Source organism: Ambystoma mexicanum, chromosome 13 (genome assembly GCF_040938575.1).
Source record: "Ambystoma mexicanum isolate Mex_15411 chromosome 13, UKY_AmexF1_1, whole genome shotgun sequence".
NCBI classification, from domain to species: domain Eukaryota; kingdom Metazoa; phylum Chordata; class Amphibia; order Caudata; family Ambystomatidae; genus Ambystoma; species Ambystoma mexicanum.
This window is the reverse complement of record NC_090938.1, coordinates 787,184,525-787,622,793: the sequence shown is the minus strand read 5'-3', so window position 1 is coordinate 787,622,793 and position 438,269 is coordinate 787,184,525. Positions and strand designations below refer to the sequence as shown.

At 49.2% G+C, this 438,269-nt stretch overlaps 3 protein-coding genes across 6 annotated transcripts; 2 read left to right on the top strand and 1 right to left on the bottom strand.

The window, feature by feature from the left end:
• Window positions 1–93,013: 93,013 nt before the first annotated feature.
• On the top strand, window positions 93,014–207,243 carry DDAH2 (DDAH family member 2, ADMA-independent). The gene is made up of 7 exons (XM_069635160.1): window positions 93,014–93,264; window positions 94,604–95,647; window positions 135,967–136,066; window positions 141,084–141,157; window positions 153,990–154,109; window positions 155,752–155,895; window positions 205,888–207,243. Exons 2-7 carry the CDS (start codon window positions 95,312–95,314, stop codon window positions 206,002–206,004), a joined length of 891 nt encoding a protein of 296 aa, XP_069491261.1. The 5' UTR covers window positions 93,014–93,264; window positions 94,604–95,311; the 3' UTR covers window positions 206,005–207,243.
• Window positions 207,244–208,286: 1,043 nt separating this feature from the next.
• LOC138521966 (TNF receptor-associated factor 1-like) lies at window positions 208,287–235,129 on the bottom strand. The gene is made up of 9 exons (XM_069635159.1): window positions 235,009–235,129; window positions 226,524–226,761; window positions 225,628–225,700; window positions 224,385–224,483; window positions 223,894–223,965; window positions 222,674–223,048; window positions 216,896–217,073; window positions 210,632–210,780; window positions 208,287–210,312 (listed from the first exon to the last, which is right to left on the bottom strand). Exons 2-9 carry the CDS (start codon window positions 226,748–226,750, stop codon window positions 210,094–210,096), a joined length of 1,392 nt encoding a protein of 463 aa, XP_069491260.1. The 5' UTR covers window positions 226,751–226,761; window positions 235,009–235,129; the 3' UTR covers window positions 208,287–210,093.
• Window positions 235,130–235,201: 72 nt separating this feature from the next.
• Window positions 235,202–390,176, top strand: LOC138521965 (CCN family member 1-like). 4 transcript variants are annotated; one of them, XM_069635157.1, is made up of 8 exons: window positions 235,202–235,245; window positions 291,996–292,051; window positions 343,421–343,600; window positions 358,489–358,749; window positions 359,531–359,710; window positions 369,124–369,297; window positions 378,057–378,253; window positions 389,503–390,176. In XM_069635157.1, the coding sequence occupies exons 1-8, from the start codon at window positions 235,217–235,219 to the stop codon at window positions 389,797–389,799; spliced, it is 1,374 nt and encodes a 457-aa protein (XP_069491258.1). In that variant the 5' UTR covers window positions 235,202–235,216; the 3' UTR covers window positions 389,800–390,176. The 4 variants fall into 4 exon arrangements, with proteins under 4 accessions (XP_069491258.1, XP_069491257.1, XP_069491259.1 ...); XM_069635156.1 differs by having other exon boundaries at window positions 291,981–292,051; XM_069635154.1 differs by lacking the exons at window positions 235,202–235,245; window positions 291,996–292,051 and adding exons at window positions 334,478–334,799; window positions 338,453–338,672.
• The last annotated feature ends 48,093 nt before the right edge of the window (window positions 390,177–438,269 follow it).

Genomic DNA, 438,269 nt, shown 5'->3' with positions numbered 1-438,269 from the left:
CATGGTGGCTCGGGGGCAGGAATCGTTGGCTCATTGCTGATCGGCGGTTCTGAAGCACTGGTTGAGGCGTCTCTGATGTCTTTAAGCGACTGCTGCTTGACAACGGCCAGCGTTGCAGTCTGTTGCAGATTGAGGAACTTGACTGGCACGAAAATGTCCTTTAAGGCAGAGTGAGGTAAATGCTCATCGAGGCACTTGTCCCAGCTTCTTCAATGGGCTTATGTCGTCCTGTGAGACAGATGGTCCAAAGCTCGGGAGGGTGTTGCAGGCAGCTGCCTTGTCCTTGGTTGTAGGTCCAGAGACATCCTGGCACTTCCTGTCCAGGAAGCTTGCTGAAGAGCCTAGCAGGGCACGCTGTGTGCTGGCTGGGTACTGGTTCTGAAGCAGCTGGAGGGCCTTCTGAGTTCTTTTCCCCCTCTGTTCCCTTTGAGATGTTTAGGGGAGGGGTCCTGCTTCCCTCCTGGAGGCCCTGGCCTTCCTTCAATGGCGGAAGATGTAAGGCAGACTGTAGCTTTAGCCAGGGTCCAAGGTTGGGTTCTCCTTTCTAACTTCTTGTGAAGTCTTCAGATGATCTGCCTAAAGAGGGGCTCCAACCCTCTTTTAAAGCCAAGTGGGCCACAGTGATTGGTGTAGGCTAAGTTTACCTTAATGAAACAATCCTGGGTCCCCACCAACATTCTCATGTATGCGTGAGGTCATAACCAGAGTGCTTTGCAACAGGAAAGGTAAAGGGGTGAAAACGGGAACAAGGTGTGCCCCAGAACTAAAATGGCAGAACCCTTCTCTCAGCAGAAAGAGCTCAGGGCTCACTTCCTTGTGTTACTAAGTCCTACCCATCTTCCTGTCTGTTGTGTTCAAAGAGTCTCTCTGGTTAATGGTCCTCTCTATGTGGCCCCTGTTAAAGCGGCAGGTCTCCCTTGAAGCTGCAGCAGGGGCAGACTCTCTGGCTTCTGCAAAACACATTTGTGTACCTTATGAACGGAGTCCCCATAGCATGGTGGCCTACTGTAAACAACAGTCCCAGACTTGACAGTTCACAGTCAATGATACTGAGGGCGGGAGCTGGCTTCAGGTTGACACAGTTACATATGAAAGGTTATATTTTTCCTGTCTTCTTTGTTAACCTCTGCAGCCAGGCCCCATGTGGGCCTGTTTGATGTACCCTCTATTGGTACGTTAATCGCTGTTTCCAGCTGCAGAGCCTATCAAAATAGCAGGGAAGATGCATGGAGCCTTTGTTAGTTAGTCTGACACTGGCAGGGAGAAGGTTGGTAGTCCCCGTTCCTGGAGATCACATTGTGTGCTGCTGGGAGTCACATTCCAACTAAATATGACAGGGGGGGACAGCGTCTGTAGGCTGTGTCCAACCAGCGTACATGGATCTATGCATTTGTCATGGTGTCAGCATAGGAAAATGTGTGTGGATTAGCCCCACACATTTTCCTGAGGTTGGTCTACCATAATTCCTTTTAATAAAAAAAATCTCTAAATGCCCAGGTGAGGGAACACCCACGATACGGATGATCGAATTCCTCACAATAGGCTTAATAATATGTGTACCGAATAGCCACCATGTAATCCTGCAAAGGTATAAATGACACCTATTACTTGTTCAATCTTTTAAGTGAGGGATTTCCAATGTACATCCCATCTCAATTGTTCATCAATTATGACACCTAGGTATCTGCATGTCTTTACTTGTTCCACTGGTTGCTTAGCAATAACCTATTTTGCTTTCTCTATATGAACCCCCACTGGCTTAAACGCGGTGTCCGGACATTTCGTCGAATGATATTTTGTCGAAAGACATTTGGTCGACGTAATTTGGTCGAAAACCAAATGGTCGAATTTTTTTTTTTTAATTTTATATATGTTTTTTAGGTTGTAGTTTAGAGAAAAAAAGGGTTTTTTTAGAAAAAAAGGGGGTCGGGGGGGACCCCCCCCCAAAAAAACAAAAGTGAAAATAAAAAATAAAAAAATTCAACCATTTGGTTTTCGATCAAATGGTTTCGACCAAATGTCCTGTCGATGAATTTTTTTCGACTAAATGTCTGGCAACCCTTAAACGCCATTATCTTTGTTTTCGCTATGTTGATGTTAAGTCAATTTAGTTTTGTGTAATCACAAAGTGCATTGAGCTTCTTATGTAGAACTGTCGGGGTGTAGTCAATTAAAAGGAGGTTGTCGGAGTAGCCAAACCAGGACCAGGCAGCCTCACCGAACTTAACGGGATGGAGCTTGTCCAAATCTATTGCTTCATATAGATCAGCCAGATACATATTAAAAAGGCAAGTCGCCAACATACAGCCTTGTTTGATGCATTTCTGTGTAGATATCCAATTCAATAGCCTGTCTGTTTCATCCAGTCTCACTCTGACGCAGGTGTTACTATATAGTTGTTGTATCATCTGCAATAGACCGTTAGGTATATTCTAACCCAATAGCTTTTTCCATAACCTTTCTCTTTACACCGTGTCAAAAACTGCACTGAGATTTATAAAAGCAGCATAGACAGGCAGGTTTCGTCTATGCCAGGAGTAGTAAATTAACTCAACTAGCGTCAACAGATTGGATAACGAACTCAAACCTTTACGGAATCCTGTCTGATTCTCTATAATGATTCAATGGTTATTGCTCCATTCCACGAGATTAGCTAGCAACACTCTTGCAAACACCTTTGCTGGTGAACTTCGCATGGGCAGCATCCTATAGTTTCTGGGATAATTTCTGCATCCTTTGTTGTACACAGGGGGAAAATAGAGAAACCTTTCCCCAAACCCTTAAGGTCAAATTTCCATCCCTGGTCCAAAAAGTAAAAGCTCCAAAAATACCTTTTCCAGTTCTAATTCCCCTTCATATAGAATGAGCCTATCAAATGGAATCATTGAGAGTGATTTCCCAAGTAATCTGCATACGTTAACATCAATGGACACCAATTCCCACAACCACCCAAGTACTAGGATGCGGAGGAAGAAGGGAACGATGCAGAGCAGAAGGAGCCTCAAGCTCAATGAGCGTGCTAGTTGTTTTCAGAAGGCACCTGTGCATGGGACATTTAAAGATGCAAAACAAACTATTGGAAGCTGCTGTTTGGGAGAGGACATTGCATCTCTCTCTGAGGTGTGTGAGCTGGAAACACGAACCGATGTGGAGGAGGCAAGGGGCTCGCCAGCAAAGACTAAAAGGAACATTGCCCGAGCAGCACATGCTGCAGAGACGCAGGGATTCAAGGGACGATCACTCAGTGTTCGGCAGCTGGAGAAAGCAGCATTACCCTTAACGGGACATTAAGGAAGGCAAGCGTGCAGAAGCAGAGCTGCGAGAGAAACTGGAAAGATTTTGAAGCAGCGCAGATTGGAAAGCAGGTGGCAAAGCTATGCCGCTTAAGCGTGAATGGTACCGAAAACGCCACACAGAGCTGGTGAGTCAACCCAAGCAAAGTGGGACCCGGGGCGTTTTGGCATCCACGCCAAACACAGTTTGTAAACTTTGAAACCAAAGAGACAGAAACAGTAAGAAAATTGCGTTCAAATGAAGAAGGTATATTGCAAACACGACCCCCGTCATATAGGAGTGCATAGAATGCTGATATGGGGGAAATTTAAAGCGAATGTTAAAACAACCAGATACATAGAACCAAGGAAGTTATATGCAATTGTGGATGTGAAAGAGAAACAGATACCTATGGAAATAAGAAGTCCTGGCAGGCGAGTAAACAAGTCAGCTACAGGTGCATGAGAAGTCCTGATAAGGGAGCATACCAGGCAGTCCCAAGTGCATGAGAAGTCCTGGCAGGGGGAGTATACCAGGCAATCACAAGTGCATGAGAAGTCCTGGCAGGGGAGTATACCAGGCAGTCCCAAGTGCATGAGAAGTCCTGGCAGGGGGAGTATACCAGGCAATCACAAGTGCATGAGAAGTCCTGGCAGGGGAGTATACCAGGCAGTCCCAAGTGCATGAGAAGTCCTGGCAGGGGAGTGTACCAGGCAGTCACAAGTGCATGAGAAGTCATGGCAGGGGAGCATAGCAGGCAGTCACAAGTGAATGAGAAGTCCTGGCAGGGGAGCATGCCAGGCAGTCACAAGTGCATGAGAAGTCCTGGCAGGGGGAGTATACCAGGCAATCACAAGTGCATGAGAAGTCCTGGCAGGGGAGTATACCAGGCAGTCCCAAGTGCATGAGAAGTCCTGGCAGGGGGAGTATACCAGGCAATCACAAGTGCATGAGAAGTCCTGGCAGGGGAGTATACCAGGCAGTCCCAAGTGCATGAGAAGTCCTGGCAGGGGAGTGTACCAGGCAGTCACAAGTGCATGAGAAGTCCTGGCAGGGGAGCATAGCAGGCAGTCACAAGTGAATGAGAAGTCCTGGCAGGGGAGCATGCCAGGCAGTCACAAGTGCATGAGAAGTCCTGGCAGGGGGAGTAAACCAGGCAGTCACAAGTGCATGGGAATTCCTGGCAGGGGGAGTATACCAGGCAGTCACAAGTGCATGAGAAGTCCTGGCAGAGGAGTGTACCAGGCAGTCACAAGTGCATGAGAAGTCCTGGCAGAGGAGTGTACCAGGCAGTCACAAGTGCATGAGAAGTCCTGGCAGGGGGAGTATACCAGGCAGTCACAAGTGCATGAGAAGTCCTGGCAGGGGAGCATAGCAGGTAGTCACAAGTGCATGAGAAGTCCTGGCAGGGGGAGTATACCAGGCAGTCACAAGTGCATGAGAAGTCCTGGCAGGGGAGCATAGCAGGTAGTCACAAGTGCATGAGAAGTCCTGGCAGGGGGAGTATACCAGGCAGTCACAAGTGCATGAGAAGTCCTGGCAGGGGAGCATACCAGGCAGTCACAAGTGCATGAGAAGTCCTGGCAGGGGAGCATAGCAGGCAGTCACAAGTGCATGAGAAGTCCTGGCAGGGGAGCATAGCAGGCAGTCACAAGTGCATGAGAATTCCTGGCAGGGGAGCATGCCAGGCAGTCACAAGTGCATGAGAAGTCCTGGCAGGGGAGTATACCAGGCAGTCACAAGTGCATGAGAAGTCCTGGCAGGGGAGCATAGCAGGCAGTCACAAGTGCATGAGAAGTCCTGATAAGGGAGCATAGCAGGCAGTCACAAGTGCATGAGAATTCCTGGCAGGGGAGTGTACCAGGCAGTCACAAGTGCATGAGAAGTCCTGGCAGGGGAGCATAGCAGGTAGTCACAAGTGCATGAGAAGTCCTGGCAGGGGGAGTATACCAGGCAGTCACAAGTGCATGAGAAGTCATGGCAGGGGAGCATAGCAGGTAGTCACAAGTGCATGAGAAGTCCTGGCAGGGGGAGTATACCAGGCAGTCACAAGTGCATGAGAAGTCCTGGCAGGGGAGCATAGCAGGTAGTCACAAGTGCATGAGAAGTCCTGGCAGGGGGAGTATACCAGGCAGTCACAAGTGCATGAGAAGTCCTGGCAGGGGGAGCATACCAGGCAGTCACAAGTGCATGAGAAGTCCTGGCAGGGGAGTATACCAGGCATTCACAAGTGCATGAGAAGTCCTGGCAGGGGAGCATGCCAGGCAGTCACAAGTGCATGAGAAGTCCTGGCAGGGGAGCATAGCAGGTAGTCACAAGTGCATGAGAAGTCCTGGCAGGGGGAGTATACCAGGCAGTCACAAGTGCATGAGAAGTCCTGGCAGGGGGAGTATACCAGGCAGTCACAAGTGCATGAGAAGTCCTGGCAGGGGGAGTATACCAGGCAGTCACAAGTGCATGAGAAGTCCTGGCAGGGGAGCATAGCAGGCAGTCACAAGTGCATGAGAAGTCTTGGCAGGGGAGCATAGCAGGCAGTCACAAGTGCATGAGAAATCCTGGCAGGGGAGCATAGCAGGCAGTCACAAGTGCATGAGAAGTCCTGGCAGGGGAGCATACCAGGCTTTCACAAGTGCATGGGAACCCCTGGTAGGGGAGTATCCCAGGCAGTCACAAGTGCACGAGACGTCCTGACAGTGGAGCATAGCAGGCAGTCACAAGTGAATGAGAAGTCCTGGCAGGGGAGCATGCCAGGCAGTCACAAGTGCATGAGAAGTCCTGGCAGGGGGAGTATACCAGGCAGTCACAAGTGCATGAGAAGTCCTGGCAGAGGAGTGTACCAGGCAGTCACAAGTGCATGAGAAGTCCTGGCAGGGGAGCATAGCAGGCAGTCACAAGTGCATGGGAAGTCCTGGCAGGGGGAGTATACCAGGCAGTCACACGTGCATGAGAAGTCCTGGCAGGGGAGTATACCAGGCAGTCACATGTGCATAGCAGGCAGTCACAAGTGCATGAGAAGCCCTGGCAGGGGGAGTATAGCAGGCAGTCACAAGTGCATGAGAAGTCATGGCAGGGGGAGTATAGCAGGCAGTCACAAGTGCATGAGAAGTCCTGGCAGGGGGAGTATAGCAGGCAGTCACAAGTGCATGAGAAGTCCTGGCAGGGGGAGCATAGCAGGCAGTCACAAGTGCATGAGAAGTCCTGGCAGGGGAGCATAGCAGGCAGTCACAAGTGCATGAGAAGTCCTGGCAGGGGGGGCATACCAGGCAATCACAAAATGCATGAGAAGTCCTGGCAGGGGAGTATACCAGGCAGTCACAAGTGCATGAGAAGTCCTGGCAGGGGAGTATACCAGGCAGTGACAAGTGCATGAGAAGTCCTGGCAGGGGGAGTATACCAGGCAGTCACAAGTGCATGAGAAGTCCTGGCAGGGGGAGCATACCAGGCAGTCACAAGTGCATGAGAAGTCCTGGCAGGGGAGTATACCAGGCATTCACAAGTGCATGAGAAGTCCTGGCAGGGGAGTATGCCAGGCAGTCACAAGTGCATGAGAAGTCCTGGCAGGGGAGTATACCAGGCGGTCACAAGTGCATGAGAAGTCCTGACAGGGAGCATATCAGGCAATCACAAGTGCATGAGAACCCCTGGCAGGGGAGCATACCAGGCAGTCACAAGTGCATGAGAAGTCCTGGCAGGGGAGCATAGCAGGCAGTCACAAGTGCATGAGAAGTCCTGGCAGGGGGAGCATACCAGGCAGTCACAAGTGCATGAGAAGTCCTGGCAGGGGAGTATACCAGGCATTCACAAGTGCATGAGAAGTCCTGGCAGGGGAGTATACCAGGCAGTCACAAGTGCATGAGAAGTCCTGGCAGGGGGAGCATACCAGGCAGTCACAAGTGCATGAGAAGTCCTGGCAGGGGGAGTATACCAGGCAGTCACAAGTGCATGAGAATCCTGGCAGGGGAGTATACCAGGCATGAGAAGTCCTGGCAGGGGAGTATACCAGGCAGTCACAAGTGCATGAGAAGTCCTGGCAGCGGAGTATACCAGGCAGTCACAAGTGCATGAGAAGTCCTGGCAGGGGGAGTATACCAGGCAGTCACAAGTGCATGAGAAGTCCTGGCAGGGGGAGTATACCAGGCAGTCACAAGTGCATGAGACGTCCTGGCAGGGGAGTATACCAGGCATTCACAAGTGCATGAGAAGTCCTGGCAGGGGAATATGCCAGGCAGTCACAAGTGCATGAGAGGTCCTGGCAGGGGGAGTATACCAGGCAGTCAAAAGTGCATGAGAACCCCTGGCAGAGGAGTATGCCAGGCAGTCACAAGTGCATGAGAGGTCCTGGTAGGGGGGAGTATACCAGGCAGTCACAAGTGCATGAGAAGTCCTGGCAGGGGAGTATACCAGGCAGTCACAAGTGCATGAGAACCCCTGGCAGGGGAGTATGCCAGGCAGTCACAAGTGCATGAGAACCCCTGGCAGGGGAGTATGCCAGGCAGTCACAAGTGCATGAGAAGTCCTGGCAGGGGGAGTGTACCAGGCAGTCACAAGTGCATGAGAACCCCTGGCAGGGGAGCATGCCAGGCAGTCACAAGTGCATGAGAGGTCCTGGCAGGGGGAGTATACCAGGCAGTCACAAGTGCATGAGACGTCCTGGCAGGGGAGTATACCAGGCAGTCACAAGTGCATGAGAAGTCCTGGCAGGGGAGTATACCAGGCATTCACAAGTGCATGAGAAGTCCTGGCAGGGGGAGTATACCAGGCAGTCACAAGTGCATGTGAACCCCTGGCAGGGGAGTATGCCAGGCAGTCACAAGTGCATGAGAGGTCCTGGCAGGGGGAGTATACCAGGCAGTCACAAGTGCATGAGAGGTCCTGGCAGGGGGAGTGTACCAGGCAGTCACAAGTGCATGAGAAGTCCTGGCAGGGGGAGTATACCAGGCAGTCACAAGTGCATGAGACGTTCTGGCAGTGGAGCATACCAGGCAGTCACAAGTGCATGAGAAGTCCTGGCAGGGGAGTATACCAGGCAGTCACAAGTGCATGAGAACCCCTGGCAGGGGAGTATACCAGGTAGTCACAAGTGCATGAGAAGTCCTGGCAGGGGGAGCATACCAGGCAGTCACAAGTGCATGTAAATTCCTTGCAGGGGAGCATAGCAGGCAGTCACAAGTGCATGAGACATCCTGGCAGTGGAGCATACCAGGCAGTCACAAGTGCATGTAAATTCCTTGCAGGGGAGCATAGCAGGCAGTCACAAGTGCATGAGACGTCCTGGCAGTGGAGCATACCAGCAGTCACAAGTGCATGAGAAGTCCTGGCAGGGGGAGCATACCAGGCAGTCACAAGTGCATGAGAAGTCCTGGCAGGGGGAGTATACCAGGTAGTCACAAGTGCATGAGAAGTCCTGGCAGAGGAGTGTACCAGGCAGTCACAAGTGCATGAGACGTCCTGGCAGTGAAGCATACCAGGCAGTCACAAGTGCATGAGAAGTCCTGGCAGGGGGAGCATACCAGGCAGTCACAAGTGCATGAGAGGTCCTGGCAGTGGAGTATCCCAGGCAGTCACAAGTGCATGAGAACCCCTGGCAGGGGGAGTATACCAGGCAGTCACAAGTGCATGAGAACCCCTTGCAGGGGAGTAAACCAAGCAGTTGTAAATCCACAGGAAGTCCCAGGAAAGCACTGTGTTTGTTGAACCAAGGTTGTGGAAGTAAAAGAGGAGAAGTCCTGGCAGGGGAGTATACCAGGCAATCACAAGTGCATAACAATTCCTGGCAGGGGAGCATACCAGGCAGATGCAAATCTACAGGAAATCCTGAGAAAGGACTTTGGTTGTTGACCAAAGAACTGTGAGGTCAAGAAACATTGGCATAGCATTGAAGAATCCTAGCGAACTGAGTCCCCCTCTGGAACCAGGGTTCTTTTATCCTGGAGAACTTTTATGTTGGAGATGTTCTATTTTTCCTTCATGAACTCTTTTTGCAATCACCAGGTTAAAACATTTCACTTCTGACCTTATTATTTGGGTTGTAGTGTGCGGGTCAGAATAGAACGTTTGGGCACAAGAACAGCTTTGATTTCTGACATCCTGACACAGGCAGATCCATAGTGTTTGGTTTTAGGTAGGGAAATTTGTCTTAGAGCAGGGTCAGAGAGGCCTTTCCCCATCCCGTTTAATGTGAATAAAAGTCTTCAACCAAAAACATGTCAACTATGTGTCCGGCTTTCATTTCTGACTCCAATTAAGGCATTGCAGTTCCCGTCGGGCTGGCTCCAGCTCGGGGGGTGCCTAAAGGGGCAGACTATCAGTGCTCGTGCCATCCTTCCTTTTTAAAGAGGGCTCTGCTGGAACGCTGGATGGGCATGCCAACATTCCCCAGTTTAGTTAACACTCCATTGACTAACCCTTCTCTATCCTCCTCGGTACCCATGACCTACACGCATGATGTAAACTCCCTCCCCCTTGGAGCATACTTCTCTGTGGTAACCCTAATGAAGCACCACCCTTCATCTCCTGCCAGGTCAACTCAGCACTCCACCTAGTGTTCTCAGTCTGGTGGGGGTGTGGTCACTGTCCTGGGGATTCTAGAGACTGCGCTATTTTCATCATCCTTGGTCTTCCCACCCCATCACATCTATCAGTCTGGGTGTACTTGTCTTTTTGTCATGATTCCTGCCCCTCATGTCTCCAGCCCTCCAAGATGTCAGGCTGGAGCCAGGCCACAATCACCTACCTGGCCCTCAAGGGCCTCTCCATCACTCCAAAGACCAACTTGGAGTCAGACTTGCCACTTGTGGCACCAGACTCACTCCCATAGGATAACATTGGGGATTGAACTTGTAGTGCATTGATGGGGACAAGGTGGATGCACCCACATATTTCAGTTCCCAGAACTGCATGTGCGGCCTAGTCTTTTGGGTGTGGTTCAGCCCAGTGACACCTGGGATACCCAGAGACTATTTAAGCCATGCCCAGGCTGAGAAACATGCTTTGTGTTTTCTGCACCTGCAGCGTGACACTCACCGTGTTCAGATCGGTCTCCAGTAGGCCTGCATCTTTCTTCTGCGCTCAGCTCCTGCAAGAACAAGAACACCGTTAGGAACAGCCTTACCTTGCAGCACTTCTGCCCATCATTCATCACTCCTTCTGTTCTACGGGCATCTTTGGTGGTGTCTTTCCCATCCCGGCATGCTGCTTCCTAAGGAAAAGGGAAAAGAACAGAAAAAAGGCATTAGTAAGCTTTCTGCAAATCTTCGCTTATTTTTAAATACTGTTCGAGCTTCAAACGCTTACCTGAGTCCCAGCTGCTCTGGGGAAACTCTGTCTCCCGAACTTCTCATCCATCTGCAAGAGGGAAAAGACACTCCAGGTTAGCGTGGAAACATCTAGAGGCGCCGCATACCGCGCTTACTCACTGTATTTGTTCTTCATAACCGGCATCCACGCTGAAAACGTTGCAGCACCTAAAAGACACAGAAAAAGAACTCAGTTCAATGCAAATACAAAAGGGGTGCATCGCGCATCGCGCTCTCTCTCACCTTCAGCGCTACTCATCTCAGCAGCACGCTGCCATCCCCGGACGCCGGCCATCATCTAAGGAAGGAAAGGAACGAAGTTAGAGAACTGTTCAAAAGACTCATTATACTTACCTGTCGGACTCTTGCCAGTGAAGTAACTAGGAAGCAACGAGCCCGCATCAATCAACGCGCCCCTGCGCTGAAAGCAGGATGGAGAGCACACTATCCAAGAAAACAAGGTGAGCTGTGGATCAAAAGGATGGGTTGGACCCCGGGAAAGAAGGGGTTCAAGCACACAGAGACAATAGGGAGTTAAACTCTACCATTCCTGCGTTTCAGGCCCAGTCTTCAGTCGAATAGCCTCCAGGGAAGGGTTCAAGGTCATAAGAGGTCAGAACAGGCTGAGTGACGTCCCCGTGGATACCAGGTGAGCGTTACAGAACGCAAAGCCTCACATCAAAATCCACCTGGGCGTCATGGAAACGTCAGAAACCGACCAGTTAAACCACATGTTGGGGCAGCTACGTTCCGAAGTTCATGCAGCCAGACAGGAGACCAACACCCTGAGGAGAGAGCTGATAGTAGCCAAAGAACGCACTGATTATTTAAGCCGGCAACTTCTCCAGTCACAAGCAGGGCATGCACCATTGCCGGGAAGCGTGCCCTCAATGCCAGCGCCATCAGCCAATCCCGTTCAGATAACCCTTCCTGGGGCAGTTGCCTTGGCCCCGCCCGAACGATTTACGGGGGATCCCAAGAGGTTTGCAATGTTCATGAACCAGTGCCGCCTGCACTTCCTTTGTAGGCCAGGGGCCTTTCCGAATGACCAATCACGGGTCGCTTTTGTGCTATCCTACCTGAGTGGTAGCGCTGCGGACTGGTCTGTACCCTTTGTGGCCCAAGACGATACTTTGCTGCATGACTTCAGGGGCTTTCAGCAGGAGATGGAAAAGCTGTTCGCCCGTTGTACTCATGGGCAGGCATTAGACAACGAACTTCTGTCCCTACGCCAAGGGAATCAAGACCTTTTAACATACATAGCCACGTTCAATAGACTCGTAGTTGAAGCAGAATGGCTAGTGGAGAAGAGAACCACGTTATTTCATCAGGGGTTGCCGGGGGAGCTCAAGGATGTTCTCGCACAAGTAGTGAACCCCCCGAAAGACTTCTCAGAATTCATTGACCTTGTTGTTCAACTGGATCATAGGTTTCAGGACCGAAGAGCAGATCGAACCAGACCGGTCCCTCGCCCTATGTATGTGCGTTCAAAGGACAATACTGCCCGAACAACGGAAGGGTCAGGAGAACCAATGCAAATCGGGGGGGTCAGATCCCCCTTGACTAAAGCGGAAAGGGATAAAAGGAGACAGCAGCAGTTATGTCTGTACTGTGGAAGGTCAGGTCATTTCCTTAAAGAGTGCTCTGTGAAGCCACCGAGGAGGATGGTAGGGGCCACGGACAAGGAAGATACCATCAAGGAATCGGAAAACTCCCCAGCCCGACAAGTGTAGGGGTCCACTTGTCGAGCGCAGAAAGTGAACTAAAGACCTCCCATTTTGCATTATCTGTGGTCTTGATCAATCACCAACAACCATCTCGGATGCACGCAGTAAGAGCGTACATAGACAGTGGAGCCGTTGGGAATTACATCGACCAGGACCTTGCGGCAAAGATGGGGCTTCCGTTACGCCCTAAATCAACCACCGACACTGTTACCACTGTCGACGGCACAGTAATAGCTTCTGGTCCAGTATCCCAATTCACTGCAGCTTTAACCCTTCTGTGCCAGGATGGACACCAAGAATCTATCGTTTTCGACCTCATTAAGGCACCACAGTTCCGGTTGATTTTGGGAATGCCATGGTTGGTAGCTCACAATCCTCGAATCGATTGGCGAGCAAAAGAATTGGTCTTTCCCGAGACTTGCGTCCACACATGTTATTGCCAAGAGAAACAACCAATAGGCACCAGAACCTCCACGCTTGCGACTGTGGCAATCAGCACCCTACCAAGTGAATACCAGGACTTTCAAGATGTCTTTCAGAAAGAACAGGCTAATACCCTGCCACCGCATAGACCATACGATTGCCAAATCGACCTGATACCCAGCGCACAAATCCCTTGTGGGCGAATTTACGCACTCACAGAACCAGAAAACCAGCACATGAAGGCCTATCTTGACCAATACCTGGCCAACGGGTTCATCCGTCCCTCGAAGTCTCCAGCAGCCAGTCCTCTATTCTTCGTACCGAAAAAGGAGGGGGACTTGAGAACATGCATCGACTATCGCGCACTGAACCAGATTACCGTAAAAAAACGCTACCCCGTGCCACTCATCCCTGAATTGCTTGATCAAGTCAAAGATGCCCAAATCTACACAAAACTAGACCTGAGGGGGGCATATCACCTTGTTCACGTAAAATAGGGGGACAAATGGAAAACTGCTTTTCACACCAAATACGGCTTCTCCGAATATCAAGTAATGCCCTTTGGCCTTTGCAATGCGCCTGCTGTATTTCAATACTTCATGAGCGATGTCCTACGGGAATTGATTGCTGTCTGTGCTCTAGTGTACATCGACGATATCCTAATATATTCCGCATCAAAGCAGGACCACGTTAAACACGTCCGATCCATATTGGAGAAACTCTGTCAACACCAGCTCTACGCCAAGCTCGAAAAGTGCTCATTCCACGTCTCTGAGGTGGAATTCCTGGGCTTTATTCTCAGCACAAATGGAATCTGAATGGATGTACACAAGGTAGATGCTATCCTGAACTGGCCATCCCCAAATTCATTCAAGAGGGTTCAAAGTATGCTGGGTTTTGCAAACTTCTACCGCCGGTTCATCCCAGGATTTTCGCAAATCGTGCATCCCATCACGTCATTACTAAGGAAAAGCAACAAAAACTTCCAGTGGACAACAGAAGCCGAGGAGGCTTTCCAGGAACTCAAAGCAAGATTCACATCTGCCCCAATCTTACGCCACCCTCGCCCTGATCTCCCATACCTGGTGGAAACAGACGCCTCAAGCATGGCTATGGGAGCCGTCCTCTCACAAAAGGACCCCCGAAACGGGCCAGTTACAACCTGTTGCCTTCTGGTCACGTAAATTCACACCCCCTGAACTCAATTACGCTATCACAGACAAAGAACTCCTGGCCATTAAGTCAGCCTTTAGGGCATGGCGGCACTACTTCTTGGGTGCCAGACACACAATCACCGTAATAACTGACCACCGGAACCTCCAGTACCTAAAAACGGCAAAGGCCCAATCCTCACGACAACTACGTTGGGCTCTTTTTTTTGCTGAATATGACTACGTGATTACATTTCGACCAGGGGTGAAAAACGGGAAGGCCGATGCCCTTTCCCGTATGGGGGTAGGAGAGCAAGGGTATCAGACCCCTGACCCAATAGCAATCATCCCGAGTGACAAGCTCCTAGGAATCAAAGCAACCATAACTCAGAAAGAATGACATGAAGAAATCCAAAACCTGATGGGTCCGGAGCAATTACAAGCGTGGAGTGCACAAGGAGAACATTACATGATAAAAGATCAGATGCCGTACTTCAGGAATCATTTATTCAAACCAAGAACCAAGAACTATGAGAACAAGTCATGTCCGGTTATCATGATTCCTTGATCGAGGGCCACCCCGGAATCGCTAAAACTCTAGCCACGGTAAAACGAAATTATTGGTGGCCCACGTGGCGTAAAGACATTATCCAATTCATCCTATCTTGTGGAGTGTGTGCTCAAAAAAAGTCACCCAAGCAGAAACCGGCTGGGCTATTACAACCATTGGAAATCCCACCAGCACCCTGGCACACGTTGTCCCTCGATTTTATTACTGACTTACCACCCAGTCAAGGGTTTAACACTATTCTGGTGGTCGTGGACCTATTTCCAAAAATGTCACATTTCATTCCTCTTAAGGGGCTCCCAAACGCTTCCACTCTGGCAAAGGTATTTCTTGAAGGCATTGTACGGCTCCATGGGTTTCCTTCAGTTTTGGTCTCAGACCGAGGTACTCAGTTCGTATCTAACTTCTGGAGAAAATGCTGCTCTATGGCCCAGATCGACATCGGCTATCCACCAGTCCCCATCCCCAAACGGATGGTCAAACTGAGAGGACAAATCAGACGCTCGAGCAGTATCTGCGTTGCATGTTACACCAAGCTGAAGGAAGCTTGTTCTACCTATTATGGATAGCTGAATATGCTTATAATAATTCCCTACACACCAGCACTGGGCAGACACCCTTTTATACCATGTATGGCAGGCACCCACGTACTTCTGAGTTGGATGTTCCTACAACCCTGGAAATGCCAGCAGTCAAAACCTTGCACACAACCATTTCTCAAACCTCAACACCGAGCAAAGGCCCCCAACTACCAAATGGGAGACAAAGTCTGGCTGGCGTCTAAACACGTGTCCATTAAAGGAACCCGAACTTTCTGTCCAAGATACCTGGGTCCATTCACCATCACCTCCGTGATAAATCCTGTGGCGGTCAGACGAGCTTTGCCGTCAAACATGCAGATTCATCCTGTGTTCCACGTGTCTCTCCTTAAACCTGTTCAACCTGGGTGCCAGAATTCGAAGTCAAGGACATCCTAGATTCAAAGTACGTCAGATCCAAATTATACTACTTAGTAGACTGGAAGGGATATGGTCCACAAGACCGGACATGGGAGCCTTGTGAGTACATCCATGCACCTCGCTTGCTTAGACGATTTCATCAAAACCATCCAACCAAACCAGGACCAGACAGAAGAGCCACTTTTACGCTCACCTGGTATCCACGGGGACGCCACCCAGCTGTGGGAACTCTAGTATCCTTCTAAGCCGCTCCTACGTATGATCAGCGGAGAAGTTCTGCCTGGAATACAGGTGGGCAATGTTCAAGACTGGGCAACTGGGGTAAGAGCCTACCAACACCCCGTATGCCCGCAGCCCCTCCCGGACCTTTCCTCACCTTGTTATGGGTTTTGCCGTGCTCTCCGTCCTGCCTTCTTGGCAGGGGCGCGTTGTCCTTTGTGGGCGAGTGCGATCTAGTTACTTCACTGATACAGGCCCTTTTGAGTCTTTCAGGTAGGTCGTATTACTGTTATACTTGTATGCCTTTCTTTGGTTTAAGTAATGTCTTTTCTCTTTCCTTAGGTGCGTGGAAGTTCGCTGTGGAACGTTGGCTGAGTTGGGACTCGCCGGTAGGTGATGGTGCTTCGAGAGCGCCTTGATGCAGTAAGTAGGCGCTATGTGCAGCGCTATGATGCCTTGCCTTTGCTAACCTGTTGTCTTTTGTTCCCGTAGGTTGCAGTGCTTACCCGGAGCAAGAAGTCCCAAGACGATGCTGGTTGGTGGGCGACTCGTGAGGTAAGCTGCCGGCACGATTGTAAAATGTCTAATGTCCTGTTTCTCTCCTTTTTCAGATCCGTTGATCCGGGAGGCTCGCTGTTCCTTGGATGCTGTTTGCAGGAGCGGAGGGCAGCTAGCGATGGAATCACAGGTAAGCTGCTGCTATTAACGATGTCCTTTTGGTTTTCAGATGCTGTTCTTCCGAGGTTCGCAGGTGCAGCTGAACACGATGAGCGTCACGTTGCAGGATTGCAAAGTAACGCAAAGCGTGTCCTTCAAGTCGGGTGTGGTTTAAATAGCTTCAGAAAAGTAGTCCAGGTAAAGTAGTTCCTAGGCTACCACACCCAAAACACTATACCGCATAGCTTGGTTCCAAGGGAACCAAGCCATGTGGGTGCCTCCATGTTGGCTGGCATTGGAAATAAAGTAGTCCCAAAACACAAGTCCTAACGAAGCATGAGCTTGGCGCCAACGGCGCCAGGACTGGCCCCAAGAGGGCTTCAGCAAAGGATGCCTGAGTTTGTTTAAGACCCGATCCAAGGCCCCTCTTGGCCCATGGGGTGGCCAGGGTTTTTTTTATATATGGGTTGTGACAGCCACCTTGAGAGGGGCCTTAGGGGGGAGTGCTGTCATGATTCCTGCCCCTCATGTCCCCAGCCCTCCAAGATGTCAGGCTGGAGCAAGCCCACGATCACCTACATGGCCCTCAAGGGCCTCTCCATCCCTCCAAAGACCCACTTGGAGTCAGACTTGGCGCTTGTGGCACCAGACTCACTCACTCCCATAGGATAACATTGGGGATTGGACTTGCAGTGCATTGATGGGGACAAGATGGATGCCCCCACATATTTCGGTTCCCACAACTGCATGTGCGGCCTAGTCTTTTGGGTGTGGTTCAGCCCAGAGACACCTGGGATACCCAGAGACTATTTAAGCCACGCCCAGGCTGAGAAACATGCTTTGTGTTTTCTGCACCTGCAGCGTGACACTCACCGTGTTCGGATCGGTCTCCAGTAGGCCTGCATCTTTCTTCTGCGCTCAGCTCCTGCAAGAATAAGAACACCGTTAGGAGCAGCCTGTCCTTGCAGCACTTCTGCCCATCATTCATCGCTCCTTCTGTTCTGCGGGCATCTTCGGCGGTGTCTTTCCCATCCCGGCACGCTGCTTCCTAAGGAAAAGGAAAAAGAACAGAAAAAAGGCATTAATAAGCTTTCTGCAAATCTTTGCTTATTTTTAAATACTGTTCGAGCTTCAAACGCTTACCTGAATCCCAGCCGCTCTGGGGGAACTCTGTCTCCGGAACTTCTCATCCATCTGGGGAAAGACACTCCAGGTTAGCGTGGAAACATCTAGAGGCGCTGCATACCGCGCTTACTCACCGCATTTGTTCTTCATAACTGGTATCCGCACTGAAAACGTTGCAGCGCCTAGAAGACACAGAAAAAGAACTCAGTTCAATACAAATATGAAAGGGGTGCATCGTGCATCGCGCTCTCACTCACCTTCAGCGCTACTCATCTCAGCAGCACGCCGCCATCCCTGGACGCCGGCCATCATCTGAGGAAGGAAAGGAACTAAGTTAGAGAAATGTTTAAAAGACTCATTATACTTACCTGTTGGACTCTTGCCAGTGAAGTAATTAGGCAGCAACGAGCCCGCATCAATCAACGCGCCCCTGCGCTGAAAGCAGGATGGAGAGCGCACTTTCCAAGAAAACAAGGTGAGCTGTGAATCAAAGGGAAGGTTTGGACCCCGGGAAAGAAGGGGTTCAAGCACACAGAGACAAAAGGGAGTTAAACTCTACCAATCCTGTGTTTCAGGACCAGTCTCCAGTCGAAAAGCCTCCAGGGAAGGTTTTGAGGTCGTAAGAGGTCAGAACAGGCTGAGTGACGTCCCTGTGGATACCAGGTCAGCGTTACACTTTTGTGAGAGGAGGAGCTCTATCTGCCTGTATGGATACCATCATCAATGCGCTCTTCAGCAACATCTTCGTGCAACACCCCAGGATCATCTGACACAAAGAAAACATTACAAGAAAAATTACCACAATGGGAACCAGCATTTATATGACTATTTCTAACCATGACGCAGCCTATTGAAAAATTAAGTCGAACCACTCATCAGCGTTCAGCCCAACTTCTTTCTCCATCATGACCCTCAGGTTATGCAGGGTTCCTTTAGCATGGGACAGGGACCCAGGGTCTGCATCGTTTGGAGTATGTAGGTACTGCAAGACAGACCAATTCTCTTGCACACGCCCCCTCCCGTAGCCTTGAGCAGATTCAGAATATATTGGTTATTGCCCGTAATTTCGTTTTTAGAGAATTAAGGCCCTGCTCTGTCTGGTTTGCCATCTGCAAAATCTCCCATATGGTTATCTGCAGCCATTTGGCGTTTGCTGCAGCATGGATACCTGCCACCAGGAGGGAGGCAAAAAAGGTTTCAGTTTTGGTAAATATGTGGTATTGCTCTGGATATGCCTCTAATTTCTTGGAGGAGTCTTTTGATAGGCAATTTGATCATTTTTGTCAATGCCTTTTAGTGAGTGATGGGTATGCTTGTTGGACGGGGACTTAGTTGGTTCTGGGGCTGGCACATTTATAACTGACAAAAACCCCAGAGTGTAGGGTGGTCAGTGAGCAAATACTCCTCCATGATGGTGGGAGGTGCAAATATGCATATTGTCCACCCACCCAGAACACGTCCATCAATGTTGCTCTACCTTGAGTCAGATCTGGAATGAAGAGAGTCTTATTGCACTGACTGTTCATTCCCATCAATATAGTGCCATTTCCTCGAAAGCAAAAGGAATACTCTGCCAGCCTCTGTACCTTTGCTGGTGTTTCACTTAGCTCGATCTATGTCAATTTAGGCACATCATTTCCCCATGTCCTAGCACAGTTCTCATTCACACGTGCCCTACATCTTCTGATAACCCCAGTAATCCCCCACTGCACAGCTCACTGCTCCTGCCACCAATCTCTTCCTTCTTCCATGTTCAGCAATGGTCTTATTTTGCACCACACTTGTTCTTTCTTCTTGGCACATTCTTCATCGTCTTGATCCATGATTACTGCTTGTACGCTGTACCCTTGGAACAGACTTTGCACTCTGCAGAGGGCTAAATGCCCCAGGCACTGGGCTAAATGACACAACACGTATATATACCCATGGGTGTATACAAACTCTCATAGCATTTGACAATTGTTCTTTCTTTTGCAATCTCTTTACAATGCAACAAACTTTTAATTGTTATCACAATACTCTTTATTGTATATTGCACATAGAAAAAAGGTGGAAAAACTATGTATAAAAATGTCATTCATTTAAAATACATAGCTAAATCTGTAATTCAACAATTATTTCGAATTGAAAAAACACACAACCACATTCATTCTCATACATAATTCATTCATACAGTGCAAAAGACGCAAGATAAACAATTTATGGAAATAGTAGGTCTAAATGGGGCATAATTCTTGAGGTATAAACGACTTGGGTGCACGTATCAGAAAGCATACATAGAAGCTCTCGTTTGACCTCTCCCTCCCAACCTAGCGCATGTGATTATACCACATGTCCTATTTGGGGTGATGCACATTGACCACAGCGCCGAAGATTACTTCTGTATACTGTTTGTATTCTATATCTTCTTAATTTTCCCACCTGGTTTGTGTTATTACCTATAATATTCCAAAAGTAACATCTGTTTCATTTCCATACCAGCTTTATATGCCCCAACCATATCAAATAACAACACAAAAATGCCATGCTTACTCAAAAAAATAACACAACATAAACAACATAACATATACATGTAGTGATAAACAGTACCCGCACCCCCCTGGGATCCAGCCCTTTGTGCAAAGTAAATCACTCCTAATTACCTTCCCACACAAATAAGGTTTAAGACGCACGATGAACTCAGTCTGGAAAAAAGCCAATCACACAGAATATACGATGCTTGCATTTATTATCTACAGTGTCTAATGAGAACTAAGCAGCAATTTACAATAATGTGGAAATAGAAAGTGCAAGCTATATAATGCCAATTATCAATCACAGATGAATATGCAATTATTTGGTCTTACGCTCCTAATAATGTAGATGAAGGTACGATCTGATCACACCCAGGACCCTCGCCGCTACAGGTGCCCGGCACTCCTCGGAAGAGGAGGGGAGGACTGGCCAAGCCCCCACAGTCCTACACCAGAGTGGGGATGTGATGCTAGGAGTCTCGGCCCAGATAGTGCACAGCTGGTCGTCCAGGCACTGTTCTTCTTGGTACGCGCGTCTTTCCAAAAGTCCAGGATGAGTCCTCTCTTCCCTGGTCCAAGTATAGTTCTCTTATTAGGAGCTGCACGTCAATCATCATGACGTGTCAGCTCTTCGAGAAGCTTCTAGGCTCACCCTTCCAGGCAGTAAACATGTTTTCGCTTGGAAAGTTACAAGACTGGAAACAGCCAGTCTTGGCTCCCAGGCTTCGGGTACTGTGTTTTGAGAAGATCTGACATTCTTGCCTTATCAGTGCACCTGACTCGCAGAGCGAAGACGAGCAAAGCTGTGCCTGGCTCCCAAGGGCTGCGTAGAGCCTCTTGCAAATGCTAAATGTTTTATGTCTTCAGAAAAGGCCTTCGCAATTAACCCCTTGCAAGCATGCAGGCTCACCCAGTTCGAGAGGCCTGGTTGATGTCAGCATTTTCCTGCACGCTTCGAATAGGCTCTAATACACACAAGATAGCTCAGTGGGTTAGTGCAAATGCAGGTTACTGCAAGCGCCTAGCAGCTTATCACGACATTCCACCCCTTTCGAAGTGAGGCCTGAAAATGCTGACTCAGTTCCACGATTTGGAAGCATGTACGGTGTGCTGTAGGCCGATTAAGCGTTTCTCTAGCACAGTCATTCTAGTATAAAGGAAAGACATTCTGCGCAAGAGCCCAATGAAGACGATAAGGATGAATATTAGGGAAATCAGCAACCACAGCAATGGGTGCAGTATTATATTAAGCAGTTTAGTGGAGGAGGGAGACCATCCAGTGAATACATCCCACCAGTGGTGAGTATTAACTGATTGCAGATGGTCAGCAGTTTTGATTAATTGGTTTCTGTCTATTATCAGCTTGTACTCTGCAGAAATAACTGAGGTAGCTAGCGTCTGGGAATCTTTCCAAGCAGTTTGAGAAAACTGTCTAATAGCTTGAAGCCGGGTAGTAATCACCCCATAGGGTAAAGTCCAGTTAAGCAAATGCGTGAGCTCAGCATGCAGAGTAGTGTGAGACCACTGGGCTATAGAATATAAGGTGTGAGTAACAATGTCTAAGATAGTCACAACCTGATCTACGCAAAATACTTGAGGATTCCCTAATAACCTATAATTGTTAATAAGCAAGGAATGATTAGTAACTACGCAAGCTTTATGCTGATCTATCTGGAAGATGTCAGTCCCATTTATGTGGTATTGCATCCAGGTGCACTCCCCTGCTACGGGATGCATGCTTGGGTCCGGAAACCTCCCAATTAGGGGACACACCCACCCCTGATCCCAGGGTATGCAGGTGTGACTGTGGATGGTGTAGTTTTGGCTGTCTAACCATTCCCCTCGTATTTGCGGAACCCACCAGGAACCATTGATTTTCATAGGCAATACTATAAAAGGGCACCATATTTCTAGAGCATAAGCGGTCCTACTAACTTGCATTAACGCATGGCATGTGTTATTCATGCAATCAAAAGCAAGCGGCTTAATCCATATGTTTGCTGGTAACTGTAACTCTGTGTGCCAGTGGGTTGAAGATAGTCGCCCCCATTCGGAGCGGAAAGCCAACACCTGCTGATTTAGCAAAGTTTGCCATAGAATGCATCGTGTGTCTTTAGCAGTGTTGTTGACCTGCCCTATGGCAGAGAAAATGTCTTCATAGCTGAAATTCTGCGACTTCCAATGGTTGCCAATACTTGTAGCAGTGTTGCGCAGGGTAGGGCTTATCAATGGGCCCCACTGGGCCAGAAGCTTTACAGCGCCGCTGGCATCAGAACCCATAGTGGCTAACTTGTTGCGCACAGTTTCTATGTCAAAAGCATTTAAAGCCCCCGTTCCCACTCCCGCTGCACCCGCAATCAATGAATCTAAACCCCTAGTTACGCGCAATTTGGTGATGGGCCATAGAAATTGACTCCATTTATAGCAGCTTGGTAGTACTAAGGAAACATTGCCCCGTGACAAATCTATGTCTAAGTGTACCTCTGAAATGATGGACGCGTGCATCACATGTCTGCAATTTAAATGTTGTCTTACTACTGGAAAATCTAGCATGTTCACAGTTTCTACTTTGTGTGATTTGAAAAACACCATCCTCCAAGTGGGATGCCTACCATATACAATATTGGTTTTTGATATAAACACCATACTACCATCTGATAGAGGCTGTTTCAACGTACAATTGTATGAAAGGCATTTGGTCAAGTTATAGTCCAGAAAATCTTGGCGAGTACACTCGCTGCAGTTCTTGGGGCAAAAGAAACATGAAACATCAAATAAATTATTTGATCCATTCACTGCAACATTTGGGCCTAGGATTTCATAAGCACCAGTCATATGAGTTAGTGACAAAAGGTGTCCGACAATGTGCCAATCTAGAACTCTTGCAGTTCCATGTGGATACTCATTTGTAACGCTTTTCTCACAGGTTACAGTGCGGTTATAGTTATCACGCAGGACTGGAGCATCAGGTGTAGTGCATGCGATTCTCAGAGTACATGTGGCGTCTTGCATCAACCCACTCTTTACAGAGAAAGCGTTGGTTTGGCAGGCCAGGAGCACCCACAGCAAGGCAAGTCCAATCCCCTTCATACTGCTCTACGTTCGTGGTATGAGCCTAGTAGCGGGAATATAAACAGGCATGTCAGAATTATGCAAAAGTACAACATAAGTACTTCCAACACCTTGACTTAACACTTCCCCAGCCTCAGGTTTTTTGTTTGGATAGTGCACCCACACCTTTTTCCCCGTGCTACCGAAGCCTCCTTCCCCTGTCAATGTAGTGTCTGGGGATTGTTTGCTTTCTACCACTAGGGGAACAACTGCTTGCTCACAAATCAATTGTGCAATTCGGTCATATTTGGTTAATGGTACTGCAGATGCACCAGCATTATGTAAAAGTACCGAAACAGTCCCTCTATAATCAGGATCAATCACACCTCCCAATATGTCAATGCCTTTTTTCGCGAGGCTGGATCATGCAGCAATGCGTCCATAAGTGCCAGCCGGCAATTTGATGCCAATACCCAGCGAGATGGATTTGGTTTGCCCCGCCGGTATAACATCATCTTCACAGGTAGATAGATCAAGTCCAATGCTGCCTGCAGTGGCTTGCACAGGCAGCTTTGCTTCTTTGTCAGTTTTCCACACAACAAGAGTCTTTGTGGATTCCACTTTCTCACTTGTCAGTCTCACAAAGGGTGTCTGGTGGTTTCCCAGCGGACGATTGTTCAGTTCAAACAGCACTTGTGCCAGATGTTTGGACCACCCCTTGAGAGTGTGAGTCTTAGTCAGCTTCTTTATTTGTTGCTTGAGCAGCCCATTGCTACGTTCCACCAGAGCAGAGGATTCTGGGTATCGGCTGATGTGCAGTGTCCATTTTATGCCTTGCTCTAGTGCCCAGTCTTGCACATTGTGTCCAGCAAAATGGCTGCCTTGGTCTGATTGGATTTTGTCTGGAATGCCATAGTGCCTGATGAGGTATTCCATTCCTTGCAAGGTAGCCCGTTGATCTGCATGGGCGGCTGGATAAGCTAACAGCAGTCCAGAGTATGTGTCTACCATGGTCAACACATAATGCTTTCCATTCTCGGACGGTAAAGGGCCAATGTAGTCAACTTGCCATACGCTAGCAGCTCTTTCACCTCTTCTCAAAGGGCCTTGAGGCTTCCTCCCCAGAGGGTAGTGTTTCACTTCGCAGCACACGGGACATTGGGAGGCAGCTTGTCTGGCTTGATCCATGGTAATGGGCAATTGTCTCTGTTTTGCCCATTGATAAGTTCCTGTTTGCCCTAGATGCCCTGAGGTTTGGTGTGCCCAGTCCGCCATCCCTTGCAGCACCTCAGCTTCTTGCGGTGTTGTCACTGGGTGAATCTTTGCCATTTGGTCCACTTCATTGTTGAACAGGGCAGCCAGTGAGGTGTCGGGGGGCATGTGTGCATCGACATGCCCAATGCAGATTTTGCACCTCTCACCTTTGCACCACATCTCTTCCCAGATGTCTGGCCCTCCCCAGATCGGAGTGTTCTTGATCTGCCAGCCATCTCTTCTCCATGCCGGTGCCCAATGTGTCAGGCCTTGATATGTGGCCCAACTGTCTGTGTATATGTATGCAGTCTCTGTTTCCTTCACCTGTTCAATCACGGAGGCCACTGCCTGCAGTTCAGCATACTGACTTGATCCTCCCACATCTTCTCTCATTAGCAGTGTTTCTCGGTGGGGCTGGAATGCGACAGCTTGCCAGTGTCTTTGCCCTTTATCATACTTTGCGGTGCCGTCCGTGAACCATGCAGACTTTTGTTCTTCCTCTGTCAATGTATCATAGGCGGGTGCGACTTTGAAGGGAGATTCTGGCAACGCCACAGGTGTGTTTGGTTCAGGCATCGCTTCCAGATCTACTGCCTCCGGCATTTGTTCTTGCAGTCTGGAAACCCCTGTGCGGCCAGCTTTCGCACGTTGCTGTAAATACCATTTCCATTTGACATGAGTGGCGTCTTGTGCTCTGCCACTTTTCCCGCTTGCAGCAGTGTCACGCACCCAGCCCATGATTGGAATTTCTGTGCAAATTGTCACTGGTTGCTCGCCTGTGATTCTTTCAGTTTCAACTAGAGCCCAGTAGACTGCAGCAACTTGTTTCTCAAGCGGAGTGTATCTTGTCATAGGATCTGTGAGCTTCCTTGACCAGAACCCCCGTGGCACTCTTTTCTGTCCTTGCTTTTGCCACAAGCTCCACACAGCCACGTCATTGTAGACAAGAATTTCCAATTCAAAAGGATCAGTTTTTGTCATGGGCCCCAGGATGATGTAATTTTGCAATGCGTCTTTAGCCTGTTGGAAGGAAGTCTGTTGCTCTAGGCCCCATGTAAAGTCATGTTTCTTTCTGGTGACTTTGTAAATGGGTTTCAGTATCAGGCTTAAATGAGGTATGTGATTTCTCCAAAAACCCATTAACCCAGTGAATCTTTGTGCCTCTTTTTTATCTGCTGGTGGAGCCATCTGCTGAACCATATCAATTACCGGGTCGGGAATTTTCTTAACTGACCCAGACCAGATTGCACCTAGACATTTCACCTCTTGAGCAGGCCCCTGTACCTTTTTGGGATTTATGGCCCACCCCCGATTTTGCATGTGTGTGATAAACTTTTCAGCAGCGTTTTCTACATGTTCTTTCTCAGCACTGGTCAGCATGATGTCATCAATGTAATGGGCAATAAATACATCATCCAACTGCACCATCTTTAAGTCTCTGGCAATCAATCCATGACACAGAGTGGGACTATGCACATACCCCTGGGGCAATTTAGTAAAGGTAAATTGTCTGTCTCCCCAAGTGATAGCAAATTGGTCTTGTGATTCAGTGTCAATATCAATGGAGAAAAATGCATTGGCCAGGTCAAGGACCACATGCCATTCACCCACTTCTCTCGTAAGGTTTTCAATCAGGGTGATGATGTCTGGCACCGCCGCAGCTAAGGGCGGCACCTTCTTGTTCAAAATGCGGTAATCAATTGTCAGACGCCATGCCCCATCCGGGCGGCGGACAGGCCAGATCGGCGAGTAGAATGGACTGACTGCCGGCCTCATTATGCCAGCTTTCACCAATGACTCAATAGTTTCACCAATCTCTTTATGTCCTCCTGGCAACCGGTACTGTTTCACGCACACTGGGTCAGCAGGAGGAGGTAAATGCAAGGGGGACCATTTGGCATGCCCAACCACAACGGGGTTAATAACTCTCACATGGATTTTTCGATTGCCAAAAACAAATTCGCCTAAATCTATAGTCACACTTTTGCCCAACAACACATCCATGCCAAGGATGTACTCCGGTAGATCTGCAATCAAAACATTTGCTGTGAAAGGCAATCCCTCGCCAATTGACATTTTTACATTAAAGGCTTTTGCAACAGTTTCTGCTCCCCCATAACCATTGACCAAAACTCTGGGACCAGATAATTTACTGGGATTGCCATTCAGAATGGTTACCTCAGCTCCTGTGTCTAATAGAGCCAATTGACAAGGGGGGTCCTGGGAGTCTCTCTGCCAGACATTAGTCCTGGTTACGAGAGACTTACCCAGAGTCTTTAGCTCACTTTCTTTCACAGAGAAGAAATATCCCAAACATATCAGTCTTTGTCCTGCCCTGGGGCAGTCCAGCACCGAAATGCTAGGCAATTCTCCTCTGAACAAGAGTACCAACAGCATCCCCAGACACGTGTTTCGGTCTGGTTGGACCTCATCAGTAGGGAGGAGCTGTGCCTCTCTAAGAATAGTGAGCACGGGGTCCACGTCTGGATTCCCCTAGTAACTTAGGGTGACACCCAAAGTTACTTGAATATGCAAATTGACAAGGGGGGTCCTGGGAGTCTCTCTGCCAGACATTAGTCCTGGTTACGAGAGACTTACCCAGAGTCTTTAGCTCACTTTTTTTTACAGAGAAGAAATATCCCAAACATATCAGTCTTTGTCCTGCCCTGGGGCAGTCCAGCACCGAAATGCTAGGCAATTCTCCTCTGAACAAGAGTACCAACAGCATCCCCAGACACGTGTTTCGGTCTGGTTGGACCTCATCAGTAGGGAGGAGCTGTGCCTCTCTAAGAATAGTGAGCACGGGGTCCACGTCTGGATTCCCCTAGTAACTTAGGGTGACACCCAAAGTTACTTGAATATGCAAATTGACAAGGGGGGTCCTGGGAGTCTCTCTGCCAGACATTAGTCCTGGTTACGAGAGACTTACCCAGAGTCTTTGGCTCACTTTCTTTCACAGAGAAGAAATATCCAAAACATGTTTTACTTTCTCATCCAAATACAATGTAAGTGGCACAAAAAGGCGTCTGTCTCTGGGACTAGTTCTCTTTATTAACCGTACCTCAAAGACAGAGCCAGCCCTTCAATCAAAAATGGGGTCTGGGACCTCCCACTTGTCCTTTGCCCAATCAGGGTAACCTTTTGCTCGCACTTTGGGCTTCAACACCTCCTCTTCAGAGGGTGCAGAGGGCTTAGTTTTTCCCGATCCCTGTTTTTTCAATTTCTTCCATTTCTCAAGCAGCACAGATGTGGGTTTACCGTCTATCTCTTCCCTTGGAATTCCCGCTTTTAGCAGGTCCACCCACATTTGTCTGCTTGTGATCTCGACAGTATCAGCTTTCTCTTTAGACTTTACATTTTTACCACGCTTTTTCTCTGAATCATTGTTTGCAGCCACTAGGCGCGCTGCTTTACGCACATCCAGCCCTTCTAATTTCCCTTACAGAAGTGCCACTTCACCAATGGCTTTGCCTTGCGCTGGACCCAGCAATGAAAGCAATGCACCCTTCATGTGACTCGGTGCATTTCTTAACAAACGTGCGCGCATGCCAGCTGTAAACAACTCCATGTCAGGCCCTGCAAAATTTGCACTGTACAGTGCACACTGTAAACCCATCTCTCTAAGCTGATCTGTTGCTTCAGTTAGTGATTGCCAACCGCCCCAACTCTCTTCCATATCCATTGGACTCACATACAGAGTCATTAGGGCAGTCTGAAGCCAATTAAACAAGGAATGAGAGCCTTGCTGCCCGAGCGCACCGCGCACTATCTGTCCCAACATCACATTAGTAGTGAGTGAACCCATCTTTAACAGTTCTTCTGGGGTTAAGAAGATACTATCGGCCCCCGTGTCCCAGAGGCGAAGGAACCACCTCAGAAGTGCTTCACCTGGCTTCTGTCTAAATAACTTAGCAATCTCTAAAAGCTCTGTCTGTGTATAATCGCGGACAATCCTAGTATTCTGAATATTTGCACCGCCAGCTTGGCCTTTTGACTTGTTAGTGATTAACGGTCGCGCTGGATAAACACATTTCTTTGGAGCACATTCCAGCTCCCCTTCATCAGAACAATCTAATTCAGCAAGCCTAATTTCAACAGATTCATTCCAGTCATATGCTTGCTCAGTTTCGCTATCACTGACTTCACCGACCATAAATTTGGGTCCCAGTTATCTTTCCTAATTAGCGCGCGAATCCTTATCTTTGACGGATTGCCCCGCCGCTGTCTGCGCTTGTGCGTGGCTACACGCACAGCTAAAGAGGCACACCTGTCCTCCATCTGATCAGCCCGCTTAACGGACGATTCAAGGGTCTCTCTCATAATGATTTGTTGCTCCTGGAGCAGGGAAATCTCATCTGTTAGTTTGCGAATCTGAGCATCTTTAAGCAATTCATTCTCATGCACATTTCTGTGCGCCTGCAGGAATAACCAGCCTATGTTTCCTGCTGCCTTTAGCTCTCTTCTGCATTTCTCAAGTGGTAAACTCTCCAAGCACTTACTAATTACCCCCGGGGAAACATCATTTTCAAGCATGTCCCATGCCCTCGGTGCCGAGTACCGATGCAAAATATCTGCCACACCCGACCAAGCATTTGATGCCGGCCATCCTGGAATGTGACAGAGTGTACTATCTTCCCCATTGCATTCATCTTTTGCATGTTTTTTCCAGAATGGCATCGTGCTCGTAAACCCTGCTCACAGCGCCAAATGTAGTGATAAACAGTACCCGCACCCCCTGGGATCCAGCCCTTTGTGCAAAGTAAATCACTCCTAATTACCTTCCCACACAAATAAGGTTTGAGACGCACGATGAACTCAGTCTGGAAAAAAGCCAATCACACAGAATATACGATGCTTGCATTTATTATCTAGAGTGTCTAATGAGAACTAAGCAGCAATTTACAATAATGCAGAAATAGAAAGTGCAAGCTATATAATGCCAATTATCAATCACAGATGAATATGCAATTATTTGGTCTTACGCTCCTAATAAAATGTAGATGAAGGTACAATCTGATCACACCCAGGACCCTCGAGGAGGAGGGGAGGACTGCCCAAGCCCCCACAGTCCTACACCAGAGTGGGGATGTGATGCTAGGAGTCTCGGCCCAGATAGTGCACAGCTGGTCGTCCAGGCACTGTTCTTCTTGGTACGCACGTCTTTCCAACAGTCCAGGATGAGTCCTCTCTTCCCTGGTCCAAGTATAGTTCTCTTATTAGGAGCTGCACGTCAATCATCATGACGTGTCAGCTCTTCGAGAAGCTTCTAGGCTCACCCTTCCGGGCAGTAAACATGTTTTCGCTTGGAAAGTTACAAGACTGGAAACAGCCATTCTTGGCTCCCAGGCTTCGGGTACTGTGTTTTGAGAATATCTGACTTTCTTGCCTTATCAGTGCACCTGACTCGCAGAGCGAAGACGAGCAAAGCTGTGCCTGGCTCCCAAGGGCTGCGTAGAGCCTCTTGCAAATGCTAAATGTTTTATGTCTTCAGAAAAGGCCTTCGCAATTAACCCCTTGCAAGCATGCAGGCTCACCCAGTTCGAGAGGCCTGGTTGATGTCAGCATTTTCCTCCACGCTTCGAATAGGCTCTAATACACACAAGATAGCTCAGTGGGTTAGTGCAAATGCAGGTTACTGCAAGCGCCTAGCGGCTTATCACGACAATACATTACACGTCGTCTGTAGGGTTGACTATTTAGAGGAAAAAAGAAAGCAGACAACCAAATAACAAAATCTAACTTCTTCATTATAGAAAGGGGATTGATGAACTGAAAAACAGGAAGTACGTGTGCCGCCAGGCATATTTTAATATTAATCAGGAATCTAACCATGGTCATGAGAAGGAGGGGTGGTGGAGGGCACTTTCCCAACGTTGGACAAGTGGACCCAATACTGCAGCTCCTTCACTCGGACAGCAAAAGGGGTTGAATAGATTTCTTCAAAAGGCCCCTGAAACTTCTGGTCACTCTAGCGGCGCACACATTCTGGAAAAAGATCTTCCCTCCAGGGTACAGCTGCGGTGGTGATAAGTTCAGTTCATCTGTCGGTGACACTTCATTTGTGTCATATCTTTTAGGAGCGATCTGTCGAGATAAAACTTTAATACACTTTGTTAATTCACGCAACTACCCTTGAAACCTCTCCCCGAAACTCCTGCAGCCCTGTGAGCATCTGATGCCATGCATGTAGGAGTAAGAGGCGTGTGCATCCTTCTCCCCATCACTTTCTCGTGCAGGGACAAGTGGTGGTCTTTGCTGGGCTGCAATTTTTAGGCTTAATAAAGTCAGAGGGAGATATTGCATCAAGTTCCTCCCTAACATTACACAACATTTAGATAACTTATTATTCAAAAGCCTATTCATCTTTTCAACAATTCCGTTTGCCTCAAGATGGTAAATTTAGCAGTGTGTGCTTTATCCCCAGTAGGGACACAATCTCCTTGAAGAGTTCATTAAAGAAGTGAGTCACTGGGGGTGGTACTCAGCAGGTGGATCTCATGGGAAGGGAAATCCCCTATGGGATTAGTGACCACCTGGGGTGAATGCAGTATTCCCAGCGCTCATCTTACTATAACATACCTTCCTCACCAAACCCTTAAAACACCATCCCCAGTGTTTCTATCTATTGCCCTAAAAGCAGTAAGGTATAAAATACTGGGAAGAGTGGGAGCTCCTCAAGAGAACTATATCCCTTGTGTACTGGGATGAGAAATAAGTACAAAGTACTGAATAGCACTCTAGAGAACCAACAAAAGCATTCCAGTCCTCCCTGGAGGGGTGGCCAGGAGGTGCTCTATGAAAGCAACAACAAAGCTGCCTCATTTGAGAAGCAGCTCCTGAAAGAGCAATAAGCAGAGAGGAGCCCCCGCAGGGGAATCCAGAAAGGGGTGAAGCCAGCAGAATGTGAATGCCCACCCAGAAAGATCCGCAAGATGGGAGATGCTCAGACTGGAACCCAGGCAGCCACAGAAGCCGTAACAGGAAGAGACCGCCGAAGAGCTGATCCAGAGAAGACAGAAAATGCAGCTCAAGCCCAGAGAGTGACTCTCATTTTCTCTGCCGGTCAGGACAGCAGAAGTTACGGTCCCACACTGGAATGAAGGAGGCAAGTGCAGTGTAGCAGCTGGCCAGATAGAAGGAACAGGAGTGGGAAGCCCAGCTGGAGTTGGTAAACCATGAGGACTACCCAAGACCATGCGGACCAGGCACAAAGGTAAGCAGATGAAAGGGGAGGTCCTGGGGCACCCGCAACATCCTGGCAGGAACTGTTAAGAGGGTCTGGGACTCGAACGGCATGGCGGGAGAGTAGACCAAGCCAACAGCAGTTTGAAATGCGAGTCTGGGACACACAAACACACAGGAGCTCAAGGAATCTGAGGGTCTGAGACCCTAAAAGGGGAAAGAGACAGAGGGGGGGAGCTATAACCCACGTAGAGCATCCGGGCTCAGCCTCCTCAGCACACTACTTGGCAGTGTGAAGGCCAGGGTTGCCAACAAGTGTCTGGGACCCCACCAGCCTGCAAGGCATCCAGGTCATTCTTCTTCAGGACAGTACTTGGCGGTGAGATAGCCAAGACTGTCAACAAGGGTCTGGGACCCCAACATCCTGGAAGGTTATCCAGCCCATTCTTTTTAGAGACAGTACCTGGCAGTCTGGAGGCCAGGGCTATCAACAAGGGTCAGGGACACTCACCACAGCTTGAGAAAGAGAGAGAACTGTGAGAACAACCAAGTGAACGGGGTCTGGGACCTGTGATTGGGTCATACACCCCAAACAGTGATTACGAAGAATATGAAGCTTACATGTAAAAGTGACACTTGGCAGGAGAGTAAACCAAGGCTGTGGGTGGAAGTGAAATCGGAGAGAGAAAACTATGTGAACAAGAACGTTGAGTACCCTACTTGGCAGGAGAGCGGACCAAGGAGAGGGTACTGATAAAAGGGCCAGAGACCCTCAACACAGCTTGGCAGGAAGAACCAGGCTAATCTTTATCTTTGTAGTATCCGAGAGTCGGGTCTGCCCACCAAGGGGCTGAGACCCTCAAGACAGCTTGGAAAAGGTGTCCAGGCCATTCTTCCGTGTTGCAGGGCCTGAGGGCCAGGCCTGCTAAGTAAAGGTAAGGACTTATACTGACCACTGAAGACACAGAGATATTCCGAGATAAAGTGGAAAGACTCAGGGGAGAGGGAATCAAAACCCTTGAGTCTTGTGGAACTTTTGTTTGGTTTTCTACACTGTCTTGGAACTTTTGGGTTTGAACTACAAGTCGGGCTGCAGGTCGACAGTCAAAGACACATTTCCCTTTTCACCTTTTGCTGAGTTTAGCTTGTGAGGGATAGGTTAGAATTTGGACACTGTGAGGGGTTGAAAATGCAAGACGGACACAAAGGTATAGTTTTTTCAAATGTTGCCATTTTATTAAATAAAAAGTGCTGAGATAAATACCAATCGTTCCCTAACCTAACAGGATATACCTACCTAGAAAACTAAAGCTAAAGAAAATTGAACCAGTGTCCAAAAGGATTCTGACCCTCACACTAATACACACAACAAAATTATACAAATAATATGTGGCTGTCTTCAATTCAACAAAACAATATACCACTTCAAACATAAAGGTTTCTAAAAGTGTTCCTTGTGACCGGGATTGAACTCTCTTCCCGGGATCAATTCAGGAATACCCTGAGCAAAGTTATGATTCAACAAAGTTCAGTCCAATGTAGCATAAAACGTCTTTTACATCTACTATGTCCTTCCACTTTGTAAAGTAAAGGCCTCTTTGCCAAATGTGTGTTCACAAATCCAAAACAACTGTTGGGTTCTACAATATACTTGTTAGTGAGGCAAATGTTTATCCCTCAAAACACTGGTTAATAAATCAGAATAATTGTTCTCTTCAGAATGCCAAAAAATTATTAGCACATTCCACTTTTATTCAAATTAAACACTTTTGTCAGAATAGCACAGCAACTACTTTTGATGAGGTAACAGTCTGTCAATGATAATAAGAACTTTCCACCACACCTTTCTGCCACAAACACACTTCTTCAAATGATCTTCTTTCCTGGTGTAGCCGCCTACCAGGAAGAAAACTCCTAAATCTAAAATACTCTTAGTAGCAATATTTGTTCCAGGATTCCCCATACCAGAATTGCTTGTGAGGAGGACTGAACAATGGCTGCCACTTCTTTTAGTCTCTTGAGTTTTGGCATCAGTGGAAACTCAAGATAGGAGAATTATTCTCATACTGTGTTCTATCTACTTCTTGGTAGCTTTTTGGCTGTTGGCAATGTGGGTTACAAATTTCCCCCTGTTGACATTGTGGGGTCTAATGCAAACCCCAGCAAAATTAACAGAAAGGCCAGACTTGACTCTAATGCGAAATACACTGTATAACGGAAAAGGACACACTGGGAAAATGCCATGGCAAGGCCTAAAACCTTCACGCAGCCAAGTGCCTAGTGAATGCAATGTGTCTTTCTAAAGGTGGCCCAAGGAACAGTCAAAATGGAAAATGTGTTTCTTGCCGATAGGGACACAATGAACAGTGGAAAAATGAAAAATGCCCATTGTGAAGGAAACTAAAACAGCAAGGTTCCACTTTCAGCTGCCAATTTAAACAGACTTTGGATAAAGCAAGAGAAATAATTATTCAGATCTGCATTAAACTATGATAGCAGAATGGCATGGATTAAACTAAGTAAGAGGCTTCACATAAATGAAAAATGCATGCCACATTGTAAAATCTGTATTTTCTTTCAGATACAATATGAGAATCTCTTAAAGTCTCTGAGGAAAACATGCATTTATTTTGTTGCTGGGCAAAAGTCAAAGGCCTTCCCCCATTGCAAGTGCCTGTCTGGTCCTTTATCTGGAAGGAACATTTCTGTGGAGCTGGGGCTCACCAAGTCTTTACAATGCACCGGCTGAACAGACCCGGCTTGAGTGGGGGAAATTACTTTAAAAATCTAAACTTTTAGATCAAAACTGAGGTGAACTTCAGATAACAGATGAAGGCCTGACCTTTGAAGATCCCGGCCCTGCATCCAAGCTGGTTATGGCAGCCATAAACTGACCATTAGCTTCAAGTCCAGGGCTGCTAATGGACTTTAATTGGAGACTGTGTAAACTTCAGCGTCGACCATGAGCAGATGCTCTGTAGGGCGTGATTTCAAGGAAATGGGAATTCCATTTTACACTGTGAAATGAAACTAAACTTATCAATATTAAACTATCTCATCATTAACTTGCATTACAGATGTGCTGTTAGTTTAATAACTGTTGAACCATTATGACTATAATTGCTATCGAGGTGTCATGTGGAAGCTGATGACTAGCCCGTGGTGTTGGTGTTCCTTGAGTTTCTGTCAGATGTATAATAATCCTGGAACAATTTAACATGTGTTCCTAGCCTCTCCAGAAATGTTCTGCATTGGAAACTCTCAGGGCTGGTCGGTTATTAAATATATCAGCATATAAATATGCACATTTCTAATCATTACAATGTTTGCATAAAGGGTGTAGGCTTGCTATGCGTGCATGCTATGTCGTGCCAAAATGAAAGTAACCTCTAACGATGCTTCATGCTGAAAGGAATCGAAATAACTATATATTGTGATATTTATCAGTTACAATATTTTATCATGTAGGTACGTTGTGTGCCAAAATCTGACATGAAAAATGCAAATGAGAAGAAGATATGGACCTGTTTCACATCAACTTCATCATAGAACTCCTAACCCTATCCTTAGAGAGGGGCTGGATCTAGTGGGTGGAGGGAAATGTAAATGACCTATCAGGTGTGTGAGATAGTATGCTGGTGCCCCTTTATATCAGGGGTACATAAAGTGGATGCTTTATGGGAAAAAAGGAGAGCTGCCTAAAACCATTGGGGTACCACATCGCCAGAGGGGAGCTGCTAAACCCCATCTGCCTGATTCCTAACAACTGCCTAATACCACGCAGGTGGAAATTAATATAAGCTGCTGCAGGATTAAGCTTTGCATGGGAGAGAGAAGCTGGGGATGGCTGTTGGCAATGCAGGTTATAGGTTAACCCCAATTGGTATCCCATGTAAGGGGAATTATGCCCTTACTGCCTCTTTATGATTTCTACACAGCCTTTTGGCTGTTGCCAATGCAGGTTATAGGTTTCCCACAGTTGGTATCCCACATCAGGGGAATTACACCTTTGCCACCTCTTTAATGTTCCTTTACTCATTTGGTATCCAGTTTTCCTTCTCGGAGCAGCCAAGGGTCATCGTTAGCATTAAGCCAACTCACTGGTCTTCTGCGGCATCTCCTTCTCGTGGTTGGGTACTGGGGTGGAACTCCTGTGTCCTGCCTGCGCTGACTCCAGCTCCCGCATACCTTTGGTGGACTGTGGGGCTCTTCCCTGGAGTTCTGACAGCCCTGATTATCTTCTGTAGCTTATCACACACCAATACGCCATATGCCGAGCTGCACTGCTGCTCACCTTCACTCCTCAAATCGACATCAGCTGGCGTTCTTACTTCTCTTCCCAGCATCTCAGGTGGGCTGTGCTGCATCTACTCCTTAAACATCTCCTTATTGCAGGTGTAATTCATGCCTGAATTTAAAGGTCCCGCGCAGGTGCCTTGGCCTGTAACAACTAGACGGCACATTATGATCAATAGCACTTTTAATCCTCACTGACTGCAAGCCCTCTTCCTCGTCTCAGTGCCATAGGCATTATGGGTACTGAAGTCCATATTGGATTGCACAGCATCAACTTTAGTTTGTTCTATTTTACGGTTAGTTTGTTTTGACTGCTTTATGAATTGAGAGTTGTCACAGTAAGGGCAGGTTGTGCAAAAGGTTTGTAGTTTAACATTGGAGTGAGGATTTCTATGTAAGGCAGATTTATGACAATTAAGAGATGTCATTTTTAATTCCTGAACTCCCAAAGTACAAACCTTATTCTCTTTAGTTGATTCCTCATAACATGTTCTTTGGGTATTTTTATGGGAGGGATTTGTACATTGACAGTATGCCATTAGGTATTTGGGAATTATGGGACTCTCATCCTCAGAAGAAGATGAATACAGCGTCTCACGTGGAGGAGTCCCCACTTCCCCCTGATAGCCGTCTCCTCCCATGTGATCTTCCCTCCTGATACCACCCCCAGGGTTAGGATCTGGTAGCGGCTGCCTTCCCCTGGCCCCATGGGAAGAGACGTTAGGCTGGGGTTTAGTGATGGCTCTGCAGGATTCATCACAACACAGGATCGTGAACTGTACTTTGGACATTATGCCAAAGACAGTTTCATTACCTAGTTTTGTTGAGGCAGAGAAACCCCTCTTAGAGGTAGGGTTAGTTAGGATTTCCTCTACCCCCCCTTGTTTTTAACAAAAGACTTTGCCAATCAACATGCCACCCTTGTGTACGTCACTTACCCCTACACCGTCACACAGTATAAAGCACCCAAAGACCAGTGTAAGGGGTGCAGTATATCTGGCAGCAGGTGACAGTATAAGGCACTCAAAGCCAAGTGAGGCCACTGAAGGATACCTGGCAGCGTGTGACATTATAAAGCACCCAAAACCCAGAGTAAGGGGTGCAGAATACCTGGCAATGTGTGACTGTATAAGGCACTCAAATCCCAGTGAATGGGATGAAGGATACCTGGCAGTTTGTGGCAGTATAAGGCACTCAAAGCCCAGTGACACGTGTTCTGAATACCTGTCGACATGTGACGGTATAAGCGCCCTAAGCCGAGTGAGAGCGGTGCAGAATGCTGTCAGTGTGTGATAGTGTAAGGCACCATAGCCCAATGAAGGGTGCAGAATCCCTGACAGTGTGTGACAATGTAGGCCACCCAAATCCAAGTGACAGGGGTGCAGAATACCTGTCAGCATGTAACAGTATAAAGCACCCTAAGCCCAGAGACAGTGGCGCAGAATACCTGGCAGCAGGTGACAGTAAAAGGCACCCTAAGCCGAATGACAGGGGTGCAGAATACCTTGTCTTGTGTGTCTGTATAAGGGACCATAAGCCCAGTGACAGGGGTGCAGAATACCTGGCAGTGTGTGACATTATAAGGCACCAAAGCCCAGTGATAGGGATGCAGAATACCCAGCAGTGTGTGACAGTGTAAGGCGTCCATAGCCCAGTGACAGGTGTGCAGAATACCCAGCAGTGTGTGACAGTGTAAGGCATCCATAGCCCAGTGACAGGTGTGCAGAATACCCAGCAGTGTGTGACAGTGTAAGGCACCATAGCCCAGTGAGAGGTGTGCAGAATACCTGGCAGTGTGTGACAGTATAAGGCATCATAGCGCAGTGACAGGAGTACAGAATACCCTGAAGTGTTTGAGAGTAGAAGGCACCATATCCCAGTGACAGGAGTGCAGAATACCTGGCAGTGTGTGACAGTATTAGGCATTATAGCCCAGTGACAGGGATGCAGAATACCCGGCAGTGTGTGACAGTGTAAGGGATCCATAGCCCAGTGACAGGAGTGCAGAATACCCTGCAGTGTTTGAGAGTATAAGGCATCATAGCCCAGTGACAGGAAATGCAGAATACCCGGAAGTGTGTAACAGTGTAACGCATCCATAGTGACAGGTGTGCGGAATACCTGGCAGTATGTGACAGTATAAGGCACCATGGCCCAGTGACATGTGTGCAGAATACCCGGCAGTGTGTGCCCGTGTAAAGCATCCATAGCCCAGGGACAGGTGTGCAGAATACCCGGCACTGTGTGACAGTGTAAGGCATCCATAGCCCTGTGACAGGGATGCAGAATACCTGGCAGTGTGTGACAGTATAAGGCACCATAGCCCAGTGACAGGGATGCAGAATACCCGGCAGTGTGTGACAGTGTAAGGCATCCATAGCCCTGTGACAGGGGTGCAGAATACCTGGCAGTGTGTGACAGTATAAGGCACCATAGCCCAGTGACAGGTGTGCAGAATACCCGGCAGTGTGTGACAGTGTAAAGCATCCATAGCCCTGTGACAGGGGTGCAGAATACCTGGCAGTGTGTGACAGTATAAGGCATCATAGCCCAATGACAGGGGGGCAGAATACCCAGCAGTGTGTGACAGTATAAGGCACCATAGCCCAGTGACAGGAGTGCAGAATACCCGGCAGTGTGTGACAGTGTAAGGCATCCATAGCCCAGTGACAGGGGTGCAGAATACCCGGCAGTGTGTGACAGTATAAGGCACCATAGCCCAGTGACAGGGGTTCACAATACCCGGCAGTGTGTGACAGTGTAAGGCATCATAGCCCAATGACAGGGGGGCAGAATACCCAGCAGTGTGTGACAGTATAAGGCACCATAGCCCAGTGACAGGAGTGCAGAATACCTGGCAGTGTGTGGCAGTATAAGGCACCATGGCCCAGTGACATGTGTGCAGAATACCCGGCAGTGTGTGCCCGTGTAAAGCATCCATAGCTCAGGGACAGGTGTGCAGAATACCCGGCACTGTGTGACAGTGTAAGGCATGCATAGCCCTGTGACAGGGGTGCAGAATACCTGGCAGTGTGTGACAGTATAAGGCACCATAGCCCAGTGACAGGGATGCAGAATACCCGGCAGTGTGTGACAGTGTAAGGCATCCATAGCCCTGTGACAGGGGTGCAGAATACCTGGCGGTGTGTGACAGTATAAGGCACCATAGCCCAGTGACAGGTGTGCAGAATACCAGGCAGTGTGTGACAGTGTAAGGCATCCATAGCCCTGTGACAGGGGTGCAGAATACCTGGCAGTGTGTGACAGTATAAGGCATCATAGCCCAATGACAGGGGGGCAGAATACCCAGCAGTGTGTGACAGTATAAGGCACCATAGCCCAGTGACAGGAGTGCAGAATACCCGGCAGCGTGTGACAGTGTAAGGCATCCATAGCCCAGTGACAGGGGTGCAGAATACCCGGCAGTGTGTGACAGTATAAGGCACCATAGCCCAGTGACAGGGGTTCACAATACCCGGCAGTGTGTGACAGTGTAAGGCATCATAGCCCAATGACAGGGGGGCAGAATACTCAGCAGTGTGTGACAGTATAAGGCACCATAGCCCAGTGACTGGGGTGCAGAATACCGGCAGTGTGTGACAGTATAAGGCATCATAGCCCAATGACAGGGGGGCAGAATACCCAGCAGTGTGTGACAGTATAAGGCACCATAGCCCAGTGACAGGAGTGCAGAATACCTGGCAGTGTGTGGCAGTATAAGGCACCAAGAGCCCAGTGACAGGTGTGCAGAATACCCGGCAGTGTGTGACAGTGTAAGGCATCCATAGCCCAGTAACAGGTGTGCAGAATACCCAGCAGTGTGTGACAGTGTAAGGCATCCATAGCCCAGTGACTGGGGTGCAGAATACCTGGCAATGTTTGACAGTATAAGGCACCATAGCCCAGTGACAGGGGTGCAGAATACCCAGCAGTGTGCGACAGTGTAAGGCATCCATAGCCCAGTGAGAGGTGTGCAGAATACCTGGCAGTGTGTAACAGTATAAGGCACCCATGGCTCAGTGACAGGAGTGCAGAATACCTGGCAGTGTGTGACATTATAAGGCACCATAGCCCATTGACAGGTGTGCACAATACCCGGCAGTGTGTGACAGTGTAAGGCATCCATAGCCCAGTGACTGGTGTGCAGAATACCCGGCAGTGTGTGACAATATAAGGCACCATAGCCCAGTGACAGGGAGGCAGAATACCCTGCAGTGTTTGAGAGTATAAGGCACCATATCCCATTGACAGGGGTGCAGAATACCTGGCAGTGTGTAACAGTGTAAGGCATCCATAGCCCAGTGACAGGGGTGCAGAATACCTGGCAGTGTGTGACAGTATACGGCATCATAGCCCAATGACAGGGGGGCAGAATACCCAGCAGTGTGTGACAGTATAAGGCACCAGAGCCCAGTGACTGGGGTGCAGAATACCGGCAGTGTGTAACAGTGTACGGCATCCATAGCCCAGTGACAGGGGTGCAGAATACCTGGCAGTGTGTGGCAGTATAAGGCACCATAGCCCAGTGACAGGAGTGCAGAATACCTGGCAGTGTGTGGCAGTATAAGGCACCATAGCCCAGTGACAGGAGTGCAGAATATCCTGCAGTGTTTGAGAGTATAAGGCACCATAGCCCAGTGACAGGGGTACAGAATACCTGACAGTGTGTGACAGTATAAGGCACCATCGCCCAGTGACAGGGGTGCAGAATACCTGGCAGTGTGTAACAGTGTAAGGCATCCATAGCCCAGTGACAGGGGTGCAGAATACCTGGCAGTGTGTGACAGTATAAGGCACCATCGCCCAGTGACAGGGGTGCAGAATACCTGGCAGTGTGTGACAGTATAAGGCATCCATAGCCCAGTGACAGGTGTGCAGAATACCCAGCCGTGTGTGACAGTTTAAGGCATCCATAGCCCAGTGTAAGGTGAGCAGAATACCCAGCAGTGTGTGACAGTGTAAGGCATCCATAGCCCAGTGGTAGGTGTGTATAATACCTGGCAGTGTGTGACAGTGCAAGGCACCATAACCCAGTGACAAGAATGCAGAATACACGGCAGCGTGTGACAGTATAAGGCATCCATAGCCCAGTGACAGGTGTGCAGAATACCCAGCAGTGTGTGACAGTGTAAGGCATCCATAGCCCAGTGACTGGGGTGCAGAATACCTGGCAATGTTTGACAGTATAAGGCACCATAGCCCAGTGACAGGGGTGCAGAATACCCAGCAGTGTGTGACAGTGTAAGGCATCCATAGCCCAGTGAGAGGTGTGCAGAATACCTGGCAATGTTTGACAGTATAAGGCACCATAGCCCAGTGACAGGGGTGCAGAATACCCAGCAGTGTGTGACAGTGTAAGGCATCCATAGCCCAGTGAGAGGTGTGCAGAATACCTGGCAGTGTGTGACAGTATAAGGCACCATAGCCCAGTGACAGGGGTACAGAATACCTGGCAGTGTGTGACAGTATAAGGCACCATAGCCCAGTGACAGGTGTGCAGAATACCTGGCAGTGTGTGACAGTATAAGGCACCATAGCCCAGTGACAGGGGTACAGAATACCTGGCAGTGTGTGACAGTGTAAGGCACCATAGCCCAGTGGCAGGGTGCAGAATACCTGGCAGTGTGTGACAGTATTCGTCACAATAGCCCAGCGACAGGAGTGCAGAATACCCTGCGGTGTTTGAGAGCATAAGGCACCATTGCCCAGTGACAGGAGTGCAGAATACCTGGCAGTGTGTGACTGTATAAGGCACCATAGCCCAGTGACAGGGGTGCAGAATACCTGGCAGTGTGTGACTGTATAAGGCATCCGTAGCCCAGTGACAGGTGTGCAGAATACCCAACAATGTGTGACAGTGTAAGGCATTCATACCCAGTGATAGGTGTGCATAATACCTGGCAGTGTGTGACAGTGCAAGGCACCATAGCCCAGTGACAAGGATGCAGAATACACGGCAGCGTTTGACAGTATAAGGCACCATAGCCCAGTGACAGGGGTGCAGAATACCCTGTAGTGTTTGGGAGCATAAGGCACCATAGCCCAGTGACAGGAGTGCAGAATACCTGGCAGTGTGTGACTGTATAAGGCACCATAGCCCAGTGACAGGGGTGCAGAATACCTGGCAGTGTGTGACAGTATAAGGCACCATAGCCCAGTGACAGGGATTCAGAATACCCGGCAGTGTGTGACAGTGTAAGGCATGCATAGCCCAGTGACAGGGATGCAGAATACCTGGCAGTGTGTGACAGTATAAGGCACCCATGGCTCAGTGACAGGGATGCAGAATACCCGGCAGTGTGTGACAGTGTAAGGCATGCATAGCCCAGTGACAGTTGTGCAGAATACCTGGCAGTGTGTGACAGTATAAGGCACCATAGCCCAGTGACAGGAGTGCAGAATACCCGACAGTGTGTGACAGTATAAGACACCATAGCCCAGTGACAGGGATGCAGAATACCTGGCAGTGTGTGACAGTATAAGGCACCCATGGCTCAGTGACAGGGATGCAGAATACCCGGCAGTGTGTGACAGTGTAAGGCATGCATGGCCCAGTGACAGTTGTGCAGAATACCTGGCAGTGTGTGACAGTATAAGACACCATAGCCCAGTGACAGAGATGCAGAATACCTGGCAGTGTGTGACAGTATAAGGCACCCATGGCTCAGTGACAGGGATGCAGAATACCCGGCAATGTGTGACAGTGTAAGGCATCCATAGCAGAGTGACAGGGGTGCAGAATACCCAGCAGTGTGTGACAGTGTAAGGCATCCATAGCCCAGTGACAGGTGTGCAGAATACCTGGCAGTGTGTGACAGTATAAGGCACCCATGGCTCAGTGACAGGAGTGCAGAATACCCGGCAGTGTGTGACAGTATAAGGCACCATAGCCCAGTGACAGGTGTGCAGAATACCCGGCAGTGTGTGACAGTGTAAGGCATCTATAGCCCAGTGACTGGGGTGCAGAATACCCGGCAGTGTGTGACAGTGTAAGGCATCCATAGCCCAGTGACAGGGGTGCAGAATACCTGGCAGTGTGTGACAGTATAAGGCACCATAGCCCAGTGACAGGGAGGCAGAATACCCAGCAGTGTGTGACAGTGTAAGGCATCCATACCCAGTGATAGGTGTGCATAATACCTGGCAGTGTGTGACAGTGCAAGGCACCATAGCCCAGTGACAAGGATGCAGAATACCCTGTAGTGTTTGCGAGTATAAGGCACCATATCCCAGTGACAGGAGTGCAGAATACCTGGCAGTGTGTGACAGTATAAGGCACCAGAGCCCAGTGACTGGGGTGCAGAATACCGGCAGTGTCTAACAGTATAAGGCATCCATAGCCCAGTGACAGGGGTGCAGAATACCCAGCAGTGTGTGACAGTGTAAGGCATCCATAGCCCAGTGACAGGGGTGCAGAATACCTGGCAGTGTGTGACAGTGTAAGACACCATAGCCCAGTGCCAGTGATGCAGAATACTTGGAAGTGTGTAACAGTGTAAGGCATCCATAGCCCAGTAACAGGGGTGCAGAATACCTGGCAGTGTGTGACAGTATAAGGCACCTTAGCCCAGTGACAGGTGTGCAGAATACCGGCAGTGTCTAACAGTATAAGGCATCCATAGCCCAGTGACAGGGGTGGAGAATACCCAGCAGTGTGTGACAGTGTAAGGCATCCATAGCCCAGTGACAGGGGTGCAGAATACCTGGCAGTGTGTGACAGTGTAAGGCACCATAGCCCAGTGATCGGGATGCAGAATACCCGGCAGTGTGTGACAGTGTAAGGCATCCATAGCCCAGTGACAGGTGTGCAGAATACCTGGCAGTGTGTGACAGTATAAGGCACCACAGCCCAGTGATAGGGATGCAGAATACCAAGCAGTGTGTGACAGTGTAAGGCATCCATAGCCCAGTGACAGGGGTGCAGAATACCCGGCAGTGTGTGACTATGTAAGGCATCCATAGCCCAGTGACAGGTGTGCAGAATACCCAGCAGTGTGTGACAGTGTAAGGCATCCATAGCCCAGTGACTGGGGTGCAGAATACCTGGCAATGTGTGGCAGTATAAGGCACCATAGCCCAGTGACAGGGGTGCAGAATACCTGGCAGTGTGTGACAGTGTAAGGCATCCATAGCCCAGTGAGAGGTGTGCAGAATACCTGGCAGTGTGTGACAGTATAAGGCACCCATGTCTCAGTGACAGGTGTGCAGAATACCCGGCAGTGTGTGACAGTGTAAGGCATCCATAGCCCATTGACAGGTGTGCAGAATACCTGGCAGTGTGTGACATATAAGGCACCATAGCCCAGTGACAGGGAGGGAGAATTCCCAGCCATGTGTGACAGTGTAAGGCATCCATAGCCCAGTGAGAGGGATGCAGAATACCTGGCAGTGTGTGACAGTGTAAGGCATCCATAGCCCAGTGAGAGGGATGCAGAATACCCGGCAGTGTGTGACAGTATAAGGCACCATAGCCCAGTGACAGGGATGCAGAATACCCGGCAGTGTGTAACAGTGTAAGGCATCCATAGCCCAGTGACAGGGGTGCAGAATACCTGGCAGTGTGTGACAGTATAAGACACCATAGCCCAGTGCCAGTGATGCAGAATACTTGGAAGTGTGTAACAGTGTAACGCATCCATAGCCCAGTGACAGGTGTGCGGAATACCTGGCAGTATGTGACAGTATAAGGCACCATGGCCCAGTGACAGGTGTGCAGAATACCCAGCAGTGTGTGATGGTGTAAGGCATCCATAGCCCAGTGACTAGGGCGCAGAATACCTGGCAGTGTGTGACAGTATAAGGCACCTTAGCCCAGTGACAGGTGTGCAGAATACCCGGCAGTGTGTGCCCGTGTAAAGCATCCATTGCCCAGGGACAGGTGTGCAGAATACCTGGCAGTGTGTGACAGTATAAGGGACCATAGCCCAGTGACAGGGATGCAGAATACCTGGCAGTGTGTGACAGTATAACGCACCACAGCCCAGTGATAGGGATGCAGAATACCCGGCAGTGTGTGACAGTGTAAGGCATCCATAGCCCAGTGACAGGGGTGCAGAATACCTGGCAGTGTGTGACAGTATAAGACACCATAGCCCAGTGCCAGTGATGCAGAATACTTGGAAGTGTGTAACAGTGTAACGCATCCATAGCCCAGTGACAGGTGTGCGGAATACCTGGCAGTATGTGACAGTATAAGGCACCATGGCCCAGTGACAGGTGTGCAGAATACCCAGCAGTGTGTGATGGTGTAAGGCATCCATAGCCCAGTGACTAGGGCGCAGAATACCTGGCAGTGTGTGACAGTATAAGGCACCTTAGCCCAGTGACAGGTGTGCAGAATACCCGGCAGTGTGTGCCCGTGTAAAGCATCCATAGCCCAGGGACAGGTGTGCAGAATACCTGGCAGTGTGTGACAGTATAAGGGACCATAGCCCAGTGACAGGGATGCAGAATACCCAGCAGTGTGTGACAGTATAAGGCACCATAGCCCAGTGACAGGGGTGCAGAATACCCGGCAGTGTGTGACTATATAAGGCATCCATAGCCCAGTGACAGGTGTGCAGAATACCCAGCAGTGTGTGACAGTGTAAGGCATCCATAGCCCAGTGACTGGGGTTCAGAATACCTGGCAGTGTGTGACAGTTTAAGGCATCCATAGCCCAGTGACAGGTGTGCAGAATACCCAGCAGTGTGTGACTGTGTAAGGCATCCATAGCCCAGTGACTGGGGTGCAGAATACCCGGCAGTGTGTGACAGTGTAAGGCATCCATATCCCAGTGAGAGGTGTGCAGAATACCTGGCAGTGTGTGACAGTATAAGGCACCATAGCCCAGTGACAGGTGTGCAGAATACCCGGCAGTGTGTGACAGTGTAAGTCATCCATAGCCCAGTGACAGGTGTGCAGAATACCTGGCAGTGTGTGACAGTGTAAGGCATCCATAGCCCAGTGATAGGGATGCAGAATACCAAGCAGTGTGTGACAGTGTAAGGCATCCATAGCCCAGTGAGAGGTGTGCAGAATACCTGGCAGTGTGTGACAGTATAAGGCACCATAGCCCAGTGACAGGTGTGCAGAATACCCGGCAGTGTGTGACAGTGTAAGTCATCCATAGCCCAGTGACAGGTGTGCAGAATACCTGGCAGTGTGTGACAGTGTAAGGCATCCATAGCCCAGTGATAGGGATGCAGAATACCAAGCAGTGTGTGACAGTGTAAGGCACCATAACCCAGTGACAGGAGTGCAGAATACCCTGCAGTGTTTGAGAGTATAAGGCACCATAGCCCAGTGACAGGGGTACAGAATACCTGGCAGTGTGTGACAGTATAAGGCACCATAGCCCAGTGACAGGGGTACAGAATACCCGGCAGTGTGTGACAGTGTAAGGCATCCATAGCCCTGTGACAGGGGTGCAGAATACCTGGCAGTGTGTGACAGTATAAGGCACCATAACCCAGTGACAGGAGTGCAGAATACCATGCAGTGTGTGACAGTATAAGGCCCCACAGCCCAGTGACTGGGGTGCAGAATACCGGCAGTGTGTAACAGTGTAAGGCATCCATAGCCCAGTGACAGGGATGCAGAATACCCGGCAGTGTGTGACAGTGTAAGGCATCCATAGCCCTGTGACAGGGGTGCAGAATACCTGGCAGTGTGTGACAGTGTAAGGCATCCATAGCCCAGTGACAGGTGTGTATAATACCCGGCAGTGTGTAACAGTGTAAGACATCCATAGCCCAGTGACAGGGGTGCAGAATACCTAGCAGTGTGTGACAGTATAAGACACCATAGCCCAGTGCCAGTGATGCAGAATACTTGGAAGTGTGTAACAGTGTAACGCATCCATAGCCCAGTGACAGGTGTGCGGAATACCTGGCAGTATGTGACAGTATAAGGCACCATGGCCCAGTGACAGGTGTGCAGAATACCCAGCAGTGTGTGATGGTGTAAGGCATCCATAGCCCAGTGACTAGGGCGCAGAATACCTGGCAGTGTGTGACAGTATAAGGCACCTTAGCCCAGTGACAGGTGTGCAGAATACCCGGCAGTGTGTGCCCGTGTAAAGCATCCATAGCCCAGGGACAGGTGTGCAGAATACCTGGCAGTGTGTGACAGTATAAGGGACCATAGCCCAGTGACAGGGATGCAGAATACCTGGCAGTGTGTGACAGTATAACGCACCACAGCCCAGTGATAGGGATGCAGAATACCCGGCAGTGTGTGACAGTGTAAGGCATCCATAGCCCAGTGACAGGGGTGCAGAATACCTGGCAGTGTGTGACAGTATAAGACACCATAGCCCAGTGCCAGTGATGCAGAATACTTGGAAGTGTGTAACAGTGTAACGCATCCATAGCCCAGTGACAGGTGTGCGGAATACCTGGCAGTATGTGACAGTATAAGGCACCATGGCCCAGTGACAGGTGTGCAGAATACCCAGCAGTGTGTGATGGTGTAAGGCATCCATAGCCCAGTGACTAGGGCGCAGAATACCTGGCAGTGTGTGACAGTATAAGGCACCTTAGCCCAGTGACAGGTGTGCAGAATACCCGGCAGTGTGTGCCCGTGTAAAGCATCCATAGCCCAGGGACAGGTGTGCAGAATACCTGGCAGTGTGTGACAGTATAACGCACCACAGCCCAGTGATAGGGATGCAGAATACCCAGCAGTGTGTGGCAGTGTAAGGCATCCATAGCCCAGTGACAGGGGTGCAGAATACCCGGCAGTGTGTGACTATATAAGGCACCATAGCCCAGTGACAGGGGTGCAGAATACCCGGCAGTGTGTGACTATATAAGGCATCCATAGCCCAGTGACAGGTGTGCAGAATACCCAGCAGTGTGTGACAGTATAAGGCACCATAGCCCAGTGACAGGGGTGCAGAATACACGGCAGTGCGTGACAGTGTAAGGCATCCATATCCCAGTGAGAGGTGTGCAGAATACCTGGCAGTGTGTGACAGTATAACGCAGCACAGCCCAGTGATAGGGATGCAGAATACCCAGCTGTGTGTGACAGTGTAAGGCATCCATAGCCCAGTGACAGGGGTGCAGAATACCCGGCAGTGTGTGACTATATAAGGCACCATAGCCCAGTGACAGGGGTGCAGAATACCCGGCAGTGTGTGACTATATAAGGCATCCATAGCCCAGTGACAGGTGTGCAGAATACCCAGCAGTGTGTGACTGTGTAAGCCATCTATAGCCCAGTGACTGGGGTGCAGAATACCCGGCAGTGTGTGACAGTGTAAGGCATCCATATCCCAGTGACAGGTGTGCAGAATACCTGGCAGTGTGTGACAGTATAAGGCACCATAGCCCAGTGACAGGGGTACAGAATACCTGGCAGTGTGTGACAGTATAAGGCACCATAGCCCAGTGACAGGGGTGCAGAATACCTGGCAGTGTGTGACAGTGTAAGGCACCATAGCCCAGTGACAGGGTGCAAAATAGCTGGCAGTGTTTGAGAGCATAAGGCACCATTGCCCAGTGACAGGAGTGCAGAATACCTGACAGTGTGTGACTGTATAAGGCACCATAGCCCAGCAACAGGAGTGCAGAATACCTGGCAGTGTGTGACTGTATAAGGCATCCATAGCCCAGTGACAGGTGTGCAGAATACCCAGCCGTGTGTGACAGTGCAAGGCATCCATAGCCCAGTGACAGGGGTGCAGAATACCTGGCAGTGTGTGACAGTATAAGGCATCCATAGCCCAGTGACAGGGGTGCAGAATACCCAGCAGTGTGTGACAGTGTAAGGCATCCATAGCCCAGTGACAGGGGTGCAGAATACCTGGCAGTGTGTGACAGTATAAGGCATCCATAGCCCAGTGACAGGGGTGCAGAATACCCGGCAGTGTGTGACAGTATAAGGCACCATAGCCCAGTGACAGGTGTGCAGAATACCCAGCAGTGTGTGACAGTGTAAGGCATCCATAGCCCAGTGACAGGGGTGCAGAATACCCGGCAGTGTGTGATAGTGTAAGGCATCCATATCCCAGTGAGAGGTGTGCAGAATACCTGGCAGTGTGTGACAGTATAAGGCACCATAGCCCAGTGACAGGTGTGCAGAATACCCGGCAGTGTGTGACAGTGTAAGGCATCCATAGCCCAGTGACAGGTGTGCAGAATACCCAGCAGTGTGTGACTGTGTAAGGCATCTATAGCCCAGTGACTGGGGTGCAGAATACCCGGCAGTGTGTGACAGTGTAAAGCATCCATAGCCCAGTGACAGGTGTGCAGAATACCCGGCAGTGTGTGACAGTGTAAGGCATCCATAGCCCAGTGACAGGTGTGCAGAATACCCAGCAGTGTGTGACTGTGTAAGGCATCTATAGCCCAGTGACTGGGGTGTAGAATACCCGGCAGTGTGTGACAGTGTAAAGCATCTATAGCCCAGTGACAGGTGTGCAGAATACCCAGCAGTGTGTGACTGTGTAAGCCATCTATAGCCCAGTGACAGGTGTGCAGAATACCTGGCAGTGTGTGACAGTATAAGGCACCATAGCCCAGTGACAGGTGTGCAGAATACCCGGCAGTGTGTGACAGTGTAAAGCATCCATAGCCCAGTGACAGGTGTGCAGAATACCTGGCAGTGTGTGACAGTGTAAGGCATCCATAGCCCAGTGACAGGGGTGCAGAATACCTGGCAGTGTGTGACAGTATAGGTCACAAATAGCCCAGTGACAGGAGTGCAGAATACCCTGCAGTGTTTGAGAGCATAAGGCACCATAGCCCAGTGACAGGTGTGCCGAATACCTGGCAGTGTGTGACAGTGTAAGGCATCCATAGCCCAGTGACAGGGGTGCAGAATACCTGGCGGTGTGTGACAGTATAGGTCACAATAGCCCAGTGACAGGAGTGCAGAATACCTGACAGTGTATGACTGTATAAGGCACCATAGCCCAGCGACAGCGGTACAGAATACCTGGCAGTGTGTGACAGTATAAGGCACCATAGCCCAGTGTAAGGTGTGCAGAATACCCAGCAGTGTGTGACAGTGTAAGGCATCCATACACAGTGATAGGTGTGCATAATACCTGGCATTGTGTGACAGTGCAAGGCACCATAGCCCAGTGACAGGGTGCAGAATACCCAGCAGTGTGTGACAGTGTAACGCACCATGGCCCACTGACAGGTGTGCAGAATACCCAGCAGTGTTTGAGAGCATAAGGCACCATTGCCCAGTGACAGGAGTGCAGAATACCTGGCAGTGTGTGACTGTATAAGGCACCATAGCCCACCGACAGGGGTACAGAATACCTGGCAGTGTGTGACTGTATAAGGCATCCATAGCCCAGTGACAGGTGTGCAGAATACCCAGCCGTGTGTGACAGTTTAAGGCATCCATAGCCCAGTGTAAGGTGTGCAGAATACCCAGCAGTGTGTGACAGTGTAAGGCATCCATACCCAGTGATAGGTGTGCATAATACCTGGCAGTGTGTGACAGTGCAAGGCACCATAGCCCAGTGACAAGGATGCAGAATACACGGCAGCGTGTGACAGTGTAAGGGATCCATAGCCCAGTGACAGTGGTGCAAAATACCCTGCAGTGTTTGAGAGTATAAGGCACCATATCCCAGTGGCAGGGATGCAGAATACGGGGCAGTGTGTGACAGTATAAGGCACCATAGCCCAGTGACAGGGATGCAGAATACCCAGCAGTGTGTGATGGTGTAAGGCATCCATAGCCCAGTGACAGGGGTTCAGAATACCTGGCAGTGTATGACAGTGTAACGCATCCATAGCCCAGTGACAGGTGTGCGGAATACCCAGCAGTGTGTGACAGTATAAGGCATCCATAGCCCAGTGACAGGGAGGCACAATACCCGGCAGTGTGTGACAGTGTAAGGCATCCATAGCCCATTGACAGGTGTGCAGAATACCCGGCAGTGTGTGACAGTGTAAGGCATCCATAGCCCAGTGACAGGTGTGCAGAATACCTGGCAGTGTGTGACAATATAAGGCACCATAGCCCAGTGACAGGGAGGCAGAATACCCAGCCATGTGTGACAGTGTAAGGCACCAATAGCCCAGTGACAGATGTGCAGAATACCCGGCAATGTGTGACAGTGTAAGGCATCCATAGCCCAGTAACAGGTGTGCAGAATACCCAGCAGTGTGTGACAGTGCAAGGCATCCATAGCCCAGTGACTGGGGTGCAGAATACCTGGCAATGTTTGACAGTATAAGGCACCATAGCCCAGTGACAGGGGTGCAGAATACCCGGCAGTGTGTGACAGTATTCGTCACAATAGCCCAGCGACAGGAGTGCAGAATACCCTGCAGTGTTTGAGAGCATAAGGCACCATTGCCCAGTGACAGGAGTGCAGAATACCTGGCAGTGTGTGACAGTGTAGGCATCCATAGCCCTGTGACAGGGGTGCAGAATACCTGGCAGTGTGTGACAGTATAAGGCACCATAGCCCAGTGACAGGGGTGCAGAATACCTGGCAGTGTGTGACTGTATAAGGCACCATAGCCCAGTGACAGGGGTGCAGAATACCCTGTAGTGTTTGAGAGCATAAGGCACCATAGCCCAGTGACAGGAGTGCAGAATACCTGGCAGTGTGTGACTGTATAAGGCACCATAGCCCAGTGACAGGGGTGCAGAATACCCTGTAGTGTTTGAGAGCATAAGGCACCTTAGCCCAGTGACAGGTGTGCAGAATACCCGGCACTGTGTGACAGTGTAAGGCATTCATACCCAGTGATAGGTGTGCATAATACCTGGCAGTGTGTGACAGTGCAAGGCACCATAGCCCAGTGACAAGGATGCAGAATACACGGCAGCGTTTGAGAGTATAAGGCACCATAGCCCAGTGACAGGGGTGCAGAATACCCTGTAGTGTTTGAGAGCATAAGGCACCATAGCCCAGTGACAGGAGTGCAGAATACCTGGCAGTGTGTGACTGTATAAGGCACCATAGCCCAGTGACTGGAGTGCAGAATATCCTGCAGTGTTTGAGAGCATAAGGCACCATAGCCCAGTGACAGGAGTGCAGAATACCTGGCAGTGTGTGACTGTATAAGGCACCATAGCCCAGTGACTGGAGTGCAGAATATCCTGCAGTGTTTGAGAGCATAAGGCACCATAGCCCAGTGACAGGAGTGCAGAATACCTGGCAGTGTGTGACTGTATAAGGCACCATAGCCCAGTGACAGGGGTGCAGAATACCCTGCAGTGTTTGAGAGTATAAGGCACCATAGCCCAGTGACAGGAGTGCAGAATACCTGGCAGTGTGTGACAGTATAAGGCACCATAGACCAGTGACAGGGATGCAGAATACCCGGCAGTGTGTGACAGTATAAGGCACCATAGCCCAGTGACAGGGGTGCAGAATACATGTCAGTTTGTAACAGTATAAGGCACCTTAGCCCAGTGACAGGTGTGCAGAATACCCTGCAGTGTTTGAGAGCATAAGGCACCATTGCCCAGTGACAGGAGTGCAGAATACCTGGCAGTGTGTGGCTGTATAAGGCATCATAGCCCAGCGACAGGGGTACAGAATACCTGGCAGTGTGTGACTGTATAAGGCATCCATAGCCCAGTGACAGGTGTGCAGAATACCCAGCCGTGTGTGACAGTTTAAGGCTTTAAGGCATCCATAGCCCAGTGTAAGGTGTGCAGAATACCCAGCAGTGTGTGACAGTGTAAGGCATCCATACCCAGTGATAGGTGTGCATAATACCTGGCAGTGTGTGACAGTGCAAGGCACCATAGCCCAGTGACAAGGATGCAGAATACACGGCAGCGTGTGACAGTGTAAGGGATCCATAGCCCAGTGACAGTGGTGCAAAATACCTGGAAGTGTGTGACAGTATAAGGCACCATATCCCAGTGACAGGAGTGCAGAATACCCTGCAGTGTTTGAGAGTGTAAGGCACCATATCCCAGTGACAGGAGTGCAGAATACCTGGCACTGTGTGACAGTATAAGGCACCAGAGCCCAGTGACTGGGGTGCAGAATACTGGCAGTGTGTAACAGTGTAAGGCATCCATAGCCCAGTGACAGGGGTACAGAATACCCAGCAGTGTGTGACAGTGTAAGGCATCCATAGCCCAGTGACAGGGGTGCAGAATACCTGGCAGTGTGTGACAGTATAAAGCATCATAGCCCAATGACAGGGGGCAGAATACCCAGCAGTGTGTGACAGTATAAGGCACCATAGCCCAGTGACAGGTGTGCAGAATACCTGGCAGTGTGTGACAGTATAAGGCACCATAGCCCAGTGACAGGAGTGCATATACCCTGCAGTGTTTGAGAGTATAAGGCACCATATCCCAGTGACAGGAGTGCAGAATACCTGGCAGTGTGTGACAGTATAAGGCACCACAGCCCAGTGACAGGGATGCAGAATACGTGGCAGTGTGTGACAGTATAAGGCACCACAGCCCAGAGACAGGGATGCAGAATACCCGGCAGTGTGTGACAGTATAAGGCACCATAGGCCAGTGACAGGGATGCAGAATACCCAGCAGTGTGTGACAGTGTAAGGCATCCATAGCCCAGTGACAGGGGTTCAGAATACCTGGCAGTGTGTGACAGTATAAGGCACCATAGGCCAGTGACAGGGATGCAGAATACCCGGAAGTGTGTGACAGTGTAATGCATCCATAGCCCAGTGACAGGTGTGCGGAATACCTGGCAGTATGTGACAGTATAAGGCACCATGGCCCACTGACAGGTGTGCAGAATACCCAGCAGTGTGTGATGGTGTAAGGCATCCATAGCCCAGTGACTGGGGTGCAGAATACCTGTCAGTTTGTGACAGTATAAGGCACCTTAGCCCAGTGACAGGTGTGCAGAATACCCGGCAGTGTGTGACAGTGTAAGGCATCCATAGCCCAGTGACAGGTGTGCAGAATACCTGGCAGTGTGTGACAGTATAAGGGACCATAGCCCAGTGACAGGTGTGCAGAATACCCGGCAGTGCATGACAGTATAAGGCAGCATAGCCCAGTTACAGGTGTGCAGAATACCTGGCAGTGTGTGACAGTATAAGGCACCACAGCCCAGTGATAGGGATGCAGAATACCCAGCAGTGTGTGACAGTGTAAGGCATCCATAGCCCAGTGACAGGTGTGCAGAATACCCAGCAATGTGTGATAGTATAAGGCACCATAGCCCAGTGACAGGGGTGCAGAATACCCGGCAGTGTGTGACTATGTAAGGCATCCATAGCCCAGTGACAGGTGTGCAGAATACCCAGCAGTGTGTGACAGTGTAAGGCATCCATAGCCCAGTGACTGGGGTGCCGAATACCTGGCAATGTGTGACAGTATAAGGCACCATAGCCCAGTGACAGGGGTGCAGAATACCCGGAAGAGTGTGACAGTGTAAGGCATCCATAGCCCAGTGAGAGGTGTGCAGAATACCTGGAAGTGTGTGACAGTATAAGGCACCATAGCCCATTAACAGGTGTGCAGAATACCCGGCAGTGTGTAAGAGTGTAAGGCATCCATAGCCCAGTGGCAGGTGTGCAGAATACCTGGCAGTGTGTGACAATATAAGGCACCATAGCCCAGTGACAGGGAGGCAGAATACCCAGCCATGTGTGACAGTGTAAGGCATCCATAGCCCAGTGACAGGTGTGCAGAATACCCACCAGTGTGTGACAGTGTAAGGCATCCATAGCCCAGTGACTGGGGTGCAGAATACCTGGCAGTGTGTGACAGTATAAGGCACCATAACCCAGTGACAGGAGTGTAGAATACCCTGCAGTGTTTGACAGTATAAGCCACCATAGCCCGGCGAGAGGGTTGCAGAATACCTGGCACTGTGTGACAGTATAAGGCACCAGAGCCCAGTGACTGGGGTGCAGAATACCGGCAGTGTGTAACAGTGTAAGGCATCCATAGCCCAGTGACAGGGGTGCAGAATACCCAGCAGCGTGTGACAGTGTAAGTGATCCATAGCCCAGTGACAGGGGTGCAGAATACCTGGCAGTGTGTGACAGTATGAGTGCAGAATACCCTGCAGTGTTTGAGAGTATAAGGCACCATATCCCAGTGACAGGAGTGCAGAATACCTGGCAGTGTGTGACAGTATAAGGCACCACAGCCCAGTGACAGGGATGCAGAATACGTGGCAGTGTGTGACAGTATAAGGCACCATAGCCCAGTGACAGGGATGCAGAATACCCGGCAGTGTGTGACAGTATAAGGCACCATAGCCCAGTGACAGGGATGCAGAATACCCAGCAGTGTGTGACAGTGTAAGGCATCCATAGCCCAGTGACAGGGGTTCAGAATACCTGGCAGTGTGTGACAGTATAACGCACCATAGCCCAGTGACAGTGATGCAGAATACCCGGAAGTGTGTGACAGTGTAACGCATCCATAGCCCAGTGACAGCTGCGCGGAATACCTGGCAGTATGTGACAGTATAAGGCACCATGGCCCACTGACAGGTGTGCAGAATACCCAGCAGTGTGTGATGGTGTAAGGCATTCATAGCCCAGTGACTGGGGTGCAGAATACCTGTCAGTTTGTGACAGTATAAGGCACCTTAGCCCAGTGACAGGTGTGCAGAATACCCTGCAGTGTTTGAGAGCATAAGGCACCATTGCCCAGTGACAGGAGTGCAGAATACCTGGCAGTGTGTGACTGTATAAGGCACCATAGCCCAGCGACAGGGGTACAGAATACCTGGCAGTGTGTGACTGTATAAGGCATCCATAGCCCAGTGACAGGTGTGCAGAATACCCAGCCGTGTGTGACAGTTTAAGGCATCCATAGCCCAGTGTAAGGTGTGCAGAATACCCAGCAGTGTGTGACAGTGTAAGGCATCCATACCCAGGGATAGGTGTGCATAATACCTGGCAGTGTGTGACAGTGCAAGGCACCATAGCCCAGTGACAAGGATGCAGAATACACGGCAGCGTGTGACCGTATAAGGAATCCATAGCCCAGTGACAGTGGTGCAGAATACCTGGCAGTGTGTGACAGTATAAGGCACCATAGCCCAGTAACAGGAGTGCAGAATACCCTGCAGTGTTTGAGAGTATAAGGCACCATATCCCAGTGACAGGAGTGCAGAATACCTGGCACTGTGTGACAGTATAAGGCACCAGAGCTCAGTGACTGGGGTGCAGCATACCGGCAGTGTGTAACAGTGTAAGGCATCCATAGCCCAGTGACAGGGGTGCAGAATACCCTGCAGTGTGTGACAGTGTAAGGCATCCATAGCCCAGTGACAGGGGTGCAGAATACCTGGCAGTGTGTGACAGTATAAGGCATCATAGCCCAATGACAGGGGGGCAGAATACCCAGCAGTGTGTGACAGTATAAGGCACCATAGCCCAGTGACAGGAGTGCAGAATACCTGGCAGTGTGTGACAGTATAAGGCACCATAGCCCAGTGACAGGAGTGCAGAATACCCTGCAGTGTTTGAGAGTATAAGGCACCATATCCCAGTGACAGGAGTGCAGAATACCTGGCAGTGTGTGACAGTATAAGGCACCACAGCCCAGTGACAGGGATGCAGAATACGTGGCAGTGTGTGACAGTATAAGGCACCATAGCCCAGTGACAGGGATGCAGAATACCCGGCAGTGTGTGACAGTATAAGGCACCATAGCCCAGTGACAGGGATGCAGAATACCCAGCAGTGTGTGACAGTGTAAGGCATCCATAGCCCAGTGAAAGGGGTTCAGAATACCTGGCAGTGTGTGACAGTATAAAGCACCATAGCCCAGTGACAGTGATGCAGAATACCTGTAAGTATGTGACAGTGTAACGCATCCATAGCCCAGTGACAGGCGTGCGGAATACCTGGCAGTATGTGACGGTATAAGGCACCATGGCCCACTGACAGGTGTGCAGAATACATAGCAGTGTGTGATGGTGTAAGGCATCCATAGCCCAGTGACAGGGGTGCAGAATACCTGGCAGTGTGTGACAGTATAAGGCATCATAGCCCAATGACAGGGGGGCAGAATACCCAGCAGTGTGTGACAGTATAAGGCACCAGAGCCCAGTGACTGGGGTGCAGAATACCGGCAGTGTGTAACAGTGTAAGGCATCCATAGCCCAGTGACAGGGGTGCAGAATACCTGGCAGTGTGGAACAGTATAAGGCATCATAGCCCAATGACAGGGGGCAGAATACCCAGCAGTGTGTGACAGTATAAGGCACCATAGCCCAGGGACAGGAGTGCAGAATACCCTGCAGTGTTTGAGAGTATAAGGCACCATATCCCATTGACAGGGGTGCAGAATACCTGGCAGTGTGTGACAGTATAAGGCACCAGAGCCCAGTGACTGGGGTGCAGAATACTGGCAGTGTGTAACAGTGGCCCATAGCCCAGTGACAGGGGTGCAGAATTCCCAGCAGTGTGTGACAGTGTAAGGCATCCATAGCCCAGTGACAGGGGTGCAGAATACCTGGCAGTGTGTGACAGTATAAGGCATCATAGCCCAATGACAGGGGGCAGAATACCCAGCAGTGTGTGACAGTATAAGGCACCATAGCCCAGTGACAGGAGTGCAGAATACCTGGCAGTGTGTGACAGTATAAGGCACCATAGCCCAGTGACAGGAGTGCAGAACACCCTGCAGTGTTTGAGAGTATAAGGCACCATAGCCCAGTGACAGGGGTACAGAATACCTGGCAGTGTGTGACAGTATAAGGCACCATAGCCCAGTGACAGGGGTGCAGAATACCTGGCAGTGTGTGACAGTATAAGGCACCATAGCCCAGTGACAGGTGTGCAGAATACCCAGCCGTGTGTGACAGTTTAAGGCAGCCATAGCCCAGTGTAAGGTGTGCAGAATACCCAGCAGTGTGTGACAGTGTAAGGCATCCATAGCCCAGTGATAGGTGTGTATAATACCTGGCAGTGTGTGACAGTGCAAGGCACCATAACCCAGTGACAAGAATGCAGAATACACGGCAGCGTGTGACAGTATAAGGCACCATAGCCCAGAGAAAGGGTTGCAGAATACCTGGAAATGTGTGACAGTGTAAAGCATCCATAGCCCAGTGACAGGTGTGCAGAATACCTGGCAGTGTGTGACTGTATAAGGCACCATAGCCCAGTGACAGGGTGCAGAATAGCTGGCAGTGTGTGACAGTATAAGGCACCATAGCCCAGTGAAAGGGAGGCAGAATACCCAGCCATGTGTGACAGTGTAAAGCATCCATAGCCCAGTGACAGGTGTGCAGAATACCTGGCAGTGTGTGACTGTATAAGGCATCCATATCCCAGTGACAGGTGTGCAGAATACCCGGCCGTGTCAGACAGTATAAGGCACCATAGCACAGTGACAGGAGTGCAGAATACCCTGCAGTGTTTGAGAGTATAAGGCACCATAGCCCAGTGACAGGGGTACAGAATACCTGGCAGTGTGTGACAGTATAAGGCACCATAGCCCAATGACAGGGTTGCAGAATAGCTGGCAGTGTGTGACAGTATAAGGCACCATAGCCCAGTGACAGGGAGGCAGAATACCTAGCAGTGTGTGACAGTTTAAGGCATCCATAGCCCAGTGTAAGGTGTGCAGAATACCCAGCAGTGTGTGACAGTGTAAGGCATCCATACCCAGTGATAGGTGTGCATAATACCTGGCAGTGTGTGACAGTGCAAGGCACCATAGCCCAGTGACAAGGATGCAGAATACACGGCATGTGACAGTATAAGGGATCCATAGCCCAGTGACAGTGGTGCAGAATACCTGGCAGTGTGTGACAGTATAAGGCACCATAGCCCAGTGACAGGAGTGCAGAATACGCTGCAGTGTTTGAGTGTATAAGGCACCATATCCCAGTGACAGGAGTGCAGAATACCTGGCAGTGTGTGACAGTATAAGGCACCAGAGCCCAGTGACGGGGTGCAGAATACCCAGCAGTGTGTGACAGTGTAAGGCATCCATAGCCCAGTGACAGGGGTGCAGAATACCTGGCAGTGTGTGACAGTATAAGGCATCATAGCCCAATGACAGGGGGGCAGAATACCCAGCAGTGTGTGACAGTATAAGGTACCATAGCCCAGTGACAGGAGTGCAGAATACCTGGCGGTATGTGACAGTATAAGGCACCATAGCCCAGTGACAGGGATGCAGAATACCCAGCAGTGTGTGACAGTATAAGGCACCATAGCCCAGTGACCGGGATGCAGAATACCCGGCAGTGTGTAACAGTGTAAGGCATCCATAGCCCAGTAACAGGGGTGCAGAATACCTGGCAGTGTGTGACAGTATAAGGCACCATAGCCCAGTGACAGTGATGCAGAATACCCGGAAGTGTGTGACAGTGTAACGCATCCATAGCCCAGTGACAGGTGTGCGGAATACCTGGCAGTATGTGACAGTATAAGGCACCATGGCCCACTGACAGGTGTGCAGCATACCCAACAGTGTGTGATGGTGTAAGGCATCCATAGCCCAGTGACTGGGGCGCAGAATACCTGGCAGTGTGTGACAGTATAAGGCACCTTAGCCCAGTGACAGGTGTGCAGAATACCCGGCAGCGTGTGACAGTGTAAGGCATCCATAGCCCAGTGACAGGTGTGCAGAATACATGGCAGTGTGTGACAGTATAAGGCACCATAGCCCAGTGACAGGAGTGCAGAATACCTGGCAGTGTGTGACAGTATAAGGCACCATAGCCCAGTGACAGGAGTGCAGAACACCCTGCAGTGTTTGAGAGTATAAGGCACCATAGCCCAGTGACAGGGGTACAGAATACCTGGCAGTGTGTGACAGTATAAGGCACCATAGCCCAGTGACAGGGGTGCAGAATACCTGGCAGTGTGTGACAGTATAAGGCACCATAGCCCAGTGACAGGTGTGCAGAATACCCAGCCGTGTGTGACAGTTTAAGGCAGCCATAGCCCAGTGTAAGGTGTGCAGAATACCCAGCAGTGTGTGACAGTGTAAGGCATCCATAGCCCAGTGATAGGTGTGTATAATACCTGGCAGTGTGTGACAGTGCAAGGCACCATAACCCAGTGACAAGAATGCAGAATACACGGCAGCATGTGACAGTATAAGGCACCATAGCCCAGAGAAAGGGTTGCAGAATACCTGGAAATGTGTGACAGTGTAAAGCATCCATAGCCCAGTGACAGGTGTGCAGAATACCTGGCAGTGTGTGACTGTATAAGGCACCATAGCCCAGTGACAGGGTGCAGAATAGCTGGCAGTGTGTGACAGTATAAGGCACCATAGCCCAGTGAAAGGGAGGCAGAATACCCAGCCATGTGTGACAGTGTAAAGCATCCATAGCCCAGTGACAGGTGTGCAGAATACCTGGCAGTGTGTGACTGTATAAGGCATCCATATCCCAGTGACAGGTGTGCAGAATACCCGGCCGTGTCAGACAGTATAAGGCACCATAGCACAGTGACAGGAGTGCAGAATACCCTGCAGTGTTTGAGAGTATAAGGCACCATAGCCCAGTGACAGGGGTACAGAATACCTGGCAGTGTGTGACAGTATAAGGCACCATAGCCCAATGACAGGGTTGCAGAATAGCTGGCAGTGTGTGACAGTATAAGGCACCATAGCCCAGTGACAGGGAGGCAGAATACCTAGCAGTGTGTGACAGTTTAAGGCATCCATAGCCCAGTGTAAGGTGTGCAGAATACCCAGCAGTGTGTGACAGTGTAAGGCATCCATACCCAGTGATAGGTGTGCATAATACCTGGCAGTGTGTGACAGTGCAAGGCACCATAGCCCAGTGACAAGGATGCAGAATACACGGCATGTGACAGTATAAGGGATCCATAGCCCAGTGACAGTGGTGCAGAATACCTGGCAGTGTGTGACAGTATAAGGCACCATAGCCCAGTGACAGGAGTGCAGAATACGCTGCAGTGTTTGAGTGTATAAGGCACCATATCCCAGTGACAGGAGTGCAGAATACCTGGCAGTGTGTGACAGTATAAGGCACCAGAGCCCAGTGACGGGGTGCAGAATACCCAGCAGTGTGTGACAGTGTAAGGCATCCATAGCCCAGTGACAGGGGTGCAGAATACCTGGCAGTGTGTGACAGTATAAGGCATCATAGCCCAATGACAGGGGGGCAGAATACCCAGCAGTGTGTGACAGTATAAGGTACCATAGCCCAGTGACAGGAGTGCAGAATACCTGGCGGTATGTGACAGTATAAGGCACCATAGCCCAGTGACAGGGATGCAGAATACCCAGCAGTGTGTGACAGTATAAGGCACCATAGCCCAGTGACCGGGATGCAGAATACCCGGCAGTGTGTAACAGTGTAAGGCATCCATAGCCCAGTAACAGGGGTGCAGAATACCTGGCAGTGTGTGACAGTATAAGGCACCATAGCACAGTGACAGTGATGCAGAATACCCGGAAGTGTGTGACAGTGTAACGCATCCATAGCCCAGTGACAGGTGTGCGGAATACCTGGCAGTATGTGACAGTATAAGGCACCATGGCCCACTGACAGGTGTGCAGCATACCCAACAGTGTGTGATGGTGTAAGGCATCCATAGCCCAGTGACTGGGGCGCAGAATACCTGGCAGTGTGTGACAGTATAAGGCACCTTAGCCCAGTGACAGGTGTGCAGAATACCCGGCAGCGTGTGACAGTGTAAGGCATCCATAGCCCAGTGACAGGTGTGCAGAATACATGGCAGTGTGTGACAGTATAAGGGACCATAGCCCAGTGACAGGTGTGCAGAATACCTGGCAGTGTGTGACAGTATAAGGCACCACAGCCCAGTGATAGGGATGCAGAATACCAAGCAGTGTGTGACAGTGTAAGGCATCCATAGCCCATTGACAGGTGTGCAGAATACCCGGCAATGTGTGACAGTATAAGGCACCATAGCCCAGTGACAGGGGTGCAGAATACCCGGCAGTGTGTGACTATGTAAGGCATCCATAGCCCAGTGACAGGTGTGCAGAATACCCAGCAGTGTGTGACAGTGTAAGGCATCCATAGCCCAGTGACTGGGGTGCAAAATACCTGGCAATGTGTGGCAGTATAAGGCACCATAGCCCAGTGACAGGGGTGCAGAATACCTGGCAGTGTGTGACAGTGTAAGGCATCCATAGCCCAGTGAGAGGTGTGCAGAATACCTGGCAGTGTGTGACAGTATAAGGCACCATAGCCCATAGACAGGTGTGCAGAATACCCGGCAGTGTGTGACAGTGTAAGGCATCCATAGCCCAGTGACAGGTGTGCAGAATACCTGGCAGTGTGTGACAGTATAAGGCATCATAGCCCAGTGACAGGGAGGCAGAATTCCCAGCCATGTGTGACAGTGTAAGGCATCCATAGCCCAGTGAGAGGGATGCAGAATACCCGGCAGTGTGTGACAGTGTAAGGCATCCATAGCCCAGTGAGAGGGATGCAGAATACCCGGCAGTGTGTGACAGTATAAGGCACCATAGCCCAGTGACAGGGATGCAGAATACCCGGCAGTGTGTAACAGTGTAAGGCATCCATAGCCCAGTGACAGAGGTGCAGAATACCTGGCAGTGTGTGACAGTATAAGACACCATAGCCCAGTGACAGTGATGCAGAATACTTGGAAGTGTGTAACAGTGTAACGCATCCATAGCCCAGTGACAGGTGTGCGGAATACCTGGCAGTATGTGACAGTATAAGGCACCATGGCCCAGTGACAGGTGTGCAGAATACCCAGCAGTGTGTGATGGTGTAAGGCATCCATAGCCCAGTGACTAGGGCGCAGAATACCTGGCAGTGTGTGACAGTATAAAGCACCTTAGCCCAGTGACGGGTGTGCAGAATACCCGGCAGTGTGTGCCCGTGTAAGGCATCCATACCCCAGGGACAGGTGTGCAGAATACCCGGCAGTGTGTGACAGTATAAGGGACCATAGCTCTGTGACAGGTGTGCAGAATACCCGGCAGTGCATGACAGTATAAGGCAGCATAGCCCAGTTCCAGGTGTGCAGAATACCTGGCAGTGTGTGACAGTATAACGCACCACAGCCCAGTGATAGGGATGCAGAATACCCAGCAGTGTGTGACAGTGTAAGGCATCCATAGCCCAGTGACAGGTGTGCAGAATACCCGGCAATGTGTGACAGTATAAGGCACCATAGCCCAGTGACAGGGGTGCAGAATACCCGGCAGTGTGTGACTATGTAAGGCACCATAGCCCATTGACAGGGGTGCAGAATACCAGGCAGTGTGTGACTATATAAGGCATCCATAGCCCAGTGACAGGTGTGCAGAATACCCAGCAGTGTGTGACAGTGTAAGGCACCCATAGCCCAGTGACTGGGGTGCAGAATACCTGGCAATGTGTGACAGTATAAGGCACCATAGCCCAGTGACAGGGGTGCAGAATACCTGGCAGTGTGTGACAGTGTAAGGCATCCATATCCCAGTGAGAGGTGTGCAGAATACCCGGCAGTGTGTGACAGTGTAAGGCATCCATAGCCCAGTAACAGGTGTGCAGAATACCCAGCAGTGTGTGACAGTGTAAGGCATCCATAGCCCAGTGACTGGGGTGCAGAATACCTGGCAATGTGTGACAGTATAAGGCACCATAGCCCAGTGACAGGGGTGCAGAATACCCGGCAGTGTGTGACAGTGTAAGGCATCCATAGCCCAGTGAGAGGTGTGCAGAATACCTGGCAGTGTGTGACAGTATAAGGCACCATAGCCCAGTGACTGGAGTGCAGAATATCCTGCAGTGTTTGATAGGATAAGGCACCATAGCCCAGTGACAGGAGTGCAGAATACCTGGCAGTGTGTGACAGTATAAGGCACCATAGCCCAGTGACAGGGAGGCAGAATACCCAGCCATTTGTGACAGTGTAAAGCATCCATAGCCCAGTGACAGGTGTGCAGAATACCTGGCAGTGTGTGACAGTGTAAGGCATCCATATCCCAGTGACAGGGGTGCAGAATACCTGGCAGTGTGTGACAGTATAAGGCACCATAACCCAGTGACAGGAGTGTAGAATACCCTGCAGTGTTTGAGAGTATAAGGCACCATAGCCCAGTGACAGGGGTACAGAACACCTGGCAGTGTGTGACAGTATAAGGCAACATAGCCCAGTGACAGGGGTGCAGAATACCTGGCAGTGTGTGACAGTATAAGGCACCATAGCCCAGTGACAGGTGTGTATAATACCTGGCAGTGTGTGACAGTGCAAGGCACCATAGCCCAGTGACAAGGATGCAGAATACACGGCAGCATGTGACAGTATAAGGCACCATAGCCCAGCGAGAGGGTTGCAGAATACCTGGAAATGTGTGACTGTATAAGGCACCATAGCCCAGTGACAGGGTGCAGAATAGCTGGCAGTGTGTGACAGTATAGGTCACAATAGCCCAGTGACAGGAGTGCAGAATACCCTGCAGTGTTTAGGAGCATAAGGCACCATTGCCCAGTGACAGGAGTGCAGAATACCTGGCAGTGTGTGACTGTATAAGGCACCATAGGCCAGCGACAGGGGTACAGAATACCTTGCAGTGTGTGACTGTATAAGGCATCCATACCCAGTGATAGGTGTGCATAATACCTAGCAGTGTGTGACAGTGCAAGGCACAATAGCCCAGTGACAAGGATGCAGAATACACGGCAGCGTGTGACCGTATAAGGGATCCATAGCCCAGTGACAGTGGTGCAGAATACCTGGCAGTGTGTGACAGTATAAGGCACCATAGCCCAGTGACAGGAGTGCAGAATACCCTGCAGTGTTTGAGAGTATAAGGCACCATATCCCAGTGACAGGAGTGCAGAATACCTGGCACTGTGTGACAGTATAAGGCACCAGAGCCCAGTGACTGGGGTGCAGAATACCAGCAGTGTGTAACAGTGTAAGGCATCCATAGCCCAGTGACAGGGGTGCAGAATACCCAGCAGTGTGTGACAGTGTAAGGCAACCATAGCCCAGTGACAGGGGTGCAGAATACCTGGCAGTGTGTGACAGTATAAGGCATCATAGCCCAATGACAGGGGGGCAGAATACCCAGCAGTGTGTGACAGTATAAGGCACCATAGCCCAGTGACAAGAGTGCAGAATACCTGGCAGTGTGTGACAGTATAAGGCACCATAGCCCAGTGACAGGAGTGCAGAATACCCTGCAGTGTTTGAGAGTATAAGGCACCATATCCCAGTGACAGGAGTGCAGAATACCTGGCAGTGTGTGACAGTATAAGGCACCACAGCCCAGTGACAGGGATGCAGAATACGTGGCAGTGTGTGACAGTATAAGGCACCATAGCCCAGTGACAGGGATGCAGAATACCCGGCAGTGTGTGACAGTATAAGGCACCATAGCCCAGTGACAGGGATGCAGAATACCCAGCAGTGTGTGACAGTGTAAGGCATCCATAGCCCAGTGACAGGGGTTCAGAATACCTGGCAGTGTGTGACAGTATAAGGCACCATAGCCCAGTGAGAGTGATGCAGAATACCCGGAAGTGTGTGACAGTGTAACGCATCCATAGCCCAGTGACAGGTGTGCGGAATACCTGGCAGTATGTGACAGTATAAGGCACCATGGCCCACTGACAGGTGTGCAGAATACCCAGCAGTGTGTGATGGTGTAAGGCATTCATAGCCCAGTGACTGGGGTGCAGAATACCTGTCAGTTTGTAACAGTATAAGGCACCTTAGCCCAGTGACAGGTGTGCAGAATACCCTGCAGTGTTTGAGAGCATAAGGCACCATTGCCCAGTGACAGGAGTGCAGAATACCTGGCAGTGTGTGGCTGTATAAGGCATCATAGCCCAGCGACAGGGGTACAGAATACCTGGCAGTGTGTGACTGTATAAGGCATCCATACCCAGTGACAGGTGTGCAGAATACCCAGCCGTGTGTGACAGTTTAAGGCATCCATAGCCCAGTGTAAGGTGTGCAGAATACCCAGCAGTGTGTGACAGTGTAAGGCATCCATACCCAGTGATAGGTGTGCATAATACCTGGCAGTGTGTGACAGTGCAAGGCACCATAGCCCAGTGACAAGGATGCAGAATACACGGCAGCGTGTGACAGTGTAAGGGATCCATAGCCCAGTGACAGTGGTGCAAAATACCTGGAAGTGTGTGACAGTATAAGGCACCATATCCCAGTGACAGGAGTGCAGAATACCCTGCAGTGTTTGAGAGTGTAAGGCACCATATCCCAGTGACAGGAGTGCAGAATACCTGGCACTGTGTGACAGTATAAGGCACCAGAGCCCAGTGACTGGGGTGCAGAATACTGGCAGTGTGTAACAGTGTAAGGCATCCATAGCCCAGTGACAGGGGTACAGAATACCCAGCAGTGTGTGACAGTGTAAGGCATCCATAGCCCAGTGACAGGGGTGCAGAATACCTGCCAGTGTGTGACAGTATAAAGCATCATAGCCCAATGACAGGGATGCAGAATACGTGGCAGTGTGTGACAGTATAAGGCACCATAGCCCAGTGACAGGGATGCAGAATACCCGGCAGTGTGTGACAGTATAAGGCACCATAGCCCAGTGACAGGGATGCAGAATACCCAGCAGTGTGTGACAGTGTAAGGCATCCATAGCCCAGTGACAGGGGTTCAGAATACCTGGCAGTGTGTGACAGTATAAGGCACCATAGCCCAGTGAGAGTGATGCAGAATACCCGGAAGTGTGTGACAGTGTAACGCATCCATAGCCCAGTGACAGGTGTGCGGAATACCTGGCAGTATGTGACAGTATAAGGCACCATGGCCCACTGACAGGTGTGCAGAATACCCAGCAGTGTGTGATGGTGTAAGGCATTCATAGCCCAGTGACTGGGGTGCAGAATACCTGTCAGTTTGTAACAGTATAAGGCACCTTAGCCCAGTGACAGGTGTGCAGAATACCCTGCAGTGTTTGAGAGCATAAGGCACCATTGCCCAGTGACAGGAGTGCAGAATACCTGGCAGTGTGTGGCTGTATAAGGCATCATAGCCCAGCGACAGGGGTACAGAATACCTGGCAGTGTGTGACTGTATAAGGCATCCATACCCAGTGACAGGTGTGCAGAATACCCAGCCGTGTGTGACAGTTTAAGGCATCCATAGCCCAGTGTAAGGTGTGCAGAATACCCAGCAGTGTGTGACAGTGTAAGGCATCCATACCCAGTGATAGGTGTGCATAATACCTGGCAGTGTGTGACAGTGCAAGGCACCATAGCCCAGTGACAAGGATGCAGAATACACGGCAGCGTGTGACAGTGTAAGGGATCCATAGCCCAGTGACAGTGGTGCAAAATACCTGGAAGTGTGTGACAGTATAAGGCACCATATCCCAGTGACAGGAGTGCAGAATACCCTGCAGTGTTTGAGAGTGTAAGGCACCATATCCCAGTGACAGGAGTGCAGAATACCTGGCACTGTGTGACAGTATAAGGCACCAGAGCCCAGTGACTGGGGTGCAGAATACTGGCAGTGTGTAACAGTGTAAGGCATCCATAGCCCAGTGACAGGGGTACAGAATACCCAGCAGTGTGTGACAGTGTAAGGCATCCATAGCCCAGTGACAGGGGTGCAGAATACCTGCCAGTGTGTGACAGTATAAAGCATCATAGCCCAATGACAGGGGGCAGAATACCCAGCAGTGTGTGACAGTATAAGGCACCATAGCCCAGTGACAGGTGTGCAGAATACCTGGCAGTGTGTGACAGTATTAGGCACCATAGCCCAGTGACAGGAGTGCATATACCCTGCAGTGTTTGAGAGTATAAGGCACCATATCCCAGTGACAGGAGTGCAGAATACCTGGCAGTGTGTGACAGTATAAGGCACCACAGCCCAGTGACAGGGATGCAGAATACATGGCAGTGTGTGACAGTATAAGGCACCACAGCCCAGTGACAGGGATGCAGAATACCCGGCAGTGTGTGACAGTATAAGGCACCATAGGCCAGTGACAGGGATGCAGAATACCCAGCAGTGTGTGACAGTGTAAGGCATCCATAGCCCAGTGACAGGGGTTCAGAATACCTGGCAGTGTGTGACAGTATTAGGCACCATAGCCCAGTGACAGTGATGCAGAATACCCGGAAGTGTGTGACAGTGTAATGCATCCATAGCCCAGTGACAGGTGTGCGGAATACCTGGCAGTATGTGACAGTATAAGGCACCATGGCCCACTGACAGGTGTGCAGAATACCCAGCAGTGTGTGATGGTGTAAGGCATCCATAGCCCAGTGACTGGGGTGCAGAATACCTGTCAGTTTGTGACAGTATAAGGCACCTTAGCCCAGTGACAGGTGTGCAGAATACCCGGCAGTGTGTGACAGTGTAAGGCATCCATAGCCCAGTGACAGGTGTGCAGAATACCTGGCAGTGTGTGACAGTATAAGGGACCATAGCCCAGTGACAGGTGTGCAGAATACCCGGCAGTGCATGACAGTATAAGGCAGCATAGCCCAGTTACAGGTGTGCAGAATACCTGGCAGTGTGTGACAGTATAAGGCACCACAGCCCAGTGATAGGGATGCAGAATACCCAGCAGTGTGTGCCAGTGTAAGGCATCCATAGCCCAGTGACAGGTGTGCAGAATACCCAGCAATGTGTGATAGTATAAGGCACCATAGCCCAGTGACAGGGGTGCAGAATACCCGGCAGTGTGTGACTATGTAAGGCATCCATAGCCCAGTGACAGGTGTGCAGAATACCCAGCAGTGTGTGACAGTGTAAGGCATCCATAGCCCAGTGACTGGGGTGCCGAATACCTGGCAATGTGTGACAGTATAAGGCACCATAGCCCAGTGACAGGGGTGCAGAATACCCGGAAGTGTGTGACAGTGTAAGGCATCCATAGCCCAGTGAGAGGTGTGCAGAATACCTGGCAGTGTGCGACAGTATAAGGCACCATAGCCCATTGACAGGTGTGCAGAATACCCGCCAGTGTGTGAGAGTGTAAGGCATCCATAGCCCAGTGACAGGTGTGCAGAATACCTGGCACTGTGTGACAATATAAGGCACCATAGCCCAGTGACAGGGAGGCAGAATACCCAGCCATGTGTGACAGTGTAAGGCATCAATAGCCCAGTGACAGGTGTGCAGAATACCCAGCAGTGTGTGACAGTGTAAGGCATCCATAGCCCAGTGACTGGGGTGCAGAATACCTGGCAGTGTGTGACAGTATAAGGCACCATAACCCAGTGACAGGAGTGTAGAATACCCTGCAGTGTTTGAGAGTATAAGGCACCATAGCCCAGTGACAGGGGTACAGAACACCTGGCAGTGTGTGACAGTATAAGGCACCATAGCCCAGTGACAGGGATGCAGAATACCTGGCAGTGTGTGACAATATAAGGCACCATAGCCCAGTGACAGGTGTGCAGAATACCCAGCCGTGTGTGACAGTTTAAGGCATCCATAGCCCAGTGATAGGTGTGTATAATACCTGGCAGTGTGTGACAGTGCAAGGCACCATAGCCCAGTGACAATGATGCAGAATACACGGCAGCGTGTGACAGTATAAGGCACCATAGCCCAGCGAGAGGGTTGCAGAATACCTGGAAATGTGTGACTGTATAAGGCACCATAGCCCAGTGATAGGGTGCAGAATAGCTGGCAGTGTGTGACAGTATAGGTCACAATAGCCCAGTGACAGGAGTGCAGAATACCCTGCAGTGTTTGGGAGCATAAGGCACCATTGCCCAGTGACAGGAGTGCAGAATACCTGGAAGTGTGTGACTGTATAAGGCACCATAGCCCAGCGACAGGGGTACAAAATACCTGGCAGTGTGGCACTGTATAAGGCATCCATAGCCCAGTGACAGGTGTGCAGAATACCCAGCCATGTGTGACAGTTGAAGGCATCCATAGCCCAGTGTAAGGTGTGCAGAATACCCAGCAGTGTGTGACAGTGCAAGGCATCCATACCCAGTGATAGGTGTGCATAATACCTGGCAGTGTGTGACAGTGCAAGGCACCATAGCCCAGTGACAAGGATGCAGAATACACGGCAGCGTGTGACCGTATAAGGGATCCATAGCCCAGTGACAGTGGTGCAGAATACCTGGCAGTGTGTGACAGTATAAGGCACCATAGCCCAGTGACAGGAGTGCAGAATACCCTACAGTGTTTGAGAGTATAAGGCACCATATCCCAGTGACAGGAGTGCAGAATACCTGGCACTGTGTGACAGTATAAGGCACCAGAGCCCAGTGACTGGGGTGCAGAATACCGGCAGTGTGTAACAGTGTAAGGCATCCATAGCCCAGTGACAGGGGTGCAGAATACCCAGCAGTGTGTGACAGTGTAAGTGATCCATAGCCCAGTGACAGGGGTGCAGAATACCTGGCAGTGTGTGACAGTATGAGTGCAGAATACCCTGCAGTGTTTGAGAGTATAAGGCACCATATCCTAGTGACAGGAGTGCAGAATACCTGGCAGTGTGTGACAGTATAAGGCACCACAGCCCAGTGACAGGGATGCAGAATACGTGGCAGTGTGTGACAGTATAAGGCACCATAGCCCAGTGACAGGGATGCAGAATACCCGGCAGTGTGTGACAGTATAAGGCACCATAGCCCAGTGACAGGGATGCAGAATACCCAGCAGTGTGTGACAGTGTAAGGCATCCATAGCCCAGTGACAGGGGTTCAGAATATCTGGCAGTGTGTGACAGTATAACGCACCATAGCCCAGTGACAGTGATGCAGAATACCCGGAAGTGTGTGACAGTGTAACGCATCCATAGCCCAGTGACAGCTGCGCGGAATACCTGGCAGTATGTGACAGTATAAGGCACCAGGGCCCACTGACAGGTGTGCAGAATACCCAGCAGTGTGTGATGGTGTAAGGCATTCATAGCCCAGTGACTGGGGTGCAGAATACTTGTCAGTTTGTGACAGTATAAGGCACCTTAGCCCAGTGACAGGTGTGCAGAATACCCTGCAGTGTTTGAGAGCATAAGGCACCATTGCCCAGTGACAGGAGTGCAGAATACCTGGCAGTGTGTGACTGTATAAGGCATCATAGCCCAGCGACAGGGGTACAGAATACCTGGCAGTGTGTGACTGTATAAGGCATCCATAGCCCAGTGACAGGTGTGCAGAATACCCAGCCGTGTGTGACAGTTTAAGGCATCCATAGCCCAGTGTAAGGTGTGCAGAATACCCAGCAGTGTGTGACAGTGTAAGGCATCCATACCCAGTGATAGGTGTGCATAATACCTGGCAGTGTGTGACAGTGCAAGGCACCATAGCCCAGTGACAAGGATGCAGAATACACGGCAGCGTGTGACAGTGTAAGGGATCCATAGCCCAGTGACAGTGGTGCAAAATACCTGGCAGTGTGTGACAGTATAAGGCACCATATCCCAGTGACAGGAGTGCAGAATACCCTGCAGTGTTTGAGAGTATAAGGCACCATATCCCAGTGACAGGAGTGCAGAATACCTGGCACTGTGTGACAGTATAAGGCACCAGAGCCCAGTGACTGGGGTGCAGAATACTGGCAGTGTGTAACAGTGTAAGGCATCCATAGCCCAGTGACAGGGGTGCAGAATACCCAGCAGTGTGTGACAGTGTAAGGCATCCATAGCCCAGTGACAGGGGTGCAGAATACCTGGCAGTGTGTGACAGTATAAGGCACCATAGCCCAGTGACAGGAGTGCATAATACCCTGCAGTGTTTGAGAGTATAAGGCACCATATCCCAGTGACAGGAGTGCAGAATACCTGGCAGTGTGTGACAGTATAAGGCACCACAGCCCAGTGACAGGGATGCAGAATACGTGGCAGTGTGTGACAGTATAAGGCACCACAGCCCAGTGACAGGGATGCAGAATACCCGGCAGTGTGTGACAGTATAAGGCACCATAGGCCAGTGACAGGGAGGCAGAATACCCGGAAGTGTGTGACAGTGTAACGCATCCATAGCCCAGTGACAGCTGCGCGGAATACCTGGCAGTATGTGACAGTATAAGGCACCATGGCCAACTGACAGGTGTGCAGAATACCCAGCAGTGTGTGATGGTGTAAGGCATTCATAGCCCAGTGACTGGGGTGCAGAATACCTGTCAGTTTTTGACAGTATAAGGCACCTTAGCCCAGTGACAGGTGTGCAGAATACCCTGCAGTGTTTGAGAGCATAAGGCACCATTGCCCAGTGACAGGAGTGCAGAATACCTGGCAGTGTGTGACAGTATAAGGCACCACAGCCCAGTGACAGGGATGCAGAATACGTGGCAGTGTGTGACAGTATAAGGCACCACAGCCCAGTGACAGGGATGCAGAATACCCGGCAGTGTGTGACAGTATAAGGCACCATAGGCCAGTGACAGGGAGGCAGAATACCCAGCAGTGTGTGACAGTGTAAGGCATCCATAGCCCAGTGACAGGGGTTCAGAATACCTGGCAGTGTGTGACAGTATAAGGCACCATAGCCCAGTGACAGTGATGCAGAATACCCGGAAGTGTGTGACAGTGTAATGCATCCATAGCCCAGTGACAGGTGTGCGGAATACCTGGCAGTATGTGACAGTATAAGGCACCATGGCCCACTGACATGTGTGCAGAATACCCAGCAGTGTGTGATGGTGTAAGGCATCCATAGCCCAGTGACTGGGGTGCAGAATACCTGTCAGTTTGTGACAGTATAAGGCACCTTAGCCCAGTGACAGGTGTGCAGAATACCCGGCAGTGTGTGACAGTGTAAGGCATCCATAGCCCAGTGACAGGTGTGCAGAATACCTGGCAGTATGTGACAGTATAAGGCACCATGGCCCACTGACAGGTGTGCAGAATACCCAGCAGTGTGTGATGGTGTAAGGCATTCATAGCCCAGTGACTGGGGTGCAGAATACCTGTCAGTTTGTGACAGTATAAGGCACCTTAGCCCAGTGACAGGTGTGCAGAATACCCTGCAGTGTTTGAGAGCATAAGGCACCATTGCCCAGTGACAGGAGTGCAGAATACCTGGCAGTGTGTGACTGTATAAGGCATCATAGCCCAGCGACAGGGGTACAGAATACCTGGCAGTGTGTGACTGTATAAGGCATCCATAGCCCAGTGACAGGTGTGCAGAATACCCAGCCGTGTGTGACAGTTTAAGGCATCCATAGCCCAGTGTAAGGTGTGCAGAATACCCAGCAGTGTGTGACAGTGTAAGGCATCCATACCCAGTGATAGGTGTGCATAATACCTGGCAGTGTGTGACAGTGCAAGGCACCATAGCCCAGTGACAAGGATGCAGAATACACGGCAGCGTGTGACAGTGTAAGGGATCCATAGCCCAGTGACAGTGGTGCAAAATACCTGGCAGTGTGTGACAGTATAAGGCACCAGAGCCCAGTGACAGGAATGCGGAATACCTGGCACTGTGTGACAGTATAAGGCACCAGAGCCCAGTGACTGGGGTGCAGAATACTGGCAGTGTGTAACAGTGTAAGGCATCCATAGCCCAGTGACAGGGGTACAGAATACCCAGCAGTGTGTGACAGTGTAAGGCATCCATAGCCCAGTGACAGGGGTGCAGAATACCTGGCAGTGTGTGACAGTATAAGGCATCATAGCCCAATGACAGGGGGCAGAATACCCAGCAGTGTGTGACAGTATAAGGCACCATAGCCCAGTGACAGGAGTGCAGAATACCTGGCAGTGTGTGACAGTATAAGGCACCATAGCCCAGTGACAGGAGTGCATAATACCCTGCAGTGTTTGAGAGTATAAGGCACCATATCCCAGTGACAGGAGTGCAGAATACCTGGCAGTGTGTGACAGTATAAGGCACCACAGCCCAGTGACAGGGATGCAGAATACCCGGAAGTGTGTGACAGTGTAAGGCATCCATAGCCCAGTGACAGGGTGCAGAACACTCAGAGGTGTGTGACAGTATAAGGGACCATAGCCCAGTGACAGGGTGCAGAATACTCAGAGGTGTGTGACAGTATAAGGGACCATAAGCCCAGTGACAGGGTGCAGAATACCCAGCAGTGTGTGACAGTATAGGGCACCATAGCCCAGTGACAGGGTGCAGAAGACTCAGAGGTGTGTGACAGTGTAAGGGACCATAGCCCAGTGACAGAGTGCAGAACTCTCAGAGGTGTGTGACAGTATAAGGGACCATAGCCCAGTGACAGGAGTGCAGAAAACTCAGAGGTGTGTGACAGTATAAAGGAACCATAGCCCAGTGACAGGGTGCAGAACACTCAGAGGTGTGTGACAATATAAGGGACCATAGCCCAGTGACAGGGTGCAGAACTCTCAGAGGTGTGTGACAGTATAAGGGACCATAGCCCAGTGACAGGAGTGCAGAACACTCAGAGGTGTGTGACAGTATAAAGGAACCATAGCCCAGTGACAGGGTGCAGAACACTCAGAGGTGTGTGACAGTATAAGGGACCATAGCCCAGTGACAGGGTGCAGAAGACTCAGAGGTGTGTGACAGTATAAGGGACCATAGCCCAGTGACAGGATGCAGAACACTCAGAGGTGTGTGACAGTATAGGGCACCATAGCCCAGTGACAGGGTGCAGAAGACTCAGAGGTGTGTGACAGTGTAAGGGACCATAGCCCAGTGACAGAGTGCAGAACTCTCAGAGGTGTGTGACAGTATAAGGGACCATAGCCCAGTGACAGGAGTGCAGAAAACTCAGAGGTGTGTGAAAGTATAAAGGAACCATAGCCCAGTGACAGGGTGCAGAACACTCAGAGGTGTGTGACAATATAAGGGACCATAGCCCAGTGACAGGGTGCAGAACTCTCAGAGGTGTGTGACAGTATAAGGGACCATAGCCCAGTGACAGGAGTGCAGAACACTCAGAGGTGTGTGACAGTATAAAGGAACCATAGCCCAGTGACAGGGTGCAGAACACTCAGAGGTGTGTGACAGTATAAGGGACCATAGCCCAGTGACAGGAGTGCAGAAGACTCAGAGGTGTGTGACAGTATAAGGGACCATAGCCCAGTGACAGGATGCAGAACACTCAGAGGTGTGTGACAGTATAAGGGACCATAGCCCAGTGACAGGGTGCAGAACACTCAGAGGTGTGTGACAGTATAAGGGACCATAGCCCAGTGACAGGATGCAGAACACTCAGAGGTGTGTGACAGTTGTGGGATGTATTTACCCATGCATCCGAGCCGTACCTCAAAACTGTGCAGTACTGACATGAAAACATCATGATGGCCAGAGCTTCCCAGAAAATGCACAGGGAAATGCAGGAAGAATAGGCTGCCACCCATTTTTGCCGATGTTATGGGCACAGAAGGAAACTGCCTAAAACCACCATTGGACTACCCACACAGTAGTCTGAAACCATTGGGAATGGCAATGCTGATTGCCAAATGCAACCTAGAATTGTGGGGAATTCATTTTCTTAAATCCCAAAAATGGGTGCAGTACCAGTGCTCACCACTATCCAAAAGCCGGCAGTTTAAAACCACCCTGTGTTTCTCTGAAGGCAAGCCAAAGTGCCTATTTCAAACATTGCAATATGTGCAAAATATTTACTGAACACCAGCAGACATTTGGCAGAATGGAGTGTTGTGTGCCTACAAAATCTGGGAAATGAAGAGCCCAAAACAATGCTTATAACAAAACTGCTATGGAGTCAGCAGTTTAAGTTGCACTGGATTTAAAGACACTAAAATCGAAAATGTTAGATTAAATGAGTGACCTATGTTTGGTGTCACATGCCTTTGTAATTGTTTAAATGTCATAGTTTTAAACTTAGAATCAGCCTTCTAGCTGCATATGTAAAAAAATGTCTTGACTTAGACTGGGGAACAAAAAGTGACATTTTATCTGAAACCTGGCTTAAGGAACTTGAATTCTGCCTGGCAACTACCCCCATCAGAAGGGAAACTTGAGTCACAGCTGTGTTCCCAGGCCAACCTTCCTTTTGCTGCCCACACTAAGGATATGCCATCTATCTGATAATTGAATTATCTGTGCTCTGTAGGAGAGTGAACAAAGCCCTCTTCACTCAGGCAAAGGTTTTTATTACGCAGTCGTAAAATGTAGCTTCCTCTTGGCAGGAGCTGGGAGGGGCACTGCCTGTGAGAGCAAGCTGGCTTGGCAGAACTGGATTAACCAGAAATTCAACCTTGTGCTGAGGGTAAACCACACCCCTTTGGAGCCAGAACATAACTTTAAAAAGATGAATAACTCATAGAGCGGACATGTGAAAATTTTATAAAGGACACCATAATTCTTGTGATTTTTCTGCCCACATTTTAAGAGGTTTTTCGACCCGGTGGCGTGTTCAGGGGGGTGTCAGCGGAAAAGTGGATATAACTCTAAATGTATGCATGTTAAAAATCTGAAACTTCATCAGTTAATGTCCCTACTCCCTGCACACATGTATGTAAAGTTGGGTCCATGTCAGAAATTGCAAAATCAGTTAAAAAGTGAAATATGTGCCAGTTCTGAATGCAAGCTCCCAGGAAGAGCAGAGTTTGAACAGGGGATACCTCCTGTAATGCATGATGGGTGCATATGATTTTAAAACAATATGTACCTCTGCAAATATGTATTTGTTTCAAATCTAGATTTGTGTGTAAGTTGACAGGAGGAGTGGACTTTCTGCAGGCTGTAAAATGACATCACTCTGACTCACAGTTCATTCCCCAATCAAATAAGAAATGGAAGTTTGACCAATTAGAAGCTGAGAGAGAGGCAGGGTCAGTGATGCTAGAACACACCCACATTCTAAACACATAAAAGCAGACAGTCAGGACAGATAGGGACTTTCCAAATCCATCTGCAGCGGGACGCTCTGCCGGAAAAATCCATACTTACCTCCATCAACCTCCAGAAAGCCAAACTAGAGACTTCAATCTATCCAGAACTAAGAGACCAGACCAGAGAGAAAGCAGTGCTGTACCCAGAGAGACCCAGACCAGCAGAGAGAGTGACCAGAGCCCAGTCTAAAACCCTGACCAGATCCGTGATGAGGCCCATTTAATTCAAGAATATAGTGTGAGTACCCAGCAGAACTGTGTAGAACCAATCTCTTAGTTTAAATTCATCTAATTCAATCTATTTAACCTAAGTAGAACTGCCTCCTAGCTGTCACCTGTCATTTCTAGTTGCAAGCTGCACTTGTCATTTTGAGCTTTTGAAATTTGCAAACTGAAAAACGACCGTTATTTAATCGCTCATATCTCCGCAACCGTTTGTGCTAGAGACTTGCAGTAACTTTCATTTGGAAGATGAGATCCTAGGCTTTCCTAGGACCCCAAAACGATAGAGATAGTCCTTGTGGTTCTCCTGTAATAGCGCTCGGCGCTTCCGCGAATTTTACCGCGATTTGCAAATTTCTTCACATGTAAAAACTGCTGCTGCTTGCCTTCCATTTGCCAGAAATTCGTTTAACCTGCTAACTATCCCTGCATCATTGCTAGTGTGAGCCTGGACTAATATTAACTAGATACCACTCACCCTGAACCTCTGTAAGGGAATTAAAAGCGTTTAGCATATTTTTTTAATTCATTGCCAGCACATATCAAAGCAATTTGGGCTTGTGTTTTCAAAACTCCTATCTGTTTTCTGTTGTCTAAGCTTGCTGGATTGAACTGATTACATTGATTGCATTTCTGAGAACTGTGTGCTTCCTTCCATTTCCTTGCATTGCATCAAGGGGGGGAGGGGATTGCCAGAGAAAAGTGATTACCTTGTTTGTTGAAATCATATTGAGTATTTTCTGTATTGCATTTTCATTGAACATTACATCCAGTTGAACTCTATAAAGCATTCTCTACCACATTATACTTCTGTATCTATTTACCAGTGTGCTATCTTATCCATTTCATGTCAACTCATTAGTGATTATAAAGAAGTGTGCTAGTGCCAGATTCTCCGTTGTTGATCTTTATCATATCAGATTAAGTGTGCTATTCAATTATTAATTTATTATAAAGTGTGATCTATATATATATTTTAAATTATCCAATAAACCTGTTAAACTTGCAAAACAGAACTACTTCTTGGCTCAGTGGGGTCAGGGGGATTCCAAGAGAGGGGTGTTATATAGGGGTAGTCATCCGGAACGCATGAACTGGACCTAAATATATATCAATAAGGGTTTTCATTCAGTATTCTAGACTAGGCGTTAACTTAGCTGTAGTGCTGAATTGAATCCTCTTACAAAGTGGGGGCTCGAGCCGAGACGTTGGGTTAGATTTACCATTTGTGCAGCTTAATACAGTGTGCTAACTGACGGGATACATACATCCAGTCGGATCACCACGCTGCATTACGCTGTGAAGCATTCCTCAAAAGGGACACTCCAAGAAAAGTTCTGTTCTGCAAAACTAAAATACTAACTTCCGTAAGTCAGGACAGAGACCAATCTCTAGAATGACGACCTTGGTAGATATGAAAATAGCCAGAGAGCACTTCTTACACAAACTATTTGTGAGAGGTGAATGGACTCACCAGGACCAAACAGTCTGGTTGCAGGCCATCACGCAACAGGTCACTGAAACAGGGTCAGATATATATAGAGATCAGGGTCCATTACACGTGGCCCTGAGTGAACTATATATGGCTCCTAAGGCCAAAGATGAGCACGACAAGATTGTTAGGATAGCGGCATATTTATATTTATACATGGGAGCCATACAGAATAAATGTGCTGAAGGCCATGATCTGGCAAAAAGGCAACAGATGGCGTTAGAGAAGGCCCAATCTGATCTGGACTCTTCTGAGCAAAGGCTGCACAGAAGCCAGGAGTCAGAAAATGAGACCAGACAGTACATCACTAAAATAAAGGAGGATATGGATGTGCTGCAAAAGGAAAAGTCAGAACAGGATACCAGATTTCTGGCCTTGCAGAAGGAACACCAAGAAGGTTTGGACTCCCTACTGCAAAGCCAGAAAAAGCTGGAGCAACAGCTAGACTTCAATAGGGCATGTGCTGAGCAGGTAGTCACCCTGCAAGGCCACCTAGATAGAGTGAAGGAGGAGAGCAATAAACTGATTCTGAAAGACCTGGATACCCAGGCAGAGTTTGATCAGGAGCGCCAGAAAGCTGGTGCCTTCCAAAGGCAAAGGGACGACCTGGCGGCACAAATGCAGGCTCTTAGTCAGGAAAGAGACGCCTTAGGCCAGGAAGTCTGCCATTTAAAAAGAAAAATGGAAGAAAATCACCTGGCCCACCAGGGGCTGGGTGACCTCCAAAAAGAAAACCAGAACTTGGTAGAGCACACCAGAAGGGTGGAGGATGCTCTAGCAAGAAAGGAGCAGGCCAATAGGGACATTGCCCAGGAGGTAACCCTCCTGCAGCAAAGACTGGCCCAGTTCTCCAGGACCAATCAGGAAACACAGAGAGAGAATGAAGCTCTCTGCCAGCACAATGATAGGCTCCAACAGCAGGTAGCGATGCAGGAGAGACTGATAGAGTCGAGTAAGGCCTTAACTGAGGAACTGAAGGCACAAATGCAGGCTCTTGCATTGCAACAGGGAGCAGGGGCGGATAGAGATGAGGTCCGCTGGGAAAGAGAGATTCCTGACCATAACCGCAGGAGCCCTAACACCAGGGGCCTTCATTTTCCCCAGTCCCTGGACTCTACCACCCCCATGTCCCCTGGCGCACATGAGCACAGGGCCGCAGGGATGGCAGATCACTATCCAGCTAAGAGTAGGGGGCTAATAGGCCAGTACCACTCAGGAATGGAGGGGTGGGCATCCGGGTATGGGCACCCAAGTACAGTACCGTTCAATGGGGAACCCCAGGAGAGTAGGCCCATTAAGGGCATCCTGAAAACCTCTGCCCAGTTAGGTCAGTGGAGGGGGTACCCATCAAATCCTGGCAGCAAGGAGGAATCTGAAGACTCCTCTGAACTGCGCAGGACACAGGAGACCAGGTCCCCACATTCTGCCAGCCATTCCCAGGCTCGCAGAATCCGGGAAAACCTGGAAGAACAGACGGGAACCTCTGGGAGCAGTGCCTCTGAGTCCGAGGAAGAATGGACAAGGGTTACCCGAACCAAAAAGGCCAATAAGGCAAAAAGGGCCTTGCTTAAGGACCCCTTAAAGCAGATTAAGGCGATCAGGAGCGTCATCACGCCTTACCATAAGAACGCTAAGTATTCTGTTTGGGAGCACTTAGAGTTGTTTGAACAAATGATGGAGACTTTCCATTTGAAGGACAGCCAAAGCTGTATTCAATATGTAAAGTGGACATTCTCCCCGGAATACTCCAGTTTCTTTGCGGGGCTGGAGGACCAAAATCATTTAAGATGGTCCACATATAAGGCGGCCATCCTGAAACATTTTTCTGTTCACAGAAATCCTCAAGAGGCTCGCAAGGCGGCCTACAATTTGCAATGTGGGGAGGATCAGGCCCCACGAGAATTTGTGCAGGAGTTAAAGCGTGCTTTTGCGCAAACCACCAGAAGGGTGCGCACAGATAGTAGAGAGTTTGTCAATACGTTTTTCCATGCCTTGCCCAAATATATAATGACCCAGCTCGTGAGAGATTTTCATGAGAAAAGATCTTTAGACTGGGTCATTGAACAGGCTACCCGGATCTATGAGGTGCAGAAGCCCATAGAAAATAAAAGCAATGCCCAGAAAAACCCCAAAGCCAACAGCACCCCTGCTGCTGTCAAGGTGGCAGAGGTAAAGGTCACCCCCGTTTTGGATCTGGAGATGGGGGGGCCTAAAAACCTACCTGCACCTAATAATGCTAGGCCCAGAAGGTCCTCGGGCCAGTCACAGACAGGGAGCCAGGGAGGCAGCCCCACAAATGGGGTCCCTCGCTCTCCTGACTATGTAAGTCCTCGCTACAAAGGTAACAGACCCATCCTGGGTCATGTGTGGACTCCTCCAGCCCAAGGGGGGGGATCCAACCGAGCATCGAACCCAGGGAACTTCCCTCCAAACTTCCCACAGGAGGGCAGAAATTTACCAAACCCTGGGCAGAACTTTTTCCCCAGATATCCACCCGACTTTCAGCCCCAAAACCATCCATCCTTCTTTCCCCAATTCCCTGAGCCCAGACCACTGAATCCGGGAGAGGGGAGGCCAAGGGTGGAGGGGTACCCAAATCTTCCCAACCCGGGGTATTACCAGAGGAGGGACAGCTACCCTTCCCGGGATCAGCCCAGGGGGGAAAACAGGGCCCCGTATCAGCCTGAGCGGGTTTCCCAGTTAGAGCGCCAGGTTCAAAACATGGCGCGGGATCTGGGTCACATACTGAGGGCTCAGCAGAACCCTCAGATGGGCGTGCCGGCGCAGAACGCACCCAACTCTGGACCTGGTGCTCCAGAACAATGACGGGGGCAGCACCCCGATAATTCACCGGTTCCCAGGGAGGAGGCACAAAGGGAAGGGGGGTGTAAAGCCTTGGAGGAAGCTTCCTTCCTCACTTGTAAACAGCCCCTGGAAACCCAGGAACCAGAAACAAAATCTCTTGCCCCTGAAAGTCTGCCTCCTAAGGAGCAGAGGGGGGGTAGGAGAAAAAAAAAACCCAAACAGACTCAGTTTGAGGAGGAGGTACAGATCTTCCAATTTGAGGGAGAGGGATCCTCAGAGGATCCTGGGAAAAGGATCTTCTCCTTCAGAGAGGGGGGAACTCCTCCCAAAGAAAAATGGGTCCCTAGGGATGCAAATCCAGACTGGGGAGATGTGGAGACTGAGCTACCGCCGCCCACTATCTCATCCCAGAACAAACAGCAAGAAAACCCCCTGGTTCAAACCCATCCTGGTGACTGCCTCCAAAAAGGGGGGGGTGGCCTAGAACCGGAGCCAGGGGAACCCACAATGGCTCTGATCTCCAGTTGCCAAATTTTTCTTTCAGATTCCCAAGGCTCTCCACAGAATTCTGCCCAAATCTCTTCGCTAGCGATGTCCAAGACCAGAAAGTTAGCCCACCAGTTGTCCAAAAATGTACATTATCTGTGCCCCCTTGAGGAGAAGGAGGGAAGATATTATGCCCCGGTACAAGTACAGGGGCAGGGTACAATCTCAGCGCTGGTGGACACTGGATCTCAAGCTACCCTTCTGTCCAGAAGGGCCTTTGACGAACTGAATGCAGGAAGGGGAGAGAATTACCAAATTCCTCTCACCTCTCTTCCTGGACAACTGCAGAACTTTGACGGGAAGGAAATTCCCGTCGAGGGGACGGCAGACTTGGACATTAAGATCGGGCGACACAAGTTGAAACACCCGGTCATAGTTGTGACCCCAGAGGGCACCCCTTGTTTACTAGGGAATGACCTCCTGAGAAGGTTGTCACCCCTAATAGATTGTGTAAACAAGGTCCTCTGGACCCAGACTAGCCGACCAATAAAATTAAAACAGAGTGTCAACCATGTTAGTTTAAACGGCACATGCCACATGGTTGAACAAAAATCTGACCAAGTAAAATTTCACTTCCAGAATAGCCAAATTCCAGATGTGACAGTAATAGCAGTAGGACAACAGACTGGTGATGGGGGGTCCTCTCTATTTCTGAAAATCAACCTTCCTTCCAGTTTAAGGTGGTATTCCACGCTGGAAGGAAACACTCTGAAATTCTATACCAATCCACAATCTGAAACTCCCACTCCTATAGTCCAGAAAGATGTGAAATCAGCTCAAAGCCTGGCTGATATTCAGCAAATTGGAGAGCAGTTGTTCATCCCTGTTCAGTTAAATGAGGGGAAGGACTCTGTTCTCGCTCGAGTGTGTGTGAACAATGGTAAGAGCTTCATCAGCGAAGCCATGTTTCGCCAACTCCCAAAAGATCCAGCCATTCCCACCTTCAAACTGATAGACAAATGGGAAATGGACCTGGAAGCACCTAATTCCAAACATCTCCTGCCAAGCAGGTGTATGCTCAAAATCTCCATTGGCAACAAGAGCATAGTCCATAATTGTTGGGTCGTGCGAGACGTCACTGCTGCCTTTTACTTAGGCAGTGACATTCTCAATCGCTTTGCCATTAGTTTGGACCTAATAAACTTCAAAGCTTGGTCCCGATTAGCGGATAATCCCATGGGCTTTGATGATCCAGAAAAAGCATTTAGGTCAGCTCAATTGCTACCTTATGCAGTTGAAATTCAGATCAAAGAGGAAGTCACCATCCCAGAAAGGACCCGACAATTCTCCCTGGAAGTGAAAGTTAAAAGGGGACAAGAGTTGAAAAACCCTGATGCTTACATACATATAAATGCTTCTCTCCAACAGCAAGGGTTGGGGGTAAACCCAACTCCATTAGTCAACCTAGAACATGACACCATTCCAATAGAGGTGGATAACAGCGACTTAAAGAGTATTACTCTAGCCGCAGGCACCATTATTGGAATGGCGGTTGATGACCGACATTTCTCCATTGATCTTGTAAACGAACTGTTAGGACCAATCCCCAAGGACTGTTTTGACAGTGACAGTGATGACAATACAACACCAGACAGGATTTTCACCCGGCATGGGGGGAACTTCCTGGTGTACACTTCCTGCCCATATGGTAAGGAAGATGTGACGTGTGACTTCAGGAGGGATGAGGTGATTTTCCAAGTCCATGAGGGCTGCCTTTCCCACCTGAAGCCTCCGGTTCAAATCAGCACTCTGACCAGGGACTTCTCCACCCAGTTGGAGGAGGCCGCTGAGATAGCCAAACCAGAAGTCTTTCCAGGCTTCAGGCAGATGGTGGAAGAGAGAGTCAACCTAGCTGATGCCTGTGTGACTCTGGAACAAAAGCAAAAGTTGAAACAAGTTTTCTTGGATTTCCAAGATCTCTTTGCGGTAGACTCATATGACTGTGGTCGCACTGACATCCACACAACAACAATCCCCACGGACCCTGGCATGACTCCTGTGTTTGTGAAGCAATATCGCTTGCCTCTCGCATCAATGGAGTCCCTTACTGAAATAATTAAGAACCTTGAGTCCCGGGGAATAATCCGTCCAGTCCACAGCACCTTCAATAATCCGGTGCTGGGGATATTGAAGCCAAACGGCCAGTGGAGACTCTGTGCTGACCTCAGGGAGCTCAACAAACGGGTCCATACTTCCCGATGGCCTCTTCCCTACATTGACCAAGGGCTGGCCCAGATCCAGGGGTCACAGGTATTCACTGCAATAGACCTGACCAATGGATACTGGACTGTGCCTGTCAGTAGGGAGGACCAATACAAGCTGGCTTTTACCTTTGGGGGCCAGCAGTACACATGGACCCGGACTCCCTTCGGATACCTCAACTCCGGCAATGAATTCAACATTTTCCTACATAAGGCCATGCCCGACCTGGGTGCGAGGGGTAACCTGGCTTATGTAGATGATGTCCTCATCAAAAGTTCATCTGTGGAGGAACACATAGCGGAGATCCGTTATGTTCTGACACAGTTGAGGGCCGCCGGAGCAAAACTTTCCTTTCAGAAAGCACAGTGGTGTAGAACCCGTGTTAATTTCTTGGGGCATGAGATTACTCCTCAGGGTCTCTGTCCCCAGGAAAAGAAAGTGGAAGCACTTCAGAAACTGAAAGACCCCACAACTCTGCAGGAACTAAGGAGCCTCCTTGGACTGACTAATTACAGCAGAAAGTTCATTGAGGGCTACGCAGAGATCACCAGACCCCTGATTCATCTCCTGAAGGGGGGGTCAAGTGGGAATGGGGTCCAGAACAATCCGAGGCAGTAAAACAACTCAAAAGAAGCCTCTCACAAGCACCTTGCCTAGCTTACCCTGTCAGAAACAAGGAGTTCTTCCTGGAGACGGGGTTCTCTAATACGTGCTTGACGGCAGTATTATACCAAAAGCATGACAAGGTCAATAAAGTAATCTCCTATGCGAGCAAAACTTTATCCTCTGTGGAGGAAAAATTCAACGATTGTGAGAAGGCACTCCTGGCAACGGTGTGGGCATTGAAGAATTACCGCCCGTTTATCCAGGGGGAACACATCATAGTGGAGACTCCACACCAGCCTCTGCAATATCTCCAAAGTGACAGAATCCGGGCCGGAAATGTGAGTAATTCCCGAATTACTTCCTGGATTCTGTCAATGCAAGGCTTTCCTGTGGAGGTCAGATATGGCCAAAACAAGAAGAGTCCCCTCGCGCAAGGTCTGGCTGACTTGCATGATTGTGCCAGAGAAAACTGTCTCGAGGACGAAAGTCTAAAAATCAAGGACAACATGGAGGCATACCTTAATTCCCCACACAAGGTCTTTGAAGAAGACAAGTGTGAGGGAATGCCCACTGTCTATGTGGATGGATGCTCTTACCATGTTGACAACAACGGGGAGAAATAACTGGTGGCCGGCGTAGGGAATGCATGGGTGAATGAGTCCCCAGAACCCTCCGCTGGATACAGAATTGGTCCCCGAAGTAGTCAGGTGGCAGAATTGATGGCTGTGCATCAGGCCATCCTCACTGCTGTCCAGCATCAACTCCACGAACTGGTCATAATCACAGATTCGGATTATGTACGGAACGGGTTCGTGGAGCACCTGGTTAATTGGAAAACCAGAGGCATGTTATGTGCTAACAACAAACCCTTGAAACATGGGAAGTTGATCCAAAACATTGATGATCTGGTCACCTCGAATGAGATGACCATCTATTGGAAAAAGATCAAGGGTCATTCCAAAGTAGGGGGACCAGACAAAACTGGAAATGACTTAGCTGATCAGCTGGCCAAAACCGGGGCCATCCAAGGGGATCTAATTGAGATTGAGTCCCTGTTGGGGGAAATCCAGGTCACTGCCATCACTAGGTCCCAGACAAATGCTCACAACGACCTTTCAATTGCACAATGGAGTAAGGAGACCCCTGATGCTGATTTGATTACTGCTCAGAAGGGGGATCCAATTATTGGTAAATTTTACCAGCACCTTGAGGACCCTGAGAACTTTCCCCTGACGGATACCGATTACATTGGGAAAGAGGACCTAAGAGTGTTGATGAAATGTCCAAAAATGTTCCGGATCCAAGACGGTTTGCTGGTAAGGAAATCCAAAGCTGGCCACGATCAGTGGGTGGTTCCTACCTCATTCCGAAGCCTGATGTTAAGTCACGCCCATGATGCGGCCACCGCCGGTCATAGGGGGTTTCACACAACATTGGAAATCTTAAGAGAGGTTGCATACTGGCCACACATGGGCCAGGACCTCAACCAATATTTGAAGGGTTGTCTTGTGTGTGCACAATTTCAGCCGACATCCCTCACACACCGGGCGCCTTTACAAAAGAGGGGAATGACACTCCCATGGTCAGATTTACAAATCGACTTTGTAGGCCCTGTGATTCGCTCGGCTAGGGGGAATAAGTACATGTTGACTGTGACATGCTTGTTTACCAAGTGGGTGGAATGTCTCCCAGCCCCAAATTGCAAGGCAGAAACTGCAGCTGCCTTGATGATTAACCACATCTTTTCCCGTTTTGGTCTACCTCAAAGGATTGAGTCAGACAGAGGTAGCCACTTCACCAGTGAAGTAATGACAAAGATGTGGGAGATACTGGGGGTCAAGAGAAAGCTGCATATTGCTTATCGGCCAGCTTCTTCTGGGGCAGTAGAGAGATATAACCGGACAATTGTGAGCATATTAAAGAAGTTTGTGGCAGATTCTGGGTCAAGTTGGGATATCCGATTACCCCTGGTCCTAATGGCTATCAGATCTACCCCTTCATCTGCAACCAAAATGTCACCATTTGAGTTGATGACTGGGCGCAAGATGGTGCTTCCTCAGCATTTGCTCTACAGGACCCAAGAGCAGACACTGATAAATGCCTCCACTACTCATGAGTATGTAGAGAATTTAAGGAAACACCTCCAACATGCTTTTGCTTATGCTCAGCGGAATCTAGAAAGATCAGCTGATAGCATGAAGACCCATTATGACCTGAAAACTTCCAGGAAGGAATATCAGGTGGGAGACCGGGTCTATCTATACAACTTCCAAAGGAACCAGGCCAAGCAGCGCAAATTTTTGCCTACATGGAAGGGACCCTTTGAGATCGTCGATAAGATCTCCCCTGTGGCCTACAAGATCCGCATCCCCAAAGGCGGTTCGGCAGAGGGGGAAGACAAGTGGGTACACATAAACCAGTTGAAGTGTTGCCATCCCAGGCACACTCTGCAACAACTGGAGGAATCCTCTGGAATCCTAGCGGGTACTGTATCAGACTAATTCAGTTCCAATTATAAAACGTACCACATCTAGTCTCTAACATACTGTGATTTGCATGAAACTGTCTCTTAGTTATACTGTTTTTTTTATCAAAGTAAGAATGTAATGTTTCGTCATGATGAAATGCATATGCTGTCCCACCATCTCAACAGTGGTGGAAAAACGTCTATGAGTAGGTATTGCCGCTCTTCCTTTGTCGTCCTAGGAGAAAGAAGACCTTGAGACTGGCCAAGGAGGGTGATCCGGAGACCGGGAACGAAGATCCAATGGGCCCAGTGGACCGCCCAATACTCCCATCAGGACTGGCGAGGAGAACCGATCGATCAGTACCGGATGGAGAAGAAGAGGCTGAACTGTGCCATCTATTGGAAGAAGATGAGGAAACATCCCAGGTCTTGCGAGTCCCATTCGTGAAATAGAATGGCCATCGCAAGAGGGGGGCTTGTGGGATGTATTTACCCATGCATCCGAGCCGTACCTCAAAACTGTGCAGTACTGACATGAAAACATCATGATGGCCAGAGCTTCCCAGAAAATGCACAGGGAAATGCAGGAAGAATAGGCTGCCACCCATTTTTGCCGATGTTATGGGCACAGAAGGAAACTGCCTAAAACCACCATTGGACTACCCACACAGTAGTCTGAAACCATTGGGAATGGCAATGCTGATTGCCAAATGCAACCTAGAATTGTGGGGAATTCATTTTCTTAAATCCCAAAAATGGGTGCAGTACCAGTGCTCACCACTATCCAAAAGCCGGCAGTTTAAAACCACCCTGTGTTTCTCTGAAGGCAAGCCAAAGTGCCTATTTCAAACATTGCAATATGTGCAAAATATTTACTGAACACCAGCAGACATTTGGCAGAATGGAGTGTTGTGTGCCTACAAAATCTGGGAAATGAAGAGCCCAAAACAATGCTTATAACAAAACTGCTATGGAGTCAGCAGTTTAAGTTGCACTGGATTTAAAGACACTAAAATCGAAAATGTTAGATTAAATGAGTGACCTATGTTTGGTGTCACATGCCTTTGTAATTGTTTAAATGTCATAGTTTTAAACTTAGAATCAGCCTTCTAGCTGCATATGTAAAAAAATGTCTTGACTTAGACTGGGGAACAAAAAGTGACATTTTATCTGAAACCTGGCTTAAGGAACTTGAATTCTGCCTGGCAACTACCCCCATCAGAAGGGAAACTTGAGTCACAGCTGTGTTCCCAGGCCAACCTTCCTTTTGCTGCCCACACTAAGGATATGCCATCTATCTGATAATTGAATTATCTGTGCTCTGTAGGAGAGTGAACAAAGCCCTCTTCACTCAGGCAAAGGTTTTTATTACGCAGTCGTAAAATGTAGCTTCCTCTTGGCAGGAGCTGGGAGGGGCACTGCCTGTGAGAGCAAGCTGGCTTGGCAGAACTGGATTAACCAGAAATTCAACCTTGTGCTGAGGGTAAACCACACCCCTTTGGAGCCAGAACATAACTTTAAAAAGATGAATAACTCATAGAGCGGACATGTGAAAATTTTATAAAGGACACCATAATTCTTGTGATTTTTCTGCCCACATTTTAAGAGGTTTTTCGACCCGGTGGCGTGTTCAGGGGGGTGTCAGCGGAAAAGTGGATATAACTCTAAATGTATGCATGTTAAAAATCTGAAACTTCATCAGTTAATGTCCCTACTCCCTGCACACATGTATGTAAAGTTGGGTCCATGTCAGAAATTGCAAAATCAGTTAAAAAGTGAAATATGTGCCAGTTCTGAATGCAAGCTCCCAGGAAGAGCAGAGTTTGAACAGGGGATACCTCCTGTAATGCATGATGGGTGCATATGATTTTAAAACAATATGTACCTCTGCAAATATGTATTTGTTTCAAATCTAGATTTGTGTGTAAGTTGACAGGAGGAGTGGACTTTCTGCAGGCTGTAAAATGACATCACTCTGACTCACAGTTCATTCCCCAATCAAATAAGAAATGGAAGTTTGACCAATTAGAAGCTGAGAGAGAGGCAGGGTCAGTGATGCTAGAACACACCCACATTCTAAACACATAAAAGCAGACAGTCAGGACAGATAGGGACTTTCCAAATCCATCTGCAGCGGGACGCTCTGCCGGAAAAATCCATACTTACCTCCATCAACCTCCAGAAAGCCAAACTAGAGACTTCAATCTATCCAGAACTAAGAGACCAGACCAGAGAGAAAGCAGTGCTGTACCCAGAGAGACCCAGACCAGCAGAGAGAGTGACCAGAGCCCAGTCTAAAACCCTGACCAGATCCGTGATGAGGCCCATTTAATTCAAGAATATAGTGTGAGTACCCAGCAGAACTGTGTAGAACCAATCTCTTAGTTTAAATTCATCTAATTCAATCTATTTAACCTAAGTAGAACTGCCTCCTAGCTGTCACCTGTCATTTCTAGTTGCAAGCTGCACTTGTCATTTTGAGCTTTTGAAATTTGCAAACTGAAAAACGACCGTTATTTAATCGCTCATATCTCCGCAACCGTTTGTGCTAGAGACTTGCAGTAACTTTCATTTGGAAGATGAGATCCTAGGCTTTCCTAGGACCCCAAAACGATAGAGATAGTCCTTGTGGTTCTCCTGTAATAGCGCTCGGCGCATCCGCGAATTTTACCGCGATTTGCAAATTTCTTCACATGTAAAAACTGCTGCTGCTTGCCTTCCATTTGCCAGAAATTCGTTTAACCTGCTAACTATCCCTGCATCATTGCTAGTGTGAGCCTGGACTAATATTAACTAGATACCACTCACCCTGAACCTCTGTAAGTGAATTAAAAGCGTTTAGCATATTTTTTTAATTCATTGCCAGCACATATCAAAGCAATTTGGGCTTGTGTTTTCAAAACTCCTATCTGTTTTCTGTTGTCTAAGCTTGCTGGATTGAACGGATTACATTGATTGCATTTCTGAGAACTGTGTGCTTCCTTCCATTTCCTTGCATTGCATCAAGGGGGGGAGGGGATTGCCAGAGAAAAGTGATTACCTTGTTTGTTGAAATCATATTGAGTATTTTCTGTATTGCATTTTCATTGAACATTACATCCAGTTGAACTCTATAAAGCATTCTCTACCACATTATACTTCTGTATCTATTTACCAGTGTGCTATCTTATCCATTTCATGTCAACTCATTAGTGATTATAAAGAAGTGTGCTAGTGCCAGATTCTCCGTTGTTGATCTTTATCATATCAGATTAAGTGTGCTATTCAATTATTAATTTATTATAAAGTGTGATCTATATATATATTTTAAATTATCCAATAAACCTGTTAAACTTGCAAAACAGAACTACTTCTTGGCTCAGTGGGGTCAGGGGGATTCCAAGAGAGGGGTGTTATATAGGGGTAGTCATCCGGAACGCATGAACTGGACCTAAATATATATCAATAAGGGTTTTCATTCAGTATTCTAGACTAGGCGTTAACTTAGCTGTAGTGCTGAATTGAATCCTCTTACACAGTATAAGGGACCATAGCCCAGTGACAGGGTGCAGAACACTCAGTGGTGTGTGACAGTATAAAGGAACCATAGCCCAGTGACAGGGTGCAGAACACTCAGAGGTGTGTGACAGTATAAGGGACCATAGCCCAGTGACAGGAGTGCAGAAGACTCAGAGGTGTGTGACAGTATAAGGGACCATAGCCCAGTGACAGGATGCAGAACACTCAGAGGTGTGTGACAGTATAAGGGAACATAGCCCAGTGACAGGGTGCAGAACACTCAGAGGTGTGTGACAGTATAAGGGACCATAGCCCAGTGACAGGATGCAGAACACTCAGAGGTGTGTGACAGTATAAGGGACCATAGCCCAGTGACAGGGTGCAGAACACTCAGAGGTGTGTGACAGTATAAGGGAACATAGCCCAGTGACAGGGTGCAGAACACTCAGAGGTGTGTGACAGTATAAGGGACCATAGCCCAGTGACAGGATGCAGAACACTCAGTGGTGTGTGACAGTATAAGGGACCATAGCCCAGTGACAGGGTGCAGAACACTCAGAAGTGTGTGACAGTATAAGGGACCATAGCCTAGTGACAGGGTGCAGAACACTCAGAGGTGTGTGACAGTATAAGGGACCATAGCCCAGTGACAGGGTGCAGAACACTCAGAGGTGTGTGACAATATAAGGGACCATAGCCCAGTGACAGGGTGCAGAACTCTCAGAGGTGTGTGACAGTATAAGGGACCATAGCCCAGTGACAGGGTGCAGAACACTCAGAGGTGTGTGACAGTATAAGGGACCATAGCCCAGTGACAGGGTGCAGAACACTCAGAGGTGTGTGACAGTATAAGGGACCATAGCCCAGTGACAGGGTGCAGAACACTCAGAGGTGTGTGACAGTATACTGCACCACAGCCCAGTGACAGGGTGCAGAACACTCAGAGGTGTGTGACAGTATACTGCACCACAGCCCAGTGACAGGGTGCAGAACACTCAGAGGTGTGTGACAGTATACTGCACCACAGCCCAGTGACAGGGTGCAGAACACTCAGAGGTGTGTGACAGTATACTGCACCACAGCCCAGTGACAGGGTGCAGAACACTCAGAGGTGTGTGACAGTATAAGGGACCACAGCCCAGTGACAGGGTGCAGAACACTCAGAGGTGTGTGACAGTATAAGGGACCACAGCCCAGTGACAGGGTGCAGAACACTCAGAGGTGTGTGACAGTATACTGCACCACAGCCCAGTGACAGGGTGCAGAACACTCAGAGGTGTGTGACAGTATAAGGGACCACAGCCCAGTGACAGGGTGCAGAACACTCAGAGGTGTGTGACAGTATACTGCACCACAGCCCAGTGACAGGGTGCAGAACACTCAGAGGTGTGTGACAGTATACTGCACCACAGCCCAGTGACAGGGTGCAGAACACTCAGAGGTGTGTGACAGTATACTGCACCACAGCCCAGTGACAGGGTGCAGAACACTCAGAGGTGTGTGACAGTATACTGCACCACAGCCCAGTGACAGGGTGCAGAACACTCAGAGGTGTGTGACAGTATACTGCACCACGGCCCAGTGACAGGGTGCAGAACACTCAGAGGTGTGTGACAGTATACTGCACCACGGCCCAGTGACAGGGTGCAGAACACTCAGAGGTGTGTGACAGTATACTGCACCACGGCCCAGTGACAGGGTGCAGAACACTCAGAGGTGTGTGACAGTATAAGGGACCACAGCCCAGTGACAGGGTGCAGAACACTCAGAGGTGTGTGACAGTATAAGGGACCACAGCCCAGTGACAGGGTGCAGAACACTCAGAGGTGTGTGACAGTATACTGCACCACAGCCCAGTGACAGGGTGCAGAACACTCAGAGGTGTGTGACAGTATACTGCACCACAGCCCAGTGACAGGGTGCAGAACACTCAGAGGTGTGTGACAGTATACTGCACCACAGCCCAGTGACAGGGTGCAGAACACTCAGAGGTGTGTGACAGTATACTGCACCACAGCCCAGTGACAGGGTGCAGAACACTCAGAGGTGTGTGACAGTATAAGGGACCACAGCCCAGTGACAGGGTGCAGAACACTCAGAGGTGTGTGACAGTATACTGCACCACAGCCCAGTGACAGGGTGCAGAACACTCAGAGGTGTGTGACAGTATACTGCACCACAGCCCAGTGACAGGGTGCAGAACACTCAGAGGTGTGTGACAGTATACTGCACCACAGCCCAGTGACAGGGTGCAGAACACTCAGTTGACAGTGTACTGCACCACAGCCCAGTGACAGGGTGCAGAACACTCAGAGGTGTACACTCAGAGGTGTGTGACAGTGTACTGCACCACAGCCCAGCATACTATATCAGTCATGACAATAAAGCACCGTTTTCATAGTTGTATTTAGTGGGAAGGCAGAGGGCGGGGCCTGGGGAGGGGAGAAGCCGGTGGTTAGTAGAAAGCTGAAGAGGGGCGAGGCGACCCTGTCAGGGATGGGCGGTGACCAATCCTGGAGCAGCAGCAGCATTGGTGGGAAGGGAGGCCGGGCTGCGTCAGAGGAGGGATTGAGCCCAGACAGGGGAGGGGCTTAGGAGGGTCCGGGCGAGAGGTCTGCCTGGGTGAGATACTGGGGGAGGCGAGGGGGGCTCGGATGAGCTTGGCTTAGGAAGGACGGGTCCTAGGAAGAGACTGAGGACAGCCTGGGTGAGAGAAGGGGCGGGGTCTTTGTGGGCGGGGCTTAGGGAGGAAGGCCAGGCTGGGTGAGAGAAGGGGCGGGGCTTGGGGAAGGCCCTGGGGATGGAGGCCAAGAAGGGCGAGCGAAGGGGCGGGACTTCAGGAGTGTATTGGGGAGGGCGGTGCTTATGGAGGCCAGACTGGAGTTGGTGGGAGGGGCTGGGGTGAGCGGGGTTTAGGAAGGGAGGGCCCTGGGAGCGCAGGCAAGGAGCAGCAGGAGTGGGTGCCGAGCTGTGCACGGAATCCTTGGCTACCCATCCTCAGCCAGCCCTCCCTCCCTCCCAGGGGAAGAGATGCCGATGATGAAGATGAGGAGGAAGGCAGGGCCCTCCCCGTGACCTCCAGTGGCCGAGGCGCGTTATCCCCGTCTCCAGAAGCCTCCCCCACTTGCAGGTATGTGCCCTTTAATGTGTGCCTGTTTTTGAAGCTACTCTGGTACCCTCTCCGGGCCCTCTTCTCCTCCCGCTCCTTTTCTCCTAACACCCCCACCTCTTATTCTTTGCTCTCCGACTCCACGCGCCCATCTTTAGTTTCTGGTGGGCACACACACCCTCACAGGCCCCATTAAGAGGTTGGGCCTCTAATCACATCTGGTGGCTTGGCATCCCCCACACCTGGCATTAACAGAACTACAGTTCCCGGCATGCATTAAATGAACCTTTCCGTGTACGCGGCGGAGGGTGGTTGGGGGGTCTGTATAGCGCTCACGCTGCACGTTAACGCGCCTCGAAGCGCTGGCTTCAGTCTGGCACCTCCTGACTTGGAGTTTAGAGAAGGTTCTCTTATTGGTGTGAGAAGATGTAGTCGTTGCCTTCCCTCGTGCACCCCTAACTACACTTTAGCGACCCCTCCTCTCCGACACCCAATAATCACGCATCCGTTTCTGCCTGTCCACCTGCACCCGACATTTCTCCCCAATCTTCCATCATGGGGGCGGGGGTTAACTACATGTCCCAGAATGCAAAGGTGCCTGTTGTAAAAGCGCAGGTTCAAGATGTCTGGCGTGCCCTGGGGTTACTTCGCGTGTGGCCGCGTGCGTAAAAAGGCCGTCCCGTCATTTTTTCCCTTTGGATTGTGGGACTCGTAGTTATTTATTTACCGTTTAAATATACAAGTCGTCTTCTCGCGCGTGGCCACGGTAAACTTTAAAGCTCTGGCAACCCTGTGCCACCTCCGCTCTGTTTTCCTGTACCCCTCCCGCTCTTCGTCCTCTGCAAACTCGGGTTTGCATCCCTCTTCCCCCCGCCCCCTCTCCGTCTTCCTTACCCCTTTCCTATTCCAGTCCTCACTCGTCCAACCCATTTCCCCCTCCTCCTCCTCGTTATTTTCTTGCACTCCCCTCTGTTCCTATTCAACACCCCCACCCCCTTTTCCTCTTCTCTCGCCCTGTTTCCCTCCACCCCCTCCCCCTCTGTCTGTGATGAATTATCCAGCGCACAGCTGTTGCATTTTTCTGGTATTAGCCACCCCTGACAGCAACACTCGCCCTCTTCCGCCCTCTCTTTCTTCTCCCCTCCAATAGCCTGGCTTGGCTTTGCTTTTCTGGCAAGCAGCTCCCCGCCGCTTCCAGCAAGCACGAACATGACCTAAGCACGAAAAACCCCGAAGCTTGCCTAGCACGTGGAGATGTCAGACTGTGGGGCGTTAGGGGGCTTGGGGACAGGGATTCAGGGACTTCCCTTTGTCATAGACACATGGCGTGATCACCATACATGATATTTTTGCTTTGCAGGTCCAGCGTCGCGCTTGTCATGGAGTGTTAAGAAGGTGCTGGTGTTGCTTTGGAACTAGAAGACGAGAACCTGCTTGACTTGCGCCCGGACCAGTTTCTTCTATCCAGAATTGCACCCCCTTTTTTTCCACGCCACTGCTGCGGATGACGTCCCCCACCCGTGGGAGGAGAAAGGGGTACCGGTCCATCGGAGATGAGCGACTATTTTCTGGATGAGCTGTCTTGGTCCGTTCTGTTTTTCATTTCATCCACTGGGAGTTAGTGTGTTTGCCTGCATCATCCACACGGGAAATCACCGCAGCTACCCCTTTCATTGTACATTTCTGTTCTTGGGAGGTTTGCGACAGTTTTGTAAACTCATCTCCGGATTTGAAGTGCTGCTGTAAGTGCTGACCTCCTGTATTTTGGATGGGGAAGAAGAGCCAAGTGGCTTGAGATCTGGCAGAGCTTTCTATTGGCAGCCACATTCCTGAAGGTTTGGCAAGCTATTGATCCTTTACCTGGAGTTGACTTCTTTGACAGTGTTTGCAAAGTTCGAAACAGCAAAATAACTTGACTGGCTAGCCCTAAACCTGAATCAATTAGCATTTTGGATTTTTATTCTGGGTTTAGCATTGGGAAAGCAGGTTTCTTGGGTCTGTGTTAACCAGCCTTCGTTCAATCCCCTTGGCGTTAGTGTTGCTGACTATATCATCCACGTGTTTGACAATGGCCTGCCTCACGTCCTTTGGTAAATACACACATGCTGTGGTGCGTGCCATCCCGGAATCTCTGGGCCAGGAATCTGCACCAGTGGGTGAGCCGGGATCACCCCCCACATCACCGACACACAGGCGGGCTGCACAGGAGCCAGTGGATCTGGCCAAGGCCCACCGGCAGTATGGCGTGTACACGGGCATCCTGCGCCAGAAGTTGGGCCTGCAGGTGATCGAGATTGCCGCTAATGAGGAGTTGCCAGAAGCCGTGCTGGTGGAGGACCTGGCTGTGGTGCACGGAGACACCGCCCTGATCACCCGTCCCTGGGCCCCCTCCCGCCGGAAAGAGGTGAGCAAGGGTGGGTGGCCTGAGTGCTGTGCAGCTGGGTGGGGTGGCAGGCCTTGGGGCTCTTGGGGGAAAGCTGCAGGGTGCCCCTTGCTCCAAAGACATCAGGATTCAGTGGGTATCGTCTGCTGAAATCGTTCTCTCTTGTAGATAATGTAAAGCTGGAGACTTTGACTGAATGCCATGGAACGTTTCGTTGGCTTTTGGGGTCTTTCTTTTCACACTCGGGGAAACATTGAAGTAAGAGTAAAGCTTGACAATAAAGGGTATGTGTCGAGTGTGCAGGGAAGGAAGGAACAGATCAGTGGGTCACCGGCACAAGGTGAAGTGACTGCTGAGACTAGGGTTATTTGCAGAACTCCTTCCAAGAATGCGTGGTGCCTGTGACTTTTGCCTGGCTGCCTTGCTTTGGGTGAATCGGTGCAAAACCCAAGAGGCTTATAGGCACATACACTGCCCGCACAGGCAAGCGCATGGTACCGCAGGCAGGGATGAGGTGTCCGGGTGCTAGTTGTGAAATAACGGGGAGGTTGCAGGTCAACATTGGGGTGCATTGGTAGAGCTGTGTGCCCTCCAGTGCTGGAATTTTGGGGGGATCTGCATGTCAGGAATGGGGTGCATTGATGGAGCGGTGGGGGGGGGGGGTCCCAGCTATGGAACAGCACGGGATGATGCGGGTCCACATTGGGGTGCATTGGTGGAGCTGCGTGCCCTCCAGTGCTGGAATTTTGGGGGATCTGCGTGTCAGGACTGGGGTGCATTGATGGAGCGGTGGGGGGGGGGGTCCCAGCTATGGAACAGCACGGGATGATGCGGGTCCACATTGGGGTGCATTGGTGGAGCTGCGTGCCCTCCAGTGCTGGAATTTTGGGGGATCTGCGTGTCAGGACTGGGGGTGCATTGATGGAGCGGTGGGGGGTCCCAGCTATGGAACATCACGGGATGATGCGGGTCCACATTGGGGTGCATTGGTGGAGCTGCGTGCCCTCCAGTGCTGGAATTTTGGGGGATCTGCATGTCAGGACTGGGGTGCATTGATGGAGCGGTGGGGGGGGGGTGTCCCAGCTATGGAACATCACGGGATGATGCGGGTCCACATTGGGGTGCATTGGTGGAGCTGCGTGCCCTCCAGTGCTGGAATTTTGGGGGATCTGCATGTCAGGACTGGGGTGCATTGATGGAGCGGTGGGGGGGGGGGTCCCAGCTATGGAACATCACGGGATGATGCGGGTCCACATTGGGGTGCATTGGTGGAGCTGCGTGCCCTCCAGTGCTGGAATTTTGGGGGATCTGCATGTCAGGACTGGGGTGCATTGATGGAGCGGTGGGGGGGGGGGTCCCAGCTATGGAACATCACGGGATGATGCGGGTCCACATTGGGGTGCATTGGTGGAGCTGCGTGCCCTCCGGTGCTGGAATTTCAGGGGGATCTGTAGGTCAGGATTGGTGGGGGGTCCTACTTCTGTAAATGAAGGCGGTTGGGCAGAGAGGTCTGTGGGTCCTTGCACCCCGGTGTCCAGGGATCCTGCTAACCGATATTGAGGTGCACTGGCAGAGCCACCCCCTCTGGTCTTTTGCAAGTGCATGTGGGAGGAGGCGCTCATTTGGGCCCCCTAATCCCGTATCCATGGCAATTATCTAAATACGAATGCATCGCCACTGACTGTGGGTGCCGCGCCCACGCCGGGGGTGGGCCCCTGGGGGAGGGGGAAGTTGCCTTGGTGGCCAGCTGCACTTACTTAATGGGCCTGTATTTATATGGTGGGTGCCAGCGGGGCGCCCCCAGCTGCTTCCCGAGGCGCATAGCTGGGCAGAGATGCCCGCCTGGGTAAAGACGCGGGCCCGGGCTTGAAGAAGCATGGGGGGGGGCGCAGGGCTCCGGGCTTGGAGAAGCATGGGGGGGGGCGCAGGGCTCCGGGCTTGGAGAAGCCTGGGGGGGGGCGCAGGGCTCCGGGCTTGCAGTGAAGCTGGCACTTGCAGCGCGTGTGACCTTGGGCTGAATCTCCGTGCCAGTCCCGGGGGTGGTGGCGCTTGGGTTGGTGGCCAGGGGTCTCTCTTTGAGGGTACGGCGGTGGATGACGTGTGGTCCGGTAGGTGGTGCCGCTACTCCAGGGTGAAGGTTGTTCAAGGCCATGCAGAGCCACCCCCCTGGATGCCAGCCCTCCAGGCCGGGGGAGTGAGGGTGGGGGGGTTTGTGGGAAGGGGTAGGGCCACATGGCCAGGGGCCAAGACCCCCGCCCCTCAGCGGATGGGCACAGAGTGGTGCTGTGGGCCCAGCGTGGTAACCTAGGCTGACCCTGGGTATTCTTGGGCACGGAGTGGTGGCGTGGGCACAGCGTGGTAACCTCACCCGGGATATTCTTGGGTACAGGTGTGGGCCCAGCGTGGTCACCTCACCCGGGGTATTCTTGGGCAGAGTGGTGGTGTGGGCCCAGCGTGGTAACCTCGCCCAGGGTATTCTTGGGCACAGAGTACTGGTTGACTCCTGGTGTGTAGGGCAGTGTGGCAAGGGATTCTCGGAACGGCTTGGCATCTGTGGGAGAACAAGGTATGGTCTTATTTACTCCCCTACCAGGGTGGGCACATGAGCTACTGGGAACCAGCGGTCCAGCAACGTGTCTTTGGTTGTTTTGAACTATGACTCCCATGATCCTTCAACGTTGACTGTGCTGGCTAGAGCTGATGGGAGGTGTAGTCCAAAAAAATTCGGAGGTCCAAAGGTTTCAGACCCCTGATTTAAGGAACACTGCCCATGAATGTGATTAGCTCCTGGGTGTCCCCTCCAGGTGGCCAATATCTGGGCAGCAGGTTCACTGTTATAGGGGTGCGGGGGGGGGCAAAGGGGGGAGCTGGGCTACCACCCCCTATTTGTTCCTCCAATATTAACAGGCCGCAAACGGTCCCTTACTGTTTTAAACACGAGGCTTGAAAAGGGAGGCGACAGAACCAACTGCCTGGCGGCCTCCCCTGCCCCACACGCGCGGGGTGCCACCTTGTCTCTGACCTGGGGTCCTGCTCCGTATAGCCTTTCTCACTGGGCTGCATTCCAGTGGGTGGAGAGGCTACTCTGGCTTTGGGGACTTGGGAGTGTCGAGGGGAAGCTACCTCAGTTAATGCTCCAGCTGCCGTGCGATGTGATGTGATCCCATCCCGCCTTTTCCTCTTTTTCCAAGGTTTAGGCCGCGAGGACCATCTGATGAGGCGCCCCTGTGTTGAATGGAGCAACTCTTTGTGGTAGACTTGATATAAATAACAGGCACTTCGGTTCGCCTCCTGGTGAGGAGGGGGCTTTCTCTGGGTGTGGGGATACAGGAGACCCCCCCCCCTCTCTCTTGCAGAGGCATAGCCAGGATTGTCTAACAAGTGGGGTCTGAAGCGGATGTAGTTGGGCCCCCGGAAGTGACATTAACATCTGTAAACACCCACACTGCTCCTGGGTGGGCTTTCCAGATCGGGCCATGCCCGTCAACGCCTCTGCTTGCTATTTTCCGGGCCTAGCACAGTCCTCTTTCTCTACCAGGGTGGCAGGGAGCTGCCTCTGTGCAGTGATAGAAGTGTACCAATAAAGTAGTGGAACGACGACTCTGGCAGGGGATAGAGTAGGAAGGAAGGGAACGCGTGCAACACATGTTTTCATGGGTTACTTGCAGCCGGGCTGGTTGACGGCCGATTGAGTTGAAACCGATTTCGGTTGAGTGGAACACCGTTCCCGCTCACTTCGACCAATGCCCGTGAGACTCGTGCTTGCAGTGGGGTGGGCCTGCTATCGTTTGGACCCCGTCCCCTGCGCCTGCAGGTGCCCTGGGGAGATAATGGGTCGCCTGGCTTCCTGAGGGAGGGGGCGCAGGGCCATCTGCTTCCTGTTGTGATCTGATTACACTCCTGGCCTGCCCTCTGTTCCGCTGTAATTCACTTACGGCCTGATGGGAACGGGGAGCCCCACCTGTGCGTGGATTCTGGGGGCTGGGGGGGGCATCCAGTCTGCACGGGGTCACGCCCAGGAAGTATGGCGTGGGGGTCGCCCCTCTGCCCTGCCTTTGTCAAGTCCCCATGCCGCACAGCCCCCCCACCCCCTTTATAGCCATCATGTCGGAAGCGCAGGGATGAGGTAAGGCGCCGCCGCCAGAACAGAGCTCAGTAGGTTAATGCCCCTGCTGTAGAGCTTTGCAATTTGCAGCTCCCTATTCGAATCCAATGCTGACCGACCCCGCCCTTCATCCTCTCTGAGCTCCCGAAAATGACGGCAGAGGTGATCCGACCGTCTGATTGGGCGCCCTTCACCTGCTTCATGGTTCGGTGCCCTCATTTACCCCCCCCCCTTTCCTGGTTTCTCTCGCACTTTATGTAATCCTGGGAAATGCTCCACCGACCGAACCTCCCCCATTCCCACTCTTTTCTCCAAGGCCCTCTTTCGTGTCTCCCAACCCCCCTCTTTCAGCTTTTTCCTTGGAGCTGTCACTCAAGACTCCCTCGTCTCCTTGGTAACCGCATCCCTGTGGCGGACCGCTCTTTGTGGGGGACCAAGGAAGGCATTGCCCTCCACCCGCAGTCTGTCTCTCCTAGGAGACCCCCCCCCCCTCCACGACATGACCTTCCCCACCCCCACCGCCACGCCCGCGCTGCCGGAACGCTCTCGCCTCTAAGTCCGTGCCCTGGCTGGCGCTGCTGCAGGCCGCCGGATCGAATCCCGGGCAGACCTCCCGCCTGGTTCATGCACCTGCTCCAGAGGTGCGAGTGCAACTGGCACGTCCCGTAAGAATCTCAGTGGGTTCATGCGCAGGCAGCTCAAGTGACTGAAGTCTCCAGGGCACGTGCGTGTGTAGTCTGTATTGGACTGCAAGTCAGCCTTCTGTGCAGGCAAGGCAGGGGCCGGTCTCTCAGAAACCTGGGGGGGAAGGGGGAGACTGAGGCCAACCCACAGCTTGACTGGTCCAGTGCTCCCGCTCAGCCCTACAGGGGTGCGGTGTGCCAGTCCCTTTTTCTCCCTAAAACGGGCGTATGTTCCCACCACAGAGAAGTGGGGAGTAAAAGTACTCCCACAATGTCCCCCTTTCCCCTCACAGCAGTGGTACGCAAAGGAGCTAGACTACGTGAACAGCCTAATCTGAAGAGGAGCTTTAAGCCGAGAGTGCAGTTCCCTGCCCCCATCGCCACACCCCCTCCCATGCACAATCCAAACCCCTAAGCAAACGGCTTCCACCATGGTTTGTTTTTACTGATGTATTGGAGCAGTAAAACTTGATAAGTAGAGGCGCCCCTCTCCTAACTTCCTGATCATCTCGATGCCCTGGGCATATCCTACACAAATTATGCCGATGACACCCATATCCTCTGGTTCCCATCACCTTGACGCCACAACCATCCACTCAGTTTATGACATTGTCTGAAAATGGATGGCAACCCACCAGTTATGCCTCAACAACGATGAAACTTAGATCCTCATTGTAGGCTCGCACTCCACCCTCCGCAGCATTGACCCAACTTACCAAGCATTTGACATTGACGACAACGAGATCAAAACATCTTCTGCAGCCAAAACCCTGGGCTTCTACATAGACGCCCCCCTGGACCTCTCTCGCCAGGTCAATGCCATTGCTGCCTCCTCCGCAAAACTATTGAACGTCAGCAAGCCATTCCTCACCACAACAACCGACTCACCATCGCGAGAGCCACCGCAGGAGCCAAACTGGATTACTGTAACGCTCCTTCTAGGAACCTCTGAACGCAACTTGTGCAAGCTGCAAACCACCCAAAACCATGCCCTCCGAGTAGCCCTCGGTTCAAGCGCGACCACGCCAGGAAAGACACCCACTGGCTCCCGATCCGTAACCAGATTCAATTCGAGACCCTCTCCATCATACACAGGTGCACCACAAACACTGCCCCGGCCTACGCGTACCTATCGCAACGGGTGGAGAAATGCACCCCGCTCACCCTCTCAGATCCACGAACAGCCATCTCCTCGGAGTGCCCACCTTCTCCAGAAAGACCGCAGGAGGACCAAGCTTTCGCGTCATGGCCGCCAAGCTATGGAACAATCTCCCCCCTCGCCCTGAGAAAGCAACCCTCCTACTGGACCTTCAGAAAAAAAATTAACAGCGTGGCTTTTTGCCTAAAAGATCCCCAGAGCTAACTAACACCTTCAGATACCAGTCTCCCCCGTGCTCCTCAAACCAAGACTTTTAAGACACCCCTCCCTGTCGTGTTTTCTAGTTTGTTTCTTGAATTCGCCGCACTCTTTGTTTTTGTCTCCCAATGGAACTAGCGCCTAGACACCCAAGGGTTCAGTGCACTACAACAAATGCAAAAATAAACTGCTCCCGCCCACTTCGACCACTGGATTTAGGGGAATAAAGCATCTTTACACCTGGAGTGCAAATTATAAAAAACTTGTAACGTTCAAATGGATTATTGGCCTCGGAACACCACCATTGCGGATGAGAATTATTTTTTTTCCAGCTGCACTCCCCCTTCCCCCAAAATAAACATTTTATTCCCAAACTCAAAAAGTAGTAACAAGCTTCTAGTCTGCTCATGGATGTTGACTCTTTCGAGGCTGTATGTTCCGGGGGTCTATAAGTGGCCTTCACGGTAGGCTGTATGTTCCGGGGGTCTATAAGTGGCCTTCACGGTAGGCTGTATGTTCCGGGGGTCTATAAGTGGCCTTCACGGTAGGCTGTATGTTCCGGGGGTCTATAAGTGGCCTTCACGGTAGGCTGTATGTTCCGGGGTCTATAAGTGGCCTTCACGGTAGGCTGTATGTTCCGGGGGTCTATAAGTGGCCTTCACGGTAGGCTGTATGTTCCGGGGGTCTATAAGTGGCCTTCACGGTAGGCTGTATGTTCCGCGGGTCTATAAGTGGCCTACCTCCGGGGGTCTATAAGTGGCCTTCACGGTAGGCTGTATGTTCCGGGGGTCTATAAGTGGCCTTCACGGTAGGCTGTATGTTCCGGGGGTCTATAAGTGGCCTACCTCCGGGGGTCTATAAGTGGCCTTCACGGTAGGCTGTATGTTCCGGGGGTCTATAAGTGGCCTTCACGGTAGGCTGTATGTTCCGGGGGTCTATAAGTGGCCTTCACGGTAGGCTGTATGTTCCGCGGGTCTATAAGTGGCCTTCACGGTAGGCTGTATGTTCCGGGGGTCTATAAGTGGCCTTCACGGTAGGCTGTATGTTCCGGGGGTCTATAAGTGGCCTTCACGGTAGGCTGTATGTTCCGGGGGTCTATAAGTGGCCTTCACGGTAGGCTGTATGTTCCGGGGGTCTATAAGTGGCCTTCACGGTAGGCTGTATGTTCCGGGGGTCTATAAGTGGCCTTCACGGTAGGCTGTATGTTCCGGGGGTCTATAAGTGGCCTTCACGGTAGGCTGTATGTTCCGGGGGTCTATAAGTGGCCTTCACGGTAGGCTGTATGTTCCGGGGGTCTATAAGTGGCCTTCACGGTAGGCTGTATGTTCCGGGGGTCTATAAGTGGCCTTCACGGTAGGCTGTATGTTCCGGGGGTCTATAAGTGGCCTTCACGGTAGGCTGTATGTTCCGGGGGTCTATAAGTGGCCCTCACGGTAGGCTGTATGTTCCGGGGGTCTATAAGTGGCCTTCACGGTAGGCTGTATGTTCCGGGGGTCTATAAGTGGCCTTCACGGTAGGCTGTATGTTCCGGGGGTCTATAAGTGGCCTTCATAATACGCATAGGACTGGGTAGAGACTGCATCTGGACGCAGGTGTTAATCAAAAGCTGAGTAGTACAATGTGTAGCCTCTTCCTAAGCAGCGGAAGGGAGTCGCTTTCCAAGGTCGGGGGCCTGAGATGGAAAAACATCTGTCGCCCCGATTGAGCAGGGTTGACCATGCAGTTATTTGAGTCCCTTAAACAGGTTGGGGTGGGGGGGGCGGCGTTCGGGGGGTTCAAGGATCCACTGCCTGGAGTGGCTGATTGAGCTGTTCATTTTAGCCAATCCAGGAGCAGCTGTTTCCACGCAACTATGGGACTCGAGCCGTCTCCAGCTTGCTTACCTGCTGGGTCGCCCGCTTTTTTATTTGCATCGTCGCCTCTACTAAGACCCAGCGGGATCCAGCTTTATACCAATGCTATCTACACGGAAATGTTTGGGGCTCATTGGGCCATCTTGAGCAGGTGGCTGGCGGCTTCCGCAGGGAGTGTGCTCCTCGATGCATCATTCTAGGTTTAGGGTCTGTCCCTGCGAAGACAGGTCCTGCTTTGTGGGTGACCTGAGAAGCAATGGGCTAGCAAGCTCTGCCCCCTCCCGCCCAATCCCACCTCTCTGGATAAGTACCACATCCCGTTAAGGGGATCAGGAACCTGGGAATCGTGATGGGTGAGAAGTTTGACCTCGCGTGTAGCTGCTTTCTTCCAAAGGGAGGATATTGGGGTAACCTCTGCATGGTTTCACATCCCCCCCCCCTGGGTACCGGATTACCGCCCTTGCATCAGGAAATCTGGACTGGAACCAGGGCCTGGTTTTCTCCTTCCCCCAACCATGTTTATACTCTTTTTCAATGCTACTGCCTTAAAATCTGGACAACAGCACCCCGTGGGCAATGTCTAAGCTCTCCATTGGCCAACCGGATCCTATTTCACACTGCCTATCCAGTGCCCACCACACTGCAGGGAAAGACCCAAAGTTTCTCTCTGTAAGTCTCAACCCCTCCGTTCCTGCCAGACCATTGCAGCCTCCATCTTGTGCCTCCCGGTAGCTCCCACCGGGCAAACGAGCGGCCAAGCTTTCTCGGTGCAGGCGTCTGTGCGTAGGAACTCTCCTCTGTAACTGCTATCACTGTGCCGCAGTAGTTTAAAGCTCTGAAAGTACTGACCCCATCCCCCCCCCCCCCCCCAACCTCCCCCATGCTCCCTACTGCATAGTAGGAGCTGGTCCCATTGATACCTTCACTTCAATCTGTTACTTGGGGGTTTCAACCGCGCCAAGATGCATTTTCAGTGATAGAACAGGGGCGTGCAACCTTTGCCTCTCCAGATGATTTGGACTACCATTCCAAGCAGCCCTAGGCATTATATTTAATGGTGAAGGATCATGGGAGTCCTAGTTCAAAACTATAGAGCCTCAAGTTGCAGACCCCTGTGTTAGAAACTGTATTTATTTATTGATTAGATCTACTTTTAGCCAAAAGGCTTTGTATAACACAGGGAACATGCAAACATATGCAGGTAATCAATACAAGCTAAAATCACACTATTCTTAAAAATCTATAGCATCAAGGACACACTAAAATGCTTCATTCAATACATTTTAAAATCGCAACAATCTTTACATAGAATATAACAAAGTGGTATATTAGATTAATATCGTTACCTCTCATAAAAGACATCCATAATTCAGTAGTGTGTGTCATATCAATGGCATTGTTACAAGATTTGGTTCTAATCATGGTTAGACTTTCACAAATCATAATTAAGTGATAAAGTGACTGAGACCTTATTGCCACATAGGCGACATTTTCTCATTTCATGTGGAATATTCCTAATCTCGCCTTTGGTTGCTAGCGCTTCAGTCATACAATACAATCCAGGTATGAGCTCAAAGGGTTCCTATGGCAATAAAGCCCAGTGCGGAGAGCTGTGGACCATTACTGTTTGGCAGGCCCCACCGCCAAAGGCTTCATTTCCAATGCCAATCTGGGGTCATATCTGAGGTGCAAGGGGACAAAGATTTGAGAGGGTCACGGGGGGCCTGCAACCACTTCTTTCCCAAAACTACAACCAAGATGGCTGCCATGGCTTCATGAGGAGCCCCTCTTCCATTTCCATGGTGGCCCGGTTATGCGCTGATGCCATGAGCAGAAGGGACACCGAGGCAAGGTGCAGTGGTGCCAATTTAGGGTAGGGAAAGTGGCTAGAGAAGCCGCCCATCGTTGTCCGGGTAAAGGCTGCAATGCAAGCAGCCCGGTTTTATGGGCACCTGCCATCCCAGTTAAGTGTGTCATCTATGGAGTTAAGAAGTCCTGAAGGCGATATTATGGCAACCCAGTCTTTCACCCTTATGGGGTTGTTTAAAGGGCGTGTCATTTATTCCTGCTGTAATGTCTGGTTCCATGAAGGTCCAGTGAATGCTCTTTGTGTAGCTTGTGGGCCCTTAATAATTTTCTTGTTTTATTTATTTTTTTGTTTTTTATATTTTTATTTTTTCTCTCTCGAATCTGAGATGTAACCCTCATTTACCCCCGCTCCCTCCCCCCACCCCCTCCCGACACCCTGCTCCAAGGCACTGCAGCACCTCCTTATGTAGGGAGTAACCTGGTGTGCTTGCATCGCAAACCAGGGCAGCTGAAGGACTGCCTCTTGGCACTGCCCCATACCCATTCAGGCTTTGGCCCCTCGGGGGTTGGGGGGAGAGCAGGGCCGAATGGTGTGGCCCCAAGCCAGGTCACTCAACACAGTAGCTCTTCATGGAACCCAAGGCTGGCAATTAGAATTAAAGCAAATAGCTTTTTGGGAACATAAGAATGCCCACCATTTTAAACTTGAGACCGGTCTGTGATGGTGATTCAGCGAGAAACCCTTTTGAGTGAATAATGGAAGTTGAACTCTGCTCATTGGTCACAAAACTCACCCTAACCAATACGTTCCAGTTGGACAGCCTCGGAGCAGTATGTGATGCTTTGGCTGTTTCTACCTTCAGTCTCCCTTCCTGAGGCTTCTAGAGTGGGGGCTGCTTGCGCATGAGCCCCTGGCTTGGGAACAGGTCGGGGAGTTTCCTGGGCCTCCAGACAGCGCAGAGCTCCAGTAAAACCAACTTTGCCGGAGCTCTGCTCCATCTTGTTCCGCCACGTTTCCTAACCAGTGATTGCAGGAAGTAGTGTCTGTCTAGTGTGCTGTGTCAGTCTGGTGTCCTTCTCAATAAGGTCTGTTATCCTATAGGTAGAGGGTTTTGAGTATGGACTGGGCTGGCTGGCCTTTTGAGCATCCTCTGTTGACTGGTAATTAAGCTATCAAGGCCTCGGATGTGCTTTACTAGCCAATAATGGCATATCTGCCTGAGGACCGTTAATGAAGGCTAAGGACCTGTACGTTTTTGTTGCGGTTTATTACGCGGTCACACTCAACGCTGGGAGTTCCTTTCCCTCAATTAAGGTGGCGCATGTCAAAGCACTATTACTTTGTTAAGGTTCAGTTTGGTGAGGCCTCAACCCATCTTGCACCCAATCCCAACAGATACTCAGTGGCACAATGGACTAGGAACCAGGCCGGTGTGTAGTAAGAATATAGATTTATTTTATTTAAATCAAATTTGATAGACTAACATCAGCCACAAATGCTTTGACAACAAAAGAACAATGACTTCCGTAATGGCACCAACACAGCGATAATACTGAGATGTGCAGTCACAATTTCCCACAGTTTTCCTTTTCAAATCACCCACTAATAAAGAAAGAAAAATTCAAGGTGCACAGCAATTGATGATTTGGTTATTACCTTTTCTCCCAGCAACCCCCACCCTCCTTTCTGTACAGAGTCCGGGGTTTAAATCTTTGTATATACTGGCTCACAACACACTGGGAAAAGCTTGTTAATTTTGAATGCTAACAAAAACGCATCCTGTGATTTCTATAGGGGAATTAATTGATTTGATTTAATTTAATTATGCTGAGGATCTACAGAAACTGGGAATGTTGCGATGGGGAAATAACTAGAACAATACTTGAGAAAAATGCACCGTTTACGCAGTCTATGGATTTGTGATAGTTTTACTTACAGGTGAGACCTTTTAATGGGCATCGGGGAACAGCAGGGCACCACCGGGACAGCAAGGCTATCATTCAAGGATAGTCCTCTCTGGCTCCTCCAAGGAGTCCCAGTCAGCTTCTGTGTCTCCTGGTCCCTGTCTCCAATGCAAGATTTGGGGACTCTCTGCTTGGGGGTTACCTCCAGAATAAGTGAAAAAGCCCAGTTCTGATGCGAACTGGTCTACTTATAGGGCAAATGACATCACAAACTTGTCATTATTCCTGCGGAAGGTATTGGTTGGTTCTCTCCACCCACCTCCCCCTGTGTGCTAATAGGCTGAGGAGTTGAGGGGTGGGAGTTAGGAAAACTGGGGGAGGAGAAATCTGTCATCCCAAACTGACATGCCAGTGTTGCATGTTTACGTTCTTAAAATCCATCAATATTGCAAGTACCCTCAATTTTCATATCTTTACATGTATGGATATATTTTTAAGAACTACATTTTAAGGCAAATCAGATGATGCTAATCTGAAGTCGGCATGCCCTTGCTGGGCAGAGATCCAGTTTTTTCTTTGTTTACTCAGGAGCGGCATTAGTGAAAAATATGCAGCTTCATAGTTCCCATGTTTAATTTTGTCCTTCACCCTCCAACTTTCAAATCTCTTGGAATCATGGGAGGCCCGAATCAAAATTTCCTTAACTCTTGTTCTGTCTATCTCACAAAAATCGTTTTGGCATAGTACAAAGGGGGGGGGGGTTACTGTCACCTTTTTAATAGAAGTCTGGAATGAACGTTGTGGCATATGCACTACCTTTTTTTTTTTTTTATGCAATGCAATGTATTTTTCTATCGACACCCCAGCGTCACATGCCTCGCTCACTCTAGCCCTCAGTTTTGTTCCTCTAAATTTAATTTCCCCTTTAACATGTGACCAGCCAGATGCTGGCTCGTGTTTATCTTATCCTATCCCTTCTTGGCCTCCCATTGGTCCTGGCAATGGCTTCAATTCACATTTTATGGGAGTTATGACCTCAAGGTAGTCGGGGCTTTATCTGTTTCCACTGTGGTTTCCATCAATGGCAGTGTATTTCTTTGTGTTTTTAAGCAATGGACTTGATTGATTGACAATCGGACCTACCTCTCCGGGACAAGCAGAGGAAAGGTCTTTTGAGGGTTAAGTGTCATTTCAGTAGAAATGCCCAGCTGCATGTGCAATTCTGAAAGAAATGGCTTTTAAACTCGCACACAATGCATTTTACAAGAAGCATTTTATAAGGAATCCAGGCCTTCTATCCATGTGTAATGTCTTTCCTTTAATCTCGGTTGCTAAAGACATGGGTATCACTTCTGGATTGTCCATACACGGGGCTGTTCTATGAGAACACCATGTTCACCTTGAAACCAAGTGGGCACTTCTCTTTGCATGCTGTCATTGGATGAGGAAAAAGGAAGTTCTTTTATTTCTTATAATTGCAATAAGCTTGGTTTCACTTGAGATTTCTGGATCACAATCTGATCACATTGAAGATGATGAACGCTCTTGCTATTTGGCTCTTTAAGCAATGTGTAGCTTTCCATGGATTTAGGAAAACCGCATTTTCCACATGTCGTTCTCTTTCCTTGCTGAAATGCATTGCGCATATCTTCGCACTTTTGAACTTCCCATCATGTCCCTTCATTTGAGATTTAGGCCTGTCTTTAGTTTGATAGGCCTCATGTCTGACATCACCATTTCTGTGCTGGCTTTAAACTTCATTGGGACTCCACCTTAGCTAGTTTCCTTCAAAACACTCTGGCCTCTTTATTTCTGGCATTCAGGGGCTATATTTTACCTCACACGGTTGGCACAGCCAGCATAAGGGCTAGTCTTTATTGGCACCCAGGTGGAAGACTACGGGCTCCTAAAGGGTGTGTTGTTTTTTTTTCGTTTTAAAAATACCATGTGGGGGGAAACTACAAAAACATGGTTGCAAAGGGAGTGGTGGGTCACGCTCCAGGAGGTGTCCCTCCTTTTATTTTAATGGTGGGCTTCAGTGTACGGTGGAGAGAGTTGATATGAGAGCAGGGCAATGTGTGGGCGGCGCCTCTCCGAACTGTATTGGGAGAAGGCAAACCGGGGATGGTGAGCACAAATAGAATTGTGGGGAGGCTGTACAAACCAGGTCAAAAGGCCAAACTGTTGTAAGTAAACCTATTTTACAAGGGGTGTGTGTTGACATTATGGAAGTTTATAGGTTTAAGACAATACAACAGCTTAGCCTATTGCCCTAATTTGTTTGTTCCCCCCTCCCCACAGTTCTATTTGTGCCCCAAACGCACCTCAAACTCAATGGCTGGCAAAAAGGCCCTCAAATAAATGTACTCTAAAAAAGGCATTTGGTTGGACTAGTGTGTACCCTGTATTTCTCCCCCTCCCCTCCCATTCAACAATATTTATCACTTGTTGCTGTGGCTTTAAATCTATTACTTTCTTTTCTTATGCAGTTTTCATTGTCACCCCACACTCTTTTCCTTCACCCTCAAAGCTCAACTCACAGCATCCTGATTTGTAGCCCCCCCTTCCTCCCAGAATAGCACATTCCGACTCCCAACAGTTGAGCGGTTTTCAAGTGCCCAATGCGTGCTCTTAAAGAGATGATCCATAATTCTGTTCCATCTAAGTATTTTCTATTTAAAAGTTCAACAAGAATATCCTGTTAGTGCTTCATGGCAATTGGCTCCCTAGTAGTGCTATTAGCACGTGATGTGATGGTAATGTAGTGAGTCTGTGATATTTTGTGCTGGCCTTATTGAATATGGTTCTGCCAGAAAGTGATGGGGGGTACTAAGCGCAAGGCAGGTGGGGAAATAAGGCGTTTTAGTGTGGTCTGGAAGCGCCAGAGTGCTAGTGCGGCTCTATGTGGTTTGTGGTATTGACACTTGGCCTATCTAGACGGAAAAACTCTATCTTTTAGATGACCGCACTGGGGAAGCCCCTGGCAGAGCACAGTATGTGACGCAGTTAAAGATGCGGCAGGCGATGCAATTAGCCCTGAGCTGCTCTTTCCCGTAGTTGGGGTGGTTCCAGAACAGCGTGTGCTGCAGCCTGTGTAGTTTAGAGTAAGCAGTGTCCTCCTTCGCGGGGAGGTGTTGCTACGCTTCTGGCTTTAAATTTATTACTGGGGAGAAAGTTAGGGAGGATGAGCTTCTGGATTTCAGTTCTCTAATGTGTTCTTGAAATAAGTGTTGTGGGCACGTGTGTTACACATGTCAGTGACGCTGACCTGATCACTTTGGTTCTGGTTTGCGAGGTTGGCGCTCTGGCTGGTCTTTGTGATCATTTTGTATTTAAAATTGGTGGACCATCACTTAGGAGTTGAAGGACCATGGTGATTCATTTGAGGGATTCTGGTGGGGCTGAGGGTCCCAGTCTGTGGTGATCAGAGGTTGAGTTCTGCTTGTTCTGAACTTAGGAGCTTCCGATTATCACTTTTGTCAGACCTCTGACATCTCTGGGCAGCCTCGAACCTGTGGGGGCAGACCCCTAATTACCTCAGCCCAAACCGGGTCTAGCACCTGAGGAACGAGTGCACGTTTTGTACGTAAAGCAAGGCTTATTGTAAAAAAATTCAGAGAGCAATTAGGTGGTACTATCGGACCAAACTAACCAAAGTCCCAACAAAGTATTAACATTTTTAGCAATAGTTAAAACACTCCCAGATATTTATTACCACCCACCCCTCAAACATGATTGGACAAAACAAACATGAAGTTTGGTTTATTTTTTTTAGTGGCTTTTTTTCACCATTTCTCTCATTGGTCATCGACAATCTTTACAACCATCATCAGATCATATTCGAGGTCCGTCTTTGCTGGGGATTGGTGTGTGGTAGGTCGTGACATTGTGGTACAATGAAACCTTCACATGCAACATAATTGCTTAGTAACAAATAGCCTAGAGCCTTTAAGTGTAATTGCACATGGTCTGCCCTGATATTGTAGCAATAAGAGGAAGGGCTGAACAAACAGGTTATTCTTTGAACTACCAATTGCGATCTCATCCATGCCAGAGTCCTGGCTCCTCTTAAGACATTCTAATGTATACGACCACTACTTAAGCACGTACAGCCTCCAGTTTCACCCTGTGAAAACTGAAAGCCGGATACCAGGGCCTCTGGCCCCATCTTTATTGCCGGCCTAAAACAAATGGTAAACTCCCTCTACGATTTCAATGCAACGAGCAAGATTATATTGTTTCCTAGCGTAACTGTTAAACCGTAAACATTTGCCCTGTTTGCAGGTTGACCTTCTACTGGATGACTCCTTATTCCTGTCAACCACCCCACCCCGCCCCCATGACCAAAAAAACAATCTCACAGCTACCTAAAAATGCATTGTGTAACTGTTAACTGCAAAATCCAAATAAACTCGCAATGCCCCACTGCATACAGATTTATATAAACTCCTTTTATGTTTTTCTCAGTGTGATCAAAAACTAATATCTTTACCACAGTATTTCAGGACACACTCTGCTCTGCATGTGCATTGAAACCCCCTGTCTCCCAGTTTCCATGTGTTCCAGAGCCCCCTGTGTGCCGATTGTGTTCATGTTGGGTTTGTGGTTTTAACGTTTTATCTTTCTACGTGCATGTAACTCCAATCTATATCAATTCTAGATAAACCGTAACACTGAAAGTAACGTATCCCATCCATATTTACTGTGCTCGATACATATGCCATTGCCGCGTCGCACCCAGTTTGCCACCCCCAGTCATCTATACGGCGCATGGAACTTCAACCCCTCTTAATCATGGAGGCTCTTCCTGACAACCCAAACAAACTTCTCTTTTGTTCATGGCTATATGCATTTTCTATTTGTGCCACAGAGACGGGCTCAAAAGAGGATGGCCAAGCCTGTAACAATCTAAGCAAAACTTCTCGAAGCGCTCTTATGATGTATAATTTTGCAACCGTGCAGTTTATAGGAGAAGGGGTGGGAATATGTACTTTAATGCGTGATGAGGGGTTTGGGGGAATGAATGGGCTTGGGGCGCTAGTCCTAACTTTATTTTATTTATTGTGAATGGGTTTCCAGATTAACCTTGCACAGCTTCAGATAAGACCACAGTAAATAAAATTATTCAGAATTCATCATAAGTAACAGGATTGACAAACAAAAGCTATGACTATTGAGGAAAAACTAGAGTAAGAAGCGCAAAGCTGCAAGTGTCCAAGCCAGCTGAGCCCCTATTCAGTTCCATCGAAACCTCAGACACCAAGTGTGAGATCGGAGGATCGAAACTAAGGATTCTCTTAGGATTTTTGAGCGGCAACAAGAATAATTTCAATTCTTTTAGCTTTGTCTCCTGTGTTTATTTGTTTTCCTCCTTCCAAAATCTGGTTACTAAATACAGGGTTGTACTGGTAGATAAAGCTCGCAATCTGGCTGCTTTCAATAAAGTAGTCTGTCCAAGTAATCAAGTTGTCTGCCAACACCTGTAACTCGAGGAAACGCGAACCTGCGCGCTACATTTATATTCTAGGCCAGGGGGTCTCCAACCTTTACGTTATCTAGAGCTACTTGTAGTGGAGAGCTACTAGCGGGCGATATCGGGGTGGAGATATTTATAAAACTCTGAATTTTTACCAATATTATTTTGGCCCGATTATTTCCCCTCTATAAACAGATGGAATAACATGCCTTTGTGATTATAATAAGAACTCAAAAACCTCTTGGTTGCATTTTCATTTATTAGTAGCTGTCTCAAAAAGACAGCTATTTGTTAGACTAGCACACAAATATCCTGTCATTTTTGTGACTCTTCCTTTGGGTTTTATGCAGGCTTTCTACATGCTGGCACAGTATTGTTTCCCAAATGTGCATTACACACTTCCATAAAAGAACAAAAGTAATTTCCAAATTGAAAAATGCTGCTTGCGTTCACGAGTTTTCATTGAAATGTTTTTTTGTCAGACACCACACATACTCTGTTATTTGTGTGCCCCTCTGTGTTTCAGCACAAGTTATATTTATAAAGATGTTATATGCTTGTCAAACTGGTTAATCACAAATAAATGCTTCTGTTATGCTGACAGCAGTTTTTAGGAAATTAAACTGTGGGTTCATGGATGCCAACTTTTGATTTTCACTACAGGGGCAGAATATCCCCACCTCTGCCCTGAATATAAGCATGCGACCAGCCCAACCCATCCCCTGCACAACACATTTTATAGGACTTGTTTTATAAGGCATTGCAAAAAGTCATACGATTAGCAACCCGTGGTTTTGAATATATAACATCTCAGCATCGGTCTGTCAACCTGCTGATCTACCCTGGTAGGCTTCTACTGTACATCGTGTCTATGGATCTCTTAATGTAATAAAAGTGGGTGTACCTGTGTCATGGAAGTGATTTAAACTGGAAATGTACAGTGTGGAGTTTGGAAAGAAGACACATGAAAGAAATTGCACCATTTTTTAAAATATTATTTTGAACATTTCCAGGCGAGCAGCAGTGCTACTGTGATATTTTCATTGCGTGGTCACAATGATCCTGCCCCAGCCGCTCCAACATCTCTTGCAAACAAGAGCAGCTTGCTTAAGCAAGACAGTGTTGTGGGGCCGCACAAGGCCTACGGTGGTACTACAGGCGGCCTGCAGAAGCAGAACGTGATACTGCCATCTGTCAGTGGATTTACAAGCAGCTCCAAGTGGCAGAGCAGCCAAGCTCCCCGCCCACAGATCCTGAACGCGGAAAAAGCACCATTTAAATAATCTAACTTAGGAAATTGTTTATTTTTCGGTATTTCCAGCACGGGTGACTGAAAAGGCTCAGGCGAGCTACTAGTCGCCCGCGATCGCCCATTTGGCGAGCTCCGTTCTAGGCTGTTCTGGGGCCGGCCAGCACAGGTAGCAAGATTCATTGGTGTTTCATTAATAGAAATGCTCTTTTCGTTCATTTGCATGTAAATAAATAAGAGGTTGGTGGTGAGCGGGGTTCAACTGTCTCAGTGCACCTCTGTATTAAAAATGTTCTGAGGGTTGCCGGTGCCAAGACTTTAGCGAAGTGATATCGAAAGAGCATTGACCCTGTTAACTTGCACAGCACATGTATGTAAAAATAAATAAATAAAAACACTGGGTTCTGTAACGCCTATGAAGACCAAGAATAGCAGAAGTGAAGAACTGAGTCTTCCTAGAGAAAACCAGGAATAACGGAAGTGAGGAACTGTGTCTTGATGGAGAAAACCAGGAATGACGGAAGTGAGGAACTGAGTCTTCCTAGAGAAAACCAGGAATGACGGAAGTGAAGAACTGAGTCTTCCTAGAGAAAACCAGGAATAACGGAAGTGAAGAACTGAGTCTTCCTAGCGAAAACCAGGAATGACGGAAGTGAGGAACTGTGTCTTCATAGAGAAAACCAGGAATGACGGAAGTGAAGAACTGTGTCTTGATGGAGAAAACCAGGAATGACGGAAGTGAGGGACTGTGTCTTGATGGAGAAAACCAGGAATGACGGAAGTGAAGAACTGAGTCTTCCTAGAGAAAACCAGGAATAACGGAAGTGAAGAACTGAGTCTTCCTAGAGAAAACCAGGAATAACGGAAGTGAGGAACTGTGTCTTCATAGCGAAAACCAGGAATGACGGAAGTGAAGAATTAAGTCTTCCTAGAGAAAACCAGGAATGACGGAAGTGAGGGGCTGTGTCTTGATGGAGAAAACCAGGAATGACGGAAGTGAAGAACTGTCTTCCTAGAGAAAACCAGGAATGACGGAAGTGAAGAACTGTCTTCCTAGAGAAAACCAGGAATGACGGAAGTGAAGAACTGTCTTCCTAGAGAAAACCAGGAATGACGGAAGTGAAGAACTGTCTTCCTAGAGAAAACCAGGAATGACGGAAGTGAAGAACTGTGTCTTGCTAGCGAAAACCATGAATGACGGAAGTGAAGAACTGTCTTGATGGAGAAAACCAGGAATGACGGAAGTGAGGAACTGTGTCTTGCTAGCGAAAACCAGGAATGACGGAAGTGAGAAACTGTCTTCCTGGAGAAAACCAGGAATAACGGAAGTGAGGAACTGAGTCGTCTTCATAGAGCATCAATGAAAAAAGACTGTTCAAAACAACATAATATATTTATGAAGAGAGGGGCTGCAAAACCCTCTGAAATTATTTAATACTCACAGTAGGCTCAGGGTGTTTATTGACATCAAAACTTTTGCTATATATTTGTATCTGCACAACGAACAAACATGTAAAAAATCCTATTGAGCCTTGTGGAAGGAGTGCAGCGCAGTCGGGGAAAATTACGCCTACTCCCCCAGGCACCATACCTGAAAATACAACAGGCCAACTGGGGTGCAGGGGCAACATCACAATGCAATCTGGACCCAATACAGAATGTTTGGTGGACTCCAACAAAGGGGGGAGGAGGGGGGGAATAAAACCATTTACTGCCAAATGTCACTAATCCGCCCACTAGTTTCGATGAACAGACCGATTCATAGTCTTCCTCGGGGCCAACAATAGTCAACTTCAATTAAACAAAGACTACATTACCCACAAAGCCCTTCAAAAACGTGCCCACGTGAGACCACCATCTTAAGAACCGGGTCATACCTTGTCATTTGCTGGGTAAACCCACAATCTTTTAAATGATCAGCTCATGAATAAAACCACCATTCTGGGAGATGCAGAAACGAAACCTAGACAATGAATTCCATTAGTTCAGATAAAATACTCTACCACTGAAGAGCAAAAGCGAACTCCTTAAAGAGGGAGACTCGAAAGGTGTCCCTCACACATGTCTGCAGGTCCTACGGAACCCCCTCCACTGTTCTCGGCAGGTTCCGGGCCCTGAAGCACCCATGTGCCTGGTACCTCTGGCCCCAGCCACCCAACTTGTGTCCCCCACTCTTAACCTTGGGATCCATGTGTCTTGTGGGGCCATCTCTTGGGGTGAGCTGAGGCGGCGTGGGCGGAGGCGACGCACTTGGACTCTTGTGAACCTCATGAAATTTTGAACAACCTATTTATTTATTATTTTTTTTTAATTCATACATTTCTGAGAAATTTAGCAAATGTAGGTTTCATGTTCTTTGTAAACCATGGGAGAAAAGTGTAGTAAAATTGAGGCTGACCCCTCCAGTCATTTTGATTTTGCAAGTTGCGTAATTGTGAAATTAAACATTTTGTGAAGTGATTGTATACTGAATTTCTCCCATCTACTGTAACTGTTTGTTGAGAGGCCACCCTCGAATACAGGGAGTTCCTTCTCTTCCTGCTTGTGTCACGCAACAATGTTTAACAAATTCTTTTATTCGGCCCCATCTCCAATTCATTGACTACCCCCTTGGATCCCTCCCCCCTGAGCTACCAATGATCCAAGAATCGGGCAGATGTACAGGAAATTTAGGAACTGGAGAAACTCGCACTGGCATGTCCAACGTTACTTTATCCGTGGCACAACACAAACTTCTTTTAACATAAATCACACAAGTGAGTTAAAAAGAACACAAATCGCAATTCTTTACTTTCTACAAATTCCACTTCAAGAAATAATTAGCGCTGGTCAGTGAACACAATTTGCAAATGTAGTGCTGCGCTATTTAGATTTTCCTGCACGCTTAAACGGCTAGCAGTTTGGTTTTTCAGATTTGGACAAATGCATATGGCAGTGATTTCAGCCACACTTTTGGTTTAAAATAAACACAGGGTGATTTAGCAGTTAGACCTCCACCCCCTTTATTTGTTGTGGGTTGGGGAAGTCTGACAGAAACTAGGATGATTGAAGAATCGCATGGCTCCTTAACTTTACTTCAAAAACAAAAATGAATGTCAGGCCGTTTTTGTTTAAAGGCTTGCTATTCATGTGAAAGGGACTTCAGTTTGGGGCCTTTAAATGCACCCCACAAGTTTCTACTGGTCAACAGTTGATAGAACTGGAGCCAATTCTTAAATTCTGGTGGTGTGGGCATTTCCCCAGTGAGCTCGGGATTAATGCATTGCCAATTCCCCTTCCATAACTGCACGCATTATTAGGAATCCATTGAGTAGGAATGTTAAACCCTGTCAACAGCAGCAGTTGAGGTTTGATGCCAGTAGTCGTGAACTACTTTACCAGCTCCCTGAAAGCTGTGCCTTTTTGAGGTTCATCAAGCAATATGGTGTTGTCCGGTGGGATTCCATGATGCCTGTATACAGCAGTCTGTGAGCAGTGTTCTGCACAAAAGGTGGCAAAAATACTGGCTCGCATCTCGCACCAGCTACCACCTGCAGATGAATGGCCGGTCTGAGACTATTAATGGTACACTGTGTAGTGAGTTACACTCCTGCAGGGCTAGATGCAGGAGAAGTACCACCAGATGGGTGCACTCATTTGTACACAGGGCGCGTTGTATGCACCGAATAACCGCGTACTGGAGTGAGATGGTGAGCCTGGGATGAGCCCTCGAAGAAATTGCTGTTTTGGAGACGCTGGAAGACTGCCAAAGTTACACAGGGGAATGTGAAGTTTGTGTTGGAACTTTCCGATGCACTGGAAAGAGGGTTCAGATGGAGGTCGGACGCACCTCCCCACTCCATGGCTATCTGGAGGCATGGGGGTGGGGCATAATGGAGAATGCAGAGCACTACCCAGCCAATCCTCCCCAGGGCCCTCCAGCCCCGTTACTAGCTATTCTTTGCACGTTTCCTGAAGGGTTTAACATCCCAGGGATTGTACTACCCTCTGGCCCCACAGCCAAGCTGATCCGTTTTGTTCTGAAGGCCAGTGGATGCTCCAGTGGCTAGAGTGGATGGACTGATTGAGGGGCATCCTTTAACCTTATTCCAAGTAGTATCCTGTTTATACAAAGCGCTTCATGCTGGATTCCTACAGCTTCTAACTGCTGTAACAATAAATTGGGCATCATTAAAGCGGGCATTAATACAATTTCTGGACCTGGGAAGTATGAAGGACTGAGACAGTGCCATTGGAATTCTAGCCCATTTCCTGCAGGCTAAACGTAGATGTCTGGGGCTAGTGCTTGAATTGCTGAGCTAGATTTTTGGCTTGTAATGCTCTCCTCAAGGAGGGCGTGTGCATCTCGCATACCAATCACGGGTTAGGTGCGGATTAGCAAGCCGCCTAGCACCCTGCAAGTGTACAGGCATGCAGTGTTTTTTTTTTTTTTTTTTTTTTTTTTTTTTTGAATCAGGGACTCATGCCCACAATGACTCCGGTCATGCTTGGAATGGAACAGTGTTCAGCTTAATACTGTGTTTTCCTGAAAACCTGAGCGGTTCTTCTGAGCAGAGGAAGGCGCGGGACGAAAAATGCGCATTTTTCAGACTGGGCCGTGGGCTAGTGTCAAGCCATGTGACTGTAGTCGGGGACTAACCGCTTGTGCCCCTCATAGCCGGTCAAGTGGCACAGCGAGTAGAGCGCTCGTTTTGACATCCGTGCAGAGCTTGCTAACACAGGTTCGAATCCCGGCGGGGCCAAACTCAGCCTTTCATCCTTCCGAGGTCGATAACGAGCACCACACACCATGGGTAATAATGAGCCGCGCTCAGATACCTGCAGGTTCGTAGCGCTATATAAATGCCAAATTATTATTATAAGGAACCTGTAAGTGACATCAAGCATGTGACCATGGATGTTCAGCTGTTTGTGCCCTAAATGCACCGGTCTACAATGACCATTCATTGGGAAAATTGACAACCTTTCAGCATGAAGGGCTTTAATGGCAAACCTTTTTGCTGGGAGGTCATTGTCTAGGGGTACAATATAATGATGGTTCATTGATTTTGGGGTGCGGTAACCTAGATGGTCTGTTGTGTTGCCTGGTGAGCCCCGGGAGACCAGGCATAGTTTGCGGGGCCCTGATGGGCTCTCGGATCTGGGGGGCGCAACCGTGACGGTGTATGACCTGTGCAGTGCTCCCTGGCTCCAGAGTTAGGCTCGCACCATTCAATATATGATCCAGATCATCTACAGAGCAATTTATCTCTCCTGTCAAATCCGTCTCAATTCAATCGACCATCATTTGTCGATTGGCTGAGAAGAGACTGAGTGTTTGCAGTAAAGTTAGTGAGCATGGACCTCTGCTGTTACTTACTATCATGTGCCCAAGAATGTTGGGTGTGTGCATATGTATGAGAAACTAAGGACGCCATCTCTCATTCTTATACACGGGTCTCTTCCGCCCCCCTCACAGATTCAGCATTCGCAATGAGACTTTAGTCATTAGGTGCCCCTTGGGGTCCAAAGCCAGGACTCCCAGAATCTACAAGCCCATTCGCATGAGCTAGGAGATGTTATGAGCGGCATGAACCGTTTGCATGGTGCTCGACCTTGCAGCGAGTATGGGGATGTTTGAAACTTATTTGACATTTACTGCAAACAACTTGTTTGCAGTACATAAGTGTACATGGCTGGCCTTTGGGTGACTGCATTGCACCAAATAGTGTGCTTATGGTGACATGCACCATTTTACAGAACACTAGTAAATATTGTTATCCATCACCATGTGGGCGAGTGAATTTTTCTCGGGTCGAGTGTGTTAGGTAAGGACCACGGCCTTCCAGACAAGTGAGGCCAAATAGTTTGGTGCTGTTTAGCCTTTATGTGAAAATCTAAGAATCCTCTGGCAGAATCACAGGGCCTCGATAACATCATGTCTGGGTAAGACGCTATGCTATGCCGCCATCGCCATGGAAATCCGCGCCAACGGAACCTCCCTCTTATTCTATCTGCAAGATCCATCTTCCAGGGTGCAGCACTCTGGGGGGAGGGGGGCGTCAAAGATTGTGCAGCCCCAGTGCAGTGCTCCGAGTGAAACTCTCTGCGCTCCAAAGAGTACTTGTGCTTATATTTCTGCATTTGACCCAATTAGGCTTTGCTTGCAAAAGTAAAGCAGTTATGAAGACCCGATTTAACATTCCTTAATGCCACTTATGGTGGGAGTTGAGTTGAGAGTGCGGTACAGTGGTGGGAAGGGGTAGTGTACGGTTGTAGTGTCTCATTCTGGATTTCAGAGAGGGATGCTCTGCATTTCAGTGTGAAGGAGTGTGAGAAGGGGATAGGAGGAACGCTTCCACCATCTCATGGTCATTTTTTTATTAGCTGCTTTTTGGGGCAGGGTTTTGTGGTTTGACTTCAAGCCACACGTTGCTCCAGCCTGCAGGCTGGATGCATGGAACTGAATGGATGGGGTGTCCCCTATGGTGCTTTCTCCAGCAAACGGGGTATGAAAAACCAGGTCTCCCTGTTCAGTCATCCGATGGCGTCCCTTGAGGGGGATTGCCTTGCCGGTGTGGCCTCCCCGGTTTAGTCATCCGAGGCGTTACTTGAGAGGATTACCTTGCTGGTTTAGTCATCCGAGGCGTTACTTGAGGGGATTACCTTGCCGGTGTGGCCTCGCCGGTTTAGTCATCCGAGGCGTCACTTGGGAGGATTGCCTTGCCGGTGTGGGCTCCCCGGTTTAGTCATCCGAGGCGTTACTTGAGGGGATTGCCTTGCCGGTGTGGCCTCCCCGGTTTAGTCATCCGAGGCGTCACTTGGGAGGATTGCCTTGCCGGTGTGGCCTCCCCGGTTTAGTCATCCGAGGCGTTACTTGAGAGGATTACCTTGCTGGTTTAGTCATCCGAGGCGTTACTTGAGAGGATTACCTTGTCGGTGTGGCCTCGCCGGTTTAGTCATCCGAGGCGTCACTTGGGAGGATTGCCTTGCCGGTGTGGGCTCCCCGGTTTAGTCATCCGAGGCGTTACTTGAGGGGATTACCTTGCCGGTGTGGCCTCACCGGTTTAGTCATCCGAGGCGTTACTTGAGGGGATTACCTTGCCGGTGTGGCCTCGCCGGTTTAGTCATCCGAGGCGTCACTTGGGAGGATTGCCTTGCCGGTGTGGCCTCCCCGGTTTAGTCATCCGAGGCGTTACTTGAGGGGATTGCCTTGCCGGTGTGGCCTCCCCGGTTTAGTCATCCGAGGCGTCACTTGAGAGGATTACCTTGCCGGTGTGCATTTGGGGATTGTAAAAAGTGTTTTGGATTCCAGGCTGTCCATTGGTTTTCTGTTCTGCTGTAGACTGATGGCTTTTAACTGCTATGCAAACAGAAGAGTGGTGACTGAAAGGTTTTTATTAGTTTTTACTCTGGCGTTTACTGGGGTAACCCTCCAGACCATGGGACTTCGCCTGCCAAGGCATTCTAGAAGGTGAAATAACCATCTGCAAGATCGGGCCTGGTGCCACCCCACAAGGGGGCAGTCCAATCCAAACTGCTTGGCTACAGCCCTTTAGCACAGGACCACAAGCAAACGCAGACCTGTCCTGGCCTCGCTGGGCATCATTTGTTTGGTGTCGCTCGGCACCGCAAGCTTGGGACACATGTCTGGCTGTACCCTTCCCACCACGGTAGATTTATGCAACACTGAAGAGTGGTGGTCCAATGTCTAGTGCAATGTGTGAAGGAACCAAAGACCTGATCTATCGAGCCAGGGGTGGTCACGCAGCACGTCCGCGGCCTGTCCACATACTCACCAGACTACCTTAAGACCCCTTTTCAAGAACGCTTGCGCACGTCTTTTCCTTTGAGATACAACATTGGCGTTTGGCCCAAAGCCATCATGCCAGATGTAAACCTTGCCGATGGCCTCCATCTCCACTTTACTACTCTGCCAAATCTCAGTTTATGCACTAGACCACACCTCTGCCTACCACTCGGTGACCTGCCAATGGAGCACCAGTACCATCAAGGGCTTGTTGGAGTTTGCCACCATAGCCCCGATGCCAAATGTTTAATGGGGTTTATAATCATTTCATCGACAGCCAAAGCATCTAAAAAAAGAAAAAAAAAGCATCTAATGCATTTGAGATTTTATTTTTTATTTGGATTTTTTTAATGGAGAGTCCCCCCAGGCCCCCTTTTTTTTTTAAAATTGTATTTTGTTTTTTTTAAAACTTTTTTTAAAACCTATTTTTATTAAAACTAAACCCTTTACTATCTAAAAAAATGCATTAGATGCTTTTTTTTTTTTTAGATGGTATGGCATTAGATACAATGACCAGATACCGTTCAATGGTTGCAGTTGAAAACCACCCCCACCCCCCGAGCCATACTCGAGTTAAGGGCTTAAAGTCCCACCTTTCTCTCCTCCCCTCACTTGCTGAATTCCTGACCGAAATTGCACTGGCTACCTGGCCAACCTTTTGATCTCTGGCCCAGTGCCCGTCAATTACCCACCTGCACTGCCTCCCTGGCAACCCCTGCACTGGGGACCTTTTTCTGTATCCCTTCAGTCCCCCCCCCCTCCTTTCTAGCTCTTACGTCTGCACTTCCTTGCACTTGCCATTAGCTGGCTGTTTGTGTCATATGTACCGCACTTCCCCTCTCCCCTCCCCCGGCGCACTTTTCCTCCCCGCCCCCCTTCCCTTGCACTTGCGCGATCTGAATGACACCTGGCCTAGTAGGATCGTTGATTGTCCTCCCATTGTTTCCCCCCCCCTCCTTTCTAGCACTTACGTCTGCACTTCCTTGCACTTGCCACTAGCTGGCTGTTTGTGTCATATTTATTCCACTTCCCATCTGCACTTCCCCTCTCCCTTCGCACTTTTCCTCCCCCCCCTTCCCTTGCACTTGCGCGATCTGAATGACACCTAGCCTAGTAGGATCGTTGTTTGTCCTCCCATTGTTTTCCCCCCCCCCTGCCTCGTCGCGCCTTGAAACACTTGTGTATAGGCGCGTTATAAATATCATATCATACCTTGTGTACTCTCCTCAGGTATGGACCGGCTTCATCTGGTGAAGTGGACTGGTCTTGGGTTACTCGTGGTGGAGAAGAGGAAGGAGTCCAAGCACGCGCCTACACCGCACTCCTGCCCTTCGATCCTCCGAGGAAGGAGCCAGGTGCTGCCTTCGTCTGCGGCACGAGTATGTCCCTCTCGTAGAAAAGGTGATCTGGTTGGAATTGACCACTCGCCCCCCCCCCCCCCCCCCCGATTCCTCCCGCTAGAAAGCGCTATGATCCCCTCTGTAACGGACGCTCCATTTTCCATGGGGCTAGTATATTCATTTCATATGGATGAAGGGTTCAATTACCCAGTACCGGATCACACCTGTGTCCATCGGCGATCTTACCAGTTTAATAAATTCGTGTTGAAGATGTGTGTTCAAGGCCACTCCATTGCAGGGACTTCAGAGTGCTGTTGCCTGCATCACGAGAGCTCTTGTGAATAATTCATGGCGTTGCGACGTCCCTCATTCACACTTTCTAGCTCACAGTAGGGACACATGACTTTTTCCTAGGAAGGATTTGCACAGTGGGGTGTCCCCAATAATCCACACAGCCCGACTACGTCTGTGTGATCTGGTCGTGGAGAATTTGTCAAATCAACTTCATTTTTTTCTTCCATTTTTGCCGCCCCTCCCACGCCTTGATTGCCTTTACCCACCCCCCTTCATATATTTGCGATTATTCGCGGAGATTGAGTTCGACGATTGCCCCTGGGCAAGAATCTACCTACCCCCGCGTGTCCTGCATTCTGGAACCCGCTGGATACTGCAAGGGTCACCGGGTGTGTTTGGAATGTCTCTGTCTGCACATCCATTGGGTGCTGCCCTCCGTTTGAACTAGTGTGTAGCGCCTGTCGGATGCTACTTGCAATCCATTCATTGATCACCTGAGATTAGCGCACTGAAGGCCTGGCAAGCGTTGAATGTGTGGGGTGCAACACGGTGCCTAGCGAAATGCTTCCCGGCATGCCTGGACCTGCTGGCTGTGACTGTGGCATCTCTCCTGGTGCATTTTCCAGACTGTGCGGGTGCAGCGGTGCATTAGTAGATTAGTAACTTGGTCACCAACCCAAAACGCCCGGACGCAAGAATGCAGGCCGCCCTTGTAGTGGTGTGTGTGACCATGTAACCACCCGCAGGCTCCTCACCCGACTGGCACTTGACGCAAAGAGTTGTTCTGCCAGTTTCTGAAACTGACCATGGCCGTAGATGGAGGTCAATCGGGGGTCTCTATTGATCACAGGGGATTCTGGTTTTCTGGGCCTTCCTGTGTACGGCCAAGCGTGCGATTTTAAGGTCGCGTCTCGGGGTCTCCCAAGTTGCCCTTTCTGGTGGGTTAGAAGTCAGACACCGCTTTGTGAATTGGGCAATTGGGTCTGAACTGGATTTCTGCTGAAAGGGGGTGTATGGGTTTAATAAACTAGGAACGGGATCCCCTCTATGGTGATTGGGCAGCTGTAGGGTTGAAGGTTCCAAGTGGGGGGTTTGATATAAGCGTACTAGTGATTGTAGCTTTCAGTGTGTGCCTGTACAGTAGTGATGTATTTTTATTTTTTTTCTCTGACATTCTTATGGCGTGTAGGGTTGGGAGGGGGGGCGGTTTTGCGGGGTGTAAGTGCAGTTGCGTACAGTGAGGGGTGGGTGTGTAGGTTATTTTTATTTTATTTTCTAAGAGTGACTACTTTCAGCAGTTTACCCCCCCCCCCCCATTCAAAGTTAACTAAATCTCGACTCGGTTACACCGTCAGCACCTGGTAAGAAACGTCTTGGCCCTTCTTCGTACAGCAGAGGTCTACAACCTGTGGCTTTGCAGATGTTTCGACCTCCACCCTCCCCTATGGCCCGCACTATTCACTTATCTGGGTGGGTATGAAGGGAGTTGTAGTCTGGCGAGTCAAAGGTTGCAGTCATTGCCATTCCTGTTTCCCCCGGGGTATGCAAAGATGGAAGGCATTTGGTTAGTAAATAATGGTGGAGTCGGGCACTGATTGGCTCTATCGGCTGCTCTCAACAGTGTATCATGAGATCCCACTTGGCCGCCTTCATCGTATGGCAAGTCCGAGAGCCATCCTTACTCCTTGCACACTGCCCATGATCCGCAGTGAATCTCAGACTTTTGAAGTGCAATGTGGTGTCCCTCAGGGTTCTGCCCTAGCTCATCTGCCCCTTCCTTTTCACCTTCAGCCATAGTCTCATTCGGCGTGGGTTTTTCATCGATGCTATGGACACGCCTCTTTATTTGTCTTCGCATAAGCGCTTCCAAGATGGCAAATGTTCGACAAGCATTTGTCTGCCCTCAGCAAGTAATTAATTAAATTCGATGCATCGACTAGAAATGTTTAGACCTCTGGAACTCGAGGCCCACTTAATTATGCCCACCCCCAGTCTGGAGAAGATGTATTCGATGGTATGTAGAGGCCACTTTGATTTTAAAAATGTACTTAGTGGGATCTTCTGTCCCCGCCCTCTTTCTCCTAGTCTATCCCAGCGGTCTACAACCTATGACTCAAGATGTTTGGGACTACAACTCCCATGACCTCGTAGCATTGACTGGTTGTGGCTGATGGAGTAATCCAAAACAACATCTGGAGAGCCAAAGGTTGCTGCTCCCCCCCCTCCCCTCTAGATAATCAATGTCTATATCGCCCCCAGTTGGGACTTCTGCAATTCGTCATATGGATGTGCCGAAATATGCCAACGGACTGAAACTCGTTCAGGACACCGGTGCTTAACTACTGCTCCAGCGTCCCCCTAAAAAAACCACCCTTTATATCCAAGTTCAGACGAGCGCTCCCCAAACCACAAACTGTTGGGCTGTGAACCCCTAAGAGTAAAATGGGGCTCTCGGTACAGGCGGCAACACTCCTTACGAGAAGTGTAACCCTAGGGGACCACAGCTATAATCCGGCCCCTCATCCAGTCCGTAGATCAAATCCCAGCTTGGTCCCCAAGCCCCCCTCTTTTGTAAGATATTGGGTCCTGCCCCAACTTGCCGTGAGACCACTTCTCGGTGTCATCCGTTGCGCTCTTAGGCTGCTCAGCAGGCCTGCTCTCGTCCACTCACTCACTACTGCACCTTTACTCAGTGAGTAGGCCCGCTTCTTAACCTGGACTGCTTCCCACCTGAGCCACGAGTCATTGCGTTGCCAGCCTTTCCCCGGTGAAATGCCAACACGCCGCGCTTTAGTGGGCAGGTGCAGAGGCAGCCTGCCCTGTGTGGCCCTGTGTGGGGCCCCTGCAGGGCCCAGGCTGGGGAAATCCCCGTTGCTTTGCTAGGAGCATTGTGTGTTGACTGGCAACTAATGCCACAGAGGCGTTCAGCCGGGCCAGCGGTGGCGCCTCGCCAGCAAATGGGCAGGTCGAGGGCAGTGCCCGTGCTGGGATTCTGGGAGGGGGCCAGGCTGGACGCAGCTTCACAGAGGGAGGCTTTGTGCCTTGCTTGAAGGGGGGGAAAGGAGGCGGATTTTACGAATGTTCGGGCCATCAAGCGGCGAAGATTGCCAGTGCCCTGGCATCGAGCTGGCGCTTCGATGATTGGCCTGCCGTGTAGACGCGAGTGGGGCGCATCTTTTGGAAGCAGGGTTCAGTAGTAGAGCCGAGATGATCTTTCGGTTTCCCACAAAGCGCCTTGCACCTGTATTTTCAAGAGCCCACCCCCTGCATTGACCTTCAGGGGCCCACAATATTATGCAACTTGACCGTGAGCCCGAGTGCACCGCTGTTGTGACCCGTGCCATGCCCACCGTCAAGTCCCTCTGTAGACCCCAATGTGTACCCTTCGCCTGTGTGCATCCTCCCTCCACCACGTGCAGTTTGCACTCGGCAAAGCGGTGCCCAGCGTCAGTGCCGTGTCCAGACTCTCTTGGCTGGAGTGGCCCGAATGGGGCACTGACTTTTGCAGGGTGGGTGGGGGTCCAGCGCTGCACGAGGAAGGTGTGGGGGGCGGGGGTCCGGCGCTGCATGGCATCTTTCCCAGGGCTCGGGCTCGTGCCTCGTGTAGGTGACCACGTGACTTCAATCAATAAGAGCTCGCGGCCTCCCGCTCAAGAGTCTTGGAACTACTTGACTCCGGTGTGGTGGGCCTTTTTATTGCCAGCTGCGCTGTCCACGATGGCCGTCACAGCCTCTGTTGGGCAACTCTACTGGTGGGCCCCAGTAGAGCTGCTGCTGGGCAACGCGGGCGCGGTCAGTGTTGGCATAGGTGCCCTCAGGCCATGGAGGATAGCAGGGTGCCCCCTGTCAACCTCTGTTAGCTGGGTGCCCCCAGCCTTGGTTCCACTGGTCTGCGTGCCTGCACGGAGCAGGGGGTTGCAGCACAGTACGGGGAGGGTGGGCAGGAGGAAGGAGCACTCAACTATCTGGTGTGTAGTCGGTGCAGAGTTAGGTCTTCACCTCCTGAAGTGATTGGGTAAGGGATGGGGGGGCATCCAAAAGTCTTTCCATACTCTTCCCCTCCTCCCCAAAAGCTCTACACAGAGATGCACCAAGATCTCACTGGTGCTGTAGGGTCTGGTGGAGATGGGGGAGGGCTGGGGTAATCCTGCCTAGGGATCAAGCTAGGACCTTAATTGGAAGGTGAGGGGCCTAGGAGACGTGATGAGCGGTCTGGGGCGGCTGTGCAGTGGGGTGAGGAAGGTATTGTCTGCCTGCTTGGCTGCGTCTGCCCACCACGCGTGGTCAGATGGCTGGTAGTGGCAGCGCAACACTCAGAACCACTTAAGTAAACAATGGGGTGCTTCATAAATGGGACCTGAGCCCAGGCTCGTAGTGTTCCCCTCTGCCCACCCTAATAGATGTGGGCATGGAGCGTGCAGGCTACACGCGGAAGCACAGCAGGGTAAGTGAGTCTGTGGGCGCGTGACCAGGTGCCTCGCCTATCCATCCACAGAAGATGGCACTGGCCGAGGCAGCGCCATCTTGGCTCGTACATCATTGGAGGGTCGCTTCCATGGCCCCAAACTTGGATATGTGCCCTGTATCCGAATGCTCTTCTCAATGGCCACAGTAGACCGGAGTGGGGTAAACCCCACCCCTCACCAGTTCTGGGGAAGAGGCTGTGGACCTCCTCGCCTCTGTGCACAGGTCGCCCCCATTCACTCTGACTTTACACCTCATCTAAGGAAATCTATGCCAAGCTCCAGGTCCTTGCATTCTGGTGCCGGCTGCAGTACCCAGAATGCTTCATGGTGCCTCAAGAAGAAGGTGGAGGTCAAAGATGTCAGGGTGGGGGGCTAGAACACAAGGCCATTCATAGTTCTTGGAGCATTCAGAGGTGCGAGAAAAGGGTTTGTGGGGATTCTCCAGAGAGCACACGTACATAATTGCTCTGAGGTTTGGGCACTTGCGCTTCTCCCAGCCCTGCAAGCGAAAGGTGGACCCAGTGCCACCCACTTGAAGGATGGAAGTGAGGCGATAGTCTGCAGAGGCCAAGGCCATGTCTACACTCAACTGGGATAGTGATGCAGGAGGAAAGCCCCCTTGGGGAGCAGGGGGGAGCCAGTTTGAAGTGGCAACTCTTGAATTTAGGGAGACTTTCTTGGGGTTGGAATAGAGGGAAGTTGTTCTAGAGAGCGAACCTTGCAGTGATTGTGTGGCCCCGTTGGTGCTATTCACACACACTGTACAAGGACAGTCTAACTGCTAGTTAGTTAATCGTGTACTCCTATACAACCTAAATGGCCCTCCAACCATGCAAACGGTTCCCTCATGATGCGAAGTACCCCTACATGTTGGTAATGAGCCGCCCATCTGGGGTGAGGGGACAGAGAGAGGCTTGCCCTACTGACACGTCGCGCTCTGCCCTAGAGTGCTGAACTTCTAGCAGGAGACCGGATTACTTTAATTTCCCTGCCTTTTGAACTCTGATTCCATTAATGCGAATAAAAAAACATAATTGACAAACTTGTGTGCTTAGTCTTCTACACACACACTTTAAGGGATTCTTCGATTAATGGAAATCCCCCCCCCCCCCCGCCCAGAAAATACATTGGCCGACCAGTTTCAGTGGTGTGTTAGTGCAACCACTTTCTTCAGGGCCCGTGGTGCTGTAATTTGCACCTGGCGGAACTGCTTGATAGTAGGCAGGGACTGCACCTGTTGGACATAAGTTGTGCTAATTAGTGTCCTCATTACGCCTCCTATCATTGGGTGTGCCACAACCCCCAAATGAGATTTAAGGGTCCCTACCCCCAACATGGGGCCCCACGCGGTATCCCGACACTGCACTCCCTATTAATCCAGACGACCTGTATGCACCAATGTCACTGCATAAGGTCTGGTACATTACATTACTTTCTGTTATTCAATACTGGTCTGTCATGCAGGCAGGGTTCCACCGGGGGCCCAAACAGAAGGCTCCCCCATGTATCCTGCCGGATGCCGTGTCCTCACCTATTGGTCGTTCTGTCGCGCAGCGTGCAGTTCGACATGATGTGCCCGACGCATCTGTTAGAGAAGCTCGGTGTTCACTGTGCGCGAGGAAGCCACTTGTCTGGTGTGTTCCTCTAGCCGCCATCTTGGAGGTGGTTCTGAAGCAGCCTGAGCTGTTTTATTTGCAATTGGCAAACACTTAGACGGGTGGCATCGCTTTTATGAAATGGCAACAAAGTTGCTCCTCGGAGCTACAGCGGTTGAAAAAGTCCCAAAACCGCAAAGTGGAAAATAAATCCAGAAAACGTTAGTATCCAGTTCTGTTGGTCCACTGTATGCATAGACCCAGTATGTTGTTTCTTTGCTCGAGCGTTGTGAACCGCAAAGCTCGGCTGTGTCCTAGTGATGAGCCAGCCCACTGGCTGAAGGTACAGTCTACCTTACAGCTTCCACCAGTGAAGGAAGGCCAGGATTTTCAAAGAGGGAAGCAAGATCCCTCCCCTAAACATCTCTCGGGGAACCGAGGAAGATACTGAATCCAGAGTACCCTACAGCAGCTCCAGGGCCAGTAACGGCGTGCCCTACTAGGTTCTGCAGCGAGCTTCCTAGGTGGGAAGTGCCAGAGAGTCTCTGAACCAAACCAAGGACAAGGCCGTTGCCTGAAACCTCTCCTCAGCTTTGGGCCGTCTGACTTAACGGACGACACAAGCCCAGTGAAGAAGCTAGGAGTGCATCAACCAGCGTCTACCTTTTAAAAGACCTTTTCGAGCCCATTGCTGAAACCGACTGCACTGCTGACTGTCGAGCTGTACACGCTAACGTCGCCCAAGACTCCTCAACTAGTGCTTCAGACCCGCCAACCAGCACTGAGACCACAATTCCTGACCGTGAGCCGCCGCGAATGCCAGCCTGCAGCCATCTGTCCAGCCTTGCTCGCCAAACTGTCTGCTGCTTGATACCCGCAGCTGTCGCCCGTCTTGTTTCAATCCATGATGCAGACCTATACAAACCCAGGAAGAGCTTTAAACCAGCAGCGTCGTCCTCGGTCTGCCTAGATGCTGTGGTCTGCACATGCACACCCCCTATCCACGCCACGTGCTCCACCCACCTCTTGATTGGCACATTGGGGGAGGGGGCAGCATAGCTTTCTTGCCACTCCTCACACTCCAGCTCCTTCTAAAATAATCTCAACCCTGACATTGGGCTTAGAAGCTTTGAGAATGATTTCCTTTCCAGGGCGAGGTGGTCCCCATGCCAATACGGGGAGGGTTTCATGGAAGCGGCAAGCAAAGCCATTTGGAGACTCTTCAAAAGTAAGAGGCAAGAGCGTGCTTCTGTGAACTTTGCAGTAGGATGTCAGTTTTGTTTTTCGCCTTTGGTTCTGTAATCTTCCTAAAAGAGTTGACTGGTTCTTGGCCCGAGGCATGCTGGGATACAGGGTTTGAAACTGAGGGGAGCTGGGAGCTATTGTGCTCCTGCTTGTGGCCTAGGCGAGCCGGTTTAGCTTAAAAGCAGCGGCTACCAGGAGCTACTTTTGGCTGCGCTGGCCAACTGATGTGAGACAAACTCACCTATGTGGATTTAACTCTGTGCATTTGACACTCTAAATAAGCATTAGGACACATCTATACAACATTTAAAGCATAAGGAGTGTGAAATAATGGACACCGTGGTATATTTGTGCTTATGTGTAAGTTAGATTTGCTGTGTACTAGCTCCTGGTTCCCTAGTGACAGCTCCTGGTCACTGGCTAATGCCGGATACCCAGAAGCTACTTTTAGCTCCCGCTTATCCCTCTTCATTTAGATTCCCTGGGAGAGCTTGCATGGCTGTAGATGTTTAAGGTCTGCTTTTGAGAAATTGATTTTGCTGCTTGTTGCGATGGTGATCTGACCTGGGACACCTGTGGATCCCAGTTGGCGTGGAGTCCAGGTTTGATCCGGTCTTTATCGCTGCCCTCTCCTTCAGCGGTGCAGAGTGAAGAGTAGAGGGCCTTCTCGGTGTCAATGGCCTGGGCTCCCTCGGCTGCTGTAGATGGAGTGCTATTAATTTGATGACTAGTCGTTAAAGCTGCCTCCTAGATGGGGTACAGAGTGTGTAGTATTTATTTTTTGCAAGTCTGTTAGGTGACTGCAGTGTGTTTCTGGTGTAGTGTATCTTTCTGTACACATGTGTACACCCCAGGAGAGGTATTACTCCAAGCAAAGGGGGGAGCCCAGTGGTGGGGTCCTCTGTGTATCCTGAAAACCGGCACCAATAAGGACGTAAAAGCGCAGTCTTTCTTTACCTTGACCAGCTTGCGTATGCTACTCTTTTGCGTGCCCCCCCACCATAGGTAGGTGTTACTTGACCAGTCCCCACCTAGGCCGCACCCATATCGCCCATCGGTGCAGCATCCGTCACAGGTCCTGGTCCACCCCAGCCCTAGCGGCCTTCCAGAGACCTGTGTGGATCAAGAGGTCGGCCCACGCTGCCCACCCACCTCCTTGGGTAGCCCAAGCGGATCCGCCATTTAGTATCTGTATTAAGGTTTCACTTTCCACCCTGTGCTATAGAATTGCTCTTGCTGGTCTGCTTTCTCTAGTTTCATGCCACCCTCCTTTCCCTTCATCTGCCACTGACCTTCTGTTTTCTTTTCTAAGTTGGGCACCCCCCCACCCCCACCTGCCAGACCATTGTTTGAATTGGAAATGCGTCTTAGCAAAACGTAGAATGTGATTGTTTGAGAATTTGCTCTTTGAGGCACTTGTCAAAGACCTCATGTGTAAGTACCCTGGGGTCCAGCTGTTCAGAATTCTCACTCCTCACCCCCATCGGACGACTGAAGGGTGGCCCGGGTGTTGGTGCCTAGTAGCCTCCTGCACCAGTAAAGATACATCCCACCAACATTGGCGTAATTTTAGGGAGCAAGGGTGTTTGTCCCACACAACCTTTCTGGCCCGCCATTTTGTCCCATTCATTTGGATGGGGCCCCTTTCATTTAGATGTCATGTTCCCCGCCCCCCAACATTTTCAGCAAAGCTACTCCACTGCCCACCAAGAAAGTGCTTGGGAGCACCATCACATCCCAGAGACCTAGAATGTTATTCGCCCCCAGGGCCCTGCCCTATTATAAAAAGAGAGGAAAGAACTGAGGACCACGCCCCTTAAAGTGGAAAGCTGAGTACGAAACACTGCCATCTTCTCTGATTCAACTCTGTAACCTATCGAACTGTCTTTAAGCATTGGTCCTGTAACCCTCAAGCAAGCCTTCGTAAATTTCCTTATAGCGCCTCGATGCCTGTGGGCTGTAGTGCACGCTAAAAATCCAAAAATAAATAAATAAATAAAACTGGCTTATTGGTTGGTTAGTAAAGCCTTCCATAACAACTATTAAATTTGTGAATAACTGACTCGGTTTAAGGTCCTCTCTTGATCCCTCGGCTTGAACTATGTGGCCAACAAAAGTCCCACACAAAGCATGGGGATGAGGTTCTGTCGTGTTACGTTTCTGGACCCGTAGACCACAAATGCTTGTTCTGCCACCGCGCGGGACCATCGTGACGTAACATGTGGTTTGGTGCACCGCGGTGGGGAAGGAGTTACTTTGGATTGTTTTGGGTGCACCATTCTTCATGAGTTGTGAAATGTGGCCCAGTTATCATTCGTGGGTCAGCGGCTTCCGAAACATCGGGTATGTTGTGGCGTCCCACAGGGTTCCACCCCCCCCCCCCTCGCTGCCGGTTCTCGCGATCATATCCGAAGAGTTGGAGTTAAATGTCCCCATTCATGAATGTTTACCAAACACCTGCACTCTTTGGCGATCAAGGGGCGGACATTTGTGTCAATTAGCATAGAAGGTGCGGCCTCTGTCTTTTTACCTATGCCTCAGTAGTGAAGGCTAACCACATTTTGTGAAAGCCCAGCAAAGTGAGCATTCTGGTGGTTTGTAATCGAATAACATTTGCCCAAAGAGTGTTGGGTTTGGAGAGTCTTGAATGCCATCATGAGGACTTGCGCTGAGGTCTTCTAAGCACCAACATGGCGGCGCTCCTTTGCTGGGCACCAACATGGCGGCGCTCCTTTGCTGGGCACCAACATGGCGGGGCTCGTTTGCTGAGCACCAACATAGTTGGGCTCCTTTCCTGGGCCCCCTTCCGTAGCCCCATATTACCTATTCTAGAAATAGTTTGCAAATTAAATTCTTTGCGTTTTATGTAGGGAGTATCGGAAAATATGATCTGTCTTCAAGGAGTGAATTTCGATTTTATTCTTTTTAGGTCTTTTGTATTATGTAATGCCTTTTAGTATAATTATTTTATAAATTATGGAAATGATAAGAAAAATGTATAGAATTTTAGATTTATTACTTGATCGTGATTAATACTAAGTGCTTATCTAATCCCAGTGAGCCTTTCCGTGCATAGGAAAAATAGAAACACTATCTGTCCAATGTGAATACTGCAGGTGTGTGTGAAGGATATGGGTTGTTTGACCTAAAACAACTTGACCTCTTTTTTAATTTTTTTTCTATTTAATTTTTTTTTTTTTTATCCATTTCTTTTTGACCTACTGCAGAGGGAGAATCACCTCCCGCAACTCCACCAATGCGGAGAGAGACCCCCACGGCCCCCCCCCCCCCCGACTACTCCCTCCACCCCCGCAACCTATTCCCTCACCCCACAACTTATTATTATTTTTTTTTTAATTAAAGTGTACCATTTTACCTACCGAATTAGGTCAAAAAGATGGGGTCAAATGGGAGTAGGTTAAATTGGACAATACCTGTGTAACTACTCATCAGTGTTTCCTAAATTTCAGATGGTGATGCAGAGCATATAATGCTGCTGTTGCTTGAAGATCACCCATCCAACCCCCTTTTTGTGATTTAACAACTGCTGCTAAAAATACTGCGCTTGCGGCTCGTTCTTTGCGCGGAGGTGTTCACCTTGTCCTAAAGATGGAGCCAGGCTGTAATTACGGGCCTGGTGTTCATGCTCCGCTGTAAGCGGAGGGGCGGTATCTTCCCGGAGAGGGTGCCTAGTTCCTAGAGGAACCTGCCATGTAGCGGGGGAGACGTGCACATGTAGGTCCTTCAGTGAAAGACCTGCCCTTTCCTCAAGGTCTTTAGTGGATAAAGCTTTATTCGGTTCAGCCTGCGACGGTAATGGCAGAAAAGAACGGAGAAGACGAATGAGTGTTTTGTGCGCATTCGACATGGTAGAAAACGTTGAATCCCATAATGCCGAACTAAGGGAGCGGGGTTCAGCATAATCGGTTCAGAGGTGTACCCTACTTGCATTACATGAAACGCGGGGGACAATTGGGAAAATAAACGTAGTCCGTATTTCTGTAATACGAAGCCTTCGACTTTGCAGTATTCCGCTACGTTGTTTTCAGCTACGTGATTTTCACGTCCCTCCTCTGCTACTAGGTTGAGGTTTTACTATTCCCGGCGACCCAGCTCTTGGATGCCTTCCATGAAACGGCGATTAAATGTACTAAAAGTTAATGTATTGGTGTGAATGCCCGATATTGGATGGTCTTTTGGGCAGAGGTGTAGCCAGGATTCTGTAACAAGTGGGGCCTGAAGCTAATGTAGTTGGGCCCACCGCAGTGGCATTCACCTCTGTAAATGCCCACAGAGCGTGGCTTAGTGGGCGTTTGCAGATTTTGGGTGGGTCTTGCCCGCTTGGGTCCTTCCTGGTCTATGCCTCTGCTTTTGGAGATGAAAAGGATTGCAACTCAGGAATCCCCCCCCCACCCCCTTAACAATTGAATCAAAATTGGGGACCACCTAAGTCCTGACCGCTTATGTGACCTCGGGTGCTAATTCCGAGATGATCCTGTAATGGGCTTCCGGTACTTTTACAGGTGGCATAGTTATGTTCTGGACCCTTGCACCCTCTCTCCTTGGGTCCTCCTTGTTACATATATTGTGAGGTTGCCTGATCGCCACTTGGTAGTGTTACAGCACTGTGTGGGGGGCGGTTTGTTGACATACAGCGGTCTAGATGAGTTGTTAACCCTCAATGAGTAACTGGGTCTGTTTCAGAATGCACTGGTCTATGGTGGAGACTTTGTTTGACCAGGTCCTGATGCCCTCGTAGTCCACTAAATCTACTTGTTCTTTACTCGTGAATAAGGTTAAACTGCATCGACATGCGAGAACCTCCTCCACTCTTGCACCCCACAGAAGTGACTGCATCTTCGACAGCACTTTATGGGAGGCGGTGCAGAAGGTGTGTGTCAAGTTGTCAGCATTGTTGGGCAGAGTGTGGGAAGCGGGGAATCGGGTGGGTTCCTCGGGTGAGTGAGAGGGTGTAGTGAGTAAAGGAAGGTCTGACAGTGTTTCTCGCTTTGAAACACATTGTGTATAGACGCTAGATAAATAAACTATCCTATCATATATCAGTGTGGAGAGCGGCTCAAATGCACACCGGTTGTTCTTCCCACACTGCTCCATCTGGTAGTTCACACTTTTCCAGCCAAGTGCTCTTGCTAACTCTGTAGTTCTAATTTCAGATTGACTGTGTGAAGAAGGTTCTGGAAGAGCTGAAGCTACGTGTGGTGGAGGTGGCCGAGGAGACGGCCACACTGGACGGAAGTGACGTTCTCTTCACAGGTGAGCAGGAGGGGGGGGAAATCTGGGCGTGGTGGAGCACCTCTTCAGATTGTCTGCTGTGAGGTCATTGCATTGTGTTTTGTAATCATTCACCCTTTGTAGGCCTTTGGCAGATATGTTTGTAAACCGCGTCAGTTCGCTCTGGTGCATCGCAATTCTGCTTCTGGAACATGGCAGTCGGTCAAAGCTAAAGGTTTTGCTTTTGGTTTGATTGCTGTGTGGTGTTGCCGGGTGACGTAAGCGATGCTGTCTCTTAGCGGGCACTGTGAAGTCTGACGTGTGAGCTCTTCTCACATTCAGTACAGGGCAGTCCGAGCTGGATGTGGGTGGCAATGTCCTGGATGGAACGTGTGATGACCTGCGTGCTCATCGCAGGTATTGGATTGATTTTATTTATTATGCACCTGTGCACAAGTGTTTCAAGGCGCAACAAGGCAAGGGAGGGGGAAACCGAGGAAGGACAAGACAACAATCTAACTAGGTCTCGGATCATTGAGATCGTGCAAGTGTGCAACAAGAAGTACCGGGAGAAGTGCACCCAGAGCAACAGGGCCCCGAGTTTACTGGTAGGGCTGGGACTACAGGGGGGAAGCCCAGCCCGGTAGTGCAAGGCAGCAGTGCAAGTGGAGCCAGGCGTCAAGTGCAGGCGGACTGGTCGGGGGGGGGGGGGGGGCGGGCTGGTGTCCTGTAAGACTCAGAGGACCACCAGCCAGTCAGCAGACGGAGCAGAAGCAAGGGGAAGTTTAGCACGGTAGAGGGAGAGAGAAAGAAGAGGAGAAAAGGCTGGCTCAAGGCGGAGAGACGGGGAGGCCATTCCAGAGGGAGGCACCTGCAGAGGAGAGAGTTCTACCTGCTTGGAGAAGCAACTCTAACAGTTTGAGGAGCCACCCTCAACCCTGGGAGTTCCTTCCCGCCGCACTCGCGAGGTTACACAACAAACAGTTGCCAACAGATTATTTTCTTTAGCCCTATCTCGGACACACATCATGCCCCTTGGATCCCTCTCCCCTGAGCTAAGAATGAGCCAAGAACCAGGCCGGTGTACCGGGCATAAAAATAATAGCAATTAGCATGAAATTGTCAAAAACCACTTTATCCATCTTTGGCTGGCACAAGACAATCCACTTCTCTCAGCCTAAATCAATCACAAAAGTTGCGCTAAAAACACAATCACAATTCATCCCTTTCTGCAAATTTCACAGCACAAAAAGAATTGCACTAATCCACAACACAGGCACTTATGTAATGTGTGATTTTATTTTTTATTTTTATTTTTCCTCCTGCAAGCTTCTTAAAAGGGTAGCAGCAGGATTTCAAGATTGGTAACAATGCATATGGCATTTATAATTTCACCCACACTTTTGGTTTAAAATAAACACAGGGTAATTTATCGCTTTGTTTTTCAGTCCATTCACCCCCCCCCCTGCTTTAGTCTAGTTTGGGAAGTCAGGCTGAAAAATTGGAATGTTTTGGGCAGTTTTGGATTTCAGATATCCCCCTCCCCCCCCCCCCTCACTGAAAGTCCTGTGTTGGGGAAGCTGGATAAAAAGGTTGGACTGATTTACGAACAAAGACACCCCACTCCCTTAACGAAGTTGGGGTCAGCTGGACAACAAGGATTACCCAATTAAATGATAGGCTATAGTTTTCAGTGCACACTGGGAAGTGAGCTTTGGTCATTTCAAATTTTAACCCAATGTACCGCTTAATGTTCTGCCAAATGCGGGAATTAATTAAATTAATATTTTTGGTTACATAGGCTAAGGACCTACACAGCTTTGCCCACCCCCACTATAAAGTGAAAGCATTCCAGGCAAGCCACCTCCCCTGCTCCCCCTTTTGGTTTCACAGGGCTCAGTTCTACTTGCATAGCAAGCCTCTGTTTAAGGTTCAGGAAAGCCAGCTGCATCTCAGGACACTCTGGAAAGATAGGGCAGGGGTCTGGTCACTCCACTCTCAAAGATGGCCTCCCGCTTTCCACCATTGGACTCAGTCAGCTTTGAGGCCTTCCTAGAGAAAGACGGCTCCACCCAGATACACTCTCAGCAATCTCCTTTGGTGTCTCCTTACACCTGTCATATGGTAAGTTTCAGCCTTCCTGGTGGTCTGTCTCTTCTCTTTGGCCTCCTGTCTTTCTCCTTTTTCTGTCCCTCTCTCGTAGTGCAGTCCCCCTTATATACCAGTGATGACACCACCAATGTTACAATCTTGGGGAAGTACCCTGCAATTATCCCTGCCACTAGGATTGGACAGTTACCCTTCTCTCTCCTCCCAAACCCAGCCTACAAGTCAGGATTGGTCTAGAGGTCTGGAGCAACAAATGGCAATTCCCACTTGTAAATGCCATTGTTCTCAACGTTTTGGCAAAAACTAGTTATGTATCACAACTTCATAATTCTACTAGCAGCTGCCAGACTAAACCTATTTTCTGTTTTAGCTGATCATGGGGAATTGGATAAGCCGACCACCAAATCCATATCCCGTAGCACGGCTATGTGGCCTCTTCTGCCGTTTCCAGAAAAAGCACAACAGTTATGAATATGTAAATTATTAAGCATATCCATAATTTCATTTTCCACCCGATCACCAACTCCCACATTTGGAACATGTCGAGATCAGCTAAAAACCTAGTTTAGCTGGCAATTGCAGTTCCTGGAGTCACAAGTGGATGCATTTTATATCCCCAAAAACGCCTGGAAATTACATTAAAAAAAGTTATAGATGAAATCCATCTGCCTTCTGATGGCTGAGAAAAAGGGCTAAATGATTAATTTTAAATTGATTGTGAATCTTCATGTGGGACAAATGGTCCTGTTCCTGCATCCGGCCATTTGTTTTCACTGTGTCAGGCTGTGCCCACAGTTCAAGCACCTTTGTGTTGGAAGCTTGCTCTTTGAAAGTGGGTGTTCCCATTTTCACACATTAGTCCTGCTCCAGCCAAGGGTAACTTGCTTTGAGAACCGGCAGGTCTGGAGAACACTATTTCAATGCTGCGTGTCATTCGCGTAACACCGAAAGTTAGAGGTGATGGTAGAGATCAGGTGGGCCAAAGAGGCCAGAAAGATGTTAAAGAGCCAGGGGGAGAGGATCGAGCCCTGGGGAACACCACGTGTGGAGAGAGAGATGGCAGAGAGAAAGGAACCTAGCTGGACCTGGGAGAGTCAGTCCAGCAGGAAGGTCTACCAAGCCGGAGCCTTATCCGTGATACCAAGGGTCTCGCGGAGACAAGTAATCAGGATGTTGTGGTTGACCATGTGAAAAGCAGAGGAAAGATTGAGGAGAATGAGGAGAGAGGGAGAACTAGAGTTTAGATCAGAGCGCAGGTCTTCAGGGGTGTTCAGGAGAGCGGTTTCCATGCCTCTGGCTGCTCTGAAGCCAAACTGATGGTCATGGAGACAACCAACAGATTCAGTGTGGAGAGTAAGCTGGGAGATATCCAACTTCTCCAGGAGTTAGTCCAGGAAAGGAGTGATGGAGATCAAGTGATAGTTGGCCGGAATGGAGGTGTCGGTGGAAGGCTTTCTTTAGTAGATGGTGCACAAGGGAGTGCTTGAGGAGAGGGGGGGGGGGAAAGGGCCAGTCCGGAAGGAGTGATTGCAGAAATCAGCCAAGGCTGTGCAAGATAACCAGTGCTGTCCTTGATGGTTCAGGAGGAGCAGGGGGCCGGGGGGGTGGGGGGGTGTCACCTGTTTAGATGAGACTTTCATAGACCGTACTTGTCTGGAAACATCTTCAGGTGTTACAGGAGAGGAGACGAGGGGGTGGAGGAGAGAAGGGGAGGGGGGATGCTGGGGGAGTTTCCTGACCTCAAGGAATACTTATCGGGCTCCCTATTTTTGTGGAGTGGGGGTAAGGGGGAGAGGGTCATGAAAGCAATACCACTGGTGATATGAAAGTGAAGGGAAGATTTGGTGGATGGGGAGGGGTTCAATGGTGCTTTGGGGAAATGACAAAATGGCCACCAGGACATGAAGGGGAGACGTTGATGTAATGAGATGCGATCACAGGTGCTGCAGCACAGAAGGGGGCGGTGATTGGACCATAACCAGCCTCTTGAGCTGGACAAGCCTGGTTGGAGAGGACAGGCCAAAAAGAGGGGGATGGGGTGGGTGTCTGCTGTATCCATTCAAAACTACAATTTCTTGTTCAATTCCCCTTTAGACTTCACCAGAAATTCTGCCTTTGTCCTGGCTCCTTGCCTTCCATGGGGTCAAAATCTGGACTAGCTGCAGGGTCTCTTGGAGACCAGCCACCTACTTGGCTACTGGCACCCAGGTGATCAATGGGGTAGCTCCAGCTGCCCAGTGCTGCTGGTGTGTGACCACTGGTTGTTGCTTTCTGAACACAGCATCCTACAGAGCAGTAACTCTCCACAGCAGTGGTTTTCAAACCTTTTCATACCGAGCCCCCTCCCGTCCAGTAAAAATATTATTTCTGCCCCCCCCCCCCCCCCAGATCCCAATTTGAAGACCACTGCTCTATAGAGATTAAAGATGGGGGTGTTAATGTCAAAGTTAATCGGGTCTCTGGTGCTCAAGCCAGGTTTGGGGGGAAATGTGATTATTGTTGTGGGGGGAGGGCGTTATGCTACTTTGGCTTGTTGTTTTTGGAAACCACGCCCATCCCGATGAGGAAAGTTTGATATATAGCAGAGGTTTAGTCCCATGATGCAACTTCCGGAGAGCTGGAGGTGTCCCTTGTGTACTTTTCATTTGGTGCATTGAACGGCACTGGGGTGTGTGGCCCCGGGGCAATGCGCTTGTCTTGGAAACAAGTCGACGTAGCCTGGGTTTGATAGCCGGTCCCACACAGCATAGTTTGGCAGGAACCACGAGGCAATTGACCAATACAGGATCTCTGTCCACTCCACACCGTCCTGGACATTGTTTTTAAGAGAACTCTGCGAAGCAGCCTAGTCTGGAAGTGTGGGAGGAGCTTCTGGGTGCAGTAGGATGAAGGTCTCTTGCCAAAACAGTGGCCACCCGTAATTCTTGGATTGCTCTCCCTCTTCTCATAGGTCGGGAATTCTTTGTTGGAATCTCCAAGTGGACCAATCACCGGGGCGCGGAGTTTGTGGCGGACACCTTCAGGGTAAGCATTGACCCATGTGCTGCTCCCTGAATGAGATGGGTTCGTTATCCAGAACAATATACATGCACCAACTCCTCCACATTTGTACTTTCATGGGCGGTTTTGAGGGTGAAGGGAGGTTATGTTAAACTTCAAAGTGGGTGGCCAAAAGTTGCATCTGAGCAAGTTGTGTTTTTGTAAAAATGTACGGTCTCATTTCGTCAAATATGTTTTGGCCTTTGACAATTGCTAAGGAAAGCCTGCCTTTTCCACCCCCAGTCTTCTGCTTCGTTTATTGAAGGCTGGCAGCTGGGTGGTTTGAGGTGCTTGTACCGTTCTTCAGGGGTTGGGACCTTGTTCACGGATGCACAGTGCTGGAAATGGAAGATATTTACTGGGGGAACCCTCTCTTCCTTGGAGGGGCGGGGCCATATGGAGGAGGGCGGGGGATGTTGCCCCAGGCCAGGTCACGCAATACAGTATCTCTTCATAGAAGCCAATCTCGGAGATTGTTATTGAAGCGCAGAGCATGGTGGGATTATTTATTTTATTGTTCGCTTGTTAGGCGCTTATACAATAAGAAAATATTATTTCAAAGCACCCACGGGACAAGGGAGGGAGCAGGAGTAGGAAATATATTTAAGTAAAGAATGGCCACAATTTTGAATTCGAAACCTGTCTGATGGCGATTAAACAAGAAACCCTTTTAGCGTATAATGGAAGTTGGACTCTTTTCATTGGTCACAATACTCACCCTAACAACAACCAAACTGTAAATTGCAAGACATCCCAGGACAGCTGCAACACAGTATGCGAGGCATTGGCCGTCTCTGTGTTCAGTCTGCCGTGTCACGTGTTCCAAAGCACGTCCGCTCGTTGATGTGCCGACTGCTTGTACGCGCGCAAACTCTTGCTTCAGAACAGACCCGAGAGTTTCCTGGGCAAGCTCCTGAGCCTGGGGACAGAGAAGCGTGCCGGCAAGTCCAAGTTTGCTTGAGCGCCGTTCCGTCTTGTTCCAGCCCGTTTCCTACCCTGCTGAAGCATATGACTCTATGCAATAAAAGACAACCTGAGCGTCGCGCTCCTTACTCCCTCGACCGGACGACAAGAGCACCTTGCAAGTTGAAAGGCCAGATGTCTGTCGCAGCGATGCATTGTATACACCCACTCCCTAAGCATGTGCACACACATATGACTAATTATTAGAACTGGGTGAGGCTCGAGCCACCCTGGGATACTGGCCTGACCCTATCAGATCGGTGCCTGTCCTGAAAAAGAAAATTGTGGTGGGGGTTCGGAGGGGTCCCTGACGTAAGATTACCACGTACTCGTGGGCTGCTGCCCGACTCCCAGTTCGCTCCTCTGATACTCTTTGATTGGCTGTCACTTCCTGTTATGGCGGCGAGGAGTGGTGACTTTGAGGCATGTTGCTTCATAGGGTAAGTGCTATGATGCAGCCCCCCCCCACAGCACCCCGTTTTCTCTTCCCAACCCTGCTTCCTTGTGCCATCTCTAAATTCAAGTGCTTGTCCGCCCCCTGACTGGCGCGCCACCATGTCCTTCATCCCTTCGCTAGCTTCCAATCCGCTTTTCTCTCCCCCAGTTGTTGTGCCACTATTGAAGGACTACTTGCTTGGACTCCAACGTCCCGCCCCTTCCTGGTTTAGATTTAATGGCTCTGCTTGTGTGTAGCCCGTGAGCTGGGCTAGACCCCCCCTGGCTCGGCCTTCACCCCGGGCCCTATATAAAGCGCACCTAAATGGATTGCGGCAGAGAATAACCACCATGTATTGGTGAGTCGTATTGAGCTTAATACCGATCTCTCCACGCTGACGGGGGAGTCATTGGTAGATGGATGCAGTGGGTCTGAAAGCTGTCCTCTCGCCCTTTCTGTAAGGGCGACGTCCGTTTCTAAGATGGCTGCTGCGCCTTTCAGCCATCTTGGGAGTTTACCAGTGAACAGTGTCCATCGGCCATCCACATGCAGCCCGTCTCTGGAGTGACTAGGCGTGCTTCGGTGTCTAACTTGATCTGACCTCTTCACTATCCCATGTGCGTCTTGGGGAGGAGACCTGCTCGTCGCCATGCCCCACCCTATTCCCTCCCCATTACTGCCCTTGTAGGTAACACCCCTGTGTCATTCTCCCCTGTGCCTTACCGTGAGCATATGTCTGTGCCCAGTCCCCTTTGGTAGGATAAGCAGATGTCCCGGTAATCACCCCGCCCCGTGGTCCATATTTACCCCTTAGTCCAGGGAGTGTTTTTTTGTTTTTTTTTTTTGTTTTAATTCTACTGGGATTGGAGGCACAGGTGGCTATGGTACCGGTTTTTGGCAGGAACTGATTACCTCTCCTTCCTCTCTGGCCTGTCTCCTCCAATGAGAGTTGTGTGCCTATGAACAGACTCCTGTAAAAGGCCACCGACAGAAGTAGGAATACTGTTTCATCAGAGTCCTGTTTGTGTCCCTCTTTTGTGTTTGTCTGCTAAAAGTATAGTCCTTCTTCTATGTCCATCTGTCCTTATTTTATTATTATTTTTTAATTAAATCTGTCACCCTACCCTTTGGACAGAAGAAAGCTTGCATGCCTCCCCTCCCCACTATGATCTCCCCTTTGGGAGAAGACTATCCTGTGTGTCTGGGGAAACACCCTCCGATAATCCCCTAGGGCCTTTCACCTTGTTTTTCTGAGCCTGCTCCCGTCTGTATCTGGCACCTTGGGCCTATCCATCCCATCTGTGTGGACCCACCCCCCACCCCCATCTGACAGTCTCCCTTGGCTCGCCTGATACAACTTCGGCCAAAGGCTAGAATATTAAAGGCCCCGCTGGAAGTTTATTGAAAGGTAATGGGTGGGGGGGTTGCAAGCAGTGGTGGACTGGCCTATAAGGAACTCTGGAGATTTCCCGCTAGGCCTCTGCACCCTGGGCAGGGGTTGACTGGCCTATAAGGAACTCTGGATATTTCCAGCTAGGCCTCTGCGCCCTGTGCAGGGGCGGACTGGCCTGTAAGGAACTCTGGAGATTTCCCGCTAGGCCTCTGCGCCCTGTGCAGGGGCGGACTGGCCTGTAAGGAACTCTGGAGATTTCCCGCTAGGCCTCTGCACCCTGGGCAGGGGTTGACTGGCCTATAAGGAACTCTGGATATTTCCCGCTAGGCCTCTGCACCCTGGGCATGGGGGGAAACTGGCCTGTAGGGAACTCTGGGGATCTACTGGTAGGCCTCTGCACCCTGGGCAGGGGTTGACTGGCCTATAAGGAACTCAGGAGATTTCTTGGTCGGCCTCTGCACCCTGGGCCTCTTGGTATTCCCTCATTTTCCCATAGGAAAAAGGCTTTGGCTTGCTGAAAATGTGTTCTATGGGGCCACCCAGGGCCTTTTTTTGGTTTCCAGTCCACCCCTGGGTGCAAGTTGTGGAGGAAAGGGTGGGGCCACTCTGTAGCGAGAGGTACGGCAAGTTGTTGAGTAAGGAGTTATTTGAAGACATACTTCTTACGCCTTGTGGGGACAACCCCACCGCACCCTTCCTGGGCCTGGGTGGTGACATCACGGCCTGCGTGTCATCTCGCGAGTGCAAGAGCGGACCGAGAGGCTGGGCGGATGCTCCCTGGTGCCCCTCCCGTGTTACACTTGGGGCCTCACTTCAGGCCCACACCAGACGGGGCCTACTGGCAGGAAAGTAACATCACGAGAGAAGTTTTGATTGTACTATCCACTCGGATTGTTATCTGCACGAATAACCCTCCTTCCAATCCTCAACCTGCGCAGTGTTTTATGTAAGGCCACTACACACTCGGCCTATCCACGTGCCTGGGGGGTAGAGGTGTTGCTGGGTGGAGGAGCTATAGCCCCAGGTCTTTTGGTTTTAGCCCCAGATAGAAGCGCAGGGTCCACGACCAAAACACTAGCTAGCCCCCAGTCCCGACAGTCGCATAGCCCCGGATCTTTCCCATATCTAGCAACACCCCTACAGGGGTGGGGTGGGGGGGGGGGGGGAGACCGACCTTCCCTCCGCCAACTTCAGAGGGCGGGGGCTATATCGGGCTTGGTGCCACGTAGAGCCTCAGATGCTTTGCACAGAATGCAGAGCGGGTGCAAAGCCAGGATGCGGACACTGCCTGTGGCCCTGGTTACCAGGGAGAGGACGCCACACAGCTCCTTCCTGCTACGCGTTCCTAGGGACGAGAAGGCTGTGAGCAACAGGAAGCGGTGGGTAGGCCACCTGCCCGCCCCTTGACTAGAAGGCTGGGGTGTGCTGCTGATCTCTGCAGAGTAAAGCGTGAAGAAAGGACAATGGATTAAGTAGTAGGACTGCTTCCTGTCCCCAGTGAGGGGAAGGCGGTGGGGGTTGTTTGGTGGGCCGCCATTTTCAGTCAGCAAAAAATCTAATTTCCCATGAAAATCAGCTTGTCTTGAGCCCAGCCACAAACATTCATTTAATACTGAACCCAGCAGCGTTACCACTATGCTCTACCCCCCACTCCCTCATCCACCCTCCCTCCCTCCACTAGCCCCACCCCACCGCATACACCCTCCCTTCACTCCCCCATTGACTCGCATTCGAGGAAAGTACACTTTAGACAGCAGAAGTCGCAAAATGTTCACATTTTTTGCTGGAAATGTATGTGTGCCCACCCCCCCCCCTGAAAATCTGTAGAATTGCACAGCTGATGCGCCTCAGCCTTCCCTGAAATGCAGTCGTGCAGCACAGGCGAGTGCTCTGACCCAGTGTCTTCATGTGAAGTCTGTCTTCTCTTTCTATGCTGGTGCATGTGAACTGCTGCTGCTGCTCTGTGACAGCTTGAAACCCGTTCTGCCCTACCCGCCTAATCCCTGGGGCATGGGCAGAGCCCAGAAGGAGCCAATTTGCTGGCCAGGCGTAGGCCATGCAAGGGTGGGGCCACTTGAACACTCCCTTTCTATAGAGAAACGCTCTGGATCCTCTGGGAGGGGTGGGTCCTGCAGCCAGGAAGAATGGGCTGGGGAGACGGTGTGCATCGTTGTGGCGATAGCTGCTGCGTTTCTCAACTGCTTCCATGCTTGTCTCACGTTTGCATTACATCTGGGGGTCCGAAGGGCCCACAAACGCAACTTCACCAGAATATTTGTGTGGACTTTGGGTTCAAATGCATTCTGGATTTGTATATGCATTTTTTGTACTAACACAAGTATATCTTAAATTTGAAATTGTTCGCTATTTATTCCACGTTTAACATTACGCAAAACTTTAAGGTAGCATTCATTAGTTTACTATTGTAAATTACAAGATTAAAAATATTTTTCTTTTTTGGTACCTGCTGCAGCCATTGCCTATGTGTATGTATGATTCGGTTCCTGGCTTTGCACTACTCGAATACAATGTTTTCTTTAGATGAGAACTTTCTTTAATACATTAAGTAGTTTATAAGTCTCCCGATCACCCTGAATATCTGGTTACCAACTTTAGAAATACTACCACTTGTAGGGACTGTTCATGAAAATATTTTAATATGTGATGTCATCAATGACATCTGTGATTGTCTTCTTTCATGTCCTGGGTGTTAGTCGTAGCAGTGCACGGTGGTGGCACAAGTTATGGTTGCTTAGCTTACCCTAACTGGCGAATTTCTGTATTTTTTTTTTTTTTAATTTTTTTTTTTTTACTTGTAACCATAATGTCCCTTCAACAAAGTGTTTTCAGTGAATTTAATGGGTTTTTACCAGTGCCCCCTAATTTTTTACAACTTACTAATATACTTACCCCAATATAGCAATATTTTTACGAATGTATAAAGTTTCACCTTAAAACTCTACCATTCCCCACCTTCTTGCATCATTTTTAACACTTCAGTACACTTTTTGCAAGTTTTTCCACTGTTTTTGTGTTCGACGTAAATGACCGTCTGACGTAATCGCTGACTTTTCAGATGTTTCACGTGACCATGAGGTCGGCATGATGACATGTCCATGAACATGCCCGCACTTCGCCAGCTAGTCCATGCTTCGCGAACAGTTCAGAACTGCATTTTTCAGCTCAAGTAGGAACTTAGAAGCTCTAAATGTCCCCTTGCACAGCTCCTACAGCTATTCTTACTCATTATCTATTAACAATCTAGAACACAGCTGTCTAAAAAATGGCATCAGCTATTGCCATCCCTCCTCCCCAAGAGCCCCCACCAGCTGGAGCACCCACACAAAGAAAAGCGCAGTATTTCCAAAGACAATGAAGAAGACCAGGAAGATGAGGTAGAGGAAGTGCCTACCTCTCGCACCCAGAGAGAATCACGGGTGTGGCAGTTCTTTACCACTGTTTGAAATGGAAGGCTGAAGCTTTCAAAAAGAAATGCACAGAGTGCAGTGTTGTACTTAGTCGCGGACTACCTGAACATTACTCCTGCAGGACCACCTCGTGCACCGCCACACCAAATCCAACCACCGCAATGCTCTCAGAAAGATTGTTTCTTTCTTAGCAAGTAGTAGACCGTCTTCCTCCACATCGTCTTTCTCAACCAATGCTGTAAACACTAAGCCTGCTTTGGTGGGACACAGAATACAACCAGCTACCTTGCAAGCAATACAAGAGGCTGTTGGTCCATATCTTGCAAGACAACCGTACTCTGTAAATACTGCAACACACCACTCTGCAGAGGGGAGCAATTTCGAAGTGCTTTTGAAGCTGTAATCAAGGAGCATGAGAAACACTGCCCTCTACCTTAGATTTAACACGCGCACAACATCTTTCCCTGTCCACCTGCCCCTCCATATCTGTGGTTGGTGCCCCTTCCCTCATTTCCCTCCCCACCTTTCTATCTGGCCTCTCCTGCAAATAAAATAATAAAAAACATTTTAAAAGTTCCTTTAGGAACCACCTTTCACAGTTAAAAAACAAAACTAATAAAAATAAGCTTATAGACTCCATCTACTTTACATTTTTCAGTAAAGTAGGCAGATTCAATAAGATTCTCCAACATTCCCATTAGCATTTTCTACTATGCTAATGGAAATAACGGACAATTGTATACTAGAGAAAAAGAAAAAAGCACAGGAACAGATTTCTGTCTGAAATTCTTCTCTCTAGCATACAATAAACACCATAATCCATCGCCGTTTATAAGTATCCACGGTCTCTGCATTCACCTATCTAGCTCATGCCTTATTAGAAAAACCGGAATGCACCTGCACAGCATCCCACACAACAGCCCTTCTACTCTTTTTACTGTTATGTTCATAACACCATTCACACATGTATCCACTAACCACTTAAAAAACTCTACATATGGCCTATCAACATATTGAACTTCCACCCACCAACTGCCACTTAATGTTATACAAATCTTTTGCATCTACATTTCCCATGCTTATACCACGAAATGGAACATAGTGCTCCTATAAATGCACATGTGCATTGTGCAGTGATAGAAGAGCATGAATAAAAGAGGCAGCACGGATGGCCAAGTGTTCATGGGAGCCCAGGAGGGAAGTGTCAAAGTATCCCAAGGTGGGAGGCCACTAGCTACCTGCTGGGGCAGAGGAGTCCCAAGGGTGGGATACATCTTAACCGTAACGTCCCTTTAACAACTTTTTTATCAATTGAATACGCTTTCATAAGTGAAAAAGTTTCATAATGTTACATCACTGTATGTCATTAATAATTCCGCTTCTAACATATGAAACAACTAAAAACCTCCTTTAACAAACATATGTTTTGCAACGCATACTTATGTGAGTCATTATCAGCAGCGCATACCCCAATACGCAAATCAGGGAGACCTTTGCCCTTGCCGATGACCAGGCCCATTGTCCACGCACCAACTTGTAGCACTATTTGTTTTGTGCTCAAATTTGGACACCTTGAAAAAAATAAAACCCAAAACAGATTTGCAAAACCATGCTATCGGGTCCTTGCTGATGCTCCTCGCGCAGGTTTGTTGACATTGTGTACAGCACTTCAGGCTCTAGCCGCATGCAACATTTCTTCCCATGCAAACCTAGGGTTGGGCCATGCTGCATGCCCCAATAATCAAACTGGAGTGCACGATTATCAAGTAATTGCATGGCTCTTCATCTAGTACTTTAAACGGATTACCCTGCTGTTGGTAATGGGGTTCTTTTGTGAATGTGCCCTTTCTTCAAGTGTTGGGTTTGAAAAGGAGAGTGACCTCTGTTGACCTCAGCACTGGGTTATTCAATTAGTAACTTTTGTCGGGCGTGCCCACTGTATTTGTTTTCTTTTTTTATTTTATTTTTTATTTATTTATTTCTCTCAAATCTTTCCCATACTTTCCAGTCTGGGTGGCTGGGATGGGGGGGATGAAAGCACACGTTAAAAATTGTCTGCAAATGTTCTGCTGAATTAGGCGCACACATTTCAAGCATTATTGGCAATAATAGTTTTAGGTTTCCCTTTAGAACTGTTTACTCGCCTTAATGTGCTGCACTGCAATATTAACCCTGCCTGACCCCTACACAAATTGTCCTCTACAGGCACCTACTGGCTAACTCCACCTGGATCCCTCTGCTGTTTTTTTTGTACCTCCGCTATGCCCTAGTAACCACGTAAAATAACTCTGTAACATTACCCGCTACTAAAGGAGCCAGTACTGCCTGGCATGGCACAACATGTCCTCATTTCAGCTTAGTATACCACACTGCACAGATTACACACAGAATGAACTATGTTTTGCCATCTGTGCTTACTGACAAAGCTCAATATGAGCGCTCCTTATCTAAATACGGCGCCTTTGCCCTATCTATGCGCCTACATATCGTGCTTCTACTTATTTTATTCACCTAGATTGTGTAGATTGTGTGCCCCTGCATGATCTATGCACCCAGATCTTGTGCCCCGCCTGATCTATGCACCTAGATATCGTGCTTCTGCTTATTTTATGCACCTAGATATCGTGTCCCTCGCCTGGTCTATGCACCTAGATCTTGTGCCCCCACCTGATTTGTGCACATATATCTTGTGCCCCTGCCTGAGATCTTGTGCCCGTGCCTGTTCTATGCACCTAGATATTGTGCCCCTGCCTGTTTTTTTGCACCTAGATATCATGGTCTCCCTTACAGTTTGCCCACTCTAGCCTCCTATATGTATTACTAAGGGAGCCATACGTGCCCACCCCTCTCCACAGTTCTATGCCGTTTAGCTCCAGCGCTCCCCACTCCAACACTCAAGACCTGGCCCTGAACTCCCCAAATCAGATCACATCCTCCCTACCTCACCCCCCCCTCCATAATCCACACACTCAGAAACTTTACTCCGTAAGGTAGCCCCCTGGACACCCTAGCCCGCAGACTAACTATGCTGAGGTGTTGCACTGTGCCTCACTAATACCAAATGTGCCCTAGGCCAACACTGCATAGAAACCAACTGCTAGGCGTGGGCACTTCCAATACCTCCACCCCCTTGAAGCCTTAATCACACCCACATTCACCCATCAACCACAGGCTCCGTGCTACGCCGCCGACAACCAACATCGTTCGTCACCCATCTAAGCTTTCCTCCCACTCCACTCCAATGTTCCCTCATAAACGCGCCCTCGCTCCCAGCCCACGCTACAGAGATCCATGACTTGGTCACTAACCTTGACCTGGACTTCCTTGCTGTTACAGAATCATGGCTTTATGAAGCGGCAGGACCGGCTATCTCACTAGCCCTTCCACCAGGCTACAGCATACTCGGGCAGGGCAGACTACTAATTAAAGGAGGGTGGGAGGATAGAGCTCATAGTCGAGGAATCCTTGTCCCTCAGACAAATAATCCTTCCACTGGGAGCCAACTCTGACTTCATGACCGTTAAACTCCCCCTCTCCCCTAAATGCACTATTGCCATTCACATTGTCTACGACCACCAGGCCTGTTACTAGAATCTTCTAGGTGAGAAACTAAACCCCACCACTAAATCCATCCTACTGGGTGACCTAAACCTTGGCCTCAATGTCCCCAAAGACGAGCAAGTCGAGTCTCTTGCTAAGGCACTTCAGGACCTGGGATTCCTGCAACGAGTAACTAACCCCTCTCACTCTAAAGGACGCTTTCTAGACTGGGTGGCGGCCCACAATTGCACCGCCGACATCGGCTCCAACACCCCCTGCCAGTGGACTGGCCACCACCGGAGTCCCCTCTCCATGCCGACCTCCACCAAAGCCTCTGAACTCAACAATCCCTCACTACCAGCACTAGCTAAGAGGGCCCGTAAATTGACCGTAGACCTGCCCCTACCTCTTCTGGAGGTTCCAGCCTCAAGCCTCCTTTCTCCAATGACCCCCTGGTTCTGGCAGAATTGTAGAATTGCGCGCTCATAAAAGCAGTTGACCCCATGGATCCTCTAGAAAGAATGAAAGCAAAGGTGACGAAGCACTGCAACTCCTGGTACACAACAGAACGTCTTCAATGCGCACCCTCAAGCGCATCATGCTTACCAAGTCACAAACCAATCCAAAGGACTCCACTAAAGAAGATAACAAAACATTGCTACCCAATACAAAAAAAGCCATTATCCTAGCTAAATCCACCTCCTACAGCACGGGAATTACGAATGCCAAATCTGAATCCAAAGAAATGTTTGCCATATTCGGGGAGCTTGCCACCCCTGCCCCCAGCACCCAAGACAACGTGAAAGGTGAATCCTGGTGCTCAAGCATCCAAACAGCCACGCTCGATAAAATGGACCTCCTGCAGAGCAAGATTCGTTCCCACCTTAATGCCTCGCCCAGGTGTGACCTGACCACAAAAAACACCCACACCCAGGAGAGCGCACTCTTCTCCTTCAGAGACGTTTCAGAAACCGAAGTACTAGCCCTCCTTGAACACCTAAAACCTTCCAACTGCAAGGGTGATATCGGGACACCCTAGAACTATTCCTGACCGCATTCACAAATGCTTCATTCGCATCTGGCATTGTCCCACCATGCCTTTTAAAGAGGCGTGGGTACACCCCCTCTTGAGAAAACCATTGCTAGACCCTTCCTCACCCAACAATTACTGTCCCACCACCACTGTTCCTTTCTTGCTAAAAATTCTTGATAAATCTGCATAGACCCAAATACAGCAATTCCTTGAAACCAACAGCATCCTAGGAAAGAGGCCATCAGGTCTCTGCTCGGGCCACGTAACTGAAAATGCATTACTGGACCTAAAGAAAACTAGCTGAAATAATCGACTAAGGCAACCCAGTTCTTCTCCACCTTTTGGATCAATCTGCAGCTTTTGACCTGGTGGGCCATAAAACCTTATGCAGACATCTCACGTACTCGGCCCAATTCAGCCCGAAGCCACTACCTGGATCACCTCCTTCCTGGAAGGGAAAGTCATGAAGGTCTTCTCGGATCAGGACTGTGTGGCAGCCACCACCATTCACTGCCGAGTCCCACAGGGTTCCTGCACCTCACCCGCCCTGTACAATATATTTACCAAACCACTCTTCGACAAGCTGGACGCTCTCGGCATCGCATACACAAACTATGCCGATGACCTGCAGGACCTCCTCCCACCCTGGCTCATACGACGCAGAGACACTGCACAAGACGTATGCCGCCACCCAAGCCTGGATGGCAGCCAACGGGGCTCTGGTTGAATGGGGACAAAACCGAAATCCTCTTGGTCGGCCCCAAGGAAACTTGATCAACAATACAGTGCCTTCACCATAGACCACACACATCACTATCTCACCTTCAGTAAAGACTCCGGGAGTGTAGCTTGATTCTGCACACTCCGACGGGGCCATTGCCTCCTCGGCTTCATTCACAACGAAACTGATCAATGCAGTTCAACCCTGTCCGTCTACGCAGAACAGTAGGAAAGTCTGTTTGAGCCAAGTCGCACATTCCACAAGGCTGCAAGTTCCCCCTCCAGTTCTGAGCCACATCAGCAATGCATTGTGGGTATGCAAATTAGCCCCAATGCAAACCTTCTTCTCCAGGAAATAGGCTGGCTTAGAGGGCAGTGCTACTTTATACATAGCTCAATCAACCCAAGGCGGACATTTTGCAAGGCTGTCTGGGGCAACCCGAGGCTGTCGGGTTCTGATCCTAATAAGAGTGAAACGAGGTATGTGTTTGTCCCGATGGCCTTGAAATGTGTGTCTTGGGGTCAAAACTGGAGGGGAACTTAACTTCCAGCGATGGCTACTAGATGGTGTAGCGGAATGTGTGACTTGGCTCAAATGGACTTTACTTAAATATTCAATGATGGAAGAAGTGACGAATGGGGAAGGAGGATTAAAATATGCGAATGTGCGAGCTTACTGGAGGGAGCAGAAGAGGATGTGAGCAGCAAAAGCAATGGAATTGAGACCTGACGCAGGGCAGAGAAAGGACCCAATGAAAGCATTGAAGAGGAAGAGCAAAGAGTCCAAGCAGGAGAGTGAAGAGGAGAGGTAGGGAGGCACAAGGCCATTAAAAATGTCCAATGTTGATTGTCCTTGTGTTCACTTGTGTGGTCCCTGGTGACTGTTCCATTTACTCCCCTCCAAAACCTGGTCAGAATCTCCATCAAACTCACCCCATTGTACGAAGCTCGCTGCTTCCAATGAAATGTCTATTCTTATCTGTTGTACGTTCTGTTGCGATCAAAACGAGCATTGTTGTTCCCTCTACGTAAAGTACACCCTGGAGATCTTGGGAGGTTGGCGGAGGGTCGGGGGGGGGGAATATTCTAGTTTGGATGTGGGGTGCAGAGGAGGAGCAGTGGCAGTCTGGAGAGCATGCCTATCCTTGCAGACGTGGAGCGAGGACCAGGTTGGGAAAGGAACTGGCCTGGTTCTCGTTTAGCCGGGTTCGTCTACGCTTTGAAGCTTCCCAAGGTGGGAAACTGAGATGTATGCAGGCGACTCTCTGCTAACTGAAGGTCCTGTCTTTGGCTCCCTTTCACAGGACTTTGCCGTTTCCACGGTGCCACTCTCTGGCAACTGGCATCTGAAGGACTTCTGCAGCATGGCCGGGCCAGACACCATCCTCTTGGGCAGCAGCGACGTGGCCCGCAGAGCCTTGAAGGTACGAATCTTCTCTAGTCCTTCGCGCTGCCTTACCTTCTCACCTATGTTGCCTAATTGTCTTCTCTGCTCCCCCTCCACGCCCTTCTTGATGTAACTCTTCTCACCAAACCCCCACCCACTCTGCTGTGTCACTAGACCAACTTTGGAATTGTGGTTGTTTTGTGGCCACCAGGATCAAAAGCGTATGTGTCGCCACCACACACGCGTCCCTTTCAAAGGCTATCATGCCTCCACACCACTAGCCAATGGGTGCAAGGGTTAATAATTTGCTTTAATGACCCTCATTTAATCCCATTCAGAGTTCGGTTTGGGAATTAAGGCGAGGCGCCAGGCAGTGGCTTGTCATTGGCGGTGCTGTGGCCTGAAGTGCAGTTTTCCATTGGGTTTTCGCAGGAGGAAAAGCTGGCTGTTTTGTTTCTGCCCCGAGAGGCAATAATGCTGTTGTGGTGGGACCAAGCTTCGCTTGCATGTGATCTCACCACCCTGCCATTCTGTAATGACCGCTCTTTTAAACTGCTTGGAAGTAAGCTGTTGGGTTGGTTAGGGGGTGGGGGTTTACTGGTGTTACTCCCTCCTCAGTACCCTGGGGGGGTTGAACGGGAGGGGGGGACTGTGCCTAATGATCACTGGTGGATAAAGCGTCGAGAGGGAACCAGGCTTGAATGGTTCTGCTAGAGTGACCCAAACCTGCACCCTAGCTCTACCAACACGCATCCCTTTCAAAGCTAACTGCGTCCCTCCAGATGTGTCCCCATTCACGGCCCCTCCCTTCCTCCTGGAAGGCAGGGCCACCATCTGCAGTGGTCCGGGCCTCAACAGAAGTCCGGACCGGGCCAGACTAGAGCCGCAGAGGTGTAAATAAGAACCAGGACACGAGCCTTCCCAGTCTACAGCCCCAGACTGTCCAACCTCCTAGCCGCCAACATGCGACTTGCTCCCACCTCTGGCCAATCGGAAGAGATATTGGGCACTGCCCCTTCAAGGGAGACACTTCCACCGTTTGGGGTGCATAGCAACCAGATTCCCCCTAGAACACTTATCCTTCCTGTGGGTCCCCTTTCCATCCCACCCCCTGTATCCCACTAGCTGCTGTTAACTGCAGGACGGTTCTCTCCTGTAACCATCGAATGTTCTGCTCGATCCTGAATCCAGGGTCACACTCCCACCTAAAATAAAACTAAATGATCCCCACAACATAGCTGCCAAGTTACCCAGTTCCATGCATGACCCCCCCCCCCCCCCCCAGCTTGTCCTGCGTTATCCCAATGCATGCTGGAACTTGTAGTTCTGTATTTCTCACGGTTGGTATGCACCTGCAAGGCCCACCATGCAAGGGGGAGGGGGCTGGCGGGATGGGGTGGTGACTCAGTGGGGATAAATGACGGGCTCAAGGTGCCACACTTGGAACTGTGCTAGGCAGGGCCGGCCTTGGAGGCAGCAGTGCCCAGGGCGAAGTGCTACTGACGCCAATTCCTGGCGTGCGCTCCCTTGTGCTGACCGCTGGGTGTCGCTGTGCCCAGATCTGTGGCAACACCACAGCATTGTGCTCCTGCCTGTAGATGGCGCTCTTAAGATAGTGCGCTGCCTAGAAAGGTTACAAGGCGGTGCTTGACGTGCCATCTCCCCCTCTCCCTCCACAGACCATGGAGCAGCTGACGGACCATCACTACGAGACCCTGACTGTGCCCGACGACGCGGCCGCCAACTGCATCTATGCGCGGGTGGGCCAGAAGACCAGCGTCCTGGTGCACCGCAGCAGCGAGGAGTTCCCAGAGAGCGTGCAGGTGAGCAGCAGGCGGCAAAACACGGTGGGGGTGGGCACGTGTGAGGATGGTGAAACTTTACTACACCGCTGCGATGCCATTATTGCGAGAGAGGAGGGCTCCTGCAGAACTGCTGCGGGCAAATAGTTTCAAAATCTTTGAGTGCGTGCTCTGCATGGTTTTGCATCTCTTGCGCCCAACACCGTGGGCTGAGGTGCCAACGTACATTGGCTGGAGAAGGAAGCGGGTTCTCCAGTGGCGGCTGGTGCCTTTTCATTTCGAGGGGGTGTAAATATTGCCTACAAATCTGCCAGAGGGAAGGAGTGTACCAATGGCGCCTTCACCAACCAGAGGAGTGGGGGCAGGGGGGGGGGGGGTGGAGTGAAAAACTGGGTACAGAGCCAGACGGCTCTCAATTGCTTTTTTTGGGGGGGCAGCTCTTCAAAATATCCAATAGCTGCAAGTCACCAACATTGCACAGGAGCATTTCCCAATGCATTGTCATGATGCCTTTCCCCACAATATGTGCCAGTATAAAATTGTGTGCTTGCTGGCTGAACCAATATGACAGCATTCCCATATAAGAGCATACTCCTGTTTGCTTTGCGCAGAATGCCAGTAATTGAAAATCTGTCTGGCTGGCTCTGCCAACGTATGGTAGAGCCCCACATACGCACATACTCTGCCATGCCACAATAATACAAACCTGTCCAAACTGGCTGCACAATGTAGGCCAGTCTAGCCACGTAATAGAAATGATCATGCTTATTTTACCCTTGATGATGCCCAGTAAAATTAGTAAGAATGCTATGCCACAGTAAGAAATGGCTACACTGACTACAGCAAAATGCCAGTCTAGCCACGTAATAACTCATCCTTGCTTAAGCACGGATTTCCAGTAATCCATGCCATTATTGCTGTACCCCCCCTGCTATAATCTGCTCCTCTGCCCAGCACAAACACATGTGCACACACATTGGCACACCACATTCCCTTTCTCATTCATACATGCACCCAGCCACCCATACTTCATAAACGCACTCATTCACACGTGCATAATGCATCATAGCTCTTAACTGCTCTTACCTGTGGCCCCGACTCGGTCCAGCCGGTGCCTAGCACGAACTGGAACCAGAAAGCCAAAAGCGCTTCCAGGTTCCTGCACCTGCCGGACCACTCCATTGCCAGTTCCCCAAACCATCTGAATGTACGGAGAGGCACAGGAGCACCCCCCATATACATTCAGATGGGCAGTTCCTAAGCCTGCACCTTGCACGGTCCGTTGGACACGCGCGCTGGAGAACTAAACTGGAACCGGTACCGGAGCTCCCTTGCAGCGGCGGGATGGCATGGTGTCTCCACTGGGCTAGGATGGCGTTACTGGCGGGCGGCACCCCCTTGCTTATTATGGAGCCCCTGGGATCGCTCTGTGCATTGAGAAAGTTGGGGGGGTGCGGTGGGGGGGGGGGGGGGGGTCGAGGCAGCAAAAAGGAAAACCTAGCAATGCCATTTGAAATGTCTAGGACTCTTGGGGGACTATGTGGGTGGGGTGGGCAATAAACCTGGACCAAACTAGTGATTGCTGGCGGTAGTGCTGTATTGCATCCTCGATTCTCTGGTTTCCTTTGCGCCAAAACAGCCTACATGAACACACCAGCCCTCCTCCACACCCCTGATTTATTGTATTACGTTGTGAAAAGGCCGTGCCACGGCGTGTCTCTGGTGGATAGCTCAGGGGCAACGCACTCTCCTTGGAAACAAGACGATGCACAGCAACACAGGTTCGATCCCCGGGTCTGCGCATAGAAAGCTCGGGTTTTAAGCGCGTTCTAAATAACCAATTACACCATTCTTCCACCCAGGGACGGCCTTAAGGGCAGCAGCGCCCTGGGCGAATTGGCTCCCACCGCGCCCCCCTGGTTAACAGAGGGGCCACTTTATTTATTTATTTATTTTTTTTAAACCTCCTCGCTTTGGCGAGGAGGTTAAATGGGGCGCGTCAGCAGCCCATTGCCATTGAGTGAGCCCGCCGCCGCGGGTTCATTCAATGACAATGAGGCGCCTGCCATGCCTTCTGCCACCACGCCAGCTGGGGGAGCCCTTGAAAGACTCCCCGGAGCTGGCGTGGTGGGGGGCTAATGGTGCCTTTTCTTGTGAAAAGTGCCCGCGGCGGAGGGGCGCATTTAAATGCACCCCCCCCCCCTGCCGCAGGCATATTTTACAGTAAAAGGCCACCTGCTGCGCCTTCTCCCACAACGCCAGCTCGGGGGAGCCCTTGAAAGACTCCGAGCTGGCGTAGCGGGGGCAAAAGGCCTCCTGGGGGGCGTGGCGCCCTGGGCGGTCGCCCGGCTCGCCTCCCCCCCACCCCCCAAGGCCGGCTCTGCTTCCACCCACTTCATGCCATTTAAGTAGCGCTAGGAAGTAGTAGACGTATCCGAGGTGAGCTTTACAATCCCCCCCCCCCCCCCGGGAACTGCCGCCTCTGGTGTGCGATGGCCTCGCAGTGGCCTTCTGTCTCACCCCCCACACCCCATCGGTGGCCTCTCAGGCCAGCCCCAGGGGCACACTTGACATCCCAGGGCACTGGCTGGCAGAGCCTCGTGACCTGTGCCCTGGCCTCGTGCCCGCCCCTGCGTCATTCTCCCCAAGCAGAGCGCGTGACTTGTGCAGGGCGATCATATGCGGGGGTGTGGGGACCCTCTTTGCGCTCCTGGGGGCTCTTGCCGCCCCCGCTCTATACAGGAGGGTGCTGTGTCGTGGGCGGGCAGCAGCCCCCAGCGATAGGGTTGGTGCCCCCCAAAAAGCGTTTTTTTTTTTGTTGTTGTTGGTTAAACTTCCTTGCACAAATGAAAGGCCAGCCTTTTATCCGTGATTAAAGTCTTCAGTCTCCCTAATTTAGTATTGGCCAATGTTTGCACGATGAGAACAGGGGACGCGGGGCTGCATTGTGTAGGTGCTCATCCAGTCCTAGTTTTTTTTTTCTTTGCGTTCTGGGACTTGTAGTCCAACTTTTTATAACGGTAAAGTGCCACTACAAGTCCCAGCATGCAAAGAAAAAAAACAGGACTGGATAAGCACCTGCAAATGGGAATGGATGACGTTGGGCATTATGTGTTTTGTCTGTTGGCAAACTGTCAACGTGCACTCCTGTGCGGCCATAGAACAAACGGGGTATGCAGAAAGTGGCCCCCAGGGAGCCTGGTCACTTCCGGTGATGGGAACACTTCTGCAGGTAAGGGGATCGCCGCGAGGCCTCGCAAATCCTGGAACTGGCCCCGCCGATGTTTGTGCCTGGAGCGGTGTAGTTGGGGTGTCTGCTCAGGCGCCTAGAAGGTGGTTACCTTGGAGCGCAGCAGCGATGGGGGGGGGGTTCGCTATATATTCTGAACTCTTGTCTTCTATATAAATACATCATTTTGATAAATTAAAAACAAAAAAATTAAACGGTGAAGAGGTGATCTGTGTTATCGTGTGTTCAAATGGTAACAACCCCTTTGCCCACCCGGATGAGACTGGGAGGATTGGCGAGCGCCACACTCGGACAGAGTTCTGAATGTTAGCATGTTAAACTTCATGTAACCCACTAACAAAAAAAACTCAGCGTTTCTGCAGACTTATCTCACACAACCATCTCTCACAATAAGCCGCACGCACTTCACAGCACCGCAACAACACATAAGCCGGTACAACACACACGAGGACTGACATCGATCCGAAGCTCAGCACCCGGTGTATACCGAGGTGACGCTGCCAACAGAACACCACTCCTCACTATCCTACTCCCTCTTCACCTTACTAACCTATCCCACCATCTCGTTTGCAGATCCGCCAGAGCGCCTGGGGACCAACTCCGTTGGTGACGGTGTGCGGTACAAATACCTTTAACATTTAACTGCAAACCCTGTACGCCTTGCCCCAACCCGGACATCTCCCCACCCCGCAACACTAGCGATCAGAGACCATGCCCCACAAATCATTTCCGGGGAGGGCAACCTGCATCTTCCCGACTCCACTGGAATCCCCCCACCCACCTCAAAGGACGGTGCTCCTGGCGTCTAATTTCGCACACTGTGGGTTTATGTTGGTTCGGTCTATGGTCGCGGCGTCCTCTCCTCTGTAAAGCGCAGGCGTGTGCACTCGCGCAATACATGGAGCTCTGCTGCCACCAAACGTTCAGACATGAGAACTGCAACACCTCTTTGGCATGTCCCTAGCGTAACCCATGTAGGCCGCTTTGGTACATACACTACTGAACCTGTCGGAATCCTTTTTTCTGCTTTTATCCGGTTCGTGGGTAAAATACGTGTTTGTTAATTATTGGCCATGTAAACTTCGGGAGCAGCAGCACCCCCAGAAGGCAAAAGCTGAACTCTGGTTCACACACACATGAGCCGCTTCCTTGCGCCATTCATGCTTTGGCAAACTGGAGGCACATGAACCCTGCGCGGGCCCAAGGGTCACTCTCTTCCTTGACAAGATTGACCTGCAGGAGAAACGAGTCCCTTTCACCCACCCCGCCCCCACTGAGCCATAGTGCTAGTTCAGAGATTCATGGTCAATGGGGGGGGGGAGGGTGAGGGGGTGTAAGAACTCAAAGACCACCCACGCAGCATTGTCCCTCGAATTCCATCGTCCTGTATCATAGCAACAATGAAGGTTTCACACGGGTCTCCGGATGGACTATAGGAAGTCGCGTTCATGTGTCAAACATTCTCTGTAAGCAGGTGATCATGTCGCACATTAAATTACAGCTGCTATACGACTGCTGCACTATGAAGAGTATCAAATGAGAAACCGGAAAAATGAATGGCTAATGCCTTTTGGCTCATACAGTGTATTTGGCTAACATTTTGCAAACCCAATTGTGCCTCAATGTCCCCTCTCCCCCCGCCCCCCAACTGGAAATGTTCAGAAAGATTAATTCATTAAGAAAACCCCCAAAAAATGCAGTTTCGGCCTACTCCCCATTCATTTTCCCATAGAAAGAAAAAGAGCACAGTGAAAACCCCTGGACAGAATTGGACCAGGTGCGAAACAAATTTGGCACGAGGCATTGACTTGCTTTCTGGGGTTTTGTGTGCAGTAGTTTAACTACTTGGCAGAGAAGGGGGTTGCCCCCTTGCTCCCAAAATTATATGATATGGCATTTATAATGCACCTATGCACAAGTGTTTTAAGGCGCGATGAAGCCAGGGAGGAGAACAAAGGGAAGACAGACAACGATCCTTCTAGGTCAGGTGTCATTCAGATCTCGCAAGTGCATGAGAAGGGGGAAGGGAGGAGAAGTGCGGGGGGAGAGGACAGTGCAGTACAAGGGGTAGGAGGAAAACAAAATAAACAAGAAGTAAAGTACAGCCAGCAGGTGGCAAGTGCAAGGGTAAGTGCAGACATCAGGTGTCAAGTGCTGCTAAAGGGACTGCAGGGATACAGGAAACCGTTCCCATATAGTGATATCTCTCACAAGGCATAAAATAAACTGTGTTGCATAGCAATTTGCTATGCAATTCTGTAGGTTTGCTTATTAAATTGACACTTGTGTAGCACAGCTAGCTATTTAAATTATCCTGTACAATGAAAGCACACATCAGCCTGCATTCCTCGCTTGCCCTCAGGGCTTTTGTCACCCTTTCGTCTCTGTTCACTGCAAGATCAAAGGAGCTAACCATCTGCTCCACTCTTAAATATGCCAAAGGCCTGCGTGGGAGTGCTAGGCAAGAAAAGTTATTTCTTTCTAAATCTACCTGCCTCTACTCTCCGCCCTCTGCAACTAATCCAGAACAGGACTGCAAGACTTGTCCTTGGCCTCGAGCCCTGGGATCATACTAGGCTGCAAGGATTAATTTCAAAACCCTCTGCATTGTCCACAAGGCTTTCTGGGGCCTGGGTCCAAAATAGCTTCAGCTATCCCTCCGCAAATACCTCCCCTCTCGAGCTCTTCGCTCCTCTACCTCCAGCTCCCTCAGGGTCAGTCGTTTTTCAAAGAAAGAAGCTGGGGGTGGATCTCGGTCTTCAGCTGGGGCCTCTCTCTGGAACACCCTCCCCGCCTCCCTGAAACTTGAGGAGAACCATCTCCGGCTCCGGAACCACCTCAAGACCTTTCTCTTTGCTTCTGCCTTCGCTCCCCCTCTCCCCGGCTGATCTGTTCTCTCTTGGCACCGTGCACCTGGCCACCTTCTGTCCTCCGGGCCCAGGTTCCTGCTCACCCTGCCACCCTCCCGCACTGCCTCCGGGCCACCCCTTGCACTAGGGTCTGTATCTGTACCCATACAGCCCCCCCTCTGCCTTCCTTGTCCTTCTCTGACCTACCCTGTCTGCTTCCCTAAACCCAGCACTTGCCACTTGCTGGCTGCACTACCACTTTTGTTTGCTTTAGTTATTTATTAGTATTTATTTCTGCTCTCCGTTTGCTGTGCACTTTCCACTTCTCCTCCCTTCCTTGCGCTTCCGCGTTCTCAATGTCGCTGGGCCTAGTAAGATCGTTGTTTTGTTCTCCCTTGTTTACCCTCCCTTGTTTGGTCGCGCTCTGAAACACGTGTATGAGCGCGATAGAAATAAAATATCAATATCAAAAATAATTGCGAACCAGAAGTAATCTGGATGTATTAAGCAAACGATATCCTGTTTCCACAGACCAGTATGTATTTCTTTTTTTCCTTTTTAAAAGACAGTTCTGCAATTCCATTCCTACAAATTAAGATCCATAATTCTTAATTGCAGAATTGCTTAAGTAAAACATGGCACTGCCTCCAGATGTGGCACAGAGTGTTAAAAGCAATACATATCACTCTCGTGTGTGCAGGGCTGGACTGCTGTGCTTGAATTTACCTGGCTCAGGGTTGAGGTTCTTTAGTGGCCCTGCCCTCCCCCAATGGGTATTGAACGCTGTATTGAAAACAGTTTATCAATGACGGGCAAGGGCCATCTTGTCCACCTGAAGCTGATATTTACCCTGCCTGTCGCAACACCATACTATGTATTTTTAGTCCCCAGCTATGGCTTTCCCTTAACATTGTAAACGTTTTCGTTCATGAAACTTGTGAACTTCTCCTTACACAGAAAATGAGGGAGCAACCATACAGTCTATGGGACAGTGCCCTGTGCATCACCGGCTGCACCCAGCGTTTTATCATATTTATTTATTTGTTTTGTATCATTCATGTCACTAACCTGTACATTTTACAGACACTCGTCTCCCTAATCCTACGTCAGCGATACCAAACCCTGCTGTATTGTTGCTCATTTTATGCCTTGGGTAGAATTAACATCTGGTGACATTTTATATCGGTACAAAACTGCAAATCAAATGTTTGTTTGCTAGCTAATCAAGAACATTTTAATTAGCACATTTTGCTAATCAAGTTTTGGAAAATAATTTGTCTTGCTCCCATGATGCTTTGCAGCAAAGTGGCTGACAGGATTTTCAGAAATGGAAAAAGTAGCAATTTTTCTCTCATTCTATTGGTAATAACTTAACTTTTGACTTGCTGGATGGATTTGGATGACATTTTCAAAACAGTTTTTCAAGGCCCCCGTCTCCTTCCTCCAACTGCAAATTTTGGAACAATATTTTATACAAATGAAAGTTATTAAAGCAAAACCCCTGTTGCCAGCACATACATTTTTCCATAGTGTGCAGATTTTGAACAGCCGTAGCGCGGAAACCGCTGGGCAGATTTGGGCCAAATGAGAAACAACTTGGGTAGAAAGTGTTAAGTAATGTCTCGACTGGTTTGGGGTAAATCCATCCAGTAGCTTTCAAAATATTTGACCGAGAAGGGAGTGCCCTCTGCGTTTTAAATCTTTATCAGCCTTGGTGGTTTTCACAGCAGTGGCTGAGCGAGACTAATAGCTTGTGACTTGCTGGATGGATTTGGAGGACATTTTCTAAACCAAGGGATTGTAAAAGCCCCCTCCCACCCCCCCCCCCACTGGAAGCTTGCAGAACAATTTGTCAAAATGTTTTATTAAGAATGGTGTGAATAGCGCCTGTGGCCACCTCAAGGGTCCAAAAGTAACATACAACTGTGTCCACTAGCCATGTCCAAAGGCTATGGCTAGGGGCCTGTTAAAAAAATATGGTATCAAAAAAACTTGGAATTCGGAAGATGTGGGAAATCGTGACCTTTTTTATAAGAGAAGGGATTCATAATGACCTTCAAAATGGCTTCATGGGGGACATCAACGGGAGCCTGCCAAGTTAAGCTGGTCATGACTTCTCAGATCTGCTGAATTTCAAATGTTTTGTGGCGTTAAATCTGGTCAACTTACTGATTTTTTTTGATTATTTTATTTTTGGGTTTTTTTCAGTGAATTTCAAGGGTTTCGTAATAACATAGTTTTAGATGCAGAATGTTTTGTGGTGGGTTTAAAAAGGCTTCGAAAAAAAAAAATCACCTGAAATGTGTATGTAGAACAGTCCATTTGAGCCAAGTCACACGTTCCACAGCGCCACCTAGTGTCCGTCCCTGGATGTTCACCTCCAGTTCTCAGCCACATCCTCCTAATAAGGGTGACGCCAGGTATGCAGCTGTCCTGACAGCCATCCAAAATGTCTGCCTTGGGTTGATTATTGTATGTATAAAGTAGCACTGCCCTCTTAAGACCAAGGCAATCTCCTGGAGAGAAAGGTTGGAATTTGGGCTAATTTGCATACCAACAATGCCTTGCTGATGTGGCTCAGAACTGGAGGTGAACTTCCAGTGAAGGCTGCTAGGGGACGCTGTGGAATGTGTGACTCTCCTCAAATGGACGATTCTACCTATCTATATTTTTTAATGCTGGCATCACTTTGCTTTCTGATACTTGTAGCCCTTCTTCCAAGTGTGGGGGCGGATCGGAGACGAATCTGAAGCCGTACACTCCTTTTTTAAATTTTTTTTTATTTTTTATTTTTTTTGTTTTTTTTCATTTTCCCTTCGCATAAGCATTTATATATTTTTCATATTTGTGTATGTAATGTGTAGGTTTCCAGTCCTTAGGATATCATCCAGCATTCTCATTTGTATCAACTGGAGCTGAGAAGATATGTACACTCTCAGGCAAACTGGGCTTGATTCCCAGTCTTACCTCTTCGGTGAAGTGTGTGATCTTGCGCAAATCATCTTATCTCACTGTACTGTATCCAGCAAAATTAGAGCTATAAGTGTTAGTTTTGTGTTGTGGAGATGGAGAGGCAGTAACGGGACGCCAGATGTGGGGGCAGTAGGGACGCCATGTGTAGAGTTTACGCCAGCTGGGCTCACGTTTGGCTCTTGGACAGACCCTCTGCCTTGGCTCTAGCGCATCACTACTCTAGGGGAGCCTAGGTCTCGTAGCTAGCGCACCCCTTTAAGCCGCCCTTTCAGGAGGGGGCATCCACCCAGTTTGTGAGCGCTGAGGAGCAAGTAGCTCCACATGGAAGGGAATTGTGCATGTCTGGAGAAGACGATGGACTTTTGTATTCCCTGGCGGAACAGCTCCAGAATCCTTGGCAGGCTCGCCAAATGTTGTGCTTCAGCCCCCTCTGTTGGAAATTCTGGGCCATCGGTCATGGGAAGAACCACCACCCCCCCCCCCCCCACAACACCCTTGGTAGGATGCATTGTGTGAACAATGTCCGGGAAGACACCAGTGCCTAGCCAGCACATAACCAGGGCTTGGCAATGCCATAGGCACCTCTTTTGCCAGCAGGACACTTTTATTTTTTTTAATGTATTAATGAACTGTGATGGGACATTTACAAATGAAAGACAACATAACAATTGTTACCCACGAAATGTTTGCCTTCTTGAAAGACAGACACAGAATAAAACACTAAAAGCTTAGTTTGTTTACACAATGTCTAGTTTAAAACACCAAAGTGTTTTTATGTGAATGTTCACACTTGTTTAACATTGTGCATAAAAACAAGCGGGAGGTTTGTGATGCATAATTACGAAAGGCAGGTGACCTAATCGCACGTTTTCCTTGTGTCGCCTTAAAGTGCTGAAAATGTAGTAGAGGTGGAGCTGCGCATGACGGCTAAACGGTAGATATTTTGGGCACTTTCTAGACTTGAGTTGGACGTGTGCTCCAGTTTTCTAGCCTACATTGTTTGTGTTTGTCTGTGGTGTCTGGAGGAACGCGGTTTAACTAGTCTCAAGAGTTGTGTTGGTGTTTCTCTGGTGTGTGGGGGTGCTGTTTAGGGGTCCTGAGGGCTGACACCTGTGCCTTTTGTGTGCTGTGTGTTCCATTGTGTAAACCTGTGGTGTGTTGCTGGTTACGGTGTGAGGTAGTGGCGCAGGAGGTGGTTGTTGCCAGGCCTTGCCCGTCTGGCCACCCACTAACCAATGCGCACAACCTTTTGGAACCTCTCAGAGGTTTGGGCAATGCCGTACGGCCGCCCAAGGCGAGGCAGGGTAACTGATGTTGCCATGAGAGGGGCAGCCCACCCCCCTTTGCCTGCTCCTCTCCCCTCCCCAGCTGCAGAGACAGGCAGTCTCTGCCACACAAAGCTGAGGAAGGGTGAGGTGTGAACAGCCACCTCACCCTTCCTCCATACAGCAAGGTTCTAAGCACCATAAGGAAACCAACCATCAGGTGGGGCCCAGGTTCAAAGACCTGCCCCCCCAGGGGGGGGCCAGACAGTCAGCTACCCAGCCAGGGGCTGTGACAACAGCAGCCCCCATTGCATACATAAAGACCCAGGGCCTCCCTGGGTCCTATAAATAAGAGCAGCATGCTCTGAGTAAGATTGTGTTGTTTGTGGACCCTGAACGGGGATCCAAACAAACAGGTTTGCTGTTCACTCAGCGTCTTCCAACCTTTTTGCTTCTTTACCACAGAACCCTCCCACCCTACAAAAGAAGGGAGAAGAACAAAGGAAAAGGGGGTAGAAGGCACTATACAGTGCCCACAACAAGTCGTGGGACATGGGAAGGCAGCACGGGCCATAGGGGGTAACCTCAGGACCCGGTGCCCAAAAGTATGATACTATTATGATATGTGATTGTTTATTGCCATAACCATATCTGTACAATAAAATCCTACCGCCTTTTATTGCCAACACTTGAGAACATTTTTTGAGCCAAATTATTCCGGGTGAGGGTAAGGGGTCGGCCAATACTAATGCATGCATACGGGTTCAGCAGTTACCACTTTTTTATCTTTTTTTTACATTTTGCAAATCTCCCTTTTCCGACGGCCATGTTCTTCTGTTCGGGTAAGTCTGGGCCCACAACGTGTAATCGATTGCCTGGGGCCTCCCTTCTGATTGGCCACTGGCTCCTCTGAGGCTCTGACCCTAGCTCCAATTGGACCTTGACTAACACCCCACATCACAACCACCGCATTCTGGCAGGCACCAATAGATTAGGGTGACCAGATAAAAAAGAAAAACAGGCAGGCAATAGACATAGAAATAGGACTAAAGTAAAAACAAATAACACAGTAGTCCTACTTCTATGTCGCTGGCCTGTTGCAGGGGGGTGGGGGGCGAGGAGGGTTATGCTCACAGACACGCGCCTCTCATTGGAGGAGAGCGGGTGGGGGAGGAAATGGGTAGGGGGGGAAGCGGGGGAATAAAGCATTAATGCCCCATTCGCACAGGAAGAGTCGTGCCAGGCCCGATTTTGGGATTTTGAAATCTGGTCATGGCAAAAAACCGGGACCATAGCCATCCACCCTTGCAAACTCGGGAACAGGGTTTATTCAATTAAAAAAAAAAAAAATCTCCCGGGACGGAGGGACATTTTCTAGGACTGTCCTTGGAAAACCGGGACGTCTGGTCACCCTACAATAAATGGATAGGTTTTGTCTTGTTTTGCGGCAATGCGACTGGCACAATGTGCAATATACGGCATCATTCGTTGAGGGGGATCGAGAAGGGGCTCCCATGGGAGTCATTTGACCCGCCAACACAATGTTTCTGATGAGCCCCCCATGCCCCATTCCTCTCCCTCCAGTTTTGCTCTAGTGGCGCGCCTGGGGTGATCCGCTCCACCATGCATTCAGTACGCAGACTTAGCCACAGGTGCTCTAAACCTCTGACGTATTTCCAGTTCCAGTCCTTGCGACCTCTAGACCACGAGCACCGGAAGTGCAGAATCCAAGCTGGGGTGGCCATGCAGAAAACAGCCGAGCTGCACCCCTGCCTGCCCATCTGGAGTGTGCGTGCCTGGTCTCCTCCGCCTACAGGCCAGGCCGCCACCGACTTGCAGGGTGCCAGGTGAGTCTGTCTATAGAGCAGTGCTTCGCATCAAGGCGCTTATTCTCTCGATCTCTGAGGCTGCCTTTCCAAGCACTGGGTTTGCAGATAGGGTAACCAGATTTTCTAAAAAAAAAAAAAAAATTAAAAAAACGGACAGGCTTTGGAAATAGAAGTAGGACTAAAGAAAATACACATACGACTTTAGTCCTACTTCTGTTTCATTGGCCCGTTGCAGGGGTCAAGGAGGGGGGTGTGCTAACAGGCACACACTCCTCTCATTGGAGGAGAGCACCGGGGGAGGAAATGGGGGCGTGAAAAGCATTTCACGCCCCCCATTCTCACAGGAAAAGTTGCGCCGGGGCCCGATTTTGAAATCGGGTCCCGGGCAAAAAAAGGTCCATAATCAAAACTCCAGACGGGGTTTATAAACTAAAAAACTCCCGGGACGTAGGCTGATTTCCCTGGACTATCCCGGGAAAACCCAGATGTCTGGTCACCCTATTTGCAGAGGACGGTCTGTTGAAAGATTTGCATTTGTACTGCACCAAATCGCCACTATAGAGGTGTGATGGATCCTTGGCTTCTCTGGCCTTTTTATTCTTTCTTTCTTTCTTTCAAATTATCGAATTTGTGGGCGGACCCACGCAGGCGCTTCCCCCATCCAAAAGGATGATGTGCACCTACCCCACCAATCTTACACACAGCCCTCACATTCTCATAACTCCTCCCACCACCCCGTCTGCCCCACAAAATCTAGCAGCACACTGCTCTTCTCCCTGTCTCTCACCCCGACTCCTCCCAGCAAAGCCTTCCCACTCAGTTCAGCCACTCCCAGCGCAGACAACCAAACCCTCATCAACTCTCTCTCCTCAACATGCCTCTCGCACGCAAGCAAAAGATGTCCCACAGTCTCAGGCACCCCACACACCGCACAGTCCCTCGACTCACGCTTCCCCACTCGAAACAGACATTCATTCAGCCCCACATGCCCTATCCTCAGCCGGTTCAGCATCACCTCCTCCCTCCTCCTCCATTCCAAACTCCCCGCATCCACCTTTACTGACACTTTCCCACAAAGACCAAACATCCACCTGCCCTTCACCCCACTCTCCCACCTCTCCTGCCACTCATCCATGACCCGTCTCACCACCACAGCCTTAATTGGAGGTTTGACTATTATAGGGACCGGTGGAGGAGGAAGGGGGGGCTCTTTGGGGTTTCATATGTGGGAGAAGGGGGTGCAGTGGGGTGTGGGCGAGTTGTTGGCTGTGACGGGTACGGATTTGGTGAGATGGCCGATGTGGATGATGGGGTCTCCAAAGGTTTGTTTGGAGTTGGCGAGTGTGGTGTCGAAGAAGCGGGGTTTGCGGGGTAAGATCAAGGCTTTGGGTCAGAGGTATGTGGCAGGGAAGGAAGGGTGTAAGGTGTTCACGGATGGTTCGAAGGATCCTGTGTCTGGGAGAGTGGGTATGGCGTTTTATCTGGAAAGCACTGGGGAGTATAAAGTGGGGCGACTGACGAATGACGTGTCGATTTGTACGGCGGAGTTGGTGGCGATTGCATTGGCTATTGATAGGGTGTGCGAGTTGGGGTTTGAGAAGGTGGTGGTGTTTTCGGATTCATTGAGTGGGTTGCAGCCGATTGTGGCAGGGGATGGGGATAGGAAGGATGTGCTTTTGGACATCAGGAGGAAGATTGATCGGTGTGTGCGTGGGGGGATGGATCTGGAGTTGGCGTGGGTCCCCAGTCACAGTGGCATTTTGGGTAATGAGTTGGTGGATTTGGCGGCGGGTGTGGGGATGAGGAAAGGAGGGGAAGGACTGGGGGGAAGGTAAGCGGATGGGAAAGATAAGGGACCTAGGAATGGGGCAAGGCTTTAAGTGGGCTAGGGTTAGCCAGGCTCCAGACCTTGTGTTTGAGACGGGGCCCTGACAGGGCCTCTGAAGTCCCCTGAAGCTGTCGCGTGCAAGCGAGAACTTCAAGCTTTACACACAAAGCCTAGCTTCATTACGTCTTCGACCCCCACCCCCCCTGCCAGACACCCCCCTTTCATTAGGCATGCGGTGATAATCACCCTGATAATCCCTGCATCGGCAGTGAAGTGGTACCTGGCAGGGGGTCGTGCCGCAATTAACAGACAAGCGAACACTTGCTGACCTGAATGGGTCCTGTTCGGGTTAGGCCCCTGGCCCTTTTGCAAAATCGAGCTGGGGCTCTTAATGGGGGCGTGGCCTAACGGGCAGCATTCATGTGAGGTAATTGCGGCGCAGAGCTCGTGCCAGGCCACGCCCCACAAGAGCCCAGCTGGAGTGTGCAGGTCACTGGGATGGGGGTGATGGAGATTGGAATAGAGAGGTGCGTGCGTGCGTGTGCGTTGGCTTGACTGCATGTCGATCCCTTGCGATGCTCCTCAATCTGGATTGGAGGATGAATATATCCATAAACGCTGGTGGAAATGGAACAAAAATCCCACAAGGGCTGTGGTGGGGGCGGAGTTCCAAGGGGGCGGGGCTGGAAGTCTAACTCTGATCAAAGGACGTTCGAAAGAGTTTAAAAATGGAGCAGTTTCTTTCATGGCTTGAAAGTACACAAACCATAGTAAGATGTAAAGCCATCTTCTCAAGACTACAAATATGAGAATCTGTTTGGGAAAGGCAGCGATCACTATCCTGTTACTCCCCCTCCCAAATGCAGTGCGCGCAATTCCATACGGTCTCCTTTGCACCCCCGTCCCAATCTACCTTTTTTCTAACATTAGTGGCAGATGTTAATGTTGGCACATAATAAACAAAACAACTGCAGGATCATTACAGATGCAGGAAACTCTTCTATAGAGGGCTCTGTCCCCTCACTAGGGGGCAAAATACATGCACACCTCCAAATCTGCATCTGGATTGCACCAACAGAAGTGACTTCAGAGAAAAGGACATTGCAAGGAGCATCCTCAGTGTTTCATACTTGGAGGCACCATGGAAGCGACTTTGGAATAAGTTGCCATATGTAAGCCAAGTGGCAAATAACCTTGTGCTGCCAAATATGTAAATGCACTATTATCATGGATGAAACAACTCTATAGTCACTGGGCTTTTTTTTAATAATAGATGATATATTAACATAAGCTACGAAGTGATTCAGAATTACTTACAGAGCTGCGGATAAGACAGTGTGATTAAATGATTTGCCCAGGATCACACACTTTGGTTAAATGGTGAAACCGGGATGTGGACAATTTAAGCAACTGAGCACATCTTCCCAGGTTTAGTTGTTATGGATATTTATTAAAGGTTTTGCTTCGCATTTCATGTGCTTTAAATAACACTTTATTTGTAGCAATGCCTTGGAGGCAAACCACATTACATAATAAACAAGCCTTTCATGGTAAACTAACTATACGCTGCATACGTTGTCATAGAAATAAGTTGAGCAATGAGAGTATGGCTTTAGTTTTATCCCCCCCCCCCGCCCCGCTCCTGCATGTAAAGTGAGCCTAATCAATCCCCCTTGGGTTTTAAAGGTATAGTCCTTATTTCATAAAGCGTGCAACATTATGCACCCTTCTCACTCACCCCCATTTCTAAAGGGACAAAAGTCCCTGCTAATAGACCTGCCCCCCTCACCCTCCACCCCAGCCCTCCCATCAGTGCCTAATGGCTCACATTCTAACGCTCCGTTTATCCAGAGAAACGGGAGAGCCCCTCTGCTGCCCAGAGCTCCTTTGGGCATTGTCCTGGCAGCAGACACCTCTACCGCTGGGCACCCTCATTGAGGTGCCGAACGGGAGGGGTGTCCCACTGACGAATGTCCCGCAGCTCCTCCCTCACCCCCCCCCACATTCTCGCTCTATATCCTACTGGGCCTCCGCGATCTAATGTGCACTGTGCACACAGGCTTTTGTGTGCACAGTGTGCACGCACACAGCACATTAGATCATGTTCAGCGCACTGTGCACAGTTGTTTGACGGGGCTGTGGCAGAGGCAAGCAAGATCCCGAGATCTGGCTTGAGAACTGATGCCAGATCTCGGTTCCGCCGAGAGCCGGCCCATTAGCCAGCGATGTCTGTGAAATGTTTGTATTGGAAGAAAGGAAGATTTGAGGGCGCGAGTGGTTAATGTGACCTGATTGGGCGCATGGGACTTGAGGCTTGAGGCGTGCTCAAGCCGGCCAGTAAGCCATTGAGGCTTTTTACAGAGTATACGGTGTAGGTCTTGAAGCACTCCAAGTCAGGCGCACAATGTCATTGAGCTGACCGGGCTGAAGCTCCAGCCCCCTGAATGTTAGCTGAAGGGCGGGGGAAACATCCATGCCCTATAACAGTTCAAAGGATCGGGAACATGCTTCTGGGCACATTTTGTTTCTTCCGAGGCAGATCTGCTCGGCTCATCAAGCACTGCCCGTTTCCCTGATTCACAGCCCCGCTGAAACACACAGGCCGCACCCCAGGCTCTGCAGCCCGTTTCCCCACGTCACAGCCCCACTGAGACACACAGGCCGCACCCCAGGCTCTGCAACCGGTTTCCCCATGTCACAGCCCCGCTGAGACACACAGGCCGCACCACAGGCTCTGTAGCCCATGTCCCTGCGTCACAGCCCCCCTGAGACACACAGGCCACACCCCAGGCTCTGTAGCCCATTTCCCTGTGTCACAGCCCCCCCTGAAACACACAGGCCGCACCCCAGGCTCTGCAGCCCGTTTCCCCACGTCACAGCCCCACTGAGACACACGGGCTGCACCCCAGGCTCTGCAACCGGTTTCCCCATGTCACAGCCCCGCTGACACACAGGCCGCACCACAGGCTCTGTAGCCCATGTCCCTGCGTCACAGCCCCCCCTGAGACACACAGGCCACACCCCAGGCTCTGTAGCCCATTTCCCTGCGTCACAGCCCCCCCCTGAAACACACAGGCCGCACCCCAGGCTCTGCAGCCCGTTTCCCCACGTCACAGCCCCACTGAGACACACAGGCTGCACCCCAGGCTCTGCAACCGGTTTCCCCATGTCACAGCCCTGCTGAGACACACAGGCCGCACCACAGGCTCTGCAGCCAGTGCCCCATGAACTTATCAGCAGCAGAGCCTTCCTTATGCATGATGGTGAATTTCCAACTGAAAGACCACCTTGCAAGTCTGTGACAGTTAAAGCGAGCAACACAATAAAGCTGTCATGATCTCTGCTTCCAAAAGGTCAGGGTTTTCCCAACTCCCTTGGAAGCAGATCCATAACCCAGGTTCCGAGTGCCAACCAGTCCCAATTGGGACCTTTTGGACCCAGTCCTGGCGCCAGCACCAGGCTCATAAATATGCCCAGTCCCAGCGCTGGAAGCGCCGGGCTCATAATGCTTGGGTGGACTTACCTGCAGCAGACCATGCTGCTTACTTGCCTGCCAGTTGAGCCTCTGATCCTCTTCTGTTTGGAACTACTTTTCCTGTTGGGTGGGGCAGGAGCCACTCCCTAGATTCAGAACACTGGAACTCTTCTGGAAAGCAGGAACTCTTTTCTTACCTAGGCGTGGCTGTGGAAGGAGACACCTAAGCACTACAGGAGGCTATTTAAACCACACCCGATGGATGAATCTTGCTTTGCGTTATTCTGCATCCTCTGCAGCAGAACGCTCATCGTGTCTTCTGCATCTGATCCTGGGCCTAAGGAAAAAGGTTTACCATCCTGAATCCAGTCTTCAGCAACACCTATAAAGACAAGAAAGAACAGGTTAGCATTACGGTCTTCAGTGACAGCTCTTCACTTACCTGGTCCATCGGCTGTCACCAACGCCTCGCGCTGCATTCCGGCATCTGAAAGACAAAAGCTTACCAACTCTTCGCACGCTCCGGAGGCCTTCGGCGCTGCATCCCGCATCTGAAAGACAAAACAAGGTGCGTTTAAAGACATTGGGGAACTTTAATACTCACGTGCCATTACTCCTTTCCACATCTAACCCAGTGGGTATTCCGGCACCCTGCAGCCGCTCCGGACTTGTACCTGCAAAATAAAAAGACAGTTAGAGCGCATCGTGAAGCAGGCAACAAGCGCTTACTTACGTGCTTCCAGGCGCTTCTATTCATCACACGGGCTCCATCTTCAACTCACTTCAGCCCGTCATCCGCCATCGCCGGAACCCTGCAAAACAAGAAACATCATTACTAAAGACTTTAAAGACATTAGAATTACTCGAAACTTACCGTTCGTGCAGTAAACGACGGACAGCAGTCCTCTGAAGTCAAGAGGCCTGCTCCCCTTATCCAGTGAAGAAACTGGTTACAGCACCCTGCCCCGAGGCAGATGGAGAGCACGGCGTTCACTTACCTAAGGTGAGAGCGTTAACCTTTGGGGTTCTACAGGAGAAGAGAAAGGGAAGAAGAGAGAGACATTCAATAACCCAGTTCCTTAATCCCATATTTTCTATCTGCAGACATCTTACCCTTCGAGTCAGACATACAGTGCACAGAGGTCCAGCCCAAAGAGCCAGCCGTGTGTTACACATCACCTTTGAAGATACGGTATACGCCCAGTCAAGACCGGCGCCTCTACGGGAATCAGGTGAGCGTTACAGAACGCAAAGCCTACCACAAAACTCCCGTCCAGGCGCTATGGAAACCTCGGATACCGACCAGCTAGCCCAGTTACTTGGGGAACTAAGGGCAGAAGTGCATGCAGCCCGTCAGGAAACGAACGCTCTAAGAAGGGAACTGATTATTTCCAAGGAGCGAACAGATGATCTCGCTAGACAAATGCTACAGTCACAAGCCGGACAGACCCCGTTACCCGCATCTGGGGGAAATCTTCCTTCTACATCCTCTATGAATCCAGTGCAGATCAACCTACCTGGGAATGTACCTCTGGCTCCGCCCGAACGATTTTCTGGTGACCCAAAGAGGTTTGCAGTATTTATCAATCAGTGCCAGTTGCATTTCTTATGCCGGCCAGCAGCCTTTCCAACTGATCAAGCTAAAGTAGCTTTCGTGCTTTCGTACCTTAGTGGCAATGCGGCAGACTGGTCGATCCCTCTAGTAAATCAAGATGATCCGGTCCTCCATGATTTTCAAGCTTTTCAGCTCAGTATGGAAAAACTGTTCGCAAGACATTCACAGGGGCAGGCCTTGGACAATGAGCTTCTTTCGTTGCGACAAGGTAATCAAGACCTTTTGGCTTATATTGCGTCTTTCAACAGACTGATAGTGGAAACTCAATGGCCTGAGGACAAAAGGATTACGCTGTTTTATAGAGGTCTACGTGGAGAGCTCAAAGATGTGTTAGCCCAAGTAGTGAATCCCCCACAAGATTGTTCGGACTATATAGACTTAGTCGTTCAAATAGATCACAGACTGCAGAACAGGAAGGCCGATCGTTCCAAGTTTGATGCTCGAGTATTTTCCAAACCGCCAACTCCTTCCAAAGGAGTAGACTCCGGGGAACCCATGCAAATAGGGGGTCTGAAAGGTCCTCTAACACAAAAGGAGCAGGAAAGGAGAAAACAGTTGCAATTATGCCTCTATTGCGGAAACTCGGGGCACTTTCTTCGAGACTGTCCGGTGAAACCTGCCAAGAAGGCAGTAGGAGCTGCAGTTACCAAAGTTACAAACTCTGAGCAGGGAAACGACCTCGCCCGACAAGAATAGAGGTCCTCTTGCCGAGCGTGAAAACCAGTTCCGTGACCTCGCATTTCGTGATACCTATGGTCCTCATTGGCCCTGATAATCCGGATCGATTACATGCAATTGAAGCTTACGTCGACAGCGGTGCCATCGGCAATTATGTGGATCATGAAATGGTTTTGAGGATGAATCTAACTCTTTGTCCCAAGGCTGTAAAGGACGTCATTACTACGGTGGATGGTACGGAGATAGCCTCCGGGCCAGTAACGCATACCACTCAAGAGGTGACGCTAGTAAGTCAAGATGGACACCATGAGAAGATCGTGTTCGATGTGATCAAGGCCCCTCAGTTTCAGATTATTCTAGGAATACCTTGGTTAGAGAAACACAATCCTCTGATCGATTGGCGAGCAAGAACGGTCCAGTTTCAGAATGTGTCTCTACTTGTCACGCTCCACCTGGTGTTGCACTGGCAGCAATTTCTTCAGAGACTCCCCAGTTACCTCCCGAATACCAAGATGTTTTCCGGAAGGATCAGGCTAACTCTCTACCTCCTCATAGGTCTTATGACTGCCAGATAGACCTGATACCTGGATCTACTCCTCCTTGTAGTAGAATTTATGCCCTCACCGAGCCTGAGAACCTTCACCTTCGACAATACCTGGATCAATACCTGGCAAATGGGTTTATTCGTCCTTCCAAGTCCCCTGCTTCTTCAGCTTTGTTCTTCGTTCCAAAAAAGGAAGGAGACCTTAGAACTTGTATAGATTATCGCTCCCTGAACCAGATCACCGTTAAGAATACATATCCATTACCTTTGATCCCTGAACTCCTGGACCAAGTGAGAAAAGCATGCATATATACAAAGCTGGATCTTAGAGGAGCTTACCACTTGGTACGAGTAAAAGAGGGCGATGAATGGAAGACGGCCTTCCGCACCAAGTATGGGCTATTTGAATATCAGGTCATGCCCTTCGGACTTTGCAATGCCCCGGCCGCCTTTCAATATTTTATGAACGATGTCCTCAGAGAGCTCATAGATGTGTGTGTTGTTGTTTACATTGACGACATCCTCGTTTATTCTTCATCGGAATCTGAACATCGGAAACACGTGAAAATGGTCCTCGAAAGATTGCGTCAACACAAACTTTTCGCTAAGTTGGAAAAATGTGTTTTCAACGTGACTGAAGTTGAATTCTTGGGATTCATATTATCACCTGGCGGAGTGCGTATGGATTCAAAGAAGGTCGATGCAGTTCTCAAATGGCCATCACCATCCTCCGTAAAAGGTGTGCAAAGCATGTTAGGCTTCGCTAACTTTTACCGCAGGTTTATCCCCGAATTCTCTCGAATAGTCCAGCCCATCACTGCCTTGTTAAAGAAAAACAAACGTTTTGAATGGTCTACCGAGGCGGAACAAGCTTTCCAGGATTTGAAGACTAAATTTATCTCTGCACCAATCTTAAAACACCCTCGCCCCGAACTCCCCTACATCGTGGAAACTGATGCTTCAAGCCTTGCCATGGGGGCAGTTCTATCACAAAAGGACCCGGTAACCAATCAGTTGCATCCCGTGGCATTTTGGTCCCGCAAATTCTCGCCTCCTGAAATCAATTACACGATTACTGACAAGGAACTTCTGGCTATCAAGTCTGCCTTTAAGGCTTGGCGGCATTATCTGCTGGGGGCCCGACACACCGTTACTGTGATTACGGATCACCGAAACCTGCAATATTTGAAAACCGCAAAAGCCCAATCCTCTAGACAACTCCGTTGGGCATTATTCTTTGCCGAGTTTGACTTCATAATTACCTATCGACCTGGTACAAAGAACGGTAAAGCTGATGCCCTTTCTCGGATGGGAGTGGAAGAACACTTGATCAACCCTAAACCTGTACCAATCATTCCCGAACAAAGAATTCTGGGTGTAATCGCCACAGAATCCATAGAGGAAGTAAAGGATAAAGCCAGGCAACTTGTAACTCTAGCAGACATACAGAATTGGCATCTGCAGGGAAAGGACTTTGCAGTAAAGGACAACTTATTGTATTTCCAAGAACGATTATACCTACCCAGCACAGATTTACAGAAAAAAGTACTCTTGTTATCACGATTCTTTAATGGAAGGACATCCCGGTATGGCCAAGACCTCAGAAAAGATCAAGCGCTACTTCTGGTGGCCGTCTTGGAAAAAAGATATCGGAGACTTTATAATGTCCTGTGGAGTATGCGCCCAAAACAAGAGTCAAAAGGAAAGACCAGCAGGCCTCTTACGCCCTATTGACATCCCACCTCGCCCTTGGCATACGCTTTCTATGGACTTCATCACCGATCTACCTCCATGCTCCGGATACAATACGATTCTAGTAATCGTGGACTTATTCTCCAAGATGGTGCATTTCATTCCGCTCAAAGGCTTGCCAACAGCAGCAACTCTGGCCCGAGAATTTCTCGAAAACATCGTCCGACTGCACGGTTTTCCTTCGGTTCTAATTTTGGATCGAGGTAGTCAATTTATTTCTCATTTTTGGCGAAGTTGCTGTCGGTCGGCTCAAATTGATGTGAGACTATCGACCAGTCACCACCCTCAGACCGACGGACAAACCGAGAGGACCAATCAAACTCTGGAACAATATTTACGCTGCATGCTGCAACAAACTGAAAAAACTTGGAAAGACATCCTTTGGATAGCCGAATATGCCTACAATAACTCTGTCCATTCGGGAACTGGGAAAACCCCGTTTTTTCTTTTGTACGGCAGTCACCCTCTAACCTCGGAGTTGGATCCCCTCCAAGATCTTGAAACACCAGCAGTAGACTACCTGCATTCTACAATCACCCAAGCCTTTAAGGAAGCTGTTTCTCACCTTCAAAGGGCTAAAGAACAATACAAGAAAGGAGCAGATCAACATCGGAAGGAAGCCCCTCAATATCAAGTAGGGGATCAAGTCTGGTTATCCACCAAATATCTACCTCTAAAAGGGCCACGCACATTCAACCCAAGATACCTTGGTCCCTATTCCATCACTACCATAGTAAACCCAGTAGCGGTCAAGTTGAACTTGCCCCCGCACATGAAGATACATCCGGTCTTCCACGTCTCTCTATTAAAACCCGTGCAACCTCAAACCCGACTAACTAAATCTCCAAAACCTATCCTAGTTGATGGAGAACTCGAGTTTGAAGTCAAAAGCATTCTGGACTCCAAGATCTCCAAATCTAAACTATTTTACCTAATTGACTGGAAAGGCTACGGCCCCCAAGAGAGATCCTGGGAACCTGCTGAATATGTCCACACTCCTCGCCTAATCAAAAGATTTCACCGAACATTTCCTGACAAGCCAAAACCCCCGGAGAAGCCCGGTTTGGGAGGGGCCTTGAGGGGGGGTACTGTCATGATCTCTGCTTCCAAAAGGTCAGGGTTTTCCCAACTCCCTTGGAAGCAGATCCATAACCCAGGTTCCGAGTGCCAACCAGTCCCAATTGGGACCTTTTGGACCCAGTCCTGGCGCCAGTGGCACCAGGCTCATAAATATGCCCAGTCCCAGCGCTGGAAGCGCCGGGCTCATAATGCTTGGGTGGACTTACCTGCAGCAGACCATGCTGCTTACTTGCCTGCCAGTTGAGCCTCTGATCCTCTTCTGTTTGGAACTACTTTTCCTGTTGGGTGGGGCAGGAGCCACTCCCTAGATTCAGAACACTGGAACTCTTCTGGAAAGCAGGAACTCTTTTCTTACCTAGGCGTGGCTGTGGAAGGAGACACCTAAGCACTACAGGAGGCTATTTAAACCACACCCGATGGATGAATCTTGCTTTGCGTTATTCTGCATCCTCTGCAGCAGAACGCTCATCGTGTCTTCTGCATCTGATCCTGGGCCTAAGGAAAAAGGTTTACCATCCTGAATCCAGTCTTCAGCAACACCTATAAAGACAAGAAAGAACAGGTTAGCATTACGGTCTTCAGTGACAGCTCTTCACTTACCTGGTCCATCGGCTATCACCAACGCCTCGCGCTGCATTCCGGCATCTGAAAGACAAAAGCTTACCAACTCTTCGCACGCTCCGGAGGCCTTCGGCGCTGCATCCCGCATCTGAAAGACAAAACAAGGTGCGTTTAAAGACATTGGGGAACTTTAATACTCACGTGCCATTACTCCTTTCCACATCTAACCCAGTGGGTATTCCGGCACCCTGCAGCCGCTCCGGACTTGTACCTGCAAAATAAAAAGACAGTTAGAGCGCATCGTGAAGCAGGCAACAAGCGCTTACTTACGTGCTTCCAGGCGCTTCTATTCATCACACGGGCTCCATCTTCAACTCACTTCAGCCCGTCATCTGCCATCGCCGGAACCCTGCAAAACAAGAAACATCATTACTAAAGACTTTAAAGACATTAGAATTACTCGAAACTTACCGTTCGTGCAGTAAACGACGGACAGCAGTCCTCTGAAGTCAAGAGGCCTGCTCCCCTTATCCAGTGAAGAAACTGGTTACAGCACCCTGCCCCGAGGCAGATGGAGAGCACGGCGTTCACTTACCTAAGGTGAGAGCGTTAACCTTTGGGGTTCTACAGGAGAAGAGAAAGGGAAGAAGAGAGAGACATTCAATAACCCAGTTCCTTAATCCCATATTTTCTATCTGCAGACATCTTACCCTTCGAGTCAGACATACAGTGCACAGAGGTCCAGCCCAAAGAGCCAGCCGTGTGTTACACATCACCTTTGAAGGTATACGCCCAGTCAAGACCGGCGCCTCTACGGGAATCAGGTGAGCGTTACAAAAGCACCCTTTGAACATGTGTTCATACCCATAACGTCTTATAGCTTGATATGCTAAAAAGTAAAGTTTGCGTTGATGTCCTTAGTTGAATGTTCTTAAACCATAAATAAAACACCATGGAGGTGTGTGACGAATCTCCAAACCCAAGTGAGTTTCACACAACTTATTTTACTGTGTCTTAAAGCGCTGAAAATAAAGTGGGTAAATAGATATTTTGCCTTTTTGCATCTTTTAGTTTTGCATTCAGGATGTGGAAAATAAAGGTCCACTGATATTATTTTGGCCCAACATGCTGCCCTAAGGATTTACATGTTGTCATGATGCTTTACTATGCAATTTGTGGATTGTGCCTGTAAACTCTACAGGACAGTATTATTGTAGGGCTTCACAGCCAGAACTTAAATATTTGTTCCAAGTAAAGCGTGGAAGAAGGTGGCTGTGCCCAAATTGAAAGCGTGGGTTAAGATCCCTGCTTCGCTGTTTAGCGAAAGTGTGTGACCCTGAGCAAATGTACTTATAATTGGTTACGTTTACACCCTTACAATAGGACAGTTTTAATAAGAGTGGGGACACATTGGTGTACCCTGGTGCCCCTCTGCAAGTGGCTCCAATACTGTCGCATGGAATTGCATTATTGCTGCACTGGCCCTCCCCCAGTCTCGTAACACTTGATTTGACAGGTAGACAGTCTCACCAGCCAATCGGTGCACCAGAGATTCTAGTATAGTGGACTAAGGGCCCGATTCATGGAATTATTTGCACGGTTCAAAGTGACTTTGCACTGCTGAAAAGTGACTGCACTGCCGACACAGACCGTGGTTCATGGAACTGGGCAAAGGGTATTTTTGAAGCACAAAGTCAGTGCAAAGTCATTTTGGCAGTACAAAACGAACTTTGCTCTGTAAAAATACACGTTGCACAGTTACATGAATCATGGTCTGTGTCAGCAGTGCAAAGTCACTGTAAAACGTGAAAAACAAATTCCATGAATCGGGCCCTAACACTGGTAGAACCAACATTACATTTCTCCCTATTGCTCCCAGCCACTGAAGTTGCTAGGGCCATCCAGAGTACAGCCCCACACTCTGCAATATCCTGTTATGCTATGATATTGAGTCTTTCATTTCACCCATCATGATCTGCAAGAAGTGGGTGTTTCAGACTTAAGAGAGTTAACTGATTGTAACATTGAAGCTGCGCTAGAATAGTCTCATTATATGATATGGCATTTATAACGCGCCTATACACAAGTGCTTCAAGGCACAACGAGGCAAGGAAGGGGGAACAGAGGGAGGACAGAGACGACTATCTTCTAGGCCAGGTGATATTGAGATTGCACAAGTGCGGGGGGTGCCAGGGGAGAGCGAGGAGGGGCAAGCGCTGTACACGGGATTAAAACAACAAGCAGTGCGGCCAGCAGTTGGCAAGTGCAAAGGTTAAGTGCACACAGCGGGTGTCCAATAAGTGCAGGTAAGGGGACTGCAGGGTTGCAGATACAGACCCAAGTGCAGGTGTGCAGCTGAGCAGGCGGGGACCAGGGCCTCATTTCAGAGGGTAGCCATCAGTGCAGTATCAGACAGGAGATCAGCAGGGGAGAGGAAGAGAAGGCGGAAGCAAAGAGGAAGGTATTGCAGTGCTTCTGGAACCAGAGATGGTTCTCCTCCAGTTACAATGAGTAATGAAGTTGGATGCCCCTACACAAGTAAGTTTGCCACTCCTCCACCGTCTCTGAAGTTAGCGCCTCTCCCAACATTTGAAGTGTTAGTCCCTGCCTAAATTTGAGCCTAGGTGCACTCCTGCATGTGCGCACTTGCATTTTGTTAGGCAGAGAGGGGTTCCCCGAAACTGGCCGTGTAAGTTTTACTATGTTTGTTCAGAAAAATGTACTTGAACAAACCCAGTAAAACTTTGAATGCATTTGTTGAATTTTTTTATGGGGGGGTCCCCCCAATCCCCTGTGTTTTTGTTTTAGTATTTTTTTTATTATTTTTTTAAAAACTTATTTTACTATACGAAACTAAACTAAACCCTTTAACATTTTAAAAAAAATGCATTCACATTTTTTTTTTCAGAACTTTGTATTCAAAACTATTCTTTCGAAACTATAACGGGACACCAGCACACAAGGGTTTGGAGAAGTGAGTTGGAGGAAGTGCTTTAAGTGAGCCGGAGCTCAGCCTGCGCCTTGCTAGGGCCCCCTGGTGCCACCACGCCATGACAGCACATTATCCTGTTGCAGCCGCAACAAGACATTAGCCTGCAGCGCTGCCATGAACAAAGACAGCTGGAGTGACAGAAGTGTCAGCTACAGCATCGTGCACAAGTTACAGAGCGCTCCACTCTGTGGTTGGTATTGCTGTCAGTCACCGCGCTGACTCCTTTCCCTTGATCTGCCCGGTCACTCGCTGGAGTTGCAGAGGCCAAAACTAAAGAAATGAAGACCGTCTCCAAGCCCATCAGCCGCCAGGCACTCATCCTCAAGGATTTGCTGATGAGCACTCCATCTGCCCCTGGTCCCGCCACGACCGCCTCCCACCTGAGGTATCGTCGCTCCCTCTGGAAACGAGCGCTAGGATATCCAGAAGCTTGCAGAATAGCTCAGAGGATTAACGTGACTGCTGCGCTGAATTGCATTTAGCCTGGAAGTTACAAGCCCAGCAAGGCAGCTCGGTTTGTTGATATACTTATAATGGGCATCTGTTTATACGATCAGTGGGATACTGCAGAATATTGTCACGTGCAGGACGGGTCCCAGTAGTAGTTATTGTGTGTGTGTGTGTAAGTTGTCTCCTGTTGGGTTAATGCTTTTGTTTCTGTAAGCATTCCGTTCTTGATGTTAACATATATCTGTATACACAATTATTTGTATGTTGCTAAATTCTAAATCTGTACCATTGTGAGGTAATGCATTCTATCTAGAGTGTTACTCTCTGAGAGATTCTACAGGTGGTCAGTTGGTCCCTGCTGCCTGTGGCAGTGCCTGCTGTCATCTTCCTCTAATCCTAATAAATAAGTTTAATTAGTTTTATTATCAGCCTGGCCCTAATTCTTAACATTGGCGACGAGGATTGCTTAGGACCCATTGCGCCACTGGCCCGGTGTACGCGGCCCTCATTCACCGTGTGTGCGTGGCCACCGGTTCTCCTGCGGGCGTGACAGCAGGTGGAGAACGAAGGAAACCGCAGGAGAGAGACGGACGATCACGACGCTGTCAAGAGGCAAGTCTGGGGGGTGGGCCCTGGGCAGAAGAAGGGAAGGAGGTGTCTCCTCGAAGGAAGAGAGCACTGGCACGAGCTCGAGCTCTCAACTCGAGCCGCGTTGAGAGCGCGAACGGCAGAGCTCGAGCACCAGTTCGCTGTGCCCTCGAGCTGTGCGAAGTGCGCGAGCGGCGAGAAGGAAGAGCGCACTGGCACGAGCTCAGTTTAAGCAGCCCTCGAGCCGCTCTGAGAGTGCGAACGGCAGAGCGAGCACCAGTTTGCTGTGCCCTCGAGCTGTGTGAAGTGCGCGAGCGGCTACATGACTTTTGAAGTCTCAAGACTTGCAAGCCGTGCAGTGAGAGAGCTATGCCACGCCCTTTTGCCCCGCCCCCTGCTGGATGTCAATATCGCTCGAAGGAAGCGTTCTGAGCCTTGCCATTGTGACGTCAATATCTCTTCAAGGGAAGCGCTTTGAACTTTACTAAATTGACACTTTGTTTGGCAGCAACTTTGTTTATACACACCAGCGGCTCCCTGCTTTATCTACAGAACGTTCGCTCAGCTGTGCAGCTGACCTATTCTGAAGCTGGATCTGGCTTAATACATGCTTGAACTGCCCCCCACTTAACATGGCTGTGTCCATACCACCCCCTCTCGCTTTTCTAAATGAACCAGGCCGGCCTGCCCTCAGGTGGGATAATTGGAAAGATGCATTTGAAAACTATCTAGTGGCCATGGGGGAGGACAGATTCTCAGCTGCACGCAAGAAGGCCCTTCTGATACACAATTTGGGCGTGGAAGGGCGCAGAATTTTTGATGGCCTTGCTGGAAATCAAGTCTCAGGATCAGACGACATGGATGAATATGAGTTGGCTCTTGGTCGCCTGCGGGATCACTTTGAACCAAAGAAGAATGTCAGTTTCGAGAGGCACAAATTCTTCCAGAGAACACAAGAAAAGTCGGAACCTGTGGAGTCGTACATTGCATGTTTGAGGACCCTGAGCTACTCTTGCGAGTTTGGACAGTTAGGTGACTCATTAATCAGGGACCAGTTGATCAGGTGCACTAACAATGCCAGAGTTCAGGAAAAACATCTTGCCAAAGATATGAGTCTGGATGAAGCAGTGGAGTTGGCCAGGAGTATTGAGCAAACGTCTCAGTATCTAAAGGAACTCGGGGTAGATAAATCTGTGGTGGAGGATAGAAGAACTTAGGTGTGCGAGTTCAGGCCAGTGCTCCCAATCCTGTTACCATAGCGGAAGTTGAAGATATTTGGACCAAGGATTTCCCAGAAGTTTTTTCTGAAAGGTTAGGCAAACTAAAGCAATTTGAGCATCATATAAAGCTCAAAAGTGATGCGCAGCCTGTCGTGCACAAGGTGCGGCAAGTTCCATTGAAAGTGAGAGATCAACTTAAGGAAGAGCTTGATAACTTAGTTAACAAGGGTGTTATTGTGCCGGTTACGGCCACCGAGTGGTTGTCGCCCATTGTGTTAGTAGCTAAAGCCAATGGGAAGCTAAGATTGTGTGTTGACCTTCGCAGCTTGAACCAGAACATTGTGGTTGAGAGACATCCACTGCCAAACATTTCTGAGACTGTCGACTTTGGGTGAGCCGAAGTTGTTTTCTGTTATTGACCTTTCGTCAGCGTATCATCAGGTTCCGTTATCCAAGGATTGCCAGCATCTCACCTCTTTTATCACACCCGAGGGTGTGTTCAAATATAACCGCATGCCATTTGGTTTGGCCTCCGCGGCCTCTGTTTTTCAGAGGGTGATGGAGGAGGTACTCAAAGGTTTAAGAAAAGTCACCGTTTTTCAAGATGACATTCTTATTTTTGCAGAGAATGAACTCGAACATGATGAAATGTTGAGAGCTGTGTTGGTTAGACTCAAGGAAGCTGGTTTAACGGTGCAGAGGGAAAAATGCAAAATTGCTGTAAAAGAGGTGGATTATTTGGGCCACAATTTCGTGTGAAGGAATTTCCCCCAAGAAATCTCTTGTGGACAGTATTAGATGTGCTCCCCAACCACAGGACAAGGAGCAGTTACGCTCATTCATGGGGTTGGCAGAGTACTACCACAAGTTTGTTGACTGTTTTGCCACCATGTCCGCTCCTTTGAGAGAATTGTTAAAAAAGGGTACAAAGTATGTATGGACTGATGAGTGTCAAAGTGCCTTTAGAAAAATCAAAGATTGTATTGTGAGTGCGCCCTCCTTGGGGGGGGTTTGTTGCAAATAGGAAAACTGTTCTAGCAGTAGATGCGAGTACCTTGGGTCTGGGGGCTGCTCTTTCTCAGTTTGATGTTGGCAAGGTGGAACATGTCATCGCTTTTGCCTCTCGACCTTTGAGGGGGGCTGAAGAAAATTATTCTGTGGTTGAGAGGGAGGCGTTAGCGGTCTCGTGGGCTGTTGCGCAGTTCAAATTTTATCTCTGGGGTCAGCACTTCACTGTGAGAACTGATCATAAGCCATTGGTTCAATTGTTGGGAAGTGTGGAATGGGCCAAAGGTTCACTGAGAATATTCAGATGGATGGTTGATTTGCTGGTTTATGACTTTAGGGTTGTGTATGTACCTGGGAAAGTCAACATGGTGGCGGATTGTTTGTCAAGTTTGCCTGTATGTGACAAAGACTCTGGGGAAGAGAGTATTGAACATGGTTTGAGCATTTATGAAGTTGAATATGAAGCTATAGGTAGAGATGAGTGGAAGGAAGCTGAGGATTTGGATGAAATTATAAAACAAGAGAAAGTGTGGACCAAAACAGGTTGGCCCAGGAGAGATCTCATTGAGAAGAAATATGAGTGCTACTATGGAATAAAAGAAGAATTAAGCTTGTCAGAGGATGGCTTTCAGCTCAGGAAAGGAGTCGGAGTGATTCCCCCTTGCAATGTTAGAACCAAGTTAGTGAATATTGCACATCAGGGTCATCTAGGCATGGGGGGCACAAAAAGGCATATCAGGCAATCCTTTTGGTGGCCAGGAATCGATAGTAAAGTTGAGAGATGTGTGAGGGGTTGCAGAGAATGTGAAAAGACCGACAAGAGTAAAGTTATTAGAGAGGCCCCTATGAGACCCGTGAGTGTTCCAAATGAACCTTGGAAAAAGGTTGCAGTGGATTTGATGGGTCCCCTGCAAAATTTAGGAAATGATTTCAAGTACTTAATTGTTCTTGTGGATTATCATTCGAAGTGGGTTGAGTGGAAGGCGATAAGAGAGGCCACCACTGCCCAAATGATTACTTTCTTTGAAGAGTTATTTTATAGGGAAGGATTTCCCACAGAGCTGGTATCAGACAATGGGGTGCAGTTCTGTTCTGACAGAATGGTGGAGTTCTTTAAGAAGTTTGGTATCAGACATTACAGAACGGCCCTCTACCAGCCTAGGGCAAATGGTTTGGTCGAGAGGGCGAACAGATTTATAAAAGGAGGGTTGCAGTTAGCCATGGGGTCAGGTCTAAATTGGCAGAGTGTTTTAAGGGAAATGGTGTGGAATTACTGCACGACCCCACATTCAGTTACCAGAGTTTCCCCGTTTATGTCCCTCAAGGGCAGGCAACCAGGGACCAAATTGTGTCCGGGATGGTTGGACTTGGCGAAGAGTACTTATGTGGACAGAACTAGGGTTATGTCACTTATAAGAGAGGCTCAGGATGAGTACATGGAGAGGGCAAATGCTGAAAGGAAGTCCAAAGTCATGACTTGGAAAAAAGGAGACATGGTTTATATTAAAAACCCTAGTGTATTGAGAGCAAATTCATTGGGCCCAAAAGAATTTCTGTAGTGAGAGGAAACGTAGCCATCATGGAGGGAGGTGAATGCTGGTCCATGTCAAGGTTGGTGAAATATAACAACAATGATCCGGTGGAGGGTAGTGGAAGTACTGAGGGTGACACTGATGATAATTCGTTATCTGGTTCAAATGCAAACAGGAGTGTAAGCAATAATGCATTAAAGGATAACAACGTGAATGGGAATTTGGTGAGAGTGAGGAGTAAACCTCTCTGGTTAAGAGATTATTATCTTGAATGATTTCAATTTTGTAAGGGAGGAGATGTGTTGGGTTAATGCTTTTGTTTCTGCAAGCATTCAGTTCTTGATGTTAACATATATCTGTATACACAATTATTTGTATGTTGCTAAATTCTAAATCTGTACCATTGTGAGGTAATGCATTCTCTCTAGAGTGTTACTCTCTGAGAGATTCTACAGGTGGTCAGTTGGTCCCTGCTGCCTGTGGCAGTGCCTGCTGTCATCTTCCTCTAATCCTAATAAATACGTTTAATTAGTTTTATTATCAGCCTGGCCCTAATTCTTAACATCTCCCATTGATAAGCTTCGGTGTGGTTGAGTGGATGAGCTGCAGTGATCTGTGTGTCCATTTTCGTGGGCCACAGTAACCACACCAATGCAGTTTCTTGGCCCTGGCGAATGCCCGGGGAGCAGAGCTGAATAGCTTTGGGATGGCACAGGAAGCGGCTCACCCAGACAGCTGCCTCCCTGCTCACCAGGGGAGAAAAGTTTAAGCATTCCTTGTTGCAAACAAAGGAATGCATATTCCGAACAGCCTCTGATGTGCTCTGGAGACACACACCCTGTGCCCCTCACTCTTTGTGTTGACAGCCTTTCAAGTGGGGGCAATTTAGAAGTGATGGCTCATTTAACAAGCCCCTGTTTTCACGCAGTATGTGCTTAACATGTCAGTGTTAAGAACTGAATAAGGGGTGTTTTTATTCTGAAGGCCAGCACAAAGCATCAGTTAGCTGACCAAATCTATGCATTCTCCCAAGAGAATTAACATGCCACACATACAACGTTTTAAACTATGTTCTTTATCTTCATGTCTTTTTATTTGACGCACCAAAAGGTTTTTTTCTCCATATGTTACTTTTTAGTTGTATAGCGCATCCCTGGGAAGGTTAACGTGTCATTTTCTTAAGTATTCTAGTGGCTGCTTTCGGACATGGACTAAATGCATCCTCTCAGCAGCAAAGGTCTTTTAATTTTCTAAACAAGCCAACCACTGCCCAGCGCCCACACCAGATGGCACCTGGATGTGACTTGGCACCTTGATTAGGAAATCCAGGTTCATTGTGTGTCACCATGCAGACAGTAGTCCATGGCAAATCAATGCAGTGATGTGTGCAGCAATGATTTGTGCGCCGCACAAGTCACCGCCGGCACTTGTGCCTGGAACATTGTGTATATGTGGCTGTGACAAGCATGCCATGCTGTGCCTGCACTTAAACCCATGAAGCAATCAAAGAAGTTGCCTCACATTGTACATCCACTGGGCCAAACGCCCTTTCTGCACTGCCACGCCATGAGTTTCACTAGCTGCAGGCCAGCAGTAATTAGATTATAATGCTAGCTCTGTTAGATAAAGCATGGACCTGTTAGTTTTTGCAGAAATAACCACTGAGGCCTGCGTAATGGTGAGGAGGTAGTGGCCGAGGAACTGTGGACCCTTTACCATGCACCAGAAGCCAGTTTTGTATAAAATGTTTCATCAGCTTATTATTGGTCAGGCTACAGTTTGGAAGAGGTACAATCCTTTCTGGGCATTGCTTATTGGGTGTCTCTTGTAGGGTTTCCTTTCCTGTGTACAGATGTAATTCCTTAATGTTTCTGTATTTGGGGCTGAGCAGGCTCCTGCTGAGACCCAGCCCCACGCGCAACCCTGTGCATTTTTCAATGTCATTCTTTAGGTCACGCCCATCAAGTCTTAGGCCACGCCCACCATGGAAGCCATGCCCTCAAATGAGCCCCCCCACTCAATTTCTTACCCCACTTAAAGCACTGGTTGGAGGGGTGGCTCTTGCGGTGTGAAACTACGTGGCCCGGCAAGTCCTGGTGGAGCCTTAGTTTCCAAAAAGGTTTCATAACCCGTGGAAGGATAATGCCTATTTCTCTGTGTTTTTTGTTTTTTTAAAATGTTTTTAGCAGAGCCATTAAACCATGTGGGCGCTTCTGCAGGAAGTCGGGGGGGGGGGGGGGGGGGTGAAGACCTCGTCTTGGGGTCTTCAGGTCACACAGGGCAGCTGAGTGGGCATTTACAGATTTTGGTTGGGCCTCGCCCGCTCAGGCTCTACCCTGCCTACGACCTCTGCGAACAGGGCAGATTGTGTTTTGCTTTAAACAAAAAAACGGTTCTTAAGAATGAAAACATTGTTTTTTTTTTTAATAGTTATGTCTAAATTGCTTTGGATCCGGTTTACTAAAACCTATTTATTTATTCATTATTTTTTTAGTTTAAACTGCAGTGTTCACCTTAATAACACGGTATTCTAATTCCTCAAAGTTACCACTATGTAGGCCAGGCCCAGCACTGGGGCCATGCTGCTTGTGAGAGCCCCACTCCATTTCTCACCCCACCTAAAGCACTGATCCTAGGGAAGGCTGCACTGGCACCTTGTGGGTACTGGAGCCGTGCAGGCTTAGTTTGGGGTGGGCGGCAGGAGTGGAGCGTTCAGCTACACACAATGCGTTGCCTGCAGTGGCGCCCCGCTGGAGATCTGGCGCTAGCCCGTTATGCGCAGCATGGGGTCTCACCAAGGGGAGGGGCACACGCCCTGCAACACCAACCCAATATTGCACAGCATCAAAGGAAGACTGCCCATGCCATTATTAAACCAAATTATCCTATACACTATCCAACGATGGCACATGCCCTGAAAAGTACTTTTTATGGCTAGCCGAGCAGCAAAGATGAAGACGGTCTAACTCTGAAGTGTCTCATGCTTCGACTTTGGCTGTGGAAGGGCCATGACCCTGGCTCTCATCTTGGAATGGGGTTGCTGGCTGTGGAAGGGCCATGACCCTGGCTCCCATCTTGGTATGGGGTTGCTGGCTGTGGAAGGGCCATGACCCTGGCTCCCATCTTGGAATGGGTTGCTAGCTGTGGAAGGGCCATGACCCTGGCTCCCATCTTGGTATGGGCTGCTTGAAAAAGTGTTTTTCTTGTTCAGTCATTTTAAACCACTTTCTTTCGTTACTGCTCGTGGAACTCGTGCATAAGAGGAAGCCTCTGGTATTGACATAGATTTCACTTCCGAGCAGCTCTCCGCTGTGGTGGAGATAACGAGCCGTGGTCCTGTGCTGTGCAGATGCCGGGAACATGTCCTTACTCTGCCAAAACAATTGCCGAGGCAGCAGCCTTCAGTAGATTAAGGAAAGTGGATTAAGTGCAGAGGAACACACTTTCTAATCTGGATGCTGGCTCGGCTCGCACAAAACGGCAACTCCGAGCTGAAAAGTAATTGAAAGTGGGCGCCTGCAGCCAGTGTACGTTCAATGCTGGCGGCAGCAGGTTCGATGCAGGCGCATGACAGTTCCAGTAATGCTAGCGGGAGCAGGAGAACCAGATCAATAGAAAGGGGTGGGGGATTTTTCCTCTCACTCTTGGATAGACCTCACCGCAGGGGCGCAGCGAAACCTGTGGTCCAGTAAGTTGAACCAAACTTTAAGAATATTGTAGGGATCAAAATTAAGATTGGATAAGCGGGAGCTAAAAGCAGCTCCTGGGTATCCGGCATTAACCAGTGGCCCGGAGTTACCACTGGGGAACGAGAAGCTAGTACATAGCTTTCCACAAATCTAACTTCCTAAAATGCACATTACGCATTTTGTTCATTATTTAAGATCCCTTCTTGCTTAAATATCGTGCATATGTGTCTTAATGTTTATATATTGTCCCAAATGAAGAGTTAAATCCACATTGGGGTGCGTGTTCGGCATCGGTTGTCCTGGGGAGCCTAAGAGTAGCTTCTGGTAGCTGTTGGTGTCAAGCTAACCAGGATCTTCTGGGCTGCAAGCGGGAGCAAAAGCTCCCCGCTCCCCCTTAATTTCCAACCGAGTAATCTTTGTGGTCTTTGGGTGGCATGAAACCCACCGGCGGATTCTCCTCCGTTCATCAGCAACCTTGACTTTCTCCAGCGGGACAAAGTGGTTGACGGTGATGAGCAAGGGCATCCTTCATTCAAGTTCTTAGTCAATGGAGTGTTGCGGCTCCGGTCATCGGCAGCACAGCATCTAGCTTTCCCTGCTTCTGGTCAACGCAGCTTCGATGGGCCTCAAGCGGTTACGGCAATCCTCCAAACCCTGGTCAACAATGGACTTTGATAGCCTTGATGTCCGGGTGCTGCTTTTCAAGATTCTTCGCTGGTCCCCCGTCTCCGGTCTGCAGCCTTTCGATGACTGACTTCCAGGGAGCCCTGGTGCACAATGGTCCCTCGTAGCTCGGGAAGAGGACTGCTAGCCAGGTCCTCTCTTGGATCAGTTTCTTGAAGGTACAGCAGCTTTCAGATTGCGTCGAAGAAAAATGGCAGTTAACCTTCTTTTGCCAGCTCAGCTTCGAGATCAAGCATCAAGTTCTGACTTCAGCTTCTGAACAATTTCCATCAGTGAGAGTTCCCCAGATATACTGTTTGGTCTCTCATTCACTCGGCTGGGTCACACTCGGGCAACCAATCATTCAGAAGGGCATTCATGCAGGCAGGTAGCCAATCACTGTGCATTCAGGTCATTCTTCTCCATCCAAACACTCGCAACAAGGAATGTGTATTGGGACAAGTACCCAGTCATTCAGCACTACACACTGCATTCATACCCGTTTCGGGCGGTGCTATCTTTTTGTCACATACCAGAAACAAGACACCCATAATATGAAATGCATATTGGTCACACACTCCATTCACCCATGTCCCACCCCAAGGGTGTACCCAACAACATACAGTCATTGGGAAGGCTCCAGCTAGTCTGGCCTGGACGTCCCCACAATACCATATATGGAACTTCCACCCAACAGCCAATCAGGGGAGGGGACAGAGTCAGGGCTTCCCAGGACTTTGGGAAAACAAGGTAACGGGCAATAGAAAGCAAGAGGCCACAGGGGCCATCTTGTCTCCTATCAGGAATCCACTGATTCCAATGGCAGGGCCTGGGTGTCCCAAAATGGAGGACACCCAGAGCACCTGTCAAATTCAGCATGGAGCTGCCACAGGCCCATACCCTGCTCATACACTAGGGGTTCAGGGTTGTACCCCCACCCATGGGTGCCATAAGGGTATCTCAATGGTCTGTTCGCCAAAGCAAAAAAAGGAAGAGCTGCACTGCCAGTAGTCCCACATGGACTCCTGTGCAGAAAATAACACGCAACACACATGATAAAAGGACTATAGGACAAGGACATGGAGGCCCTGTCCCTCCAATGCATGTCCAGCATCACAATTGGGAGGTGTGGATTCCATTTATTTTTTTACACTTGCATGAAAATCTCATGCACAAGTAAATATGTGGTGCAAACTCAATGTTCTGACCCCCCCTCACCCCCCCCCCCCAAGTCATTGAAGGATGCTTATGACTTCATCTCCCACTATCCCTAGCCACATAGTCTGTGGGAAAGCATCATGGGAGTTGTAGTCCAACTCACCCATGAAGTTCGACATATTGAGTAACTGTGCCCATGCACCCCCAAGACCTGCATTGCTGGAGCGGACCATGTTCCAGGCTCATGGTGCATGGGACTGGCTTTGGCTGGGGTGAAGGGGAAGGGGCACAGCTAAGGGGGGGGGCACAGCCCCCCCTTATTAAAACGCTGGCTCTATGAATGTGCCACCCCAAGAACCTCATCAGGTCACCCCTATAAAAAGTCTTGGGCTGCCCCTGTGAAGGGGGATGGGGGGTCCGAATTATGACTGGATCCTGACAGTCCACTCTGGACCAGGGGATAGGAAATGCCTGTCGCTGTCTGCAACCCTGGGGCACAGTCTGGCTGTTTTGTGGCTGGCGTTTGCTACACATCGAGCACAGGATGGCCCTTCTACATCTGGAGTATATATATGTAAGTGTAGAGAGGCGCTCCATAGCTCCCCGAGGTGGGTGAGCAAACTTTTGGCACTATAAAGCCCTGCAGTGCAGCTCAGTTTAAAATGGGAGAACTGGTCTTGGACTTTCATTCACCTTTAGGGTGGGAGAAGATTTTTTTTGTTTTTTGTTTATTAGAAAATATTGTGTTTTTTTTTTTTTTTTTTAAATGTTTCCCCTCATAAAATAATTTTAAGCAAAATGCAATCCAAGGGGAGAATCCAATTCTCCCACTTTCTGTTGCAAAATCTCCCTCGTAGGCAGTGGTCGAAGTGAGCGGTTACGGTGTTCCACTACTGTTACCGGCTCCAATCCCTTTTGCAACCATTTTCACCATTCCGGAACAGTTCTTTGTGAAGTTAAAGCACACTTCTCCATTTTACCCCCAGAAATCGGTTACGACTAAACTGAATCTCTTTCAACTCAATTGGCTGTCAACCGGCATGGCTCCAACCCTTGAAAAATGAGTTACATGGTGCTCCTTTCCTTCCTACTCTGTCCCCCGCCGAGGTCACAGTTCCACTACTTTTTTTGCTGCGCTTCTATCCCTTCTCGCAGGTACTCCTGAATGTTGGCATGCATGCTCTTGTGTTTAGCTAAATCCTGTGTTTTGCCCTTAATTTCCTCTCAATTGTTCCCTTGGGCCTTCTTCCAGCCCCTGTAAAATCTTCAAATCTAGGCAAACTCTGACCTTCCGTGTCTCCGTTTGATCGCTATCGCTTCCACACGAAGATTATACCAGAAGCCTTCAACCGGAAAGGAAGCCATTTTGCAGCATGAAGCTCTCGTGCTTTGCCTACTGCTGCCATCTAGTGGTTGGTTTGGAATAATCCTAATTGAGTTGCTAGGAGCCACCTAGTGGTGAAATTATAAACTCTCCTTCAGGGGAAAAAAAAGTTAATTCAAATTTCTCTCTTAAGTAACGGGTCGTCCCTCAGCGGCCCAAGCACCAGTTTAGGCTAGCCCTGCATGAATGCCCGTTCAGGGGATACCGTTGTGCACAAGAATACAAACCCCAGACTATCCGATCTCTGCATGACTTCTACTGCACAGGAGTTGCTGTTTCAGAGCCCAAGCATTGGGTGATTCTGTTGCATAAGGAAGGCCTGTGCACCGGGCCATCCTGTCCGTGCACGCTAGCCCATGCAACAGGCTTACTATCCTTGCACGACTGCCCATGCATTTGCTTACGCTGTAATGCTTCTGCGTTTGCAGGGAGGGTCCTGGCCATCTTGCTGGATTTCCTCTCTAGCCATATTGTTGAGGATGGTCTGATAATCGCAGTCCACAGAAGCATCCATGAACTTATTGCTGAATGATGGCTCGTGCGACACGTTGGGCAGCACATCGGACCAGTGTGAGATGCTGCGTTCCACCACAAGGGCTTTGCAGTCTGGTATACCGGCGATGGCATGTTTGTATGGCTGTGTCCCTGGTGTTTGATGGTAATATCTCATCCCTTCTTCCTTGTCTGGGTATGTCCCACACCTTGAAGGATGGTGGGAGCACCAGGGCAGGGGCATGGTCGTCTGAAGTCGGGCAGGTCTGCCTGATGAAGGATGGTGTAGCCCGCCGCAGGGATGCTCTATATGAGATTGGTGTAGCCCGCCGCAGGGATGCTCTAGATGAAGGAGGAGGAGGAGATTGATGTAGCCAGCCGCAGGGATGCTCTAGATGAAGCAAGAGGAGATTGGTGTAGCCCGCCGCAGGGATGCACTAGATGAAGGAGGAGGAGATTGGTGTAGCCAGCCGAAGGGATGCACTAGATGAAGGAGGAGGAGATTGGTGTAGCCAGCCGCAGGGATGCTCTAGATGAGGAAAGAGGATATTGGTGTAGCCCGCCACAGGGATGCACTAGATATTGGAGCTGTGCATGGACCTGGATCGAGCATTGGTCAGGCAGGTGGTTTGGTTGATATTTTGCCCAGGGTGGATTGTCTCATTGTTGGCACTGTTGTGGGTTCTGCCATGGGATGTAGCTGGCCTCAGTAATTTCCTGTGCCTCTTCTCTGATGCGTGTACTTGTCTGTTGCCAGGAAGAACTTTTGCAGGGTGCTTGTATCTGCCTTGAGGAGTCTTAAGCAGTGGTCCTTGATCTCCGGTCCAGACTCCTAGGTCTGGAGTTCAGAAGAGGCATTGTGGATGTGAGGTCTGTTTTGGGTGACATTACGAGTGCTTCAAGGCGAAGGGTCAGTTGTGGATGCGAGACATCCCTCTGTGTCCCTGTTCCATTATTCGGGGCAGGTGCCTTGGCATCAGTAGGCTGATGGGACCTGGGCATTTGATGAGCATCAGAGAGGGGGGGCAACTGTTTGTTCAGGGGAGTCCATGTCATGGTGGGTGTGGAGGAGTGACTGCATTATTCCTGAATGATCCTGATGGCTGGTGGGGTACCATAGGAGGTAATCTGACCAGGAACCCTTTGTGGATTGGTCCTTTTGGCTTCTCTTACTTCGGAGTCCGGCTGCTCTGACTCCGTCTTTACGGTTCCTAGTGGTATTTCAGCTCGGCCCACACTCTACTGCTATTACTCCAGGAAAGGATATCATGGGGTTGATCAGGTAATGCAGCGGGTCACAGCTGCTGGTACGTCCAGGGTCTTGAGTGAGGTCACTGCCTCTCCAGCTGTGCGAGGGGTCTCTGACAATGGAGCACTCTGGACTGCTGCTTATTGCCCGCCTTCAGGAGCAGCTGTGTAGATGGGGGCCACGCCTTGCGGATGGTGGCAGGCTTTTGCTCTGTTTTAAGTAGCCCACGGAGGCAAGTTCCATTGTTTCCGACGCATGCAATGTTTTATGCCACACTGGAGAGTGGCAGTGAGTTGTAACCAGGAGCAGATTGGATATCACAAGGTGGGTCATCGAATGTCTGAGCCAAGGTGCAGATATCAGACGGGTGTAATTTGTGGGGAAAATGCCATGGTTGAAATATTGCAGTGCAAATAGCCCCTGGAGTGTCTATCCAAGGAGTGCAATACAGCGCAAATGGAATGGTGCAAGGATTGCGGCTCAGCCAAGTATAGACGGGACCAAATAACTGGGGGTAAGGCGGGGAAATGGCAAAAGGGTGTCATCTGGAGCAAACAGTGGTGCAATCAGAGTGCAGTCAGGAGGGGATATCGGACTGGTGCAGTTATCGACATGGTGCGAGTATCCGCGTGGTATAGCCAGCATCGAATGACACCATGCTGCCAGTATCGCCTCACATTGCAGAGAACTGCAGTTGACCTTTACTGGATTGCCGTAGATTCCCTGGCACTCTGTGTTGCCGGGTTGTGCGTGCTACAGGTTTTCTCAGAGCGTGAAATGAAATGGTGCACTATCCCGGCTCGCTGCTACTGCTTATGAGCTTAATGTGGATTTAGAATGCATGAGTGCACGCAGTGAAGAAATTGACATCCAAGTGTCTTTCTTGGAAAGGTAGCTTTCATTGTAGCAATCGCTGTTTGTCAACCAGTAATCCATGCATGTCACTGACCCCAGCACAGTTTGCTTTTCCTTGCAGGGCATGCCTGGTTCCTAGGCTCTGTAGTAGCCTTTCTACCTAAAAGAACCTATAATTAATCCAATTCTCTACCAGTCTTCTTTCCACATCTCCAGGTTGTGCCCTTTCAGTTAGCGAAGCGTGGCAAGGTTTTATCAAGTCTGTTGCCGAGGATTATTGTATGTCTCAAACATTGGTTTTGCTTGTTCGCTCAAAAGGGCTCGCAATGCTTGAAACCTACAAAGCCGCCACATGGTGCTGTGCACACACCAAGCAAGCCAAGGGGTGGTGTGGAATTTCCTTGGGGTGAGTAGTGAGTAGCTCCATCCACTGTGAGACGAAGATCTACAGGGATTTGGTTTCTGAACTGTTAGAATGACTCTCGCGTCATCATCCTGTTAGTTGAACTGCATTATTCTGGCCACCGTTCTTGGCACCCAGCCAGGAAGGTCTTTTCTATTGGGTATTAATTGCGTATGATCTGTGATGGAATACGTGTGGAATTGGAGCGGTTTTCTGTGCTTGCGCTACCGCTGTCCCACATCCTGGACATGAGTACACTGGAGGCTCGAGGCAAGGGTGCATGTGTGCTGCTCGCTGGATTGCATGCCTCGGGTGCTCATCCTGCAGGGCGACCAGAGGTTCTCTGCAATGACAGACCCTCTCCTGAGACTTAAGCAGCCACTGGCTGTTGGGAGTGTGCAAAGCATGTCTGCATGTAGTGTCTGGGTGTGTACATAAATGACTTGCCTGTAGTACTGGTTTGGCAGTTGGCCCTCTGCTACAGAGTTTGGAAGCCTGACACATACGCTGTCAAAAAGCGAGGCTAAGATACCACTGTTGCAGGACTGGCTGCGGAAGATCTGGGAAATCCTAGCCCTCGAGTGGGCAACTATGCCATGAACAACAATATGGCCAACTTTGCAAAAGACTGGGGAGAAACTATGGCCTTCCTCAAAGACGATTTACGGGTTGCATGGTGCCCTCAGCCCCTAAAGACTTTTGGATTTACAATAAACTTTGGCGGTTGGCTCATGAAAGGAATGGACCAAGGACAACGCAGAAGTCGTCCTGGGGAGTGGGCAGGGGGGCAGTTGGGGAATGGTTTAAAATGTTGTAAAATCAATAAAAAGAGTAAAAAAATAAATAAAAGCGAGGCTAAAAACCATGGTTTTACCAGAAAAACCATCATACGATGTAGGAGGGGATTCCCCCACCCCCCATTTGCACTTCTCCAGACCATTCAGGTGTGTAAGCCTAAGCACAGCCGGCTTTTGCTGGGCTGTACTGTTTGCAGTCTTCCTCCAGCTATACATTTGTTTCATTTCTGGGGCTTGCGGATCTGTTAAGACCCATATGCTATGCATATTCTATCATCTTTTAACACCCAGGCGGCCAAATCTACCGATCCCACCCCATGTTCCAAGCAACATGATGGCAGCCTCCACGCCCCGTCTTCTCCCCACACTCCCTTCATTTCAATTTCCCGTCCCTCGCACACCCAGCCACCTTTATTACTTCAGTGACGCCCGTCGCTGCTGCCGCCCCTCCGTGTCCCTCCCGCCCCCATGGAAATGGAAGAGGTGCTCCGTATGGAGTCCTGCCTTCCTGATCCATGGCAGCCATCTTAAAGCATTCTATATCCGTGAACGGGACATCACATCACGAGGCTTCCCGTTCATTGGAACCAAATGCATTGTTCATAGCACACCAGTTTTCCAGATTGCAAACCCTGGGTGCTTATAGCCATAACCACCCATTTCATGGCCTGGAACAGGGGGGGTGGGGTGTAATGAGTTGTTATGGCCTTATGGCTCAAGTGGTTGGTCCGGGATATTGGAAGCACTTTACTTGCAAAGTAAAAATAGGCATTGCTGGGGGTGTTTGTTCGCACTATCCCTCTTCTACTTGTGTAAGAGCTTGTAATGCTTCACTGTGCCTTTGCCCCCAGATTGTTTTTCTTCACCATCAGATGGTCACAGGAGCGAGGACTGAGCTCGAAGGACAATTTAAGCTTCGACCATCCTGATATCGTATGCAGCACAGATCCAGCCTTGATTCTTTCAAAGCGGTTCCGCACTGTCACTGTTGGGCAGCTGGCACATCCCATCCCCGCCCCCACCCTGTAAGGGACCGGGGGTGGTCTGTACTCCTGCTCTCTATATGGTAGAGGAGGGGCACAGAGGACCCCAGCCAAGATTCTCTATTGTGGTAGCAATGGACGAGCAATCAAGGCCTAGCTTCTCAGGAGGTGATGCAGGCTGTTTCTTAAGTACAGTGTAGTCCCCAAGCCCCCACAAAGGAATGTCCACACACTGTATTACTGAAAACAGTCTTTATATAATTAATATTCAAGGTTATACACAATCACAATAACTCACTTTGTGCTCAGTTATCTATAAGGGCAAATATATACAGGTCTATGCGGTACCACAATTACTATTAAACCTCTTTAAAGTGGATCAACTGTACAGTTAAATGGCACACAGATCAGTTCATAACGGAAACCAACAATAGAGGTAAGAGGAAGGCAGTTGGTGAGAACAATTGGCAAAATACTGGCCCCTACCACTAGACACAGTTGTGTGTGGAGATCCCCACCCCGGCAACCTGTAGAATAAAGATATATCACAAGCCCAGTCCATATATTGTTCACAAGAGACTTTCCAATAGTTCTGCAACCACAAAGTACCTTGCGTTGTAGCGTTCCTTGTCAGGGAATCGACGGCCCTTCTTGAGTGCCCTCCCTTTAAGGCAGGAGTCACGGGTCGTCAAACGTCTGGCGAAGAACACGGTGAACTATGGCGGTGAAGTGGCAGCTTCTTTCCTAGCGGTGCTCGACGGGGAAGCGTAAACGTCCTGTAAGGAAGAGGTGTGCGGGGCACTTCGAGGTCGATAGTTCTGAACCGCAAAGAGTTTGAAGAACTGTGGCCCAGCAAGGGCATTGAGTCGTCTGCATCTATGTGGTCTTTGGGTGGCCGGAAACCCACCGGCGGATACTCCTCGGCGCATTGACGGTCGGGCCTTCTCCAGCAGGATAAAGCGGGCGGTGATGCAGACGAGTGTCCTTGGATCAAATGAAGTTCTTAGGCAAACGGGAGCATGGCAGCTCCAGTTGGCAACGGCGGTCATCGACAGTGGCGGACAACAGTCCGGGCGCTTCTCCTTGGGATTCCGCGGCAGTCCCCATCTCAGGTCGACAGCCTTTCGAAGGTCGGTCTACCAGGGAGCTTTGGCAAAGATCAGCTGGTGCACGATGGTCCCTTGTAGCTCGGGAAGAGGGCCCCTTACCAAGTCCTCTATGGGTCAGTCCTTGGAGACACAGCAGCTTTCAGATTGATGGAGCGTAACAGCAATTCTTCTCTTCCAGCAGGGCTTCAAGGTCAAGCTTCAGTTACTCGTCATAGTGGAACACAAGTACCGGAAAACAACCATCTGAGGGTGTGGGCAGCAAGGATCTTTGTGTACACCTGCACACATAGAATAGTATGACCGCAATGTCCCTGTCGACGTCTATTTTTACTTGGACATTAACTTGTAATACTCCAGGCCAGCCACTATATTGGGAAATATACATGGCATGTGACTGTAAACAGATTCAAGCACCAGAAAGACTATTGCTGGATAAACGCACATATATATTTTCAGTGAAGAAACATTGGTAAAGGGATGTTATGGTTACAGCACAAAATAAGTGTTTTCACTGAATTTCAAAGGTTTTAAGATGTTTCATGTTGCAGCACTGTAAGTTATAATTCCTGTTTTAATATACATGAAGGAACTATGACACTGCTTTAACATACTTTAGCAGTGCATACTGATGTCACTTGGCGCAGCACCTGCTGAGGATGCACGTTATAACTGAATTGCCTGTGAGGCTTGACCAGGATCCCTGCCCCACACACCACCCTCTATCCTTTGGACCATGCCTGCAGGCTGGTCCAGTCTCCAATGGGACTGTACGCCACTGGCCATGCCTTGCTGCCATGGCCAGCAACTGCTATCTATCTCTGCGGGCTTGTGCTTCAGCAATATTGCAGGCCCCGCCAACCAATACAGTAGGAGTTGAGCTGGACAACTTAACCATAATACACCTTTTTAATGTTTTTTTTTTTAGTGTATTTCAGTGTTTTATATCTGAAGGTTACTTTCTTTTTCCAGCCCTGCTATAGTAGAGATTGGGCCCGGCCTGTGACCATAGTCCAGTGGTCGCTATTCAGATTGAGGGCCAGTGCCATTGACTTGCCGCCCTGGACAGTGGGCATGGGCTTTGGCCATGTTTTGGCTGTACTAAGCATCTCGGAAGACCTTGGCCTTGCCGCAGCCAAACCCAATGCACTCTTTACACATACGCAGTTCCTGGTTGCATTGGCCAGGCTGTCTGGGGCATGGCAGAAGTCCATCTGCCATAGGTACAGGTACCAAAGATATATCACATTATTTCTTTTTTTGGTACCTATATTGTGGCACCTATGAATGGGTAGTGGGGAGAAGAACGGATTAACACTAAATTTCTAAAAAAACTGTTTTGGGCCTTAGCCGAGGCTCCTTGTGCAGGTTTGGTGACTGTCCAGCAGTTCAGGCTGTAGATGTGACAAATGACTTTCCCCTTAAAGTCCATTTGAATTTTGGAAAATCCGAGAGTACTCCATCTATAACTTTGAGACCCTTGGACGAAACCGCACCAAACCCTCCAAAAAGATTCTTTGCAAAGTTTCCTACACATTCATCGAATGGCACAAGGTATCGGCCACCCAAAAAGTGTTCTTCCTATGGAGAATGCAACTGAACCGTAACGGTGCGGTGTCAGATATACCCCTGTCGACGCCGTTTCGTTCAAAAACAATGTAATACTCTGTACCAACCACTGGATGGCGGCCTATGCATCATATGTGATTGTGAGCAGATACAAGCCACAGAAAGAGGATTACAAGGTACTGTTCGATATATATCCTCAAAAATGTGTCCAGTCCGTGAACATCACAGTATGTCTGCAAACATAGAAAAAGAAAAGTCTTTGTTCTGCCCTTTTTCAGCGTATTCCATCCTCCCCACCCATCGCCTCCACAGGTTTTCATTTGTAAGGCCAGGGAAATGTTGTGTTTTTAAAAAATATGTTCTCAATGTGGACTACGGGTGCAGTTTACAAATCTCACATTGGGCCATTTGAAAATGTTTGCCTTGCCTAACGTTTCTCAATTAACCAATCTGCACATTTTATTGATGTCTGAAAATGTTACGCCCCACCTCTGAATGGTCCAGAGGCATCCGCAGACACAGAATCAGGAAGTCCACCGACTGAACCAAGATATCAAAAAAATTATTTATACCTAATTTTTGGGCAATTAAAAAAAATCTGCAAATTTGCAAAAGCACTCTTTTAGCACCAGGCTACTCCTCTCTCAAGCTTGGTCCAAATCCATCCAGCGATTTGGGCTGTAGCCACATGCACTCTGCACTTGTCCTCCCCTCACCCCCCATTAAAACCTATCCGGATTTTGTGACTAGACCCCAGTAAATTGTCCCACCTGACAAAACTGCCCCAAACTTTCCAAAATCATTCAGTCTCATTTTTCTGTGTGCAAAGTTTTGTTGAATGGCACCAAGTTGTATAAGCCGCCCAGAAAGTTCACTTGATATGGGAAAGCCAACTTAACCAGAACTATGGGGTCACTACAACCGACCATGTAAAAATAACTATAATATACCAGATGGTACCGAAATCTGCAAACACTTATTTACTTGAAACCATGCCTGCACCCTGCCACAAATGACAGAAAACATGTTGGTTCTTGTTTCTATGGAGCTCTGAAGGTACCAGTTTCCGTCTTGACTGTCTGGAGGCTTCATCGCCCGGGTGCCGTCCATTGCAACATGTATTCCTTCAATGATTGGCTGCAAGCAGCTTCATTGCATGCATCTTTAACCCCTTAAGTGCTGAGGGTGTCTATGTTCGTCCTGAATTCCCATAAGAAATCTTTGCAGGCGGTGGCGCAGTTAAGTTTAAGCCGCGCTTGCACCCTGCTACAAATCTAAAGAAAGCCTGTTCAAGTTGATTATTGCCAGCAGGGCAGTGAAATCTTCTGGCAGTGTTCGGTTTTATTTTATTTGAAATTTTCTTTAGAGCTGGCCCTCTCCCAGAGAGTCTTGGAGCGCCTGTCCTGGTTTAAAGTTTGGAAAGGTGGGAGTTAAAGCGGAATGCTTCCAGGGAATGATGAGATCAGGACAGGCAAGTGGTAGTGTAGGGGGGGCAGGGCCGTGTGGAGGGAAATGGCTTTCTGAGGCTCTTTCTGAAAGTGGTGATGGAGGCTGCGGTGCGTATGTGGAGAGGGAGGGTGTTCTGTGGCCACTGGGTAAATGCTTCTTTGTTGGGTGCATGTGAGTTTGCAGAGTGGAATGTGTAGGTGTTGGTTGGCTTGTCTGATGTTTGTGTGGGTGATGAATTTGAGTTTGTCATCAAGGTAAGATGGAGTTTTGAGGTGTGTGGCTTCGAATACAATGCAGTCCTTTTACAGTCTCAGCAGGATAGCTCAGGGGCAACATGCTCGCCTTGGAAGCAAGACGACAGAGCAACACAGGTTCGATCCCCGGGTCCGCGCTTGGAAACCTCCTGGGTATTAAGTGCGTTATAAATAACCTATCATATCCTAAGGCAATTCTCTGGGTGTGGGGGGGGGGCAGTGTAACTTGGCAAGAGTGGGGGTGATGTGTGCATGATTGGGTAGCAGGAGGATGAGCCTGGCCACTGTTTTGTATGGCTTTCAGGGCGCCAAGGGAGCTTTTGCTGAGTCCATTGAGGAGAGTCTTTCCTTACTCCAGCTTGGAAAGAGCCAGTCCTTGGACTGCAGTGAGGAAGTCATCAGGAGGAAGGGTAGGTCTGATTTTGCAGTGGTGAAGTTGGAAATTGCATGTTTTGGTTACAGCAACTCTGTGGCGTGTGTGGAGGAAAGGTGTGTGTCGATGGTGAGGCCAAGGCATTTGACAGAAGTGGAGAGGGATGTGTGGATTGTCCACGGTGAGTTCTTGCATCCAGGGGGTGAGGTTGAGTTTCACCCTTGGCTGCAGAGGAGGAGGTAACCTGTTTTGAAAGGGTTGAGTTTGAGGAAGTGGGTGTCCATCCATTTGGTGATAGTGGAGAGACATGTTTTGAGGGTGTGGCGTTGTGAAGGAGGTAACATTTGGAAGTGTATTTGTGTTATCTGCATTTTGGTGGAATATGGGCGTTGTTTGCCAACTGTCTTCCCAAGGGATTCAACACGTAAGTTGAAAAGGAACAGAGATGGGGAGGAGCCTTGTGGTATCCATACTTGACAGGGGTGGGGGGGGGGTCTCTGATAGTTAAGGGGGAATCGAGACTGTGTATTCTGAGGTGAACCACTCGTTTACAGTGCGAGAGCTTAATCTTATGAACTAGGATGTGCTGTAGAATGATGTGGTCAATTATGTTGAAGGCTACAAAGAGATTGAGGAGTACGAGTAGTCCGGTGTGTCCTTTGTATGCAACACTATGGAGGTAATACTATGGAGGTAACTGGGGATGTGAAGGTAACTGGGGATGTGAAGAGTAGGGGGTCTCGGTGCAGTGTCCAGGTCGAAAGCCAGATGGGAATGAGTCGAGTAGGTTGTTTGTGGTAATGTGGTGTTGCTGTTGGTTAGTGACGGTGTTCCATGATGCTGGCAAGGTATGGTAGGATAGTAATGGGGCGCTAATTTTCAGGGAGCGTGGCGTCGAGAGATGTTTTGTTTGGAGGGTGAGATTTCTCGTTGAGTGCAGTGACGATGATGGCGTGCAAGAGACGGGAGTTGATTATACTGATCCAGACGGGACCTAGGATGGCATAGCACTTGGAGGCGGCTTGAGGTGGGCGTGCATCGTCTAGGAAGTGTGCAGGTTTCGTTTTGGCAGTGAGGGTCGGTGTCAATGGGGTGGAGGGTGGGAGAGCTGTCCTGATGATAGTGTTTTGGAGTTGAAGTAGTTCATGAGGGAGTTGCAAAGGCAGTGGACTTGACAATGTTGAACAGTTTCTGTGCAATTGGAGTTCCTGGAGATAATAATGGGTGGCTTTGGCATTGCGTACCGCTGTTTTTGTATTTGTTGCAACAGTGCAGGAGTGGTGACCTATTTGATGGGCATGGGTTCTTTTGCAAGGCTCATTCTAGGCGTCCAGCTCCTGCTCGCTGGAGAAGAGTGAACCGTTGAGCCATAGTTTGTGGTGCTTGTTATGGGGTTTTGTAATTGGAGGGGTGCAACTTTGCAGAGTGCCTGTGGGAGGATGGTGTTGTATTGGGGAGTCGGATGGAAGGATGTGAATGTGGGGAGGGCCGGAGTGGTAGGAATGGTGCTAAGCCGGTCTGTAATGTTTGGTTTGTCTGGCTGGGGGCGAGCGGGATGTGGCAGGTGGTGGGATTTTGTATGGTGGTGTCAGTGGACAGCAGTGTGTTCAGATCACGATGCCCAAATTTGACGTATCCAGAGTCCTGATTTTTGCTTGCGATGAAAAGGACCAGGGTGTTGCCAGCGAATCTAATTCCATTATAAAATGGAAACCTTTACCTTGGGGGTTGCTCCATAAGAACAATTGTAACATATTTTCTGTAATTTGAGTCCGGTTTAAAGATGTATAAAGAAACAGTGAACCCCTCTAAGAACGCTTATTCTAATTGTGTTTTTGTGTGTGCTCAAATCTTCTGATAACTTGTCACATATGTAGGTGTGTGCTTCCTTATTCATTTCAGTTGGTTTTTGGTTGGGTAGTAAATCATCTGTAGAAAATGGCTTCTTCTCTGATGTTAACTCATCTCATAACCTGTCAATTTACCAACTTTGCAGACAATTTACTAACCCCAAATCTCTCTTGTTGGATTATAAAATAACACTGCTTTACTGCCAAATTGACCCAATTGCACCACTGCATCTCTCGCTCTCTTTTCCAGACTTTCCAGAAGCTTCCAGACTACACCCTGGTTCCGGCTGCCTGTACTGAAGTGGCAAAGCTCGGTGGCGCCCTCTCCTCGTGCTCTCTGCTGATCAACAAGAAGCTGGAGTTGTAGCATGTGCCAAGTGCTGCCAGCTTCCTGTCCTTCATACCCCCGCCTCGTTAGACATAACCACAATTCTCGCCCCCATGTATCCGATTCTTCCCATGGACTCGGCCGCCCCCTCGGCCAATGATTCCCCACATATCATGGCTCAACTTTCCCACTAGCCTTCCTCGGACAAACTCTTCCCTCTGTCGGACACTGGGATGCGCTTCCTGTTTCCTGTGCAGAACAGGCCTTCACCTGACATGACGGAGTCATGACTTTTTGTTTTGTCTATACCTTACACTTGGTTGCCTGTTTCTTAATATTTGGGGACCTGATTCCTGTGGATATGGGGGGGGGGGGGGAGTGTATGTTTTGCTGAAATTGGTAAGATTTTCCTTGTACACCTCACACCACTTTCCCTTGGAGATTTCATGTTTGTGCCCCCTCCCGAGGCAGTCCCTTCCTCTTTTTCCGACCTTGAAATGTACATAGCTGCCGGGATTGTGGTTGGGGTGGGATGTGACCACCTTATATATATATATTTTTTTGTTTAGCCATTCTGTGCTTTTCATTGTGCCATTGTTCTATTGTGCGCCACATCTCCGTGTGTATGGGTTGAAGAATACTTCACTTGAGCAACATGCACAGGTGAGATTAAATTGTAGTCTATGTAGAAGGGCTCGACTAGGCCTAGGGAGCTCCATTTCCCCAACTCCTCCCACGCTGTAACTTGTCCAAACCATGCACTGCCCCGTAGCCTATCCTGGCTGGGCCCCACACTGTAGCTTGACCCGACTAGAGCCGTGGTGTAGCTTGCCACAAAAACCTGTTTACAAAAGAAATAATCAAATTCATTGTGCATCTTAAGGTGTTCACTTACATGCAGGATTGAGCTCTTTTGTAGCAGGGCCTTGATGTTAGGATGAAGATGTCGGTGTCCTCTGATTTCTAGAAATCTCTGTGAAGGGCATGGTCTTTGCCATTGCGTGGGACTGGCAAAGGCATTTGTTTTGTATTTTTGTGCTGTGGAGCATTACAAGAGATGGCGGTTTCCCCCGAGCTGTAATGCCCCACCTTTCCCCTGGACCCCCTTCCACTATATTCTGGTGCTCTGTGAAGTGGTTGGATTCTTAACCATTGCTGGTCTGGTCTCTGGCCATGTGGCCTCTTCTGAAGGGCAGTTTTGAGTGTAAAATGACGCTTTGGTAACATGCTTTCTGCTCCTTTCTTGAATGAATTAATAAAGTCGTATTGAATTCTCAAGCAGTTGTGTGGGGTCTTTCATTCAACCTCATGTACCTTCATCGGAAGACCCCACCGGTCCAGAGTTCAAGCCCACATCAACTCGGAGGGCCGAGGTCTCTGATATCGGACCACCTTGATCCCGCCTTCGAGGTGAGTAGTGTCCTGCCCTACCTTGTGTGGTGAACGACCGAGGTGTAAAAGAAATTGCTGATGTGTAAGAGGGAGAGGAAGCGTGAAATAAAAAATGTGATGAATGGAGGAACATGGGGGGGGGGGGGGGGGGAGTTCAACGCCATGGCGCGATATAAGTACTGATCCATCCTTGCCGATGCCCATTTGTTTAGTGTAGGCAAAACGATTGCATTAGAGTAAAGCGCGCTATAAATTCAAATAAACAGACAGATGGGGTGAAATGACGGATGAGGAGGGACACAGTTATTAGGTGGTGTTTGCTTATTTGCCCACCCATTCACTGCCCATGACCCTGCTAATCCCTATGGCCATTCCGTCCCAGCTCCCACCCCTCCCAAAACACTGCCTCATGGGAACTCTTTGAGCTCACTTTATTCAAGCCTTACTGTAAAACTTTGCACTCGAAAGCACCTGCCAGTGTTTTTGAAAGGCAATCTTCTGGGAGTTAATCACTTATTCGAGTTGTAAAGGCACTACTGGTGTAATACGAATGTCTTTACCGGGTCTGCCTTCAGCCAGTCTGTAAGCACACTGCGTATCCTTCACTGAAGCCCTGCTGAAAAGGAGCATCGGGAAAGCCAGTAGTCTTGGCTTGGGTAATAAGTATTCGGCATTTGCCCGGCACTGCTATTGGCACCGTCTTGCACCTGCTACCATCAATGGCCAGTTAATACCGCTACGGCAGTGCTTCTCCCAAGCCTACACAAAAGCCCAAACTGTTACAGCACATGTTTTGGGGTGGTTTTAACTTTGACACAACCCTTGATGTCTCCTCTCCCCTCTGATATTGTGTGTTAAAATCACTTCCTTTATGCAGAGTTGTACATTTGCACCCCCCCCCCCCCCAAAGCAGTTCAAGTTACAAGCGATTTAAAAAAATAATTTCACATGTTTAATACACCTAAAACAAATGCCACACAACTCCAGTCCTAGTGGCAAGGTGAAGATTGTGGGTTGGGGGGGGGTGGGGGCATGGGGGTGTATTCATAAAACCAATGCAAGCGGGGGGAGGGGGGTATTAGCCCAGGCACTTTACAAAAAGGATTTACAGGAACTGATTATCAAAAACACAGTTAAACGCCATTAATAGAACAGAGCAGAATTCCCACCAACCTCCTTATCTCCTACCCCTCCCCCCACTCTTATGCAAAAGAATTTTTCTCCCTACCACTAACCTTCTTTTGGTGATGGCCTGAAACCTTCCTCATCTCGCACACTGTTTGTGGGGGTTACCCACCAAGCCAAAGCCATAACCTCTCTTGCTTAAGAGCCATGCCTAAAAGCAGTGCAGGACTGTGCCCCCTTGTAAAGGGGCATCTCCTGACCACACCCAATTGCATCTCGCAACCAACTATGGTGCTACCATTTGAGGGCCCCCAGCCCCTTAGTGCAGCCCCTAAATCTGTCTTTGTTCAGATGGTGGCTGCTGATGGCCGCCCCAGTGTCTTTCCGGCAACATAGCTGCAGCTTTTGGGGTGAAGCACTGGACCCCGATGCCCGTTCGCCACATGTGATGGGCATTCAAAGCGACCTCCTTCCCTGGGTCTAACCCTTCTCTTTAAGTACCCAGTGCACCCGGGTCCCACCAGCTTCCTATATGCTCTGGCGTACCTCGCGGGTAGATCGCGATCGCGCTATTTGACTCGCATGTGAAACGGCCGAGTGGTCGACTGACTGGCAATCCAATATCTATCCACCAGTACAACCACACTCTGTTCTGTCTTGGAGTGCCATTCGTGATCTGCTGCGGTGTCCAGCATTTTCCTAATGTAGCCCCATAGTCGGTTTGAGGAATTGTGGCTTCAGTAGGGCACCCTAGGCCCTCTCGTTATGGACATGCCCGCGACGTCAACAAATTCTCTATCCCGCCATCACGTGGAGAAGTATGCAGAGCTTTGGGATTTATACTATTAACAGGAAAGGCTTTTGTGGATCAACTAAGCTGCACTAGATCCCACCGTCCCGTTGACCAAGTAAAGCTGGCAGACATCCCTTCATTCATGGGCACTAACCATTGCCTTGCATCCTTGGGTAAGTCTTTCTTTGGGTTTTTACTGTATCCCTTCCTCGATTTCAAGGGCCACATTAACGATCTCCAAATCCTTCCAGCAACCAGTACTCCCAAAAAAAAAATCAAACTACCTCTGGTCTTTGGGCTTTTTGGTTGCTTGATCAACCCCATGATCGTTGCTTGACCAACCCCACGATCGTTCCCAAGATTGAACCTGGGGGCGTTGTCTTGGATGGTCTCCAGTGCTACTCCTCTCGCCAGCCTGTGCCCACAACCCTACTCTCGCCCGCCCTCCCCATCCCTCCATTTAAGCTGCTGGCCTTCTAGAGCCCAGAAAATTCGACCATGTCAACTCTGCGTTAAACTCCTAAACTCTACTGGTTTAACCCGTATCTGCTACAAGGCTAGAGACTTGGAGGCTCTCCAGCTCAAGACTGTAGTGTTAACTTGGGAGTGACCGCTACGGCCAGTGTCGATGGCCACCTCTGCCGAACCCAGCCATCCCATGTCCAGTTGAGTCCTTAAGCCGCCGTGGTTCACAATGGCACCTATGACCACTTTCTTGGACTGCTGTCCATGCCCGGGAGACTGGAGCACCTGGAGTCCTCGACTCTAGCATCTGCCAAGCCCTGCATGTCAATGGAGCCCATTTTCAACTCCTTGGTTCAAGAGCTGGTTTCTACCACTGCCTTGATCACCATTGTGTTGTCTTGTAAGAAGCTGCTAGCGTTGGTGCGGAGCAGGTCAAGCGGGACGAACTCCGGGATGCCGCTGGCCACGTTCATGGCATGTTTGGGCCTCTGGAAGGAGGAGGTGCCAGCCGACGGGCGGAAGGAGGTAGAGACGTGCTGTAGATTTGATTGATCCAATAACAGGAACACGACCTACGGACAAATCGCATAAGACATTGTTAATCACATGCAACAAGGCGGCACGATCACCAAAAAGCCAACAGATAACTTTGCAAACAAGACCAAGTCCTTGCCACAGGCTTTGGAGAATGATGGTCTAGGAGGCACCAGGACGGCCCTGCCACCTGCATCCTCTCATTGCCTGACCGTAATGAGCAAAGCTTGTTGGCAGCGGCGCCTAGTGGCCAGTCGAAGCATGGTCCATTATCAGAGGCTGAAGTCTGCCTTTTGGCCACAGGGGGGCACTTGCACAGTGTCTGTTTATAGGCAGCAGAGCCACGCCATCACCCACCTTATGCATGAACGGCCAGACCAGCTGGAAGTCGTACTCTCCTTTCATGAGGACGAGGAAGAGGGACAGGTGGGTCCCGAAGCCCGCGCCGTCGCCGTTCAGGAAGACTTTCAGGCACAGCTTGTACCCGTAGCGTCCTGTGAAGAAGGCTGCAGGGGCGAGATGGAGAACGCAGTCAATCAGGTGCCCGCCACCCCGACTCCTTACATCACCACTGCATCACCCCCCCGCCCCCTCAAGTGCTTAATGAGGGGCATTTCTAAGGCAGAAGGTGTGAAATTACAACCCCCCCCCCGCCCTGTCAATGTTTACAAGATTAGCGGTGTTGCTAGATCGGGGAAGATCCGGGCTACGCTCATGTCGGAACTGTCAGGACTCGGGGCTAGCTAGCCTTTTGGTTGACGCCCCTGAGCTTCTATCTGGGGCTACAACCAAAAGACTTGGGGCTATAGCCCACCTTGCAAGGCCTCTGCCCAGATCACACGAATGACCATCCTTGAGGAGAGCTGACCTCCCTGCAGAATAAAACCTTGGGGGTAGGGCCTCTTTTATAATGTTTGGGGCGGGGGACTTATACTTCTCTCCTGTAGGGTTTCCTGCAACTCGTAGCATCTAGGCACTTGGTGAAAATAGGGGGTACTGGGCAGATTGTGGCCCCCACCCCAATTCTGAGTACATCAAACTTAATTTGAACTGTGACGAGCACGTTCTATCCTTGGGGCCTCTGCTTAGACTCTTTGAAAGTTGCATCTAGAAGTGTGCCCAATTGCATCTCTGGGAATTTAGAAGTGTGCCCAATAGCCTCCCTCTGAATGTTGCATCTAGAAGTGTACTGTACGAAGTCGAATTATATGAAGTGCACCTACTAGCGTGCCCTAACTAATCGTATTAATATAAGTAGCAGTATCTCTGTGTAATCTAGAACCTAAACGGCGACTAATAATCTAATACAACGTTGATTTAGATTCATGCATAATACCCTCCCTGTACAATAGTGAATTGAAATAAATCCACCCAATAGCTTGCCCGACTGAATCCTATTAGTAAAACTAACAGTATAGCTGTGTAATATAGAATCTAAAACGGTGACTAATAATCTAACCCCCCCTCTAAGCAAATCGAATCTTGAGGCTAATGTAGAACCTAAAACAAATTGAATCCTGAGTATAACGTAACACCACCGTTCTTTGAACTACAATCAGAATCCCTCCTAAATCAACCTAAAAGCTCGCACCAAGCATGAGCGCACCCACTCCACCAGGGCCTGTCAAATGACCACCGTGGGCCTCCCACACTCTCCGATCCGCCCCCCCTCCCAAATCACCCCACCCTCCTCCGCACTCGCTGCCACTCCGCTCTCCAAACACCAAGCCAGAGGCGAACGATTGGCGAGTCACTCACCCTAAGACCACTCATCCCCTTCCCCTCAACCCCACACGCGACCCGCCTGCATTGCCAATACCCGCTCCCCTCCCTATCAGACCTAGCACACCCCACCCTGCAATCACCCACCCACCGCCCTGCCCTCATACCCTTGCCACCTTCCCCCGCAGACCGCACCCTTTCCCCTCCCTAAAAACTGCGCGCCTAGCCCTAGCACGAACCGAAGCTGCTTCCCTCTCCCCCTCTGACCCCCCCTACCCTCTCTCACACACCAGTTGCAGCAAAGAAACTAAAGAGGAAACGCTCCTTGTCCCCATCAATCTCTCGGCACTCCTCGCCTCCCCTGTCCCGGCCCACCACCTCTCTCCCGCAATCTCCTCCTTCCCCCGTAGCCTCCCCCTTCCTGAAACCCCTCTCCCTCGACTTCTCATCAACTGCAACTGAAACCCCCAACCGCCCACACCCCACCCTCAAATCCCCCACCCCAAACCCGATCATCCTACCACTCCCAGCCACCCAACCCCCCCAAAACCTACCAAATTCTCTGCCCGCCCACTATTCCCTTCTAGCATCAGCCACCTTACCGCCCCCTTCCACTCTCTCTGCCACCGCTCGATCGCACTCCAGCACCAAGACCTACCTTGCCTGCCGATGTGAACTGTATCCTATTTAACGCCCGATCCGTAGTAAAAAACAGACACTGCATCTATGACATCCTCGCCTCTGTCAAACCAGACCTAGTTTTCATCACTGAAACCTGGTTCTCTGATGACTTCGGCCCAATCGCCAATGAAGCCCCCCCCCCCCCCCCCCCGACTACTCGCTCATCCCTCTGAACCGTCCGTCCAGAGGAGGTGGGGTAGCATTCTTCTTCAAATCTCTCTTCTGCGCCTGAATCATCGACAACCAACCCTCCATTCCATCCTGCGAATCTCTCCTTGTTAAACTATCCCTCTCCCCATCGCTCTCACACATCTTCCTAATAATATACAGGCCCCCTGGCTACGATAGACAATTCGCAAACAACCTTTACGACTCCATCGCCACCCTCCAACTAAACCATCCCAACCTCACAATCCTTGAAGACTTCAACATATGGCTCGACATCCCCACCAACCCTATGACACTCTCCCTGGTTGACGGCTTAGGTGCTATTAATCTCCGACCCCACATAAACGGCCCGACCCACTACAAAGGACACACTCTTGACTCGATCTTTAGCTCCAACACCCTCATTCATTTAAAGCCACCCACCCCTATCATCTGGTCCGATCATTTCATTCTCTCGTTCACCATCCACTCACCTGACCTCCTTCCCGTACTCACATCCGAACCTCCAAACTTAAGCAAATGCTGGAAAAAACTAATTATCACCCCGGACCTAGCCGAGGCACTCCTCCAATTGCAACCACCGACCTGCCATCCAAAAAACCAATTAACTGCTGAGGCCTTTGACTCATGGCTCAACGCATCTCTTCTGCGACTCACCCCCCCCCCCCCCCCGTGCAAACCATCAACCTGCCGTGGCCCTTTCCCCAGATGGTTCACTCCTCAGTTGAAGACCACTAAACGACTTTACAAACACCTAGAACGCAAACGGCAGAAAGAGAAAACCCACGAGTGCAGGACCACCTTGGCCCGACACCTATACCAGTACAAGGCCGAAATTCGGAAAGCAAAAAAAGCCCACTACAACACCCGAATCCTAAACTGCAAAGAACTCCACAAAATCATCTCAGAATTCACCACTCCGGCCTGTATTACAACCATCCCGACCCCCTCACAATCACTGTGTGACTCACTCTCCCCTCCACTTTTACAACACGGCTATCGAAAGGACAAAAACTCTAAACACCAAACTGGCTCTATTACAGCCACCGGGCAATCCTCCGCCCGTACCGGCCAGCCCATCCGATGCCACCTCTACCCAACCAACGTTCGAATCCTTTAGTCCAATATCACCAGAACAATTCCTCAAACTTCTATCCTCCCGCAAACCATCCGGATCACCACTGGACCCTTGCCCAGCCACAACCCTTAAAGACATTTTTGCTACCACCTGCGCAGGAGAACACGCAAGATCTATCATAAATGCTTCCCTCTCCTCCGGTATCTTTCCCGACGCATTCAAAATGGTACACGTCAAACCTCTAATTAAAAAACCTTCGCTCGACCCTCTCGAGCCCAAAAACTACCGCCCAATCTCAAACACCAGGTTCCTCGCCAAACTCACTGACCGAACCGCCTACTCTCAACTAAATGCCTTTGTCGAAGCCAACAACCTCCTTGACCCCGCCCAATCAGGTTTCAGATCACGTCACGGAACTGAAACCACCATCACCTCGATCTGGGATGACCTTAAAATGACAGCGGACTCGGCAGGATGCGCTGCACTCCTCCTTCTCGACCTATCGGCCGCTTTTGACACGATCAATCACTCAATCCTCCTAGACAGCCTCCACGCCCTTGGAATTCGTGGGACCGCCCTTAAATGGATGGCTTCATTCCTCAAAGACAGGCACCAAATAACGACACTCTCCAGCTTTACCTCACAAGCCCATCAAGTCGACACGGGAGTCCCTCAAGGAGCATGTCTATCCGCCCTCCTGTTCAATCTCTACCTGACCACCCTCCCACCAATAATTCGCTCAGACAACCTGTGTTACAACTACGCCGACGACACCCAACTAATTCTAAAATTCCTGAACTCGAAACCCAACTCCCGTCCTGACCTGGCATCCTGCCTCCTTAACATAGAACGTTGGATGACTCAAAGCCACCTCCTATTAAACCCCTCCAAAACTGAAATCATGGTCTGCGGCAACTCCACTCTCCTTCCGCACCCACTACCCTGGCCACCTGCCATGGGCATCTCACCAACCCCCTCCAACACAGTGAAAAATCTCGGATGCACCCTAGACTCCGACTTAACACTCTCGAGCCAAGTCAACAATGTCTCAAAATCCTGCCACTACCACCTCAAAAACCTTAGGCGCATCTTTCCATACCTCTCATTTCCCAACAGAGTCTCCGCAGTCCAATCAATCGTCACATCAAGACTAGACTACGGAAACCCCCTATACCTCGGAATGAATGCCTACCAACTGAATAAACTCCAAAGAGCACAAAACACGGCAGCCAAAATGCTACTTGCGCTCGGTCCAAGAGACCACGTATCCCCAGCCCTCAAGACACTGCACTGGCTTCCAGTAGCCCGTAGGGTGGCTTTCAAAACCTTATGCCTCACCCATCGAGCACTACATAAAACTCGACCGCAATATCTTCAAGATAAGCAAATACCTTATCACCCCTCTCGCACCCTTAGATCAAGCTCAGCCGGCCTCCTAGTAATTCCTAAGACAAACTCAGTCAGGTTAGGCAGAGCATCATTCTCAGCCCTGGCCCCAACCCTGTGGAACTCGCTCCCACCCCACATCCGCCTAACTGAGGAATTAACGGCCTTCCGCAAACTACTGAAACCCTGGCTCTTTCCCTAAAACCAACCGGTTCCAAATCAACATCATCACAATAACACCGACCCAGCAAACCACTTGAAGCAAAAAAGTTCACAGCTAAACCAACCAGATTGTATCCTACAAAGACAAACCGAACTAACCGAGTAATATAGATCTAAACAATGAAGTGGATAATAGGAATAAATCACTGGGAATGTAGAGAGCAGATGCGTGTGGAGAGCAGATGAGTGTGGAGGGCGTGAGCGGATGAGTGGGGAGAGCGAATGAGTATCGATGAGTGTGGAGGAAGAATTGCTATTGTCGGATGAGTGTGGAGGACGGTTGAGTATGGAAGGATGAGTGTGGAGAGCAGTTGAGTGTAGAGAGCGGTTGAATGTGAAGAGCGGCCGATTGTGTGTAGAGAGCGGAGGAACGTACAAGGCGGAAGAGCGTACAGAGCGGAGGAGAGTGTGGAGCATGGAGAGCGAAGGAGCATGGAGAGCGGAGGCGTGTGGGAGCGACTGTGTTGGGAGCGGAGGAGTGTCTGGAGCGGACGGGTGTGGAGAGCGGACGGGTGTGGAGAGCGGACGAGTGCGCGGAGCGGCCGTATGTGTGGAGCGGATGAGTGCGCGGAGCGGCCGTATGTGTGGAGCGGATGAGTGCGCGGAGCGGCCGTATGTGTGGAGCGGATGAGTTGATGGATCGGATGATTGTGCGGAGCGGACGAATGTCTGGTGCAGATGATTGTGTGGAGCGGACGAATGTCTGGTGCGGATGAATCGACGGAGCGGATGATTGTGCGGAAATGGTGAGTCTGTAGAGCGGTTAAGTGTGTGGAATGGACAAAAAGGCATTGAACGGACCTATCCGCACGGAATTGCATGACGTACGTAATTATCCTATGGAATGCATGGAATACACCATACCACACCCCACGCTTACTCTCTCCCTTACACCACCGCTCAAATAGAACACAGAGATACTATGACACCATTCGGTATAACTGTTCTCATATCAACATCTCCCGCTCACTCCCATCACTCTAAGTAATCATTGCTGGTTTCGCACCCCCAGCCAGGCGTTCTCCTCAGGCCTAACGCAGCCATACTGGATCTGGATAATGCCGGCCAGAGCGTACACATACTGCTGACCTCTCAACCACCACACCTACCGCTATGAAGCAGCTACCACTTGAATTCCGCACCAGATGCACACATACCTGGTGCGCACACGCACTTTTTGGACTCTCTCTACTGACTCGAACTTCGGTTCCCAAGGGCGTTCAACCTACCAGCGCCTTCAGACCATACCAATGGTATATAAGGCGCTACATAAATGCAAAATAACATAACATATGGGAAGGGGTGTAGGTAACTGGTGGGTTGGCTTTTATGGGAGGGGTGGGTTGGCCACCTGCTGGACTCACCTGGCGAGTAGAGGGCGGTCCTCTTGCCCGTGCGGGCCTCTTTCATCTTGCGCTGCACGTCGTCAATCTTCCAGAGGAAGGTGCCGTCGTAGGTGGCCTGCTGCAGCACCTGCAGGTGCGAGGCCAGACCCTGTAGCATCATGTCCTTCAGCACCAGGAGGGAGTCTTGCTGGGCCACCTGCATGTGGTAAGGAAAGGGAGTTTGGGGGTGAGGGCAGAAAATGTGCAGCACAGACGTAAAGGGGACGAAGGAGCAAGGGAAACGCTTACAGGAGCTTGCTAGGCCTTTCGGCCTATGCATAGCATGTGAATCTAAGCAGATACAAGCATCAAAAATATGGTTACGGTAAGTAATGTATCCCTTATAAAGTGATAAACTATGGCCCGAAGGGATCTAGGCGCTAGAAAAAGCTGGTGAGATATAGAGCCACTATAACTGACGGAAAAGGGACAAACATCCTGTACACCCCCTTCTCTGCTTATTTTTTCAGATGGTTTTATGGGCATATCAAGGGCCCTGCTCCAGGCTGCTTTCACTACTAAAGGACCACTGCAGTCCAGTGTTTTGCCCGCAAGACAAAAAGAGCCCACACCAAGCCCTTTATGGTAAATTGCCTATGAAGTGACTTAACGACTGCACCCAGGGTCTCCTGGCACAAGTCTTTTATTTATTTTTTGTTTGGTTTTTTTTGTTCTGGTTTATTTACAAACATTTCACAAAAAATGGCACTGAGAAAAGAATCTATTTTTTAAATGGAGATATATATATATATCCCCAATAAATGTAACAAATATTCGAGCCAGTAGAGTTCATATTTCATAAGTCTTATGAAAACACATTGTAGATCCAAGTAAGCTGGTACAATTAAAAACACATCATTTCATTATGCTTGTGTTTTACCCTGTGTAAATTGGGCAGTAAGGAACTCCTGCCCAAATGTCGTACGATGTATCTGAAACTGTAAGCGATGCCGGCACTAGTGCAGTATGGCCGTCTGTCATTCACCTATTCCACGGCGCGTCTAGGCACTCTGCCGACCACTTCTAGGCATAGGTGGTCAAGGGGATGGATCTTAGTCCACTGGAAGCCGCGCAAGAGGTGGCGATCAAGGGTTTTAAATTCTCGTGACAATTTGGGGACTTGCATAGTCTGCAATTTCTTTGGAGTCTGGCTAGACCAACACTGGGGCCAATGGCGTCCAATGTAGGAACAGTGATAAATTGAAATCGTATATATTGTAATCTTTGCCGCGGAGCAGGTAATTTAATAACTTATTTGTACACCGGATATGCCTCTAGATACACTGACAAAGGGATAGATGGAGCAGTGCTGAACTTGAAAGCCAATCCCTTGTACTACGCGGGTCTCTCTCAATATTATGTACAGCTTTGTAACCGGGGTAGTCTTGGCCTAACTCATCTCGTCTAAAATGCACGTATTGCTGTCCACAAAATGATTCAAAGCGGGTGTTTATCTTTCATTTAAGAAAGTGCAAAGATCCACGAGCAGGGAATTTAATGAGGGAGTCAATGTCTTAGCCAGAACACTCCATATCTTCCAATGGACTACAGTTCCCAAAGAAGTTAAACCAAGCTTCCAATTAATTAAAACAGTCTTCAAATTTCCCAGAATAACTGCAAGACCGTAAGTCGGGATGGGTATGAATTTCATTTTCTAATATGTAATAGTGGGCATTCATGAAAGCCTGCAGAAGTTGTAAACAATTCTTTGAAGTTGGGCAGCATAAGGTTAGGCTTTATTTTTCCACCTGCCCTCTTGTTTTACTAACGGAGCCAGAGTTTTCAAAGCCAAGATGAATAAATGTAGCCATTTCTTCTAATCTGGAGGCACTGGACTAATATAAGCTGTTTGCCAGAATACAGGCACAAGATCTTTTATTCAATTATTTCAGAGAATAGCAGACACAAATTGTCAGAGCATAATTCTGGATGATGTATTCTAGTCACTGGAGCCATAATGTCCAGGCCAACTTGCTTAATAGCACCCAAGATGGCCTCTTCACCATATTGGAAAGTCCATGTTTCTAATGACTGTATCGATCGCTTGAGCCAGGGGTACAGCAGAGACTTAACCGAATAATGGAGTCCGAGAGAGATACCAAGTAGCCTCATCAATCCCCGCTATAATCCAAAGAAGCCTGTGTGGACTTGCTGTTCGTAGTTGACCCAACCATGTTACTCCGTCATCTGGTTATCTTTAACATTGGCATCTGTAACCTTTAAACCAGGTACGGTAGGTAGTGCTGGCAGACTTCTAGCTTTTCTTCTAAGCATCGCCTGTACCTTTTTTTTGGACGGGGATCTAATGGCATTTATTGTTTTGCTTTTTATAATTTTGGCATCCAAAGCATGACTCAAGGGACCACCGTCAGTACGGCGTTACCTCTTTATTGCCAAATCTTTACATTCCTTCACTCTCATTTATTAAATTTACAGTAAACTGATCATTGGCTCATAAGGGCTTCATATTGATCACATATTTTGTGATGTATGATATTTTGTTTATATATATATCACTCGTACACACGCGCTGTGCACGTTTTTACGGTCGCCTGGTTCCAACGAACACCAATTGCTTGATTATAGGGACACAGAAATGCCAGATGGTTCATCCCAGGTGGCCCCACAAAGTTAACCCCAAGTTGACGAGAGAGGTAAGGATTGTCACATCGTTGAATTGAGCAATTTTCTATTAGCATAGGAGAGAGGAAAACCTGATCTATCAAGGAGTAAGAAGTATGTTAACCCTCTGCTCCTCTAAACTCAGAACCCCCCCAACAATTCATGTGGTCCAATCAGTTTTCCTCTTTCAATATTGTCCGTTAAGTGAGCGTGCCTTCTTGTGTTTGCTATCTTACACGAATGAACACGTTTTGCAGACCCAGTTTGGATCCCCCCCCGCTATGACCATACAATTCCTTGGCCCATTTTTTTTTAGTCGGGCATCTACTATCTCGGACAGTTCAAGAAGTTTCTTCATAGAAGAAATGTTTTCATCTGTCCAATACAGATCACCAACAGTGCGCGATCACCATTTGTCCTATTTAGTGTCAAATTTACTGCCAGAAAGCCAGCACAATCCGTCCTGATCTGCTCGACATCAAATGTGATCACAAGGCCCTCTCAGGGTCTAGCCAGAGGACCTCGTGCAGGATGCTTGGGAAAGGTACTATAGCCACTAATGGTCATAGGCGCAGTCAACCAAGTTTCCTGCAACATAATAAGACCATAGTTTAAGAATTTGGGGAGCGAATCCGCATCACTCGGGATGTCATTAAAGCCTTGACAAGACCATAGATTCAAAGAGTTGTGGCTAAGAACTGGGCACAAAAAATAGATATGTTCTGGTATAGGTTAAAGGCTTTCAGTACCAGGACCAGTTGTTATGCATGATATGTCCTTGTTACCCCAATCTTTGGGTCTAGTCCGTCTTCTAGCACCCCACACATAATAATGGAGACCTGGGATCATGTGTCTTGGCTGATGAATCATGCGTGGAAAATTGGCTTCAGCTGAAGGATTTGCCCATTGCCATCCTCTTACTCACTGCTACTTTTTGATCCCAGTTGCCACCTACGCGTAGAGAGGTGATCTCCGTAGCAAAGAGTTTACTATTATGTGGGTGCTCGACATGTGCCTCCTCTACTGGAAGAACATTGAAATCCAAAGCTCGCAGATTGTCCACGTTTTCTAAAATCATTACAGGATCGGATGATGGATGCAATTTAACTTGACGCAAGTCCTCCACCTTTAAAAAGTCAACCCACGCCATGTCTGATGTAATCCACCTTAAAGTGGGTATATTACTAAGGACCATTAGAATCTGTGAGCGGTTATAGGGCTGCTCTTCTGTCGCCAGAGGTACCGTCCATCACACGTAGGTGACTGTTGTAAGTAAGTCTCATAGTATCCACGTTGACGCTTCTCTGATTAATCGTGTGCATTCGCCCCGTCCCACTAGTCTTTGTATAATTTCTGCACCAGTTCACTGCTAACAAGGCATTCCCAGACTGGTTTTTGGGGTGAAGACCATAGGGACTTCCTGGAAGAGCAGATCTTGCAACTCTAGGAATTAAATCACTGCGTCAATGTCTTACTTGTTTGGTGGTTCATGACGATCCAGACATCACGCAACACTCTGGTGCCTTCTGGGTTAGAGTTCTTGGTTAGTTGGTTTTTTGAGTGGTTCTTGATGGAGCTATGCCTTGATGGAGGTGTTTTCCTCCGAGTCGCACTATCTTGGTCGGCCAAGATGTTTGGCTCTAAGTCAGTGGGTGGGTATTTGATGAGGCAGAAATAATGGGACTCCTCTCTATTCTCAAGGCAATCTTTTCTTGGTCTTCAATTTCTCCCCTTCTGTTTATTTCCTCTAGGCTTAAATGTCCTTTTTCTGAGGCAAAATTGTTGATCAAGATTTTTTGCATGTTCACCCTCCTTATCGTTCAAAGGGATAAGCGTAGAATTCATGTCATCAATGTTAGTCAATATTTGTACTAAGTTGGTAGAAGGGCTGATCTTTTACTTCCTCTGAGAAGACCAGATGGTAATTTCCTAGAAGAGCCTTGTTTGAGTCTCTTGGACTCTTCTCTTGGTATAATAAAATCGTATTACGTATTGCCCCAACAGTATCCAAGGCAGACCCTTGCTGATACTTTTAATTTATTTAATGGTTCAAAAGGTTTTAGCAGAGCCTTGAGGACCAAGTGGAGAGCACTTGGCCTTGTAGGGGCCGGTGCTTGAAATCATGAGCCACTGTTAGTTTTAGATCGAGCAACTCGGTCGAGATTAGGTGGCTTGGATAGACAAACGGAACTGTCTGCATCTTTAGTTTGATCCACTTCTTCCACGCGGAAGATATTGTCTCTGCGATGGACTGCATGAAGTGGTGGCAACATAGTTTCCTGGTGTGCAACAATGTTGCAATGTAACGTGGATCTTTGAACATCGATCTGACCCGCGAGGCTCCTTAACTCTTCTGTAGAGAGACTTGGTGAAGTGTCAGAAATGGCTGGCAAGTCTTCATGGGACAAAGTTTCAATACTGAATGGGGGGGTTGAGGGGGACTTCCCTTTAGTCTTGTCCCCCCACCACAAAATGAGGTCATTTGTGGTTGATTGCCCCTTTACTCGTACCAGAGTAGCCAACTTGCCCTTTTCGCCCGCTCCATTGATTGTTTAATGTGGCCCAAAGGAAACTCACAAACCAGCTCCGGGCAGCTTTGCAAGTTGTATGTTGGCACTATGCAAGGTTGGAGGGAGGACAAGGCCATTTGACTAGAATGAGACCAATCGCCTCCCCTAAATGTAGGGCAGCACGAAAATGAGCTGATGCTCTGGTAAGGCCGGGGGACCCAAGAGGTAAGAGTCGGACGCCCTCCACAACTGGGCTCTGCCCGGCTCGAGTTAGCCGAACGAGTGCTTTAAGGTGACAGATGCCGCTCCAAATGCAGTCTCCACTGCGACGGAGTCTAAATGTGCCATATTTCTGTTTCTAGCCACACTTCTCGCCCCATGTTTTGAGGCAAATGCTTTACTCCTCGTACTATGAAATTCATGATTCTAAAAAGGCTGCAGGAATTTGTGGCCAGACCGGGGGAGGGATTCTGGAACCTAGGCTGCGTTCCCATAATCTGGAACCCTTCATAACCCCCCAATTCAAAGTGTGAGTGCCTGAATGGTTCTAGACTACCCTTGTACCATGCATTACCCGCTGCCACCAGTTTGGCACAACCCTCACCAAGGTGATCAGTCTCCTCACCTTCTCCTCCAAGAGGGTGATCCTGGCTTCCACGGATGGGCTGAGCTGGTGCTCCTTGGCTGGCAATGACGGGAACTCGCGCCGTCCCATCTCGCGGCTCAGCACGGCCACGATGTTCTGCAAGGTGTTCTGCTTGGCCTCCACCTCGGCCAGCTTCTTCTCCCAGGTGCAGTCTGCGGAGGGCTTCTCCGCTATTAGCTCCCCGCCGCTGCCGCCCACAGCCGACTCTAGGCTCTCCAGTCGCTCCTTCAGGTCCTTCAGGCTGGAAGCCGCTGACTGGCTGAGGGCAGCCGAGCTCTGGAGAGCCTCGTGGAGGAGGCGCTGGTGGAAAACCTGCATCTTCTCCTCGTGCTCCTCCACATCTTTCCTTCTGACCTGTCGAGAGTGAGAAGGGTTAATCGGGAGGGCATTGGGAGGGCACGATGAAATAAACCCATCTACTCGTGCTAGAAACCAGTCTCCCCAGCACCCCCTCACTAAAAGGCCTCCCAAATATAAGGGGAATGGTTATTTATTTTCCTTGAGGCTCCCGTTGTGGCCTACCTGCTAATATCCCTTTGAAGGCCCCCACTCTGATCTGGAAGCCCAACTGAGAACCGCGCACTGATGGAAGCCCAACTGAGGACCGCCCGCTGCTGGAAGCCCTACTGAGGACGGCCCACTGCTGGAAGCCCTACTGAGGACGGCCCACTGCTGGAAGCCCTACTGAGGACGGCCCGCTGCTGGAAGCCCAACTGAGGACGGCCCGCTGCTGGAAGCCCAACTGAGGACCGCCCGCTGCTGGATGCCGTATCGAGGACCGCCCGCTGACGGGAGCCCAAATGGGAACGGCCCGCTGACGGGAGCTCGACTGGGGACGGCCCGCTGACGGGAGCTCGACTGGGGACGGCCCGCTGACGGGAGCTCGACTGGGGACGGCCCGCTGACGGGAGCTCAACTGGGGACGGCCCGCTGACGGGAGCCCTATTGAGGACTGCCCACTCACTCAAGCCCCATCGAGGCTTGTCTGCTGACTGATGCTCTTGTAAGATCTACTCATTGATGGTGTCCCCATAGTCTTGGCCGGTGTTGGAAGCCCCATCAAAGCCTACCTACCCATTGTTGCCCCATAGAGCCCTGCCTGCTGTCTGGATCCCTATCCTGCTAATAGAGGCCCTGACTGACAGTCGTGGTTTACTTTACGCTTCTAGCGGAGGCCAGTGCTAGGTGTTGAAGGTTACCTGTTGCTTACATCCAAGAGTCTTGTACGGGCAGTCGATCGTCTCTCCTGGGCAGCTGTGCCGGTGCTTCTCCTTCCATAGAAATCAGAGAAATACTTTAAGATGGGGCCAAAGAAGAAGATGGGCATTGTGTCTGATTGGAGGCACTGGAAGGGTCTAGTCAACGTTGCCCCCAAAAAAACAAATCTCTGAAGAAGCAAGAGGGTCCCCAACATCCTTCAATCCCCTGCATCATGACACTGAAGACTCCAGCGATGCCAACCTGGAGACCGTCAAACCCTTGCTACTAGGTTATGAACTGGTATCTTTGACCTTCCTCTCGCCCATCTCAATGACGCTTGGTCACGCCAAGGTATGGGGAGAGGAAACGACCACTGAAAGTGGGTAATAAGGGTGGGAGGCCTGCTACCTACACTTCCCAGCACGTCCTGAGAGCACCCCTCTATGGCGGCCATTTTGTGGTTCTGACCCATTGTTGCTGGCTTCCATACCTCAAGCTCTTTCAGGGGTCCAGTCCATTCGCACCCCTTGTTGGCGCAGGATATGATCAAGTTGAGCACCTCCCTTTTGGTGGCGTTGTCTCGAAAGCACTGTAAAGTGGGCAAAAATAAACGTTAAATTCACACTGCAGGTGGACTGAGGGGGGCATTGCCAATGCTGTCTTCAAGGCTTGTGTTTTTTTTTTTTTTGGTTGTTTAAAAGGATCCCTAGGAATTGTATCCCTGAGCCTTGGGTTCGGTGGAACTAGAGGGCAGCGATCTTGAAAGAGACTGAACGACTTGGCGTGCAGGGGGGGTTCTGAGTTGTAGGGAACGCCTAGATACACTATTTGTGGGTGGGTTGTGTGCATTTGATGGAGAGTCCGCTGACGTCACCTTGGAGGTTGGAGCAGTGGAGATCTACATCGGGAGGTGAATTGATCGGTCACCTTGTGATCCGGACCAGGTTCTGAGGAGCTCAGGTAGTCAAAGATCTAGTTCATGGATGAGATGCAACCACAAGATTTAAGATGGGGGTTGTGTTATGTGACGTGTCTTGGTCGGCCACGCATGACAGATGGGTAAACCTTTGTTTGCCGAAAAAGAAAATGCCACTGGTGTTGTGGATCATGGAAGGGTCTTGATGAGGGGGGGAAGGGAGGGAGACCTGCTTTCTAGGGTCTTTGGGGTGAATTAAGTATTGGTTGAGGAGAATGTCGAGATCCGGCCTATTTCCTGTTTGTGGAGAAACCCGTGCACACATAACTTGAGGTGCAGGCGATGTCTCGACAAAGAAGTAACCAGGGCTGAGATGTTCCAGGCTGGGCAGTGCCAAGTTTGCAAGCCATGCCACAGTGGGATCTTGCAAGATGGGTCTAATGTGGGATATCGAACGCACCACTTCGGGTCCTTCTAAGATTCAATGGACACGAGACTATAGACCGCACTGATGCATGCAGAGTATTGTGCTATGGTCTGGGAGCAACATTCTGGGATCTTCCAAGATCCGCCATCTGTTCCAGGCTACTGAGAAGGCATCTTGAGATCCTTGAACATCTTCCCCTGGTCTTTGGAAATGGAACTGGCCTAGTGTCTGGTGACCACGATGCTACGTCTGATAACCAGGGAGGGTGCTTGAGAACTTCGAGCCGGCGCACAACTACCCCACAGAGGTCTTGGCCCCCTCACATGCTTGGTGGTGTTGTGTTCTATTCAAGCACATTAAGTAGCAAGGAGCAAGGTCTGCTAAACTCACCTGGCCCAAGTTCTTGGGATTTCCAAGATGGCTTCTTTCCTTCCAGCAGACCGGGCAGGTCAGGCTCCCTTTCCTGCGGGGCAAGAGTTACAGGTTAGTGGTCGTCATGATGAGCTAATAAGGCATCAAATAATTAGCTTCTAGTTCCTGTCTTTGAGCCTAAACTTTGCCCCAAGACCTTGTGATGGATGGACCGCCACTTCACGACTAGCTCAGAGTTCACAACTTTGGGATTTGCGCTGGCGCCCGACCAGTGTCTTCAGAACTCAAGGGCCAGCTGTGACATGGGCCAGCCTGAGGGGGAGGGGTGGTTGTCATCGCTGACTCCCAGTGCATTCCTGAATGCTGGCTCTCACCCTGAACCGTGTCTTCCCAACCTTGAGACTAGTTCTAACCCGGAGGTGACTTCCCAGCTCCAAGGCCAGCAATGACCCCAACCAAAGGGCTCTCCACTCCAAGCTCATCTCTGACCCTCACCATCTCGTTCCCAATTCCCGGACTTACTCTGGCGCTCACCAGCATGGCTCCAACGCCTGGATCCTCGACTCCATCCAGCCACACTCGGGACATCCCCAACTCCATACCCAGTGGAGGACCCAAGCTGGTGTCTTTCCATTCGAGGTTGAGCTCTTACCTTGCCCTGTGGTCCTACCCATCGCATGCCACTGTATAGGGTGTAAATCTAGGGGGGGGGACAAGGAGGTTTGTGTAGCCCTAACCTGTGTTGCACAGCATTTTGTCCCCCTCATTTGGCAAGTTCCCCCTTTTTTTTAGATTTGTCTTATCGGGTATTTATAATGCGCCTATACAGCAAAAGGTGTTTCAAGGCAGAAAGATATCATGTACCCCCCAACATTTTCAGCAAAGTTCCTCCTCTGCCAGCACTCGTCACCCACCTGACCATGCGCTGGTAGCAGCCCAGGCAGAAGCGGTGCCCACAGTCAATGTTCTGCACGGGCTCTCGGAGCAGCAGCTCGCACTTGCTACACAGGTACTTCTTCTCGTAGGCCGCCCGGTCCAAGAGTGGGTACCCGGCCGGCTCCAGCGCCTCGGCTTCGCTGGTCGAGTGCACCTCGTGGAAGCGCTCTGCCAGCGCAGGGGGGCTGAAGATCAGCAGGCTCATGGTTTCTGGGTCTGTGAAGGGAGAAGGGCAGCTTTCAGGGGGTTGCAAATCAATTTCCTCGTGTGATGTGACATTGCAATACCCACCTAATTCCTAGAAGTTGGTTATGGCACTGTAAGATCAGAGATCCCTGCAAGGGTGGGGTCTTGAGACACTTGGTACATGCTGTAAAACACAGACTGCACCCCATAGGAAGGGGAGCAAGGGTGCACCAATGTTGCATGCAGCAACCATGCAGGTACTGAAATTCTACACATCAGACCACGGAGCACAGCCATACACCACACAAAGTGCTCAAAGCCTCTGCTTCGTGCCCCCAGATCCCCCCCACAACACTAACTCCAAATCGAACCAAGGCAGGTGGACTTCTCCACCACCATGTCCGGCGGGTCCTGGTTCCCTAGTACCAGGGATAGAGCGCCCCCGGATTTCCAGAGGGGTTCTGCCCAGCTCACTAGGGCAGGTAGACCAGGCCTCCTACTCTGGGTGCTACAGTCACTAGGCGACCTGGGGTAGCAGGTGAGTCTGGCCTCCTAGCAATATAGCTCCTTGCTCGCTGTGCCTACTGAACCAGACTTCCAAGGGCCTAGTGCTCTGCCAGGTGGGTGAGGCCACCTGGGGATATAGTCCCATGCCTCCTCTGGCAGGTACACGGGGCTTCCTAGGGATATAGTGCCTGGCTTGCTCTAGCAGGTGGGTCAGGCCTGCTGGGGATTTAGTGCCAGGCTTGCTCTAGCAGGTGGGTTAGGCCTCCTGGGGATTTAGTGCCAGGCTTGCTCTAGCCAGTGGGTTGGAGCCCTGAGAGAGATGGTGCGATGCTTAGCAGGTGGGTCAGGCCTAGGTATATAGTGCCATGCTTGCTCTAGCAGGTGGGTCAGTCCTCCTAGGGATATAGTGCCAGGCTTGCTCTAGCAGGTGGGTCAGGCCTCCTGGGGATAGTGCCAGGCTTGCTCTAGCAGGTGGGCCAGGCCTCCTGGGGATAGTGCCAGGCTTGCTCTAGCAGGTGGGTTAGGCCTCCTGGGGGGATATAGTGCCAGGCTTGCTCTAGCAGGTGGGTCAGTCCTCCTAGGGATATAGTGCCAGGCTTTCTCTAGCAGGTGGGTCAGGCCTCCTGGGGGATATAGTGCCAGGCTTGCTCTAGCAGGTGGGTCAGGCCTCCTGGGGGGATAGTGCCAGGCTTGCTCTAGCAGGTGTCAGGCCTCCTGGGGGGATATAGTGCCAGGCTCGCTCTAGCCGGTGGGTCGGGCCTCCTGGGGATAGTGCCAGGCTTGCTCTAGCAGGTGGGTCAGGCCTCCTGTGGGGATATAGTGCCAGGCTTGCTCTAGCAGGTGGGTCAGGCCTCCTGGGGGGATATAGTGCCATGCTTGCTCTAGCAAGTGGGTCAGTCCTCCTAGGGATAGTGCCAGGCTTGCTCTAGCAGGTGAGTCAGGCCTCCTGGGGATATAGTGCCAGGCTTGCTTTAGCAGGTGAGTCAGGCCTCCTGGGGATATAGTGCCAGGCTTGCTCTAGCAGGTGGGTCAGGCATCCTGAGGATATAGTGCCAGGCTTGCTCTAGCAGGTGGGTCAGGCCTCCTGGGGGATATAGTGCCAGGCTTGCTCTAGCAGGTGGGTCAGGCCTCCTGGGGATATAGTGCCAGGCTTGCTCTAGCAGGTGGGTCAGGCCTCCTGGGGATAGTGCCAGGCTTGCTCTAGCCGGTGGGTTGGAACCCCTGAGAGAGATGGTGCCATGCTTGGCAGGTGGGTCAGGCCTCCTGGGGGGATATAGTGCCAGGCTTGCTCTAGCAGGTGGGTCAGGCCTCCTGTGGGGATATAGTGCCAGGCTTGCTCTAGCAGGTGGGTCAGGCCTCCTGGGGATATAGTGCCAGGCTTGCTCTAGCAGGTGGGTCAGGCCTCCTGGGGATATAGTGCCAGGCTTGCTCTAGCAAGTGGGTCAGGCCTCCTGGGGATATAGTGCCAGGCTTGCTGTAGCAGGTGGGTCAGGCCTCCTAGGGATATAGTGCCAGGCTTGCTCTAGCAGGTGGGTCAGGCCTCCTGGGGATATAGTGCCAGGCTCGCTCTAGCAGGTGGGTCGGGCCTCCTGGGGATATAGTGCCAGGCTTGCTCTAGCAGGTGGGTCGGGCCTCCTAGGGATATAGGGCCAGGCTTGCTCTAGCAGGTGGGTCAGGCCTCCTGGGGGGATATAGTGCCAGGCTCGCTCTAGCAGGTGGGTCAGGCCTCCTGGGGGGGATATAGTGCCATGCTCTCTAGCAGGTGGGTCAGGCCTCCTGGGATATAGTGCCAGGCTTGTTCTAGCAGGTGGTTCAGGCCTCCTGGGGATATAGTGCTCGGCTCGCTCTAGAAGATGGGTCGGGCCTCCTGGGGATATAGTGCCAGGCTTGTTCTAGCAGGTGGTTCAGGCCTCCTGGGGATAGTGCCAGGCTCGCTCTAGCAGGTGGGTCCGACTTCCTAGGGATATAGTGCCATGCTCTCTAGCAAGTGGGTCGGGCCTGCTGGGGATATAGTGCCAGGCTTGCTCTAGCAGGTGTGTCAGGCCTCCTGGGGATAGTGCCAGGCTCGCTCTAGCAGGTGTGTCAGGCCTCCTGGGGATAGTGCCAGGCTCGCTCTAGCAGGTGGGTCAGGCCTCCTGGGGATAGTGCCAGGCTTGCTCTAGAAGGTGGGTCAGGCCTCCTGGGGATAGTACCATGCTCTCTCTAGCAGGTGGGTCAGGCCTCCTGGGGATTTAGTGCCAGGCTTGCTCTAGAAGGTAGGTCAGGCCTCTTGGGGATAGTGCCATGCTCTCTCTAGCAGGTGGGTCAGGCCTCCTAGGGATATAGTGCCAGGCTTGCTCTAGCAGGTGGGTCAGGCCTCCTGGGGATAGTGCCATGCTCTCTCTAGCAGGTGGGTCAGGCCTCCTAGGGATATAGTGCCAGGCTTGCTCTAGCAGGTGGGTCAGGCCTCCTGGGGATAGTGCCAGGCTCGCTCTAGCAGGTGGGTCCGACTTCCTAGGGATATAGTGCCATGCTCTCTAGCAAGTGGGTCGGTCCTGCTGGGGATATAGTGCCAGGCTTGCTCTAGCAGGTGTGTCAGGCCTCCTGGGGATAGTGCCAGGCTCGCTCTAGCAGGTGTGTCAGGCCTCCTGGGGATAGTGCCAGGCTCGCTCTAGCAGGTGGGTCAGGCCTCCTGGGGATAGTGCCAGGCTTGCTCTAGAAGGTGGGTCAGGCCTCCTGGGGATAGTACCATGCTCTCTCTAGCAGGTGGGTCAGGCCTCCTGGGGATTTAGTGCCAGGCTTGCTATAGAAGGTAGGTCAGGCCTCTTGGGGATAGTGCCATGCTCTCTCTAGCAGGTGGGTCAGGCCTCCTAGGGATATAGTGCCAGGCTTGCTCTAGCAGGTGGGTCAGGCCTCCTGGGGATAGTGCCATGCTCTCTCTAGCAGGTGGGTCAGGCCTCCTAGGGATATAGTGCCAGGCTTGCTCTAGCAGGTGGGTCAGGCCTCCTGGGGATAGTGCCAGGCTTGCTCTATAAGGTGGGTCAGGCCTCCTGGGGATAGTGCCAGGCTTGCTCTAGCAGGTGTCAGGCCTCCTGGGGGGATATAGTGCCAGGCTTGCTCTAGCAGGTGGGTCAGGCCTCCTGGGGGGATATAGTGCCAGGCTTGCTCTAGCAGGTGGGTCAGGCCTCCTAGGGATAGTGCCAGGCTTGCTCTAGCAGGTGGGTCAGGCCTCCTAGGGATAGTGCCAGGCTTGCTCTAGCAGGTGGGTCAGGCCTCCTAGGGATATAGGGCCAGGCTTGCTCTAGCAGGTGGGTCGGGCCTCCACCGCCCCCCCCACCGATCTTGCCCAATTTAGATGGCATGCCTGAGATTCCGCCCCCATGCCATAGACGAGGGTGGGATTGGCATTGCCCTCGTTTATCGCAGCGGTGGGCAATGTGCACCAAGCACGGAGTCATGTATTAAGTTGATCCCCACCCCCCCCCCTCTACTAGAGCAATATTGGTATTTTGACATATTAAATCCAGGATATAACGCTATTTTAATCTGCCTGATCTCCCAACCAGGGCACTGGGTAAAGCGTACTGCTCCTTTTTTTTTTTTTGTTTTCTCTGCCATGGCCAGTAACCGAGCACGATGACCCGAGACCAGGCCGGTCCATGCGTGTCACGCTTGGCACGTGTGTGCGTGCAGCCATTGTGAACATGACTAGAGTGACTCGCGATTAGTGAGTCACTCTGAGCCATGGGGAACCCCGCTGTGGGCTTTTTCCTTCTTCTGAAATCGCCCACCACTTCTTCTGGTGCTTTCCGTTTTCTGAAATCAGCCGCTGACTCTGTTTCCTTGTTACACCGCGCGCTGTGCGCTGGAGCGCGCCTCTAGGCGCTTGGGCAGGGTGGAGAGATGGCTCGGTGCTTGCCCGCGTTTCCATCCCTGGACTTTCCTGTTACAAATTATTGGTGCTAAATTAAGCTCCCAGAATGCTTTCGTTTGTTCAGTGAGCACTCATTGTACAATCTGTGGGGGGAAATGTGAGAAGTAACCCCCCCCCCCCCACCCCTCCCATCGGGACTATATGACCACAGGCCTCACCCATACAGGGAAACGGCCCGGCTGTGGGCGACTAAAGTGAGATTCTCGCCCCCCTCTGAATACAGCCAATTAAAGCTGACCAGGTGAACCGGAAGCTGAAAACTTCAGAGTTGTACAGTTGGGTGACAATTCCGTGAGTGAAGGGAGATGCTGGCACAGTACCTACCCCCCCCCGGACCCCACTTTCCCCTAGAAGCCTAATTCAGAGGGATTTCACCTTGGATGGGTTTTGGGGCACCAGGGGGGGGGGCCTTACGGAAGAACGCGTGCACGTGCCCGCATAGCCCCCACGCCCTGCGACCCCCCAAACCTGCCACAAGATGAGACTCTCTGAGAAGCCAGGAGGGGAGATGACATCAGCGAATAGTGACCCCCCAGTCGTGTTTTCAGAATGAGCAACAGGTGTGCAGGGCAGCCCCTGTAGAGCAGTGGGCATTCCTGGTGGAGAGCCAGGAAACCTGGCTGGGTGCCGGCCTGGCACTCGAGTCTACCGCCGTGCCCTCCTCCAGCGGAACTTGACTTTTCCTTGCACCCAGAATTCCTCCGATGCGGTCCTCCTGGCAAATAACCCCCCCCACCCCCCTCCCAGTGCAGCGAGGGGTCCCAGTGTCCCTCTCCCTCAGAAAGCAGTGTGAGGGACAGGCTATCCCAGCTGTCCACCCACCCCCAGCCTACACCAAGTCCTAGTAGCCCTGGGTAGGCATGGGCTTGGCACTACCCACAGCCCTGTGGCCATCGGTGGTGAGGCTGCACTGCAGACTGGCTGTCCCGTCCCAATAGGGTTCTTTTGGGTCCTCCACAGGACCCCTTTCAGGCCCCTGGGAGGCTGCTTGCCCCAAATTCCTTTGGAAAAGCCCACAGTCTTTTCATTGGCTGCATATTGGTGTGGTCTTCCCCCCCTCCCAGCTCGTGTTGTGTCCGGTCCCCAGCGTTGGCTTGGTTCTGCCATTTTGTTCTTGAGCTGTGACTGGGCCCCTGCGGTGGCCAGTGCTGTCGGGCGCTTCTTCGGCTTCTTGCTGATAGATGTTATCCATCAGCGGTGATTTTGGGATACCGAGGCTTGAGCCTCATTCCTCCATCTTCTCGGGTTGAGTGTGTAGTCCTGGGTTAGGATTTTTCTTGGTCTGTGTGGTCTTGTCACAGTAGAGCTGGTTTCACAGGGTCTTCGCAGTGATGGGCCGCGGGTAGCGGTCGAAGGGGTTTGCAGTGGTGGCAGTGAGTCTTCTGATCAGAGGGTTCGGGTTTTGATCCAGTCCTTGGCAGAAGTTCTTACTCAGCTTCGCTAGATGTTCATCCAACATCTCGATGTCCAGGTCTCTGTGAAGGTCTGCTATCCTTGTGAAGATTGGAGCTCCAGATGATATCCGCAGGGCCTTGTTCTGGACTATCTCAACTCTTCCGGTGTCGCTCATGGCAGGTCATCTGTGCTGGGGAGGCATACGTCAGGGTTGGTCGGATGATCGCCTTGTAGACGTTGATCTTTGTCCGGAAGGGCATGGACTTGCTCTTCAGGAGTGGGTACAGCGCTGCCATCTTTCCTGTTGCCTTCTGCTGAGTATTCCCGATGTGGCTTTCCCAGTTGAGTTTGCTGACCAGGGTCACACCGAGGCAGCAGCTGCTGCTCTCCCATTTGATGGTCTCCCCGTTGAGGCTGATGTGTGGGTGCTCCTTGGTCTTCTTTCTGGTGAACACTGTTGCGCTTCTTTTGCTGGTGTTGAGTTCTATCCGCCAGTCGCTGTACCACTTCGCGATGGCCGGGGCTGAGTGATGGATGCAGTTTTTGTAGCTCCTCGAGGAAGACCCCCTGCATGCGGTGAGAGCAGTGCAGTCTGGGAAGGAGTTTTCGGGGTCCTTTTCGTGATTGGCTGGTCAGATAGCCGGAGGTGGAGCGTGCCGCACAGCAAAGCTTTGTCTGTGGGACCTTCACTGAAGAAAGCTTCATCCAGTCTTGGCAGGAAGGTCTCCGAAGGAGCGCTGCCCCCCCGTGGAGTGAAGACACAAGAGGGAGCAGGTGAAGCCTCGGGGGCCTCCTTGAACTGTCCATCCTTAAGCAAACCCTCCTCTCCTTCTTCCTCTAAAGACCCGCGCCCTGGTGCCCCATGCCACCCTGTGTAGACTATTTCCAAGCCATGCTGTGCCTCAAAGTCTACAGGTGTCCTTGGCCTCAAGCCCAGGGACCACATCTCTCCAGCCCTGAAATCTCTCCACCGGCTCCTGGTGGCTGCAAGGATCGAGTTCAAGACCCTCTACATCGCCCACAAGGCTTTCTGGGGCCGGGGGCCCACACTACACCCAACTCTCTCTTCCAAAATACCTTCCTTCTCTCCGCTACCTCAAACTCACTGAGGGCCGGCCGCTTCTCCCGGCAGAGAGCAGGGGTAGATCTTTCTCCTCTGCAGGTCCCTCCCTCTGGAATGGCCTCCCTGCCCCACTCAAACTTCAGCCGTACTACCTGAAGTTCCGGAAGCAGCTCAAGACCCTCCTTCCACCCCAGTTGACCTACCTGTCTGCTGTGCCGACTGGTTGCTTGGTACCCTGAGAGTCTTTACGGATACCAGGCTCCTCCATGATCAGTCCCTCCTGCACTGCCTCCGGGCCTGTCGCGCATTACAGGCTGTAACTGTAACCCCTACACCCCCCCCGCCTCCTTGCACTTATCCAGAGCCGCACTGCCCTGACTGCACTTACCCAGAGCTGCGCTGCCCTGGCTGCACTTACCCAGAGCTGCGCTGCCCTGGCTGCACTTACCCAGAGCTGCGCTGCCCTGACTGCACTTACCCAGAGCCGCGCTGCCCTGACTGCACTTACCCAGAGCCGCGCTGCCCTGGCTGCACTTACCCAGAGCCGCGCTGCCCTGGCTGCACTTACCCAGAGCCGCGCTGCCCTGGCTGCACTTACCCAGAGCCGCGCTGCCCTGACTGCACTTACCCAGAGCCGCGCTGCCCTGGCTGCACTTACCCAGAGCCGTGCTGCCCTGACCCAGAGCCGTGCTGCCCTGACCCAGAGCCGCGCTGCCCTGACCCAGAGCCGCGCTGCCCTGACTGCACTTACCCAGAGCCGCGCTGCCCTGGCTGCACTTACCCAGAGCCATGCTGCCCTGACTGCCCTGACCCAGAGCCGCGCTGCACTTACCCAGAGCCGCGCTGCACTTACCCAAGCTGTGCTGCCCTGGCTGAACTTACCCAGAGCCACGCTGCCCTGACTGCACTTACCCAGAGCCACGCTGCCCTGGCTGCACTCCCCCCCCCCCCCTCCCCATCGTCTGAACTTGAGACGTCTAGAGTGGATCCACATCGATATGGGGGGGGGGGGGGGGAGCACCTCAGCCATAAACGGGTCCACGGACCAATCCTGCACCCACCCCGCAATCCCAAGTACCACTACCTGGATGTTAAAACTGCGGAACGAAAGGAGGGCTCGCTTTGCTGTACGTAGACCCCAGCTGTGGCACACCCACAGCGCCTCGAGAGGAGCTTCAAGGCGCGCTCTACCCCCCCCCCCCCCGAGCCGTCCTGCAAAAGTTCATTAATTCATTCATCAACCCATCCCACACACCACCACTAGATGCTGCCGGTGAGAAGCCCGGGCAGTGTGCCAGCCCACTCCTGCCAACCACGAGGCTGCTGCTTGGCAGGGCTCACGGCTCTAGTCGAATAACCTACCCATCCCCCCTACCCCCTCCCCCCAGGAGATACCTACCGGTGCCCGGGGCCGGGGAGTCGACTGCCTGTGCTGGGCTCGGTGTGAGCTGTGCCGGGCTGCGGGTGTCTGGGAGTGACGCACGCCGAGACAGGCGGGCAGTATATACACAGAACGGCCCCTCCCAGCACGCGGGGAACTCCCAGAGAGGCGGAGGCGGGGGAGGGGTCCCCGAGGGAAGTAGGCTAGAGGCAGAGAAGAGGGGGCGATGGGGAGGAAACGGGAACGGGCCGACAGGTGAGTGACTCTACCCCAGCGCGGCTGCCGGGCTTTCGGGGGCTTGGTTCTCCTGACCCGACCATCCCTTCACACACTCTGGCCCAGTGGTCTTCCATAAAGTTTTCCCCACCCCACCCCCTCAATTCAAACCACCCACCAGAATCCTTCCCCCCTCCCCCAAAAAGCTGTGATTTACAAAAGTTATCATACGAATAAAGAAAACGCTGGGAAAGAGTATCCGTTTAAACGACCACCAGGAGTGTGTCCTTGCCCCCCCCCCCCCTCAGCATGCAGCGTTATGCAGCCCCCCTTCCCTTCACCTCACACCTCTTCAGGGGCACCTGTGTGACAATAGCCACTGACGGGGCCGCCCCTCCCGTTACCTGCAGACACCCCTCTGCCCGAATAAGCCCCCTGCGCGGACACTCAGCCAGCACTTGGGGGGGGGGGGGGATAGCACAATGTCCACACTGGTCTTTTCTTTTTTTATGTTAGTGGCCTTTCCTACTGTCCTGGAGCGGTACTCCAGGTCACATAGTAAGGAACTATGGCCGATTTCCCCCTGAAGTAAGTGAACGCCGTACCCTTCAGTTCCCTCCCACTTTGAACTCTGCTCTGGGCTGGCCTCACATTACACGGGTTCTGCCCCAGCCGCCCCACTCGCTAGACCTTCAGAGATGCCAGCCTGGCATAACCCCGATTATGTAGTTTGGGCCAGTGTCACTGAATACATATTCTTTAAAATGCACAAGTTGCATCACCCCTGCGTACTACTCAGTGGGTCACAAAAGGAATGAATTGCCATTTGCAACCGGGGGGCCACTTTTCTCTGGCACTCGAGCCAATTGTATGCCCTGGTCTGACCCCCGCCCTGTGGTCCTGGTAGGTCGGTGTCAAGTCATTGCCCCCATTGCCCTGCAGGCAATGACTCCGAAAACAGCCCCTAAAAACGAGCCTGGCGCGGAACGCCAGGGACTTCACGCCGGGAGGGGCGGTGTGTGTGGGGCGGGCCGTCGCCCTAAGGTCCAGGCTGGCAACCCACGCCAGGACAGGCCTTCACTTTCACAATCCTACCCTGTCGGTTTCCCTTCTGCGGCTCCCTTAGCACCCGCCCTCCGGCTGCACCCCGCAGACTGGACCCAGGACACACAGGACCAGTCTCCCTGCATGTCCAGGAGTCTCCACGAAACGCGCGGTCATCGTGACCACGAGTGCAGTGTCTTTCATGGAGTTGGACTATGTTCCTAGCGCTTCCTGCTTCATAGCGCTGCGATGTAGTCCTGGGCATTACTGCAGCGCACCAATCTTAATTGTATCGACTTCAGAGCAGTGCAGGCCCCTGTAGCATGCACGCACGTACGTCTCTGCCGCATGCACCTTGCCACCTGAGCTATCACGTCAAATAATGTCTTCGCGCAGTACCCTCTTGGGGGAGGAAACGGCGCCCATCTGGCGGGAAACCCTGAGGAATCCACCTTTTCTCTTGCTTGCTCATTCTCTCATCAAGTATCCGTGAGACGGCCCCGCCCCCTGCATGTCTAAGCTTCATTCTGAAACTGAAGTTCTGGAACCACCTCCCCACCCGGTGCAGGAAGCGGGGGCTGGGATCGACGTGCCTGGGCGGGGCCACGTGTTTCCGGGGCCCCTTCATTTCATACGATGTCACTTCCTATGACGTCATCACTCCCACCCGACCTCGAAAGGAGGACCCTTGAGGGGATTGGAACCCGTGACCAGCGGTTCACACCTTCACAGAAGGTTCACAGAATGAAGAAGCCTAGACATGCAGGGGGGCGGGGCCGTCTTTCTGTTGTGTCCACCTACGGACCATGCTGTATTATATTGTTATGTTGTAATCAATTCAAGCGCCTGGATGCCCCAGGGCCAGGCGGCGCTATACAAATAATAAACTAAACTAAGCACCTAGATCTCGGCGGTAGCCGTATTAGCCCAATGGCTATCATTTCTGAATGAGTATTGGTTTATGGCACATTGAGTATAAAGGTACTTTCTTGGCGTCCGCCTGCCCCTTTACTCCAACATACACACATAGAAGCTTGCTGTGTTTATGCTAGGTGCTATACAAGGTTCTATAACGTAGCATAGCCGGGCACAGCAAAGACTTTCACGCATGGTACTGTGGATGGCCCATGTCACTTTGGTGACAGTCAGCAAAATGGGTAAGTTAATGATGTCTCTGCTGAGGCCAGTCCTCGATGCTACAAGCGATTACAGTATTTGCCCAGGATAACACACTGTGGTTAAAAACTGAAGCTGGGATTTAAACACACGCTACAGTTCAGGAACTTGAAGACCTGATTTCTAAACTCCACTTATTTCTAATGTTTGCATTCTGGATTTCAAGACCCACACTAAGGCTGTCTTCTGGAGCAGTGTTCTCTAGTTCCCCCATGGGCATGCGTCAGAAAGCCGCCCACTCACGTTTATGCTCGGAATTCTTTCCCTTGTAGTTTTTCACCTAAATGCCAAATGGGTAAGAAAAAGACTGCACGTCCCGACTAACCTTCTCCACTAAACATGCTACTTGTATACCGACTAACCCACTGACACATGACAACAGTATAACCCTCCCAGCCACCAACACAGTCCACATACGCATCAAAGTAGCGGCCAGTGCATCTTAGTGGCATGGGTACACGCGGTTCCCCTCTGGGCACCAGTGCCTCTGCGCTCTCGTGCGAGCAGTGCAACTTAGCGCCAAGAGTACACAAGGTTCCCCTCTGGGCACCAGTGCCTCTGCGCTATCCTGCGAGCAGTGCAACTTAGCGCCAAGAGTACACAAGGTTCCCCTCTGGGCACCAGTGCCTCTGCGCTATCCTGCGAGCAGTGCAACTTAGAGCCAAGAGTACACGAGGTTCCCCTCTGGCACCAGTGCCTCTGCGCTATCCTGCGAGCAGTGCAACTTAGCGCCAAGAGTACACGAGGTTCCCCTCTGGGCACCAGTGCCTCTGCGCTCTCGTGCGAGCAGTGCAACTTAGCGCAAAGAGTACACGAGGTTCCCCTCTGGGCACCAGCGCCTCTGCGCTCTCGTGGTTCCCCTCTGGGCCCCAGTGCCCCTACGCTCTCGTGCGAGCAGTGCAACTTAGCGCCAAGAGTACACGAGGTTCCCCTCTGGGCCCCAGTGCCTCTAAGCTCTTGTGTGAGCAGTGCAATTTAGCACCAAGAGTACACGAGGTTCCCCTCTGGACACCAGTGCGTCTGCGCTCTCGTGCGAGCAGTACGACTTGGCGCCATGAGTACACGAGGTTCCCCTCTGGGCACCAGTGCCTCTGCGCTCTCGTGCGAGCAGTGCGACTTAGCGCCATGAGTACACGAGGTTCCCCTCTGGGCACCAGTGCCTCTGCGCTATCCTGCGAGCAGTGCGACTTAGCGCCATGAGTACACGAGGTTCCCCTCTGGGCACCAGTGCCTCTGCGCTCTCGTGCGAGCAGTGCGATTTAGCGCCAAGAGTACACGAGGTTCCCCTCTGGGCACCAGTGCCTCTGCGCTCTCGTGCGAGCAGTGCGACTTAGCGCCAAGAGTACACGAGGTTCCCCTCTGGACACCAGTGCCTCTGCGCTCTCGTGCGAGCAGTGCGACTTAGCGCCATGAGTACACGAGGTTCCCCTCTGGGCACCAGTGCCTCTGCGCTCTCGTGCGAGCAGTGCGACTTAGCGGCAAGAGTACACGAGGTTCCCCTCTGGGCACCAGTGCCTCTGCGCTCTCGTGCGAGCAGTGCGACTTAGCGCCAAGAGTACACGAGGTTCCCCTCTGGGCACCAGTGCCTCTGCGCTCTCGTGCGAGCAGTGCAACTTAGCGCCATGAGTACACGAGGTTCCCCTCTGGGCACCAGTGCCTCTGCACTATCCTGCGAGCAGTGCAATTTAGCGCCATGAGTACACGAGGTTCCCCTCTGGGCCTCAGTGCCCCTACGCTCTCGTGCGAGCAGTGCAACTTAGCGCCATGAGTACACAAGGTTCCCCTCTGGGCACCAGCACCTCTGCGCTCTCGTGGTTCCCCCTCTGGGCCCCAGTGCCTCTAAGCTCTTGTGCGAGCAGTGCAACTTAGCGCCATGAGTACACGAGGATCCCTCTGGGCACCAGTGCCTCTGCGCTCTCGTGCGAGCAGTGCGACTTAGCGCCATGAGTACACGCGGTTCCCCTCTGGGCACCAGTGCCTCTGCACTCTCGTGCGAGCAGTGCGACTTAGCGCCAAGAGTACACGAGGTTCCCCTCTGGGCACCAGTGCCTCTGCGCTCTCGTGCGAGCAGTGCGACTTAGCGCCATGAGTACACGAGGTTCCCCTCTGGGCACCAGTGCCTCTGCGCTCTCGTGCGAGCAGTGCGACTTAGCGCCAAGAGTACACGAGGTTCCCCTCTGGGCACCAGTGCCCCTGCGCTATCCTGCGAGCAGTGAGACTTAGCGCCATGAGTACACGAGGTTCCCCTCTGGGCACCAGTGCCTCTGCGCTCTCGTGCGAGCAGTGCGACTTAGCGCCATGAGTACACGAGGTTCCCCTCTGGACACCAGTGCCTCTGCGCTCTCGTGCGAGCAGTGCGACTTAGCGCCAAGAGTACACGAGGTTCCCCTCTGGGCACCAGTGCCTCTGCGCTCTCGTGCGAGCAGTGCGACTTGGCGCCATGAGTACACGAGGTTCCCCTCTGGGCACCAGTGCCTCTGCGCTCTCGTGCGAGCAGTGCGACTTAGCGCCATGAGTACACGAGGTTCCCCTCTGGACACCAGTGCCTCTGCGCTCTCGTGCGAGCAGTGCGACTTAGCGCCAAGAGTACACGAGGTTCCCCTCTGGGCACCAGTGCCTCTGCGCTCTCGTGCGAGCAGTGCGACTTGGCGCCATGAGTACACGAGGTTCCCCTCTGGGCACCAGTGCCTCTGCGCTCTCGTGCGACTAGTGCAACTTAGCGCCATGAGTACACGAGGTTCCCCTCTGGGCACCAGCGCCTCTGTGCTCTCGTGGTTCCCCTCTGGGCCCCAGTGCCTCTAAGCTCTCGTGCGAGCAGTGCAACTTAGCGCCATGAGTACACGAGGATCCCTCTGGACACCAGTGCCTCTGCGCTCTCGTGCGAGCAGTGCAATTTAGCGCCATGAGTACACGCGGTTCCTATCTGGGCACCAGTGCCTCTGCACTCTCGTGCGAGCAGTGCAACTTAGCGCCATGAGTACACGAGGTTTCCCTCTGGGCACCAGTGCCCCTGCGCTATCCTGCGAGCAGTGAGACTTAGCGCCATGAGTACACGAGGTTCCCCTCTGGGCACCAGTGCCCCTGCGCTCTCGTGCGAGCAGTGCGACTTAGCGCCATGAGTACACGCGGTTCCCCTCTGGGCACCAGTGCCTCTGCGCTCTCGTGCGAGCAGTACAACCTGGCGCCAAGAGTACACGAGGTTCCCCTCTGGGCACCAGTGCCTCTGCGGTATTCTGCGAGCAGTGCAATTTAGCGCCAAGAGTACACAATGTTCCCCTCTGGGCACCAGTGCCTCTGCGCTATTCTGCAAGCAGTGTAACTTAGCGCCAAGAGTACACGAGGTTCCCCTCTGGGCACCAGTGCCTCTGCGCTATTCTGCGAGCAGTGCAACTTAGCGCCATGAGTACACGAGGTTCCCCTCCGGGCACCAGTGCCTCTGTGCTCTTGTGCGAGCAATGCAACTTAGCGCCAAGAGTACACAAGGTTCCCCTCTGGGCACCAGTGCCTTTGCGCTCTCGTGCGAGCAGTGCAATTTAGTGCCATGAGTACACGAGGTTCCCCTCTGGGCACCAGTGCCTCTGCGCTATCCAGCGAGCAGTGCAACTTAGCGCCATGAGTATACGTGGTTCCCCTCTGGGCACCAGTGCCTCTGCGCTATCCTACGAGCAGTGAGACTTAGCGCCATGAGTACATGTGGTTCCCCTCTGGGCACCAGTGCCTCTGCGCTATCCTGCGAGCAGTGCATCTTAGGGAAGGACCCAAAAGACCGATTTGTTTTGTACAAATGGTACAATTGACTGAATTCAGCCAGCACAATTCGTACAAAGACGAAAATACCGAAAATTAGCAGCGGGGTGAGAATTTGTAGGGGTTTTCCCTTTTCACCATGCTATTTTCAATTTCAGGGGTTGCAGGGGTGTCCCCCGCTTCCTCGACATTGGCAGCTGGGGACCCAAAAAAAGAGCAGAAACTGAAAAAGGGAACCTGAGGTGTCAGATCTGACTTGCGTTAGAGGGACGGAACTTTTAGGAAAGATTTCTCGTTTCTGCACCTTTCCTTCCATCTTTATGGAACCCCCAAAGTTTTTGCCAGCTTCACCTCTAACTTCCAGTGCTACGTGGATGACGCGCAACTATCTTTCAGGCTACCCTCAGCCACCTCCTCCTCGCTCATATCTGACTGTCTCTCCGCTATTCAGTCATGCTGCAAACAACCTCTGCCTCAATGCCAGTAAAACTGAGATCGTTCTTATTGGGGCCCCTGCTCCCGCCTTTCCACTTTTGCTCTGGCCTGCCTCCCTTGGCCCTACGCCTGCACCCACATGCAAGGCAAAAAACCTTGGGGTGATCTTTGACTCCACTCTCTCCTTCTCCAAGCACATCTCTGACATCTCTTAAAAAAATCAAACTACCAGCTACACCTCCTCAGAGGTACTCTTCCTTATCTCTCTTTCCCCTGTGGCTCACTGTCTCCAGAGCCCCTCTCTCTAGCTTGGACTATTGCCACAGCCTCTTCCTCAACCTCCCTTCTTCGGCCTTGCGCCCTCTGTGTTAGTCAGAATCCTGTGCTGCGCCCTTAGGGACCACTACAAACAATTAAGACTACAGGTGGCAATACAGGTTTACCTTTGGTACAAGCCTGTACTACTAAGTTCAAGTGGTAGCCGTAGCGGAGCAGCCAGGCTTATCTCAAGAGTATATGAGCAGTAGCCGAGATTACACAACTCAAGAAAACACTGACTCAAGGTTTCAGGTAAAAAATATAAGTACATTTATTTTTAAACCATCAGTTATAAACACAACACCTCTATTAAACTTTAAACAAAGCCACATGTTAAATATACTACAACTAACCAATTCACTTTGTACAGTATGTCTCAAGGTAAGTACCCTGTGTTTGAATGAACCAGTGTTATGAACAAAACACAAAACCGCGGATACGGTTGCGATCACTTTTTGACAGTTCGGTCTACTAAATAAACGCATATCCGTGACATGAAATGCTACCAGGGCAAAAACACACTTAGCACCTGAGATACGCAGAGGGAGTTGGAGGCAAAAACCAAAGGCAATATTTAGGTTGGGCAGACCGTATCGAGAAACACTCAGAAACAGGAGTTCAAAAGTCAAAGGGTCGGAGCCAGGTTTAGGTGACACCGGAGACCTGTGCCGAAGATCACACCGTTAGACAGTTCACGATTCAGTGTAGCCATAAAGTACTTGGATATTGTCAATGTTCGGAAGCAAAAGTTATAAGAAGGAGGGAAGACAAGGGCGAGCCTTGGAGATGAAGAAAAGGGGTTCACCCAGTTTCCTCGAGCAGAACACAGTACCTTATTCCCACGATGCAGCTGGAGCCCTGGCAGTTGTTCCTGTTGGTTTCCCGCAGACCCACGATTCCTGGAGCTTCGTCGAGAAGGGAGGACGTCTGAAGGGGGTCTGCACCACACAGCGATGAAGCCGGCAGCAGCGACAACGCAAAGGTGTGCTCCTTAAAAACAGGAGAGGCTCGGCAGGTGGCTATCCGGACCACTACAGCAGTGTGCAGCAATTTCGAGCACGTCAGAGATCTCTGGCTGAAGAAGATGAGCTGGTTATCCCCACCAGGCTCAAGGGAAGAAGACTCCGGACTAGATCTCCTCTTAGTCATTGAAGGGTAGATAGCTCAGGACTGCAGCAGGGCTTCACCGGGACGGGGTAGTTGCAGCAGCCGTTGTTCTCTCCGCTTCTCTTCGGTTCCTTCTAGTTCCAGAGGCGGCTCTGACTTCTAGCCCAAGTGACCTGCCTTTTATGCGCAAAACCCCCATTCACACAGCCTGGCTGTCAATCACGCAGCAGGGGGGTTGTCCACCCGGGACAACCATCTCAGCCAATCATGGCAAAATGCGACTTGGGTTTCCTAGGATACCCTGTGCAGGGGGTGACTACACCCCTTCCCCACATTCAGTCTACCTAGACACCCAGGCGCCAAGAGGAGGGCTTCCCTGCAGAAGCCCGCCAAAAGAAGGTGAACAAAGAAGGCGAGCCTAGTTTGCCGTGCAAAGTAAAACACAAGAAGGACTTTAACAAAAAGAAATGGCAAATAAACCCAACCGGAGCCAAAAGAAAGACGATTTGATCAAGCGGGTTTATGTTCAAGGCTAATGTAATAGCCAAAAACAGTACCACGTTTATCTAATATAATCGCGGTAGAAAAGTTAGGGTAGATACCACTGCCACCAGCCAAGTCTAAATGTTAAAAGAGCAAAACAATGCTCAGGGGGGTACAGACAGAAAAGGGGTACAGATTAGCCCTTTCCAGTACTCCATGTAAAATGGGCAGTACTGGGTCTGTGGTAAAAAATGACTATGTAAAGTAAATGGCAACTTTACCTTTCTCTGGGGGACAGTAGTCAGCCCCAGCGAAATGGGAGTCAGAGGGAAGTTTAAAAGACAACCCTGGGTTCCTACACTAAAGGTGCAGTGTAACCCATACAAGAACAGGGGCACTTGGAGTGGTGTGCTCCAGTGCCCAAGATCACACAAGTAAAAACACATAGGCCAAATGACATGTAAGAGTGTAAAAAGGATGTCACTCTTACTAGGTAGAAAAAATAAACTCCAGAAATCCAGCAAAACTGCTGGGGGACTCACTAGGTGAGGGGAAATTAGCCCTAGAAGGAGAATTCCCCCCAACACTCTGCAACTCACCCAGAACAGAACCGCAAGACTTATCCTTGGCCTCAAGCCCAGGGACCGCATCTCTGGTGCTGAAATCACTACATTGGCTGCCCGTGGCTGGAAGGATCAAGTTCAATACCCTCTGCATCTTCCACAAGGCTTTCTGGGGCCTGGGTCCTATCTATCTGCAATGCTGCCTACCTAAATACTGTCCCTCCCGAGCCCTCCGCTCATCTTCCTCCAACCTTCTGCAAGTGAGCCGGTCCTCCAAGCAGAGATTTGGAGGGAGATCCTTCTCTTCAGCAGGTGCCTCCCTCTGGAATGGCCTGTGTGCCCCCCTCCGTCTTAAACCTGAGCTTCATAAGTTCAGGAAACTCCTTACAACCTTCCTCTTCCTTCACTCTCCCTCTACCCTGCTAACCCAGCCTTCTGCTTTCTCCATCTCCCCCGCCTCTTCCTTACAGTTTGCTGACTGGCCGTCTGGTGTACCTCAGAGTCTCACTGGTCCCAGGCTCCCCCTCCAGTCCACTCACACTTGCCTCATGACCCTACTCCCACTCCCTTCACTGCACTTAGAATAACACTAGAGAATGGCAATCTCTGCACTTACCCCAGTCTCCACCAGCCGGGTGGACTTGGACCTCCCCTCCCCTGTTGACCCTCTATGCACTTGCAAGACCCACAAGCAACATGTCTGTCATTTCTCCCTTGTCTTCCCCCCTGAACTGCACTTGTAAAACTGCAAAATCGCAGTTAGGCCTATTTGCTGTGACTCAACTTTTTAATTGTATTTACACACTTACTCTGTACAAGCTTTTATCATCTCAGAAATTCAAGGACTCTGAACGACTGCTGTTTTTCCCCTTGTTCCCATCCTCCTTGAGTGCTTTGAAACACTAACATGTGTATAAGAGCTATATAATTATACAATACAATGTTTATATGCAGCCGGTCATTTCTCCTAAACTTCAAGACCTTTCCTCTGCTGTCCTGGAGAGAGAGGTCTGGGTGTCAACCATCAATCAGGGCCATTACTTAAAAATATAGAAAGAAATATACTGCTAAGATTTAAACCATGGTGGAGACTGCTAAGGCCACAACTTTTCTTTCAGCAGAAGTGACCTTGACAATGCCCATAAAATATCCATTATAGTTGCAGCCAGGGCCATTACAGACCATGAAGGGTGAGGCGAAGATAAACATGAGCCAGCCTCTGGCTGATCTCATGCTCAAAGAAAAATGAAACTGAAAGTGAATAAAGAAGAAATTGCAGTTGAGTTAATAGGAAAATAAATATTATTGCACAAAAGGGGCAGCGTATATGCCACAACAGTCATTGCAGACTTTTATTAAAGGTGACGCTAACCCCCTTTGAACCATGCTAAAAATAATTTGTGTGATAAACGGAGAGATATGCCCGAGATAACATGATCACGATAAACACAAAAGACGCAGATAAGTCCATTTGGAAATTCCAAACAACGTAACAAGGAGAATATTTGGCCGCTTATGAACATAAACGTGCAGATGGTCTTCAATTACATCTATTTGGGAGTCAACGTAAATAATCATCATACGGATCTACCCTACAATGTGAACCTGAAAGGGAAATTGACTACAGCCATATCAAAGGCTTATTTCATCAGGGGTAGATACTGTATGTTTTCAATCGGCCCTCTGCTAACATACTATAAACAGAAAGGGATGCCCGTTTTGTTGTATGGTTCAGAGATAAAACAATGGAAAACAGATGCATATTGGGACAGAATGGAGAGGAACTAGTGGAAGCAGTTATTGAATTTGCCATCTTCTGTACCTATTGCCTTAGTTAGACATGAGCTGGGGATGATATTGTTGTTTGTGAATTATAAATGGAAAATGTGTACCCTATATCACAAATGTACTATTAGAGATAGTAACAATGGACTTCTGTCAATGTTATCTCATTATGTTGAAAATTCACATGATGTTTTTATAAAAGCTTGGAAATCGAAGGTACATGAATACCTGCACGATGCTGACATTTCACAGGAACTATTACAAAAGCAATCCTGTAAGAGCTAAAACAAAATTGGATTGAGACCAGAGAAAAATACCTAAAATATAAGGATTTTTGTCAAACCCCTCTTATGTTAAAACAAAACCCTCTTATGTTAAAACAATATGGGACAATGGAGACCTATTTAAAGAAATCTCCTAGCCCTCAACATCTTGCAGGAATCTTGAGACTTAAATTGAATCTATGGCGAACTAAAGAAATCAGAGCAAGTGGTACCCTTTAAAACAAATCAACCCACTCGGTAGGTATGTAATGAAACGAATAAACTTGAAACATATCATGGTAGAATGTACCGGTTTGATAGCACAGAGAAGCAAATATTTTAAATCTTACTTTGAATCTTACATTAAAATAAATACTCAAACATTATGGGAAAGCATCTTTCACACTCAGTCTAAAGTACTAAGGTACACGGCTGTACATTTTTTACAAGATTTGAAATTGGAAATGGATTTCTTGGAAGAAACAAATTAAGATCTAAGATTGTGATCAAGAATAACATGAGTAATGTACAAGTGTAAACTTGGATGTAAAGTCATACAATAATGTTACTAATTTTATAAATGTTTCCTTTTCTTTTGAATCTGTATATACGAGTAAGCTCATTTGACGTGCATTTTTTTAGAAATTGTTTAAATTGAATTATGTTGAAAGGTTAAACGTTTCATCCAAATCAATAAAAAAAAGATAAACATAACTAAAAAGTTATTAATACAATTTTTTATTTGGGCCTACCCTTGATCCTGAGAGATTTGAAAGTTGGTGTGGGGGTGAAGAAAATAATTAACAAGGGAACTATGGAGTGACATATTTTTTACTGATACAGCTCCTGAGTAAATGAAGAAAAAGCATATCTCTGCATAGGAAGGGGGTGCTGACTTCAGATTAGTATCATCTGATTTGCCTTAAAATGTAGTTCTTAAAAATATATTCATATGTGTAAAGATTTGAAAAATTTGGGTACTTGCCATGTTGATAGATTTTTAGAGTTTTTTTGTAAAGGCCGAGCCCACAGGTCAATTTGGGATGACAAAGATTTCTCCTCCCACAGCTGTCCTAACTCATACCCCTCATCTCCTTGTCCTATTAGCACACAGGTGGGAAGTGGGTAGAAAAAAACCAACCATACTCTTTCATGGGAATCATGACAAGTTGGTGATGTCATTTGCCCTATAAGTACACCAGTTTGCATTAGAACTGGTCTTTTTCCACTTATTCCGGGAGAAACCTGCTGCTGAACTCTTGCGTGAAACATCCAAGCAGGGAGGCCCCAAATCTTGCATTGGAGACAGGAACCAGGAGCCCTGCTGTTCCCTGATGTCCATTCCAAGGCTTTTCCTGTAGGTAAAACTATCCCCAATGCCATATATTGTGTAGGCCCTACATTTTCATTCATTGTTTTAGTTATTTCCACATAGCAAAATATCCTATTAGTGTAGATCCGTATCGATCTACACTAATACTTTTAAATAGCACTAATAGATCTACACTAATACTTTTAAATAGCATATTTAAAGTAAATCAATTAATTTCCCTATAGAAATCACAGGATGTGTTTTGTTGGCATTCGAAACCAACAAGCTCTTCCCAGTGTGTTTTGAGGTGGTATAAGACAAAGATCTGCCAAAAGAATGAATCCCAAAACCTTGTTTCCATGTGAGTCTGCAGGGTGCAAAATGAAATTCCCCATTGATCCCCTTCATTTTAATCAAAAGTGTGACTCCTGGTATTTCCTTTGCATGTGTGGTAACAAAATTAAATTGCTCCTTTGTTCCCTTTGTGCTCTGACCCAAACCACAAAGCCCTGCCTGTTCTTTTTAGGGGTGGCAAAAACTAAATGAAATTCCCATTGTTTTCCTTTCCCTCATATTGCACCTGGGGTAAGAAGAAAAAGAAAAATGATTTTTGCCCTTTGAGTCCCTTTTTTCCAAAGGGTGCATTTTATCAGAATCCCAAAAAGATTTTCTCTATTGTGTTCCCACTCTCTGCCACTTGCCTTCAATTCAGAGGGGTCAAGTCTAATTGATGTTTGCAGGGTGGGGGTTGCTGGGAGAAAAGTGTTATGACCAAATCACCAATTGCTGTGTGCCTTGCATTGTTCTTTTTCTGTATTGGTGGGCGATTTGAAAAGAAAGCTGTGGGAAATTGTGACTGCATATCTCAGTATTATCTCTGTGTTGGTGCCTTTACAGAAGTCATTTTTGTTCTTGTGCTGCCACAGCATTGGTGGCTGATGTTAGTCTGTTTGTCAAATTTGGTTTAAGTAAATTAATAAATATATATTCTTACTACACACCGGCCTGGTTCCTAGTCCATTGTGGTACCAGGTAATTGTTGGGGTTGGGTGCAAGATGGGTTGGGGGCCTTATCAAATAGGACCTGAATCAAAATCATTGTGATTTGTTGTGCGCCACATTCATTGGGGTGAAAGGGAGTGTGACTGCGTAATAAACCACAACATTGTCTAACCTTTCCTTTGCCGGAGTTGCTGATTTGTATTATGCCCTATAACCAAGTGACTGGATATATGTATTTAGTTTGATAGTGTTGTTTGATATGTCTACCTGCTTGTAGTCATTTTTCTATAGTGTTTTGGTCATTAAAAAAAACTACTTTTGTGTACATCCTGTTAAGTGTAATCTGTGATTCCCATTGTGTGACCCCATTGTGGATCCTTTACAAGCTCACCCACTCTGAAGAACTTGGCCTAGACTGCCTGTCACTGCTACCTAAACTGGTTTGGCTACAGCTTTCCAGAGTTGTTCCTGTTACAATATAGGTCCATAGTCCTAACAGGAACTGGCATCGGAGGGGTATAGGAGAAGCGGCGGCGGCAGCCAGCAAAAAGAAAAGAGAAGTCAGAGGGGGTCGATGGGGGGCTTGGGTTGAATTAGATTTTTTTTTTTTATTTTTTTTTTTACATAGAAATAATCCACAGTCTTTTTAGCCATGAACTTTACCGCTTCGGCCTAATCACCCAAATTCCATTTTAGCATCATGGGTACATGAGGCTCCCCTCTGGGCACCAGTGCCTCTACGCTCTCGTGCGGCCAGTGCATCTTAGCACCATGGTTATACAAGGCTCCCTTCTGGGTACCAGTGCCAATATGCTCTCGTGCAGCCAGTGCATTTTAGCACCATGGGTACACGAGGTCCACCTCTGGGCACCCGTGCCTCTACGCTCTCGTGCGACCAGTGCATCTCGGCGCCATGGAGGCTCCCCTCTGGACACCAGTGCCTCTACGCTCTTGTGCGGGCAGTGCATCTTAGCCCCATGGGCACACAAGGCTCCCCCTCTGGGCACCAGTGCCTCTATGCTCTTTTGCGGGCAGTGCATCTTAGCCCCATGGGTACACAAGGCTCCCCTCTGGACACCAGTGCCTCTACGCTCTTGTGCGGGCAGTGCATCTTAGCCCCATGGGCACACAAGGCTCCCCCTCTGGGCACCAGTGCCTCTATGCTCTTTTGCGGGCAGTGCATCTTAGCCCCATGGGTACACAAGGCTCACCTCTGTACACCCGTGCCTCTACGCTCATGTGCAGCCAGTATATCTTGGCAACATGGGTACACGAGCCTCCCCTCTGGGCACCAGTGCCTCTATGGTCTCATGTGACCAGTGCATCTCAGCACCATGGGGGCTCCCCTCTGGACACCAGTGCCTCTACGCTCTTGTGCGCATAGTGCATTTTAGCACCATGGGTACACAAGGCTCCCCTCTGCACACACATGCCTCTATGCTCTTGTGCAATCAATGTATCTTAGCGCCATGGTTATTCGAGGCGCCGCTCTAGACACTAGTGCCTCTATGCTCTCATGCAGTCAGTGCATCTCAGCACCATGGGTACACAAGGCTCCCCTCTGAGCACCGGTGCCTCTACGCTCTTGTGCAACCAGTGTATCTTAGTGCCATGGGTACACAAGGCTCACCTCTGGACACCAGTGCTTCTATGCTCTTGTGCGTCTGGGTGCCATGGGTACACAGGATCCGCTCTGGGCACTAGTACCTCTGCCCTCTTGTGCGGCCAGTACATCTTGGCTCCATGGGTACATGAGGCTCCCATATGGACACACATGGCTCTATGCTTTTGTGCGGCCAGTGCATCTCTGCGCCATGGGTACACATGGCTCCCCAATGGACACTATATATGATATGGCATTTATAACACGCTTGTACACAATGTTTCTAGGTGCAACAAGACAAGGAGGGGAGAAACATAGGGAGGACAAAACAACAATCTTACTAGGCCCTGTGTCATTCAGATCGCGCAAGAGCAGGGAAGAGGAAAGGGAGAAGTGCAGAGGGGTGGGAGGGGTGGAGGGAGAAGTGCAGGTAACTCAAAATTGCAGCCAGGGTGTGGCTCATAAGTGCAGGGAGAAGGGACTTTAGGGTTGCAGATACAGACCACACGTGCTAGGTGTGATGCTGGAAATACTTCGGAGGGACAGGGCCTCAGTATCCTTGTCCTTTACTGCTTTTTATTGTATGTTCTGTCATATTTTCTACGCAAGAGTTCATGTGGGACTCCTGGCGGTGCAGCTCTCTCTTTTGGTTTGGTGTACAGACCCATGGGATACCCTTATGGCACCCATGGGTGTGGGGTACAACCCTGTGCCCCTAGTGTATGTTTTTGGGCGGCCCACAGAGCAGAGTATGGGCTGGTGGCAGTTCCGTGCTGAATTGACTGGTGCCCTGAGTGTCCTCCATTTTGGGATGCCCAGGCCCTGTCATTGGAATCAGTAGATTCCTGATAGTGACAAGATGGCCCCCGTGGCCTCTTGCCTTCCATCGCCTGTTACCTTGATCTTCCCAAAGTACCGGGAAGCCTTGACTCTGTCCCTTCCCTCTGACTGACTGTTGGGTGGAAGTTCCATATATGGGGTTGTTGTGAAGTCCAGGCCAGACTGGCTGGAGCCTTCCCAGTGACTGTATGTTGTGGGTACACCCTGTGGGTGGGACCTGGGTGAATGGAGTGTGTGACGAATATGCACTTCTTGTGGATGTCTAGTTTCTGGTGTTTGACACAATGACCGAGACAGCCCTGCCCAAAACTGGTATGAATGCAGGGTGGAGTGTTGAATGGCTGGGTACTTGTCCCAGTACACATAACTTGTTGTGAGTGTCTGGAGAGGAGTGAATGGCCTGAATGCACTATGCACCTGATTGGATGCCTGCCTGCATGAATGCCCTTCTGAACAATTGGTTGCCTGAGTGTGACCCAGCAGAATGAATGGGAGATCAACTAGTATATCTGGGGGCCTCTCGCTGCTAGAATTCGTGTTCAGAAGCTGAAGAGAAACTGGAGTTTAAACTGAAGCTTAACCTTGAAGTCCTGCTGGAAGAGAAGTCTTGCTGCTGCTCTACTTCACCCATCTGAAAGCTGCTGTGTCTCCAAGGACTGGCACAGAGAGGACCTGGTTAGGCGCCCTCTTCCCGAGCTACGAGGGACCATTATGCACCAGCTGATCTTTGCCAAAGCTCCCTGGTAGACAGACCTGAAGACCACAGAGACGCCGACGACTCAACGCCCTTGCTGGGCCACAGTTCTTCAAACTCTTTGCGGTCCTGAACTATCGTCACCGAGGTGCCCCGCATGCCTCTTCCTTGCAGGACGCCAACGCTCTGTCGTCGACGAGCACTGCTAGGAACGAAGCTGCCACCTCACCGTCGTCGTTCAACCCTTTTTCCTCGTGGGATCTCGACGATCTGTGGCTCCTACCTTAAAGGGAGCCGCTCAAGAAGGATCAGTCGACGACCCGACGTCGAACTCTGCTATTCCAGGTACATTGGGGTGGTAGAAACATTAAAGAAGGAAATAAGACTTATATCACCAGCCCAGTACATATATTGTTCTATATCTATACTTTACAGGTTGCCCAGGTGGGGGGATCTCCACACAGGACTGTGTCTAGGGGTAGGTTCCAGTATTCTGCCAATTGTTCTAACCAACTGCTTTCCCTCCTATGTCTATTGTTGGTCACCTTTATTAATTGATTTGTGTGACATTTAATCAGAGTACAGTTGATGCACTTTAATGGAATCTAATAATAATTGTGGTACCACTTAGAACTGTATATATTTGCCATTGTAGATTTTCTGAGGACAAAGTGAGTTATTGTGATTGTGTACATAACCTTGAACTTAATTATATAAAGACTGTGTTTTAACTAATACAGTGTGTGGACATTCCTTTGTGGGGGTTCGGGGACTACCCTGTGCTTAAGAACCAGCTTGCATCACCTCCCGAGAGCTAAGCCTTGATTGCTCGACTACATCACCAGTGATAGAGAATCTTGGCTGGGGTCATCTGTGCCTCTCCTCTACCATATAGAGAGCGGAAGTACAGACCCCCCCCTCCATTCTTTACACTAGGGGAGTTGGGAGGCAGTGCAAGGGGCAACTGGACAAGCAGGAGCCTGGGCCCAAGTTCAGAGGGTAGCAGGTGACCTGTGCAAGGCGCAGTCGGGAATCAGCAGAGGAGAAGAAGAGAGAAAAGAGAGAAAGCGGAAGCAAAGAGAAAGGTCTTGAGTTGCTTCTGGAACCGGAGATGGCTCTTCTCAAGTTTGAGAGGCAGAGACGCTGTTCCAGAGGGTGGCCCCAGCCCTGGATAAAGATTTGCTCTCAAATCTCTGCTTGGAAAAGCGACTAACCCTCAGAGTTGGAAGTGGATGAGCGTAGAGCTCGAGAGGTGAGATGTTTAGGAAGAGAGAATTGGAGGTAGTGCGGTCCTAGATGCCAGAATGCCTTGTGGACATGCAGAGGGTCTTGAACTTGATCCTTGCCACCACTGGGGGGCAATCAAGAGATTTCAGAGCTGGGGAGATACGATCCATGGGCTTGAGGCCAAGGACAAGTCTCGCAGTCCTGTTCTGGTTGATTTGCAGAGGTCGGAGAGTAAAGGCAGGAAGATTTAGAAAGAGGCTGTTGCAATAGTCCAGCCTGGAGAGGACCAGAGCTCTGGAGACCGTGAGCTTCTGCTGGAAAGTGAGAAAAGGAGGAATACCTCTGAGGAGGTGCAGTTCATAGTTTGACTTCTTAGAGACCTCAGAGATTTAAGGAGAGGGTGCAGTCGATGGTGACCCCAAGGTGCTTAGCCTCACGGGTAGGAGCAAGAAGAGGATCCAGAGTGGGCAGCCAGAGAAAGAGAGGAAAGGAGGGAGCTGGTGTTGCGGTGAGGAGGATCTCCGTCTTCCTGGCATTAAGGCAGAGGTCATTGGTGGCACACCATTCCTGAATTGCGGTCAGACATTCTGGAATGAGAGAAGGAGAAGAGGCGGCTGAGAAGAGCCTGAAGGAAAGTTGGGTGTCCTCCGCATGAAAAGTTGGAGCAGAAGGAAGTGGTACAGTGGGCGAGAGTTGCCAGGTATTGCTTGAACAGCCAAGAAGAGAGGTTAGACACCTGGGGATAGAGATAGAGGAGAGGGAGGACCCCAGTTGGACCTGAGAGGGTCGGTCCGTGAGAAAGGAGGTCAGCCATGCCAGGGCCTGATCAGTGATACCCAGTTTATCACAGAGGCGATTGAGCAGGATGGCATGGTTGACTGTGCAGAGGGCTTCTTTAGCAAGGGGTGCACAAGGGTGTGCTTAAGGAGGGGAAGGGGAAGGTTCCAGTGGCAAAGGAGTGATTACAGAAATCGGCCAGGGCTAGAGCAAGGGTGTCGATGTGGTCTTTGATGGGTCTGGATGAACACGGGAGAACCTGTTTTGACGTGACTTTCATAGATCAGACTTGTCTAGACACTTTGGGCCTCATTACACAGATGGCGGAGAACCATGGCGCTATTAGCGCCATGGTTCATGCCGGTAAAATACTGGCACCGCCTTGGTGGAAGGGGGAATTACCGCCCTATTCCAAGGTTGGCGGGGCGGTAATTCCCCCTTCCACCATTGCCCTTCCCCATTCTTGCCCCATAGGGCTCTATGGGAATGGGGAAGGCGCTAATTACGGTACCACAAATTGCGGTACCGTAATTAGCTCCCCGGGTCCCTTTGCGGGTTGGATTTTTAACACCTGCAAAAAGCAGGCGTTAAATTCCCCAACCCGCAAAGGGACCTCGTAGTAAGGCGGTAAGGATTTACCGGTACCGGTAAAATACCTGTACCGGTAAACCCTTACCGCCATCAGTGTAATGAGGCCCATTGTCGGGGGTGAACCAGGGAAAGAAAGAAAAGGGAGGAGGAGAGACGGCCACAGATGGACCTGGAGAAGAAAAAGTAGTCTTAGCGCCATGGGTCTGGGCACCAGTGCCTCTATGCAGTCCTCACAGGACATCTAGAAACCAACCTACATGTAGATCTCACGCATCAATACTACAGCAAATAGCACTGGTCAGTGGACCGGCTGTTGCCAGTCTGAGATCTGGCATCGGAATTCTGAGCGGATCTCAGACCCGGCCTGCCTCAGCCCTGACCAGGCTATACCGAGCCCCCAGCTTCGCAGAAGGAAGCTGGGGGCTTGGTGACCTAATCTGCTCTGTGCTCCTTTCCCCAGCTGCCATTTGTGTGTTTGTAGGTCCTATTTATTCAGCCAGTTTCCTTTCTTCTAGCATGTTATGTTAATGTTAAAGGTATTTGTACCGCACACCGTTACCACTGGAGTGGTCCCCACTCACTCTGGTGGATCTGAAAAAGGGAGGGGTGGGGGGGTGATGAAAGGGACACCACAGGAATCAATGGGCCATGACTGTCACTGCGGTGGGGGCCATCACTGTTAAAAGCAGGCTTTCTACATGCTGGGTACACTACTGTTTTCCAAATGTGCATTTCACACTTCCATAGAAAAACAAAGTAATTTCCAAACTGTCCAATTGGTACATTAGAATGCCGTGGGCGGTACAGTACTGGGAGTACAGTACTGGCCTGCTGTACAGTGCAGCACTGTTCTGTTAATGTTCACACAAGAAACCATGGCCACCAGTGCTCTAACAGGAGCAGCACAAAAGCGAAAACGACTTGTGTTCATGAGGATTACACAGAGATTGGACTTCATTGAACGCCAAGAGATGGCAAGAACAAGTTGCAGCAGGAACTCAAGGTGCCTCAGCTACAGTCTATGGCATCAGGACACACAAAAAGCAGTGACTCCAGTGTGTGCCAAATTGCAGGAGAAGTGCTGCTTGCATTCACTGGTTTATTTTTTGTCGGACCTCCGCACATACTTTTTTTTTATTTGTGTGCCCCTTTGTGTTTTATCACAGGTTATATTTATAAATAAATGATCTGCTAGTCAAACTGGTAATCACAAATAAATGATTCTGTTGTGCTGACAGCAGTTTCTAGGAAATTAAACTGTGGGTTCATGAGTGCCAACTTTCGATTACAGGGGCAGAAACACCCCCACCTCTGCCCGGAATATAAGCAAGTGACCAGCCCACCCCACCCCACCCCAATCCACCCACCCCAACGCAACCCACCCCACCCACCCCACCCCACCCCACCCCACCCCACCCACGGCCAAATATATTTTATAGCACTTCCTTTTTTATAAGGAATTGCAAAAAGTTGTATGATTAACAACCAGTTTTTAATATTTACAACGGTCTCTCAACCTGCTGAGCTACCCTGGTGCCTTCTACTGTGAGGTGTCTATGAATCCCTTAGTGTACTAAACATCACTGCATTGCCAATAGCATTTTGGGCGCACCCCTGCCGTGGAAGGGATTTCAAGTGGAGTTTGAAAAGAATCAGCATGAAAGAAATTGCGCCATTAAAAAAAATATTTATTTTGAACATTTCCTTTGAGTGGAGCCCAACTGCCAGCTCTGCTTCTACGGAACTCCACCCCCTCCTCCAAACTCACCCCCCCCCCCCACCACGGTCCTTATGGGATCCCCCTTTACATTTTTTCCATTGCCATCTGGTATCTTCACTCACTCCCCACTGATTTAATTCCACCCCCCCCCCCCCCCTTCCCTTCTATCAATCACACTGCAGCTTTATCTATCTGCCAGCAGTATTCTCCAGTGGAACGCTCCCCCACCCCCTTGCTTGTACGCCAACGCCCCCTCGTGGCACCTGCTCTGCCACCCCAGTACATTGTGTGTCATGGCACGGGTTGGCCACTAGAGGGCGAGCGCGGCTGCTGCAGGAAACCCCCATCCCGGGACTCCCCCTCCCGCTCGGAGCCAGACACTAGCGCTTTCACTCGGGTTTTCCACACTGGGAGCTGTGGGGCTTTCTCGGGGATTCACGCTGTTACGAAGGGGAGGGGGCAGCACTGAGATCATTTCAATCACCCGCCCTGGGGACCCAGGGGGTCCAGAGCAATGCGACTGGGACCACGCCAGGGGGCATTAGAGTGCCCTCTCTAGCTCTAATGCCCCCACGTTTTAATGCTGCGCTGCTCGGTCTCGGAAGGAGGGGCCTTGGCGGAGCAGCGGGGGGTGCTCTCTGCAAATCCGGCTCCAGGGGGCGGGGGCGTTTGGAAAAAATCTGGTGGGGGATCCCACAAGGCCTGGGATGGGGACGGAGTTTTGGGGGTGGGCAGTGTCTGAGGAGGCAGGGTTTAGAGGGGCGGAGCTGGCAGGTGACCTCCGATCAAAGGAAATGGCCAAAATAATAGTTTAAAACAGCACAATTTCTTTCATGCGGCTTCTTTTTCAAGCTATATATCAATCCCACTTTAAACCACTTCCATGGCGCTGGTGCACCCAAAATATGATATCATTACCACTCCCCACACCCCCCACCGCCACCCGCGCACCCTCCCACGCACAATACAAACCCCAAAACCCATGTGCCTGCTAGGGTGGCCAATTGTCCCGGATTTCGCGGGATTGTCCCGCAATTAGGGACTCTGTCCTGCAGTTTGCAGAGTGGCTGTGCGGGACACAGTTTCGTAGGGACAACTTGCCTCCAGCACAGCCACTCTGCAAGCTGAAGTGGCCATGTGCACCACCCCATGGCGCGGCCGCCTGCTGCTTTCTTTCTCTGGGCAGCTCCACAGCCCTGGCTCCTTTTGAGCCTCCAGGTCAAGCTGTAATGCTCTGACTCCTGGCTTCATTCAAATGCTAGTGCTTTATTCCTGGGGTCCTGATGGTCATGATTGCAGTTAAAAACGTGACCATCACCTCCCAAGGACAACCATTTGCATTTCAATTAACCCAGGAATTAAGAGCCATTAAAAATATTTACATTAAAAAAGGGGCGAGTCAAATGTGAATGACATGATGTCATCACTGCCTTGTGGGCAAGTGTCCCGTGAAAGACTATCAAAGAGTTGGCCACCCTAGTGCCTGCTGTTTAGGGAAACGTTCAGTGCAGTGCAGTGCACCAAAAGTGCAAGTTTGAACTTCATCCTACACTATTTTAAAATGAAACAGTTCTGGAGCAGTTTCATTTAATATAAAAGCAAAGGAACGCTGAATTTTGCATTCAAAGCAATGCCCTGTGCGAGCACTGAGCACAAAGAGTAACCTACTCTGTGTGCACTGTCCTTGCACAGGGCAGATTAGATCTGGGGGCTGTGCTGCTCGGAGCAGACTGCTCCCCACCTTCGCGGGCCCGGCTGTGGTGCCTGCATGAAGAACTCGTGAAAGTGCAGGACAGCCTTCCTTAAGAAGGTCTGTTCCAGTGTCCTGCTGTTGTGGCTACGTAGGGGGGCGAAGCCAGAAGAGCACTAATGGCGGCAATGAGCAGCTCCGCCCCCCTACGCCATGCCATTGCGGGAATGTTTTTTTTTTCTTCTCTATCCTCGAAACCCAGCTGGAGAGCATGGGTTTGGTGTTTAGGCGGCTGACTCTGGCCAGATCCCGAGATCCGGCTTCACATCTCGTGCCAGATCTCGGATCTGGCGAGAGCCGGCCCAATGACCAGCACTGTGTAGAACCGTCGGAGGCCACCGTTTTGGAAAAGCAGACAGTTCTGCATCATATAGGTCAGGAATCGGGGGTAGACGTCCTAGTCCGGCAGGAGTGTTGCTCCTCTGCTGTAGAGGTGACTCGGTAGAGTAGTGTGCGCCAATCGCCTGTGGGGGGGTCGTTTAGTGGTGTGTTGGGTGGAGTCATGGCAGGCAAGTCACATTTTTGTAAAAAGTGTAAACCAACATTTTAAAAAAACAGTAACACTCCATTTCATAGAAAGACCTTGGAAGGTGCACAAATCACATAACACACTAACCTGACAGTATACATACAATGCTTAATTAAAATACTGAATTAATCTTTTATAACGTGCTCAATACTGGAGACCAGTCTCTCACCACGGGGCTGGGATTTGAACCTTCCCAAGACAAGCATATTGCCCCTGAGCTATCCTCCTGGACCCCTCTCGGCTTATTAGCATGTTGAGGTAAAAGAGTATGATTGTAGATTTTGCCCATCCTGAATAGAAGCCTACAGTTATCGGCATGCAAAAGTATTGAGTCTAAAAATATCGAATCTTGGTTTTACAAATGTACTTTTAAAACAGAAAGACAGTGAATTAAAATGTATGACATCACCTGCGTGTAGTCATTGTTCCATATTTCATTCTGCTTTATGCATTCCCTCATTTCTAATATCCTGACATCCGCACTTTGTAGTGCCACAGACACTAGCCACTCCCAATCACCCACTCAATCAACCCCTTGTCTGCAGCCTTCTAACGTTAACTGCAGGGCTCAAGTCGAGGGTAGACGCGGGTGGACAGGGTTCCACCACTTTTTCAGAGGGCACCTTGATATGCTACTTTATGGTGAGGCCACATTCAATTGATATGTTAATGAGTCCCCCACTTTCTTTTTTTGGACTTGAGCCCTAGTTAATTGCCTCCAATTAACAGCTCAGTTGTACCAAAGAGAGCTGCATGTCGGTCCCAGTATGGAAGCACACTCAGTCGCCATTCGTCCAAAGAGGAGTGAGTGTAGCACCCCAAAACCAAGAACACGTACAACAATTCTAACCTCTCCTGGGATGAAGGTACAGTAGTGCTTTAAACCGGATAAGAAATCGAGGGGTGGGCTAGAAAGTCACGAAACCAGTGGGTGAAGTGAGCAGGAGTGGTCGGGAGCGGTGCTCCTCTACTTTTTAAAATTAAGTTTTACAGTTCCTATTCTTTTATCTTAAAAGGAAACCGTTCCGGAATGGTTTCGTTTTAAAATCAAAGTATAGGAAGCAGTTGAAACTTGCAATGCAGTGCACTGAACTGAACATTCCCTTAAACAGCAGGTGCATATGTTTGGAGGTTGTATTGTGCGTAGAGGGGGGCCTGGCAATGGGTTTTGTGGGGAGCGGGGCAGGCCAGCAGGGAACATAGTTCCACTACTTCTTTTCATACACTTCGACCACGGCGCAAAACAATATTTGGGTGCAGAGCATGAGACTTGTCTGTCGAGACCCAAGAATCGCACGCACCAAAGGAACCTTTGACGGATGCGTTGTCTGCGTAACTAACGCAGTAACCTCACAGACCGGCAGCGTTTTCGTACATGGCACAAAAACAAGGTTGAAGCTATTTTTTAAAGTTTTACTAAATACCATATAATTAACCGGAAGGCAAAAAATGAGTACAATCAAAATATTCAAATATAAACATGACAACAAATCAAAATTGGCCAATATACATTCCAGCCCCTCAGTTGGAAACTCAAACAATAGATTCCCTGTATTTTTCCCCTCAGAGGATCACATACTACTCCAAATCTATCAAGCTGACAATGTGATTCTAAACGTGGCCTTTTAGTGACATCTACTGGGGGAAAAGCAATATTGTCACTAAACCTCTCTTCAATTAACTTGTGCTCAGGGGAGGTCGAGTCGGGAATCTCCGGCAAAGCCTCGACTCGTGAGCAGTTTTTGGACCCTGCCCAGTCTGATCCTGTCTAACCCATGGCCACTTAAAACACCCAGGCAAACAGGGTCCTGAGTTGTATGCATGTGTGTACAGAATTTTATTTATTTATTTATTGTAAATTACAGTTTATTACAAACTTTTTTTTACAAGGCAATCCAATTCCATTTTATCTCACCCTTTCTCATTCATTCACTCATCCACACCCTAAATACAATGAGGCAATAAGAGGCAAAAAAAATGCGCAGCCGTAAAAATTCACCATTAAAAATACATTACACCATCTCTTCCCATACTGCTTCAATCGTCTACGTGTATTGAATCAATTTTATACACAGTATAAATAGTGTCGTCTTTTAATTTGAGCATAAGATTCTGTCCAGACAAGAGCACAGTCCTCCATATTTCCATTTAGGGGAGCAAACTTTCCCAAAAAGGTATTCCTATATGGTGTCACAGCCAAACATTCAGCGACTAGATGTTTTAAAGACTCGACTGTGTTGTCGCAGAATCGACAACGTTGTTTAGGGTGTTTTCATCGTGTTTTAGGAATAGCATTTCCTTAGTTGGTAACCGATTTAGACGTAGTCGCAAGAACTGGTCACGGTGATACCTTGACGGAAACTTTTCCAAATATTTAGGCATTTGATTTACTCCTCGAGCTTCGCCTCCTGATTCGAGACTGGATACAAGACTAGATCTTTCGTTGACAGTATTGATCCGTCGTAGTTCGTTCGCTTTGTCTTGACAGCGTATGGATTTTCCTGAAGTGACTTGATGTTTGTTCCAGCGTCAGCCAAGTGAGCATCCATCAAATCATTCCACTCTTTCAACAGGCCGAATTCAGTATTTGATAGGGCGTCGCCGATGTCTTCATTGTCATTTTTCTCATCACTGTTGAATATAGGGACTGCAGACCTAGTTCATAATCAATGGCTGATATTGATACGCTGTTTGGTAATCGAAGGGCCCTGCGCCAAAAGTGTCCTCCTAAGACATTCCATGTTGTGCTGTTGATGTTGAGTGAAAATTGACCAAACTCGAGTATAATTTTGCACCTTACAACTTCAAATTTTTCATTTTTATTTTAAGATCTTCAATCCATTGCCATTCTCTTATTGATTTGTTGACATGAATACCCAAGGAACGGATGCTGTCTATTCCTTCAAGTTGAGAATCTGCTGTGAACCATTTATAGTTTTTGCCCTTCTTTCCAAGATTCAGAACAAAGGAAACAATTTCTGACTCTTTGACATTTATTTCCAAGTCATTCCTTTGCAATTAGGCCTCCAGGTTATTCAGTAATCGTTGAAGACCGATTTGTGTGGAGTCTACCAGCACCAGGTCATCTGCGTATGACGCCCAGCTTATTGGGTGACCATTAATTTTAGATGGAAATGAATGGCACTCCAATAATGCTGAGGGGAGATCCGCGATGTACAGTTTGAAAATGAAACCTGCTAAATGGCATCCCTGCTGAACTCCCCTTTCAGTAGGAATTTTGTCGGTCAGCACACCTTCAGCACTGGTGCTTTTCCACTTTCTTAATTTACTCCACAAGGTATTTCTATTCACGCGGTTGAATGCTTGATGCAGAACCACAGACGCTAAGAATAGATTCTTCCCACCTTTCAGTGTTTCAAGTATCAACAAATTGAGCAGTGTTCGGTTCAACTCCACCCCACGCCTTTGGTGAAACCTGTTTGTCTGACATCTATTATTTTGCCATTGCATGCCCATTTTGCTAGCCTTTTTTGCAGCAAGGAGGCAAACATTTTTCCATTTGTACTCCAGAGACCACCGCCCGGCCCATAGATCTGAGGTTTGCTCCGAAGTACTTTAAGACAAGATAGCTGCACCCTTGAGATGGATGGGGGTGCAGATTTATTACTCCAACACCAATCAATAAGGACAACTCAATGGGTTGGCAAAGGGAGGCTGTTTAATGACAAGTACAAAAAACGGGGAGTCATGGAAATCAGCAGTGATGCGATCGTCCTTCTCGTTTCAACACCAACGAACTTCATACAAGTTGTAACATTTATACTCAAAACTTGTCATAATTGACGTGTAACACTTAAAAGTTAACATGCAATTCTATTGGTTAGGAAAAGGTAACTTTAATATAGGTACTATATCTGTATATGGTAACGAGTGAGGGTATTGGGTAAACACTGTCAGGTGGGCATCTAAGCCCTACCTTCAAAAATGACTACTGGAAACGTCACTAAAAGTACAACGTCCCATTGGTTCTACTAACTATAGAATCCTAGATTATTTGGTCCATTGTGATTGGGTTGGCAACAACCCCATGCATACATTTCCACTTTGCTTAGCAGCACGCAGAATGGTCAGCCAGGGTGCACGGTGCCCCTTAGTTACCCGGCCTTTCTCCAATTAAGGTTACAATCAATCATCGCTTCAGCAACTATGTGTCAATTATTTCACTGTAGTTGGCCTCGAAACTGCATCTTCTGTCTGGAAAAGTTCTGATATCTCTGCCTGGGCGGAGCCAAGCGTAGGTGTGAACCTGTGCTTCTTCTCGCTCGGCTGGTCACATGCTCCCCACACCGTGAATTTGTCTAGTTTCTCTCAATTTGTCTATTTGATACTTATTTAGCTTGCCACCTGCCTACGCCTCCTTATCTTGACTTTTCAGAGACAGGATATTCTGTTCTTATGTTTCAATTATATGTAGCTACTGTTCGTTGCTTCTATTGGTATGACCTTGGCTCTCCTGGCACGAGTTGCATCTGCCGAGTTTTGATTCAGCCGTCTCTTCTCGTTTTGCTAGAATATGAATCTCTGCTCATGCTGCCTTCAGTAACCTGGGTTGATTCTGCTTCGTTTGCAAAGTGGAATTACACCTATAATACTGTGCTTCGTTTTGAGGTAGGTTATGAATAATGGTGCTTGCCGCACTATTCTTCTACTTTGCATAGCAAGCCGCACTGTTTTCTTCGCTTTCTTGTGGTTCCAAGCATATGTACAGGTGTAAACTGATTGACTGAGTTCATTTTGCTTACAGCTTAACTCTCTTACGTTTTTGATAGCATTCATTCACTTTAAATTCACAATCTCTTTTCTCATGGCGTTTCGTCTTTGTGTCATTCTCGGGTCGTCATTTCTGTGAGTCTGTCCGGGTCCTTGTGACGTCACCATTCGTCTTCCATTAAGACCTTTTTGGTTTCTTCCGGGACTGTACTTCATTTCGTCTCATTTGCTGGTAGGGTTTTCTTAATGGATACCTTACTGTCCATGGTTGTCTGGGTAGTCTGGGTATCGGTACTTCAGTAGCCGTTGCTCTTCTAATAGGTACTGGGCAGAGCCCTACTGCGGCTCTCTGCTGGTTTATCTGCTCGTCATACGTCACATATTTTGGTGTGAACGTTCCTGGTACTTCAAAATGGGCGACTGGAGTGCAGGCTTTATTTGGGACCTCCTCTACACTCCCCCCTCTGGGCGATTCATCGACCACTTTCACGCCCATCTTTGGATTCATCTTACTCAGTTCTTCTGTATTTATCTTCACTCCATCGCCTGGGTTCATGCTTTCATCTTCTGGGTCTCTACGTGATGGTTTGAAGAAGTGTCTTTTTGGAGTCCATATTTTTATTACTCCTTTCAGGCTTCCTGTTGTTCTTACATGTCCGTCTTTATTCCAAGTCATCATTTGACATTGTCCATTTGGGCTGCAATAAACCCAACTTCCCACATAATTTCTGTGCTTTCTTGGGATAGAGAAACTTTGTTTCTTCTGGTGCGTGAATGCTGGCCTTCACAAAGTCTCTTATTTCTTCATCAGTCAGGTCTTTGGGCTTCCATCCTGGCTTGACATCAATCATGATTTTTATCCATATGGCATTTTTAGCAGTCTTCTGGCATTGAGAGGTTATTATCTTGATAAAACAAAATCCTAGCAATATCATCACTAACAGGGCTCCCAAGAACTTGAATGCATCTGCCATCCATTGCGGGACCCACGAGAATAGTGTTCCAAACCAGCTGTCATCATCAACTTCGTCAGGTTCATCGATCATCTGGTTCTGCAGATTTGTCAGCATATTTATAGCTTCTGATAAAGTTTCATTTTCCTCATCGTGAGAAGGCATGAATGTGCAACATGATTCTCCAATTTTTGCACAGACTCCTCCATCCATAACTGTGATCATGTCAAGGACATATCTGTTCTGGAGAGTCATCACTCGGATGGCTCTTAGCTCTTCCTTGATTGCATTGAATCCTTTTATGGTCGTGTTGATGGTTTGCAGTAACTCCCATCTGGTTATCTGTAACCATTTAGTATTTACTCCAACTTGGATTCTCGGCACGAAAATCGTTGTGAACACTGATGAGGTGAGGCTAAACAGCCTATGTTCATTTGGGATTACATGAAAGGCTTCTTATGATTTAGCAGACAAGTAATTCTCTCTCTTCATTCGAGTTATCAGTTCCACAGATCTCTTCTTCCTCAGGTGAGCATCTGCTTTCGGGAAACTGTCAATATTCAGGTCACTTTTCGGGATCACCAATGCTGAAACGTGGACATTCACTATTGTGCATATACCTCCCCAGTTTCTTGGAAGTCTGATGTATGCCTTGGATCCACATGCCCAATAATGATCCATAATTACGGCAGTGCCACGAACCATTCCTGGCCCATCAAAAACTCGTCCACAGTTCTGATTCTCTCCCATCTTTCTTGTACCGTTATTTCTGAAGCAGAACTTTGGGCTTTCCAGTGGCACTATCTGCAAGGGTCCTCCTCTGTCTTTGACCCATGTCAGTAGTTTTGCAAGTCTTGGCCATAATGGCTTGAATCCATTCTGCACTATGTCAACAGTTTCTTTGTAGAGTCCAGTGATCACCCAGGCTCTGCAAATCACCACTACTTTCTCCCATCCATCTGGTGAGAGCACTGATCCCCAAATCTGCATTTAGGGTCTGTTCTTCCACTTTCGAGCTTCCTCTGAAGTTTTCCCTTGGACATTTAGTCTTGGGTTCACTTTCCATCTTATTTCTGCTCCTTTAACTCCAGGCTTCTCGTACCGGATCACATGATTCCTAGTATGCGCTCTGTTTCTTGTCTTAATATCTTCGACATAATCATCTTCGTCGGGATAGGCTGTTTCAGTTGCCCATGTTAGGGAAGCGTCACTTCCCATAAATTGGCCTCTAGTTTTGCACATGGCTACGTGTGAAAGACAGTGTGCTGTCTGGACATCAATTTCTACAGCTACGAAGATATTGTATTTCCCCATGCTGTATGGTAGGAGGACACAAACAAAGCATTCCCCTTCTGAACTTCGCCTTCCAACTTCCTTCATGTGCTGGTACCAAATGTTGTTTCCCAGATGTGCTGTGCTGTCCAGGTAGTCGTTTAGTTCGTTGTCATCTCCATGCATGCTTCTCTTGATTCTTAGTGTTTTCCTGTGGTTGGCTATGTCTACAACCCTAAATGCATCTGTCTGGCTTTTTCTTGTTGGAGGCTTCTCAGGTATCTCAGTTCATGGTGCAGGCTTCCTCATCTGTGCCATTTGAGTGGACAAGAGTCTGGCAGCTCTTTCCCTCTCCTCATACATCTTTCTTCTGCTGGTTAAAACTGCCCATACCAACCACCCTGACGCTGGTCCGGTGTATGGTTGTATTGTAGAACTGGTACTTGTCCATTGTGTTGGAACATATATGCTTGGCAATACAGTCTCTGTGGTTTTATTCTTCAGTTCCTCTTGTCTTTTCCTTGCTTTGGCTATGAACAGCCATAATGAGTCTACTATCAGTTGTGTTCGTGCAGAGAGCTTCTCCGAGTTGGCTCTTGTTTTCTTCAGAATTTCGGACGTGGCTGCTTCTGTTGGCCTTCTTCCCGACTCTCCTTGTCTTTCCATACCCTCTGCTGTGGAGTTTCTTATGGCAAGCAATCTCTTCTTCTCTACTGTTTTGGCTTGTGGTTCTGCAGTCATTGACACTAGGCCTGTTTAGTGTGCATTCAGTGTTTGCATGCGTGTGGTTTTCAGTAACCTTTCTTCATTTATTCTTTGCCAACCCTGTCTCCGGCTTTTCTGTTTGGTTGTTACCACTGTGTGTGTGTGTCATTGCTAATCACACCCATTTCAAGTTCATTCATTCCTCCATCAGATCTTCTAGGGATTGGAATGACTATGTAAGGTCTGGGTGCTTTTGTGGGTTTCATGCGTGCATCATTAGGTGGGTACACTGGAATCGGAACGCTTTGTACACAAATAAAAAATTCAGTTCTGATTGTTAATGACAGTAAAACAATGATGAATATGATGCACAAATACATTATCCCCCTGTAGGTCAGGTGACAGCATTTACTTCCAGAGAAACATGGACGTCTCTCCTCCTGTGGGAGGACAAGATTGCTGCTCTGGACCCCCATCTCGATCATTCACAAAAATGTCTACCTTTTATTATACTCCTTTAACCAATATTGTCTGTGTTTAAGAGGTTCAGGTGTCCAACAAGTGTCCCCCCTCTTGCGGGTGAGCAGTTGTCTCTTATCTCAGGATACAGTTCCTCTGCTGGACTATGGGAAAAATCAAATAACACCTCAGTAAGTCCTTTTACTGTGCATGTTCAAAGTAAGTAAGCTCCCAGTCCACTCCTCGGGTTTGCTTCAGTCCTGAGGACATATTGTATGCTGGTCAATATGAAGAATAAGGACAAAATAACAACAAATGCAATAAGTGAAGTCCTTGACACTGCTTCCTCAATCTGTGCCTGGGTGGAAGGCTTTTAGAATCTCCTCAAATAGTTCTGCTGATGGTTAGAGAGTTCCACTTAGAGCAAAATTCCATGTAAGAGCATCTGTGCAACATTCGCTGGATCTCTGATGAATGTGAGGACGTCAACATTGATCGGTCTCCCCACTAGCTCTGGAAAGTCAGTGACAAGACGAAAAAGGACATTGTGAGCTAACCTGCTGTCTTCTGGTGACAGGGACAACCGTCCTGTCTTGCTGAGGTTCAGGATTGTATACTCTCTCTTTAATGTAAACAATGACTGCACTGTCCGTTCGCGTGGAGTGCAACTAAGATCACAATTTTATTTAGGAGTTGGCTTAGATGCTCTGTATTTGCTTTGCTGGATCTCGAAGAAACATGAGTGTGTCTGTTGTTCTTCTGACAAGATTTGGACAGTCTTCGATTATACGAAAGAACAATTTGTTGATAAACTCATTTATTTCTGTCTGTGTTTGAGACATTTGGTTCTTTCTCACTGTACTCAGAAAGTAAGAGAAATTGTTCGGCAATAACAGTAAGTAATCTCTTTATTATCTTTTCGTTTTCAGGATCTTGAAGAAAGTCAGTGACACTGGTGAGCCTTCCGACCAATGAAGGGTATGATCTTAGCACTAGATAAAAATCCGTTATCACGTCTTTTGTGATTTCACTACTGTGGGACACGATAAGTGATTCCGAATAGGGTCTCGGTGTGGAATGAGTCGGGATACTGTATCTGCTTCCAATGTAGGTGTCCTCGGTCAAAATTTGGCATATTCTTCTCTCATCAAGGCTTAAGTGTGCCTTAGTCCAAAGTTCAAAGTCAACAGACTATGTTGTGGTTATACGTGCAATTTTTATTCTTCACCCTGCAACTAGGATGCACAGAGTGTCCGTTTTTATGTCCTTATCCCCTTTTTTTCTTAGAGGAAGTGTCCAATTTAAGCCACAATTTGCAAAAATGTCTTTGTCTTTGTTTAGCTGGTCATGCGTCCTCCTTCCTCGCCGTGGATCTCGTTTGCACATGCTGTGTTTCTTCCTCATCGATTCCTGTCGTTAGGGTGCAGGCGGGGGGGGCTTCTCTGATATAGGGTTTGATATTGCCCAGAAAAATCCAAGCTTTCCTGCCTCGTAGTTTCACTGCGGCTGGAGTGCAGTCCTCCACTGTGAAGGGACCATTAAATCTTGGCTCGTCCCACTTTTTCCTCGTATGGTTCCTTACAAGGACGGTGTCTCCAGGGAAGATGGATGGTATACAAAGTCCTTGAGCTGCATCTTTAGTAGTATCTCCTTCTGTGTTCTGTGCTGCCCTGCACCCCTTTCGTCGTTGCTGCAGCTGGTCTGAAATTACAGTAAGGCAAGATGTCATGCAGTTCAAGTAGTTTTGCATTTCAGACCCTAAAATATCTTCTGTTGATTGGGCATCACATCTAGCTATCTCGGGGTGTCAAAGGAGTTCTCATTCTTCTTCCTGTGACTATCTCGTGTGGCACAAGATGATGGTCAGAACCGGGTTTGTTCCTAAGTGCATACAGTGCCAAAGGAAGGCAGTGCAACCCTCCTTTTTTTTAGAGTCAGCTTCAAATTGGCTATCCTTTCCTTTAACAAGCCGTTGAGCTTCTCACAGAATCTGTTACCTTGCAGATGATACGCCGACAAGAACTTGTGCTTTATACCAAGCAGCAAGCTAATCTGTTCGAATGTCTCGTTTACAAATTGAGCTCCGTTATCTGATCTCATGACTTCACACACACACCACCTGCGGAACACTTCACTCAAAAGAAATGTGGCCGCACAGGTAGAGTCTGGGTGTGTATCTGGGTGTGTACAGGGACCTGCCTCAATCCATCTAGCGAATGGACACACCACAACAATTAAGTATCTGTACCCATGACATACTTGAATCATGTCGACGTAATCGACATGCAAGTGCTGAAAAGGCCCATTTGATGCCGCTCATTACTTTTAATGTGTGCCCAGCTATGAATTGTTGGCATATTATACAATTTACTATAAAAAATGCAACATGCTCGGCTAAATTCGGTATGAACCAGTCTTCTGCGAGTGTTGTTGCTAGATTTTCTTTTGTCATGTGCGTCAGATAATGTAACTGCTCCAGCGCTCTTTTTAATAGGGCTACAGGCCTTACTGGTTTACCAGTGCTGTCTTGTCGCCACAAGCTGTCAGAGGGGTTTAAAGAACACCCTTGCTATTTCCAAATATTCTTTTCTCCCTGTGGTGCCTCCCCTTGGAATTCCATTAGCTGCGTTTACCCCAAATTACTGTAACTTTCAGGTGCAATCCGTGCAACCTTCATTCGCTCGTTGGCATGGATAACTTGCACTTCCATGATCGTCTCACTTTTGGATGCCATACGCTTGGCTTCCGTGTCTGCTGCGTGATTTCCGTGTGAGATAAAATCTGTCCCCTTCGTGTGGGCGGCGCATTTTATGACCGCTATGCCCACTGGGAGCTGTAGTGTCTTAATCAGCCTGTCCAATAGGGCTGCGTGCTGCACTGGCGTGCCGTCCGCTCGGAGGTAGCCCCTCCTTTTACAGCGTGCTAAGCCTGCATGCACTGCCGACATCACATAGGCGGAATCTCTGTACACCACTACTTCCTGGTCTGCGTGATTCTGAATGGCGAGTATCAATGCCAATAATTCTGCAGCCTGTGCTGAATAGTGAGATGGTATTCGTGCACTAAGAAGCACTCAAAATTCTGCATTTGCTGTGTGCTTCATCACAGCAACACCTGCATATCTTTGTCGGTCACTTTGATCGATCCTTGAAGAACTGTCAATAAAGCCACTCTCTCCTTCTGCCAAGGCATTTTCTTTCACCCTGGGAATTTCGTCATAGAATTCTTCATAGCTTGCACAGTCATGTATTGGCTCTCCTTCAGTGACTGGTTCTGCTATAAACGTAGCTGGGTTCACTATTTTACATCGGACTACCTTAATCGACAGATTTGATATGATCACTTCATAAGCAGAAGTTCTCTGATATGTCAATGTGCCCTTTGGTTTCTCAAGAATGGTAATAGTGAGTGCTCGACGTACAACGTCATGGAGCATCCCATCACAATGGTTGTAGCGATCTCTATGGCGAACGCTGCAGCAGCTAAACTTTGTTCGCACAGGAAATGACCTCTCATTACTGGGACCAATTTTCCACTATAGTATGCTAGGGGCTTATACCCCAGTGTGGTTCTCTGTGTGAGCACTGCCTTCATAACGCTGCCATTCATGTGTGAAAACAGGTACAATTCCTCTGCATAATTGGGAATCCCTAGAACTGGTGCTGTGCAAATGGCTTTTTTGAGTTCAGCAAATCCTTTCTCCATGGTCTCAGACCATTCAATCTTTTCTTTTGTCACTTGGGCCTTCTTTAGGGCCTGAAGTAAAGGCTTAGTGTAAGAGCTATAGTCGAAGACCCATGCCCTGATATAGTTGCATAGGCCTAAAAAGCTCTGCATCTGTTTTATTGTGTGTGGTTTAGCCGTGTTCAGTATGGTATCAGCCCTTTCTGCGGTCACTCCACTCACTTTCCCTCATTTGAGATCAGCTGGCCTATGTACAGCACTTCTTGGTGACAATATTGTAACTTCTCTTTGTCAACCTTATATCCTTTCTCAGCCAGTATAGTCAATAGCTGAACAGAATCGTGCCTGCATTGCTCTTCTGTTGTAGTGCAAATTAAGATGTCATCCACGTATTGCAGGATGACATTTTTTAGTGCAATATTGCTCACGTCCATCTGCAGGACTCTGTTAAAAATAGATGGAGACTCGCAATACCTCTGGGGTAGCCTTGTGCTTTTCAGACGCATCTGTATGAATGTAAATGATGTCAGATCTTGTCAGTCACGGTGCAACGGGATTGAGAAAAATGCATTTTTCAAGTCAATCACTGTGAAATATTTTGCCTCAATGGGTATATTACATAGAATTGTAACCGGGTTAGGGACTAGAGGGAACTCGGCCTCAACAGTATCATGTATTGACCTCAGATCTTGGATTAAACACCAAGACCCTCCCTTTGATTTTATGATCGGATAAATCGCGGTATTGCATGATGAAGTCACGCGCCGCCGCCTTCCGTGGACCCTGTGGTCCAGATTGCGGCTTGCAGGCCGCCATTGAATTGACCGTCACGTTTCTCCGACGTTGACGGCAGCGATCTAGCGTTGCAGCAACAGCTGACAGGGAGGCTTATTAGCCACGCCCTCCCTGTTCACTGTGCGTTGCAACCCACTTCGGTCAGCCTCCCTGCGGCTGCTCTCTCTCGGTTGCTACAACGCTAGTTTATCTCTTTTCCTGTGCTTTCCCTCTGGGTACTGCCTCCTCTAGGCACCGCTACGAAAAACTTTCTCTTTCTCTGGGGTCTCTACCCCGCCTCTTTCCCTCGCTCTGTTCTCGTACTTCCATGCTTGGTTTCCATACCTCTTTCCCCGTTTGCTCTCCGCAGCTTTTGGTTTGTTGCCCTTACCTGGTGTCAACACTCTGCTGGCTCCTGGCCCTGTCCACGGCATCCTTGGAGTCCGCATTCCGCTCTGCATCCTCCAGAACGGACATCAGCTACTGCTTACCTATAGTTGGGGTTTTTTGTGCCCTGCGGGCTTTTTCCCCTTTCCGTCCCTTTCGGGAGAGGGGCCACAGGCGGTGCTAGTTAACAGCATAGCACTGTGGCTTCCTTCCGGGAGAGAGACTCTTACTCAGAAAAAAAAGAGAAGAAGAAGAAGCAGGATTATCAAGCCCGCCGACCGCAGATTTCTTCAGTTCTGGACTATTTGTCAGGTGAGGAGGAGGAGGAAGTCGGAGTTGTGGGAGGTTCAGCCCCAGGGGGCTGACAGTTAGCAACGCCAAGATCCCATGATGGCTACTACTGAACAATTGCAAGAGGTGGTGACCGCTGTACAAAGCCTCTCAGCAGAGGTACGCAACCTTTCTGTAGAGGTACAGACATTGAGGACTGAAAACAATGTGCTGAAACAACTGATAACTGCCCGGGAACCCAGATCGGTAGATTTGCCACCCATGGCTTTACCTTCAGGGAAGTACGACGGCACACCCAAGAAATTAAAAGAATTTTTGGAGGCTTGCAGCATCCATTTCGCATTTCGGCCCAACACTTTTCCCACCGGTCATGCCCGGGTGGGCTTCATGATTTCCAATATGGCCGGAAATACCTTAGCCTGGGCCACCCCGTTAGTGGTGGGGGCCGATCCGGTACTGCAAGATTATGAGGCCTTTATTGCAAGGATGAAACAGAACTTTGAGAGGCCCAAACTAACCTTTTCAGCAGGTGAGGATCTGTTAGATGTGTGCCAAGGCCAGACAGACGTACTCACTTACATTTCCATCTTCAATCGACTGGCCATTGAAGCTGGATGGCAAGAGCAAGCTCAGTTTGTCATATTCCGAAGGGGTCTATGAGAAGACATTAAGGACGAATTAGCCATATCTCCTCGACCAGCCTCTTTCCCCAAATTGTTGGCAGCAGCCGTCCAGACTGAGCATAGGCTTCATGAGCGAAGACTGGAAAGACGGAAGAATCGTAACCCGACTGTCTCTACAAGTTTTCTTCCTTCCTCCACCAAAGCTCCTCCATGCCCAGATGAACCGATGCAGATCGGTACTACTCGTCCTTCATTGTCCTTGGAAGAAAGGAAGAGACAGAGAGATTTGGGGTTATGTGCATATTGTGGTTCTGACCAACATCAGATAAAGAACTGCACAGAGATTCCATCCCGAAAGTCGGGAAACGAGAACCCTCGGTCCTAGGATGGACGGGAATCCGAGGGAATTTTGCCAGTCCCTATGTGTCCTTATCCGTGGGTCCCGCTAATCAGTTGGAGGATTCACGACTCATGGTGCTCAAAGTACTACTAATGATTGATCAACAGAAGATTGATGCCTTGGCCCTATTGGACTGTGGGGCAGCCGGCAATTATGTAGATACCATTTGGGCAGACAAGGTTGGCCTACGCAGAATCAACCGGAAAGAAGACCAGAAGGTGGAAGGAGTGGACGGTAGTCCACTTAGCTCTGGACCCATCACGCAGACCACCGAATACTTACAGATTTCCATTCAACAGCATTCTGAATCAATTCAGTTTGACATTATTCGTAATGCACATTTTCCTCTCATCTTAGGGATCACATGGTTACCCAAACATAACCCCCAAATCAACTGGTCTACTAACAGTATCAGTTTTGATTCAGGGTTTTGTCAAAAGGCATGTTTAAAAGACCTACTTTTTATGGAGGCCACGGCACATACTGCCCCGCCAGTAAGCACGATTGGTGTACACTCCCTTCCATTGGACCTCTCATCCTATGAGACGGTATTTGCAGAAAGGAACGTCCTTGAATTACCTCCACACAGGCCGGAGGACTGTTCAATTGATCTTCTCCCCAATGCTTTAGTCCCCTTTGGTCGAATGTTCTCATTATCTCAATCTGAAAAGAAGGCTCTCAGATCCTACCTGGATGATAATTTGCAAAACGGACTTATCTGCCCGTCAAAATCCCCAGCGGGAGCCCCATAGTTCTTTATTCCGAAAAAAGATTCCCTAGATCTTCGACCATGTATTGACTATCGAGGATTAAATAAAGTTACCATCAGGGATCGCTATCCCATGCCCCTCATCACAGACATTTTGGAGGCAGTCCAAGGAGCTAAGATCTTCACCAAATTGGACCTTCACAGAGCTTACCATCTCTTGCGGATCCATGCTGGTGACGAGTGGAAAACGGCTTTCCGTACTCCATTTGGATTATTTGAGTACCATGTGATGCCGTTTGGGCTGGTCAACGCACCTACAGTTTTTCAGAGGTTCATGGACCGGATATTCTCGGACCTCATGTTTGTGTCTGTTATTGTCTATTTGGATGATATCTTGATATTTTCTAAGGACCCTGAGCAACATCAGATTCATCTTACTGAAGTTCTGAATCGGCTTAAGGAACACAAACTCTTGGTAAAGAGAGAGAAATGTGAGTTTGGGGTCAGCTCAGTACCTTATCTAGGATACATTCTGTCTCCCCAGGGTATCCTCATGGATAAGACTAAGGTGGAGGCGATCCTGAGTTGGCATTCTCCCAGATCAGTCAAGGAAGTACAGAAATTCCTTGGAGTGGCGAATTTTTACAGACGCTTCATTCCCTCTTTCTCTGAGGTAGTGCTACCCATTACTCGTCTATTAAAGAATACTTCCCTGCCATTTTGTTGGGATTCCAAGGCAGAAGAGAATTTCATTCATCTAAAGGAACTGTTTTGCAAAGCTCCCGTTTTGCGCCATCCAGACCAAAGTAAACCATTCATACTTGAGACAGATGCTTCGGCAGCTGCGATAGGTGCCGTATTACTGCAGGAACAGGACGGGGAAGAACACCCCATTGCTTATTTGTCACGGACCCTCACCCCGAGTCAACGGAACTACTCTGCGATCGAGCAAGAGCTTCTGGCCATGAAACTGGCATGTGAAGAATGGAGGCATCTACTACAAGGAGGTAGTTGTCCATTCACCATCCGCACCGACCACAAAAATCTGCAGGTGCTCCAGAACATGGATTGTGTCAATTCTCGCCAGGCCCGATGGGCACATTTCTTTGCCCAGTATGATTTTCGGATTACCTATATCCCTGGTTCCCAGAATCTACTAGCAGACGCATTATCCCGGAAGGAGGTGTCAGAAAGGTTCCAGACTTCAGCCACCAGACAGACTCTTTCCCAGGAATCTGGTGTTCATCCAGGTGGCCAGTTTCCTCCAGCAAGTTAAAGAAGCTACCGTTCTGTCTGAACATAGTGAAGCAAAGGAAAATTCACGGAAAAAGACGGACTCTTGTTTCACGATCATCAACTCTTCATACCCTCTTCTGCCCTCTGACATCAGGTTGTGAAGTGGTGCCATGATCACAAGACGGCCGGCCATAGAGGACAATCCAACACGGTGGAACTGATTAAGAGATATTTCTATTGGCCAGGGATTCAAGCTGAGGTCAAGAAATGTATACAATCCTGCAACATCTGTAATAGCAGTAAATATCGTACCACCAAACCTTTGGGTTTACTCGAACAGGGTTCAGTAACCCCTGAGTCCATGGAGCGATTATCTCGACTGACTTCATAGTGGACTTACCGGTTTCTCAAGCCTGTACCTGCATCATGGTGACCATCGATTCCATGTCCAAACGGGCACATTTCTCTCCTCTTCCCGGATTGCCCACTGCGGCTGAGATGGCTAGTGTGTTTCTTAGGGATATATTTCATCTCCACGGCCTCCCTGATAAGATCACTTCTGACAGAGGCAGCCAATACATCTCTAAGTTCTGGTCAGCGTTGTGTCAGCAGTTGGGCATCGAAAGGGCACTCCTCTCGGGTTTCCACCCACAGACCAATGGGCAGATGGAGTGATTGAACGGCATTCTCGAACAGTACTTACGTTGCTACGTCAATCAGGAACAAGACAATTGGGTGTCGCTCCTTCCGACGGCGGAATTTGCATATAACAATTCTCGGCACTCTGCCTCTGGTCTCACTCCATTTTTTTGTACTTATGGGACTCATCCCCGCTCCATATTTCCCAGTGTCTCTCTTACTTGCAATCTCCCTGCGGTGGAGGACACGTTGTCCATGATACGGGAGGCCCACAGGACAGCCAGACGCAGTCTGCTGGAAAGCCTAATAGCTTACAAGACTCAAGCGGATCGTCACCGATTGGGGGTGCCAGAGTGGAAGGTGGGCACCAGGGTATGGCTTGCTACCAAGTTTCTACCCCGGTGGACCCGACCGTCTAAACTTTCCCCCGCTTCATTGGTCCTTATCCAATTGTGGCCAAGATCAACCCTGTTGCCTTCCGTTTGAAATTTCCCCCTTGCCTACATCGATTGCACCCTGTTTTTCACTCCTCCCTCCTTCGTGAAGCTGGTCAGGGCTCGTCTGTTAGATCCCTTCCATTACGGGCTCCGCCACAGGTTGATGTAGACTACGAGGTGTCCCAAATCTGTGATTCTCACTATAGGCGGGGTCGCCTGGAATATCTGGTGCATTAGAAAGGGTATTCTAGAGAGCTGAGGATTCCTGGGAACCCATTTCACATCTCAAAGCCCCGGTTTTGCTTAGGAGGTTCCATAGGGCGCACCCTGGCAAACTGGGGGGGTGCAGTATTGGGGGGGGGGGCATACTGTCACGCGCCGCCGCCTTCCGTGGACCCTGGGGTCCAGATTGCGGCTTGCAGGCCGCCATTGAATTGACCGTCACGATTCTCCGACGTTGACGGCAGCGGTCTAGCGTTGCGGCAACAGCGGACACGGAGGCTTATTAGCCACGCCCTCCCTGTTCACTGTGCGTTGCAACCCGCTTCGGTCAGCCTCCCTGCGGCTGCTCTCTCTCGGTTGCTACAATGCTAGTTTATCTCTTTTCCTGTGCTTTCACTCTGGGTACTGCCTCCTCTAGGCACCGCTACGAAATACTTTCTCTTTCTCTGGGGTCTCTACCCCGCCTCTTTCCCTCGCTCTGTTCCCGTACTTCCACGCTTGGTTTCCATACCTCTTTCCCCGTTTGCTCTCCGGAGCTTTTGGTTTGTTGCCCTTACCTGGTGTCAACACTCTGCTGGCTCCTGGCCCTGTCCACGGCATCCTTGGAGTCCGCATTCTGCTCTGCATCCTCCAGAACGGACATCAGCTACTGCTTACCTACAGTTGGGGTTTTTTGTGCCCTGCGGGCTTTTTCCCCTTCCCGTCCCTTTCGGGAGAGGGGCCACAGGCGGTGCTAGTTAACAGCATAGCACTGTGGCTTCCTTCCGGGAGAGAGACTCTTACTCAGAAAAAAAAGAGAAAAAGAAGAAGCATGATTATCGAGCCCGCCGACTGCAGATTTCTTCAGTTCTGGCCTATTTGTCAGGTGAGGAGGAGGAGGAAGAGGGAAAGTCGGAGTTGTGGGAGGTTCAGCCCCAGGGGGCTGACAGTTGACTCTGACGTCACTAAGATGCCTTGCTCCATCATTGCAGAAATTGTCTTAAAAATCCCCTCCTCTGCCTCTCTGGACATGGGATATTATCGGGCTTTTGGTAGAATTGGTCCTGGTTTCAGTTTAATTTTAACTTCTCCAACCCCTTTCAAGAGGCCTGCGTCATAGGGGCCTGTGGTCCATGCTGATACAGGCACTTGGGCCATGTCGTCATCAAAATATTCAGGACGGTTTCGTGCCAACATCATTCTCTGAGGCACTTCTCTTTTGATCATTTTTACCCAAAAGGTGAGACACACTTCCACCATTGTCTCTCCCATATTTGCTTGCTCTTCAAACAGGTCGTCATCCGTGACGTCAGCCAATCGATATCCTTCTTCAATGGTGATTACTGCGCACCATTGTTGGCCCTCGTCATCATAACTATCAATCAATCCCATTCTCCCTCGTACTGCAGCTGTGTGTATCATCAAGGGAAATACTTGTCCTTTTCCTCGTGCATCGGTATTCTTGGTCTAAATAAGAACTCATCTGGGGTTCTCATGATTCTGTCTGCAGGGCCTGGCAGTCCTGCCGTGAACACATGCATACCATATGCAAATATTTCTGGCTCTAATGGTATAAAAGTGCATTCCTGGAGTTGAGCATACTATGCCCTCCTCCGTGTCATTAAATCTCAACCCAAAATGTTTACTGGGGTCTTATGTGAATATAGTAAAGGCACATTCATTTCCCATTCTCCTATGGAGACTGGAAGTGCATTTGTGAAGGGAACACGACTTGTAGCACCTGTGAAACTCTGAGTATTTATGGCCTCGCCGGACAAGGAAAACTTGCCTTCATGTATGCACGCGCGTGTTGCACCTGTGTCAACTAGATAGGAATATTATTTATCCCTATAACGACATCCACCCTAGGTTCCCTGTGAGGGTCTGGTGTCACTGATAGGATAGAACACATCAGGGTTCCCAGTGAGCTGTCCTAGTCCATATACAAATTTAGCCCACTGTGTGCTGGTGGATTTCTCCCATTGCCCTTGTCACTTCCCGTTCCAGGGTTTGTGGTCTGCCCTGTGCCAATCGTCTGCGATAGTTGCATTGGAACCTGTTGGGATTGTCCTTGTGGAAAATTCCCCATGTTCTGAGGTTGCACGCCTTGTTGCGCTCCTGTCACTTGTTGTTGCACCGTGTGACTTTGTGCAACACCCTGCTGTAAAACTGCAGGTGGATTCGCCATGCCTGCTCCTGTTCCTTGGCCGTTCTGCATCATGCTTTGGTTTCTGCATGTGTGCGCTAAGTGCCCTGTCATTCAACACAACCAACATACTGGCGTTGGTCGGATCATATGCCCATTTGACATATCTTGATTGCCATTTTGCATATTCTGGAAACCTCCTCGGTTATTCTGAAAGCCTCCGTGATTGCTCTGCCATCCTCTTCCCCTAAATCCTCTTCCCCGTGGGTAAAACCCAGTACTGCCTGATTATTCTTCTGTGGATTGGTCACCTGCAATAGTGTGCGATGGTCAGCTGCCAATTTCTTGAGCTGTTTCTGTACCGTCTCTGGCAGCCCTTGGCACAATATATGGGAGAACACAGGTATAGATTTCGTCCAAGATTCATGAGTCTCGAGCACCCATGTGTCTTGAAAATTCTGTGTGTAAATTAACAGATCCTCAGACTCCTTTATTTTTCATGTCATTATAGCTCCCATATCGGAAGTGTCTGGGTAAAGCATTCATAGCGCTTTCCATACTGCGGCTCTGCAGTTGTTAAATGGAGCTCTGTCATGCACGGTATTAATTGTGGTTACACCAGGGTAACCTGCTCGTGTCCACACATCGTCTGCTCTCTCACCAAGTATGGCGATTAGGAGACCTTTGATGTCCCCTATAGCTAGCGTGTTTCCTCCTGTCATTTTTTCCAACTCATGTATCCACTTTCCGGCTCCCAATGTCAGCATTGGAAGCTTGTTCTTTAAATGTGTGGCCATGGAATATATTCTGGTCTTACTCCCCCTTTCTCGAGTAATGGAAATTGCGAGGCATAGTTGTCTCTCTCTTCCCTCATGGTTCTTCTATCTATGGCAGGGGTAATATTTCTACATCTTCGCCTGCCGGGTAGGGACCTAAGTCTGTCCACGTAGGGCGTTGAAGACAACCCCCTCTGACCGTGAGATACTTCTTTGTGTCAGTTACACTGCGTGGCTGACTCTGATGCCCTCGGTGCAGACTCGCTAATGTCTGACCATCTTATTCCTTTTTCCCTTGGGAGTCATCTTTCGCTCAGTCTCTCTTCCTCATTTTCCTCGCGCTCCTCCCTTTCTGAGTCGGACATTGTCTGTGCCCAACTCGTGCCACTTCTCATGTCTTCTTTGTTCCTACTTATTTCTAGACTATCCAGGGATAGCTCCCTATTCCCACTACTTCGGGAGACATCCTCAGTGTCGTACAGCCTTCCCCCTCCCTTTCGGCTATTTGTTTTAGCCCCATTTCATCATATATTCTAACGATTGTTTCTCCGATGCTTCTGGTGTCGAAGTCATCTTCAATATTCGCCCTAGACATGCCTGGTACTGAATCGTACACAGGAAAGAATTCTTCTATATCTTCCCAATTTACTACAGGATCAGGTTTTGTAACCTCTCCAGATATTCAAGATCGTGTGCTCTCTGTCTTCGCTAACGTTCTACATCGTCATCGAATTCTTTGCGCTTCCTTGCCTATTTTCTAACCCTATCTTCTTCCTTTTTCTTTTAATTCCTACGTTCATCTGCCCTTCGGATTTCCTCATCTCTTTATTCTTTTCTCTCGTATTCTTTGTTCTTCCTCTGACCTTTGCTGTTCCTGTCTATTTTGATCATTGGCTGCTCTTAGTTTGTGATTGAACGGTCTTTCTTTCTTATTCTTTCATCTCTTAACTCCTTCTCTTTTCCCTTTCTCTGTACATCATCTAACCTCTCCTTTTGTTTCACGTCATCAATGCCTTTGCCATCAAGTTTCAGTAAAATGTGCCCTCCCATCCATTCATCTTTTGCGAATGCTATCTCATCAGTTCTATCTTCGTTTCCCTTCCATCTTTTCCCTTCCCTCTCTTTGTCGAGAGATGCGCTTGTCTGTGCTTGATCCCTTCTTTCGTCATCGCGTCTCCCCTTATCCCTTGGGACTGTGGAGGTAATATCCTTATCCTTATCTTTCCCTTGATTTGCATCACTACTTTGCGTAGGTGACTCATATGCGGGGTTGCTATACACTGTGGCTGCTTTAAGTTCTCTCAGAGGGTATAGTCCCTCGTCTTTACTTTCTTCAACTTTCGTTTTGGATGGGGCGGGTGGTGCGGTAGGCTTCTCAACCCCCTCTGTGCATACGTTAAGTATCCAACCTATTGGTGGCTCCTCTCCCTTCTCGTGTTCATACATTTTCCAAAGTTCTAAAATAGCTAGGCATTTGTCTAACTTTTTGCCCGTGTAGGTGGCATGCAAATATTTTGTCATGTGTTGCAAAACAGCTTTAGATAAGAACCCACCTTGTGGCCATGGCATAAACATTTTGTGGCAGGTTCCTATAACCCACTCTGTACTCTATTTCTTCAGTTTGGGTGTGTGTTTCAGCAACTGTTTGCATAAGTGTGTCAATGGAGTTATGTCTTCCATGCTTAAATCTGTTCCCTTTCCTCTTATATAACACTTGTCAACACTTTTGCGTAACTTAAACAGTTCCAACAATATGAGCGAGCACCAAACACTGCAAGCCCCAATCCCGATTTTTCACCAAATTGTATACCTTCTATTTTACTCAAAAAACATCAATTCATATGCGATATTATCTCGGCTATTGAATCGCGTAAAATTTAAATCAGTTTTCTCAAAGAAAATTGTTCGATGTATGACGTCAGAACAAAAAACATATAAAACAGGCGCTTAACAGACTAGACCAACACCAGCTGGTCACAGATATCTCTGCCTCTAATCAATACCCTTTCATGGAGTTTAAACGTACCCCGTCCATGGCGTCTTTAATCGCTGTGGTAGTCTATTTGTTCCCCTTTCTTCAGGACTATGGGTACACGTTTCTTCTAGCCGCTTGTATTAAAAGCGTAGAAATAAGGCAAATCCTCCAACTTCTCGGGTGTCCTCCCCGGTAACCTCTCTCTTCTCTGTTTCCTCCCCGGTAACCTCTATTTACTTAATTATTCTCGAGTCATTATCCCCTTATATATATACATTCTTCTCTACTTCTAACTATATTTTGTTTTCCCACCTCCCTCCATTACCTTTTCCCTTTACTTGTTCTAAGGCATGCACTTTTGCCAAAACACTCAATCTTTTTTACTCGCCGTTCTCATATTTCCTCTCTGGACCCTCGGGATCACTGCCTTTGTTACCGCCTTCTTCGGCTTTTCACCCGCTCAGCTGCCCGTAGCAATGGGAAGGGATAATGTGGGGAACACGGGTCCCTTCAGACCCTGGTCTGCAGTTTGTTTCTTACACTACCACTGTCTATGGGCAGCTTCGCAGTCTACTCGGCCAAATGGCAAAAGACTTGCGATATTGCCGAAGACCTAGAGTTACTTTATGTCGACGGTCAATGGGTGTCTTAATCTAATCAATAATCGATAGTCGATAACCATTCTCTGCTACTAAGTGTACTCCGAGACCCCCAGTCGGCCCATAGAGCCGAGGTTTGCTCCGAAGTACTTTAAGACGAGATAGCTGCACCCTTGAGATGGATGGGGGTGCAGATTTATTACTCCAACACCAATCAATAAGGACAACTCAATGGTTTGGCAAAGGGAGTCCGTTTAATGACAAGTACAAAAAACAGGGAGTCATGGAAATTAGCAGTGATGCGATCGTCCTTCTCGTTTCAACTCCAATGAACTTCATACAAGTTGTAACATTTATACTCAAAACCTGTCATAATTGATGTATAACACTCAAAAGTTAACATGCAATTCTATTGGTTAGGAAAAGGTAACTTTAATATAGGTACTATATCTGTATATGGTACCGGAGTGAGGGGATTGGGTAAACACTGTCAGGTGGGCATCTAAGCCCTACCTTCAAAAATGATTACTGGAAACGTCACTAAAAGTACAACGTCTAATTGGTTCTACTAACTATAGGACCCTAGATTATTTGGTCCATTGTGATTGGGTGGGTTACACCCCTAGGGATAAATCTCCACTTTAATTAGCAGCATGCAGAATGGACACCCAGGTGCCTAGTGTCCCAAGATTCACCCTGCCTCCCTTCCATCAATCAGTACTTTAGGGCTATGTGTCAATTAGTTGGCAGAGGATGGCCTCGAAACTGTAGCTTCTTATCAGGAGAAGTTATGGCATCCTCTGGGTTTGGATGACATCAGGCGTGGATATCTCTTTGCGCTTGGCTGGTCACGTGTCCGTACACCGTGAATCTGCTTCATTTCCCCTCTTTTTGTGTATTTGATTCTTCCCTTAGCCTTGCCATCTGCCTGGGCCTCCTTCACTGGCTGGCTGCTATGCTCTTAAGTTTTGTTTCTTCAAAGTTGCTGCTCTCCTACCTCTCTTGGGTGACCTCGAATTCCCAGGCATGAGCTGCTTCTTGCTAAGTTTCGATTCCGCTCTTTCATTGGCTTGGTGCTGTTATATCAATCCTGGCTTGTTTGACCCCTACCATTCTGGGCTTCATTCTGCTTTTGTAAAATGGAGTCACACTTGTATAATGTGCTTCTTTGAGGTAGATATATTGGTGGCGCTTGCCGCTCTATTCTTCTGCTAAGCATAGCAAGCAGTACCGTTTCCTTAGCTTCTTGCGTTCCAAGCCTATTTACAGGCGTTTAGCCAGTTGCATATTTTGCCTCCTGCTTTATGGTTACGTTTCTTTAAAGTTCAGCATTGTTTCTCCTTTTAAGCCCTTTACCTCTTTATTCATATCATTTCATCATTGTTTGTCATCCTTTGGTTGTTATTTCGTTTATCTGTAGATCTGTCCTGGCCTTTGTGTTGTCAGCATTCGCCTTCGATTAAGGCCCTTTGGGTCTCTTCGTGGACAGTTTGTAAGCAGTCTTCATTTTGTGTCAACTGTTGGTACAGTTGTCTCAATGGGTACCGTGCTGCCCATGGTTGTCTGGTTATTGGCACTTCAGCAGGTATTGCTCTTCAGATGGGCACTGGGCAGAGCCCCATTGTGCCTCTGTTGGTTTATTTGCTCCTCATATGTCACATATCTCAGTGAGTATATGCCTGGTATTTCAAAATGGGAGGCTGGAGTGCAGGCCATATCTGGGACCTCCTCTACAATGTCATGGATGAGGTACATCTATAGAGCCCTGTGTGAGTCCCAATGTTGTAATAGAGAGAGCTTGCTATGTGATGATGTACATCGATGGGGCCCTGTGCAGGTCCCAGCATTGAAATAGACCGGGCTGGGGTGTCATAGAAGAGATACATTATCGAGCTCTGTTCGGATCCAGGTGTTGGAAGAGGCAAAGCGTGGCTATGTGTGAGGAATTCGACCATTCGCACGGTGGATTGCTCGACTGGCTTTTTTTTAATTTTAAATGAAATTGAATGATGGTAGATCAACCTCCGGAAAATGTGTGTGGCTAATCCTCACACATTTTCCTATGCTCACTGCATGATCTACACACAGACCTGTGTACTCTTTGAGGACACAGCCTACAGGCGCCACCCCCTCCTGTCATATTTAGTTGGAATTTAACAGCCAAGAGTACATCAAGGCATCTCAGAAGGGGGGAGGGGCAAACCCTTCCTCCTGCCATGGCCAGCCTAATTAACGAACAAAGGCTCCATGTATCCGCCCTTTCCTTTGTTAGCTGCTGGAGCCAGCGTCGCATACTAATCAGAGCTAATTCAAACAGGCCCACGAGAGACCTGGTCGCAGGACTAACAAAGGACAGTAAAAACCCAACAACCTTTCATATGCACTGTGTCCACCTGAAGCCAGCTCCCACCTCTCAGTATCAAGGGCAGTGACCTGTCATGTCTGGGACAGGTGTTTACAGAAGTCCTCCCCGCAGGGGGACTCCATTCAGAAGGTACGAGTATGTGGTTTGGCAGCGACCGAAAGTCTGGTCTTGATGCAGCTTGAAGGGAGACCTGCCACTTTAATCAGGAACCACAGAGAGCTCAATTAACCAGAGAGAACCTTTGATCCACAACAGACATGAAGATGGGTGCCACTTAGTATTACGTGTTTTAACCCATTTACCTTTTCTGTTGCAAAGCACTCTGGTTATGACCTCATGCATACAAGAGATTGTTGGTGGGGACCCAGGATTGGTTCATTAAGGTAGGCTCAGCCTACACCAATCACTGTGGCCCATTTAGCTTTAAAAGAGGGGCAAGCCCCTTTTTTTGGGAAGATCATCTGAAAACTTTGCAAGGAGTAACAAGAATAACTAATTTGGAGTCTGGCTGAAGGTACCCTCTGCTTTACAGCTTCTGCCAGTGAAGCAAGGCCAGTATTTCGAAGAGGGAAGCAAGATCCCTCCCCTAAACATCTCCCAGGGAACAGAGGGAGATACCAGACTCGGAGGACCCATCCAGCAGCTCTAGAACCAGTAACCAGCCAGGACACAGTGTGCCCTACTAGGCTCTGCAGCAAGCTTCCTAGGAGGGAAGTGCCAGAGAGTCTCTGAATCAAACCAAGGACAAAGCTGTTGCCTGCAACACTCTCCTCAGCTTTGGACCACCCGCCTTAAAGGACGACACAAGCCCAGAGAAGAAGCTAGGAGGAGTGCATCGACAAGCATTAACCAGCGTCCGCCTCAAAGGACATTTTCGAGCCCGTTGAGCCCCTCAAGCTGCAACGGACTACACCAGTGACTGTTGTCTTGCTGCAGTCGCTCACGCCGCCTGAGACGCTTCGACCAGTGCTTCAGACCCACCGACCAGCACAGAGACAACGATTCCTGACCCAGAGCCGCCGTGTAGGCCAGACTGCAGCTGTCCGTCCAGCCTTGCTTGCCAAACTGCCTGCCGCCTGATACCCGCAGATGTCTCCCGTCTTGAACTCATCACCGAATGCTGCAGAGCACCCTGAACCCGCCTCGACCCTGTACAAGCACAAGATACATTGTGGTTCTGTCTCCTTGATCCTTCTCTGAAGGCCATTAATGACATTTTATGACCCATTGTTCACCTTGTGTTGAAACCAAGTATCCTTGAACTATTGAGAATCATTGTGGTCTGTCCCCCTGGTCCTTCTCCGAAGGCATCTAGTGACATTTTAGGTCCCATTGCTTCTTTTGTGTTGAAACAAAGTATCTTTGAACTATTGCAATTAATTACTTTACCGACTACCCTCCTGTCAGTATCCATAATGCCTCCCTTTTTCTTCTTGAAACGGTCTGTCTTCTGCATTCCTTCACAGGGTGGGTTGTGTTTTGTAGTGGGCTAGAACTGTCTGTTGTGATAATAATAAAGTAGATATTTGTATGCACCCTTGACTGGTCAGCCCCTTTTATCATAGGGTAATAATTGTATTTTCGCTGTGTTGCAACTAACCAACGCTCCACAACCTTGTGGAGATGAGCCTGCCATTCCATCCCCGTTACCATAATTGGACAAGGTGGTTTATAATCTGCTTGTGTTTCCAAGCTGTTCATATGCCTTCTGGTGTACTAGAGGTGTGGGGCCGATTGATGGTTTAGAAACCGATATTCATCCCTGGATGCCCGGAAGTTGGTTGTCATGGATGAGGTACATCAATAGAGGCATGTATGAGCCCCACTGTTGGATATGGCAGAGCTCGGAAATGTCATGGGTGTGGTACCCTGCACAGGGCCCAATGTTTTAATAGGTAGGACTGGATTTGTCATGGACGAGCGACATCAGTGGAGCCATGTGCGAGTCCCATCGTTGGAGTAAACACGGCTAATGTCATGGCTGAGGTGCCTCAGTAGAGCCATGTGCGGGTTTCAGTGTTGGAATAGAGAAGGCTGGGGTCTGTCATGGATGATGTAGACCGACGGATCCCTGAGGGGGTCGCAGGTGTTTAATGGACTGGGCTGGAGAAAGTCATGGGTGAGGTACATTGATAGAGCCCTGTGCGTAGGGGCTTTGGGGAGGTTGCAGACAGAAGGCAGCGCTCGGGGAAGGGGGGCTATGCAAGAGCCTGGGAGTGGCGAGCATTGAGGTGGGGCAGGTGCCGGGGGAGGGGAGGGCGTCGAGAGTTGCGGCTGGACTGAGGTGCATTAAGTGAGCTCCGCACAGCTCCCAGTGTTGGAATAGCCAGGTGTGGGGTGTGCTAGGACCGAGGTGCTTTGAAGGAATGTGGCTACTGCTACTGGAATATCCTAGTCAGCATCAGCAGGTCAGGATTGAGGTGAATCCGCAGAGCCCCGTGTCAGCCAATCGCAATGTGACCTGATGCTTCTGTAAAATGTGCCTTATCAGACTGAGCTGTCTTGTTGGCACAGCCACTCATCTGGGCTGGGCAGAACAGTGCTGCCTGTTTGGAGGAAATTAACTGTTAAAAAGGGGTAGCGCAGTCTCTTACACTCCCCACCCCCCACCCCCTTGCAGTCAGGGGCCAATCAAACATAGTATAGACTCAGCGAGAAAGCACCTAGCTATTTGAAGACAGCCTTAAAATGGGAACAAAGATGGAGGGGGGTGGGGACTGGGACACCATCCAGACAGACGCTGGAAAGTGTTAGAGGGGAAATCCCACTGTGGAAAAACATCTGTGCACAATCTTGAAAGCAGGTTCTGGTACTGTGACTGGCCGCTAGATGGCAGTGCTTGTATGGACATGCACTACACGAAATGACCACTAGGTGTCCCTGCTTGCATCGACAGACACCGCAGGGACCCCTGCTGCTGAGGGGCAGGCTGTAGGCCCCCCACCTGGGCCACAGCTGGCGATTGGCCAGAGGGAGAAGGGTTGGCAGCACAGCTGAAATGAAGTCTCAGAATGCAAATTAAAACCTGAACTAGATTACCATCTTCCGAGTGGAATGGGGCATCTTGGGGGTGTCCCCGCTGTAGAGAGTCACACACAGATCTCTGCCACTAACATGCAGCTCACTGAGCTATCATACCAACAAATGACCTCTGCTTTAGTGCTGCCAGATGCCTCCATGTCACGAGGGACACTAGCCCACTCTAGGCCTTTCCTTGTACCTTAAGTTTTCCTTCAGCCCATCATGTCATTGAATTGAAGTGACCCTGCACTAGAACTCCCAGCATGCAACTGATAAGGTGAAAGCCCACTACTGGAACATGACGCATCGCCTGCTCCTACATCACTCCTCGCTGCCTACATCCTCTCACCCCTGCTACACATCCACTCTCAAGCGCTGCAACAGGATGCCTCTTATCACGCCCCTCTGCCTGAGAGGAGTGTGATGTGGTGGGGCTTCCTGCTGCCTGCGGTGCGATACGCCCACCAGCAGCCGGCCACAGCTAAATAAGGCCGCTCACGACAGCGGAAAGCCCCGGCCTGTTCTTTTCTCTGTAATCTCACTTCCTTCCGGAACATTCCATGCCGCCCGCCATGTTATTTTTACGTCAACTGTTCGTCCATAAGGAGGTAGTGGCCGCCTGCTGGTTGGACAAGGGGCTGAAGGAAAGGCGCTAGAACGCAGGTTTCGAAGCTTGGCTCTGCCCCCACCCAGGCCAGGCCGTCTTCCATCCTCTGATGGACCAAGGGACATCTGAGCTTAAAACGGGGCTCTCCTAGACGGATTACGCACGATTCGGCCAATGTGTTGTCAGTTGGGTTGTGTGGTGCTTAAGACCCCTCTTCAAAGCACTGTAATCCAATGGAAGTGGGCTTGTTTAGCGCCCTTCTGCCACTATGGGTGGACTGTGGGCGCAGCTGGTGTGGCGCCTGTGGTGTTGATGGGTGCAGTTTGCCATTACTTGGTTCCTGAGTGCCAGTCTGCTTCCTCGCGGTTTGGCAGTGAAACGTGAGAGAATGTTACCCGTAGGGAAGGGCGCAGGATTGGATAGACTATAGCGCCTTGGGCCTGGTTAGCCACTGATGTGGGAGCGTGTGACAGGACTCAATTGGAGGGCTTAGTCGTGGCTCGGTTAGTGTTGGTGTGCTAATGGCAAGGCCTGTGGCGGGGGGGTGTGTGTGTGTAAGAGTAGTGTAACGTTGTGGTATATCTTAGAGGGGAGCCAGTCAGTTGGAGGCAGGGGAGTAGGCCTTCAAGGCAAACCGGTATGCAGCCCTGCGGTCCCACCGCTGGCCTCTTGCAGTCATGTTTTATTGCACTAGCTCCCATGGCCACCGGCAATCCCCCCTACTCCCTCCCTCTCACTCAACCCCCCCTCAAATAGTTACATTGCACCCCAAGCCTCTGCCAGTTGCAGGTGTGGGGAAGAGGCTACGTCTGAGGGTTAGAGGGGGCAAGACACTTTGTTTAGAGAAAAGGCTGCTTGAAATTTGAGGGCCGCAAACCCCATTTCGCCTTCCTTAGTATGTTGGTGGGCAGACTTGGAGACCCCCTCAAGCCTCACTCCAGCCTGCTGGGGTGCTATGCTCAGTGGCCGGTCTCCTGGGCAGGGCAAGAAGGTGTCAGCCGGTCACCGTGGGGGCAAGAAGAAGTGATGATGAAACTTAAAGAACACATAGGGGTAAAGAAATGTGAGGGTGCAGGTGAGAAGATAGGGGGGCGTGGTAGTACTAAAATTGCTTGTTTAGCGCTTGTGATGCCCCAAGACTGCTTCAAAGCTCTGAGGAGGTGCAAAAGCGGGAAGGCGGGACCGCAGTAATGTCCTGAGGGTCTCTTGTCTCGGTAGGATAGCTCAGCAGCAACGTGCTCGCCTTGGAAGCAAGACTACACGGAGCAACACAGGTTTGATCCCCGGGTCCGCGCTTAGAAACCTCTGGGTATCACGCGCGTTATAAATAACATATCATATCATATTTTTCTTCTCGTGGGTGGACATCTTCCTCAATCCCAGCTCCTACCCCACTCTTCCTCCTCCGCTTTCCGCACTTCCTGAATGCACCTCATCGAGGTGACGGCTTGTGCCAGTCTGGGATCGCCAATGAGTTGGTCCCCGAGCAGGTGTTAGGCCATGTCACGGAACAGGAACATAAAGACATTGACAACATCATTGATGGGTTCCTGGGCTTCCTGGAGGCGTGTGTAAATATTGTATCGCCCCATGACCATAATGACTTAGGTGCCAAACTTAATTTCAAGGTGCCCACAGTATTCTGCATAGACCCCACATAGGATGTGCCCTCAGGCTACTTCAAAACTAGGGTAGTGGCCAAACTGCACCAAACAAGTAGTAGCACTATGCCCCCTACCCTTGCACTGTCCCCGCTGCCTGGGACTATCCTCGCCCCACCACTGCAACCACCCATCCTGTGCACTCTCTCTCCCCTGAGGTTGGAAGTTAGTCTTTCAGCACTGGGAACCGCTGGTCACTGGGGTGCAGTGCCGTGTAGCAACTTGAAATTGACTTCATGTTCCAAGCAGCCATTTGAAACCGACTGAAGCAAAGACGTCTCAGCAAGATAGCTCAGTGAGTTATGACACCAATGCATTACTTTCAGGACACAGTTTTGAATCTCCATAGGGAGCTGGGGGGGAGAGAGGGGACAAGATTGCCCCATGCCCACGATCCAGCAATGGAACTCTGAATGAAAACATTTAATGGAAAGATAACAGAATTTTTCTGAAAGTAGCGGAACACAGTACCGATCAGTTCCCACCCACTTTGACCACTTAACCAGAGCCCTATTTAAGAGCCTTTGCCCTCCTGTAGCCTTTTCCTTTTCCCCCAAGAATTCCCCCCCTTCACACAAACACTGGGCCAAGGAAGAGGGTGACTGAGAGTAAAGAGGCTAACCTTTATGTATCTCATAAAACATGTCCTGCTATTCGGGTCAGGCAAAGTCAGGCACTTGACTTTAAGTGCATACATCTGATACCAATTAGCTCTCCTCACACGGATAAAAGGCAGAACATAGAGATACACTCTGAGCAAGGTGGAACACGAGTATGAGGAGAACATCGGGGGGGAAGGCAAACCTACTGGAGCAGAGCGACGGACAGAGGGACAATGGCAAAGGGTTGAGAATCCCATGAGATCCCCGCAAGAGGTTGTTGCCTCCAAAAGGCAGCGAAAGACATGTGGGGAAGGGCAAATCCCAGACAAGAATACTGCATTGTGTTTTAAGGACGCCAGCGACACTCCCGGGTGAACAGCAGAGTTGGGGAGGCAAGGCAAAGCCTGTGGTATTAACCTTGACTTGTGAATTAGAACTACAAAGACAAGAAAGGAATGCACACAGCCGGTGAGTTGGCGAGTGACATGAAAGGCTGATGCGTGTTATGCAAAGATTGAAGTTGCAATAGTATATCGCACAATTGAAGGCTTCCCGCGTGTGGATGACACGTAAAGGAAGGCAGACCTGTGATGAACTTTGAATTAATTACCGATAGCAGTGAAACCAGCAATACTGAGTAGCGGAGTGGTCTGGTGAAAGGAAGTAGCCTCTTTGAAAGTCTCAGGGAAAGGTGAAATGTTTTTGTTATGAAACGAGAAAGTGAATGAACTATAAGAAGCAAAGTAATCAAAATTAACCCGGGAGGAAAACGGGGAAAAGTAAAAAGGTGACTGTTGAACTTTTGTGCTTATGACATCGAACTACCCAGACCAGGAGAGACTGGGACAAATAACATAAGAGTGTGAGTTGAAGGGAAAGTTGAAGTGCTCATGCGGAGGTCTATAGTAAAAGCCACGCACATTCAAGCGTCTTCAACAACAAGGAAAGGTCTCTGCCCGTCTGAGGGAGACCGGAAGTGTGATAAGTTAGGGGCAGGGAACCCCTAAAGGATGTGAATTAAGCTTGAGGAAGGGAACCCCTGCGAGTGTTGTGTTTGAGAGGTCCGAGCCTGACTGCGGGAGACCTACGTGAACTTTTTGCTTTGAAAGGTCCGAGTCCAACTTAGGCATGAACTTTTTGTTGAACTGTGTTTTGAAACCTGGAAAGAGAGACTTTAATGTGGAAGGCCAGGTGGGCCTCGGTCAACGTTTTGAACTGCCTTTGTTTTGAGAACCGGAGCCGGGGTATCTCAGCATGTCTACGGGCACTGCCTTACTCCGTTTTGTCCAACGTGGGGAGGAGAGCTGAGTCAGCCACATTTATTCTTTATATTCTAACACTGATTTTCCTTTGCATACATATTCTCCTTTACCCACTTGTGATACACGAGATCGGGCAGGCATTAGGGTTTTGTTAGCAGAGGCCATTTTGATTTGACTCAACTAGGACTGTTTCATTTATTATTTGATGGTAGAGACTATCCCATCCTAGCTATAGGGCAAAGTAGGAGTATTTCCAAACCCCAAAAATTGAATAAAGGGTTTAATAATTGTACCTTTTGTGTCCGTGTCATACTTGTGATACCATGCCTCCCTTACACCGTGAAGAAATGCTGCCACTAACCCACTAGGGATATTTATAAAAACATTAAGGCCGCACAGAGGCCTCTAACCCTAGCCCAGCGGGAATGTATTATTTAATTAAATACAGGCCCCATGAAGGCCTAAGCCACTATGCTGCTGGGGACAATAATATTACTTTAAACGGCTTGCAACCCTTAAGGAGTCCAGCATCCTGGGACCCCAGCAGGGTCCATATATAACGCTTACCTGGACTCGCAGGAGCGTCTGGGTCCTCTGCTGTAAGTCCTCACCACTTACCACTGCAAGGCCATCTGAATAAACTATAGACCTAACTGAGCTTAGGGAGCAAGTAGAGGGGTTGGTGATGCCCTCGGGTTGTGTGCGTGGTGCTGATTGGCGTGGGGTACTCAGCGTTAGGATCAGTAGCTACAAAAGATACCACATGTCAGGGGCATTTTGGATCTCCCTTTTCCCCGTGTTTCTAGTTCCTCCCAGTTTCCTTAAGGGCGTGTGGAGATGAAGAGTGGTAAGGTGAAGGGATGCACTGTTGCCAGTTACTTCACTGAAGGGCAGTCCAGACCGGCTGCGGCTGTCTGGTACGATTGCTGTACGTATGCTTCTTGCAAGCTCAGGAGGTGCTTTATAGTCTTTGTGGATACTTGAATCTGTCCAGCGTTATCCGCTTGTCCAATCTGCTTTCTGTCCTCTTGCTAGATTGTGCAGCCTTCCGCTACTTTGCTTAGCGGCTATGCTTGCTGTCTATTCATTTGCTTGCCCTGCTTTCTGCTTAGCTAGGCTGCTTTGCCTTTTGTCCGTTCGTTCGCTTAATCACTTTCAGCTTTTGTGGGCTGCATTGTTTACCGTCTGTTAGTTGACTTGCCTGCTTTAGCCTTGCTGGGCTTTTGCTGATCTTGCATGGTAATGCAGCCTGCGCTCTGGTGCGCAGGCTGTAATACTACTCAAATCTTTCAGTTTCTTTTGTTGTAGGTGTGCCGAGGGCCACGCGGGGAAGACGCAAGGTGCTGAAGGGTTCGGATACTCAGGTAAGTGAGGGTAAAATCTTTTCTTCTATTCTGGGCATAGGTGGCCAGGGACTGATGTACAGAGCTTGCGGTAAGTGTACTGCTGATTGCTCAGAACAAACACGAAGCAAGGCTGCCCTCTCCTCAGCTTCTTCTTCTTGCTGATAGATTTTATCCATCAGAGTTGATTTTTGGATACCGAGGCTTGAGCTCCATTACTCCATCATCTCGGGTTGAGTATGTAGTCTTGGGTTTGTATTCTTCTTGGTCTGTGTGGACTTGTCACAGTAGGGCTGGTTTCACAGAGTCTTCGCTGTGATGAGTGGCGGGTAGCTGCATTCCGGGGCGTGACTTATATAGGCACGTCTGCAGGAAGAATAGCACGGAATGCCCGCTGGAGGGCCATGGACAACCTGACAGCTATCATGGGACAATGGGCCATGGCAAAAAGGGTGGCCATCTTAAAAGTACCTGAAACGCCTGCAATCACTGCACAACATGGCCCCTGTTATTGGCACATGTTGGGCAGGACTGCCAACGGCGCATTAATGTAGTCCAGCCTCCCTTTTCCAGTGGGGGTTTCACCCGGTGACCTAAAGCCCTGTTCCCTTCATAACCCATGATCATGACACCATGTTAGAAAAGGGGCGGGGCTTACCCACTCTTTTAAACCCTCCTATGTCCTTCCACTATTACACCCCCTGGAGCCAGGTAAGCTATTGGTTTAAGTTAAGTGGCCAATCCTTGGATGGGGTGGGGTATTTAAGCAAGCGTGTGTCACTGTGTAAGTGTGGGTTAGTTGGGTGTGGACAGGAGGAGGTATAGGATGTTCGAGAGACCAGTCAAGGCGAGAGCGTTTTGAAGTGCAGAGGATAATGGTAAGGACGGCTCGTGTGTGTGTGTGTGTGTGTGTGTGTGTGTGAGAGAGAGAGAGAGAGAGAGAGAGGAGTGTGAGTAGGAGTGGTAGAGTGGGATAGTAGTGGGAGCGGAGGTAGCAGTAGTAGTTGGGAGTAGAGGTAGTAGGTGGCGTAAAACATTAGTGGTAGAGTAGGGGTTATTAGTAGAAGCGTTATCACAGCACCCTATCCCTGGTTGAGCAGGGCACCATATCCCTGGGAGTCCCTGAAGGTCAAAGAGGGGCTAGTATAGAGGGTGTGCAGGCCACCATATCCCTGAGTGACCTGGAAGGGAGTAGAGAGTGGTAGTAGTGTAGTGGGAATAGTAGTTGTGGTAGTCTGGGAGAAATAACAGTAAATGGAATAGTAGGAGTAGATATTGGTATAAAGTTGAATAGGAGTTAGAACTAGAGGAACAGTAAGAGGCAGGGAGGTAGAATGAGAGGAAGGAGGGAAAGGAATAACACAAGTAGATGGATAGTTGGGAGTAGAAGCATTAATAAGAATAGAAGTGGGAAAGGAAGTAAGATTGGAGGGTGGAGGTGGAAAGGCGGAGTGAGAGATTGGAAGGGACAGTGACATTGTTGGAGGAGAATAGCTTACAAGGTCAGATTAGTGAAGGGTCAGGAGTGAGAGGTTGCAAAAGGAGTGTACGTGATGCTGGGTAGTGCTGGGCACTATTCCCTATTTTCCCAGCAACTAACCAACGATAGGAGAGGGAGAGTTAGAGGGTCTGTAGGGAGTGAGATAGCCAACGATTTAGGGAGAACACCATTAGTTGTAGTAAGAAGAGAGACGGATAGGGGTTACTGATCGGTAGATTACTAAAAGCCTGATAGGGATGTCTTGAGTTGGGAGGTGGGTCCCAAGCCTGGAGAAAATTGAGAGAGAAAAGGAGCAGCCCTAGAGCCAACTACTCCCAGTCAATTAAATCCCAAGAGAAGAGAAACAGCCATGCTGACAAATTATATTGATAAACAACCTTGGATTTTATTTAAGAGCCAGCGTGGCTATTTGTGGCAGGCCGCCCCCTCGCAGCATTCAAGGAAAATATTCTATGGATAAACCTGCAGGTCTACTTAAGCAAGGACCAACACCAATGGGTCCTTGGCTCCATATTTCCAATTACTTTGTTGTTGATCTTCCCCCTTCTCAAGGATGTACTGCTATTATGGTAACCGTAGATTCCTCCAGTAAGATGGCCCATTTCTTTCCATTGCCCAGGGTTCCTTCAGCCCCTCAGACGGCAACTGCTTTCTTGAAGGACATATTCAGACTGCATGAGCTCCCTTTAAATGTTGTATCCGACAGAGGGTCCCAATGTACGTCTTTGTTTTGGAAGACACTTTGAAATCTCCTGGGCATAGAAAGGGCTCTATTTTCTGGTTACCATCCACAAACATATGGGCATACTGAAAGACTGAATCACACAATGGAGCAATATCTATGGTGTTTCACCAATTCCAGACAAGATAATTGGGTGAGTTTGTTACCTACTGCAGAATACACTTATTATAACACTGTAAATTCTGCACCAAGGATGCAGTCCTTTCTATTGTACTACTGGTATACATTCAAGATCCTTTCCTACAGTGGCTTTTCCACCTTCCAGAATGCCTGAAGTTGATGCTGTTTTAGAAGATATTTCACAAGCTCATAGACAAGCTTATGTTAATTTAGAACGCAACAAGCAGAAAAATAAGTTTTATGAAGATAAATGGAGAAGAGATCTACCTGGATGGGATGTAGGAAGTAAGGTGTGGCATCTACCAAATTCCTTCCTTTCTGGGTTCTGCCATCTAAATGATCACTGAGTTATTTAGTGCCACCCCTCAAATCCATCTACCACTCCTCTATCCGTACACGTTGTCTTCTTGCCCCCTGTGACTCCATTTCCTCTTTGCTCTCTTACCTTGGCTGGCTTCCCTTCCACTCCCAACTTAAATTCCAATTCCTCTGTCTTTTATTCAAATCTCTCTACGACCTTGCCCCCTGCTATCTCTCTTCCCTACTCTCATTCCATAATCCCTCCCGGCCTCTCTGCTGATCTCTTCTTACTTACTGTTCCCCCAAGCCCTTGTGCCTCCTCATGATTCCGTTCCTCTCAGCACTTTGCCCCCCTACATTGGAACTCTTTACCTTTCTCTGTCCACTCCATTCCCACATACTCCTCCTTCCGCACCTCCCTGAAATCTCTTCTCCATTCCCCCCTGATCTCCCTTCCAACCTACTTACTCTCCTTACCTATTCTCCTTCCCACCCATCTCCCTTCCCTCCCTTTCCCTACTCCTCATCCCTCCCTTAACCCTTGCCCTCTCTTCACTTAACTAGGTAAATTGTTCTATATATTGTCTCGCTGGTTTGTCTCATGATTGTTATTATACTTCATTCATTATTCTTGTATCCTGTTGTTATATTGTAAAGCGCTTTGGATTAAAGCGCTATATAAAACTAGTAATAAAAAAAGAAGCTGCAGCGGATGCATCCTGTATTTCATTCTTTTCTGTTAAAAACACACCAAACAGACCCATTTTTGAGGAAGGCAATTGTTCCTTCAATACCTTCCTCAAAAGAACTGGAAGAATTTGAGATCTCTGATCTGTGACTCTAGACACTAGAAAGGATCCTTACAATACTTGGTGCATTAGATGGGTTACTCTGTGTCAGAAATATCCTGGGAACCTGTTTCTCACATCAATGCACCTTTCCTGCTATGTCGTTTTCACCTGTTTCATCCCGTAAAGCCTGGAACCCCCCAGAAACGTCACGGCGCAGCAACATTTGAAGCTTTGGCATCACTGGAAACGTTTCCATACCAGTTTGGTACAATGTTTGACTTGAACGTTATCAACGTTCTAGTCTTCTTCCAATATGGCACGTGTCACTTCGTTTTTATTCATTTCGGAACGCCAAACCGGTGCGCTGCAGCCTTGCATTATTTCCTTTGGAGTAAGATGCTGTGCTTTTCCATTTCCCTTGTGTTTTTATCCTCTTGGTGGAATTCTCTTTTCTCTCTCCCTTCTGAATGCCTTGCCGGTTTCTTCCGAACTGGTGCCTTTGAATTAATGCTTCCTGCCGCATTCCCCGCTAATCCAACTCTACCGCTTATCCGCAACGCTCTCATTTCACATGGCCCTGCTGCTTCCCGCTGCGCATAAGGATCACCCCTGCAGCGCAGCATTCTATGGACTGCTCTAGCTTCCTTTCCTTTGCACATCTACTACTTACATTCTTCTCCTCTGAACATCCTGATTGGCCTCTCCGTCTGCTGCGTACCTTCATTCTGCATCAGCATATCTAGAGTCTGCCTTGTCAGACATCTTTCCACTCTCTTCTGACCTCATTATCGGCCAGATCTTTTGCCTTGTCCTCTACTTGAAGACAAATGCAATAGAACGATATCTGTGGGGTTTTCTGCAATTAACTGGCTTTTCCCGCATAAAGCTATCCCTGCAGAGGTCCATCTGCCTACCTTGTTAACCTTCAGGTGGGCATTGTGGCCTCTAACAGAGATAGGCCATTTCTCTATGAAGGCCCTAAGACAGCAAAAGACAAGACCCAAGGAAGACAGCGATGAAGGGGTGTATCAGACAACTCTACAAAGGAGTCGGGTGAGCCAAATGCCGCTGTTCGTGAGAGCTGGTCAGAATTTCCTGCTACCTCAGCGAGCCAGGTGACCCTGCAGCTTCGAGGCTTCTCAATGTCTCCCATTCACTTGAACGTGGCTGCACTGTCCATCGTGTCTAAAATGGCCACAACGTCTTGCTGCGTTTCTGTGTTAAGCAAGTTTTATGTGTATTACTATGCATCTTGTGTTTCAGCACGTATATGGAGCATGTGTTTCTAGCGTATTGGATGCAAGCATGTTCTTCACGTCTATGTGAAATTTGACTTATCGTTCATGTAGCCTCATGGTGGATGCCTATCTGCTTCATGTCTAATGCATCTACATGTGTCAGGCTGAGTGGTGACGTCATCTGCATATTTGGTTACAACATGTTCATGTCTTCCATAGTTTGCAAATGTATCTCTTCGATTGATGCAGGATAAGGTCGATAGGGTTGCCTTAGCGAGTAACATCTCTTGCATCTGCGATATGGTGGCGGAGAGGAGGCGGGTGACATAAGTGGTGTGCACCGTCCATTTCTATAGCATCGAGACAGGGGAGTGGCTGACATGAATGACACATTAATTTGCCTCTTAACATTCCCCCCTCTGGTCAAGTCCTCAACCACATTTCTCAGAGGACCCTCACCTCCATAGGGTACCTTCGGGATACATATCTTCGTTGCCCCCTCAGGTCCCCAGAGTTCTTTATATGCTTGTCAACACTCCAGGCCATATAGCAAAACTCCCCATCTGGTTTACAGAACACCGAATATCCCACATAATTATGGACGTCTCAGGGATAATACAATTTTGTGCCTGGAGGGACAATATGACTTTCTTTTAGGTGTACCGGAATCGGACCTCAGTTTGTGTCTTTTCATCCATCTTAGTGTACATGTCTATCACTATTTTCATCCCTATTCTCTTCTTGTCCATCTTCTTACATTGAGATATGGCTACTCTCAGGACACAGAGTCCAAATAACACTAACACTAGTGCAGCTATCAGTACTCTGAACCCATTAGCCAGCCAGCAGGGGGTCCAGGAGAATAGATAAGGGAGCCAATCATCATCATACGCCACTTCCTTCACTGCATCTGCCATTTTCGTGTGGAGGTCTGTTAACAGTGTTATAGCTTCCGCAAGGGTCCCATTTTCTTCAAAATGAGCATGTATGTAAGTACAGCAGGTACAGCAGGAAGGGACAATTTTTGTGAGCATGCCACCCTCCATGGCTGTTATAAAAAATGAATCAATTAATCAATCAAATTAAGGATGTATCTATTTTGAAGAGTCATGCGTTTTTCTGCTCTGAGCTCTTCCTTTATGGCATTAAAGCCCATCACTGTCGAATTAAATGTTTGTAGCAATTCCCAGTGGGTGATTTGTGACCATTTGGCATTTGTGTTTGCCTGTATCGCGGGGATGACAGAAGCAAATCACACATCCATTCTGCTGAACAGTCAATGCTCGTCTGGTATCTCATAAAGTGCTGCTTCCATTTTGTCTGACATGTCATTTCTACTTCTTTTTACCTGCTCGAGGTTCAGGGACCTTTTCTTTCTCTGGTGAGCATCCATTTTGGGAAATCCACAGACTTGTATCTCCTGCTGGCGTACTATGTTATGTTACTTGGCATTTGTATGACCTCAAAGTGCTCATAGGCTGAACGCCCTCGGGAACCGTAGTTCAAGTCAGTAGAGAGAGAGAGTGTCGTACGGTGCGTGGGTGCACCAGATATGTGTGCAGATGGTCTAGTTGTTGGATGATAGCTGCTTCCTAGCGATAGGTGAGGTGCTGAGGAAATCAGTTGGATGTGTTCAGTCTGGTGGGTGGACACCCAGACTGGGTTCTGGCTGCATTAGGCCTGAGGAACGCCTATGTGAACAGCTAGCCAGAATGTGCTCAGCTAGCTGCATTTTATTTGGGTGATCATGGAGTCGTGTTCGTATGTGAACAGCTAGGCTGAATTAACAGGGGTATAGCTGTGTTCTGGTTGAATGATGGTGTATTGTAGAGAGTAGGCATAGTGGTGTGATATGGTGGTTATCAGTATAAGGGCCTGAGACCAGGCAGAAGAGCAGGACAGTGGGGATGTACATAGCGACATACATGTATATATAGCAACAGGATGGATACAGGTATATATGGGATACAGATATTTATGGGGATACAGGTAGATAGCATAAATAGGGGCTACAGATATATGGCAACAACATGGTGAACGGGTGTTGACTCCATCCGCTATATCCGTGACTCCACACCATCCCTGACATCCACACCGTCCCTGACATCCACACCTTCCATAACATCTACGCCATCTGTAACATCTACGCCATCCGTAACATCACTCCATCCGTTCCATCCACTTCATCCGTTCCATCCACTTCATCCGTTCTGTCCACTCCATCTCTTCCGTCCACTCCATCCGTTCCATCTGTTCCATCCAATCCATCCGTCCCATCCATCCCATCCACGCCATCCCTTTCATCCGCTCCATCGGTTCCATCCGTTTCAGTCCCTCTATCCATTCCATCGACTCTATTTTACTCCTTTATTTTCTCTGCTCGATCAACTCTGACATTCTGTTAACTGTGTCTATTCACTCCGTTTACTCTATCCATCGACTCCAATCATTCCCTCTAATCCATCCATTCTGTCCTATCATGGGGGTGGGCACCAATTAGGACAGCTTCGTTGTGTGTTTCGTCGTTCCGTTACTGGGGGGTTTCGACACATCTTTGGGTGGTCATCAGTGTTAAGGGAAGAGCCACGTTTTCAGTAGTTTGCGGAATGATAAGTGGTCTTCGATGAATCAGATGTGGGGTGGAAGTGAGTTCCATAGAGTGTGGGCCAAGGCTGAGAGCGAGGATCACCCTATCCTGACTGAGTTGGTGGTTGGTATCACTAAAAGGAGGGCTGAGCTTGATCCTAGAGTGTGCGGTGGGTGGTACGGTTTAAGCTTGTCTTGCAGGTATAGAGGGCCGGTTTTGTGCACTGCTCGGTGGGTGATGCATAGGGTTTTGAAAGTGGCCCTTCGTCCAACTGGGAGCCAGTGGAGAGTTCTGAGAGCTGGAGAGGTGTGGCCTCTTGTGCCGAGTGCTAGTAGCATTTTGGCGGCAGCATTTTGTGCTCTTTGTAATTTAATGAGGTGGTATGCCCGGACTCCGAGATAAAGGATAAAGATAGCGGAGCTGGTGCATTTAGTAATACTAAAACATATTCTTTCCCAGTTTGGGGGCAACTGCATATAGGCTTCTGACCAACAGGCCCAGTAGTGGTCCATAAGTACTGAGGTAACAACTTTCATACCAGGTACTTTCGATAAGCATTTGCACACTTTATTTGTTCCAACCTTGAACAGGCCATCAGTCTGGAAACATAATGAGGTATTCTTGAGAGGTATTATGGGTAGAGGCCCTGCTTAATTATCCACCCAAGTGAGCAACTTGGAGTGCTCCACCCAATACCTGAGGCACTCATTCTCTGTTTGCACCACTTCTACTGGTACTGTCAGGAGTGCTTGTGCTTTATACCCATCAGTCCTACAGCCGACCCTTCTGATGTAAATACATGTCCATATACCAGTAGTTTGGGCCTTTCCAACACCCAGGCATTCCCCCATCTCTCTCTTCCCATTAGATGGGCATTGCAATTCCTGGCTGTAGGAGATTATGTCTCAACCCTGGTGTAGGGGGCATGCTTTACCACCGCATTGGCCAGTGGGAGTTATAGTGCATCGATGAGTCTGTCCAATAAAGGTGCGTGCTACACTGGCATGCCATCAGTGCGTAGGAAGCCCTGCCTTTTCCAACAAGACAGTCCTGCATGTACTGTTGACGTCACGTAGACGGAGTCAGAGTACACTGTGATTTCCTTGCCCTCATGTGTTTCTAAAGCTACAATGAGTGCCACTCGTTCTCCTGTTTGTGCCGAGAAATTTAAAGGCAATCTCAAACATGAACTAAGTTTCCATTCTGCCTCCATTTTATCACTGCAGTCCCAGTGTGCCTCTCCCCTGAATTCTGGTCTATTGATAAGGACCCATCAATAAAAAGTATCCCCCTTCCAGGGGCATTTTCTTTGACATGGGTATACCATCATGGTACTCTGTGTATTTGGTGCAGTCATGCACGTAATCTACTCCCTCCACTGGTTTTGCTATTAACGTTGCTGGGTTCACCACTCCGCATCTGACTATTTTGATTGCTGGATTTAAAATGATCACCTTGTTCCCTGATGCTCTCTGCGTGGTCAGTGTGCTTTTCGGCTTCTTAACAGTGGCAAACAGGACATGCTCCACTTATAGTGTTACTTCGCAGCCCATTGTCATATTAGCTGACTTCTCAATTGCAAAGGCTGCCTTCTGTGTGAGCACTGCGGTCATTACAACCTCATTTGAATGAGAGAACAGGTACAATTCTGCACTACAATCAAGGATTCCTGGAACGGGTGCTGTGCATATAGCTCTTTTCAATTAGTCAAATGCTTCTATCATTCTATCATTTCACCTGTCCATGCTATTTTACTGTCATATGTCTGCGCTTCCTTGAGTCGTTTTAAAAGGGGTGCTGTAATGAAAGACGCATGCCCTATAGTAGTTGCAAAGGCCTAGAAATGGTTGCATCTCCCTCACAGTCTTTGGCTATGGTATTTTCATGATTGCTACTGCCCTTTCAGGGTCACTTTCCTGCCTTCTTGGGATATCAACTGTTCAATGTACAAAACCTCCTCCTGCCAATATTGTATCTTTGTCGTGTCTACTTTGTATCCCTTGTCTGCCAAAACTGTCATCTGTTGTATTGAGTGTTCCTGCATTGCTCTTATGTCTCGCTGCACACTAGAATGTCGTCCACATATTGAATTACTGTGCTGTCAATGTGCACATTTCCGAAGTCCATCTGGAGGACTACCTTGAATATAGAAGGGGATTCACAGTACCCTTGGGGTAACCTTATTTGTTTATACTTTTCATTTCTATATGAAAACGAGGTCAATTCTTGTGACTCTTCTTGGAGGGGGATTGAGAAGACTGCTTTCTTTAGATCGATCACTGTGAAATGTTTGGCCTGGCGTGGGATACTGCATAGTATTGTAGCACGGTTTGAAATTAATGGGAATTCTGCCTCAACAATATCATTTAGGGGGGTGCAAATCCTGAATAAATCTCTACAGCCCCCTTGTCGCTTTGTTCACTGGTAACACAGCTGTGTTACATGGGGATTCTGATGAAAATAAGGTTCCCTGTTTCACTAATGCAGAAATTGTCTCAAAAAGGCCCTCATCTGCTTCTTTGAAGAAGTGATATTGTTTCACTCTGTGCAGGATAGCTCCTGGTTTCAATTTGATCTTGACTGCCTCTACTCCTTTCAATAGGCCAACATCATAGGGACTGCTGGTCCACAGTGCACCTGGCACCTGTGCCAAATTATATTGAAGAAATGATGGTGTCTTTTTTATCAATGCCATTCTCTGTGGTACTTCCCTATTCTCAATTTTCACCTAATAAGTAATGCTTATGAAAAACACCACTTCACCTTCTGAGTCATCTCGACAAACAACTCTTCATCCGTCAGGTCAGGCAATCTGTGTCCCTCGTCTAGGGCAATCGTTGCCCACCATGATTGCCCCTCATCAGTCCCGTCGAGAATTACTCTTTCTTCCCTCATAATAACTGCTTCCAATTCCAGTGGGAACACCTGCCCTTCCGCCTCAGGCATGTGAACCTCTGGGCTGAATAAGAACTCTGCAGGCAGGCACAATATGTTGCCCTGTATCCTAGGAAGCCATGCTAGCAAAAGATTCACCCCATATTGGAACCATTCAGCATCCATGGACACGCCCCTGTGTGCTGTCTGGCCACTGAATGCTAATGCAAATTCTCATGCGTTCATGTAGTGAATCCCTGGAGTGGAGCACATTATCCCCTGGTCTGCGATGTTGAGTTTACTCATCATCTCCCTTCCCATTATGTTGACTGGTGTTTGGCGGGAATATGATAGTGGCATGTTGAGGTCGTGTTCTCTGATAGTAATGGGCAATTTGTCAGTGAAAGGAACCAAATTTGTAGCCCCAGAAAAGCCTTGTGCATTCATGGCAATGCCTGACATTGGGTATGTACCCTCCCTAATACAGGATATGGTCCCCCCCATATCTGCAAGAAAGGAAAATGTGTTGTCACCTATGGTCATGCTGACTCGTGGCTCCTCTTGCAGGTCAGGTGTAACAGATAGGATTGAACACATCACGTCAGTCTGTAGGCTGTCCTATTCTGGGTATAGGTTAATCCCTGTCCCATTGAAAGGGTTTCCTCCCACTATAGTCACGTTCCCTCTTCTGGGTGTGGGGGCCTGCACTCCGGTACCTTGGTTCCATGTGGCCATGGTATTCTTTTGTGTCAGTGCCTGTGGTTGCATCTACATCTGTTGTATCTGTATGGGGGCTTGCTGTTTTTGTATTGGTGGCGTGGTGCTACATTTGAGGCGCATATGTCTGGTGCTGCATGTGATCTTGGGCATAGTAGTCAGGTGGCTCTATACTGTATGGTGGAGCATTGGTTGTCCCCCCTCTTGGGTCTTGCCAATTTTGTTGCATCGCTCCCCTACTTCTACATACTCGAGCGATGTGTCCCATTTTCCCACACACCCACCATTGCTGCAGTGATCCTGCTATTCAGGGCTGTCCACCATTAAACCCTCCTTCTTGTGGAGCATGCAATCCAACCCCTCTTCCCTGCGGTACACCCCCTCGTCCTCAGGCCAGTAATTGTATTCTCCCCTTCCTGTGACGCTTCCTGCTGCCATTGGCTGACCATGCTGTGTCTCTTGCATAACCACTCCCTCTACACGTGTTAAAATGGCCCCTTCCATCGAGAACTTCACCAGTTTATTCAAAACTAACTTTGCTTCTCCTAGTTTTCTTTCCTCATGTTTCTTTCTAGCATTCGCTTGTAACAACCGACAATGGTGAATTATAGTCAACTGAATCTCTGGCCATGGCTTCGCTTCCATTCCCACTAGTTTCTTGAATCGCTTCTGCACTGGCTCAGGTCAGGTAATCTCTGGCACAATATGTGATAAACAGTAGCTATTGTCTTGTCCCACAGTTCACGAGCCTCAAGGCACCAGCGCTCTTGAATCTCCTGAATGTATTCAGCAGAGTCTTCGTCCTCTCGCATCTTGCACATCATGATTGCACTCATGTCTGATGTTTTGGGATATTGTACTCTGAGTGCCCTTCATACAGCTGCCCTGCAATTATTGAATGGTGCCCAGTCATGAGCCGTGTTCTGTGCAGTCACCCCGGGGTAGCCCGCCCGTCTCCAAATGTCATCAGCTCTCTCCCCAATAATGGCGGCGAGCAAAGTTTTTTATGTCACCCACTGCTAACGTCATTCCCGCTGTTAGTCTCATAACTCAATTTTCCCACCTCTGCTGATAACAATGGCAATTAACATCTCAAATTATCTTTGTCCATTTGTGGCCGTCCTCACCCCTTTTCTAGCAATGGGAACTGCATTAGTTCTACATTACTTTCGGGTTCATTTATTCCCTTCGTTCTTGTGAATGCACCAGTCATGCTCACTTTCTTCCGTCCTGGTAATGACCTCAACCTCTGAGCATAAAGGGTAACTTCTTCTAAACTACGCGATCGTCCCTTTAAATGCTTAGTGTGTGTCCCAGGTTCAGGCTTTTCCCCTTCTGGTTCTCCTGCATTTGTCCGCTCTATTTCCCTTTCTGGGCTCATGCGGGGAGGATAGCTCAGCTGCATTGTGCTCTCCTTGGAAGCAAGACGACACAGAGCAACACACTTTCGATCCCCGGTACACACTTAGAAACTTCTGGGTATTAAGCACGTTATAAATAACCTATCATATCATGGAGGGGCCTCGGGCGGCTCTCTTCTCTTCCTCATGTTTTCATTCCTCCATTTCCTCGTCCAAACACATCATACTGCAACTATCATCACTTTCTCCATCATCCGCATCCTCAAAATCTAGTCGTTTTGGAGGGCTTTTCCCATGCCTTTCCCCCATTGTTCCCTCCAATAAACTCTGATTCCCCCCTCTGCGGAGATCCAACTACACTACATTTCACTTTACGAATAGTACAATTTTCCCATGATCTTTCCCTGTATCCCTGCTCCCTCATCTTCATTTGGAAGTGTATGATTTTTCATTATCTACTCCATTTCTTAAAATGCCCCTCCCAGCTACTCTCTCCCTCCCGCGCCTTCTCCTTACTCCTGTCCTCTCTGACGTACATGCTCCTTAACGAGCCTTTGAACATAATTTTGCCACCACTCTCGGCTTCACTCCATATGTCCCTCCCTTTCTATTTCCCTTTGTCTCTTCTCCTCTGCTTCCTTTTGTCTTTCCTTTTCCTCCTTCTCTTTACTCAGTTTTTCCCATCCTCTCCCTCTTTCTCCTTTTCTGCTTCGTCTAATTCCATTTTCATCTTTTTCTGTCATTTCTTTTCCTTCCTCTAATTTCTTTATCTGCTGCGCCTCTTCTTACTCTTTGTCCTGCTTCTCTTTGGCTTCCCTTTGTCTGGATTTTGCGTCATTCATGTTTTAAGCAATGTTCGTCCTCCCACCCACTCGTCTAGTCGTCGTCCCTTCCTTGTTGCTCTCTGTTAGCTTCACCTGCAGTTTGCTGCACGCGTTATATTTCTTGTGGGTGAACCCTGACTCTTGGTCATTTAACTTGGCTCCATTTATTGCGTCTTCACTACCATACGCGGGGGGACATATACAGGGTTAGTGTAGCCTGCCACTGCTTTCAATTCTTTCAGTGGGTTCACTCCTTGTCCTCCAGTTTGTGCATCGGTGCTATGGGGAGGAGGAGGAAGAGGAGCCATGGGTGCTTCACCCTCTCTTTCATGCTGATTTAGCATCCATTCCCTCCAGATTGTGTTCTCTACCTCATCCCCAAACATCTTCCAAAACTTCAGATTTGCTAACCTGTTCCATAACCTCTTTCCGTTATATGCAGTATGTAAGTATGTGGTCATGTGTTGCAGCACAGATTTTGAAAGACTGCCCTCCTGGGGCCAGGCTTTAATCATTTTGCCCACAGTTTCGCAAGACCATTCCTCGTATAAGGGGAGTGTCTCCCACAATGGCACGTCACGCTCATGACTGCCGATGCTTACCTGACCGTAAAATATTTTTTGACTCAAAATCTTTCCCCTCTACCTTCACATCTTTCTCATAAAGAATATATTCTTCAATTCCAAACACTTTTCAGACCTTCCCCAAGCCTCCTCGGCTTCAACAACACCAATTTGGCCACACAACACAAACGCAGCCCATGCCCAGGACACCACCCTTTGAGCCCAAACCAACTCCACATGCTCCTATAACATGAACTGATATCAACAAAGCCTCATTTTCACAACTTTAAGCCAATTTCTCACCCTTCTGCTGTCACTTCACACCGCTAATTAACAAAACTTTTTCTGTCAGTTTCCCACAATCTACTTACAACCTACGACTGGCGTAACAAACATCTTCCATCAATTCACCACAATTTCCTTATATCCTACCACTGGTGCAAGCAGTTTCTACGTTTGTGAACATATGCACCCTCAAAACAACACAATATAAAAATCCCCCACGGTCATCTTCCTGTCCTACTTCTAACAAGAGATCCTTCTTATCTTAAAACTGCCCCTCGACACAGGATAACTCTTATAACCGTTTGTTCTTTTTCTTTTCTGTTTCAATACTCAGTACCCCATCTCAGAGTTTAAGAAGCCACCCTCCGTAACCCAAACAACTCCCTCCCACCTTTGTTTGTCAAATCGATGTTCTCCTACATACATCCATGGGTCGGCTGAAGCCTTTGGAATCGCTCTTCCCACAATCGGCCACTCCGCCTTCCGGCCTGTGGGCAGGACTTTCTCCAAAGGGGGCTCCTGTCGACTGTCTCAGTTCACGTGTGATTTATCCGGTCCTCGCGGGTCACTCCTTAGTTCTCAGGCTCGCGGCAGAAAAAAACAATATAATTCCAAAAGCATTGGCCAACCATCCTCTGCTACCATTTGTTTAAGAGGGGTGGAAACTGCCTGGGTAAGCAGAGAGGACAGGCTAGGTGAAATCCCACACCCAAACATGGAAGAGTCCAAAGAACTTGACAAAGACCGGTTTTATTTAACAAAACCCATATAAAACAGGGACAGCTGTGCACATCAAGACAATTTCCACGCGATCGAATATTTCCAGGCCTCACAATGGATTAAAAAAGAGAATTACATCACAATTGACGTTTCATCCTAAAAAACATATGAGGTGGGGGGATTGGAAAAAACATATGAGGTGGGGGGATTGGATAAGGGAACCAACTAGATATATGTTCCATTGGGGTTAGTACGTTCATTGCCTGCACTCTATCTGGTAGTTCTGCCTGAGACCACCTACTAAACTGTTACAGGTGAAAACATGTCATTATAATACACTACTATTCGCTGTTACAGCATTTATAGGGCAGCGTTTTTGGTGGGTAGGGATTGGTTAGTAGTATCTTTCTCAGCCTTGGCACTTTGGAAAGTTACCAGCACATGAGCAGCAATAGTGGCTGGTGAGAACGGCACCACAGTGCTACTTTTCCCAATAAGGTTATAGGGACAGAATACAAGCATTCAAATCTTGTGTCTCTCGTCAAGCAAATTAGAAACAATTAGTTAAATACTATAAACTCATCATCAATGATGTCATAACATAATCTCAGTTTACAAAACCCTACGGAGACTGGGGATATGTTAGTGAGCTTGGCTACATATGGCTTCTATTGGGGTTAACATTTTTATTGGGTTACACATATGTGATGGCTCCACCTGGAACCACCCTATATTGATGATGGTTAAACTACATTATCTTCACGACAAGGGGTTGGTTGGTATACTACTGGATGGGTGGCATGTCTCAAAGGATTTTGACAGGTTGGCACATTGCTTACCAACCATGGATCCTTGACACCTCATCAAGATATGAGACGGACAGGTAGTAGGGGGAGAGAGGCCAGTGGACTCTCCTTTGTTCAATTAAAGGAGCTACCATCACTCATGCTGAGGCTATAATACCGGGCAATCTCTTTGTATTTGACCTTGTGTGGTGCCTCCTGTCTATGTATTCATGCAGGGAGTACGGCAGGTGTATTATCTGTGTTGGCTTCTAATGAATAGTTAGTATTCTCAAATTATGGGCCACGTTCTACGAGACTGCGCATTTAACAGATTGACCTCCTATTTATTGAGAGTTTAGCTCCTATCAATGGGTGTGTTGTGTTCTGTATTACCTCTCAGGACATCCTTGAGTTACTCTTCATGGAGTCTTTTGGCTTACTGTGTTCCTGCACCTGGCTAACAAAGACTGCTTGTATTCTTACAAAACTTTCATTACTTTGGGAGCATTCTGCTTGTGTCTTGGAAGCTGCTATCTCGTGCCTTCATTCCGCCGTGCCTATCCTCCCTATCTCATGCTAACCCTGGCACTAATTTCCAGCTACCGACTGAGCTTCGTACAGATTTGTATTTCTGTGTATTCTGCATTTTGAGTTTTCCCCAGGCTTTGATGCCTGCGCTCATTCAGAGACGCACTGTGTCTTCCATTTTTAAGATGGCTCCTTTACTACACTTTTGTTCCTATGTTACTGAGCTACATTCGCGCATCGTTCATTGTTAAAACGGATTTCTGAACTCTGTCCTGGCGGCGCAGAAGTTCAGAAGGCCAACCTAATTAATTGGAACAGGGTAACCTCTGGACAACTTATGTAGGGAGGAAGCCCGGTATACAATTGACTAAGGGGGGTTGGCAATGTATACTTTGTCTGTGTCCGGGAGGACAATAATCCAAATATATAAAGAGAGACAAAGCTATAGTGTAGATGCCAGAAATACAGAACAACAAGGATAAGTGTGCTCTGACAAGGGGACCAGGTTAACAAGGAGGGGTTTGTTCTGCCGTATAACATTTTTAGGAGCGGGACTACTTCCTGATTCTAGTAGGCCCAAGTCATTTCTATTGTGTCCAGGGAAATACAAAAACACTGTAAATGTGAAGATGTACACAAAATAGTTCAGACAGAAATAGGTGTTATATATACAGCTTGTAAGTTTATTTTGCTGTGGGTGCATTTAGTAAATCATGCATCCATATTGTTGAAACCGGACTGTTTTTACTGAGAGTCAACAGAAATGCAAAACTAATTTTTCCATTCAGAGATACTTGGTATGCAGGAGGTATACACCATTATACACCATTATAATGGCCAAATTAATTGGCAGAATGCAGTAAAACAAAAGAACAAAAGAACAAAGTAACCATCACCATTAGTGACATGTGATTATCGTGTGTTCAGATGCGAGACAACCCAGAACAAACACATTAAATGGGAAATTCTTGGTTGTCTGTAGCCAGGCTTGAGGGTGACCTAACACGTGGTCGACGTCTAGATTTAGATCAAAACATTTTTTGGGACCAGGAGAGGTATGCAGATATTGGTCCTAAAGACGTTTCGGCTGGTAGCCTTCATCTTGGGCCTGGAATAGGTCTCCCTTGGGGGCTGCGATGCTGCAGAATTCTGTGGATTGTTTTTTGCCACCCAAGACAATTAGGGTGCAGAGTTGGGTGGGCTTCTGGGCGTTAATGGCAGGCTGTAAAACGCTTGCTGGGTGTTTTATGTGTCCAAAAAATGCTGGAAATTCCTAGGAAGTTGGGAAGTAGGCCAAAGTCCGCAGAAGTCTGACTTCCATGTAAAGACGGCTGAATAAGGGCCTGGTTCGATGTCAGGTCTTTGGTCGGGTTCTAAGTGTGCTGCAGTCTGACACGGGGACCAGTCACAGTTAAAAGATAAGTATAAAGTTTTAATAGTAAATACAAGGGTAAAAACAACCAATTAAATATTGTGGTCCACAGTACAAAACTTAAGATACACGATAAAAGACGAACTAGAACAGGGGTTACGTGACAAGCTGGGTAGCTAGTTAAAAACACTGTATCAACATGAACACAAATGGGTACATATAAGGCAAATAGTGTAGTACCCTACTTCAATTAGGATCAATGTGTCAAAAATGTGTAATTCTGGTTATCATACAGAGTGATATCGCGACATGTTTCTGTTCCTTAAGGTAAGTATGGAACATTCATCATGAGGTACAGTTGTGACATTGTAACACAGTTACAATTGGAGGGCAACAATTAACAGTGAAAGTTTCATAGCATCTGTGAAGTAAAAAAACAAAAAGGCAAAGAGTTAGCTCATAAATAGCAAATTACTTCAGAAAGTTTCAAAATTCATGAACAGTGGCATCACAAAAAGAGGGGACAAGTACCTCAATTGATGCCTGTGGGTGCTCTCTACTGAAAGATAGTAGGAGGTAGAAGACCACTGGGTCAATCCTACAAAAGATAGAAATATCTATTTAAGCACCATAGGTAGCTTAAAAGAAGCAGAAGATGTTCCAACATCATAGCAAGTGAAGAGACAGACATGCAGACGAAATACTCTGCACGGTAGGAGTCAAAAAGACACTATCTAAATGTGGAACTTGGGGTGGCCTTTAAGGGTGAGGCAGCAAGCGTGCTGGTGACCCCAGAAGAACTACACCAGGGACAACGTGCAGTGAGAAACCTCTCAAGGGTAACATAAGCCCAGATGGAAGATGGAGGGGAAGGCACGGGATAGCAGAAAGGTGGGAGGCCCGTGTCTAACGGTGGGGGGAGAGAGTGAAAGTGTATGTAAAGTGGTCACTAAATATCACCCCAACCAAGATTCTAACCTCACCCAGCGACGAGTCACCGTGGGATGCACTCAACACATTCATACCTGCGGTCTGCCCTGCCTCAGAAGGTCCAAAGGTATGGCAGGCAAGGCGGATCAAATCGGAGGGTAACTTTCGTATAGCACTACAAGGAGAAAAAGAGTGGGCCGATCAAATAGTACCTGGCCATTCATCAATATTCAGAAATACCGTGATCGCGTGTGTTTAGAAGAGCTGCTTACCCAGTGCTAAAAAAGTCTGCAGGTGGAAGAGTGCTCCGTGTAGATCGGGACTGACTCCGCGAGTGAATCACAAGGCAGTGCTGAGTAAGTCCGCAGGGGGAAGAGTGCTCCGTGTAAATCGAGACTAGCTTCGCGAATGAATCAGAAGGCACAACGTGGCCGATGCAGAGCAGGTAGTCATGGTAACTAGGAAGTCCTATTACTATGTTTGGTTAACATTGGGCGAGTGCAAGGGTAAAACACGGCGGCCATCTTAGAATAAAGGGTGATTGCCTGGAATACAGATATCCAATGTAACACTGTGGCGACAGGGGGAGAGTCAACAAAAGATAGGCCACCCTGTCCGTTCTCATAATTAAGAGGAGCCCAAAGTAGTGCAAAGAGAGGCCGGAGGACTACAGAATAGACAGTACACAGAGGTACTGAAATAACCTAAACAACCGGGAAGTGGGATACATCGGTGAGCAGCGTGGAACCGGTCATAGAGAAGGAGAGAGACAGAGACATGGGAGTGGCTAGATATTGTGCCACTCAATAGATTCATTGAGACCCATTACATCACTGTGCAAAGTGTATATCATTTTCTGCTCCATCTTCAACTGTTTCTTCTCGCGTGTTGCATAGTTAGTCCCTTTCAGGGCCATTAGTATAATCCATTTAAAATCCTCATGGTTATGCTTGAGCAGGTTGAAATGTTTCACCATGGGAGCATTTTCAGTTTTATTCTTCAAGCAGCTCCGATGTTCCATGATTCGGGTTTTAGCTTTGCGGGTGGTCTTGCCCACATAATGCAGGCCACATATACAAGTAATCAGATAAACCACAAATTCAGTATTACAATTTGTCAGATTCTTTTGGGTCCAGAGCTTTGAAAGGCCAACATCAATAACTTTAGTTTTGGAAGTTAATTTGCAGACACCACAAGCGCCACAGGGGTAATGTCCGGTGGCCTCAGGCAGACCCCATAGAGTAGTTAATCTAGGTTCAGGGATGTTGAGACATTTGAGTTTGCTAATGCTAACTCTATTGCCTATAGTGGTGCTCCTTTTATACGCAAAGATAGGCAATGCCATCGCTTGGGTAGTGGTTCTAAAGATTTTCCAATTTTTCTTGATAATGTTGGTGATTTCAAAACTCTGGTCAGTAAACGTGTTGACACAAACAATGCGATCATCTTTAGGTTTGACAGGTTTAGGTTCAAGTAAAGCTTCACGATTTTTGTTAAAGGCCCTTTTTGCCGATTTTTTGACCAATTCTTTAGGGTAGCCTCTTTGTCTAAGTTTTTTAGTGAGAGTAGTAGCCTCAGTCTCATATGTTTCTTTATCAGAGCTGTTCCTCTTGAGGCGTAAAAACTGGCCAAATGGAAGGTTATCGCGTAAGTGTTTAATGTGGTGGCTAGAGTAATCCAGAAGGGAATTTTTGTCAGTAGGCTTGTGGTACGGTTTGATTTTGAGGACCCCGTTAGCATGAAAAATAGTGAGGTCTAAAAAATTGGTAGATTCGTTACTTGCAGTCATGGTGAACTGCAGGTGTAGGTTGAGATTATTAAGCCAAGTAAAAAAATTGTTAGCCTCATCTACAGTCCCTTTCCACAGTACCAAGATGTCATCAATGTAGCGACTCCATTTAGCAATGTTGGTGCTGAAAGGGTTAAGGTTGCTGTAAATGTGGGATTTCTCAAAGGTCTCAACATAAAGATTGGCTACACTAGGAGCCATGGTGGCCCCCATTGCTGTGCCCTCAATTTGCTGGTAGAATTTACTGTTGAACTCGAAGTAGTTGCGTTTCAGAGCAAGTTCCACGCACCAGAGAATGAACGAGGTGGGCACCGGATCGCTATCGCCGCAAGATAAAAGTATTTCTCCGATGGCGTCTAGAGAGGCTTGTTGAGGAATGTTGGTATAAAGTGAGACAATATCTAAGTCCAACAACAGCTGGGCAGTAGGGTCAAAGTCAAGATTTTCACGACTGTTAATGACATCCCGAGAGTCTTTTAAATAGGATTGCATAGCTTGAACATGTTCTTTCAAATAATGATCAGCAAAGGTAGAGAGAGGTTCAAGGACTGAGTTGATCCCTGCCACAATAGGCCGTCCGGGAGGATCGATGAGGGTTTTGTGCACCTTGGGTAAGGTGTAGAATGTAGGGACACTCGGTTTTTTGTTGGTGAGGAAGTCTGCTTCCTGTTTAGAAATCCACTCACGGTCTTTAGCCTTGGAAACTTTGTCGGAGACGAGAAGTTGTAGTTCTAGAGTGGGATCTTGCGTGAGATAGCGATAGTAATGAGTATTGCTAAGTTGTCTTTCGCATTCTTTAATATAATCACAGCGATTAAGGATCACGATCCCTCCACCTTTATCCGCCTTCTTGATGACAATAAGCGGATTCTTAGCTAAGGAGTCAAGGGCTTTGCGTTCCACATTTGAAAGGTTCTGGAAGGGTCTCAGGTGTTTATTTCCAAGAGCGGTCACTTCTGCAATCACTTTCTTTTAAAAAACTAGTGATTCTGGAGAGAAACTCTGTGCAGGAGGGTAGAAAGTGGATGGATTGTGTAGTCCCGTACAGTTCAAAGGTCCTTCATAGATACTCTCGCTGTCGAGAGAAAAAAATTCCTTGAGATGGATTTTTCTCATCAATTTTTTGAATTCAATTAGGAATTCGAAAGGATCATGTTGTTTGGTCATGACAAATCCAAGTCCCTTATTGAGGACTTGCTCTTCCATTTCTGTAAGTGTGTAGTTAGATAGGTTGATCAGAAGCGATTTCCGCTTCGGGTTTGTTTTGATCCGTCGTTCCAAGTATTTCTGTTCTGGGCCTGGTATAAAAAACGACCCTGATTGCTTCTTCTGCCTCCGTTGTTTTGCCGTCTTGTGGATTGGCCTCTACCCCTTTTGTTGATTGCCTTGTTCCCGGAGGAGGTACCTTCGCCTGCATTATCAGGGTCGCTGCTGTCGTTACTTGTCGGACATTACCCCTGTGGCGCTTGTGGTGTCTGCAAATTAACTTCCAAAACTAAAGTTATTGATGTTGGCCTTTCAAAGCTCTGGACCCAAAAGAATCTGACAAATTGTAATACTGAATTTGTGGTTTATCTGATTACTTGTATATGTGGCCTGCATTATGTGGGCAAGACCACCCGCAAAGCTAAAACCCGAATCATGGAACATCGGAGCTGCTTGAAGAATAAAACTGAAAATGCTCCCATGGTGAAACATTTCAACCTGCTCAAGCATAACCATGAGGATTTTAAATGGACTATACTAATGGCCCTGAAAGGGACTAACTATGCAACACGCGAGAAGAAACAGTTGAAGATGGAGCAGAAAATGATATACACTTTGCACAGTGATGTAATGGGTCTCAATGAATCTATTGAGTGGCACAATATCTAGCCACTCCCATGTCTCTGTCTCTCTCCTTCTCTATGACCGGTTCCACGCTGCTCACCGATGTATCCCACTTCCCGGTTGTTTAGGTTATTTCAGTACCTCTGTGTACTGTCTATTCTGTAGTCCTCCAGCCTCTCTTTGCACTACTTTGGGCTCCTCTTTATTATGAGTACGGACAGGGTGGCCTATCTTTTGTTGACTCTCCCCCTGTCGCCACAGTGTTACATTGGATATCTGTATTCCAGGCAATCACCCGTTATTCTAAGATGGCCGCTGTGTTTTACCCTTGCACTCGCCCAATGTTAACCAAACATAGTAATAGGACTTCCTAGTTACCATGACTACCTGCTCTGCATCGGCCGCGTTGTGCCTTGTGATTCACTCGCGGATTCAGTCCCGATCTAAACGGAGCACTCTTCCCCCTGCTGACTTTTTTAGCACTGGGTAAGCAGCTCTTCTAAACACACGCGATCACAGTATTTTCTGAATATTGATGAATGGCCAGGTACTATTTGATCGGCCCACTCTTTTTCTCCTTGTAGTGCTATACGAAAGTTACCCTCTGATTTGATCCGCCTTGCCTGCCATACCTTTGGACCTTCCGAGGCAGGGCAGACTGCAGGTATGAATGTGTTGAGTGCATCCCACGGCGACTCGTCGCTGGGTGAGGTTAGCATCTTGGTTGGGGTGATATTTAGTGACCGCTTTACATACACTTTCACTCTCTCCCCCCACCGTTAGACACGGGCCTCCCATCTTTCTGCTATCCCGTGCCTTCCCCTCCATCTTCCATCTGGGCTGATGTTACCCTTGAGAGGTTTCTCACTGCACGTTGTCCCTGGTGTAGTTCTTCTGGGGTCACCAGCACGCTTGCTGCCTCACCCTTACATGCCACCCCAAGTTCCACATTTAGATAGTGTCTTTTTGACTCCTACCGTGCATAGTATTTCGTCTGCATGTCTGTCTCTTCACTTGCTATGATGTTGGTACATCTTCTGCTTCTTTTAAGCTACCTATGGCGCTTAAATAGATATTTCTATCTTTTGTAGGATTGACCCAGTGGTCTTCTACCTCCTACTATCTTTCAGTAGAGAGCACCCACAGGCATCAATTGAGGTACTTGTCCCCTCTTTTTGTGATGCCACTGTTCATGAATTTTGAAACTTTCTGAAGTAATTTACTATTTATGAGCTAACTCTTTGCCTTTTTGTTTTTTACTTCACAGATGCTATGAAATTTTCACTGTTAATTGTTGCCCTCCAATTGTAACTGTGTTACGCTGTCACAACTGTACCTCCTGATGAATGTTCCATACTTACCTTAAGGAACAGAAACATGTCGCGATATCACTCTGTATGATAACCAGAATTACACATTTTTGACACATTGATCCTAATTGAAGTAGGGTACTACACTATTTGCCTTATATGTACCCATTTGTGTTCATGTTGATACAGTGTTTTTAACTAGCTACCCAGCTTGTCACGTAACCCCTGTTCTAGTTCGTCTTTTATCGTGTATCTTAAGTTTTGTGCTGTGGACCACAATATTTAATTGGTTGTTTTTACCCTTGTATTTACTATTAAAACTTTATACTTATCTTTTAACTGTGACTGGTCCCCTTGTCAGAGCACACTTATCCTTGTTGTTCTGTATTTCTGGCATCTACACTATAGCTTTGTCTCTCTTTATATATTTATCCTCTGGACAAGCCAGACCAATCAGGGTAGCGATCGCGGCGGTCAAGACTAGGTCTCAAGAGGGGTGAGGGTGACTGAAAGCCCGCAATGAGCACACAAAGCAAGGACACTTACAAACTACTCCAAACAGGTGTTATATTAAAAATATGTACACATTTATTCCAAGTCCTTTGCAATAATGACCGTAGCGAGAAATCACAATAAAACTCTAGTAAACCAACACATACCAAACCAATACAATATATATACAAATACAAGCGAGTCTAAAGTGTTAGATGCACAAAATGTGTAGTCCACCTAGAAGGGGAGGAAAACAGGCAGTGCGAAATAATGATTAGACCCAGTCCGCCTTCAGAGGCACCTAACTAAAAGGAAGTCCAAGCCCTACGAAGAGTGGAGCCTTGTGCTCAAAAGTACCTGCACACGCTGGTGCCAACGGGCAAAAAGGGGAGTCTCTTCGAGGGAATCAGGCAGTTCAGTTTGGTGCACAAATGAAGAAGAACAGAGTTCCGTGACTCAAGCGCAGCCTCCACTGTGGGCAGAAGCAGAGCGCGAGTACGGAGAGGCGTGCTGTTTTGACACAGCGGGGAAAAGCTATGGGCTCCTGCAGGAGGGCGACCAGTTCCTGGCTATGCTACTCACCGGTCCCCGATGCAAGCAGACCCAGGCTTCTCCGCGTCAGTTTCAGTGCTGGCAGGTTCAGGAGAGCAGGGGACGTCTCGTCGTCGTGTATATTCTGCAGCAGCAGAGTTGAGTTAAAGATGTCCCAAACGAAGTGAACCCGCACAGTTTGTTACCACAGCAGGGCAACAGAGCGGCCGTGTGTATCTCAGCCAAAGGTACACTACTCACTTCCGACCTGGGAACGCCAAGTGTACGAATCGTGTGAGAGTGACAAGGACTAGAAATACAACACAACCTGGCGGCGGTTACAGAGCAAGACTCCTGGGTAGGCTGGTCAGTCTGCTGGATGGCCCAGAGACACTTCCGAAGGCTTACGTGCAGGAGATGGTGAAGATGCCGAGAATAGCTGTCCCCGCTATTCCAAGGGTCGAAGTACCAGTACAGGCCTTCTGGTTCGATCAGAGGTAAAAAGGGTTTCACAAGGCGACAGCAGTGCAGAGGAGCAGTCCTTCAGCGGGTCACCAGCGAGTCCTCGGTTCAGCCTCGTGGTTGCAGGATACTTGGCTCCTGTATTCCTTTGTTCGTGAGAACTCAGGAGATCGACATGGTAGTGGCGTTTCCAGCCCCCTCTTATCCACGGTTCCCTTTGCGCCAAAACGGAGGGGACCCAATGGGAGATCCGCTCATCAACACTCACACCATACGTGGACCTATCACGGACCACGGTGGTCCCAGGCATTCACACCACCCTAGACTCTCTGGCACCCAGGATGTGTATTGGGACCAGACATCCCAGCCCATATCCTGGAGGCACACACAAGGCCTGTAGAAGCCCGCGAAAGCATCCGTGTTTCGCGGGAAAGTACATGCCCAAATAAGAAAGGCCCCGGGTCGACTCGACCTGGGGAAGGTGAAGGGAGCAAGACGGTCAGGGGACAGGACAAAGGAACCTCGTGGTCTAGCCATTTTGGGAGCCAGGCCACCATTTTGGGCTAAGCGCGAGAAACGCGCTTAAAATGCCAATAGGAGCTCAAAACACAAGAAACGATCGCTGCCACCATTCCCGTCCGTGATTCACTTGCACCGATCAGTTACAATCCAAAAAGAATATCTAGGGCCTGTAGAAGGCTAGAGACCCAAGAGAGCAGTAACTTAGCTTACAGTGCCCTCTTGTGTCATGTTGCACGAAAGCTGCAACATGATAAAGAAACTACAGAAAACAGCGTTTCCCGGTACTGACTGTCTTAAGGGCATGTCAGTTTCCCCGTAAGAATGGAGCGAAAGCCCAGAGGAGTGCGGCCGAAGGCTGCACTTCTCTGGCAAAGTCTAGATCATGGTGAAAACAACAGCAAAAAGTTTAGGGGTTGCCACATGGAAGGAAAATTACCCACAATTATGAAATCTTTCCTAACATTCATGTTTTCAGCGTATACATTTATTATGTTAGAGTTCTTCGTGTCTGTGGACGCTTTGTTAATAATTTTTCATATATTACTTATTGTAAATGCTCTTCACGTGGAGTGCATATGTTCTTCGTGCCTAATGCACGTGCTTGTTACTGCTACAATGATAGTTGTTTGACTGCTTTTGCCATCTTCAGCTGAAATTGTCTCTGTGTCCTGCAGCACCTGCCTGGCATGAGGGCAGTACAGTTGCCTCAGTGAATAATGTTTCTCGCCTTTGCAGTATCAGGCCAGGGGAGGGGCTAAAGCCATAGATGGCGTATTCATCTGCCTCTCAATACTGTCTATCAGGGTGTAGTGATCTGGCATGAGACCCTCAGCTTCCTCCCTTGTATCAGGGTCTGGTGGTCCTGTATCAGACCTGCAGCTTCCTCTCGTGTATCAGGGCCTAGCGATCTGGCATCAGACCTGCAGCTTCCTCCCGTGTATCAGGACCTAGCGATCTGGCATCAGACCTGCAGTTTCCTCCCTTGTATCAGGGTATGGTGGTCTGGCATCAGACCCGCAGTGTCCTCCCTTTTGACAGGGCCTGGTGGTATGAGTGGTACCTGATGGGAGTCTGGGTCACATGTCAAGGTGGTCTGTGTGTCATCCATGAAGGTGTGTGCCATTACTTGTGAACTTGTCACACGTGTGCATGAGATGAGAAGAGTGAAAATCATTTCTGGAACACTCATACTTGTGAACGCAGTGTATACCAGGCCGGATGGCAGGGCAGTGAACCTCAAGTGCTGTTTGGCAGTGTCTCATCCCATGTATGGGTGTGTCATTGGGTGGCCTAATTTACGGGTCGCCATGGGCAACATTGTTGTTCGTTAGCCCTGCACCTAGTCTTGGCCTGTACCCCAGAGTTTACGCCAGGTGTGTGGGCCTGGACAGCCTTTTCCGGTCATGTGCGTGCATGTGCGTAGAGCTTGGTATTCATTTTTGTTGTTTTCAGTCATCCCCAGGCTTGACACCAGGCTCTTGGAGGTGCCCCTGGACATACATGTGATTCCCCTAGGTGGCCATGTCAAGCCTTTCAGTGCCATTGCAGGGAGTGGGGTGCTGCATTCTGGTACCTGTAGTGCATAGTGTGTGGTTGTCCTGTTGGAGTTGGATAAGCCCGGTCAGTGACTGATGCATCCCCAGTCATGTGCTACTCCTGTTTGTTGTGACCTGTCATTGAGGGGTGCACTGGTGGGTCCTGCATGTACAGCGACCATTCCGGACATGCATTTGTGACATTGTTTCCCCCCTTTACCTGTCACTCATGCTGCAAGGTAGATGGGACTGTACATGTTGTGAGAAGCCAAAGGGTGTCTCACCCGCTAGTCCTGGGGGACTTGTCATCGCTTTTGTATCCAGTTCCTGGGGGTGGACCAGTGCAGGAGGATCACCTGAGTGAGGGGTCTTCAGGAGTGGGGGTGAGACAACCGATGGTGAGGCGGGGAATTTCCCCCTTTACCGTACTCCTGACCCATCCTATTTTATAGGATTCTCTGATGTCCCAACCACCCCCTTTCCACACAAACACTGGGCCGAGGAAGAGGGTGACTGAGAGTAAAGCCGCAAACCCGTATACATTTCCTTGGACATGTCCCACTAATTGGGTCAGGGAAAGTCAGGCACTTGATTTTAAGTGCATACATCTGATACCAATTATCTCTCCTCACACGGATAAAAGGCAGAACATAGAGACACAATATGAGGGGGAAAGTGTAATAAGTTAGGGGAAGGGAACCCCTAAAGGATGTGAATTAAGCGTGGGGAAGGGAACCCCAGCAAGTGTTGTGCTTTGAAATGTCCGAGCCCGACTGAGGGAGACCTACATGAACTTTTGGTTTGAAAGGTCCTAGCCTGACTGAGGGAGAATGGAGTGAACCTTTTTTGAACTGTGTTTTGAATGCTGGAAAGAGAGAGTTTAACGTGGAAAGCCAGGAGGGCCTCAATCCACGTGTTGAACTGCCTTTGTTTTGAGAACCTGCGCCAGAGTGTGTCATCCTGTCTACGGGGATCGCCTTACTCCGTGCTGTCTAACGTGGGGAGAAGAGCTGACTCAGTTACACTTATTCTTTATATTCTAACACTGATTTTCTTTTCATATATATTGTCTTTTTCACACTTTCTGTACACGAGATAGGGCAGGCATTAGGTTTTGTAAGTATAGGCCTTTTTGATTTGACGGACTCAACTAGGACTGTTTTATTTATTATTTTCTAGTAGAGACTACTCCCATCCTAGCTATATGGCAAAATAGGAGTTTTCCCAAACCCAGAAACTTTAAGAAAGGTTTTACAAACTGTACCTTTTGCGTCAGTGTCATACTTGTGATACCATGCCTCCCTTACAGTGTACTCACCCAACATCCAGGTCCTTTGTCCTCTGTGACGCTCCATGTACACCTGCAGCATGCTGTTAGCCTCTGCCTGTCAGTGAGGGCCCAGTGTGTGTGTGTGTGTGAGACAGGCATGGTATACAGAGAGATGACGCACACAACCGATGTGCAGTTCTAAACAAAACTTTATTGCTGATCAGGATGGTGTAGCGCCTAACTTGCCCTATGCTAAGGAGGGATTTTCCCTCCCTAAAGAAACTAAGGAACATCTGTGTTTGCAAGTCCAAAATAAGTATGCGTGTGTCAAAACCTATGCTTGCCCTCACAGCTATAGTTAAAAATGGTGTGGGAATCTTCTAAGCAAAAATATAAGTGTTCAAAAGTAAAGGCTAAGCTACTTTCAGCTTGAGTTCTTCTTGGGTTCCCCAACTCAAGTTCAATACCGTTCCAATAGAGGTTGACTTGAATAGTGTTTTGTCAAGTCCTGAAATTGCCTTCTCCGAGTTCGAATGTGCCACTATTCACACAAAGAGGTTGTCTTGGGATTCCCTTCCCCAACATAACATAGCACTCAAGTTGGTTTCATCTGCTCAGAGTTCAAAAGAAAATACTGGGCCCGTTTGACCCACTTTCAGGTTTGCTTCACCAATTGTTTCAAAGTTCCTTACTTCTTGTTAACCATTCAGGGTTTCGGGGTCTATGCGCAGTTGTAAGACCACATGGTCTACCCATCACAGTTCACGCAACCAGTAACCCTGTACTTTTCTTTGGCTTTGTTCTTGATGTTTGTAAGTTTCACAGTAGGACACTTTCTGGTCTAGGCGCAGTTGTCAGGCCACAAGGTCCACCTATCACAAGTCGCGCAACCGTGAGTCTCCCCAAAGATGTTGGGCCTCTCATATGCTCTTCTGCCTTGGGCTTTCAATTTCCACACTTGCATTCCTTTTAACACTCTCTTATACCAGTTTTTGGCTTGTAATATACCTGTGATTCTTTCTCACGTTTGCAGTTTTAATTGACAGCCTTTCTTATCTTTGCACTTGTAATATTCAAAATAACTCTTCAATCCTTCACATGCCTTTAGTTCTGTTCACACTGTGTTTTACTGCCAGTGTGCCATTTGATATGTCTATTTGACTTAGAGCGTTCATACGCCATTCAGCACAGCGTAGTTTCCGCAAATAGCAGTTTTCTTTCAGTTCGATATTAAGTATATGTAGCAATTACTTGCGCTCGATCAAATAGCAACTTTCTTTCCGTTCGGTATTCAATAGATGTAGCATTTACTTGTTCTCGTGGACCGTTAATTATTTGCGGTCCCTTCTGAGCACTCCTGTCTCCCCAGTGTCTTCTGACACTTACCGGTTCTTCGCAGCTCCTCCCGGTGGCTTCATTTGTTCCTGCTGATCTCCCCGAACGGGAAACAGACTGCCGGTTCGCTGGGCACGTCTCCACACACACACACAATGGTTTCTTCGCTCTGCTCCACACGTGGTCCACGTCCCCTCTGGTCCCGGTGGCTTTCACAGCTCCAGCTGCACCCAGGCTTGGGCGCGGATGACTTTTCTTGTTCCTCTGCTGTACGGCAGCGCCTGTTGCCTACCTTCCAATATGAAGGCTCCTGATACTGCAAAGTCCCTCTTGCAGGTCTCCCAGGATCATTGCCGGAGTCTCGACTTCCTGATCTTGTCCCAACACAGCAGATTCTCTCCTCTCTCTCCCTCTGTATGATTTTGGACTCCACCTTTTATACTCTTTACCATTATCAACAGTCTGCAGATGAAGTGGTTTAGACTCAATTGCCTGACCTTGTATAAGCCTGTTAGTGCAACATGCCTGATCTTCATTACTGGATGCCTCCAGGCTCCTCTTCTTCGTCCCAGTACCAGAGTGGTGGTGTTTGCAACTGGACGTGTGCACTACTCTTAGCTGCCTCTTCCCGTTCTCAGTATTTGGTGGGAATCTACAGGGAAAATGGGATAAGATTGACAATATCCCATGAAGACTGAGGGAGTGTAGAGTAGGTCAGTGGTAGTGAAAGGATGATACCATGACTTGCCTTCAGGCACCCTCTCCGCAATCCCCAAAGACCCTCCACTCAGGTATCCTTCCTCGCTTGCCCTTCCATGACCACCTGCATAGAAGATCCCTGGGGAGTAGATGTGAGAGTACCTTCAGGTTTCTCAGTGTGGCCCTTGTGTGCACACCTTTGTCTCACCACCTGCATCCCCGTCATCCTCCTCCTCTCCCTGGCCTCCTGTAGCCTCTTCCGGCACTCCAGCCCCTGCAGCTGTGTATTGGCATGCAGCACCTCCAGCTCCATGTTTGCATTAATGACTGGTAGCATGGTTGTTGTGGGAAGTGTTTTGGGGGAAGTTATGGCACTGTTGTACTCTTCCTGTGTGCATTGGGTGCACCTGGGTGGATTGGGTGCACCTGTGGCCTTATTTCCATCATCTCAGTCCATTTATCGGCTGCTATGTGGGGTTGTTATCTCTGCCTTGATCTTGCCGGTATTACTGGCAAATATCAGCCAGTATTACCACCAAATCCAATCTGTGCCGGTGCCGGTCTCCCCATTGTGCTGGTATTACCGGTGTAAGTATCCGGTCCATCCGGTATCTATTTGCTGGTATTACTGGCACCAGTAATTCGAATGAGGTGATAACGGCGCTGGTAATGTCATAATTGGCCACATTGGTAAAGATGCAGGTAAAATGTATTACCAGCACTTTTCCCGGATACCGGCAAACTTGTAATGACCCTCAAAGAGTAGACCGTAAATGAAAGGAGGATCTTAAGTTTCAATAAAGAGAAGGGAACCAACTTGCCCCATGAGAGGAGAAAGGCACAATTAACTAGAATAGAACAAAAAAAGAATAAGGAGCGAACAAATAATCCACTGTGAGACGGTCGACCCCTTGAAGATGCCAGTATCAGAACGGTGATTGGATGAAAGTAGTTATCAAGAACTACCTCTGGATACTTTATTGAACTGAACTTGGTGGAAATCACCTCCCAGGAGAAGGGAGTCCTTCTCCTATAGTTTTGGTTGTTCGATTAGTGGTAGGGTCAGGATAGGTTAGTTTGGACAGTGGACTGATCTTGATTTGGACTCACGGATGACTGACGAGAACCTTAGCTTGGTTACGTAGGGAACACCCTTTGTATAGGGAAAGATAGGAGTTCTCACCTTTCAGTTAATAAACAACAGCAGTGAGAGGAAAAATCTGTGCCCTTCTGTGCAATTAGCGGTTTCTAAGATCACTGTTTCGCTGTGTTTGGGATGAGAGGGGGGTTTGAGGTCTGTTTCGCATTTTGAAAGTGTTGGAGTTGTAGAACTCCATTTCCCCGCATTCATTGCCGTGGCGCGCAGGATGTGATGCAGGCTTTAACTGGCTCTCGTCGGCGCGGCCTGTGTGATCCGTGTTGCCTGTCAGCAAGCTCCGCGGATCGTTTGATGCCAAAACGTGTAAACAGTTGAAGTTAATCCAAACGATGAATACCTTGCGGAGGGCATATTCTATTGATAATTTTAACACTGATTTTAATGTAATTGTGATCTAGGTTTAGTAGGTTTTTTTCAAATTTCGTGAAGTTTACTGTTCAATTAGCGGGTCTTTAAGACTGCTGTTTCACTGTGTTTGGGATGAGAGGGAGATTGGAGGTCAGTTTTGCATTTTGAAGTGTTGGAGTTGTAGAACTGCATTTCCCTGCATTCAGTGCAGCGTGCAGCCCAGCCGCGTCACGCAGGAGGCGGCGCAGGATTTAACTGGCTCTGACACGAAGCCGGTTTAGAAGATCGGGAGGGAAGCTTTTGGAAGTGGCCCCATCTAATAGTAGGGGGCACTGTCGTGATGTACTCCAATGTAGAGGAGCAAGTACTACATTAACTTGACGTACTCCGATGTAGAGGAGCAAGTACTACATTAACTTGACGTACTCCGATGTAGAGGAGCAAGTACTACATTAACTGACACCTTGCCTCTTTCTTGGTCCGACTACTTTGTGAGGAGGTTTGCCCTCGCCCACCCTGGGGATGTGGCCAAATCCACTAGCAACAGTTCTCCTTCTCATTATCGGAAATCCAAAGACCTGGACAAAACTTCGGGCGAGAAACTTAAAAACGTGGTGGATGCCATAGATAATTCACAGCATTGTTGTGATTTTCTTGACAAGGGAACAGGGATTATGGGTAACATCAGTTCCAGAGTGGTTCTATTGAGGCCTAGAAAGTTCAAAAGAATTTCTAAACCTTGGTTTACCCAGGACCTCCTTCCATTGCACAAGCATGTCAGAGCAACGGAACCAAAGTGGAGGAAGCGTAGAACCTCGACTTATGTTGACATGCCAAGTCGCACTTTCTGGCTAGGAAAATAGAGGTGTCTAAAAACCAGTGAAGATTATTGATAAAATGTCTATTTTCCTGCATGGAATCTTCCATGGATCAAAGAACGATTGAGCTCATCCAGGAAAACATTCTACTTGGCAGTCAGCAACGCGCTGATGGCGCGAATCCCCCTAATGAATCCTCCGGAGCAAAGGAGCCACGAGTCTCCCCAGGTGGGGAGCCTTTTTCTTGATCACCTGTTACGGAGGATATGGTACTGCCGTTCCTGAGAAAAATGAATTCCACCAATGATACACTTTTAGTCATTCCGGCGAGCGTGGCAAAACGGCGAACTCCTCAGATGTCATCTTTCATGACGCAATTTATAAATAAATCGTTGTCATTCGGGTCTGTACCTTCGGTGCTAAAAAAAGGCCATGGTCACGGCCCTTCTAAAAAAGTCCAATCTAGACTCTGGAAATCTGCAGAACTTCCGACCAGTGGCTGCCTTAGCCTGGACGGGCAAGAATCTGGACAGGATTGTTACATCCCAACTACAGGAATATGCAGAGAGAGAATCTCTTTTGTATCCTCTCCAGTCTCGCTTCCGGGCAGGGTTTGGGACTGAGACCGCTTTGATGGCTGTGTGGGATGATCTCCTTGAGGTGGGAGATCAGGGAGAACTATCCTTATCGGTTATGTTGGATCTCTCTGTGATGAACCACGATATGTGACTCGGACGCATCAGGGAGATAGGAAACATCTCCGACCAAGCCATCAAATGGTTTGATTCTTTTCTCTCAGATCGGCAGCAATAGGTGGGTTCATCTCAGACTCTCTCCCACAAAAGTGTGGAGTCCCCAAGGACGCCTCTTTCTCCCCCCTTATTTTCAACTTATATCTATGCCTTTTGATGGCCATACTGAGGAGGCAGGAGGTTAAGTTCCAATACTGTTAATGTTAATGTTAAAGGACATTTGTACCGCACACTATCACCACCGGTGTGCTCCCCTGGCGCTCTAAATACTACGCGGATGACATCCAGGTGTTAATCAAAGTAGAGAACGTGGACAAGGTGTTTAGACGGTTGAACAATGTTTGGAGGAAGTTAGGGGGTGGATGTGCTCAAACTGGCTTCACTCAATGACAGTAAAACGGAAGTAGCACTGTTTGGACCTAAACATCTCCTCGATCGCAGTAGGTGCCCAGTTCCACTATGCTTCAATCTAGGCTGCATTTGGCAGGAAAATGTGAGGAGTCAAGCTCAGGTGAGCGCCAATGTGCAGTCAGTGTTTGGCACCCTGCACCATTTGTGACGGCTCTTCCATTTATTCCGGTGGAGGATCAACTAGTGGTGGCTGGAGCCCTGGTGAACTCTCGTCTTGACTATCGCAATGGTCTGTTCGCAGGCATCCACCTCACACAAGTCCCGCACCTGTAAAAAACACAAAACACTGCAGTGTTGTCTCGGGAGGATAGCTCAGGGGCAACGCGCTCATCTTGGAAGCAAGACGACATGGAGCAACACAGGTCCTCTGGGTATTAAGCGCGTTATAAATTACCAAGTACAAATACTTTGAGATTGATTTTTAGAGTAAGGAAGTCTTCTCTGATTTGAAGTTTATGGCGATCCCTACATTGACTCAACATAAAGTCCTGAATCGACTTCAAAGTTCTGTGCTTGATTTTTAAATGCAGAAATATATTGGCCCCTCTACACCTATATAAAAAAATCTGCAGTTACCAGTGTACGGGCCAAAGTTGTGATCTCAGATTCGGAGTGTACGGGCTGAAGTTGTGATTGGAGATTCGGAGTGTACGGGCCAAAGTTGTGGAATAGTCTGCCCATGGAAATTCGGGCCCTTACATCTCTTTACCATTTCCGAAAGGATTTATGAACCCACCTGTTCAAGTAATCTCACGGATGGGAATTGTCACCCGAGTTCGGCCTCCTGTTTGGATCGACTTCCTGATAACCCGTGTTTCTGGCCTTTTTCCAGTGGTGCTTTGCTCTTTTCAGTCTCCGCCCAGATGCGATTCAATTCGTCACGTGCGCCGTACAAATGCCTCCGAATCAAGTGCACCTGGGGGATTATGGGAATACCCGGCGGGATTAGGGGTGTCTGTGCTGACGTGTGTACCAGAAAAATGTGGACGTGCTGAGGTGGTTTTTCTGAAGTAATTCTGGTGTTTTCCTGGAAATAGGAGGCACGTGTCCCTTTGTTGACACTATGGACGGGATTAATGTCAAGTGGGTTCACGCCCCTGCCGCTGCAAAACTTCCCAAGTGCTTTCACCCGACAGTAGCCTGTGCGCTGCTCTCATGTATTGCAACCAGTTGAGGATCCCTGTGGAGCCCCCTTGCCCCCCCCCCCCCCCCACTCTTTATGGTGACTGCCATCTGGTTTTTCAGCTTCTGGATACCTTTTCTTTCCTCAAAAGCCATACTTTGATGCTTGGGTTTGCTAATGTTTGAAGTTAGTTCAGGGCTGTATTGGCTTTATATGGGTAGAAAGTGCTGCTCTGGGCTCATTCCTTTCTTGTTATAGATTCCCAGCGCCCAGTGCCAGTGAGTGCGCGCTCAGTGCCAGTGAGTGCACGTTCAGTGCCAGTGAGTGCACACTCGGTGTCAGTGAGTGAGCGCTCGGTGTCTGTGACTGCGCGCTGAGTATGCGCTCAGTGCCAGTGGGTGTGCGCTCAGTGCCAGAGAGTGCGCGCTCAGTGCCAGTGAGGGTGCGCTCAGTGCCAGTGAGTGCTGACTCGGTGTCAGTGAGTGCGTGCTCAGTGTCATGAAGTATGCGCTCAGTGCCAGTGTGTGTGCGCGCTCAGTCCCAGTGAGTGCACGCTTAGTGACAGTGAGTGCGTGCTTAGTGACAGTGAGTGCGTGCTTAGTGACAGTGAGTGCGTGCTTAGTGCCGGTGAGTGCACGCTCATAGTCGTGGAGGAGCTGAGCTCAGTGACAACGACTGTTGGGTCATTGAGGCTGTAGTGTTGGGCGACTCGAGCTCAGTGTCTTTGAGTGCGTGACTATGAGGCTGTAATCCTGGGGGAGCTGATCTCCTTGGCAGTGTGTGTAGGCCAGTGAGTTAGTAGCAGTGGGAGAGCAGAGCAGTGTCAGTGGGTGTGGGCCCCTCAAGTTGTACTACTGGGGGGAGCCGTAGTCTGTGTTGGGGAATTTGGGCCCATGAGTGTCTAGTGTAGTAGTGGCGATAGCTCAGCTTGGTGTAGTTGAGTGTGTACCCCCGTGAGGCTTGAGCATAGGGTCAGTGAGTGCGGGGCTCATGAAAGCTAGTACTGGCGATAGTTCAGCTTTCTATGAGTGGGTGGGTGACCCTGTAGGACTGGGGGAGCTGATCTCCTTGGCAGTGTGTTTAGGCCCATGAGGCTGCAGCATAGGGTGAGTGAGTGGTCGAGAGCCCTGCTGGCTATGAGGGAGTGTGTGACCCTTGAGGGTGTAGTACTGGCGAGAGCCCTGCTGGCTATGAGGGAGTGTCTGACCCTTGAGGGTGTGGGGCTGGAGGAGCACTGCTTGCTATGAGGCAGTGTGTGACCCTTGAGGGTGTAGGACTGGAGGAGCACTGCTTGCTATGAGGCAGTGTGTGACCCTTGAGGGTGTAGGACTGGAGGAGCACTGCTTGCTATGAGGCAGTGTGTTACCCTTGAGGGTGTGGGGCTGGAGGAGCACTGCTTGCTATGAGGCAGTGTGTGACCCTTGAGGGTGGAGGGCTGGAGGAGCTCTGCTGGCTATGAGGGACCGTGTGACCCTTGAGGATGTAGGACTGGAGGAGCTCTGCTTGCTATGAGGCAGTGTGTGACCATTGGAAGTGTGGGACTGGAGGAGCACTGCTTGCTATGAGGCAGTGTGTGACCCTTGTGTGGGGCTGGAGGAGCACTGCTGGCTATGAGGGAGCGTGTGACCCTTGAGGATGTAGGACTGGAGGAGCTCTGCTTGCTATGAGGCAGTGTGTGACCATTGGAAGTGTGGGACTGGAGGAGCACTGCTTGCTATGAGGGAGTGTGTGACCCTTGAGGGTGTGGGGCTGGAGGAGCACTGCTTGCTATGAGGGAGTGTGTGACCCTTGAGGGTGTGGGGCTGGAGGAGCACTGCTTGCTATGAGGCAGTGTGTGACCCTTGAGGGTGTAGGACTGGAGGAGCACTGCTTGCTATGAGGCAGTGTGTGACCCTTGAGGGTGTAGGACTGGAGGAGCACTGCTTGCTATGAGGCAGTGTGTGACCCTTGAGGGTGTGGGGCTGGAGGAGCACTGCTTGCTATGAGGCAGTGTGTGACCCTTGAGGGTGTAGGGCTGGAGGAGCTCTGCTGGCTATGAGGGAGCGTGTGACCCTTGAGGATGTATGACTGGAGGAGCTCTGCTTGCTATGAGGCAGTGTGTGACCATTGGAAGTGTGGGACTGGAGGGGCACTGCTTGCTATGAGGGAGTGTGTGACCCTTGAGGGTGTGGGGCTGGAGGAGCACTGCTTGCTATGAGGGAGTGTGTGACCCTTGAGGGTGTGGGGCTGGAGGAGCACTGCTTGCTATGAGGCAGTGTGTGACCCTTGAGGGTGTAGGACTGGAGGAGCACTGCTTGCTATGAGGCAGTGTGTGACCCTTGAGGGTGTAGGACTGGAGGAGCACTGCTTGCTATGAGGCAGTGTGTGACCCTTGAGGGTGTGGGGCTGGAGGAGCACTGCTTGCTATGAGGCAGTGTGTGACCCTTGAGGGTGTAGGGCTGGAGGAGCTCTGCTGGCTATGAGGGAGCGTGTGACCCTTGAGGATGTAGGACTGGAGGAGCTCTGCTTGCTATGAGGCAGTGTGTGACCATTGGAAGTGTGGGACTGGAGGAGCACTGCTTGCTATGAGGGAGTGTGTGACCCTTGAGGGTGTGGGGCTGGAGGAGCACTGCTTGCTATGAGGGAGTGTGTGACCCTTGAGGGTGTGGGGCTGGAGGAGCACTGCTTGCTATGAGGCAGTGTGCGACCCTTGAGGGTGTGGGGCTGGAGGAGCACTGCTTGCTATGAGGCAGTGTGTGACCCTTGAGGGTGTAGGGCTGGAGGAGCTCTGCTGGCTATGAGGGAGCGTGTGACCCTTGAGGGTGTAGTACTGGCGAGAGCCCTGCTGGCTATGAGGCAGTGTGTGACCCTTGAGGGTGTGGGACTGGAGGAGCACTGCTTGCTATGAGGGAGTGTGTGACCCTTGAGGGTGTGGGGCTGGAGGAGCACTGCTTGCTATGAGGGAGTGTGTGACCCTTGAGGGTGTGGGGCTGGAGGAGCACTGCTTGCTATGAGGCAGTGTGTGACCCTTGAGGGTGTGGGGCTGGTGGAGCACTGCTTGCTATGAGGCAGTGTGTGACCCTTGAGGGTGTAGGGCAGGAGGAGCTCTGCTTGCTATGAGGGAGTGCGTGACCCTTGAGGGTGTAGGGCTGGAGGAGCTCTGCTTGCTATGAGGGAGTGTGTGACCCTTGAGGGTGTAGTACTGGCGAGAGCGCTGCTTGCTATGAGGGAGTGTGAGACCCTTGAGGGTGTAGGGCTGGAGGAGCTCTGCTTGCTATGAGGGAGTGTGTGACCCTTGAGGGTGTAGTACTGGCGAGAGCGCTGCTTGCTATGAGGGAGTGTGTGACCCTTGAGGGTGTAGGGCTGGAGGAGCTCTGCTTGCTATGAGGCAGTGTGTGATCCTTGAGGGTGTAGGGCTGGAGGAGCACTGCTTGCTATGAGGCAGTGTGTGACCCTTGAGGGTGTAGGGCTGGAGGAGCACTGCTTGCTATGAGGCAGTGTGTGACGCTTGAGGGCGTAGTGCTGGAGAAGCACTGCTTGCTATGAGGCAGTGTGTGACCCTTGAGGGTGTAGGGCTGGAGGAGCTCCGCTTGCTATGAGGGAGTGGGTGACCCCTTGAGGGTGTAGGACTGGAGGAGCTCCGCTTGCTATGATGCAGTGTGTGACCCTTGAGGGTGTAGGGCTGGAGAAGCTCCGCTTGCTATGAGGGAGTGTGTGACCCTTGAGGGTGTAGGGCTGGAGGAGCTCTGCTTGCTATGAGGCAGTGTGTGACCATTGGGTGTGCAGGACTGGAGGAGCTCCACTTGCTATGAGGGAGTGTGTGACCCTTGAGGGTGTAGGACTGGAGGAGCTCTGCTTGCTATGAGGCAGTGTGTGACCCCTGAGGGTGTAGGGCTGGAGGAGCTCTGCTTGCTATGTGGGAGTGTGTGACCCTTGAGGGTGAGGGTGTAGGGCTGGAATAGCTCTGCTTGCTATGAGGCAGTGGGTGACCATTGGGGGTGTCGGACTGGAGGAGCACTGCTTGCTATGAGGCAGTGTGTGACCCTTGAGGGTGTAGGACTGGAGGAGCACTGCTTGCTATGAGGCAGTGTGTGACCCTTGAGGGTGTGGGGCTGGAGGAGCACTGCTTGCTATGAGGCAGTGTGTGACCCTTGAGGGTGTAGGGCTGGAGGAGCTCTGCTGGCTATGAGGGAGCGTGTGACCCTTGAGGATGTAGGACTGGAGGAGCTCTGCTTGCTATGAGGCAGTGTGTGACCATTGGAAGTGTGGGACTGGAGGAGCACTGCTTGCTATGAGGGAGTGTGTGACCCTTGAGGGTGTGGGGCTGGAGGAGCACTGCTTGCTATGAGGGAGTGTGTGACCCTTGAGGGTGTGGGGCTGGAGGAGCACTGCTTGCTATGAGGCAGTGTGCGACCCTTGAGGGTGTGGGGCTGGAGGAGCACTGCTTGCTATGAGGCAGTGTGTGACCCTTGAGGGTGTAGGGCTGGAGGAGCTCTGCTGGCTATGAGGGAGCGTGTGACCCTTGAGGGTGTAGTACTGGCGAGAGCCCTGCTGGCTATGAGGCAGTGTGTGACCCTTGAGGGTGTGGGACTGGAGGAGCACTGCTTGCTATGAGGGAGTGTGTGACCCTTGAGGGTGTGGGGCTGGAGGAGCACTGCTTGCTATGAGGGAGTGTGTGACCCTTGAGGGTGTGGGGCTGGAGGAGCACTGCTTGCTATGAGGCAGTGTGTGACCCTTGAGGGTGTGGGGCTGGTGGAGCACTGCTTGCTATGAGGCAGTGTGTGACCCTTGAGGGTGTAGGGCAGGAGGAGCTCTGCTTGCTATGAGGGAGTGCGTGACCCTTGAGGGTGTAGGGCTGGAGGAGCTCTGCTTGCTATGAGGGAGTGTGTGACCCTTGAGGGTGTAGTACTGGCGAGAGCGCTGCTTGCTATGAGGGAGTGTGAGACCCTTGAGGGTGTAGGGCTGGAGGAGCTCTGCTTGCTATGAGGGAGTGTGTGACCCTTGAGGGTGTAGTACTGGCGAGAGCGCTGCTTGCTATGAGGGAGTGTGTGACCCTTGAGGGTGTAGGGCTGGAGGAGCTCTGCTTGCTATGAGGCAGTGTGTGATCCTTGAGGGTGTAGGGCTGGAGGAGCACTGCTTGCTATGAGGCAGTGTGTGACCCTTGAGGGTGTAGGGCTGGAGGAGCACTGCTTGCTATGAGGCAGTGTGTGACGCTTGAGGGCGTAGTGCTGGAGAAGCACTGCTTGCTATGAGGCAGTGTGTGACCCTTGAGGGTGTAGGGCTGGAGGAGCTCCGCTTGCTATGAGGGAGTGGGTGACCCCTTGAGGGTGTAGGACTGGAGGAGCTCCGCTTGCTATGATGCAGTGTGTGACCCTTGAGGGTGTAGGGCTGGAGAAGCTCCGCTTGCTATGAGGGAGTGTGTGACCCTTGAGGGTGTAGGGCTGGAGGAGCTCTGCTTGCTATGAGGCAGTGTGTGACCATTGGGTGTGCAGGACTGGAGGAGCTCCACTTGCTATGAGGGAGTGTGTGACCCTTGAGGGTGTAGGACTGGAGGAGCTCTGCTTGCTATGAGGCAGTGTGTGACCCCTGAGGGTGTAGGGCTGGAGGAGCTCTGCTTGCTATGTGGGAGTGTGTGACCCTTGAGGGTGAGGGTGTAGGGCTGGAATAGCTCTGCTTGCTATGAGGCAGTGGGTGACCATTGGGGGTGTCGGACTGGAGGAGCTCCGCTTGCTATGAGGGAGTGTGTGACCCTTGAGGGTGTAGGACTGGAGGAGCTCCGCTTGCTATGAGGCAGTGTGTGACCCTTGAGGGTGTAGGGCTGGAGGAGCTCTGCTTGCTATGAGGGAGTGTGTGACCCTTGAGGGTGAGGGTGTAGGGCTGGAGGAGCTCTGCTTGCTATGAGGCAGTGTGTGACCATTGGGGGTGTAGGACTGGAGGAGCTCCTCTTGCTATGAGGGAGTGTGTGACCCTTGAGGGTGTATGACTGGCGGAGCTCCGCTTGCTATGAGGCAGTGTGTGACCCTTGAGGGTGTAGGGCTGGAGGAGCTCTGCTTGCTATGAGGGAGTGTGTGACCCTTGAGGGTGTAGGGCTGGAGGAGCTCTGCGTGCTATGAGGGAGTGTGTGACCCTTGAGGGTGTGGGGCTGGAGGAGCACTGCTTGCTATGAGGCAGTGTGTGACCCTTGAGGGTGTAGGGCTGGAGGAGCTCTGCGTGCTATGAGGGAGTGTGTGACTCTTGAGGGTGTAGGGCTGGAGGAGCCCCGCTTGCTATGAGGGAGTGTGTGACCATTGGGGGTATAGGACTGGAGGAGCTCCGCTTGCTATGAGGGAGTGTGTGACCCTTGAGGGTGTGGGGCTGGAGGAGCACTGCTTGCTATGAGGGAGTGTGTGACCCTTGAGGGTGTGGGGCTGGAGGAGCACTGCTTGCTATGAGGCAGTGTGTGACCCTTGAGGGTGTAGGACTGGAGGAGCACTGCTTGCTATGAGGCAGTGTGTGACCCTTGAGGGTGTAGGGCTGGAGGAGCTCTGCTTGCTATGAGGGAGTGTGTGACCCTTGAGGGTGTAGGGCTGGAGGAGCTCTGCGTGCTATGAGGGAGTGTGTGACTCTTGAGGGTGTAGGGCTGGAGGAGCCCCGCTTGCTATGAGGGAGTGTGTGACCATTGGGGGTATAGGACTGGAGGAGCTCCGCTTGCTATGAGGCAGTGTGTGGCCCTTGAGGGTGTAAGGCTGGAGAAGCTCAGCTTGCTATGAGGCAGTGTGTGACCCTTGAGGGTGTAGGGCTGGAAGAGCTCCGCTTGCTATGAGGCAGTGTGTGACCATTGGGGGTGTAGGACTGGAGGAGCTCCGCTTGCTATGAGGCAGTGTGTGACCCTTGAGGGTGTAGGGCTGGAGGAGCTCTGCTTGCTATGAGGGAGTGTGTGACCCTTGAGGGTGTAGGGCTGGAGGAGCTCTGCGTGCTATGAGGGAGTGTGTGACTCTTGAGGGTGTAGGGCTGGAGGAGCCCCGCTTGCTATGAGGGAGTGTGTGACCCTTGAGGGTGTAGGGCTGGAGGAGCTCCGCTTGCTATGAGGCAGTGTGTGACCCTTGAGGGTGTAGGGCTGGAGGAGCTCTGCTTGCTATGAGGCAGTGTGTGACCCTTGAGGGTGTAGGGCTGGAGGAGCTCTGCTTGCTATGAGGCAGTGTATGACCCTTGAGGGTGTAGGGCTGGAGGAGCTCTGCTTGCTATGAGGCAGTGTGTGACCCTTGAGGGTGTAGTACTGGCGAGAGTGCTGCTTGCTATGAGGGAGTGTGTGACCATTGGGGGTATAGGACTGGAGGAGCTCCGCTTGCTATGAGGCAGTGTGTGGCCCTTGAGGGTGTAAGGCTGGAGAAGCTCAGCTTGCTATGAGGCAGTGTGTGACCCTTGAGGGTGTAGGGCTGGAAGAGCTCCGCTTGCTATGAGGCAGTGTGTGACCATTGGGGGTGTAGGACTGGAGGAGCTCCGCTTGCTATGAGGCAGTGTGTGACCCTTGAGGGTGTAGGGCTGGAGGAGCTCCGCTTGCTATGAGGCAGTGTGTGACCCTTGAGGGTGTAGGACTGGAGAAGCTTCCCCATGGTGTCAGTGAGTGTTGAGCCTGTGGGGCTGCATTGCCGGGAGAGTGTGGGAGCGAGTGAGCGGATGAGGGATGGGTACAGGGCGTCCCATGAGACTGCAGAACTAGGAGGGCGCAGCTGGGTGTCACTCAGCTTGGAGGCCATGTTCTGTGGTCAGGGTGGTGACTATTCCCATTATAGCCCGGCCCTTTATCTCACCCTGCAGACACTGTGGTCGCGAGACCCGGCATATATGACCCCCCTCCTCGCAGATAGCCCCCCAGGCTCTCACTCTAGTCTTGGCTGTAGGGAGAGGCAGTCTTCCATTGGCAGGGGATACACTTCTCGCCCGCCACTTCTCCCAGGAAGGGCTTTTGCTTGTGGCCTGCTTAAGAGGTAACTCCCGAAAACCAGTCTGGGCTCCAGCTGCACCTGAGACCTCCTGGAGGCCGCGAGACGCTCCTGCCGAGTGGGGTGTCCACTGGGTGGACCCTAGGTTCTCTGGAGGCGACAGCAGCACATCAGCATGGCACCAGGATCCGCCATCTCTGTGGCCCTTCTGGCCCTCACTCTGTGGGGCCCGGGGGCTGTGAAGGTACGTCTCCGGAGTGCTTTCAGGGGTCTTGGGTGGTGGGGGTGGGGAGAGGTGGGACCACGTGATCCAGCAAGCCTGCCTTGCGGAATTGGTTTTGTGGGCAGGGGGGTTGCAGAGATCTGCCATGTTTGTTTCCCAGAATGCATCTGCACCGGATTTAAATCCAGCAGAAATGAGACTTGCGTCTGACGCTGAACGTTTTAAGGAAGGTTGATTGTGACATTTGAAGCACCCCTTGTTCCCGAAAACAATTACAACACCACCCTGATGCTTCCCATTTCTGACCTGCACAAGACAAGCAGACATCTCTGTGTGTCGGTGTGTTGCCCGACGTGCCTTCACATCAGAGAATTGTTTCACACAGCATCTTCTGAATGAAGTGTTCCCGCGTGCATGCATCACACGGTTTCAGGCTTATGTGGTGCCGGCATTTACTGTGGAGAATACACAGAATGAGGGGCTTTGGGGGTGCTAATGGCCCTTTCCTAGTGAGCTCTGACTTGTCAGGGAAAGGGGCCATTAGCTTTCTCTTGGGAACGCGACTGGAGGCCTGTGAAGCCCAGCTGTGGCTTTTAGCATCACAGTACTTCAAAGCCCTGGTTGGTACCAACCTGGCGTATGCACAAACAACAAGTCTTTTGTTAGGTTTTGAAGGAGGCAGATCTCTGTGTTTACACTTCAAAAAAGCCCCATTATCAGTATTTTTGGGGGTGAGGATGTGTACCACAGAGCAGTGGAAGTTACCACCACCGGGCTCCACACCCAGCATATATATGTGGTCTCCAGCTTTACCCTGGCAGTGCAGAACTTCTGAAAGGCCCACAATCTGGCGGAGGCAGGCTCCGGGAACAGCCTGATCCCCGAAGCCATGGCCTGCACAGAACCCAGTGTGTTCCCACAATGAAGTGGAGAGTAGTGCCTCGTAAGCAGCGAGGCGGTCAGAGTGGGAAGGAACATGCCGGAAGTGCCCCCGGGTTCTGTCCTGCACCCCGTGAGCGAGGCCCAAGAAGTGCCCCAAGGCCGGAATACTGCCTCACAAAATATTTTTTAAAAGGGACTACTTTGGAGAAGGGGGATCCAAAATAATAAAAGTTGGGAATACGCGAAAATAACAAGTGGTCAAGATGAGTGCTCTTCCTAGCCCCAAGGGGGTCCCTCTGCAGTGTGGCGGTCCACCCAATGTCCCACTAGATAGACTCTTCAGGGCTCCCCAGCCTGCCGGGTCTAATGTCCCCTGGTGTGCTCACTTGCAAAAGGGGCGTCCCCTCACCTTCTTGCAGGCTCTAGGTTTCCCAAACCCTTCTTTACAATGGATTATTTAGCTGCAGACTTTCTGGGGACCAGAACCCCAAGGTTCTCTGCAGCCGCGTGGTCTAAGAATAGCCTCCATGGAGCTTCAAGGAGGGGGGGGGGTGAAGAGGCCCCAGCGCAGGCTGGGCGTTTTCCCATCCGTTCTAATCCTTTCCCAGATACCTCTCTCCCTCACTCACTCGTGTGTGTGCCTCCTCTCCCTCTCCCAATCCTGCCGAGTTCCTGTCCCGGCCGCCTGGAACCCGCCTCTTCTTGCTAATGGCCCCCCTATGATCTTCTCCTGACACTGCCTTTCCCTTTCTCAGCTCTCCCTTCCAACTCCCAGCCTCCTCCACTCCATCCTGGCAACTCTTGCCCTTCTCTTCCAGGTACTCCGCCCACTCTCACCCCTGTTCCTGGTTTGGGATGCTTGCCCGCCTTGCCAACTCTTTCCTGCCTGCTCAGAATCTTGCCTTCAAATTCGACGCTACACGACTCAGAACTAAGGTCCGCCTAGCTTCGTAGACTTTGGTAACGTGCCCCCCTTGCGGCTAGAACCCCCCCCTCTTGTGATAGTCATCTTCATTTAAGGTTGACACCATCTTCCCCCTCGCACCACCTGACGCCACTACTTCGTCTTGCCTACGGGTCCCACAATCCTCCTCTTCTCCTAACATCAGCTTGATGACCTCTGTGTCTCTTCTCTCAATCTCTCTCTCTTTCACTCTCCACTTTTTCTCGGATCCAACCGCCTCTATCCAAATTCAATCCTCATGCCCAGGACCTCCTTGCTGACTCTTCCACACTCCTCTCTCCCCAACCTTCTTGAGACTTCCACTCCCATCCACCCGGACACCACTCCGGCTCCCTGCCTGGTGTGTCTGCCTCAGCCTTCTCACTGCTACTCTATTCACCTCCAATTCAAGAGACAACACCACCTTGTTGTAGTCATGGCAACCTTCACACTACCACCACCTCCCGGTCTCACAGCGTCTTTGTTACTAACGCCACTTCTTGGTGTAATGACCTCCACCTCCTGGTCCCTGACTCCACCTCCTCTTATTACCACCACCTCCCGGTCTCACAGCGTCTTTGTTACTAACGCCACTTCTTGGTGTAATGACCTCCACCTCCTGGTCACTGACTCCACCTCCTGGTCCCGGACTCCACCTCCTCTTATTACCACTGCCCCAGCCTCCCTACAGTCATTCTCATCTCCTTCTTGAATGCCAACACGCTCCTTGGTTGGCACTACCACTTCCTAATGTGACAGCCACCTCCCAGAATGTTCTTCCCCTCTACTCCTCTGTCTCTTCAAGACATTCACCTCTCCAGCTCCTGCTCTCTCCAGACTCTTCTGCTCTCCAACCAAGTCCAAACTCCTGGTACCGCAAGAAACCTAAACCGAACGTCTGGCTGGGCGTGTATAGTGCTCTGGACCCTCCCCCGGGGCTGGACATGGGATAAGGGTCTGCACCTGTTATTCCAAATCTCTACGCACCTCTGATTGTTTACTGTTACCGTCTTCACGCAGCCACAGTTTAGGCTGAGGTTTGACGGACCGAACCTATATCAAGTCAGGTGGCCATCTTTGATTTTCTGTGTGAGCTGAGAGGGTTTGTGGGGTTGTATGAGAAAAAGACAACAACAAACTATCCTCCTGTTCCCGTAAGTCCAAAGTTGTTGGAGCCGGGGGCCTATCAGATGTTTTTTGGTGTGGGTCCCATTGCACCTGACTGTTGACTATCCTGGCTATGACTGATGGGATTTGTAGTCCAAAACATCTGGAGAACCAAAGGTTGTAGAGCACTGTTCGGGGGCCTGGGGGTGTTCTAAATGCTATTCATAGCATTTCCTAGGCATTCGTGGATGCGGGAAAGTTGTGGTTCAGACTTCACAGGTGGGTCTGTGGACCTTCACAGCCTTTCTGAAAAATAGTGCTGGAGACCTGCAAGGCCACTTGGAGCCTTCAAAGAGCTTTAGGTCCCACTTTGTAGGAGGGGGTTTTCTGGGCTTAAATTGACATCTGGGTATACATGCACCACCAAAGCACATAGAAGCATCTCAAATAGGACTTCTAGTGCAAAAGGCAACTAGACTATTGGTAGTGCAAAGTGCTTCCCAGTGAAGTATAACCCAACGGTCAATACTTATAAATATTATAGTTTGAACAATTTAAAGATTTTAGGAATTCTATTTTCATGCCTGCTTCGCTCTCTTGTGTCACTTCGTGTGTAACCGCTCCAGTCACTTCACTTTATTGGATTACTCACTACCTTTAGCATTCTGGGACTTGTAGTGTTCCTTTCCAATTGTTAAAATGGGCCATCTTTGTGACATTTTATGCCCTTGTTTCATTTCAGGTCCTGGGGGGATGCCCCACGGACTGCTTCTGTCCTGAAGCCCCAGCAGAGAGATGCCCCCCAGGGGTACCCTTGGTTTTGGATGACTGTGGGTGTAACTGCCAGGTGTGCGCTGGACAGCTGAACGAGGACTGCGATGGCATGCAACCATGCAACCCAGACCAGGACTTACTTTGCGACTACGGCACGGACTCCAAGAAGATAGCGGGCATCTGCCGGGGTGAGCCAGTGAGGGGGTGGAGTCCTACTGCTACTTTAGGCCATTGGCAATGTTGAAGGGTGTGGCTGTTCACATTTGTTTGGGGGTGGCGTGTATTGGAGGAGGAAATATTGTGGCACAATTGTAAGTCTTGTACAGCCTTCCACAAAGCTTTCGACTCTTTAGCCCCCCTCGCCTGCTTGTCCATTGACCCGCGACCAGGGGTGTTACCAGGTCTGGAAAAGATCAGGGGCTAAATTAAAGTCAGGACTGTCGGGACTCAGGGCTAGCTAGCCTTTTTAGATGTAGCCCCTGAGCTTCTATCCGGGGCTACAACCAATTGCCCCTTAGCCACCCCCTAGCAACGGCTCTGCCCGCGACTGCTTAAACATTCTCATATTTCATACATTTACTGTCTATGTACTCGTTTGAGAGGTGTTTACAAGGGGCGCGTCCCCCTCTGTTCAGGGCTTACCGCTATGGAGCATGAATCCTTCATTCACCTGCCAAGCTGAGAACTACAGCAAGTTCATGAAACACATGCAAAAGTGCATTGTACGCTTGTAATTCGGAATCCTACCTTTTCTGTGCCCTCTTTGTCCTCTTCTACTCACAACTTCCTGTCTATTAGGGCCCTCTGACCTCTCTCGTGGCATGTGTCGTGGAGGAGCCCTCTCCAAACAACAAAACTCTTTTTGTATTTCTGTATTGAGAAACTGAGTGATAAGTATGCTGTATCTTTTTCTGTGTTATCTTATATGTTTTACTATGTAAAGTTGTAATTAAGTATACACATTTATATTTTTATGTGTAAAGTTTATTTATAAACTACATCACATTAAAAGTTAAGTAAATACAATAAATAGATAAAGTATACAGTTTACAGTGTGTATAGATTATGTCAACGCTTGTGTTTTAAAGTTGAAATACACAGATTGAAATATTGTGGACCAACTACTAGACTGCAATTTAGGTGGAACCTATGAATTAAAAAAAATATTTACAATGAAAAAGCACTGTCTGGTTGATTGCATGTTGTATGTTATCTTTTCTTTGTAGAACGCATATCATTTTAGATAGCATGTATATGGTCTTTGGCAGTTTTTACATTTTTCACATTGTGTGCACATTTTTGCTTTATGTATACAGCTTTTTTTATTATGAGTATATGTTTGCAGTGTATACTGATTTTGCACAATGTTTATCATGTTATATGTGTACAGTCTTTTGCAGTGCATAGACTTTCCACGGTGTATAGGTTTTTTATGGTATGGAGAGTTCTAGTATGCTATTATATCATTGTCCACAGTGCAGATAGTTGGTAGCTTATATTGTTTTTCAGCAGTTTATACCCTTATTACATAAATTGTATACTTTACTGCATAGTACACATGTTTTTACGCTGTTGGTAAAATGCTATTTATAGTGTCCACAGTGCTCATTGTTCATGCACACTACAAAGCTATTCTTTCCTTTGCAGTGTCAATCACTTTTTTAAGTAGTATATGTATTTTATTGCTCAGTGTATGATTTTCTGTGTCCAGCTAATATTGCTTTACATGGTGTGTTTTTCTACAGTGAATGTAGTTGTGGGTATCCAAAACTAACTTTTTTAATGGTGGATGTGTAATGTTCACATAGTGCTGGTGTTTTGCACCACTGTCTATTTTCATTTTTATATACTATGCATAGCTGATTTCTGTAGTCTGGAATTAGTGTTTACTGCCTGTATTTTTTGCAAAATGTCCATACAATTTTGCACAATTATATTGTTTTTGGTGCATTTTGCATAGGTTTTGAACACAGAATATATGTCTTTGCTCACTGTATAAAGTGGTTTGAACAATGTGCCCACACATGTGTAGATAATGTACATATACACGCGACTATAATTGTAAATGCACATACAACACATATACATGTTAATATACATGTAAATGTAAATACTAAAAAATATACATTTGAATATAAATGTAGATTCCATGCAGAAGGAGAATCTACATGTGTTTCATGCAGTACGATATATGTATCTAGACCTTTACATTGATTTCTGCATATTGTTTATTACGTATACATAGAACATATGGAAGGTGTAGTGTTTTTAACATTAAGGTATATTCAGTTTCTGTACAATGTATAGTTTTTGCTAATTATATTTCTTTTTATATAGTGTGTATTTATTTTAAGCATGGTATATTGTTTTGTGACTGAATAATTCTAATTACTGTTTGCATGCATTGTTATGCTCCTGTTATTTACATGTTTGCACAGACTATGGTCTTCCGAAGGGCATTTATCCACTGCAGTGCTTTCAAGCACTAACCATGGCAGTAGACGCTATACAAATATCAAATACCATAACATTGGGTTTTGAATAGTGAAGTAGTGTGTACACTTTGTACATTGTACAATATTTTCTTCTGACAATGTATATAGTGTTGTACATGAGTGTGCAATACTTTCTTACCATCTTTGTAAATTTACGTGCAGAAATCAACTAGCAGAACACATATAGTTATTTCCAATTTGACTAACCTATGTATATAGGTGGTGTTGTGTCATGTGTGGCTCAAATGGAATATTATACTTTCACTGGAATTATTGTATGAACTCTGAATCAGAAAGAGTTAGTATTGTGCTGTTTTGGGTCTGGGGTATCGTGGAGAAGGGCCTTGCAGAAGTTAACAAGGCAAGCCAGGCTGACGATCGCTCTGTTAATGACTAGGTTGGCCACATTGTTTTAACATTTATTTATTTTTTGTAAGAGGCCATGGTCTTGCGTCCTCGTTGGTTTTATTGGGGTTATGAAGGTAGAGAGGTGAATTGTATTAACTATTGTGTAGGGCAACCGGGTTGATATTGTATAGTGGTCAATGAGTAGACCAAATTGGTTTTGGTTCATTGGCACTAAATGAAACGTATTTTGCTGCTCAACATGGTATGAATATTTGTGCATTTTAGTCTTGCATTGTTTTGTTGTGAGCAATAGCAGTGTAACAACATATTTTATACCTTAAATATATATATGTTAAATACTACGTTTAATTTTATGCTAATAATTGTATAATTTGAAAGATGCTGATTGACATGTTGAAAGTATATGTATTTTAATTGTCTTGTTTGTAAAGGTTCTTTGAACCATATACAAAAAAAGTTCACTTTTCAGGTGAAGGGTTTTGTTTTCAAGACTTTTTAAACGTGTGTGTTTGTGTTAGTTGGATAGTCCATTAGAGCCAAGTCCCACATTCCACAACGCCACCTAGCAGTCATCGCAGGAAGTTCACCTCCAGTTCTGAGCCACATCAGCAAGGCATTGCGGGTATGCAAATTACCCCAAATGTAAACCTTTTTCTCCAGGAAATTGTCTGTCTTAGAGGGCAGCGCTACTTTATACATAGCTTAATCCACCCAAGACAGACATTTGCAAGACTGCCAGGACAACTACATACCTGGTTTCACCCTTACTAGGGTTCATCAGTGCAGTATAGTCTTGGTAGCCTTGTGGTTGGAGCATCTGTGAATATTGTACAAAACCCCAAGAACGTTATGATGGGTTAAAAAAAGCTTGAAAAAAGGAGAAAGGGTTTTGCATTAGGGCTAATTTACATGTTTCCTTTCAACATAATGTTTGTGACTATGTCTAGTTTATCCAAAGTCTCCTCCCCCACCCGTCTTCCTCTTTCATCCGTTTCCTTCTCTGCATCCTTCCATTGACGTCTCTCAGTCTCTGCCCTTCTTTATCACTTTCTCTCCTTCTTTCATTCGATTGCTTCCTCTCTTTCCTTTCTTGTTTTTTTCCTTTTGCTCTCCCTTTTTCCCCCTCCTTTCCTCTTCGCCCTTTCTCTCTTTCTTTCTCTCTTTCCTTCTTTCTTTCTTTCTTTTTCTCTTTCTTTCTTTCTTTCTTTCTTTCTTTCTTTCTTTCTCTCTCTCTCTCTCTTTCTTTCTTTCTCTCTCTCTCTCTCTCTCTCTCTCTCTTTCTCCTCTTCTCTCTTTCTTTCCTTCTTTCTTTCTTTCTTTCTTTCTTTCTTTCTTTCTTTCTTTCTTTCTCCCTCTCTTCACTTCCCTCCTCTTCCGAAAGGCCTCCGCTTCCCTGCACGAAGGATCACACCATTTGAAACACATGTTACTAGCTAATGAGATTGCTCACTGTAAATGCACCTGCTGCGGAGAGCTGTATCCTGGTTGGCTGGCTCTCCCTATAAAAGGCAGGTGCATACCACCTGGGCCATATATAAACTGCACGCTGCCACTGCTAGGAGTCGTGCAGTGCCACACATGACCAGACCCATTATGTGGTCTTTATTTTGTGTTTGCTGCTCTGAGCATCCAGCCATTTGAAGGTAAACTCAAGGACACATTCACAAGGCTTTCTCTTTCAAGACCTGAACTCTCCTGGGCCAGCCAGCTATAGCGCCCAGGCAGAGCTAAACTCCTATCCAAGCCCTCGTTTTAGCACCTGCTCCTTGAAGCCCCCATTCTGTCTTTTAAAGTGGTACATGGGGGCATAAACCCCTGCAGAGGCCCCCTATCAGAAGGGGCAGAGCTATCCCTTCAGAGTTAGGATTTGAACGTAGGCCTGCAGGGCACACCCAGATCTGTGTACCACACACATTAAACCACTGTGGCGGTGAGTTTCTGTATCAGTGCGCTTTGAGGCCTACGGGCAAGTAGTGCTATGTAAGAACTATAGATACATAAATAGTGGCTAATACTATGCCCTTATGCATTCTATGCCCCGGCACCTCACTCTCTGCACCTCTTTTCCTCAGCCTCCCAGGAAGGGCGTTCCTGCTTCTTCAATGGCAGCGTGTACCTGCACGAGGAGCGTTTCCAGATCGCCTGCCACAGTTCCTGCATCTGCCTGGACGGGGCGGTGGGGTGCATGCCCCGCTGCCCACTGTCGATGCCTGTGATCACGCCCGGGTGCAGTGACATGCAGCAAGTGGAAGGTACACCCCTCTTCTCTATGGTGAAAGGGTTCTCTTTACTCATAATTAACAAACAGCAGCAATGAGGGCTCCTGGCTGGGCCTATCATGATGATGATATCTGGTTGGGATTGAAACCTATTGTGCCATAATCATATTCAAACAAATACCAAATGGTCGGGTACGTTATTGGCCAAAAATCAAACATTGACCTGAATAGTTTTTATTTTTTCCCAACTAAAGATCCAGTCCTGAGCAGCACGCTTTATTCAGTCTACAAAGCGGTTTTGTACAAAAAGACCGAGTTGAAAAGACCTATCCAACAAGTCCGAAAGAAGGTACTACCAAATGTTCTACCTTCTAAAAGTTCGACTTTTGGTTAGGTAGGTCTTTTCAATTCTGTCTAGGGCTGTGGGGGTGTCCCCCGTGACCCCTGCTCACTATACTGTGACCCAGGGTTGCGAGGGTGTCCCCTGTAGCTGTCCTGCAGTCCCCAAAACAAAAGGGCTGCAGGGGTGTCCCCCCGCGAACCCCAGCTCACTATACTGTGACCCGGGGTTGCGGGGGTGTTGCCCACAGCTGTCCCGCAGTCCCCGTCAAAAAAAAAAAAAGGAAAGGACCCTGCGGCGCCGGTTCCCGATCACGGAAGTGAAAGAGAACTAGCGTTGCAGGGACAGAGAGAGAGGGAATGCAAGGAGGGTGGTGGGGGTGTGGGTAGGGGTGTGGGTGTAGGTAGGGGTTTGGGCAAGTCAGTAATGTTCAGGGGAGAAAAGACAGAAGATTATTTTGAATAAATAATCTTCGGTCTTTTCTCCATTGAACATTTGGACATTCATCCCCAAATCCACAGAGCCGCTCATCATCGTTGTGCCTGGGCCTCTTCGAGTTCATTTATTCTTATCCGACATTTTGTGTAAAGAAATCACTGTCTGCAATGACATTCTAGCGCCGTGATACCTCCGGGCTCTGGGCACTATCAACAAATATAATAAATGAACATGAAAGAGGCAAATCAAAGTTCAGATTCACTTTCGGAACTAAAACAGCTTTTTAATTATAATCCACATTTGATAGACACTGGCTTCAGCTGTGCGAATGCTTAAGTATAACATTATTTGGCTAAATATTCGAATGCTGGCAGAACACCAGCCAAATGCAAATTTGAAGCTAAACTTTGGTACAGGCCTATGCAGTGTTAGCTCTATGATGTCAACCCACGTCCCCAGCGAAGCTGCCATCAGCATAATATGTTTGCTGCGTTACTGTGTGAATTAACCACCTAACATTGCAAACGTGGCTCCAGTGACGCCCCACCGTGTGTAGCTTTCCACGTCAACACAGGATGGAATTGTCAAGAAAATATGCTATTGCTACAATAAGCCGCTGTGGCTGAAGCGTAGAGTGCCGGACCCCCACTCAATGTCATACTCTGGGCCTCATCACGAGTTTGGCCAGAGCCCTTAAATTGCGCCATCAACGGTATTACTGCTGCATTTCAGGGCTGCCCAAATCATGAGTTGGCCAGAAAATGGCATTTTTACCTCCAGCTTTTTGCAGTTTTCGGCATTATTACCACCGGTGCAATTACCGCCAGCGGTAATAACATTTCCCAAACCCATTGGGTCCATAGAAATGGGGATTTACCGCCTATGCGCAACAGTTGTGGTAGTGCTATTAGCATTGGGCGGGAATCCCGGTGGTATTACCGCCGGTATACCGCACAACTCGTGATGAGGCCTCTGAAAGGAGCCTGGGAGCTTTATTCATGAAAAATACACCTCCTGCTACAGCATGCAATGTATTCATCCCATGGCTTCCCAAATGTGGTGAAACTGACATGGCTTCCTAAACGTGGTGAAACTGACATGGCTTCCCAAACATTGTGAAACTGGCATGGAAATCTGTGTTATAATTATGGAATTCCCTGGCAAAATAACCTCACACTGGGGCAGCAAGTATCACACTGCACGCCAGCCCCATGGTACAAGTAAATCAGGCAAGGTAGACCACTTACCTAGATTTCCCTCAACCTGTAATTAACATGCGAATGCCACTGCTGTCAGCCCAGTGCAGGCCACCCCTGAGTGGGTCTGGAGATAATTCCAAGTCCATGATCGTGCACGGCCGATATAGGCTTGGTCCAACCCCCTGAGCCCAAAGTAGTCCCAGGTGCACGCAGGCAAGACAGCCAATCTGGGCCCTCACTCAATTACCAGTCAGAGGTGTGGTCCTTCAGTGAGAGGTCTACCCAGGGGGAGGGGAAACACAGCATTAAGCCCTTAGCCCCAACCAAAGTGTGTGGGTTGCAGGGGTAGGGGGTTGCAATTGGAGAATACTGGAGGCAGTGAAAGAAGCAGGAGAGATGGAAGTGACTGGATAGGTAGAAGCAGTGGAGAGCAGGAGGAGGTGTGAGAGCTAGGTTGGTCAAGGAGGAGGGGCTAACATCAGGAGAGATTTGGCAGGAGGAGGTGTGAGAGCTAGGATGGTCAAGGAGGAGAGGCTAACATCAGGAGAGATTTGGCAGGAGGAGGTGTGAGCTAGGATGGTCAAGGAGGAGGGCATAACATCAGGAGGAGAGATTTGGCAGGAGGAGGTGTGAGCTAGGATGGTCAAGGAGGAGGGGCTAACATCAGGAGAGATTTGGCAGGAGGAGGTGTGAGCTAGGATGGTCAAGGAGGAGGGCATAACATCAGGAGGAGAGATTTGGCAGGAGGAGGTGTGAGAGCTAGGATGGTCAAGGAGGAGGGCATAACATCAGGAGGAGAGATTTGGCAGGAGGAGGTGTGAGATCTAGGATGGTCAAGGAGGAGGGGCTAACATCAGGAGGAGAAATTTGGCAGGAGGAGGTGTGAGATAGGCTGGTCAAGGAGGAGGGGATAACATCAGGAGGAGAGATTTGGCAGGAGGAGGCGTGAGAGCTAGGTTGGTCAAGGAGGAGGGCATAACATCAGGAGGAGAGATTTGGCATGAGGAGGTGCGGGAGCTAGGTTGGTCAAGGAGGAGGGCATAACATCAGGTGGAGAGATTTGGCAGGAGGAGGTGTGAGCTAGGATGGTCAAGGAGGAGGGGCTAACATCAGGAGAGATTTGGCAGGAGGAGGTGTGAGAGCTAGGATGGTCAAGGAGGAGGGGCTAACATCAGGAGAGATTTGGCAGAAGGGGGTGTGAGAGCTAGGATGGTCAAGGAGGAGGGCATAACATCAGGAGGAGAGATTTGGCAGGAGGAGGTGTGAGAGCTAGGATGGTCAAGGAGGAGGGGATAATATCAGGAGGAGAAATTTGGCAGGAGGAGGTGTGAGCTAGGATGGTCAAGGAGGAGGGGATAACATCAGGAGAGATTTGGCAGGAGGAGGTGTGAGAGCTAGGATGGTCAAGGAGGAGGGGCTAACATCAGGAGAGATTTGGCAGGAGGAGGTGTGAGAGCTAGGATGGTCAAGGAGGAGGGGCTAACATCAGGAAAGATTTGGCAGGAGGAGGTGCGAGAGCTAGGATGGTCAAGGAGGAGGGCATAACATCAGGAGGAGAGATTTGGCAGGAGGAGGTGTGAGATCTAGGATGGTCAAGGAGGAGGGGCTAACATCAGGAGGAGAAATTTGGCAGGAGGAGGTGTGAGATAGGATGGTCAAGGAGGAGGGGATAACATCAGGAGGAGAGATTTGGCAGGAGGAGGCGTGAGAGCTAGGTTGGTCAAGGAGGAGGGCATAACATCAGGAGGAGAGATTTGGCATGAGGAGGTGCGAGAGCTAGGTTGGTCAAGGAGGAGGGCATAACATCAGGAGGAGAGATTTGGCAGGAGGAGGTGTGAGCTAGGATGGTCAAGGAGGAGGGGCTAACATCAGGAGAGATTTGGCAGGAGGAAGTGTGAGAGCTAGGATGGTCAAGGAGGAGGGGCTAACATCAGGAGGGATTTGGCAGAAGGGGGTGTGAGAGCTAGGATGGTCAAGGAGGAGGGCATAACATCAGGAGGAGAGATTTGGCAGGAGGAGGTGTGAGAGCTAGGATGGTCAAGGAGGAGGGGATAACATCAGGAGGAGAAATTTGGCAGGAGGAGGTGTGAGCTAGGATGGTCAAGGAGGAGGGGATAACATCAGGAGAGATTTGGCAGGAGGAGGTGTGAGAGCTAAGATGGTCAAGAAGGAGGGGCTAACATCAGGAGAGATTTGGCAGGAGGAGGTGTGAGAGCTAGGATGGTCAAGGAGGAGGGGCTAACATCAGGAGAGATTTGGCAGGAGGTGTGAGAGCTAGGATGGTCAAGGAGGAGGGCATAACATCAGGAGGAGAGATTTGGCAGGAGGAGGTGTGAGATCTAGGATGGTCAAGGAGGAGGGGCTAACATCAGGAGGAGAAATTTGGCAGGAGGAGGTGTGAGATAGGATGGTCAAGGAGGAGGGGATAACATCAGGAGGAGAGATTTGGCAGGAGGAGGCGTGAGAGCTAGGTTGGTCGAGGAGGAGGGCATAACATCAGGAGGAGAGATTTGGCATGAGGAGGTGCGAGAGCTAGGTTGGTCAAGGAGGAGGGCATAACATCAGGAGGAGAGATTTGGCAGGAGGAGGTGTGAGAGCTAGGCTGGTCAAGGAAGAGGCGATAAGATCAGGAGGAGAGATTTGGCAGGAGGAGGTGTGAGAGCTAGGTTGGTCAAGGAGGAGGGTATAACATCAGGAGGAGAGATTTGGCAGGAGGAGGTGTGAGAGCTAGGTTGGTAAAGGAGGAGGGCATAACATCAGGAGGAGAGATTTGGCAGGAGGAGATGTGAGAGCTAGGATGGCCAAGGAGGAAGGCATAACATCAGGAGGAGAGATTTGGCAGGAGGAGTTGTGAGAGCTAGGATGGCCAAGGAGGAAGGCATAACATCAGGAGGAGATATTTGGCAGGAGGAGGTGGCCAGAAGGACCAGGCTGAAGGAAGAGGCAGCAACAGCAGAGAAGGCAACAAGAAGAGGCGGTAACGTCAGATGAAGGTCAGGTCCACAGGGTGGAGGAGATAACAGCACACCAAAGAGCTGGAGAGGAAGTGGTGTAACTCGTGGTGCAGGAGGAAGTGGTACAGACAAGCGGCTTGCAGGGGTGAGAACATTAGAGGCCCGGGAGGGATTCAGAAGAAGAGAGTAGTTCAGAAGAGCCAGAAAGTGGAAATCCATGAACTGGAGGGAGTAGAGAACGTGTTAAGGGAAGTCGCACAGAGGTCACAAGGCACCGCACCAGTGGAACAAAGCGATACCATCCCAGTAGGTGAAGGCAAAGTGACGGTGTCCTCCTAGTAGGTGAAGGCAAAGTGACGGTGTCCTCCTAGTAGGTGAAGGCAAAGTGAAAGTGTGCTCCTAGTAGGTGAAGGTAAAGTGAAGGTGTGCTCATAGTAAATGAAGAGAAAGTGAAGGTGTGCTCCTAGTAGGTGAAGGGAAAGTGAAGGTGTCCTCCTAGTAAATGAAGAGAAAGTGAAGGTGTGCTCCTAGTAGGTGAAGGTAAAGTGAAGGTGTGCTCATAGTAAATGAAGAGAAAGTGAAGGTGTGCTCCTAGTAGGTGAAGGCAAAGTGACGGTGTCCTCCTAGTAGGTGAAGGCAAAGTGAAGGTGTGCTCCTAGTTGGTGAACGGAAAGTGAAGGTGTGCTCCTAGTAGGTGAAGGAAAAGTGAAGGTGTGCTCCTAGTAGGTGAATGGAAAGTGAAGGTGTGCTCCTAGTAGGTGAAGGGAAAGTGAAGGTGTGCTCCTAGTAGGTGATGGTAAAGTGAAGGTCTGCTCCTAGTAAATGAAGAGAAAGTGAAGGTGTGATCCTAGTAGGTGAATGGAAAGTGAAGGTGTGCTCCTAGTAGGTGAAGGGAAAGTGAAGGTGGGCTCCTAGTAGGTGATGGTAAAGTGAAGGTGTGCTCATAGTAAATGAAGAGAAAGTGAAGGTGTGCTCCTAGTAGGTGAAGGGAAAGTGTCAGTGTCCTACTAGTAGGTGAAGGGAAAGTGACGGTGTCCTCCTAGTAGGTGAAGGCAAAGTGAAAGTGTGCTCCTAGTAGGTGAAGGTAAAGTGAAGGTGTGCTCATAGTAAATGAAGAGAAAGTGAAGGTGTGCTCCTAGTAGGTGAAGGGAAAGTGACAGTGTCCTCCTAGTAGGTGAAGGGAAAGTGACGGTGTCCTCCTAGTAGGTGAAGGCAAAGTGAAAGTGTGCTCCTAGTAGGTGAAGGTAAAGTGAAGGTGTGCTCATAGTAAATGAAGAGAAAGTGAAGGTGTGCTCCTAGTAGGTGAAGGGAAAGTGACAGTGTCCTCCTAGTAGGTGAAGGGAAAGTGACGGTGTCCTCCTAGTAGGTGAAGGCAAAGTGAAAGTGTGCTCCTAGTAGGTGAAGGTAAAGTGAAGGTGTGCTCATAGTAAATGAAGAGAAAGTGAAGGTGTGCTCCTAGTAGGTGAAGGGAAAGTGACGGTGTCCTCCTAGTAGGTGAAGGGAAAGTGAAGGTGTGCTCCTAGTAGGTGAAGGGAAAGTGAAGGTGTGCTCCTAGTAGGTGAAGGGAAAGTGAAGGTGTGCTCCTAGTAGGTGAAGGGAAAGTGAAGGTGTGCTCCTAGTAGGTGAAGGTAAAGTGAAGGTGTGCTCATAGTAAATGAAGAGAAAGTGAAGGTGTGCTCCTAGTAGGTGAAGGAAAAGTGATGGTGTCCTTCTAGTAGGTGAAGGGAAAGTGAAGGTGTGCTCCTAGTAAATGAAGAGAAAGTGAAGGTGTGCTCCTAGTAGGTGAAGGGAAAGTGAAGGTGTGCTCATAGTAAATGAAGGAAAAGTGAAGGTGTGCTCCTAGTAGGTGAAGGGAAAATTAAGGCGTCCTCATAGTAGGTGAAGGGAAAGTGAAGGTGTGCTCCTAGTAGGTGAAGGGAAAGTGACGGTGTGCAGTGATTGAAGGAGACAAAGGCTCGTACATAGACAAAAAAAGTGGGACGGTTCCTGTGGGCCAGATCAGCCCCAGGCAGAACCAGATGATGAGGGAAGGAAGGAGACAGGGACGAGGTGGTTACGGTCAGATCAGAAGGGCGAAGAGCAGGGAATCGCGGGAAGGCATAGGCAGACCCCAGGCCCCTCTCCAGACCCTGACTCATCAGACTGCCATGGACTTGCTGCCAGAAACACTCAAGGGGTACAGATTAGATGAAAGAGAAGGATTCAGGTCACCGCTCAGCCCACAAAGGCAGAGAAGGGAGATGACGCAAATTCCGGGAACTGTCTGAACAAGGGCACTTGCTCCAGGGGCCGAAGGCCTAACTACCCACATCCACAGAGAGCAAGACATTTGGGGGACGACCCTCCTGATTATCATTGCTTGTGGAAAGTTCTCCACCTTTGGTTTTAAGTTAGCTGCTACTTGTATGCAGCCCCCCCCCATTATGTAGCGATAGGACATCATTTGGTCTTAGCGTCATCCTGATCCCAGTTGACCTACAATGCAGGTTGCATAGCAGAAAGAGAACATCCATAAAATCATTTCTGAATTTGTCAACCACAACTGCACCTCAACCCATTCTGCCCCATCGCAATCACTCTGTGACTCACTCTTCCTACACTTCTACACCACTGCTCGTGAAAGGACGACTGTTCTTAACAGCAAACTGTCCCTCCTCTCCCCCACCCAATGACCGAGCAACCCATCAACCACCCCTCCCCACTCCGCCCCATTCCCCGATGTACCCATTTTCGATTCCTTCAAACCGATCTCCAGCGACACGTTTCTTGACCTACTATCAGCTAGCAAACCATCTGGCTCCCCCCTTGTCCCCTGCCCCACCTCTGTCTTAAAAGAAATATTCTCATCCACCTGCGCAGGAGAACACGCGGGAACAGTACTAAATGATTCCCTCGGCTCTGGCGTCTTTCCCGATGCCTTCAAAATCGTGCATGTCAAGCCTCTTCTTAAAAAACCATCCCTCGACCACAAAAACGACAGACCCATCTCAAACGCCAGATTCCTTGCAAAACTCATCTCATCGACCGGACATCATACTCCCAGCTAAATGCCTTTGTCGAATCTAATAACCTCCTCGACCCCGCTCAATCAGGCTTCAGACCTCGACATGGTACCGAAACCACTCTGACCTCAATCTGGGATGACCTTAAGATCACTGCTGACTCTGAAGGATGCGCCACACTAATTCTCCGTTACCTCTCTGCATCGTTCGACACAATCAACCACTCAATCCTCCTTGACCGTTTCCACTCCCTTGGAATCCGTCGCACTGCTCTCAAGTGGATCGCCTCCTTCCTTAGCAACAGGAAGCAAATAACCCTCCCCTCCCCTTTTGTTTCATCTGCTCGCTCACTTAATACCAGAGTACCGCAAGACGCATGTCTATTTGCTCTCCTATTCAAACCCTACATGTCCACACTCCCTGGAATCATCCGCCCGCACAACATCTCGTGCTACAGCTATGCTGACGATACACAAATCATCCTTAAATTCCACAACTCAGACACACACCCCCAGCCCCACCTCGAAGCCTGTCTCCTAGATATGGACCGATGGATGACAAACCACCTCCTCTTGAACCCCAATAAAACCGAAATCATGGTCTGCGGCAACACTGCTCTCCTACCTCATCCGCTTCCTTGGCCCCCTTCCGTAGGCCAACCCGCCCAACCCCCCCGACACTGTATAAAACCTAGGCTGCACTATGGACTCTGGCCTAACCCTCTCCCAGCAGATCAACAATGTGTCTGAAGGTTGTCACTACCATCTAATAACTTCTCAGACGCATCTTTCCCCTACCTCTCCTTCCCGAACAGACTTGCCGCAGTTATGTCCATTGTCTTGTCAAGACTGGACTATGCCAACTCCCTTTACCTAGGACTCCCAGCATACCACCTTCATAAACTCCAAAGAGCCCAAAACGCTGCTGCTAAACTGCTCCTCGCCCTGGGTCCAAGAGACCACATCCCTCCAGCTCTCCGAACCCTCCACTGGCTCCCAGTCAGACGAAGGGCCTCCTTCAAGACCTTCTGCATCAATCGCCATGCAGTGCACAAGACCGGCCCACTATACCTGCAAGAAAAGCTAAAACCTTACCTCCCACCCGCACCCTAAGATCAAGCACCGCCCTCCTTTGAGTGATCCCAACCACCAACTCCGTCAGGATCGGAGGATACTCTTTCTCAGCTTTGGCCCCGACTCTGTGGAACTCGCCTCCCCCACATATTCGACACACCCAAGACTATATGACGTTCCGCAAAGTACTTAAAATGTGGCTGCTTCAATAAACAGCAACCTCATCCCTAGAAACGACAGTATCTCCAACAACCAATGGCCTAATACACATTGGAACTCCTGACCATATCACCAGTGAACATGACCATCAAGCCAGCTATTTGACACTGTATCCATGAATCCAGAATAATGACCTCCTTGGATCAAAACTCTTCCCAATTCCCTGTTCCACAACTCGTCTAGTCCCGTGACATCGCTGTGCCCCCCGCGTGTCGCTGTATACTGTTCTCCCGTACTATCACTATGTATCCCTCTGTATTGCCCTCTCCTCTAGTCCCCTGTGATGTCATCTGTATACCCCACTGTACCCGTGTCTCGCTGTGTACCCTGCCTCCCTGTTCCCCTTGACGTCGCTATGTATCCCTCTACCCCCGTCCTGTCGCAGTAAGCCAAACCCTCTGTCTCCCTGTGCCCCTTGTGCCTGTGTGTCGCTGTGTTGCCTCTGTATTGCCCTCCCCTCTAGTCCCTGTGATGTCCACTGTGCCAGTGTCCCGCTGTGTACCCTGCATCCATGTTCCCCATGATGTGGCTATGTATCCCTCTACCCCTGTCCTGTTATTGTAAGCCCTGCCCTCTGTTTCCCTGTGCCCCTTGTGTCCCTGTGTGACCCTGCCTCCCTGTTCCCCCTGATGCTGCTATGTATCCCTCTACCCCTGTCACTGTAAGCCTAGCCTCTGTCTCCCTGTGGCCCTTGTGCCCGTGTGTCGCTGTGTACCCTGCCTCCCTGTTCCCCTTGACGTCGCTATGTATCCCTCTACCCCCGTCCTGTCGCAGTAAGCCAAACCCTCTGTCTCCCTGTGCCCCTTGTGCCCGTGTGTCGCTGTGTGACCCTGCCTCCATGTCCCCCACAATGTCGCTATGTATCCCTCTACCCCCGTCCTGTCGCAGTAAGCCAAACCCTCTGTCTCCCTGTGGCCCTTGTGCCCGTGTGTCACTGTGTTCCCTGCGCCCTGTTCCCCTGATGTCGCTATGGATCCCTCTACCCCCGTCCTCTCGCTGTAAGCCCTGCCCTCTGTCTCCCTGTGCCCCTTGTGCCCGTGTGTCGCTGTGTTGCCTCTGTATTGCCCTCCCCTCTAGTCCCTGTGATGTCCACTGTGCCAGTGTCCCGCTGTGTACCCTGCATCCATGTTCCCCATTATGTTGCTATGTATCCCTCTACCCCTGTCCTGTTATTGTAAGCCCTGCCCTCTGTTTCCCTGTGCCCATTGTGCCCCTTGTGTCCCTGTGTGACCCTGCCTCCCTGTTCCCCCTGATGCTGCTATGTATCCCTCTACCCCTGTCACTGTAAGCCCAGCCCTCTGTCTCCCTGTGCCCCTTGTGCCCGTGTGTCGCTGTGTGACCCTGCCTCCATGTCCCCCACGATGTCGCTATGTATCCCTCTACCCCCGTCCTGTCGCAGTAAGCCCAACCCTCTGTCTCCCTGTGCCCCTTGTGCCTGTGTGTCGCTGTGTTGCCTCTGCATTGCCCTCCTCTCTAGTCCCTGTGATGTCCACTGTGCCAGTGTCCCGCTGTGTACCCTGCATCCATGTTCCCCATGATGTCGCTATGTATCCCTCTACCCCCGTCCTGTCGCAGTAAGCCAAACCCTCTGTCTCCCTGTGATGTCCACTGTGCCCGTGTCTTGCTGTGTGACCCTGCCTCCATGTTCCCCTTGACGTCGCTATGTATCCCTCTACCCCTGTCCTGTTATTGTAAGCCCTGCCCTCTCTATACTTATGCCCCTTGTGTCTGTGTTTCGCTGTGTGGTCCTGCCTCCATGTCCCCCACGATGTCGCTATGTATCCCTCTACCCCGTCCTGTCGCAGTAAGCCCAATCCTCTGTCTCCCTGTGCCCCTTATACCCGTGTGTCGCTGTGTTGCCTCTGCATTGCCCTCCTCTCTAGTCCCTGTGATGTCCACTGTGCCAGTGTCCCGCTGTGTACCCTGCCTCCATGTTCCCCTTGACGTCGCTATGTATCCCTCTACCCCTGTCCTGTTATTGTAAGCCCTGCCCTCTCTATACTTATGCCCCTTGTGCCTGTGTGTCGCTGTGTGGTCCTGCCTCCATGTCCCGAATGGTGTAGCTATGTATCCCTCTACCCCCGACCTGTTTCAGTAAGCCTAGCCTCTGTCTCCCTGTGGCCCTTGTGCCCGTGTGTCACTGTGTTCCCTGCGCCCTGTTCCCCTGATGTCGCTATGGATCCCTCTACCCCCGTCCTCTCGCTGTAAGCCCTGCCCTCTGTTTCCCTGTGCCCCGTGTGTCGCTGTGTGACCCTGCCTCCCTGTTCCCCCTGATGCTGCTATGTATCCCTCTACCCCTGTCACTGTAAGCCCAGCCCTCTGTCTCCCTGTGCCCCTTGTGTCGCTGTGTGACCCTGCCTCCATGTCCCCCACGATGTCGCTATGTATCCCTCTACCCCCGTCCTGTCGCAGTAAGCCCAACCCTCTGTCTCCCTGTGCCCCTTGTGCCCGTGTGTCGCTGTGTGACCCTGCCTCCCTGTTCCCCCTGATGCTGCTATGTATCCCTCTACCCCCGTCCTCTCGCTGTAAGCCCTGCCCTCTGTCTCCCTGTGCCCCTTGTGCCCTTGTGTCGCTGTGTGACCCTGCCTCCCTGTTCCCCCTGATGCTGCTATGTATCCCTCTACCCCCGTCCTCTCGCTGTAAGCCCTGCCCTCTGTTTCCCTGTGCCCCTTGTGCCCGTGTGTCGCTGTGTGACCCTGCCTCCATGTTCCCCCTGATGCTGCTATGTATCCCTCTACCCCCGTCCTCTCGCTGTAAGCCCTGCCCTCTGTTTCCCTGTGCCCCTTGTGCCCGTGTGTCGCTGTGTGACCCTGCCTCCATGTTCCCCCTGATGCTGCTATGTATCCCTCTACCCCCGTCCTCTCGCTGTAAGCCCTGCCCTCTGTTTCCCTGTGCCCCTTGTGTCCCTGTGGGACCCTGCCTCCCTGTTCCCCCTGATGCTGCTATGTATCCCTCTACCCCTGTCACTGTAAGCCCAGCCCTCTGTCTCCCTGTGCCCCTTGTGCCCGTGTGTCGCTGTGTGACCCTGCCTCCCTGTTCCCCCTGATGCTGCTATGTATCCCTCTACCCCCGTCCTCTCGCTGTAAGCCCTGCCCTCTGTTTCCCTGTGCCCCTTGTGTCGCTGTGGGACCCTGCCTCCCTGTTCCCCCTGATGCTGCTATGTATCCCTCTACCCCCGTCCTCTCGCTGTAAGCCCTGCCCTCTGTTTCCCTGTGCCCCTTGTGTCGCTGTGGGACCCTGCCTCCCTGTTCCCCCTGATGCTGCTATGTATCCCTCTACCCCTGTCACTGTAAGCCCAGCCCTCTGTCTCCCTGTGCCCCTTGTGTCGCTGTGTGACCCTGCCTCCATGTCCCCCACGATGTCGCTATGTATCCCTCTACCCCCGTCCTGTCGCAGTAAGCCCAACCCTCTGTCTCCCTGTGCCCCTTGTGCCCGTGTGTCGCTGTGTGACCCTGCCTCCCTGTTCCCCCTGATGCTGCTATGTATCCCTCTACCCCCGTCCTCTCGCTGTAAGCCCTGCCCTCTGTCTCCCTGTGCCCCTTGTGCCCTTGTGTCGCTGTGTGACCCTGCCTCCCTGTTCCCCCTGATGCTGCTATGTATCCCTCTACCCCCGTCCTCTCGCTGTAAGCCCTGCCCTCTGTTTCCCTGTGCCCCTTGTGCCCGTGTGTCGCTGTGTGACCCTGCCTCCATGTTCCCCCTGATGCTGCTATGTATCCCTCTACCCCCGTCCTCTCGCTGTAAGCCCTGCCCTCTGTTTCCCTGTGCCCCTTGTGCCCGTGTGTCGCTGTGTGACCCTGCCTCCATGTTCCCCCTGATGCTGCTATGTATCCCTCTACCCCCGTCCTCTCGCTGTAAGCCCTGCCCTCTGTTTCCCTGTGCCCCTTGTGTCCCTGTGGGACCCTGCCTCCCTGTTCCCCCTGATGCTGCTATGTATCCCTCTACCCCTGTCACTGTAAGCCCAGCCCTCTGTCTCCCTGTGCCCCTTGTGCCCGTGTGTCGCTGTGTGACCCTGCCTCCCTGTTCCCCCTGATGCTGCTATGTATCCCTCTACCCCCGTCCTCTCGCTGTAAGCCCTGCCCTCTGTTTCCCTGTGCCCCTTGTGTCGCTGTGGGACCCTGCCTCCCTGTTCCCCCTGATGCTGCTATGTATCCCTCTACCCCCGTCCTCTCGCTGTAAGCCCTGCCCTCTGTTTCCCTGTGCCCCTTGTGTCGCTGTGGGACCCTGCCTCCCTGTTCCCCCTGATGCTGCTATGTATCCCTCTACCCCTGTCACTGTAAGCCCAGCCCTCTGTCTCCCTGTGCCCCTTGTGCCCATCCACAATGCATATGTACTTTGTGGATGTACTATCAAATCACACCATATCATATCACTAGGCTTACTCTCTACTCTACACCATCACACAATCAGAGTACAGCTACACCCCGCGATAAATCCGGCCTAGCTGCTCACATGCGAACATTACCCCATGAACACCCCATCATTTTAAATAAAATGCAGCTATACCCCATGACAAACCGGCCTAGCTGCACACATAAGCGTCCTACAGGCCTAACGCGCCAGAACCCAGTCTGGCTGTCCACCCACCAGACCGCGCACATTCAACTGACATCCCCACCACCACACCTAACGCTAGGATGCAGCTACCATCAGGCAGTTACATCAGCTGCACACATAACTGGTGCACCCATGCACCCTACGACACTTACTCTCTCTACTGACCTGGACTGCGGTCCCTGAAGGCGTTCAACCTATCAGCGCTTTGAGGTCATACCAATGATATATAGAGCGCTACATAAATGCCAAATAACATAACATAACATGAATGCAACGCTGCATGCTGGGAAACGGAGTACAAAGTCCCATAGCAAACTGAGAAACTGCTGACCAATAAAATGATGCATGCTGGGAAACTGAGAAGAAAGACCCGTGGCAAACTGAGGAAGCTGGTGTCTATGTTCAGAAATAAAGTCTAATGTCCTCGAAAGAATTGAGAAAACGTATCTCAAAGGACACGTGCGCCTTTGAGAGACTCCCTCACGAGTCCCGCCAGCCTGTAAGAGACCTGTCTGCTACTGATTGCCTAAAGGTAGGGAAAGTGAATTCTAGCATAATCCAGCTTGAGCTGACACATGCTGCTGCCAAAGAATACTTGCAAGTTATGGAAAGGGAAGGCGAACTACGCAGAAGACTTTCATGAGAATACATGACAACACCAAGACCGCAACACCGAAGAGCAAACCTGAACTACACACCTTTTGCATTATTGAGGCCTTTTTTCTGCCTCACCCTGTCTGTCACAGAGTGGAGCAGTCAGAACAGCTCTGCCAGGACTGTTCGCTCCGCACTGGCGCCCTCTGGTGGAAGGTAGAGTGTAGTCCACTTTTAAGGCCTGAGCCAATGCAACAATGTGGCTGGCCACTAGGCGTCGCTGCTTGCCATTGCAAAGACACAACTGTGACCCTTGTGGCAGAGAAGCAGATTGCAGTGCATCTCAAAGATTAGCTTTTTTCTGATTGGCTACACTCCAGTCCATTTGACCATTGCCAGGCACTGGCTACGGACCGAGTCTAGCAATCTCCAGATCCGGTTCTCGGGCATTCCGCCTTTTTCTCTATTCCGTTTCGTCCACAGGGCCGGTATCGTTCACTCAACCTGTTTCATCTCTTTCAGCCTCTTTCTTCTCTTCTCCCCACTAGTGCCTGGCCAGTGTTGCAGAGAGTGGCGATGTGTGGAGTCCAACCGGCTGGAGGACTGGCTAACCGGCCCCGATGTGCTGAGAGTGGCGGATGGCAATGTCATCGGTGAGAACCCTGGCAGAGCATGGGAGAGAGGTTCCCGGCCCTTGGCAAGCCACCACCACCACCCTGGCGGAACCCCCCGGAGACTGGATAAGTTAAAGACGGTGGAGGACCCATCCGCCATGATTGCAGTGGAGGGACCAGATGGGAGTGGTACAGGTGAGAGGTGGCAAAGGGCCGCGAGTCAGACTTGAGGTGCACTGGCATAACTGTATATACGGGTCCTGGGTACACAGGGTTGGGTGGAACAGAGATCAACAGGTTTATCAATGGGCCTGATCATTTGCCTGTCTCTTGGTATGTCAATGGATCCCTCTGTATCAATGGATCTACCTATGACATGCAAAATAAATTATAACCACTGGCATTCCTCCAAGCCATTGTTCTACAGGGGCGGGGAGACCACGTGCAAATCATGCTTGGCCCCCCCTCCATTCAAAAGCCGCAGCTTTGCCGGTTCTGCTAGGCCACATCCCTTCTGCACGAGACCACCAGCACCCCCAGACATGTTTCGACCTCAGTGGCGTCATCAGTTGGGTGCAGCGTGGGTCTGTAGGGACAGCAGACTCGTCCCAATGGGTGGGGTGCTGTCTGAGGTGCCGGCGAGTGGAGCCTGCAGGTGGGAAGTCCAGGTGCACGGAATACGAGCGTAGAAACTGCTGTAGTCTTCTGAAGGGAGGGTTGGGTGTTTCCACCCCTCTCTGTGTGGGCAAGATCCAGAGCGTGTCCAGTGCCACCGGGCAGCTGATAGAATGCACGTGGCTGAGGAGCGAGGGTCACCCAACCAGAAGTGCAAGCCTGCAATAGTGGCTCGAGGCTGGGAGGGTAGTTACTGCACAGAGTAGAGCCTGTCCTTCTTTTCGTCCCATCTCTTTTTGGATGTCTCTCTCTTTCCCTGACCATACATACATGTACAAGCTGTACCCCTCTGCCCCTGCAGCCACCCGCGAGGGCCACCCCTGCTCTGTGAAGGACGCTGTGTACCAGAACGGGGATCGCTTCCAGATGGCCTGCCACAGCTCCTGCGTCTGCCTGGATGGATCCGTCGCCTGTACGTCTCTGTGCCCACCCACCCACCCTGCCCGGATGCCCGGCTGCCTGGTCATGGAGCAGGTGGCAGGTAAGGCGCTGGCGCGCCCTCCTCTGGCACGCGCCTTTATTCATGTGGTCTCTCATTTCCCTGGGCCCATGGGCTGGAGAGCAGGGCCTTGCTGTCTCTACTCTCAGGAAAACGCATGGTCCAGGGGTAACTTCCAGCACATGGGGCAGTTTCCATGGGGTGCCCATCAGTCAGTCAAACAAACTTTTATTTGGCATAAAACCTAGAAGTGCCCATCACAATGTGGCATATTTGTTAATCCTGCTCCAGAAAAGGAAAGTTGCATCCTGGATCCGGTCCCCAAGACTTACAAGCACTGGGACCCCACCCCCCTTTTCACCCCTTACCAATATTTCTAGAATATTTCCTTGTCTCGCTCCTCTGCAAAATCTCACCTGATCTGCCCCCCCCCAGAAAAAGAATGATTGAGGTTGAAGGCATGGTCTCCCCGGTGAGTGTACTCCATAGCATAAACGTCTCCATGGCAACATCCTTTCCCGCCACAGGGATCAAACCTTCCGCCGCCAAGCCTCTTTAATTCTCATTGCTTCTAGCGTGAGCCTGGCTCAAGAGATGGGAGGGGCCCGGCAGTGGGCTTGGCATTGCATACAGTAGCGCACCACTGCTGGTGGGGGGGCTATTTCATTACTGTGGGCTCTGGTGCCCTGCCTATGGCTACATGCCGCTATTGTAACTGCAGATGTCACGTATGTATCTGCTCAGACATCTTTTCCCTAAATCAAGCCGGCATCCCTCCCCACCCCCCCCCCCCCAGACTGGTAGGTTCTTCATCTCTTCTATACCTTTAATGTATTTATCTGGACGTCTTGAACCCCTCACCCATATTAGAATAGCCTGTGTCCCATATGTATGCAGAATATTCAAAGTGTGACCCTGACGACACCAGTGGTGGGTCCAGGGAGTGGCCTGCGGGGGGAGGGGGGGCACGTGCTACCCCTGGAATCTGATTGGCCACCCCAGGTACCACCCCATTATCCTAAACTATGATCGTTATGTGTGTGTGCGCTCGGACTTCATTCCACCGCTGCATAAGTCAGTGCCCCACTTGAGCCCCCCCAGTGAAGAGTGTCTGGAAACGCCACCGGACGAGACACCCCGACCCCGGTACTTACAATGTGTGAGGCCTGCCCCACTTTCAATCACCCCCTCAAGCAGGATTAGATTAAAGCAGGGTGATTAGACATTCCAGGCGGCTGCACACGGTGCCACCAGTAGAGGAGATCCAGGGAGTGCCCTCTCAGCACTAAAACCATCAAGTCTGGTCTCATTGTGAGGGCGGGGGTGCCACCGCGGCATTGTGTATGGGGCAGTGTTCATCATTCTATGGGTTGTACATACAACTTCCAATGAAAGCAGCATTTTGTGTGACATCTTTTTACATCCCAATCGTGACATGTCACCAACATTGACTAGCACCTACCTTTCTACAAAGTACAGGAGTTTTAAAATGCTATTACCTGCAGTTCACGTGTTCACCAACAGAGGGCAGAGTCTGACTGCTCTACTATTGCAGGAAACGTTGTATGAACCTGTATAGCGGCATGTAAACCTCTCTTCAGCACGCCGCTGCAGGAGGAACAGCAGCCAGGGGTTCTGCAGCTGCAGCCCAGGGCTGGAAGTGCTGTGCGACCATTCAGAGCTGCAATTCCACATCTCTCCACCAGATGGCAGAGCACGGTATTTTTTCCACTGGAGACGGAATTTAAACTTGAGCTCTGGCTCCAGTTTCACATACCACCAGCAGAGGGCACGCAACGTCACAGCTGCAGCCACGCCAGTCAGGAGACCACACTAGCACCACTAGACCACGCCTCCTCCATTAGGCCACGCCCCCTCCTTCAGGCCACACCTCAGACATTAGACACCACTGTATCCCTAGACCACTCCCCCATCTTTAACCATGCCTCCTCCATCAGGCCACGCCCTCTCCATCAGGCCACACCTCATACATTAGACACCAGTGTATCCTTAGGCCACTCCCCCATCTTTAATCCTGCCTCCTCCATTAGGTCACGCCCTCTCCATCAGGCCACACCTCAGACATTAGACACCAGTGTATCCCTAGACCACTCCCCCATCTTTAATCCTGCCTCCTCCATTAGGTCACGCCCCTCCATTAGACCACGCCCCTTCACTAGAGCACATGTCCTCCATTAGACGAAAGAAGAAGAAGAAGAAGAAGACCAGGCCTGCTTCTAGAGGGACATCTCTTGCGTTTTGTTAATAGGCTTTCATGCGCCACACGTCTGTAAGATCAGATCTTTTCCTGTAGACTGCACCAGTGCACCAGACCAAACTCCTACAAGAGACCGCGCCAGGAGTGTTACTAGGTCTGGAAAAGATCAGGGGCTAAGCTAATGTCGGGACTGGCGGGATTCGGGGCTAGCTATATCCTTTTGGTTGTAGCCCCTGAGCTTCTATCTGGGGCTACAACCTAAAGACCCGGGGCTATAGCCCCCTTACCTTCTCCCCCCCAGCAACGCCTCTGGACTGCGCCTTCACCGGTAGATCCAGCTGTGGACCGGCCTACAGGGAACTCTGGGGGTTTCCGGGTGGGCCCCTGCACCATGGGTCTATTTTGTGAGACGCCCTGGTTTTCTCCTCTTTAACCCTCTCTTTGCAACTCCCCCCTTCCACCTTTGCTCCTCCCCCACACCCTTTGGAAGTACAGAATTTGTAAAGACGTTTCCAGTGTGGTGTTCCTTGCGCTCACAAATATCATGTCCGTTTTTCTTAAGTTCAGCTACATTTTAATTCCTATATAGATAGAAACATGCTATACACGTCTTTATTCTGACACATTTGTTTTCCTAATGTTCTTATGGGAGAAACCCCAAACCACCTCCACCAGTCCACACCTCCACCATTAGACCACACCTCCACCATTAGACCACACCTCCACCATTAGACCACAGCTCCACCATTAGACCACAGCTCCACCATTAGATCACAGCTCCACCATTAGACCACACCACCTCTAGACAGACCACACCTCCACCATTAGACCACACCTCCTCTAGACCATACCTCCACCATCAGACCACACCTCCACCATTAGACCACACCTCCACCATTAGACCACACCTCCTCTAGACCACACCTCCACCATTAGACCACAGCTCCACCATTAGACCACAGCTCCACCATTAGATCACAGCTCCACCATTAGACCACACCACCTCTAGACAGACCACACCTCCACCATTAGACCACACCTCCTCTAGACCATACCTCCACCATCAGACCACACCTCCACCATTAGACCACACCTCCACCATTAGACCACACCTCCTCTAGACCACACCTCCACCATTAGACCACACCTACACCATTACACCACACCTCCTCTAGAACACACCTCCACCATTAGACCACACCTCCGCCATTAGACCAGACCACACCTCCACCATTAGACAACACCTCCACCATTAGACCACACCCCCACCATTAGACCACACCTCCTCTAAACCACACCTCCACCCTACCACATCTCCACCAGACCACATCTCCACCATTAGACCACACCTCCACCATTAGACCACACCTCCGCCATTAGACCAGACCACACCTCCACCATTAGACAACACCTCCACCATTAGACCACACCCCCACCATTAGACCACACCTCCTCTAAACCACACCTCCACCCTACCACATCTCCACCAGACCACATCTCCACCATTAGACCACACCTCCACCATTAGACCACACCTCCACCATTATGCCACTCCTCCTCTAGACCACACCTCCACCAATAGACCACACCTCCACCATTAGACCACACCTCCATTAGAACACACCTCCACCATTAGACCACACCTCCACCATTAGACCACACCTCCGCCATTAGACCACACCTCTGCCATTAGACCACACCCCTGCCATTAGACCACACCCCCGCCATTAGACCACACCCCCACCATTAGACCACACCCCCACCATTAGACCACACCTCCTCTAGACCACACCGCCTCTAGACCACACCTTCACCATTAGACCACACCTACACCATTAGACCACACCTCCTCTAGAACACACCTCCGCCATTAGACCACACCTCCGCCATTAGACCACACCTCCACCATTAGACCACACCACCACCATTAGACCACACCCCCACCATTAGACCACACCTCCTCTAGACCACACCTCCTCTAAACCACACCTCCACCAGACCACATCTCCACCATTAGACCACACCTCCACCATTAGACCACACCTCCACCATTACGCCACTCCCCCTCTAGACCACACCTCCACCAATAGACCACACCTCCACCATTAGACCACACCTCCATTAGACCACACCTCCTCTAGAACACACCTCCACCATTAGACCGCACCTCCACCATTAGACCACACCTCTGCCATTAGACCACACCCCTGCCATTAGACCACACCCCCACCATTAGACCACACCTCCTCTAGACCACACCTCCACCATTACACCACACCTCCACCATTACGCCACTCCTCCTCTAGACCACACCTCCACCATTAGACCATACCTCCACCATTAGACCACACCCTCATTAGACCACACCTCTTCTAGACCACACCTCCACCATTAGACCACACTTCCACCATTGGACAACACCTCCTCTAGACCACGCCTCCACCATTAGACCACACCTCCACCATTAGACCACACCTCCACCATTAGACCACACCTCCACCATTAGACCACAGCTCCTCTAGACCACACCTCCACCATTAGATCACACCTCCACCATTAGACCACACCTCCACCATTAGACCACACCTCCCACACTAAATCACACCCTCTCCACTAGACCACACCTCCACCATTAGACCACACCTCTGCCATTCGACCACACCTCCGCCATTAGACCACCCCACCTCCTTCACTTAACAAACCTTCTCCATTTGAAGACGCTTCCTCCACTAGACCACAACTACTCTTTTAGCCCACACCTTCGCTATACCACACTTCCACTATTAGACCACACCTTCTCCTCTTAACATAACCTCTCCATTAGAAGGTACCCCTCCACTAGACCATACCTCCACCATTAGACCCCACAATCTTCACTTAACTATACCTTCTCCATTGGAAGACACCCCCTTCACTAAACCACACTTCCACCGTTAGACCACACCTCCACTATTCGATCACACCTTCTCCTCTTAACATGCCTTCTCCATTAGAAGGTACCTCCACCATTAGATCACACCCCCACCGTTAGACCACGCCTCCACCATTAGATCACACCTCCACCATTAGACCACACCTCCCACACTAGATCACACTTCCACCATTAGACCACACCTCCACATTAGACCACACGCCCACCATTAGACCACACCTCCACACTAGACCACACCTTCACCATTGGACCATACAATCGCCACTTAACCATACCTTCTCATTAGATGACACCCTCTCCACTAGAGCACACCTCCACCATTAGACCACACGCCCCACACTAGACCACACCTTCCTCCACTAGACCCACACATTTATGTTTATGTAATTTGTAACAAGCAACAGCTCAAAGCAGACTCTATGCATGTAAGCGCAGGTGTGAGTAGTAAAACGAACATCACATTTTACCGAGAGACCGAGGAGGAAGCATAACAGAGTAACAGAAAGTATGAGCTTGCCACAATGCTGTCACAGGAACCTGTCTCTGCATAAAGATCCGTAGAGCGTTCCGGAGGCTCAGACCGCGACAAACCTGCAAACCACTCGTCTTCTCTAGACTTGCATCTAGTTCTGGGAATGGGCGGAAAAAGTCATGTTGAGAATAGAAGATTCTATTTGGCCGCTAGAGCGGGATCTTTTTAGCATGATAGGGCGGGGCCAGGGCGTGGACACCCTTAAATACTAAACATAACAGCTTGAGGTGGATCCTTTGGCAAACAGGGAGTCAGTGAAGGGACTACCTAAAGGAAGAGACCAAAAAGACATTTATGGAGACTAAAAATCAGGCGATTGGCTAAAGTCTGAACACATCGCAGTCAATGCAGCTCATAGTCCGGAAGGCCTGCACACAAAGCGTTTTCATGGTCCAGCAGCGAGTTAATCAAAGAACCAACCACGACTGTGTGGTCCGTGTTTGTAATCTGGGGAAGAATATCCCAAGAGTGATCGTAAGATCAACCGCAGCCCAAAAAAAAACTTATCAACCCAACTGATCTGGCCACTAAAGCCGAAGCCTGAGATTCCTAACCTTCTCTAAGTTGATGGTAGGTCGCCCAAGGGAGGAGGGTAGATGCAGGATCCAAGGATCCGAGACCAGGAGGTTAGACCCCATCCAGGTAGTCATCTTATCCCGGCAGGTCACTGATTGGGAAGGTCCTCGTTGGGACCAGAGAGCTTTAGCTAAACCTGGGAATCGTCTGTATAGGAACGCTAGTGAAACCATCGTAGATTCAACAGTGACTTTAGCGACTCAGTGTAAATATTAAAAAGAAGGGGTGAAAGAGGTGGCCCTTGTGGAACTCCACAGTCAGTACAAATACAATTGGTGAGAAAGGGTTCCATTTCAACAGCCCATCCTCTCCCTGAAAGGAAAGAACAAAACCAATCGAGGGCTAAAATAGAAATCCCGTCCAAATTTTCAAGCGATCGATGAGAACCTCATGACCCAACGTATTAAATGCCGCTGAGAGGTCCAGGAGCACGAGCATTAAGAAAAGACCCGTCATCAGCATTTGCAAGAATGCTACCCCAAAAGCCTGTCAATGTAGTCGAAGTCCCCTGATTAGGGCGGAAACCAGACTGAAAATAATCCAGGTGGCCGGATTTCTCGACACGATTCTAAAATTGAATCATGATGATTTTTTTAAGAACCAGAGCTGCCTGTGGAAGGCTGGCAACGGGTCACTCATTTTGGGGAAGGGATGTTTCAAGCGTGGGCGTTTATAAAAGGCAATGATAATAGTTTCTCTAAGAAAAGGGGGTACAATGTCCTGTTCTAAATAAAGATTGATAAAATTAGCGACCGCCTCAACCAGGACATTGGCGTGCTGGCCGGCTAATAAGGTTGGAGCAGCGTCCTCCCGACAAGTCGGTGTTAAAGAAAGCAGAAGTGGAAGAACCTACTCCGACCAGACTGTCTAAAGTCTGAAAAGTGAAAAAAGACTTAGCTATTCGTGTATTGCTAGGAGGAGAGGGCAAAGCACACCATTTTCTCAAATCTACGTCATGCAACATAGCAGCTACTTTCGAGATTAAAAAGTACTGCATTAGTCCACTCCATGCAATGGATTACATCTGCCCCACAACGTGTTAATTAGACAAATTGTCATGTATTACCCTCCCCTCTCCTCTTTCCCTCTGACCTTAGACACGTCACATCCTCTCCACTTCACTGCACTTCCATTACACCAGACCTCTTCCTTTAGACTACAGCTCCTCTTTTAGACCAGGCCTCCTGCACTAGAAAACCCCCTTCCATCATACCACACCTCCCCGTCATACCACACCCGCTACATTAGACTCCGCCTCCTGCACTAGACCACCCCCTTCCATCATACCACACCTCCCCGTCATACCACACCCGCTGCATTAGACCCCGCCTCCTGCACTAGACCACCCCCTTCCATCATACCACACCTCCCCGTCATACCACACTCGCTACATTAGACCCCGCCTCCTGCACTAGACCACCCCCTTCCATCATACCACACCTCCCCGTCATACCACACCCGCTGCATTAGACCCCACCTCCTGCACTTGACCGCCCCTCTTCCATCATACCACACCTCCCCGTCATACAACACCCGCTGCATTAGACCCTGCCTCCTGCACTAGACCACCCCCTTCCATCATACCACACCTCCCCGTCATACCACACCCGATGCATTAGACCCCGCCTCCTGCACTAGACCACCCCCTTCCATCATACCACACCTCCCCGTCATACCACACCTGCTGCATTAGACCCCGCCTCCTGAACTAGACCACATCTTCCATCATGCCACACCTCCCCGTCATACCACACCCGCTGCATTAGACACCTCATGCACTAGACCACATCTTCCATCATACCACACCTCCCCGTCATACCACACCCGCTATATTAGACACCTCATGCACTAGACCACAACTGCCATCATACCACACCTCCCCGTCATACCACACCCACTGCATTAGACCCCACCTCATGCACTAGACCGCTCCTCTTCCATCATACCACACCTCCCCGTCATACCACACCCGCTGCATTAGACACCTCATGCACTAGACCACTCCCTTCCATCATACCACACCTGCCCGTCATACCACACCCACTGCATTAGACCACGCCTCATGTACTAGACCACCCCTCTTCCATCATACCCCATCATACCACACCTGCTGCATAAGACCAGGCCTCGTGCATTAGACCGCCCCTCTTCCATCATACCACACCTCCCCGTCATACCACACCCGCTGCATTAGACACCTCATGCACTAGACCACCCCCTTCCATCATAGCACACCTCCCCTTCATACCACACCTGCTGCATTAGACCCCACCTCATGCACTAGACCACCTCTCTTCCATCATACCACACCTCCCGTCATACCACAACCTGCTGCATTAGACCCCGCATCATGCGCTAGACCAGCCTCTTCCATCATACCACTCCTCCCCATCATACCACTCCTCCCCATTAAACCCCGCCTCATGCACTAGACCGCCCCTCTTCCATCATACCACACCTCCCCAACATATCACACCCGCTGCATTAGACCCCGCCTCATGCACTAGACCGCCCCTCTTCCATCATACCCCATCATACCACACCTGCTGCATAAATCCACGCCTCCTGCACTAGACCACCCCTCTTCCATCATACCACTCCTCCCCCATTAGACCACACCTGCTGCATTAGACCACACCTCATGCACTAGACCGCCCCTCTTCCATCATACCCCATCATACCACACCTGTTGCATTAGACCACGGCTCATGCACTAGACCGCCGCTCTTCCATCATACCCCATCATACCACACCTGCTGCATAAGACCAGGCCTCGTGCACTAGACCGCCGCTCTTCCATCATACCCTATCATACCACACCTCCTCCATCATACCACACCTCCCCCATCATACCACCACTCCCCCCTTAGAGCCCACCTCCTCCATTAGACCGAACCTTCTCTGCTGGACTCCACATCCGCCATCAAGTTCCACCTCCTTTATTAAGCCACGTGTCAAATTAAAGAACCAACCTATCCTAGCCTAGCGACGGTCCTTAGTGGTAGAAAAAGATGAGAGCGGAGCCACAAAGAACTACTCAAACCTTCTGGCTCCTGTAGCAGCCTTCCCCTGCAGCCTTCCCCTGCAGCCTTTCACAATGATGACAGGTCCCCAGCGTCGTGTCCCCTGCAGTGCCCCCTACTGGGAGCTCCATATAATATGTTCACATGTACCCTCTGCTCTTCATCTTACCCTAGTGCCCGGGCAGTGCTGTAAACAATGGCGATGCCTAGAGTTCAGCAATGGCCTCCAGCATGGCACAGCAGAGCACACCGGGGTGGCAGAGGCACAGCAAAGTCCCAGGACACAGAAGAGGAGCAGAAATCTGGCCTTTCTGGGCACAGACACCCCCAGGAGGAGAAGGATAAAAGGTAAGGGCCATGAAACATCGTGGTGAGATGGTAGAGTGCGTGTGTGTTTGAGTGTTTCTGCATGCGTGCGTACGTGCGTGCGGGTATGGGTATGGGCCCATCCGAGTGCTGGAACAGGAGTGGGTACTACTGCTCAGGATTGGAGTGGACTGGCAGAGCTGTGTGCAAGTTCCAGCGATTGCATAGGAGGGGCAGTGCTTTTAGTGAGTAAGAAATCAAGGCAGGGACTTGATCATAAAATAATATTAGGGGGGGGCCTAATACAGGTGTGGTCTGTTATGGACATCGAGTTTCGTACCTGTTATGAAAGGGAATAAAATCTATTAATATTAATCAGCACTAAAAAAATGGAACGCAATACAAATATTCATATATAAAGATGAAATCATTAGAAATTGGACATTGCATGTTCCAACTCAGATCTTGTATTTTAAATCCATTATTTCTATGTAATATATTTAATTTTTTCAATGGCAATCAAAAAATGTGTCCTGTATTATATTTTCCATTCAGAGTATCAGAAAGCAAATAATTGAACTCTGAATGTCTGAAACTGATATGTGATTCTATACGAGGGGTGATGGTGACATCTACTGGGCAGAAGCAGCCTTGTCACTCAGCTTTTCATTGACCTCTAGCATGCCTCCTTACGAGAATCATTTTGGGGACTACTGGCAAGGTACTGGATCGAGAGCAATTTTGCTGGGTTCAGCGCCAGCCCACTGTGAGAAACCAGAAGGTGTCTCACTGACTATTCCCCAGGGATCTGTCATCCAGGTGGCCAGGACACAGCCATCGCTTTTGGATCCAGTTCCTGGGGGTAGACCAGTGCAGGAGGATCACCTAGATGAGGGGTCTTGTGGGAGTGGGACACCGGATGGTGAGACGCGGTATCCACTTCCCTGTTACACCTTTTCCCCATCCTACCAGGTAGGATACTTAGGAACTCGACCCCATCCCCCTATCCCAACATGAACACTTTCTCATGGTCAGCTCACTGTGAGAGAAAATGGACAAACACTTGAGCCGTATACCTGACATGTCCCAACACAAGGGTCAGGCAGAGTCAAGCAATTACTGATAATTACACACACCTGACTTCCATCATACTTCCCCACACAGATAATAGATAGAGCACGAAAGCACACTGAGCAAGGCAAAACACACGAAGATGCAGAAGTTCCAAGATGGCAGTTTAATACGACGGGAAAGACGGCAAGACCAGAGAGGTTTGCAAAGAGGGAAGCGCCCTTGACCTTTTCGAAGAAAAAAGGCTACTTTCACAAGCTTTCGAGAATAAGAAACATAAGACCTGGAATTAAAGCTGAAGAAACATGCACAGTGTGTCAGATCTATCCAGGGCTCAACCATGTCGATAACCAAGGGGGTAGGGAGCGTTTGCCGCCATGTTACTGTCCTTGGCTCCTACAACAAAGCAGCGCCAGTAAAGTCAGCACAGCTGGTGATTCTGGGAGACTGATAGCAGACCGGTATGTGTTAGAACCAAGGTTGCAAGCGGCAACATTCAATGAAGAAATATGAAGAAAACAGTGTGCAAAGCATATGTGATGAGTGACACGATTATAATTGAACATCCAAGGAAAGGAGTGACTGGAATTTTGAAGCAAAGATAGATACTATATACAGAGTGGTCCAGCATCACGTGGGTGCTCATTCGAAGGTCTCTGTTAGGTATCCAACTGAGAGGTGGCAAATATAAATAGTGAATTGTGAAATGAAAGTGGTCCTGCAACGGGTCAAGCTAAACCCTGTCTACATTCAGAAGTCTTCAATGCTACTACGAACTGCTGCAATTGGTCTGAGCCTGGCTGAGGGAGACTAATTGTGTAAGAGGAAGAACCTGAGCCCGGCTGAGGGGGATCCGTGGTGAACCGTGACTCATCCGAGAAAGAATACTCTCTGAACATTGTAAAAAAGGGGATCTGAGCCCAGCTGAGGGGGGTCCAAGGTGAATCACCTGAATTGAGTACTTATAAGAGGAAAGGCACTTTGTGTTTTGTTTTGATACATCAGGCCCTCTGGATCAAGAGACTTTGATAAGTAAAGAGACTTGGGCACAGAATGCCCTGATGCTGGTAATGGAACTGTATCCCCATGCTGAAGAAGCCAGAGTGTGTGCTTTGCTCAAGTGAACCACCTTGTCCGGTGCTGAAAACTTGGGCAAGGGAGGCCAATGCCCTGAACATCCTGACTTATCATTTTGTGAATGCTTCTTTCTTTTTCATGAACCCTACCCCACACTATTTGGATTTAGGTGTAAGGATTGGCAGAGTTATTTTCTTAGTATAGGCCTTTTTATCTTGACGATACTCCACTAGGACTGCATTATTATTATTTCATGTCCCATCTGTAGGTTTAGGGTCAGATAGGAGTTCATCACACCATTGCTGAAGTTCAATAAACACCTCTGAACTGTGGTCACTCGTGTCTGTCGTACTATTGATACCATGGGCCTCAGTACGACCCTGGCGGAATGGGTTTAACGGCGCTGATAGAGCTGCCGGCGCCGTTAAACCCATTCCGCCCAATACGAGCTCCCCTTGCGGGACCCGCTATGGACGTCTGGTCAGACCAGACATCCTTTGCGGATCCCGCGAGTGGACCAGCATGCTAACAACGGGCCCGTCATTAACGGGCCCGTTGATAGCATGCTCCCCATTCCCGTTGAGCCCTATGGGGGCTCAAATGGGAATGGGGATGGTCCGGGTTCCCTGAATGGGGAAATACCGGGCCCTCGAAAGTCAGAATGGCCCGGTATTTCCCCATTCAGGGACCACGGCCCCGGACCCGAGTTTGGAGGCAGCCATGCCCTTATTAAGGGCATGGCTCCCTCCAAACTCGTAATGAGGCCCCATGCCTTTCTTACACCACTTAAAGCCACAGATAGAGGTGCAGCTAATCAGGATTGGGGTTCATTGTCTGAGTGCTCTGTGGGTCATAGTGCTTGGAACAGCAGGGGTACTGCAGGTGTGCTGCAGGTCAGGAGAGAGAGGCACTGTCAGGGATGTGTGTGTAGGCCCCATTTGGGGCATAGCACAAGCTGAAGGCTACCGGCCAGAGTCACTTGTGTATAGTCTACTCCTAGAACAGAATGTATAACATGGATGTAAGCTGGGGGGAGTCCCCTTCTCCCTTCCAGTGGTTTCTTTCAGATTTTCATGCACCCTCTCCCCTGCTGACCCCAAGGTAATGAAGAGGCATAGGTCAGGGCCCTTTGAGAAGCCTGTCACCCCCTCTAATCCCTTGCCGCCATGGCAGCCACCCGACTCCATGTCAGGTGGGACAACATGTACCAGACTGTAATACTGGGTCACTCCAAATGATTGACATGGACTGAAGTAAAAGCAAAGTCCAGGAGGGGAGTAGGGTGTCCTTCCTGACATGGAATCAGTTGGTAACCCTACCTCCCGCCCACCTGCCTCGGCCTCTGCGTACGTGAAATACCTCTCTGATAGAGGCTGCTCAGAAACAAAATGGTATTCTGGGCAGTGGCGATTGGAAGGTTTGTGTGTTTCCTACTTTGCCCGTACTACTTCTTACTAACTTAATGATCTGTAAGGTTTTTACTCTGTTCCTACCCTGTACAAATGCAGTGATACCTGTGGGTCCGGGCGTTACACAAATGTTAAAATAAATAAATAAATATGTGATTACTGCAACCAATTAACTGCGACCACCGAAAATGTTTTCACCACATATATATGTGGGAGAAACCCACGGCAACCCGAATGCATGCATTATATACTATACCTATCCCCACACTTATACATGGGGTGTAAAGGCAGTCGAAGTAAAAAAAAGGCATAATTTTCTGTGGTTGCATTTAATGGGATGCAGTAATGGCATGATCCTGTGGCAATTAGCTGCCCTCGTGCCCAGCTGTTTCCTAGGAGTTTACCCTCTACCCCCGGATTCCTTGGGCCTGACACTGTTTCACTCTGTCAAATCCAAGGTGTGTGGGTGTCTCTGTCCAGAGCCCTGGCCTGAAACTAGGGCCTGGAGTCCCTACCTAGTGGGATAATCTCAGGGCTGTGAGTTTCTGCTTTAGATAAGTGTGGGCATGGAGTAGGGTTGCCAGATGACTCCATGCCAGGAGAGTCCCTACCTAGTGGGATAATCTCAGGGCTGTGAGTTTCTGCTTTAGATAAGTGTGGGCATGGAGTAGGGTTGCCAGATGACTTCATGCCAGGAGAGTCCCTACCTAGTGGGATAATCTCAGGACTGTGAGGTTCTGCTTTAGATAAGTGTGGGCATGGAGTAGGGTTGCCAGATGACTCCATGCCAGGAGAGTCCCTACCTAGTGGGATAATCTCAGGGCTGTGAGTTTCTGCTTTAGATAAGTGTGGGCATGGACTAGGGTTACCAGATGACTCCATGCCAGGAGAGTCTCTACCTAGTGGGATAATCTCAGGGCTGTGAGGTTCTGCTTTAGATAAGTGTGGGCATGGAGTAGGGTTGCCAGATGACTCCATGCCAGGAGAGTCCCTACCTAGTGGGATAATCTCAGGGCTGTGAGTTTCTGCTTTAGATAAGTGTGGGCATGGACTAGGGTTGCCAGATGACTCCATGCCAGGAGAGTCCCTACCTAGTGGGATAATCTCAGGGCTGTGCGTTTCTGCTTTAGATAAGTGTGGGCATGGAGTAGGGTTGCCAGATGACTCCATGCCAGGAGAGTCCCTACCTAGTGGGATAATCTCAGGACTGTGAGGTTCTGCTTTAGATAAGTGTGGGCATGGAGTAGGGTTGCCAGATGACTCCATGCCAGGAGAGTCCCTACCTAGTGGGATAATCTCAGGGCTGTGAGTTTCTGCTTTAGATAAGTGTGGGCATGGACTAGGGTTGCCAGATGACTCCATGCCAGGAGAGTCCCTACCTAGTGGGATAATCTTAGGGCTGAGTTTCTGCTTTAGATAAGTGTGGGCATGGACTAGGGTTGCCAGGTGACTCCATGCCAGGAGAGTCCCTACCTAGTGGGATAATCTCAGATCTGTGAGTTTCTGCTTTAGATAAGTGTGGGCATGGACTAGGGTTTCCAGGTGACTCCATGCCAGGAGAGTCCCTACCTAGTGGGATAATCTCAGGGCTGTGAGTTTCTGCTTTAGATAAGGGTGGGCATGGAGTAGGGTTGCCAGATGACTCCATGCCAGGAGAGTCCCTACCTAGTGGGATAATCTCAGGGCTGTGAGTTTCTGCTTTAGAAAAGGGTGGGCATGGAGTAGGGTTTCCAGATGACTCCATGCAAGGAGAGTCCCTACCTAGTGGGATAATCTCAGGGCTGTGAGTTTCTGCTTTAGATAAGTGTGGGCATGGACTAGGGTTGCCAGATGACTCCATGCCAGGAGAGTCCCTACCTAGTGGGATAATCTCAGGGCTGAGTTTCTGCTTTAGATAAGTGTGGGCATGGACTAGGGTTGCCAGATGACTCCATGCAAGGAGAGACACCATGTCCCACTACTGGGCTTTCACTTCTCCACCAATGGCCTGCTGGGAGCTGTAGTTTTCCGTTATATGAATTGAGTGAAATAAAACAAACGTGGACGCAAAGTCGAGGAATGTAGAAGGGTGTTGCTTGTGATGTGGAGTTATCTAGCTACCCCGACGTGGACTGGACACCCCACCAAAGGGACCGTGGGCATCTCCACATAAGGGCAGCTCTCCACATGAGGCCTGTGTTTGGAGCCATAGCACTGGAGGGAGAGAAAGCCAGACTCCATTGTACTTTAAAGAAACATTTCTGGGATGGAATTGTCCCTAAAATGGCAGCCTGCGAGTAAGATCCTCGCCAAGATACCAGGAAGCTGCTGGGGGGCAGGCCCCTGCTACCGGACTCCATTCTATGCAGAGGATTCTGACTCCCTCGCCCCGTCCACCACATTAACGATGGCCATCTGCCCCTCAAAAAAAGAGAAGAAATGGGGGACACAAAATGTTAGCATGAGGGACAGAAAGCAGATCCAGAGCAGGTCCACCACTGACAAGGCTGCTGCAGCTTCCAACTCAACAGAGCCAGCTGCCCACATGCCAGGCGGTCAAGACCAACCTGCAGGGCCATCCCGGGTAGGGAAGTGGGGGCAGGGATCTTCTGCGCCTTCAGGGAGACCCAGTCAGCCCTGAAGAGCCAAATACCAGGACTGCCATCCCATCGCACCCCCAAGTAGATCAGTAGGCACAGGCCACTGCAGTGGGACTTTCCAGAAACTAGCCTTGCAAAGAGGGAAGAGGTCGAGAGAGGGGCGCAGACCGCGAACCACTGAGGTAGGTAGAGGTGGGGGGCCGGCTCCTGCTAGCTCGGGCCAGGTGGCTGACTCATACTCGCTTCGAGCCACTGCAAGGCCAAAACACGGGCCAAGCTCCGTCTGCTCACAGAAAGTACATGGTTTAAGAGAATTCAACATGCAAATCTCTGCCTGCTACCCATCAATCCTTGAGACCCTCTGGCAGTGGTAGGTAGCAGGCAGGGGTCATGCACAATCGCACACACTGCTCTCTGCAAGAGCACAGCCGATGCAATGATCCCCCCCACCCCCAGCACCAATGATGTGAGTGTAATAACCGCCTCCTCATTTCTAATCGGTGCTGGGGTTGGCTGTCCCTACTATTGCTGCTCCAACCTCCAAAAAGTAGAACGCCCTGTTTCTTTTTCTATTTCCCTGCCCGCCCACCTAATCAACAGTGGCACTTGGTGTGTTCTTGCAGGGACACCGTAGGAGACGAGGGAGGGATCACGAGGGAGGAAGGGAGGAGTACGGGAAGTGACGTCACGTGGTAGCAGGCGCGAAGGGGGTGAATAAAGAAGCCCAGTGAATCACTCCATGTCTCGCGTGTATTATTAGGTCTATATTGTGGTGTTGATAGACGTCCCGAGTCACGTGATGGAGGGGGAGCCCACCTCACGTGACAGGGGAGACAGGAAGCGGAAATAAAGAAGGGAATGCCCGGAAGGGGATTGCCGAGTAGAACAGAATCCTGGCTGGTCGTGTCTTATGTGAGCTCCTGTAAAATTGTGTGTGCATTTACATATCACCGCCATCCCAACCTCCCTGTGTGCATCCTGAGGTCGGGACGTTAGTATCACACTGGCGACGAGGATCGACTAGAATCCACGTGCACTTTGCCCCGCTCTGTGGCGTTCCAACTGCCGGCAAGAGTGCGCTGCCAAGGCCCAGAGGCCTCACCGAACATTGCAGGTGAAAGCGCGAAGCGCAGAAGAACAGAACGTTCCCAGACACGCAGCCCTGAACGAGGTGAGAGCGTGGGGGAGGGGTGCATATTTCCCAATGAGGGTACTGTAGCCCAGAACGACACGCTGCAAGAAAAAACAGCAAGCCTCCTGTGCACACGCACATTTGCTCCCATGGCAAGCCCTTAAAGTAGCTCAACTAGGGAGGGCAGCAGCAGCAGTGACCCCGGGGAAGCTTAATGAGAATGGAGGGACCAGGCCCAGACGCCACTCATGGGACGTTTATGGGGCCTTTTGACCCATATGCCCTACAGTGGGAAATATGGCTCCAGCAATTCGAGCTCAACATGCAAGCCAGAGAAATAACAGGAGGAGAGAAACTGCGCACCCTGCTACTGCTAAACATCGCACTCTTGCCGTTTAGCTCTTTGCCAAACAGAGGGGCGACGGACAATTACGATGCAGTGAAGACCGCATTAAATAACACATTCAAACCCGAGTTAAACCCTGATTATGAAAGGTTCCAATTCTGCATGCCCAGGCAAAGGAAAACATCCATGACTTCCATGCACACTCGAGGAAACGGCACTATGTTGCAAATTCCCTGTCTGCCAACAGTTTACAATGGAATATTCTCGGACAAACTACGTAGAGCCGTGCTCTCAGAGAAGAACATCCCCCTAGACCACATACTAGCTATAAGCAAACTGCGAGAGCGCACTGATGACCAAGTGGCCATCATGGAAGCTGCTATGCAGCGACTTCCGCTTGATAATGTCCAGAAAGATGAAGAGATTGCAGCAGTCAGAGGAAGACCAGAAGGGAGACGACCCGCCAACACCATGTCTTGGCTGGCACCAAAGCGGCGTGATTCATGCAGGCGGTGTGGAGGACCGTGGCACAGAGAACCCTGCCGAGCATTAGGGGTTACCTGTCAGAAGTGCAAGAGACTGAACCAGTTTGAGGCAGTCTGCCTCATCCCACGCCCTCCGAAAGGAACCGAACAACCAGAGACATCAGACCCCAGGCGGAAAGAGAAGGGCAAGGCCAGGGCTGTAGCCACTGCATGGGGATCACCCAGCAGCAGCGACACAGAAGATACCTCGGAGGAAGAGGTATCCCCGGAAAGATGCCGAAATCGACAAAAAAAAGTACAGGAGAGGGAGGGTGAAATGGGGGCGATTGAGGGGGTGGGGTAAATGAGAGGCTGCTCCGGAAAGCTCGCATCAATGGGAATGCTGGAGGAGGGTGGTAGAAAGGTAGAGCTGGAGAGAGTGAGAGATATAAGAGTGCCAGAAAGGGTGGATACATAAAAATGCACAAGAGGGTGGGATACACAAGGGAACTGTGGAAATGGGAGCATGTGAGGTGACCCCCCAGTGTGTTTGTAAATTGGTTTTGGGACCACATGATTATCAAATATATTTTGGGTCGGGGTGGGGAAGGTGTCGGAGAGAGAGGTTGGGGGATGTGCCCCAAGGGACAGGCATCTCAGAGTTTTTGATTTTCAAAGGTCGGCAACTCTGACTGAGACGTGTTTCCTGGGTCTTAACTTTAGGCAAGAGGTCCAGCAACGACGTGGAGGTTGACCGCTGCCAAAAGGAGCCCACCGAGTGGACAGACTGCTCCAAGACGTGTGGCACTGGCATCTCCACCCGCCTGGTCTGGAGCAATGGGAGCTGTACACCCCGACGCCAGAGAAGAGTTTGCATGGTGCGGCCATGCGGCGCCTTCCTAGAGGAGGGCAAATATGAGGTGAGTACCAAGTCCTCCATCCAATCCCCCCACCCCGGAACCGTGCCTCCTTTTTATACATGTGTGGATATTTTTCAACTATTACTCAGAAATGTGTCAGTCTGTACTTTTATAGAAATGTATGAATTGTATCCGCCAGTAGACTCTCCACCCAGCGATGGCAGCGGACTCTCTATCCAGCAATAACAGCAGACTCTCCATCCAAGCAATGGAAATAGACTCTCTATCCAAGCAATGGAAGTAGACTCTTCACCCTGCAATGAAAGTAAACTCTCTACCCAGCAATGGAAGTAGACTCTGCACCCAGCAATGGAAGTAGACACTGTATCCAAGCAATGGAAGTAGACTCTCCACCCAGCAATGGAAGGAGACTCCCTACCCAGCAATGGAAGTAGACTCTCCACCCAGCAATGGAGTAGACTCTCCATCCAAGAAATGAAAATATACTCTCTATCCAAGCAATGGAAGTAGGCTCTCCACTCAGAAATGGAAGTAAACTCCCTACCCAGCAATGGAAGTAGACTCTCTACCCAGCAATGGAAGTAGATTCTCCACCCAGAAATGGAAGTGGACTGTCCACCCAGCAACAGCAATATACTCTCCACCCAGCAACAGAAGTAGAATCTCCACCCAGCAACAGAAGTACACTCTCCACCCAGCAGAGGAAGTGGACTCTCCTCCCGGCAACTGCAGCAGACTCTCCACCCTTCAATGGAAGCAGACACTCCATCCAAGCAATGGAAGTATACGCTTTCCCCAGCAATGTAAGTAGACTCTCCACCCAGCATTAGAAGTAGACTCTCCACCCTGCAATGGAAGTAGACTCTCCATCCAAGCAATGGAACTAGACTCTCCACCCAGCAATGGAAGTAGACTCTCCACTCAGCAATGGAAGTATACTCTATACCCAGCAATGGAAGTAGACTCTCCACTCAGCAATGGAAGTATACTCTATACCCAGCAACAACACCAGACTCTCCATCCAGCATTGGAAGTAGATTATCCACCCAGCAACAGCAATATACTCTCCACCCAGCAACAGAAGTAGAATCTCCACCCAGCAACAGAAGTACACTCTCCACCCAGCAGAGGAAGTGGACTCTCCTCCCGGCAACTGCAGCAGACTCTCCACCCTTCAATGGAAGTAGACACTCCATCCAAGCAATGGAAGTAGACTATCACACCCTGCAATGATAGTAGACTCTCCACCAAGCAACGGAAGCAGACTCTCCACCCAGCAATGGAAGTAGACTCTCCACGCAGCATTAGAAGTATACTCTCCACCCAGCAATGGAAGTAGACTCTCCACCCAGCAATGGATGTGGACTCTCCATCCAAGCAATGGAAGTAGACTCTCCACCCAGCAACAGACTTTGTGCCCAGCAATGAAAGTAGCTTCTCCATCCAAGCAATGGAAGTAGACTCTCTACCCAGCAATTGAAGTAGACTCTCCACCCAGCAACAGCAGACTCTCCACCCAGCAATGGAAGTAGACTCTCCACGCAGCATTAGAAGTATACTCTCCACCCAGCAATGGAAGTAGACTCTCCACCCAGGATTGGAAGTAGACTCTCCACCCAGCAATGGATGTGGACTCTCCATCCAAGCAATGGAAGTAGACTCTCCACCCAGCAACAGCAACAGACTTTGTGCCCAGCAATGAAAGTAGCTTCTCCATCCAAGCAATGGAAGTAGACTCTCTACCCAGCAATTGAAGTAGACTCTCCACCCAGCAACAGCAGACTCTCCACCCAGCAATGGAAGTAGACTCTCCACGCAGCATTAGAAGTATACTCTCCACCCAGCAATGGAAGTAGACTCTCCACCCAGGATTGGAAGTAGACTCTCCACCCAGCAATGGATGTGGACTCTCCATCCAAGCAATGGAAGTAGACTCTCCACCCAGCAACAGCAACAGGCTTTGTGCCCAGCAATGAAAGTAGCTTCTCCATCCAAGCAATGGAAGTAGACTCTCTACCCAGCAATGAAAGTAGACTCTCCACCCAGCAACAGCAGACTCTCCACCCAGCAATGAAAGTAGACTCTCCACGCAGCATTAGAAGTATATTCTCCACCCAGCAATGGAAGTAGACTCTCCACCCAGGATTGGAAGTAGACTCTCCACCCAGCAATGGATGTGGACTCTCCATCCAAGCAATGGAAGTAGACTCTCCACCCAGCAACAGCAACAGGCTTTGTGCCCAGCAATGAAAGTAGCTTCTCCATCCAAGCAATGGAAGTAGACTCTCCACCGAGCAATGGAAGTAGATTCTCTACCCAGGAATGGAAGTAGACTCTCTACCCAGCAATGGAGGTGGACTCTCCATCCAAGCAATGGAAGTAGACTCTCTACCAAGCAATGGAAGTAGACTCTGTACCAAGCAATGGAAGTAGATTCTCTACCCAGCAATGGAAGTAGACTCTCCACCCGGTAATGAAAGTAGACTCTCTACCAAGCAATGGAAGTAGATTCTCTACCAAGCAATGGAAGTAGATTCTCTACCCAGGAATGGAAGTAGACTGTGTCCACCCATCAATGGAAGTAGACTCTTCACCCAGCATCAGCAGCAGACTCTCCACCCAGTAATGGAAGTGGACTCTACATCCAGCAATGGAAGTAGACTCTCCATCCAGCAATGGAAATAGACTCTTTATCGAGCAATGGAAGTAGATTCTCCACCCAGCAATGGAAGTATACTCTCCACCCAGCAAATGAAGTAGACTCTCCACGCAGCATTAGAAGTAGACTCTCCACCCAGCCATGGAAGAAGTCTCTTCATCCAAGCAATGGAAGTAGACTCTCCACCCAGCATTGGAAGTAGACTCTCTACCCAGCAATGGATGTGGACCCACCACCCAGCAATGGAAGTAGATTTTCTACCCAGGAATGGAAGTAGACTCTCCACCCGGTAATGAAAGTACTCTCCACCCAGTAATGGAAGTGGACTCTACATCCAGCAATGGAAGTAGACTCTCCATCCAGCAATGGAAATAGACTCTCTATCGAGCAATGGAAGTAGATTCTTCGCCCAGCAACAGCAGTGGACTCTCCATCCAGCAATGAAAGTAGACACTCTACCAAGCAATGGAAGTAGATTATCTACCCAGCAATGGAAGTAGACTCTCCACCCAGCAATGGAAGTAGACTCTCCACCCAGCAAATGAAGTAGACTCTCCACGCAGCATTAGAAGTAGACTCACCACCCAGCCATGGAAGAAGTCTCTTCATCCAAGCAATGGAAGTAGACTCTCCACCCAGCATTGGAAGTAGACTCTCTACCCAGCAATGGATGTGGACCCACCACCCAGCAATGGAAGTAGATTTTCTACCCAGGAATGGAAGTAGACTCTCCACCCGGTAATGAAAGTACTCTCCATCCAGCAATGGAAGTAGACTCTGCACCCAACATTAGAAGTAGACTCTACACCCAGCAATGGAAGTAAACTCTCCAGCAGCAATGGAAGAAGACTCTCCATCCAAGCAATGGAAGTAGACTCTCCACCCAGCAGTGCACCTAGACTCTCTACCCAGCAATGGACATGGACTCTCCATCCAAGCACTGGAAGTCGGCTCTCTACCCAGCAATGTAAGTAGACTCACCACCCAGCAATGGAAGTAGACTCTCTACCAAGCAATGGAAGTAGACTGTCCACCCAGCAATGGAAGTAGACTCTCTACCCAGGAATGGAAGTAGACTGTCCACCCAGCAATGGAAGTAGACTCTGCACCCATCAACAGCAGTAGACTCTCCACCCAGCAATAGAAGTACACTCTCCATCCAAGCAATGGAAGTAGACTCTGCACCCAGCAGTGCACCAAGACTCTCTACCCAGCAATGGACGTGGACTCTCCATCCAAGCAATGGAAGTAGACTCCCTACCAAGCAATGGAAGTAGACTCTGTACCCAGCAATGGAAGTAGATTCTCTACCCAGCAATGGAAGTAGACTCTCCACCCGGTAATGAAAGTAGACTCTCTACCAAGCAATGGAAGTAGATTCTCTACCCAGGAATGGAAGTAGACTCTCTACCCAGCAATGGAGGTGGACTCTCCATCCAAGCAATGGAAGTAGACTCTCTACCAAGCAATGGAAGTAGACTCTGTACCCAGCAATGGAAGTAGATTCTCTACCCAGCAATGGAAGTAGACTCTCCACCCGGTAATGAAAGTAGACTCTCTACCAAGCAATGGAAGTAGATTCTCTACCCAGGAATGGAAGTAGACTGTGTCCACCCAGCAATGGAAGTAGACTCTCCAATCAAGCAATGGAAGTAGACTCTCCACCCATCAATGGAAGTAGACTCTTCACCCAGCATCAGCAGCAGACTCTCCACCCAGTAATGGAAGTGGACTCTGCATCAAGCAATGGAAGTAGACTCTCCATCCAGCAATGGAAATAGACTCTTTATCGAGCAATGGAAGTAGATTCTCCACCCAGCAATGGAAGTATACTCTCCACCCAGCAAATGAAGTAGACTCTCCACGCAGCATTAGAAGTAGACTCTCCACCCAGCCATGGAAGAAGTCTCTTCATCCAAGCAATGGAAGTAGACTCTCCACCCAGCATTGGAAGTAGACTTCTACCCAGCAATGGATGTGGACCCACCACCCAGCAATGGAAGTAGATTTTCTACCCAGGAATGGAAGTAGACTCTCCACCCGGTAATGAAAGTACTCTCCACCCAGTAATGGAAGTGGACTCTACATCCAGCAATGGAAGTAGACTCTCCATCCAGCAATGGAAATAGACTCTTTATCGAGCAATGGAAGTAGATTCTTCACCCAGGAACGGAAGTAGACTCTCCACCCAGCAACAGCAGTGGACTCTCCACCCAGCAATGAAAGTAGACACTCTACCAAGAAATGGAAGTAGATTATCTACCCAGTAATGGAAGTAGACTCTCCACCCAGCAATGGAAGTAGACTCTCCACCCAGCAAATGAAGTAGACTCTCCACGCAGCATTAGAAGTAGACTCTCCACCCAGCATTAGAAGTAGACTCTCCACCCAGCCATGGAAGAAGTCTCTTCATCCAAGCAATGGAAGTAGACTCTCCACCCAGCATTGGAAGTAGACTCTCTACCCAGCAATGGATGTGGACCCACCACCACCCAGCAATGGAAGTAGATTTTCTACCCAGGAATGGAAGTAGACTCTCCACCCGGTAATGAAAGTACTCTCCATCCAGCAATGGAAGTAGACTCTGCACCCAACATTAGAAGTAGACTCTACACCCAGCAATGGAAGTAAACTCTCCAGCAGCAATGGAAGAAGACTCTCCATCCAAGCAATGGAAGTAGACCCTCCACCCAGCAGTGCACCTAGACTCTCTACCCAGCAATGGACGTGGACTCTCCATCCAAGCACTGGAAGTCGGTTCTCTACCCAGCAATGTAAGTAGACTCACCACCCAGCAATGGAAGTAGACTCTCTACCAAGCAATGGAAGTAGACTGTCCACCCAGCAACGGAAGTAGACTCTCTACCCAGGAATGGAAGTAGACTGTCCACCCAGCAATGGAAGTAGACTCTCCACCCATCAACAGCAGTAGACTCTCCACCCAGCAATAGAAGTACACTCTCCATCCAAGCAATGGAAGTAGACTCTGCACCCAGCAGTGCACCTAGACTCTCTACCCAGCAATGGACGTGGACTCTCCATCCAAGCACTGGAAGTAGACTCCCTACCAAGCAATGGAAGTAGACTCTGTACCCAGCAATGGAAGTAGATTCTCTACCCAGCAATGGAAGTAGACTCTCCACCCGGTAATGAAAGTAGACTCTCTACCAAGCAATGGAAGTAGATTCTCTACCCAGGAATGGAAGTAGACTCTCTACCCAGCAATGGAGGTGGACTCCCCATCCAAGCAATGGAAGTAGACTCTCTACCAAGCAATGGAAGTAGACTCTGTACCCAGCAATGGAAGTAGATTCTCTACCCAGCAATGGAAATAGACTCTCTATCCCGCAATGGAAATAGACTCTCTATGCAGCAATGGAAGTAGACTCTCCGCCCAGCAACAGCAGTGGACTCTCCGCCCAGCAATGGAAGTAGATTCTCTACCAAGCAATGGAAGTAGACTGTCCATCCAGGAATGTATGTAGACTGTGCATCCAAGCAATGGAAGTAAACCTTTCACCCCAGCAATGCAGAAGACTTTCCCCCAGTGATGTCAGTAGACTCACTCCCTAGTTATGTCAGTAGACTCACTCCAAGTGATGTCAGTAGACTCTCTCCCCGGTGATGTCAGTAGACTCTCTCCCCAGTGATGTCAGTAGACTCTCTCCCTAGTGATGTTAGTAGACGCTCCACCCAGAAATGATAATAGACTCACCACCCATTGATGTCAACATTCACTCCGACAGCAGAATACTTCATATACGTTTCTAACCTTGGCCATTGCTGATTGGATGGGTTTAGCGTGAGCTGTCACTCACCCACCACTACCAAAGGGCTCTGAAAAACAAACGTCATCTTCGCTCGACATTGAAAGAGTCCTCTTCTAAACCAATACCATCCCCATTCTCCAAATACAGGATGCTTCTAATCTAAACCAATCTCCCGATAACTCGCCATTGAAGCCTTCCTCATCAAACAGTGGATACTTCCAAACCAGCCCACACACTGTCACGGAAATGCACCTTTAAATAAAAGCCCTGCCTCATACATTTCAGTGGCTACAACATTCACCTTCCTCCCGTGTCAATGACCTAAAGTAGCTTCAGTGGGCGAATTCTTCTGACTGAGCTCCCCCCTTCTCGCCAGTGAACAGGCCTTTCAAAGCCAATCTTATCCTCCACACAAATAACAGCGAGCTCCCCCCCCCCCACTCATCACAGGCAATGGACTTTCCATGATGGAACACCTCCCTCTCATGGATGAATGGACTCTTCCAAATCACTCTCCTGCTGGCTTAGCAATGGAAGGCAACTTCCAGTGAGGGGTTGCCTCTGCCAGCGACAAAAATAGATCTCTTCCAGGGATGTGTCGTCTTCATCTCAATATCTTCAAAAGAAAGGCTCATCATTTTACAAGAATTGGTGGGATAGGGATACGTGTCTAGCAATAATTATTGGGGGATTTTGGGCAAGCTATCATTTTCTAGCGGAGTGAAAAGGTATGGATCCCTTCCCTCCCCCACCCGCCACAGGCTGGGCAAGGTGGGCTCTCCCAGGCGGGGAACGGTGTGTGGCATGAAATAATTAGGCTATCGAAGATGATCATTTTTATTTGTAAAAGATGGAGGGTGCTTTTCCTTCTACCCAGGATAGTTGATATTCCATCAACCAAGCACCTCCAAAACCAAGTAAATTGGCGAAATACACCAAACTCACGATCTCGGACCCAATCTGTACCCCATCTCTCTCAAGACCATCATAAACATGGTTTCGACCACCTGCCCCCTCTCCCCTAAAAGCAAAGCTCTGCCTGGAAGAGTCCACAGTTTAAGGGGAGTGGACCACTTCAAGGGCCATCCATTTGGCAGGGTGGGTTCCTTTATGTTATGCGATGTTACCAGGCGGTTATACTGCACCAACTCACCAGTGAAGTAGTATCAGAGTGCCTACTAGGCTTGTCTGGAGGCTGATGTATTGTGGCCCTCACCTGGGGTATCCAATCCTTAGTCTGCAGAGGAAGAGGAGTGGGGAGAAGGTAAGGGGATGGGAAATGTATGTGTGTAGGGGATTTATAAAGCGTAAACCTGGCCGGGAAGCATTGCATGGGCTGTAGAAAGCAGAAGCTCCCAGGGGCACGCCAGTAGGGCGCGGGGGTAGCAGAGACGCCAGGATTGGTAGCTGGAGCAGAGTTGGAGAAATAAGGTTGAGTCGAGCGATTATGAAGATGTTTTTTGAAGGCTAGGGCCTGTAGGCCCTTCCTATGAAAGGCCACAGATGTAGGGATGGGCTGGTGTAGAAGGGGAAAGGAAGGTTTCCTGGCTAGGTTAACAGCTGGCAGTAGGGGGGAATTGTGAACAGCCCAGCGTAATGGACAACCTGCTTTTTGTACAGCACTGAACAGTCTTCAGTCCCCTGGAAACCCTTTTCATAATAGGGTGTATTGGCTATATGTCATAGACGCGAACCGCCCATTTTCACAACTCCCTGAAAAAGGAACAATCATTGTGTTTTCTATTTTGGCGACATTTTCAGGGGCGTTTTTTGTTTGAGGAGGCTCTACCCCCTAAACACCCTTTTACCCCTACATCGTCCCTTTCTCTTCCCTTCCATTCCCCTTTTTTTCCTCTTCTCTTTAGAATTTCTTTTCTTTCCATATAAATCATACATATCTATCTATGGTCAGTAGGGATAACCATCAGAGTGCGCTAAAAGAAATATTAGTTTTTTGCAAAATGGAAGACTGCAAGCAGGCAGGATTACATTAAAAGATGCCACAACTCCAGGGAATTTCCTCCAGAGCAGACCCCCAGGCCTTGTACATCACCAGTATCTGGATAAAAGGGGGTTTGGGCTGTAGCTAGACAGGTAAAGCCTCCACAAATCCTGTCAAAACCCAAGCGGGGTTACATTAAAAACCCTTTTAAGCCCACTTACATTTGCACCAACAGTGACCCCGAAACAGACATTTATTTCGAGCAGCATGGAGACACGCATTTTAGTTCATTCAGTCAAAATGTATCTTAACGTCCCTTTCCCTCAAGGGGTTTGCAGGGGCAGACAGGGCAGGCAGGCAGCCTTCTCTTTGCTTTACAATGGTGGGCATTTATGGAGCAAACCAAATCACTGATGAGGCAAAGCAGGTTTACATGATATGATATGATAGGTCATTTATAACACGCTTAATACCCAGAGGTTTCTAAGCACAGACCCGGGAATCAAACCTGTGTTGCTCCGTGGCGTCTTGCTTCCAAGGCGAGCACATGGCCCCTGAGCTATCCCCCCAGGACTAAATGCGAATAACCTGCTCATTGATAGGTGGTTCTCTTTGGGAGAGTCCACCTTTGGTGACTGGTAAGGGGGCATCCATGTCTACCATTGTAAAAAGAAATCTCCTCTCTGTAGGTGCGAAGCTTCCCTTTATTCAGGATAGTGGACTTTAATGGGTGAAGAGACTGTTGCCTCAAGGCGTCTCTTAGGGAAGGGTTGGTAAGATATGGTTGTATGTATCCTGAGACCCTGTCACTGGCTAGCAAGAACAGCTCTTACTAGAAGAGACCATTCGCCGCGATAGGGGAGAATAATTGGTGGAAGAATCCATCTTCATTTTGGGTAGAGGGGGAGATGTCTTCGAGGTGTTTGCTCTTAGATGAGAATGAAGGAATTCATTTGAAAGGTTCACTTCTTTGATAGGACTGAGGTTGGGGATTTATTTCTGGAAGACGTCCCCCAATGATGGTGGAGAAGTGGTCCTGGTTAAGCTGGTCTTTGTCGGTACTGGTTGGCTGACCATTCCTTGGTGGAGTACATTGTTCTTCTTTCTGGGAGGCTAGGAATAGAAGTTATATTTGTGATCTGAAGAATACTTTAGTGGAAATCGAAGAAAGACTGATTACTTGTATAGTTTTCTCTCATTTATGGAGCAGTCAATTATTTCGCTGATGAAGAGTGCGATTTGTTCTTGGAGGAGTCCTCCATCATTGGAGCAGGTACTGTGTTGTGAGAGTCGAACCGCAGTCATTTGTGTGTGAGGTAGAGCAACTTCTCTTTTGGGACTAGCCCAATTGTTCATGCACGCGAGGGGTGTACTGCATGGAAGATTCCTCTCATTCATAAAAACTAAATACATTCAGTGAAGGCAGAACCAGGCCTGGAAGAGCCCATTCTCACTGTTAGTAGGGGTACTGCTTTTTCGAAGAATATGGTTTCATTGGCTTGGTGAAGGTGTCCTTCTAAGGGAGGATATATACAAATATATTAATTGTAGAAACATTTAGTACAATCATTTTCTGTAACTGAATGAAGTTCACACAGGTGAAATCCCTGGACTTGTGTAGAAGGTTTTATGGAAACCATAGGTATTTCCGATCTCACTACGCGTTTCGGGAAACTCTCCCTTCTTCAGGCGGGTAGAACTCATTAATTTCCTGTCATTTGAATTAAAATGAGATGTTAAAGTGGCACCTTCCTCTAAATCCTACAACATGTTATCTTATTAAACGTCTAATGAGGGTTTACTAACCTTCTGAAACCTTGGTTGTGTGTACAACACAACAAGTAAAGAATGTCGTTGATGATTCTTAAATATTGTTGAACTATTAGAAAAGAGAAAAATGAAGAATAGCCACTAACCTCAAAATAAATTAGAATAGAACTCGACTAATCAAATATTGGAAGACTTTAGTCCAATGCCCAGACAGGCACCACGTTGTCATGGTACTCCTTTTATTCTAGCATGCTGACTTCTTTACAGGACATTTACAGCAGACAGAGGGCCTAGTCAGCAGAACATATCTCCAATGCCTTCAGCTCCATACCACAGTTTCTACATTTTAATCCGTTTTGGAAAACCCAAAACAGTGAGTTATTCTTCCAATATTTGCTTAGTCAGGTACTATTCTAATTTATTTTGAGGATAGTGGCTATTCTTAGAAGTGGAGACTATTCTTCATTTTTCTCTTTTCTAATAATTCAACACTATTTGAGATTCAGCAACGACATTCTTTACTTGTGTTGTGCACACAACCAAGATTTCAGAAGGTTTGTACACCCTCATTAGACGTGTAATAAGATAACATGTTGTAGGATTTAGAGCAAGGTTCCACTTTAACATATCATGTTAATTCAAATTACAGGAAATTAATGAGTTCTACCCGCCTGAAGAAGGGAGAGTTTCCCAAAACACGCAGTGAGATCAGCAATCGCTATGGTTTCCATACAACCTTATACACAAGTCCAGGGATCTGTCCTGTGTAGACTTCATTCAATTATAGAAAATGATTGTACTAAATGTTTCTACAATTAACGTCTTTGAATATATGTTCCAAAATTCCCTGCCTTTGCTGGGAAGTCTTGTGAAAAGTCTTGTGAAAGCCAAGTATCACTTGGTGAAACTGTACCTGCATGGATAGGTGGGTTTCTATGGACTCGGTAGTTATCCCCGCAACAGCCAGCCTGTTTGTGTGCCCATAACTTCCAGTGAAAGAAGCCATATTCGTCTGCCTACTCTGACCCTGGCATTCATCAAGATTCACCACTCACTGCTTTAAAACATATAGGGTGTGAGTTATTTACTCTCTGCATTGCATTGTACAGCGATTTGCCAATTTACCGGTCTTCTTTTTTCTTGCCAGGTCATCAAAGCTGGGAAGAAGTGCACGCGACTGGTCCGCCCGCTAGACGCTCAGACTTGGACCTTCAAGGGCTGCCAAAGCCAACGTCCCCTCGTCCCCAACTACTGTGGGTACTGTTCCAACGGAGGCAGCTGCACGCCCACTAAAACCCACACGGTTCCGGTGAAGTTCCAATGTGAAGGTGGAGCAGAGATGACACGCAAAGTCATGTGGGTGCAGAACTGCGGCTGCCGAGGGAAGAGGCGAAGGAAGGGGGATAAGACACTCCAGTTGGGTGAACCAACCCAGAATGCTTAGGGAGTGAGACATAGGGGTGGAAGGCTACAGCTCAAGTTAGTTCACCCCCCTCAACTCTTCACTCTGTGCCACTGGAGGGGAACTACGTGGATGTGGAGCCACTCTACAACCTACCTTATCTCAAACCCTACACTCACACAGACAAGCACACATGCCTTCACACAGACAAGCACACAGAGGAGCAACCAGGCCATGCACCTGAGATGCAACCTACACGCGCACGCTTAGCTCACAGTAACCCTCTTGGACTTGCACGGGCACCAGTGTTGATGTGTCCGAGCGGGATATGTCGCCATGGAACATCTGCATGGGGCCATTTTGTTTACGTTCAGTTCAACACCAAAAATTGAACAAGCAGAATAAATATGTTGATGGTAGATTCCCAAGTGTTTGAACTCATTTATTCGCTTACATGTAGTCACCATATCCTGACGCGGCCAGAGGGGCGGGTCCTCTCCAGAAGCAGCCTATCAGGTTCTTTAGTTGGAATTGGTGGTGCACCGCTGCCCACCTCTTATGAGAGACTGTCTTATGCTCCTCTGTGCCTCCACCCGCTCCTCTGATTCCTTCAATTAGATTAATCGTCAGGTGTTGGGGTTCAATGCCGCTTCCACTCCTGGTGCAGCCAACCACCTGAAAGATTCCTGGTCCCCCAGAATCTGGATTTTTGAGAAGCCGCCGAGCCTGTTACACTTCCATCAGAGCTAGATCATGAAATCCTATTTAAGGAGATGAGAGTGTGCTTCACACATGAATTGTCTTGGGGGGGAAGAGGGAATATGCCCAGAAAGTAGGAATGGGTTGTGCTTAAGTGGTATGCAGACCCATCAGATTTGCCCCTCAGGATCCTAGAGCCACTAAACATTGACTCAGATGAAGTCCATGCCTGGAACCCCATGTGTGTACATGGAGCTGACACCTGCTTTCTACCCTGCTCCTGGTATTCCCCCAGCCCCAAAACCATCCCCCAAATCAAAAATCCACCAGTGGACGCTATGAGTGGGAGACCTAGAGCTGCTACCTGTAGGAAGCTGAACTCCACCTGGTGGGGGGAACCTGCCATTGCCCCAATGTACATTTTGGATGTCAAACACATCACGCAGGACCACAGGTTAGTAGGGGTGAGACAAATATTTGCCAGTGAAACGTATAGTCGGTAATCCGCACCGGATTCCACTTCCATCTAATCCACTAAATCATCATTACTTTTCCATTTCCCACTGAAATGTCGCCTGGTTTTGTGCAGAGCGTGGTGTTTCGTTCCCATGTTAGTTTCATGTAGCGCAATGAGAAACTTAGCCCAGATCTTTTTTTTCAATCCATGCTAGCTTTGTGCAGGGACACGAGAAACACACTCTTTTTGATTTATGAGCAGTTTGCGCAGCAACACGAGAAACTTTGTGTGAGTCCTTTATCGATCAGTGCCAGGTTTGCGACACGATTAACTTCATGCCGGTCTTTTTTCGATCCGTACTAGTTTCCTGCAGCGGCACAAGAAACTTTGGGTGGGACTTTTTCGATCTGTGGTAGTTTTGTGCAGTGTCACGAGAAACTTTGTGTGCTTTTTCACGATCCGTGCTAGTTTGTCACAGCAGCACTAGAAACTTTGCGCTGGCTTATTTTAGATCCATACCAGTTTCATGTTGCGGCACGAGAAACTTTGTGCCACTCTTCGATTCGGGCTAGGTTCGCACAGCAGCACGATCAACTTTGCACAGTTTTTTCTAACTGTTCTATATTCGCGCAGCAGCACAAGAAACTGCACAGCTTTCTATTCAATTTGTGATAGGTGTGCACAGCAGAAGGAAAACCTTTGTGCCCCTCTTTTCTATTCGTGCAAGGTTTACGCAGCGGCCAATAAACTTCAACCGTCTCGTTTCGGGTCGTGAGACGCCACAAGAAACTTTGCACCATGCGTTTCGAAACGCAGAGATGGCAGGACGGCAGATTTCAGTGAAATGGATCAAAATCTTTCAGATTTCGTTCCGCGGCAGGCAGAACAGAATTTAACAATTTCACCCAGCCCTACAGGTTAGTCCGCCTTAAATAGCCCAGCACCTCATACCATGTCTGCCAGCTGTTGCAATGCCTCCTTACCTGAAACGTGATACCAGTTATTTATTTCAGCTGCCCTGATACAGGGGGGGTGGCTTGGGTCAGAGTTTGCCAAGGCTGCTAGGCACATTCATTCAACCAGACATTGGATATAAGAAACTGTTATACCATCTGGGATGGCCTCAGCGCCTGAAGTCCATTATCGACACACAAGGCCCTATTCAGGCTACTTAGTTTCATGCAAGTCATGCAATGCTCTAGTCTGCCCCTCCGCTTGCACACAAAAAGATCTGCCCCATGTACATGGGGCTTCTAAGCATGTGCATATTCAGATGTGCCTATCATCCCCCTCACCCCCCCCCCGCATTAACGATGTGCATCCCGATCAAACAGGCTGTACGGGCAAATGCGCTAAGAGGGAAAGCGTCCCACCTGCACCGGTTTTGAACTGGTGCAAGGGAATGCTCAATGCATCAGAGTGTCATTCCTGATCAGTACGAGCATTCTTTCTAAAGCAGACATCTGCTGTCCCGCTTGGATTTCTATCCGTCAAACAGGTATAGGCTCATCATTTCACGATGCCAGGCCTTTTGGGGGTCCAGCGTGGTGATACATGCTGCCAGCATAACTCCATCATGCACTGGAGTGCTTGCAAGGGGGCTGCCTAGCGCATCATCTGTGCTGGCGCTTGGACCACAAGCAAGGTGCAGGACATCTTTGTGAATATGGGGGTTGTGACGAATCACAGGATTTTATCACTTCTCCCCAGGTGGGGCCTTTCCTTGTGAGGCTAGGGAGGTGAGCCCGCTACGTGATACCCTCCCAAGGGGTAGAGGCAAGTGGGACCTCACTGGGGGAGACTCCCCTGTGGGGACAAGGACTCCAACGAGGAACTCCCTCTCCAAATCTCTCAACACCAAAGCTAGTGAAACCTTCTGGAAGAAAACAGGACGAATCACTATACATGTGCTACTGTGATATTCCACCTGAGAAAAAGTACCTGTCTGGTACTGTGACGAAGAAAACCAATGGAACAATAATGAGCACCAGTCCAGCACAAAATACGAACAATAATGTTACGCAGGGGTAGCCCCAGCATCATAAGTATTGGAGGAGGAATCAACAGTGAGATAGAAACCCAGGAAGTTCAAAGATGCTGTGGCAACGAAGCGAGAGGAGGGGAAATAAAGGTGCAGTTTCTTACACGGGAGGAAATCTGGACACAGTGGTGTCTGAGTTGCACCAGGAAGCCAAAATGCTCCGGGAAGCCCAGCGAACAAATGCAGGTCTCTGGACCCAGACATCCAGACCCAATGAGCGAGAAGAAAATACTGGGAAACACCTCCCAGACAGCAAAGCAGCGCACAAAGCGACATTTCAGAGGGTGTTAGGGAGACAGAAAGAGGCAACTGAAGGTGCTATCCTGAACCATGGAGAAGAGTCCAAGAGGTGAACTACTGACCTGTGACGGTAACGGGAAGAGTGGGAGACCCAGGGAGGGTGGGGAGTATAATGAATACTATACTCATACTTGTCTCAGGGATCAGAAGAGTGAGAGTCATTACTGGGTCCATCATACTCGTCCCAGTGAAAAGCCAATTGATAAGAATATTGAGAAACCGGATAAGAATACGATTGCTCATAATACTCAAGGTACAAGGTGGATGTCAGATAAAGAGAGACTTTCAAGTGTATGTGATAAAGCCAGAGTGAAAGAACCTCAAGGAAAAGGAACATCTTTAAAGAGAATTTTGAAAACTCAAGAGAAGATAGACCTAGAGAATTGGAAAAATTCCTTAAGTGAATTAAAGAAACTGATACAAGTGATAGCCAAGAACTATCTAAAGATTCTATATTGATGGAAGCTTGCTCAGAAAGCAACCCCAGGAGAAAGGGAGTCATTCTCCTGGACTTTAGTTGTTTTGTATTTGTAGTAGGGCCAGAGTATGTAAGACTTGGACGGAGGACAGACTATTTCTCTGGACTTCATCACTGACCAATCAGCACCCCAGTTAGTTATGGTAGGAGGGGAAATGCATAGTTTAGGGAAAGTGAGGCAATTTTCATATTATTTAAATAAAATCAAGCACAGAATGAAATAATCTAGTCTGTCTACTTCATCTGACCCTCCACATATGGTGTCAGAAGTGGGATGTGGTACAGCTGACAAAAGTTGGGGAACCCTACAGTTTAGTAAACTAAGCCCCAACGCCCATGCACCCACAGTGGCCACTGCCAAATCTACAGGTTCTGATTTACAAAGTACTACTGAAATAACATTACCAGCAGGGGAAAGGCATCTAATTCCCACTGGGCTAATTTTGTCTCCCGCTAGAGGAACCTACATAAGATTGTCTTTGAAATCAGGTTTGGCCTGGAGATAGGGCTTTGATATAATGCATGGAATCATTGTCCCCCGACTATTGGGGTGATGTGAAAATAATGTTGCACAACCATGGGAATAACCCATATAGAGTTAAGGAAGGGGATAAAGTTGCATAGGGAATTTTGGAAAAGGCTTTATTTCCCCTACCTCAGGAAGTACAAGAACAGACAGATACTGATAGGGGGTCACATGGATTTGGGGATGCAGATGAACCAAAGAAGGATCAAACTTCCCAAGAAATAGAGGATGCAGGTCTTGGTCCTGTCCTAGCTTTCGCACAGCGAAACAACCCCACATTGACTGAAGACTTCTCTAAGGTCATTGCTGCACACATAGACTCATTCACAAACTCCAGCACCACTTGAATGCAGATACCCACGTTTATTGGTTTTGCTGCTCACATTCTACTGATCTCACACAACCACTGCATCACACATAGCACTAGTATGCAGCTACACACCACTTATTCCACACTGGCTGCACACATACCAAGTGCACCCAAGCACATTTTACTACATAACTCTCTCCACTGACCTGGACTGCTGTCCCTGAGGGTATTCAAACCACAGCGCTTTAGAGTCATGCCAATGGTAAAAGACGCTATACAAATGCCCAATAACATAACATTTCAGAAGAGGAAGGTAGAGGTCAAGTTGGTCCTTTTTTTCATAAGGAAAGGTCTTTTGTATAGGGGTGATGTCACTCCAGAAGGGAACCGAAGGTCACAGCTAGTAGTTCCCTGAAGCCACAGGAGAGTGGGACTAGCTCATTCCCATTTAATGGTAGGACATCAAGGAGTGGGTAAAACTCAGACCCAGGTAAAGCCAAGGTTCTATTGGCCAGGGTATATGCTGGTGTAAAGAATGTTGTGTTGGCCTGTGCCCTTTCACAAAAGACTGCAGCCACTCCAGTTCCATCTGTCCCTTTACAACCTCTCCCTATTATTGAAGTTCCCTTCTCTCACATCATAATGGATATCATGGACCCCTTGAGCTGTCAAAATTCAGGACTAAATGTACTCTTGTTATTCTTGACTATGCCATTAGATATTCTGAGGTATTTCCACTGAGAAATAACACTTTTGAGGAAATTTAAACAAATCTCATTCCCTTCCTTTCCCGAGTAGGATTCCCTAAAGAGATTTTGACAGATCAAGGTATCACCTTCATGTCCCGCATTATGTCTGAGGTAAAGGAGATCCTACAGATAAAAACCTTGAGGACCTCGGTCTATCACCCTCAGACTGATGGTCTTGTTGAATGCTTTAATCAAACCCTTGAGAGGATTCTAAAGAAACTTGTGGAAGTGGACGGCAAGAACTGGGACACTTTGATCCCATGCGTGCTCTTCGCCGTAAGCAAGACACCTGAGGCCTCAATGGGATATTCTCCCTTTGAGTTGCTCTATGTGAGAGAGCCCCGCGGCGTTCTCAATATGCTCCGAGAAACATGGGAGGCGAGGGACGAAGTCGTGCTTCCCATTTCCCAGACAGCGCAAAACCTAAAGCAACACATGGCCACTGTTAGGGGGATTGTGCAAAAACATTTAGGAATAGCTGGGGAAAACCAGAAGACCAACTATGATATAAAGGAAGTTTCAAGATCCTTTTCAGTAGGATGGTAGTTGGTCTTAGTGTTGTTGCCTACCACAGACAATAAGATGCGGTCAAAATGGTTTGGGCCACATAAGATCTTAGAGAAAAAAAGCCCTTATATTTACCTGGTTTCCTAACACGACAGGAGACAGAAAGCACAAATGCATCACATTAATCTCTTAAATGAATTGAGGGTAGACCCCAGTGAGAATTCCACTGTGACTATGGCCACCTTGCTCAGGGATGTCGGCCAAGAAAAGAGCCTAGTACCACCAGAACTTAACCCCATCCACCCAACAAGAAGACATCAGATACGCATTAGACATATTAGATCAATTAACTGATGTCTTTAGGGACCAACCAGAAAGGGTAAAAAATGTCTTCCATACTATAGGAACACCCCCAAGGGAAGGTAGCAAACCTTTGACCATAATCAATTCCTGAGGTTAGGAAAGAAATAATTGAACAGGAAGTAGAGAATAAGATTAAGGATGACATTATTGAGCCTTCCTAAAGCCCATGGTCTTCGCCAATAATCTTAGTTGCAAAACCTCATCAATAGTGTAGTGTTTGCCACGATTTCCTGAATCAGAATTCGATCTCAAAACTTGATAACTATCTGATTCCCCGAATAGATAATCTGATTGACAAATTGGGCAGTGCTAATTTCATCTCCACAAATGATCTTACTAAAGGCTATTGGCTAGTCCCTCTCAATCATTCAATTAGGGAGAAAAGTGTTTTCTCAACCCCTCAGGGGTTATTTAAATTCAAAGTGTTACCCTTTGGGTTACATGGTGCCCCGGACTCTTTCCAATGCCTAATGGACTGAGTTTTGTGACCCTTCTCACATTTCAGTGGGGCATACCTTGACCATATCGTGATTTATAGTGAGACCTGGGCGGATCATGTTTTTCATCTATACGACATCGTCAGGGCATTAAGAAAGGCAGGACTGACTGCAAACCCAAAGATAATGTCATCTAGCCCAATCGGCAGTCAAGCACCTGGGATTCTTTGTGGGCAATTGGTTAATTCAGCCACAAATTGAAAAGGTCAAGGTGGTAAAATGTACTCCTACACCCTGAACCAAGGGAGAGCTCACGGCTTTTTTAGGGTTTACGAGATATTATTGTAGATTTATCCCCAAGTCTGAATCTAAGTATTTCTTCCCTACACTGCCAAAGCTGAATCTAGGTGTTTTATAACACTATTATAACACTGTGTACATTGCCTGCAGCACCCCTGGACGGTCAGTTAGATGAGTTGTGAGTTGTCTGTGTACTGCACATGGCTGTTTTCTGGGAGTGGAAAATGTGTTGCACTTAGATGGATTTTTGTGGGCAGGAAATGAGTTGCACTTAGATGGATTGTTGGGGGTAGGAAATGAGTAGCACTTGAATGGATTTTACGAGTAGGAAATGAGTTGCACTTGAATGGATTTTGGCGGTAGGAAATGAGTTGCACTTGAATGGATTTTGGCGGTAGGAAATGAGTTGCACTTGAATGGATTTTGGGGGTAGGAAATGAGTTGCACTTGAATGGATTTTGGCGGTAGGAAATGAGTTGCACTTGAATGGATTTTTGTGGGTAGGAAGTGAGTTGCACTTAAATGGATTTTTGGGAGTAGGAAATGAGTTGCGCAAAGATGGATTGTTGGGGGGTACTTGCCTAACCAAATGCTTAAGTTAGCCATTGTAACGCACAGTGGCTATGTGCAGTGAGCCTTGATATTGCAGGTAATAGACTCCTTTGGTTAGCGTTTGTAGAACTTGGAAAATATGTAGGAAGTCTATAAAGGTAACCTGTCTATTGTGCCTAGAGAATCCCATTATCCTAGTTTCTATGGTAGCCTGTCTGTGCCTCCTAGAAGATGTTCTAGGACAGCCAGTCTATTGCACCTGGTAGACTTGAGGATAGCTGGTCCATAGTGCCTAGAAAAGTCTATGAAGGTAGCACGTTTTTTCTTCCCACAGAAGATCGGATAACACAGCAACATCAATGATAAGCTCCATTTGATCTTAAGGTATGCATAAATACACCACTTCGGTGGACATCTGCATAGGCACGGCTATCAATCCATGCACTCTAGAATGCAGCGTTGACTATGACAAATTCACTCTAGCTGGTCACATAACCGCTTTGCACTGAAACACCAGACTTGCCTCAACACCTCTACCATTAGAATATAGCAAAAACCTATGACAAATTTCAGACTAGCTGGGTACATATCGAGTCTCCTGCACTAGCACTCTGTTGTGACCTCCCTCAGCACCCGTCCAAAAGCCTGACCTGTGGGTTGCTGACTGGAGCCTAGCCAGCCCTCCTAAGTCCTAATCTTGGCCAAATGCACACACGCATCTTAGGCCTCCTCTGAGAACTTTCCCATACCTGGACTTCAGTCCCCAAGGGCGTTCCTATCACAAAGCGCTTTGTGGCCATACAAATGGAAAAAGGCGCTATATAAATGACTACCACAATACAATATTACAACAATACAATAATCAGGATCAAGGTAGCTTTAATGGCTTGAAGAACATCCTATGTAGTGAGCCAGTACTTAAAGTTCCAAACTTCAATCAGAAATGTATATTACAGACCAGTGCATCCAAGATTGGTCTTGGAGCTATATTATCACAAGAACATGATGGCATAGAGCATGCATAAGCCAAAAGCTTTTTCCAACATAGCAGAACTAGGCCGCGGTAGAATTGGAAACCTTGGAGCAGTAACCCATCTCAAATATCTCACTGGGCGAAAGTTCAGATTGGCTACAGACCACTCCACACTCACCAGGCTAAATCTGAGAAAAGACTCCAATGCTCGAATCGTGTGATGGTTTCTATACCTTCAAACCTTCTGCTTACAGCGGAACACCAGAAGGCACAAGAGCAAGGAAGTGTGGATTTTCTCCGCCGATTTCCGATCAGTGAGAAAGGGAAGGCAAAATCCTAAGGGAAAGGGTATGTGACGAATCGTGGGATTTTGTCACTTCTCCCCAGGGGGAGCCTTATCTTGTGAGGTTACTGAGGTGAGCCCGCTACACAATACCCTCCCTAGGGTAAGAGGCAAGCGGGACGTCACTGGGAGAGACCCTCCCATGCGGACAAGGACTCCCGTTCTGATGAGGAACACCCTATCCAAATCTCTTAACCAAGGCTAGTGAAACCTGCTGGAAGAAAACAGGACGAATCACTATACATGTGCTACTGTGATATTCCACCTGAGAAAAAGTACTTGTCTGGTACTGAGATGAAGAAAACCAATGGAACAATAATGAGCACCAGTCCAACACAAAAGATGGACTACAACGTTATGCAGGGGAAGCCCAACGCTGCGTCATAAGTACTGGAGGAGGAGACAACATTGACAGAGAAACCCAAGAAGTTCAAAGCTGCTGTGGCAGCAAGAGGAGAGGAAAAGAAGGTGCAAATTCCTATGAAGGGAGGAAACTTGGACACAGCAGTGCCCAAGTCGCACCAGGAAGCTGAAAAGATCCAGGGAACCGAGCGAACGAGTACAGGTCTCTGGAAAGAGACACCCACACCTGGCGTGTGAGGAGAAAACATTGGGAAGCACTTCCCAGACAGCAAAGCAGCACACAAAGCAACACCACAGAGAGTTTCAGGGAGAGAGAGAAAGAGACAACTAAGGTTGCCATCCTGACCCATGGAGAAGAGTCCAAGAGGTAAACTACCGACCCGGTGACGCAGACCCATCACCACAAAGGTAATGGGAAGAGTGGGAGACTTGGGGAGGGTAGCAAGTATAATCAATACTATGCTCATCTCAATAAGACGCAAAATAATCAGAAGAGTGGGAGTCATTGCTGGGTCCATCATACTCGTCCCAGTAAGACGAAAAGTAATCAGAAGAGTGGGAGTCATTGCTGGGTCCATCATACTCGTTCCAGTAAGACGAAAAGTAATCAGAAGAGTGGGAGTCATTGCTGGGTCCATCATACTCGTCCCAGTAAGACGCAAAGTAACCAGAAGAGTGAGAGTCAGTACTGGGTTCATCATACTCATCCCAGTAAGATGCAAAGTAACCAGAAGAGTGAGAGTCAGTATTGGGTTCATCATACTCATCCCAGTAAGATGCAAAGTAACCAGAAGAGTGAGAGTCAGTACTGGGTTCATCATACTCGTCCCAGTAAGATGCAAAGTAACCAGAAGAGCGAGAGTCAGTATTGGGTTCATCATACTCATCCCAGTAAGATGCAAAGTAACCAGAAGAGTGAGAGTCAGTACTGGGTTCATCATACTCGTCCCAGTAAGATGCAAAGTAACCAGAAGAGTGAGAGTCAGTATTGGGTTCATCATATTCATCCCAGTGAAATGGAGAATAATAAAATGAGAGAGCATTAGCACTGGGTTCATCATACGCGTCCCAGTGAAAAGCCAGGTGATAAGAAGATCGAGAACCTGTATAAGAATACGATCGCTCATAATACTTAAGGAACAAGTTGGATGTCAGATAAAGAGAGACTTTCAAGTTTATGGGATAAAGCCGGAGTGAAAGAACCTCAAGGAAAAGGAACATCTTTAAAGAGATTTTGAAAAGCAAGAGAAGAGAGACCAAGTGAAATGGAAAAAGCCCTTAGGTGAAGTAAACAAACTGATACAAGTGATAGCCATAAACTATCTAAACATTCTATATTGATGGAAACTTGCAGAGAAAGCATCCGCAGGAGAAGGGTAGGAATTGTTTTGTATGAGTAATACGGTCAGAGTAGGTAAGACTTGGACGAAGGACAGACTATTTCTTTGGACTTCACAACTGACCGACAAGCACCCCAGTTACTTCTGTTAAGCAGGGAAACCCATAGTTTAGGGAAAGTGAGGCTGTTTTCATATTATTTAAATAAAAACTAGTAAAAAAAGGTACATCTCCTGCGCTTTTACAGAGCGGCTCAGTTTTGCACTCACGTACACCGGTATCACTACATTATATCCCCAACAAAATATCGCCGTAGATATGGCCGTTTGGTTCACCATAGGCGATATTGTTGGGGATATTATGTGGGAGTGGGGGTATCCCCCGCACATTAAGAAATGATGATGGGGTTGCGGGGGTGTCCCCCGCATGGTCCATTTGTGAATTTCGCTGCAAAAATATGGCGATATTTTCGCATTACGATATTTCCGTGGCGGAATTAACACATGGAACCCGTACAATAGTGTGTATCGTCTCTGGCTCCTGCATGGATTAGAGCCAGTTGTGTTGGAGAAGGAAACACTGAGTAGGTTTTCTTTGTGTTGCACACACATCGCATCATGAGCAGCTGGGCATGTGGCGATGAGAACTCAGCAGGATTAATAAACGGACTGAGCTGTTGGCTGGTCTCAGTGCACACCCGTCAGCCATTTTCTAAACGGAAGTATATGAGTTTAAATGTGATGCAAGAAAAGCGCTGACATGATTACATTCAGGTTCTAGGGGTGCTTCCCGACAAGGCTTGTGTAGTCCTACCACGTATGTCTCTGTACAGCCTAAATGGCCGCTGCGCTGTCCAAAACCGACTGTTAAAGAAAAGGCCTGACTCGGATCTTAAATTATAGTTCCAGTGCCATTAATGTCAGTATAACCCATACAATAGCCATTAAGGATGTCCCTGGTGCTATGGTTTCCTCTATTGCAATTTGTGGTTCAAACATAACACAACTGGATCTCAAACAAGGCATGAGATTGAAAAGAAAATCCAAGATGGCCACCGTGCAAAGAAGCAAGGAAGTGTCTTCAGCAATGAAGGAACCCCTTTCTATTTCCATTCCAGCCCACAGAGGGATAGAGATAGAGCTGTAAATAATCTAACACATTCCAAAAAATCTGATTGGCTAAAAGGCACCTTATGCTTACTAACCAGGATTGCGTGCCCTTTAGTGACCTGAGGGTCAGAAGCAGATCACTAAACGCCGTAGGAAGGATTCCTATCACACAGAGGCACAGATAGTGTGGGTGAATACAGGGAACGAGTGTCATTTTATAGGATTATGACTCCCTCTTCATAGCTGCCATGTTTCCCTGTTCCCTCTGGAATCTCTGAGCCTGTCCTGTTTTTTCCACACTGAATGCTGGGCTTGTAGGCCCACCCATTCATTGGGAAAACACAACTACAAGTTCCAGCATGCAATTGGAAGAAAAAACCAGGACTGGTTCCAGGTGTCACACATGGAACTGGGAAACTTGTCTGGGAGGCCTCTTGTGGTAGATGGCCAGTGCAGGGATGCTGGAGTAGACAAACCCAGCAATGGGGGCGGGATATGGAGAGGAATTTCCTCTCCTACATGTTATGTTATGTTGATTTATACCGTGGACCACTCCCATTTGCATGGCCTCCAGGCGCTTACGTGGCTCTGTAAGAAAAGTGGGTGGGGCTGGTTAGTGAGGGAGCGAGGGATAGGATAGAAGTTGTGCTCATCTGTTGATGCGAGCAGAACCAGGAGGAACTGGCGTCTGTGCGTGTGAGCTTTCTCTGTGTGTTTTGTTATGTGCACTGGACTTGTGTCCGTAAAGGGGGCGCGTTGCGTGCTTTGAGAGTTTTGAGTGGAAGTTGTGCGTCTGCACCAGAGAAGAAATTGCAACTGTCAACAAAAAAATGGGGCTGGCTCTTTGCCACTAAATTCTTTCTCCTGGACTCTAGGCGAGGCGACGGTCTTATGATCCTTCCGGGGGAAAGCCCTGTATCAGACCTCTCTTGCCTTAGGGGTCAATGCTGGGCTGATGCTGGTAGAGTCCATAACCGGGTTCTTTCGGGTGGGATTTTCTCCCCTTACTAACTCGGTTTGCAAGACTATGCCATTGGCCCCGTGGCTCCCAGCAGGTACCGGGCTAGGGCCACCAGCTGGTTTTATTCTCAATGCTTCATGAAAGTTTGACCCCTTACCCATATCCTCAGTCAGCCCCCGAACCTAGCCTGCAAGGTGGCTCAGTGCCGGAAGTAGCCTCAGCGGAACTTCCGGCCCAGGGCTTGCAATGCCCGGCTTCCGGCCATGAATATGTTCTTGTTACTTTATAATGTTTGCTGCAGAGTGGGCCAGATACATTCTACAGGAGTCAATGTGAGTGCTCATCGAGGTCTAATTTGCATAAGTACAATAGTCTAATGCCATTCACCAAGGAGCAGCTGGCGATTACTTTAATGTTTTGAAATGTAGAGTGTGCACAATGAACTACTTTACATAAGAGTGGCAATGCATAATATGAATCCGCCGTGCATTGAATTCACTCCTGGCATTTCCTGGCATAACCAGCAAGCTCTGTATTAGAGAACACTCCGGATACAGGACTTATAGGGTTAACAGTACTTAAGCAAATACACAGAGGAGGGGGCATTACCAGGGCCATTGTGAGAGGCCAGAATGAAGCAAGCACCTTAGGGAAGCCCCTGGGCTATTACCAGCTCGTAATGCCCCCCCTTCAGTGAGGTATATAGCTATTAGACCCCCCCCCCCCCCCGCAGCAGTTCTTGAGCTTGGGCTCTTAGGTGTTGCTTGCAACACGTATAAACAAACAAACTATTGCATTGGAGTACAGATAGGGAGGAATGGCACATGAGGAGGGACACAGGGTCTGTGGGTGTTGTTTGGATATGTACCCACCCATTGCCTCCCCATGGCCATGCTATTCCCTAGGACCATTCCCACCCATCCATGCCTCGTCCCACCCAAAACACCTCCTAATGGGAACCCTTTGAGCTTGCTTTAAGCCTTACCATCAGGCTTAAACGTACTTTGCAGTAAAGCCCCCATTCCCAGCCATCTGATTGTCTGGCTCCTCTCCCCAGGTGCTAGTGGGAAGTAAAGTGAGTGTGTTGCCCCTGTGTGTACTGTACGGATCTGGGTTGGTTGACCAAAGTGTAATTATTTGCGTCGGAATTGACCGTAGTCAATTTCGCCACAAATGTTATTTGCACTTCAGCCAAACAACCCAAAATGTGCCTTTCACCACCCCCCAAACCCCTCCACCCCTTCCCCTAGTTACCTGCTTGGTCGCCGCTGCTTACCCTGCAACCCTGCTGCGTCAGATCCGTCCCTCTAACGTGGGTTGGATCAGATGCCGCAGGGTCCCTTTTTCTTTTATTTATTTATTTATTTTGGGGTCATCCACCTCCAATTTTGAGGAAGCCAGGGACACCCCCTGAACTCCCAAGCCCAAAAATACTGAACTTGGGGAGCGGGGGACACCACCGCAGCCCGCATTCCACATGTTTGGTATTTTAAAAATCGATCAAATGGTACTGGCTGAAATCGGTCAAATTTTCTTCGTGAAGGTTTCTTCATTTGGGCCAGTTGAGGTGCAACCTCGCTATAAAGAAAGTGGAGGTGCCACATGCTTACCACAACACAACCCCCCACCCACCTTTCAGGACCCTTGTGCCCCCCCTTGTTCCTGCGGTTTAATGTGTGAGAGTTTAGTCCGCACAGGTCTACCACAGGTAAGCACCACCACAATAGTGCCTCGAATGACGCACAGTGGCAGCTGGAAGTTCACCAAGGGGAGGACGCCATTTTGTAGCGTTTCCATTTGCTGCAGTGCCTTGGTTTTCCTGCATGCGTGGCTGTGGAGATGGCGGGCTTAACCACCTGTGTGCACAGCAGTTTACTAAGAGCTCCCCCATCCCTGCTCACAGCCCAGGCACGAGATGGAGCTCAACCTTGGAGCTCAACCTTGACCTCCAGTGTAAACAACACTGTATGCAGAGTTCCATGCATTCCTTCTCACAATCCAGGGAGGAGGAACTCAACCTTCACCTCCGGTGTAAACAGCACTGTATCCAGAGCGGCATGCATTCCTTCTCACATCCCAGGGAGGAGGAACTAAACCTTGACCTCCATCCTAAACAGCACTGTATCCAGAGGTCCATGCATTCCTTCTCACAGCCCAGGGAGGAGGAACTCAACCTTCACCCCCGGTGTAAACAGCACTGTATCCAGAGCTGGATGCATTCCTTCTCACAGCCCAGGGAGGAGGAACTCAACCTTGAACTCCAGTGTAAACAAAACTGTATCCAGAGGTCCATGCATTCCTTCTCACAGCCCAGGGAGGAGGAACTCAACCTTGAACTCCAGTGTAAACAACACTGTATCCAGAGGTCCATGCATTCCTTCTCACAGCCCAGGGAGGAGGAACTCAACCTTGACCTCCAGCGAACACATCAGTGATCCAGAGCTCCTTGCATTCCTTCTCAAAGGCCAAGGTGGAGAAGGAGCTCGCCCTTCTCCTCGAGTAACACAGCACTATATCTAGAGCTCCTTGTGTTGTTGCTCACAGCCGAGGGAGGAGCAGAGCCTTGAGCTCCGGCTTGCACAGCAATGTATCCAGAGCTCACTGCATTCCTGCTCACAGCCCAGGGAGGAGGAACTCAGCCTTTACCTCCAATGTAAACAGCACTGTATCCAGAGCTCCCTGCATTCCTGCTCACAACGCAGGTGGCAGAAGGAACTCAACCTCGACCTCCAGTATGAACATCACCTTATCTAGAGCCCCATGCATTCCTTCTCACAGCCCAGGGAGGAGGAACTCAACCTTGACCTCCAGTGTAAACAGCGGAGGAACTCAACCTTGAACTCCAGTGTAAACAACACAGTATCCAGAGGTCCATGCATTCCTTCTCACAGCCCAGGGAGGAGGAACTCAACCTTGAACTCCAGTGTAAACAACACTGTATCCAGAGGTCCATGCATTCCTTCTCACAACCCAGGGAGGAGGAACTCAACCTTCACCTTCAGTGTAAACAGCATTGTATCCAGAGGTCCATGCATTCCTTCACACAGCCCAGGGAGGAGGAACTCGACCTTGAACTCCAGTGTAAACAACACTGTACCCAGAGGTCCATGCATTCCTTCTCACAGCCCAGGGAGGAGGAACTCAACCTTGAACTCCAGTGTAAACAACACTGTATCCAGAGGTCCATGCATTCCTTCTCACAGCCCATGGAGGAGGAACTCAACCTTGAACTCCAGTGTAAACAAAACTGTATCCAGAGCTCCTTGCATTCCTTCTCAAAGGCCAAGGTGGAGAAGGAGCTCGCCCTTCTCCTCGAGTAACAGAGCACTATATCTAGAGCTCCTTGTGTTGTTGCTCACAGCCGAGGGTGGTGCAGACCCTTGAGCTCTGGCCTGCACAGCAATGTATCCAGAGCTCACTGCATTCCTGCTCACAGCCCAGGGAGGAGGAACTCAGCCTTGACCTCCAATGTAAACAGCACTGTATCCAGAGCTTCCTGCATTCCTGCTCACAACGCAGGTGGCAGGAGGAACTCAACCTCGACCTCCAGTATAAACATCTCCTTATCTAGAGCCCCATGCATTCCTTCTCACATCCCAGGGAGGAAGAACTCAACCTTGACCTCCAGTGTAAACAGCACTATTTTCAGAGCTCCCTGCATTCCTTCTAAAAGGCCATGATGGAGAAGGAGCTCGCCCTTCACCTCGAGTAACACAGCACTATATCTAGAGCCCTGTGTGTTCTTGCTCACAGCCAAGGGAGTAGCCTTGAGCTCCAATCTGCACAGCACGGTATCCAGAGCGCACTATATTCCTGCTCACAGCCCAGGCAGGCAAATTAGCTCAATTTTGATCTGCACTGAACACAGCACTATATTCAGTGTTTTCTGTGTTGCTTCTCACAGCCCAGAAAGGAGAAAGGGCTCAGTTCTGACCTGCAGTGCACACAGCACTGTACCCAGATGTCATGATGCCCGCTCCCGGGGAGCCAGTTCAAGCCCTGCGTCCCCGAAAGCGGACATCTAGTCCCCAAGGAAAGACCCAGCAACCCCATATAGGGGCCCTTTGGACAGTGTCCTGCCGCCTATGGCGCCAGGCTCATAAAAGACATCAGTCCTGGCGCCATAGGCGCCAGGCTCATTATGGGAGTGCTTGGATGCACTTACCTGATGCAGACCATGCTGCAGGATCCCGGCCTCCTTGAGGCCTGAAAGGAACTACTTTACCTGTGGGACTAATTTACCATCCGGGCGTGGTCGGGGAAGGATACATACCTGATTGGAGGAAGGATACATACCTGGAACTTCTTCCAAGGCTATTTAAACCCCACCCGAACAGCCACACGTGCTTCGCGTTGTTCTGCATCTAGCAGCTGGACGCTCACCGTGTCTGCTCCTGCATCCTGACTTCTGCCACGCCTGCCAGCATCCTGGATCACCTGCAAAGGAAGAGAAGAAGAGAACAGAAGAAGGAAAAGTCCTTACCTGCTAAATCCGCATCCCGGAGACATCTCGCCGACAATCCTGAAAAGGAAGAGTTTTATTTAAAAGCTCATCGCGTCGATCGCTGCAGCGCCGCATTCCACTCACCTTTACTGGGCGCCTCCATGTTCAGCAGCGATCATCCGGATTCGCTGTCACGCCCCAGCGCCTAGGGAGAAAAAGACCAGAACAAAAGGTGAGAGAGAGAAGGGAATAAGGAAAGCTAAATCTCCATGTTAAGACTTACCTGTTGATTCATTCCCTTTTCATTTCGGGTCCGCGCCGCATCCTGGCATTTCCGGACCCCAACCCCTGAGGGGAAAAAGAGACATCAGCGATAATAAGCGAATTAAAAGACATTACCAAAAAACGCTCATTAAAGACTTACCTGATTTCTACAAGGATTTCACCTCTCATCTCGGGTCGGTGCCTGTTCCCCGGCATTCCGTACCCCAGCCCCTATTGGGAAAAAGACACTATCATTAGTACATTAATGCATGGACACAAGGGGAACCTCTTATCAAAAAAACTTACCTGGAAGCCAAGCAAGTTTGGTTCTCACCAATCCGAAAATCCAGTGAAGTAACTGGATACCAACGCGCCCCTGCATCAGAAGCAGGATGGAGAGCTCGTCCTTCCAGACCCTAAGGTGAGACGCTACTGGGAATCACAGAAGGGTTTCGAGGAGGGTGAGAGGGGAAAGTGGGAGGCCGATTGCATTACCCCGCAGACAGTTAATCCCCTATTTTCGCCTACAGAAGGATACTTCTGCGAGCCAGACAAGCCAGATTTGGGGGCCTGGTCCAGTCCGTCTTCCGAACCCTGCGCATCACCTTAGAAGAGGTCACAGCAGCGCGAACCCGGCCAGCGCCTCCGTGGGAGTCAGGTGAGCGTTACAGAACGCGAAGCCTTCCTACAAATTCCCACCTGGGGGAATTACGGGCCGAAGTACATGCCGCTCGTCAAGAGACTAATGCCCTCAAGAGGGAATTAATAATATCAAAGGAAAGAACTGATGACCTGGCCAGACAGCTTTTGCAAGGTCAAGCTGGGCAAACTCCTCTACCCGGTTCCGGAGGGAACCCTGCTCCTGTGGTTTCCAGTAACCCTGTGCAGATTAATCTACCCAGAAACATGCCGCTGGCCCCACCCGAATGCTTTGCTGGGGACCCCAAACGATGCGCCGTATTCATGAGTCAGTGTCGTTTGCACTTCCTATACAGACCTGGGGCCTTCCCTAATGATCAGACCAAGGTAGCCTTTGTTTTGTCATATCTCAGCGGCTGCGCTGCCGATTGGTCAGTCCCACTGGTTACTCAAGATGACCCGATTCTCCGTGATTTTCAAGGGTTTCAAGCAAACATGGAAAGGTTATTTGCTCGACACTCTCAGGGGCAGGCTCTGGATGACGAACTTCTATCCCTGCGACAGGGCAATCAGGACCTCCTATCCTATATTGCAACCTTTAATAGACTAATTGTGGAAACGGGATGGCCAGAGGATAAAAGAGTCACGTTGTTTTATCGAGGCCTACGCGGAGAACTTAAAGATGTCTTGGCCCAAGTTGTAAATCCGCCCCAAGAATGCACAGAGTATATAGACTTAGTGGTCCAATTGGATCGCAGACGTCAAAACAGAAAAGCAGATCGGTCCAGGTTTGAGACCCGGGTGTTGGTCAAGACCCATGCTAATCCCAAGGGAGTTGATGTCTCTGAGCCTATGCAAATTGGAGGGGTTAAAGGACCCTTAACTCAAAAGGAACGTGAAAGGAGGTGGCAGTTAAAATTATGTCTTTATTGTGGGAATTCTGGACACTTTCTACGAGATTGCCTGGCAAAACCGCCCCGAAAGGCAGTAGGAGCCGCTGATAAAAACCATGAAGACTCTGTTTCGGGAAACGACTCTGCCCGACAAGCGTAGGGGTCCGCTTGCCGAGCTTGAAAACTAACTCTCAGACCTCGCATTTCATTGTGCCAATGGTTCTCGTAGATCCAGAACAGCCTAAGCGGTTGCATGCAATAAAGGCATAGATCGATAGTGCGGCTATTGGAAACTATGTGGATCGTGAATTGGTCTCTAGGATTAACCTCCCTCTCCGTCCTAAAACCAGCAAAGATGTCATCACCACAGTCGATGGAACTGAAATTGCCCCTGGACCGGTAACACATTCCACTACTGAGGTGACTCTTATTGGTCCCGACGGCCATCGGGAGGGTGTTGTGTTTGATGTAATCAAGGCTCCACAGTTTCAGGTTATTCTTGGAATCCCTTGGTTAGAGACACATAATCCTCGAATTGATTGGCGAGCTAAGAGAATAACCTTCCCGTATTGTACACAAACCTGCTACCCAGAAAACCTGAAGATTAATCTAGCATCTGTAACCTCTGCCTCCATGCAACTACCTCCGGAATACCAAGACTTTCAGGACGTCTTCCAAAAGGAACAGGCCAACACGTTACCTCCTCACAGATCGTACGATTGCCAAATCGATCTGGTACCCGGTGCACAACCCCCTTGTAGCAGGATTTATGCCCTTACCGAACCTGAGAACCTGCATTTGAGACAATATTTGGATCAATACCTAGCTAATGGTTTTATTCGCCCGTCAAAGTCCCCGGCATCCTCGGCGTTGTTCTTCGTGCCCAAAAAAGAAGGCGACCTTAGAACTTGTATCGATTACCGAGCATTGAACCAGATAACGGTTAAAAACCGTTATCCTCTGCCTCTGATCCCTGAACTCCTTGACCAGGGGAAGGACGCTTGCATATACACCAAGTTAGATCTCCGGGGGGCTTATCATCTGGTACGAGCTAAAGAAGGCGACGAATGGAAACCTGCCTTCCGTACTAAATACGGATTATTCGAGTACCAGGTGATGCCTTTCGGATTGTGTAATGCGCCGGCTGCCTTCCAATACTTCATGAATGATGTCCTTCGGGAACTCATCGATGTTTGTGTTGTCGTATATATCGATGACATTCTGGTGTACTCCTCTTCGGAATCTGATCACAGAAAACACGTCAGGGCAGTACTTGAAAAACTGCGCCAACACAAACTATTTGCTAAATTGGAGAAATGTGTTTTCCATACCACAGAAGTCGAGTTTCTAGGTTTCATCCTGACACCCAAAGGAGTCCGAATGGACTCAAGAAAAGTGGATGCCATCCTCAAATGGCCATCACCTAGCTCTGTAAAAGGGGTTCAAAGTATGCTCGGCTTTGCCAATTTCTATCGCAGGTTTATCCCGGAATTTTCATGCGTGGTACAACCCATTACTACACTCTTGAGGAAAAATAAACGTTTTGAATGGTCTGAGGAAGCCGAGCAGGCCTTTCAGGATTTAAAAGCTAAGTTTACCTCTGCACCTATATTGAAACACCCGCGTCCAGATCTCCCTTATGTCGTCGAGACTGACGCATCCAGCCTAGCCATGGGAGCTGTCCTGTCCCAAAGAGATCCCGAAACCAACCAACTGCATCCCGTAGCATTTTGGTCCAGAAAATTCTCGGCACCCGAGGTTAATTATGCAATCACTGACAAAGAACTGTTAGCCATTAAGTCTGCTTTTAAAGCCTGGCGGCATTATCTGCATGGCGCTCGACATACCATCACAGTGATCACTGATCACCGGTATTTACAGTATTTGAAAACCACCAAGGCTCGGTCATCACGGCAGCTCCGCTTTGTTTTTCGCTGAATTTGATTTCGTGATTACCTAGCGACCTGGCTGCAAGAATGGCAAAGCAGACGCCTTATCCCGAATTGGAATGGGAGAATCTGATACAAACTCAGAACCAGTACCAATAATTCCCGAACAGAGGATTCTAGGCATGACTTCGTTACAGACGCTAGAAGACATTCAAGCCAGAGTGAAACAACTCCTGGACCCTACAACCTTACAGGATTGGATACAAAAGGGATCAGACTTTACCATAGATAATGGTTTACCTTATTTCCGAGGACGCTTATTCCTGCCACATAAGGAATTACACGAACTAGTTATTTCGGGTTATCATGATACATTAATAGAGGGACACCCCGGTATTGCCAAGACAGAGGAAAAGGTGAAACGACAATTTTGGTGGCCCTCTTGGCAAAAAGATGTTAAATCTTTTGTGATGTCCTGTGGTGTTTGCGCCCAAAATAAAAGTCAAAAGAAAAGACCATCCGGTCTCCTTCAACCTCTAGACATACCGCCAGCACCCTGGCACACCCTATCAATGGATTTTATTATGGACCTGCCTCCTTGTTCGGGGTACAATACTATTCTGGTAATTGTGGATTTGTTTTCCAAAATGGCCCACTTTATTCCTTTGAAAGGTTTACCTTCAGCTTCTGTCCTAGCCAAAGAATTCCTCAAAAATATTGTTCGGCTACATGGATTCCCATCTATACTAATCTCTGACCGGGGAAGCCAATTCATTTCCCACTTCTGGCGCAAATGTTGTCAAATGGTGCAGATCGACGTAAGATTATCGACCAGTCACCACCCTCAGACCGATGGTCAGACCGAGAGGACAAATCAGACCCTTGAGCAGTACTTACGGTGTATGTTACAGCAATCTGAAAGCAACTGGAAAGACATTCTTTGGATAGCCGAATACGCATATAATAATTCGGTACACTCTGGAACTGGCCACAGTCCTTTCTATACTTTGTTTGGGCATCACCCTCGAACCTCAAACCTTGACTCACCTCAGAACCTCGGAATGCCTGCAGCAGAACATCTGCATTCTACAATTACCCAAGCCTTCAAAGAGGCAACTACGCATTTACAACAAGCCAAGAGAAAATACAAGGAGAATGCTGATCTACATCGGAGTGAAGCACCTCAGTATCAGATTGGGGATCAAGTGTGGTTAGCTACCAGACATTTACCACTCAAAGGGCCTCGAACCTTTAACCCAAAATATCTGGGACCTTATTCTATTACGGCAATAATTAACCCAGTGGCTGTTAAACTTGATTTACCAGCTAGTATGCGAATTCACCCTGTTTTTCATGTGTCACTTCTGAAACGAGTGGTACCCGGAACCCGACTACTCAAACCTCCAGAACCTATTCTAATAGATGGGGAGCCCGAATTCGAAGTGAAGAACATTTTAGACTCAAAAATGTTTAGGTCAAAACTGTTCTACCTAATTGATTGGAAGGGGTACGGACCTCAGGAGAGGTCGTGGGAACCCAGCGACCATGTGCATGCACCTCGATTAGTCAGGAAATTCCACCGACTCTTCCCAGACAAACCAAAACCCCCGGAGGGAACAACCTTGGGAGGGGCCTTGGGGGGGAGTGCTGTCATGATGCCCGCTCCCGGGGAGCCGGTTCAAGCCCTGCGTCCCTGAAAGCGGACATCCAGTCCCCAAGGAAAGACCCAGCAACCCCATATAGGGGCCCTTTGGACAGTGTCCTGGCGCCTATGGCGCCAGGCTCATAAAAGACATCAGTCCTGGCGCCATAGGCGCCAGGCTCATTATGGGAGTGCTTGGGTGCACTTACCTGATGCAGACCATGCTGCAGGATCCCGGCCTCCTTGAGGCCTGAAAGGAACTACTTTACCTGTGGGACTAATTTACCATCCGGGCGTGGTCGGGGAAGGATACATACCTGATTGGAGGAAGGATACATACCTGGAACTTCTTCCAAGGCTATTTAAACCCCACCCGAACAGCCACACGTGCTTCGCGTTGTTCTGCATCTAGCAGCTGGACGCTCACCGTGTCTGCTCCTGCATCCTGACTTCTGCCACGCCTGCCAGCATCCTGGATCACCTGCAAAGGAAGAGAAGAAGAGAACAGAAGAAGGAAAAGTCATTACCTGCTAAATCCTCATCCCGGAGACATCTCGCCGACAATCCTGAAAAGGAAGACTTTTATTTAAAAGCTCATCGCGTCGATCGCTGCAGCGCCGCATTCCACTCACCTTTACAGGGTGCCTCCATGTTCAGCAGCGATCATCCGGATTCGCAGTCACGCCCCAGCGCCTAGGGAGAAAAAGGCAAGAACAAAAGGTGAGAGAGAGAAGGGAATAAGGAGAGCTAAATCTCCATGTTAAGACTTACCTGTTGATTCATTCCCTCTTCATTTCGGGTCCGCGCCGCATCCTGGCATTTCCGGACCCCGGCCCCTAAGGGAAAAAAGGACATCAGCGTTAATGAGCGAATTAAAAGACATTACCAAAAAACGCTCATTAAAGACTTACCTGATTTCTACAAGGATTTCACCTCTCATCTCGGGTCGGTGCCTGTTCCCCGGCATTCCGTACCCCGGCCCCTATGGGGAAAAAGACACTATCATTAGTACATTAATGCATGGACACAAGGGGAACCTCTTATCAAAAAAACTTACCTGGAAGCCAAGCAAGTTTGGTTCTCACCAATCCGAAAATCCAGTGAAGTAACTGGATACCAACGCGCCCCTGCATCAGAAGCAGGATGGAGAGCTCGTCCTTCCAGACCCTAAGGTGAGACGCTACTGGGAATCACAGAAGTGTTTCGAGGAGGGTGAGAGGGGAAAGTGGGAGGCCGATTGCATTACCCCGCAGACAGTTAATCCCCTATTTTCGCCTACAGAAGGATACTTCTGCGAGCCAGACAAGCCAGATTTGGGGGCCCGGTCCAGTCCGTCTTCCGAACACTGCGCATCACCTTAGAAGAGGTCACAGCAGCGCGAACCCGGCCAGTGCCTCCGTGGGAGTCAGGTGAGCGTTACACCAGAGCGTGCTCCATTCATGCTCTAGTTCAGGGTTGTCTAACACCAGGCCTCGAGGGCCGGAATCTTGATGGGTTTTCAGGATATCCCTCCTCAATATTCACGAGGAAAAATGTCCATACATTTAGAATCATTGTATGCAAATGTATCTCATTAATATTAATGAGGGGTATCCTGAAAACCTGACATGGATCCGGCCCTCGGGGCCTGGAGTTGGACAACCCTACGTCTAGTCTAGGAAGGAGAACGAAACAGCCCTGACCTCCAGTATAAACAACTGTACCCAGCACACAGCTCCCTGCTTTCCTGCTCACATTCGAAGTAGAAGAACCCAGCCTGGACTGAAAGTCTGTACAACTGTGCCCAGAGCACCCTGCGTTCCATTGTACATCCCAAAAACCCAAGGACGAGAAGGGGCTCAGTCCCGATAGTGCACGCAGTACTATATCCGGACCTTAGCATGCAATTCTGCTTGCAGTCAAAACAGCCCTGACTCGCCCCTGCCACACAATGCTCTCTCTTGCCCATATCACTTACCCAGGACACCCCAACTGAGGACCACTCACGTACACTTGCCCGCTATCCAACATCAACACTCTTAACCCGGACAGCTCAGGGGAAGAGGAGGAGGACGCACTCACTCGTGACACACCCCTGACGCGCAGCGAGTTGACAAGCATGTAACCCTCCCCCCTCCACAGGAAGCCACCACCCCCAAAACATCCCATTACGCAAAGCACAGGGGGTGAAGGAGGAATGCCCACCCCCAGAAGCTGGTGTTAGCTCATTAGCCAGGTCTTTAAGGATTCTGTGATGGTCAGGTGCTTGCCTATTGGTTGAGAGGACGGAAGGGGATTCACTATAGTGTTCCTCATTGGGCAGCGCTGCTGGATCGGAGCATTCTCATTGGTCAGTAGTGAATGAACCTCCTAGTGGGGGATTCTGGGCCCCTGCCAAGTTGCACAGCTCCATGAGTGACACCTCGAGCCAGTCCTGGTTTTGGCTGTTTTCACAATGCACAGACTTTGGCAATGAATGCTCTATTTGATCGACAGTGATTACGAATAAGTGGCAATGACCAGCAATATTAGTCGCAGCAATAATAAGCAAAATACCAATCCGAATTCTCACCAATGACCAGATCAATGGAATTGGGCAAGCAGTGTGTGCATAGCAGAGTAGCAGAATAACAAGGCACAATGAGGCAGAGGGGCCAGGGAGTGACAGCGGGTAACCAGTGCACGGGGCGGGGCGATGGCGGGGTGATCGAGTGAGTAGTAGTAGTTATTTGTATAGCACCTTTATCCCATTAATATGGCATCAGTGCACTTGTGGTGGGAACGCCCTCTGGGGACCGAGGTCCAAGGTGTGGGAAATTGTGTGAAGGCTAGAATGTGTGTGTCCATTTGGCCGAGATAAGTAGTTATGAGGCTGGCTGGGCTCCACAAAGCTGCCCATGAGGTCAGGCACATGGATGGGTGTTGAAGGGGATACTGGGGAGAGGGTTATGGGTGATAGCAAGAAAGACTCGTTAACTGCCCAGCCAGACCGAATGTTGTCATAGGTCAACGCTGAATTTTGATGGAAAAGAGGTCCAGCAAGACCAAATTGTTTTGTAGTTCTCACTGCATTCCAATGCGTGCGGGTGGGTAGCCATTCCTGTGGCCGAAGTTCAGTGAAGATGTGCGTGCATACGTACCTTGAAGCTCAGACAGAGCCTTGTCTTTTAAATAGTTGGGTGCTAATGTCATCTGCAAGCGGCTGTGTCATCTCCAGATGGAACAGAACATGCTGGCGGAATACCTCTTCTCATCCTAATAAAAGAGCCATCATCCTGAACCTTATCATTCCAATTCGAAATATCCTCTGAGTGCATTTATCATCAATCCTCATACATCTTTGCAGTCGACAGGAGAGCCCAGTTCTTATTTCATGCCCTGAGCAGGCTATCTTAATACATTTCTTGATTAATATACCGCGTACCCTCAAACTGTCAGGAGCTATATACAGGATACTTGTGTGTACCAGGCTTAGCGAAGGCAGCCAGGTGGGCTGTTGTGTGTAAGTGTGTCCCAGACGGTGTGTAGATTGAGTGTGCAGGGCAGGCCACCGCGACAATAGTCAGCAACCACATGCAAGTGCATGTAGACGTGACTTCGTGGTGTTTTGATGTGGGTGACGCAGATGCATGTGAATTATGCCGTGATGATAGAAATAAGGGCGGGGGAGAGGGTTTCAGATTGCCATGGGGACTAGCCAAGGTTTGAGGGCCGTTCTGAAGGAGAGATAGTTGTCAATTCAGGGGATGCAGACTGGAAGGGAATTCCAGAAGGAGGGGGCTTGGACAGAGAAAGACGATCCTCCCAATCTGGTGGAGTGGTGATGGGGGATAACGAGGAGAAGAGCAGAACCAGATCTGAGGCTTCTGGCGGGTTGATAGCGTGTGAACCTATCCTGGAGGAATTCTGGTAGAGTGGAGCCAGATGACCGGGGGTGACAGCGGGTAACCAGTGCAAGGGGCAGAGCAATGTAGGGTGACCCAGCAAGAGAAGCAGGGTGACCAGGGAGTGACAGCGGTTAACCAGTGCAAGGCGCACAGTGGTGCAGGGTGACCCCGCGAGTGAGGCAGGCCAGTGCAAGGACAGAGCGGTGTAGGGTGACCCTGTGAGTGAAGCAAGGCGGCCAGTAGGTAACCAGTGCATGGGGCAGAGCGATGTAGGGTGACTCAGCGAGAGAAGCAGGGTGACCAGGGACTGACAGCGGGTAACCAGTGCAAGGGGCATAGCGGTGTAGGGTGACCCAGCGAGTGAGGTGACGCAGATGCATGTGAATTATGCCGTGATGATAGAAATAAGGGCGGGGGAGAGGGTTTCAGATTGCCATGGGGACTAGCCAAGGTTTGAGGGCCGTTCTGAAGGAGAGATAGTTGTCAATGCAGGGGATGCAGACTGGAAGGGAATTCCAGAAGGAGGGGGCTTGGACAGAGAAAGACGATCCTCCCAATCTGGTGGAGTGGTGATGGGGGATAACGAGGAGAAGAGCAGAACCAGATCTGAGGCTTCTGGCGGGTTGATAGCGTGTGAACCTATCCTGGAGGAATTCTGGTAGAGTGGAGCCAGATGACCGGGTGTGACAGCGGGTAACCAGTGCAAGGGGCAGAGCAATGTAGGGTGACCCAGCAAGAGAAGCAGGGTGACCAGGGAGTGACAGCGGTTAACCAGTGCAAGGCGCACAGTGGTGCAGGGTGACCTTGCACTGGTTAACCGCGGGTAACCAGTGCAAGGGGCATAGCGGTGTAGGGTGACCCAGCGAGTGAGGCATGCCAGTGCAAGGACAGAGCGGTGTAGGGTGACCCTGTGAGTGAAGCAAGGTGGCGAGTAGGTAACCAGTGCAAGGGGCAGAGCGATGTAGGGTGACCCAGTGAGAGAAGCAGGGTGACCAGGGAGTGACAGCGGGTAACCAGTGCAAGGGGCATAGCGGTGTAGGGTGACCCAGTGAGTGAGGCAGGCCAGTGCAAGGGCAGGGCGGTGAAGGGTGACCCAGCGAGTGAGGCAGGGTGGCCAGGGAGAGACAGCGGGTAACCAGTGCAAAGGGCAGAGCGATGTAGGGTTAATATTAAGGTAATCGGGGTGATCAGCTGATGGAGCGGTGTGACCTATTCAAGGCAGGCTGCCCAGTGTATAGTGCGTGGTGATAAGGGAATGATCGACAACGCAGGAAGACTTAACAAGGCAGCGTTACCCTGTGAAGGAAGCAGGATGCTGATGAGCGAAGGAGGGTGACCAGTCATTTAAGCCGAGTGAGCAGCGAGTGTGCCAGGGTGACCAGTGAGGCATGTAAAGTGGATAGTGAGTGAGGCACAATAAGCAGTGAATGCGGCTGGGAATAGGGCATGAGCTGGGGTAGCCTGTGAAGGATGCAGTCTGGAGTAAATAAGGCCAGATTGCCAGTGAATATAGCAGTCAGCGAGGAATTGGACAGGCTGAGCAGTGGATAGCTACTCTGAGCAGGCATGAGGGAAGGCTGGGCAACAGAGCAGGCTGAGCAGCGAAAGACACAGGCTGAGGGATAGATGGGAGTACTGCGTGGGGTAGGCTGATCAATAAATGGGGTAGATTAAGCAGGGAAGCAAGCAGTGCTTATGCCAGTTAGGTCAGTGCATAAGTCAGGCTTAGTCCCACAGAGTCCTTGGTGTCTGCCGTGAACGCTGCACACTTTTCTCTTCAGCCTGTCTTGCCTGGGCTGGGAAGGGTTAACAGAGAGGTGGAGGAGGAGCTTAATCTTTGACCTGCTGCAACCCGCTGTGGGACCTGGATTGGATTGGACTGGGGGTTCCATTGCCTCTAGAGCACAGTGAGAGACACGTGCCCTGCCCCCTTTGGATCCACGATGGTTCTTGTGCTCTTGTGACTGATTGCAGCTCAACTTAAAGGAATAGTGCGCTCAAAAATATTATTGTCCCGAGGGTTCGGGCATGTGTTTTTAAGCATACGTTGATCGATCGTACAAACATTTCCTATGCACCTTACCATAGTTTTCCTCACTTTTACACATGCGAAATCAGGGAGCTGAGCGCAGCCATCTTGTGCTAATCTTATCTGTTGCCACATCGCCCTAAGGCGAACTGCTCCGGTGTCACTAAATCATATCCCGCCACCCCTGAGGCTGACATCACTAGACGCGTACCACCCATTTCACAACGCCAATGCACGTCTCGTGTCAACATTCTCTGTGCTTCAGCTAATGACGTGTCTCCATGGAAATGGCAGGACGCCTCTTTCCTCAATAAGTATAAACAGACCGCTTCTCATCAGACAATATCAGATTTGCTTTCCAATCGTTTCACTGTCTTTTTTTGTGTATCTTGTGACTCGTTTCTGCTTCGTTGCTCGTATTCCGTGCGAACAGATACTAGTACTATCATTACTATCTATTTGTATTTTGTCGCATAATGGCAACAATACAGCCCTACCAGTACGAGCCAGAGTATTCCGAGGCGGAATTACTCGAAAGAGAAAGATGCGGAAACAATGGAGCTTTGGACGACAGTTGGGAGGACGAATCACCAGATCAAAAGCCTGAGCTTAGTCGCATGGACGACGTCTCCACCTGGTGTACCCACAATCGGTGCACTGTAATGCCAACCGAGGAGGAGAACTGCTGCTGCCGAGAAAACTCTGGATGCTTGTCCTACATATTGGAAGACCAGACACGGCCGCAATGCATTACCGAGCTGCATGACTTCAGGGCAACCTGCCTCACACAGTCCGTGTTGAGGATTAGGATGGTGCTTATGCACAAACTTTGCGCAACAGTTCGCCATCGCAATCCAAGTAATGAGTAAGTGTACTCTATATGCGGTGTCACTTAGGCCACTAACATTTCATGTTTGTCTCCTATATTGTCGTAACTTTGATCTATCACTGCCAAATGAATGTAGTCTTGCAATTCTGTCTAGACCACACTACTGTGTTGTGCCTTATGGTCGTATTTAGACCACACTACTGTGTTGTGCCTTATGGTCGTATCTAGACCACACTACTGTGTTGTGCTTCATGGTCGTATTTAGACCACACTACTGTGTTGTGCCCTATGGTCGCATAGTGACCTCACTACTGTGTTGTGCCTTATGGTCGTATTTAGACCACACTATTGTGTTGTGCCTTATGGTCGTATCTAGACCACACTACTGTGTTGTGCCTTATGGTCGTATCTAGACCACACTACTGTGTTGTGCCTTATGGTCGTATCTAGACCACACTACTGTGTTGTGCCTTATGGTCGTATCTAGACCACACTACTGTGTTGTGCCTTATGGTCGTATTTAGACTACACTACTGTGTTGTGCCTTATGGTCGCATAGTGACCACACTATTGTGTTGTGCCTTATGGTCGTATTTAGACCACACTACTGTGCTGTGCCTTATGGTCGCATAGTGACCACACTACTGTGTTGTGCCTTATGGTCGTATTTAGACTACACTACTGTGTCGTGCCTTATGGTCGCATAGTGACCACACTACTGTGTCGTGCCTTATGGTCGTATTTAGACTACACTACTGTGTTGTGCCTTATGGTCATATCTAGACCACACTACTGTGTTGTGCCTTATGGTCGCATAGTGACCACACTACTGTGTTGTGCCTTATGGTCGTATTTAGACCACACTATTGAAACAAGGCGGGTGCCTATTTCATACCTGTTACACGCCAGTGCCTGCCGACGGCCAGACCCCCGGCATCACAACCCTATCAACTACCTTTATCTAGGGGCTACATAGACCATCCCAACCACGGTCACCTTAACCAGGTATTACTCAGCGTTTCCATAACATTCTCGACCCCACCATTTAGCATGTATCTACTCACCTCCATCTTGCTTGCCTACGTCATGACCAGCCTCAATACCACATTTCCGACCAAGATGGCTCCACACCTACCCAACATGCCAGCCCTACCCAGGCGTAACAACCAAGTACCTTTCTCAGATTTAAACGCCTCTCAGACACTATCTTCCAGTCACCCTCGCACCACCACAGAAAGGAACTTAGGACTTAGAGCTAGACTAGCCAAAATCCATGAACCACTTGCCCGCTCACTGTCCACTACACATAACTCTAGATCGCTGCCACCGCGACCTATTACCTCCACACAACCCAGTAACCCATTACAAACCCTTCAGAACTCCCGCAACCAGGGTACCCCTAAACTTACACAAGACAAGCGCCATACTACTACCTCAAAAAATATAGCTACCATCTCTAAAAACAAAGCTAGCCCCAATATCAAGGGAGCCTTGATCAATGCCAGGTCGCTAGTAGCTCATGCTACAGAAATTGCAGACCTAATACTCACCGAAAACCTTGACTTCCTCGCCATCACTGAGACCTGGCTACACCCAGCAGCAGGCCCTATGCTTATGTTGGCAGTCCCAGATAACTATTCTATCCTGAGACAAGACCGCCCTAACTCTAGAGGAGGTGGTGTCGCCTTTATCCACAAGTGCAGTCTTACCATGAGACTAACCACCTCGACCGACGCCCTCTCTTGCGAATCACTAGCAGTCAAAATACCACTCACTAACTCCCAAACTCTTAACATCTATCTGATCTACCGTCCGCCAGGCCCCATCGGCACCTTCGATGAAGACCTTAACTCCATCCTATCCAGCAACCTCAAAAGCTCCACTCAAGCCCTCACCTTAGGAGACTTTAACTTGGGCTACAATGACTTAGAAGACCATTCCGCTAGTACCATAGCTAATACTCTTACTGAATTAGGCTTTGTGCAAAGATGTATGACACCTACGCACACGAAAGGTAGAACACTTGACTGGGTGGCCGACCATAACTGCCTAGTGAACATCACTAATATCGCACCCCAAGCCTGGACCGACCACCACTTGGTATCATTCATGCTCTCCACCGACAGACCCCCACCCCCGCCCACCATCAAGGCCCCACCCACTCTCACTAGAAACAAGAAGAACATGACAGTAGAAAGACTTATCCCTGACCTCCTCCCCATTCTCAACTCACTTCCTGATAACTTGGACCCTGAGTCCTTAGTTGAAGAATATAACAAGATTATGGCCACCTCACTGGACCGCATCGCCCCCCTTAAACTGAGATCCAGTAAACCGAAAACGCACCTCAACAAATGGTACTCACCATCCCTCAAAAAACTAAGACAGCAAAAAAGAAACAGCGAGGCCATCTGGAAAAAATCCCCTTCAGTCTCTAATAAACTAAAACTCTCCAAACTAGCCGCACTTTACAAAAAGAAATCTACCTGGCCAAACGAGCCTCCTTTGACTCTCGTATATCCCAAGCGAAATCTAACATGAAAGAACTTTTCTCCATCCTCAAAGAAATAGAAACCCCCATAGCACCCCTTGACACGTGCACCAAAGATAAAAACTGGTGCTCAGAAATTCAAAGTGCCCTAGCCAACAAGATTGCGACTCTTCAAAGTAAAATCACTAGCAAAAGAGCATCCCTGAATGACACCCTCAACTCAATAATTCCGGACAAACCCACACCCACTGACCTAGCCCGCTTCCAATTCACCAAAGTCAACATACTGGAAGTCGAAAAAATTATCCTGTCCTTGAAACCGTCTAACTGCCAGGGAGATCTATGCCCTGCACAGCTCATTAAAGATGCTGCCCGCGACCTCTCCCCTTTCATTACAAAATTGATCAATGCCTCCTTTGCCACTGGCTCCATCCCTACTAACCTAAAACAATCCTGGGTACTACCTCTACTGAAAAAACCTACACTCGACCCAGCCACACCCACAAACTACCGACCCATAACTACTGTTCCCTTTCTACTAAAAATTCTGGACAAGGTTGCCTATGTACAAATACAGAAGCACTTGGAAGAACACAACCTCTTAGGCTCTAGACAATCTGGATTCCGTCCCCAACACGGGACTGAAACCGCCCTTATTGACTTGAAAGCGCAGATCGATTCGCTCAGAGACAACGGACAAGCCGCCCTACTCCTCCTCCTCGACCTATCTGCAGCCTTCGATCTGGTCGATCATTCCGTCCTTTGCTCACACCTCCACTCCTCGGCTCATTTCTCCAGCGAGGCCATCACCTGGATCACATCCTTCCTTAACGGCAGGACTGTGAGGGTCTTCTCTCCCACGGCGGCAGCAGACCCTATACCCATCACCTGTGGTGTTCCTCAGGGCTCTTGTGTCTCCCCCACATTATATAACATATTTACCAAGCCCCTTTTCGATGATTTGGATCATCTTGGTATCACCTACACTAACTATGCAGATGATACTCAGATCCTCCTTCCGCTTTCAGGAGATTATGGAAAGGATTTGGCCTTGTTAAATAGGGTGTACATCATCATCCAGGCATGGATGGCTACTCATGGACTATGCCTGAATGATGATAAAACAGAACTCATCATCTTAGGCACCACAATCAGTATAAAGAAACTTGGCCCGGCTTATAAATCCTTCATGATTGACGGGAACAACATCAAAGTCGGACTGGAGGTCAAAACATTGGGTTTCTATCTAGACTCCAATTTTTCCCTCAAAAGACAAGTGAGCTCCCTTGCATCCTCCACGGCTTACACGTGCAAATTAATCCGTGCAGCCAAACCTTTCCTGTCCGACACTAGCTGTCTGACACTCGTCAGAGCCCTCATACTGTCTCGCCTTGACTATTGTAACGCCCTCTACCTAGGATCCACCAAGGCCATTACCAATAAACTGCAAACCCTTCAGAACAACGCTCTCAGAGCAGCTCTGGGCATCTCCAGAAGAGAACACATTACAGGACTCAGCCAACAGAACAATTGGCTCCCCACCAGAGATAAAATTCTCTTAAAAACGGCATCCCTCACCCACAAGTCTCTCAACAACGCAGCCCCAACCTACCTGATCAACAGGTTCCACAAACTATCCTCCTCAAGACCCATCAGAACCGCATACAAAGATTGCTTATCTGTCCCCCACTACAAACGGGCCACTATAGGAGGCAACAGCTTCCCGGTAAAAGCTGCCAAGTTCTGGAACTCCCTGCCTCCAAACCTCAGAGCAGACTTGCCTTATCAGAACTTCCGTTCCAAGTTAATCTCCTGGCTGAAACTGGAGACCCACTAAAACCAGGTAGTGTCCAGCGCTACACGCACACATCGTAACCACGTGTGCCTATTGCTTATCTGTATTTTACATTACGGCCTGCTGGCCTACTGTTGATTTGTATATATTGTATATAACATTTGTGCACCTATATTTGTATTATGTATTTTCCTCGTGTAGTGTAACCAAGCTTCGAAAATTCTTGTAAAGTCTGCGCCCTGATACCCCCGGGTACGCTCGCGCATTATAAATAATAAAACAAACAAACTATACATCACTCGCAATTTGGGGAAAACATAGTGGTCAGCTTATGTTTATTTCATGTACAACCATGAAACAATATTTCTTTCTGTCCCAAATGTAATGGAATGCATAGTCGTTCAATATTGTAATGTGTCTACACTTTAAAGCCCAAGTGGATTGATCCGTGAAGTAACATTTGTACTAGACTAAGGTTTAATACACTTATCTTGTTCCTTTAAAAACAGTTTATATCTTTCTTTTCCACAGGTGGTACAGGCTGGTGGCCTATCGTGCGTTTACATGGTGGCTTCATGGGAGGCTTGGACACCGCGTTCAGCGAGTAATACCCGCCTGTGTCGTTGGTGCCATTAGAGACACATTCCCCAGTGCCAGCGGTCAGTACAGGGGATTTTCCCACACCGTGCTGCAACCCGAAGTATATAATGTGTAGTACATTTGTGCCATCAACATCAGCAACAAAATAAAATAGAACTGAACTTTTATAAATAGTTGTTCCAATTTTTCAGTGAATCAAGTGTGTCTCCATTCAGCGCTGTTCCGGCCCTTTTCTGCATGCCTCATGCCCCTCCATCCCCCACTCCAGATTCAATGACTGTTAGCACCTGTGGCCATGCCCTCCCAAGGGGGCTGGCAGGGGTGGGAACAGCAAAGGTGCCAAACTCCATGTACACTTCAAAGGTATCTTACGTGCAGGGGCCATTGTTCACATGGCCTAGCGAGACCCGGTGTCTCCATGCAGGCTACCCTGAAGCAGGCCGTGCCCCTACAATCCACATTAGTGTGTCTCTCGTTTCAGCAGTGTTACGGGCCTTGTCTGCATGCCTCATGCCCCTCCATCCCCCCTCCAGAATCAACGGCAGTTCGCACCAGTGGATGTGCGCTGCCAAGGGGGCTGACAGGGGTGGGAACGGCCAAGGTGCCAAACACCATGTGCACTTCAAAGGTATCTTCCGCGCAGGGGCCATTGTTCACATGGCCTCCCCAGACCCAGTGTCTCCAGGCAGGCTCCCCTGAAGCAGGCCGCGCCCCTGCTATCCACATAAGGCCACGCCATATACATGTCACTCATTCACATACACACCCACTTTTCTAATTCTTTATAAACCCCTTGATATTTACCAGGAGAACATCTGTGAGCATTGCAAGTCAACTCGTGAAAGTGCTACCTGTGAACATCTGTGACCACTGAAAGTCAGCTCATCATTGTGCTACCTGTGAACATCTCTGAGCACTGGAAGTCAACTCGTGATCGTGCTACCTGTTCTCCTGCTACTAACTATCCTGCTTGCTTAATCTAACTGTTTGTTGATCAAGGTAAGGGCAGGTCACCTAATCATATCTTCTTGATCTCTAAATTTCTCTTGAGTTTAATTTGTTCTATTCTCGATATATAGCAATTGTCATCAGTGTCAATTGGGATAGAATTGCATCTTTCGCGGACCGTGTCTAGAAGCATGTTTCCTTTTGATGCATGATAGTATATTGAAGGGTTGAGTAACATGTTACGATTTGCGTCACATCAATCAATTGTGTATGAAAGTTATCCTAGGATACAGTCGGCTACGCTACACAGGTTTTGCTTCTGTGACCAAAACATACATTGCATAGAAAAATGTATGATATAATTTCATCCTTCTCACGCATTCATGCCAAATAATTCTTTAACGATGTGGACCTTTTTTTTACAGATTTATAATGTTTTTTTTTTGTGTTTATTTGTATTACAATTTTTACAAAAACGGTCTCTTGCTTTACAGATTTATCAACAATGCATGCTTGCATGGTTTACGGTTGCCGTTCTAAGACCCATACCAAACCTAAAGGCACAATAATGCATATATTCCCGAGGAATATAGATCTAATAAGAGAATGGGTAAAATATTGTGAATTTGCGCTGGAAGATCTTGAAAGTAGAGCCCAGGATGTCTTGTGGGACTTCAGGGGTGATCGATTCCGCATCTGCATCCTGCACTTTACCACAAATATGTACGACCAATCGCAGTACACAAAGAAGCATTGAATCAGAATGTCTCGTAAATTGCTTCCAAATGCAATTCCAACACTTTTCATAGACACGCTGCCTCAGGTGAGTCACAGTTCATGATTTAGCTGTAGACCTTGGGGTACTGAACAGGTAACTACATGGACGGATTGGTGTTTTTGGTTTAAATGTTCCTTATAATAATTTGCATATTGACAAAATTGTATTGCTTTATAACTACACCCCATTTTCTATACATCGGTCTGTGGTTTTAGGAGCATCATAGAAAACTATTTATGGGCACAGAAAACTGTGCTGTAGTGCCCTTGGAAATAAGCATAATCTTTTCGTAATTGGTTGCTTTACGTGTCATTTTTTTAGGTTAGCATGTTGACTGAAGCACAGACTATCGGTAGTGACGATATCACCGACACGTCCAGTATACCAATGGTGAGCCATACATACTTGCTGTAAATTCATATTGTTCAAAGTTGGATCTTCCCTCATTTCTAATTCAAATCTAATTTTCCCTTTACAACTCCATGACAATGCACTGAAATTGAAGGAGCAAGATTTTTTCATCCATTTCTTTCCGGGAGTCAACAACAACTTCGAGCGCGTATCAGGTAGTTTTATTTCGCTATTCATTTCTGGAAATGTATTATGCGTGTAATTATAGACAATATGAACAAGTTTACATATCTTGTCGTTTGTTTACATAATGTTTCATTTATGGGTTTTTATTGATATGTACCATTGTCTGCATCCCATTGTGTGTGTTCAATTTCACTTTTTTCATCCATACTGAAACAAGTACTGTGTTACAGGGTGATGCTGGTGCTTCAACTACAATTACATCATCCTTTGGAGCTGATCCAGAGCCTGAGGTATGCATACTGACAGTTCCCTTGAATGAAAGAAAGTATATCCTACATCTGATACTATTAGACAGTGACATTATTATAAACAAGCATCTTTTGCAAAATGCTTGAGTGCAACATTACAATCAGTGGGTTTCACACTGTGATCTCTGATTGAGTACACTAGCCTTCAATCAGGTGAAATTTGAAATGTACATGTTCACTAAAATACGTAAACAGTGTACGGGGGTATATATGTAAGCCATGTGTGCAAGGAAAGAATTTGATTTCAAATACGATTTACTTTTTAAAAATTAATATTCTATTCAAGGGATGTATACAAGATCGGGAAATAGAAGAGGTGGCACGTGGATCCGAGGTGGCGGTCCAGCTTGCTGGTGCAGTCGTTACAGTGAAGAACACGGTTTCACAGAAAATCAAGAAAGCAAGGGTAACTAACAAACTATTTCGATTACAAAAAGTGCATTGGGCTGGCGTCTTCATAACATGCTTTTAAAAAAAATCTAAAGTGCTATATACCGTATGTTGGGTTTACCTAGGACATGTTTTTACAACCCATCTCCTAGAGGCCCACAAGTAAATGAACTCTGAAGACACAGACAGCTACTGAAACCAGAGATGCTGCTTGCCAAACTGATTTCACCATGCAGCAACTATTATTTGTGGCGCAGCATGTTCAAATCAATAAGCCGACTCGAGATGCTTATGCCCAATGGCCAGAAAATGAATTGAATGTGACCGGCGAAGCCAGCAAAGTGTTGTTGGACCATTGCTACAATGCAAGAACTCCACAAGATGAAGATGAAACTGAATGTAATGAAGATGCTTTTGAATTACTCGCAGACCACTTGACACAATCTACACCCGCAAAAAAAGGGCCACCCAACAAACAATGGACATTGATGTTTTCTCCAATTTGTGCTCAAATAACACAAGCTGAAATAACAGAGACTGAAGCCTCAACACAATTGACCGAGGAACTAGCCATCCAGTGAGGGGGGAAGTGTGTGGGAAGTCATTGTTGAATGTCTCTCGTGTATCACAAGACACTAACCTGAAAATACAAGCCACCTGTGATCTGCTATATGCTAAATTTTCATGGTCCGCTCAACCGATGCTGGGGAAAGTGCCAGCTGGAAATCTTCTGTTTCAGCAGCTTTACTTTTCAGTGGCTCTACTTTTAGTAAATTGTCCAGTTTCTGTCAATTTGTAGGACTCCAGTTCCTTTCTAAAATGCACTACTACAAATATAAACGTGAATACTTATTCCCTGCTATTAGTGAAGCTTGAAAAATTGAACAAATGTCAATTGAAAGGACATTCTCTGACAAACGGTTCAGGCTAGCTGGCGATGGACAGTGTGACAGTGTGACAGCACCAGATTTTCAGCAAAGTACTGCACATACCACTTTCAGGACATGGAAACTAAAGAAGTTGTGAGTTTGGTGGTTGTGCAGGTGTCCAAATGTCAATCCGCAGTGGCCATGGAGAAACATGGTTTCATAAAATCCCTGGAAGATCTCAAATCGAGGGGAATACAAATAGACCTCATAGCCCCGGACAGACCTGTTTCAATAGCTAAGACCATGAGAGAGCAGTTTCCAAATATTCACCATCAATTTGACGTATGGCACGTTGCCAAATCAATAAATAAAACATTCTCAGCTGCTGGAAAAAAAAAGGTTCAGAAAATATTTTACAGTGGTCGTAGTCTTTCAACAACCATCTTTGGTGGAGCTCCAAAACTTGTGCTGGGTCTGTGGAAATTCTACTCGAAAAATGGCGCTCACTAATGCACCACTGTTCCAACATTCACTCTTGGACAGAAAACCAACATTTTCATCAATGTGCACATGGACCTTTGTCGCAGGAGCAGGAACGCAAGAAGAAGCGGTTGATTCCATCTTCACCTCCACACAAAGCTCTTGAGAAGATCGTGTTTGATAAAACTCTATCAGGAGATCTGAAGGGACTCACAGAATTCTGTCACACAGGAGATTTGGAGGTGTTCCACAATATGTGCCTAAAGTACAGGCCCAAGAGATTGCATTTCGGAATCCAAGGGATGAAATCTAGGACTTTACTAGCGGTATTAGCGCATAACGAGAACGTAGGGCGTGAACAATAGAGGACTGCAGGAAACTTTGGGATGCTTCGTTACACAATGTTGGCCTTTACGGAAAGAATAAAAAAATGGGTGGTCAAGCCAATATACCAGGTAATGGAATTCGATTTTTTGGAAGGTCTCATTTTGACTGTGTTGGACATACATATTCATGGAATAGCACATGATTTTTTTCCGAGGACACATACATTGCCACAAAACATTGCAAACGTGCCCTGCCCACCGAAAGCAGACCTTGTGGAACAGTTCACTTCCCAGTTCAAATGATTAGCAGCTATTTATTTGTTCAAAAATGTTTATATAAAGTGTCCAAATAAAGCGTCCAATTTGTCTTTTGAAATGTATCCTCTTTGTCAATTCTTTTTGCAAGAAGTACCTTTTGGAGAATGCCATACAGTGTAACGCTGTGCTTTCACACTTCCCGGTTTCATCAAGCTCTTGTGGGTCCTTCACTGATCAGGGGAGGGTCAGATGGATAACAGCATGAAAGCAACTTTGGGGTTCTGCAGTTGCCTTACCAAACACTTGCCCAAATAGCTGAATAACTGCGCGTCCCACAAAAGGAATGAGACCTAGGCTAGATAAGATACTTGGCACGCAAGAACTACTGACTGTAAGCAAAACAGCGCATCAAAGGGGGTTGTTGGTGAGAAATAGGTGCATTCTGACCTATATATTTATGGGGGTCGTTGCTATCGGATGCCTTATCGCAGGGAGCGATCTTTGATTTGCAGCCCTCGGAGACTTACTATTTCAAAGGCAGTGGGGGTAGGTGTCAGCATTACCAGAATATATGACCAATCCAGAATAGGTATTTGGGAAGTGAAGTTGAGGTGGTGCGGGGTTAGGGTCTCGTGACCAGATGCGTTCAAAGGGAACTGGGGTCATGGGTTCAGGGGACCGCAGCCTGGCAGGAGGGGGTTGCAGCAGGGCTTGCTCTGACATTCTCATACGAGCACATTTTGTCAGGGCTCGAGACTCGCTCCTTGCGAAAAATGTTTAAGTGATTTGCCGTGTGAACAGGAGACGGGCTGACCTGACAGGTGGTGTGGGCTGGCTGTGGAAGTCACTCGGAGAGTGTGAAGTTCTCCAGAGGGACATTATAAATAAGGCATTTAGAAGTGAACTAACTGTAACTGTTTTCATTAAGAAAAGTAAATCACTAGAAATTTTGCACGCCATTGGTGGATGGCAGCAAACAATTCCTTTGTTTTTCAAAAATATTTCAAATACCACTATGGTCTGAAGGGCTGTTCGCTCCCATTCGGATTGAAGGTCAGCGCCTTTGAATTTCGCTTGTGAGCTGAGCAAACCCACGCATCGTACACAGTATAAGGTTCAATTGTTTTTCGACCTTGGAAGAAAGGTAGGATTCCGAAAGGAATGAATGAAGGGAGGGGTGTAATACCGTCAAATATAATAAGGTTCACCAATCCAAAACTGGACAAAGGAACATGTAATGTCATTTTATGAAAATGTGTTGATCTGAACGGACTCTCTGCCTTACGCTGAGAGAATAGAAATGCCGAATATCATGTAAGTTTTACTGTAGATGATTTTATAGACGAACAAGTCAAGGTTTCATTATCTGACCATTATTGCTGGCTTACATTGTACTGGGTTGTTGTTTGTGGCATATTGCAACGGCATGCAAAAACAACCTGTGTGTACTTGTCTTTGTCCCGGGCACATGGGCAGTCCAGCATCGAAACAGTTACATCCTGCCTTTCTGCGATTGTCATCGATTCCAGATACCAATTGATGACTTCTTTAACAGGCAGCTGCAGATACACATAAATGGCTGGATCACTATGACGCTGTTGTGGGATGATCGCCACGGCCGATATGCCCTTATGTGGTACCAGCGATAAGGAGCAACCTGACATGATGGCCTAGAGTCAAGATGATGCCGAAGCCTTGCGATTCATGGTGCGTCCAATGCGCTTCTTATACCCAAAAGGAACACCGTACGACTCACGATAAACATTTGTGGATCGAGAACAAAGAAAAAAATTACCCATTTGCTTGAATATGGTAATCGCCGGATGTTCTCGGAGCATTTATTGTGAAATAAAAGTACATTACAAATTGTAGAATGTTGCTATTTCCTTTAAAAGTATAGTTTTATATTCAAAATTGGGATCGCTGTGGTGTGAGATGATGTGTGTTGGTATTCCGGGTTCTGCGTCAACTGACGTTAACACGTAGGTGATGACTGGGCGCGTTTGGCTACGCTGCCCAGTAACGTCATGGAGATAGGCAGAGAATATAACTAGGTCTGGTGATGTCAGCCTCAGGGGCGAGGGATATGATTTAGTGCCACCAGGGCAGTTCACATTAGGGCGATGCGGCAACAGATAAGATTAGCCGAAGATGGCCACACCCTACTGCCTGATTTCACATGTGAAAAAGTGAGGAAAACTACGGTAAGGTGCATAGGAAGTGTTTGTACGATCGATCAACATATGCTTAAAAACACAGGCCCGAATCCTCGGGACAATAATATTTTTGAGCGCACTATTCCTTTAAGTTCTGTGTAAACTACTAGAAAAGTAAACCACTTTTGGAGATACCAGGGGCTGCGAGGAGCAAGGAGCTTCTCCCCCGCTTTACTGATCCATTGATCTATTGACTCAAGGACTCTGGGACTTTGCCGGAATTCAGTGGATTTTGTGGAGTATCTAGCCATCTATTGTGGCTAGCCATAGGTAATTCAGCTACCTGATAATTCAGTAATTCAGCAGAGGGGGCGGGGGAGCCCACATGTTTGGTGGAGGGGCCCTCACATGTTTGGGCTGCATGTGAGTTCCCGCTTTATACATTTCCACTTTTCATGTTTAGTTGCATTTAGTTACTGATTAGGACTACTTAAGTGTGCTCTAGAGTCTTTCTTTACTGACGTGCCTGTAAAAGAGGGCTGCAAGGCTTTCCTCTCCCTCTTTTTCCTTGTGTGGTGACGGGTTATCTCCTTTCTAGGGGGCGTGTTTAGGAGTGCCTCTCACTCAGGCACATTTGCTTGATTTTTGCTGTTAAAGGGGCTGCTCACTGTCTTCCTGCGGGTTATGAATTTTACTTGATCTTTGGGCGCAACTTATGTATGGTGCAACTTTTCATTTTTAGAATATTATATGCATTCTTGCATTTATTTATTTTTCTTTCTTAAAACATTGGTGCTTATATATTCTTTTATCTGTTTGCTGTGTCTTAAAGAATTTTAAGATAGTCGGCCTGTGTCGTTAGCTAAAACCCTGTACCCTGCTGCAGGGGTCTGCAACCTTTGGCTCCCAGATGTGTTTGGACTACCATTCCCATCCGGCCTGTACAGCATAGTCAATGTCAGGAGATCATGGGAATGGTAGTCCAAACACATCTGGGAGCCAAAGGTTGCAGACAGCTAGTCGCACTGCTCTCCACTGTCCAGCCACGGGCCTTTGTGCCCTTTGGAACCAACCCTCTCATTGTATCTTTTCTCCCCGACTATCTCTCCATCAGTGTTCTAAGGGTCCCTGTTTAGGGTGATTTTTCCTGAAGATGTTAAGACGTAAATTAGGAGAGGAGGGCACTATGGCCACTAGCGGTAAAAAATCAAAACATATCAGAACCCCTAAAACAATCACAAAGCCAGCAGTCAGGGCCATTAAACCCAGACAAAATGTGAGCCAACTCTCATTGGACTCTTATCTAAAAACCATGGCGGGGAACCTGGCTGACAGAATACAAGTGACAGAAAAAGCTATCCGGGAAGCCGTCTCCTCAATAGGGGTTACTGATTTAATGGCAGGTGGGGGAACGGGAGAAATTATTTCTGTCCCTAGTACCCCGTGTACTATGAGTCCAAGGGACTGTCATGGGGCTGGTTTTGGAGGTGCTGTCGGTAAATAAGGATAACGAAACAGCTGGCATTCGCGGGGAAAAAGTAACACCACCGGTCATCCCATTGCAACAAGACATAGGTGTCTTGTTGCAAACATTTAAAAAAGGGGCCATGGAAACTCTGATGATAATGGGTGACTCGATTAGAGATCAAGTCAATGCCATCAATCAAAGCAGCACCGGGAGTGGTTTGCGTTTAGAGCAAACTGCCACTAGGGCAAGCAGTCAGACGGGGCAGGGGGAAAGGGAGGGCATAGCCACTAGCCACATCCCCCCCGCGGTCCACTGCCACAGCTACACTAATACGTCACACTGGCGCAGGGCTGTCTATGGATGGGGTAAATCCTCCTTTGTGTGTCCAGTCTAAAAACATGCCTAATGGGAAGATAGGCGAGGCTAGTACACAGTGCCGGATTGGCCCCTCGGCCTTTCGGCCCGTGGCCGGGCCGAAATCGTCCCTGGGCAGTGGGGGCCAGTTTCCGGCCATGCATGGGCTGGTTTGGAAGAAAAAAGAAATGAAAAAATATATATTTGTTTCAACATTTTTTTTTCTTTCAAAAAGCCTTTCATCCTTCTTAGGTTGATAAATGAGAACCAACACAGGTTGGGTGATATTGTATGCATATTTGTTATATAAAAAAGAGCTTAAGCGTAAGTGCTATACAATAACGTTATCATTTAGCCTTGGGCGTCTGCTTGGATTCACAGTAATTTAGTGTACTTAAGAACAATGGTATTTAATGCCGCTTCCTGTTTTGTCCAAAGGTGAAAGGTAGGGTTTCATCGCTTCCCGGGATATGAGACAACTTCCAGTGATGTCATCAGAGGTCAAGGGTCGTGAGAGGAGAGGCGGGCCACTTTTTTTCAGGTGACCGGGCCTATTTCTTGTCCCAGTCCGACCCTTCTAATACAGTACTTAATCTTCCCCCGCAGGTATATGTATTTGTATTTGGTTTATTTATAAAGCGCAACCAGGCCCAGGGGCATACGGGCGCGTACGTTTTTTGATCATGTTACATAAGAGTACAGTTACATTAGCAAGCAGTAGGCAACAGTTACAATAGTTGCGGTTACAAATAAATACATACATTGGTATTACAGGTACAAGCATACATGTTCCAATAAGGCGGTGGGCCGAAGGTGAGACAGATAGTAATATTATTTAGGCAGTAAATCTAAGCTCTAAGATGTTAAGCTGTCAATGTGTCCAGGCCATGAAGCCAACGTTTGGTGTTGCATTTAAATAGGTTGAAGAAGGTTACAGACCTGATTGGACCAGGTAGAGTGTTCCATAGCTTTGAGGCTTGTACATGGAAACTAACTCCTCCCGAGTTATGGAGTTTGAATCTTGGTATAGACATAGTGTTAACTTGAGCTGTTCTAAGTGGTCTTGTAGATGTGTGTGGGGTAAGTTGGTTAGAGATGTAGGATGGTGCGAGGTTAGCCCTGGCTTTGTGGGTAAGGGCAAGAGCTTTGAGGGATATTCTGTGCTCTATAGGGAGCCAATGCAGATTACGTCTATTCTCAGAGATATGCGACCCAGGCGGCCCCCCTGGTAGGTGTGATAATGGGGATCCAGAGCCTACCTGCGGGTGCTTTAGAAACCACTTCATCACTGATGAACAAAGCTACACACTGGATTAACTCGAATATAAGGGGCCCTGGCATGAATCCAAAATCAATGCTAATGGCCAGAAGAGTGGGCTGGGTGGGCCCCACCAGGAAGTTAGATAAGGGCGACTGTATTGTGGTATCATTTTCCAACCCCATATTAGTCAGCCACATGGTGACCTCCAACCTAACAAGGGGTCTGACAGCTAACTGCTTTAAATTAGTTAGTAGATTGGTGGGCCTGGATTAGTTTTATCCCCAAGGGAGGGTGGCAGCAGCCCTACCGGAAGGTCGAGTTGAATGGCTGTCACGGGGGGATTTGCAACGGGGTAGGGCTGTTCTCTCTGCCGTCCCCACTGCGCAACACATGTCTTCATGGGTTACCATGGGGACAAATGGTCGTGACCAATTGGGGCGGGTTGAACCGATTAGGAACTGTGCTGTACAGAATCGATTTGAGCCGCTCATGTCAATGGATGCCCAGGATTGACAGGAGGGAGCGGGAAGTGGGGACAACTGCAGTGCCCGAACAGGAGAGAGCACCATTCTCATCCTTGGGGGGGAATCAGGGAATACCTTAGGGCTCGAACATAGTGGGGTGGATAAGGAAATCAAATTTGTTTCATGGAATATAGCTGGTTCCAGGAATAAACTGCAGTTGGAGGAGAACATGGATTTTTTGAAACGCCACAAGATCATACTACTGCAAGAAACCTGGGAGGTAGAGCTGCCCCGTTTGAATGGCTATGCTTCTTATGGAATCCCTGCCAAAAAGAATAGGGGAGAGCAAAGCTCTGGTGGTCTGGCAGTGATGATTAAAGCCACCTTACTGTGTAGGGTGGAGGTGGTTGAGACCAGGCTGGAATTCCTACAACTCTTGAGTTTTAAGTCCCCGGGCACTGAAGAGTTTGATGTTTTGAACTTTTACAACAGTCCAAACAAGGTAGAGGGTAGGTTTGGTTTAAATTAAAGGAATTTGTAGACATGTATATGGTTGACCCAATGAACTTCAAGAAAAGACTTATTTGGGGTGGGGATTTCAATGTTAAAATGGGTTGTGGTCTTTCTAAGGGCCTCTATGAACCCATTGAAGAACAAATGTCCAGGGTTCTCAAACCGAAAATGGAGGATAAAGGGGTCTGTACCAGGGCCCTCCAGATGAGCACCTGGCTCGAGTGGGGCTTGCGCTCAGTGAACGGGCGCATTAACCCAGATATCCCCAGTAAACGCACATTCAACAGTCATTTGGGCTCCTCCACCATAGGCTATTTTTGTCTTACGTTGGACCTTTGGAAGCACATTGGCAGTTTTGAAGTCGCTTTGGTGGGGAACAGTAATCACTACCCATTGGTGTTAACTATCAAAGGCTTAACTGATGTGGTGGCACGCGCATCCAGTCTTTTGTGCCAAGAAGATAGTGATGTGGCATCATGAAGAAGAATGAAATGGGGGAAGATTTTGGGTTCGACTTGCGTTGGGAAATATTAGCCAACCAACGGATTGCCCTAATGGGGGTCATGGACGAACTCAACAGCCAATGGGTAGTGGTGGGCCTCTTCGTCGGCATCCTGAAGGCACTCATGGAGGGCTTCTGAGTGGTCCCTAGACAACCAGGAAGTGAAGGAAAGCGGGGCTGGTTTGATCAAAAATGTAGGCTGGCAAAATCAGCCCTTTTAGATGCCCTAAAGCGTTCTGCCATGGACAGATGTAGCATTGCCCAAGCACGTACTGACTATCGCAGGACGATCGAGCAAAGGAAACTGGAGCTGGAGGTCACGGCCTGGGAGGAATATTTGGAGACCATCGGGGTAAATGATGCAAAGGGTTTTGGGGAATTTGTATCAAGGGGGTGTTGTGATAAGGGAACTCAAGGTCCACAGGGAACTCATGTGGGGGCTGCAGATTAGGTCTCTTACTTTGGAACCTTGTATGATGATGGCAGAGCCAGAGAGGAAAAGCAGTGTGCGGGAGTGGCTCTAAGCTTTTCTTTAGAGGAGGTGACCAAAGCAATTGGGGCACAGTCTCGTAATGGAGCTCCTGGCTTGCATGCCCTACCTGCCGACCTCTTCATGAGCCAAATTGATCTATGGGCCCCGCTGCTGACTGCAGCATTTAATGCCTGCTTAAGCTCAGGGCATTATCCACCATCATGGAAGACGGCAACCATATTTCCCATTTTTAAAAAGGAGGACATCACCAAACCTTCCTCTTATTTCCCATTTCTTTGTTGGATACACTGTTTTTTAAAGTTTTGGTTGTGTGTTGTTGGGCCACATAGAGTGTTGGCTTACTGAGAGGGATATCTTAACGGACATACAATTTGGTTTTCGTGCTGATTTGGGCAGCATGGAGCAGGTGCTCAACCTGTACCTACTGGTATTGAACTTGGTTCTCTGCAAGGTCAAAGTGGTTTACCTTGCGTTCATGGACTTATGCACAGCTTTCGATAAAGTTTCTTGTTCAAAGCTGTGGGTCGTGCTTGTGTCCATGGGCTGTCCTGTGGATATTCTGGAAGTGTTGCGGGAGATCCACTCGAACCCTAAAGCCAATGTTCGGTTTGGACCTGGGGGGAGGTGCACCGAGTGGTTTGACATCATATTGGGCGTACGTCAGGTGTGTGTACTGCCCCCCATACTCTGCCCTTTGTACATCAATAGGGTGTTGCAGGCTTTGTTGAATGCTGCTGTGGACTTTTCGCGAGTTGGGGGGCAGGGCATTCCCGGTTCTGGCCTACGCCGGCATAACAGTGCTTATGGCCAGAACTCCCAGGGCATTACATGTCTTGGTGGACACTTATGCCTCCTTCATGACCAGCCTAGGTCTTAAAATCAATTCTATAAAATCAGCGGTCATGAGTTGTAGTGGCGTTAGGAGGTCTATCAAGATGTGCCCTCTCATCTGTAAGGAGAATGTGATTCCGAGGGTGACTGAATACGACTATTTGGGTGTCAGATTCTCAGAGTCTCTAACAAGTAAGGCACAGGTAACCAAAACAGTCCCTGAAAATGTGCCAGTACTTGAGGGTTCTCTCCCGTTTTTCCACTAAATGTAAAGGTCAACACTTGCAATCGGCACTCAAAGTGTACACCATGCAAGTCAAGGCAGCCTCTCTATATGGAGCAGTTTTCTGGGAGAACCAAAAGCCTGGTGATATGCAGGCCAAGGAAAATTGCTACTTCAAAAGGTTATTGGGACTCCCTGGTTCTTCTTCTTGCACCTCGGTGCACAGGGAATTGGGGATGACCATTTTGGAGGACGACTGGGCAGCTGCCCAAGCATGTTATGGTTAAGAATTTGGGGCAACACCAATGACTCGTTGTGCCACTTTATAATAAAGGCAACCCTGAGTAAGGATCTGTGGCACAAAATACCTTGGCTAAGATCAGTCAAAGAGCTGATGCGCATGGCGAATCTGGTGGTTGTGCCTCCCGCCACTAGGATGTTCCTTCCAAGGAAGCTGTAACCAGGGAAATCGTGGCAATACGCTCCAATGTAACACGGTGTCTCAGGCAGATGATCACCGTCAACACATACATGGGATGTCCACTCTACAGCCGTATCTTGTCTGGGCCAAGGTAGTCCATCAGAACTGGTTCATTACAAGGGCTCGTTTTGCTTGTCTACGCTTGAGGGCAATATGGCAAATTGGGGAGGATATCCGGACGATCCAAGTTGCCCCATCTATGCCACCCCGTCTGAAAATTTGACCCATTTTATTTTGTCCAGGGAATGGGGTCATCAGAGAGCGGACTATACTGCAAGTCCTGAGACGCACAGGCTTGCGCCAATACAGGCTAGCACTGTCTTTTTTATTAAGGGCAGAAACAAAATTATCAACCTGGGCTATGTTCTTGTACTTGAAGGCTACAATGTCTTACAGAAGGGGATTTTTGAGAAGGCAAGTGGGCGCATATTAATTATATTGTAATATGTGTACACAACATGTTCTGAACACCTTTGTATTTTAAATGCACCAATGAACTATGTTTTACTGGGATATTTTATATGTATGCGTTTAATGAATATTTTACTGTTCAAATAAACATTTACAAACAAAAAAGTCAGGCTTAGCTGTAAATTAGGCAGTGAGCAATACATGATGTAGGATCCTGTCAGCAAACAGTGGTGAAGGTAGGTTTTGAAGCCGGGGGCTGGGTGTCTCCTGCGGG

Coding starts and splice junctions, on each gene's coding strand:
- DDAH2 (XM_069635160.1), top strand. CDS start 95,312: ATGGCCTGCCTCACGTCCTTTGGTAAATACACACATGCTGTGGTGCGT. Junction 141,158..153,989: donor TTGTGGCGGACACCTTCAGG/GTAAGCATTGAC, acceptor TCCCTTTCACAG/GACTTTGCCGTTTCCACGGT. Junction 155,896..205,887: donor AGTTCCCAGAGAGCGTGCAG/GTGAGCAGCAGG, acceptor TCTCTTTTCCAG/ACTTTCCAGAAGCTTCCAGA.
- LOC138521966 (XM_069635159.1), bottom strand. CDS start 226,750: ATGAGCCTGCTGATCTTCAGCCCCCCTGCGCTGGCAGAGCGCTTCCAC. Junction 225,701..226,523: donor TGCTACCAGCGCATGGTCAG/GTGGGTGACGAG, acceptor CTTGCCCCGCAG/GAAAGGGAGCCTGACCTGCC. Junction 223,049..223,893: donor CTCTTGGATGTAAGCAACAG/GTAACCTTCAAC, acceptor CACTCTCGACAG/GTCAGAAGGAAAGATGTGGA.
- LOC138521965 (XM_069635154.1), top strand. CDS start 334,731: ATGGCACCAGGATCCGCCATCTCTGTGGCCCTTCTGGCCCTCACTCTG. Junction 338,673..343,420: donor GATAGCGGGCATCTGCCGGG/GTGAGCCAGTGA, acceptor TCTTTTCCTCAG/CCTCCCAGGAAGGGCGTTCC. Junction 369,298..378,056: donor CAGGAGGAGAAGGATAAAAG/GTAAGGGCCATG, acceptor TCTTAACTTTAG/GCAAGAGGTCCAGCAACGAC.